The sequence below is a fragment of the Passer domesticus genome, chromosome 6 (assembly GCF_036417665.1).
Source record: "Passer domesticus isolate bPasDom1 chromosome 6, bPasDom1.hap1, whole genome shotgun sequence".
Classification (NCBI taxonomy): Eukaryota; Metazoa; Chordata; class Aves; order Passeriformes; family Passeridae; genus Passer; species Passer domesticus.
The window spans coordinates 52,773,260-53,299,414 of NC_087479.1; the positions used below are offsets into that span (position 1 = coordinate 52,773,260).

At 50.9% G+C, this 526,155-nt stretch overlaps 27 protein-coding genes and 5 long non-coding RNA genes across 102 annotated transcripts; 10 read left to right on the forward strand and 22 right to left on the reverse strand.

Moving 5' to 3' along the window:
• Positions 1-1,805: 1,805 nt before the first annotated feature.
• BAHD1 (bromo adjacent homology domain containing 1) lies at positions 1,806-34,308 on the reverse strand. 3 transcript variants are annotated; one of them, XM_064425598.1, is made up of 7 exons: positions 33,988-34,308; positions 12,707-14,350; positions 9,297-9,658; positions 7,581-7,740; positions 6,551-6,627; positions 4,424-4,515; positions 1,806-2,247 (listed from the first exon to the last, which is right to left on the reverse strand). In XM_064425598.1, the coding sequence occupies exons 2-7, from the start codon at positions 14,331-14,333 to the stop codon at positions 2,058-2,060; spliced, it is 2,508 nt and encodes an 835-aa protein (XP_064281668.1). In that variant the 5' UTR covers positions 14,334-14,350; positions 33,988-34,308; the 3' UTR covers positions 1,806-2,057. The 3 variants fall into 3 exon arrangements, with proteins under 3 accessions (XP_064281668.1, XP_064281665.1, XP_064281666.1); XM_064425595.1 differs by lacking the exon at positions 33,988-34,308 and having other exon boundaries at positions 9,297-9,655; XM_064425596.1 differs by lacking the exons at positions 1,806-2,247; positions 33,988-34,308 and adding an exon at positions 2,268-2,827.
• Positions 34,309-50,888: 16,580 nt separating this feature from the next.
• Positions 50,889-69,859, reverse strand: LOC135303614 (isovaleryl-CoA dehydrogenase, mitochondrial). 3 transcript variants are annotated; one of them, XM_064425643.1, is made up of 19 exons: positions 69,730-69,859; positions 68,659-68,791; positions 68,458-68,514; positions 68,162-68,249; positions 67,010-67,130; positions 66,645-66,697; positions 66,443-66,517; positions 65,774-65,901; positions 62,326-62,410; positions 61,031-61,082; positions 58,273-58,442; positions 56,853-56,946; positions 56,457-56,593; positions 55,840-55,936; positions 54,681-54,774; positions 53,465-53,546; positions 52,893-52,997; positions 52,190-52,262; positions 50,889-52,077 (listed from the first exon to the last, which is right to left on the reverse strand). In XM_064425643.1, exons 1-19 carry the CDS (start codon positions 69,791-69,793, stop codon positions 51,944-51,946), a joined length of 1,842 nt encoding a protein of 613 aa, XP_064281713.1. In that variant the 5' UTR covers positions 69,794-69,859; the 3' UTR covers positions 50,889-51,943. The 3 variants fall into 3 exon arrangements, with proteins under 3 accessions (XP_064281713.1, XP_064281715.1, XP_064281714.1); XM_064425645.1 differs by lacking the exons at positions 66,443-66,517; positions 66,645-66,697; positions 67,010-67,130; ... (2 more) ...; positions 68,659-68,791; positions 69,730-69,859 and having other exon boundaries at positions 62,326-62,415; XM_064425644.1 differs by lacking the exons at positions 65,774-65,901; positions 66,443-66,517; positions 66,645-66,697; ... (3 more) ...; positions 68,659-68,791; positions 69,730-69,859 and adding an exon at positions 65,303-65,450 and having other exon boundaries at positions 62,326-62,415.
• A 123-nt stretch (positions 69,860-69,982) lies between these two features.
• CCDC9B (coiled-coil domain containing 9B) lies at positions 69,983-128,024 on the forward strand. Of its 5 annotated transcripts, XM_064425640.1 has the most exons (17): positions 69,983-70,216; positions 89,046-89,244; positions 95,464-95,654; positions 101,462-101,515; positions 103,771-103,884; positions 104,260-104,364; positions 105,109-105,171; positions 105,558-105,722; positions 108,960-109,109; positions 114,981-115,055; positions 116,846-117,030; positions 118,366-118,427; positions 118,935-118,988; positions 119,419-119,524; positions 120,087-120,144; positions 120,483-121,286; positions 127,768-128,024. In XM_064425640.1, the coding sequence occupies exons 3-16, from the start codon at positions 95,580-95,582 to the stop codon at positions 121,254-121,256; spliced, it is 2,040 nt and encodes a 679-aa protein (XP_064281710.1). In that variant the 5' UTR covers positions 69,983-70,216; positions 89,046-89,244; positions 95,464-95,579; the 3' UTR covers positions 121,257-121,286; positions 127,768-128,024. The 5 variants fall into 5 exon arrangements, with proteins under 5 accessions (XP_064281710.1, XP_064281711.1, XP_064281707.1 ...); XM_064425641.1 differs by lacking the exon at positions 101,462-101,515; XM_064425637.1 differs by lacking the exons at positions 69,983-70,216; positions 89,046-89,244; positions 95,464-95,654 and adding an exon at positions 100,005-100,103.
• Positions 70,704-90,347, reverse strand: DISP2 (dispatched RND transporter family member 2). 2 transcript variants are annotated; one of them, XR_010365069.1, is made up of 9 exons: positions 90,044-90,347; positions 82,404-82,850; positions 80,076-80,105; positions 78,136-78,259; positions 77,248-77,363; positions 76,862-76,980; positions 75,848-75,945; positions 71,573-75,045; positions 70,704-71,479 (listed from the first exon to the last, which is right to left on the reverse strand). XR_010365069.1 is itself a non-coding variant. In XM_064425621.1 (8 exons), exons 1-8 carry the CDS (start codon positions 90,121-90,123, stop codon positions 71,626-71,628), a joined length of 4,434 nt encoding a protein of 1,477 aa, XP_064281691.1. In that variant the 5' UTR covers positions 90,124-90,347; the 3' UTR covers positions 70,704-71,625. The 2 variants fall into 2 exon arrangements, 1 of the variants encoding a protein (XP_064281691.1); XM_064425621.1 differs by having other exon boundaries at positions 70,704-75,045.
• Positions 128,025-132,668: 4,644 nt separating the features above from the next.
• INAFM2 (InaF motif containing 2) lies at positions 132,669-133,709 on the reverse strand. Its single transcript, XM_064425646.1, has one exon. The coding sequence runs from the start codon at positions 133,555-133,557 to the stop codon at positions 133,159-133,161; it is 399 nt and encodes a 132-aa protein (XP_064281716.1). The 5' UTR covers positions 133,558-133,709; the 3' UTR covers positions 132,669-133,158.
• Positions 132,892-176,186, forward strand: PLCB2 (phospholipase C beta 2). 6 transcript variants are annotated; one of them, XM_064425622.1, is made up of 33 exons: positions 132,892-133,030; positions 134,280-140,008; positions 143,495-143,572; positions 145,095-145,163; positions 152,303-152,443; positions 153,130-153,209; positions 153,492-153,545; positions 155,575-155,650; positions 155,996-156,096; positions 156,386-156,552; positions 156,759-156,905; positions 157,136-157,293; positions 159,164-159,246; positions 159,605-159,689; positions 160,790-160,961; positions 161,694-161,791; positions 162,484-162,580; positions 162,697-162,781; positions 163,061-163,185; positions 164,156-164,310; positions 164,666-164,830; positions 165,789-165,888; positions 166,149-166,253; positions 167,167-167,252; positions 167,345-167,441; positions 167,613-167,666; positions 168,194-168,404; positions 168,601-168,772; positions 169,760-169,836; positions 171,467-171,562; positions 171,861-171,918; positions 174,883-174,969; positions 175,193-176,186. In XM_064425622.1, the coding sequence occupies exons 2-33, from the start codon at positions 139,925-139,927 to the stop codon at positions 175,463-175,465; spliced, it is 3,636 nt and encodes a 1,211-aa protein (XP_064281692.1). In that variant the 5' UTR covers positions 132,892-133,030; positions 134,280-139,924; the 3' UTR covers positions 175,466-176,186. The 6 variants fall into 6 exon arrangements, 3 of the variants coding, with proteins under 3 accessions (XP_064281692.1, XP_064281693.1, XP_064281694.1); XM_064425623.1 differs by lacking the exon at positions 167,613-167,666; XM_064425624.1 differs by lacking the exons at positions 132,892-133,030; positions 134,280-140,008 and adding an exon at positions 140,052-141,433.
• Positions 176,187-179,854: 3,668 nt separating this feature from the next.
• PAK6 (p21 (RAC1) activated kinase 6) lies at positions 179,855-222,367 on the reverse strand. Of its 5 annotated transcripts, none has more exons than XM_064425634.1 (12): positions 222,226-222,367; positions 206,650-206,975; positions 206,144-206,342; positions 205,488-205,552; positions 196,692-196,900; positions 191,738-192,340; positions 188,136-188,627; positions 187,754-187,887; positions 184,946-185,072; positions 184,636-184,761; positions 183,834-183,968; positions 179,855-181,886 (listed from the first exon to the last, which is right to left on the reverse strand). In XM_064425634.1, the coding sequence occupies exons 5-12, from the start codon at positions 196,893-196,895 to the stop codon at positions 181,719-181,721; spliced, it is 1,989 nt and encodes a 662-aa protein (XP_064281704.1). In that variant the 5' UTR covers positions 196,896-196,900; positions 205,488-205,552; positions 206,144-206,342; positions 206,650-206,975; positions 222,226-222,367; the 3' UTR covers positions 179,855-181,718. The 5 variants fall into 5 exon arrangements, with proteins under 5 accessions (XP_064281704.1, XP_064281703.1, XP_064281702.1 ...); XM_064425633.1 differs by lacking the exon at positions 222,226-222,367 and adding an exon at positions 218,135-218,556; XM_064425632.1 differs by lacking the exons at positions 205,488-205,552; positions 206,144-206,342; positions 206,650-206,975; positions 222,226-222,367 and adding an exon at positions 200,979-200,999.
• A 437-nt stretch (positions 222,368-222,804) lies between these two features.
• Positions 222,805-251,723, reverse strand: BUB1B (BUB1 mitotic checkpoint serine/threonine kinase B). Of its 6 annotated transcripts, XM_064425626.1 has the most exons (26): positions 251,630-251,723; positions 251,150-251,261; positions 250,370-250,656; positions 249,912-249,973; positions 248,061-248,243; positions 247,651-247,710; positions 247,279-247,423; positions 246,324-246,520; positions 246,058-246,236; positions 245,750-245,943; positions 243,006-243,100; positions 240,986-241,212; positions 240,598-240,710; positions 239,960-240,057; positions 239,627-239,679; positions 238,737-238,821; positions 238,245-238,356; positions 237,465-237,751; positions 236,419-236,576; positions 234,232-234,378; positions 233,943-234,058; positions 233,514-233,675; positions 232,685-232,827; positions 229,586-229,757; positions 229,117-229,223; positions 225,104-225,650 (listed from the first exon to the last, which is right to left on the reverse strand). In XM_064425626.1, exons 4-26 carry the CDS (start codon positions 249,914-249,916, stop codon positions 225,461-225,463), a joined length of 3,228 nt encoding a protein of 1,075 aa, XP_064281696.1. In that variant the 5' UTR covers positions 249,917-249,973; positions 250,370-250,656; positions 251,150-251,261; positions 251,630-251,723; the 3' UTR covers positions 225,104-225,460. The 6 variants fall into 6 exon arrangements, with proteins under 6 accessions (XP_064281700.1, XP_064281695.1, XP_064281696.1 ...); XM_064425630.1 differs by lacking the exons at positions 249,912-249,973; positions 250,370-250,656; positions 251,150-251,261; positions 251,630-251,723 and adding an exon at positions 222,805-223,853 and having other exon boundaries at positions 225,595-225,650; XM_064425625.1 differs by lacking the exons at positions 249,912-249,973; positions 250,370-250,656; positions 251,150-251,261; positions 251,630-251,723 and adding an exon at positions 224,912-225,039 and having other exon boundaries at positions 225,595-225,650.
• Positions 251,724-253,110: 1,387 nt separating this feature from the next.
• Positions 253,111-263,005, reverse strand: LOC135303617 (uncharacterized). Its single transcript, XR_010365090.1, has 4 exons — positions 260,928-263,005; positions 260,342-260,435; positions 259,863-259,974; positions 253,111-259,369 (listed from the first exon to the last, which is right to left on the reverse strand). It is a non-coding gene; the product is annotated as an uncharacterized LOC135303617 (long non-coding RNA).
• Positions 263,006-263,058: 53 nt separating this feature from the next.
• On the reverse strand, positions 263,059-277,197 carry LOC135303616 (mitotic checkpoint serine/threonine-protein kinase BUB1 beta-like). 18 transcript variants are annotated; one of them, XR_010365073.1, is made up of 6 exons: positions 274,905-275,728; positions 272,526-272,689; positions 271,697-272,399; positions 270,516-270,923; positions 270,308-270,402; positions 263,059-268,068 (listed from the first exon to the last, which is right to left on the reverse strand). XR_010365073.1 is itself a non-coding variant. In XM_064425649.1 (3 exons), the coding sequence occupies exons 1-3, from the start codon at positions 275,770-275,772 to the stop codon at positions 267,817-267,819; spliced, it is 366 nt and encodes a 121-aa protein (XP_064281719.1). In that variant the 5' UTR covers positions 275,773-276,159; the 3' UTR covers positions 263,059-267,816. The 18 variants fall into 18 exon arrangements, 1 of the variants encoding a protein (XP_064281719.1); XR_010365077.1 differs by having other exon boundaries at positions 272,526-272,600; positions 274,905-275,727; XR_010365075.1 differs by having other exon boundaries at positions 271,697-271,874; positions 274,905-275,724.
• Positions 277,198-280,797: 3,600 nt separating this feature from the next.
• LOC135303623 (uncharacterized) lies at positions 280,798-285,029 on the reverse strand. The gene is made up of 2 exons (XR_010365091.1): positions 284,883-285,029; positions 280,798-284,580 (listed from the first exon to the last, which is right to left on the reverse strand). It is a non-coding gene; the product is annotated as an uncharacterized LOC135303623 (long non-coding RNA).
• Positions 285,030-286,496: 1,467 nt separating this feature from the next.
• On the forward strand, positions 286,497-344,483 carry LOC135303624 (uncharacterized). 14 transcript variants are annotated; one of them, XR_010365099.1, is made up of 5 exons: positions 286,497-286,632; positions 299,084-299,163; positions 299,509-299,595; positions 332,121-333,051; positions 334,149-334,746. It is a non-coding gene; the product is annotated as an uncharacterized LOC135303624 (long non-coding RNA). The 14 variants fall into 14 exon arrangements; XR_010365097.1 differs by lacking the exon at positions 334,149-334,746 and adding an exon at positions 333,461-334,141 and having other exon boundaries at positions 332,121-333,366; XR_010365103.1 differs by lacking the exons at positions 332,121-333,051; positions 334,149-334,746 and adding an exon at positions 344,459-344,483.
• On the reverse strand, positions 288,058-334,883 carry LOC135303618 (epidermal growth factor receptor kinase substrate 8-like protein 2). Its single transcript, XM_064425651.1, has 21 exons — positions 334,743-334,883; positions 316,354-316,418; positions 315,264-315,319; positions 305,078-305,142; positions 300,886-301,047; positions 300,451-300,600; positions 300,245-300,324; positions 299,984-300,123; positions 298,496-298,575; positions 297,911-298,037; positions 297,478-297,566; positions 295,947-296,021; positions 295,134-295,282; positions 294,863-294,989; positions 294,392-294,507; positions 292,452-292,563; positions 291,592-291,699; positions 290,599-290,740; positions 289,310-289,493; positions 288,770-288,902; positions 288,058-288,425 (listed from the first exon to the last, which is right to left on the reverse strand). The coding sequence occupies exons 2-21, from the start codon at positions 316,395-316,397 to the stop codon at positions 288,354-288,356; spliced, it is 2,211 nt and encodes a 736-aa protein (XP_064281721.1). The 5' UTR covers positions 316,398-316,418; positions 334,743-334,883; the 3' UTR covers positions 288,058-288,353.
• On the reverse strand, positions 339,094-345,163 carry TMEM80 (transmembrane protein 80). 3 transcript variants are annotated; one of them, XM_064425662.1, is made up of 6 exons: positions 344,753-344,771; positions 343,221-343,320; positions 342,595-342,611; positions 341,295-341,388; positions 341,116-341,208; positions 339,094-340,200 (listed from the first exon to the last, which is right to left on the reverse strand). In XM_064425662.1, exons 2-6 carry the CDS (start codon positions 343,246-343,248, stop codon positions 339,995-339,997), a joined length of 438 nt encoding a protein of 145 aa, XP_064281732.1. In that variant the 5' UTR covers positions 343,249-343,320; positions 344,753-344,771; the 3' UTR covers positions 339,094-339,994. The 3 variants fall into 3 exon arrangements, with proteins under 3 accessions (XP_064281732.1, XP_064281730.1, XP_064281731.1); XM_064425660.1 differs by lacking the exon at positions 343,221-343,320 and having other exon boundaries at positions 341,295-341,367; positions 342,495-342,611; positions 344,753-345,163; XM_064425661.1 differs by lacking the exon at positions 344,753-344,771 and having other exon boundaries at positions 341,295-341,367; positions 342,495-342,611; positions 343,221-344,744.
• Positions 345,094-373,850, forward strand: DEAF1 (DEAF1 transcription factor). 3 transcript variants are annotated; one of them, XM_064425655.1, is made up of 15 exons: positions 345,234-345,577; positions 346,357-346,454; positions 346,808-346,937; positions 347,786-347,932; positions 348,721-348,860; positions 349,482-349,547; positions 350,472-350,598; positions 352,465-352,593; positions 353,321-353,449; positions 355,261-355,511; positions 357,275-357,424; positions 361,244-361,309; positions 363,001-363,090; positions 364,125-369,653; positions 370,295-373,850. In XM_064425655.1, exons 1-14 carry the CDS (start codon positions 345,385-345,387, stop codon positions 364,227-364,229), a joined length of 1,821 nt encoding a protein of 606 aa, XP_064281725.1. In that variant the 5' UTR covers positions 345,234-345,384; the 3' UTR covers positions 364,230-369,653; positions 370,295-373,850. The 3 variants fall into 3 exon arrangements, with proteins under 3 accessions (XP_064281727.1, XP_064281725.1, XP_064281726.1); XM_064425657.1 differs by lacking the exons at positions 345,234-345,577; positions 370,295-373,850 and adding an exon at positions 345,094-345,114 and having other exon boundaries at positions 364,125-364,808; XM_064425656.1 differs by lacking the exons at positions 357,275-357,424; positions 370,295-373,850 and having other exon boundaries at positions 345,241-345,577; positions 364,125-364,808.
• DRD4 (dopamine receptor D4) lies at positions 367,139-376,475 on the reverse strand. The gene is made up of 4 exons (XM_064425658.1): positions 375,936-376,475; positions 368,712-368,824; positions 367,819-368,366; positions 367,139-367,407 (listed from the first exon to the last, which is right to left on the reverse strand). Exons 1-4 carry the CDS (start codon positions 376,164-376,166, stop codon positions 367,205-367,207), a joined length of 1,095 nt encoding a protein of 364 aa, XP_064281728.1. The 5' UTR covers positions 376,167-376,475; the 3' UTR covers positions 367,139-367,204.
• Positions 376,476-391,023: 14,548 nt separating this feature from the next.
• CDHR5 (cadherin related family member 5) lies at positions 391,024-406,998 on the forward strand. 3 transcript variants are annotated; one of them, XM_064425653.1, is made up of 16 exons: positions 391,024-391,480; positions 391,662-391,837; positions 392,801-392,851; positions 393,175-393,267; positions 393,394-393,492; positions 394,612-394,722; positions 395,061-395,237; positions 395,597-395,687; positions 396,843-396,940; positions 397,264-397,470; positions 397,980-398,096; positions 398,611-398,683; positions 400,653-400,813; positions 401,675-405,587; positions 405,791-406,072; positions 406,335-406,998. In XM_064425653.1, the coding sequence occupies exons 1-14, from the start codon at positions 391,402-391,404 to the stop codon at positions 402,260-402,262; spliced, it is 2,121 nt and encodes a 706-aa protein (XP_064281723.1). In that variant the 5' UTR covers positions 391,024-391,401; the 3' UTR covers positions 402,263-405,587; positions 405,791-406,072; positions 406,335-406,998. The 3 variants fall into 3 exon arrangements, with proteins under 3 accessions (XP_064281723.1, XP_064281724.1, XP_064281722.1); XM_064425654.1 differs by having other exon boundaries at positions 401,675-405,081; XM_064425652.1 differs by having other exon boundaries at positions 401,675-406,072.
• A 14,833-nt stretch (positions 406,999-421,831) lies between these two features.
• On the reverse strand, positions 421,832-426,596 carry LOC135303627 (uncharacterized). 4 transcript variants are annotated; one of them, XR_010365108.1, is made up of 7 exons: positions 426,578-426,592; positions 425,352-425,723; positions 424,335-424,426; positions 423,925-424,085; positions 423,392-423,607; positions 423,166-423,254; positions 421,832-422,387 (listed from the first exon to the last, which is right to left on the reverse strand). It is a non-coding gene; the product is annotated as an uncharacterized LOC135303627 (long non-coding RNA). The 4 variants fall into 4 exon arrangements; XR_010365106.1 differs by lacking the exon at positions 423,925-424,085; XR_010365109.1 differs by lacking the exon at positions 423,925-424,085 and having other exon boundaries at positions 421,832-422,763.
• Positions 426,597-427,401: 805 nt separating this feature from the next.
• On the forward strand, positions 427,402-430,412 carry MPEG1 (macrophage expressed 1). Its single transcript, XM_064425665.1, has 2 exons — positions 427,402-427,518; positions 428,153-430,412. Exon 2 carries the CDS (start codon positions 428,227-428,229, stop codon positions 430,390-430,392), a length of 2,166 nt encoding a protein of 721 aa, XP_064281735.1. The 5' UTR covers positions 427,402-427,518; positions 428,153-428,226; the 3' UTR covers positions 430,393-430,412.
• A 125-nt stretch (positions 430,413-430,537) lies between these two features.
• DTX4 (deltex E3 ubiquitin ligase 4) lies at positions 430,538-439,143 on the reverse strand. Its single transcript, XM_064425666.1, has 9 exons — positions 438,763-439,143; positions 435,773-436,487; positions 434,904-434,965; positions 434,618-434,779; positions 434,448-434,509; positions 434,034-434,186; positions 433,232-433,393; positions 432,866-432,955; positions 430,538-432,625 (listed from the first exon to the last, which is right to left on the reverse strand). The coding sequence occupies exons 1-9, from the start codon at positions 438,971-438,973 to the stop codon at positions 432,392-432,394; spliced, it is 1,851 nt and encodes a 616-aa protein (XP_064281736.1). The 5' UTR covers positions 438,974-439,143; the 3' UTR covers positions 430,538-432,391.
• Positions 439,144-442,794: 3,651 nt separating this feature from the next.
• On the reverse strand, positions 442,795-444,739 carry CNTF (ciliary neurotrophic factor). The gene is made up of 2 exons (XM_064425668.1): positions 444,322-444,739; positions 442,795-444,093 (listed from the first exon to the last, which is right to left on the reverse strand). The coding sequence occupies exons 1-2, from the start codon at positions 444,433-444,435 to the stop codon at positions 443,605-443,607; spliced, it is 603 nt and encodes a 200-aa protein (XP_064281738.1). The 5' UTR covers positions 444,436-444,739; the 3' UTR covers positions 442,795-443,604.
• Positions 444,740-445,434: 695 nt separating this feature from the next.
• Positions 445,435-460,316, reverse strand: ZFP91 (ZFP91 zinc finger protein, atypical E3 ubiquitin ligase). Its single transcript, XM_064425667.1, has 11 exons — positions 459,602-460,316; positions 458,967-458,992; positions 453,461-453,673; positions 453,223-453,259; positions 452,692-452,781; positions 452,238-452,360; positions 450,659-450,709; positions 450,048-450,126; positions 449,678-449,792; positions 449,080-449,179; positions 445,435-448,751 (listed from the first exon to the last, which is right to left on the reverse strand). The coding sequence occupies exons 1-11, from the start codon at positions 459,940-459,942 to the stop codon at positions 448,241-448,243; spliced, it is 1,686 nt and encodes a 561-aa protein (XP_064281737.1). The 5' UTR covers positions 459,943-460,316; the 3' UTR covers positions 445,435-448,240.
• A 1,061-nt stretch (positions 460,317-461,377) lies between these two features.
• On the reverse strand, positions 461,378-462,649 carry LOC135303630 (uncharacterized). The gene is made up of 2 exons (XR_010365110.1): positions 462,510-462,649; positions 461,378-461,419 (listed from the first exon to the last, which is right to left on the reverse strand). It is a non-coding gene; the product is annotated as an uncharacterized LOC135303630 (long non-coding RNA).
• A 218-nt stretch (positions 462,650-462,867) lies between these two features.
• On the forward strand, positions 462,868-465,881 carry LPXN (leupaxin). Its single transcript, XM_064422619.1, has 9 exons — positions 462,868-462,947; positions 463,720-463,823; positions 463,934-463,989; positions 464,185-464,290; positions 464,365-464,514; positions 464,672-464,845; positions 464,913-464,994; positions 465,167-465,315; positions 465,392-465,881. The coding sequence occupies exons 1-9, from the start codon at positions 462,935-462,937 to the stop codon at positions 465,656-465,658; spliced, it is 1,101 nt and encodes a 366-aa protein (XP_064278689.1). The 5' UTR covers positions 462,868-462,934; the 3' UTR covers positions 465,659-465,881.
• A 180-nt stretch (positions 465,882-466,061) lies between these two features.
• On the reverse strand, positions 466,062-494,728 carry CTNND1 (catenin delta 1). 8 transcript variants are annotated; one of them, XM_064425676.1, is made up of 21 exons: positions 494,616-494,728; positions 479,394-479,512; positions 478,336-478,649; positions 477,260-477,331; positions 476,852-477,010; positions 476,136-476,668; positions 472,772-473,235; positions 472,496-472,679; positions 472,122-472,239; positions 471,659-471,812; positions 471,254-471,271; positions 470,948-471,016; positions 470,217-470,344; positions 469,950-470,100; positions 469,521-469,713; positions 469,316-469,430; positions 468,698-468,785; positions 468,330-468,377; positions 468,112-468,209; positions 467,898-467,972; positions 466,062-467,715 (listed from the first exon to the last, which is right to left on the reverse strand). In XM_064425676.1, the coding sequence occupies exons 3-21, from the start codon at positions 478,528-478,530 to the stop codon at positions 467,704-467,706; spliced, it is 2,874 nt and encodes a 957-aa protein (XP_064281746.1). In that variant the 5' UTR covers positions 478,531-478,649; positions 479,394-479,512; positions 494,616-494,728; the 3' UTR covers positions 466,062-467,703. The 8 variants fall into 8 exon arrangements, with proteins under 8 accessions (XP_064281746.1, XP_064281744.1, XP_064281747.1 ...); XM_064425674.1 differs by lacking the exon at positions 494,616-494,728 and adding an exon at positions 492,790-492,929; XM_064425677.1 differs by lacking the exons at positions 471,254-471,271; positions 494,616-494,728 and adding an exon at positions 492,790-492,929.
• Positions 494,729-497,340: 2,612 nt separating this feature from the next.
• BTBD18 (BTB domain containing 18) lies at positions 497,341-499,057 on the forward strand. The gene is made up of 3 exons (XM_064425679.1): positions 497,341-497,581; positions 497,882-498,018; positions 498,151-499,057. The coding sequence occupies exons 1-3, from the start codon at positions 497,427-497,429 to the stop codon at positions 498,969-498,971; spliced, it is 1,113 nt and encodes a 370-aa protein (XP_064281749.1). The 5' UTR covers positions 497,341-497,426; the 3' UTR covers positions 498,972-499,057.
• A 2-nt stretch (positions 499,058-499,059) lies between these two features.
• On the reverse strand, positions 499,060-500,302 carry SELENOH (selenoprotein H). 2 transcript variants are annotated; one of them, XM_064425681.1, is made up of 5 exons: positions 500,177-500,302; positions 499,699-499,913; positions 499,486-499,631; positions 499,301-499,414; positions 499,060-499,233 (listed from the first exon to the last, which is right to left on the reverse strand). In XM_064425681.1, exons 2-4 carry the CDS (start codon positions 499,848-499,850, stop codon positions 499,314-499,316), a joined length of 399 nt encoding a protein of 132 aa, XP_064281751.1. In that variant the 5' UTR covers positions 499,851-499,913; positions 500,177-500,302; the 3' UTR covers positions 499,060-499,233; positions 499,301-499,313. The 2 variants fall into 2 exon arrangements, with proteins under 2 accessions (XP_064281751.1, XP_064281752.1); XM_064425682.1 differs by having other exon boundaries at positions 499,699-499,943; positions 500,177-500,285.
• Positions 500,303-500,378: 76 nt separating this feature from the next.
• TMX2 (thioredoxin related transmembrane protein 2) lies at positions 500,379-502,444 on the reverse strand. The gene is made up of 8 exons (XM_064425680.1): positions 502,219-502,444; positions 501,865-501,925; positions 501,614-501,727; positions 501,403-501,479; positions 501,223-501,329; positions 501,070-501,135; positions 500,852-500,981; positions 500,379-500,757 (listed from the first exon to the last, which is right to left on the reverse strand). Exons 1-8 carry the CDS (start codon positions 502,405-502,407, stop codon positions 500,620-500,622), a joined length of 882 nt encoding a protein of 293 aa, XP_064281750.1. The 5' UTR covers positions 502,408-502,444; the 3' UTR covers positions 500,379-500,619.
• A 175-nt stretch (positions 502,445-502,619) lies between these two features.
• On the forward strand, positions 502,620-504,719 carry MED19 (mediator complex subunit 19). Its single transcript, XM_064425684.1, has 5 exons — positions 502,620-502,833; positions 503,118-503,374; positions 503,448-503,544; positions 503,625-503,719; positions 503,830-504,719. The coding sequence occupies exons 1-5, from the start codon at positions 502,635-502,637 to the stop codon at positions 503,890-503,892; spliced, it is 711 nt and encodes a 236-aa protein (XP_064281754.1). The 5' UTR covers positions 502,620-502,634; the 3' UTR covers positions 503,893-504,719.
• ZDHHC5 (zinc finger DHHC-type palmitoyltransferase 5) lies at positions 504,452-521,582 on the reverse strand. Its single transcript, XM_064425678.1, has 12 exons — positions 521,467-521,582; positions 515,465-516,736; positions 510,045-510,166; positions 509,528-509,685; positions 509,269-509,441; positions 509,068-509,170; positions 508,605-508,696; positions 508,391-508,523; positions 507,855-507,978; positions 507,001-507,113; positions 505,995-506,875; positions 504,452-505,688 (listed from the first exon to the last, which is right to left on the reverse strand). Exons 2-12 carry the CDS (start codon positions 515,566-515,568, stop codon positions 505,523-505,525), a joined length of 2,169 nt encoding a protein of 722 aa, XP_064281748.1. The 5' UTR covers positions 515,569-516,736; positions 521,467-521,582; the 3' UTR covers positions 504,452-505,522.
• Positions 521,583-521,885: 303 nt separating this feature from the next.
• Positions 521,886-524,079, reverse strand: CLP1 (cleavage factor polyribonucleotide kinase subunit 1). The gene is given in 6 exon segments (XM_064425685.1): positions 521,886-522,361; positions 522,363-522,623; positions 523,134-523,229; positions 523,231-523,380; positions 523,383-523,613; positions 523,615-524,079. Coding segments are annotated over 6 exon segments (1,485 nt in total). The 5' UTR covers positions 523,951-524,079; the 3' UTR covers positions 521,886-521,950.
• Positions 524,080-524,174: 95 nt separating this feature from the next.
• YPEL4 (yippee like 4) lies at positions 524,175-525,638 on the forward strand. The gene is made up of 4 exons (XM_064422693.1): positions 524,175-524,509; positions 524,820-525,137; positions 525,384-525,427; positions 525,524-525,638. The coding sequence occupies exons 1-4, from the start codon at positions 524,375-524,377 to the stop codon at positions 525,636-525,638; spliced, it is 612 nt and encodes a 203-aa protein (XP_064278763.1). The 5' UTR covers positions 524,175-524,374.
• Positions 525,639-526,155: the final 517 nt, after the last annotated feature.

The window sequence follows — 526,155 nt, forward strand, 5'->3', positions numbered from 1 at the left end:
GTCCCCACAGTGCCACCACTTCCCAAGCCAACACACAAGCCCCACCACATCATCCCAAGAGACCCCCAGTGCCAAGCGAATTGTTCAGGAGAGATCTGGGCAATCCCTTTGACACCAACAGTATCTTGAGGTATAAGTGAGAGAAGATGCTTCACCTGACAATTCTTGCTTGCACACCTGGGATCCCCCTTCTTGGAGCTGGGTGTTCTCCCTGGGCTACGCAGGTGGGAATAAACAGGAGTTTTCCAGCAGGAATCATCCACCAGCTGCAGGGAGATGCCCGCCTGCTGCAGCGGGTGCCAGACCTTGTCATGCCCTCAAGCCATTGCCTCCAGACACGTCCCCCTCTTTGGTATGTAGAGCAAATCTCTGGAGAACTCCTGTGTGCCTGAACTATTCCATGTAAGGAACTGGATGCCATGGGCTTTCTCTCCAGGCCAGGCAGGTGTGTGTGGCCACTGGAGCAAGGTGACAAGCCCTGTGTCCCCAGGGAGTACAGGGAATGCTGCTTCCACTGATAGGACATTAAAGCAGAATGGACACTTCCACCGTGGAACACAAGTTCAGAAGCCCCAAAAGACTGGGAAAACGCAGATCCCTCGTTTCAGAGAGCGGCTCCAGCCAGCAGGAATGTGGGTGGCACGGGGTCAGTTCTGCTGTAAGTTAGTGCAATCTCGGGCTGGGCTCCCAGCCTGGTGCAGTGACTCCCCAGGATGTGACACTGTCCTTTGGTTTGCTTTGGGATTAACTCCAAGTTAGTGTTGAGATAAGCTAAGGTCTGTCTGGGATCTAAGGTCTGTCTGGGATCTGTACAGGTAAGGCAAGAGGCAGGACCTGCGGGGCTCGCACGGTCCATGCGAACCTTTCCCGATGCTCAGGTCCTTTCAGGAGCCACAAAGCCACTTTGGTGAGCTTGCTCGGACACCGGGATGAGTTTGGAGAGGGAGAGGCTGCTGATGGCTTCAACAGCACTCCCAGGATCAGGACAGTCACATGGGGAAGGAATTTTAAAAAGCCAAAAACACGCAAGAAAAGGGTTTGCCACTTCCCCCTCTGGCTTCTTCCCACTGCAGACACATGGGGATAAGCAGGGTCTGTAAACGACGTTATAGGAAATAAACTGGGAAGAAAGAGAAAATCCAGGGCCCCTTGAGCCATCAGAGGAAGAGCAACACTCAGAAGAGAAGAGGAAACATGGTTCTCCCCAGCAGAGCCCACTTTGTGAGCTCCAAGCTTCCAAGCGACAAGTGCCGGTGAGTACTGAGCCTTGGGAATGGGGCATAAAATCCTGTGGGCTCGGCCAGGACACCTGGGACAGGATCAGCTCTAACCCTACACTGCGGTGTGACACCTGCCACCTTGCCAGCTCCCTCTGCTGCACCATGGAGCAGGCTCCAAGCCCCAGCCTAGGTGGTGAATCACAGAGGTGAGGGGAGGGAAAAGACAGGGGAGAACAGGGTTCACCTCTTCCCCTGGTGAAGCAACACCTATCCAAGCATGACACAAGGCCACTCTGCACCCAGGCAGCTCCCAAAGCTGTATTTTTGAATCCTCAGAGTCTGTCCTGCGAGACCAAGGAGACTCTCCTGTGCTCTGCCAAGAACTGGGCTCAGTTCAGGGCCTGAAAACCACCGACTGTCCCAGCCGCACTCCACCAACACTGCACTGACACATCCTGCACCTTCGTGCCATTCCCCCAGCCACGCCTCTGCGCTGCTTCCTGGCTTTTATCCCCTGCAAACCCTCCCAAATAGATGCAGCTCTACATACATATATAGATATAGATTTACTTATGCAAATCCCTATATCTATATACATATATTTATTTTTTTTTTAACGTATATATTTTCATTTATGCTTTTAATGAAGTGCTGTGCTTTCAAACTGCTGCCTCCCCCTCCACGGGCTCCGCTCCTCGCACGCTCCCGAGTCCCAGGGCGGAGCGCTGGGTGCTCCCACCTGCAGCAGCATGAGGTGGGTGAGGGTGCACAGGTGTCCCCAAGGCCGCGGGCGCTCCGGTGCCACCCGCTCCCGCCGCGCTCCGAGCCAGGGCTGTGCTACTGCGGGTTCTTCAGGATGCGCCCGTGCCGGAAGTCGTAGACGTGACGACAGAGGAAAACCAGCTCGGGGTCCGTGTCCTCGGGCACCTTGCGGTGCAGAGGGGTGGAATACTCCTCCGAGGGAGGAACCATGATGGTTTTCCTGCCCGGGATCCCTTCGACTCGACGCTTTGCCAAGGCACAAAATCTGCAGGGCAATCACATCGGAAGAGTTACCAGAGGATCCTGGAATGCTTTGGGTTGGAAGGGACATTAAGGCTCATCCAGTCCCACCCCTGCCATGGGCAGGAACCTTTCACTAGGTTCCACCTTCCACTAGTCCAGGTTTCTCCAAGCTCCATCCAACCTGGCTTTGGACCCTTCCAGGGATGGGGCAGCCAGAGCTTCACTGAGCCAGAGCCTCATCACCCTCATAGGGAAGAATTTATTCCTAATATCCCATCTATCCCTGCTCTTTGGCAGTGTGAAGCCATTCTCCCTTGTCCTGGCACTCTACACCCTTGTAAACAGTCTTTCTCCATTTTTCCTGTGGGCTCCCTTGAGGTACTGGAAGGGGAAATTAAGTCACTCCAAAGCCTTCACTTTTTCAGGATGAACAATCCCTATTCTCAGCCTTTCCTCATAGGAGAGGTGCTCCATCCCTCTGATCAACCTGATGGCCTCCTCTGGACTCGCTCCAACAGGTCCGTGTCCTTCCTGTGCTGGGGACCATGACCTCATTCCCTCTCCTGCTTTCTGTGTCCTGCTGGGAGCCACAACTGCAGCTGCTGGAGGATAAGGGGAAGGGAAGGAATGTGGACAAAGCTTTGTTCAAAGAACTCCTGCAGGAAGCAACACAAGTTTGCATTTCCATATGGGTGAATATCGTACAGCACCAAAGATGATAGCAATTAAAAAAAAGTTTTAAAGCCTTGTTTTTACTGCTTTGGTCTCATTTTTGCTAATTAGCCCCTAATAGATGCTTATGAACCAATGTTTAGGAAAACAAAGAATTCAGGATGCCTTCAGGGAACATCTCTCAAAGGTGACCTGACCCACAAGAGCATGAAAGAATTCCTGCCAGTAGCTGTTCCAGAAGACTGGGGTGCTAGAATGGAAAGGAACTGCTTTGATCCAAAGCTTGGGGATGGGGGAATTTGTTTGGTTGGCTTTGTTTGGTTTGTTATTCTTGGGGTTAGGTTGTTTTTTTGTTTGTTTGGGATTTTTTAGTGTTCTCAAAAGATCAAAATTCAGTTTCTAAAGAGTTTGTACGCCAGTTTGTTTTTAGAAATTCCAAGAGCAGAGCCCTGGGCAAGGAGCAGGCTGAGGAGGAGTCTCAGGCATCCCTTCCATGGCAGGGCTGCACAGACCACAAGATGCACCCAGCAGAACTGAGAGATTTAAAGCACTGGTTTGCATGATGGGTTTATCCCATTCAATCCTTATTTTCCTTCAGCCCTGTGTATCCATCCCAGGATGGCAGGCTGGAATATGGATGCTGGGAAGGTCTTACTGACAAAGCTGCAATTCAGTCAGCAAGAGCTCAACTATAGCTGCCTGAGTCACTGCTCCAAAGGGTGCTGCTGCCAAAATCCCTGGATCTGGTGTCCAGCATAAACACTTGCACTTGTATCAGCAGGTTTTTGGATAGTCTGGCATCTGTGTCCCACAAGGGATGCATATATAGGATCTCTTCCTAGGTCACTTAGTTTTTAGCTCAAAGTTCCATGTTTCCTGTACACCTGTTCCTGTATTCCTTGGAAGCATGTGCAGTGGTCATACAAGCATGCATATTTGGGAGTCCCTTGAGAGGAGCACAAGAGGCTGGGGAAGGGTTTGGAGCACCAGGAGTAACTGAGGAAGCTGGGGGGATTCAGCCTGGAGAAAAGGAGGCTCAGGGGGGACCTCTGGCTCTCCACAATTCCCTGACAGGAGGGTGCAGCCAGAGGCTCTGCTCCCAGGGAACAAGGCACAGGTTGAGTGGAAGCAGCCTCAAGTTGCACCAGGGGAGATTTAGGTTGGATATTGGGAGAATTCCTTCAAAGAAAGGGTGGTCAGGGCTTGGAACAGGCTGTGGTGGAGCCACCATCCCTGGAGGGATTTAAAAGCTGTGTGGATGTGGCACTTGGGGACAGGGGCTAGTGGTGGCCTTGGCAGCTCCAGGGGAACAGCTGGACTCGATGATCTTAAGGGTCTATTCCATGATCCTACACAATCCAGACATGGAATGGATCTGGGGCAGGAAAAGCCTGCAGCAGAGCACGGGTCACTACCGCAGCTCCAGCCACAGCACAGCCCAGCTGGGCTGGCTGGGACGGGCAGGGTGAGAGCGGCTGGAGCAGGGGGAGGTTTGGGAAGTGCAGCAGGTTCAGAGCTCCACCTACCTGCAGTACTCTGCGAAGGTCAGCACGTAGCACTTCTCCTCGATGCAGGCGACGCTGTTCTCGTCCTGGTGCCGCGAGGCGAAGATCTCGTTCTGCGGGAGGAGGGGAGGGCACAGGTCACCCACTGGAGCTCCGGGAGGCACGGCCAGCTCCACACCCTCACCCAGCCACAGAGGGAATGGCGAGCTCTGCACCTTCACCCATCACCTTAACGTGCAGTGACCAAAGCATGGCCATGGTGAAAACTCTTCAGAGCCAGCGTCCCACGTACCGCAGGCACCTGCCGTGTGCTCTGTGCACCAGGGAGCAAAGCACCGACTCTCCCACCACCTCACCCTGCCCAGCACACTTTGTGAGACCCAGTGCTCCAATATCCCATGAGTTTCCAATGTCACAAAGCTCTTCAGCAGCAAGGCCACGGCTGGCTGCACCCCTGGGTCTCCCCTTTCCTCCTGGATTCTCTAATCCATCTTTACAGCAAAACTTAAAGACACCCTTATTGTCCAACCGCTTCCTCTTCCCAATTCAATTTAAAAGGCTGGTTTAGTGAGAGAAGTAGCAAAGCTTTCTTCAGAATCATGGAACAGAATTCTACTATGGTTTGGGTTGGTAGGACCTTAAGGATTATCTTATTCCACTGCCTGCCATGGGCAGGGACACCTTCCACTAGACCAGGTTGCTTCAAGCCCTATCCAACTTGGTCTGGAACACATCCAAGGAGGAGCAGCCACAAGCTCTATTGGCAAACTTCTCTTCAATTTTTTCCCAGAGTAATGTAGGGAATTTGGCTCTGCAGCAGGCAGGATTGGTTATACACAGGGTAATCTGGACAGAGCCACTGAGAAGAATTTCAAGTATGGTTAGATCAGCAGAGATGATCTCTGGGAACATGGATGCCCTGCATAAGTCTGGAAGCATTCCCTGCAGGCTCTATTTCTGCTTTGCTGGAAGGGAAAACTCACAAAAGGGTGAACATTTGGGGACAGGGTTGATCAGGGACACTGGGAATGCCACACCTGCCTTCTGCACCTTGGGGTTCTGGTTTATTCCTTGAGTCAAAACTACCTGAGTCACCCTGGCAAGCCTGGCCCAGCCCTCAGCCCAAGCTCTCTCTTGTTTAAAGAATTGTGTAATTTAAATGCGTTTGCAAAAACCTGGCTTAATTGCTCCTGGCATTCTCCCTGGACTGAAATGCAACTGGATACACTCACTTTTTATTTATAAAGTGCCATATTTTGGTTTAGAAACTCACCTCTAGCCTGCAAACGAGGCAGTTACAATTCCCTGGCTGCTCCCAAGTCCTGCTCTCAAACCCTCCCTCCCTTTTTATTTTAAAAAGTAATAGAAATTAAGAAAGCACCAAGTTTTGAAAACTGGGTTGAACACAGCAGTGAATTCTTCATTCCCAGTTAAAACCAGCTTGTTCTGTCACCCAACACAAGCCCATGCAAAGCAGAGCAAGGCGTGAAGTCACAGTGATTCACATGTTTTTCCTTTAAAAAGCAACTCCCTTGTCCTGGCACAGCATCCTCAAGCCAGACTTTAGTTCTCATCATAAATCTATGCAGGGCAAGGATGATGCATCCACATTTCTGTACAAAACTAACACGTTTTTGGAGTTTAAGAAGCAGATTAAGGGATTTATTAAAAGGCAGCACATGACACAGGCACTTCAGTTTCCTGCAAAATGGCAGCAGGAGCTTTTTCATCAGGCTCTACAGTCCTGTAGGAATTAGGATATGCTTTTGCAAAGGTGTCTGATCTTGGTTCAGTATAAACTTATTCTTAAGGTAACAGTCAAAATTACTTTTTACTTAATATGTGGAATTTTCTCAGATTAAAGGGAGAAACATCAGCACTCAGCAGTTTCTGTTAGAGCCTCCATGTAAGGAACTCAGCAGCTTTTTTAAGAGCCCAGATTTTCTCCACAGGACAATAAATCTGGGGGGAAAGCCCAACTACAGGACACCACCACTCAACACATCTGGCAACAGCTGCATCACAGCCAAGAGCACTCTGCTGTACTCAGCTTGAGGCCAGCCAGGAATGCAGGGAGATGTTGGGGCAGTGCCCCCCTCCTGCAGGAGCACAGGGAGCCCGGGATGCCCTGCCCCGACCCGGACTCACCTGGTGCATGCTGGGGTTGCGGCCTCCCTGAGTGTGCTCTGGTCTGTAATACCACAGGAGGCTCATCATCAGCTCCCCTGCAACAGCACAGATTAAAACAAGTCAAGCCTCAGCTTTCTCCGAGTGTTTTCCCACTCATTCCCGGCTTCCTCCTGCTGCTCCATCCCTCCATTCCCACAGCGCTCAGGGAGAGGCAGCTGTGGCTGATAAATATTTCATGCTGAACTAGGTGTCCCTTTGTTACAGCAAGAAGCTGCATGGAGTCGCTCATGTTGCCTTTCCACTACACCCTTGCCTCCTTCTACTCAGGTTACAAAATCCCAAAGAAGTCAGGCACAAGAAACTCCCCAAAGATTCAAAAATCAAATGTTTTCACCTGCAAAAAAATCCATTCAGCATACAAGCTGGAAAAGATACTCATCCAAAGGTGGGAACTTGCAGCATTGATTCCCAGGTTTAGGGCAGAATTGCTGCTGCACTGACACAACCACAATGGGCCTCACCACACCTCAATTTACATCTTTTACACATAATTTTTGGGGTTTCTTTTCCCCAATTTTAAACACAACCTCTACTTTAAAGCATTTGGCTCAGCATCCTTGGCTCAGGGATTGACAGACACCAGATCTCACCATAAGTCCCCACAACTCCCACCCCCAGCTCTAGTGGGGTCCATCAGAGCTGCTGCAGAAGAGCCCTGTTCCCAACAGCTCCCAGACCAGATGCTGGATTGGAGCAAACAGCAGCTCCCCTGATGTTTGAGCAATGAAATAATGCAGCAGAGGGCTGCTAAGACGGGCACTCGGCAAATATTCTGTGCTTTCATATCCAGGAAGATTTCCATTTATCAGCCCCAGACGAGTGATTAAGGAGCATTTCAGTTCCTGGAACAATCCAAATGGAAGCCAAGGCGCTCCTCTCCTCTCCATCACTCTGGTACCCTAACCAGCCTGCAGCTCTCCCTACATCCATTCCTTCCCTGCTTCCAGCTCGCTCTGTCGAGCACACACAGGCTCTCCTGGCACAGTACCTGTCTTGGGGTCCTCCCAGAGAGCAGAGATCTTGGCGACGTAGGGCATGGATTTCTTGCGGGGCCCGGATTTGAGGAGCACGGTGTCCCGCACGCGGATGATCTCCCCGTCCCTCTCCACAGCCTGGTAGCTCTTGCGCACCGCCGGCTCCGGCTCGTTCTGCACACACAGGAACCAAAACAACCCAGTCAACGGGCAAAGGGCGACTGCATGGTTCTCCTCCATAGTGCCGGCAGTGGGGAGCAGCTCAGCAGGGGGACAGCACATCTCACAAAAGCCCTAATTGCTGAAATTAATACTCTGGTTTCAAATTAAAACACACTCGCTCCTTCCATTCTGCACGCAAAACCACAGTCTTCAGGAAAATCACCTTTCTATCTGGAGGCCTGCTCCTCCTTCACATTCAAAGGCACTGAAAACTGATGTTTTGGATGCTGTTTCTCTGATACAAACATGGTAAAAACCCAATAAAACATGAAATATTTGACAAAAGCAGGGCAAGAAGTGGCAGGGAGGCCATGGCACAAAGCCTTCCTTAGCAGGACTGCCAATAACTCTTTTGTACCCTCTGACAGTACAAAATAATCACTTCTGGGAATATGAACCAGGCGCTTTTAGTTGGCTTTTGCTCTGAGTTTCATTTCAGAACGCCTGAGCAGGATGGTTTAACCTCCTGCCAGATCTCCCAGGCAGGACTGGAAGCATCTTAAGGAGATTAACGCCTCGCTGCTCCTTTGGGGTGTGACAGCCTGAGGGATGGATGCACAAGGGCAGTCCCTGGCCTTGACAGCCTTCATTCTGGCACAGTCCTTGGCACTTGGACACAGTCCCAAAGGCTAAAGCTCCAAAACCTGCCCTGGCTGCTGCTCTCAGCAGCCCAAGGTTGTGCCACCACACCAAGCAGCAGCACAGCTCCTGCCTGGACCATGGCCCTCCTTCCTCCTGACATCCACTGCACATCAGCGCCTTGTCCCACCTTCCCAGACAGCACGTGGGGCCCATTTCAAGCTCTTATGCCTTAATAAGATGAAGGACATTGCCTTCTCTAGCAATTGAAGTGGACTTGACTGGACCTAATTGAATTCTCTGGCAGGAAATCTCCCATCTTACAGGAACCAGTCTCTGCCCCTGAACGCAACAAATGGGAAAGTACAGACAGGAAATCCCTGGAGAAGCAACTGGCCATGCCACCATGCAGGTTACAAGAAAGGGGATTTCTGGTGCTAGAAAAATTCCACTGTCTCAGTCCTCCGTGTGCTGGGAGATCCTTGTGGGGCCACAGACATTTTAAGTGAGAGCCACCTTACAAGAGCTGCCTCTAGACATGCCCCTTATAATTGAGGCTACAAAACCCCTCAGCTTCTCAGACAGGTTTGCCCTACTCAGGAGGATGATCCCAGCAGGATGGACTCCCACGTGCCTCAGGTGCCACCCTCGTACATGCCGGAGCTGGGAGGATCCGTCACCTTTGAGCTGAGGCCAGCACAGGAGCAGCAGGTTCTCCTCCCCTCCCAAACCACACCGTGCAAGGTAACACCAGGACACACAGGGAACAGAGGCAGCAGAGCCTCTGCTCCCATCAGAATTTCACCGGGACGTTCTAGACAGCACCTAGTGACCATCTCCAGCTGGAGAGGGCCCCACAACCCCCAAGCCTTCACGCCTGGAGGTTCACAGGCAGCTGTCCCCACGCAGCCCAGCAGTCAGACACCTACCACGACGTAGACAGCCTTCTCACAGGCCGTGCCCACGGGGATCCAGCCGTTGGTGGCTCTGCGCCGGCTGATCCGCTGCTGCTTGGGGTGGGAATGGCCGCCCGCCGCTTTGCTGTTGGAGGCGTGCAGGCAGCCTGGAGTATTCCGCAGCCCGGACTTGGAGCCGCTGGGAGGCTTGGAGCTCTGAGGACATTCCCGGGCCATGGTCTGAGGGTCAGAGTTGGGGGTCTGCAGGTGAGGAACGGGCTCTGCAGCCGGCGGCACGCTGGGCACAGGACATCCTGAGAGCGGGTGGGCAGGCGACGCGGGGTGTCCTGCCACCGGGATTGTGAGGTTCAGCTGGTCCAGAGACTTGCAGCCTTCTAAGGGAAGGGAAGAAATGAGTCAAGGATCTCATCTGGAACATAAAGCAACTACACAGCCGGGACTGTCCCACACCACGGCTGCTTTTGCCCAAAATCCCCTTTATTGCATTATAGCTGTAAAGACTCTCCAGGCTGTAATTTTCATTTTGCACTGTCACTGGATTGTAAAAGCAAAGCCACTTCCGAGCTTGCGTGTTCCAGTGCTCCGCAGATGACACTGCACCAAACAAACCCATCTGAATCCCAAGTAATGCCAGCCAGGAATACACACAAGGCTGGCCAGCATCCAAAGCAGTTCCAGCCTGTCAATATGTATAAAAGAAATAAAAGGCTTATCGAAACAATGAGAAGGATTAAATCACACTGCCAAAAGCAGCCAGCTTCTTTCGAAAAGCCAAATTCTACTAATCAGGGAAAATTGAGAGGATTCTCCAAATTAAGTCCAGAAAGATGAAACAAGGTGGAACATAACCACAAGATGCTGCATCCTCAGCAAAACTGTGTCCCTGCAGCAGACACGGGAACCTCAGCAGGTTGGAATTTGGCTGACGCTGCCTCTCAGAGCATCCCAGAAATACACTGTTCTGCTCAGGAGTCACAAACAAGTCTCAACCCAGGCCGATGGAAGAACCAGTTGTAATTATGCCCTATCAGCAGGAAAAGAGCTCCTGGACCAAGACATCATGCATCCCTGTTCCCTGAACATGAGACTGTGCATTTTGGGGTGACCAAAGCACAGCTCCAGTCAGGCTCCAGGAGATGCCTCAGACCAGAGCTTACAAGTCTGAAGGGAAAATTCTGCCCAAAGCCACACAGCTCCAGCCAAAGAACTGCTGGGACTCCTGCCTCCCCACCTTACCCTCCCTAAGGGCTGCAGCCAAGCCACTCTGGAGTTGTGAGTGCAAGGGATGCCACAGATCATCCTCATCAATCAATCAATCAATCAATCAATCAAATCAACCCCAAGTAGCAAATGCCACAGGAACCCCCGAGAGTGCCTGGACATCAGGATGCAGGCACTGGCAGGCACAGGACACATGGAGCAAGGAATCACCTCTCAGGTATTTTGCTTACAAAAGCAGCTTTTAAGCTTGAGTTAGAGCAGGATAAAGCTTCACAAAAATCTCTACTGAATGTCAGAGCCATGGTGCAGAACAGCTCTTGCTGGCGCCCCTGGGATTCCTTCCTTGGTCACACACACTTCCAGTCTCTCCAACGGCACTGGCACTAAAGCAGCTCTCACAGCCTGTCCCAGCTCCTTTCTACCACTCTGCTTCCACACTGCCCAACCACAGCCCAGTCCCTGGATTTGTACCACACAGACACTGATATTTCAAACACCTGGAAGACACCAAATCAGACAGATATAACACACAGCATTCGACATGTCAGGCTGGATCCCTCTCTGATGGGAGCCTGCTGCTTGCAGCCAAAGTGCTCCTTCAGTTCACTAAAATGCCCCACTCTAGGGAAGGAAAATGTTTCAGATAAAAATCAATCCCTACGCCTAAGGCCCCATCAATATTCTCTGAGACCTCCTGATATTCTTCGATCCACAAACCAAAATCTCAACGATTCTGGTGTTATAGGTTTTTAAATCCAAGTTGCTCCCAGCAAGGAAATCACAGCAAGGGAGAGCTCAGTAGCAGGGTGACACACTAGCAAATACCCACTCCTGGAACTGCTGCTGCCCTTGCCAGCACCAGGAGAAATCACTGAATCCACAGGGAGAGCTGAGCTCTGGAAAATACTCTGTCTGCACTGCCTGCATCCTTCTGGCTGCACTAGCATGCACAAGCTGAGGAACAAAGTAGACTGGTATGACCTCGGGGCACTACACAGAAACTGTCAGGCAAGAACACACTGCTGAGCTGGTTGTCTTGTGAGCATTCCCCTTTCAAGAGCTCTGAAGCCACCAGCAAGCCCTGTCTGGCTGCTGCCGTAGGAAGCAGCACCATGACAGCGGGGATATTTCGGGAAAACAGAAATTACACTTCAACCAAACGCTCCTGAGTTCCAGCAGCTTCCTACAACGGAAGATGACAAAGCCTCGCCTGAACCAAAACTCCATCCACCTACCTGAAAATCTGTTCTCAGCGGGTAAGTCATGCCAGCTCTTGGCTGGAACACGTGGTTAGTGGAAAGATCCCACCCTGGCACTCCCAGCAGCTGGAGAGCAGCCTCCTCTACAGACTGAGTGTTTGCAGCACTGTCCAGCCTGGTGTCACACACAGTACTGGTGTCTGGTAACCCCCACACAGCACTCCACTTTTAAATATTTAAAAAGGTATTTTTCAATGGCAGAGGCAAAGCTCCAAGATAAAGCAGGAAGTCTGAAAAGCAGGCGGGGACAGGGGACAGCCAGGTAGGTAACAACGTTTCCATACCCCCTCACCCCTCCTCATTCCAGTGCTTCATTGTCAGACACAGAGAGCAAAGATGGGCTCAAGAATTCCCAAACTAACAGTGTGCCTGGCACTTAGACCACCACAGTGAAACTCCCTATGCAGCCCTGCCAGCTCTGCTCCATCCATGGAATCCAAAAAGCCTGCAGCCCCCAGCTGGCACCACTAGAGTCTAACAGCAGAACCAATGCCTGCTTCTCCACAGGCTCTGTGAGGATGCCTCAGCCCCCAGCGAGAGGCTTTGGGATGGGAGCAGCAACTCATCCCGGCGTGCTCCCGACCCTCCGCTCAGAGTGGCACAGCGGGATGGCGTGCAGGAACTGAACCCTGCTCGTTTTACACAGATCAAAGCTCAGCCTCAGCTCCAGCGTGACAAACCGTGAGTCAACTTCTCGCTGCCAAAATGCTTTCACCGATTCTCTGCTTTCCGCACCAACAAGACCTTTCAGTGGGAAAAGCCCTCCGGGCAAAAAACGGGGAAAGGGGAGGTGGAAGGCGGATCCCTTCCAAGCCGCAGCTCGGCTGTGGAGCTGAGAACTGCTCGCAGAGGGAAGCAGCCTCCAGGCAAGCAGGCACCGCGCCGAGCCACCCTCTTCTCCCAGGAACGCCGGCCGGGATTTGCGTGCACTTTGCACCTTACCTGCTGCAAAAGGCATTTTGTAGGGGTAGCTGCTCCGTCCCGCATGCACGCTGCCGATCCTGCCCTCCGGCAGGTGCAGCACGCCGCAGACGCTGTAGCTGCTCACGGCTGCTCCCTCCCCGCAGCAGTACGGAGAGCTGCACCAGTGCAGGGGCTGGAAATGAGCACCTGATGGCAAGGAACCGGAAGATACCAGGAGCCCCTCGCAGGTCGCAGCCTGCGACAGCTCGTCCTTGGGATAAATGGAGCAGGGGGAATAGCCACTGTATCCGCTTTGGCCATAATAAACATAAAACCCGTTCAACGGAGTCAGGTCTGAGGATTCATAGAGACATCCACAATCCGCGTGATTCCCGGGCACAGGCAAGGGAGGGAACTGCTGCACGGGAAAGGAAGGCTGATGAAATTCCTGTTTGGGGGTTGGGGATTTCTCTCCAGGTCTTCCATACTCCGGCTTCATGGAAGCTTGTCCTCCCATGAGCAAAGGCAGTCTGTGGTAGAAGCCCTCCGTGCTGGCATAGGAGCCAGACAGCGACTCGCAGGGGACAGGCTCTGTCGTCCCATAGAGCCTGGAAGAGTCTCGCTGCTCCCCCTTCCCAAGCGTGCCCAGGGTCTGGCCTTGCCAGCCGTGCTGCCCGTCCATTTTTAAGCTAGACACTTCCTTCTTGGTTTTGACACAGTTCTTCCGTCCGGCTTTGGGCCATTTGAGCGTAGATTTTGAACAGTGGTTCTCGGACTTGCCCTCTCCGTCCGATTTACTCCTCGGTTTCAGGGGTTGGTCTTTCTCGTGGGTCAGCTTCAGGAAGGCCACGGCATTCAGGCTGGCCAGTCTCTTTGGGGTGGGATGGTAGGAGATGGCACCATCCTCCCTCTTTGCCCCATCATCAAAGACCTCATCCAGCGAATGCTCACAGCTATTGCATTTCTGACCGGGCTCATGCCGGTTCTTTCCTTTCCCTGTTTTCACAGCCGGTTTTTCCAGGGCGGGCCAGTTGTCACCGGCTTTGCCCTGCAAGCCCTTGAGGGCACAGTCCCCAGCAGCCTTCCCGGAGTCCCTGCGGAAGCGCCTGCCGGATAACAAGCCATCGTCCCGTTCGAACAGCAGGTTGTTCACCGCCTCGGCGTTCAGCGAGGCCAGCCGGCGCTTCCTGGGCTCCGAGGGAGCAGGATCAAAGTCCTGCTCCGGCCCGGGATAAGTTACTGTGCACTTCTCCCCGGATGAGTCACTCTTGCCCGCTCCCACAGGCTGAACTTGTTCCGAGAACAAAGCAGATCCCAAACCCTCAACCCAGCTGGGAAGGTGCTTTTTTTTACAGCTCGGGGTCTGTTTGGACAGAGAGCCAGCCACGTCCTCCAGCCTGGTGAGGAGGACCTTGCAGGTCTTTTTGCTCACCGAGGGGAGCAGCCGCCTCCGCAGCGGGTACGTCTTTCGCACTTCACGCAAACTCTTGCTTTTGTTATTCCCTACAAACCCACTGGGACAGTTTGGAGCCTCCGAGGCATCTCCGTCCCGCTGCTCTGCGTTGGCCCTGTCCATCCTCCTGCTGCCTGTTGGCGACGAGGCCTGGCCAGCAGAACCAGCTGGATGTTTCAGAAGGAAAAGTTGTTTTTTCCGGGCATGCGTCATAGGATCAATGTCCAATCCTGGGAACGAACGGGAGAAAACATCTATTAATATCTCTGAGAGGGTCCCATCTCCTCACAAAGCACCAACTGCCAATTAGGAAATATTTGGGGAAGCTTGTTTCTATACAGCAGAGTCTATTTGGGTGATGGCCAGTTAAGCCAATTAAGAGACAGGATGCAATTAGATGTGGTTTAATATTAAGCCACGGAACATGACAGTAATTAAAAGCAAGGTGGTGATGGCAAATGCCACAGCAGATGGGGAAAGCTGGGTCCGGACAGAGAGCTGTCCACCCAGCTCCCTCTTCCACTGATGCTGCTCCTAACACCTTACAAATTCCCATCAAATCTCCAAAATCTGAAGGCTGGTCCAGGGCACAGAGCAGAAATAACCCCCAGCCTGTGACTGCCTACATGTTGATACAGGCAGGCTGTTCCAGTTTCATTTTCTGAGACAATTAGGCAAAAGAAAAACAAAAAGTCCACCTACTCAGGTGAAAAGAAAACTTAGGCTATTAAGCAGAGACCTGCCAACATTAATAAACTAAATACATGCAAATCACTGTGCAGGTTGGAACCTGGCTGCCCACTGCTCTTGTCATTCCCTGTAGATGTGTTTTATAAAAGTTGTGGGCATTGAACACCAAATCACAATGGGCAGAGAGGCCCCAAAGATACATTCATGGCAGGAAAAAGAAGCCTGGTCTTCCCGAGTTATTCAGCACCCAATTTTTAATTAAGAAATTCTGCAGTCTACAGCTTGTAGGTCCAAGGCTGAGGCAGGATATGGCTGGGTGATACATTAAAAATGTCAGTGTAAATGAGTGATAGTGGAACAGATTTAATGAAGTCTGTCTCTGAGCACCAGAAACAGCAGCAAAGGACAATTACTTTAATTCAATAGTATTTACAAAATAGTCAAATTCCATTTATTGGCAGCAAAGAGCTGATCTTTTTATCAGCATCCACCTAGGATGGGTTTGCTCTTCCCTGCAATCAGGATTCGGGCTGTAACTCCCCTCAATTGACACTGGTCTGCCACTTCTGAGGCTTTTAATTAAAGCTCCTACTGCTTTGGCAGTGATTAGAACAAAGCTCCCGAATTACAAGAACTGTTCATTTGATATGGTTTAATCAAGCTGATAATTAGATTATCTATTTGAAATAAGCCCAATGTGTTTTAATTGCCTTACTTATATATGCATTAAGTAAGGGAAATTCAGGAACTGAAACCCGCTGGGGTTTGCATGGTGCTTTTCTAGATGTCATCCTCTTGGCAATGTGTTTTTGGGGTGACTGAGTTCCTCCACCCCGTTAAACAGGGTAGATCCCATGGCTGGTGCCCCAGGAAGAGAGCTTGGTGGGGAACAAACACTTATATATATGTCTACATTTTTCTTATTAGAAAATAGGGCTCTGGGCATTAGGAGGATCAAGTCAGACAGAATATTCTTCAGAATTGAATTATTCTTGCACAAAAGGCTAAACTGACCACATGCAACCTCTGGAGTTTGGAAGAGGACTACAATTTTAAAAAATGGATCAGGCAGAGCAGGATTTGGCAGAGGCAGAACAGGTATTCTGCAGAGAACAACTCTTCCCAGGCTATATGGACCAGTCATTTCCTTGCAACTTTCATCCTATTTTCTACTGTCCCTACTGAGAGACTGAGCCTTTGGCAGAGGTGAAAATCCCAAAATAAAAAGCCATTATTTGCCTTAAACCTAGCATCAGGCATCTTGTTCTTCTCAGGTTTCCACAGGCAGGAGCCTGACCCAGCCTACACCACACATCCTGGGGGATTCCTGCCCACATGAGTTGGAGTAACTGCTAAAAACTGGGTGCTGTGGCTGTGACTGTTCATGCCATAGATGCTCTGAAGTTAGGAAAAGGCTGGGAGAGACTGAGGGAAGGGGGTGTAAGAGAACTGGGATTGTTCAGCCTGGAGAAGCTTTGAGGTGACCTAACTGCCCATTCCAGTAGCTGAAGGGGCCTACAGGAAAGTTGGAGAAGGGATTTGAACAAAGGTCTGGAGTGAGAGGACAAGGAGGAATGGCTCCACCCTGACAGAGAGCTGGGTTAGATGGCACATTAGGAATAAACTCCCTGTGAGGGTGGTGAGACCCTGACACAGGTTGCCCAGAGAAGCTGTGGCTGCCGCATCCCTGTCAGGGTCCAAGGCTAAGTTGGATGGGGCTTGGAACAACCTTGGATAGTGGAAGGTGTCCCTGCCCATGGCAGGGGGTGGAACTGTTGGAGCTTTAAGATCCCTTCCAAGTCAAACCATTCCAGGATTCTATGATTCACTGCCAGCACCAACAGAACAAAACCTATCCTCAGTATGGACTGCTCAGAGGTTTTTCCACACCTCTGCAATCACCTGCACTGCATGGATTGCTTTGTGAGGGGGATGCTCCTGCTCCCAGCTCACCTGGGATCCAGCAATCCCTCCTCTTCCCTCAGCACAACACAGAGACAGAGCTTTTGAACACAGCTCAAACTCAGCCCTCTGACAGTCAAATGCATCATTCCTCAAAATTAAGAGTCCTGCTGAGCTTCCTTCCAGTGAGTATTGTGCTCCTGCCAGCTGGGAAGGGAGAGTGGCAGAGCTCTTCATCCTCTCTCCACCTTTGTATTGCTTCACAAAGCACAGAAAAGCTGCCTGTGCCCAGAGTCTCCAAGAAAGTGCGAGACAATGTGAAGAACTGAGAGTACTTAAATCAGAACCACCCATTTTTTGCTTGTGCCTGAGGAACTGGATTAATGGTGAGAAGACTTTGAGGTGTTGGAAATTAAAGTTCTAAGCAGCTCAGTCTATCCAGCTGCATCCAGAGTCCACCAAGCACTTTAAAGCTAGTTGGAATTGTTGCCTCCTTATCGTACAATCACAGAATGGTTTGGATTGGAAGGGACATAAAGCTCATCCCATTCCAACTCCCTGTTGTGGGCAGGGATACCTTCCACTGGCTCAAGCTGCTCCAAACCCCATCCAACCTGGCCTTGAACACTTCCAGGGATGGAGCAGCCACAGTTTCTCTGGGCAACTCCTTCCTCAAATCAGACTAGTTCTGAAAAACCATCTTTCCAGCTGCCAAACCCAAACCAGATCAGAATAAAAAAAAATTAAAACCACTTCTAGTTTCGTGCTAGAATAAAACCATTACCCAAACAGCAAACTCAGGAGAGAGTTGATGCCTCATTAGCAGGAAAAGAAGCAAGTGGGATAACAGCTGCATGTTCTGTAATCATGCAGCTGCAGCATCTGTCTCTCTCTCTCCAGCACTTGATTGCAAGTGAAATTAGAAGAAACTAGTCTGGGACTACCCCTTCAAGCCCCATTTCCTCTCCAGAGCTTCACTACGGAGACGCGCGCGTTCCAAGAGACGATGCCAAAAGCACAGAAATTAAAGCTTTTAAAGCTCCTAATCCATTTGGCACTTCAGTAACACACAAAGAGTTACGACAACACCAATCCTCCTCTCCATGCACGGCACCGCTCCGATGACTCTCAGCCCCAACTACTTGAATCCTGTCTATCCATTTCCATTGGAACAGCTTCTGCTGTGACAACAGCCCTACAACTGTGAGTATCTGGAGGATTGGCTCCTTTCTCCCGGCTGCTTTTGCAGGCGAGTAATTCCCAGTGCTCTAAGGAACGTGCTGAATGGAAGAAGCCTTGCAGGAGCTTTGGGAAATCCGGATAAATCACAGCAGCATCAGGTATCCCAGGCTGAGTTCCTTGAATGTCATGCACGTCCTGTGAGTGGAAACATCGCCTCCCTCTCAAACATTCAGAAAATCTGTAGCTGTTGGAAGCTACAATTTGTCTTCCCAGAGTCCAGTCCTGATTTTTCTCCTGAGATCCATTGAAAGCTCCATCATTCACATGCTCTGGAGGAAACTGTTTATACAGAGCTCATTAGGCTGCAGCAAAGGCTGGCTTCTCTCACTCATCAGCGTAGCTCTGACCATTGTACCAGAGCAGGGTTAAATGAGATACCGGGGAGAAATTCTTCCCTGTGAGGGTGCTCAGGCACTGGCACAGGTTGCCCAGAGAAGCTGTGGCTACCCCATCCCTGTCAGGGTCCAAGGTCAGGTTGAATGGGGCTTGGAGCAACCTGGAATAGTGGAAGGTGTCCCTGGCCATGACAGTGGGATGGATCTTTAAGATCCCTTCCAATTCAGACCACTCCAGGATTCTATGATTCACTGCCAGCAGCTCCTGAAAAGCCATGTGGACACGCAGCCTCCACAGCTTCCAAAAGAATCATAAAAAGGGATGTGGGGCAACTCTGGCAGAGCCGAGAGGATCTCTGGGAGCTGTCCCGGACCGGGCTCTGCTTCACTCCCTGCTCCAACGCCCGTAATTATCCCCCCATTGCGAAAGCCTGTGTGTGCTCCAGCCACCCGGCTGGGAGTTCTGCAGCCCGTGTGTGGCCGTGATAAATCACAGACAACTGCAATGAGAGCCCGGGGCTTCACACCCCGAGTGCCAAATGTGTCCGACAGCAGCGGCACCGGGAGCGGATCCGGCTGGGCGCAGGCCTGAGCCGCGCTGCCCCGAGCCAGAGCTGGAACACCCCCGAGCAGCTCCCCGGCTGATTCCTTGGGAAGGTCTGCCTCAGCCTCGCTTATCTGGTTTCACATCTTGCCTAGTGGCAGTGCTCTGTCTGGGGAAGCCAAAATTATATTTCTCTGGTTGTTCTCACACTCTTCGCAGCCTCTGCAAGCAGCATTCTCAGGGAAGAGGAAAGGGGAAAAAATAGGGGAAAAAGAAAAGGGGGGGGGGAAAGAAGAGTGGCATAAAATGAAGGGGGAAAGAAATGGGGGGTGAAAAAGTGGGGGGAAAATGGAAAAAGTGGGGGGAAATGGAGTGGGAAAAGAGGGGAGGAAATAAGGGGACAAGCAGGATAACACCAGTGGAAGTGAACAATGTACAAGCACGTGGGAGAGTCACAGGATATTTCCTCAAAATCCACAACAGGGCAGGTTGTTTGGGCAATTAAGGCAAGCACGGGAACAACACACTCCTTCTCAAAGGCACCGGCTTTCCTTTCCCTTTTACCCATGGTAAGAAGCTGTAACACTGTGTCACGTTGCCAGCGACAGGCTGCCACCCAGCTAAATAGGCAGGAAATGTTGAAGTGAAAAACGAATGTGGGGACTGATAAGTGACCTCAGCAGCTCCAACATCAGGCACCAAACCCCGACCAAGTTAGGAGCCCCAAAGTTTTGGGGTCTGGCACGTACTTGCATTAAAGCAAACCCCAAGTTTCTGAAAGCAAAGCCTTCACTGAACACCCGTGATCAACACTGGGAAAACCACTTCCTATGGCCTTGAAGAACTGAAGATTTCCACCCCAAGAGCTGTCACAAGCCTTTTGCTTGTGACCCCAACATAAAGCAGCGTTGTTCTATATGTCTGTGGAAGCTCTGCTGCCTCTTCTGCTTTTCACAGACTTCGAAATCCCACCAAAATTGGCTTGAGTGGGGTCAGAGCTCGAAAGGCAACGGCATAGCCAAAATTTCATACTCACTCTCTGCAGAGGAGATGCAAAAGCTGTACTTACCCACCCCTAAAACTCCAAAGCCAGGAAAAAAAATGGAAGCAGATACCAGGATTTGTTTCTGTGCCCTTAGTTTGCTTTTTGAGATGGATAACGTGACTACCTTCCTACTCTCAAGAGGAGACGTATTTTCTTTGCCTTTCAACAAGTTAGGGAGGGATGCACCAGGAGGAGAAGGAAATTTGGAATTAATGGATTCTAGAGTGTGATAGAGCATATGGCAATTCCCAAACAGCATCCATCACTCATGCTTCCCACAGGAGCCTCCCAGCTGTAGCAGCAGCAGCAACCCATGGAGAACCATGGATAAGCAGCCTTAAGCATGCTGCTGCAAAGGAAAGCCTGGGTAGGGCAAAGGAATTCCCTGGCATTTGCAGGTAAGTACAAGGATGTGGGGGTGGAAATGAGGCTGAGCTTGTCTCCAGGCTGACAATTTGATGGAAAGAGATGCTTTGACACTTGGCTTTTGCTGCATCACTCCCCAGTGAACTAGTTACTAAGGTTTCCTTTTAATGAAGGCATTCAGAGTCCAGAGATTAGGCAAGAGTAACACGGGAAAGGATGGGAGGTCACACCAGACCACTTGGAAAAACGAGAAGGCTGAAGCGTACACAGATATTGCAATCCTGAAATATCCCAGGGAACAGCAGCAGCAAGAAGGAAAGGGACTTTCTGAGAAAGCAGGTAGTGCCAGGATAAGGGGGAATGACTTCCCACTGCCAGAGGGCAGGGTTAGACAGGACATTGGGAGGAAATTCTTCCCTGTCAGGGTGGGGGGGCCCTGGCACAGATCACCCAGAGAAGCTGTGGCTGCTCCATCCCTGAAAGTGTGCAAGGCCAGGCTGGACAGAGCTTGAAGCAATCTGGGATGGTGGAAGGTGTCCCTGCCGGTAGCAGGGTGTGGAATGAGATGATCCTTAAGACCCCTTCCAAACCAAATAATTCCAGGATTCACTGACTCTATAAAATACCAGATCTATTAAATACCACCCCTTTACACAGAATTGCCTGTTACAACTTTAAATAGGTTCTGTACAAAGCTGCCATGTGACAGCTATGCCAACAACACCCTAAAACATGCCTATAAGTAGTTTGAAAAACCAAGTCAAAAATATCCCGGGACAGCTTTCGCAGTCGTGTTTATAGAAAGAGCACAAGCTTTGCCAATCAAGGTTTTTAAAAAAACAACCCACACAAGCCCTGCTCATCTGATTTTTCATATATGCAAAATGCAAACTCGATTCCTTCACGGCAGAAGGCTGAGTCTGGTAAAATATCAATCATATGTCACTTTGCTCAGATAGCTCTGGCACCCTTCCTGTTCCACAGGCAAAATGGAATAACAAATTATTCCCAAGGCTTTATTTTGAAGAACAAGGTGTAAGGTTTTTCTATAGTAAATATTAAAGCTCTTCTATATATTATAATCACACCCTTCCATGACTGCTTTAGGAGCTTCCTTCAAGCTGCTGAGCTTAAATAATTCAAGCTGCGCCGTGATTCTGTGTTCTACACGTGCGGCTGCAAACTGTGCTGCCTGTGGGAATTTCAAGGGCAGGTGCATCCCTGCCAGCTCCTCTCCATGTCACGGAGCTGTCACTGCCATCCTATCTCTGGATGCGGATTTCCCTTCTCCTCCTTCCGGTAAATCTCTCCCACAAAGGTCTCCATTCACTCTCTCCTGACTGGGAAATGTCAGCACGGCACCCTCAGGATCCAAAGACAACACATTCCTATTCCACAAGCTCAAAACTGGCTTTAGGGGAGATAAAAGAAACTCAAGAAATTCAGGGAAGGGCAAGGCATTCCTTCAATGTGACATTTAACAAATGTTTGATTTAATTTTTTTTTTCTTTTAAATAATCTTTGTCTTATTTTCCTCACTTCAGTGTCCAAATCCTCCGCACTATGGTTCCAGGTATGGACTCTAGGAATTATCATCTCTGAGGAGTGCAAAAGAGAGCCTGAATTTGAAAATGTAACAGACATGCATGTTTATAACCTTGACTTAAATTCACAGAAGCTTTAAACCCAAGCAGGCAAAACTAAGTTCTGTTAAAGAACAAGTTCATGTAGTATTTTCAAGGATTCTTGTGTTCTAACTCATCTCCAGTTGAAATACACTGACCAGAACTACTTCTTCAGACTAAAACTGCTACCTGAATTATTTTCAGTTCTAGAATAAGTACTTCAGACAGTATCACCTTGCTTTTGGAAATACCTTTTGTTTCTATATGGTTTAAAAAGTAGTAGCACACCACTTCACCCTCAGCTAGTTGCAAGTTGTCCATACAGCAAAACAACTCTCTGGGATTTTCTTCATCAAAGGTTTTGATTCCTCTTTCTATTCAAAGTTTAACAGACATTTCAAAAGAAAACAGACTTTCTACTTCTTTATTCTCACTTTCTGATCATCACTTGAAACACCAGCTTTAACCCCACATGTTCCCAGCTGAGGACAAAGGTGACAGAGGATGAACTATGCTGAGCCCTTTTCCATTTGAGAGTTTCAATTCAAAAGTGAAGTCAAAGAAAGACTTTGCAGAGCTCTTGCATTTCCACTGCAATTCCTGGAACCAAACCATCTCCTTCCCTGATGTCTTGTAAACCACAGTGCTGCACTGAATGCTGAGCAGAGCTTAAATCTGGAGCCAACCTTGCTAGATTTGAACTAGAATCAGAGAATTCAATTCCTCCCTGTGAGGGTAGTGAGGCCCTTGCACAGGTTGGTGGAAGATGTCCCTGCCCACAGCAGGGGGTGGAAATGGATGAGCTTTAAGGTCTCTTCCCACCCAAAACATTCTGGGATTCCATAAACAGTATAATGGTTTGGGAACTTCTGGAATAAAAGTCCAGATGTGGCTTGAAAATACACAAATTTTTTTTTTCCTTCAAAAAATACAGGACCAATCACCACCACAAATACAGATGTATATTCACACATCTTCTGGTGACACAGTTTTAGCCAAGGCAGAACTGCCAAGCCTACCTAAACCTGCTTTAAACTCTTTCCTCCCCCCTCATTAGTGCCAGAGACAGTATTTACAAATCAGTAACCCACAAAGTAAGTGAAGAAGTTCCACTTAAAATTTCACAACTCAACTGGCATTAGGTCAGTCTGAGGAAATGTAGCACTGCTGAATGGTGCTGCAACAGCTGACACCTCCAAGGAACAAGTTCTTTAATTCCTAGGGTGTTAGCAGAGGAATCATTTAAATTTGGGTCAAACTGGATCATTTAAGCTCAGGAATCAGGGGACTCAGCATTGCCAAAGGTCCCGAGCTCAGCCAGAGGAACGTTTCTAGGAACCAGCAGCTGGCACAGATCAGAAATCTGGTGAGAGAAAACTCAAGCAGAAACTGGATGTTGTAACATGTTAAAATCCCAGGAACCACAAGCCAAACACAGGCAATTCAGCCACTTTAGACAAGGAGAAGCCCAGCTGGCTGGAACGCTGCTTCCAGGAGAGCCCGTTTAACTCCCATTAGGAGCTGCCCCAGCTCTTTCATCCCTTACCCACATCGTTAGAGGTGTATTTAAACACACACCTTTGCTTGTGGCCCAGGTTTGATCAGTCAAGGCAACAAATACCACTTTTAAACAGACTGGACAGGGTTTGCAGCCCGTGCTGGGGGTGATCTGGTTTATATGCACTCATTAAGGTGCATTTATCGACCCACACGGGCGTGATGCCGCTCGGCCGTTCGGAAAGGCAGCAATTAAACACACTCAGCTCTCCAGCCAGGGCCAGGATCAGACTCTTTCAATAAGGTGGGTCTTAGAGACTCCATCACGCTGAAATATTACTTGGATTTCACTGCAGCTCGCACAGACAGGAGGAAAACAGACTTAAGGCCATCAGGAATGGTTAAGAGCAATGACTAAGTTACAGCCTTGGTCCCAAGAGCTCTTGGTTGAATTCTGGGGGGATGCTGAATGCTTCTGTTCTCCCACCAGTGCAGGTCACCATGGAGCCAGCGGGAACTCCAGAGGATAAACCATCAGCTCTCTGGCAGAGCAGCCTAATTACAACTTCCTCTGGGGAACCACAAAGCTTTTAAACAGTGCAGCCTACTTTTATGGAAATGCCACAGGTGCCTCCAACTAATTTTTAGAAAGATCCCTTGAAGTCAGGCAGTGGCTTCAAAACATCCAGGTGTGCTGAGTAGTGGGGAAGAGAGTCCTAGAAGTACTGTTCTGCCAAATGATGCTGTGATACTGCAAAACCACCCCCCACGTGCTTCCTCCAGCCTCGAGGAGAATATTCATATAGGGAAGGAAACAGCAAAACTTCTGAGGAACTCCTAGCACTGACAAGTAGAGAAACAACAACAAAAAAAATCAGAATTATCGCCTTCATTATCAGCTATAGGATTTGAGAACATTGACTGCACATTGAGGTGTTCAATGCATGGATCAGAGGGATAGGGAAGGGAAAAGCCCTCATCCATCCCAGTCACCTGCACAGGAGCACAAGGTAAAAGACACACATGGCTCAGAGCACCAGGCTCCAAGGAGTGGGGCACAAGGAGACAACGAGTGAGGCCAGACCACGGGAAATGTGAGTGGAGCAGTGATCCCAGAGGGATTCCTGAGCTGCACGAGCTGCCAGCTGAAGCAGAGCCAAAGTGGCAGCGGGAGACGCTCGCAGCTACCGGCCCAATGTCGGGAGGGCTGCTAGGAAGCTTCCAGGAGCTGCTGGAAGATCCGAGCAAGCTGCAGCAAGCTTTGCTTTCCCAGGCTGTGCCCAGAGTGGAAGGGTAAACAGCTGATAAGGAGGAATGTGCTGTAAAGGCCCCCCCAAGCAGCCAGAACCCCCCTGCTATCCCACAGCTCGGCCCAAGGACAATTCCCAGTGCCCATGCCCAGCACACACCTCCCCTCGGCCGGTTTTGCTGCTGGCACTCCAAATCTCAGGAGATTTGATCCAAAGAGGATCTGATGCTGGACAACAGCTGCAAAGAGCTCAGGGTGGAGGAGTTTCTGCCTCAGATTGCAGTTACAGTGCACAAGGAGGGATGTATCCACACAGGATATCCCCAGACACCAGAATTTCAGCTCCAGCTATTTGTCACAGTAAAACATTTTAAGGCAGCAGCATTCTTCAAAGTAAAATGACAGATAATATCCCATTTTAGAGCTCCAAAGCTAGCTCCTCACTCTTCATTTCAATAACTAAGATAAACATTTTATTTAAGAGCTGTATTAACAGGTAGAAACACACTTTGCTTCAGAAAGCCAGGCTGACTTACAGCCCTGGCTTTCTGCAGCATTTAAACTCTCAGTTCAAGATGAATTCCTGGAAATGGGGTGGGGGAACCCTCATTTCTCCTGAACAGAAACCAAGCACAAAGTCTGTGTTTGAGTCTCCAGCTCTGCTGCTTCCCACCCTGCTCACAACTTTGCCACACACGTGGGAGCACCAGCAGAGCTGAGTGACACTTCCTGGAGGAGGCCACGACTTCTGTCAGGTCTCTGCTCTGGCTGACACGGGGTCTGCAAAATGAACAGCCCCCAAATTACCTCAGGGGCCTCCTGCTCAGTGTCACCTCACAGCTTTCCTTCCCTGCCTCTGCTCGAGCTGGGGAGCGCCTGGAAGTTCTCACACCTCTGGTGAAGGATGAGCCCTTGGGGAGCCACAGCACCTGCAGCTTATCTGAGAGATCAGGAGCAAATATCCAAATGCTCACTGACTTTCCTGCTCCCCAGGCAAGGCCTGTCACAGTTACTGCCCTCCAAACACAAGTACATCAGTGTGCAGCATTAAGGTGTTTTATCCTGGAATGATTTGGGAGGGCAGGGACCTCAGTGATCATCCCATTCCAACCTCCACAGGCAGGGACACCTTGCACTGGCCTAGGCTGCTCCAAGACTTGTCCAACCTGGCCCTTTCAATTTGACAGGGACACTGGTCCTCCATTTATCTAAACACTTTGCATTTATATTTTCATGGGGGTCTAAATACACCAATGATGACTCCTTTGGGTCCATTCACAGCTTGCTTTGTTCAGCTGAGGGCTGAACATATGGTAGCATGAGCTCTCTAGCCTGAGAGAAAGAAAATTAAGACCTCACTACCCAAGCCCATGATTTCAAGCATTGCAAGTGGCTGTCCAGGACAGTGGTGGAGTCACCATTCCTAGAGATGTCTCAGGAATGACTGGACCTGGCACTCAGTGCTCTGGTCTGGTTGGCAAATTGGTGATCAGCCACAGGAAAAACCTGATGATCTTGGAGGTCTTTTCCAACCTAAATTATTCTGGGATCTACATAAGAAAGTCCAGCTCATAGAGCTCTGCACTGAGACCTCAAGGAAGCACCTGAAGCCACTTGTCTTTCTATATTTTTAAATTCACTGTGTTTGTTTTACACATAACACAGGCTACTCCAAGATCAACCATCTGACCCTCAAGGCCTCCTGCTCTATATAGGGTTACTACAGTGAACTGGGGTTTAATTATATTTAAATAGTGAAAAGCCAAAGCGCTGCTGCTGTGCTAGCCTCCCTGCCCCTCCATGATCCATTTCTCCCCACTGCCTCCCATGGTTTCCTTGGAAACATATGCAAGCTTAAATTGGATTGACATTCACTTAGTGGACAGATGGAGTTTGGAACAGCCCAGCGCCTGAAATTCAAGGCCGAGCCTTGGGATATGTCACGTTATCAATACAAAAAACAGCCCCCAAGCTTTGTGGGAAGGGAAAGGATCACCTAATTATTCAGTAACGAGCTCTGAGGTGGCATCTCAGGAAGGTCAGCGCTCACCCATTGTTCCTGATGAAAGCAGCGGGCTGAGCACGCGACCAGTTTTGTTGGGAGGGAAGGATTTAATTTTTGTTAAGCGCTGGGAAAACAGGGGAGTTCTTAAGCTCATTAGTGGTTTCAGGCAGGAGAACTGCTGCAGATCACATGTGGGCTGAGCACAGACAGCGATGCTCCATCCACACTGTAATTAAGCCGCTTGCATCCAAAACTTCATCCCTAGGCTGGAGTTATTCCTGGTAACTGATCCTGACCCACAGGCACCGAGAGGGACAGGGTTTGTATCACTCCTTTACAGCCCCAGAGGGGGCAGGACTGCACTTTCACCAAAGCTGGCAATTTATTCTCAAGTGGGAATTATTCCCTGGATCCTCTTCCACTATATAAGAGTAACAGGACTGTGAAGAAATTAAAATAGCTTTTTTTTTTTCCCCTGAAGGTTGGCTAAATATTGCTTCCCAACCACAATGTCTACCCTAACAGGAATGGAAAGGATTCACCTCTTTCCAACCAAAACACAAGGAGGACAGTAGAAATCCCCACATAAGTACATCCCTAGAGATCCCTAATGAAATGCAGCATCTAGGAAGGACAAGATGACAGAGTTCTTGGGAAGGAACAGCGGGGCAGCCAGCAGGCATTGCATATTCCCCCTCACCAGGAGCTCTGCCCACCACATGCTTGGTTATTGCAGGGGCTATCTCCAGGAAATCACCACCTCCAGGAATTAGGGACATGTCACACAGTCAGGGTTACCACGTAATTTTTAAGGAATAAACCCCCAAAATGCCTGGTTTGCTTCTGTTGCTTGTGCTATTTGCTGAAACCTAAGGAATTCCTGGGTTGGGATTTACCTGTCCAACTCAGCATTTCCGTACCTGTTCTGACACCTGGCATTTAGCCAGGATTTTAATAAAATCTCTTTTTTTCTCTGTCTACACGTGATTATAGCTGCCAAATCCTTTTCCTTTACTATCCTGGTCACCTTGGAGAGAGCTGCTCTGTCTCCTTACTCTGAGCCATCTCCAACCTTGAATCCTTCCACTGACTTTGGCTGAGCTGAACAAAGGAACAAACCCAAACATGCCTTTTGCATCTGTTTTTTACTAGTTTTTTATTCATCAAAAATAAACCTCCTGCAGCCCGCTAGTTCCCTCCACAAGCCTGCACTTCTGCTTTCTCTCCTTCCAAACCATTCATATTTATCAATACGTGATTACTGCAGCTTAATCCTCATTGCCTGCATTCCCCTCGGAGCCTCTCCAACCTCCCTCAGCAGAGACCTCGATGCTCCTCTCCACCCCGCCTCAAATCCTGCTCTTTTTCACACAATTCCCAACCCGGAGCCAGCGAGAACACGCTCAACCTGCCAAGCGCCCTGACAGAGCGAGCGCTCCGAAGGGATTCCAGGGACGTGGCCCCGGCTCCGTTTCCCGTTGGGATGCTCGTCAGTTCGCCCAACTCGCCCGGCGAGGATGCGGAGCCGGGAGCGCGAGGGTGCTCCAGCTCCAGCTCCAGCTCCAGCTCCAGCTCCAGCTCCCGCCGCATCCGCCCGGCCCCGCTCCCCGCGGCGCCTGCCCCCTCCTGCCTCCCAAAGTCAGCCCCGAACTGCCCATTTCTCTCCTCCGCTGGCGATTGCAGCCTGCTCCAGGTATTCCGCAGGCACACGGAGACACAATGAGGACGGGCACCGGATAATGCTGTGCTGCGGGAAGGCTGGCTGAAGCTCCCGATTTTCCGTGCTTCCCACAGGCCACAGGCAGGAACAATAGAAGGCCAGGCACGGTGTAAGTAGGAAGCGATGCCTGGGATCTCGATGCTTCCCCAGCACTGAGATTTTATTTCAAGGGTGATAATTCAGACACCGAAAAATCAGCTGCCAGCAAAGCAGTTTTATTCCAATCAATGGAAGGAAACCGCCTGCTTTTTATTTCTAAGAGCCTCGTAAATAATTTGAAATACTGAGATACAGGCAGCCTCTAAAAGCCAAGATCTTTCATTAAAAAAAATAAAAATCAAGGCTGCTGAGCTGTAGAGTTTCAAAGCAGAGCGTGAGAAAGCCCTTCAAAAACTGCTGGAAGAACAATGGGTGCCAGTGAGCGCTCCTGTGATGTGCCTTACAAAGGGGGGAAACCTAAAAGTCATCATCTTCTTTAGTCACACCTTTGTTTAGGAGAACTGGGACACGAGGAACGCAGCTCCCGGCAGCTCGGAGCCCAAGCATCATCTTATTCCCGAGAACCACACGTTTAACACAAATCCCACCCGCTCTCCACGTGCCTTTTCCGTCCACAACAGGGCAGCGCCCAGGGAATACAGCAGGAGAAAAATCCCACCTGGGCTGCATCCCCTTCTCCGGCAGGGGAAGGAGGGAGCCACAAGACACACGGATCCCAAATCCTCCCTGCTCCCAGCATCCATCCCCGTGCCGGCTGCGCCATCCCATGGGATGGGCTGACACCCTGCCAATGCCACCAGACTCCTGTCACGGTGCCTGGCTGCACGTGTGACAGACAGCAAACACCCCTCGAAACCCCGCGCTGCCAAGTCTCCAAAAGCACTGGGAATTTTAAACGGCGAAGGAAGGAGAAGGACAAACCGAGGGATTCCAAGCAGCCCTCGGAGAGGGTCCGGCCAAACACCTCTCCTGAAAACGCACCTCTAACCTAAGTCAGAGCCGCCACCAGAGGTGACACAAGCGGCATTCCCGGCCGTGCCACGTGGGAGAAGCGCAGCGGCAGGGCCCTGAGCACGGCGGCTCCGGGGAGTGACACGCACCCCCTGCCCATTTCATGGTGTTTGTTTAGCTGCACGCCACCGGCACGGCTCAGACCCCCGCGGGGACTGCCCGGTGCCACCGGGCTCGCAGGGCGTTCCATCGCTCATTCCCACGCGGTTTAATTCAAGGAAAGACACGTCCATGCGTTTCCCCGTCATCAACCAGCAAGAGCCCAGCACTGCCAAATGGGAGCATCGCTCGCAAATCAGGCCAAAATCAACAGCGTTCCTTGAATTATTTTTGACCCATGTGGAGCTAATAACCACCCATCCTCTATGGAAGATGTCCTGAAATTTAATGTATATCAATAAGCAGCAGATTGAAGGGAAAACAACTGCTCCTCCAGGGCAACCATCCTCATTTTCAGCTGCTTTTCCTCAGAAGCAGAGCAGCACTGCCATCCCCACTGAGGGACTTCCACTATGATTTAAATCAAATTATTCTTTGGAAATTATACAATTGTAATTTTGAGAGACTGGAGATTTCACAAAGAGGTTCAGGTTCAGTTCGCTCAGCTGACTGCACTTTTTACATCCTGCCAGCTCTCCATACTCTGATTTTATAGGGGTTTCACCCACATGGCCAGAAAAAAATAACATGGAACAGATCAATTAAATTCCAATGGCACAAATATTGACAGGGCCTAAATGAGTTGATTTTAAACCAGATTTATATTTATTTTTCTAAGTGATACCCTTAGTTTCTCTTTTTAGTAACTTCAGTCCCTTGTTTCACTTTACTGCATGATAAAGTTTTCCAGTGTCTTGTTCTTCTAATGGAAGGGGTTTTTTTTAAATTCACATGAAATATTACTGTGACCCTATTCTACTTTATTTATAATAAAGCTCCATGCTAAAATAGCAAATCTGGGCAATAACTGGACAAAGTTATGGCACTGTCCCATACAATCTTGTTTCTTTCTGTGTTTTAAGAAATAAAACCAGTAGTATCAAATTTAAGTGTGTTTTCCCCATTTCAAGGATATCAGGTGCCAGTACAAGTGTGAAAGCATAGAGAGTTAAATTGTGATGGTCTTACAAGTAACTCATTCACTGAGAACAACAATCTGGCCACAAATTTCAATATTTTCTGCCATTAAATCCATTACTTTGGTCTCAACAAAAGAGAAGCTGCCATGCTGGACAGCTGTGATCAAGGCTGAAGGACCAAAAGCCTGCAGTCCTCATGCTGAAGCACCAGGAACAATTCCTTCTGAGCATCCTCCACAAAACATCCCCTGTTCTTCCCTTTAAACACTGTCTGCATCCAAAACTGCAACGTCTTCCAGACTTCACACTTGGAGACTAGCTCAAGACAGCCCAAATCTGCAGCTGGGAATATAACCAGCTCACCTATGAGCTGCTGGAAACAGGCACATAAATCATCACTCACACCGTGAGTTCAAGCAGGACAGCAAACCAGACGGTCAGAGCCCTCGGATGGGGAAATCCCCCGGGACTGAAGCACATCCCTCTCTGTCACAGCTCAGCCACCCCAGCCCCTGCCAGCTCCCAGCTTGTGTTTGAAGCTATTTTCAGATTCATTACTTCTTTGGGCTGCTCATTTTTGGTTGGTCTTTTTTTCCCCCCCTGTATTTCCCAGTCATCTGAACACTGCTTCATTTATTATTATCAACATGAGAGTTGTTTGGCTGGTTCGTGTGACACCAAGGCTGTCCTGCTGCTGCTTCCATGAGTTGTATCCCGGTGGTTAACTGAGATCCCAGAATCAATGAACTTGGAAAAGAACTCCGAGATCATCGAGTCCAACCTGTGACCAACCACCACCTTGTCACCCAGCCCAGAGCAAGGAGTGCCACATGCAGTCCTTCCTTGAACACCTGCAGGGATGGGCATTCCACCACCTCCCTGGTGTCAGCCCCTTCCAGTGCCTGACAACCCTTCACAGGAAGAAATCCCTCCTGATAACTGGGAGATGGGCAAAAAAAGCCCCACACAGCTCCTTCTGAATGTGGTATTTGCACATCTGAGCACACCTTCCTGTTTTTGCAGAGCCAGATCTCATCATTCATTCATTTGCTTGTGATCTGAACATGATGCCAAGCAGCGAGCATGCCTTTGCCTACCGCTCCTAATTATTTTTCAATTGTTTACTTTGGACAGATTTCCTGCTAAGGGCTTATTTTTAGTGCTGCAGCAGCATTAGAAAAGCTTTTGCTGAAGGGTGGATTTCCCCCCAAATCACGGCCAGGCACTCCCTAAATCTGATCTCCACAAGACTGGACCAGCACACGTGTCCCACAGGGCCCCCAGGTCACACCACAGCGATTAACACCACCACGGCAAACAAAATTAACCTGCATCACCTAAAACACAACAAGTTCCACCTCAACAGCAGGAAGAACTTTCCACTGAGTGTGGCAGAGCACAGGAACAGGCTGCCTTCCTCTCTGGAGACATCCCAAACCCACCTGGACATATTTCTGTGTCACCTGCTCTAGGTGGGGATGGTCTCCAGGGGCCCTTCCAACCCTAGCTGTCCCATGATACTGGTTAAAAAGCCAAATAAACACTAAGGCTTCCAGAGTGGAAACAGAAAGGTGATACAGACAAACTGGCAAGAAGGACAGAGTACCGACACTTAACTGAATGATTCAGCTGGATGAGAACACGTCAGTGGCCTCCAAAATAACATTTCTGCCTCAAGACACAAGGGTGTGACTGTTTTCCCCCCAAACCCCACACTTCTAAGTTGCACCTTACTGTTCTGTGCAACTGTCACCATCAACCCCCAGCAAACAAAGCATCCAGAAAGGATCCACTTGCACAAACTTCAGGGAATTATTTTTCCCTGCAGGCTTGGCGTTTTCCAGCTGATTTTACACCTATCAGTAGCACTACACTTCTCTGCTCTGCTCCAGCTGGAAAGCAGTTGGAAATGCTACACTGCATTCATGAGGAAAACAAACAGAAATCAATGTTTAAATCCAAAACATCCTGCTAAATCACACTAATGCACGATTTCCTATCACCAGCAAACATTTAGACAGTTCCAGCTGAAGCTCGGAACGATTCAGGTAGCCAGGACATGACAAACGTGAAGGATGGCCCGGGATGAATATGTGAGCAGGATATTTCTGTTAAAGCGATCAGCAGCGTGCTGGTATTTAAATCACATTAAGATTTCAAAAGCATCAGTCTATCACGCAGCTCGTGTCACTCTTTCTCACAACCACGACAGCCAGAAGCCTTAAAATAAAGCACCGAGCCCCCCAGAACACCACGGAGCCCCTCAGCGTGGAGCAAGCACTCGCTAATTGTGGCAAACTGATGGACAGATCAATTAACCAGGCAAGCAAAAGCCCGGCAAAGCCTCTCGCTTTGAGGTTCGCCTGCTCCTGACAATGATGACTTCAGATGGAGAGCGAGCACGAGGGGCAGCTGGATTCTTTAAAACAAAACACAACCAGAACCTCTTTCAGATAAGCATTTTGTGGAAGGAGAGAGGGGAGGGGGAGAGGCAAACCGAATAGATCCCAAATGCTCGTATTTTTTAAGTTTTCATGGCTGCTCTTGTGAAAGAGAGGGGGTTCCTGCGTCTCCCTGTGCCGGGGCAGGGAAAGGGACATCGGGGTGCGGGTATCCCCGTGTTGGGGCTGGCTGTCGAGCAGGAGCCCGGGGAGCACTTGCTAGTCTTCCCGAGATCTGCCCAGTCACATGTGCTGGCTCCTGCGCCTTATAGAAGCAGCTGGAAAAGAGGGAGCCAGCGGAGCTGCCTCCATTAGGAGCCACCGCTACACAAAAGGAGAAGAGGAAACAAGCCGACGGCCACCGGAGCAGCCGCCAGGAAAGGAGAGATGCCCAGAGCCACGGGGAGCGCACGGCAAGTGGGAAAAAATCGCGATGGAAATGAAAACTGCTCTGCTGTCCCCCAAAGAGGCTCGATGGTACCTGCTTGACAGGGACGCGGGGCTCGCAGCCCGCCCGGCATCACATCCTGCAAAGCATCGGGAACTCGCCGGACTGAACCGCTCAGCGCTCAGGGGAGGGGCCCATCGCCCCGTTGGGGCGTGGGGCGCCCCAAAACACCAACCCCCGCCAGCCCGTCCTGTGCCAACTCCCGGCCGGGCAGCGCCGGCTCAGCTCCGACATCCGGAGGGGCCGAGGACAGCGACGGCTTTCCCTGGGAATCGCCCCCGAGCCGGCGATGCCGAGCCGAGCAGCCCCCGGGGCAGGGAGCCCCCCGGGGCCGCGAGCCCCGCAACTCCCCCGGGCCCCCCCGGCCCGGCCCCGCCGCCTTTGTGCTGCCCGAGCGGCAGGGGCGGGGGAGCCCGGGGGGGTTCGGCGGGGCCGATCCGGCCTCGCACCGGTGGGACCGCGCGGGGTAACGGCGGCCCGGCCCGGCCCACCCGCCACCGAGCCCGCCGTGCCCTCCCGGCGCTTCCCCGCCGCCGCGGGAAGTTCCCGGTGGCCCCGCGTACCCCCCGCCCCCCAAACCCCGGGGCGGCGGCACCTGCTCCCGGCCCGGCGGAGTTCCCGGGGGCGGAGGGACGAGCCGGCGCCGCGGGGACCGCGTGTGGACTCACCGGGAGGCTGCCGCAGGCCCCGGGGGGGAGAAATCCAGCGGCGGGAGCGCCGCGAGTCCCGAGCTCCGCGCTGCTGCTGCGTCAGCGCCGCCGCCTCCTCGGCTGCGGGATGGGGACGAGGCGCCACCGCCGCCGCCCGCCCCTGGCCGCGGGGCGTCGCGGAGCGGGCGGGCGGAGGCCGGAGCGGGCGGCGGAGGGGCCGGGAGGGGCGGAGGAGGGGGCGGAGAAGGGACCGGAGGAGGGACCGGGGGCGCCGCCGCCGCCGCCGCCGCGAACTCCCCGCAAGCCGCGAGCGCCTCCGGCCTCCTTCCTGCTTCCTCGTCCGCAGCCAATGGCCGTCCGCCGCCCGCCGCTCGCCCCGCCGCGCCGGCCAATCACGGCCGCCTCTCCCCGCCGCCGCCGGCCAATCGCCGCGGCGCCCGCCCCCGCCCCGAGCCCCCCTCGGCGCCCCCCCACTCCCCTCACGGAGCCCCCCGCTCTGCCGCCCCTCGCCCGTGGCGCGGGGTAACCGGGAAAACCGGGATCACCGCCCCGCCGGAGCTCTGGGTAGCCCCCGATGGCCGCGATTCCCTCACAGGACGGGGGCGTGAGGCGGCCTCGCGCGCTAGTCAGGCCACCCCAGTAGGTCCCTCAGAGGCGCCCGAGGCGCCCTCACGGCTCTGGGGTGTGCCCGGCGCATCCCGGCGGCGGTCACACTCAAACCGAGTCCTGCATCCTAACTCTGGGAAAGTTGTATGTCCCAGGGGTCCGGCGGGAGCTCCGCTGAGAAATGCCGGAGAGCAGAGGCAAAAGGCAGAGCGGGTTTGAGCGCCCATCATTCCCACCCCGAGATGGGCACTGGAAAGGCCACGGACACCCCTGTGTGGCAGCCGGCCCTGAGCAGCCTTGCGAGCCAGCACCAGGGGAATATCCCGTTGCATTTTAGGGGAGAAAAGGCCAACAGGGAGTTCTCAGGTGTCCCAGAGCTTCCCCACAGAACCTGTCCTCGCTGGGACACTCAGGTGTCCATGGCTTCTATGGTCTTACCAACAGGTGAAACATGGCAGCAATGAGAACATCTGGAAAACTCCATGTTTTCCTGGAAAAATGAGTTCAAAGCCCTAAAGCAGACCCAACAAGCCACGGAAGTTATTTGATCAGTATCTTTAGCAGTACCACAGTCCCCATCACTGAAGCCTCTCCATCAGTTGCAGAATGGGATTTTTCCATAGAATCATGGAATCTCCTGAGTCATGGATGCACAGGAATCGAGCCCCACTCCTAGCCCTGCACAGGACAGCCCCAAAATCCCACCATGTGCCTGAGATCATTGTCCAAACGCTTCTTGAGCTCTCTCAGGCTTGGAGCTGTGACTGCTTCCCTGAGGAGCCTGTTCCAGTGCCAAATTTGTCCTATTTCTTTTAAATTTGGGAAACAGCTGGGAAGGAACTGGCACATGGAACAAGCAACCCATGGGGCTCCAGGAGACAAATACACACACAATGAGGGTGAGACCCTGATGATCTGCTTGAAATTCAGCTAAACTGCAGGAGTCCTAAGAGCCTGAAATACTTCCTGCCTTGTTCTGGTGGTCCACAGGGATCTTGCAAACAACAGCAGGATCAAGCACTGGAATGATTATTCCAGGATCCAGATGTTACACAGGAGAAGCTTGAGAGGAAATTCAGCTATTTGGAGACACTGATCCCTGAAACAAATCCCAGTCGTTGGTGATGGAGCAGGGAAAAATAAAAAACCTTAAAAGCTACACCTCTGGAAGCCCTCAAGGTGCAGTAGGGCAACTCTCCTTAAAAACTCTCTGATATTGTTTAGGAGTTGGTCTTGGATGATCCCTGTGCATCCTTTCTACTTCAGGATATTCTGTGATTACCCCATTTTGCTGCTGCCCTTTGGAAATGCAGCCTTTGCATGAGACTTTTTCAGGCTCTATTTAATGCAGCTGGACATCACCAAGAGCCACTCCACAAGGACAAAGGTTCTGTCTCCTCAGACCGGAGCTGCTCCCCACCTGAAAAGCAAAGGCAGCTCGTGGTGCTGCCAAATTGTTCCCTAAAAATGATATTTTACTGGAGTTTTTCCCTCTGCTGTGAGCCACAGGGACAGGAGGGAAATCACAGCACTCTGAGATCAGAGTTCAATTTTGGTTTCACACGGAGCACACTTAACTCCAGCTGTTAGATATGTTCAAGTGACTTCCAAAATCTACCATCTCAGACTCCCATAGCTAAACAGAGTCATATTTGAGTAAAAAAGTGAAGAATCTGGGAATTCCAAAGTGTTGAAATCCCCCTGCAACTCAAGCAGCAAACCCACAGTGTCACAGTGTTCCAGAGGGAAACACTTGGGCAAAATTCATGCTGAAGTTTGGTGACAAATATCATTTAACAGCTGCTTTTTGGGGAAAGTGGAGGTGAGGCCACCTTCCCTCTTCCAGGTGTCTGGAATAGGAGAACATCTGGACATTGGACAGGTTGAGGATGAGGAGCTGTGTGCTCCAGAGCTGCACAAGAGTGTGAAGCACAACGGAGCCATCTGCAGAGCTCCCTCTCTTTTGAGATACTAATTCATTCTCAAGTGGGGCTTTTCCTCGTCCCTTTCTCAGAGGGATGAGGGGGGAAAATGGGAAGCTAATTGCTGATTCCAGAACAATATGTCTGTGTGTCTGCCGGGCTCCAGCCTCTGTCAGGCGGCGACACAGCCGAGATGCAGCATTTGAGCTTTTTTCTCCCCTTATTAACTGGGAAGAACAAGCCACCAAAGCCCTGACACGAGATCTTCCTACCCCAAATACCCCAAATTCTGGCCTGTTTTTTGGGAAAGGGAAAACATCCAGGGATACAGACTTCCTGAACAGCAGTACAACAAGAATATTTGTCCCCAACTCAACTCACAATTTGGGCTGTGGCAGCGCCTTGCTGAGGTAGTACCTGTTGGTAAAAGGGGTTGTAAAGCCCCATGGCTGTGGGAGAGCTGGGCCAGGAACCAGCAGGGATTAAGAGATTGTCCCTCCTCTGGGACAATTGCACCCCTAACTTCCAGGTACTGGGGTGGGACAGGAACACACAGCTGAGCCTGTGCTAAAGGGAAAGAAGGAAAAAGAGGATTTCACCATTAACACAGGGAAAACAGGGAATAGGATCTTTGCATTTTCTGATTTTAAGTTTCAGGAGTAAAACCTTTAGTTGTCCCACAGGAGAATGGGAAAGAGCCCCAGCACCTCACTGTGGGACAGGTTGGGAGAAGGGCATTTGCACTGCACACTCAGAGCTCTCTGACTTTCAGGAACAGCTATGGTGAGTTTTAAAAAGTCACAGGAAATCCAAGAGGAAAAATGCCCCAGCAGGGCTGCAAGGACACAGAAAGAGAACATGGAGTTCTGGTGTTCATGATGGCAGGAGGCTGGCAGCACCTCTTTTTAATCCAAGTGGGGAGGCAGTGCATCCCTGGGAACACCTGAGCTTCCTGCACAGCCACAAACTGATGGAGAGCTTCCATTCCCCTGGCAGCTTGCAAATAGGCATAGAAGCTTAAGCAACAACCTTAATCTGAGTAAGCTCACACTCTAAGAGCAGCAGTGTGGAGGATCCTGCACCAACTGGTTCCTTGGCTGGGCCTCAGGGAAGGACTTGGCTGCAGGGAAGAGCCTGGCACAGCTGCAAGGGAGAGGATGGCCAGCCCCACCTTCTCAAACAGCCTGGTGGCCACAGATGGGGATAAACCCATCCTTGGGTCTTTATGTGGCCCCTGTCTGGCTGCAGTGACAGGGCTGGGTTAAAAAGTCTTTAATTCAGCACATCTCAGCTGCATCCCATAGGGATCCTGCCCTTTCCAGACCAAGAAACATCCCCAGATCCAGCTGTGCGATCCCATCCCTCCTGATGTCCCCACAGAAAAGGTGCTGGTGCTGCAAAGAGATGGGTTTTGGTGGTTCCCTCCTTTCCTTCCCCCTTCCAGGGTTAACCCAGTAACTGCAAAAGGCCAAATGAATCCCCGGTGGAGCTCCATGGACTGAGTTGGAATTCTATTACACCAAAAAAGCAAATTGGCTGTGAGTGTTCAGGTCTGCAGCAAACCAGCTGTGGTTACAGAGGCAGCTTCCTCTGAGAGTTCTGTTTAAACATCAGCATTTGCTCATTTTTAGCTGGGTGAAATATTCCCCTTTTTCCACCGGAAGAAGCCAGAAGGGATTCAGGCTGGAGGAGAGGGCTCTGCCAACACAGAGCTGTCACACAGGATCTCATTACCTACCTGGAAAAATCCAAATTACGGTATTGGTGTCTCAGGGAATCATCTGCAGCTTTTTGGTGCCGTTGCTGCTACAAAGGTTTAATTTATAATTTATTTTATTTTAGTTTTCAAAATTTCATGCTGTTTGTATCCGATATTGTCTATGAAGCAGCAGTGGCAAGGAAGTTCAGCAAATGAAAGGGGATTGCTGTGTTCTATTTCTTATTTCACCTCTCATCTTAACACTTTAAAGTGCTTTAATAAGGAATATATAATAGATATAATATATATAATTTATTGATGGAGGGGAAAAACAGAGGGACAATGAGAATAGCTCAGTGGGGACCAGCACAGTCAGGAAATGAGACTGGATTGAATTAAAGCAGAAAATCACAGGACTAAGAGTTGAGAACATCCCTGAGTGTTCCAGTGGATAGAGGTGAATGTGTGTACTTCAGTACATTGCAAAATCAGGATTAAAAGCAAAGACTCTGCTTTATGAGCTGGGCCATGGCAGGGAGTGGCAAACTCGCATGCACAGGAAGAATAAATGTCCTGCCTTGAGTTCCCAAGGTAGCCATTCTTTTATGAAGTGTGATCCACAAAAGCAGGGAGGCTGAGGGGATCGCAATGCAAAACACATGTCCCAGAAAGTCAGGATGGGAAAGCAAGTAGCAATTATGGGACCATCTGTGCTGTGGGATGGGCTGTGGCAGAACCAGCACCGGTCCTTCACCCCTCTGCGGGTTGTTGGGCTGGGGCAAACACTTCAGCTGCGGTCTGCTTGGAAAAATCAGTGGGAACAAACCCATGGCTGCTTGTACAACTCCTCGCACAGCATTAATACAGGAAAAACCTAATAAGAAATCCCAAAGGCACCGCTCAGCCAATCTGCATTTCCAGAGAAACAGCTGGATCAGCAGGAAATCTTCATCTCTCTTTTGTGTCCCTCAGGTGGGTGGGAGCTCGTGCCAGCACACGGACATGCGGACAGGGACATTCCTCAGTGGGGGGAGATGTGTCTGCTCCTTCACACTCCTGCCACCACAGGGACACAGGGGCACTCCTAATTTCCGATGTGAAAAGGAAACATCACTCCTGGATGCTTTACTGTTTCCTCGTCCCCAGGCTCCCAAAGATGTCCAGCACCCCGAGGCCCACCCAGAGTCCCATTCAGAGATGTTTTCAGCCCTTAGCATTGTTTTTCATTCCTTACTTTTGGCAGCTGGAGGCGAGATAGCACAAGGAGGAACTGATATCTCCATGGGCTTTTTGTGGGACATCAGGAAAAGCTCCAAAATCTTCATAAAGACAATAAGAACATCTCAGTGTTGGGGGAAAATGCACACACACACACACACACACACAAATCTGTTAATTCTCTGCCTCATCACAGGGGTTGGGGTTGAATTTGGGCTCAGCACTCACAGTGTGAAGCTTTTGCATCTCCATTCCTTGTTGACCATACATCAGGCACTCACTGGGAAGGTTTGGAGCTCCCCTGTGCAAATCTCCCTCTTAGGGACATGTTTTAGTGGTGGCCTTGCAAGTGCCGGGGGAACGGTTGGACTCGATGGTCTTAAAGGTCTTTTCCAAACTAAACGATTCCATGATTCTATGATAATCCTATTAGCATTAACATGGGCTGTGTGGCTAAATCCCCACATTCTGCACAGAAATTGAATCCCTGAGGGGTTGGCTTAAAATAACAAATACTCAGAAAGAGAGAGACGGGAGCAAAGGAGGGTTTGCCCGGTGATGGGGTCTCCTATGGGAAGTAAATCAGGCACTGCTCAGGGATTTGGAGCTGCTGTGGAGAGTCATCTGGACTGGGGAGGGATCTGGAGGATGTGCAATTGGCTGGGGGAAATGCTGTGCCCTGGGTGGGCAGCACCTCCTTAATATCTTTTCCTACACCTTTTCTCACTCTTGTTTGATAGCAGTGACAGAGAAAAAGGAAAGGAAAAAAGGAAGGGTCAGTGCATCATTTCCTCCAGACTTTGAAACACAGGATGGGTTTTGAGGGAGAGGTGTGTCAGGGGACAGATCATCAAGCGAGTGCTGGTGCTGTGAGGAGAGCAGAGAAAAACCCTGGTGCAGAGACACCATAGCAGGGGAGGAACAGCCGTGCTCAAAAAGCTGGAAAACAGGCCATTGATGTTGAGGTCCTGTCCATGTGTCCAATGGCAGGATCTTCCCATGGGATGGAGTGAGGGGTGACAAGGGTGCTGGACAATGGGGGAGCTGCTGCAGAGGAGGATGTGGGCCCCATGGCTGCATGTGGCCACAGCTCTGGGCTCAGCTGCAGGCTTATCCTAAAGTCCTGGCTGCTGCAGCCCTTGCAAAAATAGTCATTAACCCAAATATCCTCATTAGTTCTTCACATGATGACTTGTAGTCCACCAAAGTATTCCTGCAGTGTGAAGATTTCTGCTCTTTTGAGATATAAAGGAGCAGGGAGTAAAGGGAACTTTAATTCAGGAGACCCTGGATGATAGTGATCATTCTTGGCCTCACATTTAATGACCAGTTTATTCCTCAGAAGCGTTCATGAAGTGAATGGTGGCACAGCCTTGCTCCTGTCCCAGCTCAGAAACCCCCAGCGGGTTCACACTCGGCCTGGAAACCGACCAAACTTAAACAAAGTGGGTTGTTCATACTGTTTGGACAGAGCCTTGGATCAAAACCCATTTATTCTGCTATTACTATTCATTATTCCCTCCAGTGGTACCCTGGATGTTTGAGCTGGGATCTGCTTAATCCTGTAAAGCCCAGCTTCTCCTCGTGCCAGAATGGGGAACAGAGTCATAATTCTCCATTCGCAGCCTCCCAGGCTGTTGCCATGGGAATGATGCAATGTTCCCAATTCCTGGGGCTGCTCTCCTGCCAGTTCAGGTAGGAGAAGCCACTTTCCCGAGGGAAGAGTGCCCTGGATTGAGTGCTGTGCTTTGACAATTAGCCAGGGAAGTTATGGATCACTCCAGCAAAGTGACAGCTCCGCACTCACAGGGACCTGGTTGCTGAATTAGAAATGATGCCCTGGGCTAGCCTGGCTCACTGGGGGTACATGGAAGTGCTGGGTCTGTACCTTGGGGTCCTCAGGTACTAACAGTCCCGCTGTGTTTGTCCTGTTTAGAGCCTTCCCCAGTATTGCCCATCCATTTCCAGGTCCCATCCCACTGTGCCCAGCTCCTTACCCACAGTGACACCCCAAAACAGGCTCCTCCCCAAGAACCCACACCCAGGGCTCCTCGCAGTCTCAAGTTGGTGCCTGGGCTAAGGCAGGATCTAGTGGAGGCTTTTGAAGTACAAAAATCCCCAGGGGGTGCTGAGGATGCATTTGGGTGTGAGAGGCTGGTATGGTAAGAACTTCCCAAACTTCACCTGAGAGCAGAAACCCTGATAAATTCTTTTTATTCCATCACTGTGATCAGACATTGCCCCAGCCCTGCCTTATCCCCAAAACCAGCAGGAACTGGGGCACTGGTCTGCTCAGAATGCTGGTATAGGTTCCAGCCAGGCCCTAGTCCATAAAAGCACCTTTCCAAGTTTATGGAAGGAAAAGTTGCTAAAAAATATTAGTGTAAAGTTCAGTTTGCCCTGTAAGAATCCAGATCTGTATGAAGTTTCAAAGCTAAAATGGGGAACAGGGCAGGTCCTGATGGGAGCCTAGTCCAAACCTGAGGAGATAAAACTGGATAAAAGTCACCCTTTCCCCCCCATATGTTTTCCTTCCATAAACCCAATAAAACTGAACCCCTAACCCTTGGAACTGACTCCTCCTTTCCTCCTATCCTTGAGACTTCAAAGCATAACCTGAAAATTTCATCAGTGTGTGTTTACTCCTATGCCTTGCCCTAAATTTGGGTCTGAGTGGATCATCTCTGTACCAAACGTCCTTGTGCTGTTTTCTGTCACATTGAACCTGTGCAGCCCTGGACTGCCCAGACTGGTGCCTCCTCACCCAGCACTGAGAGTTGGTGGTGTCCAGGCAAGTCCTTCCTGCTGCACAGGGGCTGGATTTGAAGAGTTCACTGGTTGCTTTCTTTAAAATCCTTGATCCGGGGAGATTGAGCACAGGGGACCCAACAGGAGGCTGGTGTGGAGGGAAGCCCCTCAGAGCCCTGCCAAGGCTGGAGCTTGGCCGTGCCTTTGGGAGAGAATTTTCCAGCACCGTGGGTCTGTGTCCAGCCCAAGCAGCCTTGTTTCCTTCCCAAAATGTCACCTGAGGTTTAAAGCCTTCCTAAAGTCAGGATATGTCTCATTTCAGCTTCTTCATCCACACATCCAGTTTCCTCAGCAAAGAGGGGAATTCAAGGGTTTGATGTGATCTCTGTGTGATAAATGCATGCTGGCTCTTTTATCACCTGGTTATCTGCCAGGTGCTTCAATAGATCTAAAACCTCCCGTACTCCAGAAGCTTCCCAGGCATCAAAGTACAGCTGAGCACTAAATAATCCCCTTGGTCTTCCTCTTAACACTTGGGAAGAGGAGTAGGAGTTGATCTCCTCTGTGGGAGAGGATGTCTGATGGCTCAGAAATTGCTGGATCCTGAAGCTGCTCAGCATCATCAGGGCTAGATCCAGAGGCACAGAGGTCTCTCAATTCCCTCTAAGCTCCCCAGCCAGCCCCCTGCCCTCCCTCCTGGTCCCTTATCCCTCCAACCCAGCTCTGTGCAGCGATGAAAACTGGGTTAATAGATGAAAGAGGAATTGCTAAAGCAAATATTTTCTTTCCAAAGCTCTCTTCATTAGCTATAAACACAGGGAACCACTGCGGATAACCAGTGTGTTTTGGAGGGCTGTGGCTCTGTGGTGAAAGCAGGGACTGGGGACACATGGATTTCTGATTTTTTCTTAAAACCAGCATTGCTCCAGCACCTCATCCCTACTTTGTGGCCTGTCCCTAGGGCTGGAGAAGGAACTGTGGCACAGTTCCAGCATGATTCTTTCTTCCCACAAGCACAGCCGAGGTGGAGAACATAATTAAATCTTGATAATCCAAATTTGGTGGGCAAAGATGTCTTCAGAACCCTTTCAGGGGACACAGCAGCCTACAAAAACAACCCCCTGGCCAGAAAAAAATTCTATCAGCAGCAGTGGAGCAACAAAACCCAAGGAGCAATGAGCACAAGATGCTTCCCTCACTTTAACATCCACCTAAGAGCTGTGGTGATGTAAAAATCCCCCCAAGCTTTGAGGAAAGGGAATAAAAATGTGATTTGAACACCTGAGGGGCATTAAATCCCCAGGAGTTCTCCTGGTGTCTCTTGTCCTGAGCTGGAGCCGGCTCACGAACCCAGCTTTGCCGTGATTATAATCCTTAATTTCTGATTTTGCCACCTGCACTATGTTTCATGAAATTTTAAAGCTAATGCTCTGCCAAACTCAAATGGCAGTGGAGCAGATGTTTAAGTGCAGCCAAGGATGAATAAATTATGGGGCTTGTGGCTGTATGGTGAAGGAGGGAGAGGGTGGATGGCTCCAAATAGGGAGATAATTGATTTAAATGACATTGTCTGTTGGAGTCACCTGGGATCAGCTCCTTGGGCACAGGCAGAAGAGATGCAGCAATTAAAGACACTGGTCTGAGCAGCAGTGACTTGCCTCTGTGCAGCCTGTGCTCAGCCTTTCCTTTATGGCTGTTCTGTGCCTTTTCTACCTCTTTATCCCACCTCAATATCAGGCAGGGAGAGGAAAATGAAGCTGATTTTGGTCTTGGTCCACCTGCAGTTGAAATGAGCCTGTTTGGGTTATGGTGGGGCTCTGGGAGAGAAGGAAATATGTTGAGCCTTTAAAATGCATCTTAATTCCACAGAGAAAGGTGTAATAATCATTGATGGCTGGACATGAAATCCAGACCAAACTGTATTTTTTAAATCACAAATGGATCAAAAGTGATGGTGACTCAGGAGCCCACAGGATTTTTGCTCTTCTCTGCTACAGACAACCCTGGACACCTTGGGCAAGTTACTTAACCCTTTATCATAGCCCAGTCCTTCTGGTGGGGAAGGTGCTCACCTGGCAGGGATAAATAAATTCCCCTGGCAAATCTATAGCTGCCATGGAGGTAAGTATTCCCTGGAATCCCGAGATCTTGTTAATCCATGAGCCCTCTCATCCCAGGAATGCTGTGGTTGGCTCTGCTCTGTGCCCTTCCAAGGATCTAAGTTTTGGGGGCTCAGTGCCACCCACGCCCTCACAAACCACAGCCTACACGTGAGACCTGCTTGTACTTGCAGCATTTTTTGCATTTTACCAAAACGAGATTTTTTCCAACTCAGACCAGCCCTGCTGGAACATATTGGCTTTTCAATCATCTGCCTGTCTGTGGCTCCTGGTGGCTTCCTGGCATGAGCTCCATGCCAGAGCACGGCCTCTCTCCAGGTGCACCCTGGCTTGGGAGCAAAGGCAAATCCAGCAAAAAGCAAGAAGTGAAGGATTCCTGCCTCTGAGGATGTTCACCTCCAGCCAGATCCGGGACTGGTGGCAGAAGAAGTGGGATCCAATATGCTGCCAGCAGCAGTTTTGGGGCACTCAAGGGTGCTGAGGTTCTGACCTATGTGGAAAGGACACCAGGCAAAAAGGGCTCGATCCTGCCTATGGCTCCCAGGAGATGCTGCCATGGAGAAAATAGAGATGAAGGAGGTTTTCCAAGAACAAAAGCAGCCTGTGGAAGCTGCAGGAAGACTTCCAGTTTTCCGAGATAAGCTGAGTAGATACACGGGGGGGGGGGGTGCTCCTGCATGCTGCGATGCAGAAACCAGCACCAAGTCCAGGCAGAGAGTGGCTGCTCCCATGGACACAGTGATCCCTGCAAAAGGAGTGATGTCCCATCTCCACAGGTATGTGAGAGCCACGGCTGTCCCCAGAGCAGGAGATGGTCCCCATAAAGATCCAGGAAAGACCTTACCAGCCTGCAGTTCCACACACCATCACGGTCCCAGGAGGGAGCTCTGCAGAGCCGTGTTGGGAACGCTGGCTCTTGGGAACACCAGCCCCGGGTGAGCGTGTTCAGCGCTGATGCGACGCCAGCTCCTTTGGGAAGTGGGACCTAGGGGAGCTGCATGGAGGCTCCCCGTGCTGCAAGCTTCAGCTATGCCCAAGCAAAAAAAATTCATCCCTGGGGAGTTCCTGAGCGTGTCTGCTTGGCAGGGATGGGGCCATGCCATCCCCTCTCTGCAGCTCCTTGTCCTCATGCCAGCAGGAGTACCCTGGTACTAAATCACAGTAGGGACCCTGCTGGGCTGCAAAAAGAACCATTTGCTTTTCTCCTTTGCACTGACCAGGCAGCTACCACTCTTTCTGTTCCTTCAGACCAACACTGGGCTTGCTGTCCCTCCAGAGAAGCTCCAAGCTCTGCAACAAGGCACGGAGAGGACACAGGCTCTTTCCTAATGCCCCTGGCACAGGCTGGCTCACGGGAGGAACATCGATCCAATACAGCCCCCTTCACCCTGCAGACACCCAGGGCACGTGGATTATTTTCATCTTGCCAACAGCTGCAGGAAAATACGCTCACTCCTGCCCTCTCTTCTAGGAGGCAGCTGCAGCAGAGGGCTGGAAAATCCTCCTCTGGCCAGTCCCAGCTCTGCCAGCAGACAGCCCCACACAGGAGGGGGCTGTGCTTGTGCTGAGCCCCTCAGCCCACCGAGACACCCTTCAGAAACTCCCTGTTCTCTCTCTGCCCTGCCCCATGTGGCCAGTGCTGGGGATAGAAGTGATGCTCCATGGATGAGCTGAGCAGGGTGATTCAGCGCTCACTGTGGAGCGCAGAGAGATCAAGGTGCCTCAGCACCTCTGGGTGACAGTGCTGAATGATCCAAGTGCCACTCTGACCCTCATGCTGCAGGGCACATCTGTCTGACTGTCATTGTCCCTACCAGACCAGGGACTCTGAGCAGAAACAGCAGGATCAGAAAATCCCAGAATTATTTAGATTGGAAAAGATGTCAGAGATCATCCAGTTCAACCGCTGACCAATCCCCACCTTGTCAACCAGACCAGAGCACTGAGTCCAGGTCCAGTTGTTCCTTGAACACCTACAGGGCGGCTCCACCACTTCCATGGGGGGGCCCCATTACAATGCTGGACAACCCTTTCCATGGAGTAATTCTTCCTGAAAAGTACCTTTCCTCCTGCCTGGGGAACAGCAGTGGCCAAGGGCAGGGTTTGGTGGGGACATCCGTCTCCAGCCCGTTGTGGCAGATTAGCGCTGGAGCCAGCAGGGCGGTTTGGGGAGAGCTCGTGCTCTCAACCTCCTCGTCCTCTTCAGAGGTTCATGATCATCCCCCTTCTCCTGGAATCCTTTGGAATGACAGATCCTCAGGCAGACCCACACGCCCGGGTCTGCCCGGAGCTCCACGTGCCAAGGGGGAGCCGGCTGCCGTGCCCCCGCGGCCGGCTCCCTCCTCCCGCTGCCACTGGGCCGCCTGCCATTTCCCTTTGGCGAGCACGCTGCTCCAGCCTTTTTTCCCCCATTCAGGCTGACAACTGGGCCTCAGCATCAGCTGCTTGTTGCTCAGCATCAGCCTTTCAGCAAACAGCAGGTGCAAGCGGGGCGACCCTGGGCTGCGCTACAGTAATCCCGCAGCCCCCCCGGGCCTCCCTCGCACAATATTGTGCCCTCGGCTCAAGAATGTTTTTGTCTCCCCTCCACAGTTGTGAATTCTTGTATAGATTGAAAAGAAATCTCTTTCTAATCTTCCTGCGGTGCCGTGGCTGGGAGGAGCGGGTGCCTCGCTGCGAAGGGAGCGTGGCCGGCACAGCTGTGCGGGAGGAGCGGGCAGCTGCCGGCCAGGGCGCAGGGACAGAGCGGCCCGGACGCGGGGATCGCGTCCTCTCCGCCTGCATCCGTGACAGCGGATACGTGTGGCTCCGCGGGCTCTCACTCCAGCCTGGCAAAGAAACCGACTCATCACGCACATGAGCAGCACGGAGGTGACACAGCAGCAGGTCCCGGCTCCGGCAGCGGCGGTGAACCGCAGCGAGTGCTGCCCGGAGCCCCGGGGAGGCTGAGGCGAGCGGCAATCTAAACACACAGGGATTTTGAATAACACATCGTGCTGGGCTGCAGGAGGGAGCCCGGAGCAGGAGGGAGGCTTGTGAACAGGGATGGAGCACCACCGTAGGGCTTGGCTTCAGCACATCTCTGTACAGTGAAATCAGGACGCGATGACACTTTTGTTATGTGTCACCTTGTACTGAAATTGCTCAAAGCCCAGCACGGGAGGGAAACATCATCCTTCCCACAGGTTACCAAAGCCTCCCTTCCGCTCATGGAGCAGCTCCACAGGCAAAAAACCACATCCTCTGTCACACATATGCACAAACACACACACTGCCCGCTGCCCTGAAAGCAGGAGTGACAGAGCAGGGGACAGAGCAGGGGACAGAGGAGCTCTCCAAGGAGCTGCTGAGAGGGAGACAGTGCTCCCACGGCAATGCAGTAGGCTGGGAATCCCGCCTGGCAGCCCCAGCAGGACTCAGGACATCTTTTTTGGGAGGTAAACCACTGCAGCCAGGTCCCTGTGGAGGACTGGGAGAGCCACTGCCTTGCCTGAGGTGCTGTGCAAACACGAGTTCCTCTGCCACATCCTGCACCTCTTGGTGTGGTTTGACCTCGCTTGACAAGGCAAGATTTGCTTTAACCACAGCTCAGCCCCATGACGGGGCCATGGCTCCCAGGGCAAACGGGCTGTGAGCCCAGCTGGCCCCACAGACCCTCTGCAGCAGTTTTACCTCACAAACAGATTTTAACACCATGTCCCTTGTGTGTGCATAAAGCAAACTGCTCCCTCATGCCATGGGCAGCCCCCAAACACAGCCTCTGTTTAAGCTCAAGCTCTGTCCAAAACTGGAAGGAGATGTGGTCCCTGCTGCCCTGAGAAGCATGAGGCAGAACACGAGAGATGTCCAAGCCCACCTTCCCCACTGCATTTCCACTTTTCCCTTGAGTTTCTGGATCAAACACTGGCAGTGTCCCAGCTCAGTGCGAGCCCAGCTCTTCTACCACAGCTGATCACTGAGTCCAACCTGTGTCCAACCCCCACCTTGTCACCCAACCCAGAGCACTGAGTGCCACATCCAGCCATTCCTTGGACACCTCCAGGGATGGGGACTCCACCACCTACCTGGACAGCCCCTTTCACTGCCTGACCACTCTCTCTGTGAAGAAATTCTTCTTTATATCCCACCTGAACTTCCCCGGTGCAGCTTGAGGCTACGCCCTCTCTTCCTGTCACTAACTGAACCTCATTCCAAATCCCACACTGCTGAAATAAACTCTCTGCTACCTTGTACTGGGTTTGCATGGCTGGGTTTTGGTAGCCAGAGGGCTACAGGGGTAGCTTCTGTGAGAAGCTGCCAGGAGGTTTCCCCATGTCCAGCAGAGCCCATTCCAGGCTGCTCCAAGATGGACATGCTGCTGGCCAAGGCCGAGCCAGTCAGGAATGGTGGTGACACCTCTGGGATGACAGATTTAAGAAGAAAAGGAAACTTATTAGGCAGATAGAACTGGGTCTAGAAAGGAGTAGGGTGAGAATATGTGAGAGGAACAGCCCTGCAGACAGCAAGGTGTGGTGCAGAAGGAGGGGCAGGAGCTGCTCCAGGTGCAAGCTGAGATTCCCCTACAGCCTGTGGTACAGAGCGTGGTGCAGCAGGTGGTCCCCTGCAGCCCATGGAGGGCCATGGGTGTGTAGAGATCCACCTGCAGCCTGTGGAGCAGGGGGATGCCTGAAAGAAGGCTGTGAACCTGTAGGAAAGCCATGCCTGTCCAGGGACCTGCAGACCCAAGGAGAGAGAAGCCCATGCTGGAGCAGGTTTCCTGGTAGGACTTGTGAACCCGTGGAGGATCCACCTTGGAGCAGGCTGAGTCTGAAGGACTGACCCTGGGGAAGAATGCCCCACAATGCAGCAGTACATGGAGAGCCGCTGCCCATGGGATGGACTCACATTCTAGAAGTTCATGGAGAGCTGTCTCCCGTGGGAGGGACCCCATGCTGGAGCACGGGAAGGACTCCTCTCCCTGAGCGGCAGCAGAAACAACTTGTGATGAACTGACTGTAACCACCATTTCCGTCTCCCTGCGCTGCTGTGGGGGGAGGAGTTAGAGTAGGGAAGGAGGGAAGGGTGGGGGGGAAGATGTTTTTGAGGTTTTTTTACCTCTCATTATCATGCTCTGATTTTGTTAGTAATAAATTCAATTAACATCTCTAATTCAAGTCAGTTTTGCCTGACAGTTTTGGGTGACGGATCTCTCCAATCCTTATCTCAAGCCATGAACCTTTGTTATATCCTCTCTCCCTGTCCAGCTGTGGAGGGCAGTGATAAGCTTTGGTGGGTGCCTGGCATCCAGCCAGGGTCAATCCACTGCATATTTTCATGAATAATTCCCCCCACTGCTCTCCATGCCTTCTCTGCTCAGTGGCCAGCCAGCTCCAAACATGGCAAGGATCTTGAAAAACAGGGAAGATGCAGCACATCCAGCCCTGCCACCAGCCAAAGGCTGTCAGGCCAGGACAATTTTCATCACATATCCACAGCAGAAACCATTCGGATGATATCCAGCAGCACAGCCCCCTGTGTTTTCCCTGTTAGCTCTGCTGCTCTCCAGAGGAGCTAAAGCACAGGCTGCATGATCTCTGTAAATGTATTTCTTTTAAATTAGAATTATGGGGAAAAGCTGTGGTTGGGAAGACAGGAGGACAGGCAGGGAAAGCAACACCGTATCTGCTGCTGCTGCCAGCCTGGATGTGCTTTGGTGGGTAGCAGAGCCTGCATCTCCCCTCTGCTGGGCCCTCCCAAGAGCACAGGCCACAGCAAAAGCTTATTTTATTTGTACAGTATAAAGATTAACCCTCTTTTCCCCAAAAAAGCTCTCCCATCCCTTCCCAAGGCAGCGAGATTTGAATAACACAATCCTGCTGAGGATTTATGAATCTGTCCCTGCCCCTGTCCAAAGTTTTGTTAGATATTGATTCATTTTACCTTCAACTCCAAGGTGCTGATCAGCCTGGAAAGTGAAGGCATTGTTTATTATGTGTATTAAAACCAGACCTCTCCAGTGCTGAAGGACAAGTTTAAAAATCTCTGGTTCCTTCCACCTTAGAAAACCTATTTTTAACAATCTGAATCTCACGCCATCCTGTCAAGGCTCTGACACTCCCTAGAAAAGTTCCTCTGGCAGGAATGGATCTTAACAGCGATCCAGGGATAATTTTGTGACAAAACATAAATGTCTGCTCACATAACTAAATTCTTACCTCCATGAACAGCAATGTACTGAGTATTTCCTGCATGAAGTGCACCTCAAGATTCACTTCCACAGCATTTTCAGATGCAGCTCAACAAAATATTCCTGACAAAGCACCTCTGTCCACCTTCTATCCAGAGATTTAGGCTGAAAATTAAGCCCTGGGACACTTCCTGAGGGACAGCCACCCACTGAGGCTGAATAAATACGAAGCTTTGGAGGAAGGTGCTGCTACCACCAGGACTTCAGGAGCTCTTTCTGGTTCTTTGTGACTTATATAAACTCTTGGTGACCTACCTGGCAATTCAGAAAAGTGAACTGTCTTCAGTCTGTGACATTTAACAATTCTGTGTTAGTCTACTGTCACCTGGTATAGACAGGAGTCAACTAAAACCAAAAAAATACACACAGTTGAAGGTGAGTTTTGTTAAAACTGCTGGGAGCTGCCTACATGGCAACTGTTTAATTAATGTTCAATCACATTTCCAGCAGCTCATTTGAATTAGTGATTCACACTTAAAGGCTGGCAGGATGCTGAGCAATTTCCTTTAAAAAGCTGGATAAAGCCCCCATTTGCTGGATACAAGATGCACTGAGATCACTCACAAACACATTGCTCAGCTGCCCAGAGTTGGAGTGTGCGGACAGGCTTGGCCAAAACAACAACCTTCAGAGGGAACCAAACCCCAAAGAAGTCAGCTCTTTCTGCCTGCTTCATTCACAGAAGTCACAACACAGCTCTGATGTGTTAACTTGTCCCCAGAGTGATGGATGGTGACAACTCTGAGAGAATGACCTGGTGGGAGCAGTCAGCACAGCGAGGACTTGGGCCTGCACCCAAATAACTCCAGAAACAGCCAGAATGCTGCAAATAGGAAAGGAATTCTGCAAAGCAACACACATGGGATTTAAGGAGGTTTTAGGAATCAGCACCTAAAACGCTGTTTGTGCACAGATGACTTTAAGCGTTCATGACAGCAACCCCACAATGTGGTTGGTGTCGAGTTCCCAGGATGGAAGGTATTTATCCCACTGGAAGGTCACAGCAGGAAGTTTCACCTTCAAATGGCAATATGGTAAATTCTAACTGTTTAATGGCACGCAGAGCTTTTTGGTAAGAACAAAGTTGTTCCCTCATTGTCCATTTTGGTGGGTTTGGGTTGACTTCCTGGGTGCAGGAGTGGCTGCACACCCCTTGCCAGCCTGCCTGGTGGGGGGGATGAACGTCTGCCTTGCAAAACTGAGAATCAACAGCTCATGAACACCATGAATCAGGATGATCACAAAAGAGAAAAAACACTTCTTCTTCCATGTACCCTCTGATTCATTTTGTCCAAGCCCAGTCCAGCAGCAGCTGTTCCCAGAGCAGGCAGAGTGACGAAGCTGGAATGGCAGGCAGGAAGAAGCCGAGTTGTGCGCTCCAGCCTCACGGTCAAGGCCTCGTGGTGGTCATGGTGCTGCCTCTGGACTGGCAGTGCTACTTGAAGGTGGCGTTGAAGGCCCTGCCGATGACGAGCCTGCGCACCTCGCTGGTGCCCGCCCCGATCTCGTAGAGCTTGGCGTCGCGCAGGAAGCGCCCCATGGGGTAGTCATTGATGTAACCGTTCCCACCTGCCACACAAAAACAGCCACAAGTCACTCCTTGTCCCTGATTTCAGGGTGAGACAGCAGAGGGAAATGTTCCTGCACTGTGCTTGGCTCTGTCCAGCCGTCAGTGACTCACCCAGGCACTGGATTCCATCCAGGGCCACCTGCGTCGCACACTCTGCTGAGTACAGGATCACTCCGGCACAGTCCTATGGGACAGTCACAAAGGGACAGTCAGGAAAGGTGTCACCTGCCCATCTTCAGTCCCTGTGCTGCCCTCACGCTGCTATCACTCTACAGACACCTGCTAAGAAGCCTGAACTACTTGAGCACAAAGCACAGGGACAGGGAGCTCCAGCAGTGTCTCTGTTACTACAGAACACTCACAGCAGGTCTGTAAAGGCCACGTGAAGATAAAAGAAGGAAAAAAATAAAAAGTGCACCAAAGAAGATGGCTCTCTCACAAAAGCCCATCAATCCCCCAGGAGGCCAACATGATTTGCTTTGGGATGCAGAGATCTGTGCTCCCACTGTTAAACACTCAACATCCTCCTCTAACAGAGGCGTGGTGACATGTGGAGGTGACAACTCCTCTAGCAACTGCTACAGCCCTTACAACCATCAGGACATCTGTCTGGGCTTCCAATAAACACCTACACCTGCTGCTAAATTTTTTGCCTTGTAAAAGGAGGTTTGATTTTAATTTGTGAGTGAAAAAAAGGGACTTTGGGTGTGAAAAAAAGGGCTGTGGGGACTTGTACAGAGGCTCCCCCCAGCTGAGGCTCTGGGACTGGAGGAATTGCCCTAGGACACACAGCTCAAGTAGGAGCTGAGCTCACCTTGGCGTTGAAGTGGCCCTGGTCACAGGCTTTGGCCACATTGTAGACGTACTGCCGGCAGGCCATGAGCCGTGTGTACATATCTGCCATCTTGCCCTGCATGAGCTGCATGGCCCAAAGAAAAGGAATGTTAATTAACATGAGTGAGGGGAACCAGCCATGCCCCAAAACACCTGAGAGAAACTAGACAAGGGAGGAAACATGGACCCAGGAGACATGAGGGACCTGGAGGTTCTGTTAAGTCACAGACCCATAGATATCAGCCACAGTCCCTCACCCACCAACAGCGATCTCAGGGGAGCAGGCTCAGAGGTCTTTCCACCTTCTCACCACATCACAGAATCCCAGGATTCCTTGAGTTGGAAGGGACCTTAAAGTTCATCCAATTCCATCTCCTTGCCATGAGCAGGAAGCTTCCACTAGCCCAAGCTGCTCATTATCACATCATGCAGCCCCAGCATAAACAGCAGGTGACCTTCTCCATGCAATGCCTCCACCACAACAAAGCTCTCAGTCTTCTCAGTTTTAAAGAGAAAAGAGGATAAAAAGTCCGAATTCCTTTTCTGCCTCACCTGGAAGTGACCAATTTTCTGTCCAAATGCTTCTCTGACATGCAGGTATGGAATTGCGTGGTCAAGAACAGCTTGCATGAGCCTAAGAAGAGCAGAAGGAAAAGGGAAACAGCAGAAATATTAATTAATAATGATTTAACTTCAGAAATGTTACCCAACGCAAAAAGGTTCTCATAGCTGAAGTGATATCTTGCTGTCTTCCTACAGCTCCACTCAAGCAAGGCCAAGAATAAAATCCAAAGGTGCCATATTTCTCCCCAGTGCTCATTTGGGACATCCTGTGGGAAGGTCTGACCTTTTAATTCAGGAGACTGAGACTTGAGGAGCTTTCTCACAACCACAGCGAGGATAGTTTGTGCTCCTCTTAGCTCCAGAGGCCCTCAACTCAAGGAGTATCAGCCAATACCATAAAAAACCCCACAGGTAAGAACAAGGAGGGGAAAAATCCTCCTCATGCTTTGTGGAAGTTGATCTTTCCACAAGAGGATCAGCCCAGAGAGACCACTCGGGAGGACAAAAGGACTGTGGGGTGCCAATAATTACTGGGGAGCTTAAGGATTGAATAAATGAAGAACAAACCAGTTTGTGAGTCTCTGGATAGTGTGTTAGATTCTAAGGAATTGGTAACACAAATGAGCTGGTTATTCCCTGAGTAATAACACAGGGAAACACAAGCCAGCAACTGGGGACTGAAGCAGATTTGTATCTCTGGAAATTTTTTTATCAAGACTGATAATTTCCAAAGCCTGCTCTGGAGGGTCAGTAGACACTGGCAGGCAGATTTGCAAACATTCCTTCTGGCATTGCTTCTCTTATCCCTTGCCTGTCACAGGGGGCTCCACAGAGATGCTTTCAAATTGGAAAACCACTGCATGAGGAGCTGAGAGCTCAAGGATGAGGCAGAGCACATTTGAGTGAGCAGTGGCTGCTGAGAGGGCCCTGAGGACCTTCAGGAGCATCCAGTCAAGCAGTTGTGCTGGTGCTGGAGTTCTGTGCTGGTTTTGACTGGGACACCCAACAGCCACAGGATCTCCTTGCACCTTGTTTCCTTCCCACATCTGATCCAGCCTCTTCTCTTCTGCTGCCCCAGTACCCCAGTTCTCCATCCAGGATCCATCCTACCAAGAGCTGCAGGCCCCCAGGGATCCCCACCCACCTTGGTGATCACCGAGGACCCTTCTGGCCTTACAACCTACAAAAGATGACAATCCCTTACCCCAGGGGACCCCCGGACAGCACGAGCCTCTCCAGGTCCAATCCACTCATTAGAACATAGACTCCTTTGCTCAGTGTCCCCAAGACATTTTCAGCTGCAAAGAGCAAAGGAGAAGTGATTTATTTATGTGCAAAACTCAGACAAGCTGCTCATTGAGGGCCTGTGTTCACTGGGGCTTTGGAGCAACCTGGGCCAGTGGAAGGTGTCTCTGCCCACGGCAGGGGGTGGGACTGGATGAGCTTAAGGTTCCTTCCAGCCCAAATCATCCTGGGATTCTATGGAAAATACTGAATAGCCTGAAAAAATTCCTGGAAAAAACTGTTTCAGCTTCCAAAGCCAAAAATTAGCAGGAGCATTAATAGCCAGAGTGCCAAGTGCAGTAACTTCCAACACTGCAGTGATGTGCTTCTCCATGTCATCATCCTCTTTCCACAAGAACATGCTGTTCCCTGTGGATGACTCCTGGGACATGATTAGAGCACCGGGGCACTGGCCTTTATGATTTCAGGGTGGAGGGATCCAACACAGTTAGAAATGTTAGGTTTCAGCTGAAGCTCTTTCACTTTAGCTTTTGAAAGTGTATATGGGGAGCAGGAGAGCTCCTTGCTCTGCAAATGTGCAATCAGGGTTTTTATGATAAGACATCTTCTCCATTTGCTCTAGAAAGGCTGGAATTTTTCTATCAACAAAAATTGCCACTGGAATAACAAATGCTGCTATTAGAGAGTCCTCCGTTGTACTAATTAACAGGGGAAAGGATGTCCATTTTCAGGCCCTGGCCCCAAAAGAACTCAGAAATGTTACAAAAGCCTGTTGGAAAGCCTCCAGTGAAAAAACCTTTAGGGCAAAGTAGCTCGCCTCCATACAAGACAGGAGCACTAATGGAAACAAGTTTCTTGGGAAGCTTCAGCAAGGCTTTGGAGGAGCAGTGGTTAAGAACTAGGTCCATGAGGGTGAAAGAGCAGTGACCTGACAAACGACTGCTCCCTCCCTGCAATCCAGCAGATTGCACTTTTCCATCAGCTCCCTCAGAGGCTGCCAGAGAGGAGATAAGCATCTGCAAAGCCCTCCAGGTCACAGGCTGAACATGCATGTAATTAGTGATCCAATTTATCAGATCAAGAACACAGGAAACCACCATGATTTGAACCCAACTCACCGGGGACCTTGCAGTCTTCAAAGATCAATTCACAGGTATTAGACCCTCTCATTCCCAGCTTATCCAGCTTCTGGGCTGTCCTGAAACCTGGCATTCCCTGCAAAGTCAAGGCAGGAAAAATACACTTCATGTCTCAGTTCCAACAGACTTAAAAAAAAATCATGAGCGATCTGTGAAATTGCCCTGACCACAGGAACATGTGTAGGGTGGCAGGAGGGAGATAAAGTGACCTATGAACAAGACCAGGTCTAAGTGCAAATGCAGAGAAAGCAGATGGACACAGAAACACACACATATGAACCCTGTGCACCCATTTTTTAATGCACATAAACAGCAAATAAATAAGTTATTTGGACAGCTGCCAACACAGGCTCTCCTACAGCAAGGGATGGAAGCTCTGCCAGTAACTGAACTGTTCTAATAATGAAGTTACGTCCATCAGAAGGTTTAGTCAGATTTTGTTTTATTAAATGCTCCTTTCCTGCCCGAAAGGCTGAAAGTAGTTTGTCTTTGAGGAAGAGGCTGGCAGATATGGAAAGAAAACCAGCTGACTTCCAAATGAGGCAGTTGAGATGAAGGATTCTGCTTTAAACCCCTGTGGGCATGACTGAGCCTACCCTCTCCACGATGAAGGCGGTTATGCCTTGGGAGGCCGGGACAGCGTTCATGTCAGTTTTAGCGTAGACGATGAGAACGTCCGCATCCGGCCCGTTGGTGATCCAGAATTTGTTCCCATTCAAAACAAAGAAGTCTCCTGGAAGCCAGGAGATGAAATCTGTTAGCTCATGACAGCAACACTGGTATTCCCACTCTATTTATTCCCTAACAGGCTTCCCAGAATCACTTAGGTTGGAAAAGACCTCCAAGATCATTGACTCCAACCTTTGATCCATCACCATCTTGTGAACCAGACCAGAGCATGAGTGCCATGGCCAAATATTCTTTGAACACCTCCAGGGATGTGTTCATGTGTTTCTTCACCACCTCCCTGGGCAGCACAGGACAGGCTTTACCTTTCTTGTCTGCTTTCAGCTTCATAGACACAACATCAGAGCCAGCATTTGGCTCGCTCATGGCTAAGGCTCCAATGTGCTCCCCGCTGATTAGCTGGAAGAAAGGACAAATATTAGCAAAAGATGAAGACCAGCAGCATTGTGTTCCCTCTTTAGCCTCCTGGCTTGTTTTCCTGCACCAAACCTCCACAGTCACTGTTCTCTGCAAGAACTCAAACAAGAGCTGCTGCTCCCGGCACAGCCTGAGCAAGGAGCTCCCTTGCGCTGCGCGAAGGAACAGAACCAAGTCCCAGAGGGATGAGAAGGGTGACTCAGCTCTGTCTGAGCCACACAAGCACAGCCCTGCTTGCACAACACATGAGGAAGGTGCCAAGGAACCATGCAGGCAGCCATATGCCTGTCCCCAGCTCCTGCCTGAGCTTTCTGCTGCCCTTTTACACAAACAGGAGCTGGTGAACACAAAAGGCCAACGAGGGGGTGAAAAGGGATGGGAAAGTTCTCTGCAATGTTCTCCTGGCCCAGTCCCCCCACACTCACCCCACAACAGCAGATGGACCCTCCTCCTGTGCCTGCTCACACCAGGCTCTGGCAGAGCTGTTGCTTCTGCTTCACTGTTATTTCATCCTGCCCTTTTCTCCTTGCTTTTTTTTTCCCTCCCTGTGTACTTCCATCCATCTTCTCTTCCTTTTGATCTCTACTTTTTTTTTTAAAAGAAGACTCAATGCTTAAGATGTGTTTAACCAATTCAATCCATCAGTGCATTGCTACAGAAGTCCCAATGAAGTGCTCAAATCTAGTTAAGCACATTTAAGCGCTCTGTCAGGAGCCAAAACAAGTCAGAGCTGAAGTGACTTCACATCTCATTGAAAGGCAGAGAATGAAGCATGAAAATACACCTGAGGAAGGAGGACAATTCGGGGTTACACGTTTACAAGCTGCACAGTGCTTTGAGGAAGTGACGCTGTACTTTGCACGTTGTTTAAATCAAGTTTCTTGTGCTGATAATTTCACTGATAATCTCAGTAGCTGGGATTCAATGTGCTCATCGTTTTTATATGCATTTAAAAACAGAAATCTAATTAATGCACTTCTGAGTTGCAACACCAATGCCCCAAGTGATGAAGTTTCACATGTAGTTAATTAACAGCCAAACCAAGCAGTTGGGCAGTGAGAAATGGAGAATATAAAATAGGAAAGCAGTGACTTTCATTCAGAGATCTCAGAGTGATTTGGGAATTGGAAAGAATATTCTCCAGTACCACCTCAAAATCTCCCTTAGTAACACAGCTCCAGACGGGCAAGTTTGGCATGTTCAGTATTTCCAAAGGTTTGGTCACTGAAATCTACTGGTGCTTAGGATGTCATCTTTGCAGCCAGGACCCAAATGCTTTCCAGTGTTGCCCCTCCTCCAGCCACCTACCTTGGGCAGGTACTTGTGCTTCTGGGCCTCGTTGCCGTTGCGCACGAGCTGGTTGATGCACAGGTTGGAGTGGGCCCCGTAGCTGAGCCCCACGGACGCTGAGGCACGCGAGATCTCCTCCATCACCAGCACGTGGTCCAGGTATCCCAGGGCAGATCCACCATATTCCGCTGGGAAGAGAGGAAAAAGCTCATGTTACCCACCAGGTGCACAAGATCCCAGGGCTGGGCTCAGTCTCCAATGAAATCCAAGACTCTGAGAATGTTTCTGGGTTTGACTGTTGCCATCCCTGAGCTGGGCACTTCTGGCTTTCCCCATCCTCTCTGAATTTCATTTTTCTCGTCTTAAAGTCACAGGGATATTTTGTCTTCAGCATAATCCATAACTGTATAACATAGTTTATATGTAGAACATGCACAAGGACACATCTTGAACATGCTACTGACATTGAGTAATAATGAGCCCTTCTTATTAACCTTAGTATTATCACAACGATTAAATCACCAAGTTGCAACCTCCTTAAGGTGAGAACAAAGGACACAGGCAAGGTTTGTAAAATCCATGTATGTTTGCCCCTAAACAAGTGAGGAATTCTCAAACTGCTCAAAAATGTGGCACTAAGAACTTTTCTAAGCCTACAAATATGCGGGACAGCAGAATTTTGATGAGTGGCCAGCTGAGACAAGAATGGTCCATAAGTGTAATTTGTCAGTGACAAGCACACAGATTTCAAGAGAGGATGAAGCAAGACCGAGCAGCACTGGGAGCCCAGCTAGGCACATGGAGTTGAGCCTAAAACTAATAGTGAAGATTAAAATCACACAGTAGAACAGGGAGTGAGAAGGTAAAAAGAGAAGGCTGAGAAATGCGTAATGGCCTTGAGGAGCCAACAGCCTACATAAATATACACACATGTGCCTCTAAACACATTTATATACACACACACACAGCCACCTCCCAACCTAAAAGCTTTGTTCTCCAGGTAGGAAGCAAGTGGTTGTACTGCTAAGAGAAGCCCTACAACAGGACATGAATGCCAAGAAGCAGCTGGGGAGATAAACTGGGAGCACTTACTCGTCATCGGTGTGGAGGCTGCAAGCAAGAGCAACAAGGTAAGAGCAAATCTCTGTGCTCAGAGTGACCAAAGGGCACAGCTCCAAGGGGCTGCTGTCCCAAATTCCTCAAATTAACACCACAGCCACTGCCATCACACACAGCCTTTCCTCCCATGTCCCTCCTGCTTTTATCTGCAGGGCCCTTTATTCTCTAAAATCTCTCCCTACCACAAACCCAAGTTTAGGGGTTTGCTATCAGTATGATAAAAGATGGGCTTAAAAATTTCTTATGTATGCCAAAGCAAGAAAGTTTTTTATTAATTCCTATATAATGGTTGGGTTTGGTGCTTTTGCCTCAAGAAAGGTGAGGTAACAGTGAGCAGCACAAATCTAGGATTGCTTTGCACTGCAAGAGGAACAGCAAAATGATCCTGCCAGACACCTCCTCATATAACACAAACCATGGTGTGATTTCAAGTGATGCTGTGCTTTCAAAGCTACTCTTTGTATATGATATGCCTGTATTATCGTTCCATGGAAACTACATATTTACATTTCTTCACTTTGCACTTTATAAAACAAATAGAAAGTTACAAACACCACAGTTATCTTAGTTTCAGGAAGAAAACAAACAGCACTGTTATTCAAAATGTTCCCTTAATAGACTTAATGCACTGGCACCCAAACATGCCATTTAATTGTGTACACCCTCCTAAGATTCCACACGATCCTAAATCCCACTATCCCTCCAAAAAAACCAACATCAATAAAGAAACACGGAAATCCAGAATAAAGTGAAAAATCCTGGGCATAGGAGAGTTTGAGAGGTAAACCTTTGAGGAAATCAAGAAGGACAGGACTTGTGAGGGGATGGCTTATTTATAGTGTGGGAAACTGCTGTAAGCCTCAGGCACAACATCAAAGAAGAAAGAAGGTAAGAGTGAGGAAAAACAGGAGCAGCAGTAAATGGGGAAGAGGAGAGAGAGAAAGCAGAAATGCAGAGTCTTTCAGCACTGAAAGCGAGGCAGAGGCATTATTCTGACACACTGCTATTCAGCTGGATTCTGCAGAGCCTTTGCACAGCCACATCTAGAAAACAGACTTTTCCATGGGGAAAGAAAGGCCCCATCAGCCGCTTTTCTCCACTAAGGGCTTCTCCTCATTACCCTGCCTTGGTGCATTCAGCACCATCACACTCATCTGTACCACTCATCACAACACTTTTCACTAACCTGCACAAGGCTGAATAAGATTTGCCCTGATTTTTTTCCGACTGGTTGGCTGTGGTCACTCCCCATTAGTTATCACAGCTTTTCAGGGCATTATTTTAGACCCTTTAACTTCTCCCATTATAGATGGATGTTTGTTCTGGGATACTTTTATCTCTAGCTCTCATTCTTCAAAACTTGCTTCAGATTACAAAGGCACAAATATGTTTGAGCTACATATGTTACATCTGGAGAAACCATTTCTGAGCAGTGCTTTTAAATTGTGAAAGGCATTGTGTCTAACAATGAAAAAGGATCCAAAGTCAGAGAAGAAGAAAAACAGTTGGGAAAGAGTTTTTTAAAACACAAAGACAGGACAAAATGGATGCCACATCACAGACAAGGCTGTTGTAAACTGGAAAGTGAGAGTTTAAGTAGTCTCTCATTTGTTTGAAGAATCACCCATCAGAAGGCAAAAGACCAGAAGAGACTTACCAGGGGCTGTGATTCCCAGAACTCCTAATTCTCCAAGTTTCTTCCAAAAGTCCTATGAATACAGAACAAGCAATCAGCCCAAACTGATTGGCAGTGGCAGTCTGGGCATCAGCATAACAAGTTCCCCCAGGCAGATCACTGGACACATCCATTTATCTGCAAGATATCATGAGAATGAAGCAAATACAACCCTAATTCCTGTTCCTCCCGCAGTGCAGCTCCATCCTTGAAACTGAGAAACCACACAGATTTAAGGACACTAGTTATGCTACACATGGGAGGAGTTTGTGGAATTCAGTGAAAATTCAAATGCCAAATTTAATTCTGGAAAGACACCTCCTAAGATTTAACTTTTTGCCCACTCCAATGAAAATTTTTGTGTAATAGTATAAACTATGCATTACCAAAACCCTGGAAATATGAAGCTATGAGATGGCACTTTAAAACTCTTCCAGTAAAACAGGAGCTGGCAACTAAGTGAAGCATCCTAGGGGGAGATTAAAACAATGGGAATGCTACAGCCATGACAAAATGCAGTAGCAAAGGATGTTGTAACCAAGGAGGCCCACACGTGTCCTGGTGGGGCATCTCCCTACTGCTCCTTTCCTCTGCTATGTGATGGACACAGAGGTGAGTGCTCCTCACGTGGCCCTGGTGTCCGGCAATAATAATCAGAGACTTCAAAAAGTATCATACAATAGCTCTGGATGACATCTGGAATGCCAGGCTAAATTTACACACTTCACTTCAAAGCTACACATACATCCCTGGAAATGTCAACATCACAGCTCTAGGTAATGCTGGCAGATGTTTAGAGCTTTTTGAGTCTTGTGGAGCTTATAAAAACCAATAGTCAGATCTCTCATTTCCATCAATCAAAGCACCCTGTGGCACAGGATTTGTTTGGTTTATTAGAAAGGCAAGTTTCAGCATTTGTACACAATGTTTTCACAGCAAATCTGAAGAGGAAATTCATGTCCAAGAAAGGGACTGAGTCAGGAGTATACAAAGCACACGTTGGGGAAGGAATCAGAACAGACAGGCAGGAATCCCATGATAAGAATCCAAAGGAGACCATTATCCATCTTTATTATGAATATTATCACTGGGTATTGTCCCAGGTTGCTGAAAGTTGGTAACAAATGCTAAAACAGGAAATCAAAAAAAGGTTTTCTCTGTGGCTTTTAAGTTTGAAAAGTTAATGCACGTGTTCCTGTGGTGTGGCTTGGGACTGTCTGGACTAATGCAGAGATCAAAGCCCAGAGGGCTTTCAGAACCACACATGAAATACTTGCCCGCATGCCTTTGAATTCATTTTCCTGGTCAATCTGTTGGGCCTTTGGAGCCAAATGCTCTTGGCAGAACTTTGTCATGGTCTGTCTAAGCTGGGAAAAGAGGGGGGGAAAAACACATCCATTATATCTCAGCAATATGTTGTCATCTTCCCTTGGTCCTGCCAACATTCCCCCACCAGGCCACTCCAGCATCCCAGACCCAGAAGCACAAGACCATAAGGAAATCCATGGTTCAGGTTACTGGCTGAAATACCACATAAGAGGGTCATTGCTTTAGTCTTTTAAAAAGGACCTCATGTACTTTAGTCCCTCTCAGCATTTAACCTTAATTGTACCCAGACATGAGGGAGTGCTCCTGAACTCCTGCCTGCACTGGGGTTTCAGGCACATTTTTGGGCAGGGAACTTTGGAAGCTGATGAACTGAGTTTATAATGTGCTAACCCCATCTCATAGCTGCTTACAGCATCACTTGATTGTGTGCAGGTGCCTGCAATAAGCAGGGATACTAATTAAAATGTGTTAGTGTGTCAAACTAGAACTACATTACCTACCTTATTACCTTCTACAGTGGGGAAATTTGATAGAGCCAGGAATGTTCATTGATCCAAGTGCTAAAATCCCAAGATATTTTTCTAGATTTTATACTCTTACACATATGCTACAGAAGTCTATAAGCATACTCATAAAATATACACAGTATCTTAAATGCTTTTAACATTTAAAAACTTGGTCCTGATCTTATGGTAGAGTTTTTGCTTTTTTTTTTCTTTTTGTTTCTTTAGTCACACACATTAATTCTGATGAAGCAACAGTTTTAGAGACTGAAACCCTGAGCTGTTAAACCAGAATCTTTATAAAGGGCAGGAAGAACAAACCAAAATATGTCCACACTCCTCTATTTGTCTGTGACCCCCAAAACCTAAGCATCCTCTTTTTTACAACTGAGAAGATATGTCAAATTTCCAGTCACACAGACCCTGGATTCCAGTACTAGCAAATAAGCTTTCTCCCCATTGCTAGATTTATAAACCTAAAAAGAACCCCAAAAGACATTAGATATTTTCCACTGTGACAAAGCTAACTGCCTTGCACTTGAGCAAAGAGCTTAAAATAAATTAAGACAAGCTTAAAACCATAATAAAAAAAAGTCTTAATCAATTAGAGATTGAGGATGGACTCAGACAGGGAGCCCTGATACCCTAAGCTTGTTTATAACAGTTATATTGTTTCAAATTCAGTTTCAGTAATACTGCTGAAGATTTTTTCTGATGGGTTTTTTCTTTTTACCTTTTCCATCAGACAGATAGGAATAAGAGGAACATTTTACACCTTCTTTTATGTCTTCTGTATATAGAAGTACAAAGAAATGTCAGTTTGAGCTGATAAGGCCATGAACATAAACACGGCAAGGAATAATTCTGCAGCAACAAAGAAGAACAAGTAAGTTTATTTTGCACATCCCTATGCTTGCACTATCAGAATTGTCTCAAAGTGAGGCTGTAGCTCCAGTGTTTCAGTGGCAGGAGCCTGTGTGGAACAGCCCTGGGCAGACACTGCCCTTCACTGCAAGCCCTGGGGCAGAAGGGAATACATCTGGAATGGTCAGTGCTTGGCTGCTGCTGCACACACAAGAACACAGCAAAGCTAAGGATCATAGAACATTCCGAGCTGGAAGGGACCCACAAGGATCATCAGTCTGTTGCAGATGATGTAACTTTCCTAACTAATGTTTCATTAGCTGTGTTAATTAACTGTAAGCATGTCCACCTGCAGCCAGTTAAGTTTCTTTTTCACAGACACTTATTGATACTTTGATCATTAAATCACTGAAACCTTAAGTTTGCTAAAACTAATCCTGAGAAGCTCCAATAAACAAAGCCTGAGGGAGTTGAAGATTGGACACATGGGATCTTAAAATTAATTGGAATCTTAAATTTATGACCCTTCGAAGACATGTTGGATTAACCAGAAGACACAGACGAGACTGAAGCCTAGAAAGCTGGAAACTTCCCATTTGAGAAAAAAATGATAAAAGGACTACAGAAAGTGGGCCAGATTAGCATGAAGAGTGAGAAATCAATAACCAATAGAGGAAAAAACACTAATTAATAAAGAGAATGATGCAACTTAGAACCAACAAGCTTTAATTTGTTTGCTAAAAATGTGTAAGTGAAAAAGTTTTGTGTCTTGGGTCGGCATGGAGGTCAGAACTTTGTCAGCCACACAAACACCTCTTGGTCAAGAATAAACTAATGCCACACTCACTAACACTAAAGACAGGGTAAAAGTCTTATTTTTCCCAGCATTTTCAGAGGTTTTTTGATAAAAAGTCCAACTCCCAGTCCTGCACAGAAACCCCAACAATCTCACCCTGTGCCTGAGAGCACTGTCCAAATCCTCCTTGAGCTCTGGTAGCTTTAGGGCTGTGATGATTCCCTGGGGAGCTGTTCCAGTGCCTGACCACTGTCTGGAGAAAGTCTTCTCCCAATACCCAGCCTCAACCTCCCCCGACCCAGCTCTTGCCCTTCCCTGGGTTCCTGTCACTAGTCACCAGAACAGAGATGTGCTGCCCCTGCGTGTCCCCTTGCAGGAAAGCCGTAACCTACAATGAATTCCAGGAATTATCCTAAATCTTTAAGCGCCCTACTGGGCAGGAGAACAAGCTGGGAGAGCTGCAACCCTTCTTTCGGGAGGATGTGCCGCGGCCCCGCCAGGTGCTCTTTTGACGATCACGTTTCTGACGAGTATCGCCTATCCAGCAGGCCCAAGGCGGAGGCCGGCCCGTTCCCCCAGGCATTGCGGCGCTCCGTGGCGAGGCCGCGGGCCGGGCCGGGCCGGTCGCTGTCGCGGGCCGCGTGTCCGGTGCCGCCGCGCCCCCGCGGGGATTGGGCGGCCCGCCCCTGCCGCGGCCAATCGGCGCCCGCCCGCCCCGCCACACCCCCGCGCGCGGCTCGGCTCGGCGCGGCCCGGCCGTACCTGGCGCTGCTCGGCGCTCAGCCCGTTCACCGTGTCGTCCACCGCCAGCCCCGCGCCGCCGCGCCGCGGCACCGCCAGCGCCCGCCAGCGCCGCGCCCCGCCCGCCGCGCGCCCCAGCGCCGCCGCCGCCATGGCCGCTCCCCGCCGCAGCGCCGCGCGCAGGCGCGGCCCGGCCCCGCCGCGCCCGCCCCGCCCCGCCGCCCGCCCCCCGGCGCGGCTGAGCGCACGTCCTTGAGCACCTTTAATGAACTAAACCCACGAACAACGGACAGCGGAGAAGAGCGGCGAACGCCCGACACGAGGCTGACCGGCCATCGCTGCTGCCTCAGCCCCCCGCCCGTCCCTACCCCGCCGGGGAGCAGCCACCAGCTCGGCCTTTGGATCGCCAAACACAGGAACTGGGCTTGACAAGCAGGGGCCACTGAGCTAGGGGCGAAACGGCAAAAATCCCAGTCCATCCTCGTGCCTCACATTGCCAGGAGCTTCTCCAGCCCTTCAAGCATGGTTTTCCATTCCTTAAGTTGAGCTTGGAAGTCGGAGTGCTTCTCCAGGGCATGCTGGTTCTCCTCTTGTGCTGATCTCCACTTGGCCATGGCTGTCTGTGGAGAAGTCAGTGCACACCACGTTTTACTAACACCAGAGCAAGGAACAGAAAAGCCAAGTCCTAAAGCATCTGAGCTCTTCCTCCTAAACTAAGTTAAGTTTGGGATTTCTTTTGCCTTGGTTACTTGTGGAAATCTATGGCCAAGATTTAGGAAGTCTCCTGTAACAATTATATTTTAGCTCTTGAGCTTTTTATCAAGAACTGTTCAACTGAAATTTAATGACTATTTTGGTCTGTATTTTGGTAATTACTGAAGCCACTTGTGCTTGCACACTTAGTTTTCCCAGAGATTACCCAGGGTCACTGCTCTGCAACAGTTTCCAATTTAAATTGAATGCTCTGCCTTCCAGAATAACAACCAGACTGGTGGATCCCTGTATTTAAAAAGGGAGTAAGTTTCATCAACAAATGTGTTTCTATTAAAAGAGGAGTACTGCAGGTTTTCATCTGGCTCATGTGGAGGAAAGGAGAACTGGGAGGAGCAAAATAACCTCCCTGAGTGCCTGGTGCTCCCTGCCTGGTTGAGCCAGTCCTACCTCAAGCATCTCCTTCTCTTTTGCAGCTCTGTGACAAAATAGCATCAATTCTTCTGTGGCCTTCTTAGTTAGCATCTGAAGAGTCAAAAGGAAAATGACTTTTAATATGATGCAAATAAGTGTGAGTCCCAGCTGTTTCAGCATCAGGAGGGAAGGGTGGGGGCACACAGACCCCCCAGAGCCCATTTCAAGCTTTTCTTACTGTTGTCTTTTCCCGGCAAGCACGCATCTCTTTTTCCTCCTCCATGTGGCTACCTGTAAGTAATTCAGGAGGTGCATTAGAGAACCTCTAATATACACATAACTCTGAGAGCAAACAGCTTTTCAAAGTTACTTTCTACAGCAAGAAATACTAAGTTAGTTTATCCAGGCCAGGAGCTACTACAGGAAGCAGTTCTTTCTCTTAAGCCACAAAAAATTCCCCCAAACCCTGGAATTCCAGCAGTATTCCTTAAAAAAGGAAGCACAGACCAAATTTCTTATGAACAGTCACAACAGAAGAAAAAAAACCCAAAAAACATTGTGGAGGAGGAGTACCAGGATGTAAGCAAAGTGCAAACTCCTTACCAGGATTGATGTTTCTGCTTTCTAAAATCATCATGCAGGTCTCCTGAATTTCCTTGAGCTTCTCAACTTCATGGACCAGGCTCTCGTTCTCCTTCTTTAACTCCCTTAACTTAAGGGTGCCCTGGTTAACACAGGTTGTGAGTGAGACAAGTTCCCAAGGAGATTTTCTTCCCCTTAGTAATACTGACAGTAACAACTTCACAACACTGCACTTGGCACCAAGAATCAGACCCTGCCTCCTGTCTCTACCACCACAGCAAACGAGGCTGTTGCAGGTCCTTGCTCCTGCTTTTTGGCAGGATTAATACATTTATTACATCCACACACCAGAGCAATTACTAGAAAAATTTGATCATGGACGAATTCCTTTTAGACAACTCTATATTTTCTTGTGCTCCCTCTCCTTTATGTAAGCAATGCACGCACTGAGGAGCATATAAACATTGTGAAGAAAAGGGTGTCTTATGTCTTTAAGCCACAGCATTATTCCCTGCACAGTCCAGATATTAGCAGGCAATTGGATAAGCTGATCAACCTCCCAAGCTGAATGCAATTCTCCAAGAGGATCAATAAGCATGTGGATTAGGGTGATCTGGCTGATAGTGTCAGAAGCTTTGGGAACATTTCATAGGAAATGTCTCAGAGGCTCTTAAGAAAATCAAGCTGTGAGATGAGAGGAATGATCATCCCACAGATTGAGAACTGGAAAATAACTGAGATTTTACAGGTGGGCCTCCTGTACATGACAGAAGTGGCACTAAGCATGTCCTAGGGACATCTCTGAGAGCCAGGGAATAAAAGTGCCAATTCTGACTCTAAACCCGATTCCAAAAAATCAGATCTGTTTGAAACAGAAGTCCCTGACCAGTACCAAGCTCTGTCAGCTTTTCTTCCAGTCCCTTAACTATCTCTGTGGCTCTTTCTTGGCCTCTGTCCAGTACATCCATATCTCTTTTGTACCAGGAGCCCAGAACCAGACAAAACATTCCCAGTTTGGCCTCCCCAGAGATGAGCAGATGGGAAAACAACTCGCAGAAGAATACAAAGACATTCTGATGAAGACAAGGGAAAAAACCACAATCCTTAACATGACCCTGTATGGATAAGAATACAGATATTACTCAATTACTTATTTTTCTCTCCTATCCTTACCTCTCTTCTTGCTAGTTGTTGTTTGAGTGTTTCCACCAACTGATTCTTGGTTTTCAGCTCTGCTTCTAGTTGGTATCTGCTGAGAGGGCTGTGGAGTTAAAGAGCAAAGACTCAGGGGCAAAAATACCAGTGTTGCTCACCTCCTAATCTCCCTTTGCCCTTTTTTAAGCGTTTGCTTTTGTTTCTGACCAACAGATTTAATTAGCAAACCTGGCAAGAAAGCTGCACGTGGGTGAGAGCTCATCACAGGAGAGCAGCACAGCACAAGGACAGCTAACAGAGATGGAGGCACATACCGTCTGGCCACTGTCTTCTTTGAAACTGGCTCCACTTTCTTGTCAAACTTAGGCAGCCTTAAAAGAGAGATAGAATACAATTACTAGAAGACTACTATGTTCTTGCAGATCACCAAGCCTGCTAGTTTGACAAAATGTACAAAATGAGCCATCTTTAGGACATCTGCCAAATAAATCCATCAATATTCTGCTTTGATTTACCCTTGGTTTGCTGGCTTCAAGACACTGTCTGCTGGAACGTTTGAGGCAAAGTGAAGATTGGGAACCACGCTGAGCTCTGGCTCTGATGTTTTGCTGACACATTTTCTCTTTGAAGGAAAATTCATTTGCAATTCTGCAAGGAAAAGACAACTGTGAAAACACCACAGACTAGAAGTAACCTCCTTTAAGGCCTCTTAAGCCTTTAATTTGAGGTAAAGCAGTTATATCTAGCTAGAATGGAGACTTCAAAGTAGAAGTAACTAAGTAACTAAGAGCAGTCCTCAAGTTTTACCCGGGACCAAGGGTCCAGAACAAGCCACAAATAGGTCAGGTGTAGATAGTGTTAAAATACAATCACCAGGGTAGCACTAATGAGAGTTTGAAATGACAATACACAATAAAGAAGGTCTCAACAGCAAGCAGACATCATGCCACAAGGTTGTTGTTTAATACTGAAAGCAAAACAAACACAGCCCACATGAAACTCTGTTAAGAGACCTCCATATTTTGCTACGAGTGAATAGCTACTAAAATAACATAGAAGACTAGCTTGTTATGTCGAGTTTATTTCTCTTAAATGACAACTGTTTAAGTATATAAAGCTTTGTTCACTCAGTGGGTTTAGGAAGTTGCTTTTTCTCCCTCAGGTTAAGTATTTTTCAAATGACACATCCATGAACACATTCACAAAAGAGCAACGCGCAGTTTCCGCCGATACAGCCCAGCTCCCGTGTTTTTAATGCTAATCCTGGGTGCTTCCCTTTTATAAAATGCTGTAAAGTGCTGTAAGCAGCATTAAAAGATTTAGAAAAGTAAGAGACTGTGAATGAAGCATCTTTCGCATCAAAAGGCCGCTGCCTTCAGCCGGTGGAGGGTACACACAGCAGGCTGAGCGTTAACCTAAGTCCTAAACAGGGACCGAACAGCGGAATAAAACTTCTAATTAGATTTTGGAACAGCCACCACGTAGCCAGGCAGCGATGGAGCTCCCTAACGCCGGCACCCCTGGGCCGAACCCCGCCAGCCGTGCCAGCCGTGCCCCCCAGGTGCCCGTCCGTGCCCCGCACTCACCTGCGGACGGCTCGGGGCGATGGAACCGGGAGTGCACGGGGATGCGGGAGAGCCGCCCGTCCATGGCGGCCGCGCTCCCCTCACGACTTCAAACCGCGCCGCGCCGGGACGGTTGGGCGGGCCCGCGCATGCGCGGGGGCGCGGCGCGGGCAGCGCGGGTGGGGAATGAGGGCGCGGGCGCCTGCGCCGCTCCTCGCTCGCGCCGCTCCTGGCTCGCGCGCCCCGTCCCTCAGGGGAGCCGTTGGCCGCCATTACGGGGCAACGGCTGCGCGCGAGGCTCCAGCCCTCAGGGGAAAGGCGGAGCGCCCTTCCTTCTTTCCTTCCTTCGTTCCCTCCTTCTTTCCTTCCTTCACTGCTCCCCACTGCCCCTAACTGCCTCACGCTGTGGGTCGGGCACTCGAGGCGTGAAGATCAAGTGGTTTGTGGCCGTCTGTCCGGAGTGTAGGAGTCAAAAGCTGTGAGGGTGCCGGTGCTGCTGGTGTGTAAGGTACTAACATTGTCCTCTAGTGCCGCAAGGTGAAATGAGGCATATGTATAAAGTCTTTCCCGACTTAAAGATTTTTGCAGTGTTTGCTAATATGGTTTTCTTGATGCGTGGGCAGTCTCTCCTGATACCAAAGGGGAGCAGCTTTTTGAGGAGGATGCTGCAGTTCCGGCCTCAGGGTGGCTTTGGCTGCCTAAATACCCACCTGAACATTCACGATAATAATTTCAGGATAAAACCCCAAAACTGAAACATGAAAAATACAGAACCACACAACTGACATGTTTGACATGTTTCAAACCCTGGTATTAGCTTTAAAAATCCATGTCCCTAATGGATATCAGGGAGTTGCTGTCTGTCTCCCACAGCACATGGATGTCAGAAGAATAAGCATTTTAAAGATGTATACTTCCCTTTGGAAAAGATATTGGGCACTTAAAAGATGAATAACCATAGTGTAACAATGAAGCATCACACAGATTTTAGGAAAGGTTTTTATAAGCATTTATTGTACGTCAACTTGTAGAGAGAATGTTTTATTTTTCAACGAATAAGGGTAAATAAATGTTTGTTTTCCTGTTTGTTTCTGGTGGGGGGGGAAACCCTAAAATTCAAGGTTCACCAGATAAGTGAATTTTAAAAAGTTACATGTTTGAGGGGAATGCCTTGAGTGGGAAACACTCTGTAAAGAAGACACAACAAAGCACCTGAGTCTGTGGGGGGACAAGGACTCAATCCCTCAAGGGGGAAATTCACACTGAAAATCTTTGGCAGTATTAGAATTCATTCAGATAAAACAAACAGAATTTGTTACTGGAAATAGATTTGGGCTGGATTCTGCAGCCTCTTCCATGGTCAGAAGAGGCTATGTCAACTCAAAAGTCTTGACGGGACTTTTTATAATATCTGAGCTACTTTGTTGGGGTCTGTAGATCTGGACTTTGCATAAAATAGAAAATTAAATACTTTATTTTTTTTTATTCACAATACACTTCACTTGATACTTAGATTTAAAGTAATTCAGTTTTGGATTTTTTTTTTTTTAAACATGAGCTCTCTTTCTCTGTTGTTAAATACCTGGGGAGCTTTGCCTCATTCATCTCAAGCAAACAAAACCTCATCACCTTGTAGGAAATGACAAACCAGGTTGACTTGGTAAGTCCTTTGAACAGCTGTGAACATGGCACCAGACACTGGAAGTCAAAGGGCTTGTTGTCCCTCACGATGGCTCTCACATCCTCTCACTGGCATCAGATCTGCTGATTCCTGTGAAAACACACGTTTTGCACAGCTGAAATACTAAGAAATAGTCTCAGTCTCAGCTCTAGTAGAGGTGGGAGGAAAAAAATTGATATTTACAGCTCTGAGGATATCCAGGCTTCCCCTTTCCCTAGCAGCAGCTTTGTGAGGTCTCAGCTGTTGTAACCGGAACTTTGTGCACTGGATCGTTTGATCCAAACATCAGGCATGTCTGGCTGGCTGTTGGGCAGCACGACCGGCCCTTCGTTCCCCAATCCAAAGCGATTTTTCCACGAGGAGCTGTTCTGCTGTGATGCAGCTGGAGAGACATCAAAGACAGTCTCCCTCAGGTCCAGCCGCAGGGTATCTCTCTTCCCGTTCAGGTAACCTCGCTCCGCGTTACCGAAGGAGTCAGACAGCTCTAAGGCATCGGGACAGGAACTGGCTGATTCAGCGAGCTTCAGGCCTTGCTCAAAATCGCTGATTGACGTCTCGCTGGAGATGTTGAGCATATCAAAAGAGCTGCCAAGAGAACAAAGGCATCTGTGAATTTTGTAGATGTCAGCAGCAGGGAGAGGGCTGTGGTCTGAGGTATAATCTGACTGCTGCTGGGCAGTGTCACTGGAGCACTGGGATTTATTGAGCTGCCCTTCTTCTTTCATGCCCGCTGGCTGGATGTCGTCCAGCCCAGACCCATCCCATGCTTTCAGACCATACTTCCGACAGCGACAATCTCGACAGAGTCTCTCCCTGTGAATTTCTGTTTCTGAGGTGCTGTGCTTGTAAGGAGAGGAAGTTTGCAAGGCGGGACACTGGCACAGGCTGACCTGCTGGTCTCCAAGAGTGTCCTGCAGACTCTGTCTCTCTCTTTCTAGGGAGGGGTGCATTCCCACTCGAGGGCATCTGTTGTCTTCAATTTGTATGTCTTCAGAGAGCACAGAGGGCCGGTTGGACAGCTTGCTTGTGGAAGTGCTGTTGTCAAAACTGTCACTGAGTTTCCTGGATAAGGGTTGGAGCTCGTATTGCTCATTTGCAGTGTTAGACTCCTGGACCTTCCGCAACCGGTTTTGCTTCTCGCTGCCCCCACAGGCAAAGTTTCCGTTTGGCCCAGAGTCATCAGAGTAGTCTTTCATGGTGTGGGCACAAGGCCAAAGGATCTGCCCGCAATTCTTCTCCGGGCCGAAGAAGCAGCAGAGCGACTGGAAGAAGAGGCTGGCAAACCCACAGCTGATACAATTGATCATCATAATGAAGATCCCCAGTTTCCTGTACGCCAGGACCGTGGCAGGCAACATAATGACCCCTGCAGAGAAGAGAGCAGAAGCTGCCATGGCTGTGGCACAGCTCATCTGCTTCAGGGAAAAGGCCACTCGGCTCAGGCGGTCGGAATGGGGACACAGGTGATAGGAGATGCAGTAGTTGACAGTGAAGTCAACAGAGAGACCTACTGCAGCTGAAATGAAGAGAGACTCCACTGCATTGAGCTGCCACTCCAAGAGGACCAAAAGGCCAGTGGTTACCAGGACGGTGCCTGCAATGGCAGTAACAGAGAAAACACTAAGGAGAACATTCCAGGTCGTGAGCAGCAGCACCACAAAGGAAATGGCTATGGAGAGCCCCATGACTACCATGGTTTCTGTGCTGAGACTGTGCTGGAGGTTGAACAGCTCTAGTTTACTGGTAAACCATCCGTTCTGAAGCCCCACAGGGGCAGTTTTCATTTCCTCTGTTATCCAGAGGCTGATTTCCTCATAGAATTGTTTGGCTCTGCTGTAGTTGAAGGTGTAGTGATAGACAGTTTGAAACTGTAGCACTAAGGCAGCGACATTTCCCTCCCCATCAAACCTGAGGCCCAGATCATATGTTTCTGCCCCTTCCCTGCCCTCTTCCAGCAGCATCATTTTGATGCAGTGCAGGAAGACTTCGCTTCTGTAAGGGAAGGAGAACTGGTTACAGCAAAGGTTGAAGCTGTGGTCTCGCTGGGAGCACTGGCGACTGTTCATCCACCTGAGGAACTCCTCCATGAAGCACACAGTAGATTTCTGTTCTGCATCAGGGTAATAGAAAGTTTTGTTCTTCACTTTTTGGCAGAATTCAAGGAGCCACTTCTGGGCATCAGGGTTTTGGATAGTGAAGGTGGTGTCTGTCACCAGGGTGCCGTTGCTTTTTGGATTGAAATGGTCCCCATTATCCACGGGCAGAATGCCCCAGACTATGGTGACAGGCATACGCTGCCCTTCTCCGTGCTCCAGCCTCTCAAACATGAACTGGTGGCAGTACTCGGAATCGTACCTCTCAAAGGGATGGCTCAGCCTGAACACTTGGACAGATGATGTCTCCAGAGTCGGGAGTTTGAGTTTGGGGTTGGAACAGGAAATGTAGGCACCTCCTATGGCTAAGGCAGCAAACCAGCAGATCCAGATGTACCGAAACTTGATGACCCCACAAGGCAGAAGCTTTTCAAAGAGCAGCTTGGAGGTTTCAGACAGCGTGTTCTGGAGAGCCCGAAGGATGTAATGGACAGAGAGAGCGACTCTCTTGTGGCCGCTGTTGTTCCAGTAGGCTTCTGGCTTGTAAATGCAGGTTGTCGCGATGTAGCGCTCGTAGAGCACGGCTGAAGAGGGCAGCCAGGTCATCATGAAAACCAGGTTCACCAGCACCGAGGTGCCCATGTAGACAGCGAAGCAGCGGATGGCTGTGATGTTGCTGATGTAGCTGGCGTAGAAGGCAGCACCAGTTGTGAAGCACGAGGCCAGCATGAGATAGGCAAAATGGTGCATGGTTTGACTCACCCACTGAGCAAGCCCAGCGGAAGGGTTCTGGCTCTTGCTGATGTTCCACAGGTCGAAGAAGACAAAAGTGTGGTTGGCACAAATGCTGCTGAGAATGATGATTGCTGTCAGGTTTACAAAGGGGAAATAGGTGAATCTGAAGGCCACCTTGTACAAGAAGTAGGAAATCATCAAAGAACTGACAACAGCGAGCAGGACCATCAAGGTAATAAACACTGAGCGTAAATAAAAAGAAACACATAGAAAAATAGCTAATATTGCCAGGACTGGATACTTAGTATCAAGTAAAAGGTAGTGCTGGAATAGTTTCTGTTTAAGGCCCAGGTCCATTCCAGTGATAGATGTGTAGTTATCAAACAGATCCCAGGTTTCAAGGTTGTCTAAGTAGATCCCCATCATAGATGCACCTTTTCTTGTAGGCAGGAAAAGCAGGCTGTATTTGAGAGAGGGCACTTGGTACTCCATTGTCTGGGGACTGAGAAAGTCCCTGTCAACCAGGAAGTGAAGCAGCTGGTAGATGGCATTGAAGCGGGTACATTTTTCTGGGACTTGGGCACACTGAGAGTGTTTCTGTCTGGCAGCTTCAGGGCCTATGCAGGATGGAGTGAGGACACCTCGGTGGTAGTCTGGAGCACAGGCACGGAGCAGGGCCAGGGTGTGGGAGATGTCTCCTTGAGTTATCTCCAGACACGAAGACCTGTTGTACAGGACAGCAATGTAGTTCCCCAGGGACCAGCTCGGGCAGCATTCGTTGGCTTCAGTGCGCTGGCAGAGGTCTCTAAAATGCACATGGGAACGTATCTGAAAAACATGAGGGGGCATCAGGTCAGACCCCCTCTTGCAGGCTCAGTGTTCCTTACTCACTGCAGCAATCCTCTCCTCTCCTCTCCTCTCCTCTCCTCTCCTCTCCTCTCCTCTCCTCTCCTCTCCTCTCCTCTCCTCTCCTCTCCTCTCCTCTCCTCTCCTCTCCTCTCCTCTCCTCTCCTCTCCTCTCCTCTCCTCTCCTCTCCTCTCCTCTCCTCTCCTCTCCTCTCCTCTCCTCTCCTCTCCTCTCCTCTCCTCTCCTCTCCTCTCCTCTCCTCTCCTTTTTTTCCCCTTTATCCAAGGTGTACCACCCGTGCCTGGCCATCCTCCCAGGGACAAATCCCAAACACCAAAGTTTTGGAAAGTTGGTAGCCTTTTGCAAAAATTAAACCCTGTCCATTATTTATATTTTATAATTGCAGATTTGAAATTTTGGCTCCTATAGCAAATACAGCTCATCCAGTTAAACTTCCCACTTTTAAAACTTGCCACCAGTCTCCAAGCTGGTAGCTCAGTTTCTGTAATTACATTCTGCTGCCCAAAATCCTCAGCAGCTTCTGATGGACACCTTTGGCTTCTGGACCAGCTCCTGTTCAGTCTCCATTTATTCTTGTTTAATTTGCAACTGGCAGGTGGGATCATCCCTATATTGCCAAGTAGGTGAAATGTTTTGAAATCCTTCAATTGAAACCTGTTGCGTAGCTGGTTTTTTGTGTGGCATCCTGTCAGCAAGACATCAAAGATTGCAGCAGGCAGAAAAGAGACAGCCTGTACATGTGTTCTTCCTGCCATCACTGACCTTGTCTTGTTCCATTTGACACATGGACTGAATTGCTTGCAAGTTCCATAAGCTCCCAGCAGTTGTGGACATAAATACTAGCTGGGAATAGCTCTTTTCTGAAATAAAGAAGAAAAATCATAAAAGGATTAGGTAATGAAGGTGAATCAGCCAGGCTGTTTGGAGTAGACTCTGTCTTCACAGAAAAAAGAAATATATATCTCTGTCCATAGGCCTGCTCTGGCGGGCTGCCTGGAGGGAAGCAGGTCACAAGACAGTAGTGAGCATGTGCCTTGTGTGACCTCACCCCTGCCCCTTGAAATTGGTCAGCAGCTTCAGGGCATTTTCAAAATCAAATGTCAGCTTGCCTTTAGTGACTGCTGGCATCTGCTTCTGCATCCCTGGAGCAAGGGAGGAGCTTGAGCTCAGCCAAAAACCCCCAAGGACCTGCAGGTTTGGTGTGTGACTTGTTTCAGAGGTGAATAGAAGGCAGGGAAGAGAACAAAAATATTTTAATGCTGTTTCTCTTCTTTCTACTTACTAGTGCTCATTTTGGGACAAATTTGGGGGGTTTTGGAGTTTTCTGTTTTTCTCTCCAGATTTTACTGCCATGTATATTTTTCAAGAAGATAAGAAGGAAGGAACAGGGAGGGAGAGGGACCAGACAAAGGAGAGGGAGCAGACAGCAAGTGGGGCATACGCTGTTTTTTCAGAGTATTCATTTTTGATATGGGTAAATGCTGAAAATGTTGGTCCTTTAATGTGTGCTTTCAAGATATATTTCTAAAGAGAAAACAAGAAATATGGCAAAGAGTTAAGAAGGAGAAACAACTCTTCAGAATTTCTGAACCAGCCTTTTCTGACCACTGAGGTGTGGAGTGCTGGGAGGGCACTGTCAGAGCTCTCACAGGTGGAACTGCACGCCCTGCTTGCTTAGAGCAAATTCAGAGTATTCCCTGTGACCTGAGCTCTGACAGTTCTGTCAGTTGAGTTCTGGGTGTGCAGTATTTACTGCCTTATCAAGATTTCAGTCACCTGGGGGACCACAGAAGAATCCATCTGCTCCATAGATGGTTTCCACCATTCTCCGTGTCCTCGCTGCTTGTTCTCCCTGAGCAGCCTTCTGTCCTCTGCCAATGCCAAGGTCATCGTAGCTAGCAAGAGGGCAGATTATTGTTAATGACTATGATTATTAACAAGAGAATGTCTGGCTGGGAGTTACATTCTCTGACACGGCTCTGGTGCCAGACACAGCAATAGGGAGCCTAAATCCATTACAGGCACAAGGACTTCAAACCCTCCAATGCTTTGGTTGCTTTTAAGCATAGGATGTATGGAATTTGCATAGATATTTTGGACTATTGAATATGTGACTTTACAACCAACATGTTCTTCAAACCCCCCAAACCAAGCTCAAATACCTTTTCTTCTTGGCATAGGGAGAAAGGGAAAGGGTCTTCTTGTAGCCCGTATGGCTCTCGATATTCCTCCACACAATGAGCTTCCTGCCAATGTCAGTGTCCCGTGGCTCGAAACCCTGCACCAAGGAAAAGGGCTTTGTCACAGCTCCACTTCAGCTCAGCTGTCCTTAGGCTTCCTCCAACACATAGAAACTGTATGAGACTATTACTGCATCTTGGAGAGATACACAAATTGAACATTCCCTGAAATACTGCATCCCAGAGATAAGAGAAAAAATATGAACCTTTTCCCTTTCCCTTTCCCTTTCCCTTTCCCTTTCCCTTTCCCTTTCCATCAGCAATAGCTACAATTATCTCTCCCTGATCTCCTAAGAATTTATCCTCCTTTTTAAGTGTAGTAGTTCCTTAAAGAAATGGCACTAATTTTCCTTTTTGTGGACAAACTCTAGTGTATTCTTATTTTCTCAAGATTCCTTCATAAGCCAGAGGCAGGGATGATTTTAGGGAATGTGGCATTCCTCATGGAAAACATTCCATGTGCACAGTGCTCAGAACAGGGTGTGCTCTCCAAAAGCCTCATGCACAGACTGTAGGAGCCAAAGCCAGCTCCTCTATCCAGTATCTGCTGAGCCTAGCTATTCATTGTGGGCAATCCCAGCCTTCCAGCCTTGGAAAGGGAGCAAAGGGAGCAATCCCAGTTTGTGTTGGCACTGGAGTGAGGGCACAGGTGGGAGTGCACAGCACGGCTGAGGGATGAGCATGGGCTGTGTTCTCCCTGTGTGTCAGGGGCAGGACAGGCACATTCTGCTCATCTTGGAGAGATGATATCACTGGTAGGGTGTGGATTTTCCTTACGTTCCTATTGATCCCTCAGCTGTAGGGACTTACCATGAGGGGTTCTGAAAAGTCAGGCAGATTCCCAGCCAGCAGCCCAGCCACGGTGCAGATCGCCGCCGCCACGGAGCACAGCGCCAGCACGGCCAGCGGCCACTCCGCGATCAGCTGCGAGTAACTGCGGTCAACAGGAGGAGAAAAAGTGCAGCTGGTGAGGTGCTGCTGCTCTGAGCACAAAACCTGCTGCTGAGCCAATGAGCTGGGAGTAACAGGAAGGAAAAAATCAGGGTCTCTGGTTTGCACAGTTATTTACTGTGAAGCTTGGAGGCTCTAGTGCAGCTATTAATGAAGATATTACACCTCTAACTGGATATTTGCAGGCAGCTCCAATTAACTCGGGTAATTACATTTCGCCTCTCTGCATTTTCCAGCTTTTTCAATCAGAAATAATAAAAGCCAGACTCTTGTGTCCTCGAGCAAAATGAAGCTTTAAACATTTAAGTTCAAAGATTGCATTTAGAAAGAGCCTCTTAATTTCCCCCACATTGTGCAATGTCAGCTGGTGGCTGCAACAGTTTAGGCTACAGATTTCCAAACAGGACCCTGAGAAATCTTTGGATAATTCTGATGAGTCCCTGAAAGTAACTGAGCCGAGCAAGCCCACTGCCACTGGTCAAAATTAGTGTATTTAGACACTGTTCTAATTCCATACATCTTCACTGGAATACATTCCATTTTAATGATGTATCACAAAATTTTGATGACATCAAAACCCTTCCACGGAAGCAGCTTACTCTGGCCCAAGTACTATTGCCAGTTACTTTTGTTCTTAAGGAGCTTGTGTAAAATTTTCTGTCCAAGTTCTGTTTTCCCTTTGGGACAAACTGTCTCCCATATATCATGATCTATGAAAGTTACTCTCCCACATTTTTTACCAGTGCAAGTTTTACTGTGTCAAGATTTTTGTCTTCCTCAGAAATATCAGTTGAGATGTAAGATAGCAGAATAGGTTCCTGCTCTGGTTTGGCAGGTTAGTTCTTTTGTGTTCTGATGTACTTCTGAAATATAAGAAATTCTTTGTTCAAAAATAGCTGACAAGTCTTTGTGAAGGGAAGTGAAATAGTTATGAACTTTATTAGAGATGGAATGTTTCTCCTTGCCTGTTCTTTCTCCCCTTTTGCCTGGGACTCCACCACAGCTATTGCATAATTAGAAGTCATCACAAGCAGTTCAAGCAGCTTTTCACATGACTTTTGATTTTTTTTAATATTGCCTTTTTTTTTTCAATTTACAATTGCCTTATCAAGTTTGTTTTCATAGACAAAGTCTTTACTCTGGAAATGAACAAAACTGCTCTTTACTCAGTAGAGTACCTAATTTCTGGAGGCTATTTTGGATATTTCCATGTCAAATTACCAGGAAAAAAAAGAACAAAAAAAAATCACTGCAGTCTCTGATGACAGAAGGTGCCTATCCAAACCATCCAGAAGCAATTTACAAAAGTCTGAATTTAAACAGAGTACAAAGCAATCAAATTATTTTAATTTTAATAAATGTATTTAAAATTTTCTGTCTTTTGAAAAGATGAGTTTATTTAATGGATGGGCTCTTTTCCTCATTGCTCCTCTGACAGGACAAACTGGATTAATCTTACACACACACACACACATATATATATATATACACATACACACACACAGAGACACATATAGAATTATTATATATAAGTATAAAGCTGTATGGATCAGAGCCAGGCACCTGCCCAAGAACAGCTACTGAGACAGTGTTACTATTCATTAGTGCAGGTTAAATTGAGCTCACAAGCAAATGGAGATTTTTCCAAAGAGTGAAAAGCCCCAGGAGCGCTGACCTCGCCTCTGGAGCTGGGCCTGCTGGGATGTCACCAGCAGCAGCACTCTGCTTCTCCTAATAGCAGGACAGGAGAGCACTGATCACAGGGTACAAGGACAGGAAGCTTTTGCTGTTAAACATACCTTTTTGGCATCCTGAAAGCTTTGTCATGTCTGCAGACAGAAAGGAAAAAAGATGTGTTCATTTATTGTTTTCCTCCAGTGCTGGGCTGATCCCTGAGCAGGTTAACCCTTGCAGTGTTGTAAGCACCAAGGTGAACCAGTGCTGACACAGTTTTGCCACTGTGTGAATTATTTTAATGAATAATAGAGCCTTTTCCTCTCCCATTTTAACCAAACAGGATGGGAAGCCATGAAGTCACTCCTCATTTTGTCTCTCTCAGAAAGCCCTCCATAGAGTACTGGACATTAGCAATGCAGTCCTATAGAAATCCCATTGCAGATCTCATCCATTAAAATCTGTCTGGTTTAAGTGCTTTTCCTGCACTTCCTAAAGTGTTTCTTGACAAAAGCAAACCTCTTTTTCAAATCTCATTAGCTGGGCTAGCAACAACTATAGATAGTTTTTATTTTCTGTTTAGCTCAGCTCACCAAAAAGGTGACTCATTTATTTCTTGGGTCCCTCCAAAGACTGTCTTTTCAGGCTATAAGAGGAGAAAGCCAGTGGAGCTGCTAAAAATATTTTATTTGGATTTTCTTCACAGAGGAGCATTTGTCACTCCTACTTGAAGGGCTCTAAGAGGGGAAATAAAGAAGCCTTCCCCAGGGGATCCAAAGTTTGTTATGAATCCCTGAGGACAAGCCTTCCACCAGCATCCTGTCAGAAAAGCTGCATCTTGTTGGGTCAGATATCTCCAGGACCTTTTGTTCTGCTCTCTCTTTCTGCACTGAAACATCCCCTTGAAACATGGCCCAGTCTGGCACAGCCTTGGCTTGGTCACAGCTTCCAGATAACTGCTCCCACCTCCTTCTGCAGCTGTGCCAGGCTGTGCTCAGTCAGTGCTCCCTCCTCCTCTCACCCTCCTACACTCCTGCTTGAACTGGGAGAAGGTCCTGCTGCACTCCAATATCTGTGTTGGGCAGATGGTCCCCCCTCCTTGCAGCAGCCAACTGGGGACCTTGAGGCAGCTCATCCTTCCTAGCCTTGTTATGAGTGGGAGAAATGGAAAAGCAGTGGAGGAGAGCTCCCCATGGCAGAGTCACTCCGGGTGGCTCATGTAAGAAATGATTCTGTGTTTTGCTTGTCACACTAATGCTCTGTAGATTTGGGACAGAGAGGAGCACAGCAAAAGCCTCCCCAGATTATCAAAGCGAGGTCTCTCTCCAGCAGTACACTGCCCATCCTGTGCTAATTCCCTCACAATAGCTCTTCAAGCAGATTTGCTTGGATTAAAAACCTCATTCTGGCATTATTATGTTATCACTTTTCTGACTGCTGGTGCTGCACACTGCCAGGGATTTACAATCCAGCTGTGCTTCCTACTTAAATAACCTGTTACAGAGGACGTGGTTGGCAATTTTGTTGATCGCATATGAGTGAAAAAGGATCCAGAAAAGGGATCCAGGAAAACAATTCAGAAAAAGGACCCAGGCTTCTTTGACTGCAGTTCCTCTACACAAACACAAGCAAATTCAATCCTGTGTAAATGGCTGGAAAAATGAGACTCTAAAGGGCTTTTGTGCCTAACACGGCAGTGCTGTACACAGCCAAGAAAGGAATCCTGTGCCATCTTTTATATGGATTCAGTGGCTATGGCTACAGCAGTGAAGGGATCATGATCTCTTGTGCCAAGAGTGGACCCTAAAAGGCACATTCAGGAGGAAGGATGGTGCTGGCTGGAAGGAGCAGAGGTTGTAGCTCAGGCTGTTGTTACCCAGCCACTGCACACAAATGGATTCTGTCATGGACAACAAAGAATTCATACACTGGTTACTGCCCAACCTGGAAAGCCAAATAATGTTCCCGCCTTTTGTATCTCTCACTGCTCAGCTGTAGCCAGCGCTTATTACCCTCTGCTGCCACTCCTTACAGCACTGGCAGCAGCTTCTGTGGGGGCAGGAAAAGAATGAACTCTGTTCCCACCACTGAGAACTCTGCCAAGGTAAAGGACTGGCAGCTGGGTGGCTTGGAGTGCAAAGAGAGAAAATACAAAGGTAAAGGAAGATGGGTCTATTTACAGCTGCATGACCTAGGAGTGACTGAGTGACCTTGGCTTTATCCAGCCACTCCCTTGAGAAGGAAATCCCACCTCTCCCTGGCATGGGAATGGCAGCTCTCTGTACACCCACACAGAGGTAGAGAGCTGTGTTTTGGAGCAGCTGCTGCCCCGAGCTGAAGAGCAAACCCATGTTTCATCCATCACAGCTCAGACCCTGCTCATCCCTCCCACTTCCCCCCACCCAGTCTGGCAGATGCTCTTTGGAGCCGCCCTCCCTCCCTGTGCCTCTTACCTGACTGTGACCACATGATGTTGCACCGGCCGCCGCTGCCCGGGCGACCACTGCTTCCAGGGAGCTTCCGAGGCCTCGTGCTGGGAAGCTGGCACAAGATCACCACTGGAAAGGTGGGAACACAGCACGGGCCCCTCGCCATGCCCAGGGAGCGAGGGCAGGCCGTAGCTGCCTCGGGACTCCTCCTGGTTGCAGGGGTAATACGGGTGGTGCTGCTGTGAGTCCTGTGAGCTTGATGGCACCTGGCCATTGGACTGGGTGGAGACTGGCCCAAGCGTGTGGCTGGAGGAGGGCAGGTTGTCTTCTCCCAGCCCAGGGGATGCAGGAATGGGGCAGTGATGGACTGGGCAGATTTTTTCCCAGGAAGTGCCACTGTAGCTGAGCTCAGCATTCCCAATCTCTGGCATGGCAAGGCAGGTCTGACATGGTCCTGCATTATGCTTTTCCCTATGAGAGAAATGAAGAGAAAGGTAAAACTGGAGAGGTTGAAAGGCTGCACTGGGGAGTTGCATCCCAAGATCTGGAGATGCTCACAGACCTCCCACATAACACAAATGTCAAACCTCGCCCACTGTATCCTGTAGCAGGAGTCTGCCTAAGGGCTGAACTGGATTATGCTTTTTATAAAGACATCTATGACTCATTCAGGGATCCCAAATCCTGTAATCCATCCTTTGTGTGTGTTGCTCCAAAAGTTTGAAAAATTGGGTAATATCCCACCCAAAAATTCTCCCGAATATTTCACTGTGGCAGGGACGTCCTAACTCAGGACCCAGAGAAATTACAGAGGTCTGGACAAACAGAAACCAAAGGAATCTGCATGTGAAGAAGCCACTCAATTATCTGCACTCCTTGGGAGGATTAATTAGCGTGATTGCTCTGCAGGAGGACTGGCACTGCTCCATGTTGGGTCAGCAGGAGAGTGAGTCATCCCTGGCACTGACACAGCTGAGCAGTGAACCTGAGGGCTGTGACATCTAACAGGGCCTTCAGCCTCCAGCCTGGCACATTCCTTAAAGGCTCTGATGTCCTGCATGCTCCACTGGGCTCTTCAGGAACTTTTTTAGACATACATGGATGACAGCAATAAATTTTATTTGTCTTATCTTGTAGGAAGGGGATAGACTGGGATCTCTACAGATCCTTTGAAACTTGACTGTCCTCTGGCTGCTGAATTTACTTAGACGAAACATTTGCAGACTCCAGTTCCCACGTACTGAGTGTCTGCAGGATACACTTTCTTCTCTCCCAGGAATGTAAAACATTATTTCATTCCTATAGTTCTTGATTTATGGAGCCTGAGAGGTTTTGCTAGCTGGGAGAAAGTTTGAATAATACTTTGAGGGATTGCTTAGTATGTGTGACACCAAAAACCCCTTCACAGACAATAGACTGAGGTCTTTCTGACCCCAAAAAATGCTTTAGGAATTACTATCCCAAGAGATGCAAACACCAGCAGTTTCTGGTCCTTGTTCAAAGCACGTGCCATGGTCCCTTACAGCTGAATTATGTGTCTTGCTGCAGTGCCTGGCATCCAGGATTAAAAAGGACAAACAGTTCAGGCCAGCCAGAATCACAAAGTGTCTCAAGTCATCAAAGAATTATGAATGTTGGAGCAATACTGCAGTGAGATGAAATTTAGCCTAAGGCACCTGGTGTGATATGGGAAAAAAATGAAGGTAAAAAGTTGGGGAAAGGATGTTTTTTATATTTTGTAGAGTCCCTCTCATTTATTTTTCTCACAGCCTTGGAAAAAGGCAGAATTTTAGTGATTACATGTCTCTGGAATTGCACCCAAAGTTAACTGGCATGAGTTTATTAAAGACAAAAGAATCTGGAGAATACTATTAGCTCAGTATTGCTTGAAAATTGCTATTTTTTCCAGAAAGCAGGACATATTGGCCTTGGCAGTCTGTGCTGTGTACTTTCCAACACCAGCTGAGTTTATCAACACTGATAAACTAGATTTCATGATTGTACAAAATGGGCTTGTTTCGTTAAAATCATTTCAGCAGAGTCATGTTTGTGGTAGCAGTTAAATCAGTGCCCATGTGGACACTCATGGCACAGGCATCACATGTAGCTTCACTTGCACACTGTAGCAGTCCAGGACCAGTAACAGAGAAATCTTGCCTGATTTACCACCATCCAATGACACATTTAGTTTCTAAGCCCAAAGAAAGCTGCAGCAGTTACAGACACAGCACATTCCTGGGTCCTGACTTCAGAAACCATAATTGATGTGCAAATGCAAAGTAGGTGGAAAGAAGTTGTGTCTGTGCTGAAGCAGGTGCCAGCAAACCAGCAGACAGGTGTCTGCACACACCTTATCTCACCTCAGTGACATAAGGTTGAGATAAGGTTGTCCCCAGCAGTTCCAGTGCTCATTTGCCTCTAAGCTGCAATCAAGGTACTGGTAAGACTTGAGCTGGTTCAATACAGCAAGAGGGAGAGCTGCTGGCAAGGCAGAAGCTCCTGAACTGTGACAGTGATATCCTAGTCACCCACAGAACTTGTCAAATGACATCAACAATAGGCTTGAAGTCCTTGCTGTCCTGTCCCAGGTGGATTAGTGACAGGATTACCTGGCCTTTCAAGCATGTGATTTGTGTTAGGGCTCTGTGTAAAGGTAGTTCACAACAGGAGATTCCATACTTGTCACATATGAGATTACAAATGCAGAGCCAGCAAAGCTGCTCAGGAGATGCAATCTGAAATCTTGTTTGGGGTTCTTACAGCCCCATCAGAGCCATCCCTGCACTGGGAGGGATTCAGGTGCAGCACGGGGCAGGAGCACTGCAGACAGACCAGAGAAAGATCAGGGTCTGTGGCAGCCAACACATAAAATTACACCTTCAATTAGTCATTGCACTTCTCTACTAATTACAGTGGCAACCTGATGGGAGGATGCTAAACCACCATGTCCCCTACAGTGCTGGTGAGCTGCAGGGGCAGAGGTTGTTTGGGACAGCTGACCTGGAGGGTCCCTCAAGCCACACTCTCAAGCTTTAAGTGTAAATCATCCCGCACTTCCCACGTGTCCAGTGACTTGTTTGTGCTTTGTAGTTTTGTACTGTGGGGAAATTCATCAGAGAGCTGAGGTCATGGTAGTGTTATGCTTTGACAAGGTCTAGACCTTTTCTGACTCCCTTTTTGTTGCCTCTAAGTTACTCTTTTTCCTCGACCTTGATCCCATTGTTTTCCCTAGTGCACGTTTTAAATAGGTGATGTTCTCCTACAGTGCATAATAGTCCATCAAGACATTGCTGCACTGACATCTTGTGTTTTGGTGTTCCTACACCTGTACTGTGTTTCAGAATTATTTTTTTTTTCCAAAGAAAAAGCAAAATTCTTATCCCTTTAAACTACTGTATCTGCACACTAATCTAGGAGCAGAGGCTTTTCATGACTTAATTAGCCCGTCTGCCTCATCTGAGGGTGAATATGTGACACTGGACAGAACAAAAGAGCTTTTACAAACTACACTTTGAACGTGGTCAGGGAGAGGCAGGAGACCATACAATGACAAATTCTTCTTCCACAAACCCCTCGGCTACAAAACCTCCTGGTGGGGAAAGCAGGTGCCAAACTCTTGGATATTGCAGATTGCCTCCGGGTTTTCTGCACATACGTTGGTAACGTTGAGTCTAATATTTCACACAAAATCACACTCTCCTTGTTTACCATCTTTGCTGTGAAATGCTGTCAAGTTCTGCTCTTCCTCCGCATGTCGTTTCCTAACTCAATCCCTGACCTGCTCAGTGACTTCAGATTCTGGAATAACTTTGGCAAGTTTGGATCATTCACTTGTGACTTCTCTCCATTATCTCTTTCTCAGACTAAACAATTACAGCTCTGTCAATCACCCTCCGGATATGAGTTCCCTTATGCTCATCCCTTTCCAACTCCATGATGATGTGACCTTGGCTATCCACAATCTCCAGGGAAACCTGGAGCTTGCAAATAATGATGGGTTTGGATAATCACTGCTGGCAGCTCAGCAGAGTTCGAGTCTCCACTTGCTGCTCTCCCAATTAGCTGCAGTGCTGGTGAGCTTAACCTTTGGTCTGCTGAGGTCTGCACCAGACATGTAGGCTGCTCCTTCTTTGCCTGAAACCATGTCACTATTACTTTTCTGGGCCCTCAGAACCCTGAGCTATGTTAGAAAAATATTTCTGGGGATTTTTGATGTCTGTTTGCTGTCAGGCATGAGGAGAAGAGGGCAGAGCACCACACTGGACTCTGCTTGCCACGCTGACACTGACTCTATTTTAAAGATTCATTTGCACTCTGACTGTGTCAGATATTTGATATCTTTGGGATTTAATGGGCAGAAATGGTGTCTCGGCTGCAGAAAAGCCTACAGAGCCAGCTGACAGACTCCATTTTCTTTTCCAGGCTCAGCTGGATGCAACCAGAGAGATGCTGGGAAAGGAGAAAAGAAGGGGTGTAAGGGAAGGGATGGACTAGGGTTAACTGCTCCTGTTACCCACACCAGTGAGCTGCGTTGCTCTCACTGTTTGCTTCCCTGTCTCTCTCTTGCCCTGAGATGTCTAGACAGAATAATAATCCAATTTGTGGACCTGCCCAAGCCATTCTGAGTGCAGCAGTGCTTCTCTGAGATGAGTACCAGGGCACAAACACCCCACAGTATGTGGGGGACCCAGCAAAAGGACTGGAGCTTCTTCCCACAAGGAAACGGGAAAGAGAGGGTCAGGATTTCTAAGGAGACAGTTTTCTGCCATTCCAGGTCTGCAGGGATGTGGAGCAGTGGTGGGATACAGTGTCTGTGGCAGGAGCCAAGGGCTGTATGCTGTCAGTCCACCCCCTGGCAGGGATTATCTCCCTTTTCCAGAGACCAGCATCCTTCTGCCCCACAGAGAATGGCTGCAGGACCTGGCTTTAGGCTTTAGCTGCTCACCCGGCCCTAGCAGGGTGGTTTACTGGGAACATGCCATGTTGGCTTCTTGCTCCCAGCACATTCCCCTCAGCATGGTTTCGTCCTGCAGCACGCAGAGCCAAGCTGGGGTGGAGGAAGCTTTGCAGGCAGGGAAACAGTAGCATACGGTCGCCTTCCTTTTCCCAAGCGACTCCAGTTTTTGGCTCTCCCTGGTCTTGCTGCCTCCCCCGAGACACAGCAGCAGGAGAGCACATGAGATTCTGAGAGGGTAATGGGCCAAAATATTCAGCCTTTTGCAGGAATGGCTCCTTTCTCTTTTTGCCTAATTCCACACTCATCACCAAACCCATTTCTGTAAGCACTGCTTTTTTTTGCTTTTTTTTTTTTCCTAATAGATCATTTCCCCCTTTGCATACTAAAGAGAGGATCAAGAAAGAAGCACTTTGCATATGAAAGATGGGAAACACCTACCGGGTGAATGGAGCTGTCTGATGCCTGACTCAAACTACAACTTCTCCTGTTGCCAGAGGAATCTCAAGGGGGAACAAAAACAAGGGAAAAAATGGCAGAAGTTTGTACCTTGCCTACAACCAGAGCCCTTTTTTATCAAGAACCTTTGCTCAATTAGACACTAAGTGCCACAAATTTTCAGTCATTAAAAAATAAGCTAGTTTGTTTCTCTTTTCCCTTTTTTCCTTCCTCTAGCAGAGTTTTGTTTGCATATCAACTGTAGAAGTGTTCCCCAATGAAAAAGAAATATGAATTCTTTCTGGATTAAATCCATGTGCTACAGGTCAGCTTCCATCTAGACTAATAGCTTTTTCCTGGAGAGCTGTAAATGACTTTTTAAGAATGTGCTTTTATAATGGAATTTAAATTTCTCTTTGAACATACCACCAGCAAAACTGCAGTGGAGCTCTTGAGAAAAAGAGCTTTTTTCCTTGTATTTTCTAAGGAGATAAGAATGCCCTTTCCCTGGGATTAGGGAAGGGTTCGTTGCATTTCACTGTCACCTCGTTATCTAGCTCCCTGTCTCCCTGACAGGGAGAGACAGGCACTCCTGAGCAATCCATCTCCTCCTCTGGCTGCGGCAAATCCTTGTGCACTGAACAGTTCCTGCGGAGTTCTTTTGTTTTGCTTTTTCAGTCTAGCAGCAGGATCCTGCGTACCCTTGAGAAGACCTACAGATTTTTTGTTAGTGAGACTCCTGAGTATGTTAAATCATCATGAAAAATTAATGAGACTGCAAAACTCTGCTTCCCACATAGTCTGCCAGGAAAAGTTTAGTTTTATAATCCTTTCCACTGACTCGTGCAAACAGCCTTACCTTTACGCCAGGCAGCTGCTGCTGCTGCTGTGGGTACAGGTGTTTGTGCTGGGATAGAGCCAGACATGGAGGGCTCAAGGTTCCCACCCAGCCTTCAGTGCCACAACAGCTCTGTCTGCACTGGGAAAATCATGTTTGCTAAGCCTTGTTTTGAAGGGAAAAAAAAGAGTGAAATGGAAAGGGGAAGGAAAAGAAAATCCCCACCTTGGTGTCCCAGGCTGAAAGAGGCCAGGAGGAAGGTGGTGTTTTCTGACATCTGTGGTTTTTTTGCTGATGAGGTGAGCATTGATGATGAAGAGCCTTGACTAGGGCAGAAGGTGGAGATCCCAGAGCTAAGACTGGTTGAGCAGCAAGGGTGAAGTTCTAAATACACCTGTGTCAGGTGGTTTAACTCTCTCTAACTTACCTCTTGCAGGCTGCAGTGTTCATTTCAAGACCTGTCTGAATGGCCAAGGAGTACTCAGACAAGCAGAGAAAATGGCTCCAGCAACAGCTTGGCACCTATTGAATGCATGAGGTCTAAATCAGAGCTGGACTGTGTGAGAGTTGCTGAAGACTGAGACCCACAGGCACAGCAGCCTCTGGCCGGGGACATCAGAGCTGTCTGATGAGCAGTGAGTGCCCTGTCAGTGCTCCCGGGCGGGTGGGGCTCCCTCAGTGTGAATATCCTGTACCAGACAGAAATGGAACCCGTGGGCTTTCAGAAAGGATTTGTGTGCTGCTGACCTCGGGGTGTGCTCTGTCAAGCAGAATCTGAAGAGCTGAGGTCTGGTGCCTTGGTCTAACAAATGCCAATGTATTTGTGAATATGGGATGGCTCCTTGCCCATGATTATGGGCTTGATAATGTTTCCAGAAAATGCTCATGATTGTGGCTGCTAACCTGGCTTAAGACACCAGGTAAGGGAGCATATGGCTCAGGGGGATGAGGGATGTGGGGGTTTATGGAGGAGATCTTTGGACTGAAACCCATGTTTGCCCACTGCTGAGTGCAATAATGCTCTGTCTGAAACATGCTGAGCTTCCCAACAATAGCCCTCCCGTTGCTGCAGAAGGGAGAGCACACCATGTTGCAGGATCGAAACCTGCCGGGAGGCCAAACCAGGAAGCCCCCCTGGCACGACTAGCTGTGCATGGTGTTCTTGGCCCCAGGGCAGGAGCAACCAGGACCCCGGCTGGGCAGCGCACATCGCCAGAGCCCGAATCGCCGGTGGGCAGCTGGGCAGGCAGCTCTGTCTGCACCCCGGCTGGGAGGACGGGACACACCTCAGCGGGACTGGGGGGGCCCTGGTCCCAGGAAAACCCGGTGACACCGATCACTTCCACACACAGAACCGGGGGTGGCGGCAGGGCGGCAGTTACCACCCGCCGGGGCACCGGCTCCGCGCCCCTGTCCCGATCCCGCAGCTCCTACCTGGGCGAGGCGGGGTCGCGACCGCGGCGCGTCCCCTCGGGCCGCGGCTCCCGGGGCGGCGGGACGGGCGCGGTCTCCATGGCCGGCGGCGGCGGGCGCTGTCCGTGCCCGCGGTGCTGAACACTCCGGAGCGATGGTGGCGGTAGCGCCCCGGCGCGTCCCGGCTCTGCCCGGCTCGGCTCGACTCGGTGCGGCGCGGCTCTGCCCGATTCGGCACCGCTCTACCTGGCCCGGCTCGGCTCGGCTTTGCCCGGCTGGGCTCTGCCCGGCTCGGCGCGGCGCTTGCGCGGCCGCGGAGGCGGGCCCGGCGCGGGGCGGAGGTGGGAGGGGGGCGGGGGGGGGCACGGGGGCGCAGCCGCTGGCACCAGCAGAGCTGCGGGGGCAACTGTGAGCCCCGGGACCAGGCTGGCTGCCGGGGATGGGCTGAGCTGAAGGTGAGGAACAGGAGCACGGGGCACCGGGCATCCTTTGGGCCAAAATTCCCTCATCCCCGCAGTTGTGCTCCTGCTTAGCTCGGACTGGGAATGCGCCCAGAAGTGCTCCTGGCCCTGTGTGGCAGGTGCAGAGCAGCCTTTTCAGTTGTTGGCTTTTAGAAGCATTAAATAGGTAAATGATTTTTTAAAATAGATGGTAGGTTTGAAACGACTGGTTTGAAAGCATGGAGAACACAAGGAAGTGAGGCATGGCCACCACCTTGCAGGATCCTTTGGTCCTTGTCTATCCATACCACGACATTGCTCTGAGCTGGGTGGTAGCCACATGTGTCTCTTTGTACATGGGGACAGCTTCCCACAGAGCTGCTGGAACGTGGCTGTTCCTTCTGTAGCTGCTCTCATACCAATAACTATGCCAATGACTCGTGTAGGAAGAGTTTGGGGCTTTCTCATGGTTGTGTGTATGGCCATGGGAATGACAGCGACCTTCTCTGCCTTGTCATCATTCTTTGTATGGCTGTGGGGATGTCTGTGACCTTCTCCTTCCTCAGAGCCATGTCTGTGGACCTCACAGTGGCAGTGACCTTCTTTCTCGTGAGGGTGGCATCATTTTTGCTTCACACACAGAACAGCTGAAGCAAAAAGGGAAAGTATTAGAGCAGAGAGTATCTTATAACTTCCACTAATCCTCTAGCTGCTTAGAGTAAGCCCTTCCTGCCTTAATGACTTAAATGCCTGAGGCAGTTTAAAGAACAAAAAGCTTTTCCTAATGCCAGGGTGGGTGACTCTCCCACCGAAGGCTGACACCTCTCTGAACTCAGCAGGAGGGAGTTTTGAGGACAGGCTGTGGGCAGCGCCGCTGGCCCAGTGTGGTGCTCTCTTCTGGGCAGGACCGCAGGGGAAAAACCTGCTGTTCTGAGCCTTAGCCACAGAAATGTCACTTGCCTGGTAGGATCAGATCCACTGCAAGAAGCAGCTCCAGAGCAGCTTGTGTTGGTGTGGCCCAGCAGGAAAGACTGAAACCTGGTATCTGCTGAAAAGATCGGCTGGCATTAATGTGGTGACAAGGACATAGGTGATATTTCCTTTTCATTCTTCCCGATGCTAAATAATAATTCTTGCAACAGTAATGATATTAATAGAGTCATGGGAGCTGCAAGGATGGTGGGAATCAGCTGGATTACAAACATCCCACTGCTTCTGAGAGACAGGCACATCTTACAGCTTTAGTTTGGCTCAGCCTGAGGTGCGAACTCCTTGTCTGGTAAGTGGGGGTGATCACACTTCCTCACTCCCACAGCTTGGCAGGTTTCCTCTTACTGCTGCAAGGTATTCAACACATGGATTAATTATTTTTCATTGCCCTTAGCCAGGGGCTACAGCAGGGCTTGTGCTCCCAGCTGTCTGCAAAGCACTGCCCAGGGCAGGCAACAGCGTTGCCCATGTCCCTCCTGGGGCTGCTGCTGCACTGCCAGGCCTGGGGGGGACTGGCTGTGATGGCCAAATCTGGGAATCCAGGAGTCCCTTACTTCAAACCTGCTTGGCTCTTGCCCCTGCATTGCAGCAGAGGAGGAGCTGCCTCTCCCATCAGCCAGAAGCTGATGGTCTCCTTAATATGTTGTCATTTGGAATATTGCCACTCTGTGACCTCCCTGTGCTTGGCCAGTTTGAGACTGGTGGGGCAGATCTCTGTCATTCTAGGGGAGGCATGTGCTGATCCCAAGATTTCCTCTCCTTACAAAAACAACCTAAGGGCGAGCAGGAAGGACAAGTAAATGGGGTTCCCAAACTATTTTAGGAACTAGGAGCATAAATGCTTCCCACAAGACAATTCCATCAAGATGTGAACATCCTTCATCCAGAGGAACTCTTTCTTTCACAGTGCCTGGCAAACCACGATGAGTAGGTCAGCAGGATGGAGGCCAAGTGGTCCAGAGCAGTCTCTTTGGATTGGGATGTGTACCTGCCTCTCTTTCTGCAGGCAGTGCTACCCTGAATCTCAGGGAAACCATCCTCAAAGTTGACAGCTTGCAGTGGTGACAACCAGCATGATGTTTTGCACAGTGCAAAACCACTCATGTCATGAGTTTCATGGCACCCAAGCCCTTGAAGTCATCGTGGCCAAAGCAAGGCTGGGGATCATTGCGCAGCTGCCTCGGATTGCAGCAGACTGCTGGTTTCCAGGCAATGTGCAAGGGCTCGTGGATCTGCAGCCAGCTTATGAACCCTGGTTTGTCACTGCTCACTGGAGCAATGAAATAGCCAGGGTACTTCTGCTGCTCAAAGCCAGAGACAGTGTGCCAGACACCTCCCATGCTGGAAGATTTCCATGGGTACAGCAGCAGTCCTGGCTGCTCCTGCTGCATAAACCTCCCATTGTCTCAGCCACTGAAATTGCTTCCTTAGCCAGAGAACAGCTCTCTGGTGGGGGCAGCACTGCATTAGCCAAATGAGCTCCAGTCACTTCACTGTGCAGAGCTTATTTTACAGGTGACTGTAGCTGCCCACCTCCTGAAACTTCAGGAGGGGTTAATTTAGAGATACAAAGTGCTTTAGTCATGGTTTTGGTGCCAGGACCTGAGACAGAGCTGTTTGTCTGAATGTTTACATTTTACACCAAAGCCATTGGTGCTGGGTGCCTGAAGAGAAAGGCTCAGACAGATGCTGGGTCTCCTCTATACAGCAAATTTGATTTGCTGCTGTCCCAGCAGCACAGCACAAGCAATGTCATTGTGCACAGAAGGACGTGTGTCTCTGCAGATGTTTGCACACACAGAGCACACCATTTTTCTCCTTGCTACTGGTCCATTATTTCTGGACCTTTTCCTTGTTCATAGGTGCAACAAAATTTTGAGTTCTTAGGAGTATAACTAAAGAATAAGATTTAGTGCCTATTTGTTCAGTGCTGTTTGTGACCACTCTGTACTGGGATGGGCTTGGAAGAGCCATCACCTTCCAAAATTTGTGCAGTTGTCTGTGTTGACAAGAAACATCCTCTCCAGTACACACCATTTTAAGGCATGAGGTTGAAAGAGGCTCAGGAATCAGGCTCACAGGTTGTTTTTGATTGTCAGTCATTATTTCTGCCCAGGGTGTGTGCTGGAGCACGGCCCACATGCTGCACAGAAAGGAGAGATCCATGCAGGGCCCTTCCCTCTTTCTCAGGCTTCTGTGAGGCTCCTGCAGTGCTGGAAACCTCTGAATAGTTGTTGACCCAATACCAAGGCTGAGAAGGTTGCAGGCATATGGCAGTTATGTTTCTGGGCACTGGTACATTGCAAACTGAAGCAAATAAGAGATGTGCTGAATTTGCAGTGTGTATGAAGGGGCAGGAGGCCCATGGAGACCCAGTTCTACTTTGTCTTGGCAGGGGAAGTCTCACTGTGGCAATATTGTCCCATTTTTCCCAGTGCTGTGTGCTGGGAGCGTAGCCACATTCACTCTGAAGCTGCCCATATGTTCACACCATTTCCAAGCGTGACTGACAGTGAGCCAGTTCCCTCCGAGCATCCTGAGATATCCCAGACTAATTCATCCTTTGTACATAAATATTCTTCCTATGACATTTGGGATGTACATTCTCAGCTTGGAGAAGGCCAGAGAAGGCACTGGGATATGTGACACACCTTGACTAACTGTGCCTGTTACAATACCTTCACAGCCTAAACAAGGTCCCAAAGGCACCAGTGCCAGGGTGTCAGTGTCATCCAGAGATGGCCCAGTTGACATTTTGCCGAGGAAATTGGCCAAAACGGCTCATTTCAGGAGGATCAGAGCCTTGGGGGGATGAAAACCAATTCTCTTGGCTCAAGAGCAGATACATGAGCAGAGTGGAAAACTTACACTTTTATTTGTTGAAATGTTTCTGCTTTTTTTTTTTTGGTTAGTAACTGAGCTTCAGAAATGCTCCAAGTATTTCATCTGGTGCTTCCAGAAAAAGGCATCTTTAAATGTTTGTTCCAAACCTTTTTCATCAAAAGGTTTCAACAACAACAGGCAAAGGAAGTGTTTTTAATCAATTCCTTCTGAAGGTACTGAAGGGAACAAAATATTCCAGGGAGAAAAGAAATTGAACTTTTCCTTTTTACAAACCCAATTCTAAACCCTGCATTGTAGCCCACACTAATCCCATGTGATTGGACTGCACAGTGTCCCTAGGCCTGGGCAACACCTCAGCCTTGCTGCAGAGATCAGGTCAGAAGGGCCAACAAAATATCCACATTCCCAAAGGAGAATCACCTGGCTCAGGATCTCACTCAGGGACCCAAAATGTTTGCCCAGAAAAAGGTATCACCCTCTTGAATTATGATTTCCATCTTGTTGGAGCAGGGATTATTTGCAATTTCAGAAGTTTTCTGCCATTTGAGTGAAGTGCTCAGCAGCCAGGCACAGCCCAGCAAGTCTGCAAGTGCTTCATGTGATGCCTAAGATTTTTTGCTTTTTATATTTTTAATATATTTGTAGCTTTGTAGATTGCTAAAGCAGTAGCTTCTAGTAGTTTTCCTCTCTTTCTTCCCTACATTTAGGAACAGTAGGATAACTTTATAAATATTGTGTAGTCTTATTTCAAGAAGAGAACTAACTACAAGGATGTTCTGTTTTGTAACCAAAATGTGGACCAGACATAATAAAAGTGAGGCAAAAGAAAGCTCTGGACTGCTTCCAGTGGGCACCCCAGGAATTCTTACCTAACCAACTAACCTTTTAAGTGGACAGTATATGATAAGTATACTAATTGGCTAACCTTATAAAAATTGTAGAATTACTATACCATGTGTGATTTTTGCCATATAGTGTACTTGCAAGCTTTCAAGTAAAGATTTGCTTTTATATTCACTCTAACATTGTTGGAAATATCTTTTCTATTTTCCAGGCACCACATGCACCTCCACCCCTTCCCTTCACTCAAGTACTAATTATTGTTGAACTAGTCCTTTAATATTTAATTGCCACCTTGACTCCCCTTTTCATCTCCTCCCTTCCCAGGCGCCTCAGAGCCTCGTGCAGGCTGGTCCTTCCTGTGTTTGTGCTCCCAGTCAGCTGCACCCCTTGACCCTCTGCACAAGAAAAGCCAGTCTTCCTGCTGAGCCCAGTTGGAGTCCATGCAGCATCCGTGTGAAGCGGCGCCGCTGGAGCCCATGGAGATCCTTCAGTCCAGTTCAGACCCTGGAGCCAAGGTTGGTCTCTGGAGCTTGCTTTTGAGTTCTGCTGGCAAAGGGAAATGAGCTGCTTTGTTAGGCTTTAATGGAGTTTGGCTGGGATGAGAGGCACCGAATTTGCCACTTTTTTCTTCTTGCATCAGATTCAAAGTGGGTCACTACTATTCATGTAGCCCCAAAGCAGCCATATGTGGAATAATTGTGACTTTTTGGAGCTTAAAAAAGTGCATGTGACCACGTCAAGAGCAACCTGGCTCCTGGCTGCTCATTTGCAGCTTGTGAGCCCGGGCCACTGGACTGTCCATGTCCTCCTAGATCCAGGCTGAAGCCATGGGCTGGAATGGGGAACCTCCCTCGGCCCCTGCTGATGACAGGGCAAACAAGTTGCTGTCTGCAGCATTCCATGCTTTCCCCAAGGACTACATTTCCATAAAAGATGAAAAAACCTGCCTGACTGGCTGTCCTGGCCACTTTCCACATCCTCACACCCTCCCAAGGCTGGGTCCTGTGTCCTACATCTGAAGGCTGGGTAGTGAACAAGGTCAGCAAACCTGTACTGTCCCTGCTAAGTGTGTCCGCAAGTGGGAAAAGTGGACAGGTTAATTTTTCATTTGCTCAGCCTATGACCACTTCAGAGGTCTTACACTGGAATGACAAGTTTTCAGGAGCAGAAAATATTGGGAGAGCTGACAAGATCATGGTTTTTCAAGGTGACATTAAACACGGGTATGCACAGAACTCACCCACAGGACTTGAGGCAGGACCCTGCAGGCTGTGATGATGTACAGGAAAGGGGAAAAGAGGGGATGTCTTGTTCCAAATGGGAAGAGGGCTGCTCTGCACATCCCGAGACGTTTCTCTGCTGTGCCATGATTGGTATCCCTGTGGAAGTACCAACAGGCAGCTATGATCCTTACTGCTTTTAAGCAGGACCAAACTGCCATTACATCCTTTAACTGTCTTTGGTAGTTTTAATTTTAATTGTATATTGATCCATTTCAAAACAAATGTCTCGGCAGCCCTTTGATCCCCACGAGTCTCTCCAGCTAAAGCCCATTTAAGGTTTTAAAAAACCATTTAAAACCACCAAGTTTTTCCTGGTGCCTCTTCCCAGTCTAAGGAATGCTACCTTTCTTCTGGCTGGAGGAAACACCTCAACCCCTTTTTAATCCTGCAGTGCAGCTGCCTGAAGGATGAGAGCTGGGGGAGGCAAGGGAGGCAAGAGGAATTGCCTTATTGTGTGTTTGGTAGGAAGTATGCCTCCAGGCCTCCGGGAACTCTTCTTTGATACACTGTGTTCCCATCCCTCCCTCTATCCAAGGCCTGGAGAAGGATTGCTAGTTCAGCTCAGGAGCCTCGGGCAGCACATTGCTGCACACAGCCGTGCCTTGAGACTCAGCCCTGTGCCTTATCTGCAGTCCTGACACATAATATAGAAACAGCCTCCCACAGCATCCAGACTTCAGCTCCTTCAGTGGGCTTCTGGCAGCTGCCTCCCAGATCCTCCCAGCAGTTCCCGAGTGCCATCTGTTGACTCGATAGCGGTCATGCAAAAAATGGAGAGGAGCCAGGATAAGGCTGGGTGAAGTGCACTTGGGAAAAGTGGCAGCATGGGACTGAGTGGTTCTGGAGGAGTTTCACAGAGTGCAAAAGGAAAAGGAGAGAGGATTTCAAACCAAAGCAGTTCCTGCTGGTGGAAGGGCTGATGAAGGGATGCCAGGAATGCTTCTTGGGGCAGGCAAGTTTGCATTTTTTGAAGAATCAGATTCTTTCCTTCAGTCTTTGTGTAAGGCAGAGAGACAGAGACTTACTGATAAAATATGGGGCAAAACTTTATGCCAGCTGCTGAGTGATGTCCTGGAGCAGGGAGATGGCAGACTGCTGTCAGGGATGGCTCTTTGTGCCAAAACTGAAAGGCCTTGCAGCACACAATTAGAGAAAGGGACTATTTCACTGTCACAAGCACAAAACTGAGAGGTCATTGCCCTGCTTTCCTTCCTTGGCCCCAGAAAAATCTCCAGCACACTTTGGCCCAAGTGGAGGGCGAGGGCTCCAAGTAGGCAGCTGGAGGCTGTGCTTAAGGACAGTCAGCTGAGCCCCTGTGCAATGCAGCCACAGCAGGGCAATGCAGAAAAGCCCCTTTTAGATCCTCTTGATTCCTCCAGCTTCCAGGCTTTCCTGAAGGAAGCTGCTGTCCACCCCAGGGACTGCTCCTTCAGGGGCAGCCTGAGGTTAGCAAGAGCTGACAGATCCATGAAGCAGAAACCACAGAGCCAACCTGGGTACACTTCATGTGCCCACTGTGCTGAGCAGTTTCAGAGATGGCACCAGCCAGAGCACAAGAGAGCCCAGAATTAGACCATCCCACCAGGGGATGGGATTTTAAAGAATAAAGAGATTAACTCTAGGTGTGGTGTACAAATTGCTGAGTGAGTAATGAGGCTGGTTTCTCCAGATGTCCTTCCTGTTGAACATGGATGCAGGAGACACTCACTGTCTGAAGTATTCTGTCAAGCTGCTGCATGTGCCACCAAGGGCTGCAGAGAGCAGGATTGGTGTCCTGCAGCCACCCAGGTGGGGGTGTTGGTGTGAACAGGATTCAGTGTGTCCTGAAGTCCTGCAGGACTCCCAAAATGTCATGCATCCAGCACACCCTGCTCACTAGAGCAGGAGACTAGGAACTTTCTCTGGCTCCTCTCCTTCCCAAAACAAACCTCTGGGTATTGGAATCCCTGGTGCCTGGATGATGGTCCAGAAGGATTGCCCATACCTTGATGTAGGCACAGACCTCATCAGAAGGCAATGCCAGTTTTGGGATTGACACTGCACTTTAGAGAAAATCAGGGGTTTTGACAGCTTTTTACTGGGGACAGCTGTGGTGTTACTGCAGCCCTTCCTGGCCACAGTGCTGAGAATAATTAAATGTACTTGCATATTAATAATGCCATAAATCTTGGAACATTTATAGGGTTCTGTTTTCTCCTCTGACTGTCCCAAGGGCACAGGCAGGTCCCCAAACCAGCCTGTTTTGCCCCACTGCTGCAGCAGCAGAAGCTACTTCCTTGACTGGGCCCTTTTGCCCCTGGGTTTCTGTGTCTGCAGTGTTCACTGAGGGTTCCCATTGATCTCAGATGATGATGTAGAAGTAGGTGCTTGTCATTTGTGGCACTCAGACATGGTAAAGGACAGCTGAGACATGTCAGCTCTTTGTATTGAGGTCAGGAGCAGCTGAGACTGCCCTGGAGGGAAATGCAGCTCTCCTCTGACATCAGCAAAAGCAAAGGTATTTTAGGGATCTTCACCCCTGTTTATGGCACTGCTCATTGCTTGGTCAGAGCTTGGTCACACTGCCAGGAATGGCAGGGACATAGGATGCCATGGCTGTGAGGTCTGGAGAAGTCTGGAGAAGCTCCTTGTGAGCAGTTGGCTTAAGCCTTGATAATTTGAGCATCATATGGGCAGCACAAGAAACCCAGCTGTACATGGTGTTCACCCTGCACTGCACACAGAACCCAGCCTTGGAGTTTGGGGTAATGGTTTCTGTTTTAACCTGAACCTCAGCATCAACATAGTGTGCAGTGTCCTTGAGGCAAGAGACATGACCACCACACAAACAGGATAATGCACAGGATAATGCGCTGGGGTCCCTCACCCCAAAAGGCCACGCAAGGACTTGCACTCGCTTCCTTCAGGGTGGCCTTTTGGCAGCTGTTGTTTTGTTTTCTTGCCTCGCCTGGCTGCCAGCAGGCACGGGGAGCAGACAAGCCGTACTGCACCATGGGAGGGTGCTGGGGGGAGCACATTTTGGGTGCCGGGGTTTACATCCCTCGCCGGGGCAGGTTGTGGTGGCTGGCTCAGGACAAGGTGCCTCCTGGCAGGCAGATAACAAACAGAAACACAGGCAGTGCTGGATGGTGCCTGTGCTGGTGAGGGCTTCAGTGTTTCCATGAACACTGACTCCCTGACTCAACCCAGTCCCTGGGTGACCTTGTCCCTGTGGCTTCCAGCCCAGCTAAAAATGGGATATCACTCTGGCCTCAAAAGAGAGTGTGCCAGCTTGGAAAACCAAGACAGTGCCATCCCACAGTTCCCCTGCATTCCCAGGCCAAGGTAAAGCTCCACATGATTCTGCATCTCCTGCACAGCTGTGTCCACCACAAACCTCTTGACAAGCACTTGGGCTCTAGCAAAGCTCTTTTTCCCAATTTTCTGCCCACAGCTGAGTCTTCATTTCCTTCATCAAGCCTGAATCCAGAAGCACTGCCTTGGAAATGGTTTCAATTTCCTTTCATCATTGGGTAGCTACTAATTAATATAGGTCAGTCTGTCCCTCCAAGAGCTTTTACTAAGCTGTGCTTCCAGCTCCTTAGTGCCTTAGCCGTGATGTCCAAGTCATGTGCAAAGAAGGGACCACATTCTGAGTTCTGCAAAGTCTTTGGCAGACTTCCCTTAAACTCCAGGTTTCAGGTCAGTCTTCTTGGATTTTGTGAGGAGTTGACCTGCTTAAAGGTCTTAGAGTGGACAGTGGGCAGCAGTGGACCAGCTTGGTTTTTTTAAAATATGAGCACAGCAGGGCCCACATTAAGGCGGGGCTGTGCATCAATCCTTGGGCAATAAAACGTTCCCTGGTGTGCTTCCATCTCCTGTTTGCCTCACACTTGATCTGTGTCCCTTAGGACGGATGGAGTGGGCAGCCAGTCTGTGCTGAGGGACAATGTAGCACATGGCCAGGACACATGGCTGAAGTTTGTTCAGCCTGGAGGAGACTCATCGGGGTCTGCAGCTTCCTCACAGGGGGCAGTGGGGGGAGCAGCTCTGATCTCTGATCTGTGACCAGGAACAGGAGCCGAGGGAACAGCTGGAGCTGTGTCAGGAGGGTTTGGCTGGATGTCGGGAAAAGGTTCTTAACCCCAGAGGGGGGTCAGGCACTGAGCAGGCTCCCCAGGGAGTGGTCATGGCCCCAAAGCTGCCAGAGCTCAAGGAGCTTTTGAACAATGCTCTCAAAAACAGGGTGGGATTGTTGTGGTGTCTGGGCAGAGCCAGGAGTTGGGCTGGATGATCCTGTGGGTTCCTTCCAGCTCAGGATATCCTATGGTGAGGTAAGGGTTCATGTGGTGATTCAAGATGCAGCAGCTGAATGCTGTTCCCTCAAAGCCCCGTTGCTACTTGTGACTCTCCTGAGGGTTGTTTTGGCAGCTTTCAGACAGGGACTTACAGGAGTCCCTCTGCTTTGGCTGTGTGCTTCCTGCTAGCCCTGCTGCCAGCTGGTGATGCCCACCCCACAGCACTCTTCAGTTCCTTCCTGAAAGAAAGGCCCACTTTAACAGTGGGGAAATCATTCCCAGAGAATACTGAAATTAAACAGAAAAAGGCAAATCTGACCCATGTTTTCCCATGCAGGCTCGTGCACGCACTCACACTCACAAGACATCCAGCACCCCAGATATTTCCCGGCCCCGCCAGGCGTGGAGCCAGCCATGCATAACAAACAACACGACCCCGTGAATGGCCACGCAGCGAAGCCAAGCTGTTTGCCTGATCCATCCGTCATTGTTCACCCGGCTTTTCCCACTTTGAACGAGGGTTTGTGGCATCAGGAAGTTAAAAGGAGTCAGGAGGGGGGGAAAAGGGGGAGTGTTTCTTTTAAAAAGAGAGTGAGATTGGAGAGGAGGACACAGGCACTCCAAACCCTGTCTGTGCTTGGTATATTAGGCAGTCAGTGCTCTTGGCTGGGAGCCCAGACGAGGCTTTTGTAATCAAAACATGATCTTGTATGCTGTGCAACCAGTGCTGAGAAAGGCCGTCTGATGGCTCTCCTCTTTTAGCTCTGCTCTGGAATCCGCCGGGCTCCGCCGCCGATGTCCAACATGCACCGAGCTGTGAGTGCTGCCTGCGCGGGGCCTGGGAGGGGCGGGGGCGCTGGGGTCCCTCACCCCAAAAGGCCACGCAAGGACTTGCACTCGCTTCCTTCAGGGTGGCCTTTTGGCGGCTGTCGCTTTGTTTTCTTGCCTCGCCTGGCTGCCAGCAGGCACGGGGAGCAGACAAGCCGTACCGCACCGTGGGAGGGGTGCTGGGGGGAGCGCATTTTGGGTGCCGGGGTTTACATCCCTCGCCGGGGCAGGTTGTGGTGGCTGGCTCAGGACAAGGTGCCTCCTGGCAGGCAGATAACAAACAGAAACACAGGCAGTGCTGGATGGTGCCTGTGCTGGTGAGAGCTTCAGCTGCAGCTGTCAAGGAAGAGGATATTTCTTAAAAAGAGCGGATACATTTGCTTACGAAGAAGAACGTTAGTACGGGCCGCTCCTGTCCCCTTTCCCTCCCCCCACCTCCTGCCATTCACACTTTCCCAACCCTGCTGTCTCCGAGGTCTCGCTGTAGAAGCAGGCGATTGTAGAAGTGTGTAGGAAAACACTGCACGCAGAGACAGTCTGGAGTGAGGTGTCCCTCCAGCCCCCAAGGAGCTGCGTAGCTAGTGTGTGTGCCACTTAGGAGAGGGGCTGTGACACAACGGGATGTCGTCATTTAACTGAAGCCTGAAGACGATAGCTTTCCATTTTCTCCTTCTGTGACATTTTAATTTGCAATAGAATGAGGCCTCTCGTTCCGTGGCTATGCCCTGCTCCTGGGGAGGCTTTGGGTTCAGCTGATTGCTGATTCAAAGCCATCGCACGTTTGCTCTGCCAAAGCCATTTATAACTCTCTGTCGCGGTGACATACGGGCACCTTGGCTCCCCGGAAGAGCTTTACTCTGGGGAGGGCACGCTGGAGCCACTTTCCATCCTGAGCATCAGCTCCAGCACGGGCTGGGGCAGCGGGTTCGTTCCAGAAACGGAGGAGAGGGCACGGCCCCCTGTTATCGGCTGGCTCGGCGCGGCAGCTGACGAGCAAACGCTGACTGGGCTGAAGTCTACAATGGGTGAGCCCCTGGGAGCTGAGCGTGGGCTCCACACGCTGCCCAGCTCTTCGGCTGCGGGGCCCGGCTGTGCGGGTGAGTGACCCCTCCCGCCCACAGCTCCTAGCATTTGCTGAAACAGGTTGTGCAGAGAGAAACACCGTAATGGCTTCGTTAATAAAAGGGAGGAGAAGTGCTGAACACCAGCAAACTTTCCTTCCAGTGACTTGTTTCCAGCTGGAAATGGAAGGACCCCCTCCCCCCCGGTACCAGCCGTCTTGCAGCGTAGACAAAATGCTGACAAATGGGCAGAGGCAGAATAGCCTGACAGGCCTTTTCCATTTTTTTGCTTTGAAAAGAGAAGAGCGCAAATACAACCTCTGCAGGAATTTAAAAATTTTTCTCAAGCCGGCAGCTCTGCCAGTTCTCCTTCAAAAGAATCTGAAGATGAAAGGGGTGTGTTTGAGGGCATGCACCACTTTGATCCCACCCTCAGCAGCCAACACCCCAGAGCTTGGTAAACAGTGAACCTGCCAATTTAGCGCTCCCAGAACAGCTACTGTTCAGGTAAACACCGAATTTGGCTTTAATCAGCCTTGCAAAATGCCCATGGAACTGTATCCACCCACAAAAGCAATCTGCTCACCTGTCGTATACCCGATGATGAATGGCAATGGAAAAGCCATTTGTTTCCCACAGATCTTGACAAAATCTTATTGTCCAGCAGAAGAATGTGTGGAGGCAGTTTAAATGTCCTTGTTGTCCCACTTGGACACAGATGTGTGCCTGTGTCCCTGTGTCCTGGCAGAACAACCCTTGGCAGGGGTTGTTAGATCAGATACCCCTGACAGGGGACGCCAGTGGAGATGGGCTGGCGCAGGAGCTGCGGTCTGTGTCATGAGCAGGTTCTGCTGCCTTTCCCTCACTGATGTCTGACACCCAGCACACCTCCTCCATGCCCCAGAACACGCGAAAGTGAGGGTCATGTACTGTGTGCAGATAAGCAGGGAGTTAACTCTGGAGCCCACTGACAGCCATCAAAGTGGGGCAGCAGCACTTTGCTCAAACTACCTCATTCCTGAACAAAAATTGTAAGAAAAGGAAAGGTGAATTCTGTCAGGAAAAGACTCAGGGAGAAGTGATGGGAAAGACTCTTTCATTTCCCACCCTGTCCAGACAGAAGGAGCAGGCTTCATCCTGTTGGTAAGATGACTGAGAAGAACTTTGCTCCTTGTGTTTCAGGATGCTGCTGTGGATGATGCTGTGTTAAGGAAGAAAGAGCAGAAAGATGTTGAACTTGATAAGAAAATCTTGGCTTTGCGGAAAAAAAACGAGGCGCTGATACGAAGGTACCAGGTGAGTCTGCAGGTCCTTACCTTCCCCAGCTCTCAGTGTAAAGAAGATTGTCAGCACAGTCAGAATGACTATGTTACACAGATACCATGTTTATATTGGAAACACTTGGAGCAGGTGGGCAGAGCTCTGCCTTTAGCTTAGGCTTTACCTTAGCCTTTAACTACAAGTCATGAGTTGCTTTGGAGAACAGACAGTGACACTTTCTGCACTGCTGCAGCATCTCCTCTCCCACTGCCACCTTCCTCTGTCTGCATCCCATAACTGGGACACAAGTTGGTCCACTCCCTCTTAGAGGTGGGTCTGTTTAACAGAAATAAACAGGAAAATGAACAGCATCCAGATACAGGCTGGTGATAAGGGGTATCTGTGTTTCAGGAAATAGAAGAGGACAAAAAGCGAGCAGAACAGGAGGGAATGGCTGTTACCTCCAGGAGGCCCAAGCAGGATGGACTCACTATTACCATCACCAAAGCTCACAACGTAAGTGGTGCCTCTCCTTCACCACAGGCCAGCTCTCACTCCAGTCTTGCTGCTGCAAAGTGGCATTTCTGAGAGGCCATCCACAACAAAGTTCTTTGAGGCACAGGAAATACATCCTAAGCACTAAAAAGTGTGGGTAAATTCTGCAGAGATGTCATGTCAGATGTGAGTGATGTGAGGTGTCATGATCAGAGTGATGTGAGGTGCTGCACACACATTTCCAGCCATGCCCAGGCACCTCTCCCCATGCACAAAGACATAACTGGCAGATGGCTGGGTGTGTGGACAGGCACACTTGGCCCTGGACAGGTCCCAGGTGTCAGTATCACTGCAGGTATGTAGGCAGAGTATATCAGGTGTATGTGTGTGTGTCACTGGAGGCATCAGGAGTGCCTCTGAGAATGCCATAGGCTGGGAAGACTTATGGTCTCCTTAGGCTTGGGGAGTGAGCAAAGCAAGTGGCCCTGGGCCAGAGGCTGTGAGTCCCAAGTTTCCTTCCTAACTGGACCAAATCTGATAAGCTCTGTCCACCCATCCTGGCAGCGTGGGGCTTGGGAAGCCAGTCCTGCCTTAACCCCTTGGTGAACTCTGCCAGAGCTCATGCAGAGCCTGCTGAGCCAGCCCACCCTGCTTTCAGCACTCTGGGTTGTTGGATCCAGGCCAGTGCATTGCTCCTGTCCCACCCTGGCCACGGCCCTCGCCTCTCTCGGGGTGCGCTGCTGCACACATTTTTCTCTCATACAGGACCTGAAAGATGCAATTACCCAGACTGAACACTATGGACAAGATAGCCCAGCCCTCTCGATGGTGAGCACCACCCTCAGCCATCCACTTGGCTTCCAAGGCCACCTTCAGCAGGACTTAGGCTTTCCCAAGCTAACTCAGTGTGCTGCAGAAAGAGATGAGGATGGCATTTCTTTTCCATAACTCTGGCATTTTAGTCTGAAATGTCAGATTTGTAAGTGCAAAGGATTTTTCAGCCCTGCTGTCTTTGTGGGTTTTGCTGCTGAGCAGACAACAAGCCCCTTGTTCCCCAGGAATGTCACAGCAGTGTGCTGGGCACAGAGAACTTCCTGGGGGCAAGGGCTGTTCTGTAGCTGCCTTTCCGCTTGTGTGCAGGTGTGTTTGGGGAAGGGAATCACATCCCTCAGTCAAGGGTCTGGATTTGCTAATGGAAGTGGTTCATTTTCCAGGACAAAAGGGTGGTGAGTGAGAAATGGGGAAGCCCCTGTCCTACAAGCCCTGGGTTTGGTATTGGCAGTGAGGAAGAGGAGGAGGAGGAGGAAGCAGATCATATGTTCACATTCAGGATGGGGAAGAGGATGCAGCTGGCTGTTACCATGGACAACAAAGCAAAGGTGAGTAGGGAAGAGGATTGCTCTTACACTGCAGCCTCTTGACTTACAAAGGGGCTTCTGTTCTGCCTCTCACTTGAGCTTTCTGTCCAGCATGCCACATCCAAAGGGAATAGTTCCCTTACTGTTTGTTTCCTCTCATTTCACAGTTCTTCAACACAACCTCAGAGCTACCACATGCTTCCCTCTCTATATCTGATTCCCAGGAATCAGCTCTCAGGCCTTGCTAACCCCCTCAGCAACACCCTCCACCCAGCCAGGTGGAACCAGTTCCCTTTCAGAGGGATTAGTTACCTTATTGCCCTCCTGGGCCACTCTGGTGTTAAACTGTGTTGCTGTGCCTGGAAAGAGGGGCTTGCTTGGTGACACTGGTGTGACTGAATGAGGCACCACCATCCTTCCTGTGACCACTGCAAGGTCCCAGCACCAGAGCTCCTCAGCTGTGTAGAAAACCACTCACATCCAACCATCAATAACCTACAGTTAATCACAGTCAAGCAAGATGCCCCAAAGGCAAGCCAGCTGGAGAATTTCACAAACTGGACAGAAGTCCAGGGGTTTCCTTTGTTCCCCTGTTCTTTTTCCTGGCACACCTTGGATGAGTATTTTTAACACAGCCTCTGCAATCTGGGGCATGCTTCAGACATGAGATGGACACATCTCACCTTACAGTGACTCTGTATGGGGAGTGGTGTAGTTCTGACTAAGCTAAAGAGCTGGTGCCAGAGTCCCAGATCTCTGTCAGGCAGGGAATGACCCAGGACAAGCCCTGTGGAGGGGAGGAGTTGGCTCTGCCACGCGCTGTGGCTGTAAACCTGCTCTCTGTCCCTGTTGGCTCTGCATGGGTGCTCTCCTCATATGACATCTCTCTCTGGGAGCTGGGGCATCAAGGACCAGGATTTCCCAACATGGGACAAGCAGGCTGGGAAGTCACCCAGACGTTTAAAATAGGAAACAAGGAAAGAAGACACATGTCAGCAGATACATTGAGCAGATTGTGCCTTCAGGCAAGGCAGCTTAGCCAGAAGCAAAATGGGGAGGGAGGGAGGGAGGGAAGAAAGAAGGGAAGGAGTGGTAAAGGGAGGGAAGGCAAAGGGTATTACACAGAAAATCTGGTGGTCTCCCAGCCTGGAGGTGTCTAGCTGCCACATCTCTGTTAAATAGCTGTTTCCTGTATTTCCTCTGAGTCTTCCTTGCCATCTGCTCAATAAATGCAGGGTTTGAAGGCTTTGCCAGCACCAGCCTTCACACTGTGCCTTTTAACATCCAGTAGCCCAGGGATAGTGTCACCTCCCTGTAATCCAGTGATGTTCTTTGAGGCTTCTGTTGTGCTTGAGGTGTTTGGGCACAAGTCTCTTTGTGTTGGGTTTCACAAGGGACTTTCTCAGACAGCAAGTGATGAAGTCACCTTCAAATATCCTCCCAGTGCCAGACCTCCCTGGCAAGAGGTATCTGTGACCCTGTTACATGTCTAAAGGATGAGCCATTAACACCTAAACACTGCAGAGCTCTAGGGAACAGCTGTTGACTTAAGATGAATAAATGCTTGATGTACAACTTGTGGATTAATAGCTTGTTGTTGCCTTCTAAACCATCTCTGAGCTTACTTTTTTAATAAAAAAATTATGTTAAGTAGGATGCCAAACACCTCGTACCAGTGCTCTGGGGAGGGCAGAGCCAGGTCAGTCTCCAGTTCAGGCTCTAACCTCAGCAGTACAGCCTGGAAATACTGAACCCAAAAGCAGAGCTAGAAATCCCCAAGGGAATATGTAACAAGGTTCCCATCATGTCTGTTCATCTGGGGCTGACAGGACAGGCAGAGCCAGACCACTCCTCTCCCCTGCATCAGGCTGACTCAAGAACTATCTCTGCTGAAACAGCAAAATCACACAAATGTGAAAGATGAATAAACAAGAGACTGAAGTTCTGCTGCTGAAAATACTCCAGTGTCTCCTAAAACATTCATCATGTGCTAGGAAGCCCGATGACTGAGAAGCTGTAAAAAAGGTCATGCTGATGGAGGCTGTGAACAGCAAGGCTCTCTCCTCACTAACATCTGCACTCCTGGCAGAGCCGAGGGAAAATGAGGTTAATGTGAGGCTTCTTGGTATCACATGTCATGGCAAAGGCCCTGATTGCATGTCTTCCCTACAAATCAGGGTTTGCTTTTTTTTTTTTTTTTTTTTTTGTTTAAAAACAATTTCATAGCAACAAAGAGTTCCCAAGTTTCACTAAAGTTTCCTTGGAGATTTTGAGTACCTTTTAAATCAAGACTGCAGTAAATGTGAAAGCCCAGGGTGGAAAACAGAGTAAAATGCACCATCCTTTAGAGAGGGAAGCTGCTGAGGTTTCTTCATCCTTGGTGAAGTTGAGCAGACTTCATATGGATGAAGAGAAAATAAAAAGATCAGAGATAATGATGGATATGACTTATTAAGTCTCTCATTTCCTTGTAAGGCAAAAATAAAAAGGCTCATGACTGGCCTGAAAGATGATACTTTTAAGTGAAAAAAAAAAAGTATGAGTATCTTGTTGTACAAAAGATGTGCTCATTTTGTGGAATTGATGGCTGAGGGCACTGGCAGGACATCAGCCAGCAACAAAGATCATTAACAAAATAAGAAACAGATGTAAATCCATGTAGTGAAGTCATGACACTAATACAGACAGCTGTAAATAGTATCTTAGAGGGGTAAACTGCCCTTGCTCAAGGAACTTATATATCAGGTTTCTTAAGTATTCCACTGCTGAATAAATAATTCCAGAGATACAAACACACAATGCCTATGAAATGATGAATTATCAAGTGCTAATACACTTCAGGGGAGTAACTGCTATGTGGACAAGGTTAAAGGGAAGGATCCCCACTGTTCTCTTTTTCCACCTTCTAGGCTTATGCTCTAAGGTAGCCTCACATTTTAGTGGGACATGTTGTATGGGGAGGGGACAACCTCACCTTTGTTTCTAAGACAGACGCATGCTTAAAATAAAACCATCCTTCAGTGTTCATGCTGCAGATTATCCAAGCAGGGTAAATCCACCCTGCTGATGTTGTGCTCAGCTAAACACACCTCTGTAGTATCACAGATCCCTTAGAGTGGGGTGGCAGCTTTATAAGCCAAGGGGACTGACTGTTCGGCTCATTTTCTGTTCTGCCAGCCCAAAATCCTTTGCAGTTTGGGATGACCACTCTCCTAGAGAGCTAATGGAGGTGTCCTTAACTCAGCCTGTGCCTTCCAGGGCAAGAGAATCGTCAGTGAGAAACGCGCCGAGAGCTTCCCTGGCCCGGGCCGAGTGCCGGACCTGAGCGAGGAGGAGATGGACCATTTGGTGGCTTTCCGACGGGGAAGGAGGATGCAGATTGCCATCACCATGGACAACAAGGAAAAGGTAAGTACAGTGCTAGTGACTGGCCTGTCACCTATCCATGGCATCCACTTCTGCTGGCATGAGGAGAGCCTAGCCACAGGATGTTGGGAGACACTCTGTGTTAATAGTGCAGCTTCTCTCCGTATCTCTGACTTCCATCCCTGTGAAAGAAGAAAGCCACGATCTTTTCCCTCCCCTGTGATCCTAGCTAAAGCTAGAAGCCTCCTAAACACACTGAGTTCATAAACAGATGCTGCTTTGGAAGGACTGATGAAAGCACTGCCAGATATAGGGCATGAATCTCACCTTGTCTTTTACCAACTTTTCTTTGAAGCCACACAGCAGACTGGGACAGGGGCAGTGTCCTCCTGACTCACTGCACGACTTAAACGTTAACAGAGCTGGGCTATATCTGCCTCTGAACCACATCCTGCTGTGCCTGGCCATCACCTGCTGAGTGAACTTTGTTAATCTTTGAAACATATTTCAAATACTTCTTTACAAATACCTTTCTCTTTACACACACAGAGGCATGTGCTATTTTCCTCTTTGGAAGCTTTCACAGATAAGAAAGAATGCCTGCAGCAAAAGGGTCAGCAAAGACTGTGTAGGAAAACAACACTTGGTATAGCTACCAAACACACCCAGGAATGCTGGGAGACATCTGCAGCCCCTCTCTGGAATAGTGCCAACCATTTGCTGCTACTACCCATGCTCATCTTCAGCTTCTCCCCAGGGCTTACCTAGGCTCCAGAAGCTCAGGTGTTCCTTTCTTATGGCTGCCAAGTAGTGTTTTTAATGCCATAAACCTCAAATGAGCTGCCTGATTATGAGGAGGCAAATGAGCCACTGGTAACCCCAGAGCAGGCAAATGAGCCACTGATAACCCCAGAATTCCCCATGACAGACATCACTGCTTCAGTCTGGGCATCACCAACATTCCTGGATGTAATGGGCTTGACCTGACTGTGCTGTTTCTGCCCTTAAGCTTGTCAAATGTACTTCTGTAATGTGCCAGGCAAGTGTCATCCTCTGCTCTCTGCTGGGCCTGTTTAAACACTTGTCTCTGAGGTCATCAGGGTTGGGGCTGTACTAGGAGAGAGCAGCAGGAGGAGTGCCTGGATGTTGGCTTTAGATCCTGTGCTCTCTTAAGTGTATGGACTGCCCTGGAAGGTCATCTCTTATCTGGTTTTATTATGGAATATGAAATTTGAGGCTGAGCATCTATATATGTGGTTTTGGCAATGCCTTGCTCATACTGGCCTCAAACCATCTGGATTCAGAGCATATGAGGGTGGGCCTAAGGCTGCACTTGCTAAAGCCATAGAATCATGGAAGCTTAAAATCCTAGACTTGTTCAGCCTTGTTCCCTGACAGCTCCATTTGCTGTTCCTGCATCAGGGGAAGTAGTGAATAGATCATTCCCAGGTCACTTCCCAAAGTACAAATGATTTTATTGACCTGTTTCATGTCTCCCTTCAGCTATCTCAAGTAACTTAAGAGATTGCTCCTATTTACACTTATCTGCTGAGGACTGTTCTTTATTTCTGATCATTCTCATTGTCCCCATTTGTGCTTTTGTTATTTTTACCATATTCTTTCAGTACAAGCAGACCAGAACTGCACATGGTATTCCAGCTGCGGGCTCTCCAGGATGTACTCAGTGACATAACAATGTTCTGGTTTGTTCTCTATTCTTCTCCCAACAAGTTTGCATTTTCTTTGCTTTTTTTTTTCCCCTAAATAATTGAGCTAACATTTTCAGAGAACTAGTCACAGTAACACCAAAATTTCATTCCTGACTGTTAATCATAGCTCAGGACTCATTACTCTGTGTGTGTATACAAGAAGGGACATTTTTCTCTGTGTGAGTTATTTTGTATTACTGATATTGAATTTCAGCTGTAATTTTATGATGCAGGCATTCAATGTCAAGAGATCTTTCGCAGCTCTTTCCGGGCAAATTACATTCTTTGCCCTGGATGATTTAGTATCATCAGCAAACTGTCATCCCTCTCTTCAGCTCCTTTTCCAGACCATTTATGAGCATGTTGAGCAGCACATGTTCCAGTGGTACACTCCTGCTAATCTTCTGCCATGGAAACCACCATTTTCTTGCCACTTTTTCTTTTCTAGCCTTTAATCAGTTGTTAAAAGAGAAACTTCATTTTCATCCCAATATCAATCAGCTGTTGGAGAGCCTGTGGGGTGTCAGTGGTGTTGCCTGGCTTGCTGTGTATTAGGACCTGAGCTGGGACCCCTCATTCAAGGATTAACTTTCAGTCTCATTAATCCCAGCATAGTTCATCCTTTGGGCCTTTTTACCTTGTGCCCCAGCTGCTTCCCTGCTCTTCTGGGGTTCCCACAAAGGCCTAGGAGAAAGAATCACATCCATCTCTCCCCCTCTAGTAGCCTGGCCACTGTCAAATTTGCTTCCTCCTCTGTGCATGTGTCAAATGTATCCAATTAAAGTATTTGATGGATGTCCTCGTTACCACACATTTTCTCTATTTTTATTCTTGATGAAATTCAATAAAGAAAAAAAGCCCAAACTAACAAAACAAAACAAATTAAAAAAATCCCCAAAGAGGAAAACTGCTCCCATTCTTGCTGCCCATGGTGCTTTTGGCTAACCCCACACTGTCAGTCCCAGACTGCAGCAGAGCTGAGACAGGGGCTACCAAAGAGGAAATGCAAGGAAAAAAAGATGCTTTCATGATCTCCTTTTCTGAGACAGCTCCAGTGCCATAAGCAGAAAGACTCTTTCACTCTCTGTTAGCCCACAGGGCTGAAGGAACCAAATTATCCTGTCTCTTTGCAGAGTCCATCGCTCTACTGCTGCAGCTTCATGACCTCCAGTGCTGCTGCTGGCTTGGAAGTGCCACATCTGGGACCCATCTCTGCCTGGCTGCCCCTAAACCTGCCTCAGGGCTCTCCTGCATGTAGGGCTGGAGACAATCCTTCATTTTTAGCCCGAAAAAGCCACTCCATGCTTTGGCAGTATTTCAGGCTCATTAGTACATTAGAGCTGGGAGCCAGCAGCCCAGGACCAGTAGAGCACAATGGTTAATTAACAGGTTACAAATCATCTTTTAAATGGGCAGTTGATAGAGCTTCAGGGCTTTTAAATTGTCCTTTTATTAACAGAGTTTCCCAGGATGGTGTATCAGAAATGACTGTAATCAAGAGACACAAAAGCTGCTTTCAGGGACTAACACAGAGGAGTCGGACTTGGTGCTTGCAGAGGAGAGGAACCAAACCTGTGGCAGGAGAAGCACTTGCTTTTACATTGCAGATGGGAGGGGAAAATAGGCAGAGAGGGTGGCTGAAAAGTCTTTAGTTCCCTTCAGGCAGCACAATTAAGGAGGCAGATTTTTCAAAAGAGTTATAAAAAAATCCTCTCATGTACTAGTTTCAAAAATCCTGCCCAGTGGGAAATCTGAGCACTAGAAAAACGGCTTTAAGCTCCTACAAAAATCTCCTCATTTCTTTAAGAAGAAATGCCAGTTGTGGTGCTGACACGTGCCTGGAGAAGTGGGTAGCAAAAGGTTTGTTTAACTTATCTGATAGTCCTTATTTTTTAAAAAAAGAAGGTGTTGAACCAGCCCAGAGATGTGGAAGCCTGTCAAATCTTCTGGAGAACTGCTAGCACAAACAGTGCTTGGCTGGATAATGGCATGAGTACTGTCACCACTGCACAGTGACATTAGCTGGGAACAGGTATGCCAGGGAGTCAGAAAGACCAGTGGCAAAAGGCATTTGGGATCCCAGGGCTGTTTTGGAGCAGGCTCTGCCCCACCTTGGGCCCCACCCTGGGCCATTCTGGACTGAGAAACTGAGAAATCTTGGCAGAAACCTCAGGATAAACAATAAAAATCTTCCCTGACTGCTTCAGGCTTTTGTGTCCTCCTCCTGCTCTGCAGGAACAGTTACACTAGGAATGATAACATCCGTGTAACTTTTCTTAATTTTGGGGGCAGAGAGGAAGAAGGAAAAGAAAAACATGTTTTGCTCCCTCTTGGCCTGGGTGTGTGGTTACAGGAGGAGCAGTTCTGGGGCAGCAGGACAACAGGAATTCTGCTCCTGAGCCAGTGCAAGTGCCAAGCTGAATGTTCTCTGCACAGCTCAGACCTGCTGTCCTGGTACAAAAGAACTACATTTTTGTGGTCTTCTCCATTTTCCACAGTGCCCTCTGAGAAGCAAAAATAGAAGCAGACTAAGGCAAAAGGCAGCTGGCTTGCAGTGAGGGTGTAAAAGGATGAAGGATTGTGCAGTGTCTGTGCCACCCAGGTTTGTGGTGGGCACTGATGAGCGAGCATTCCAAATGGGACAGCCACTGGGATGTAGGGCTCTGGGAGAGCAAAGTTTCCAGATTTCTGCTGTTTAATCTCTGAGTAAATGCTCAGTTTGGGACTACAGAGAGTCATTCAATCTCTCACTACAGGGTTCTTCAAACAGGGCTGCCAGAGCAGGTGACTTTGAGTCCAGAGGGAGCATTTTTTGGTTATATAAGTTTTCACAGCAACATTTTGAAATAAGTCCCCAGTGTCATCTTTCACCATATCCCCTTTTGCAACAGGCAGGATATGGTGAGGGGCAGCTTCTCTGAGCACAGACCCCTCTGCATTTTTCCCAAATCTCTGCAGAGAAATCCCAGGACAATATAGCTAAAATTTTCCTTGTTATTTCCAAGGATCTGTTTGAACAAACCTCCATCTGTACTGGAGCTATGAGTCAGGCAGTGAAGCTGTCATGCACCAAGTGCAATGACAGTCCATTAACTGTATGGCCACATTTCCCACCTGCCTCAGACTTGGCCTGTATGGGCAATCCCCCAAAAATGTGTCCCCAGCTCATTCCCTGCATGATTCTATGGGGTACATGAGAACAAGCTGCAGCAGCATGACTTGCCTTAGGAGATTGGGCAGAGCTGCAGGTATCGAGAGTGATATCCCAAGTTTCCCTGTAAAACTAAAGCTGTGTCTGGTGAATGCACAGAATAAAAGTCCTGTTTCCAGCCTGGGCTGGACCTCACCACGCTGTTGCTTTCTGGAAGGGCTGAGCTGGCAGTTCATGCTGCCACGTTCCTCTTTGTGTTTCAGTTCTGCTTGGCACTGCAAAATGGCAGCAGGACAAGCTCAGCCCCCCACAGCCCCAGTCCTGTAGCTGTCCAACCAGGCAGGAAGGCTTTCCTAAAAGATCTTTATGCCCTGCAGACTGTTTTGTTAAGATTCACTGCAATTCCCACCCTGGCCTCTGACATGGCTCTGTCTCAATTATTCATCACGTGGAGGACAGAGAACCCCTGGCTTGGCCCGTGTTTGGTGCCTGTAGCTCACTAAGAAACAGAAGCTGATTGTCACCTCCTGCCAGGCTGGGGAATATCAACACCAGAGCAGAGCTTGCCAATCTGGTGGCAGCATGGGTAAACCCGATGGGAGCAGGGATGGACTGGTGGAAGGATGGCATGTTTGCCAGGGGCTGAAATCACTCCTAGTTTGACCATGCTGGGTTGTAGCAGCACCAGATAGCTGCTGTTTGTAGCTATCCAGGTCTTGCACAGTGGAATTCTAAAATGGCCCAAATCTGTAAAGGTACCTGAAACTTGGTCTGCCTTGGAAAGAGACAGGACCATGCAGGACACCACTCTGCTTCCAGCCTGGGAGAAGCAGGGACCTGTGGGAATGCTTTTCTCATGCACCCCTTGCTTTCTGACTTCTTTTTTTTCTACATCAGTTTGATTTGGGACTCCAGAAAAAAATGCTTCCTCTTTTGCTGATCTTTTCTGAGAAGTTCTTACATGTCCTGGTCAGCATAGGTACAGGTCCTGATTCTCCTGCCAGGAATCCTTGCTTAATCCTTGAAATAATTCCTGTGTCCATTCTCTTGCAGGGAGAAGAGCGGAGAACAGCAGAGAAGAGGAGATCAGAAAGTGACAGAGGCCCAGAAAGTGAGCACAGCCGGAAGGTGAGTGGGGCCCAGGTCCCTTTGTGGGCACCCTTGTCTTGGAAGAGGAAACCAGTAGAATGTGCCTTCCCACCATAATCCTAAAGGAGGATGACCTTCGAGGTCTCTTGAGACCCAAACCATCCTGTAATTCTGTGAAGCAGCATTGTGCTCTGACATGGCTCCCACTGTTCATCACTCTCATCATACAAAGCTTTGCTGAGCAGCTGACACACCTGGAGCAAGCAGCACTGGAAAGGTGACAAGGACCTGCCTCCACATCTTATCATGGCTGCTCAAGCCCTTCACACAGCCATAAGGATGTTAGGAAGGGTAACATGCTCATCCCTGTGGCAGCACAGTTTTGGCTGTTTCTTCTCCCAGTCCATTTCCTTGTGGATTGAAAAGCTCAGGCTGTATTAGCTACAGCTCCTCACTTCAGCAGGAGCTGAGTAGGATGGAGGTAAATTAAAGCACAGGCCTTCCCACTGACTGTTTAATGCAAAGCCTGGAGACATGCTGGCTCCCTCGAGCCTGCAGATGCTTTAATTAATGGAGCACAAATAGAATAACCCCACCTCAGTGTGATTCATTAGGAGGACACAGATGGGCTCTTAGACACTAATTCCAGCTGAGCCCCCCAGCGCAGGAAGGGGGAGCATGATAGCCTGTGGTCCAACTAACCACAGCTACACTGTAATTGAGGAGAGGGACCGACTCCTCCTGCTCCATAGGCCCCCAACCATTTCTGCCTCTCCCCACAAGAGAGCACAGGCATCAGCCTCAGTCCTTCCCTTGCTTTTGGCTTTATGGATGCATCAGGGTCCATTCTGGCAGGACCCCCTCCTCTCTCCCTCCTTGGGGACATGGTGTCAGGTCCCCAGCTCCTGTCAGCTGAGGAATGGAGCAGCAATTGGTGCCACCCCAGCTCCAGCCCACGCAGGTGAGTCACCTTGGTAACAGGGCTTTCAGTCCCTTCTTCCTGCTGCTTTGCTTACCCGCAGTGCAAGGCTGAGGAGTTAATTCCTCTTTGGGGAAGGTGTGAGGGTGGCTGGCATGGAAGGACATGTGTATGAGGTGATGAATTATCTGCTGGTAATTAGCACCCCAGGACTCAGCTCTGCACTAAGCTATTCCCTACACACTGTTGCTTGACAACACACCACAGCCTGTCGGCTCCTGCTTCCACCTCATCCATTAACCTGACAGCTGGGCTACTTCCCCCCCACATGCTCCATCAGCTCTGAATTGTCTTTCCATTAAGCTTTGAATTTTTGAGCAGTGTCAGCCTTAACCAGTCTGTCATGAGGAGTGATAAACCAGGAGCTGACAGCAGTGAAGGTAAAGAGCCCCTTTGCTCTGGGAATGCTGCTCTTGAGCACAGGGTTGGCCGGAGCTCTGTGGCTGTGGGCTCCTGTGGATGCCTGGTGGTCACACAAGGCTGACTTCCTTCCCTGCCTTCTCACTGCGAAGGACTTCACAGGCAAAGGACTTCAGGTTGGGGGACTCATCATTCAAACCCTGTTGACAGATGTTGCAAGCACTCCAGGAACTGACTCTATGCCATAAGTAAACCTTAGCAAAGGTTCCTGCCTCAGTTTTCCCTTCTGTAGAGCCAAAAAGCCCCAGTGTATTTAGGCTTTGGGTAAAGCAGAGTCCTGGTGTGCACACATCACTTCAGAGAAAGGAGCTGACCTTGTCACGAGTTGTTTTCAAATATTCCTGAGCATTTGTGTTGGTGACAGTACAAAATACCCTGAATGCAGCTGTTTCAGACAGTTTTATTAACCAGAAGCTCTTTTCCCTCCTAGGATGGTGGGAAGCCAGTCCAGAAGAGCCCTGGAGATGTGAGATTCCCCATGACTGGCTGGGAGCGCTCGGAGTACATCCGCTGGAAGAGGGAGCGAGACCAGATTGACCTGGAGCGCCTGGCACGTCACAGGAATGCCAAGGGCGAGTGGCGACGGGCTTGGGATGTGGAGAAGTCGGAGCACATGTAGGTCCTTCCCTGTCCCAGGGTGCTTTGCCTGCAGCAGGCCTAAAGCCAGTGCTGGGATCTTGTGCAGATACTTATCAATCCCATGCTGTCATGTGCCTGACCAAATCCACACTGCTGCCTCTTCCTCCCCAGACCATGCCAATAAGTGGGATCTGGTATCACAGTGATTCTCATGTTTTCTTCCTGATATGAGCTCTCCTGAGAGGGGATACCATGTGCTGACAAAGATTGCCTGCCTTTGGTCCAACCAGGGTATGGACTGTAGGAGGGAGGGGAGCATGAACCAATGAGCAGTCTGCATCTGGAGGATCCTCTCTATTTTCACACAAACAAATCCAATGGCAGGAAGGTACAGGTGCTCTTCCAGAAACGTGGATGGACGAACTTGCATTGCTAGTCCACAGGTTCTCTAACTGCCCCCACTTCTTTGTCCTTTTCAAGCACAGGAGAGCCCAACATGCCTAAGTCCTCCCCACCCCATAAACTGAGCCTGCTCGGGCACTGCAGGGTAAGGGGTTCACTTCAAAAGGCTATCTGTGTCATACAGGGAAATGCTGAGAACAGTGATGTGGGACAGCTGGGAATGGGGCTGGACATGTCCCTGCCTGAATCACTGTGCCTCTGACTGTGCTGGTTCAGCTGGGGCACACCAGCTACAGAGCTTTGGAGGATGACTTGGCACCTGTAGCAGGATAAGCTTCTGGTAGGGTGCTGAGCTAGGGACTGTTCTATCACTGTTTGGTGATAGAACAGTTTGCACAGGACAGGTAGGTGGGACAATCCTTTGGCTGAGGAATGGAACCAAACACATCAATTTTCAGTTGCTTGAGACCCCAATAATTAGGGGTAAATTGACTTAAGTGGGTGCTGAGTGTTGATGTCAAGACAGCCTTGAGCCCCACTGTTTTTCCAAAAAATCCATTTTTAAGAGAAAAGCCATAATATAAAACAAGCAGGACTAGAAGACAACCAAATGATCTGATTTGAGATGATAAATCCTGAAGCTACTTCAGATCATATTTGGAAGCTTGGGAAGCTGCATTTGAGTGTAGTACAGCTACCCTACATCTCTAGGAGGTTCATAACATTTAATATATACATATGGGTACTGATGTAAAGGTTTTAGAGGTTCTTCTTTGGGGTAGAACTACCTCACAACCTCAGTTAGCCCATGCAGCTTCAGCTGCTGCTGAGAAACCTGCACAGGTTTGCCTGTGGGCAGGTGCAGAAGGGCCAAAGGCTGGAGCTTGCATTGTGCCAAGGGCTCCTGCCCATGCTTTGCACACTGGAGGAGAATGGTCAGGTCTGACAATGCCTGTTTTTAACCTGCAGGTTTGAAGAGGACTTTGTTAAGGATGGGGAGCCAGCCTTGGATAATCCCAGCAGTAAGAAAGGTTGGCAAGGGACACCTAGACTCTGTCCTGACGCTAGTGAACGCTGATCGTGCACATCCCAGTGCCACAGCAGCTGTCGTGGCTGTCAGCTGTGAAGCTCTGCTTTCCTGGGCAAACCCCTCTGAGCTGGGGGCTCAGCCCTCCCTGCTGGGCAGAGGGCTCGGGGGATGGGATTTGAGCAGCTGGGTGCTAGAGCTTTGGACCTTCCCAGGGAGAGCAGTGGCTTCTGTAAGCTGGAACAACACAGTGTGGAGGCGCAGCCCTGCCTCCTTTCCCACACACTCGTTTAAGAGGCAGTCCTGTTCCAGAGCACATCATCTCTGATCCCTATGGCACATGCTGGCTTCTTTACGAGCATAAGTCCATCCTGACTCCTGTTTCTCAGGAGATGGACTGACAAAAACAAAGCTTTCCCTCATGACACCCTATTTGAACATGAGGCTTTTTGCTGCCTGTTCGTTACAGACCCTCAGTCACTTTGTTGCATCCTTTGTTGTGTCCTTGCAGGGGGAAGGAATGCAAGAAAATTCCAGCACAGGTCCTTTCCTGTGGATGGGAGAGGTGAGTAAACTACAGGATTGTGTTATGTCACCCCACTAAACGCCAGCACCTCTGATATCCCTCAGGGAGAGTGTTCTCTCCAGACACTTGCAGATCTTGAGAGCCTTTTGGAGCACACCACATGGCTGCTCTCATAGCTGTGTGCAGGGGAGAAGTTTTCCAAGAACACCACAAGTAAGACTCTATCCAAGGAATAAGATTTAAAGTTAGAATTGGAATTTAGAATTAAAAAAAAAAAACCCACAAAAGGAACACCCTGGATTCTTGATTTGTCTTCATTACTTTAGAAAATATACATGCAGTATGCACACAACTTCAAAGGCTTCCCACCTCAGAGATCCTGTCCAAGATTACAAGGCTGTTGGCCTGTTCTGTGGTCCATCAGCTGCTTCTGCCTGCTTTTGCATGGCATTTCCAACCTGTTTTCTAGGTGGAGGACATCATGGAGTGAATGTGAGCGACCCTGGTCCAAAAGCAGTGCCTGCTGTGAGCAGCCGAGCCAAGGGGAAGGACAGACTGACAGGCAGAGCCAGAAGGTGAGGAGCTGGCAGCACTGCCATGGTGTGCACATCCACATCTCAGTCCCTGCCTCATTATGAAGAGGCAACCTGAGGGCCTCACCACACTCACATGGAAGCATATCCCACCTAGCACTTCCCTCTGTCAGTGGGAAGCCATTGGCCCTTGTCCTGTCACTGCAGGCCTTTGTAAATACTCTGACTTCCAAGCTACTTCAAAGTAATTTTAGCCTTCAGTATCTGCCTCTGTGTCTACTGTCGTGGAGACTTGGGACACTTGGGCACTGTTAGGCAAGCAGGACCAGACTGTGGCAGGCATCAGCACAAGCAAACTCTGTATTCTTAGTCTGACTCAACTGTCTGTTCTGGCAATTGGAGTTCATGTGTTCATTACAATTAGAATTACAAACAGTTCATTGAGATTTAGTGGTCTCAAATGAATGTCTCTGGATAGGCCTGGACAAGGAGCTCAGACAAGGAATACATGGCCCTGGAAAGAATCCCTGTCTGGGTGTCAGGCAAGGGACACTGGCTTTGTAAGAACTTCAAGGCCTAAATTCTGATTACTTTTTCTTGACAGATGGGATGCAAAAGAAGGCGAGGACATCTCTCTTGTGAGGGATGACTTTGATGGCCAGGTGAGTTCCTGAGTTGCAGGCTGGCAGCTGAGTTTTCTAAACACATGCACTATCAGGAAAATTGTAATCTCTAATCTATTCCAGAGCTGGGAGACCTCTGTTTTTGGGTAACTGTATTCACCATTAACACTCCTCACGTGGCCTGGTGTGACAGCAGCTCCACTGCTTACACTGACCCTCTGTCAGCACAACCACCTCACCTATTCTGGTCCCTGAACACTTCTCCACCTACATCCTTTTACATCTATTTTCCTCAGGTTTTCAGAACTATCACAGACAAGAAATACAATATACTGGTATTTTAATAAGCTGAACTTAATATGTCCTTTGTTTCTCAGAGGAGCCTTGGTATGGACAGGCGGAAGAGCAGAGGTGACGAGGGGGTGGAAGAGAACTGCACAGCTGAGCTGGAGGAGAAGGGGAAACAGCCAAGCCTCCAGGATCACGGGGCCTCCTCCTCACAGCAGCTGCGAAGTGGGAAGGTCCAGCCTGCCCAGAATGGCCAGAAGGAGGAGCAGAGGGGAGTGAGGGGCTGCAGCACAGAGGTATCTGTGGCCAGTGCTGGGGACTCAGAGCCGGGGCCCAAGCCAAGCAAGGAAAGTGTTGGGGAAGATGCCAGTGGGAAGCCTGGCACTGCTGACAACTCCCAGGAGGAGAGCACTGACAGCACTGCCTCACAGAGCAGCCTTCAGAACACTCTGCAAGGCACCAGGCCTGGCAGCGAGGAGACCTTGTCACTGCCCGTGGGAGTGAATGTGGATGGAGCTGGCTTGGAGAAGCAGCCAGCTTCAGAACAGGAGTGCTCTGAGAACTCTTCCAACAGCCACGGAGGAAAGCTCGACACAGCAGCAGGAGACAGACTGGATGCAGACCAAGGACAGCTGGTGAGCAAAGGAGGGGAAGAAGTGACCCAAAGCTCTGCTCTTGAGGCACTTGAACTGCAAGGAAGTGAAGATGCTGAAGGCACTGAACACCACGAGCCTTCGTCCCCAGGGAAAGCCAGCTCTGACAAGGCTGTTGAGCCTGAGCAGGACACAGCAAAATGCCAGCCTGGGGAAGGGGACCAGCCTGAGGACTGCAAGGACAAGCACAGTGGGGACACTCACAACTAGCAGATTGCCCCGGCTTGCCTGAGACATAAGGTGAGTCATCTCATTAATGCTCTCAGCCATAGTACAGGGCCACAACTCCATTTTCTGTGGTGCAAAGGCATCATACCAGATAACTGTTTGGAAATGTTCATTAGCAGTGCTATGGATCTCTAAGGTAATTAAATCTGTGGATTGCAAAGGCCTGTCCTGGAGCGGGTGGGGAAGGAATGCAAAGTCAGACAAAAAAAAATTAGACAGAAAACTGGGCTGCTGAGGTTTGTTGATGACACACATTAGTTAGGGCACATACTGATCTATTCCTGGGAAACTATGACCTTAGAAAGGATGGGAGGAATACCCACAGTGGGATGAGTTTATTTCTGTCTCTGGGGTGATCACAACTCAAGGTCAGTGTGGTCCTTCCCCAAAACATCTGCAAAGCCACAGGGGCCCACCTCATGGGCAGAGCTTGGGAGAAGGTTGATTGTATGTGGGATTTTCTTCCCAGTAGAAGGTCTGTGAGTGCTACACTTTGAATTGCAGATGGTAACACTGATGTGCAGGGCAATGTATAAATACACAGGGTGAGATGATTCCTGGTGCAAAGGCCCATGAACCAAACAGAAGGGAGGGAGAACAGAGCCGGTTATGGAGCAATGCTCCAGGTTTTACACAAACAAACAATTTTTCTTCCATCAAGGCAAATGCAAAGCCAGGAAAAGGAACAAAGGATGACAAGCACAAAGTTAAGGTAGAAATTAGGAGGAGGAGGGGGAAAAGAGAGAGGGTAGGGGCTCTTTGCAAGGTGTGTTTTTTCCAGCAGTGTCCCACAGAACAGAACATCACACTAAAGAGAGATCAGCATTTCCAGAACACAATCCAGCTTCCCTGCATGGGAGTGGCTCTCAGGATACTCCTTTCTCTCTCCTTCACAGAGGCAGCAGCTCTGTTCTATAAGTAGGCACTGGAGGCAATGAGCTGCTCAGAGCCAGGCAGGCAAATCCCCCCACCAAGAGCTTTTCCTGGAGTCCAGAAGCTTTTCTGCAGACCCTACACAGCAATGCATCCCCTGGTGTTGCTCAGTATTCCTCCCAGAGGTACAAATGAGCTTAGGGATGAAGTGGCTAAGCTGCTAACAAAGACTTTCCCTATAATCCAATCCATATAAAAGGCAGGGAGAAGTACAAGCGTCATAGTGATTTCAAAAAGACAAAACATCAAGAACCAGCAGGAGCTGGTTCTATGTTTGAACTAAAATTCCTTCAAGTGAGGGAAATTAATTCCAACAGCATTTAGGAGAATGTTATGAAACACCTGGATGGACATAGTGGGAGATTACTGTCCAGCCACGCCTTTCCAATCTACCAAAATTCCCACCAAATTAGAGGATGGAGGAATTAATGACTACTTTGCTCACTCAGGATAACTTTAATCAGACACCAACTAAGAGGAAACAATTAATTAGAATAGTCTATTTTCATCTCAGTGATGGAGATTCCCATGGTTTGGTAATAGGGCCCTGAGCCCACTTCAGAGCTCAGCAGGTATATGTAACAGCTGGAAACAGCTGTACTCAGTGATAACAACATGCTGGCCCCCTGCCCTGCTCGTGGGGCCCGTGTCCCACTCACATTAAATGCAGATCTCACATCCCTTCCTGCACAACTGCAGCCCTGTGCAGCCACCACGTGGGTTTCACAGCTCCCCCTCCCAACGTCTATTTATGGCACTAAAAATCTCCAGCACCTTCAAATCAGTGGGAGATGCTGTGCAGAGAGTGTGGTGGGGCTTTCATCCTTCGCTTCAAATAACAAGGAATAAATATTTACTCGAAGTGCAGGACTGGAATCCCTGGAGAATGTCCAACAAGTCCCAGAGAAGTAAACGATACACAAAAACCACAGAAGCTTTTCCCTGAATTCTCTTGAGAAAATTAATCTTAACATCTTTAGAGAAAATGCAGCTGGGGGTAGATTTCCAGAGCAGCTCCAGGGATCTGACCTTGCAGCACTGGCTGACGTAAACAGGAGTGGGGCAGGCAGGGCCCGAGTGCTGCAGGACGCAGGAGGTCAGCAGAGGTCGGCTCTGATGCAAACCAGCGCCCAAGGTTGGTGCAGGAAACAGCACAAGCAGAAAGCAGCACTTCCCAAAACAGTTGTGGAGCTGCGGAAGAACAAGCAGCTTCCTTGAGGTTCAGGAGACAGGAAGATACCATCTGCTGGTGTGTTTGGGGAGTTGGCCTAGCATTGGCAGGGTCAAGGGCTTGCCTTGAATAGCATTGGCTTCCCTGGTCCTTTCTGTAGCCCACACCACCCTCTGGAGCCCATCCTTATGCCATGGGCATTTTAAATTCCAGAGCACCTCTGAGTACCACCTAAGTGGAGAGCTTAGTCTTTATGCAGAGACGGGAGTGGGACTTGTCTCCATACCTCTGGAGTGATGGCACCACATGGGAGGAAAACACAGGGATTTTGTGAGAATGGTGCAAGACACTAGGGACACAGAGGGAAGGCTCCAGGGCCATTGAGGGAATGTTGTTTAGTCTAGGAGAATGAAGGCAGAAAGCAGTGGAATTGTGATCTCTGTAGATATGTGGGTAGTCAACACCAGCAAAGGGGAAGAAACATCCGAGCCAGAACACAATGCTGGGGCAGGGACCAAGGTACTGGAGAAGCCCAGGAATAAATATGGGAAAATTAGGAAAAGGTGGCTTCCAGAGCACTTGGTAGTTCACCATGGCTGAATCCTGAGGACCACTTACTGGAGCTTAACACGTCTAAACATAACTCAGGGCTCTGATGGGCAAGCTGCTGCCATTCCAAACACCAGGAATGGAGCTGCTCTCATATCCCAGTTGTTCCTGCTATCCCAGACCTTTATCAGCTACGTTCAGCTGCAGCTTCAGGGAGTTCTGCACATCCCTCCATCACATGGGGCCTGACCAGTAGGTCCCACAAGGACCTGCTCTGGCTTGGCTGTGAAGGCCATCCCAGTGACAGCCAGGCTGGGAGGTGTGAGACAGACAGCAGTGATCTGTGACAGTCCTCTCCTGTGACACTGACACACAGAGAGAATTCTGCCACCACAGAATTCCCACTCTGCTGGCAGAGCCCAGGCAGCACATGGGGGCATTGCTGCCCTGAGCCCCAGCTCACAGCCAGCCCACAGCTGCTCCATCTCCCACTGGCCCTGGAGTTATGTATGAGAAAGAGGATACAGTGGGGAATGTGAGAAAGGCTAATCACTCTGGCTAATTACCAAGAGAAGTAATGACTTTAAAGCCCACCAGTGTCTTGGCTGTAAAGACTCACTCATGCATGGAAAGAAGGGGTCTATATTGAAAGGATAATACTCCAAAGCAGGAAAGGGAATTGTCTCCCAGCACTGAAACAGTCAGAGTTTTCTGAAAGCATCAATGGTCAAATAGATCCACAATAGGGAGAACTTGTGCTGGAGTCAGCTCAGGCTCATAAACCACATACTTTACAATATCTGGACCACCAAGTGTGACTGACAGTCTGCTTCTGGCCCTTCCCAGTCCCATTAAATCCCAGTGTGCTGCCACAGTGCTGAGCAGCCCTTGGCAGCAGGACACAGCCAGTCCTCACTGCTGCACACAGACAGGAGAAGGAATTAAGTCTCCAGCAACAATCTCATCTCAGCTGTATACAGCATCAGTTGTGTCAGCACCTCAGGTCTGATTTCAGTGCAGTTCCTTATTAAATATATCTGGCTGTGCCTTTAGATGATTCCTTGAGAATTTTCTTTTTTATGCAAGCCAAGCTTCCTGTGGCCTCTCCCGCCTTTGGATGATTTAACATCTTCTTTTTTATATCCCTCTCCCTGATCTTTCTTGGGAGGTTTGCTTGCTGAAATCTGCATCAGCAAAAGGCAGATCTACTGATTTAAACATGGCTGCAGGAAAATGCCAGCTCAGCAGTTCTGAGCAGCACCCAAGCATCTGGCAACTAGAAAAGAATAAAAAGTCTGCCTTTCCCAATTAAAATCAGCATGTCTGGGTCTGGAAGCAGCTCTAGGACAGCAGGCTCCACTCACAGGCTAGTTTTTCATTAGGAAAAGCAGATTCAGCCTCTGCCTTGGGGTTTACAAGTGCTGCACACCCAGGCCACGTTCACCAGGAAGGATCACAAAGCCCTACCTGAAATCAGCCTCTTCTCTTGGTGCTCCAGGTGCTGAACCAGCACACACAAGAACACATCAGGATTGTTGTTCCTGAGATATAGGGAAAGAGTAAAGTTGATGTATCCCAGAGGAGGACTGAGAGTATTTAATCCAGGCTGGTAGAATCAGCTTGTCCCCTGGGCTGCAGAGCCTCCACTGCTCCTGTCTGATTTGGCAGCAGGTATCTGGGTTATGCCCCAGTGGTGCTTCCCAAGCAGCCCCAGCCATGCAGGAAGGGCAGGGTGGAACTCAGCAGACATTTTAATTTACAGCTCAGCAGTTCCCTGGAGACTGATAATCCTGTGGCTGTCTCTGCTCTTGTTTCACAGGATAACATGCTGGAGGCAGTGGAGGAGAAGAGGAGCACAAGCTTGTCCTCACTCTTTTACCTTCTATGAAATCAGCCTTCGGCACCTGTGCAGAGCCCTTCAGCACCATTCACAACACGTGGGGTCCCCATCACCACCCACTCACAGTTCTGGCATCCCCCTTCCCTACCTGTGTGTCAAAGGACAGGGAAGGGTGCACACACTCCCACCCTACAGAGAAAACACCATCACTTATCTATTTGTTTGGCATATATTGCAGCTGCGTGGCAAGCCAAGGAAATGTCTACTGGATGCACTTTATTTTATTTAATGACTAATTCTTTTTAAACTTATGGCTTGGGTTTCTGGGCACACACGCTGTTTTTCCCCCAAAGGCTGGAGGCACGTGCCAGGGGCTGTGCCAGCAACTGAAACAGCAGGAAGAGGTGACTGGCAAAGCAGAGGGGTGAGGTGTTAGGGTGTAGTTCAGTAGCTGGGTGAAGAAGTTGTGTTCAGAGCTCTTGTACTAGAGGTTTGCACGTGGTTGAAGTGTTGGCAGAGGTGTATGGTAGTCGCAGGGTCTGAGGGGCATGAGCAGGATGGGTGGGTGGATGGATGGAGTGCTTCTGACAAGCACAGATCAAGCCAGCACCTCCTCCTTGAAGAGCCTCCAGCTGTCCTCCCCTTTTAGAGGCTGAGGAGCACATCAGGACAGTGCTTTGTGCCAAGGAAGGTGGCTGCTTGGATGACCAGGTTTGTGCATAACCCAGCAAACCCCATGCCCCCTTCCCAAACATCCCTGCAGCACGGCAAGGAGGGGGACAGCACAATCATCTTCCTCCCCCACCACACTGCCCAAAGCAGTTGGCAGCAGGACCCAGGCCAAACTGGAGCTGGAGGTCCAAGACTTTGTATTCAACATTTTCACCTTCCTGGTTGTGCCTTTCATAGCCTTGTGTTTCATTAAGAGAGCAGGAATCCTCTCTAAGCTGCCCTGCAGACCTTCTGACCTGGCCTTAAAGATACCTTTCAAATGGAAGATCTGGAGGAGCTTTACAAGCACAAACATGCAGGAATTCTAGCTGCTTGGCTTTCCAGTTACAGGAAGCTAGGACCCAGCTGGAGTACAGCTGCCAGTTAAGGAGAAGGCACAAGGAATAACACAACATAATTTCTGACTTCTGAATGACAGGGCAGAGTGGGCATCACCCTCACTTCAAGGCTGCTCTAAAATTTGATGCCAGAGTAAGCGTCCCTGGGACAGGTATATGTGGAGACTGCCTGGAATGTCCTGCAGGATGTTGGCTGACCAGGCTGGCAGACTGCCCTGGAGATCAGGTTGGCACGTGTGGACTGAAATACTCTATGCTGCTTTAATAAACTAATATTTGCACAGACAAACATTTGTTTTCCCATGTGACTTAGACCCATGACACCTATCGTGAAGCACAAGCCTGGGAATTTCCTCCATGTGCCAAATTCAGGAGGCTTCACTGGCATCACACCAGGTATTATCAAGAAACAGAGCATGCAGATTTTTGTTTTATCAGTAGAAACATCTCCACCCCACCAAAGCCCAGACTGGGTTTATTTGGACTTATCCAACAGATAAAAGAACAGATAAATAGAAGATTGTAAAACTGCTCCAGGTCCTGGAGCTTCTCCATCACTGTTAAAGGCTGATTTTCCTTATCTGACTGGCTCAAAAACCTGCTTGCAATTGTTTAGTTTTTTTAAATTCATTTTTCTTTTGTACATCAGGTCTCTGACCTGACTCTTGGTCCAGTCAGACTGAGTCATTACCAGCATTTCCCAGAAGCCAGCTTGCCTCATGGTCCATGGAACACACAGTCTCAGCTCAAGAGCTGTTACGCCCCAGGAACAGTTGGACACATGGCCAGGCAGGAATTTTACATTGCTCTGGTCCAGTACTGTTTTGAAGAGATAAAAGACATTGCTGCCCTAGACTCCATTCTGGAAGGAAAACCATCACTGGTCCTCCATTCCCTCCTTTTTCTCCTTTCTTGCAAGTGACTTTGCAGGTAATGATGCTGAGGAAGGACTGAGTCTGATCCAGGCTCTGGGAATGGGACTGGACAGCTTGTGCCTGTTCTAAGTGTATTTTTTCCTGCTCATTAACACTTTGCTCAATGCACTTTGTTTGGTGCCTGGGTTGTGATTTTTCAGACAACTGTGGCTTAGCTATTTCTTCTTTATGGTGAGAGAAAAAACTGAAAAGTTGACAAATCTGATGTAGAGGGATTATTTATATGAAATAAAAGTTGGAATGAGGAAAAACCTCCTGTTTCTTACTATTTCTCAGTTCCACATGTAGAGATTTCCAAACTGAATCAGTAATCTCTGCTTTTTAGAGCAACAGCTCTAAACTGCAACAGCAGTTGAGAGCACTGATTCCTTCTGGAAACACTGAACTCCTGGGCTAGCTCAGCTTCCTCACCACAAAAGCTCCCTGCAGCAATGCCAGGAACATGAGGATCACTTTTCATTGAGGCATCAGAGCCACCACCTCATCACCACTGCACTTTTCTTGCAAGCAAATCTAAGGGCAGCTCACAGAGTTCAGAGTCACCTGCCTGCATAGGACCTGTTCCTTTCCAGCAATGGCTGGTAGCTCAGGGATTTGGTGGAAGTTGTTCCAGCTTTTCCAGACAGAAGGGAAGCAGCAGCACTCCCAGGCAGAATGCTTTTTCCTTCAAACCAAAGGATCAGCTGACCACTGGACAGTGTTCTTTTCCTTAAAAATTTAGACATCAGTTTCAATGCAGCAACTCTGTAGCTAAAACTATCAGAATTGATCCCAGACTAGTGAGTCAGCTCTTGCATAAAGAAGGTGATTTAAGAAACTTTAAGCCAAGGACAAAAATACATTTGGATAAAATTGAAGATACTTGTTTCCAAAGCAATTACTGAAGGAGGCCATAACACAAAATCCTGACAGCAGTTCACCTGCCTCAACAAGTCCAATACCTGCAGCAGGAGCATACACACAGGCCACTAACCAGTAAAGCCCAATACAGAGTCTCCAGATATAAAAAGAACAGAAAATTTCACTGGTTTTCCACAACAATCTCCCTTCAGATAAACTGGTTGCATGTGGCAGAGGACACTGGCACTTAGCTATCAATTTTGTATTTGAAGTGCATAATACAGTAATTAGTGCTTTTCAAGTCAATGGGAGGCCCAGAGCAACAGGATACAGCACTGCTGGGAAGTTCAGGACATTGCCTGCTGCCTTCCCTGGACAGGTTGTACAGCAACAGCTCAACCAGCTCCCAGGCTCTGCAGCACTGGCAGGCAACACTGGGAAGTCCGTGGCTGATTCCTGCTCACACCATCCCAGTGCAGTGACACAGCACCTGGCCAGATTTCCCAACACTGCCTCTGAACACCTGTGGAACAGCCACAAGCCAAGCTTCATGCCCTTAGCTTCATGCTCCAGCTCAGCTATGGCTGTTTCTTACACCAATGCCCTCTCTGTGTGCTCCAGCAGCTCCAGGACTCGGAGCCAGCCGTTGGTAACACCCCCCTGAGCAGCCCACGGAGATCAGCTTCGACTTCTCTGGGGGAAATCCCGATGCCCAGAAGCAGCCACTGGCTTTGTTATCATTGCTACACCACACAACTGCTTTTCAGCTACGCTCAGGGATTAAGCCAAGATTCCCTGTCAGAAATTCTGCACAGGAATCTGGGATTAAGATGCTGTGCATTGCATCAGATGAGCCCACAAGAGAACACGCACGGGGAAAAAAGGGCTTTTAGAGATGGGAACGTGAGCCAGCTGCTGGAGCAGATTACACGCTCCAGTAACTCTTTTCCCTGCTATTTCCCTTCCTTCTGGTCCCTCTGCATGTGCGTTACACTAAGTGCTCTCCTTGGACAAACAGGGCTCACTGGGACAAGACCAGTATGCACAGGCAGAGGGCAGGTATTAGTATCTACCACAAAGTAAAAAGCTTTAAGGTATTTCACATTTGAGTATTTCCTTCATTCAGCTGGCTTCCAGACATCTTCCTACCTCACCGACATGCACATTTGGGAACATGGCACAGCTCTGTTGGTAGGTGACATGCAGGACAGCAGCTGTGTGAAGGGAATAACCCTCCCCAGCAATTCCAAGGAATCAACATCTTGAATCACAAGGTTACAGTCATTTCTACCTAGGAAGCAACACACAGCCCAGTGCCTTGTGGTGCCTGATACAATCACACTAAGTGAACCTGAATTTTATTATTTTTTTGAGGAGCAGTGAAGAGAAAGGGTGAACTGGAGCTGAAGTAACACAACAGACGACACAACCATCTGCCTTTTAAACCTCAGCTTTACCCCACACTGGTGACTGCACCATTTTAGGGCACTAAAGCAATTCTGCTGTGATGCAGATGACTGTCTCAGTACAACGACAGTGACATAATGCAAAAATTCCCAGTCCAAGTATCTGTTGCAGCCAATCTACTTCCCAAGAAATCCCTAGTGCCCTGAATTTTAAGTTAGCTTAAACCTAGAAACCAGTCCAGATAAGCCATTTTTGTTACTAGAGTATTTGCAAAGTACACTTAGTCACCAATTTCTTCGACAGTCTGTCATGACAAGAATAAGAAGCACAGCAACGGGCTCATCACAGGCTGGCAACAGCATCCCAATGGAAACACATCTGTCTCTGGAGGCCTATGACTCGTGGCTAGGAAAAGGATGGGGACAAGATTGTAGCTGAAGAATACGGGTCCAGAAGATTTGGAAAACCAGGCTGCTGCAATCACTAAAGCTCCCTGGCTGTTAGGCCAGCAGCCCATAACCCTTCTGCATCTTCCCCAGGCAGCTTCCCCTCCCTCGCACACTCAATACAACTGGAGTGAAGCCCCAGGATGCTCCAAAGCCAGTTGTAATAGTACAGAAATAGCAGCATTTCACTGAAATCTGTTTGTCAGCAAAGGAGAAGATGCAAAAACACAGTCTGGGAACTCACCAAGCCTGCACTTTCCTACAGGAATGCAGACAGCCACAACCATCCTTGTACTGGCTCATCAACTATTTTTAGCACCAGAAGGGGAGGCAGCCATCAGTGAAGGGCCTGTTCCCTTTGATCCAGTGGATTTGAGCACTGTCTCTGTCCCAGAGATCCTCTGCTACCAAAACCACAAACCAGGTAAAGAACTTTAGGTTGTTCCTGCTCTGGAGTACAAGGCGTCTCAGCAGTTACACGACAGGTTGGAAGAGGGCCACGCAGCCCATTTAATTCCATTCACTTCCTCTCCCCTCTGCACCATGCAGCCAGGCTCTCTTAGTCTTCTGAGAGCAACTACAGTTAAAGTGAAGGATGCCAGGAGGCCCTGGGCACTCAGTGCACAGTGGATGCAATTTTCAGAACCGCTAGAGTCACCAGCTCCAAGCTGCAGGCTAGCAGCAGAGAAATCCCAGCATCCATGTCATTGCATGCAGCTTTATTTATCTCCAAGGTTTTACAAGCTAAACACAAGCTCCTTCTCAGAGACACTTCCCAACTGGTTCTGCATTACCACCTGAGCTGAGAAGCAAACTAAACTCAACTGGCACCACAATGAGCCTGGTTTCTCTGTCATTCATTCCTCCCTTGGGAAGCTGCAGGAATTTTCTCCCACAATCAAAGGTGTACCCCAAGGCCAGCAAAAGGCATTGCTGTCACCAGGACCCAGAACTGCTGTGGGCATGAGCAGCACCACAGAGAGGGATCAACATGCTGCAGGCAGAACCACCAAAGGAACACATTCCCCCACTCACAGAACAGACACCCGTGGGGCCCAGAGCCGGTGCTGCTCCAGGACACTCAGCCTTCCCCCTGCGGATGAACAGGGAGAGCAGAGAAGCACCTCAGGAGGTGACAGCTGCAGGGCACCCGTCTGCTGACACAGTGCTTGCAGCTCTTCCATCTGCCCCGCAGGAGGGTGGCAGTGATCCCATGATTTTGGCTAAAGTGACTAAGCGGGATCGTTCTGTCCTTCCCACCAGTTTTTTGTTTCAACAACACAAAGCATTCCCTGCATGCTCCCCAGAAAACTGGAAAGGAGGGTGAAAAGAAGATCACAAATCACTCTCCTTTCACCTCATTTTCCCCTGCAAACCCTCTGTTCCTGATTCTACCTTTCACAGATGCTGTAAAGGCAATGTCCAGCTGACGATGCAGCCTTAACAAACCACCACAGTCCCAAACTCCAATTGTGATATGAAACAGCTCGTTTCAAGCAGCCAAGTGCCATATTTTATGGTACCTTTGTGATCTGCACAACTGAAATACGTATGCCACGCTACACCACATTTGCATCCTTCAGCAGAAGGAATCTGAACTGCTGTGATTCTTTCACAGAGATGCAGCACAGCCTGGCAGCCTCACAGATTCAGCTGAATCCATCCATCTGGAAAGCAGCAGCTTGGAACAACATGGCTCTTACGCTTTCCTAGTTTATATCCCACATCCTAGAGTCATTAAAGGCCATTTTTTCACCCTGCTCATCAAGGAATAGAATTTCTGAGGACCACCGGGCAGGAAACCATGGAGCTGGGAGGACACCTTCCCAAGACTCACCAGGAGCTGCCTGGGCCAGACCTACCCTGGTTCTGCATGTCCCAAAGGTGCAGGGACAATCTAAGCGCTGCCATCCCTCGCAGGCAGCAGCACAAGGGCACAACCATGCCACAGCCCAGAGCCCACCAGCACCCACTGCCACAGCTCCACCTGCTCTGCCAGCACAGATCAAACCTTCCCAGCACCACTGCTTCGTTTCCACAATTAGCCACGCACAGAGGTTTCTCCAGCCTCACCTATGGAGACCAGTGACAAATGAATCAACATCATATACCAGAGTTGCCCATTGCAGTGGCCAAATCAGACCCCTTCCAGTTCCACATTCCTCCTCCCACCACCGAAGAGAACATACTTTGTTACAGAGACTTTCATATTGGGAAAATATTTTAATATAGTAAACAAGTCAATTTACCTTCCACATATTTTAAATAAGTTTATGCTCATCGTTAAACAAAAACTGTTTTTACTTCAACAATGGATTACAGCCTCTAAATTCGTATTGTTCCCAGCTGATCCTGTAAATAGCGAGGAATTTTGGACACCGATATCCTTGTATAGGTAACAGACTGGCATAAACAGCGCAGGAATTCAATGCGGGTTCAAAGGGAGAAGCTAGCCCTGGTGAGGAAGAAAACGAAGCCACAAAATTCCCTTTTGAGGAAAAATCGGGGAGGAAAAGAAGATACCGCAGTTCCACCGAGTCCAAACGGGGTCGAGTCAGTCTCCAGGTCAGTCTCCAGTCAGTCTCCACGGGCGCTGCACGGTGCCGCAGGGACGGGCGAGCCATCGGTCTCCATCCTCGGCCGAGCCCCGCGGCCGCATCCCCGGCGGCGCGGCCTCCCGCGGCCCGCCCGGCTCAGGGGCTGCCGGCGCCCGGCCCGCTCCCGGCCGCGGGCGAGGGGGACGCGGCCGGCGGGGCGGTGGCGGCGGGGCCGGGGCCGGAGCCGGGGCCGGTGCGCGGCGGCGCGGGCGGAGGCCCCGCCGTAGGTCCGGGGGGCGCGGCGCGGAGCTGCGCGGGGGTGGCGGCGGCGCCGGGGCCGGGGCTGGAGGAGCCGCCGCTGCCGCGCACCGGCTGCCAGATGAGGCTGTAGTAGACGGCGAGCACGATGGCGGCCAGCGAGACGGAGAGCACGTAGGCCAGCACGGTGGCCAGGCGCACCCACTTCTTGTTGGTCTTGGCCGCCATGCGCGCCTTCTTGTCCCCGGTGTAAGTGGCGGGCTTGCCCCGCTCCGCGCCCGCCTCCTTCTCCTTCATGGAGGCCCGGCCCTTGGCCCGCTGCTCCACCGAGCCCTCCGTGCTGGCTCCGGCCCGGATCGGCCGCCGCCGCCGCTCAGGACATGCCGGTACCGCCCGCGCTGCCGCCGGTGCCGCTGCCCGCGCTGCCCCGCCGGGGGCGAGGGGCGGAGCGTAGGGGGCAACCCCGCCCTGAGGGGTGGGAGCGACAGGAGGGGCGGAGAGGGCAGGGGAGGAGCCCGGCCACCTTTAAAAGGAGCCCCCGCCCCCGGTGCCCGGGTCTCCCCACCCCTTGCCCGCCCTGCAGTGAGGGGTGGCCGGTGAGCGGTGCCTCCGGGACAGGGGCAGCGCTCGCCGAGTCCCAGGAACGCTTCTGGCACGGCCTCCTGGAACGCGCCCAGCGCTGGAGGAGGTCAGCAGTCTCCTCTCCACCTTGGCTTCCCGACGGAGCTCCTTTTTGCGGTCTCCCTGATGCAGGTATGTGCTGCCTGCTCCTCTGTGAGGCTGCAAGGGTGCCCCAGCCAAGTGGCAGTTTTTTAGAGGGAAAAGCTGCCTTAGTTTTGTCCAAATTGGGCTTTTCCCAAGTCCGTTATTGACACCATCTAAACTTCCTCTTAAGATATGGCTTCACCTTACTCCACAGGTGTTAGCTCCCTACAAAATCGTTCCATTGTCTTGTTCAAAAGACAACTAAAATGCTGATTTGGAATATAAATTAGTTTTTTTTTTTCTTTATGGTGCAGGAAAATTACTTTCAGGAATTATATTGTGCCTTCTGCAATCATTTTCTTCCTTCAACCTGAGGTCAGTCGAGTGTGGTGGTTGCAGCAAAAACCTCTTGCAAACCAAGACTTCTAGATCTGGAGGAGGCTACAGCAACTGAAGAACTGCCTGTTACCCAGAGGCTTCCCCAAGAAGACATGTTATGGAATAAATGGAGTAGCTGCAAAATAATTGTAATTCTTGGAAAGGGAATTTGTAGCAATTACTACAAAATGGATTTTCTAGTAATTTTTTAATGTGTTTTCCCTCAATGATGGGTTTGCTCCAGATCCTTCTCTTTTTTTGGTTCAGCAGGTGAAATCATAAGGAGTTACTACCTTCCACAAGTCCCTTCCCTAGGCTCTTGCTTAATTCCAGTTCAGAGGCAGAGGGTTGGCATGTACCAAGAATGCCTCTGGGCCTTAGTGAGGTCTTGGCAGTTTCTGCCTGGTGCTTGTTGGGTTGAAGCACTGAGGCCTGAACAGCAGGCCCTGAGCAAAGCTGACCTCTCAATGAACCTTCCAGCCAAATGTTGTGTGTATCCACTCCTATCAACCAATACCATTAGCAATAGGAGAGATGTATCTGTTCATTCTCAAAACATGTGTTCACCTTTCCCTATTTAGGAACCAGATAAGGCTGGATGTGCAGAACTGTTGGAACATTCCCAGCAAATGTTCTGAGTGTGATGGGCTTGCAATGTTCTGCCTTCAGCCCAACAGCTTCACCTCCCTGTTGCATTTATTTGTGACTCACTCATGCTGCAGTAGAGACTTGTGTTTCCCAAAACACACAATTCTATGGTAATATTCAAGAAATTTGATGTTCTCAAGGCTCTCTTCTCCCTGCAAACCCTCTGCTCTGAGGGCTCTGAGTAAGACCAGGCTTGTGTTCATTAAATGTGAAGTCTTGGCTTTTGCCAAGGTCAGATTGAAGCTTTTCATTTTATTGCAGACAAATAAGTGGGTGTGAGCTTCTCTCCAGGCAGCTGTGTGAGCAGGTCTCTGCCTTCTTTCCTAAACAGAACTCTTTGCTAACAGCCACCCCTAAAGGAGCTGCAGTAATGGTGCTTGCTTTGTCCTTGGGGTTTTAGCAAAAACACCAAGCTGTGCTCTGAGTGGACTCCTGTGGTGCAAAACTGGAGCTCTGGGGTCTTGTAAAGTCAGTGACTATGTCTGATGCTAGACACAGCTTGCAAATTATCCCTCTCTAGGATTCTTCCTAAAGAGCACAGAAGAGATCCCTTGCTGGAGACAGAGTCAGGGGTACATGATGCACTCAGGGACTCCTGCCAAGGAAGGAGAGCTGCAGAGTCCCTAAACAGCCTTCCTCCCACCATGCCAAAAACTGCTCTGCAGGCTCCTGTTCTTTATAAGCTCCTTTAATTTTGACTTCTCGTGTCTGAGGGTCCACTAGAAAGCTTGAATTCTGCTGCTACCTCTTGCAGTGGGATGTTTGTTTGCTCTCCAAGGGCCCCTGAAGGATGTAGGTAAATGAACTTGTGTTATTGATTTTCCACAATTACAGTCAGTGAATAGCCTCCCAGTGCTGCAGGACAGGGAAGACTTAATTAAGGGAAGATTGCTGGCCTGAGATAGATTCTCTCCATGCAAACCCTGCTTCTGAGAGTAGCAGAATACTGGATGGGATGCCTGGGACATCCCTGAGCTCTGCAAAGGCCTTTGCAGGGAGGAGGAGAATGCTGTAGGTTGAGGCTGGATATTACGGAAATGAGAGCTTTGGGCTAGCATGTGGAGAAGTGAAATTTGTGGAAGGGTCAGGGAAGACCATGGCTGACACCTGTTCAGTTTTGTAAACTGAGTAGGCAAACAGGTGGAGTAAGATGGGCTGGTGCAGTGGGAAGTAAATGTTGATGAGCTTAAGAGCAGAATGGGGCTTTCTCCCCCAGTATCCTAATTTCCTGTGCAGTGTTTTGTACTGGAGGTAAATACAGGTGGGAACTGGCTGCATCCACCTCCAGGTGTGGTACAAGTTGCTTTCTTCTTGTTACTCTGCTACTGAAGTGTACCGTGAGATGAGCACATTGTTTGTGTGCCACTGCTCCTCATGCTCTTCCTTTCCTGTTAATGACCTGTCTTGGAAAGTCTTGTCCTTTTCCCAGCAGTGAGGAATGGCACGGTTCAGCCAGCCCAGGGCAGCAGTGACTTGGCACTGCAGGAATGTGTGGGATGTTTAAATGTGATCCTGCTTGCAGCACTCACTGCGCTGCTTGGAAATATGCTGAAAGCCATCAGTGCTGTAAACACAGCACACTGCCCAGTGAGCAGTTAATTATAGGCCTAACCATGTCTTGGTGAATGGACAGATAGTTTCTTGGGCTTTGGGGTTTTTTTGCACAAGACCTCACCACTTTTATGGCTTTGTGGCATCTGTGGCCACTTCTCTGTGCCATAGTCCACTGCCCTCTGACTTTTGCAGATCAAGCTGCAGTCATGCTGAGAGCTGTCAGGAGTCCTTGGCCTCGTGGTTTTGGCTCAAAGTGGGACACCAGATATGTCCCTGTACACACACTCAGCAGTTCTACTCTCTAGGGTGGTAAGAAAATATTGGCTTTGTGGTCTTAATGGTATCGTTAATCCTTTCCGGATTGCCAGCGTTCTGAGGCAGAGCAGCCACAGGAGCAGTGGGATGGGCTGGCATCTGCAGAGCTGGGAGTTCATTGCTGATGTGCAGTGTCACAGCTCTTCACTAGAGGACAGCATTACACATGGCAAAGTAATTCTCCTGCAACAATGCTGGGAGAGATCTCTTACAGATTTTTCTGTGCCAGGAGTAAGCTGGGGTAGAGGTTTTAGTAATTTGCTGGAGGTCAGGAGGGAGGTTTAATGGTGTGGCTTAAATCAGTGTCTGGAAACCTTGTCTGAAGGATGATGCTGCCTGCCTTGCTGCTGCATGCACCCTGGGGGGGTACAGGCTGCTGGATAGGTAGTAGAGGGAGAGAAGGAAGAATACTAAATTTTTAAAAATGAAATGTTTGCATATTGAAACTGTTGTAGCAAGTAGTGTGTTGTCTGGCAGGGAAGGTATGGGAGGAAAGCAACGAGACAGAGGGGTGTGGGATGAGTGTACACTGGGTGATGGGCCTTCTAGGAGAGAGAAATGAAGGATTCTTTGAATAAACAAATAGTGCTCAAGTGCTGCTGTTCGTGCCTGCTCTGATGTTGGAGCTCTCTGCAGAGGGCAGTACTGCTGTTCTGTCCTATCAGGGCTCCATCAGCCATCTCTGCATGCAAGGGACAGAGGCTCCTACAGAGCAAGGAGTGTGAAGTGGAAGATAAGGAGGCTGGGTTGGGCAAGAGAAAGGGAGCTGCAGCTTTTGTGACAACCTCTGTGCAAGTGGGGCTTTGGCCCTTGCTGTTGGGCATCATGTGGCCTTGCAACCAACTTGGGCACTGCTCTTCATGCTGCTTGTGTTTGGTTGGGTCTTAATTATGATTTCATTATTCATTGAATTAAGATTTTATTCCTTACGGGAAGCTGACCTTGAGCAACCTGTGACTTAAGCTGTGGCAGGATTCTTGCTTACTTCGTTGATGAGGCAGAGAAAGCTGGTGAATATCCGGGTGTGAGAGAAGGACAGAAGCAGCCTGTCAGTGAGGCCCTGGCAGGAAGCACACTTGCTTCACAAAGCTCTGATAACTGATAGTACCAGTCAAGCCACGGGATCCAGTAGCTATGACTGATCTCACCTGCCCTTAGCAGTTCCAGGTGGCAAAGCTCATCCCACCTCTCACTGCTTTGCAGCTGTGACCTTCAGGGCCTTCCTGCAGTGCTGTCAGTGTTCCAGAGGCTGGGAGGACTGCAGCACCCCTGAGTAAGATTAATGCACTCTATTCTCTCCATTGCTGCTCTCTAATTTAAAGGGGAGCAAACGTGAAGCTGCTCTGGCCTTGCAGAAGAGATCAGGCAAGTGTAGAGAACTTTCATTCCTCACTGCACCCTTTGTCATCTTCTGCTTCTCTGCTTGGGAGTAGCCACTTTTCCTGAGTGTGGGATCCTGGTGACACTGGCTTGGCTGGGCCTGGAATATCCCAGTGACCCTAAGGAAAGAGCCAACTGCCTTCTGTTGGATAGCTAATTCCTGTAAGTGCAAGATTGATAAGTGCAGAAAATGCCATGGTAGCTGGAAATGTGGAAGCTCTCTTATTCCCAGGGTTTTTTTTTTGGCAGGTAAACCCCTTGAAAGACAAAGGATGTTGTGTTTGCTCCGGGTTCTCTTATCCTGCAGCAGGGAGCTCTGATTCCTGCCTTTGTTTTACAGTTGGAGCACTTGCTAGAGTCCCACTTAATCTCTCCTGCTCATGCCACTAGCACCTGAGAATGCCCTTAGGATTCCTTCAGTGACCATTCCCCAGCTGTCCAGGCTGCTCCAAAGTGCCAGACTTATCACATCAGGGCGGGGAAGAAAGGAAGGAACAAAACGTGCAGCTGGCTCCCCTTATGGGGGGGGGGGGGTGGTTGTTCTCCTGCTTTTTTCTGTGCCACTTTTGCCAGCAGCTAGTCCCTTTTGAGCAATGGCAACCTTGGCTTTGATAGGAGATGAGGATGACATCCCACCGTGTGCCTGGGAATCCACAGCAATCAGAGCACAGTTATTTCCACTGTGATTAGTTGTGGGGCTCTGCCTCTGACTAAAATTGATCTTGGCCATGTCATGCCTTTTCATAAACTGCTCTCCACGTTAGCCAGTGCCCATCAGGAGCTCCTTTTCTTCTCTGCTGCCCACATGGAATTCCTTTGTTCCCATGAGCAGAGACTCGTTTTGGCACTGTTTGCCTTTAACCTGTTCTGCTTTTGGTCACTTCCCTGCTGCTTTGTCACTATAATCCCCACCTTGCCCACCTCTCCTGTCCTGTGTCCCATGTATCTGCCACAGAGCCAAGTGAGTCTGTGGAACAGCGCAGTTCCTGGGACTCTGGGAATGTTTTATTTCATCTGGGGAATTTCCAGCTGCCCTGCTGGTCTGTCTCACTTTGAGGATGACATTCAGAAGAGCCCATAAGAGAAAGGAAAACTGTTTAAGACTGGACAGTGCAGTGAGTGGCCCCAGAAATGGAATCTGTCCAGAGCAAGGAAGGAGTTTGTTTCCTGGGACATCTGGCCTCTTGCATGAAGGGGGCAGTCTGCGTGTAGCCAGAGCTGAGCTGCTCCGTAACCGCAGCTGCTGAAGCAGTTGGAGCATTTCTGGCAATGCCTGTACTTCGTCAAGAGAGCATTTAAGGAAGTTGAGTTGCGGAAGTTCACCGAGCCGGGTGCCTCACCAGCACAGCTCCAAGGAGTGGATCCCTCCCGGAGGGCCGGTGGGTGTTCGTGCCCACCAGCACCCCAGCCATCGCCAGCCTGCCTCTGGGTGACCTTGGGTGAGGCTCTGCTTGCCTGGAGAGCTGTTGATTTACAATGCAGATTCAGCGCTCCTCGCCTGCCTGTCCCTGCCCCTCCTAAATTGGGCTGGGATATAAGAGGTTGTTTGCTCTCCGATGCCAACAGTGGCCATGGCAGAACGCCCTGCCACGTGAGAGGCAGAGATAGAGGAGAGGGGGCTAAGGAGGAGTGAACTGTGCAGTTGCTCGTGCTTCTGGTAGCTGAGGAGCACATCTGCAGGACCATGTCTGTGCTGAACCCTGTCCTGCAGCCCACGGAGGTGAAGGACTACCTGTGCAAGGGCGACCGCTTCATCAAATGGGATGATGTAAGTACTGGGGTGTTCCTTCCCTAGGCTGTGCCTGTGGTGGCAGGGAGACACTGCTTAGGTCACAGTCTGTGGGGAGGTTGGGAGCCTCTGTTCAATGTGGTATCCCACTTGACAGCAGAGATCTCTGGATGGGTAGAGGGAACTGGGAACAACAGGAAAGCTGAGGACTGAAGTAAAGGGGATGTTGTGTGTGTGTGTGTGTAAGGCGTTGGAGAGAAGTTTTCTACACCTCTTACAGTGGAGGATGGAAACAAATGGAGTGAGTGTGCACTGGGTCTGTGTGTGCAGCCCCTGGTGTAGGACAGAAGGTCCAACCCTTAGGAAGATGGTCACTGCTGGGAGTCCCTGTGGGGTGAGATGCAAATGCCACATTTGGACTTTCTGGAGGAGCATGAGGGGTAGGATCTACTGCAGAGCAAAGAGCACGCACTGCACTTTTCAGATAGAGATGAAATCAGGCTCCAAGTTGCTTCCTCTTATGGCCCTGTTGCCTGAGTGGATCGGGGGTGAGCCATGGCCTCCCACGCCTGCCCAGCCACTGGGTCTGGGAATGACTGAACAGCAAAGGGCCTGTGCTGTAACAGGGCTGAAGCCTCAGGGTGCTGCAGCAAGCTGCTGCTCTCTCCAGCTCATTGTCCTCTTTACCTTCAAAACAGCTGCTTTGCAGTCACTGCCTTTCTGTGTGAGGGCAAGGAAGTGTAGAGCAGGAGCAGTTAATTGGAATGTAAGGGTTCCCCTCCTCACTTTCTAAGGAGGCAAAAGAATGCTTACCCCAGCACCCACAAACCTGAGCAGCAGGACAGCAGCTGCCCATCTGTGCTGTCTGGAGATGGACTGTCTGCTGTTGAGCATGAATGTTGATGAAAAGGGGAAAGCCCACATTATGGATATTCACAGGGGTCTGGGGAGATGGTTCATGGGTGTTGCAAATGAGATGATCAGAAGGAGCCTGCAGCAGCAGTGCAGGAGGGATTAGCACTTTTGTGGGTGTGAAGCTGGAATAGACTGTTAAGTCCCAAAGGAGCATGTGGGGCGTGGATCACCTGTGCACAACATCAGCAGGGTGGTCCAGTGGCACTGAGAATGAGAGCAGTGTACTGTGCAGCTGGCAGGAAGGATGGATGTGAGAATGTGAGTTGGAATATGGCTGCCAGTTCCCCTGTTAGCAGTACATAAACAGGAGGATGACACCGGGGTACAGTGAAAAGCACAGCCTTCCTCTTTCCTGTGGGTCCACTGCCTGCAGAGTGCACTTGGGGCTTCTTAGAATTTGAAATCTGCTTTCTCAGAATAATAGAAGCCAAACTTGTCTAAAATTGCTGATGAGTTTGTGCTCAGTCCTTGGGGACCATTCTCCCAAGAACTGGAAGCTGTTAAGTACTTCACTGGATATTCCTGGGATAGGTTCTCCTGAAAACCAAGGTGAGTCAGTTGGGCTTCCAAGACCCACCAAGTGTTTATTTCCTGCTGTAGCTGTTGATTAGTGAGCTCAATTCCCATCTGGCTCTTTCCCTAAGGTTTATATATTTGTAAACAGTTCTAAGCGGTTGCCTCAACTAAGTGGTTTACAGGCTTGATTTCCACCAATCAAGAAAGGCTTCTCCATGAGTGGGCTGTTCTGGTCACATTGCTCCATCACACTGGGCTTTCCCAATCCATGGTTAGAACAGGCTGCAGAGGATGATGGTGAGAGCTCCAGATTGCAGGATTGCTGCACTTTAGAATTCATGAGTGTTGAGTGTTTTGTATTTTCAGTTGACATGACTGTACTGCTGGTAACAGGGTTGAACTCCCTCCAGGCTAAGTGAGGCAAAGGAGTTAAGGAAGATCAGACTGGCCTCTTACATCACTGTTCAGCTTGGGACTGAACTAGGGCCTTCCAGCAGAAAAGCTAATCCACACTTTTTCTACAGAGCCCTCACCTTGTCCAGCTTTGGTAAGACACTGTCTAAAGGAGAGAGCAATGGATCCCTGACAGGCAGGACTGTTCTGACCTGTCCCACAAAGTTAGTTGCAGGACCCTGGGGTAAGGAGCAGCTCTGCAGTGCTTTGTTCAGCATCCAGCAAGCTGGGGCTCCTAAGCAGACTAAAGAGGTGAAGTTCTGCTACATGGGTGGTAGCTGAGTTGAAGAACCAGCTGGGAACCCTGTCAGAACCCCAGGCAGGGCACAAGGCAGTAACTGACCTCTTGAGCAGGGCAGGTGGGTATGGGTTTGGCTCTGTGCTACCTCTGAATCCTCATAGTAGAGTCAAAACTATTCCTACCTCTGAAAGATTATGGATTACAGTATTTTAGCAGACAGTGTTTGCTTTTTGCCCCACAGTGAGAAGCAGCCAGTTTGACTGCCAGACCATCTTCTGTAGGATTGCCCATTTCCTTTGCTGCCAGGAGCTGCCCCACTGGAGAGGCTGCTTGCACCCCCTGGCAGGCCTGGCCCTGCCTAGAAGTCTGGCTGGCAGCAGCTTCCTTCAGCCTCAGCTTGCCCTCCAGAAGGTGCTTTGTGGGAGATAAGGGTAATCTAGAACATGGCACAATCCTCTGTGGTGGTACTGTGGGGTCTGTTCTGCTCTCCATGGCCATGTGTGCAGGGAGCCAGCCAAGAGCTCTGGGAACAGGGACATGGTGCTGGCCCTGGCACAGCAGGAGGAAGACAGGAGGCAGTAAAAGGACCACATATGATGTGCTGTGCAATGAGCACTTTACTGTAAATATTGTGTATGGAAATGGAGGTCCCTGAAAATATAGATACACTCTGGAGTGAAGTAGGAGTCAAAAAACTCAAGAAACTGAGGCCAAGAGACAAGTACAACTTCCAGATTTCATTACTGGTTTCATAGTAGCAGTGATGTGCTTCAGCTTCCTGAATTGAATTTGGAGCTTTCCCAGAAATGGCTGTGTGGGGTTCAGGATCAGCCCCAAATGATTTCATCTGATTGCAGCCTCTGGTGTGGGTGTCTGCACAGCTGCTTCTTTCTATGGTCAGTGTAGAGACAGCATGTGGAGTTTCAGAATCCCCATCTGAAGTAGCATAATGATGCTGCAGTGATGCATCCCCTCCTGGAAGCCTTCCAGACTAGGAGCCTGGATAATCTGCATGGACACCTGGATGGGAGATGCCATGGATGAATGCTTTCTCTGTTTGGCCTGATTACTCCTGAGCCTGTGGAATGAAGCAGGTCAAAGAAGACTTTTCAAATGAAACAATTAATTGAATCTCTAGATACTTTATCTCATTTCTTTGTGTAGAAAGCTCCAAGAGAGCTGTTCTTGTTAAATGCACAGGTTAGGTGAGACTCAGGATTCAGCTTCTGGAGCCTCACAGGTGTCACTGTGGAGATGTCCTAAAATTCCTGGGTTCATTTTCATAAATCCCAGGGGGTGTTCACCTGCCTGGGTCTGTATTTGAACTGGGAGCCTTGTGGATGTTTTCTCCAAGTCATCCGAAGTGCCAACATTCTTTCTTGTGTTGTTTTTTCTGTCAGGAAACATCAAATGCTTCTCCTGTGATTCTCCGAGTGGATCCCCAGGGTTTTTATGTGTACTGGACCTACCAGAGCACGGTAAGTGCTGAGGCTGCACAGCTCGGGCTCCAACCAGCCAGGTCAGGTTTGTGTGAGATCACAACACTGCGAGTGCTCGAGTCCTGCAAACTGCCAGACTCATTCCTCTTAGCAGGGACACCCCACCAAGGAGTGGGAGCTGGTCAGTGGCAGGCTGGTCTTCACAGCACCAGCAAAGTGCAAGAACTGAAGGTGTGAGTGTGGCCTTTCTGGGCCTTTCACACTTTCACCTTTTTTGACTCCTGCAAAGCTCATTACATGTCCTTCAAAGGACTTCATGGAGAACAGTTGTGCTGATATCCCTGTCACCCAGCAAGATACAGGATTCTCCTAACCTGTACAGTGGGGCCATTGGGGTTTTAGACGTTTTAATTAAAAAGTAGTGACCGTAGTGATGTAGGGCCTACATGGAGTCTGGAGAACAAGTTGTGCTCAAGGTGATGTTGGCAGGCTGCTGGAGCAAAGCAGAAGATGCCAGCTGCTGGAGGAGAGGGAGAGACAACACACGGAGGAAAGAGAATTCAGTTCCTCACTGATGAGTACATCAAGTGATGGAGAGGGAGGTGGAAGGCTGGGCTTACTTCTGCTTTCCAGAGCAGGCTGTGGTTCAGCTCTACTTCCTCTGCCTGACCTACATGCCATGGCAGAGTGAGACCATCCTGCACAGGCCCTGGCCAGGGACCTGGTGGGTTTGGGCGAGCTCTGCCTTTCCAGATTGTGCCCATTGCCAGCTGGGACTGGGCACTGTCACAGCCACATGCCCTGAGAACAGTGTCACACCACTGGGGACTGTCACACCCCTTGATGTCTCTGTCACTCCTGTTCTGCTTTCAAGGTCCCCTTGGGCAGTAGAATATCTGCTCTAAGGGTGCCAGCAGGAAGAAGTGGAGCATGAAGTGAGGCAAGGGGAGCTGGTGTCACCATGGAAAGGGACATACTTCATTGGGATACCCGGGGAAGGGGCTTGGGGAAGGAAGCATAGCTGCCACAAGCAAAGCCAGACTGGAAAGGGTCTCACATTCCTGGAAAATGCTGTTGGTTAACAGCTAAAGTCAACTTAACTGCTTTTGCACTTGGGACTCAGAAAGGAGTGGGATTAGGAGTAAAATTACTTCCTGCTTAACAATAAAATGGGGATACAGCCAGATGACATGGCATCCACATTGTCCTGTAATGTGATCTTGGAAAATAATATTATCTGCTGCAACAAGTATAATTTGTTCTCCAGATCCATGGTGAGAAGAAAAATTAGTAACAGAGGAAGGAAATTCAGGTTGGATATTAAAAGAACAAACAAGACAGCAAGCCAGTAGTGAGGACACGGAGGGGGTGCCTGGGGAAGGCTGTGCAGTGTCCTCTGTGGGAATGGCTTCCCTCCCTGCCTTGTTCCTGCTGGGAGAGCTCTTCCACAGGGAAAGACACTAAGCTAAACCTGATTTACAGCTTCTGGGGGCTCTGTCATGGCGTGCTTTCCTTCCTCCTTTGTCTTTCCTCATTCTCCTTGTCCTTATTCTGTTTGTAGGAAAGAGAAATTCTGGATATCACCAGCATCCGAGACACCCGAACAGGGCGATTTGCCAAAATGCCCAAGGTGAGGCCACAGCTTCTTTCTGTCCTGTGTTTCAGTGGAAAGACAGGGCTGCCTGAGGTTTTGGTGGGCTCAGGAAGTTTGTCCTGGATTTCTGTAGGAAGAAGCTAGAGAGGATCTCATCTCCTTGCATCTCAGTTATGTAAATTCAGAAAAGTCATCTTGACTCTGGTCCCTGACCTCCTCTGTGCACCCAAAAGCAGCACTTCCAGACTATGGTAGATGGGCTTATTGGAAGGAATATGTCAGAAAGCCAGGAAAACCAATTCCCCTTCCAAGTGCCTTGCTGCACTGGTAAGTCCTGCTGGAGACTGATGCTCCTGCACTGAGACACCAGAACTGCTCTTGTGTAAGCATGCACAGGGTACCCACAAATCTGGAGTCACAATGTCACTCCCACAGTGTGTGCTGGGTTTCTTCCCAGTGTGTTTCTTCCCTTTAAAGGGAAAAAAATGCATTTTCAGAAAAACTAGTTGTATTCCCCCCCCAATATATTTTTACATTTGCACATGATCAGGGCTTTGTTCTTGATTTCAGTTATAATTGAAGCTTCTTGCAGCCCTTGTTAGGACTTTGTTTCTAGGACTTTTTCTTTATTTCCATGTATGGAAAAAGCAAGCAAAAACTGCAGCAAAGCACAAAGGTGGAAAAGGGACCAAAGAAGTAAAGATGATGCATCATGTGGTGACATAGGTGACTCTCTAAGGCAAAAGGGAAAGGTTTTGCAATTTCTCCTGAGCCTCAAGCAGCCTTTTGCATAAGTTGTATGGCTGTTTTCTCAATCTGCTCTGAAAATGTCTATTCAGAGCTCCCCAAGACCAATATTTCTCAAAATACCATAAAAAGGTGGGTGCTAAAAGCACAGCAGAGCTCATGAACAGTACCCATCATAAAAATAATTTCCTTCAGAGAAACTGCCCTTCTCCTTAGAAGTTCACTAGAATGGAACATACTTCAGTTTTCAGTGAGCCTAAAACTTTGTCAACAACTTGTTTTGTGGGAATTGTGTTTTAAAAATGCTGCCAGAGGTTGTCTTTTCATTTGAGAGAATAAAATATTTGAGGCTGTTTGAGTTGGTGCTGCCCTCCGGATGGGACACACTGAGGAAGAGGCTGACTTAAAGGAGAGGTATGAGATACTCTTTTCTAGGGTGTTAAACTTTGAGAACCTGTTGGCAAAATGAACTGAACTTTGATATAGATAATTGATTGCTGGGGAAGTACTGAGGCCATGGCTGGATGTCCTGGTGGTAACAGGAGGCTGGAGAAACATAGCCTAGTTTTTAAGAATTAGTTAAGGAAGACTAATTGGAGAGTACCAGAAAACAGCTGGCCAATGGTACAGAGTTATTTGGGGTAATAAAATCAGGCTGGTTTGTAGGAAGACCTTGAATTGCTGATTGAATGCATGATCTAATGAGTGATACAATTTATGCAGATAAAAATCAGGCAATGCACACAGAAAAAAATCCCTCATCCTTCTGTAATAACAGGTCCTGAGTTCACTGTTGCTACTTAGAAAACATCGTGGGTGTGTGGTAAAATATCAATGTAGTGTTCAGCAGTATTTTCCTCCTAAAAGTAAATTGTATGTTAAGGATTATAAGGAAATCATGAGGAAGTTGTGCTATTGTGTGCACCCCAAATTGGTCCATATTTATGTGAAATTCTAGTGTACTCTCAAATTTAGGGAGAACTGGAAAAGATATGGAGGAGCGGCAGGATTAACCAAGGAATGCAGTGGCTGCTGGGGGCAGAGCATCTGAGTAGGAGGGACTGTGTTCTGGCAGGAGGAGTAAGGTGAATGGGATGTGGAGTGCTGTAATATCAGCAGTTGAATGGAGAAGGGGAGCACGAAGCAGTTACTCAGGGTTTGAAGCAGTTACTCAGGGTTTGAAGCAGTTACTCAGGGTTTCTTCCAGTGCAGGATCTCCATATAAGGTGGAATTTTCCAGAGGTAGGAGTGGCACAAGCAGGAGGGGCTGCTGCTGCTGTCCCCCCTCATATCACCATGCCATTGGTAATGCTTCCTGCCCAGTCATGGAAATGTGAGTATAAAACATGAGTACAAGAAGGAAATGCCCTTAGGGTGTTATTAAATGTGAGCTAATGCCTCTGGGTTAGGAGGCTGCTGAATCCCAGATTGCTGGGAGCTGCAGGAATGTGTCAAAGAAATGCCAGTGTGTATGCCCTGTTCCAGCACTTTTCCCTATGCACCTGGATGGAGCTGCTCTGTTCTAGCTGTTGTAATAGGCCAGGGATGGGATTTTAGAGCCATGGGAATTGGCTGCAGCTCATTTTTGTAGAACAATGAAGCACAGGTCAAGCACTGACTGATTTATTAAGTATTCTCAGTGGGCAGAAGTGATGCACTTGATGACAACCTTTGCTGTGAAAATCCCAAGTGCTTTTTGAATTCTGCATTTTACAGACTCATTTGAAATAAGTCCCCTTTTTCTTTTAGAGTTTTCTGGATTTCTGTGATAACATGTAGTAAAATGCACTAGACTGGCTCCTTATCCATCTTTTCCTTGTGGATCCTGGGAGGTCTTGTGTGGGCACTGAAGGGGTGTTGAACCAAGATGTGCCATCTGGGTCTGGAAGATTGTTACTTACACATAGCTCATCTATCCTTCATGCCTCTGGCTTAAAGCCCTGAGGGTCATGTTCATTTGGCTCTCCTGGGAGCAGAAGTTCACAAAGGAATGCAGAAAGCAGGGAAAGATTCTTCTCATGAAGCACCACACCCTCCACATGGGGCAGCTATGTCTGGGGCGTTGTTACAAAAGGCATTAATAGAAAAAACTGGTATGATGAAGCAAATAAAAATCTGTTTAGAGGTGGAAGAATGAACCTGGGTGCTGTTCTGCCCTGTTACAAAATGGTGGCTTGGAATGGTTGTGAAATAGAACTGTTGGAATTAGTACAAAGAGTAAACTTGTTCCACTGCCTGAAGGTGGAGAAGCAATGAGCCATCGGCCTTATTTAGGACAAGGAGAGCAGGATCACAGCTGTAGGAAGAACTGTGGATGGCACCAGCAATGAAAGGAGCATCCTTTCCCCTTCCCTGCATGTGATGCCCCAGTCAATCCTCAGCTGCACCGAGGCAAAGCTTGTGGCCTGGCTTTCCTGCTGGATTGTGACTGAAGGAAGTCCAGAGGAAGGGGAGAGTGCTGTGTGGAGAGCATCTGTGCCACTGCATTCCACAGCAAGGGGCTGTGCAGGTTTGGGCTGTGGCTCAAGGATGTAACCTGCCCTGAGTTCTCCAGTCCTATGGCACTGACAATCTCTCTGGGTCACTGTGGATGTTGGGAGTTCCCTGCTTTCAGTAGCACTTTCCCACCACTGCGGAGCAAGAGGTTTGAAGTTTTTCTTTGTTACCTCTGCACACAGCAAGAATAATAACACCAAAGCAGCCACGTGAAAAACCACTTGAGAAGAGACCTGCTGCTGTGTGCACTGCCAGCACAGGCCACAGCTGGAGCCCCACTCGTGGTAAGGGATGTTAGGGAGCAGGTAGTGCCCAGCGTGCAGGGGGCTCACAAAGGGCTGCCAGCCACAGGAGCAGCCTCCAAAGGGAAATGGCCCTCGCCTGCCTTCCCCAGCCCTCGCCTCACCACAAAGCAGAATCGTGCCCAGCCCCTCCCACGCAGGGCTCCCCTGCTCCCCGCCCCGCGAGGTTCTTTGAGAGCGGCTTCGCGTCTCTGCCGTGACTTTTCTTTGCGGATTTTTTTTCTTCTTTTTTTTTTTTAAACATGGGGCAGAGCAAACTTTGGCGTGTGTTCAAGAGAATAATAAAGATAAGAATGAGCAGCGCCTTTGAACAGCAAGGAGACAAGATTCAAAAGCTATTGACTGTAGTTCAGCAGTGTGCTGATACAGATCAGGCTGTTATTTACAATCGGGTCTGTGTTTTCTTTTCAGTAATGAGGAATAAAAAGGGCTGCTCCACTTGTGGGGCTTATTGTGGTTTCTTTTTTAAGGCACCAAGACCCTGGAATGCTGACAGAGAATCTAGTAATAATAAAGGCCAAAATACATGATGTTTTAGGCCACACTTCTGGGCTATTGGCTGTGTCTTGGGGTTTGTTTAGATGTTTCAGGAGGCATTGGCTTTGAGGCAGGCATATTTTTTAATAAAAACAGAAGTTGTACTTTCTGATTGTCATGATTATGAACCATCTTGATTCTTTGTCCACATTCTGTTGGTGTTGAACCTGGAGATGCAGCCTGAGCTGCACATGTACAGGAATAAAATGATACCAAAGCATTTCACTCATAATGTTTTGAGATGATAAAGTTGAAGCCAGTGGGAATATTCAGGAACCATGCAGGGCAATCACTGTGCCCTCAGAGCTGAGCTGTGGCTGTGAGCCACAGGCTGTAAATACTGTGGGTGGTCAGTGGCTCTGCTGTAGCAGAGGGGATGAGCAGCTCTGGCATTGGGATTCAGCAACTTGTGAGCCCAGGAGGGAGCTGAACTAAGTCTAATTTCAACCCTCAGCTGGAGAGTGATCATAGGGAGCCATATGGGCACACGGATCTGTGAGTGTGCAAGAGGGAGGCAGGTACAAGCCTGTGTCTGGCAAAGGATGGAGCAGGAGGTGAGCAAGGAAATGGGCATGTGTGTGTGATGACCTTGGCCATGCTGCTTCTGCCATCGTTGTGCAGTGGGTTCTGGGCCACACATTCTCCTCTGTCCCTGACAGTGTTTCCCTGCTGCATTGCAGAACACCATAGGCTATTCTGTACCTGGGAATCTGAGCTGCTGCATTTTCCAGTTCCTTTAGGTAAAACCCTGAGGGCTGAGAGTGTTCCACTCAGTGGATTTTTGTCTGCCTGTGTCCCTGAGATGCTTAGCACAGGGACAGGTTGGCCCTCCCCATTCCACAGCCAATGTGTCCAGTGTGGAGCAGCAAGGCTAATAGGGACAGGAGTGTTACCTCCAGAGTCAAAGGCATACCCCAAATATCTTGGGGATTCCTTTTTCCCTTCTGGCAACCAAACAAGAGCTCTCTTCTCCAAAAGAGATGATTTGTTGTCCTAGTGCCACAAGACACATCTCTGTCAGGGCAAAGTAACACAACAGGTCCTGCAGTCAGTCGGCTCTGCCCCCTTGACTCTTTGTTTATATTTGCATGAGAATTTGCTTCTCTCTGGACGATGGATCTCTGTACAGCTGAGGATTTTAGGGAAATCAGGAGGGTGGGACATGAAACTCCAGCTGATTCCATATTCCAGCCACTCTGCTAGTCGGTTGTTTTCTGCTTGTCTGGGTTTTTTTAAGGGGATTTGCTAAGAGCGTTTCCCTTGTGATTTGCAAGGCTAATCTGCGTGTCCTGCTTTTCATGCAGCAATTCCTCTTTTTCCTTTATGGCTATCTGCAAGGTGACAGTGAGAAATCCCAGAGTGAAGCTGTGGCACAAGGTGCTAAAGGAGTGCAGGTTGTGAAAGAGCCACGATGTGGCATCAGGTTCAGAGCTCCTGCACACAGTCTCTGGTCCTCTCTCCACGCCTTCACTGGGTGTTGGATGCATCACTGCCTGGATAAGGGCAAAACTGCTCGGCTTGCTGGGGACATGGCCTGGAGAGAGCCAGGTGACAGTGTCTGCTAGAGAGCAGCATGCGGAGAAGGAAGGGATGGGAGGAGCCCCGGATAACAAATACAGGAAATGAGTTCAGCATAACCACAAGTTCACCATTGTTTGGGCCTCCTCTCCCTGGAGCTCAACAAATGCTGGTGCATTTGCAAGATGAAGTCAAGTTTGGAGTTAAAATCCCAACACTTTGCCGCTGGCACTGGAAAGTTGAGCTCCAACAAGGAGTTGCCATGAGCATGGGAAAGAGATGTGGGTGCTTGATGGTGCTCAGTTCTGCTAAGGAAAATGGTTCACGAGGCAAGAAGGAGCCATTTTAGAAAATCCCTTGTAGAAAATGGGCAAATCATATTCCTTCCCTCCCCCCAAATGCTCTGGGATTAAACAGGTTTCAGAGCTACCTCCTTGGAGAGGCGCTTTTCCAAAATAAGAGACAGCAGTCAGATGATCCAGAGTTACAATCCAGCCTGTCCTGTTTTTCTTAAAGATGCCTGTTTGCTACAGATGTGACAAAATTCCAAATGCTTCAGAAATTAGGAAAACTGAAGTAAAAAAATTCTGCAGTTCCTTATAAAAAGTGTATTCAGCTGTGTGTGTGACATGGTGCTGAAACCTGAAGGTGCTCTCAGATTCCAGCTCCAGCTTAACTTCCAAGCCTGACCTGCTCTAACCATCCCAGACTGTGGATTTGCCCTGTTTCTAAAGGAGAGCAGGTGCTCTGACAGCTCCCTGTTTGCTTGCACAGGGATTTGTCCTGCACTTCAGATAATGGATTGCTGTGCTTTATTCTAGGAATGGAAATTTTTATCTTCCCATTATAAATAGCACCATTAGTAAAACTCTAGGATACCTTGGATACCTTGGCTTAGTGACACCATGCATAGGAATGCAGAAAATGCTGAATAATTTAAAGGATGCTATAAATACTTTCAAATGGTGCTGCAATCCAAGTACCACTAATCGGATGAGCCTTACACTTAACAAAACATGTCTCTGGTGAGCCATTGCTGTAGGGTACTGGAATTGCTATGGAAAAAAACACTACTACCAACTGACAGCAGCAGAAAATGGGGCTTGGAAGGGAAGAAGCCAACTCTGAAGTGACAGGGGTCCCAAAAAATATCTCGTGGAGGGAGATTACACATAAGGGTGTCACACTAATACACTTTCTAGTGTGTGTGTTTTGATAAAATCAACTGGTTACACATCTCTGGTACAAGCAGGCCAAACCCTCCCTTGTTTTCAAGTCCAGCCTGAAGTTTCAGAAGAAATTTCTTTAAGAGCAGTGTCCAGCTTTAACTTTTTCAGGCTTGTGCAGAGCTGTTAGTTATGGTGCTTTGTCCCAAGGAGGATCCAGTAATGCAGACTCCAGAATAAAGATAAAAAATAAGGAAAGCCAAGGAACGGAAGATTGCACTAAGCAATTTTGCAACCCTTGAGATACTTTCTGTGAATTTGGATCAATGTGTGTATTGGGGTCTGGTTTTTTTGGGTACGGTTTTCCCTCATTCTCCAATTACACCCATCTCTTTTGTTTCTTTTGCAGTCCCTGAAGCTCCGAGAGGTTTTTAACTTGGATCACCCTTACAGCACCTTCCTGCTGAAGAACCTGACAATTGTATCTGGCTCTGACATGGTTGACCTCACTTTCCATAACTTTGTGTCCTACAAGGAGAGTATTTGCAAGGTATCAGGGCCTGAGGTCTTGGAAGTACTGGGAACCACTAAGGATTGGGGCATTGAGTGGGGAGCAGGAAAGCAGAGGAGGAGACATGACAATGTAAGATAAAGACATAATGCTGAGCTCTTTCAGCATTACTGACAAGGTTACAAACAAGCAGGTTTATGTTCCAGTCAGGTGTGGTATCTCCATAGTTCTAGAAGCTTCTGCCCTGCACGGAGAAGAACCAGTAGAAGACTGGTCATTGTTGTCTTTCGTGTGTTTTGTATGGATGAATAGGCAGCAGAGAAGTAGAAAAGTTTCAGCTCCTAGTGTTTATAGGCAGGAGGAAAGTGATAGAGTCAAGCCTGGAAGTCTCAGACAGAATAAGGGGTAACAGTTGTAAACTTGAAGAAGGTAGATTTTTATTTGATGTGAGAAGAATTTCCTCCCTGTAAGGGTGGGGGACCCTGGCACACGTTGCCCAGAGAAGCTGTGGCTGTCCCATTCCTGGAAGTGTTCAAGGTTGGACAGGGCTTGGAGCAACCTGGGATGATGGAAGGTGTCCCTGCCCATGGCAGGATGTGGCACTGGATGGGCTTTAAGTTCCCTTCCAACCCAAAAAATTCCAAGATTCTGTGCCCTTTCCATGTTTGCTGTGTACTTCTTGGAGCAGTTCAATGGTGCCCAACTGCCTCTGCTGTTTGTTCCAGGACTGGGCTGAGGATATAATGGCCATTGCCCGGAACCCCCTCACGTACAACGCTCCCCGCTACACCTTCCTGGAGAAAATGTAAGTCCTTTCTGAGAAGCCTTTTTCTCTGAAACATCCATGTCCTGCTCTTTCTGACAGTACTTGGGAAAAAAAAAAAGACTTCAAAGCATCCAGGTCCCTTGGCAGGCTCCAGACCAAGGTCATGCCAAGGTTAAGCTCATGGTCTGTAGGACCCTGATTTTCAATCCACTGTTGGATTGTTTTCCCAATTGCATGTTTTTTCTCTCTTCTCACTTAGTAGGATCTCTTAAGATGGTATAAATGCATTTTTCTAATCTTGTTTGGGGTTTTTTTTCACAGTCTGGTGAAGCTGAAGTTGCAACTGAATGAAGAGGGAAAGATTCCTGTCCGGAAGTGAGTGTGGATATTTGTTTCATTGTGGGCTCAGTCAGAGTACAGGCAGAGCAACTGGTGAGAGAGAGGATGGCTGCTCAGTGGCTTCAGCTGTCTGCTCTTCCTGCAACTAAGAGGAGGAGAAGTTTCCCTCTGTGTCCAGGCCATGGAAGTGCTCCTGCTGCACCTGGGTGACACATAATTTGAGTCTGGAAAGGAGAGTTTGTGGCCTTCATCTACAGCAAGATATGGCTTAAATAGCCACAGATACAATTTCCTGGTTGTTACCATGAAAAAACCAACAAACCAAAGTAACTTTGGTAAAATTCTGATCATAGATTATTTCACAAACCTGAGCTGAAAGGTGGATGAGGTGTAGGATTGTTTCCCTTTCCTGTAAGGAGCTCTCCATATGGAGAGCTCTTTGCTGGACTCCCTACCTCACCTGCAGCAGGGCTCCCTTGCTTTTCCTGTCTCCTTTCTCTCTGTGTGACCTCTCCAGTCCTTCCCCACTTCCTCCATCCCTCAGCCTTTGCTCTGGATGTGCATGAGAGTGAAGCAGCCTCTTGGCCAGTGGTAGTGCTGGTTTAGGAGCAGAACAGATGGAGATTTGTCCTTCCCTGTCCCCAGCCTGGTGCTGTGCATCAGGTAGGGCTGCCATTAGAATGGGAAGCAAAGCCCAGCCTGTCCCTTCTCCCCTGCACTATGTGGCGTGAATCTGGAATTGATTTTGTGCCATTCAGTGTCTTCCCAAGAAAAACTGCTCCAGGGCTGGTCCTGTGGTACCTCTGTGTTGATTTAGCTCTAGAATGACAAAAGGCAGCACTGCCATGTTGAATTCCCTTTTGGGTCCATAAATTACCTTTTGTTTTAAGAATAAAGAGCTGCAGACAGTGTGTTTGGGAAGTTTTGAACCACTCTGCTCTAGGTCTGTGCTGTGTTACAGCATCACAAGAGGTGAGCACTAATTGCCCCAAATAAACGCAGGCCCCAGGGTGTGTTGTAAGGCAGAGCTGTGCTGGATTAGGGCTGTGCTGACTGAATGGGCTCCTGGAGGGCTGAGCTCTATTCAACACTAAACATTTTTTGTTATTTGTTTTCTAAACCACCAACCAGCAGAATTTCATTGTCAGAAACCAGAATATTCATCAAAGGACTGTTAAAAATGTGTAGGTCTGTAATGAATAACACACTAGGGAAGAGTGCTTTGAATTAATCTTTAAAATGCAAGCAAGGTAGCGTTGCTGCAGGGAGAAACCAGCTTATTCTTCTGGAACAAGCTACAAAAAATATCTGACACAAGGATGTACCTCTTGTCAGTGTCCATTTCTTGCAGAATGGTAAAAATGCAGACCATTAAATAGTCCGGATTAAGAGCAAGGTTTATAAAAATACTCAGTATCTCCAGGTGCAGGTAAATGTAAGGCTTTCAAAACTCCTGAAAATTCTAAAAATTCCACAAGCATTTGCCTTTCGTTTAAATATGTAAATCCCTCTGGAATTATACCAAGGCTGCTGCAGTTTTGCCTTGCAAAGGGCAGGGTTTGTATGAGCTGCTGCAGCCCCCACCAGGCACTCCCACCTGGCAGCACAGGGCACTCCTTGTTCCCCTGTTTGCTGTGAGCACCTGTGACTCCAGGAGCTTAACAGAACTGAGGCTGGATTTATCCATGGAGGAGACCATGGTGCTGTTGACAGGGATGTTCTAAAAGGAGGGAAAGTTTAGTTATTACTTCTCCACAATATACCATAGGAAGCACCTCCAAGAGGGGCAGAAAAGGGATTTTGAATGACAGGGCTCTTACAGAGTCCATAGCAGAAATACAGAACTTCTGCTTTAAATCAGCAGTCAAAAATCCTGTACAGGTTTATCAAACTCAGTCCCTCAGTTACTGCCCTGAGAAACACTGCCTGCCTTTGCTGGTTGATGCTTACAGTTGTCCTGCCTGTCTCCCTTGCTGTGCATTTGGAGTGTCCTGCACTGCCTGCTGCTCCAGCCCCCTGACCTCTGCCCTGCCCTGTGATGATGTTTGTTTGCCTGTCTGGTCAGTATTTTTCAGATGTTCCCTGCAGACAAGAAGAGGGTGGAAGAAGCATTAAGTGCTTGTCATCTGCCAAATGGCAAGGTAAGGGTTTCTCTGGGTATCCAGAAGTCTCATGAGCTTGAGAAGAATCTTTTTCCTGACTGGGATGCCCTTGGCTGTGAAAAAGCATCAGCCAAGATGCTTGTAATTGCTCACCTTACCCTACCACTGCCTAATTCTGGCCTGCTGGCATCAGCTCTTACTGTCTTCCAGTAACACTTGTGACTCCAGCACTTGCACTGTGTAGCACAAGGAGCAGCAACACCCAGCCAGATGTTCCAGTCACTTACTGGGGTTTTCACAGCTAACTGCTGAGGTGTGGGTGTTCATGACAGGTTAGAGCTGTCGTGGGTTTGTGGTCCTGACACATCTTCATTGCATTCTCAGAATGACGCCATCAACCCCGAGGACTTCCCCGAGCCGGTGTACAAGACGTTCCTCATGAATCTGTGTCCACGGCCCGAGATTGATGAGATATTTACTTCACAGTAAGTTTCCCTCAAGCCACAGCCCAGAACTTGGTCTCTTGTGGCAAAAGATAGACAGGAAGGAGGGAATTTAGTGTGGTGGGGTTTGTCTGGCCTTAAGCCTTCAAAGGGCAGGATCCCAGGTCACTTAATGCTTTCACTCACAACCTGAATAAAAAGGATGAGACCTCACTGTGCTACAGGACCCTGAAATATATGGGCCCAGAGGGACGATCAACCTCTCCTATGTGAAAAAATTTCTGGGGTAATTCCCAATTAACTCTGCCCCTCTGTGATTCTCTCACTGCAGCCATCTAAAAGCAAAGCCCTACATGACCAAAGATCACTTGGCAAAGTTCATCAACAAGAAGCAGCGTGACACTCGCCTCAATGACATCCTCTTCCCACCAGCCAAACCTGATCAGGTGCAGAGCCTGATAGAGAAGTATGAACCCAGTGGGTTTAACATCCAGAGAGGTGAGTCTTGTTCAGCCCAAAGCTCTTGCTATAGAAGTGGGATGACAGAGCAGAGGATCTCATGCCCTCTGCCATCCTGCTTCCCAGGGGAGCAGTCAGCCTGGTTCCCACAACTCCCTGTTGTTCCCACAACTCTTTTTCCACTTCCAAAGTGGGGCCAGAACTGTTCTATTTGGTGACCATGAACAGCTCTGTTTGCCATGCAGGGCAGCTGTCTCCAGAGGGGATGGTCTGGTTCCTCTGTGGACCTGAGAACAACCTGATAGTGCTGGACAAGCTGATGCTGTACCAGGACATGACCCAGCCACTCTCGCACTACTACATCAATTCCTCACACAACACCTATCTGACAGGTATGGCAGGGGAGGGACACAGTCAGCAGGGCAGATGTGTGTGCCCTGGGGGTGTTGGGGGCTGGCCTGACTCTAAATGCTGTGTGACATGAGGCAGTGTCGCCCTGCCACTGAAAACATCTTGTCAGTCTGCTGCCTCCACCTGCCGAAGGCTGGCAAAGACTCCTGCTGCCCTGTGTGTGCAGGAGCTGATGTGTGTGAGGAGCTAACGCTGAGCCTCTCTCCTGCAGCCGGGCAGTTTTCTGGGACGTCCTCTCCCGAAATGTACCGGCAGACGCTGCTGGCCGGCTGCCGCTGCGTGGAGCTGGACTGCTGGAAGGGCCGGCCCCCGGAGGAGGAGCCCATCATCACCCACGGCTTCACCATGACAACTGAGATCCTCTTCAAGGTAGTGAAGAGCTTTCTCCAGGGATGCTTTCCCCTGCCTGCTTTTAGACTGATTGCTGAGGGAGCCAGATGGCTGAGGATGTTTGAGAGGAAAAGACTGATGGCGAGGTGACAAGTGAATGAATGTGTGGGTAGAAGGAAAAGTGAACAGATAAGCACTAGGTTGGAGTTTGTACAGTTTTGGAATGGGTGAGTAGAAGAGAGGGTGATAGCTGGATGAAGATGGATGGGTGGATGGATGGATGAGGGAAATGTGGGAAGTCAGGTAGAAACCAAGGAGAGATGGCTGAGCAGAGGTGTGTGTGTACACAGGGCTGTGTCACAGGATGGATGCACAGAACGTGGCACGAGGCTGGTGGATTTATAGATAGAGGCACACCAGAGGAGTGAACAGGATGGCTTTTAGAAAACAGTTAAAATGAGTTAATCTTCTGGTCTGCAGCAGGTTCCTATGGCTGACTGCCTCAAGTGGAGGCTTTTGGAAGAACAGGGTTCAATTCCTTCCTAATGACCTGAGAGCTGGAATGTGTTTTGTGAAGCAGCTGGCTTCCCTGAGGATTCAGCTCCCAGCCTTCAGAAGCAGAGCACAAAGCCAGGCAGTACAGGGCATTTATCCACAGCTTGCAAGTTACAAATAAAGGCATCACACTGAGTTTTTTTCTGCACTCCTTTACACAGCTGCTGCCAACAGGTAGAGGTGCTTTAGATGGTTTTTTCCAGCTCTTTATTTTTTTCTGTATCTTCCCCCCAATTCCCATACTTCACTATTACTAAAATATTTATGTGTGAAGGGGAAAAAAACAACAAACCAAAGCAGTCCTTAAGGTCAGAGGTATTGTCCTCAGACTCAGTTATTTCCAAAGCTCTGTGGTGTCACTGCTGCTTTTTGCACAGCAGTTCACTGCAGATGGAACAGAAATAATGGCATTTGTAGCTGCTGTAATTGCAGAGTTCTGCTGAAGCCTGGGACCATTCCTCAAGTAAATTATAACCTGCTAATACAGCATGTGCTGGGTTTTGGTTTTACATAACACATAGTCCTTCCTTCCACCACAACTCCTGTGGCCTTTTAGTAGCATTGTCTGAGGCTTCTCCTGAGAGCCTTGAGGCTTCTGTGACAGAATCCCAGTGGTCCATGGAGGAGCAGCTATGGCAGCCTCCCTCCTTGCTGAGGTCATGGCTGATCCAGGATTTGGGATGATCAGGGAACTCTAATTGCAAAGGAGCAAATGGCACTTCTTTACCAATTAACAGGACCAGAAAGGAAAATAGTGGAAAGTTTGTGGCAGTTTAACAGGGGCTTAGGGAAAATATTATTTTTTCTTACATCATTAATGCTGAAAAGGTTTCCATGGTATTTGCATTTGAAATGTCAGCACAGCTGGTAACTGAACACTCCAGCTCTCTTTGCTGCCAGGCAAAAGGATTTTATAAGCAGCAGAAATGATAGAAAATTGGGCAGGTTCAGAGGTAAGTATGGCTAGAATTTGCAGTGGTTTAATCTGGTGCTGCATACACCTTTCTGTGCCAGTTCAAGGTGCTTGGGGCAGGGTTTGTCCCTCTGGCCACATGCTCTCACTTGCAGTGATGTGTACACTGACCTGTGCAGCAAAACCAAAACCTCATCTTGTTGCATCTTCAGCTTCATTTTGGTGCAAGCTGTTGAATTTAGCTCAGTGTGGATCCTCTGGAGCTGGAAATCTGGGCAGGTGTGAAAAAGATGACACTTGTCACCTTCTTACTGGGAGGAGTTTAGTGACTTTGAGAGGAGCTCCTGAGAGACAGTTGTGGAGTCTGTTCAGTGGGAGGTCAGCTGTGTCTCTGTTATTAATGGCTGCTGAGCTGCCCTCTGACCATGGCCTCTCCTTCAGGATGCCATCGAGGCCATTGCAGAAAGTGCTTTTAAAACATCTCCATACCCTGTGATCCTGTCCTTCGAGAACCACGTGGACTCGTGAGTATTTGGGAGAACTGGCTGCTGTGTCCAGAGCAGAAAATACACAGGCAAGGGCTGCTGGGTTTTAAGTGGGTGCTGAGCTGAAGTGGAGCATTAATTGAGGTTTCTGAAGCAACTGAAGGTGGGTCAGAGCTGAAAGATGAGCTTTAACCTGCAGAGTGGGGTGATCACAGTTGTGCAGCCTTTTACCTTAGGGTTGCAGAGTATGAACATAGGAGTTGGCTTGGGAATGGGACCTTAACATCTACATAGCTGAGATGCTTTTCTGGGTAGAGGACATGGACATCTTTTGTTCATGCTAAACTCTGATTTTGGGCATTTGCTTTCCTCTTCACTCCTGCCTGATCTCTCGTAGGCCCAAGCAGCAGGCAAAGATGGCCGAGTACTGCCGAACAATTTTTGGAGACATGCTGCTGACAGAGCCACTGGAGAAATACCCGGTATGAGGGAGCTGGGGCAGGAAGCCACTGGGGAGGCCTTTATGGAAAACTTGGTCACTCCTGGTGCTGGGAGGTGCCACAACAACAGATACAATGCCATGGACGTGGATCCTGGTTCACAGAGATAGGTGGAAAACTCTTGTTTAGCACTCTGTCACCTGAGGGGCTCTGGGCACTGAGCCATGGGTGGTCAAGGATGTACCAAGGGTACCAGGCATGTTCTGTACATGACACTGGTCCAGCTCTGTGTCTGCCAGCACTTGGAAACAGGAGCAAAGGCCTAATCCTGCTTCTAGCCTGGGAATATTCCCTTCCAGGCATAGCTGGGTGGGTCAGTGTCATGTGTTTGGAATAGCTGAGGAAAGGTCCCCCTCTGCTTGACCTCAGTCTTCATCTTACCTGTACAACAGGTCTTTCTGTGGCCCCAGTGACACCTTTGGTGACACAACTGCCCTACCAGGACACATGGTTTTAAACATCTGAGCAGGATCTGTGTTCTGCAGGGCATGAGGCAGATCCTTGGGGTGCACAGAGGAGGGACAGCAGAGGCACCTGGCTCAAGCATCTGTTTGAAAGCTCTGAGACCCAAAGAAGAGCTGGGAAGAAGCAGTGAGCCAGCAGCAGCTGCCCACTGTCCAGCCCCATGTCCAGGCAATAGGAACAGGGGGATGATGGGGGGAACACTTCAAGAGATTACCTAAGCTATTTACAGGCCTTTGCTGTCTCTGCAGTCTGTCACATGTCCTTGTCTTGAGCCACCTCCTCTGGGATCTTTTTTAAATCTGCTGCAGGCAGTGTTTAAATCTGGCCTGAGTACTGATGAGGGACTGAGGATCTGGGATATAATGAGAGAAGTAGGTGGAATGGGAAGTCAGAGGTATGCAGATGCCTTCAGGGCATCTAGGTGGTTTTTTTTTTAGCAGGATGGTTGGCTAGGCAGCATAGTTTAGGAAAAATCTGCATTAATCTAGTGGGATATGCTGGCAGATGGAGGAAATCAGGAGTATAGTGGGTGAGAGATGTGCCTGTGCATTGGCAATTGGCCAGGGAGACAGGAGAGGTGAGTGTTTGAATTCTGTGATGAAGTTTATCTGTTGCAGCTGAAGCCAGGAGTTCCTCTGCCAAGTCCTAAGGATCTCTTAAGGAAAATCTTGATTAAAAACAAAAAGAACCAATCAATGTCTGGGAAGAGGCAGAACTCTTTGAAGAAAGGGAGGAACGTGGAACCAGAAACCACTGAACAGCCAGCCTCTGTGGATGCTGAAGATACTGGTATGTCTGAAGGGATGGGGGACTAATAAAACTGATGGGCAAAGCCTTCTAAATCACTCAACACTTGGTGAGCTTGGGATGAGCCAGCACTAGTCATTAAAACAGTTATTCCAAGCAGCAGCAGAAAATTGGAAGAGAAATTAAATCTTCAGAATACTTTGAACACTCAGTCCAACCAAAAGAGATCATCATTTACCAGCTCAACATCCCTTAGTTGATACGCTCTGGCTTTTGGATTAAGGGAAGGGCAATAATTTGTTACTACTTGTAACCACAAATTCACCACAGCCTAGTTCTTCACCATGAGGGTCTTGGAGGTTCATAAAACCTTCAGTCCCTCTCTCCTCCCTTCCTGTCACCACCTGGGCTCAGGGCCCCTGTGGTAGAACAGTCCCTGTCATGTGAGGACAAGGTGAGCACCACTGAAGAACACCTGAAAATGGGCATTTATTCCTGCAAATATATGTGACCTTGGAGGGGAAGCAGCCCAGTGATTGTTGCTCCTGAGTGTGAGGGGAGCCTGAAGCAGGAATGGTTTGGTCTCTTGTGTGTGCTCATCCTCAGTGTACCAGTTCATGTTTGGATTTGGCCAAATAAATTGTAGGCTTCTTCCCCTCAGTGTTCCAGCATTACTTGGTGATGAGGTTTGGCAGAGCCCTGCACTGCCAGCAGCCTGCAGGATCCTGTCTGTGCCTCCTGATCCATACCACTGATGAGGGCCTGTGTGCTTAGTCTGGGCAGGTGATGTTGCTGAAGAGGAGCCAGAGGAAGAGGATGAACAGCTCAGAAATCTGGATGAAGAGGAAATTAAAAAGATGCAGTCAGATGAGGTACTGTCACTGTTGGTTCTTTTCCTTTTCTCTTTGGATTTTTGCTGGTTTCCTTTTTTCTCTGGGGCCTCACCCTATTGAATAGAGATGAACCCAAAGTGCAAAGGGGAATGACCCAGTGGGGGACTTTCCATCCCCACACAAAAAGACTTTTGTGGGGAAAAATTGAAAAAGAAAATTTTGTTGCAAGCATGAAGAATGTGGCAGAGGAGTTACTGCTGACTGTGCATGATTTGGAGATAACTGTTTGCCTTGGGGGTGTTGGAGAGGCTTAGCCCTGGTCTGAGAAGTTGTAACTGAAAGTGCTGCTGCTGAAAGGGGAGGGAGGAGATCAGCATTCCCTTGAATAAAATGTCTGTTTCCCATTTCCATCTCCCTGGTATCCTTTGGAGAGGAATAAAACCAATATCCCCGCTTATCCCAGATTCTATTCTGAGGGGTCACAGAGATCCTGGGCTTTGTACTTCCTCCCTGGAACCTCTCCATGTGCCTTGATTCCATTTTTGCCCAGCCACCTGGAGATCCTGTGCCCCTGCCCACCACGGAGCTGTAGGACTGGCAAGCCAGAGAAACTGGAGCAGTCTGGTCAGGGAGCCACCAGAGCTCTTTGGCGGGGAGGCCCCGGTGCAGTTTGTTTGCATCTCCAGGGAAGGTCTCTTCATCTCTTTCCTTTTGGACTGTTCTCTGCTCAGGGCACGGCTGGCCTGGAAGTGACAGCGTACGAGGAGATGTCCAGCCTGGTTAACTACATACAGCCCATCAAATTCAACTCCTTCGAGGTCTCTGCCAGTAAGTCAGGCTCAGCCCCTCTGGATTCCAGGCCAAGTGCTTCCTGCCTCCGTCAGTCCCCTGTGCCGAGCGGGACTGGGCGTGCCTTGCTCCTAAATGCAATCTCCTGTTTCTAGAGAAGAACCGGAGTTACGTCATCTCCTCCTTCACCGAGACCAAGGCTTGCGATCTACTGAGCAAGTTCCCCATGCAGTTTGTGGAGTATCCTTTGGGCAGCCCTTTTCCAGTGCCTTTGGGTGCTTGGAGTGTGAGGGAGATTCTTGACAGGATGCATCCTGCTGTGGCCAATGTCAAGGCTGCCAGATGCTTGTCCTTAAATGAAAAGTGTAGGGACAGGGAGCCTGAGCCTCCCTGGGGTCTTGTCTGGAAGGCTCTGAGCATTTGGTAGCAGAGCTCCAGCAGTTTTTATAATGGGAATATGTGGGCTGGCCCCAGGGCACAACAGGAAGGGTCATGACGTGTTTCCTATAGAGCCTGTAGATACAACAAGTGGCAGATGAGCCGCATTTACCCCAAAGGCACCCGGATGGACTCCTCCAATTACCAGCCCCAGATGTTCTGGAATGTCGGCTGTCAGATGGTGGCACTCAACTTCCAGACCATGGGTGAGTGTCAGGGTGTGCTCCAGCCCCCGAGCAGCTGAGGTCAGGCACTGCTGGTCCCCAGGTGCTCCTGGTGTCTGTCTCTTCCTTTTCTGCCACTTCCCTGATCATTATTCCCATGTGCCTTTTCCCAAAGTGCTGTTCTCTGATTTGATCTCCCACAGACCAAGAGCATTTTTCCATGCCCAGCACAGACCTGGAATACACACACACTCATATAGACTGCTGTCACCCTGTGTCCAGGCACTATCCCTGGCTGTCCTGTTCCACGATGTCACACTGAATCATATCCATGAGGGCACCTGCAGCTCCCATCCCCCAAGTTGCTACCTCCACAAGGCAGAGGCAGAGCTCCATCTGGCCACAGCACTGACCTGTCTGTGCCATTATTTCCAGGATTTTGAATTGACCAGGGAGGAAAGGCCTTTCCTTGCTGCACAACCAGCATACAAAGGAAAGAAAAGCCTTGAGAGAAAGCTGTACCTTACCCCTCTTCCTTCCTCAGGGGGCTGTGTTACGTATAGAGCATAGGAGACAAAAGAGAGCAAGTGCAAGGTTGGTTCTGAAGAGGATGACACTGCAGGCAGGTGCAGCAACCACCAGGCAGTGTCCTCAGTAGTGTCAGACAGAAGATGGACCCAGAGGAGGCCCAAAATGAAAGGGGGAAGGAGCAGAGTAGCTTAGACAGTTACTTATTCCCACCCAAAAATAGCAGGTGCTCCTTAAAGCAGGTTTCAATTTAGTTCTGCCCATGACTTAAGGTGCAAGCGCAAGCAAACCACTTCCCTTCCTTACAACAGCTGCTGTAATACTTTTCCCTGTAGGGTGCTGAGAGGCTTAATTAGTTTTCAAGATGGCTTTGTGAGCTGTGGGCTGGCAGGGGCTGGAAGCTTCTGGCAGCTTCCAGCTCCCTCGTAGCACACAGGCCGCCTGTCCCCCCCTGCCCTGTGTCACTGTGTTGCTCTGCTCTCAGATGTCCCCATGCAGCAGAACATGGCCCTGTTTGAGTTCAACGGGCAGTGTGGGTACCTGCTCAAGCACGAGTTCATGCGGCGCCCCGACAAGCAGCTCGACCCCTTCTCCGTGGACCGCATCGACGGGCTGGTGGCCACTACTGTCTGTGTCACGGCAAGTACAGCCTGGGGACCCGTCCTGTGTCACCCAGGGGGACTCTTAGTGCCACATGAACCCGTGGAGTCCTGTGGGAAAGCGTTACTGTGGCAACTCCCAGGCTTGTCGCTATTTTAAATTAATCATAATCACATGAAAATGGAAAATGAGCATCTGCCGTGCACAGGGAGCCAAGGCTGTGCTGGTAAGGAGAGAGGAAGTGCTGAAGCAAGAAACAGAGGTGAAGGTAAAAGAAGAGCTGGAGCAGAAAAGCTGTTTTGGGGTGGGAGAGTGACTCTAGGGTGAAGGAATGGGTGGGTCCCTCTGTTTTATTTTTCCCAGCAGTTGCTAACTCTGTTTGTGTTGTTTGCAGGTACTCTCTGGTCAGTTCCTCTCAGACCGCAGCGTGAAGACCTACGTGGAAGTGGAGCTCCTTGGGCTGCCAAGGGATGCCAAACGCAAACACAGAACCAAACTGACCTCCACGGCCAACTCCATTAACCCTGTGTGGAAAGAGGAGGCTTTTGTTTTTGAAAAGGTGAGAACATTTGATAGTAATTTAGGCAGAGAATTCTTAAAGCTCCTGATGGCCATGAGCACTGCCTTGGCAGAGGTCAGTGCCAGCAGAAGGGACTCTCCTCTGGAGACCTCAGGCCAGGCTTTGGACACTCTCAGGTAACATCCAAACCACAATACCCAAAACAACTCTGCATCAATATTTCCCTGAACAGACAAGGGGTAGCTGGGAATGGTTCTGGAGATAACAGGCATCCAAAGTCTCCCCTCTATGATGCCCTCTTCAGACTGATCAGTTTGGAAAACTTCCAGCACCAGAAAGGAACTGAATTTCTGTGGTTAAACTGTCAATGAGAAACAGCCAAACTGGAGCAGTAATGGGACCAGTTTTCAGTTGTGCCAGAACATGGAAAGCTGCCCTGTCTATCCCCAGGAATTCAGTGATCACCAATGCAGCTGCAGGGCACAGGGAAGATAAGTCAAGTATACATTATACAATTCATCTGTCAGGCGCAGTGTGAAGCTACAGATATTTTCAGCCTACTTGGCTAAAATATCCTCCTTTCAGAAACACTCGGAGGCTTCACTCCTGGCAGAATAATTTTGAGTTCATTTTATGGCACAAGAATCCAGGGAAGGAAGGAGTCAAAAGCCTTTATCAGTAATGTTACCATGTTTGCTAAATTATCCATCCCAGTTAATTCCAGTGAGTTCTTCCTGGAAGCAGTGGTTTGGGGGTTTGTTGCGTTGTTTTTGTCTTTAGGTAACCTTGTGATCCTGGCCAGGCTGTGTTTGGTGGAGTTTCTGGGCAGTCAGCTATGATGTCTATGATAAACTGTGCCTTTAAATTACAAAGATTACAATTTCCAGAATGGCAGTGCCATTCTGGAAGAGCTGGAATGTTTGGTTGGAAGGAGGAGGATGCTGCTATCGGGAGACAGAGGTGAGGACACTGGTGCCTTACTCTGCTTTTCCCTTAGATCATGATGCCTGAGTTGGCATCTCTCAAAATGGTGGCTTGGGAGGAAGGAGGGAAGTTCATTGGCCAGCGTATCATTCCCATCATCGCAATGCACCCAGGTAAATCAGTGGAAATTCCTTCTGTTTTGTGCCCTTCAGACCTGTCCAGTGGGAGCCATAAAGACCATACAAACAGCTGCATACTTTGCTCCTTAATCTCCATGCCCACAGGCAGTGGAACCTTGAAATCCATCTTGTTATAGCCTTGGCTTTATCCCATGATATACAGGCTCCTCCTGTAAAGAGGAGCCTTGGGCTGCTGGAGCAGACAGGGAGGGACAGGATGCCACCAGCTCAACTCCCTCCCCTCTGTGCCCCAGGTTACCACCACGTGTGCCTGCGCAGCGAGAGCAACATGCCGCTCACCATGCCCGCCCTCTTCGTGTTCCTGGAGATCAAGGACTACGTGCCAGATGCTTGGGCAGGTGGGGAGCTGGAATGTGTGTGTGGGGGTGCTTCTGGCCTCCTCCAAACTCTGATTCAGAAGTATTTTTCCAGCCTGGGAAGTGCTTTCCTGCTGCACCCTCAATTCCTTGTCAGGGTGGGACTTGAGTGCAGGCCAGCATCCTGTCACAGCCTCGCTGCCTTGGGAAGAGCATGGAGGCTCCCACTGCAGCTATGCCTGGTTCCCAGCTGAGGTGCAGTGCAGATGTACCAGGCTCCAGTGTGGAATGGCTCAGCCCTACCCTTGTTCAGAGGCAGGGAGAGGTTTCCTTGAGGGAACAGGTGACACCTCTCAGGGGCTGCAGGGAACAGGGGCTTTAAGGAGATTTTAGGAGAAGGGAGGTTCTTGCTGGTACTGAGCTTTGGGGACATTCCTTTGAGAAGGGTCAGAGCTGGATGTGACAGAAGCTTCACCAGAGGGATCAACTGTCATGACCAAACCAGAGTGCAAGAGCATCAGCCACAGGAGCTCTTGTGAATGCTTCTCATGTTTGCTCTCTCCTCCCCTGTGTTCATGCAAATGAACCTTATTTACTGGGGAAATCCTGAGAAATGTGATTTATCACATTTTTATTAAAAATATGAAGTTTATACAATGTTGGGCTGGAACTGGAGCAAGCAGCTGTGCAGGTGGGAAAAATCTTAATCTGGCCCTGGCTTCTGGGAGCAGAGTTCCCAAAATCACTTCACAGAGCTGTCCTGAACATCAGTTGTGAGCCATGCTGGGACTGAGGTGAAGGAGGTTCCCTTCCTCCCTCCCTTGTGCTGTCAGGGAGACTTTGGTTACAAGCAGAGAACACAAACTATTCCTTCTTCACAGTGTTCTGCACTGGGCAGGGAAATGAGTCCATGAGTTGTTTGTTATCCAAGCCAAACCCTGCTCTCTGTTTCCAGATCTCACTATTGCCCTCTCCAACCCTATCAAGTTCTTCAACCTGCAGGACAAGCGCTTGGTGAAGCACAAGGATACCTCAGGGGAGGTGAGTTTTTCCAGGTTCTGTTCTCTAGAGCACCTTGCATGGATTCACCTTGAAATAATGGAGTTTTCACTTACCTCTGATCTTTGTTTTAGAGGCCTGGCACACAGACAAACCCCTCATCTGCTGAGACTAATGGGGTGGCAGGGTCCACTGGGAAGCCCAGCATTCCTCCCTCTAACGGGTCCACAGGTAAGTTTCCAAGAGTTTCCATGTTTTAAGCCTCTTAGCAGCTTAATTAATTCTTCTGTACTGACACCAACATCCTTCACACGGGCTGTGTTGTGGTGAGCTCTCCTCTGTCCATTTCCAACCTGGACATCCAAGATGGGACATTAACAGGAGCTTCTTTTGGGATTTCAGGAGCAGCAGTGTTCACCAAGGATGAAGCCGTGTTAGAAGTAATGCAGATGGCAGGTAACTCCTCATGCTGGTCACCTGGGCTGAGGCCCTGCCTGTCATCTTACATTTCCAAATTAAAAAGACATGTCCCAACCCCACCTGGTGTAGCCAGCACTAAAGACAAATCCCAGGAGTCTTGGGGCTCCAGGACAGGTTTCCTTCAGCACACCTGCACTGCCTGTGCAACATGTTGTTCCCCTGCTTCCGGGTGCCTGAATGCAGTGTGATGCCAATTCCTGCAAACACGAGGCCTAATTGTACCTCAAAACTGAACTGAAAGCACTAGAGGAAACCTGTTTCACTCAGGATGTGTTGGCAAATTACTGTTATGTACATTGCTTTTTTAGAAGTTATTCCTAAAGAAGTGTTTGCCAGGACAGAATATCTACCTGGGGAGAGGCATCCCAAGGTGTGGAGCAGAGGGGGCTCTGGTCTGGATGTGGTGATCGAGTGACATGTGTTGGAGCTCTATCCTCCAGTTTCCCCACTCCAAGCCTTGGGAAGGAGCTGGCACTGTTCAGCCTTTTTATTTTGTGTTTCAGAGCCTGAGACAATCACCCTTGCTGAGCTGCAGCAGAAGAAGCGCTTCCTGAAGCTGCTGAAGAGGCAGGAGAAGGAGCTGAGGGAGCTGGAGTGGAAGGGAAGCAAACAGAGGGAGGAGCTGCTGCAGAAATACTCCGGGCTCTTTTCGGAGCTGGCCTGCCCTGGGGGCAAGAAAAGGACAATACGAACAAGGAAAACACAGAAGAAGAGGTAACCACAGCCTGGGGTCACCTTCCCAAACCAAACCAAGGATCCCCAGGGAAACATGGCCTTCCCTTCTCTGCCGGAAGATGGAGCAGTGCAGGCATGTGCATGTCCCTGGGTTGTGCTCCCTGAGGGCGGGTGGGGAGGTTGGGATGGTGTTGGCATGGTGAGAAGCAGCATGGCCCCTGTTTCTGTTCTGCAGGAGTGTGACCCCCAGCGATGCTGGTACCAGTGCACATCCTGTAAAAGCAGCAGACAGCATCGATTGCCACTGGCTCGTGGAGCTGAGGGAGAGGCTGGAGATGGACCTCATCCACCTTGGGGAGGAGCACCACAACCGGATCCGAAGGAAGAAAGAGCAGCACGCTACCGAGGTGAGAGCTGCCAGTGTCACCTGAAAATGTATCCTGGGACAGCCCCAAAAATCCCAAGTTATTCACTAAACTGAGCTTGGGAATGTGGGCCCAGAACACACCTGACACATGCACACGCCAAGTAACTGAGAATGAAGACATGAAGCTTATTATTTAGAAGCCCTAAAAATCCTGCAGAAACATTTTTGTATGTGTGCTGTTTTTTCAAACGAGAGTAGCATTGCCCTGGAGCACATCACGCTCCATCTGCTCCAGCTCTTCTGATGCCTTAGCATGGAGTTAATGTTGTGTTTAGTGGCTTCACACCTTGCCAGGTGCCACCTCTCTGGGAGCTGGGGTGATGTGGGGGTGGGCTGAGGGGTCACCAGTGGCACCATCAGAGCGTGTTCTGCTGTTTGACTTGGTGGAAGTCAGAGTCCAGGTGAGGAGAGTCCTGCAGGCTGAGCTCAGCAAAGGCCAGAAGGAGCCACAGTGGTGCCTGGGGACAGAGTGCAGGCCATGGGATGGTGGTGATTGTAAATCCAACATATACTATCTGTTCCAATGGAAAGGGAGTGATTCCAGGCTTGGGAGGCCTTTTCCCATTAGTGTTTTCTGAAGGAATTTGCATTGATACATCTTAAATCTTCATGTCCCTGGTGCACCTTAGGCATGACATGCCTCTTGCAAGCTGTGTGCAACCCTGAGGGGAGGATAACACTTGGGCATGGTCTCACCTGGGAGTCAGGTTTCTTACCTGGGAGAGGAGCCAGGATGAAACCTTCCTGTGTCACAAGTGCAGTCCACTGGCACAGTGGGGCCTGTGTGTACAGCTGAGCTCACTGCTGTGCCAGTGTTTGCACTGAGCCTTGGGGATTCAGAAGTTGTTGCTCCTGGAATTCAATGCAGGGAGGTGTACAGCCGATTTGGGTGCAACTGGATGCAGATGGGGTGCAGTGTCTCATCCTGGTTTGTTCCCTTTTGGTCTTGTGTTCATCCCTGAAACAGCAAGTTGCCAGGATCCTGGAGCTGGCCAGGGAGAAGCAGGCAGCTGAGCTGCGGGTGCTGAGGGACACGTCGGAAAGGTAAATACGGCAGTGGAACCACAAATAACACCAGGTTCTGCTCTGGGCAGCACTTTCTGCTGGATCTCACAGCTCTGCTCTGCAGCCAGGGAGGGAGGATGGGGAAGAAAAGGTTTTCTTTTCCTTTGCAGGGGGATGTGACAGGGGATCTCACACACTGGTGTTGGGGGAAGATGCCTCTTGTGATCCCCAGAACAGTGTTGCTGCCAGCAGGCACCAAGCAGGACACAGTGTTCCATCTGCAGTGAGCAGCCTGGAGCCACTGAGGGGGAAGGATAGGAAATACACTGCTGGTCCCTGGCTGCCACCTCTGTCTCTTGCAGTCAGGACCTCACGTTAATCCCTTCTAGGGACTGATCTGCTCTATCTTCTAAGTGAATTGAGCATCTTGGCTCCAGTATTTAAAGAAATTGGCAAAATCAATTGACCAGTTTCTAGCCAGACATGTATTCATTTGTTCTTGCAAGAACTTTGTCCTGAAACTGAAATCCTCACTCATTCCTGCTTCCCATTAAATGCTGTCTTAGTCTTTAGTTGCAAATTCATATAAAAAATTCTTTTTGTGTCCTGTCTCAAGCCAGAATCTCTTTACTCAGCTATTCAGTATATTCAGGCAAGTCTAAGGAAACAGGTGAGTAGCCAGGTAATGGTTTTCTGACAGTAGGATGCCATTAGTACAGTCACATCTCCCTGGCTGGGAGAAGCTCCAGAAGGATTTCAAGATCTGCAGCAACAGGCAATGAAATGGCAGTTCAGTTCAGCAGGAATAAATATAAAATAATGTGAATGGAAAACCCTGGCCATAGCCCATCAGTGCACTGGTTTTGGCACTAGGTAAGAGATCTTCAGCTGCTGTGGATGTTCCTCGTTCCCAGCTCTGCAGTGGCCAAGGTGGCAAACACGATTTTGGGAATTGTACAGGGAAACAAAAAGACTGAGTCAGCCTTGTGCCACTGGATCTGTCTGCATTGAGCTGTTCCCTTCTCAGTGTGCCATCTCAAACAAATAAAGTCTTTGAAAGAACAAGAAGAACAGCCAGCACTGGGGAGGAATTTGTGCACAAAAAGGAATTAAATGGGACAGCTAGGAGAACAGATGCGTGAGGGAATGTGACAGGAATGTGTAAATCATGAATGGTCTGGAAGAGGGAAGTGATTCCTCACTGTTGCTCATTGGAAGAAGGGTGGGACATCCAGTGAATGTCTCAGGTGCCTCTGTCACACTGTATATAAATTAAGTACTGTTCTCTCACAGCAAAGAGCTGTGAAATCCAAAAGTGAAGGTGAACTCTATAAAGTATGAGTGACATCATGGAACACGATACATGCATAGATAATGGAGAATATGCAGTTATTTCCCTTCTGGAAATTGGGAAGGTGGACGAGGGAAAATTTCCTGTATACTTGTTCTTTCTCAGACTTGCCTTTAGCATGTGCTGCCTCCACCGCTGGGCCAGGACACGTCCTGACTCAGGACCTAAAATATCCTTGACACTCCAGGCCTCCTGCGGCACAGGCTCCCACATCTGGTGTTTCTGGACAGTGGAGTGCTCCAGAGAGCTGTGGATGGAGGACTGCTCTGCTGTCTGGGGCTGCTAACCAGGCCTGTATCTCCTCTCTTCTCTCCACAGCAACATTAAAGACATTAAGAAGCGGATGGAGGCAAAGAGAGTGGAGCGGGTGCAGGCCATGCTGAGGAACACCAGTGACAAGGCTGCTCAGGAGAGGTGCGGGAGTGGATGTTCCTGGGCTCTGGCTGTGCAGGATGCAGGGTCTCCTACTGACTTAGAAGATGAGAAAGTAGAATTTTGCATCCAGTTATTTGCCTTATGGCTCAGCCAACTCTGAGTGGTGTTTTGGTGTTTTATTTGTCCTTCCTAAAAGTACAGCAGCTTCTCCCTATGCTAGGGCAGGGTGGGAATGTAACACACCTGTTGATCAGTATAGTACTGATCAGTACTGACAGATGGGTTTTATGGAAGGAGAATGGCTGGATTTTACAGGGTTTTATAATTCTCTTTAAAGGTTGAAGAAAGAAATTAACAATTCCCACATTCAGGAAGTGGTGCAGACAGTGAAACGGGTGAGTTCAGGGGGCTCAGGCTGCCCCAGCAGCTCTGGGTTCTGCAGGGGGTGGCCAGGGGAACTCAGTCAGTGTGTCCGGGGCTTTTGGAACCCGTGTCTGGGGAACAAGGGGAAAGCCCAGTGGGAGGAAAGACACCTCAAGGACCCCAGCTCTGCCCTTGGAAGACCCAGTGTCAGTCCACGTCCGTCTGTCTGTGAGTGTCCCTCAGTGAGTGTCAGCATTTGAGTCCCTTTGTCCATCTGTGTCAGTGTGGCCATGTGTCCAGCTGCATCTGTGTGTCTGTGTCTAGGTGTGTGGGTCTCTGTCCATACCTCTGTGTGTCTGAGTCAGGGTGTGTATCCCTGTCTCTCTCTGTCTGGGTATCTGAGTGTGCATGTCCATGGGTCCAGGTGTCTCCATGCCCATCTGTGTCTGTATGCCTGTGTCTGTGTGCATGTATCCATCTGTGCTTGTCCATGCATGTCTATGTGTGTGTCCCTGTAGGTCTGCCAGTGTGTCCATAGGTGTGTTTGTGTTTCCATATGCCCCTGTGTCAGAGATACTTTGTGTCTGCATGTCCATGCATCCGAGTGTGCATGTGTGGGTGTGTCTGCCTTAGAGTGAGTCTCTCTCCACTTGTGTTCGTGTGTGTATCCATGTATGTCTGTATTTTTCCATGTATGTGTGTGCATGTGTCTCTCTATCCAGGAGTCTGTCCTTGTGTGTGTATATCCATGTATGTTTGTCCATCTGTGTCTGTGTCCCTGTGATCAGGTGTCTGTCTTCATGTGCCAAGTGTATCTGTCCATGTACCCAAGTGTGGGTGTGTCTGGGTGCATCTATACGTGTCTGGGTGTCTTTGTGCCAGCCTTTGTCCCTCTGTGTTCCTGCCTGTCTATGTGTCCACATGTTGCTCTATTCCTGTGTGCATGTCCATGTAGGTGTCTGTGTGTCCATGCAGGTGTCTGCATGAGCCCATGCCTTTGTGAACCTTTGTATCTGTGTCCATGTTTGTCTGTCCAGGAATGTCTTCGTGTTGCCTGTGCCCGTGAATGTGTGCATGTGGCTGTGCCGGGGGGGTGTATGTCTGCTTGTCACTACGTCCATCTGTGTCTGCAATGTTTGTCTTTGCATGTGTGAGTCTGTGTGTCTCTGTGTATGTCTGAGTGTCCATCTGTGCGTATCTGTCCATGGGTGGGTGTGTTGTCCATGTCCAGGTGGCTGTGTCCATCTCTATCCATATCCTTGTGTGAGTGTGTGTCTGTGTGTCCATATGTCTGTGTCCAGCTGTGTGTGTTTGTATTTCTGTGTGCCTGTGCCTGAGTGTATGTTCATGTCTCTCTTTGTGTCTGTGTCAATGTGTGTCTGTGTGTCTATGCACCTATGTGTGTCCTTGTGGTGATCTATGTGCATCTGTTTGTCTGTCCACATCTGTGACCATGTGTCTCTGCCTGTGTCCAGGTGTGTGTATGTCTGTGTGTCAATATGGCTGTATCCAGGTGTTTGTATGTCTGCGTGTCTCTGCGCTTCTGCCTAGGAACGTGTGTGTGCATGTGTCTGTGTCCATACATGTGTCCATGTCCACGTGTGTGTCCATCTGTATGTCTATGTCCATGTCCTTGTGCGTGTCCGTGTGTCTCCCTGTGTCCATGTTTGTGTCTATGTGTGTCCGCCTGTATCTGCCTGTGTCCATGTGATGATGTTTGTGTCTGTGTCCATGTGTGTCTGTGCACCAGTGTTTCTGCATCCATGTCCAGTGTTTCTGTGTCCATGTGTGTGTTCTTAACCATGTGTCTGTGTTCATGTGTCCACTTGTATCTGTATGTCTGCCTGTGTCAGTGTGTATGTGAATCTGTCCTTATCCATATATGTGTCTACGTCCTGTGTCTGTGTGCGTGTCCCTGTGTTTCTGTCCATGCCCATAATCTGTGTGTCTGCCTATGTCTGTACATGTGTCTGTGTCCATCCACATTTGTGTCCATGTTTCTGTGTCTGTCCATGTGCCAGTCTGTCTGTGTCCATATGCATGTCTGTTTATCTGTGTGCTTGTGTGTCTGCATCCATATCTCTCTGCCTGTGTCGGATTCCATGTGTCTGTCTGTGCGTGTGCATCTGTGCTCCTGTTTTTCTGTGTCCATTTGTGTGTCTCTGTGTCTTTGTCTCTGTGTCTGTATGTTCACATCCAGGGGGTGGGTGTGTCGAGGTGTGTGTCTGTGCCTCTGTGTCCCTGTCCACGTGTGTGTCCAAGTATCCATGTTCATGTCTATGCCTATGTCTGTGTGTCAATGTGCCTGCCAGTGTCTGTGTGTGCATCCGTGTCTCTGCCCACGTCTGTCTGCGTGTGTCTATCCAAATGTCTGCCTGTGTCCTGTGTGTCCCTGTGTGTCTGCCTTTGTCCATGTATAAGCACACCTATGTGTCTGTGTCTGCATCCGTATCTGTCCATGTATCTCTGTGTCCATGTGTCCCTGCCTGTATCTGCCTGCATCCACGTGTCTGCCTGTGTCTGTATGACTGCATTTGTGTGTGTCCCTGTGTCTGCATCCATGTCTGTGTGTATCTCCATTTTTGTGTCCATGTCCTGTGTCTATGTGCCATGTGTGTCTGTGTGGGTGTGTCCATGGATGTTTGTGTCCAGCTGTCTGTATCCATCTCCATCAGCGTCCTTGTGATTGTGTGTCCATCTGTGTCCATGTCCATCTGTGTGTCTGTCCATGTGTACCTGTGCCTTATTGTCTTTGTGTGAGTACACGTATCCCTGTGTGTGTCCGGGTGTCTGTCCTTATGCAAGTCGGTGTATCCATGTATCTCTCTGTGTGTCCCTGCCCCTAAGTCCGTGTGCACTCAATCTGCCAGGCTGTTGTGGTGTCCTTGAATCCAGGCTGCTGCTCCTGGCCCACCCTGCTGGGCTGAGCTTGGGCTGTCCAAAGCCCTTGCTTATAAAACTGGAACCTGAGGGGGATTAATTTATTCTTTATAAAGGTGACAGAGAGGACTGGCAGGTTCCAGCAGAAACTGGAGGAGAAGCAGGCAGCAAATCTTCAGTCCATCAAGGAGAGAGAAAGCCAGGTAAGAACAACGTTTAGGGTCAGGGCTGTTCCTTGGCACAAGAAGTCCAAACCCCCAGAGACTCAAGTCTTTATGGCCACCCTCAGCCCACCCATTGCCAGGGGGTGAGAAAGTGGATAAGAGGGCCCACAAAGACCCCAGAAGGACCAACAGCTTATCCCAGAGCTCCTGGTCTCTCTGCTTGGCTCCAGTGTGTGGGAATGACCTGATTCTCCATTTGCAGCTCCAGCAGCAGGTACGGGTGGAATATGAGGAGAAGTTGAGAGCTCTGAACATGGAGGTTCAGGAGATGGTGAGGAACTACACCAAAGCCAGCTTTCCTGGAGAACCACAGACTGGGAAAGAAGGAGGTCAGAGCATTCCTGAGGGAGAACAAGGCTCTACAGACCAACTGGAAGGAAATATCCCAGTGGCAGAGGTGTCCAGGCTTACACTGGCAGTGACTCAGCCCTTGGGAGCTGGAATGGATGTGGAGATAGAAGAGAGCATATTCTGAGATGAGGCCCTTCCTTACTGTTCATTGCAAGAAGGTGTATGGTGAAGTAACAACCAGCTTCACAAACTACTGCCATCCCTTTCCATTCTGGGGAGCTCCTGAAATCCTTCTGGAATGTACTACATTATCCCAGATATCTGGAAGCAGTCTGGAGAGTTCACCCTTCAGAGTACTTCACTCTCTGTCTTCCCAGTCTGAGCTCTGAGGTATTTTAGCAGTGGGAAAGGGCCTGTGCCTGCAGACCAACTCCCTGTTGGCATCACAGCAGCAGCTACAGGAATATTTACTTTGCATTCAGATCAGTTTTTAGAGTCAGTTCCCTCATCATTCCTCACATGCATCTCTTCACATCAGTCCAACTCTTCCTAACATCTTCCACACGGTTCAAAGAAACAGCAATAAACAAAGCTAAACACTGATACAAAGACACCACGGGTGGGGATAGGGGTGGGAAGTGTGCTCAACCACAGCAAACCACACCATGCTGTGTGTCTTACAGGAAAACAGTTACACCTGAAGCTGCATTAATAAACAATTACAAATGCTGCTATAAAAACCAAACCCCAGGTCAAGCAGGTAACAAACAGCATGTTCCAAGTCTAGTCTGCACACCCAACAAGAGTCCACATCTCCCCTGTGGTGTCACCAGAGTACTGGAATTACGGACTGTACATTTCTGAGCTATTTATTTTCTAAAAAAAAATAAAACCTAGCAGTTCTTAAACAACTGTGTCACTTATTACTTAGCTGCAGTTAGTGTGTGTGTCTGTGATGCTGTGTGTCCATCTCGATGTCTGTGTAGCTGTATCCATGTCCTTGTGTTCATGTGTGTGTCTACATGTCTAGGTATGTACGTGTACATCTGCATGTGTCCATGCTTTTGTGTCTGGGTGTCTGTCCATTTGTGTCTGTATGTCCACGTGTGTGTGTCTGTGATCCATGTCTCAGTGTGTGTGTCCACATGTCTGTCTGTGTCCATGTGTATTTCTCTGTGCCTGAGTGTGTGTTCATGTCTGTCTTTGTATCTTTGTGTCCATGTCCATCTGTCCATGTCTGCGAGCATGTGCATGTGTCTGTATGTCTGTGTCTCTGTACCCAGGTGTCAATCCTTGCATATGTCCTCTGTGTCTGTCCACGTCCCTGTGTGGTTTTCTGTCCACCTGTCTCTGTCCCTGTGGTGTTTGAGGCCCTTCCTCATCAGAGGACAAACATCCCAGCAAGGTTCAACTGCAGCCAGGGAGCAGTTGGAGATTTTATTTTAAATCCAGAGAGGCAGCACTGGCAGTTCCAAACCAGAGCACAGGGGCACTGAACCCTGCATCCTAAACCAGTATGTCACCAGCTCTGGCCACTCAAACCCCTCCAGAGGAGCTTTTTAGAGGTTATTTTCAGTGAAAATTTGTCCCATCTCTTCCTGGAGGGAACCCAGATGCCAATGTCAGACCAGAATGTGGGCAGAGGATGGCCCCTTTTCTACACACTGCCAAAATTCCAGGGCTGGATTTTTCTTTCAAACCCTCTCTGGAAATTAATCCCACAGAATAAACCTGAGTCAGAGAGACATGCATGGAAAACAAGGACATAACAGCAGGGACAGGGTTTGCAGGAGTTTTTCCTTCCTCCAGGGCCACACCCTAAAGATTATGTTGCACAGGGACAGTGGCAGGCAGGCAGGACATGCTCTGTCCGTCCACGCAGCACACGACAGGACAAACACTCCAAGTCAGGCTGGCCAGGTTCAATCTCACAGGCTGCCCCTACCAACAGCTGTGACACTGGACAACACTACTACAGCCTCCTTCCCTCCAGCCTGGCACAATTCCCAAACAGCTTCACTTTCCTGCCTTGTGTCAACTGCTCCCCAAGGAGCATCTGAGAGCCAGCAGAACCCATTGCTCTGCTCTCCTCAAGCTCAACTCCTCTGTTCAGCTCTGAACAGCACAAATGCAGAGCCCAAAGCATGGCCTGACACAGCACCCGAGCAAAATGCTCTGCAGGAGGCTCCTTGGGCATGGGCATTTCAAAATTGAGCAGAGCTCAGCTGGACTATGACACAGGGCTTAGAAAATGGAACTTCAGCACATGGAATTCGTGGCATTAACGTCCACTGATATTTGAAACCTGAGCAAGGAAACCCATCACAGTTTCTGCACTGCAACCCTTCTGTTATGGAACCCAACACTGGCACAGGTGCTTAATGCCAAATTTCATGAAAAACAGCTGCAATCTTTTACACAGATTTCACCTCAGTGCTAAAAAAACACCTTCTAAATGTACTTTTCAGAGTGCACACTGAAGCATCACTAAAAGCAAAGCCAGGGCTCCCATGAAGCACAGACCACACTCTGCATCACCCCCTTTCTGCCCAGAGTGCCTCTGAGCCCGTGCGCCGCAGTGCCTCCAACACCCCCCCATCTGCACAAAATGGGGAAAAGTTCTGCAAGATGGAAACGGACAAACAAATCAATAATAAATAATAATAAATAAAGGCGCTAAACCAAATGTTACTGCAATGGTTCCCGAGCACACCTTGAACCCCTCCAGCAGCACAATTCAGTCACACCATGGTTTGGTTACTCACAGACTCCAGAGGAGGGAGGCCATCTGATTTTCCAGCACTGTTTCTTCCCATGGGATTCAGACATCCTTGAGGATTCCTTCCTGTGCAGCCCTGCCTGTGTTTTCACTTACCTGCCAAGCACAGGGCCATGTGGCATTTTGCTCAGACAGGCCTCTCATCAGGTCTGTCATTATACACAGAACCCCAATTCAATGGCAATTGAGACAATAACATCTAGTCAGACACTGAACAGCAGCAGATCCAGGTACAATCTCTGATCCTTTCCACATTTTCATCTTTTAAGTGGCACATTCTAGATCTCATCCTGCAGCTCAAAATATTTAAGTGAGGCCAATCTTTGTACTAGATAATTAAAAATTAGATAATGGGGATGTCCAAAGCAGAAGAGGACTCCAAACCCAGCAAGGGACACAAACAGGAGAGACTGTACCTAAATGACCCCAGTCCTTTTTACCTCCATTAACAAAGGTACTGCTAATGTGCCTAAGGTACTCAGAGAAGGAGCTGCTGCACAGTATCTATTCCATTTTAGAGATACTCTCACTGCCCTGCATGTACCCCACATGTCAAGATTCCCCAAGATTATATAGATTATTACTTGTTATCCCCATATATACCCTGGTCCCAGGGCACAGCCAGCAGCTCTCCCCAGTCTGCAGGGGAAGGGTGGTGCTTGTCTCAAACCAAACTGAACAATGTCAAATTCAGAAATCTCATTTGAACCAGGGTACTTCTGTTGCTACTGGTTAAAAACCAGGGCCTCTAAACAAAGATTTGTTCTGTTCCAAAAGAAATGGGATAATAAGCTGCTGCATCCAACATCAGAGGCCTTTTGGAGGAAGACAGGCACCATTACAGATAAATCAGTGCAATTGGGATGTGACAGCACTGACAGACTCCCTGTTTGATTCAGCAAATTGTTCATATAAATACCATGTGCCATCTTCAAAGGCCTTTGGATGCTGATTGCCAGGGCTATGCCAGCAAGGAAAAAGGCTCTATACCAGCAAAGCTGACAGGAAGGAAAATAAAAGGGAAGGATTCAGGGGAAACATGACATAGAACAGCAGCAAACCCTGAGACACAAGTGCACCCTTGTAGAAAAGGAAAGATCCTCAGAGAAAGCAGCATCTCTGAGCATAATTACCCACTGAGTAGGCTCTGAGCTCGTCAGAGAAGAGGCTACACCTTGTCGTACAATCAGATGTCACCAAGCATACATGAAATCCCAACCTGAACACTACTGCAATACAAATTCCAAACCTGCTCTGCATCCTCATTCTCCTGCCTGGTTCCTGGGGAAGGAGCTGTCGGCCCTGGAGACGGAGCTTCAATCTTTCAGCTAATCTAGATTTATCTTAGGATTTATGTTTGATTCCACACTCATCTAAGTAATGGAGCAGCTAATTGGTGCTGGGCCGTGCATGAACTGTAAAAGAGAGAAACATGAAAAGCAGGAATTGAATTCTACACTGCACAGAAGATGGATCCTTTCTGCATTCCTCACAAATATGGTAATGAGATTTTAAAATTTTATAAGATACTTGAATGGAATTTTTTCAGGGCTTTCCCTCACTGTATTTAGTCAGATTTGGGCTAAAGTATAAAATGGTGTTGAATGTTAAACCTGTCATCCTTGTCTCCAAGAAATATTTGTTTCAGAACTCAGGATCCAGGCTCCTGCCCGTCTCCTCCTGTTTTAGTAGCCATATAGCCACAGAACAGGGAAGTTGGAGCAGACTCCAATGTTCACACTCACATCTCTGAACTACAGACACATTTTTAAGCATCTCAACACTGTAACAGGCTTATGAATAAATCAAGAGCTACTTTAATTTAAAACACAAGTGCAAAGGATTCACAACTAAAGACGAGCAGGACTGTTTTGTTTCAAATTATAAATCTTTTCCAAGCCCTGCTATTTTTGCATTTTAAAAAAAACCAATATATCTGGAATACAGAAACATTTTACATCAAAAATTTTCCAGTGCAGCTAAGAAGGAGCTTAATGAATTAATTTCAACCAACTCCATCAGCCTAATCTTAGACATCCAGTCTACAGAAACCCCATATGACCTCTCTACCTGCCACGGGTGAGAGAGTGATTTTGTCCTTCAGCAGGTGTCTGAACCAAGGGGATGAACCACCTCTGGAGTTGTTCCCCCAGGGGTGCTCCTCCCCCCATGGGCTACAGAGCCAACCTACACGTTCTGCAGACTGGGTGCCTGCCCTTTGATGGTTGGCAGCAGTGCAGATGAATTCCATCCCAAATTACTTCAAGTAATCAACCACAGCTTCAATTTTGAAGCAGGATCTGTAGCTGGAGCAAATAGCAGAGGACAGAGGTTGTGAACATCTTCTGAAGAAAACCCAGTTCTGAGGTCAGTTTCTGAGACAGCAGGACTGTCCTGAGAATAACTAAAAGTCCAAAATCTTGGTATCTGGAGTTTCAAAACAAGATCCCAGCTCCACATCTACAAATATATTCTTGAGACCTCACAACAACACACACCATCACTGTACAATGTTAATCCCAACCTAGAGTCCAATTATGTTGAGGATCTCACTGATCAGAGAGTGCAGCATACAAAATACCTAAAACTACGTCAAAATAACTGAAAGAACTGTTCAAACAACCAGAAACCTTCCAGATGTAAAGGGCTGATGGGGAAGGGCAGACCAATAGCCAGACAGCAGCACATAAACACAAAAATCAATCCTGGGATATGCAGGATAGCTCAAATATTTCCATTTGGTCTCCTACAGCATCCCCAAAATGCTACCCAGTAAATGCCCCAAGGCAGCACTTCTCAGCCTCTCCAGGGAGAAAGGCCTGGAAAAGCAAGCCACAGGAACATGCTGTTCACATTCCAACCAGCACACAAGGTGTTGCAAATGGTGAATTTTTAACCATAAGATCCTGGTGATAAGAGCACCTGGTCTTCATAGAGTCCACTTTGAGGACCATATCCAAGGGTTTCCCCCTCCAAAAGTTTAAAATCATGAAATGGATTCAAGATTGACCACTAAACCATACACATTTTGCAGCAAAAGAGAAGCATGTTGATGCAAGAGAGCCACTTAGAAACAAATATATACATATCACATCTGCTCCCTAAGGAAGTGTGTGCAGGTTTCTAGGTCCATATTTAACCAAGGGAAATTAAAATAATCTGTGGAAAGGTCTCAGAGGAAAAAAAAAAAGTCTTTGTGCATTGAGAGTTTAAAGGGGTCTGTGCCCCAAAGTGAGTCAGCTCATGGCTCCAGTGCACAATGAAGAAAACAAAGATCACATTTCTAAGTGGGAAATATGGTTCCAGCTCAGTAGTCAGCAGCCTGGGTGTGCAGAAACCCACAACATTCAGAAACACAACTTCACACTCCGCTTTCGAATGCCATCCTTCGGCAGCAGTGATCCGCAAGCCATGGAATACCCGCTTTATCCTTGAGACAGGCTTGGTCTCACTCAGGTCTAGTCTGTATTGATTGTCTTCAGCAAAGGAGAAGCCACAGAAGGCTGAGGATGTATGGACAGGATTCACATTTGTCCTCCAAAACAATCACTGGCAAGTTCCAAGCACCATTCACAGGTCGAGACTGCCTGGGCTCTTACTTTTTTCTATATATTTTTTATAAACATTCCTTTTCCCCAGAGTTTCCCCTCCTATAAAGTCAGCAGGTGGAGGTGCGCTTCCTGTACTGTTGGATAAGGGGCACCAAGCACTCTGGAAGTCCTGTCTGGAGCAAAAAGGGGTGATCCAGGAGTTCTTGTGCCGTTGCTCTTTCCAGTGGATCCCGTGTCAACATCCTCTCCAAGAAGTCTCTCAGAACTGGGGAGGTCTGTGAAAAAGCAACCAACCAAGTCAACCCTGCAAAGGGACCAGGCACAGCTCATGCAACACCAGGCTGCCAAGGTGGGTGTGGTTACAAAGATCTTGCACATTCCCAATCTGTATCCCTGTTTTTCCAGCAATGTGACACAGGTCAAATGTGTTTTATGCTATGAACATAACTTTCTGTTACTGCTAGGCACTACACTTAGGTTGCTTTCTTTTGAATGGGATACAGTCAATTAAGCTAAGAGTGCCTGCCACATCCTTCCATTTGGGTTACTTCTGCTTCCCACTTTGTTACTTAAACTTTCCTGGATTTCAGCTGAAAAACTCTGCAGGAATCCTGCTACCTGGGCACATCACTTGGGTGGGAAGGGAGCATCAATCCATTCTTTTACTGGTCACAGATTATGGAAAGCTAGTTAAATAGAGTTCTCCCCTAGGCTCTGAGAGCCTGAAAGACCCTCATGCTAATGGTACAAGAAGATGAAGCTGCAGCACCAGTACCAACAAGCTGAATAACCTCACAGGTTTGTCCTTTGGAAGAGGTGTAAAAGCCTGGTAGTAGCCAGCCCCAAGCACTACTTCATGACCCTGCACATCTCTGGCTCATTTAATCCTCTGCATCATTAAAATGGAATTTTAAAAAATGATATTGACATAGATTTATTTTAATGCTGATAATTACATCCAGGCATTTCCCCAGCTCTGGTTCCCTTAGTAGACCCTGAAATACTGTTCACACTGAGATATTGCTCATCTCAGGAGAACTCTGGATGACTTTGCTTGGAATTGCTGGAGAAGGCACCGCACAGCTCAGGACAAGTGCCAGGATCCAGCCTGTATCCCTGTGTATAAATCTGCCCATGCTTTAGCAATGCAGCAGGGATTATCCTAGGTGGCATCCCTTTAACCTGCTGCCCCCAGAATTGCAGTCACTGACCACAGTGAGCCATGAACTGGCACCAAAACACCTGAATGGAGGGCTGGATCCACAGCTGGAGCTGCACTCCAGCAGGACACTGGAGAGGATGCTCACCAGCCTGTAAATCAGAGGTCTGCTGGAAACCAGGCTGCTTCCCAGTACAAAGTGGAGCAGAGCAAGACAGTAACCAGCTCTGGCTGTCACAGCGTGTGGCATGCCCACGTCACCAAGGAAGGTGTGACCCAGACCAGGATGGTTTCACACTGCCCAAGGAGGGCAAGCACCAGGTCCAGAATGTGACCGGGAAATTTTCATTAGTGCTGCAAAGGCAAAAAGGAGAGAACAGCTGTTGATGCTGGAGTGTGTGCTGTTAGTTCAGCAGTCTACTCTCTTAAATAATTCAGTTTTAGCAGCTGCAGATGCTCTGATTAATTGGAAAGGCTGGGTAGCTCTGGATGCTGCAGAAGCTGTTTGATCTCAGAGGCTGGGCATGGAATGAAAGGAAGACTTCTTTAAGCGGGCACTGAAAGGTGATCACTATTTCTTATGTCACTGATTCTTTTTCCTAAGAAACCATGGAGCTGAGTTCATCTTCTGAGCTCCTGCATTGTCTCAATGAGTTTGCAGCTGTCCTGAGCTCTCCTGCTCTGACCATAATGCATCCTTTGTAGTACGGAAGGCCATGAAGCTGAAAACTCCTAAGAGCAGGGATCCTCCTGTTCCCTTGCCTGGAAGACAAGCTACTCAATCAATATCAGTAAGCTGGGAACTGCTGGGTCCACCTGAAGCAGCTCTGACCTGCACTCTCCATTTATGCCCAGGTACCCTCACACTGCCAGGGCTGTTTCCTAAAGCAGCCACCAGCTGTCAGCAGCAGCTTGCAGCCACTAAGACCCCGAGGCCAAAGCTGTTCCCCAAGAAACAGGTCCTAGCAAGACCATTTCCACAGCCAGCTGCACTGGGAACAGCTGATACAGATATTTGCCCATGATAACCATCAGGCTTACAAGTGTTTGGCAGCACGCTCACCCTGTGGAAGTTTTTCAGCTTGGGAGGAGGGCTGTCACGGAGTCTCTTCATTGCCTGGACTGGAGAATCACTGAAGTAGGGGGGTTCTCCATCTACCATCTCTATCACCATGATCCCCAGGGACCAGATATCTACCTGTGGGAGACAATGTCACATCAATACACACACTCCAGAGGAATCCATCCTTGTTTTTTTGCTTTCACAAAGACCACAATGCCACACCCATGACAAATGGTACCAAGAGAGTCCAACACTGATGCCCTTAATGCTTTTGGGCTCCTTACAGGAGCCTAACAAAGTCGATTTTGCACCCAGAACTGAGCCATGCTGGTGTTGCAACATGTAAAGGTGTGCAAGTAACTGCTTGTATCTGGCTGGTTGGTAAACAAAACTAGTCAGGCTACTGCCACCTGCCCAGAACTCCAGAGTTCTCATGTCTGCTTTCTCAGAGGTGAGCCTCTCACAGCTCACATCTCCCCTCCATTCCTTTATGGAATTGATTTACTGATCCCTATAATGTCACAGGCTGCTCCTTGCTCACATCTGCCCACAGCAGATACAAGTCTGGGCCAAACTTTAGGTGTAAAAATAAAAAAAGTTGATGCCTTGTTCCTAGAAGCAGAACAATCTGGTTTTCTACTGATTTAGGAAATACTGATGTCATCACCATCAAAGGTGTAGTCTTGGTTGGGTTTATTTTCTAAATAGAATCTAGAGACTTGCTAGAAAAGCCAATAGTTATTTTCCCATGACACTTCAGAATATTACTTGCTCTCCTGCTATTAGGGAAGCGGTCCCTTACCTCAGTAGTGTACGGTATCCTTGCAATGACTTCTGGAGCCATCCAATAAGGAGTACCCACCAGGGATTTTCTTTTAGGTACATCTTTACTGATCTGAGCACAGAAGCCAAAATCAGAGAGTTTGACCTGTACCAAGAGAAAAGCAACCAATCTTGAAAATAAGCCTTAACCCAGAGGGAAACACCACAGACAAAGATGAAAAAGAGAGAAAGAGGATGAGGGGAAAACAAGGGATTGGAAACAGAAAGGAAGTAAGAGACAGAGGCTGCAGCAGCAGAAGACAGGAAACAATTTGTCTGAGGAAACACACCCTGCCATCCAACGTCAGAAGAATGGAGTCGCTCTTGATGTCTCGGTGAATGACCCCCTGGGAGTGGAGATAGGACAGAGCCTGCAGCACCGACTCGCACACTGTGGCAATCTGCTCCTCGTTCAGCCTGCAATTAGAGACAGGGGACTTAAACTGTCCAGAGCACAGTGCTCCTTCACAGGGGCACAGGGGTTTAAACACAGACACTTTGGTTCCCCATGACAATCACCATCTTGCCTTCACCATTCTTCCATGTCTTTACTGAGGAAAACATTTTTTTACTTGATGGTTGACAGCTTTTAAGTTTTCATAGGTTTAATACTGAGAAATTGCACTTCAAATTCTGTACTGAAACTCATTCTGCAAGATGCTGTTTCAAGCAGTTCTGACAGGCAGCAGTGCTGCTTGATGCCAAGGTGCTGCAGGAACTGGTGAGACAGCTTTTTTTAAGCAAATACAGTAAAGACATTTTTCACAAGGCTTATTGTGCAACTGTATCCACAAAATGTCCAAAAGCATAATTTGACAGCAAGTATAGGGATCCTTTAGGATCCTTTAGGTGTTTCCTGCAGACACTTGGGGTACACTCACACCTAACTAAAGGCAGCACAGGCTACAAACAGGGAAGACACTACTGATTCCTACCACTGTTAGCACATGGAATATGAGTCCCAAGAACCCCCTCTTTAGAAGCTGCTGCTGTTTAGAATAGCATCACAAAAACCTTCACAATCAAGTGAAAATGGTAGAAATGAAAATTCTCTCCTGTACCTGGGGACAGTGACAGCTCTGCATGTTTACACTGAGCAGTGCTAGAAGTAAATTATTTCAAAGAATAGCTGAAGTACCCAATTTGAGTACTGTGGATTCTCAGCCTGTCTCTAGCAGTTGTTCTGAACAACCCCTGGTTGAGGACAGAAATGAAATGTCCTCAAATTTGGATCTGCAAGTGAGCCTAAGGAGAAGAAAACATTCAGAAGGCAGAACTGTGCAGTGAACAATACCTTCTAAATCCATAACAATTCCTACACTATCAGCTGAGAAATCTACACTTGTGCTGCTTGTTTGGCATCCCATACCTTCCTGTTCCAAACCAGGACAGCTACAAGGCTGTAGCTGCACTGTGGCACACTGATGGCAATTAAAGCTGAAGGGTGTCAGGGGGCTATGCCTTTATGATTTAACCTGAAAAGGGAGAGGGACAAAGGCTACATGTGGGACTTCCCAGCACAGAACCCAGTGCCTTTAGGAACAGTGCTTTTCCTTTCATAGTGCCTGAGCTGATGCACCTGAAAGCCCTGTGGTTCCAGAAAATCACAAGAGGTGCACTTTCGCCCTGTCACGTAAGGAATTTGGTTTCAGTCAAGTGACTGCACACTGTAAAACAGATTACTGGAGGATTACCTCACTCCTGGAGATGTAAATCACTTATCCCCCTCAGCAAAAGTTTAATGGCTGCAATGATGGCATTTTTCTTCCTGGGAAAAACTGATAAAGGTTTGCAGCTTATTTCTGATAAATGTTACTGTTACAACAGATCCTTGTTCCATCATGAGGAAAAAAAACCCCAAACATTCATTAACAGGTTCAAAGGCAGCTTCTTAAAACAAATCTAGGCTGAGGTCTCACTGGTGGATAGAAATACACAGACCCTTCATAAACCTCTTCATCACTCTTTATCTGTAATTCAGTACTAGCCAAGAGCTACGAGAGTTTCATTTGCCCTGTAAGCTGTAACTGAGCACTCCTCAGGATTAAATGTTGGCTTGCAGACCCTGAAATGCCTCTGAACTCAATTCTGGAAGGGCCTGCCCACATAAGTATCTCCAGGATACTTCTTCCAGGTGAAGTTGTGGAGGCTACAGAGGACAATGATGCCTGTCAAAATTCTGCTTCCAAAACTCAGAACCCAACAGAGCAAGATACATGCCTTAACGATACATGCCACCAAGCAGAGTAAGGTACATGCCTTAAACCCACCACAGGACCTAGGCAAAGCACGTGTGTGAACTAAAGGTATACTAGGAATTTTTAAAAACTGAATACAATTAGTGCTAGCAATACTGCCTAACTGTAATCCAGTTAAGATCCTGAATCTTCCAAAAAGAAACTCTCATCCTACCCACTTTCTTTGTCACCCTTTCCACTGGCATTCCCTGTCCCAGTTTCCAGCCTTGCAGGATGGCTCTGAAGCAGGAGGAAGGTGCTCCAGAGTCATGGGTAAGACACAATCACCATAACTGCATCATCAGAACACCTTCTGAGAAGGACCATAGGCCACCTGAGAACAACTTATTTGCCCTACAGAAATGCTTTGGGTACTATTGAATATGAAGCAGTGTAGATAAGGAAACAAATTTAGGAGAGTGTCCAGTAGTTGCTATCTTTAGGCAATGAAATTTGGGAAGGAGTCCAGATCTCAAGGCTCTGCTGCACTTCTCCAGAGGAGGTAGTGAGGTTGAATTTGTGGCTAAGGTTGCACCACGGAAAACTATTTCTTTAATACTTATTCAATGAAGGTCCTGGCCAGGATTCAACAGATACAGTAAACATTTTTTATGAGTACTGTGTTTTACAGGGAAGGTCATCAAGGAAATGACTAGTGGGTATCTAATGGATCAGTACTTTAAAGTAGTCCCTTCTACATCAGAAGTAATAGCACATATTCAAAATGGGTAGCAGTTATAAACTTGTGGTAGTTTTAGGGCACTGCAAACACAAGATCTCTGAGGGAACCAATTTGTCCCAGAAATCCCCATTGTGCTGTCCTTGCTCTCCCACGTTGATGTCTGGGATTTTGCTTTATACCTGATCTGAGACACGATGTCTGTGAGGGCTCCTCCCTGCAGGAACTCCATCAGCACCCAGAGCTCCTCTCCCACAAGGTAGCTCTTGTACATCTCCACGACATTGACGTGTTGATAGTCCCTCATTATCACCACCTGTAAAACCACAGTGGACAAGTGACCACCACAAAATCACTCACCAACTTCATCTTATCCAACCAAGTAAGCACACACAGCCCTGTAACTACAGTGCAGAGCCTCCATCCCCCCAGCCATAGTTGTTCTTGGTATGAGCATAACACTACTAAAAGGAAGATGATCCCGCTCTCCCCTTTCCTCTGCCACACTGATTGTTCCAACAGATTCTGCAGACAGCAGAATCCCCCTGTCTTCAGCACCCTCACCTCATTGAAGAGGAGCTCCCGGCGCTGCTGCTTCCTCAGGTCCATCATCTTCACGGCCACCTGGCGCCCCGAGTGCTTCTCCCGAGCGATGCACACGATTCCTGTGGAGCCTTCCCCAATCTTGATGTAATTCTCCAGCAATGCCCTGGGATCTCCCTGGTCCACAACCATCCTGAGGGCAGCCTTGAATTGCTCGTGAGTCACAACCACAGGGTCCTCGCTGGCTGGCTGCCCCTTCCCAGCAGAGTCCTGGGGCAGGTGGAGGTTGCTGGAACTGGTCTGGGTCTGCCGGTTCCTGGGGGACCCTGCTGGGGAGGGCCGGCCTGGTGGCACTGCCACAGCCTTCTCTGCTGTTGGGGACTTCTGGGGGGTCCCAGCTTCGGATATCATCCTGGGGAACTCGGAGGCAGGCTGGTCTGGAGGGAGAGACTGGGCTTTGGCTGCAGGGCTGAGGGGGGAACCCCACTGCTGGGGCTTGAAGAAAGCATTAGGCTTTAAGAAGAACAAAGGGAGAGGAGAAACAAATTAATGGTTGAATTAACAAGCAGAGAGGTGAGGAATCAGTTCTGTGTCATCCCACTCTGCCCTAACACACCTTGGAGCAGACTGGAATCAAGAGCTTCAGGTTCTTGTCTCCAGGTCTGCCCAACACATGGCTTGGATGAAGATCTCCTTAGATGCAGATCTTCAAGAATCCCTTAGGGAATGGGTGCTACGCTTTAGTGGCCTCCAAATTGAGGCAGTTTAAAGGGAACATGCTTTTAAAAAACCACCAAGACACAAAACCCACAGAAAAAAACCCCAGCTGCTAAAAAGCATTCCAACCTTGCCACCAAAAATCAGGGGCAACCTGTGCTGCAGAGAATTTGAAAATCCTTTATCCCTCCATGCCTCTGATCTTCCTTTGTATAAAAGGAAAGGGGATTCATGCCAAGGCTGTAAATCACTTTGAAGTCTTGGCCTAATTCCCTTTGGGTAATTACACTCTGCCTACTGAAAACACTCTCTGCACTTTCCACTGGTACCTGCAGAGCATTCCTGTCGATCAGGCATGGAATTAGCTCTCCACTTTGGGAAAAGCACCAGGCACCAGGACAGCTGGAGGCAGCCAACGTGAGACTCCAGCTACACAGAGCCACCTGCCACCTCACTGGCTTAAAACTGACCTGCTGTGAATTTGGATTAGCAATGCTCGAGGTTTTTTGAGACCTCCCACTCAAATGACAAGCAGGCCCAACCCTATTTAGTGTAGATGTAGTAAGATCACAGCCTGTGGGAATGTGGCTTCAGGATATGCATTCCCATGCCAGGAAGGATAAATATTGTCGTGCTAATACTCACCCTGGAAATGCTGACTAATTAAAATCAACAACACTTAGCAGGTGGGGTACAAAATACATTATATACGTACATATGTATATGTAAAATATACATATATACATATATATGCAAAATAGTAGTAGATCTGTCAAAGAAGCAACTTCAGAAAGAGCCCATCATTTATATTACAGGGCAAAATAGAAACTTCAAAGCAAAAAGCTTTTTCTCTCTCACAATTCACAGAGATTATTAATAAAGTTAATAATATGGGCATGGGAACTGAAAACTGCCAATCGAGAATTTTTTACAAGAGCACTCATTTTCCCTGTCTCAGACAGGGAATAATTGTGTAGGATTTAATTCTATGCACTTTGGGTTTTAATCAAGGATTTTTGTCAAGAGCAGAATCTGCATAAGCCTCACACACAGAGAGGCCCTGGAAAACACGATTTAGCAGCATCAGGGCACAGCACAAACACAACTGCCTGTCAGGAGCTCCTTCCTCCCCATACACCAGCTCCACCCCTGCAGTCCTGTGCTGACATGCTCACAGCAACACAGAATTTACTTCCCAAATCTTGTTTTGTCTCAGGAGAGAGGAAAAAAAACACGTTTTACATAACCCAGAGCATGCATAAGGGCACACAACATGCATGCAAGCTCACACAGGTTTGCTTAACCACATCTAAGTCTTATTTCCTGCTCCTATAATCTGACGGTCCCCATGTACATGTTTTAGGTCTTGGGACATTTTGAGGTGTCACTGGCTCTTCCACTCTTTCCCTTCATAAGGAAGGTGCACTCAAACTTACCATGGTGCTTTTCAAGGCACCACCTTCCCATTTCAGCCAGCTACCCAGCCAAGTGGTGGATGCTCCATCTCTGGAAGTGTTCAAGACCACATTGGAGCAGCCTAGTCTAGTAGAACCCGATGGACACTGATGTCTCTACCAACCCAAACCAGTCTGGGATTCCATGATTCAGTTATATCCCTGTCCCTTTCATCTGCAATTACATACTTCTTACACATCATCATCTCCATTAGAGCAGGAGACCCAAGTTTTCATCATCAGAGGCTGGTAAGAACATCTTAGATAAACAATTATCAGGGATGGCACAGATCCCTCACTGGAGTAGGAGATAGATTAGTCTTAAGGGTCTTCCCTATTCCTTTCCTCTGACAGACAGCTGGACTTTACACACTCCCAAGCACATCCACTTGGTTGGTAACTTCTGGTCCTGCTCCTAGAAGTGCTGAACATGGCAAAGACACTCTGGGGAAGACAAAAGTGGCCAGCTCTAGGTACCCAGGGGAGAGGCCTTGAAGCAGTGTAGATCAGCCCAGAGCCACTGAGACAGCAACAAGTGCAGTTTGTGTTACACAAGGACTGCATTCTTTCAAAATCCTCTCCCTTGGAAAGGAAACCCACTGTGCCCAAAGCCTTGGATCCTTGCACAAACTGCAAGAAGCTGGATTGGAGACATCTCCCTGCAACACCTTTCAGAACAGTCAGGTTGGTTTGGACAGTGGTTCCTGTCATTGTCCTCACAGTTCACAGCTGCTGGGAATCAACCTGGCCCAGCACCAGCTTTAAAGCCACCATACAAGCCATGCACAGATGATGGATGCTGGGTCAGCCCAGAATGGAAAAGAAGCAATGGCTGCATTTCGTATCCAGTACCAGGAACCAGAGATTTTCAGCTTAACAAGAAATGAGTCATCCATTCAGGACAGCTTTCCTGGGGGAGCTGTAGCTATGAGCTGTCCCACCCTTTACAAAATCCAACAGTCTGATTTCCTGTGTGACAGCACCGTGGGTGCTGATGCAAACCCTGCTGCTGTAGTGGCCTGGCAGATATAGCTATAACCAACACACTCTCCCGAGTTAGTTCTGGTTTGCACAGGCAGAAGAATACACTAATTCAAATCATGGCAATTTCCCAAATGGCAAAGGCTTTTTGGGGCCAGCAGAATGGCATTGCAGTTATGCCTTTACCTCACAGAAGGTAATGACTAAGACCCCTCATCCTTCCCAGCCCACGCTCCTGCAGCTTCGCCAAACCTTCTGCTGGAGATCTGGCTGCCATCCTGAGCTGTGCCTTGCAGCATCTCGTGAAGCTCAGGCGGACCACACATTTCCTCTGCTCAGGACTATTTTGATTCCAACATTAATCATAACAAGAACAGATGGTTGCCCGATGTTTGCAATTAAATTGGCTGCATATGTAACCTCTGGAACTGTAAAGTCAACACTGCAGTCCGGTGAATGAATATCTCTTACCTTGATCTGCAGGGGAGGGCCTGGCTTGCTCGAGGCGGTGGACAAGGGGAACACGCTGCGCAAGAGCCTCCTCTTCAGGCTGTTCTCCCGTGATTTGGAGCTGGGGCTGCCCTCCCCCGAGGGTCTGGCGCTGGGCTGTCGCTGCAGCCAGCTCTCTTCCGGGCCCTTCACTGCCGTCTCGCCCTCCCCCGGCACGGCGGGCACCTGCGGCAGCCCAGAGGAGCGCTGCAGGCAGCTGCCATCGGCGCCCTGGAACTCCGACGGCCCCAGGGACTGGGCTTTTGTCACCATCCCGTTGGGATGACACTGCCCTTCCAGGCGGGATTTGTAATCTGGCCACATGGTCTGCCTCCGGGCCACCTTGGACCCACCATTGCAGTTGAGGTAGTTCCCATACTTGTCTGCCCAGTCTCCTTCAGGACTCTGAAGGTACATGTCTGGGGGTCTCTCATCTCCCAGGAGCCCAAGGGACTGGGCTCTTCTCCTGCTGGTGGGGCTCCTGCCCCTCAGAGTGTTCGAGCTGATGGCAGAAAGCTTCTGGATGTCATTGAGCAACCCAGAGATGTAACCTTCCACTTCCACGGTGCTGCCCCGCACCACGGTCTGGGAAACACAGGGAAGGTGAGAAACAAGTCAGAGTTGTAAGAATCAAGGCTCAATTTGTATTGCCAAAGGTTAGATTTTGTACATATAGCCAAAGACAACTCAAGGAATTCAGGAAAAAGTACCAATTTTCATCTTTTGTTTCATTGTCCTTTACTGAGGGAAAAAAAAAAAGTCCTTGGGTTACATCCCACTGTCAGAGCAGCAGTGCTGTCAGCCAGAACAGTCAATTCTGCTGTTGTGCTCACATTCTAAATGGCATCCTACTTTTGCACTAATATTATTTCAACACTCGTGGCTTTCTTGTGCTAAAACTGTGTGACACAACATACATCACTAATGCACTCACCAAGCTCCTGAAATATTAGTGCTCAGAAGTTCCAGCATGCTGCAAGCTCCATTTGCAAAACTCACCTTTGCTGTGCCAACACAAGGTTCATCTCTCCCCTGAAGCACTCTCAATAGCGTTGTAATCAGCGTCCCTCAGTCTGCTTCTCTACAATTTCTGCTAATACATCCCAATCCTGACCAGTGCAGACTATGCTGTTCCAACTCTGCCTCCCTGCTCTGCTCTGCCAAGCTATTATAATTAAAAATTATGAACAAAGGGTCACAGCAGCTCACAACTGCCTTGTAAGCAAACGCTGAAGAACAAGGCTTCCATCCAAACAGGCACCAGCTCTGTACAGTAGGACGCTTGAAGCTGTTGGTATATTATGTAGTCTTCTACCTTTTTTTTTTTTTCTGGAACTGAAAAGCTTACAGAAGCTTTTCTAGTGCTGGGAACCAAAATATTTCATTTCTCTACAGAAATCTGCAGCACAGGATCACTCCTACACTTTCATGAACCTCTGCCTGAGGAAAGTCCTTCCCTGGAGTGACAGCAATCTCCTGTTTGCTAACTGAGCTCCAGGGATCTTCTAAACATGCTGAATTAATTACACTGAGACTAATACTTAGCTGGTGCAACACAGTAGCTCCAGTAATTTCAACAGAACACTACCACAGTGCACAAACGAGCACCTGGTTTGCTCAGCGTCTGAGAATGAAAGGCAAAACAGAAGATTTTTGTTCAACAAGGTGAAAAAAGGACAACTCAACTCACTCCATGGTGTACACACACCAGCTGCAGCTGGAAATTCTGGTCTTCACTCCTACTCTCTCACCACACACACACCCCCCTTCCTCCACAGCCTAGCTGCTGTCACAGAACAATGGGCTCAGGACATGAACTTTTTGTCCAAAATGGACAAAAGCAATTCCAGAAAGACATGGGTATTCTCAAAATAAGAAGCCTCAAACAACATGCTACGGACTCTCCAGAAAATCCACTGCAGTTCTCTCCTTCTAGCTAAAACTCCCTAGAATTAGACTCAAGTCACTCCCATGAAATCAGACCTAGCCCCAGCAGACAGGGAAGATGGGAGTTAATCTTGCTTTACTGCTGTGTTTAAGGATTGCAACAGATTAACAAGGAAACATCCAAATTTGAGCCAAATGTATATGGAGTGCTCTTACATAGTTCATGACTTACTGACCAAAACTGAGAAATTATAACAAGAAAAGCACCTTTTTATAAACTACACACAGACCCAGGAACTACTCTGATAATTTAATCCAGGACTATATACAAGGGCTTGGCCAACTAGCACCTGGGGGGAAAAAAAAAATCTAATTGATTGGTATCATTGAACAGGAGTTAATTCAAATAGAGTTTACCAGAAAGAGTCAGCTTTGTTATGCAGTCTATGAGAGTGTTTGCATTTTGAATTACTGGGAAAAAGTGTTAGTTTAAGATGATTCTTTAGTTTTTTTAAAAAAAAACTATGTTGGCTATTCTGTCCTCGTTCTCTTAGGACTTGCACCTCCTTTCAAGCTTTTACCATCCTTGGGTCTAGTAAGTCAGACATGAAAGTCCTGACCGCATAAGGCTCAGGGCAAACTCCAGGAAATCTCTTCACACACCTCTGTTTCAACAGTGATGCCTCACTATTTTTTGAGCATCCTTGGCCTGTTACTTGAGGAAACTTGGCTTGGTCTGGAAAAGGCATCGGTGTAGTGCCCAGAGCCTCACTGAAGTCAAGATACAGGGAAGTGCTATCACTTCTCCTGACCCAAAGCCCCCTACCCTGTGATTAATGAAAACGGAGTTGCTTGACGTGATTATTTTCTTGATAAATCCATACTGGCTGCCAGCTATTACCCTGCTATCTCCTTGGAAATGGCTGCAAATAGATTACTTGCTTATTTGTTCCAGTCTCTTTCTGAGGACAGAAATTATTCTGACTGATCTGCAATTCCTTGAATTTCATTAGGCCCAGCTGACTTGAAAATATGGAACTTCTTAGCTAAGTCTCATTTCTGTTCCTGTTCTTTTCTTATTCTGGCCTGCATTCTCATCCCTTCATCCTCATGCTAATTGTCAGCCCACTGATCACACTTAATGAAGACCAGAGAAAAATCACTAAACACTTAGGAATTCAGTGTCATCTGTTAACTTGCTTCCAAAGCCAGCAGCTAAAAAGTTCTTTCCTTCATCCTTCTTCTCCTCCTCATTGCACTCATCACGTGTCCTTAGTGCCCTTTATGTTCTTTGAGAATAACATTTCTTTTTGTGCACTGCCCTTCCAGTTTTGCTCCTACATGAATTTCTTTTCTCTTTGCCCTTTATAACTTGACCTAGTTTCCACCCTTCTGAGCAATCCTCCCGCAGTTTAAGCTCATTACAGAGCTCCCGATCTAACCAAGTTGGTCTCTTATTACACATTTTATCTCTCCTCTGGATTGTGCTCCTACCCTCTACTACATTTTGAACCTCAAAGCACATATAGGACACCAGGTAATACCTCCTGCCTTTTTTTTTTTTCACCTATTCTTCCTAAGCAAGTTTTTCCTTTATAAACCAGCATTCTGCTCAAAGATCCTGACGAGCCACTTCATTTGCAGGTTTGATTATGTACTGAAGCTTACATTAAACCAAATATAGTCCCCTTTATTCTCCATGCTTTAAGCACCTGTACACAAAAAGCTAAATATATTCATCAGATAGCCAACTCTTTTTTATATCCCTCCTAAAACCCAAGTAGCAACATCTCTGTTTTACAACACACCTTTCAGTTTTTAGGCCCCTGCAGGGTTTTCCTTTTTTAACTGGGAACAAAAACTTCTCCCAAGCAAGCAAGATTTCAAGCACAATATTTCTGTCACCATCTTTAATTTCCTTTCCTGAGAGGTCACCATGAAGTTGTCTTTTCCCACAGCATGTTCCTGCTGTCACTTACACAGTCTCCAGATGCCAGGACCAGCAGCCATCTAAACCCACCCATTTACAGGAATCACTTTTTCCTTACTGAAGGACTCTGTCCCATTTCTATGTCCCACTTTCCATTAAGATGCTGGTTTATTTACCATTTTAGCCCAGACCCTAGTTTAGTCCTCGCAGTCCTCACTTGTCCATAAGCTGCAAGGCAGTGCTACATTTCCCTCTCTCCCACTTAGGCTTCCCTGGCAACTTTATTACCAGCCAAATTTGCTCACGAAGGAGAATGACAACCTTGTAAAAACAGGTCTCTCCACAAATTCTTCTCTTGGCTTCCCTGTACAACAGCTGAAAGCATCCTGGCTTGTAGCAGGCACAAGGCCTGCAAGGCCTTGGAGATCAGAAGCCTGAGCTAGGAAATACCAAAGTCAGCATGACTAAGGTTTTAGAAGCCCCTCTCTTCCGCCTTTTGGACACTGTTATCTCCCTGTATATCCATAGGTCACTTTTCCCCTGACCCTTACTATTGGACAGTTTTCAATCCCCCTGTAAGGTATAAAAACCCCTAGCCCTGCCCGGTTCGGCAGAGGAGAGCTGTCACTGGACCCTTCGCGGAGACCCCAATAAAAGAACCCTGCGGAACCCACACAGCGCTGCTCCCTCTCTCTCTGCGTCTGCTGCGGCGGCACCTAGGGCGACGGCCCCAGGCGTGCTGAAAGAGCTGAAATCACTAAAGAGCTGACTGCAAATCACTATAGCTTGCCTGGGTTGCCTGAGCCCCCCGCTGGGCGATCCTGGACCCTCCGTGAGCTATCCTGGACTACCGGCCTCCCCGCTGGGCTTCTGCCCCTGGGGGCCATACTGGCTCCTGTCAGCTACCACAGGACCCCATCACTGTGACAGGCAGCCAGCTGGTTATTTCAACAGTGACAGCAACAGGTAAAGATCCTACTGCTCTTATTCCTGATGAAGTCAATATCACTGAATTTGACACAGATACCACCCTCAGTCCCATTTATGGGGCACCAGAAGTAGTGCCTCAACTTGGAGGCAACTCCCCAAGGAACAGGAAAAACTGTCTGCCTCCCTCACCTTCATAGGCTGGAGCTGCATCCTTGTGATTCTCGAAGGGTCTACCACTGGCTTGGGGCGCCTCAGCGTGTCCAGAATATTCTGCCATTGAGGTGGCAGGCCCACAAATTTGCCCTCCTTTGGGTCAAATGAGGTGTGGACACGGTGCTCAAAGTTCTGCGGGGCCGAGATCTCCGGGCGTTTCTTCTTCTTCTTACGGAACATGACGCCTGAAGGGGAGAAGGCAACACCGTCAGTGCCTGTCTAGGGCTGAAGTGTCCAAGCAGTAAAATCAGGTATCAATTCTATGAGTTAATTATGTTGTATTGAGAACATTTTTCAGTAAAAAGCACTTCATCAGGAGTTGATCACCTGCTTTTATAGATGAGGAAACAGGCAGCAAGATAGCAATGATTGTGCCCAAGGCCACCTTGCAGGTTCATGGCTCAGATGGGATTTCTAGTGACTTCCCTTATTTCTACAAATTCATATTGCCTGATAAAACTATTTTAAAAGTAATTAAGAGATACATATTTATATTTTATCTGCTTATACCTACATTAAATGGCTTTGGAGTCCAGCCAGTTAGACAGCATTGATTCCGCCACAAGCCTGAAATTTAAGGTGGCAATAAACAGGGCTCAGGTTTTCTTTTCACTGCTTACTCCAAGTAAGTAATATCCACTTGGTTCCCATTAAAAGACAGCAGAGCTGTTGCCAAAGGAAGAGCTGCCAGAGACTGACTCTGGATCTCAGTTTTTCTTGCTTAGACAGAGGGCTCAGGAGGGAGAGAGGAGGTGGTAGGTGGAAATCAAACTCTGTCAGCAGGTAGCTGAAGAAGCTAAAATTAAAAACTAAGACTCTTTTCCCTTGGGGGCTTGAGAGAGACAGCTTGTGTGAACAGCCAGTGCAAGTGCAACAAGCCAAAAGCACCTAACACTGAAATATACCCAAACACAGGAGACTTCAAAATCTGAAATAAGAATTTATAAACAAATTTATAACCAGAAAAAGATACTTGGACAGAAAGCTCAGAGACTGGCCCTTTCTGAAATCAGGAAGATATGAAGGAAAAGGAAGAACCAGAGTTCTGCATGCAGACAAGAGGTGGGAAAGCTGGAGGACTGCAGTGGATCGACACAACCTCTTCACAAAAACCAGACAGGGAAGATAGGGTGAGGTAAGGAGATTTTCTATGGAGAGCCAGGTTTTTCACAGTGGGGAGTAGTGGGAGTGAGAGACAGGCATAAATCAAAACAGGAGCAGTCCCAACAGCATAGAAGGAAAAGTTTTCCTGTGACCAGGAGAGTCTAACATTGGAGCAGCCTGCCCAGACAGGCTGGGCAGGCTCCATCCTCAGGGGTTTGCTCTCAAAGCCAAAGCCCTGAGTAATCCAGCCTGACCCTCCAAGCTGACCCTGCCTTGAGCAGGGGGTTGGGCTGCACCTCTCCAGGTCCCTTTTCCTCTGAAATGTTCTTTGACTCTATTCACTGTTTTAGGAAAAAGCTGCACAGGTTTTTTTAAAGCAATTAGCATCTGTCAATAAACAAAAACAATATTTGTATTCTCTTCCTTTTCCACAAACAATGTTCTATTGGCATTTGCCTCTCACTAACACTGCTTACAGCCATGAATGCCATCTCTTCCCTGACATCAGGCTGAGGATTTTTGCCACTTAATCTTCAACTTTGTAGCAGTCACTCTTCCCCTGTACAGGACCTCAGCTTCCAACTATTTGTGCTGAATAAATATTTACAAGGGTCAGAGAGACAGACCACATAGAGAGATAACCCACTGCGGTGTAGACATGAACACACTTCTGGAGGACACCAGTCTCCAAAATCAGCACATCACAGTGAAATCTATGTCAAACATTTTCCAGATTGTCCCACTCTAAACTTGTTTAGGGAGCAAAGTGCAGCCACCACCTGAACAATGACTTTGCTCCCTGGTGCTAGACTGGAGTCTTGAAAATCCAATACACAATGGCTCCCAGTTTGGTTACAACGATGCTACAGTCACAGGGATAGGAAGTGTTTGTATGGCAGAGAAGGATCTTTGCTCCATCTAACCCCCCCATTCATGCAATCCATCCTTGGTGAAACACCAACTTCATGTGCACTGTCCATTTCAACAGCCTACTAAAGATACCTCACAGGTCAAAAAGAAAACAAAAGGTTAGGAAAGAAAAAAAAAACAAACAAAAAGCTTACAAAAGAGGCTGGAAGCAACTGGTCTGCCTAGAAGAGATTTTTCAGAATAATCTTTGCTTAGAACAAGCTCCAATGAAAACCCAAATACATCTTAATGGAGAGCTTATGGGAAGGGTGTCTGTGCTCCAGGTCTGTATTGCAGCTCCTCAAACACAGTGATTCATCTCTCAGGCCCCTTAGGTGCTGCTTATTAACTAATAATCAAGACTAAAGTCAGAGAGCAATTCTTTAAGGAAAAAAAAGTGCAGACAATCCCAGAAAGGAAAGATACTCTAATAGCTCGTGGTGTTAGTAGTGCTCAAACCAACAGCTGGAGCTGCTGAGGAGCTTAAGAGCCTCCAAGGAAAGCAGGGAGTATCTCTGTAGTAATGCAGCAAGTGATTCATTTCTGAATCCTTGACTGCATGTGAGTTGTGACAGCTCCTTGATCCACCTTGACTCTACCACAGCAATCCCAGTCATCATACTATTTTTTCAACTAGTACCTCTTCTTCTGCTCCTATTCCCACAGCTTCATGAGAGGATACCCAGGGCACAGCAGACAGTCTTAAGTTTGGTTTTTAAGTGCTTCATGTGGCAAAGGGTCCTGTAAAGCAGGGTGTTACAAATGCCACAATCGTTCGCACTTGTAGCATCAATGGTTTTCTGAACACGTCAGGCATTTCCCCATAACAAAAATTATTCTGGCTTAAGTATTTCCAAATGCAAAATTTTAAAACCCAGGTGATATTTTGGCCCCAACGAGAACAGTGGCTCTGTTTCACCATCTCAGTTTGCAGAAGTATAAACACAACACTACATTTGTATATTTATATAAAATCCCTATCCCTGACAATCAACATGTGGACTACAGTTGGATCCCATAGCCAAAAGCATGCTTCCAAAACCCAGAAAGGAGCACCTACTGACTTCATGGTCAGTTTTAAGTGACTGGTTGGCATGGCCTGCATCTACCTTATTGGCTTAAAACAGACAGCTTAAAAACAACAAAATGTAATCAGCTCCAAATACAACACACCCCTGGGCATCCAATAGTATTTGCTCTACATGGTCAGCATCAATCCCTGATTATAAAGAGATCAGACAGGTGGTTTAAAGGTAAATTGCATTAGGATCAAATGAAATACATACACTAAAAATAGTTATTTGAAATCCAATGAATTCTAATAATCTTGGTAGGTTTTGCATCTCATTGAGGAGGTCTGTATTTAACCAGTCTCCTTTCACTTTGTGGTTTTCATGCAAGATCTATTTACTTGTATTTCCAATACCCAGCTAAAGAATGTTTATTGTTAAATAAAACACATAAAACCAGGCCTTTTCTAAGTCAGTGAGAAATTCATAAGAACATTTTATGCATATAAGATTTTGTAAATCAAGCCAAACCTGTATTTAAACATAGACAGCATCCCTTTAATATAACAACACAAATACTGTGACACTGATTTTATAATAATCTACTAGACTTTAGTCTTTCATTCAGTGCTGACAACTGTACTGTAAGAAATGTCACAAACATAAATAATAAAAGTCACTACCACAAGACAAAAGCAGTCGGAGATTGAAATTCTCTCAGCGATCCATTCCTGCTGCCTGGGAAACCACGTTAGGTTTTTCAACTCCAGATATAGCTGTTCCTAGATGATACAGTTCCAAAAGCTGTCACATCTGCCAGCGAGCACGAGAAAAAATCCCACAGCCAGCAGATCCAGAGCAGGGGGAGGGATCAACTGGGAAGGAGGGGCAAGAAGAGAGAGGGGTCAGCCTCAGATGAGAGGAAGGGGTGGGAAGATTAAGGCTGGAAAGGGAGTGAGTGTTAGTAAGGTAGAGAGGAATGGTTGGAAGACAGGCAACCCGAGGAGGAGGGCACAGTAAAGAAGCAACATCACCCGGAGGGGAAGGAAAAAAAAAAAAGAAAAAAAAAAAAAAAGAAGTAGATAAATGTTATCAGGAGTGGCTCGTTCCAACGCCCAGACAAAGGCAGCAGCGTGCACTGCCTTTTCACCCGACCTGCCTCCACCCTGCTCCCGTCCAGCCACACGTTCCACTAGGACACCGCGCCGTACGGCCCCGTGCTCTACCCTCCCTCACTCACACATGCACTTGATGATAGCACGGCAGCACAGAGCTACTTCAGTCTCACTTGTGCAGTTTCCAGTTAAAAATAAGCTCTCCCTCCCCCTCCTTGCTGCAGCGCTGAACTCGCTCATCAGCTCATTGCGTCGCTATCGCAGATCTGGACGCAGTTCCCTACATTCCTCCTGCCCCGGACGAGAGATAACGCTTGGTCCCTTGGGCTCAGGAAAGCCATTCCCATAATTTCCAAGTCCTCCCACAGCTGATCTGCCAAACTGCTCTGGCCAGCTCCTAGAGGAGAGGGAGAGAAGGAGAACTCTTCCTACAGGACCTGAGGAACTGCAATATGCAGATTGAGTTTGCAGTAGGAAGATGAAGATCCCAGAGAACAGACCAATTAAAAGGAAAAATGTATTTCCATACTCTGCTACTCAGGTCACTGTCATGTGCTGCATTTGAAATGGATTACAGATTAACTAGGCCATTATCCATGCATGTCATATGCATGTGTTCACACAAATGTGTGTGTGAATATGCACACATGGAATTTCACTGCATCCCATACCTTCTAAAATACTCATGTTTGCCTTCCTGAGGTTTTCCAACACTCTTAGTATTTATAACAAGCCATAAACTATCATAGCAGTTTGCAAATAAAGGAAAATGACAGGTTAGGTCCCTGAAGAGCTGACAAACCCAAATGTGACTTCACACAGCAAGGAATGACAACAAGGGTCAGTGAAAAGGAAAAAGAAAAGCCAAGTGGTCCAAAATCTGAAACAGTATCTAAGAGCACTGCCCTGACACCTTCTGCATTCATCTGCAATTCTAGCTTTAGAAATACTGGTTGAAGTACTTTTTTTCCTCCTAAAGGAAGAGTGGATATTTCCTAGCTGTGCTATCCCTTTCCTCACTGCAAGTCCTTTCCTTCTATTCCTTTCTCCCTCACCAGCCCCCCATGGCAAAGCCGCATGTTGGAGCAAAGCAACAGCACAGCAAACTGATGTAATGCTCTAAATCCTGCCCAAACACACATGAGAGCACAGATTAATATTACATTAGAAATAAGCTTAGGGAGAGACATATTTGTTATATTGGTGGGTTTATTTCTGAGGAATGAGAAGAACAGCACAACTGGCTTGATATTTTTTGGCCGTGCCTCAACTGAGCAGGGTCTGAAGGTGCTGCCTCTCTCTCCCCTGCTCCATTTCCTTGCTCATAAATTAGGACTAAAACCCAGTGAACGCCTATTTGCTCAGCTTGTTTGGGACGCTGCTGGGTTACATACTTTTAGATGTGTTTTAGTTATACCATACCAAATTCATTCTGGGACATATATAAAAGTACTTGCAAGGAAAAGACCTTTTGAACTTTCCAAAACCAGCACAGGCATGTCCCAAATGCTAATGGGCTTTATCCCTTAACAAATAACAAAGTTTTCCATTATTTACAGTCCCCTAGAAATCCCAGCTGAAGTCACTATCCCATTGTGTCTGTCTCTGAAGTCAGGCCCCACCCTCTAGAGGTTTCATCTAAAGAGACTAAAGGTGAGGAAAGGGAATGATTATCCTCATTTGCAGATGAGACAAAAAAAAATTACTAGCCCTGTTTCTTCCCACCTATGTCTAGATGAGCAGATCTACAACATCTCCCAGGTATGTCTCCTGGCTGCTTTTTAACTTTATATCAAGGCCAGATCCAGGCCCAACACACCCAGGCTTCCACAGAGAGAAAACATGGGTGCAGAGCCCCAGTGGAGGCCAAGACACGCTCTGACCACAGGTTTGATCTGGACACCAGCACATATGTCCAGAAGCCTTGACAGAACTAAGCATCATAGACAGAAATCACACCCAAACCTCAGCTGCAGTCCAGTGCCTTCATTACAAGACCAGCCTTTCCCCCTTGGGCTCAGTGTGTGAGAGGGTACAGCCACCAAACGCTGCTGCAGCACCAGGGAAGGCAGCTCACTCATTGTGTCCTTGACATGCAGAGCCAGCGGGGCGTGTGCTGCATGTCACCAGGCTGAGACCAAAGCCACAACAACTCTGACCCTTCTCCCCCACCTTTTACGTGATTCATGTGGCTCATGTCCTGTTCTGGCTATACCAAGCCACGCTGTGCTGCACCTCTGACACTCACTTTACATCTACACCCCTCCCTGTCCCCTGTCCAAAGAGTAGCTGCATTGTTCCATGGATTTTCCAACATTATTTTGCCATGAAGGATGCATCAGGGTTAAAAACAGGTTGCTGTATTTTGCTGTTAATCCAAAGCACCACAGAGCTTCAAGACAGGGCTTGACTGATTCAGGGCTTCACTCTCCACTGTCTCGTGTGACAGATCCATTCAAAATCAGCATAAAAGTACTATCAAGATTAGAATAAGAACGTTTAAGGTCCTGTCTCCAAAAATTCACATGAATAGCAACATCTTACATATCAGACACGAGGTTACATTGGGACAAGCCAAGGGGCCACATCTGGCATGTGGGGTCACATGGCAGGGGAAGGAGCCAAGGCACTGGGCTGCAACACTGGGCACCACATCCTGCGGCTCCCTGTGAGCCCTGGAACCTCAGCGCGCTCTTGCACGGCTCGTGGGGTGATGAGGGAGGGGGAAGCTGCAGCTCCGTGTGCAAATGGGCACAGCACAGATTTTACTGTATGCAGGAAGAGTCACACACTCAGGGAGCAGGGCTGAATTCTCACAAGCAGACCTGTCCCAACAGAGGCACTGGTGACCACCATCCTGGATCACCATACTTGCTCCAGTAGCACAGCAAAGGGCTGACAGAAACACCCCAGTAATTCCCCAGATGACCCATGTATAGAGATGCAAGAGTGAAACTTCCTTCCAGCCAACACTAAACAATCTCAGTCCCTAGTTATGCTCATCACGTTCTCCCAAAGAGAGAGCTTGTGTTATCCCCACAGGATAACTGATGGGAAAACTGCAGCCCAGACAGTGTCCCCCAAAACATGGAAGGACAGATTTGTTTAACCCCACAACCTGCCTGACTCTCAGTGCCTTCCTGCTCACTGCTGCCAACACTGAGATGCAAATTTAAATTACAACAGACAAGTCTTCTCCCAGGGAATATCAGTTATCCTGCTCTGTTTGCCACAACTGTGAGTGTTCACACAGCCCTCTGTATGTTAAAACCTGAGATGCACTCCTAACACAAGATAAATGACTGCTGTTGGCTACAGCTACGTTCGGTTCATCAATTAATTACAAAATAATCTAATTACTAACACTACAAGTTAAATGGCTGAGCCCTAGGAAAAGTGTCATTTCCTGAGACATTTTTGAGGGAAATAGATTTCAACTTTTAGTCTCTGGGCACCCTCCATTCCCACTGTTCTCTTTTGGCAGACAAACGGAAGGTCAGTCTAAGAACAACAGTACCATTGGTAAGACCAAATGGCAGTGCATTAGCCCCAAACCACATGGTAATTCTGCAGCTTTAGAAACCATAATGAGGGATTCCTTAAAAACAAGACCTGTAGCAGCCAAGTGCTGATTTTTGTGCTCCATTGCACTAAGTCTATGACATTATAACTCAAAGTCAGTGAGACTGATGCAGGAGCAGTGTTGGTGACACAGACAAGGAAGCTGCTCCCTAGTCCAGAACCCCCCCAACCAGGTGTCAGAAGTTGCTCGCTCTCTGCTGAGCAGCACAACTCCTGGTGAGCCTTCAGCTACTCCTCTCACTTGTGTCCTGTCCAGGTATAGAGCACATGTGCTGCTCTGAATGGGATGGAACTTCAGCAGGGTACCCCTGTGGGTACCCAAAAAACCCTCAAGTGCAATGCAGCACTCAAAGCCAGGCTGTATGTTTTACTTGCAGTTGGGCTAAGCTAGTCCAAGCTGCTTTAAGCAATTTTGTTTAAAGCAATTTACACAAATATTTAGCTCTTTTCTCTGCTTGTGAATTTCCCTAAGCATATTACAGAAGTAGGTTAAAAAGAGCTCTTTTTCTTGGATTGGAGGCAGGACAGACAAACTTTAAAGAATTCTCCTTAATTTCATTCTCCTTGGGAATGAAAATCATTTTGTGACCAAGCAAGTGTTGTTTCTCACTTTGCAAGCATTGGCAGCAGGACCCAGGGTGGCCTTCCCAGGTACATCCATACCCATACCCAGCTAGACAGAAACAGCCCCTGTGCACAGAGCAGGCTTTTCATCTGGTTACTAATCCAGCAAGCTATTTGCTGATAGTACTTTCCACTTTTTGATCAGCTTTGCTCTAGACTCATAAATCATTGTTCACACAGCATGCAGCATGTACATACCAAGGCAGCACTGAATGTTAGAAACAATATAAAGCTTCATCACACCACCAGGAATGAGACTTTTCTGTGGGACAGGGCTGGAGAGCGGCAGCAGCTTCCCCTCCCCAACAGCTGTGTTAGGGGCCAACAGGTTGCACCCAAACAGAGAGCTCAGAAAAGCAGACAAAGAGTGGCCAAAGGTCTCTTACTTTCCATACATCCCCCAGCTTCACCTGAGAGCTCACACTCACCAGACACAAATTGCTCTTCTGTTTTTTCAGCGCTCTGTCCCCAAATACATTAAAGCATTAATGCCCTGGCAAAAAAAGAAAGCAAATATTAACAGACAGGACTGTTTTCTGTCACTGCAAATACCTGTCTGTATGCACTGGTTACTTGACAAAATAATTAAATACAAATGCCCAATAAATCTGTATATTGTAACTTAAATAGAACAAGATCAGGCAGCTTTCAGCCAGCCAAAACACACACACCCAGCCCCACACGAGTACTCCAGCATAGCTTCAGGACGTGTTCTGAAAGGATCCTGGCCAGCACAGCCGCCAGAAGGTTGGGAATACACACAGGAAGGGTTTAACTAGACCTCTGTGAGGTATGGTGAGGGTCCTTGCAGATAGAAGATACTTAAGAGCAGACATTGCTCTGTAAAGGCGATGAGTATGCATGTTCCTGACATGCTGTCTGCTCTCTCAAGCATCATCCCGAGTAATTTTTAACCCTTTCTTCACCCCAAGGTTTTAAGAGCATCACCCTGCGAGATTCAACAAGGCATTTTCCCTCCACATTCCCCATACTCTTGAGTGTCAGTTGGCTAAACTACCAGACCTCAGCCCCACACGTTGTCCCACCTCATAGACCGTGGAAAGTAAAAACTACAAGATCTTACTGGCAGTCCTGCTGTAACAATGCTGGTGGTGGACAGTTCCAAGGGAGAGGAGAAAGAAGGGTCTGGAGGTAAACTCTCCCACTGTCATGCAGCAAAGCCGATTGGAGGACGGTGTTGCTGGGCTATAGGAGTAAAGATGAAGGAAACTCCTTCCCAAAGGAATTCAGATCCCAGTTTTTCTTCCCTTCCAGAAGCATCCCTTGAGAGAAAAAATTTGTATGACCCCCCGAACTATTCCAGTCTCACTTCACCCCAGGCGGGCACTGCCAACACACGTGAGATCATTACACTAATCCATGGCAGTGGCACGGCTCGGCTCCGAAGAGAAGGGGTTAAGCCGAGGCAGCACAGCCACTGGGAAGCGGAGACTTAGTTTGAACTGACAAACCCAGTCCTCCGTAAACACAGGGAACAAATCCCACGAAACAGCAGCCATTAGGACGGTTGTTCTGGCTTTAAAGCAAGCAAATCAATGTTGATCCCCAAATCTGCGGGAGGGCGCTTACCCCTGACTCCTCATTGCTCCGTGACCAGAGATGAAGTGAGAATGCTCCGCCACCGGAATCCGCTGACACGTCGATAAACTTGAGAGGGAAAGACGGCAGGAGAAAGCGGGAGAAGAAAAAGGGGTGGAGGCAAGTCTGACATGTTTGTACAGTGCCTGATTCACCTAAGCTGCCGAGTTTGATTTCAGGGTGTGGTAGCAGATGGGACACAGGAGCAATCAGCGTAGAGAAGACTCAGATTCCTGTTCCACGGAAAACGACAGATGCTAACAGCAGAGCCTCTTGGGACCATCTCGCCTTCTTCTCACAGTCTCCTCTCTTCGTCCCTAGAGAGGATGAGAGAGAGAGAGCTCAGAGTCACACCTGGGTACCCCGATGTGCCGGTCTCAGGCGAGAACTTTGGGGAGATCATCTCCCATTCCCCTCCGCCCTTTTTCACACCCCACTTCACTGTGGCTTATTAAAGCTCCATTTGTCAGCTCTTCTCTCTCAGCTCCACAGCCTCGGGGCCAGGAGCTGCTGAAGCTTCTAACAAACCCGACATCTCCGCCCGTGTCGCCTAGCTGCAGATTTCGAGACCTGCCACCAATCCCTTGTCATTCCAGGAAGGAAAGCTTTGATTGCTTGCTTTATGGCTCGCAGTAGAAGAATTCACCCCATTTATTTGCATTGCAGATGAGCAGCACATGACCTGGTGCTTTTACTTTTCCCCTGTCCTCACCATGAGTCAGTGCTGCCAGGTCTGGAGTCTGGGATCACCCTCTAATTCAGTTGTGCTGCCTGTGCCTCAGGGTTTACTGACTACTGGAAATAGACTTTCCACAAGCAGCAGGACAGCAGCTCCGGCAGTGCCGGCTGGGCTTGGTGACTGGGCCATCATCAGAGGACACTTAGGGGATTGCAGCCTGGAGCGTTTAGAGTTCATGGCAGCAAACCCATCAGCTGCCCTTGCTCCATTGCGAACAAGGAGGATTCTTGGCCTATCCAAACTGACAATGCTGGCTTAACCCTCAGATATTTTTAGGTCCAAAGAACAGAGATGTTAACCATAAAAACCCACCCCCGTGACTTTTTAGGTTTTTTAAAATAAGATTTGTTTTGTTGAACCACACTTAAATAAATGAGTGGCATGCTACAAATAATCATTAAGTGGTCATTATTGCTGGGAGTGGCTTGTCCTGCAGAGATGAGCCAGCTCAGTGACCTTTTAGCCATGTTCCCCCCATTCCCATTTTCCTCCCCACCTACCTGTCTATTCCAACTAAAATAGCTGCAGTATCTTTGTACCACAGTCTCAGCTGTAGTTGGAATTCATGAGCTTTACTATCATGGAGAAGGAACAGAACCAAGATTCATAGAGAGAACCTTTTGGAGCTGAAGGTCTGAGGTTCCTTACCCTCATTTCCCAACCTGCTAGCTAAGTTATGGAAGGCTGCTTCCTGAACATGCAGCCACCACTTCTACATTACACTGCAGGTCCCTACCTGCCACAGTGACCCAGGTTTCCTGCCTGTTCCCTCCCCAGGGTATAGGAAATTGAGCTAGCCAGGTTCTTTTCTGTCTGGGGAGTAGCTTCTCTCTCCTACGGGGCAGGCCCCATACAAAGATGTAATCAAAGGAAGGAAAGTTCCCTTTAATAGTAAAAAAAAATCATAGTAAATAACAAAGGGGGACAGCATTCTTTCCCAACACACTGGAACTCGCAGGGCAGAGCAGTGTGGTGGAGGATCAGGGATGAGGAAGCAGAGTTTGAACCTAGTAGGTGTGGATGGCAAACCGTCTCTGTCATCCGTGCACCTGGGCTTTGCTGCTGTGCCAGGCAGCGCGGAGTCATCTGCACAAGCATGGCGTGGGGAGCATCACACACAAACAGCTTCTACAGTCTACAAGGAGTCATCCAGCCTTGGAGCTGACTCCACATTTGCATGAGTATTGTATTTCCTGGGTTACATGTTAGCACAGTCTCTTTCTAGAACAAGCCTTGAGTTCGTTATAAATGGCAGAGCCTGATTTTACTTGTCAAGGCACAAGCTTAGATGAAACCAAGGCAGTTCTGAATCAGTGTGAACCTCTGCTGCCTACAATCTTAATGAAAAATTAGGACACTTTCCAGTCTTTATATTCACAAGTTTGGTCCCAGCAGTCCTGCACGCTTTGAAGAAAAATTTCCCAGTAAAAGTGACACGTCTCTAATTTTCCCCTTCAGCAACTATCCCTACATTACACATTTTACTGCTCCCTGCCTGCCCACTGCTCCCTTCTTAGCTAGAGAATTGCACAAGACAATATAAATAATTATACTGGCGCGTTTATATAAACACAGGATACACGCCCCAGTCCTCCTACGGCTGCTCTCTCAGGTCCCGTCGGTCTCCGGGACAGCCATTCCTGGCAGCAACAAGTGCTGCAGGGTACGTTGACTAAATGTCTGCATTGCAGCCTGCCTGATTTATCTTCCCAGCAAAGGCCATTCCATATTCCATGTCCCCTCCCCAGACACAAAGCAAAGCAAATTTCAGATCCAAAGTGCTGATCTCACCTCGTTCCTCATCCTGCCCAGCCACATCACTGTGCTAGGAGAGCTCCAGGATCTCATATCCTGCACTGCTGCTGCAATAGGTTCCATTTAATCTCATTTAATCATCACTGGAGGAAGAGTTTGTGGTGAAAACCCCATTTTTAAACGTTTTCCTATTCCAACAGGCAACACTGGGCACTTTTAACTTAAAAAATAAAAGGTCCAAAACAGCCAAGCTAACTATACCATATACAATGTCTGTCTTCTACCTTAGCCAGGAGAAACATACTTGCTCCCCTGTCTGAATCTTGTGGAAACTGAGCAAACTCCTAAGGAAAATGGATCTGTATTCAACAGAGCTTCCAGGAAAAACCTAACACCAAGGCACAGGAAATCTGATACATTCATGAAATCCCAGTAAGAACTACAGCAATTCCACCTATGAAGCCAGGCTGTGGCTCAGGACCAGAATTCCATCAAGTTGTGTTTAGGGATCAGACAGGAAGCAGAAATGCTCTTCCACACAGAATCCCTTCCTTCTCTTTCATGGTTCTGTAAAGCTAGAGAAGCTGGCCGGGAAAGAATACACTTAAGGACTGGGACAAAAGGGTCACTAGGAGAAAGGGTGTGTTGCAAATTCGCACATCAGAACCAACCGGTGGGAGGAAGCACGAGATAGGAATCAAGTCGGGGAGTCTCATAATCAACACATGACAGTGATGCCAGGACTGGAGATAAGGAGGGAGCAATCCAGAGGCAGTTTCGCTTTAAGTGCTTACAGTTTAGCCACCTTTCCTTAAGGGTATCCCATTTGGAGGTGGGCAGAACATTCCAAGAGAGCATTACCTGGATAGCCAGCTCCAGTGTTTGGGTTATCCTCCTGCTTACTATGCATTGCTGCCATTATCCAGGTAGGATCCTGAGATGCCAGCAGGACAAAGCTCTGCTTGTACTCCAGCTGCATGAGTTCACCCAGTCTTTTTATCCATGGTTTACAGTCTAAACCAGGGGAGGTTTTTTCCCCAATTAAAAACAAAACACAAATGCATGAGAGCTGAAGAACTCCAAGTTTATCAAGCAAGTCCATCCCCTCTGCCAGAGCTCTGGGTGCTGTCAAAGTTCTGGACACATCCCCACACTCCTATCTGGCAGGGCAGTGGGGAGCTCAGAGTCCCTCTTTACCCTATGCCAAACAATGCAGATTGGGGCACATGGAAGAAGGGAATTTGTCCTACTTCAGGCTCACCATGGGTTACAGCCAGGCTCTCCTGGGCCAAACAACTCCTGTGGTGGAGCAAAGCACAGCCAGCAAAGAAACAGCACAAGGATCTGCAAATTCTGCGAAATTTGCAGAAGGCCAGAGGCAAGAAGCACAGAATCATTAAGGTTGGAAAAGATCTCTAAGATCATCAAGTCCAACCTTTGACCCATCACCACCTTGTCAACCAGACCAGAGCACTGAGCATCACATCCAGTCGTTCCTTGAACATCTCAAGGATGATGACTCCACCACTGCCCTGGTGCAGAGCCCCAGTGCCTGACAACTGTTTCAGTGAAGAAAGCAGGTTAAGCTTAAAGAGGGTAAGAAAACATCAGACTCTCTGAAAATTTTAAGTCCCACCCTGATGAGAAACTGAAGTTAAAGCTCAAGAAGATCACCTGAACACAGCACACGCTATTTTGCTACTGGTTAAATTCCTGTGGCTTGGTAGATGTTCCTGCAGATAATATCAATACAGCTTGGAACACAGCCACCTCACACGTCTTCCAGATCTTTTACTTGTAAAAATTCACAGACTTATTTGGTTATAAGAGAAGTAACATCATGGTCCACACCTCACAAGCCTGTGCCACCCTCTACAAAAGATGCTGCTTCTGCTTCCCTCAAAAGCCACAGTGATCAGTCCTGCAATGGCAACATCACAGCAGAAAGCCAACACTGCCTACAGATTCCCAGGTCACCTTGGAAAAGGCATTCTGCATGCTGCTAAAATGACTGTGACAATGCTCAACTCCCCCAGAACAGAGGCGGCTTAATCTGTTGTTTTTTCATGCATGCTGCGATCCTTAAGGATGCTATAGAAATGCAGATTGAAATCCCTCGCTGGCACCAGAGGAATACAGACCACAGCCTCTGTTCTGAATAACTAGGTCAGTCAGCTATCGCTGAAGTATTAGCCAGAATCCAGCGAATTCCTAGTGGCTAAAATAACGGCTGTAAAAGTCTAACACCATTTGCTGCCATTAGTCACTCTACCTCTGGGTACATTCAAACCCAACTCTGCAGAGCTTAGAATAATTTGAGGGTTGGAGCCTATGCTTGTCAAAATCCAAGCACGTGCCTCCGTGCAGCACAGGTTTCCCATCCCACTTGCAGCCGTGTGGAGGCAGGGAACAACTGTCCTTGCAGCCAGCTCAGCCTTACCCTGAAAACATTCAGCCCAGGAAAATCAGGAAGATGCTCTGCTAATCCCATGCCAGGGAAGAGGCGTCACCTCCCAGCAGCAGCTTCCCTACAGCAAGTACAGGAGAGGGCTTTGACCTGTGCTGATGAGTGGGTGGCATTTTTGGGGTAAGGCTGATAGAGGCAGAGCAGCTATTCCTCTCTGCGGAAGAAAAGAAGGGAAGGGCTGACAATTGCAATGGGAACAAGTATCCAAAATTTATTTCAACCCCTTCCAGCTGCTGAGGCTGGATCAAGCATTTGGTTTCCTCTCCCTAGAAGTAGGAGGCAGTTGAAGGGTTAAACCTGGTTGGGGATTTTTTGTTGGTATTTTTGGGGGTTTTTTTAGTTGTTTGTTTTGTTGCGTTTTTTTACTATTATTTAATTTATTTTCAAGCTCTGGTTGTCTCAGGAGCCTGGCCTACGTTTCAGCTGCTTGAAGTCATGCCACAACACAGCAACCACAACCTGCAAGGCAGGAACTGGACCTTCTTGTTCTGCCACTGAGAGCAGCATGTCACAATACTGTACCCTCGGTTTCCCTTATCTCCACAAGCAGTGAATGCTCTGGAGTCCACAGGAGGGGTTGCAAAGGATTAAATTATTATAATTCCCACGTAGAGATTTATTGATATAACACAGAAAAATGGTAGGCGAGGCATCCTTGTCTTGCATTCTCACTGCTACAACGAGGAACAAGTTATTTCCTGCCTCCCCTAAGAGTGAGTTTTGGTCTTTCCTGATAGTAGTTACAGAAGTCTTACTTTCTTTATCCTCAGCCATCTCCTCCATCCTTCCTTTAGGCTGGAGTTTTTAATAGCCTGGATACTGCCCAAGCCAGAAGGAGGTGCTGGTTGTTCTGAGGTACTGGTTTCAGCACAGCACAGACTAGTGGGCAAACAGTAAAGTTCTAGCTACCACTAGCCATTAAAAACAAGATTCCAAACTACCCAAAACATCTGTGCAACTACTAAGGCTGTCAGATTCCACAATAAGGAACTAAAGCATGAACAGTCAGGCAATGCACATTAGAAAGGACTGGAACACACCAGCTGTCTCTGGTACTGCAGGAACATTTTTCTACCACAGCCCTACCCTACAATTAAGGGAAGCCAAACTAAGCACAGTCACAGCCTGAGCACATGGACCTGCTGGCATTTGGCAGAGTGAATGCCTGTCCTTTGGAAGGAGTCTAGATCCTGCTGGCTGCTGAGAGAGAGAAACCATGGTGGAACAACTCAACCAGAATGCTCTTCAACATGACACCAGAAACTAGTCCACTAATATACACATACGTGTGGGTATATCTAAAGATTAAAGAAAATCTCCATCATCATCATCATCCTTAAAGAAGAAAAGAGCAACATAAGACATAGTCATTTAAGTTGTAAATAAGATGTAATGTTTCCTAATCTGCACATTTAGAGATTCTGAGGCTAGCATTGTAAAGATAACTGAAAAACTTCAGTTGATTTTCTACTTTCACCACTCCTCAAACTACTAATTCAAAAAACCACTTTTCTTGTTCATGTGCTCTCTGAGGTTCCAAATAAATTCTATAAATAAATTAATTTTTAAAAATACATTCCAACACAAAAAAAAAATTAACTAGCTCGTCTCCATTCCACATGTGATCTTTGAGGGGAAAAAAGGCTTCTTAACACTTAGAATGACCATTTTCTTATTCAGTTCTTTAGAATTCTAATGAAAACTGAAAGCCTGGATAACAGTTGTGCCCAAAGATGTCTTACAGAAATACTTCAGTATTTATTTGAAAAATACCTTCATTTTCTTCTTTCCACAAGTAGCAGTTCCAGTCTAAGCACAGCCACAGACCACTGAAGGTGATCCCAGACCACAGGTTAGGAGTAGCCAGAAAATTCAGGTGAGCCCAAGTTCTAGGAGACTCTTTAAAAACATGTCTTTAGATGACTAAAAGGTAACATTCCTTAATTAAGTTATGGGCTCAGCTTTATGTGACCCAGGCTGGTGTTTTGAGACGCTTTGGGAGAACATACTTAGAACTTGGAAGAGAACACAAAAGCCCAAAGAGGTTTGCAAATTTCTGGTTTGGGACCAAGCAGAATTAGTGTTTTCTTTCCTTTAACACCAAACAGTATTGTGTAAGAAAGAGGCAGACATCAGGAGGTTTTCTCAGCAGCAGTCGCAGACAGGAGCATTTTGTCTACTGACATCATCTCATGGTTGATGAGGTGTCACAAGATTCTAAGCTATTTGTGCCATTAGTTAATACATTTAGGTTTCTAATGAAATAAACACAAGCAGGAATTTTTCCTTTTAGGCCCCAATTACTCCATCCCAGTGCCGGATTTGCAGCCTGACTTCTCTCCTTTCCCTGCACACTCAGGAGCTCTGGTGGCTGCAGACTGTGAGTGTCCCCAAAGTGGACAGCTTGCTGCAGCATGACCAGCTCAGAGATGATTTGCCCAGAGAGCCTTCTTCCCAAAGTCAGCTGTAACATCTGTTCTTCGGATGCAATCCAAAATCCCTTGAAACCAGAGCTTTTTCACTGACTTCCACAAGTGCTAGAAAGATCCTCATTCTAAGCTGGATGTTACAGGAAAGAAGTTAATTTCTAGCATTATTGTATGCAGTGATGTACTTTCTTGGCCAAGGCCCAAAGTACTCATTATGAAGTGTAACACCCTGCTTAATTCTTCCAGAAGCCAATCATAAGGCTACTATGAATTTTAATGAGCACTGAATCAAGACCCAGATGGTTTTTTAAGCCAAATTATCCTGTTCTTGGTTATTTTAAGATCTATGTAGTGCCTTCTGGCCACTACATGTTAACTCCTCTGTTCCTGGCCCAGATTAAGGACAGACGTTCACCCTTCTTCTCCCTCTCTAAGCACAGCTCTCCAGCTGTGCTGTGAAGACCCTCAGCTCCTTCTGTGCCTTGAAAAGTCACAGATTTAGAAGACTCAAATATTGACACAGGTGGGGTAAAAAGGTTCCAACAATACTTGTCAGGGAAGAAAGTAAAAAAAATAGAAGGCTATCAGTAAGGGAACACTGACCCTACAGACAGTCAACTCTATTTAACCAATTCTCAGGGATACACAATTGAACTCAGAGCCATCAAATTGACATTATCAATTTGTGGGGTCACTGTCTCTGCTGAAGTTGCCGAGTACCATTTGCTTTCTAGTTTGCAATGTCATGTTTCATTTTAACCACACCATCTTGTCTATACATTCTCTATGCCATATCAGCAGGCCACCTGCTCCTGGCCAGGGGATGCTGCTGTATTGCCTCAGCTGCATCTACACCAAAAATGACACTGCTCAAAGCCAGTTTGGCTATATTGATTCTTCAGAGCAGGTTACAAATTACCTTCCACATCTACCACAAGCCACTATCACCTTACTCTGTCCTTTGACTAAACCTGGGGGTTCTGAGGGAGAGCTGAGGGTAGTTGGTCAGTTGTTTTCACAGATGGGGTAAAAGGAGGAGGAAAGGAAGAAGAAGACAAAAGGAAAAAGGTTCTACAACCTGCTTTCCTGGTCCCCAATTATCCAAGGTCTTCTCTCACTGCAATAGCAGTTCTCATTTCAGTGTCCCAATGCCTCTGTTCTTCATTAAATCCCTTTTATATACTCATAGAATCACAAAATAGTTTGGGTTGGAAGAGACCTTAAAGATCGTCTAGTTCCAGAGCCCTTCCATGGGCAGGGAACCTTCCAATAGATCAGGCTCCCCCAGCTTCACTTGTATGGGTTATTTTTGTATTCTGGGATTATTTCCACCCCCCCAACCTTGTCTGGTAAACAGATGGGTGTCACAGAAATGAAAAGCATGAAATGGAAGGAGTAACCAAAACTGAAATGCAGCATTATGCAAGGCAGCTATGGAGAAGAAACAATGTTATGTCACTGGCTGTTACTCAGTCAAGGGTGGTTAATGAGTTTACACTATTTAACCACATCCCCAGAATGGGCATCACAGTTTAAGGAGTGCAGATAGAACTCTAAGATAATTGAAAATGAGGAGTGGGAGGGAAATAAGGAAACAAAAGCTGGGTTTAATGTTGTTTCTTGCCTTTAGATGTATGACACATGGCACAGTTGTCCTAAGTCTGGGTCTGAAATATTTATTTTTAATTTACTGTAAACACCCTGACTGAGCAGCAGGAGTGCAAGTGACACACAGAACTTGCCATCATTTGCTAAAACAGAGAGGGAACTCGGTCTCTGTGCTGGGATTGCCAAGTCCTGCACGAACATCCAGCTCAGGAACTCAGACGGCTGCCCTTGGAAGTGGCCTGAGGAGTGTGTGCTTTAACCAGCATCTGTCCCTTTTCACTTGAACCACATTTGAACTTCTTAACAGTGAAAAATCATTCTGCCCTGTTCCTATTCCTCTGAGCAATTGCACACAGGCCCCTCTTATTACTACATTAGTGTAATTTTGTCTCCAACATTCCCCCTGAGAGGAATTACTCATGTCCTGCTATTATTTATTTTACTGCTAAGAACCTGGGTTTTAGGAGCAGTTTTAATTAAATACCAATGCTCCTCCTCCTCAATTAGGATCACCTTTATCTAGGTTGCTGTGCTTTGCATTCTCCAGCACCAACATTTCTTTCCTCTTATTTATCCATCCTTCAACAGTTCTCTCTGGAACTCAAAAAAGTCTCCCTCTACCACCAAGTCATTGTCAGCCAAAATACAAGGTTTTACCAGATGTAAAGAACCATCCCATGGAAGATAACCTAATGTTTAACCTTGTTATGCAGAATTCCACTTGAAAATTATGTCAAATGGCAATGACAAAAGAAAGAGCTTCCATAGTCCCCAAAGTCACAGGCTGCTGTGCTGGCCTGTCCACCAGTCCACAGCATGTGGCTACTACTGTCCCTTCCCAGTTTCCCTGCTCCTCTGGGGCCTTGCTTGCACTTCTCTTGCTCCCCGCTACCCTCTCATGTTGTGATTTTCATTGGGAGTTTGAAGTGCAGCATGGCCACCCCTGGGTAAACACCTCTTCAAAGTATTTGCTGTCCCTGGATAATGACTCAGATCACAATGTATTCCAGACTTGGGTACACAGGATTCTTGGAAGCTGCCCTAGATTAATGATTTAAGAGTTATTCATTCATGCTCCCCAAGTGACAGAGGCAGAACTGATGACTCCTGACTGGGAAGTTGGCAGGAATATCCTCAACTATTTCTACAGAGTGGAATCAAGCTGCAGCAACTACATCCAAGTGCATGAGCTGATCCAGTGCCTGGCAGCGACAGCTGCGGACACAGCACAATGTTACACAACCACTGCTGGCACCGAGGCCCTCCTGGCCACCAGCCCCTGCCTCAGCTTTGGGCACAGGTGCCCTTCCCCAGGCAACCTCACCCAGCCATTCTGCACCCTGCCCAGGGCACAACTTCCCTCTAGGCACTGTTTGGTTCCTGCCTTCCCTAGGGAAAAGAAGAGGCAACAAGGTATTTTGATTTCACTCTTCACAGATTTGACAAGGCTTTTTTCCAAAAGTTTACTGACTATAGTTATTTCCCTTACCAGAAGGTGGTTTTGCTTTATGAGCACATATTATTCCTTTACCAAGAGGAAAATGGAACTGCATTCAAGTATTAGCAGCATTGGCTAAAGAGAAAGTGGGGATGCTCTGCGCTGCACTTCCGGGCTCAGCAAGTGCCTTCCCTCCACAGCTCCAGCAGCTCTGCCAAATCCATGCTCTGCTCTACTCCCATCAAGGACTGGCATTTATACCCATCTAAGCACACATTTCTCAGGCTGGAGGGCTCCCAGCTAGGAATAGTTTCAGTATAAGGAAGGGACGCTGACATCAAACATTTTTTAGGTGTTGCTAGTTTTTTTTTAGAGCCATCTCTGTACATTCCAGGTATTTTTTCCCTACCTTGAACCGGCTTTTCCTGCATCTAGGACAAGCTCTCTGCTACTTTCTGGCCTCTCAGCCAATAGTTTTTGACAGCCATAAACTGAGTGTTCAGGTGTCATATAAATTAAAAAAAAAAAAAAATCTTATCTCCAAACCATGCCAATTAAAAACCTTTAAGTCCAAATTCCCAAGGCAAGAACCATCTTCATTTTGCCTTCTACAGAACAACAAATAATCTAGCAATGTTGAAAAACACTAGATTAATAAACCATAACCTGATGTCTCTTTACTAAATTTTACTTTCATTCACCTACTGTTCTTTCAATACCCATCATTCTGCTACTTAAATATGTTTTAGAGGCACTATCTGTGCATTTATTCACCACTAGAACACAGGCAGTGTTCAAAACACCACCGGCACAAGACAGTGTTAAAAACATTATCCCTCACCCATTTTTATGGCTTCAGACATCAGAAAATTAGCTCTTATTGGTTGATTTTTCAGCCTAAAAAGGGAGTATCAGAGACATAATACATTTATGAGTTCTACAGACTGGGAAGGTAACAAAAAAGCAGAAGTCATTTTAGTTTCAGTGTTCAGAATGCTGAACCCTGTTGCCCCATCTACCTCCCATAAAAGCAGGCTTACCTTGAAAAAAGATCCCAGAGAAATACTTCTGGAGTAAATTCAGTCCCTTCTTCCTTCTGACTGCAGGTTGCTGCTTGTCTTAAATACGGGAAACATCCCTTGCTTCAGGCAAAAATTCTCAGCAATTTAGTCTTAAAGCTTCTGCAGAAAACTCCTCATGCACATGCAAACCCCCCGGCTCCAGCTGCTTCCTCAGCAGCACTGGCCCGTGCCAGGTGCTGGGCAGTGATCCCAGTGCTCCCACCCCTGTTCCCGGCAGGCAGTACAGGTGGTAGCACAACTCAGGGAAGGTAAAACAGCCTCACAATCACCAATTCCATTGAAACCTTGCAGTTCCGGCTGAGGAGATCTCTTTGCAGACACATAGCCCTGTCAGGATGCTGGGATGCAGTGAGTCAATGTTTTCTGGGACCTTTTTTTATCGTGGGCTGATGCTGTGAGCTCAGCAAAGAGGATGGCACAGTGCCTTGAGTGGCATTTTGCACAAAAGGCAAGAGCAAGATACTAATCAAGATTCTGGTGTGTAGAGACTCCATGCATTTTCCCCTCAACCAAGCCTAGAAATCACAGGCTTAGCAGCACACTGGGGTGGGGAGAGAGCTACAGACATAACGGAGCCTTATGCTTTGAGAATCTGTGATTAAAGATTCTCATGCCCTGTAAACTGCAGGCCACAAATGGCAAATAAAGTATCATTCCATCATAGACTTCCTTCTCTATGTGGAGAGCATTCCCATGTCCTTTTGTGGATGTCAGGACTCTGGGCATTGTGCTGGTCTTGCATAACTTGCCTGGATCCCATGTCATGCAATTTCAAAAACTGCAAAAGCTAATACAAAGTTGACACTTCTGCAGGCTGGGTTTCAGCAACAGTTCGCCTGGCACCCTGAGAAGGAAGGTAAACTGTTCTATGGCTTCAGACTTCACAGGGATGTAAATGAGGACAGATTTATTAAGCTAATTGAAACAGTTCATACTGGCTGAAACTCTGCAGCTGTAACCATTATATTTCTGATCCTTTAGTCCTAAATGCAACCCAGCAGAATCCAATGCTTTAATCAAGACAGCAAGTGCCATGGCTTCTCCCCACTGCAGTGGTTTAGAAATCAACACCAGCAAGGCTGCCAGGGAGGCAATTAGGTATTTTCCATAGGTATCCTGATAAAGAAGCCAGTTATTTACAGCTTCCTGGCACGTCAGTTACTTCACTATTTCCTACACAACACTCAGAAAAGAGAAGCACTTTTTTTTCCCCTCACAGATATAAGTGTTCTATTCAAGAGCCAATTCATTTTTTTTGTTCTTGGAGTTGGCTTCTATTTCCTCACCTGGATAACCACAAGCACATTTTTGTGAACATTAGGTAACAAGAAAGCCTGCTGCTAATTCTTCCTCATCAGAGCCTGGGGAAAAATCTGAGCTGTTGGGTGAAAGCTAAAAAAACAAACAGAATAGATGGGAGGGGGAAGAGGAGTGAGAAATAATTCAGGAGTGAGTCAGTCATGCTCCTCCTGCTTAGTCACCTGTAGTTCTGCTCTCCAGACACACTGAAGATTGGGAATAAGATTCCTGCCTGCCTTCCACCTACCTCCTCCTGACAAGGACTTGGAAAAAAGAGATAGGGCAGAGTTTGGGGAACCAGACACTAAAGATGCTTGTTTTCCAGTGTCAGAGAACTGCCAGTAGCCTTTTTTTTTTGTTTTGTTTTTGTTTTTTGTTTCCCACCTCCTTCTGTTGCCCCTGCACTATTTTGCAGTTAAATCATCTTGATTCAACCTGTTCATCTGCTGGTCTGAGTTCCTCTGATGGTGCCCTGCAGTTTTGACATCGTAGGGGGTTGCCATGGAGAAGAGGGTGATGTCATTGACACAAAAAGCACCGAACTTACAAATACAACAGGAACCGAGCTATTTATAAGAGCTGCTTCTCTTCCCCCACTCTTTGCTGGGGTGGGTGGAAGCAAAGACAGCAGCTCCATTCTTGATGTTTCTGTCAACAAGTTTCAGAAATGAATTTTCTTGTCAGAAAATATCCCAAGCCTGTGAGATTACTGAATGCTGTCAGCTTTCGGACTTCATTCATTAGAGCAAGATTTAGCTTTCCCAGCTCCTCACTGGGTTTGAGGTTAAATAACACTCATGTTTGTAGAGTAATTTCTACCCTGACAATCTCTGCAGCATTACTGAGACACAACCACTTCTGGAAGGGAGGACATGTCACAAAAAGAGAGGGGACAGAGACCCTGGTTTATGTAAAGGCTTCATAGTCCTTATAACCACTCAGTAATAACTCCTGGAATCACAGAACAGCCTGGCCTGGAAGGGCTCCCCGAGGATCCTGTGACTGTTGGTTTGGTCTTGGCTGTGTGGGGTCTGCACATCAACACAATTCTTACAGAACGAATGTTTAGCGCATGTAAAAATTGCAAAACACAGAGGAGAAAAAAGGAAGACTAAGAACTTAGAGAGGAACGAAAATAATAATTTTAGAATGCACTTGGAATAAGCCAGTTCAGTTCCCATACAGGTAAAGTAGTAATCCAGGTTGGTTCTTTAGGAGTAGATGCAGACGTGGCAGAACAGTCCAGGGCCTTTACTGCATATCAAGGAAGCATACAAAAAAATTCTGAATTCTGCAACATTCCAACTTTTTTTTTCTACAAAATGATTCTCAAGTGAATGATAATATAAAGTATCACACTACAAAGTACGTTACTAGTTTAGCTTCAAGGAAACACACAACCCAAGATACTGAAAAATCAAGTGAATCCAAAGCATTGGGGAAAAAAACCCTTCAGCTCAGGCCTAGAAAATGAATACTAACATTTGTCTTCTGTCAGCATTGTGTCACCCAGCTACTGTTCCTGGTTGGTAAATCACACTTCCATACCACGAGGTAAATAATTAAATAGCTTTGGATCATAGTTATGACAAAAGGAAAGTAAGGAACAAACATTTCTAGAACCAACAAAAAGAACAACAATCTTCCTCAGTCTTTACTGAATGACCTTGATATTCATGTTGTTTAATAATTTAAACTATTATGGAAATGAAACCTTCATATTTCTAAGCTTCCAAATAGCATCCAGCTTCTGCTGGATTAACTGAGCAGAAGGGCAAAAAGTGTGAAATAGTAAGAACCAAAAGAATGAAACTGTTAAAGGAGTTTAGTGCTCCTTGTCAAGCTTTAAGTGATCTTTGTAAACACAGGCACATCCATGTGACTGCAGTGCCCATAGCCCAAGGCTAAAGGAAAGACTCCAACCAAGAAATCCCCAGCCCACAGGCAAATAGCTCACTTCAAATAAGAACTCAGCTTTTGTACATCGAGGCCTCCTTGGGGAAATCACAGGGGCACAGCACCTCAGGAGCTGCACTTTAGCCCAAAGGCATTTTTGGAATATTATTTGGGAAAGCAGCAGCAGAACAGAAGAAAGATGCAGAATTACTTGCTGATACTCATGCAGTAGGGGTGATGTGTCTTCTTTAAATAATAGAATCATTAAGGTTGGAAAAGATCTCCAAGAGCCCACCCACCACCACCAAGTTCACCACTAAACCAGGTTATCCCCAAGTGCCACCTCTATATACTATTTAAATCCTGCCAGGGACACTGACTCAATTACTCTTTACTAAAGAGTGCCTTCAAGTCCCATAAGGATGCAGATTCTTCTCAGCCCTTTTTGTTGCTCATTTATTTATAGAAACATTTTAATACTTTCACAGCAGTACCCGAATTAAGTTTTAGATGGGCTTTGGCCCTTTTAATTTTGTCCCTGCATAACCTCACAACATCCTTGGAGCTCTCCTGAATTGCCTGTCCCTTCTAGTTTACTCTGGAAAACCCAAAAATCCTAGTTTATTCTGTGAAATCATTTTATCTGCTAGCACAAGCTCAGGCTCACACTTCTGATAATGTAACAGTTATCAGGTGTATCTTTCTGTTCTGAGGTTTGCTTGATCTTTTTATTGAATACAAACCCCAGGCTGCAAAAGTCTCAGATACATATATTCTGAGTGCACTTATCTGATAAATTTTAGGAGATTTCCCAATTATCTCAGAGTAGGATTTTAAATCTACACATCACATACCTTTGAAGACCAGCAGATGATCAGTACTCCTCACCTTTCCTCAAGCTTCCTTAAAATGATCTCTTCAGATGTGAAGTGAGCAAAAAAAGTGACTTTCAGAGATCACAAGGATTTGTAAATGCTTGCAGGTGGACCTTAAAAAGCAATTAGGTTCTGTGACCTCATTGGTCACTCCACTCCAGAGCCACTCAGGAGGTAAGGTGGACCACCTGTATTTCACAGGTGTAAGCAATGATCTCCGTGAGCCCTTAGAAACAGTGGAACAAACTCCAGCTGCAGCTCCCAGAGCTTAAGGAGAAGAAAATGGCTCACACCTGTGGGGTTTGTCCCATCCACAGCTCAAGCACATTAAATCAGCCCCCATTTTTTACCTTTAGCATTTTTGGCTGCTCAGTGATTTCCTGCAAATATTTTTAGACCCCTTTTTGCTTAACAGAGTGGACGTGAATAATTTGATCTTTTCAGTTTCTGAATCAAAGCAGCTGAAGCCTGCAGATATCTTCCAGACATCCCTCTTGTACCTTTGGTCAAGTTTTGTTCTTAAGCAACTTGGTACAACCATGACCCATCACATTCCTATTTTCCTTTTGTGCACTTTTATTTATACAATAGGCATTAAAATTTTCCATAGCCCAGATTCCATCACTCTATTTTTTAATAATAACTTCACTAGGACTTCTAAATCTGGCTGTCACACAATTTCATTTTACCCTCTACTTGGTGTGGAACATTTTGTCATGTCAGGATTTATAAATGCCTCTTTTCCCTCAGAAAATATTAAGACAGTTTTCGTCTCCAAATATCCTGTGGGCAAGGCTGATGTGCCTCCTACTTCATGATGAGTCTGTGGCAATCCCAGCCCTGCAAGGTCACAGAGCACCTGTGTGTTACAGAGTGATTCACACAAGTGGTGCTCAGGAAAAGCTTGTGTAAGGTTGGAGGTGGTTACTTGAACAGACAACAGGGATGTCCAAAGAGCTCCCTGAGTTCCTGTTACATGTCAGTGCAATCAGCTCATGGCATAGGGGAGGCAGAGACTGACCTGTGCAGCAGAGAGGCAGAGTCCATCGAAGCAGAAGTGGGAACAAACATCTGAAGCGATGACTGCTTGTTCTTGTTATACCTGCTTGCTTCTCTTCATTGTTTGTGTGTGTTCATTATGGAGAAATTTATAATGTCATTGCTGTTACTGTTTTTACACTACTGGGGGGCAGTTTTGTGTTGTCTGGGATGTACATGAAGAGTGACTGATCATGGGCAGCCATATTAGACAGAGAAGGATTAGCACACTTTTTGTTTAGAAAGAAAAGAGATGCCAAGTCAACAAAAAAGTAATAGTGGAGTATTGCAGCTTTGATTTAGATCTCATTTAAGTAAAGACAAATAGGTTCACTTACATATTTTAAAGACCTGAAGAACAGATTTCCTCTACTGAACTTCTGCTGAGAGCTCTTATCTCTGTTCAGCCTGTTCTCAAAAGCTTTTTGTGCGAGTTAGACACAGTGAAGCTGTTCTGTAGTGGCTACAAACACGCCTTGTCTGAGAAGTCCTTGGGATGACTGATCCTTTGTTAGGAGCCTTCTCTTCCTAATCTACCTGGTACTCAGCTCAGTGCTGCAGGATATAAACTGGAAAAGTTGCAATTGAGAGGACAGCAAGTGAAATTCCCCTGATTTTGTTTAAAAGGCAGTTAAAGGATGAGCAAAAGAAAAAAACCCCAAAACTAATCAGTTAAATAAAAGATCAAACACAGCATCTTTTGAGAGCTAGCAGAAGTAGCTATGCATTCGACTCCTCAGTGCTCTAGCAGTGATCTTGGTTCTAAACTCTGGTTAGAGATAGAGCATTGTTTATCTGCTAGCTCAACAGATGACTAATTAATGTACTACAAGACGCATTAATTAAGGCATTAATGGACCAAAATAAATTCTTCAGCAGCAGTTTACATTCAATATTAAATAAAGCTGGTTTACCAGGGCATTTAGGTCCTATTCCTGAATTAGAAGAATATATAACCCTCACAGAGAAAGTGTAAAAAAAGGCATTAGGAATCCATGAGAGCAAAAGAAGACAGACCAAAGTAAGAGGAACAGTGATGGAACATGCAGAAAAAAAGCAGGAAAGAAGGTGGCTTGAAACAATGTGGAAAAGACAAAACTGAGTTCCACCCCAAAATTTGGAGATAACCCAAAGGGGAAGAACCAAACAGAACCATGGCTGGAGAATTCAACTAAATGAAAAAACACAATCCATTTGGCTTCTTAGGGAGAAGAAATTGCTAATAATGCATTTGTCTACTCTCACTTTCCTGTGTGGGAGAAGCTGCAAGGAAGTAAATCCCAAGTCTGAGAAGTTTCCCTACACTTCAAGTACATAGTACCACCTTGGGTTTGGATCTGGTAAGTTCTGTTGTCTTGAATAAAATGAAGGCTTTGTACTGTTTCAGTAATGCAGCACATAAAAGGTTAACACATATAACTGTCCACAAAACCTCCCACAAAAGCCTGCCAATGCATCACTTAGGGCAAATTGAGATTTCAGGGATGCTCAAATCCAGCCAGGAACTCCAGCCCTTGCAAAAGTAAACAAAACTCTTGCCTTAAGAAGAAAAAAGGTTTATGTGTGCAGCTTTTCCACTTGTGACTTCATCTACTTTTTCTTATGACAACTTTCTATGAGAGCACATTCCAAACAGAATCATTTAAGCTGTACTGAAGTGTCCAGAAAATCCCATGTGGTTATGAAAGCTGCCACCAAATGAGGGGCTTTTGCATCCAGCAGCCACAAAACATTCCCAGTCACGCAGCAGCACTCCTGCATGGATTCGAAATGAAGTCTTTTGAAACCATTTGATAGCAATGTTAAATATGACACTCGCTACCAAAACACAACTTTATTGATTAAACACCAATTGAAAGACCAACTGAATGCAGGACAAAGACATTTCAAAGAGTGTGGTGCAAGTTAGGTGTTAAATTTTTAAGGAGCTGTACAAGAAGGGGAGGTGGCAGTTAAGACAAACAATTTTCTCTCGCAAACTGCTCCGACACAGAAAGGTTCATGTAGAGGCTCAGGAGGTTTTCCATGCACTCATGCAATAGAAACATTCTTGAGCAAGTCCCACGTGAAGTATTGCAGAAATGGCTCCAATCACTCTCATGTTTACATTTGAAAACATAAGAAAGCAACAACAAATTCTTCTCTAGAATACAAAATGTGTTTGTTTTCTATGAAGTCACTGGAAGTTCACCAGGAGGAAAGTTTCTCCCACAGCAGCTAAGGTCAACAAAAGTCGTTCTTTGAAAGAGCTGTCAAACATTTCACTGATTTCCTCTCTCAACTCCCTCAGCAGAGGTACTGTGGACTTACCATCTGCATTCAGAATTCTCTCAAAAAGTTTACTCCAAAAATCACTGTCAGGGGTCCTAAAACAAACAGAGCAGTGTTCAGTGGAACAATACAAACACACACACACACACACAATGTGTCTGTCAAGGTCTTAGTTTATATTCACCACTAAACATCCAGGGAGAACCACACCTGAAATAATAATGTCACTCACCTGAGTAAATATAAAGGAAAACTAGGAATAAGTTGTTATTAATTTTAAATGTATGGACCCCATTCTCCAATAGGTTTCTGGATAGTAGCTACACAGGTCTAAACCAACTGTTTACCTTTTCTGGTATAACTGACCACTACCGCCATTCATAGTAAGCCAAGGCAGTTTTAGTTTACAGGAATTATCAAGAACATTTTTGAACTGAACAACTTGGGAAACTCCTTTCATGAATAAAGGGCAGAGGTAAACCTTATTTACCCACTTGCAAGCTAAGTTAACAGGGCAATATTAAAGGAAAGCTGCAAGAAGAAAAAAAGAAAAAGGTGGTTTAGAGCCAGTTTTGCTTCCTTTTTCCCCCCCGCCTTCCATCTGCCACAGTTCTGTACAGATAATATTTTGGAGACAATTAATAGTAATAAATCCCCTCTCTCCCAGATGTACCCACACAATACGAATAAAAAGGTTAAGTGACTCATTTAAGTCTCAGAAAACTGATATTAGAGCAAACCCTTTGTTCTTCTGTCTCACACTGCTACTGACTACTGAAGCACTTTTCTCCCTCGAGCTAGGAGTTACAGTGGCTTTGAAACAAATTATCTGCCTCTGCTTTATCTGACTCACAAAACAGCAACAGCCAGTCTCAAAATGAATCCAGCCTGTACTATTTCACTGGTACCTCTTATATTTGCTAAAATAATTAAGGCAATGCAGAACCTAACCAAGAAAAAAATATGCAAGACTTGAGTCCATTTTCTTTGTGGGATTAGATGAGCAAGAGGTGTGGCAGAGGAGATCAAGTGTTGCTAAGGAGGTGTAAGGAGTTCTGAGTGACAAAAATAGTCCTAAAAATTCAAACACAGCTTCTACATCCTGCCTCACATAAACCTGCACAGATGAAGTTTCCTAAAATAGTACAGTGAAAACAGAAAAAAAATCACCATATCCATTCTTTAATAATGGTAAAGGCTCTCCCCTGAAAAACAGGCTGTAAGCATTATACTTGGGAGATAAAAAAATCAACTTGATCACAATTTACATTCTACCTTCTACTAAATCTCTATCACAATGTTTCAGTGGTTTCCATTTGTTCTGTCACCTTTAAGTGGGTTTTCTGTTATAGAAAGCCATTGACCTTGGAAGAAAAATGTTGTGCTCTACCCTGCAATTCCCCACTGCTTTGGTAATTTGCTGAACTGGTAGTAAAATCGGTAGCTCTTGCAGTCATTCTGCTATATCTACATTTGTTTAATAAAAATAATTAAGTCCTGTTTAAAAAGCTTTCTTAAGATAAGAGGGTCATGGTTGTTGTATTAATGCCAGTCAGACTTCCATCAAGAAGCCTTATTTCTAGTGGTCAATATCTGAATTCTCAGAACACTGTTTTTAGGAAAGTTATTCTGTCAATAAAATCCTTGAAAAAAAACCCCAAAAACAACCCCAAAACTCAAATGAACCTCAAAAAATAAAAAAAAATCACTTTCCAAATCACTTGGAGAACTTTGAATACAAAGGAGAGAAGCAATGTCATTTTTACAAAAGTAGAATTACTAAAAGCAACAGGAAGAAGAATCCTGTGTCTTCAGGGGTGTTACAGTGTCACCAGCACAAGTGGCTGCATGCACAACATGAAGAGCCAAACTGATCTGCATCAGCTGACTCTTCTCCCAGGGAATACTCGATTGTGGAGCCTCTTCTGGTGGAAGAAGGCTCCCTGCAGCAGGGAATTTGCTTGTCACAGATTACTTCAAAGCTTCAAACTGACTAGAGCAAATGTCATCAATCAATAACAACTAGACAGACTAAAAGATCCATGTGTGAACGGAAATGGATTTAGAGCAAACTCCTTATTCCCACATAATGAAATACCTCATTTACACTGTTGATATAAGACTTCAGTACAATGTGTAACTAAAGCACCTATGCAGACATTTATTGCAATAATTGATATTGAAAAGTAAGTACAGATGATGAATGATAAGTCTATAACACTTTTAGAAGCAAAGCAGAAGACAGGATAGAAAAGAAATTCCTTATTTGTACTCTGAACTCCCAAATTATGAACTGATGCATGCAGATGAGCAAGAAGCCATTACAGCCTGGTTCCAGCTCCACAGAATTTGTTTCCAGACTTTATCTTCTTCCTTCTGTGTCTCTGTAGCCCTTCACAGGTCTCACTCCTCAAGACTCCCTCCAATTTCTACCTCAACCCAAAATCCTAATTTTTTCAATCCAGAATCCCCAGCTTTGACTATAATTCCTTTCCAATAAATTCCTCCTCTCCAAACTTCACTGACAGACAGACAGCCCCTTCCCAACTCAGACTTACTATTCCTCCTGCTCCAGTTATCCAGACAGTTACTGCTCTTGCTCCCATACCCACATCCTGATCAGGTCCCTGACACCATGTCTCAGGCCTTATGTGGCTTCATCTGTAGTAGCTCAATTTAATCTTTTGCAGAATTAAACAAAGGATATCACAGTAGAAAACCAGGCATATACCCAGTAAAGGAAGGGAAAAAAAAAAAAAAAGACATGTTTTCCTCTGTATACAGCTTAAGAAGATTGGATTTTTTTTTCCAAAGGCTGAACACAACAAACTGGGAGATGTAAGCAGTGCAGGTTGCTAGGGAACTGGACAACTCCCACGCTGCTAGTATGTTTTCTTAAAGCAATGGTCCTAGGAGTGATCCAGGATCCTGAATCAGATACCTATCCAGCAACTGCTGGAAGAGTTCTGGAAAATCCTTGTGAAATGCCAAGGCAAGAAAACCTGCAGTATGTGCCTACAAAATAAACAACAGCAGCTTCCAAAAAGCAGCTGTTTGCACACTTGCATCTCAGGTGACAGTTTTAAATTATTGTCTTTGCTGTACAAATGTACTGTTTCTACAGCTGTTACACTCTGCTATCAGTGTCTTAGTAAAATAAAAAAAAGGCAGAAAGCCAAACGAATCCATCTCTGAGGCAACGTGCCCATGTGATCTTTGCCCCCCTCACCACCCACCCACTCACAAACTTCTCCAAGCTCTAAGGTGCTGACTAAGCCTCATCTGAAAGGATCAAAAAGCAAAATCATTTCATCTTGTTTATTCATATTCAACTTAAAATTGTCTCCTATGCAGCACTGAGGCCACCAGTGAAGAAGTCAACAACTTCACAATTTCCAGCCCCACAAAACTAACACTTTTTGGCAAAAAGAGCCCCAAGTTGTTTACATTCCAAGCTCTGAAGACAGTACAGTCTAAGCTCTGAAGACAATATCACTATGAAGAAAATAAAATTAGATGTCTCTTCTTTCCCAGCAGCCCCCCCTCTGCAAAAGGACTTACTCGGAAAGGTTTTGGCTGATTTTCCAGATGGAATTCTCCTGGTAGACCTGGATATGATCCCCAAACAACAGCAAATGGACTATATCTGCAATGCCAACCAAGTCTACCTGTAATCACAACAAATACCACAAAGTTCAATATCTATCACTTTCTGCTCTTAATGCTTTCACACATTTAAGTCAGAACCATCCTTACACCAGAAACTTCCAGAGACCTGTTAAACAAGAAAACTTCTAAAGGTAAAATTCTGTTTTCATTATAGGTTTCTAAGTAAATACAGTAGTTACAATCACTGAACAGCACTGCTAATCCTTTCACTTAATGCCAAAGATTCCATCAGATGCAAAATTCTCTTTTTTTAGTATTTATTGATCAGAGCTTTCCATGGCACTTGTAAATTTTAATTTAAGAAAATGGGTTTTGTAAAGGAAACACAGAAATTAAGATGTCCTACTAAATACAGACTCACCTGATAGGGAAGAGAACTTTCTGCCAGAAGTTGTTGTCCATGAGGAGTCTGAGCTGTGGGAAAGCTATAGGGCAAGCTGACTTGAGGCAGTACCCTCAAATCCAGACTGTGAGAGAAATCCACCACCTTCAGAGCATTTGGCACCTCCTCATTAGAAAACGCGTCGCAGATCCTGAGCAGAGGAAGCACATGAGGCAGAAGACAATCCAACAAACTTGTTCTGTCTTTTAGAATTCAATTTAACAGCACAGTGAAGGTGAGTCTTAGCCATGTCAATACTCCCCTCTGATGGCTGCTGTCAGAACTACTGCTGCTAGGGCTGCCCTGGATGGCAAGAGCTCACAGCAGGGAGCTTAGGGATGATAGTGCTGTCTCCACAGTAAGCAACAGGAAACAATGAAGGGTTGAGGATGATGCTATTTTTGTATTTGTCACAGTTATCTGAAACAAAGTCTGGGGACTGTGGGAATAGTGTGATGTCTTTTCAGTGGTCCTGAAATGATGAGCCAGACACAGGTGATAAAAAGGGGTTACCTTTGTAAGGATCCTTATGGTGCACAACGCGATGAAAACGCTGAAGATGCACACATAACACAGCAGGTACAGTTTTTATACGATTAGCAAATTAGCATAACTGACAAGAATCCTCAATTAGAGACAGGGGTGATGAGGGAATTCCCCCTGGTTCTACCCATTTCTGAACAACTGCCCTCAGACAGGAACTAAATTTTGTTTATGAATATGTGTCTCAAAGAGCTGGTTTTCAACCCTGGCTTTCAGAGACCCCAGGGCTTGGAGCCACTGGGGAATTTATTTTGTCTTTCTGTCTAACAGAGCAGGTAAAATGCTAGCTACAACTGCAATAATAGGCTACAGAGCTACAAATATAGATATGTAAAGAATATAGAGAATAGATAAAAGCAAAAAGGCAAGAATCAATTTGGAATCAGTGTAATGTTTTGCACTTCTCCCTCTCCATCTAAATCTCAGAATACTTGATGGAAAAAGTAATTAACCTTGATAATATTTCAACAAACTTCTAGTCTACAGGTGAGGGAAGACAAAACAAAAGGGCAGGGAGGATTATCTCTATCGACACCTGCCAAGCCAACAATATCCACATATCACAGCTCACTACTACTCTTCTTACATACTCATATGCTCTGAGCCTATTTTTTAAGTTGTACTATGCACTTGTCCTTTTGCTACCCGAAAAAACCCCAAACCATTATCTTAACTTTTTGGCAGTTGTTTGTTTTGTATTTGCCACAGAGGAATTCAGCAGGAGGTATCCAAGTCCATCAAGCCACTATTATATCAGTGACTTCCAAAAGAGGACGCAGCACCCTAAGGAATGTGCAAGACAAGCCATTTCAGGATGTGAAGAAAATATTAGAATTTGCATAGTACAGGTATGTAATTTATAAATAATTATGTAAATAAGTTATTAATAAAATAATCACAAAGAAACTGTAAGTAAAATATGTTGGGACTATGTATGTCAAATGACTGTAGGCTCAAAGTAAATTTAAATTTAATAGCTATTTTTAACATATCAATGATAACTAAGAACCAGTGAATTTATGTAATGGAATTATATCTGATTCATTAGACATTGTGGTTACTGGCTTCCCACTGATGCCTGAAGTTTTTAGCTTTTATGTATTTTTCATGTATTTGTAGTTCTGTAGACTGTTAAATGCCTCAGCGTAACTTCCAGTACTTTTCCAGCTTTCCTTCCCACAATGAACAGACACTTATTAACACATTCCTAAAATTTTGTTATCTCTTGCCTGTAAGTTCTTTATTTTGCACCATGTAATCACTGGCATAATAAGGGTAGGGGAGGATGGCAGAACCCAGGGAGGAGATTACATAACCAACTGCTCCTCTCATTGGACAATATTGGCCAGATATTCTAATTGCCTAATCTTATCAATTGCAAGGATCTAATTTGGGCCACTGTTTTTTACCATATTATGTACCTGAAGGCACACAGCCTTCAAGGAAAGGTTTGCTTTTATATTATCATTCCAACGTGGTCTGGAAAGGTTTGTGCATTATTTGCAGACATCACCACACTTAGTTCACAGATCACATTCCAAGGGATACGTGACTTTGTTAACATAACATGGGAAAGAGCTTAAAGAAGAAAATTAGGTCTATGCATTAAGGTACCAGCTGGACTGCAGAGGAACCTGAACACTTTGTTTAGGGTATCTGGATATTCCAGTCCCACCTGTCTTATGTCTTCTAATCTCCTGGGTTTCAGGTATGTAAAGGCAAGTTACAAACCATACTGTAACTTGCTTTAGCGGTCCAGAACCTTGGTAAAGCAGAAACTTAAAAACATGGGTAATAGCAAAACCATTTTGTTGAGCAGAAGTTTTACAATGTCAATGTATACTATTTCTACAGGAATGCTTATTCCTAAATTAAGTGTTTTCACTCTTATCAGAATACACTGGAGCCTAAAAAAGCTGGACTGCAAAATCAGGCCTGTTACAGCAGCAGTTACACTCTAAGACTCCACCACCCTCCAGAGCCACACAGCAGGGATGGGGGACCCTGTCACAGCCAAGCACTGCAGATCCCCTCCCAGAACTGGGAATTCCTACGGGTGCATCCACCCGCAGGCAAAGAGGCTTCCAACTGTGCTGGGACAGGGCCCAGCTTGGACAGTGGGCAAGAAACAAACTCACACCACTTGCAGTGCAGGAACATCTGGGGTCAGCCTCCTGCTGGGTTCCTCCCAAAGCCTGGCCAGGGCTCAAGAAGCAGACCAGGGAGTTGCCTTTGTTCCTATACCCCCAAAACCCAAGTGTGGCCTTATCTGGTTTCTAAATACAGGAATGTGAATTCATGTTTTGACAATGAGTGGGTACATAGATCATACTGCTAATGATTCTTTGTTAATGAGTAGATACAAATATATCATCTGGTTGGAAGGTTCATCTAGAGGTCAGCTTTGGCTCAGGGCCTGTTGTTCAGGCCTCAGTACTTCAGTACACCAGCTGAAGGGTATAAGTTACAGCAGCACAGGGGCTGTAGCTGAAACGACTGTTCTGTACCCTCCCATATTCACAGGCAGAGACCAACCTGTCTCCCAGAAACAACACCTCTGGCCTCAGATCTCCATGGACAATCTCAGCTTTGTGCAGCTTCTCTACCACATGCAGAAGATCATGAACAACCAAGAAGATGATTTCCTTTGTGATGAACTTACGGTCATGGAGAATATCCTGAAAAGAGAATAAACACCTGTCTCTGTACCCTTCTACCTTACATTAGGTGAAATATTTATAGCTCACTTTTTGTTTCATTTTTCATCTGTACAGAGGTAACAGTCCCACCATAAACTCAGTATAATCAGATTTTGCCCAGACAGAATTACAAGAACTGTAAGCTAGGAAACATTATTGTTCAGAATTGGACAAAAGACCAGGAGGGAGAAATTGAAGACTGAAATCACTACTGAATTTCAGTCCTATTTGTATGCAACAATTCCAAATGCACTTACAAGACTTAAAGTGCGAATCATTCAGCAAGACATTAATTGCTGTGACCTTGCTGTAGCTGACTGGAATGTACTGCAAGAGGTCAAATTAAACAACAGCTTTAGAGGCAAATCTTGCTGTGGAATAATATGTGGTTCTTGGTGGCAGTCTTTATGACTCACAAAGACAGAAAATGTGAAAAATTGGTTCAAGATTGTCTCTGAGAAGCACATGATCTATGAATGAGAAACCAGACCCAAATGAGGCATTAACAGCCCTGGTTTGTACACAGATAAAGACCAGAGCACCTGTATTGCAGGATTAGACAGGAGAAGCTCTTCAGCAAGGAGCATAACACCACTCCAAACTCACTACTGGCACCCAAGCAGGAGTTTGGACCTTCCAACTGTCCTTGGTTTGTCTGTACTGACCCTGAGTGTGAAGCAATTTGTATCCTTGTGCAAAATGGCACAGCCATCCTGGTACAGGTAACAGCTGCAATTCTCACTGAAGCTCTGGTCAAAGTCAGAATTCAAACGCTTCTGTAACTCAAGGGTGATATAAAAATCCCAAGGCACAGGCTGAGAATACACCTACAAGAAGGTACATAAGAAGAACATTTATTTTTGGAATAAAGTGAAAATTGCTCATTTTCATATTCTTCTTATCCTCTTCTCCCCCCCCCACTTGATCAAGGAAGACATTTTTCACAGTCAGAAACTTTTAATCTAGATCCTCAGTCAGGAAGAGGACTCAAAGTAGCAAACTTCTTGCATGGAATTCAGAAATTAAGAGTTTATATTAATGGATAAGATTTTACCAGTTCACACTTATTGTACAATAACCATCATGTGTGTTACCTTTATTGCAAATCCCTTTGCATCCCACTGGAAAATGCATCCAGTTGGAATGGCAAAAAACATCTTGTATTCTTCATTGTTCCAATATTCCATTTTGATGCAGTAAGTCTCATTTCCTGTGTTGAAAGTTTATATTCATAAACTGTCATAAGTATGTAAATAGCTAGTAAATAGCTCTCCCCAAGTCATTCCCCATCTGTGCCACATAAAACTAAGAGGGTAGACACGAGCCCTAATTCAAACCCATTAGAACACCAACTCTGCACTGCAGAGGGTCTGGAACACCTACCCAGCTCAACATCTTTCTCAACCTCCATGTGAGGCAGAGCTCCAGCCTCCAAGTGAAAACCTGGAGAAGCAGCCAATGATGACAGCACAGAACTCAGAAGCTTTTTACGCTCTTCAGGGCTCCACAGGATCTGAGCCACATCGTCATCTAAGAAAACAAACATGAAGAGATGAGCTGAAACTGTGTTAACTCTCTGCAACTTGGTTGTATCTGTCAGTAACAGTATAACAGTAAGTATAAGTAAAGTGGATACTGGAAACTTTGGATCCATGTTCTGATGTACTATTCATCTCTTAGCAAGTCAACTCATCTCTTTCAAATAGTTCTGGGAAGTCAATGTGACCCTTGTCTTTAAAGCTGCCTTACAGACTTTTATCACCTTGAGGTTTCAAGGATTCTACTGCAGCATCATGCAAAATGTATCTTTCACAAGAGACAAAACTGAATTATTTCAGCCACAGCAGAATTCAAACTCAGTCTGCAAATCAACATCCATTTTTTTTAATCTATGCCCATATCAAGTGATTAGTTTGAGGTTTTTTAGTTATGGGGTTTAGGGAAATTTAGTCCTTTGATTACAGCAGAGGTTTTATGTAAGAAAAGGAAAATAAAGTTGGACTCCAACTCTACTGCTCACTGCAATGTTAAGAATTTGATGGCTTTTATTTCCTGGAAGACACCTGTAGGACAGGACTTATTTTCCTTCATAACAGAACATGAGGGCGTTCAATAGATGAGTTGATCTGTAAAAAACTAAGACAGCCTCAATGTTTACTCTGCTTGATCACTGAGATAAAACACAAGAACTAGATAGCCTCTACTGCTTTCTCCCAAATGCCATGGCTGTAATGAGAGAGAACATTTCAAACTTCCACGGTATACAGATAGGAACCAGATTATCTACTGTTATGCCCACCCTTATTTGAAAAGCATTGCACTAAGTACTGATCAGGAAGCAATTCTGTGAAAGATCCAGGAAATAATGTAGGCTGGAGGCTACAATGTGTTCCAAGCTTTTGCCATCACAAACCTAGGAAATTTACTGGCATATTTTTCAGGAATAAATGGACAGCTACCTGAAGTAATTTCTGCCCTTTACACTGCTTTAAAAATTACTATGTCCAGGGTGAGAGCTGCAGTTCACGGGAGATGTCAAGAAATCAAGAAATAAAGCAACTGGAAAGATCCAAAATTTAAGAAAGGACCATTAAATCACCTGAATAAATGCTTTCTTTTTTTCTAAAAAGATTTTTCATCTTGCTCTAAAGTTTAGTACATATGATAAAAACAAGACAAAGATCCATCCAAAATATGCCAGCTATTTCAGTGACGTGACTTCTGATTGCATTTTCATTCCAAGTGCCAAGCATGCTTTATCATAAAATAGTCTTTAGGCACATGAGAACATAACTCTCCAGAGTAGATACACTGAAATTTCAAATACACAATTCTAAGAAAGAACCATAAAACAAAACCAAAGTAGTTAAAGAAAGTTAAACACCTTGAACACCATCATCCAACACACATCTAATTCCACAGGCCAGATTATGAAGGCTTTTTGTGACCATTTCTGTTCTAACTGTAATCTAATATTTAGAACAGAAAGAAACAAATGCCTTTAACTAGGAGAAAAATAAGCAAAGAAATTGACTATTTAAGTATCAGTACTGCTTTCCGTCAATAGGAATAAGAAGGATACTGTGAAGCAGCACAACAGTTCATAGCATAGTTAAAATGCAGATTTCAACCAAAATTATGCTACTTGCACTAGACTCCAAATATGTATTCATTCTTTTCAAAGTAGTAGCTTATCAGCACATCAGGAGACACACAGTATGATGACAAGAAAAAAGGAAAAGGAAGACAAACCAAAACAAAGCTACCTAAGCCGTTATTACTGCCAACCAGTCCAAATTTTTAATTTTGGAATTTGACCTCATTACTCCTACAGACTGCCCTGCTTTACTGCCCTAAGTAAGTTGTCTGTCACCTTAATACTGACATGCTTTGGATGCTGACAAGCATCCTGCAGTGCACCTCACTGCTGCTTCAGACAAGGAAGACAAGTTGAGCCGCCAGTCATAGTAACACACAAAGCAGAGCGGGATACGGGAAGGACAGAAAACCCCCCACATTTAGTGACAGGTGCCAGTTATTTGTTGTGAGTGAAATCAGTTTAATACTAACCAGTAACCACTTCAGCAGGCAAGCTCTGAGCCAGCTCCAGTTTCTCACTGATGTGCAGGTATTTAATAGCAGATGTTTGTGTAACAGAGGACAGAGAACCTCCTGAGACAGAAGCACCTGACGAGTGAGTATCTTCCAGGCTGGCTTCCATGATCGGGCTGTAAATAAAGCCATCAAGTACTCAGACTAACCAAAGATACAAGTTATAGATAACATCAAGCAGGGGACTAGGAGAGGACTCAGTGCACACCCAGATTTAATTAACATGAAGAAATACTTTCCTATCCCCAGCAGAAAGCCAGAAGTCATGTCAGAGCTTCATTTCAGTTTTGATGATTGATTATACTCAGAATCTTAGTTTAGAGATGATTTTATTAATCTTCTCTTTCACCAAATTAAACTGCTACAACAGAAGACATCTTGAATATTCATCACAACCTTTGCTACAAAATTTCAGTGCTTTCAAAGCAGTGAAGGTTTGGGTGGGGAATATTTCTTCCTAATTATAATGAGCAAGGAGCCTCCTGAGTAAAAAACGCATTCAGTATGGTATACATGTTTACATACTAAGAGCCAGCAAATAAATTCAACTCTAGATTAAGAAACTCCCATACAACAGATGATTTTTCTTCACAATGATAAAAAGGTTTTTCTTCTCTTCAGCTTTTTTACTCTGTAAAAGAACTAAACCACAAACACTAAAAACATTTTATATAGTCAAAATAAGTACAGGAGCCAATAGTATAAAAGGAACTGATGATTCTACTCTTCATGTTTGATAATCAAGATAGAAAGCATTCATTAGTTTTTCTGCAAGTTATTTAGTTAAAAAATCTTGTAAATTAGTCACACAGCAGTAACGCAAAAAGCCAAGTGAGCTTGCTATTACCTTTCAATCTGCTCAAGGCAAAGTGGACCCTGAGCTAAAGAAATGGCTCTCTCCATGATATTCTGGTCTTTTCAGAAAACTCCTTCCTTAGCAACACTAAAACCACAACATAAAGACATGCAGGAGAAGAGCCTTGAGGTCCTTCACTGTTAATTACCTCAGTTTTTTTACACTGAGAGCTTCAGTGTAGGCCTCTTCACCCACCGGTGTCTCCTGATTCAGAGGTGCACTCTTGGATTCTGGGCTATCTTCCTTCAGCTCACCCTGACAGAAAGCAGGAGCTGGCACTCTCTGAGCTACCACCCCGTGAAAGGGCGTCGAGGCCAGGTGGGCAGCCCTGTTAAAGTCACACGTGTCCTCTGGGTTGGCACAAAGGGTCTTGTTCTTGTAGGAGCCGCTCACAATTGCATCCTCACTCAAACGTTCAATTCCATTCAGCTCATCCTGGAACAAAACAGAAAAGACAGTGAAAGCCTGCACATCTTATGACCAATCTTTCTTTCTTTAAAAGCTCAACATTTCTCATCCCTTTCTGCCACTCCACCACCTTCCAGCATGAATAGGACATTCAGCCTCCATGAATTCTACTTATCACAGAATCCAAGAAAGCTCTGGGTCAGAAGGGACCTCAAAGACCATCGACTTCCACCCCCTTGCCAAGGGCAGGGACACCTTCCACAAGGGCAGCTTGCTCCAAGCCCCATCCAGCCTGGCCTGGAACACCTCCTGGGACAAGGCAGCCACAGCCACAATGCCATATTTCCAGTAGAATCTCATCATCACCCCATTCAGTTACTGCCATGCCAGGCAGCACTTTAGAATCCTTGTTTGTCACACGTGAGGCCAGTCCAGCCAAGCTGGCTCAGTCTGACAGCAGCACAGGCTGCCTTGGTGTCTCCTGGGCAGGAAATCTGCCGTGCCTGAAGTGGTTCCTTACACAGGCTCCTGCTCCTGCTGCTGCTGCGCTTTCCTTGGCACTCAGAGAATCCACAGGATTACGAACAGCAAGAGGCTGGCGGGCACTTTTCTGGCTACGACCTGCTGAACAACTAAGAGCAAGTTACAGTCAGTTATGTATTTATTACAGCAGCTGCCCATCTCCAACAAATTCCTTTCAAGAGTTTAAGTCTATTGATCATTCCAATCAACCAATTTCTAGTACAGAACCCGCAGCAAGCAATAGATACTACAGCTCTCCAGAATGAAGCGAGTTTATAGAGCAGCTTAAACAGTTCTAGGTTGAAGATAAAGATTAGAAGAATATTTCTTTATCAAGGACTCTGAGTAATTAAATAAAAATACAATATAAACACAACAAAACACACCCCCCTCACACTCCTATAAGAAACAGTTATTTCAGCTGCTACAGCAAGGGTTTTGGTGCTTCCATTTTCCTTCCCTCTGAAATCCAGGTCTTGAATAATTCTACCTTATATTCTGATTTGTCAAAGTAGTGGATTCATCAAATATAGAGAAAAATGGAACAGCAGCCGGTGGGGGAAGCAGACCTACATCTGTAAAGAAAAACCAAGAGGCTCTATCATATCCACAGCTCTTCTAAAATAGCATATCCAACACTAGTTAAGATAGTTAATATGCAGTTCTAGAAGTACTGCTCCTAACAGCAAGTTACCGAGCTGGCATATAAAGAAACCCATTTAAAAAGTTTTCATTTTGCCATGTTAATGAACCACCCCTTTACCACCATATTATGTGAGCTAACTTGCTGTGTTTAGACTATGCTTTAGAATTTGTACATTTTCCTGCAAGACTGTCTGATTTCTCTGTTTCTCCTTAGAGTTTAAAAATGTATTTCCACTGTGGCTGTCTGGGGATACATCAGAGTCTGGATAACTGCTGTCAACAGCAACACAAGTCAACTCCAATCAGAAGTAAAATTTTTCAGGATTTGACCTTCCCAACAAAACTTACCAAAATCAACAATAGACAATTTTGGGATGTATTCCCCTAGCAAAACCTCTGAGAATAAAGGACTTAAGGTAATTAATAATCTCATTATAGCATTAAACTCTTCTGAAATGTTAGTAAGACTGCAAACATGAAAAATGGAAGAAAACTTTCCAGCTACTGAAAGAAAAATGCCCTTCTTCTTGAAAGTCCTTTCAAATAGTGACAGTTCTCAGATGCTCCAATTTTTGCTCAGTAAGGTAAAAGGCACTACTAACAAACACACTGTCATTCTTCTAATCCACCTAAGCTTTGGGTTTTACTTTGCTTGTAAATACCTTCTTGGTATTCATGGAACACTTCCCTTGAAACCAGACCTTCTTGTTAATGGTAAAAAACTTGATTACTTACCCTCAGAAGAAGATGGTTTATGTAGTTGAGTATCTTCATAGACCTGGAATTCACTGTGAAAAAGATAAAACAAACAAGTTTGTATTCTACAGACCTTCACAAAATGTAAGTAAACTTTGTGAAAAAGGCAAGTCAAGATGACAAATGCTTCTTGCAAAAAGTTAAGATCCCTCAGACAATCAAACAGAGAAAGATCACATCCTGGTTACAGGCTGATGCCAAGGCTATATTCCATCCTACCTGAGAAAAGAGGCTGCTAGTGATCCATGTTACTAGTCATACCTACATAGCCTCAAAGTGTTCTCTCTGCTGGCTAAAACACCCCTCTATTACCTTTGTGACTGAGGCTGTTTCTCCCCATATTCTTTTGCGCTGGAAAAAGTAAATCCTTGCAATCCCAAAAGTGTGGAAGCTCCCATTACCTCTGCTGCCTGTGGAAACAACACCACATTTCAGTTCTACAGTGGGAGAGAATCACAAGCCAGGCAAAAAGGTTCCAAAAACATGAAGATAATTTCACATAGCCATCAAAACCCTGATAGAAAATGGTTGCCTTTAGCTACTTTTATCTGTGCTTAGCTTACCTGCATGAAGAAAGTAAAGTCCCCTTTTATTGCATAGTGAAGTTAAAAGGCATAATTTACTCTTTGCAACCATATTTATACTTTCATAGGAGATTTTAGTTACCCTGCAACTGTTAAGGACATATGTAAGCAGTTAGGTAGCTTACAAAGTCACAACTCTTGTTTCACTGTTTCATTATTTCAAGTACTTACCGTGAAGGCATTGTTTTGGAAACAGAGAAGGAAGAGAGAGAGGGGGAGAGAGAGAGACAATATACCTCACTAGTGAAGAATCCTTTCAAAAGAATTTCAAAACGTGTTACAAGAATATCAGAAACGCTTCCTTTTGGCTTTCTTTGGTACTTTCATTTAAAATTGCAGCTATTTGCAGTTAAATGAGGACAATACCTGTTCATGTGGTTGTTGCTGCTTGTTATCTTCTTTCTTCTTTAATTTCTGTTCCAGCTCCTCAATTTTCCTTTGTATTTCTTCCTTCTTCCGTTCTATGGCTTGTATTTCATCTAAGGAAAGAACACCTCTAAGGCCCAATGCCTATTTCACATACAATTGGTGGCTGCAGCCTAAATTCTCAAGGGGCTGAAACTTGTGGTGGTCTTTCCCTGTCCCACACTTCCACATAAAGCTGTTGAATGTGTTACTGTCTCTGTACCTCACAGCAGTTAAACAACTACTCCAGTAGAAAAAGAGAAGCAGCTGCAGTAACAGACAGAAGCAAATACAATTTTATGATTCCATCTGGAATGCCTTACTTGCTCCAGCCCACTTTGGAACATACCCTCGTCTTTCTTTCTTGCTTTCTTCCTGTAGATTTCAGCTCGGATCTCTTCAAAAGAGAATTCATCCACTCCAGCATAAACTTTCTCTTTGCAGTACATCACCATCTCTTTCTTTGCCTGAGCATCCTGCTGCTGATGCTGCACTCGCTGCAGAGGGTCCTCCCTCTCCTCAGGTTTGCGAGTACTTAACACGCAGTTTATGCTGGGCTCAATTTTGCAGGGGGTCCTGAAAAAACAGGAATTTATTAGGTGGGCTTTGTGAACTTCACTGTAGCACAGAAAAACAGGCACAGGAAAAAGCAGGGCTAATTTCAGAACCTACTTTTGGAGTATTGTAAAGACATTCTGTTCTGTGCTTAGAAAAAATACATGAGAAAATTGGAATAAGTAGCACCAAACTACTCAGAATTGTGATAACTAAAATAGAACAAACACCACAAACAACAGAAGACAAATCCAACTTAAAGTATTTATAAAGTACAGTCAAAACCAAATAAAATTCTTATGATGTCTGAACTGTCATGCATCCTGAAACAGGATCTGTTCAATTTAATTCCATTCAGCTGTGTGAGCACAGGCACGACAAGTCCCTAAACCCTGGTTTGTACAATGATTATCTGGGAGAAAAGGGACACACAAGAGAAGGGACATAAACATGGACATTCTTGGGCCACATGAAACCTACATGCTAACTTCAGGAGAGAAGCAGCAATGCGGGTATAGCTTTACAAACACCAGCAATCCAGACGACTTCAGCTGGATAAACTCAAATCTGGGAGTGATCATGAGGCAAACAGGTGCTCCAAATGTTTGGGGTTTTAAAGCGTTATTGGAGGAATGTGGGGATCAATACCAAGATCCCAACAGGGTCCTTCTGCCGAGAACCCTGCATGACAGCTCGTGGCATGATTTTGCATCACATTTAAACAGACTCAGCATAACACTTCCACATCTGGCAGGTAACAATGTTATCATAAGGAAATGGATTCAAAATCCAAAAGCTACTTTTAAGATTTCAACTAGATAATCTCAACCTACATACCAAGTCTCTGCCTAAGTCACTTAGGGCTAACTCAGCCTGGTGCTCAGTTCTCCCCACTCCATCCCTCTCCCTGCTATGAAAAGCCACTGCCTTGGCAAGTAACATCCCAGTGAAATGGGCAGGCCAAGAGATTTACCCTCTCATGTGCCATCACTGACCTTCAGGAGAAAGAAATAGTCTTACATTTTCAACAGGAATGCACATTTCACATATTTGTCAACTACACCATGGCACAGCCACGGGCAGAGCCACTCTGCAGTCCACATGCAATCCCTGCTGCTCACCAGCTCTCAGCATTCCATGGTTCCATGCAATTCAGACCCCTGGGAACTGGCTGTAATGCCCAACAGCCTTTTCCACTCCTCTCTCACAAGGAGCCTGTCTACTCCCTGGCCATCATTACCCACAGGAAGGTAGAGCAACCTTGCAAAATAAGCTGTTTTCCTCTGCTCTAACTAAACCACCCCATCTCCTGGGGTTTATCAGCATTTCAGGGAGCACTGTACAAGCAGCACACTCACTCCTCCATGACCTAAGCAACACTGTTGGCATGGCAACTCTGACTGCTTATTTCAGAATAAAACTCCAGATATGCTGAGCACAGAGTTCCCAAGACAGAAAAAAACCAGACACAAATCTGCCTCCACTCAGGGCTCATTTCACAGCAAACAGCACCCTAAGACACGGAGCTTGTGGTTTTGTGTAAGCACACTGAGCTAAGCTATTTAACTCATTAGCATATATGAATATGATATAGGCCCCCACACCAGGAGCAGCACTGAACCCTTCCCATGTCCTTATGCAACCCCTGCTGAAGCCTCTGTCATCAAGCTGCAGCACTAATTGCTTCCAGGATGACAGATTTTTAAATTCTTCCAGCTCGAGAGGCTTAAGTACTTGGCAAAACAAGTCCCAGCTTTAGGAAGCAGCTTTGAGAATTCCAAATGCAATCCCCCCATCTCCAACTCAAGACTCACATCATTTGGGGCTGAGCTGACTCGTCCACATAGGGGGTGAAACTGGGCAGTGGGGGTGGCGCTTCCAAGCCAGAGCTCACCGTGCTGCGAGGACGCTGCGGAAGGAAAGGCAACATGAACAACACAGGGATTCATTGCAGTCTCCACACCCCTCTGCAGTCTGCACCTCCCTTTGCCTCATCTTCTGCTCATTTGGACATTTTCTTACCTAGAAAATTAAACTTGATGGAGACTTTTGCAAGATGAATTCCTTTCTGACCCAGTCAGTGCCCACCAGCTGAACACTGCCCCTTAAAAGGCTCCTCCTGCATGTCCTCAGCAGTCCCTCTTATTCTGAGGGAATGTTTTGTACATATTGAGCGATATATATACACATTATCCTGGTCAGGTTGGGTATTCCTTATTTTCCACAGATGCCACAGTTCTCATTTTACAGCCAAGATTGTCCCAGTTCTATGATAATATTCATTCCCTGTCTACCAACAACCTCCAGATTTGGGTTTTGTGAGGTTTTTTTCAATTTTTCCATTAAGAGACCAGTGCAACACCATAAAAATCCCTTAACTGTTTCTGAGGTCCATTAGTAAAGAGAAGAGGTGGAATTCAGGCTGACAACACACTACTCTTATCTGCCTATTTTAATTGCCTGAGACTCTTCAGCACAAAAATTTACATGGTGGGAAAATTCACTCCTGTTTTTCATGATTTCCCAAACTGCTTCCTGAGGCATCTTGAAACCAGCAGGAAGAGAAACCCCTTCTTCCCTCTGCAGGTTTTAATGTGTCAGAGCATTCACCAAAGGTTATCCTTGCACTGCCCTTCAATGGAGTGGAATTAAACATCCTTGACTCTTCTGCCAGAAACAGGATATTTTATTTAATCAAATCTAAGAAATTTCATTAAGAGGGGAGCAGAGACTACGCTAAGGGCAGACATTAAAAGAAATATGGAAGCATTTGGAGACCAGAATGAATGTTTTAAACAGCACAAAGAGACTGGCAAAATTAATTTTGTATTAATAATTCTTCCTCACTCTTCTCCCCTGTATTAAATCTGTGATTTAGTTAACTTTTCCATTCATTAAAAAAAACTGCTTTCTATGTGAAAAGTTGTTCCTTGAGTTTCCAAGAATTTTAGCCTGGTTGCCTCCGTCTCGCATTTGAGTTCCTCTTAACAAGCTTCACTTATAACAACATCCATGTTGAGAAGACTAGAATACTTTTGTCATCTTGATGCCTGAAGTTTTTAGCTTTTATGTATTCTTCATGTATTAGGAGAGTTCTGTAGACTGTTAAATGTCTCAGTGTAACTTCCAGTACTTTCCCACAGGGAACAGGCCCTTATTGACAAATTCCAAAAATTTTATTATCTTTGCCTGTTACTTCTCCAAGGACATTTTATTTTGCACCACATAATCACTGGTATAATAAGGGTAGGGGAGGAGGGCAGAAGCCAGGGAGGAGATAACCTAACCAACTGCTCCTCTCATTGGACATTGGCCAGACATTCCAATTGCCCAATCCCATCAATTCTGAGCACTGCTTTTTGCCATAGTGTGTGCCTGAAGGCTTTCAAGGAAAGCTTTGCTTTTACATTTTCATTCTAACATGCTCTGGAAAAGTTTGTGTTCCAGCACACCAATGACCAACAGAACAGACCACTGGGGACACAGGCATCACAAAGTCACCCTAGGACAGCCAGGCATCGGCCTCCTCACTTTCTGTTCTTCTTTTCTCAGCTACAAAGAACAGGGCAACACTGGGGCTTACCTGAGCACCTATGAAACAAACCTGATCTCACAGCATTCATGCCCTTCACACAAGGACTTCCATCACTTCTCTGCAACAGCCTAAACATCTGTAGCACAGCTGTTCCTTTTCATGTTTAGTTTAAGCCATTGGAAGCCACTCTCTGTCATCCTATTGCCAGGATAAATATTCCATTGATATTGCACTTGAATCCTTTTGATCTGCACTCTTCTGTTTTCCTCACAAGCACTTCAAAACAAGACTTACAGAATGCTGTACGTGCCTTCTTTGCGCAGACAGCCAACAAGTTCTTCCTTCAGGTTCCAGTTTCCAAAATAATTCAACTCTAACGCTTCTATCTCACACATTCAACTAATGCCTGGCCTCTCTCCCCTTCCCTGGCTCATGGTTTGCCTCTTGCTTTCCTTTTCTGCCCTCCACACATTTCAGCAAGCCAGCTCTGCCAATTCTCTTGCTTAGCAAGAATTTCCTTTCCTTGATTTTAAAGCTCCACAGAGTTTTTAAACTTTATTCAAGCAATATCAGCCTGCTAAACGTGAACAGAGTACACATGGCCAGGGACTCTTTCGGAGAGCAGCCACTCACAAGGGTTCATTCACAGTGACAGGACAAGGGGAAATGGCTTTAAGCCACAGTTAGGTGGCTTTGGATGAGATATTGGGAAGAAATTCCTCCCTGGGAGGATGCTGAGGCTGTAGCACAGTTGCCCACAGAAGCTGTTGCTGATCCATCCTTGGAGTGCCCAAGGCCAGGTTGCATGGGGCTTGGAACAACCTGGGCTAGTGGAAGGTGAAACCAGATGATCTATAAAGGTTCCCCCCAACCCAAACAATTTCGTTATTCTATTACGAAATCTGTATTTACAATAGACACAAACCACAGGCAAGGGAGAAAGAGACCATCTCTGTTTCAACAATCAGAAGTCATCAACTTGCACCCTCCTCTCTTTTCCCCATCCATTTTGAGCCTCCTTACCCTGCCAGAGTTCCACGGTCCTGCGCGGAGTTCATTCTCCTTGGCCCTGGGAACTGGCGGTGCTGGCCATGACTGTGCTGTAAGTGTGGGAATCTCAGGTCCAGACACAGAATTTTCATCAAATACGGCAAAACTTGGAGTGTTTGGAAGCTGTAGAGAAGCCTGAGGCTGGCAGCTTCTGTTTGGGTTCAAGGCTATTAGCAAGAAGATTTTTATCAATTAACCTTCAACCGTCACATTCAATTACAAATCTCACTATAAAGAGATTAAACTCCTTCGGTAACAGTTTTTTTAGCTCTTTAATGTACCTTTAACTGCATCTCCCACACGACTAATGGGGGCTCTCACTTTCTTCTTCCCTCTGCCTTTGAGGTCTGCCAGCGAACTTCTCTGAGGCTCCGCAATTCCCAGCAATCCCATATCGTCTCCATCAGGACTTTCCTCAAGTGCCAGTAGTGTCTGCCGAGAAACACGGGCCTGAAACTGCCTAGAAAAAAAAAAAGAGAGATTGGACAAGTCAGCATAACCTTCCCTATCCCAGGAACCCAGGTGAGCACCTAAGTTCTTCCCTTACTTGTGATGAGCCTGGAGTTTGTCCAAAGGCTCAGCCTTGCGCTGGAGTCCCTCCTGGAATATCAGATCTGCTTTCCTGAAGCTGCCCCTGGCCTCGTGTGCCTCTGCCCAGGTGATGTAGAGCGGGGCCAGCGTGGTGCCGATGTCCTGGCTGTGCAGGTAACTGTACAGATCCAAGGGCTCGTTGCAGCAATCGCCCTGAAATGACCCAAGGATGTCTTTAATCACACGCCACTGCAGGGGGGTCCCAGTCAAAATCTGCCTTTCAATGCCTCCAGCAAGAGTCCAATGATTTCAATACAAGTCGGACAGGAACAGTTCTAAGGCCAGTACACAGAATTTATCATTTCTTATTTCAATGCGAGGTAATTCAATGACTGAATTGCACTGTATTAGTATTCCTGAGAATAAACAGTTATTTTGGCTTTAGATGAAGCATAGCATATTCCTTGCCACTTTTGGAACTGGTAGATTACCTCAGCAAAAACAAAACAGTAGATTACCTTTTGCTTTGCAAAAAAATGGACAACAAAAATCACAGCAATGGAGAGACTGGACAGGACCAGAAAACACTTAGCTTGCTTTAGAGTTTAAAAGGATAGGGATAGAAGACAGCTAGAAGCTAAAATATCTGAAAGGACAGATATATTTTAGATGTTGTATCTTTAAATCACTTTCCCCTTAAATAAACATTTGAACTCTATTTATTCAAGGCAGCTTTTACAAATCAAAAACTTCTAGAGTTGGTAGCTGTCCAAAGTGAACAACCCTAAAAAATAGTCTGGAAATGAGAAACAGAATTCAAGAGTAACATTTGCAGAAAAATACGTCCAATATCGCACTCATTGTACAACACTGTTTGACTCTTGTCACCAGAACCAACTTAGCTGTGTGCAGACAACATGACAAAGTCCCAAGGAAAAGCAGCACCCAAGAGATGTTCCCAAAACACTCACAAACTTGAGCCAGAGATTAAGGTAGCGAAGGTCTTTGTAGTATCGCTGCTGCCCGTGGAGGGCTTGCACTGCCCTTTCCAGAACTGCTGACAGGTTGCCATCCTTGCCCCCCCCAGGGAAGGCCTGCTCTGTCCACTTGATGTACCTAGAGACAGAATGTGTTCATAGCAAGTCAGTTCTTAATAAGCGTCTGTAAAATATAAAGAGATTAAGAAAAAAATAGGCATAATATTGAAACACATTATAATATTTTAAAACAATTATAAAACTTAGCTTTCAATGAGCTTCTTATTAAATTAGAATGTGTTTCCCTTGCTTTTACAAGGATATGTGACCATTTAACTCTTTTTTCTGAAATAAAGAAAAACTTACCGCTCCCACACATCCAGAGGATCATCTCCAGAGTAAAATCGTATTTCTGCTTCAAACTCCCTGAAACATAACATTATTAATCCAATAAATACATTTGTATCACTGTAAGTTGATCTTGCACATTACAAATTAAAAGTTAATTATTAATTTAAAAGCACAGCCAGATCTCCCTAGTGTTTGCTGTTTAAATGCTCCGTTGCAAAATGAAAAAGCTGAAGTCTGTACTACACAACACCTGCACTGAGTAGTTCTAAAATCCTAGAGCATGGTAATAGCACAGACATGAATTACTGAACTTCTTTTATGCCTTTTTAAATGCCTATGAGATTGGTACAGTTTAAGAAAATAGAGATAAAATGAGGAGGGAGGGAGTAAGATAAGGTGAAAAGAGCTATTATAACGTCACTTACTGTTTTTTAAGCTGCACAGCAGTGTGGCTGGAAGAGTCCTGCTGTGACAGTGCCTCTTGCAAGCTGGACATCACCCGTCCCTGCCTGAGGGGCTGCACATTCTCCTTGCTCAGCTCCCACTCGTGGCTGTCCTCCTGGGACATGACCACCTCTCCTCCAATCCTGAACGCTTCTCCTTTAATTCTGCATTTAAAAAGGAAAGGACACCTGTACAGCTGGGTACTGACCTGAAACCTCAGAGACAGCTTTCCTAAGCCCATTCACCCTGAATTTTCTGTGCAGCCAAAACACACCGCTAAGATACCCAACTTTTAGGGGATTTTTAGAGGGACTTGGGAGTTTAATTCCCGCCTACGGGAAATATATGAAAAAAGCACCCATCTTGAGAGTGAAGAACCGCAAGCAGGCAACATTAGCAACAAAAAACACTAAGATTAAGCCATCTTCCTCCCTGGTGATTGCTCCTTTCCCTGCCCCGACAGCCCCACGCCACGCTCCTCACACGGTTGCTCCACGGCTGCGCTCCGGCCAGGGGAGCCTCAGCCAGGCTCAGCCGGGCCCCTCTGGCTTTCACCACTTCCACGAGCGGTTGCAGCAGGCGGGGGCACAGCCGAGCCTCCAGCCCAGCCGCGGGCGGCGGGGACTCCCGGCTGGCACCGACGGCACACGAGGCTCTTGCTCCCCGGGACGCATCGCCCCACGCCGGGCCGGGCACCCCGCGCTCTCCGGGCACCAAAAGGCGTCTCGGAGCGCCAGAGCCGCGAGCGCCAAGCACCTCATACCCTAAAGGCCCGCACGGATCCCACACAGACACCGCCCCTACACGCACCTCACAGCCCCTCACAGAGCCCCAGAGACACCCACAGCCCCACACAAACCACAGCCCCTCCTCACGGCTGTGCCTGTGCCCCTCAGCCCCGCGCACCCCGCTGCCCGCAGCCGTCAGTCCCGCGCACCTCACAACTGAGAGCCCCTCAGCAATGCCACAGCCATGCCACAGATCCCCACAGCCCCTCAAGCCCTACGCACCTCGCGGCTCCCCATCCCCACAGGGATCCCACAGCCCCTCACGGATCCTCGAGCGCCTCCCAAGGACCCCACAGCTCCAGCACCTCAGGCCGCCTCCGTCCCTTACAGACCCCACAAGCATGAGCCCCGAGCACCTCGCAGCCCCTGACGGACTCCACAGCCCCCCCAGATCCTCGAGGGCCCGTCACGGCCCACAGCCCCTCAAACACTCCACAAGCCCTCAGCCCACCCCAGCCCCACAGGCGCGCGCCCCTCACGGACTAAACATTCCTCAGTCCCGCGCCCTTCACAGCCCCTGAGGCCGCCTCGGTCCCTCAGGGACACCACAACCCTCAGCCGCCGAGAGCGTCTCACCGCACACGGCATCATTCCTTACCGACCCGCACGCCCCTCACGGACCCCTCAGCACCGCGGGCCGCCCCAGTGCCGCGAGCCCCTCCGAGCCGGACGTACCGCACACAGCCGCCCGCACCGCCACAGCACCCCAGCGGCGCTGAAGCCGTAACGGCGGCGCCGCCTCAGAATTCAAACCTCTCCCACCTCCCCATTGGCCGCGCCCCGCCCCACCTGATTGGCGCCGTCCTGCGTCGGCCCGCGGCATCACGGGAAATGTAGTTCTCGCCTCACCCGCGGCACCAGCCCGACATAATAAAAACATTTATAAATACTGTGCTCGCAGTTAATGTAATCAGAATGGCATACTCCTGTTCGTGCTCCCATATGTTCCCGCCCTTTCTCTCTGCTAACTTTTGACAACTCGCTGATTTTTTACGTTATTTCTCTGTCTTAAATTCATCCTGTCATTTTTCCTGAGGCACTCACCTCATGCAACTGGCGATGTGCTCCGCTTCAGTGTCACAGAAAACCTCACTTTTTGGGCATCCCTGAAAAATGAATGGTTTGACACTCCCAAAAGTGGCAGGCTGTGTTAATAAGATGCTTAGTCCCATTAATTGCATTCGCTCTACAAGTGTAAAAGGAACTAGTGATTCTGCTTTTCATGTTTGATAATGAGGACAGAAAGCTTTTATTAATTTCTCTGCAAGTTATTGGGTTAAAAAATCTTGTACTTAAGTCCCACAGCAGTAATCCAAAAAGCCAAGTGGGCTTGCTATTATTACCACTCCAATCTGCTCAAGGCAAAGTGGACCCTGAGCTAAAGAAATGGCTCTCTCCATGATATTCTGGTCTTTTCAGAAAACTCCTTCCTTAGCAACACTAAAACCACAACATGAAAGACATGCAGGAGAAGAGCCTGAAGGTCCTTCACTGTTAATTACCTCAGTTTTTTTACACTGAGAGCTTCAGTGTAGGCCTCTTCACCCACCGGTGTCTCCTGATTCAGAGGTGCACTCTTGGATTCTGGGCTATCTTCCTTCAGCTCACCCTGACAGAAAGCAGGAGCTGGCACTCTCTGAGCTACCACCCCGTGAAAGGGCGTCGAGGCCAGGTGGGCAGCCCTGTTAAAGTCACACGTGTCCTCTGGGTTGGCACAAAGGGTCTTGTTCTTGTAGGAGCCGCTCACAATTGCATCCTCACTCAAACGTTCAATTCCATTCAGCTCATCCTGGAACAAAACAGAAAAGACAGTGAAAGCCTGCACATCCTATGACCAATCTTTCTTTCTTTAAAAGCCGAACATTTCTCATCCCTTTCTCCCACTCCACCACCTTCCAACATGAATAGGACATTCAGCCTCCATGAATTCTACTTATCACAGAATCCCAGAATGGCTCAAGTTGGAAGGGACCTCAAAGACCATCGACTTCCACCCCCTTGCCATGGGCAGGGACACCTTCCACAAGGGCAGCTTGCTCCAAGCCCCATCCAGCCTGGCCTGGAACACTTCCTGGGACAAGGCAGCCACAGCCACAATGCCATATTTCCAGTAGAATCTCATCAATGCCCCATTCAGTTACTGCCATGCCAGGCAGCCCTTTAGAATCCTTGTTTGTCACACGTGAGGCCAGTCCAGCCAAGCTGGCTCAGTCTGACAGCAGCACAGGCTGCCTTGGTGTCTCCTGGGCAGGAAATCTGCCATGCCTGAAGTGGTTCCTTACACAGGCTCCTGCTCCTGCTGCTGCTGTGCTTTCCTGGGCACTCAGAGAATCCACAGGATTACGAGCAGCAAGAGGCTGGCGGGCACTTTTCTGGCTACGACCTGCTGAACAACTAAGAGCAAGTTACAGTTACAACAGCTTCCCATCTCCAACAAATTCCTCTCTGGAGTTTAAGTCTATTGATCATTCCAATCATCCAATTTCTACTGCAGAACCAGCAGTAAGCAACAGATACTACAGCTCTCCAGAATGAAGCAAGTTTATAGAGCAGCTTAAATAGCTCTAGGTCAATGATAAAGAACAGAAGAGTATTTCTTTATCAAGGACTCTGAGTAATTAAATCAAAAATACCAATATAAACAAAACAAAACACACCCCCCTCACACTCCTACAAAGAAACACTTATTTCAGCTGCTACAGCAAGGGTTTTGATGCTTCTGTTTTCCTTCCCTCTGAAATCCAGGACTTGAATAATTCTACCTTATATTCTGATTTGTCAAAGTAGAGGATTCATCAAATATAGAGAAAAATGGATGATCAGTCTGTGGGGGAAGCAGATTGATCTTTTTTACACCTGTAAAAAAAAAAAAAAAGAGGTTCTGTCATATCCACAATTCTTCCAAATTAGTATATCCAACATTACTTAAAATAGTTAATACCCAGTCTTAAATACCCTGGTCCTAGCAGGTTTCCATCGCACCATGAGAAATTGCTTCAAATACAGAAAAATAAAGTACTTTTTAGACTTCAACTAGATAATCTCAACCTACATACCAAGTCTCTGCCTAAGTCACTTAGGGCTAACTCAGCCTGGTGCTCAGTTCTCCCCACTCCATCCCTCTCCCTGCTATGAAAAGCCGCTGCCCTTGGCAAGTAACAAATCTTCATCCCAGTGAAATGGGCAGGCCAAGAGATTTACCCTCTCATGTGCCATCACTGACCTTCAGGAGAAACAAACAGTCTTACATTTTCAACAGGAATGCACATTTCACATATTTGTCAACTACACCATGGCACAGCCACGGGCAGAGCCACTCTGCAGTCCACATGCAATCCCTGCTGCTCACCAGCTCTCAGCATTCCTTGGTTCCATGCCATTCAGACCCCTGGGAACTGTTTGTAATGCCCAACAGCCTTTTCCACTCTGCTCTCACAAGGAGCCTATCTATCCCCTGCCCATCCTTAGCCACAGAAAGGTAGAGCAACCTTGCAAAATAAGCTGTTTTCCTCTGCTCTAACTAAACCATCCCATCTCCTGGGGTTTATCAGCATTTCAGGGAGCACTGTACAAGCAGCACACTCACTCCTCCACTGTAGGATCATATTTACAGGAAAATAGACATGTACTTAATGAACCAGCCTAACCTCCTGGAACTGAAGACCAAGGTCATCTTTGTGTATAGAAAAGCTGTTGTTGCAAGAAGAAGCAGCAGAAAAGTTACTGACAAACACAGGGGTTTACCTGAGTAAAATGACACTTACCAGCATCGACCAGTTAGGTTAAGGAAAAGATGCATGCCTGCCTGGTGGACAAAGTAGAGCTACCAATTAGACAATGCGTGACTGTGTAGACCAAGATAAGAATAGAAACAAGGTTTAGAAGCACAATGGCTTTTTCTTGATTCACATTCTATCTGCAGAGTCTTTTTTCATCTCACTCCACAACCTAAGCAGCACTATTGGCATAGCAACTCTGATAGCTTATTTCAGAATAAAACTCCAGGTATGCTGAGCACAGAAAGACAGAAATAAACTAGCCACAAGTCTGCCTCCATCTGGGGCTGCTTCACAGCAAACAGCTCCCCTAGACAGGTAGCTTGTGGTTTTGTGTAAACACACTGAGCTAAGCTACTAAATCATTAGCATATATCAAGATGATATAGGCTTCCACATCATGAGCAGCACTGAACACTTCCCGTGTCCTTTTGTATCACAGCAGAGACAGACACAACACTCCAAGGTTCAAGCAGGAACAGTGATCTTTATTGTTCACAGCTCATGTTTATATGGTGTTCAAAAGCAACTCATTCCATCCCAGCTGGCTGATCACTTGGTGCCATTAGCTCACATTGCAGGCCAATAGCTGCCTCCATATGTGCTCGCCAAAGATTGGCCAGCATCCATTCCTTGCAGTTAAGTCCTTCCACTTTTCATGGTTTTCTTCTTTAAAGAAAAAGTCTTCCTTAAAGACTTCCTTTTCTCATGGGCACAGGCTGGTCAAGTCAAGGACAAGGTTACTTGTGTCTGTGAGCCTTCAAGCCAGCTGTTAACCATAGTTCCCCCTTTTTGTATTTCGACTACAAAGGCAGTCTTCACCATCCTCCCAGAGCCCTTTGCAGACAGGATAACAAACACAGCACAATGAGCAAAATAATTATGGTAACACAAAAATAATAAGCCCACTTTGAATGAGGCTCTTTACCCAGCCTGATAAACCTAACTCTTCCAGCCAGTGATCTCTCCCAGAAAATCCTCCACATAACACATTCCATCAAACTCTTCACAACTATGTTCATAAGCTAACAAAAGAAAATCAACAGCATGCTGCATGCTATCTACATCTGTAACCAAAGCACTCAGAATTTCCATTTACTCTTTTTGCTACAAAGCAAGCCAATCTATTTAATCCAGAAACTATTTGGGGTAACATTTTGCTTTCCTGTTCCACTTCCGTCCCACACATCATGTTCCAGTATGTAATTAAAAAATACTCATCCTTCTGCTGATAATGTCCCTAAAATGTCTAACTCTTGGGGTTCAAGTGAAGCAACAGGTAAATTGTCATACCAAATATCCCACAGCTTCCTACAGGGGGTTTTAGTATTAAAATTGCTCTGGGAAGAGCATTGCATTTTGACAACATTTTGTGTTACTGGTATACTTTGTGTGCCATTCAAGGGTGCACCCACTAAGCAGGTGTGAAAAGGTTGTTCTGGGTGTGCCCTAGACACTCAAAATCACATCTGATTCAATGCATAGAGCTACTGATACCCCAACATTGTTCCAGGGTCAGCTGAGGGGCCCTCGGGGAGGCCTTGCTGGTTGTGATCCAGAGCAGGGCACACACACTGGGCAGGCACCCATCGAATTCCTGCATCTGTAGAAACACAAGCATACCTGCACCCCAAGTGACATGGTCCCAAGGACCTTCCCACGGGTTGGTAACGAGATCCCATACCCATACCTTAGGCTTGGGCAACTGGATATCACTAGAGGACTGCAATGACAAAAAATTATTTAAAATAAGAGGGTTTTGGGATTTTGGCAATGTCATAAGGCAATTCACTGTATACAGAGCTTTGGCCACCCTACTCCGTGGGGTTTCACCAGACATTGTCCCTTTTTGTTTTTCAAGAATGCACTTCAAGTGCCATGGGCAAGATCACCAATGGCTTGGCCTGTAGGGGAATGAGCAATGCCCGTGAGATGCGACATGCCCCATAACTGCAGGAATTGATGAGTTTTCTGTGTGATATAGGCAGGGCCATTATCAGTTTTAAAGGTGTGGCCAGTGCTGCAGCAGAGCAGGGCCCAGCCCAGCCCTACCAGGTCATGGGGGGCACGTGGTGAAGCACAGCCTGGCCCAGCCAGTGTCCAGTTACCTGTTCAAAAGCTGGAAGCAAGAGAGCTTCTCCTGGGTTTTGTTCATTTTAAAATGTGATGACACAGGGGTGTGTTCAGCTTCCTTAAGTGGTTTAACAAGGTGTCAATATTCAAAACTAGCCAGATGATGGGTTCTGATGGGCCCAGAGGAAGCTGTTAGCAGTCCTCACAGAGAATCACTTCCATAACTGATGGATTTTCTCTTTACCAAAAACTAAGTTATGTTAAACAACAACATTCTCCACCCCTCATCTCTGTGAATACACATTTAAAAATTATCAAAATTATATCCAACATACAACTTCTATTTAGAACAATAAAAATTACTAAACTAAACAGAAGGAAATAATTTCTTACTCTAACCTCCAACCTCTAGTCATTTCACTATAATTACAACATAAATTTTCCACTATCATTCTATTTAAACTTATGACTTAATACTTGCTTTGCCCTTTATTTCTCCTAATTAATCATTATCTCACAGCTTTCACCAATTGCATGCATTCTCCACCAAAAGATGCAGTGGTTTCAGTAACTGCAGAAACACCAATTAAGTTTTGGTTTGCCAATCCAAGTTTTCCAGCCAACACACCAATTAATGTAGTGGGTCTAGTGCTGGCCAAATGCCAGTGCACCCACTAGAATTATTTACTCACTTTCTGTTATGAGATAAGAATTAGGAGGAGGGCAAAACAGGTTTTAACTAAAAAACAAGCTATGTTAAACCACAATGCTTGGGGAAGTTAACTCAGGGAAACCTTTAAGAATATTAAAAAAGGGTGACAAATGTGGGGTAGTTAACCCTAAATAGAGTCATATCCAGTTAATGATACCTAAAAGATTTTGTACACCATTTAATGTTTGGATCTTGGTTGAAAATGGAATTGTTTGTGGCTGTATTGTCTGGTCTAACATTTTAAATCCTAGGTAGTTCCATGGGGGTTCTTGTTGCACCTCTTCAGGTGCAATTTGCAACCTGAATTCTTGCAGCCAAAAGTTTGCATCAATTTTGGCTGAATCTGTAAAAGGCCTTCTTTGCTGCATGATTGACAAAGAACACTGTAAATATAAATTTGGGATATCATCAGGATGTAAAGGAATGGTGAAGAAACAGTTTTTTAAATCAACAATCAAAATGTCCCAAGTAGCAGGTATCATAGTAGGGGATGGCATTCCAGGCTATAAAGCACCCATACTTTCCAGAACTGTATAAATTTTTCTTAAGACATGGAATAACTTTCATTTACCTGATTTCTTTTTAATCATAAACACAGAAGTGTGCCATGGACTTGTTGATGGCTCAATATGTCCTTGATTTAATTGCTCTTTGACCAACAATTAAAGAGCATTCAGTTTTACTTTTTCAAGGGGCCACCAATCAACCCACACAGGTCATCTGGCGAGTCATTTTAAGGCTAATGTAGGATGCTTTACACCCTTCAGACAGTGGCCCCTGTCAAAAATCTGTTCCCAGCCAAACCCCCCACGCTGACATGACATCCCTTCCCCATAGGTGAGTGGCACAGCAGCAACACAGGGATGGACTGTGGCTGTCTGTTCTGGATTTTTAACTAACACAGGCTTACTACTCAACTAACTTTGTGTGGTACCTCCAAGGCTGGGAACAACAGATCCTACAGCTGTGGTGGGCTATGATTGAGGCCATGTGTTAGCAGATATCATAGTAACATCTGCTCCAGTATCTGTCATCCCACTAACCTTGATGTGGGATGGATTTGCCTGAGGCATTGCAAGAGTACAAACCACGTTTGGTCTTTGATCAGATACGATCTGAGTCCAGTACACTTCAGGTTCCCCCGTCGAGCCAAAGCCTCTGTTTTCTCGCAGCTTTGAGTCTGTTTTAGGAACACAAGACTTAAAAGGTACAAGTTGAACAACAAGACTTTTAGCTGGAAGGGGTACAGGAGGAGGAGGTGTTGATACCATAGCACATATTTGTCCAGTATAGTCTGCATCTGTAACTCCAGGGTGGACAAAAAAACCCTGTAACATTGCTCTTGATCATCTTAATAGTAATGTACTTAATCCTTCCCCAGCAGACCCATGGGCCTCGAGGGGGATTTCATAAACCTTTAATGAGTCTCTAAGTTATAATGCCAGCGACAGATACATCCATGCCAGCTGATCCTCCTGCCATCCCTGTGACCTGGTTCCATAGGCCTGCACTGAAGGACGGGAAGGTACTCGTGTCTGCAAGCACTTCCCCTTGGCACTCCTGTTCCAGTTTCCCTGTCCACTGAGAGGTTGTCCGTTGGCGTGGAATTTAGACTTGCATTGCTTGGCGAAATGACCGGGTTTTCCACACCGGTAACAGCTTCCCACTACAGGCCCAGCTCTCTGTTTCTGACGTGTCCCCCATGAGTTGTACCTATGGGGACAATTTGCTTTCTTGTGACCTAGTTGCCCGCATCCATAGCATTGGTACGACCTTAGAGCAGCTGCCAAGGAATCAGCTAACAGAGACACTTCATAAGATAGAGTTCCAACTTCAGCACACGCATTAATCATTTCATCTAAGGATGGATTTTTTCTTGGTAATAAGTCTATAGCTTTCTTGCAATCTTCATTTGCATTGTCTCGTGCCAATGACAACATCAACAGATTTTTTGCATCGTCATTTGCTATTTGCTTTTCCATGGCATCTTTTAATCGTTCTATAAATTCCACATAAGGCTCTTTGGGGCCCTGCTTAATTTTTGCAAAACTCTGAGTTGGAGCTGCCAATGCCATGTTTCCAACTTTCATCAGGGCCTGCATTCCTAAATCTCTTGCCTGTGCCAATATCAAAGGATTTAGGCGTGCTTGCACCTGTGGGTTATTTATGGGAGGCAATCCCAGAAGTTCAGGGACCCCTGCCCCAAAGCATGGATCTTGCTGCGGCACCACTAAATTATGCAGCCCTTGCTTTTCTGCATGCTGCTTCCAGGTGGACTCAAACACCATGTATTCCATCGGGGTACAGAGCAACCCTGCTATTTGCTTGATATCAAAGGGTGTCATTTCAGCTTCAGCTAGAAGCCGTAACATCCTTGTTACGACCGGAGACCCCAGTCCATGTTGGGTGGCTACTTGGCATAACTGGGAGAGAATTTTAAAGGTGACATGAATATAGGGCTCAGTCCAATCGTCTTCCAGTTCTTGGTCACCCAAGGACAGCGGGAGCTTAGGTACAGAAATTCGTTCAGCAACTTTGTAATCTCCACTAGCAAGTGCCATTAATTGCATACGTTCCCAAAAGCGAACTGGATTGTATGCTGAGATAGTAGTGCCAGTCGTCCCACACACAAGCTCTTGGCCACCCAAGAACAGCCGGGATAGTGGTGCAGAAAGTCGTTCAGCAACTTCAAGATCCCCACTAGCAACAAAGTTTAATTTAACATAGTGCCAAAATCTAACCCGATTGCAGCCGGAGACAGTAGCTGGTACTGGTCGCATGGTAAAAGCATCCTCCTGAGGGCCAGCAGGGGTGTGACAACTTGGGCCTCCCCTGTTAGGATCCCACAAATCTACTAATGGAGGGGGTTCCTTCGGCCTCTCAGGCTTTGGCTGTGGACATGATGGGATGTGGTGTCCCTCCACTCCAGGTGCTGGCAGCTCCCTGCCGGAACTCTCAGCGCCGAGTGCCGCTTGGCTGCCAGCTCCTATTTCCATGCCGAGGTTGTGATTAGGCCTATCAAGCACTGGCGGGGCTGTTGACAGAAGTTTATCATCACTCCGGCCATCCATAGGCAGAGGAGGAGAGGATGGGTTTGTGGTAACTGGAGGTGTAGGACACAGGGGTGTAGGGGCACACGGCGTGGGCAGAGTTGCAGGGATAGGAGGCGTGGATGACAGCTGCTTCCCTTCTAGGTTTTCCCCCGTCCTTTCCACCTGCAAACTCGATGTGGCTTCTACTCCCCCAGCTGCTCCCTCTTGAGCTCCACTATCACTGGGAGTCTTGGCAGGTGGTGCCTGCGGTGCCTCAGCTGCTGTTTTTGCAGGTTGCTCAGGTTTCAGCAGTTTCAAGGTATCCAGCACGAGCCTCCAGGTAGTCATAATATTTTTAGCAGTCTCATCTCCTCGAGAAGCTGATTCAAAAATCAATTCACCAGCCTGTTCCCAGTTTTTAACAATAAATGCAGCTCTTACGCTGGCATCTACCCCATGGTTCCGACACCACTGCAATAAAGTGCACAGAGCCTTTTTATTGCATTTTATCCCATGCAGGTGCAACATAAGGGTCCATGCATTCACTATAGCTTTTTCTTCTGCTGCCACGGCAGCTTTTTTTTTGGTTGACAGATGAGATCCCATTGTCCCCAGTGGCTCACCTTCTTAATTTTGAGCCTCAACCTTTGCAGTGCTCCACACACACACCAGTGTCTCCTGATTCAGAGGTGCACTCTTGGATTCTGGGCTATCTTCCTTCAGCTCACCCTGACAGAAAGCAGGAGCTGGCACTCTCTGAGCTACCACCCCGTGAAAGGGCGTCGAGGCCAGCTGGGCAGCCCTGTTAAAGTCACACGTGTCCTCTGGGTTGGCACAAAGCGTCTTGTTCTTGTAGGAGCCGCTCACAATTGCATCCTCACTCAAACGTTCAATTCCATTCAGCTCATCCTGGAGAAAAACAGAAAAGACAGTGAAAGCCTGCACATCTTATGACCATTCTTTCTTTCTTTAAAAGCTGAACATTTCTCATCCCTTTCTGCCACTCCACCACCTTCCAACATGAATAGGACATTCAGCCTCCATGAATTCTACTTATCACAGAATCCCAGAATGGCCCAGGTTGGAAGGGACCTCAAAGACCATCGACTTCCACCCCCTTGCCATGGGCAGGGACACCTTCCACAAGGGCAGCTTGCTCCAAGCCCCATCCAGCCTGGCCTGGAACACTTCCTGGGACAAGGCAGCCACAGCCACAATGCCATATTTCCAGTAGAATCTCATCATCACCCCATTCAGTTACTGCCATGCCAGGCAGCACTTTAGAATCCTTGTTTGTCACACGTGAGGCCAGTCCAGCCAAGCTGGCTCAGTCTGACAGCAGCACAGGCTGCCTTGGTGTCTCCTGGGCAGGAAATCTGCCATGCCTGAAGTGGTTCCTTACACAGGCTCCTGCTCCTGCTGCTGCTGCTCCTTCCTTGGCACTCAGAGAATCCACAGGATTACGAACAGCAAGAGGCTGGCGGGCACTTTTCTGGCTATGATCTGCTGAACAACTAAGAGCAAATTACAGTTACAACAGCTTCCCATCTCCAACAAATTCCTCTCTGGAGTTTAAGTCTATTGATCATTCCAATCATCCAATTTCTACTGCAGAACCAGCAGTAAGCAACAGATACTACAGCTCTCCAGAATGAAGCGAGTTTATAGAGCAGCTTAAATAGCTCTAGGTCAATGATAAAGAACAGAAGAGTATTTCTTTATCAAGGACTCTGAGTAATTAAATCAAAAATACCAATATAAACAAAACAAAACACACCCCCCTCACACTCCTACAAGAAACACTTATTTCAGCTGCTACAGCAAGGGTTTTGATGCTTCTGTTTTCCTTCCCTCTGAAATCCAGGACTTGAATAATTCTACCTTATATTCTGATTTGTCAAAGTAGAGGATTCATCAAATATAGAGAAAAATGGATGATCAGTCTGTGGGGGAAGCAGATTGATCTTTTTTACACCTGTAAAAAAAAAAAAAAAGAGGTTCTGTCATATCCACAATTCTTCCAAATTAGTATATCCAACATTACTTAAAATAGTTCATACCCAGTCTTAAATACCCTGGTCCTAGCAGGTTTCCATCGCACCATGAGAAATTGCTTCAAATACAGAAAAATAAAGTACTTTTAAGACTTCAACTAGATAATCTCAACCTACATACCAAGTCTCTGCCTAAGTCACTTAGGGCTAACTCAGCCTGGTGCTCAGTTCTACCCACTCCATCCCTCTCCCTGCTATGAAAAGCCACTGCCTTGGCAAGTAACAAATCTTCATCCCAGTGAAATGGGCAGGCCAAGAGATTTACCCTCTCATGTGCCATCACTGACCTTCAGGAGAAACAAACAGTCTTACATTTTCAACAGGAATGCACATTTCACATATTTGTCAACTACACCATGGCACAGCCACGGGCAGAGCCACTCTGCAGTCCACATGCAATCCCTGCTGCTCACCAGCTCTCAGCATTCCTTGGTTCCATGCCATTCAGACCCCTGGGAACTGGCTGTAATGCCCAACAGCCTTTTGCACTCCTCTCTCACAAGGAGCCTGTCTATCCCCTGCCCATCCTTAGCCACAGGAAGGTAGAGCAGCCTTGCAAAATAATGTGTTTTCCTCTGCTCTAACTAAACCACCCCATCTCCTGGGGTTTATCAGCATTTCAGGGAGCACTGTACAAGCAGCACACTCACTCCTCCACTGTAGGATCATATTTACAGGAAAATGGACATGTACTTAATGAACCAGCCTAACCTCCTGGAACTGAAGACCAAGGTCATCTTTGTGTATAGAAAAGCTGTTGTTGCAAGAAGAAGCAGCAGAAAAGTTACTGACAAACACAGGGGTTTACCTGAGTAAAATGACACTTACCAGCATCGACCAGTTAGGTTAAGGAAAAGATGCATGCCTGCCTGGTGGACAAAGTAGAACTACCAATTAGACAATGCGTGACTGTGTAGACCAAGATAAGAATAGAAACAAGGTTTAGAAGCACAATGGCTTTTTCTTGATTCACATTCTGTCTGCAGAGTCTTTTTTCATCTCACTCCACAACCTAAGCAGCACTATTGGCATAGCAACTCTGACTGCTTATTTCAGAATAAAACTCCAGATATGCTGAGCACAGAAAGACAGAAATAAACTAGCCACAAGTCTGCCTCCATCTGGGGCTGCTTCACAGCAAACAGCTCCCCAAGACAGGTAGCTTGTGGTTTTGTGTAAACACACTGAGCTAAACTACTAAACTCATTAGCATATATCAAGATGATATAGGCTTCCACATCATGAGCAGCACTGAACACTTCCCGTGTCCTTTTGTATCACAGCAGAGACAGACACAACACTCCAAGGTTCAAGCAGGAACAGTGATCTTTATTGTTCACAGCTCATGTTTATATGGTGTTCAAAAGCAACTCATTCCATCCCAGCTGGCTGATCACTTGGTGCCATTAGCTCACATTGCAGGCCAATAGCTGCCTCCATATGTGCTCGCCCAAGACTGGCCAGCATCCATTCCTTGCAGTTAAGTCCTTCCACTTTTCATGGTTTTCTTCCTTAAAGAAGAAAAAGTCTTCCTTAAAGACTTCCTTTTCTCATGGGCACAGGCTGGTCAAGTCAAGGACAAGGTTACTTGTGTCTGTGAGCCTTCAAGGCCAGCTGTTAACCATAGTTCCCCCTTTTTGTATTTCGACTACAAAGGCAGTCTTCACCATCCTCCCAGAGCCCTTTGCAGACAGGATAACAAACACAGCACAATGAGCAAAATAATTATGGTAACACAAAAATAATAAGCCCACTTTGAATGAGGCTCTTTACCCAGCCTGATAAACCTAACTCTTCCAGCCAGTGATCTGTCCCAGAAAATCCTCCACATAACACATTCCATCAAACTCTTCACAACTATGTTCATAAGCTAACAAAAGAAAATCAACAGCATGCTGCATGCTATCTACATCTGTAACCAAAGCACTCAGAATTTCCATTTACTCTTTTTGCTACAAAGCAAGCCAATCTATTTAATCCAGAAACTATTTGGGGTAACATTTTGCTTTCCCGTTCCACTTCCGTCCCACACATCATGTTCCAGTATGTAATTAAAAAATACTCATCCTTCTGCTGATAATGTCCCTGAAATGTCTAACTCTTGGGGTTCAAGTGAAGCAACAGGTAAATTGTCATACCAAATATCCCACAGCTCCCTACAGGGGGTTTTAGTATTAAAATTGCTCTGGGAAGAGCATTGCATTTTGACAACATTTTGTGTTACTTGTATACTTTGTGTGCCATTCAAGGGTGCCCCCACTAAGCAGGTGTGAAAAGGTTGTTCTGGGTGTGCCCTAGACACTCAAAATCACATCTGATTCAATGCATAGAGCTACTGATACCCCAACATTGTTCCAGGGTCAGCTGAGGGGCCCTCGGGGAGGCCTTGCTGGTTGTGATCCAGAGCAGGGCACACACACTGGGCAGGCACCCATCGAATTCCTGCATCTGTAGAAACACAAGCATACCTGCACCCCAAGTGACATGGTCCCAAGGATTGGTAACAAGATCCCATACCCATACCTTAGGCTTGGGCAACTGGAAGTCACTAGAGGACTGCAATGACAAAAAATTATTTAAAATAAGAGGGTTTTGGGATTTTGGCAATGTCATAAGGCAATTCACTGTACACAGAGCTTTGGCCACCCTACTCCGTGGGGTTTCACCAGACATTGTCCCTTTTTGTTCTTCAAGAATGCACTTCAAGTGCCATGGGCAAGATCACCAATGGCTTGGCCTGTAGGGGAATGAGCAATGCCCGTGAGATGCGACATGCCCCATAATTGCAGGAATTGATGAGTTTTCTGTGTGATATAGGCAGGGCCATTATCAGTGGCCAGTGCTGCAGCAGAGCAGGGCCCAGCCCAGCCCTACCAGGTCATGGGGGGCACGTGGTGAAGCACAGCCTGGCCCAGCCGGTGTCCAGTTACCTGTTCAAAAGCTGGAAGCAAGAGAGCTTCTCCTGGGTTTTGTTCATTTTAAAATGTGATGACACAGGGGTGTGTTCAGCTTCCTTAAGTGGTTTAACAAGGTGTCAATATTCAAAACTAGCCAGATGATGGGTTCTGATGGGCCCAGAGGAAGCTGTTAGCAGTCCTCACAGAGAATCACTTCCATAACTGATGGATTTTCTCTTTACCAAAAACTATGTTAAACAACAACATTCTCCACCCCTCATCTCTGTGAATACACATTTAAAAATTATCAAAATCATATCCAACATACAACTTCTATTTAGAACAATAAAAATTACTAAACTAAACAGAAGGAAATAATTTCTTACTCTAACCTCCAACCTCTAGTCATTTCACTATAATTACAACATAAATTTTCCACTATCATTCTATTTAAACTTATGACTTAATACTTGCTTTGCCCTTTATTTCTCCTAATTAATCATTATCTCACAGCTTTCACCAATTGCATGCATTCTCCACCAAAAGATGCAGTGGTTTCAGTAACTGGGCAGAACACCAATTAAGTTTTGGTTTGCCAATCCAAGTTTTCCAGCCAACACACCAATTAATGTAGTGGGTCTAGTGCTGGCCAAATGCCAGTGCACCCACTAGAATTTACTCACTTTCTGTTATGAGATAAGAATTAGGAGGAGGACAAAACAGGTTTTAACTAAAAAACAAGCTATGTTAAACCACAATACTTGGGGAAGTTAACTCAGGGAAACCTTTAAGAATATTAAAAAAGGGTGACAAATGTGGGGTAGTTAACCCTAAATAGAGTCATATCCAGTTAATGATACCTAAAAGATTTTGTACACCATTTAATGTTTGGATCTTGGTTGAAAATGGAATTGTTTGTGGCTGTATTGTCTGATCTAACATTTTAAATCCTAGGTATTTCCATGGGGGTTCTTGTTGCACCTCTTCAGGCGCAATTTGCAACCTGAATTCTTGCAGCCAAAAGTTTGCATCAATTTTGGCTGAATCTGTAAAAGGCCTTCTTTGCTACACGATTGACAAAGAACACTGTAAATACAAATTTGAGATATCATCAGGATGTAAAGGAATGGTGAAGAAACAGTTTTTTCAATCAACAATCAAAATGTCCCAAGTAGCAGGTATCATAGTAGGGGATGGCATTCAAGGCTATAAAGCACCCATACTTTCCAGAACTGTATAAATTTTTCTTAAGACATGGAATAACTTTCATTTACCTGATTTCTTTTTAATCATAAACACAGAAGTGTGCCATGGACTTGCTGATGACTCAATATGTCCTTGATTTAATTGCTCTTTGACCAACAATTAAAGAGCATTCAGTTTTACTTTTTCAAGGGGCCACCAATCAACCCACACAGGTCATCTGGCGAGTCATTTTAAGGCTAATGTAGGATGCTTTACACCCTTCAGACAGTGGCCCCTGTCAAAAATCTGTTCCCAGCCAAACCCCCCACGCTGACATGACATCCCTTCCCCATAGGTGAGTGGCACAGCAGCAGCACAGGGATGGACTGTGGCTGTCTGTTCTGGATTTTTAACTAACACAGGCTTACTACTCAACTAACTTTGTGTGGTACCTCCAAGGCTGGGAACAACAGATCCTACAGCTGTGGTGGGCGATGACTGAGGCCATGTGTTAGCAGATATCATAGTAACATCTGCTCCAGTATCTGTCATCCCACTAACCTTGATGTGGGATGGATTTGCCTGAGGCATTGCAAGAGTACAAACCATGTTTGGTCTTTGATCAGATACAATCTGAGTCCAGTATACTTCAGGTTCCCCCGTCGAGCCAAAGCCTCTGTTTTCTCGCAGCTTTGAGTCTGTTTTAGGAACACAAGACTTAAAAGGTACAAGTTGAACAGTAAGACTTTTAGCTGGAAGGGGTACAGGAGGAGGAGGAGGAGGTGTTGATACCATAGCACATATTTGTCCAGTATAGTCTGCATCTGTAACTCCAGGGTGGACAAAAAAACCCTGTAACATTGCTCTTGATCATCTTAATAGTAATGTACTTAATCCTTCCCCAGCAGACCCATGGGCCTCGAGGGGGATTTTATAAACCTTTAATGAGTCTCTAAGTTATAATGCCAGGGACAGATACATCCATGCCAGCTGATCCTCCTGCCGTCCCTGTGACCTGGTTCCATAGGCCTGCACTGAGGGACGGGAAGGTACTCGTGTCTGCAAGCACTTCCCCTTGGCACTCCTGTTCCAGTTTCCCTGTCCACTGAGAGGTTGTCCGTTGGCGTGGAATTTAGACTTGCATTGCTTGGCGAAATGACCGGGTTTTCCACACCGGTAACAGCTTCCCACTACAGGCCCAGCTCTCTGTTTCTGACGTGTCCCCCATGAGTTGTACCTATGGGGACAATTTGCTTTCTTGTGACCTAGTTGCCCGCATCCATAGCATTGGTACGACCTTAGAGCAGCTGCCAAGGAATCAGCTAACAGAGACACTTCATAAGATAGAGTTCCAACTTCAGCACACGCATTAATCATTTCATCTAAGGATGGATTTTTTCTTGGTAATAAGTCTATAGCTTTCTTGCAATCTTCATTTGCATTGTCTCGTGCCAATGACAACATCAACAGATTTTTTGCATCGTCATTTGCTATTTGCTTTTCCATGGCATCTTTTAATCGTTCTATAAATTCCACATAAGGCTCTTTGGGGCCCTGCTTAATTTTTGCAAAACTCTGAGTTGGAGTTGCCAATGCCATGTTTCCAACTTTCATCAGGGCCTGCATTCCTAAATCTCTTGCCTGTGCCAATATCAAAGGATTTAGGCGTGCTTGCACCTGTGGGTTATTTATGGGAGGCAATCCCAGAAGTTCAGGGACCCCTGCCCCAAAACACGGATCTTGCTGCGGCACCACTAAATTATGCAGCCCTTGCTTTTCTGCATGCTGCTTCCAGGTGGACTCAAACACCATGTATTCCATCGGGGTACAGAGCAACCCTGCTATTTGCTTGATATCAAAGGGTGTCATTTCAGCTTCAGCTAGAAGCCGTAACATCCTTGTTACGACCGGAGACCCCAGTCCATGTTGGGTGGCTAGTTGGCATAACTGGGAGAGAATTTTAAAGGTGACATGAATATAGGGCTCAGTCCAATCGTCTTCCAGTTCTTGGTCACCCAAGGACAGCGGGAGCTTAGGTACAGAAATTCGTTCAGCAACTTTGTAATCTCCACTAGCAAGTGCCATTAATTGCATACGTTCCCAAAAGCGAACTGGATTGTATGCTGAGACAGTAGTGCCAGTCGTCCCACACACAAGCTCTTGGCCACCCAAGAACAGCCGGGATAGTGGTGCAGAAAGTCGTTCAGCAACTTCAAGATCCCCACTAGCAAGAAAGTTTAATTTAACATAGTGCCAAAATCTAACCCGATTGCATCCGGAGACAGTAGCTGGTACTGGTCGCATGGTAAAAGCATCCTCCTGAGGGCCAGCAGGGGTGTGACAACTTGGGCCTCCCCTGTTAGGATCCCACAAATCTACTAATGGAGGGGGTTCCTTAGGCCTCTCAGGCTTTGGCTGTGGACATGATGGGATGTGGTGTCCCTCCACTCCAGGTGCTGGCAGCTCCCTGCCGGAACTCTCAGCACCGAGTGCCGCTTGGCTGCCGGCTCCTATTTCCATGCCGAGGTTGTGATTAGGCCTATCAAGCACTGGCGGGGCTGTTGACAGAAGTTTATCATCACTCCGGCCAGCCGTAGGCAGAGGAGGAGAGGATGGGTTTGTGGTAACTGGAGGTGCAGGACACGGGGGTGTAGGGGCACACGGCGTGGGCAGAGTTGCAGGGATAGGAGGCGTGGATGACAGCTGCTTCCCTTCTAGGTTTTCCCCCGTCCTTTCCACCTGCAAACTCGATGTGGCTTCTACTCCCCCCGCTGCTCCCTCTTGAGCTCCACTATCACTGGGAGTCTTGGCAAGTGGTGCCTGCGGTGCCTCAGCTGCTGTTTTTGCATGTTGCTCAGGTTTCAGCAGTTTCAAGGTATCCAGCACGAGCCTCCAGGTAGTCATAATATTTTTAGCAGTCTCATCTCCTCGAGAAGCTGATTCAAAAATCAATTCACCAGCCTGTTCCCAGTTTTTAACAATAAATGCAGCTCTTACGCTGGCATCTACCCCATGGTTCCGACACCACTGCAATAAAGTGCACAGAGCCTTTTTATTGCATTTTATCCCTTGCAGGTGCAACATAAGGGTCCATGCGTTCACTATAGCTTTTTCTTCTGCTGCCACGGCAGCTTTTTTTTTGGTTGACAGTTGAGATCCCATTGTCCCCAGTGGCTCACCTTCTTAATTTTGAGCCTCAACCTTTGCAGTGCTCCACACTTCACACACACACCAGTGTCTCCTGATTCAGAGGTGCACTCTTGGATTCTGGGCTATCTTCCTTCAGCTCACCCTGAGAGAAAGCAGGAGCTGGCACTCTCTGAGCTACCACCCCGTGAAAGGGCGTCGAGGCCAGCTGGGCAGCCCTGTTAAAGTCACACGTGTCCTCTGGGTTGGCACAAAGGGTCTTGTTCTTGTAGGAGCCGCTCACAATTGCATCCTCACTCAAACGTTCAATTCCATTCAGCTCATCCTGGAACACAACAGAAAAGACAGTGAAAGCCTGCACATCTTATGACCATTCTTTCTTTCTTTAAAAGCTGAACATTTCTCATCCCTTTCTGCCACTCCACCACCTTCCAACATGAATAGGACATTCAGCCTCCATGAATTCTACTTATCACAGAATCCCAGAATGGCCCAGGTTGGAAGGGACCTCAAAGACCATCAACTTCCACCCCTTGCCATGGGCAGGGACACCTTCCACAAGGGCAGCTTGCTCCAAGCCCCATCCAGCCTGGCCTGGAACACTTCCTGGGACAAGGCAGCCACAGCCACAATGCCATATTTCCAGTAGAATCTCATCAATGCCCCATTCAGTTACTGCCATGCCAGGCAGCCCTTTAGAATCCTTGTTTGTCACACGTGAGGCCAGTCCAGCCAAGCTGGCTCAGTCTGACAGCAGCACAGGCTGCCTTGGTGTCTCCTGGGCAGGAAATCTGCCGTGCCTGAAGTGGTTCCTTACACAGGCTCCTGCTCCTGCTGCTGTGCTTTCCTGGGCACTCAGAGAATCCACAGGATTACGAGCAGCAAGAGGCTGGCGGGCACTTTTCTGGCTATGATCTGCTGAACAACTAAGAGGAAGTTACAGTTACAACAGCTTCCCATCTCCAACAAATTCCTCTCTGGAGTTTAAGTCTATTGATCATTCCAAACAACCAATTTCTACTGCAGAACCAGCAGTAAGCAACAGAACAGTAGTATACTACAGCTCTCCAGAATAAAAGAGAGCAGCTTAAATAGTTCTAGGTTGAAGATGAAGAACAGAAGAATATTTCCTCATCATGCACTCTGAGGAATTAAATAAAAAAATACCAATATAAACACAACAAAACACAAAACACCCCATCCATGCAGTTAACAGTTATTTCAGCTGCTACAGCAACAGATTTGATGCTTCCATTTTCCTTCCCTCTGAAATCTGGGTCTTGAATAATTCTACGTTATATTCTGATTTCTCAAAGTAGAGGATTCATCAAATATAAAGGAAAATGAAACAGCAGCCCAGGGGGGAAGCAGACCTACAGCTGTACAGAGAAAGCAAGAGGCTCTATCATATCCACAGTTCTTGCGAATTACTATATCCAACATTACTTAAAATAGTTCATACCCAGTCTTAAATACCCTGGTCCTAGCAGGTTTCCATCGCACCATGAGAAATTGCTTCAATGACAGGAAAAATAAAGTACCTTTAAGATTGCAACTAGATAATCTCAACCTACATACCACGACTCTGCCTAAGTCACTTAGAGCTAACTTAGCCTGGTGCTCAGTTCTCCCCACTCCATCCCTCTCCCTGCTATGAAAAGCCGCTGCCCTTGGCAAGTAACAAATCTTCATCCCAGTGAAATGGGCAGGCCAAGAGATTTACCCTCTCATGTGCCATCACTGACCTTCAAGAGAAAGAAACAGTCTTACATTTTCAACAGGAATGCACATTTCACATATTTGTCAACTACACCATGGCACAGCCACGGGCAGAGCCACTCTGCAGTCCACATGCAATCCCTGCTGCTCACCAGCTCTCAGCATTCCTTGGTTCCATGCCATTCAGACCCCTGGGAACTGTTTGTAAAGCCCAACAGCCTTTTGCACTCCTCTCTCACAAGGAGCCTGTCTACTCCCTGGCCATCATTACCCACAGAAAGGTAGAGCAACCTTGCAAAATGAGCTGTTTTCCTCTGCTCTAACTAAACCACCCCATCTCCTGGGGTTTATCAGCATTTCAGGGAGCACTGTACAAGCAGCACACTCACTCCTCCATGACCTAAGCAACACTGTTGGCATGGCAACTCTGACAGCTTTTTTCAGAATAAAACTCCAGATATGCTGAGCACAGAGTTCCCAAGACAGAAAAAAACCAGACACAAATCTGCCTCCACTCGGGGCTCATTTCACAGCAAACAGCACCCTAAGACACGGAGCTTGTGGTTTTGTGTAAACACACTGAGCTAAGCTATTTAACTCATTAGCATATATGAATATGATATAGGCCCCCACACCGGGAGCAGCACTGAACCCTTCCCATGTCCTTATGCAACCCCTGCTGAAGCCTCTGTCATCAAGCTGCAGCACTAATTGCTTCCAGGATGACAGATTTTTAAGTTCTTCCAGCTCGAGAGGCTTAAGTACTTGGCAAAACAAGTCCCAGCTTTAGGAAGCAGCTTTGAGAATTCCAAATGCAATCCCCCCATCTCCAACTCAAGACTCACATCATTTGGGGCTGAGCTGACTCGTCCACATAGGGGGTGAAAGTGGGCAGTGGGGGCGGCGCTTCCAAGCCAGAGCTCACCGTGCTGCGAGGACGCTGCGGAAGGAAAGGCAACATGAACAACACAGGGATTCATTGCAGTCTCCACACCCCTCTGCAGTCTGCACCTCCCTTTGCCTCATCTTCTGCTCATTTGGACATTTTCTTACCTAGAAAATTAAACTTGATGGAGACTTTTGCAAGATGAATTCCTTTCTGACCCAGTCAGTGCCCACCAGCTGAACACTGCCCCTTAAAAGGCTCCTCCTGCATGTCCTCACCAGTTCCTCTTATTCTGAGTGTTATAGGTAATAAATGATAAAGCCAAATTAATAATTAATGAAATAGGTTTTATTTTGTGACTGAGATTCAGTCTCCAATAGCCCAAATCAAAGGGACAGCATCGAGCCTGGAATTGGCACTGGTGAACTCTGATCCGAACTCTATCGCTTTGGATCCCCTCTGCTCGCGAAGGCTGCTCCTGTCCAGGTAGTTTTTATACAGCTTTTTCTGCCTGGGGAAGAGTCTTTCATTTCATGGCTTCACATATTTATGTAGTCTCCTTTCTCTGTGCTGGGCTGGACAAAACAGTTTCTGGTAAGCGAGGAATGCTGATCATCCATTCACTGAGTTACGGGAACCTGGCTCTGGGATGCACACCCACGACTCTGGCTATCGCTATTTATTATAAATATTATTTATAATAAATATTATAATATTTATTCTCCTGTCCACCATCAGCCTCCAGACTTGGAGTTTGGTTTTTTTCTCAGTTTTCCCATCAGAGACCATCGCAGCACCATAAAAATCCCTTAACAGTGTTATGAATCAAGTTCTGTATGTCTAATTAATAAACAACAAAATTTAGCAGCAATTTTAATTGAACAGCAATTTTATATCAATGAATACAATCAAGTGTACTAAATATAATCAAGCATATAAAAAATGTGGCAGTGATTAATTATGTATGATTAAGGTTTATATAAAGCATAAGCAAAACTGAGCAGGGTACAGGGCAGGCTTCTCCCCCTGACTCATGTACAAAACAAAGTAATGCAAACTAAACTTCTATACTGTATGCTAACACATATTCATCAGTATTTTTCCATAAATCTCCTATTTTTGATTCTTGAAATCTGTGTCACTGTACTGCATAGCACATGCTCCACTTGTTGTCAGGGGGTCTCCTGGCTTTTTGGTGGTCTTTTCAGAGGAAGGCTCAGTCTTCCTCGCTGTCCTCTGAATAACCTTCACAGGTTGCACATGCACACTAAGCTTTGTGTTATGTAAGTATTATGTTCCAAATAAGCCTTATTATTTCACAGATAAAACCACAACTTGCATTCCTCACCTGGAATCATCCCAACTTAGTTCAGCCCAAGGCCAATTCTGTTTTGGAATCTTGCTCATCTCAACACTACATCCTGTATCCTGTTTTTCCACATGTAACAAAGGACTTTGTTCATACCAAGGCCATTCTGTTTTGGGATCTTGCTTTCCTCAATCCTACATATTTTATTACTTTGTAACTGTAGCAATATTTTAAAAAATAATTGTTATAATTTAGTTAGCACAAATCATTATCACACACAGTTCTCATTTTACAGCCAGAATTGTCCCAATTCTATGATAACATTCATTCTCCTCTCCACCATCAGCCTCCAGACTTGGAGTTTGGGTTTTTTCCTCAATTTTCCCATCGGAGGCCATTGCAGCACCACAAAAATCCCTTAACAGTTTCTGAGGTCTGGCAGTGAGTGAGGGACTTGGTGCAAGCAAGAAGCCAACGTATTGTTTCTACAGCTCAGTTTGTGTACTCTTACAGCTTCGGGTAGAATTTTCCACTGCCAAAGCGATAACCACAATATTTATGTTTCCTGGTAACGTTGCTTAACCACAGTCTTGCATGATTTGCTTTAGACAAAGCACAACATTTTTTCTGGTTTCTCTTTTATATTTCTGTTTACTGTTCCCAGGGCTTTGGGCCCACCAGGTGCAAGATGCCCAAAGCATTCATCGACTGTAGGACTTTTTGTTCTACTGCTCAGCTGTCCCTGCAGAGAGGTCCATTAGTAAAGAGAAGAGGTGGAATTTAGGCTGGCAACACACTACTCTCATCTGCCTATTTTAATTGCCTGAGACTCTTCAGCACAAAAAAATTACACAGAAGGAATACTCACTCCTGTTTTTCCATGATTTCCCAAACTGTTTCCTGAGGCATCTTGAAACCAGCAGTAAGAGAAACCCCTTCTTTCCTGTGAAGGTTTTAATGTGTCAGAGCATTCACCAAAGGTTATCCTTGCACTGCCCTTCAATGGAGTGGAATTAAACATCCTTGTCTCTTCTGCCAGAAACAGGATATTTTATTTAATCAAATCTAAGAAATTTCATTAAGAGGGGAGCAGAGACTACTCTAAGGGCAGACATTAAAAGAAATATGGAAGCATTCAGAGACCAGAATGAATGTTTTAAACAGCACAAAGAGACAGGTAAAAGAAACTTATATTAATAATTCCTTCTCACTCATCTCAGCTATATTAAGCCTGTGATTTACTGAACTTTTCCATTAATTTAATGTTATAAATGGCCATGTAGTAGTTGGTTCTTGCTACTACTTCTATGTTATTATAGGATTGCAACTCCTTGCAAATAATTATTGTAAGTCTTAAACTGTTTTTAAGTATGGAAAAATTAGTAGTAGCTTATGGGCAGTGCAAACAGAGAAGCAAGGCTTTCACAAGATGTAAGCAGACCAGCAAAAGATGTATTTGAAGATATGCTTGCTACTGCAGAATCTACATTTAAAATAGCCTAAGTAGAGAAACAAAAACCACAAAAGAAGCACCAAGCTCAAAGTGCCATCACCAGACCACCAGAAGAACCCCGCAGACTGCTGATGTCTGCAATTACTGAATTACGCAAACGCAATGGAAACCTGAAGTAAGAAGTGTGGACAAGGAGCCCAAAACCAATCTACAACATAAACTGAGGAAGTGATGCAACAGCAACACTATAAAGGACCCAGGGCTGAGGAAGGGGGTGTGTACTGGCTTTGCCAGGCACCTATATCTTTTGCTTTATATTTAATTTCTCAAACTCTTAAAATTTAAGAGTGGGCTTTGTTTCTCACATTTACCCAAACTGCTTTCCATCTGAAAAGATTGTTCCTTGAGTTTCCAAGAATTTTAGCCTGGTTACCTCCCTCTCGCATTTGAGTTCTTCTTAACAAGCTTCACTTATAACAACATCCATGTTGAGAAGATAAAAATAATTTCATCATCTTGATGCCTGAAGTTTTTAGCTTTTATGTATTCTTCATGTATTAGCAGTTCTGAAGACTGCTAAATGCCTCAGTGTAACTTCCAGTACTTTCCCACAGGGAACAGGCCCTTATTGACAGATTCCTAAAATTTTATTATCTTTGCCTGTTACTTCTCCAAGGACATTTTTATTTTGCACCACATAATCACGGGTATAATAAGGATAGGGGAGGAGGGCAGAAGCCAGGGAGGAGATAACCTAACCAACTGCTCCTCTCATTGGACATTGGCCAGACGTTCCAATTGCCCAATCCCATCAATTCTGAGCACTGCTTTTTGCCATAGTGTGTGCCTGAAGGTTTTCAAGGAAAGCTTTGCTTTTACATTTTCATTCTAACATGCTCTGGAAAAGTTTGTGTTCCAGCACACAAATGACCAACAGAACAGACCACTGGGGACACAGGCATCACAAAGTCACCCTAGGACAGCCAGGCATCGGCCTCCTCACTTTCTGTTCTTCTTTTCTCAGCTACAAAGAACAGGGCAACACTGGGGCTTATCTGAGCACCTATGAAACAAACCTGATCTCACAGCATTCATGCCCTTCACACAAGGACTTCCATCACTTCTCTGCAACAGCCCAAACATCTGTAGCACAGCTGTTCCTTTTCATGTTTAGTTTAAGCCATTGGAAGCCACTCTCTGTCATCCTATTGCCAGGATAAATATTCCATTGATATTGCACTTGAATCCTTTTGATCTGCACTCTTCTGCTTTCCTCACAAGCATTTCAAAACAAGACTTGCAGAATGCTGCACGTGCCTTCTTTTCACAAGACAGCCAACAAGTTCTTCCTTCAGGTTCCAGTTTCCAAAATAATTCAACTCTAACGCTTCTATCTCACACATTCAACTAATGCCTGGCCTCTCTCCCCTTCCCTGGCTCATGGCTTGCCTCTTGCTTTACTTTTCTGCCCTCCACACTTTTCAACAAGCCAGCTCTGCCAATTCTCTTGCTTAGCAAGAATTTCATTTCCCTGATTTTAAAGCTCCACAGAGTTTTTAAACTTTATTCAAGCAATATCAGCCTGCTAAACGTGAACAGAGTACACATGGCCAGGGACTCTTTCGGAGAGCAGCCACTCACAAGGGTTCATTCACAGTGACAGGACAAGGGGAAATGGCTTTAAGCCACAGTTAGGTGGCTTTGGATGAGATATTGGGAAGAAATTCTTCCCTATGTGATATATGTTATGGAATAATTAGTGCCTGGGTAAAATATACATGGGATAATTCACACCTTTGTAAAATATACATGAAATAAGTTGTGCCTGTTAAAGATTCAAGATTTCAAAACCACAAGCCACAGCAGGGGAAGGAGATTGCCTCACCAATTGTGAAATCAGACAGCAGCAAAGAAGAGAACCTAATTAGCAAACAAAAAGACATGGTTTGTGTGGAGATGGGCCCTTTCCTGGGACAGTCCAGAGACATCCAAGTATACCTGACAAGTATCCATGATCAAGATAGTCAGCATCTTCAAGGATGTGCATGCCAGTACCAGATTCCCTTAACTCCATCAGCATTCACCACTTCCCAGAACAGGCATTGTCCAGCCCAGCACAGAGAAAAGGAAACTACATGGATATGTACAGCAAGGAGAAGAACAGAAGAAACTGTCCCAGGCGAAATAAACAGTATAAAGCCCGCCTGACAGAGACAGTATTTGGTAACAGGGGCATTCTAGGCAGTAGAGTTCGAATCTGTGTTCATCCAGCACTGATCCCGGGCTCGACGCTGACCCTTTCATTGTGGCTATCAGAGACCAAACCTAGGTAGTGAAATAAAAATATTGATTTGGCTTTATCATTAATTATCTATCACACCTGGAAGGGTGCTGGGGCCCTGGCTCAGGTTGCCCACAGAAGCTGCTGCTGATCCATCCTTGGAGTGCCAAGGCCAGGTTGCATGGGGCTTGGAACAACCTAGGCTAGTGGAAGGTGAAACTGGATATCTATAAGGTCCCCTCCAACCCAAACAATTTCATGATTCTACCATTTAACTGTATTTCCAATAGACACAAACCACAGGCAAAGGAGAAAGACTCAACCTCTTCTTTGGGGCTTAGAAGTCGTCAATTTACACACACCTTCCTCTCTTTTGGCCATCCATTTTCACACTTTACCCTGCTAGATTTCCAAGATCCTGCACTGTGTTCTTTCTGCAGGCTGGATATCTCCTGTCCCTGCCTGAGGAGATGCACATTCTCCCTGGTCAGGAGTCTGTCTCCTGGGACATGACCACCTCTCCTTTAATCCTGTGTTTAAAACGAAATGGACACCTGTACAGCTGGGTACTGAACTGAAACCTCACAGAGACAGCTTTCCTAAGCCCATTCACCCTGAATTTTCTGTGCAGCCAAAACACACCGCTAAGATACCCAACTTTTAGAGGGACTTGGAGGCTTTTCCGCCCTACCAGAAATCTATTAAAAAAGAGCTCATCTTTTTTAATAGATTTCTGATCTATTTTAATAATTTTAATAGATTCAGTGAAGAACTGCAAGCAGGCAATATTAGCAACAAAAACCACTAAGATTAAGCCATCTCCCTCCCCGCTAATTGCTCCTTTCCCTGCCCCGACAGCCCCCGCCACGCTCCTCACACGGCTGCTCCACGGCTGCTCCGGCCAGGGGAGCCTCAGCCAGGCTCAGCCGGGCCCCTCTGGCTCTTCACCACTTCCACGAGCGGTTGCAGCAGGCGGGGGCACAGCCGAGCCTCCAGCCCAGCCGGGGGCGGCGGGGACTCCCGGCTGGCACCGACGGCACACGAGGCTCTTGCTCCCCGGGACGCATCGCCCCACGCCGGGCCGGGCACCCCGCGCTCTCCGGGCACCAAAAGGCGTCCCGGAGCGCCAGAGCCGCGAGCGCCAAGCACCTCATACCCTAAAGGCCCGCACGGATCCCACACAGACACCGCCCCTCCGCACCTCACAGCCCCTCACAGACCCCCAGAGACACCCACAGCCCCACACAAACCACAGCCCCTCCTCACGGCTCTACCCGTGCCCCTCAGCCGTCAGTCCCGCGCACCTCACAACTGAGAGCCCCTCAGCAATGCCACAGATCACCACGGCCCCTCAAGCCCCACGCACCTCGCGGCTCCCCGAGCGCTCCTCAAGGGCACGGCCGCCATCAGTGCCGCGAACTTCGCAGCCCCCACAGACTCCACTGATACCCGAGGTCCCCTCACAGACTCCACAGCCCCTCAGCCGCGACCCCACAGGCGCGCAACCCTCACGGATCCCACAAACCTCCGCCCCGTGCATCTCAGAGCCCCGGGTACCGCCTCAGTCCTCCATGGACTCCACAGCCCTCAGCCCCGCACACTTCGAGCCCCACAGCACTTCAGTCTTCACGGACCCCACAGCTCCTGTGGCCGCCTTAGCCCAGACCGCCGCAGGCTCCGCCAGCCCTCCCCAGACCTGCCTCCCCGCCGGCCGGATGTATCGCACACAGCTCCCGAGTTGACACCGTACCTTTTCACCAGCAAAATGGCCAAGTCTTCCCGCCGCTTTAATATTCAAGCCTCTCCCGCCTCCCCATTGGCCACGGCCCTAACCCCGCCCCACTTGAGTGGGGCCGTCCTGCGTTGCCCCGGGGCATCACGGGAAATGTAGTTCCCGCCTCACCAGCGCCAGACGGCGGGGAATAATAAGTAATTTAAAAATTAGTGCGCTCGCGGTTAGTCCCATCTGAAAGGCATACTCCTGTTCCTGCTCGCGTGTGTTCTCGCCCTTTCCCTCTGCTAACCGCTAGCACTTGCTGATTCATCTGTCATTTATCCTGAAGCCCTCACTTAATGCAACTAGCGATGAGTTCTGCTTTGGTGTCACAAAAGAACCTCACTTTTTGGGTGAAAAATACATAGTTTGCCACTCGCAAAAGTGGCTCCCAGAAGTGTATAGCTGTGTTAATGTGATACTTAGACCCATTCATTACCTTCTCTCCTATAGCATTCCTATAAACAACTAATTAGTCTGACAGGCTGCAGTAACACACAGGAGAATGGAGTGACTGGAAGCGTCCAAGGCCAGGTTGGACGGGGCTTGGAGCAACCTGGGATAGTGGAAAGTGCCGCTATTCATGGCAGGGCGTGGAATGGAATGGGCTTTAAGGTCCCTTCCCACCCGGAACATTCCAGGACTTTATGAATATGCCATCACTGCTTCCAGCGCCGTGCAGCGAGGTCAGGTTTTTGCGGCTCCGGGGCAGCGGCCCGGGCCGGGGGCGAGGGCCCGGGCAGCGCCGCGCGCTCACGGCCGGTCCTGCAGCACCCCCTCGCGGTCCCGCGGGGAACTGCAGCGAGCCGGGCCCCGTGTTCGCCTCTCTGAGAGCTGGGATCTGCCTAAAATCCAACTCCCGCGGCGCCTCAGGGGTCCTGCTCCCCTCTGCATCCAGCACCTGCAAACACTGAGCTATGAGGCAGTGCAAAAAGAAATTGCATGGACTTGGGCAGGAATATCCTGCCAGGAACATAGATTAGCTGCCTGCTGTTATTGGAAATAACAGAGATATTTTGTCATAAAGGCAACTGAATGAGCAGAAAGCAGGGTTTTTTTTCACAACTGCCCTTGACTTACAGACTCTGAAGGCCTTTATGATGTTTGTGACTAATGAAGAGACTCATGAGAGACCCCGGACTGGGGACAGCGGGCGGGGCGGGGCTCGGTCGAGCTGTGCGGGGCTGTGATATGAGTGCGTGTGTGTGTGTGTGTGAGATGATAGCGACAAACACGGCTCCCAGGGGGGCGGAGGTGGCCGCACATCAAGGCCGGCCACGCCCAAGAGGGCGGCCCGGGCCGGAGGCGGCGGAACCGCTCGGACCCGGCTGCTGCCAGCACACAAGATGGCGGGTCTGGGCAGGGCTCGCGTCATACCACACCTAAGATGGCGGCTCTCACAGGAAGTGACTTCTGCCAGGGCACAAGATGGCGGACCTTGGGCAAAACTCACATTACCACACCTAAGATGGCGGCTTAGGCGTATGGTGCCCTTTCCAATATAGCGAGAGATCGCGCATGCGCTTTGAGTAGGGAGGAAATGGCGCCGGGAAAGGTTGCTGTGCCCACAAAGACGTCCCGGTGGGGACGGGGGCGAGCGGGAGGTGGCGGGAGGCTGTGGCGGGGCACCCTTTGTCCCGGCCGCTGAGGCGAGAGGTCCCCCGAGCGAGCGGGCGCGGCGCGGGCCCGGCTCTGAGGGGGCTCCTCTGAGGGGGCTCCTCTGAGGGGCCCCCGAGCCCCGGCCCGGGGAAGACATGTAAAGAGAAAATGGTCGAGAAAATAACGCAAACAACTGACATGGTGGTGTCAGTCAGGGCCCTGTGTCACCGCAGGTCTGTAGAGCCCCTCTGAGGCAGACACCCCCGAGGTCACTGCTCGGGCAGAGATGGAGATTTTCCCCTGGCTGTTGTTCTGGGTCAGTAACAGTTTGTCCTGGTAATTATTTGCGTTGCTGAATGTCATTGCTGCAATATTCCTGCACACAGGGTACCCTGCACCAGCACTTACAGCTCCTGTGCTCAGGAGAGATTGATTAAGGTCTTTTAGTCCTTGTTATAAATTCAAGTAAATAATTTCTGTAATTTTTATCAACATACCTGGTCTGCTGCTCTTAATCTTGACAGGGTTGTACAGAGTGTGAAAAATGTGTATTTTATGATTGGCTTTTTGCAAGTATTAAAATGAATATTGTATTATGCTAGAAAGTTATGCTATATTAATTTTCTTAAGTAGTGTATTAAATATAGTTTTAGGTTATAACATAATGTTAAAATAGGAACTATGCCATGCAAGATATTTGTTTAAGAAAGGACTTGCACCAGATAGGAGCCACAGGAGACCTAAATCTTTCAGAGAAAGGGAATTTATTGCTCCCTTATCAGCAGAAAACTAACTACTTCCCACCTTGCTCAGACAGAAAGACAGCATGAGGATTAAGAGGAAGAAGTTGACAGTGACCAGACAGAATCCTGTATTTATGGAATTTATGCATCATGTATGAGATGTATGAATATGCAACAGGCAATTGTTTTTAAGGGTTAATCCTCTGTTAATAGGTGTCCTTTTTCGGGCTTGTGCTGTCCAGAAAAAGGTACCCGGACATCCGTATCTCTTTGTTTTTATTGTCTTATATTGTCCTAACCTCAAATGTTCAAATTTTATTATTCTGATTATATTACTATTTTTATAACCATTTTATTTCTACTAAACTTTTAAAATTTCAAAACCCAAGTGATTGGTGTTTTTCACACAGAGGATCACACCTTTAAAGCAGTTTTTCTCCCCCAAACCCCAGTTAAACTGACTGAGATCACACATAGGCGATGCCCTGGAACTCCTGGGTTAATGTTAATTCTTACCAAATTATTTTTATGAGGTTAAATTCCAGTGGATCTGTACCAAAACCCAGAAGACCTGAGGTACAAGCAGGACCTGGTGGCAATGCTGTGCCCCTTCCAGGACCTGTTCAGGTGCTCCTGTGGACCATCGGGTCCCACTGCTGCCCCAGCACTGCCAGGGCCTCCCCATCCCGTGTCCCCAGGTGCCACATCAGAAGCCAAGTGACACCAGTCACCAAGTGACAGGAATTGGGTGAGGGCTGCAGGCACTGGCAGGGTCACTGCCCCAGAGCTGGGAGCACCCAGCAGAACACAGCCCCTCTTTTCCAGGAGGGGAGAGGTGAGGGACAGGAGCTGGGACATTTTCCAGGCAGGGGGACTGAGGTCACTGGGAGAATTTCAGCTCCCAGCAGCTCTGTCTGTGCAGAGGAACTCAGGGCTGGGAAGAGAACAGGGCAGCACTGGGAACCCTGGGGCTGTGAACAACTCCAGTGGGCAAAGGAATGAACATTGAAGAGATGGATAAACAATGGGAGGAGTTGGAAGGAGAAAAACTGACCTGGAATTTGGCTTTTGGTGTTGCTGTGTCTGGCCTGTCAGCTCCAGGCATGAAACTGGACTTTGAACATGACCATGGTGAGCTGTGTGTTCTGTTCATGGAAACACTGACCATGGAAATTGGGATGTAAAAGCCTGGGGAAGACCCAAGAGGGTTCATTGAGCCTGCAGGATCATGGCAAGTGCTGCCCTGGAAAACTCAGAGTTAAGAGTAATCAAAAAATGAACTCATTAAACTCAGCTTTCAAAAACTTTATTCGAGATAAAAAAAAGATGGTAATTACCTTGGTAGAAAAGCACCCCTGAAGAAAAGCAGAATTAAAATACCTGTAAGCAGAAAATTCAGGAGAAATGGCTGCTGGCTCCTGGAGTCCTGGTCTTTTCTGGCAGGTTTTGTACTGGATGGAATGGCAGTTTTGCCTTCTGGGACTGGGACTTGCATCCCTGGAAGGAGAAAATGTGGGAAGAGTGCAAGTGGGAAAACAGTGTTGACATCAGCCCTTGGATTTCACTTCCTCCCAGAGGGTCTGTGCTGCTTGAGGTCCAAAGGAAATCAGTCCTGGAGTAGCTGTGTGTTCACCTGTTGAGCTTGAAGGACACACTGGGGATATGAAATTCCAGGGAAGCTGTCATTGCTGCAGTGGCTGGAGTGAGAAGTAGTGGAAACTGTTTGCTGGCTGCTTTCCTCAGTCCCCTGGAGCTCCAGATCCCCACACATCACTTTTGATTTTCCAAGGGTTTTGCTGAAGGGTTTCTAAATGTAGCAGTGGGATTTGCTGCAGCTGGGATTTATTTCTGTTTCAGGAGGTGTCTCATTGCATGGTCTGTTTTTTACCCACAACTGAATCATCCCTTCCATGAATAGTCCATGTTGTTCTACATGGCTGCTTTGGTTATGGGTCAGAGAGAGGGAAGGGAAATGACTTTTTATGTTCTTGAAATTTCTGCAGACAGAAGTGGGATGTCATCTTGCTCCTCCCCAAAGCACTGCAGGCATATAGAAGTAGCTCAGTGCTGGCACAGTTGTCTGAGAAATGACAGCATTTGAGAGGTTTAAGTGTTAATAACAGCTTTCTTGTCTCTTAGTTGCAAAGATTCAGTCCTGCAGTCTGAGGGAAAAAAATAACTTCTGATATTCATGGAAAACTTTCTGCCATTCCTGCTGCAGACTTTTAAATCTTTGTATGGTTTACTGTCCAGTGTCTGTACATAGAGAATGACTGATTTGAGGTAAAAATTGAGGTAATCAGTAGTGGATATGTAGGGAAAACTTTAGGAGTAAACTTGAGGTGGCCTATAGTGGAGAGCATGAATATTTTGAAGGAAACTGTGGCAATCAGTAGTGCACAGGTAGGGAAAGTTTTGGGGGTAAAATCTGAGGTAATCTCTAGGGAAGAGAATGAATATACTTGAGGTAAAAATCAGGCAATCAGTAATGAACAGATAGGGGTTAGAAAACTGGGGTAAAGCTGGAGATAATCTCCAGAGCAGGGCATGAATACTTTCTCGTAAAAAATGAGGAAATCAGAAGTGGACAGAAAGGGACAATTTGGGGGAAAAACTTAAAGCAATTCCCAGGGAAGAGAATGAACATCTTGAGGTAAACTAAGAGAGTCACATAGGGACACATAGTGAAAATTTTAGGGATAGAAATTGACATATTATCCAGGATAGAGAATTAATATTTTGAGGTAAAAATCATATAATTAGTAATGGACAGGTAAGGCAAATCTTGGGGGAAAACCCTGCAATAATCTGTAGGGCAGAGCATGAACCTTTTGAGGGGAAAATGAGATATTTATCTTTTACTTCCCTGTGTGATAACTTAATTTCCAGCTGCTGTGAGCCATTCCTTGATTTCTGCTGGAGAAAACCTCATGGCAGAGGAGTTTGCAGAGGAGCCCAGAGCTGTGTTTGGAGCAGAGAGCTGAGAGCTGCATCTGCCTGTGCTGCCCCAGCCTGGCACCATCCTCATGGAACAGCCTGGGCAGATGGGATTGGATGGAGCAAAATCCCTTCATGGGTGAGGTTTTCTCCTGTGCAAACCAGGCATGGGGCAGGCAGTGAACTTTGGAAATCAGCTCATTTCCCCAGAAAGCATCACTCCCCTCAGCATGAGTGACAGGACCTGTGCCCACTGCTCAGGATTCACCCAGCCAAAATCAAGGCCAAAGGTTGGTTTGGGTCTGAGAACTTGAAATAACTTTGAAACAAAAGAAATCACCTCTTTCTTTCAGATGCTGGAATTGCCTCTGTGGCCAGGTGCTGAGCTCTTGCTGCAGGTGACTTTCAGGCCTGACTGTCTGTGCAATAACCCCAGGACTCCATGGGACACTCAGGGACTGTCCCAGCTGCAGAGTCAGGTATGGGATGCCATTCCACACAGATTAAACTGCCATGAGCCAGGGCACTCCAGGGCATCCTGGAGGAGGTGCAGAGAGCAGGAAAGAGACATGGTTACAGCACTGATCCTCCTGCTTTCCCAGGGGACATGAACACCACTTCATCCTGATCCTGAGAGCTCCAAGGAAATTAACCACTGATGTGGCACTGAGGATGCCACAGTCCTGACACTGCTGGCCTGGAACCATGGCCCAGCAGCTTTCTGTGGGAGCCTGAATTACTTGTGCAGGTCAGTTCCTCCTCCATTCCTGCAGTCTGGGCAGTTCCAAATGTCTGATCCCTTCCCGAGGCTGCTGCCACAGCCTAGGGAGGCTCCTGGGCATGGCTGGGCTGTGATGGAATCTGCTCCCACCTCCAGCCCTCGCCCTCACATCAGGCCTGGCCAGGGGAGCTGAACTAAAGCCTGGGAATTTAAATTTTAAGGGAAACAACCCCAAACCTCACTCACTCAAGAGTAAAAAGGTGTGCTTGTATTTACACATATCCAGGAAAAACACTCCTCTAGGGAAGTCTTGGATTTATTTTATCAGTTGAACGGGCAGAGCTGCCAACTGCTGCCATTAAGTTCTCCATCCCCAAAAGCTCTGGTGCCCTTGGGCCATGGGGTTTTTGCTCTGTTAGGAGGGACCTCTGGCCAGACTCACAGCCCAGGAGTGTTCAAAATCCTATTCCTCACTTCCCTGACTAATGAATATCTTAAAATCCACTCTGGATTGTGCAGAAAAGCTCCTTGGTCCCACCTGGAACTAGACATGTACAGCTGGCTTTGTTATTCCAGATGAGTAAAATAATTAAGAAGAAGAGAAAACAATTAAACCAAGTAACTTGTGCCTGAAGTTTTCCCCAGGAATGAGTTGGGAGCTCACCAACAAGGCTCCCAGACAGGTAGATTGTGTGATGAAAAATATTTATGTGCACATATAAAAAAATAGATTATATAAAATATACATATTTATGCACACCTATTAAAATATATACAATATGTATTACAGAGTATCTAACTGATAAATATCGACCCTATATATACATATAACCACAAATATTTTTATATCACAAATTCTGCCTATAAATTATCCCACACTTGCCTGTTTTCAGGAACATAACAGTTTTAGACATGCTAAAATCAAGCACATGCTGTGCTGCATAAGGAAAATACACCATGATTTTATCCATTAATTCCAAGATGTTTTCCTGGATGTACTCCTGGGTGTTTTCCTGTAACTTTTGTGGCTTATCCATTAAGTATCCTTCCAATTGTCAGATCATACAACCCATTTGGAATTTTACTGTCTCTGCAGTATTCAGCAGGCTGAATTTTTTCAACATTATTTCTCTCAGACTGAGCACATGTCCTCAAGTTGCCTCTCACTTTTTGCATCCTGGTAATGCAAGAGGGAAACAGCTCCACCGTAACAAAATCCACCATTCCCCTTATTTTTCTCCAACCCCAAACCACCTTTTAAGCCTGTCAGAGAGTGATGGAATCCTGGAGTAGTTTGGGTTGGAGGGGATATTGAAGCACATCCAGTTCCAGTCCCACTGGACCAGGCTCCTCCAAGCCCCATCCAACCTTGAGTTTGGAAAAACCCCAAACACGTCCCAGATCTGGACAGGTCACTGGAAGAAAACCCGAATTCATTAGCACAGCAGAGCCTGGCTTGAGTCTGACAGCGGGACGTGCTGGTCAGGGCACACTCGAGGGCGGACTGGGAGGGGATCAGGGAGGGTCTGGAAAATGTCCCGGGATCTGCCCGGGATGGGACCGAGGCGCCCCCCCCCGCCCCCCTCCGGCCGCGGGGTGGTTCGCTCCCCCCAGCGCGCGCCCCCTCGGCCGGGCGCGCCCACTCTCCGTGAAGGGGGGCGGGAGAGGGGGCTAAGGAGAAGATGCGGTGACAGGACCCCCTCGCGCCGCCCCTCACCGTTGAAATCCCCGGTGTCGGCCACCACCGTGGTGTGGTGCTTGAGCTGGTCCAGCGCCGACTCCATCTTCTGCCGCTTCACGGGGGACACCGACATGTCGGCGGCCGTGGGGGCTCGCGTGCCTATAGGGGACGGTGAGTGCCCGAGGGGACCGGCCTGCGCGCGCACCCGCGGCCCGCGCGCTCCCGCGCCAATCCCGGCCCGGCTGGGCGGCAGCGGCCAATCAGGAGCGCGGACGCGAGACGGACGCGGCCGGGAGGAGCCGGGGCGGGGCAGCGGGAGGGAGAACGATTCTGATTGGCTGAATCGGGGGCCGGGGGCGGGGCCGGCGGTCGCCTTGGCGACCCTGACGCCGCCATTGTCGCCCCCGAGCGTGCCCGGGGCTCGGCCGGCCGCGGGATCTCCTGCCCCGGGATCTCCGGCCGCGGGATCTCCGGCCCCGGGATCTCCGGCCGCGGGATCTCCGGCCCCGGGATCTCCGGCCCCGGGATCTCCGGCCCCGGGATCTCCGGCCCCCAGAACCACCGGGGCTCTTCCCCACGGCCGGCGCGGCGCCCGAGCCGCCCCCAAGCCGCCCGTCCCTCGTGGCCGCGCGGGGCCCGCAAGATGGCGGCGGGCGGGCCTGAGGGGAGGCGGCCGTGAGGGGCGGCTCGGAGCCGCGGTGCTGCCCCGCTGCAGGAGCTCAGCGCTCGCTGCTCCCTGCCTGCCCTCGTGGCGAGGTTCGGAACGGCCTGTCGGGCACGGCTCCAGCCGCAGAGAGAGCCCCGAGCCAGCAGGGCAGGTGTTTGAGCTCTTGGTTTGCCTGAACTTTATTCAGGCTGTAGAGGAGGTGATCTTGTTAGTGTGGTCATACTTGGAAAATGAGCTCCCCATAACATCTACAAAAGGCATTACCAGTTATTTCAACTGAGTAACTTAATTACTGAGGAAAAGAGAAAACAAACTTTTGCCTCCTGAAACTGAGGATGGCTCTTGGCTGGAATTGGAGAGCCCATGTAACAGGCCCTGAGGCAGGGGTTTATGCTGTTCCTTCTTTCTATATTGTTCCACTTAGGATGGCTGCCAGAGTTGTTCCCCTTCCAGATCAGCACAAATGTGCTTTTGTACGGCCTTGTAATGGTTTGCCCCTATTTTTAAAACTCATCTATCCAGGCCATAACACCCTTCCTGCTGAATGTCAGTCCCCAAACCCAAAAGGAAATGTGTGGTTTCAGACATTTTGCTGCGTTTCTGAGACTGTCAGTGACAAACCATCATTAGAGCCCAGTGAAAGAGACAGAGATGGGTTTATAAGTATAACTTAACTATTTTAATAACTCTTGTACAGTGCATGGTTATAGCATTGTCTCCTTCGCTCAGTTACATCAGTGTACAGTCCTTTATAGCAGTGTCTGCAGGCAGTACAAACAGAACAGATGCACAGCTCAGTCACATGGACATTTGTAAAAGTGACCTCTGCAGTAAGGTCTGCTGAGATATTTGTTTTGGGAAGTGCTCCTGCAGCTCCCAGCTTTACAGAGCTGTCGTGTACACTCCTGTTAAAATCCCAGATAAATGTAATTCCCTGTGATTTGCTTCCTCTCCACCCCAGGACTAGAAGGTGGTGTGTTTCCTAGCTCAACATTTGTTTTTATTTTCATTTTAGAAACTTTTTCACCTCCTGTGCTTGCCATCCTGCTTCCCTTCTCCACCCTAACCCAGAGCCAGGGCTTCTCAGGAGGATTGTCCTCTTCATCCCTCCCTGACAAGGTGAGTGCCCTTCTCAGACCCCAGCAGGGCTGTGACCAAGCCCAGGATCCCCCCTTGCCTGCACCCCCATTCTGCTGGTGCCAGCAGTGTCCTCTCTCAAATGCAGCAAGCAGATTATCCACTGGGGATGAGGCCAGAGCTGAGGAGCACTGGTGCTCTCAGCTGTGGACCCGAGTTCCCCAGATGCTGTGTTAAAGCTTTTTCCCTTAAATGTGCAAGCACAGACACAAATGTGGGCAAAGACTCAGCACGTGCTGAGAGAAAACCCAGCTGTGCCTGGGCTGTGGCAGCTCTGGAGCTGTGTTTGCTTCACTGCTTTGCAGTCAGGTTGGTCTGTCAGCTCAGCAGGGATAGAAATGCAAAGTGCCAAACTTGCTGTGGACAGGAACTGCGCTGCTTGCTTGAGTTGTGAAACTGAGAGTAAATTTTGGAAGCATAATCACTAATTCTGCCTCTAGGGAGAGAGATGTTCCTCACCCCCCATTTACAGATTGTTATATATAAATGCACATAACTTTATGAAGGAAAACAGGAAGTCAGGAGCAACATCCTGTGCTAAATTAGATTTTTTTTCCTTGTGCCCATTTATTTGGAGTTAAAGCTGCCTTCCCAGTGTGCTTTGGGGTTTCAGCTCTTTGGGAATCTTTTCAGCTGACTTTTTCCAGTGAAAACGTGAAGGTGGGGACGAGTGACCAACCCTGGGAAGGGCTGTGGGCGTGCCTGGGACGGGAGCAAATGGTCAGGGCTGATCTTCTCCTGGCTGAGGCCGGGTTTGGCAGCACCACAACATTCCAGAGCAGGATCAGTGGCCCAGGAAGGGCTGCACAGCTGCCCTGAGCCCAGGCCTGGGCATCAGCAGCAGAGGGCAGGTGGAATCACCCGTGTCCACATTGGGATCCCTTTGTTTGTCACTCCTGCTCCTTTCTGGGCACTGAGAGCTCATTTCAGCACTGACTGCTCCGTGGGTTTCAGGAAGCAGCCAGCCTTTGGGAATGTGTGTTGCCATTCCAGCCTTGTCCAGTGAGGGGGCAGGGGGACAGCAGGGGACAGGGAGCTGTCACAGCCTGTGCTCACGGGCTGCAGGGGACACCTGCACTGAGGAGGAAATGGAAATGGGGCTGCCTTGGGCTGCCCAGAGGGTTGTCACTCCCCATCCCTGGAAGTGTCCCAGGCCAGGCTGGACAGGATTTGAACAACTTGGGCTTGGGAAAGGCGTCCCTGCCATGATGGGGGTGGAGCAGGATGAGCTTTAGTGTCCTTTCCTTAAACCCAACCCAGTGCTGGGCTCCAGAGCCTTGTTCCCGTGGTGCAGGCTCCAGGCCTTGAGGCTGGGCTCTCCTCAGCTGTGTCCAGCCTGCTCTGCCAGCGAGGGCTGGGAGCAGGGACAGCCCTTGGAGAAAAGCTCTGGGGGTCTTTGTGTGAATCCAGCCCTTGTTGTACATCCAGCCCTGTGAATCCTGCTCTGATCGCATGCACGGAAAATTTCAGTATAAAATATATAGTTATAAAAAAAATACTTCATGCAAAATTAAAACACCTTTCCCAGTGGGATATGGTCTTATTGCCAACCCTTCCCAACAGTGTTCAAGGAATTGTCACTCTGATGGCAGCTGGACCCCAAGGGGAGCTCTGCTGCCTCCGGCCGGGGCCGGGAATCATTGCTTTCATTCCCTTTTTCCTGCACTACTTAGGGCTAAGAGCTGAAATAAAGCAGAGAGACTTTAATTAGCAGAATCAATCCTTTCCTGGCGGCGCTTCATGATTTCTTGGAGCTCTGACTCCCCTCTGCTTTTCTGGAATGGAAACAAAAGAGGAAGTTGGGATTGGAACTCAAGCTGTGATTAAATTGCAGTATTTAATGAATGCTGTGGGAATAGAGCTAGTTTCAAAGGGATAGGTGATATCAGTAAAAAGCAGATTAGTTAGTGGAAACAGGGGGATCTTATGGATTTGGGGCCTTTTGCTTAAAAGACATTTCAGAATTTTTATGTGTGTTTTATTGCTGGTGTAGGTTTGGTTGTGTTGGGTTTTATTCATTTTTTTTCAATTGCATTTCTTAAAATGCCTGCTTAATGAGCTATCTGACACTGCTGGTACAGCCCCCATTCCACCAGGAATTATCCAGAAAAACACTTACCTCCAGCTGGTTTTTCTCCACGGTGATCTTGCTGTACACTCTGTTTCCCTCATCCCCACACACCTTCTTCAGCTCCTCTCTGTTGAGGGAGAAGAGCTGAGCTCCGGTGAGGATGCCCAGGTGCTCCACGGTCCTGGGGAGACACAGAGTGGGAGGTGATGGTTGTGCTGCACGTGGCTCGTGCCAGAGGTGAGGAGTGGGAGATGGGAGGCTGGGAGCTGCACTGGGATGGTATCACAGGGCCCTGGGGCTGTGCCAGGGCATTTCAGGCTGAGATTCCAGTGGCATTTCAGGCCGTGGGTTTAGGTCGTGGATTATTTTTCTCCAAGAAAATGTTTATAAGTAAGAATGGGAGTGAGTTTGGGCTCTGAGCATCCTGGCTATAGAGCCTGGATTTAACAGGGTTGAAATCTAATTTGCAGCACAGGCTCTGTAAGTAAATCCCAGTGACTTGTCCCAGGTGAGATGGTGCCAGCAGCCTCCCCAGCTCCTTCTCCAGGGAAGGACGAGTGTTTCATGTGGCCATAGAGCAAATCTTACTCTTTGCTGAATGACTTGGCCTCCAGCCAGGCTTTGACTTCTTCAGTGCTGGATTCAAAGGTGAGGGGCACAAAAACTTGCTGAGGCTTTTCCACTTTGAAATTCCTGTGGGGAGGCTGAATTTTATTGTTTGTGATCTTCTTAAGCAGCTCATCGTTCAGCTCATCCATTTGGTGAATAAGTTCTGGAGAAACAGGTAGGGAATGAAATAAAATCTTCAGTCAAAAACCCCATTAAATGTGTTTGTGGGGAAATTGTAAGGAAAATGGGGGTGTGGCTCAGCATTTTTATTTAAATCCAGCCCAGAAAAGTGTTTCCCATTTTCCTGTGCCCCTGTGTTATCGTTTATTTTCCTCCCATCACCCCTTGGCTGTTGCCTGATGTGGACAGACAGATCTGTGAGAATCAACAATTGGAGAGTTGGGATCGAGACCTTTTCAGTCCTTTCTGCTACTTCTAGTGAGTGATTTGCTGATCCCAGAGCTCCAGGTTTTGCTCCACAGTGGAACAGAAGGGGCAGGAAACACAAACTGGGAGTGAGGAACACACTCATGATGAGATGAGCTTGAAGGTTCCTTCCAGCCCAGGCCATCCTGTGATTCTGGGAAAACTCCAGTGACACTTCATCCAGTGTCACTTTCCCCATGAAACTCCTGAGGACTGTGGGGAGTAACTCGGTGTTATGAACAGATTCATGTCCTTGTATTGCAGGGCTTTCTGTCATCCCAAAAGGGCTCCTGCTTCCAAGAGTGGATAGGGTGGGATAAGGGGTGAGGAGAGTGGGGCCCCTGGTCTCTCTCCTGCTCTGTGACCCCTACAACATATACAGGGTGAAGGAGGAATGTGGATCTCCTGTCTGGCTGGAAATTCTGTGGGACCACATAAAGGAACCGGCCAGGCAGGCACAGCATATGTGGCAGGATATGAGCAAAAGGAAGGGAGAGAAAGGGATTGACGTGAGCTGTTCCTTAGACACACTTAAATGTTTTGGAAGAGAAAGGAAACTTTCTCCTTGAGAGGAGGAGGACAAAGGTCAAGCTGGAGGAAGGAGGAAGGGGCTGATCCCTTATTGCTGGGCTTGTCTCAGGCTGCCTGAGAGCCTGGGAGGTGTCACAAGCTCCAGGGCTGCTCTCTTGGCTCTTGTCCTACCTGGAATGGCCTCCAGACCTGGTGCTGTTCTATTTCTGATCACTGAAGGGTACAGGAGAGCCCCTTGGGTAGGTCTGGTCCCCAGAGCATCCAAACCCAGGGGACCCCAGCGTGGGACACAGAGTGGGACACACACTTACGTTCTTTGGCGTCCTGTGGAGAGTTGCGTGATAACATCTCACTGCCCCACTTATCCCCAGCGTAGCTGGCAGGCATCTTGTGAGTTGGACTGGATGGGCCATAGCCCCTGGGGCTCAGGTCTCCTTTGTACCTCTGGTTAGACTGGTTAGAAAGGGGAGGGGAAAAAAAAAAGTAAGAATTTTTTTCCTGACATTTTTCATATTCATTTGAGGGACAAACTGCTGTGTTGTCCTTGTGCTGATGTGGGGCTGGTGAGATCACAGGTGGAGCTGCATGGAAGAAGTTAATTTCTGGTAATGAAGAACCCAAAGCAAAGTCTGAAGGTTGCATGAGGGAATTCCTAGACATGCCAAACATGTACAATCCCATTGGAAGGCAAAGCCTCACTGCTCTATAGCTGGGATGTAAAGCATGACCATTGCCAAGGGCCTGGAGCAGACTGGGAAGTTTTTTGACATTTTGATTAAACTAGCTAGGATTTATCCAGAAGCTTGCTGGGCCCCCTTTGGCTTTGTCCAAACTCTGCAATACCAAAATAGGGAAGCAATTCCATGCTTCCCTAGGGTGTTTAGAACACTCCAGCTCCACATTTTTGTAGTGCAAGTTGCAGTATTCACTTAATTCTCACTTAGATGGTGTTTCCATCTGCCTCCACCCGAGTGATGTGTTCCTGCTGCTTAACTGAACTGGGTGAGGGAAGTGTCCATCTTTAATTTAATCCCCAGCAAAAAGCTTGACATGGAAAAATTTGGAAGACAGGAGGCTGCTGCACAAATGGGAAGGATAGGCCTTATTTGGGAGGGTGATCATGGCAAAATAGGAGTTTTATCATGGGAGACTCAAGAATCTCCTGATTTTGTCTGCTTCTGAGGGTTCATCCTGACATGTGCATAGTATTCTAAGAAATCCAGGGAGGTCTAATGACAAGATTATTCCCAGAGGCAGATTGTGCCCTGCAGCTGGTACCAGTCAGGTATCACCTCACTACAGACCTGTTCAAGCTCTTCCAGTTTCACCACATCCAGGATATTGTATGGAACGTAACCGGCCTGCCCACTCCGGTTGAGCAACTTCCACCATTGCTTATTATCTTCCAACACCTGAGAGAGGGACAAAAATAAATCTGCTAGTGGGAACATGGGATTTCAGGCATACACAACCAGGATACAGTGGGGATGGACCACTCAGAAGGTGAAGTTGCCAGAAGGACATCACTGAGGTCAGGAGCTCTGATTAGATCTGCTGCTGTCAGATGCAATCCAGGATTGAAGCTTTTCCTGGAAGGCATCAGAATTTATCATAAGGATGAATAGGAGAGGACCTCTGGGTGCTGAAGAACTCATAGTTGCTGCATAGTATCCCTCTTTCTCCGGATTTTTTTCCAATGACTTTCTGTTGTTGTTTTGTGTTAAAATAAATACATTTTTTAAAATCCACATTTTGCTCAGAAACCTTTTCCCCTCATCACACATCAGTGTTAGCCCAATTAATGTCCCACATTCTCCAGCTGCAGAAAGAGAAAGGTTATGGAAAAGGTGTTTTTCAGAGAAAATAATTCCTCATTGAGGGGGAAGTGATAATAAAGAGCAGAGAGCCAGCAGGGGTGAGCAGGGCACACAGGGAGTTGTTGTCCTCCCTCCTCACCGTGGTGGAGATGGGACTGATGTGTCTGGGCTGAGGAAGTGACACAGCCCAGCACAGGCCGCCTGTTCCAGCCTTGGCTTTGAGCAGAGCTCCTGTCACTGCTCACGCACCTCCAGGGAAAGGGAGTTGGTGCTGGCTGGCATCCTGAGCTCCCTCCTGCCCCTGGGAAGGGGAGGGGACACACCTTTTCCCAGGAGTGGCCACGTACCTCCAGGATTTCATCCTTCAGCACCGAGAGCTCGTTGGCGTTTCGCGCAGTGAAATCGTAGCGGATTTTGGCAAATCTCCTGGGCACAGCCATTCCCTGGGCCTCAAAATTCCTGCAGCAGAGAAAAACTGGAGTTTTAGTGGAGGCCCATCCAATTACAAGGCCAAGAAAACTGAAACTGGAGAAGAGAAATTATCCTTTCCCTGTTCCACACTGCATCTCTACCACCTGATGTTCCTATCAGGACCAGTGATAGGGTAAATGAGAAAAAAAATTATTATTTTGCTGATATAATTGGATTTAAGGTCTTTTGCTGTGGATTTGAATTCTTATAGTAAAGCTTATAAATCTTTTCGATTAGAACATAAAACCATGGAAAAACAGTCTGGCTTGAGGGTTTTTTTCCCAGACTAGATCTGGTGACAGGAAAGTGGATGGTCAGCTGAAAACGTGACTCAAATCCCTGATGTGTCAAGTCACGGCAGAGGATTCATGTGGAAGTCTGGAAGAGTTTGGTGACGCTCAGAGATGTGACAGTTTTCAAGGTGTGAGCTCATGTTAACAAGGAAGCAGATGGAACCTCTAAGGTCTGAACTAAAAGTACTTTGATGAAGGTTTTGTACCAAGGAGTAAATGGTGATGGAAAATGAGCATTGAAGCTGTTCAAAGGTGGAAGAGCCATCTTTCCCTTGGGAAAAAACCTGAGGCAAAAGGGTGGCCTGGTTGGTTCTGGATTTGGAAGTGAACTTTCCAAGACTTATGAAGAAAGGGGAGGTTTTTTCCTCCATTTTCTGGAATCCTGTCTCGTTAAGAAGAGTTCTCTGAACCTGGCATCCTGTCAGTTCCCTGGGGAGAGGTGGGCAGGACTGGAATATATTGTTTTATTCAACCTCTAATCAGTGGGTTTGCCTGTGGTTGTGTCTAAAGCCGAGGGGGAGCTGCTGTCTCCAGTGAAACAAAGCTCCTTCCTCAGCTGGAATGTTTTCCAGCAGTGCTGGGAGCTCAGGCCACTCTTCCCTGGCCCTGTGTTTCCAAGAGGACAAGGTTTGTTTGTGCCCTTCCCTTAGGGCAGATTCCCCCTGTAGGCAGCTTCTGTCTGTGCAGCCTGTGGCTGTGGGATGAATGGAGAGATCCTCAGGGGTGTCCAGAGCAGGCCAGGAAGGGCCAGGAAGTGCTCCAAGAGCGGGAGCATTACACAGACAGGCTGGGAGAGCTGGGAATGTTCAACCTGGAGAAGAGAAAGTTCCAGGGAGTCCTTAGAGCCCTTTCCAGTGCCTAAAGGGACTCCAAGAGAGCTGGAGAGGGACTTTGGGGAAGAGGCTGGAGTGACAGGACAAGGGGGAATAGCTTCCCACTGCCAGAGGGTGGGTTTAGATGGCATATTGGGAAGAAATTATTCCCTGTGAGAATGGGGAGGCTCTGGAACAGGTTGTCCAGAAAAGATGGCTGCCCCATCCTAGGAAATGTTCAAGGCCAGGTTGGACAGAGCCTGGAGCAACCTGAGATAGCAGAAGGCGTCCCTGGCCCTGGCAGGGGGTTGGAACTGGGTAATCTTTAAGGTCCTGTCCCATCCAATCCTTTCTGTAATTCCATGATTCCAGCGTGTGGAGAGCCAAAGTGGAGTGCAGCATCTTTGGCACCTGTTCCTTAAGGTCACTTTGGTGGGCTGATTTTGGGAAACAAAATCTATGGATGTACTGATGAAGTCAGTCAATGTTTTTTTTCTCCTGTGGTGGAAAACACCTGGGATTCCTTTCCTTGCAGAGCTGCAGGGGGTTAAACAGCAGACAGTGCTCCTAGGAATAATCTCTCCACTGATCTTTATCTGCTCTTTGTGGTTATTAATAGTGGCAGGGAGTTGTCTCCAGGATGCCCAAACTTCCCAGTGTCATCGTATGTGTCCATGTGTGTTCCTGAGGTTCCAAGTACAGATCCATTACCTATTTCCATGTGGAGTGACATTCTGTTTGAAGGCATCCCCAGGCTGTGTCTGCTCAGCCGCCTGGCCACGCTTGAGTGAGGAGTTCCGGTAAGGATATCCATTGGCTGAGGAGAGCTGGAAAGGCAGACATGGAGTCAGTGTTACCAGGAAAGGGGAAAGCTGATCAGAGGAAAGGAGAGGGATAGTGGGAGATGAGCCATGGCCTGGCAGCTTTTGGTCAAGATGTTCTCCAGGGAAGCCTGTTTCCCGGTGACATTGTAGGGTCCTGTTGCCTTGAATCGGGAGAGGCTGACTATTGCTGCTCTTTTCCAGCCTCACAATTTGCTTCCCATATTTAACTGCAGCAACCAGATCCAACTGAATTTTGAGCCAACTACTTGTTATACACCACCACACCCCCTGCAGCTCCATCTCTCTAGAAAAGGGGGAGGGAGAGGGAAGAGAGGATCCCCAGGGACACAGGACTAACCTCCTCTTGCAAGTGTCCGATGTCTATTTCCCAGGGAGCTCCACGGAAGATTTCTGTGGGTGGTTCCCAGCCATTGCGGAATTTGGGGATGTAGGTGGGGATGTTCGCATCTCGGGGCCAGTCAGCTCTAGGACACAAAGTGGGAATATGAGGTGACATTCACAGGAATGTGTCTTTGAGAGCATCCCCTCAAAGGAGAAGCAGGAGCATCAGGGCATCCAAGCATCCCCTCTGCCTGGGGAGCCTGGGGAGATGACAGTTCTGTCCTCACCTGGATCTGGTCCATGTCTCCCCCAGGGAATCCCAGAGGTTTATTTCTTTGGGTGTCAGGTGTCCTCTCAGGAAGTCGGTGGCATCTTTAGAAAGCAGTGGGCTGAGGACAGACCGGGCCAGCTCGGGGCCACCACAGCTATTGACGATCTGGGTCACACACAAACCACACAAAGAGGAGAGGACTTGCAAGAAACAGTCAAAGTGTCAAACCAGGGACACAGAGAAGCAGGTGTCAAAGACAAAACTGATCCTTGGATCAGCTCAGTCACCTCAAGAAACATCAACCTAAGTCTTTGGAAGAGACTGGACAGTTCAGGAGAACATGATTTTTTTTTAGATTGGAGTCAAAGCAAGATCTGATCTATAATTGAGCTGTTGCTACAGAAAAGGGAAGTGTCACAAGCTGATGCTCCAAAAGATGGGAAGTATCTTGCTACTCCTATGTCCTTTCTGACTCTTTTCCAAGTTGGGATTTCTGCTTCCAAGCATTTTCAGTGCAAATACTGAGTTGTGTTTGCCTGAAGGTGAGACCAGACAGATTCCCAGTGGGAACCCCAGCTCACTGCCCCTTTTGTTCACAGTAATGCTTTATTGATTGTATGGAAAGATTATTTGCTGGGGTTCCTGTATTTACTTCAAGCTGGAAACCGGATCAGAGGCCAGGAACAACCAGCATCACTTCTGGAAGTTCCTGAGAAAGCTGTGGCCAGGTGTGAGCAGTTTTCTAACCATTGTGCGCAGTCTGTCTGCTTGAAAGTGTGAAGTAGAAATAAAAAGGAAATTCCCAGTGAGACCTGGGAATAAGATTTACCAGTTCCAGTGGCCCAAATAGGAAATGCACCAACTCTGAAGCACTGGGGTTCTGGATGTGCTTCCTCAGTTTGGCCTGGAAAGAGAAACAGAGTTTAACCCTCACCTGAGTGTGCCTTTTCTGTCACATGAGGGGTGTGTTGCTGATGAGAAGAGTAAGGGATGGAGGAGTAGGAATCATTCATTTTAATTTTGTGTCCATTTATAATTCCTGACGAATTTCTGGATGGGTGGAGTACCCTCTCTGTTAAATCAGTGTCTTGGAAGGTAATTTGAGCCATAACCCTGGCTTATTTTGAAAGTCCTAGGGAGGAAAAGCCAAGGTTATGGTTGCTTCTGCCTCTTGCAAGGTTGAGAATCCCATTAGTTCCATGAATGAAAACAACAGGATTGGTGTTTTGAGGGCCCCTTTGCAATTGCTGACAAGGGAAAGTCTCCACCAAGGTCTTGCCTGTGGCACCTGGAGCTGCCCTGGCCACTGAAAGGCTCCAAATCCACTTGTGTTTGAGGTGAACTGTGGCAGAATGGAGGAGTAAACACTTGGGATTAATTTACTGTAAGAACTGTAAGGGTTTTGGTAGCAGCAATCAGCAGAGCTGTGGTGAGAAACCTCTCCAGTTTGTGCTTCCATTCAAGATCCTTTTCCTCTCCTGGGCTCCTGGCACTGCTGCCACAACAGAGAGGCTTCCTGCTCCTACTGAAATGCAAAGCATTTGCAATGCTGGAGATTAAACATTAATGTGGAGTGGGAAGTGAGAAACAACTTCTGGCAGCAGGGTGACCCAGTAAATGGGCACTTCCCAGGGACTTAGCAGCTATGTGGTGAGGAATGTGGCATGGATCCACCACGGAGTCCCAGCTCTGCTCCATGCTCAACCCTGGGCTCTTGCCAGGAGATAAGCTGCTCCTTCTCATCCTGAGCAGGCACAAATTATCCATATTTGCTTCTAAAGGAAAAGGCTGGAGCTTGGTGTCCTGCAAACCCTGTCTCTGGGGTTTCCTTATTAATGACTGCCCAGGAAGAAGCTTGCAGGATGTGTTTGCTGGACAAGTTTGGTCACAACTGACAGAATTCCTGCTGCTTTGTTAGCCTTCTGGTCTCTTGTGTTTCACTGAGCAGAGCTGGTAGCACTGGGATCATCTTTATGCTCTACCTTTTCATCCCCTTCACAATACAGAGGATCTGGCAGGGCAGAAAGAGAGGGGCCAGGAACATTGGGGCAATGGGGGACTTCAGTTACTGTCAAGCAGAGATTTCCCAGGCCTGGATCTGAAAAGACCTGGGTGCTGCAACCCTCTGGCTGCTCTGTCCCATCCTGGACTTGATGCTTTTAGTTTTGGTTAAACAGCTTGTCCCAGAAAACCTGCACAAGTCTGACACAATGTTTGTCCTGAGTTCTGAAGAACCTGGAATTCACACTGTTGTCCCTTGTCAGTGTTTTCCATTCAAGTTTCACTCTAAACACTCACTGCTGGAATACACAGGGAAAAGTCCTGTCCCTGCATGGGATGGAAACTCCTCTGTGTCTTACCAAGAGGTTAAAAGCCAGTTTGGTTTTCTGGAAGCAGTCTATGAACTCGGCCTCGCTCGGGGGTCTTGCTCGGAGGGTCAGCATTCCCTCTGCCAGGAGAAGGGGCAGAGAAGGACATATTAGTGAGAGCATACCCTTAGGGAAGGTTCCATCTGCCTGCCATTCAGAAGGCACAGCAGAAATGGGTATTGAGACTGGAGCTACTGAAAATCGGGGTTCAGGGAAAGGCAAACTCCCTCTGTGTGCTGGAGGCTCCATGTGCTCTGCCAGAGGTGCCCATGGGCAGCAGCACCTCCCAAACTTGTGTGCCTGGATCTGTGACTGTGCCATGGCATCAATCTGACCTTGCTGGGCCAAGAGATGAGGTGTCCCCCACCCACCTTCATCCATGGCCCCCCTGTGCTCCCCGTTTGTTGTGGCTGCTGCACTGCACCTGCTGGCCCTTTCTTCTTGTTCTTCTTCCCTTTCTTCCTTTGGTTGAGCTGTCGGAATGCCTCTGCAGCCTTCTGGAGCCGGGCGACAAACACTTCGATGTCATCCAGGGTGCAGTTCAGGATTTGCTGTGAGGACAGAAACCCAAGGGACCAACATGAAAGGGAGCCTGGGCTGTGCACAGCTGGGAGCCTGAATCCCAGGGCCTGCTGCATTTCCCAGCAGAATGCACACGAGTGGGTAATCCAGGCATGAAATGCAGCTCAATGCTTCCCTTTGCAAACACAGAGCTGCTGTCTGTACCAAGGGGACAAGTGATCCCTCCTAAAGGACGGCTGGAAAATAACCCAAGTGGGATGGGGAGGAGCAGAGCTGGAATCAGCAGAGCTGCCTCAGGTCAGAGGACATTGTCACTGATGCGGTGATGGAGACTTGCTTTTGGCCACCTTATCTTTATGCACAGCAGGTATCAACTGGAAAAATGCCCAGATGAAGCATTAAATATCTGCTCCCTGCCTCTGCTCCCTCTCCCTTGCTCGCTGTCTCTGCTCCTGCCTATGGACTGTGCAGTGTCCCTGTCACCCACCGTTTCCTTTTCAATCTTCTGTGCTAACATGGCACGGGATTCCTCATGGTCATGAGCGCCAGAGCTTCGTCGTTCATAGTCTGAAAACAAGGGAGAGAAAAACAGATTTACTATCTGAGGTTGGAAATAGGCTCCAGGAAAGGCAGGGATCCATGGAATGGTAGCTTTGAGCTTGGGTGTTTGTTCTGGGTTGTGAGGGCACCTCAGGAATAATGTTTGTAATGGGTGCTAAATCCCAATCATCCTGCAAAAAACCCAACCTCCTGGCTTCCAGAAGCCACACACCCAGTGTAGGGGGAATATTCCAGTGGGAACAATCGCTGGGGTGGCCCCTCGTGCAAAACAAATGCTGTCAGCTCAGGGCAGGGGCTTGGAAACGTCTGGTACAGCAGGATCTGCCAAGTGGGAGAATTGGGGAGGCAGTTTTAGCAAAGGACCATGACAAATCCAGAGCATCTGTAAATGTAGGGATGAGGTGCCCCACTGGGACAGGTTTTGTAGGAAAAGTGGGAAGGCATTTCATGGAGAAGGAATCTCAGCAAACAGGCATCACTCAAGGCTTTCTCCTGTCATCTGCTCTCCTGCCAGGCTCTGTGCACTCACAGCCAGAAATCCTGCCTAGAGGAATTCCCAGCTCTGCTGATGTGAGCATACTTGGAAGAGCAGAGGTAAGAGTGGCTGCTTTTCATCAGAATAGAGATGTTTATTCATGGTCCAGCTCAGAAATAGAGATATTCCTTCTATGATGCAGAACTGGGCCTGAAATAAGTTCTCCACTCAGCAGCCAGAGCAGTTGCTTGGCTTCAGAAGCCATCCCAGCAAATGAGTGTTTTGGATGTGTTATAGTATCCTATATGTATTTTCCTTGAAACTAGAAATGAATGCCAAGATAAGGTGGTATGATAGGCAGAGGTAAAAACTGCTTACACTTCGTTCATCACTTTAATCTTTTGTAAGAGAAAGAGCTTGTTTCTGTTCCTAGGAACTTACTTCTGTTATTTCTTTCTCCAAAGGAAAATACCAGGTTTTTCCAAGCCAACTCAAGTGGGCTGAAGTCAGGATGGTTTTGGAATCAGACTTTTGATGAGCACATAAGAGGGGTGAGTTCAGATCTGCATTTCCACACTTGACTTTACAAGAATTCATGAAAACAAGTTGATTTTCAAGGGTGAAATCTTGGCTCCTGTGAAGTCAGCAGAGCCAGGAATTTGTCTTTCTGACCAAATGTCTTGTCTGTACATTTTAAGATCACCAGGGCCTAGTTCAAATTTCATATGATGGCTTATGAGGGGCTTTTGCTTTTTGACATTTCTATATCCCCCAAATAAGGGTGTTGTTACAAGGAGTTTCTGGGAGCTTTTATTTGTTGAGCAGAAAATGCCCAGTGGGTACAACACTTATTTTCACACAGACCACTACAGGAAGGTTGGCTGTCTGAGTTAATTAGTCTCCCATCCCCAGGACAGACTTCCTGAGTGCTCCCAGTACCTGGATCATGCTGGGAAGGAGGTGCCACCCTGTTCCTGTTCATTGCTGAGCCTCGCATGTCATGCTGGATCGGGATGGGAGCCGGTCCTTGAGGTGGGGGGAGGATGGATTGTCTCTGCTTGATCTTTTCCTGGTTTGCCCTGCAAGGAAAATTACACAGATCAAACCCATCAGTCGTCTCAGATCCTGTTTCCAGGAAACTGGAGTGTGAATAAACCACTGGAAACAGGGGTTTATTGTTGTTGCTCCCACACTACTTACTTGAGTGTCTGTGGCCGTATCTTCTTCCCATGCTTGTGGTCTGCCAGGGCACTTTCTATGTCCTCGTGAACCATCTCCGCCTTAAGGATAAAACAGGGATGTTTTTAAGGGCTTGGCTTTGGGAAGGATTGCAGGAAGGGGGAAAGGGCAGACAGCAAGAAGTGTGTTTTGTTCTGTTTCACAGCAAGCTGGAGGGCTCTGCTTACCTCCACTTCGTCGCAGTTGAAGAAGTGGATGTCAGGTTTGTGCTGCTCAGAATCCTGACACACGAGCAGGAGGATGGAGGAATAGCGCATCTGATTGAGCACTGTCTGGCAGTGCTGCACTGTCGGCAGGGGAAAGTCCTCCAGCTCCTCCTGCAAGAGAAAGGGAAAGGTGTCAGGCGATGGGGAACTATTGAAATGAGAGGGAATGGTCCTGTGCAGGAACTCCTGGGATCCCTGGGCTGATCTTCCTTAATTTGTCATTGCTAGAACCATCCTGTTCCCATGCTGCAGGGCTGACTCTCATCTAGCAGAGGATTGTAGTGATTCACCCTTGTTTGTGTTCCTTAGAACTTGCCCTCTCCCAGGCAGAATGGAAAGGGCACTCACTGCACCCCACACTTCAGTCTGGGGTCAGTTCCACAGGGCTCCAGGTACCTGTGTCTCACAGTCCAGCAGCCGGATGGACTTGTCGTTCACTTGCAGCAGCATCTCCTGTGTCCAGATCTTCTCTTTGGAGTTGAGCAGGATGAGCTTCCTGATTGCATCATCCACTGTTGTGATGGACTCGCTCTTGTCCATGATGAAGGTGGCCAAGTGCTGAAGTTGAGGAGAGAAAGGAGATAAAAACAAGTGGAAAATGTTTGTTAGGGTGTGTAAATTGGTGATGAAAGCATCTCTAGAGGCTTCAATCACTGTTTGTAGTTTCTCAGAGTTCAGGCATGAAGGTGTTGCTGCACAAAACAGTTTTGGTTGTTGGTACCAGCCTGGTCGTGGCAGTGAAAGATTTGGGTTTCATAAGGGGTTTTCATAACCAGTTTCACCACTTGCATATTACTCTCATCACTTCCAGCAACTCTCATCCCTGTCCAGCAGGGCAAATGCTTCACACATATGAGTTACTCCCCAGGCCACTCTGAACCTGGCTTGGAAGTAGAACTATGGCAGTCAAACTAATGCTTTGCTTGCCAAGCTACAAAAGCACTTGTGTTTTGCTTGTCTTGTGTAGCAAACCTGCTTGTGTGGGATTTGTGCCAGGCAAAAAGCTCACACAAGCCATGGGCAAGTGTTGCTCCTCCATGCCAAGTGGGATCCATGCAATGTGTGGGGTCCCATGCTCTGGGAACAACTACTCTGAAGAGCTTCTGTGCTGCAAAGCCTGCAGGGGCTCCAAACCTGGCAGCTCACTCTGCACCAGCCCTTTAAGCCCCCCTTAGGGTTGGCGGGGGGGGGGGCTTTTCTCCCCGAAAATACCCAAATCAGCCCTTATAGTAGTGAAAATGGGTGTTGCTGACTGTAGGAAAGGATTTTTTGCTCTTTGCCTCTGTCCTGCCCTGTGGTTTTCCTTGGCTATCCTGGCATTCCTACCTCCCTTCACCTATCCTGTAAACTCAGCCCATGGTCTTCTCCCATCAGCCTGGCTTCTGTGCTGTCCTTCCTCCCTTTGCATCTTCCTTGCAAGTGTGAGCACTTGGGGCAGGAGCAGCTCAGCTCCAGTGTAACCATCCAAGCTGCTTTCCCATCCCTGCTCCAAGTGCACCCTGAAATGTGTGGTGATCCAAGCCTTGCACTTGGCACCTCTGTGTGCTGAGTTCATGTAATGGGGCAGCACTTGCAACTTTGGTAGGCCCCTGGGGTGCCATGGGAAGGGAATGGTGGGCAGGGAGGCAGCTGTGGAAAGGAGAGATGTGTCACATCCAAATGTTGTGAGCCCACCAGCAGTGGGTGAAGGCCACTCCAGAAGTCCAGGTGAGTAAGTGCTGCTCCCTGCCGATGGAAGAACTGCTTGTGTCTGCCAGCAGAGGGGACTGCAAAGCAGGAAAAGCTGGGACTCAGAGCAGCCAAGCCGTTTGCCCAGCTGTTGTCCCTGGGGCAGTGACAGCACAGCCAGGCCACATGTTCAGATGATAGCAGGGAAGGAAAAAAACTCAGGAAAAAAAAAAAGCCCTCAGGAAGGAACAAAGTTCTATTTCACCTTGTTCTTTTGTTGCCCATTGTTCTTTTGTTTTGTTGTGTTCTTGGTAAGAAGGGAAGGGGAGTGTGCCTGACTGTCAAAAAGCAGCTGAAGCTTTTCCCTGTCTTTACCAACTTTCTCCAGCAGAGAAAAGCAGGTTTTTGCAGGGATAAGTTACAGGCCTGACCAAGGCATCTGTGCAGTTCAAGGACCTGCAACCCTTGGAGGCTTATTGGGCCAGATCCCAGCTTTTTCTCTTGTTCCTGGAATATCAAAGGCCCATCCACCAGCATGACCCTCATCCTGTTTTCCTAGGGTACAGAACAGGCACTTCAGCAGCAGTGGCTAAGCTGGAGAGCCAGGAGCAGATTAACCTGGAGCAGGGGAATCACCCAGGTACTGCAGGTAGAGCTGCCCTGGGGGGCCTGGGACAGCAGTGTGGCCATCCCAAAAATGGTCCTACCGGGCATTCAGAGTTTGTGGGGAGGGCAGCAGTGAAATGCCTGCTTCTCTTTGATGCACACATCCTGGTTTCAAAGCAAGAGCTGGAAAAACGATGGGTATTTTAAAGCAAGTCCTAAACTGATGGGAAATTTGTAGTAACAGGATGAGTTTTGCCTGGCTTTTCTCCCGTTGATCCTGTATCTTCCTACTTTCTCCCAGTGATCAGAAATAACTGTTCTAGGGATCAAGTAGCTTCTTTCTGGTGCTGATGCACTCATGAGCTGATTCAGTAACCCAGGGGGTTGTGTCCACAATTGACAGGTGTATCAGTGGGCCATGGAGGAGGATGACAAAGTTGTTGGGAAAGAATTCCTTTCTCCTTGTAAAAGCCCAGGTAAATGCAAACTGGGAAGCAGATTAAGAGGGAGCAGAAGCTGATGCTGCTCCAGCACGTGCTGCTGTGGGACCTGGAGAAGCTGTGGATGTTGGGGTCTGGCACAGACCAGATGGACCCGAGAAGGATGTGTGCACACAGAGCACAGAGCCTTGGATGGTTGTGAGGAAGCACAGGCAGGAGCTGTTGTTGCAGTTGGCTCCACACAAGGTGGATTCAGGGAAAGGCTTGGATTTAAAGCACTGGTAGACCTAGCAGAAAATCTTTAAACATGCTCTTGGGCATTAGGGGTGTATAGGGTTTGTGGTGACCCATTTGCTGTTAGATTATTCCTAAAGACTGGAGGAAGGAGTAGAGGACAATGCAAGGCCCATTCCTGTGTTCATCAAGCAAAGGTATGGGGTGAGGCACTGTCTAAATAGAACTCCTGGCTGGTGTGTGAGCTGAAAGCTGAGATTAGCAATGCAATCACGAATGAAAAACATGCTGGGTGTATGTTACTGTAATTGTAAAATAGTGCATGGGAAGGTATTTGCCAAGTCAGTTTTATCAGTGCAGAGGTGACAAGCCCTTTTCTTTCAGAGCAATGAGGAGAATGGGTTTACTCAAGATGACAGGCATTTTTATCTCTTCTATTATTTTATCCACCACCTTTACAAGCTTCATAAATTCCTTTGCTGTTTACTGTTCAGCAGTTTTCATGGAGGGGAAGCTATTTGTCTGACTTAATCATTAGAATATTTTTCTGCTTTCAATTTTCTGTAGATATGGGTGGATTGAGAGAGAGAAGCTTACTGCTGTTTTTGTTTTATCCCTTAAAACCCCTTTTCATCCATATAGGTATTCAAATATAGCAGCTTTTATTAGAATGGGCAATGACTCCACCCACCATTAAACTTTGATCTGATTACTTCAAACGGTATAAAATGCCTCCCATGAGGAAACCTCATTCTATCTCACTGCCTGCCACTGCAATCCTGTTTGCCTTGGTCAAAGTTCAGGGAGAGACTCACAAACGGGTGGCTTATGGCATAATTAATAAAGAATTCATTTACATGTCACCGTTTAAAGTCCCTTCTCTGCATCCATGAGTGACTTCTGAGCCACTGAGTTGGTTTCTCCAACAGAAACCAGGACCTCTTTCCAAACAGGCACATTTACAAGTCTAAATGTAGGCTTTCAAAGCACCCCATCTCCTAAACGTGAACCTGAGGAAGTGTTCTCCTGTCTTGCCTTGCTCAGTTTTCAGTGATGAACAGCCCCCCCTCCTTCATGGAGTCCTGCACCACCAAGTTGCCTTACAGGAAGCCCGAAGCTCAGGATGGCCTGGCTGGATTCTCTTTTTGGGTGGGTGTCTGTGGCAGTGGGATTTGGCTTATTGCCTGTCTTGCGTGAAGGGGTTTGTGTTACCTGAGAGGACACAGTAGCTGAGGAGAGCTGAAAGCTGATAGTCCATGTGGTCTCTGTTGTTTGGAAAGCTGAGTTCCACTAACCACCATGGGAACTCTGCTTTTAACCTGTCTGTGCTGATCAGAAGGGTTTAAAGCACAGGGTGACAGGAGGGACATTTCCTGCTCTCCTTCAGACACAGAGAAGGGAGAAGACAACAGCTTCTCCATTTCCTCTTTTCTTGTACAGAATTCCCTTCATTTATTGAAATATTTTTCCCCTCTCCCATTCTCCATTACTCAGTGACTTGAGACTTTAATGGTAAGGAGGTTCCCAACTCCCCCTTGGCCTCCTGAAGGTCCAGAACACAGGGAACACACTGCACAAGAGGCACCTGTCACTGAGCTCAGCCTCAGCCCCTTAGCACTCCACTGCGTGTGTGCGCTCACCTGGACGTGGTACTGGGAGGTCTCGTGCATAATGATGTTGGAGTTGGAGTATTTTTTTCTTTGTTCTGTAAGAAACAAGAAAAGAAGCATTGAGTTGTTTTTCTTTGGATCTGTGAGTTACAACTCTTTCTCTGAGTCCCTGAGCTTCCAGCTCGGGCTCCGTGGCCGTTGCCAGCAGGTGTCCCTCCAGAACAAGCATTGCCTTTCCTTGAGCTTTGCCTTGGGGATTTCACCTTTCTCCTTGGCCAGCCAAGAGCTTTTAAATCGAGCTCCTCTTGGTGCACTGGGCTGAGCACAATCCTGCCCTTGGGGAGATACTGAGCACCCAGAGATATCCCAGTGATAAGGATCATGAAAAGATGCCGCTGCTCTTCTTTAGAGCCTGGCAAGGGTGGGTAGGAGCTAATTCAAGCCGATTTCTAAATCTTTTTAACACTTATCCTACTACTCTTTAGGCTGTGCCATCAGCTTGGCAGGGCACACGAGTACTTCACACTTGTAGCTCTGTGCCTGTGGCTGAAAACACATCAGTGTTTTTGTCTCTGTGCGTGACTGCTGACAGCCCTGGAGTGGTGGCTGTTCCCCAGTAAAAGTGATTTATTGATTTATTGGTGGGAATATTGGAAAAGGCATTAATGGAGGCTGCAGGGCTCTGAGCCTGTGTCTCATACACCACCAGCACCAGCTCAGAGGTGGAGTGAGGATGGTTCAGGGGAAAGACCTCAGACAGCCAGCCCAGCTCCCTGCTCAGCCACTCCAGAGTGACCTTGAATAAATGAATTAATATTGCAGCACAACCCCTTCCCACCTCAGGCTGGCAGGAAAGGCTCAGTGGCACTTTCTGGTTGCTGGGGGCTTTAATTGCAGTCTGTCCTACTTGAAATGTGGGGCAAGGTCTGGGGTAGGGCACAGGCAGCACATCCCACAGGGATTTGGGGCTGATGTGAGGCACTTTTTTCCTCTCAGTAACCTCAATTTCCTCCCTGAGCATTTCTCATGTAAATAGATGACACTGATGGAAATGAGAACACCGCATTCATGTGGGATGGAGACAGATTTGGGTTTTAAGGCATCCCATCCCCTCCTTTTCCAAAGGGAGTGGAAAAGGCTGAAGTGGGTGGTCTGGAAACAAAGGGAGTTTACATTCGGACAGGCAAATGTCTCCAGCCCTGAGAGGAAGGGTGCGGAGCTGTGTGGGGAACTGGTAGTCCCTGAGGGAGGGAAGGAATACCAGGGGGATGAGGTTTCCAGTGGGAGGTTAGCACAGGTCTGTGTTCCTGGTAGGAAAACAGCCCATGGAGCTGTAGCAGTGGTCAGGGCAGCAACTGGTTGCCCTCAGACTCTCTGGGATCCCTTCCAATGCCTTTTCCCCTTCCTCCAAGCTCAAAGAAGCTGCACGTGTCGCAGTCAGGGGAGATCTCAGTGTGCACTGCTGAGAAAATCTTCAGAGAAGCCCTTGGAAGTTTTGGGGTCTGGCCAAAACCTCAGAACTCTGCGTAGCCCAACTTCCCATCACCTGTACTCAGTGAGTGCAAGAGAGCAAAGGCCCCTTTAGCCCTTTGCAGCCTTGTTCAGACAGCAGCAAACCCTGGAACAGGGAGAAATGCAGATGTTTCCCCTCCCTCTGTTGATTTTTCCCTGGGGGAATTTCTGCATTACCTCCACCAGTCACAGAACTAGAACAAAGTGCCTCTATTTTGTGTCCCGATGTCATTCAAATGATGTCCCAGAAGCTGCCCAGGGCAAGAAATGGGGTGTTTCTGCATGTTCTCCTGAAATCCCTTCTGTCTCCTTGGCTTCTACCTGGCCCCCACACCCATGGAAACTTTTATTTTTGTGTTTCCTGCTGGCATCCGCAAATAAGACCATGAGGTCTGAAACCAGCCAGATTTTATGGGGACAGCAGGGTGCCAAAACACCAAAATCTCCTTCTTTTCTAGCACTTAGTTTTGATTTAAACACAGGAAGAATTAAAGAATCAGGTTGCTGATCATGAAAGAGTCAGGTTTGGGCCACAGCTATCCAAGGAGTGTGGGTGCTTTAAAGAAAACGGGTGGATTTTAGTTTATTTACTCAAAACAATGTGGTGAAACACTGCAGGGCTTTCCAACATGCATCATTATTTGTCTTTGATTACATTTAGCTCTGGTTGGGCTGGGCTGATCCCAAAATGCTTTTAGGAAGAAGTTCTTCCCTGTGAGGGTGCTTAGGCCCTGGCACAAGTTGCCCAGGGAAGCTGTGGCTGCCCGATCCCTGGAAGTGTGCATGGCCAGACTTGGAGCGACCTGGGACAGTGGAAGGTGTCCCTGTCCATGGCAGGGGATGGAATGAGATGGGCTTTAAGGTCCCTTGCAACCCAAACCATTCTGGCATTCTGTGAATGATGCTTATAGCAAAATCTGTGGCTCCTTGATCGAGGGGGATCCTTTCCCTTGCCCAGGTGAACTCCCTTGCCAGCCATACCTCAGAAGGCAGGTCAGCTGTCCTGTGTGGCTCCACCCTGCCCTTCTGCACAGCTTTGTCCCTGACCTGCTGAATTTTGTATGAGTGCATGCTGGCCTGTTAGCAGCAGCAGCAGCAGGAGCTCATTTCCTCCCCCTTCATCTGACACCTCACACCGGGACACTTGGCATTTCTACAGTGTCCTGCAACAGGACCTCGGCACCTTCAGGTGTTATCCAACCCCTAACCTGGCCCCAGCATGTGGAGAATTTGCATAATCTCTATGTGATGGATGAGCATTGCAGAAATATAGTGATGATTTCCCCAGATTAGCTCAAACACCCATCTGCACCTCTGTTTATCTCCTTCTATGACCTTCAGAGTCTGTGGCAGTGAAGGACTCTGGATATAACACAGGCAAAGGGCAGGGAGAGCTCCAGGGCTGTGGCAAGGGTTCAGCAAACATCCAGAGGTGATAAAGCTGGCATGAGCCCACAGTGATCGCTGTCCTTTTTCCCTTTTGTCTGCCCAGAGAGCCAAAGAGATGGGACAACAATAGAGCTTTGTCCTGTCCTTTTTGTGTCTAGCAAGGACAAAACCCAGCTCATAGCATGGGTATCCTGGCAGGTGCTGGTGGGATCCCCTGTGACCTGAGGAACAGTTGTGCTGATCCCAGACACTTGCTGTATGTATGGGATTGGGAATCCAGAAAGCTTTGAATGCCTTGAGCATGGATAACAGGTGGGACATGCACAACCTCTGGTAAATTGTCTCATCTCTTGCCTCTCAGGGTCTGGCCCAGTGATCTCTAAGACAATCCTTTGAGGGGGGGAAAAAACCCTATAAATGGTTCTTTAACAGAATTCACTTCAGTTCTCTACTAACCAGGTAGGAGTGGGCAAAATGGCAACGAATGTTATCTACCACTGCTATCTTACAGATAAACAGTGCTGTGGGAATGGTGTTTCCCACTGGCACCAGTGAGGAAATGGGAAGAGCTGAGACCACTGCAGAGGTACAAGGTGGTACCTGAGGGCTCAAAACAATGCTGGGCTGAAATCCCAGTAATGATACTAAAATCTTGGCTGGCAGGGAAAGAGTCCTGTTTGGCTTTATGTTAAAGAGTGGAAAGGGTGAAAGAGAGTAATAAATCAGGAAAAAAAGCAGGATCAATGCACGTCCTGGAGGGCTGGGGTTATCAGCTTGGTCCGGGAAGCCAAAGCACATCTTTAGTGCCAAGTTCACTCCCCATTTCCATGCAAAACCTTATTTAGCAGGGAGCTGGGATGTTCAGTGAGCACAGGAGATCAACTAGCGGGATAAACTGCCCGTGGGACCAGTTTACAGCTGGGATAATTGGTTAAGGTCTCTGGGAATGCTGAGCCCAAGGGGGGCAGGAACGGGCTTGTCCTTCTCCGTGCACAGCCTCTGTCAATCCAGAGAGGCACAGCACCCCCAGTACAACCTGCCAGTGGCCTCTGCCTCCCCTCCAGGCACATCCTTCTCTGATTAATTAGTTTTACCACACAGGATCCTACCTGATCCTCCCTGTCCCTCCCCACATTTGTTTACAGCTGTTGCTGGGCAGAAGGCAGAGTAGAAGACAGGGGGATGTACGGACAAGTACGGAGCAGTTTCTGAGGAATGAGAGGCATTGGATTTGTTTTCCTTGCCAGTGCCATACCAAGGACCTCTCCTCCATTCCCTGAATCACACTGCTGACCTCTCCAGCCTCCACATCCATTACAGCAGCCGAAGGGAAGTCCTGGCAGTTACTTCTGGAGCTTGCCAGTTCCTTATATAATCTTTACATTATCTATACATTATCTAGCAGTGCACACACTGTTTATAAGAACCTGCCAGCATAGCGTGAGCTGCTCTGTGCCAAACGGCAGGTCAAGACCAGCCTGCTGAGGAAAATGGGGCAGCAAATGCTCTGTGTGCTCATGGCAGCCACAGAAACCTGCCAGGCTGGCTTACAGCGCAGCAGTATGGAATAACCTCCATTCCAGGATCCCAGCCTGGGGCCAGATGTGGCAGCTGAACACAGCATCCTGCTGCAGGTTACCCAGGGTTAGTCAAGGATCTGGTTGTACTGACCTGCTGTGCCTGAGATACCTGACGGGGGAGAATCTGCAGGTCCTGCCTTGCTCCTTCCCTGTTCTTTATGGCCAGCACAGAGAGAGCTCCATTTTGGGATATCTTTGCAGTCTAGGGAGCATTGATGTCCCTGGGTTTGCTGTTAGATCTGTGGTACTTGCTGAACTGCTGGAGCTGGTCTGTACTGGCGCCTGTGGCACTGGGAATGTCTGCCTGGTCATCTCTCACTCATGGCTGGTGTGTGCAGATGGATCTGGAAGCTCTTGGAGTGAATGAACAGCTCTCATTGAGGTGTGAATGGGCTGTGGCAGCAGGGAGCAGCTGCTCCGGGTTCCACACGGCTGAATTCCTGCTCGGCACGCTTCATATTTGCCACAGCTCAGCCCCAAGTGCTCACATTCCTGCTTTATTAGCTGAAGACACAACCCACTCTAGGAAAGCAAATAAAAACCTGGCACAGCTCCTGGGTTGTGCAAGGACTGAGTCCATGGAGGAACAGTGTGTGTTTGTGTTCAGTGTGTCCGGCGGCACCGTGTCCGCCGGGCTGCTTGGAGCAGGATAATCAGGGCATTGAGAGATACAGTTCACCAGTAGAGATATTCCCTCCTGCCTTTACAAACAGACCTGGAAGAAATCTGCCAAATTATTTTTCACCAAAAAGCCCAAAGTGGTGTTTTCTCAGCTTTCTGTAGCTGGTAATTTTTTGAATGTCAGAACGTAGTAAGCTTGGGGGAATCCTGATTTAATTAATTAACTTTCTTTGAATCTTGAAAAAAATTCATAATGAAAAGTTTCTTCTTTTTTTTGGTTGTATTTTTATGAACTACCACAACTTTAGTTCCCAAGCTACTTGGGCATATCCAAAATTCCATTTCCATTTAGGAAAAGGTTCCTCTGTGTGAGCTCTAAGCAGTTACTCCAGGCAAGGAGAGAACTTGTGCTCAGCAGTTTCAAGGTGGCAAAGAAAAAGGGTCTGGAGATGCTGAACAGCATCAGAGGTGGGAGATCCCTCTTCACAGCATCCCTGTCACTAACTGCCATCCCAAACTCCTGGCCAGCAGCACTTGGAGCAGTCTGCTCTTCCCAGTAGCTCCAGTCATGGCTGAACTGAGCCAATGTGTTTCCTGTCTCACCCACCACTGGGGCTTGATCTGCAGGAACCAACAGGATTGTTGGCTTCCAGTTTTTCTTCCAGCCCCGTTTCCAGTTGGTGTATTAAGTGTCCAAGGAGTTGAATAGAAGGGTCACCCACACACACAGTGTCAAAGGGGAGCAGGGTAATCTGAAGCTGGAATCTCGGGTGGGAAAGAGGATGTGAAGAAGGGAGCTGGAATAGCACCGAGGGAGCAGGGAGAAGGACAAGGGAGTTATTCAGGGCTGGCAGGAGGGGACAGGAGGAATTAATGACCTGGGCAAGAAGGCTGGATCTCTGCTGAACCTCAGGCTTTTTCTCCAGTATGATGAAATCTTTAAAGACATGACAGTGAGTGGCACTGTTCTGATGTTGCCCAAATCCCTGTGGATTTAGGTATGGACGTGGTCATCTTGACTCATCAGTGTGGCTGAGCAGGCTTGGCGGGCCACTGCTCCTGCCAGAGCTGTCTCTTGCAGACAATACCAGTGTGTGTTAAATCCTGCAAAAATCCTCTGGTAAAGGTTGTGGGGAAGGAACAGTCCCTCTGTGCTCCTGTCAATAGCAAAGTGACAGCTATGTGGCCTCCAGCTGGACTTGTGAACAAGCTCATGGGTTGGCCAGGGTGTGGGAGAGCCAGCAGCAGGGAATTACAGTCTGGGCACTGTGCTCAGGGCTGCAGGGTCTCATCTCAGAGACCTCTCCATGTGACTGGGGCTGGAGGCCCTGTTGGGATACAAGGAGATCTGTGAGACCCCCAGGAGTTGGTTCATGACCCTTCAAGGTAAGTTACTTCTTCTCCATTGGTGTGTTCTGCCTCGCCAGCACCAAGCAGCTGTCTGTGGCTCAGGGGTGATGCTGGCACCAGTGCAGCCTCTCTGCCCGTGGCTCCCCAGGGAGATGATCCCTGTGCAGGGCCACACTGGGCAGGAAGTGGCTCCTCTCTTTGTGAGAGTGCCTCGTGTCCTGTTACAGTGCCGCAGCCTGGCTTGGGTTACGGGTGTGCAGTGTCAAGTGATCGGCGTCAGCACTGCGCTTCTCCAGCCTAACTCACTGCTCCAAAACCCCTTTTCCAGCCCTGTGCCCAATCAAGTCTGGTTCTTTCCCAGAATGAGTGCATCGAGGATGGGTGGGCAGGCTGGAACCAGCTGGCTGGGTCTCACCGGCTTGGCCTGGGGGGCTGGAAGGAGGCTGAGCACCGCAGGGACAGACAGCAACCAAGCAGAAATGAGCTGCTCCTCCCCACAGCCCTATGAGAAATCACTGCAATCATCAAAGTGCCATGAACTTCTCCTGCTACGCTGCCTAATCCATCAGGAGAGCCAGCCAGCGCTGTTTGACAGCTCTGGAAGCAGCTGAGGGGAACACCTGCAGAAGCCCACCGGGAGTCACCTCAGAAAGGGTGGCAGCAGCTTTCCTGCTGTGGGAAGTGCTGTGCAGAAATACTTCCTGCCAGTCCTTCCCATGGGTTCTGCTGGAGCCTGGTTTCCCCCCCACAGGCTTTCATCTGGGCTCAGAACAGACGCCCGTAAGCAGAGAAGCAGCCTAATTTATTTATGGTGTGCATTAACATTTATTCAGCTGGGGAGAGAGGTGGCAACCTGAGAGGGGCCAGCCATTCCTTACTGCCAGCTGAGGTGGGACTGCTCCCTGCAGCCACAGACTCCTCCAGAATGTGGAGATGAACGAAGGTGGTGCTGTTTTACTAAGGGAGGATGAAAGGATTAATGTCCTGCTCCCATGAGAGCCAGGAAACTCCACTGAGGATGGCAGAGCAGCTGGAAAGCATATCCAGTTCTGGTAGGAACAGAGCCAGGGGAGGGTATCTTGGGGCTTTAAGCCAGTTTTGTTGTAGAATTCCCTTTGGTCATCTCTCCTCATCCCTCTGTGCTCACCATAGCGAAGAATACATGGTGGTAGGCAACATACTTGGTGATCAAAGCAATTTCAGCAGGCCAAGTGTGACACCAGAGCCTTCCCCACCCATCAACAGCTGTGTGATGAGGCTGTGTCCTGTGAGGATCTTCACACTATGCCCTGGAGCCCCCCCAGAGTGAACCTCCACCTTCACCATCTGGGTGCTTTCCTGTGCACAGCCTGAAGCTGCTGCTGTGTTCCAGCCTCACCACAACAATTTTAAATATCCCTCTTCAGGGTCTCCCCTGAGGTGGGTTTAATATTCCCAGTAAGTCCCTATTGATACTGGGGGCACCTTGGCCCTCAGGTAGGACTTTTGTACCCACACTTGGCACCTTGTCATGTTAGGCCAGTATTACTGTAGAAAAAGCAGCTTTAGAAAGCTAAACCCAAGGCCTTGTTCACTTAGAAATAATATTTAGACACCTGTGTGCATTGGAGCTGTCATAACCCAGCGAGCTTTAAATGAGTGGATGCCTGTGTGCTGGGAATTTGGGAGTCACTGCACTCACTTCTTGGAGGTCTGGCAGTGTACACAGGCTGAGGGTCCAGCCTGATTGCACTGGAGGAAAATGGAAATATGAAAAGTCTTGTCAGCTCCAAATGTCCCTCAGCAGTGTTGTAATCACATAATCAAGGCCAGCTCAGCTTGGTGTGATTTGTTTCATTATGAAACATAATTCTCACTGGAATTTTAGTTCTTGCTTGCCCTCTACTCCCAAATGTGCCAGCTCACAGCAGAAATTAATGCTGGGGGAGGGAGGATCTGAGTGGGAAAGCAACCAAGACATTTAAATATTGGTTTACACGTGCTGAGTGTCTTTTGCTGAATTAGTGGGTGGGTTTCAAGTGCTGCCAAGCAAAATCCCTCTGGATGTGCTCATGCCAGGGGCTGGGCTGGCCAAGAGGCACTGATTTGTGCAGGGAATGCCTGCAGAGCTCATTCTGCATTTCAGTAGTGGCAGGGAAATAGCAGGCAGCTGCTTTACTCCTCCTGAGGATTTGGCCCAGGGACATACAGTTCCCATTTCAGGTTTTCTGGAATTTGGTCAGAGAGGTCCCAACCCTGGTGAATTTGTTTTTGAGGTGTGTTCATACAAAAAAATGTGGAAGATGAAATTCTGTGTCGAAAAGTGCTTATTTGAGAGCTGTGTTTGTTTCCAAGGCAGTCTGTCAGCCTCTCCCTGCTCTGGCTTTTGTGACACGGGATTGAGGCGTGCTCCCTGTGCCATGGCACCATTAGATCCCCCTCTGGAACCCTGGTGGCTGGAGCCCTGGGTTACCTGTACCCATGGGTGCCAGCCTGCAAATCTGCTTGGCTTTAACCCTGTTGTGAGCTCCCAGATTCATTTTTACACATTCTATAGGGCTGTTTAGCTGGAAACTGCAGCCCTTCTGCCCCTGACGGGATGTGCAGCAGTGTCAGTGCACAGCCAAAGGAATGTGCACTGCCTTGGAGGCAGGAGGAGTTTGTCTGCACTAGCAGCCCTGTGTGCACCCAAAATTCCCACACCTCATGCTCTTGCTTCTTTATGAGTCCCTCTGTCTCTAGAAGTGACTGATGCAGTTCAAATCCCTGCTTGGCACCCACCCACCCTGCAGCATCCAGGCTACAAACAGCCCAAATTTATGCTCTGCCATTATCCTCATGTTTCATTTCTTGGGAGCTAATTGACATTAACAACAGCTTTGTTTAGCACTAAATACAGCCCCTGCCATCCCACTTCTCCCCAGGTGAGGTTGGTCTCTCTGGACACTTCTCCAGGCCACTCCACATGGATAAATGTCCATCCAAAACCCTTGGGCAAAGGGAGTCACTTCCCAGGGACAAATAAACCACATTGGCAGCTCATAGATGCCAAAGACAATCTCTGATCAAATAGAAGATCTCCAAGGAAAAGCACACACAGCCTGTTCCTTCCCAATTAAACATCAACCAGGTAAATCCACAGCTCTCAGGTTGGAGAGCTGGCAGGCCCAGACACCCCAAAAACTGCTTGTGTTACCCCAGACAACCCCTAACTTCTTACCCAGGAAATAACTAAGGAAGGTGATTTCTCACATGATTTGTGCTTGCTCTGCCCACCCCAGAGGCCACATTTTCACCTGGGGTACTTGGATCTGCTGAGATCAGGAATAACTGTTATTGATACCTAAATGAGCTCAACCCAAACAAGCTGCCTCTCGGACTGTGCACAAACACCCATCCTGCCCATTCCCTGCACTTCCAAAGAGCCAAAGGGCATGGAATTTTCATGGTTCACTAAGTAGTTACAAGAGGATAATCATTAACCTGCTGAGGACAGTCTTTCTTTTGTGAGGCCCTTTATCAGGTGATCTTGCTAACAGACCTGGGGAGGATCTGGGTAAGGGAAGCAACGTTCTGTTCCCACAAAATCCCAACTGTCCCCAGCATGGGAGGTGTCAGCACAGACATGAGGTGTGTTTTTGCTGCCAGGTCAGGCCAGCCTGTTGTGTAGGGAACTCTGGATTCATGTGGCTTTGACTGAGTTCCAGCCTAAAGCTCTCCAACATCCACATGCTGCTCTCCAGAGGTGCCTTTGCCATGGGAATATGTTTGCAGGCACGACTCACCGTACAGGTCCTTTGCACTCAGCTTGGAGGCTCCCTCGGCTTTGCCCATGCTGCCACTGAAAAACAAATAAGGTGCAAATCAACCATCAGCTCCCAAATATTTTTAACATCGGTTTTCACACAGCAGCTCTGCCCAGAGGGACCAGCCCTTCCCTTCCTTGCAAGGCATTTCCTTGTGGGCCGTGCCGGCAGCTCCTGTGCAACCCTACCCGTTATCCACACCACAGGCACATGTCACTGAACCCAGCGGTGGAAACAGGACACGGAGCAGCCCAGCCAGGCCTGTCCCCACTAGAGTTACCTTCACAATGTCCCCTGGAGGGACAGCACTCCGGAGGGGCTGGGTTAAGGACAGCAGCTCCCAGTGTGCCATCAGTGGGAGTTTCAAGGAGACCCCCTCCGTGTTATCCCTGAGTCCCCCTGAACCGGAGGCAGTGCAAGAGCCAAGGTGATGATCCCTTCTCAATGGACATGTTGGAGATGAACCCCTTGAAGGCAGGTGCTCAGATATAGAACATATCCCATGTAAGGGAGGGTGGAATTGTGTGTAAACAGTTAAATTTTGGGGCGTCAAGTCTCTAAGCACCACATGTGGGGCCATCCCCCAAGCCTGGGTATTGGGTAGGAATGAGCACCCAGGAGATAACTGAGTTTTCTCTGACAGAGGAGGATCCAAGTGGGATCTGGGGCACTGTGGTTGGGCAGTCCTGCATGGAGCAGTGACCCATGGGTGCCCAGGGGCTGCTTTGTGCTCTGTCACCATGTCCCCCTGAGAGCAGGCCGTGGTTCAGGTGCTCATATCCAGTGCAGGAAGGAGGGAGAGAGCTGGTGGCCCTGGCTCCACTGGGAGGTTGCCATGGGCTGCTGTAGCCCAAAGTTGCAGGTGGAGAGGCTCCTGGTATCCCTCTGCTCTCTCCACCTTATGTGCCATTATCAAACCCCATTGCACAGGGCAGGTGATGTGTGAGGCAGTGCCAGCTTATGAGGTGCCCAGGAGGGGTGAAACAAACACCAGGGACTTTGGGGATGGGTGGGACTGCTTGGAGTATCCCCTGAACAGTAGGAAGGAGTGGTGCAGGAAGATCCTTACTTTAATGAGCCGGGGTTGCTGTTGAGGGATCCCTTGTGACTCATGTTGCTTCACAGGCCAGGCAACTGCAGCAGAAGCACAAGAGACAGGGTCAGTGGTAATAGAACAGGCTCTCAGGTGATTTATCCGTGTGCATCCTGCCCTCCCTGCCTCCAAGCAGGGGTCTCCCAGCAGATGAAGCAGTCAGGTGAGGACAAGGGTGTTTCCTCCCTGTTCTCAGTCACCTCTCACTGCTCTGACCTAGGCTGAAAGTGACACATCCCAGGATGTTTTTTCAAAACCTATTTCCACCTCTCCCTCTGCCCTTCCATTCCAGGCACACCTCAACTTTGTGACGTTCCAGCACATCTTTTTCCAGCAGCACTGTCCTGCCTAAAGTTAAACAGGGACTGAGGTGGCCTTTGCCTCTGGTGTGTCCCAGGTGCCTGTGTCCATGTGCTCATGGCTGTGTGTCCCAAGTCATTTGTCATGACTAGAGTGCCATTAGCTTTTGTTATGTGGTAATTTTAAGCTCTATACCAGCTGTTATAGTATCTTTATGAGGGGATTACTCACATAAAGAAAAATGGGATAAATGAATGCTGCTCCACTGGCAGCTCAGGGATGAAGGAAAATGTACCGCAGTGAGTGGTTAGTGAAAGGAAGACAGGATCAGCACAGATTATTTTCCTCTTCTTTCCAGAGAGAATTAGATTGTGGGAGAAGATGTGAGAGAGATCCAGACACTGTTCTGACAGCAGAACTGCAAGGGAAGAGAGACAAATCCTGAAAACAAGATATAACGAGATCTTGGGGAATAATTTGTTTGAGCTCTTCACCTTTGCTGCAGGGAAGCCAAGGCACAGTCCTAAAAATTTTTTAAGTCTCTTTTGGAATGTTCAGGGGCACTCCTGTGCCTAGGTCAGACCCTGCTTACCTCATAGTAAGGTTGTCAGAATTCAAAGGTTTGGCTTTGAAATACTTGTTGCTGACCTAAAGGAAAAAATTCCTCAGTGTCCTCAGTAGGATTTCCTGCAAGGGAACTGCTGAGTGTGCTTGGCATGTGCCAAGGGCTGCCATGACAGCCGTGGGCAGGCAGTGGAGCCTCCTTCAAGGGTTTGCACTGAATCTAGGCTGAAGTGTGTGTAATCCCCAGGGAATACTTTGGAGTCATCCCTGACACCTGGGATTTCCCCTCTGGAGGCTGACTATCTGCTGCAGGGTTTGTTGTATCACCAGCAGAGCTGCCCTAGATTCCTTACGTATCCGTATTTACTCCTCATGTTGGAACACTTGTGGTATTTTGCTCTGTGTGTTTCACCCTGAGGTGAGGGCAGAGAGAGTTTTCTCACTGATCTTATCAGAACTGTCAGTAGGATGTCAGAGGGATGCATTTATGAGGATGTTGGTGAAGTACTTGGCTGTACACAGACTGCATGGAGAACCCCAGCATGTTTTGGGCTCAGCCTTGCAACTTTCAGCCTGTTTTCTGTCACTGTAACACACTCAGCTTGGAGACACTGCTAGAAAGGACTCTCAAGTGCATTTTAGTAGCTAGTGTGTTAAATTCCCCCTTTTTTGTCTCTTTTGTGTTTGATATTGAAATCCCTCTGCACACCTATAAGAGGTATTAATTCATAACCACATTAGACTAGAAACCTGGTGGTCTGCCAACCCCTCTGAGTGTAATAAAACCTATCCCTGTGCCCAAGCTTGGATACCTGTGAATTTTTCCTCTGTTAATAGCTGTCTGCTGGTTTCCTTTTACATTCCTCAAACTGTTCCTATCTCCTAGATCTCTCTGTGCATTAGCATAAGATACCTGGAAAAGAGAACTTGGGCTCTTAAAAACCCCCGCTCTGTTCTGTTTACTCTGCACCACCCAATCACTTGAGTCCCACAGCTGATGATAGCTGGGAGTGTTTCTGCATATTAGTGTCATATTTCTGGCTCTCTTTTTCTTACTGCCCCAGGGCCATGCCCTAATGTACTGAAATCCAGGTTACTCCAGCAGGAATGTGTCACCAGGTTTGGCCCATGGAGCTCAGACCTGTCCCAGCCCCAGCTGTGAAGAACCAGGAGGAACCAGGGATCCAGCTGAGGTCACCCTGGCTTTTATTTCTCCTTCCTATGCTGTGTCCAAAAATTAAACCTCTGGGATCTGCTCTTTGAAGAGCCCATCTGGGCAACCCAGGGTGGCTGCCAGAGGTGCAGACTCCATGGCAGTGGCAGAGGAGTCTGGCTTTCTGGGTGAAGCAGGACCAGCCCTGAATTCTTCATCTCATGGTGGTTAATAAAGTCCTGATGGGATCAGCTGGTGCTCCCAAATGATAAGCTGTCCTCTCTTCCAGGGTGCCTGTGTCCCAAAGAGGCCATGAAACTGGAAGCAATGCACACACCTGCCAAATCAGCAGGTCCTTATCATGCTGGGCTCCCTTTTCTTTGTTTATTCCTGCAATTTTCCTATTTGCCCTTTGCTCAGCTCTCCCCGCTGCGTTCAGGCCATGGCCGTGCTCAGCCTTGTGTTGGTCGCAGCGAAGGCGTGGTGTGGTGCTGGCCAAGTGAAACCAGGATGGAGCCTCATGCCAAAGCTTTTAATTCAGCGTTAATTGCCAAATATTAATTGAATCTGAACTGGAAGACTGCAAGGGGGAAGGGCACATTCCTAAGGGGTTGGAGACTTTCTAATGAATCTGCTAAATCAAGAGGCAACTGGGCTTGTGAAAGGTGAAGGAGGGCTAAGAGCACTTCACCTGAAATGTGCACAGAACCAAGACACAAGAGATGAAGCTGTGGGCTGGCCTTCCCTAGGTTCTCCCTCCCCTTGGGAGCATCCTTAAGAGCTCCCACAGTCTGCAGCCTCAGCCAGATGTTGTCTCTTCTCCCTGCCTTGATTAGAGGGTTCTGATCTCCCCCTTATCTCCCAGCAGGTGTGGCTGCTGCCTCCTCCTTCCCCAGCGGGAGGAGCGTAGGAAGGGAGGTGAGACACAAGTGTCACCATGCAATGTGTGGCTGTGCAGGTGTCACCTTTGACTCAGCCTAATCAAAGCCAATTTCAAGACCATCACCCACCCTTTTGGTGGTGCAGGGCAGAGTCTCTGCTTGGGTCACCAAGCAAGGCAGCTGAGCCTCGCACATGAGCATGGTATGGAATGAGATACGGACTCCAGGAACTAAGCCAGGCTCAAATTCAGTCCACGGCCACTGGAGCAACTACAGCTAAACTGCATGGCTAAATCCTGGCACCCTGATCTGGCCCAGGCCAGGAGGTCCCAGAGGGACTTAGGGAGGCCAGCCCAAATCAGTGCTGAAGGCCATCAAGGTGGGTGAAGACACATTGTACTTTAAAGCACAGGAAATCCTTCTCCCTGACTTTCCGGCCAGTCTTATCCTTGTAGGTCAAATATCCTCCCAAAGACACACGGAGCCGTGACAGGAGCCTGGCATTGTCTGCGCCACATTTCTGTACTTTTATAGCAAATGGAAGCTGGCCATGCATTGTTTTGGCTTTCTCTGAGTCTCTTTGAAGAGGGAGCTGTGACATTGATCCCTCTTGTCCAAGGGTGGAGAAGCACTTTGTGAAGGGAAAGAGTAATACCTCTTTCTCCTCTCTGGGCTGATCTCTGCTATTGTTTTACTTTATTTTTATTAGGTATAGTTCTCCCTTATCTGCTGTGGTCAGACTTCTTATAGGGCATGGAAAGGACATGAAAAAAATCTGGATTCTGGGTAAAGATTGGACAGTGTGCAAATGTGAAATACTAGTGGGATTTTTAGGGCTATTATTATGATTATCATCATCACTGTTAATAACAGCAGCATCTGGTGTTTGTGGATTTTTCTCTTCATGGGTCTAAGACTGAGACTGGGTTTTTTGGTATCAGAGAACATTAGGATGTAATTGTAGCAGCAAGGATTTATGCTGGTAAGAACAGAATGGGTTTTGCTGGAACAGTAGGAAAACATGGCAAAACCCCCAAAAACCTTAAGCTAAGTGACCTAGGAGTAATAGCAAGTTTTTCCAAGCATGTTATAACCCTTGCCTGTGTTTTCATCAATCATCCCACCAAAATCTGCCTGGGGCAACAAGACTTCCCAATTCCCCATCAGCCATGGTGAAGGGAGTCTCTGCACCAGGAGGTGATGGGGCTTGGGCACTGGGGAGATCCACAGGATGGAAATGCTCCCTGGGACCCTGCCTGGGGTGAGGGGTCCAATGTAACCCTGCTGTCTGTGTGTGCATCCCGTGCCAGGGGGATGGGCCAGGCAGAAATGCTGGATTGGCAGCAGCCTTGGCAGTAACATAAAGCGTCAGAGAGAAACATGAGCTGGCCACCACACAATGTTATCTCTTAGACTTCCCAGGCCCACAAAAGCTGTCTGTTAGGGCTGCTGGGTCTTTTCCTACAGGAATGTCATGCTGGAGAAAGCTGTTTGATGGGCTGTGCTGTAAAGCTTGGGCTGCTTGGACTCACAGGAGAGCAAAGGGAGAAAAGGCACCATGGTGTGTGTGGGTCCTGCACTGCTCCTGCTCCAGACAGCTCCCCCAGCCCCTGAGAGTATCCCACCAGTTCCCACAATCCATCCTGTCCTCTCTGATGGTATAGAAGGAGCTGGCAGGTAGGGAAGGCCACAATCCCACATCAAACCACTAATTAAACAGCTTTTGGGCATTAGTGAGGCAGTGGGACATGCGAGCTCAGGGCTCCTCATGAGACACCAAGAGTCCTAAACTGGTTCACACAAACTGGTTTAAATCTCTCAAAGCGGTTGTGAGAGGGACCCCAGGAGCTGTGGTTGACTTGAGAACTTCACATGGGTCTCTGGTCTGCTGGTCCAGGCTCCTGGAACCACCCTTCTCCAGCTTTTAGTTGCTTTTATGAACCTGCCTGTAAGAATGGCTTCTGTAAGAATGGGTTAACCAGGAGAAACTCAGGGTCTCTGCCAGGAACATGCACTCACAAAAAAAATACTTTTTAGGTTAGTCATAAAGCATCAGGAAATGCAAATCCAGAGCAGAGAGGCTGACAGCCAAACAGAGGAACAGGTTGTTGTTTCTCCTTGGAGAAGCAAACCAGGATCTTGTCCCATCCAAAATTTCCAAACCCTGTTTTTGCAAAATCAGGCCTTGGTTGTTCAGCAGGACCAAGTCAGAACTTCACCACTCAGTTTTAATGGTGGTGATTCCTGCTTTGGAAAGGGGAACACATCCAGATGACACTGCCTGGAGAGCCTGGTGGCTGCAGTTCCCACTGTTATCTGTGTTGTTCGAGATGCCTTTACAGCACCCCAAGTTTGGGAAAGTGGCAAGTCCTCTGTTTTTTTCCTTCTTCCACCCTTTCAAGTTACCTTTACAGTGACAGAGCCACTCAGGATCGTGGGTCCCTTTGGAAAGACATAAGCCTGTGGAAGGGGGGAGCGTGTGTGGAGCTCCAGGGTGTGTGTGGCACGTGCCACGTTCCAGCAGAGGCAGTCCCCAGGTACAACCTGCCAGGTGTCTGAAGGAAACACTCCCTGCTCTGCACATCAAATTGTTCACATTGTGGAGATTCTCCAGAAGACAAGCACCTGGATAAATATAACCCAGCCCAACAGGTCTGGGCAGAGAGGAACCAAGTGTTCTTCAGCCTCCACGGCAGAAGTGGCAGCCACTCATTTGGACTGAGGCATCTCAGACCAACAGCCCGCCCCATACCAGCTTTGGTGGACACTGACCCCCCTTTGAATCCCATCTGGATTTCCTTTCGGTCTCCAAGGGGCTGAAATGGAGCCTTGGGAGCTCAGAAACACAAACTGGCACTACAGAGCAAAAGTGCCAATATTTACATATTCCTGATGGGAGATTAATGAACTACCACCAGAGAGAATGTGTCCATGGTGATCCACAAGCAGACCTTAATTTAGGTCCCAGTCTGGAGTCCAGTGGCACTGGAGGCCTTGGTGCCCACAGGCTGGAGCAGGAAAGGAAAGATCTGAACCGAAAATGAGGAGCTTTTATATTCCTGCCAGAAAGTAAAACCTTCCTCCCAGAACTACAACCAAAAGCAAGTCTGGACAGCGCCCTGCCCTATAAATACTCAGGGAAAATGCACAAGTAGCCACAGTTTCCAAGATCTTGGGAAAAAATGGAAGCTGGTTCCACTACCCCTTGAAAAGGCTTGTTTGCAGAGTCCTGGTGCCGAGTCACAGCTCCTGGATTTACACTTTTCCTCTCTGTTCCTGAATTCTGCAGGAGCTGGGTGGAAGGAAAACAGGGAGCAGGTTTGGGCTTGCTGTGTGTCTTGCCAGGGGTTCCAAGGTGAGCATTATCCACGCTTGGGCTGCAATTTAGAAAACTAGAGAGCCAGGCCCAGAAACAGCACATTAAATATTAATGGATGCTTTTGGAAAGATGGAGGGAGATGAATGAGCATTCCTTACATAAAAACCTCATTAAATGGTTTAAAATAAAAGACCCCAGTTCAAAACTACCTGACTGGGAGAAAGTGTCATGAGTCACTTGTACTGCTCAGGAAGAAAAACCAGCATGACGCGTTCCCTCAGCTTCCTGGGAAGAGAGGAGTTTTGTGAGGAATTTTGTAGCTTTTTCCCCTCTGTCCTGTTTTTGTTTTGTGCCCACACCTTCTGTGAGCTAATCCTGTCCCTAGCACCACCCAGCTGCTGGGAGGTGGGAGCCAAGGAGCTGTGGGAGGCTGGAGCTGGCCGTGGGACTGTCTAGGCAGGATGCAAGGGAAAGGCTGGACGGCTCCAGTGCCGCCAGGTCCTGTGGGTGTAGCATGCCTGGTATCCAAAAAGTTTGCTGAAGAAAGCACTGGTGGTTGTCATGCTGAAGGTTTCTCTGCTCTGCATTCTTATTCGTCTTACATCCCCCCAAAATTATCCCCTTTTCCCAGCCTCGTGCTGTACTCTCAGCACTGGTTCACCAGCAGCAAGGGGTTTAAAGTTGTTATTTTTAGACATGGGAAGGATTTCACACTTTTGATGAAAGAGAAGCTTTTTATTTGTTCTGTCTAAAAATCAGGACTCATAGATGAGGCCAGTAAAAATAGGGAGTGACTCTGCCTGTGCATGTCATATTCCAGAGCAGGACAGATAACGGCTGAGCCCAGCCTGGAGGAGGGCATTAATCACCTTTGTGTTCAGGCAAAACACCAAAATCCTGAAACTGGCTGTGTGCTCGTGTTCCTGGCTGCAGGCACCAGCTCTCAGAGCTGTTCCTCATGTGCACCTCCTGCAGAGCTGGAATATTTCTCTGATGGCTTTTCCAAGCTCGAAGGCATCTGTGGAACAGCTGGGAGACTCGGTGAAAGGCTGGCACCGGTGGGGGTTGCAGACTGCCCAGCCCTGGAAGTGTCCAAGGCCAGGTTGGACGGGGCTTGGAGCAGCCTGGTCTAAGGGAAGGTGTCCCTGCCCATGGCAGGGGGTGGAGCTGGATGGGCTTTAAGATCCCTTCCAACCCAAACCATCCCAGAATCTGTGAGCAGGGGGTGGAGCTGGATGGGCTTCAAGATCCCTTCCAACCCAAACCATCCCAGAATCTGTGAGGATGGGCTAAAGCTTGGATGGAGTTGTGAGGGTTCCTGTTTTGTCCCTACTGCTTCCCACAGTAATGTCACAGCTCTGATGGAGAGAAGGACAGTGGAGCGGTGCTTGTCGTGGTGGGATTTCCAGGAACAAAGCTCAGGACTGTGACATCCATGCTGGAAGGTGGTGCTCTGTTTGTGCAAGGCACCCACAACAAGACTGCTTCTTCCAGAAGCTTCAAAGCTGCCTGATCCAACAGGGACCATGCTGATATCATCCCCTGGGTGGTCCTGGTTTGTCTGGTGGGGATCAATCATTTCTCACTATGTGTGGATGTACAGGTAGGGGACAGGTTGGCCTTGCTGTTTTAGCTAATCACTCAAGTGTCTTAATTTTCCATTAGATAATTGCTGTAATGTGTAAGAACATGGTGCCCTCCTCACATCAATCCTGTGCAATCTCTAAAGCCAGCCTCAGCATTCCTGCCTCCTTACCCCTAACAGGACAGCTGTAAAGCCTAACAGATGCATTTGGCAGGCAGATTCATTTGCCACAGTAATTCCCAATCTTTAGCCTCAGGCAGAGCATGATACACCTGACCATCCTTGCCTAGCTACTGCCAGCCCAAACTGGGTTGAAAAGCACCAAGAAAAGCTGGGGGGTGTGGCTGGTTCCTCAGGAGGGGCAAGAGGGAGTCTTGTTTGTCAGTGCACTCCCCCGTGCTGACTGGTTCAGGAGCAAGACAGAGCTGCTGAGATCCAAGGGACCTTTCCACCACCTCCTCCTAAAGGAAGGGCATTTTTGGTCACTCCCTGAAATGCTGATTCACTTCCCTGGCAGAAATTCAGGCATGTAGCAGGGCAGTTGGTGTGCCAAGAGCTTTTTCTCTATCAGAGAAAAGCTGTTATTAGGCTGAGAGCCACTCTGGGGCCACGTTTAGCTTCAGTTTGTCTCCAGCAATGTCAGCTCAAAGTCTCTGGGGTTGGATGAGGATTGGTAAATCTGCACGAAGTAATTGGTCAATCTGAACTAAAAATCCTTTTCTGCCTATGTAGAAAGGTCACAGCATCCCATCTTTCCCAAAAAAAGGGAGAGGGCTGCAGCCCATCTCCCTCTGCCTATACCAGGGAGGAGCTATTCCACTCTGCCCATAGCAATAGGGACTTGGGGCTTGGGAAGCATCAGTCATTTTCATTTCCTGCTCTAAAACTCATCCTGGGCTTTTTGTTGGGAGGGTGGGGCAGAAGAATTAAAGGAGGAGATTAATCTCTTAAAAATCCCATTTGATATTTAAGGCTTTTCCAGCCCTTTTAAGTTAATGATGACAACATTCATTGCTATCTCTTCCCATCCTATTTTGTGCTTCCTACTCATATCCTGCCCGGGTATTTTTGGCTATTTGTAACAATTCATTTCAGCTAAAACTTGGCACATGGAAAATTGGCTCCGAGTGTCACTGCAGGAAAACAACCTGACACCAGTTTAAGCAGCTCAGTGGTGGTTCCTGGAGATGTGGTGGGGCTCAGGTCAGCTTTTGGTCTGAAAACGTCACTTGAGCTTTTTTAGTAGTAGTCTAATGTAGCTTTTGCCTTCTATAGTTGATATTTTAATATGTATTATCATGGTAGATAAAATTTTAAATGGAAAAATGGTGATTTATCCCTTCCCATTCACCTCTGAAAGGCAGAAATGGGAGTTCATGCAAAGGGACTCTTGCTGTCCATCATTGATTTGTTTTACATGCAAAATGCTGAGACTTTTGGATTTTCACAGAGTCTCTATAGGAACCATAATATTCATTGACAGTACAAAACATGTTCTGCTTCAAAATACTCACACCCAGCTGAAGGATGCCCTGCTCTGTTTCTGGAGTCAGAAGACAAGATGTACAGTCACAGGAAATCACTGGGTTGATTTCCAATGTTTGGGCTTTCAGTGAAGCTGTTGATGAGACCACAGAAGGGTTTTTCAGCCTGAACATCCAGTTACCCAGTAACCAAAACAGTCCCAGGAGAGATCATTCCAAAACCAAAATAAACCCCATTCCCTTTGCCCTTTGTTCTGTATAGAATAGAAGGATGTGTGAGGCTGGGTTTATCAAAATAATTCAAATGGCAGTTTCTAATCTTGCGGTGCAGAATTGTATTAACAATCTTGCCACAAAAAAAAAAAAAAATTAATCTCTTGGAAGGGCGAGGAGGAAAAAGCACAATTGGTCCATGGAGAGGCTGGGATGGGAGTCTGAGCTGGGCCAGGAGGAACCAGACTGATTTCAGGGCTGAGAAGGGGAGAGAAGAGTTTCCTGCAGCCCCTTAAAGAGGAAATGCTTCCCTGGCCACTACTGTTTGCCCACAGGGTCTTTGGCATGGAGATTTCCAGTTCCAAAGTCTAAAGCTGTGCAGGGCACATGAAGGACAGGGTTTCTGCTCTGGGAACCACAACACTGTGGAGCAGGTTTGCCCAGGGAGGTTGTGCCATCTCATTCTTGGAGATTTTCAAGAACAGTAGGAGTGAACTGTGCAGCCTGTTCTGATTTCAGAGCTGACCCTGCTTGAGGTTGGACTGGAGATCTCCTGAGGTGCCTTTTGGCCTGGATAACCCTGTAATCCTCAGAAGAGAGGGTGAAAGGAGCAAGAATCCCTCTTATGCCAGGTGGGCAAGGTGTGTGTGGAAGGATCAGGGCAGCTGGCACACAGTGGGGCCAACACAGGGCACGTGGATGCTCCTGCAGCCAAAGGGGAGCCAGGTGGTGCTTACCATGACCTGGGGTTTAAAATCACTGAACTCTCCTTGCTGGCCTGACTGTCATTGGGGTCTGATCCTTAAATGAGCCACAGCCTTCTATGGGGCAGAGAAGGGCTGGCAGAAGCAGAGTTGTGCCTAAACATGCACACTGGAGAACCTGGTATATTTTGGGAAGGTTGTTCTGCAGGGAGGGGCAGGCGGCCCTGAGAGCACAGGAATACCTGTGGTTTGGGAAGGACAAAGGGCTGTTCCTGGTGCTCCCCAGCCAGGTGCTCCTGAATCCTGCCCTGGGGGCCTACAGCTGAGCTCACAGATGCTCAGAGATGTCATGAGTTATCCAAGTGCTCCTTTAGCTTGAGTTGTCAGGACAGGATTCCAAGAGAAGGACCTGTGTGTCCATCACCCACGTGGCACTGGAGCAGAGCACGGCCCCTGTGAGCAGCACTCTGGCAGTCACAGGCACCTGACAAGGGCAGATCGTGTTGGAAGCAGCTCTGGGAAAATACCAGGGACTGCTGAGGATGGTGGCAGCCCAGATCTCCCCCATAACCTTCTCCAGCTTCACATCAGCCTTCTCACCTCTGACTGTTTGCTCACCAGCTGTTGGCAGGCAGGGAAAAGTGATCAGGGAGCAGGAGTGTCTCCAGGCTCATGCCAGGTGTGGAGCAGATGTTCAGGGACCTGTCTGGTCTAGTTTGCATGTGGCTGTGGCAGGGCTTTGGCTGCTTGGCTGGTTTCAGGCCTCCCTTCCTGGGCTGTGACTAAACCTGTACAACGTTTCCTTCCACTGAGCAGTCACTGAGGCCAGAGCTCCTCTCCTCTCTTCCATCCTCCCCTTGGCTCAGAGGAGCCAGGAACAGCGGCCCAGATGTGGGGTGGTCTATCACCTTTCCCATCACCTGCCCTCAGTTCTGCTTGGTGGCAGGCTGGGGGCACACACGGCTGCAGCACTCATGGATATCTGGAGGAAAAGCCAGGAACAAGATGGGAGCACAGGAAGCCTCTCTGCATTTCCCAGCCTCCAGCAGTGGGAGTGAAGAGCTCCTGGTACCCTTTTCCATCCGTGACTTTCTCCAACTGCGTTTGGCCAAGCTGTGTAAACTCTGGACATCCTGAATGGCCTGTGGCGGGGTGCTCTGTGCTTGGCTCTGCACGGTGCTCTCAGCCCCCTCCTTTTGTTCCTGCTGCACTCACCAGCTGCTGGTTTCATGGGATGCCCCCCAGCTCTGTCAGCAGGAAGCAGCTGGTCCCTCATTCCCAGTCTCCATGCCACAGGCTGTGTCACAGATCTCAAGGAGAGCAGCATCTCAGTGTCCCTCTCCCAAGCTGAAGAGCACTGCAAGTTTCAGGGCTGAAGTCACAGATACAGGGGCTGCTCCTGGTTTGTTTTTAAGCTCGGAGCAGACGCAGCAGCAGCAAAAGGTGCTTCCTTGTCAAGAGATTGCTCGGGCAGTCGATGGCCCAACCACACCTTGGGTGTTACCTGCTCGTTCTGGCAGAGACCAGCAATGAGCACAGCTCTGGTACATTTGCTCTCAATTTATCCTGTTGAACCTGCTCCTGCCTCGCTCCGTGCAGCAGCTTCTATGACAGAGACACAGCTTTTCTGGCTTTTTTTAAGCTACTAAAACTTTATCAACCTATTTTCCAAGCAATAACAACCCACAGCAAACCTGACAGTCTTGAAGTTATCCCTGAGAGCCTTTCATGCTACTTTTACACTCCTGCCCTGCACCTTCTGTTGCAAAACAAACAAGGGGGAAAAATCCAAATCAATATTTTCCTTGTGTTTTGACTTTGGCTTGAATGCCAGGTTGGAGTGAGCATGTACCTGGATGCTGGACTAGAGACTTCCTTCACCAGTTGGGTTCCCTGCTATGGAAACTCTGCAGGGGCAGTTGGAGATTCCTAAGTTACTCTCTTTGGGAATAATGGAAACATAGAATACATAGATAGAATCGGCCCTTTGACTGCAGTGGGTCAAAATGTCATTTCCATGGCTCAGATGTACCACTCCCCTCCCACAGTTTGGCAGGGTTTCTGTTCTCCTGAACTGAAAAAGAAGTGAATCAGGAATGTGCCTGCCTGCATGACCAGGTCTCAAAGCCATCGGGAGATCAGGCAGAGACGCTGGTGTGCAGGTACCTGGTGGTACAAGACTCCTTCCCCCACCAGCCTGAGGGCATGGACTCTCCTCTCATGGGGAAGTGGATCACGCCTGTTGAAGCCCACGTAACTCCAATCAGAGGATTTGTTTGGGCGCAGTCTGGGGTACCCTCTCCGTGTCAGAAATCCTGCCTGTGTCACATATCAGGGGATAGTGTGCCAAACCCTTTTGTGGTCTGTACCTGGACTGAGGAGCCACCCCTACTACCTAGCCTTACCTCCACACCTGCACAGGCTGCCTGGGTACATGTTATTCCTCTTCCTTTTTCAAGGACTTTTGAAAGTCCCATATCTCAGCCCAGAAGCCATGCTGAGAGCACCAGGTACCAAAAACAGGACAAACTGCCTGGCTGTGTGAAAGTCAGAGTTACAGGTTAACCCACGGGAATGGCCACAGACAAGGCCATTTGCTTCTGCCCCAGAGGAAGACATTAATATCTTCCCAGAGAAAAGAGGTTTTAATTAGTGCTCCCTTCTGCATGGAGCCCAGCTCTCCTCCTCTGTCTCCTCAGCTGAACACAGCTATAATTAAGAAGCAGCAGTGTCAGGAATGAGAGTAGGCTCCAGCCTATGATTTATTAAGGGATATCATGGGTGCAAATTACCTTTCTCTCTTCTCTCTCCCTGGTGTTTTTATGAAGTGAATTTACTGATAAAAGGATTGTCTCAGGCTCAGGCAAATGGACACCTCTGTGTTTATCTCAGCACTGACAGTGAAGTCACTGCTTTGCCTCCATAGAGCCACCGAAAGCCTCAAACCTGACTTATCATAATGTCATAAATTGGTTTGTGTTGGAAAAAGTTCCATTTCCCTTTATGGAAAATGGACCATGCCCTGTCCCTCCCTTCCACTAGGCCAGGTTGCTCCAAGCCCTGTCCAGACTGGCCTCGAGCACTTCCAAGGATGGGGCAGCCACAGCTTCTCTGGGCAACCTGTGCCAGGGTCTCAGCACCCTCACAGGGAAAAAAATCTTCCCAAAAAGTGCACAGAGGAGTTTGGAAGACTTGGAAGAATTTTTGTCCACAAGTCACCGTTCTGGCTGACAGCAGTGGTAGGACAAGGACTGGCTGAAGGGAGTCCTGGTGGTGGCAATGAGGAATGAGTGACAAACTAGGACAAGCCACTGGCATGTCCACAGCAGTGAGGTGGCTCAGGTTTGGGATTCGCCTTGTATTTTCTGGTGAGGGAATCTGGAGCCACCCTCAGCTCTACTTCCAGTTTGTAAGGCATGAAGAGATTCTCAGCTTCCAGATGATGCCTACTTCTGTCCATCCTGAGCGACAGGAAAGTTAGGTGTAAACAGTCTGGGGGAGCGTGGTGTTGACTCAGCCTGATCCCAATCGCCATCCCACCAGCAACACTACTTCGCTTTCTGAATCAGCTGTGGTGCCTGAACTTTGGTTTATTGCCATTTGGATGGGCTGCACTTTACCTTTGTAGGATATAGATCTGGACAAGTTGAGACTGATAAGACAGAGGAAGGGAAAAAAGAAAAAAGGAAGCAGGAAGGGCTAAACTTAAATTCAAATTATGAAAGCTTTTGGGAGTCAGTGCCCCAACCAGAAACCAAAAAATAGGAAAGAATTTTCAGTCCAATTCCAAGGCAGTATTGAAAGACCTCAGACCACAAATATGGAGTGTTTCTGTTCCACCAGTCATGGAAAGTTCTGCCTTCACCTGGGGCAAGGCTAGGTTGGAGGCCCATGAGCTGTGAGGGCTCATTTGTGCCAGACCTGCCCATCACGACAGCCAAGGCTGTTGCAAAATCCCATCCCATCACCCTGAGGGTGCTCAGCTCCTCCATTACAGCTGAAATTGCTGCTAGAAGCTGTGGCAGAGTCCAGGGAATGGGAAAGGAAAGGTGAATAAGTGGGCTAATGCCCTGACAGGTGAAACCCCAAGTGCAGACAGGATGGGGGAATGTGCCCCTGGCACTGGAGATGAGGATTTCTCACATGCGAGATGTGTTTGCCCATCTCAGCAGGACAAGGAGAACCTTTGTGGGAGATGCTGGTGAGAGGGGTTGATTTGGACCCTTCTCTGAAGGCAGGGATGGATGTAAGGGCAGAAAGCATCCCAGGCAGGGTCTAGTTCTGTGCCAGACAGGCTGGAGCAGCCCACCCTCTGCCACCAGCCTCTTGCCTGGGGAGGGCCCCCAGATCCCACTGTGCCTGCAGGAACAGGCACCTCCAGGCCTCACTTGGTGCTTCCAACCAAATCAAGGACCCAGCAACTTGTCTGGGCTTCAGTCCCTGTCCCAGGGCAGCTGAGCAGGCAGAGCATGTGACTCCCCACTTCTTCCCGGGGGCTGGAAGCTTCTGTTCTGTTCCTCGGCAGATCCTCAGTGGCAGCGAGCATGTTGCAGTAACGCCCTTGGGAGCACTTGGGGAATGGGAACAAGGGCTGGGCTCTCCTGGGGAATTGCAGTTCAGGTGAATGGGAAATATCTGCAAACCGGTCCAGCTCAGCTACACACCCTTCCCTCCCTTCTTAATTGCAATTCTTCCTAATTTATCTGGATTACCAGGAAGTAAAATGCCAGGACTTTTTTGGTTACCCCCCTGGCATCGTGCATTTCAATTTTGGAGGCGGTACTGTCGCCAGCCCAGGAGAAAGGAAAACTCTCACTGCCTTGGGAAAAGACAAACCCTCACCTCTGTGCAGAGGTGGCCATGTCCATGTGGGAGCAGCTCTCCCTGGATCCCCTTCCTTTCTTTCTTAACATGTAAATATTTTAGGAATGGGTCACAGCATATTTTTCCCTGAGCCAGACATATCAAACCCACTGCAAGCAGACAGAGATGCTGTTCACAGCCTCCCCACTCCATGAAAATCCTTCAGCACTGCTGCATTCTTAACTGTGGTCTTGTGGGCAGGTGGAGATCCAGAGCCAAACTGTGCTCTCAGCCTCCTGGGCCCCCTTGGATCTCACCTCCTGCATCTCTCAGGTGTTGTACGGTGCCTGGCACCATTTCCAATGGTGCAAGAACTCTCCTACAATGCAGCTGGACGAGCAGGGAGGGTTTCTGGAGATACCACCCTTCCCCTCCCCTGGAATGGGAAACATGAATACCTCCTGGGCAGGTAGATGGGTATTTCTCTGGGCACCTGCTGTGCCTTGGCCAAACAAGTGGCTCAGGAGGAGGTGCTGGCAGAGCCAAGTGCTGCTGGATCTGCCAGCAGCCCTTGGGAGCTGCCATGCCAGGCAGACACTGAGCTGCTGGTAAAGCTCTAGCAGAGTACAGGAGGTCATCCCTGTCACTCCAAGCCTGTGGACTTTACTTGGCACTTCTGCTAGGGGGTCACTAGGCTAGGCTCGAGTACTCTCTAAGAGTGATTGTTTTATTGACAGTGACACCAAACTCACAGGCTAAAGGCCGTGCATTCCTGTCCACCCTGGAGGGAAGGGCAGGATTGCTGACTGCACTTGTCAAAAGGAGTCATGAGCCCTGATCAGCCCTGTTCAAGGAGTAAAACATTGAGTCTTCTTCAAAACCACAATCCTGCCCTGGCCCAGCACTTCAGAGAGACCATGGCATGGAAGGGAGAAAGCCAAGAGTATGACAGAAAGTGCTCCAAAGCAGCACTCCCGGATCCAGCCCTTTGGGAATAATACTCCAAGAGTCCCCCACGCACTCAGGACTTATTTCATATGGATGTTTCTCAAGCCCACACAAGCCAACACATTTGTTCTCCCTGTTTCACTCCTTTCTTTTTTGCCACAAGGACTGAAACCTCCCAAGTCCCACAGTGCATTAGTGTCTCTTCTGAATCTTTCCTTTCCAGAATGATCCCATGACTCTATGAAAAGCATTTTGTTTTCCACCAGATTCCAAGCCATCTCATCCAGGGGCAGATGCCAACAAACCTCTGGCAGGTTTGGCCCTGCAACCATGCCCCAGCAGGGTCTCCTCTCAGGAACTACAGCCTGGTTGAGTGACCAGAGCAGAGCAAGCAGGCCAGGGTTCCTCCTGTACAACCCTTCCCTGTCTCTTCATGCCCTTGGATGAATCCAGGCAGGCAGCCATGACAATTTGTCACAGCCAGACAAAATGGTGGCTGCTGTGACATCACCACACACGGCATCTGCTCTGAAGTGTCCTTCACAGAATCATCATGGTTGAAAGAGACCTTTGAGATCATCTAGTCCTACCCTCAACCCATCACACCATCCATGGGAGCTGGGTAGATGGAGACCCAGGAGCAACAACCTGCAGGGCTATTTCAGGCTCAAGGCTGGGCTTTGTCCCTGACTGATGGAGAGTGGTTTGCAGTCAGCAAAGGTGGGCACTGAAGGCACATTTCTGTCTGTCCCTGCAATACCTATCCTGTGGCTCAGAAGACATTTCCTCCTGGTGCTGAGAAGCGTCCCAGCTGCCCTCCTCTCTCATGGTGTCTGTGCCCACCCTGACATGGGGGGTGATGGCAGAGGGGCAGAAAGCCAAGGACTCAAGGCTTGTCTTGGCAAACTGCTCCGTGGCCCCACGCGAGCAGTGTGTGCACGTCACAGCCATTCTCCAGCGTCACTCACAGCTGCTCCCTTCCCAGGACTTCACCAACAGCCAGCTCAACAATGCTGGTGCCAAACTTTTCCTCAGGTGCCCAAAAACACCCCCTGTTCCTCTAAGCTCTATGATTATATGACAAACCCACCATGCCCTAATAAGTACAGCAGAGTAGATCCTACTCTAGACCACCTGGAGAGCTGAGACACAGTTGGAAGAACACGAGCTCCTTCCCAAGGCTTCAGCTGTGGAAACCAGCAGCAGGAACAATGCAGGCCCGACCACGGTGGATCTAAGCTGTAGTGTTGGTAGTTGTTGTAGTGTTCAAGCCTTGGTTTTAAACATGGCCAACCAAAAACCTTTGCCTCTCACAGACACCTCCCCACAGTCCCAAGTCCCTCTTCCCAGTCCCGTTTTAAAGGGCTCCTTGGTTCAGCAGGAACCTGCCCTTTCTGTCTGGGAAGGACTAATTTTCCTTCTCAATCCACTGAAAACTCAAAGAGCAAAATGGAGTCAGGAATGTGCTGTTGCCTGTGACATCTGTGGGCAAAACCACACATAGGTCCCTGCTGTATCAGCTGGGGGCTGAGCCTCTGTCTGTCACTTCTTTACTCAGAAAAAATCCTTTTTTGGGGCACATGCCAGCCAAGTTCTGGCACTCCTGGATGAGCAACTACCAATGGATCTGATCCCTGCTTTTGGAGCAGCCCAGCAACACAAGCGTTAACTCCCTGTTGCCCTAATTACAGCAGGGCAATCACCGGATTTTACTACTGTGCTGTGTCACAGTTATTTCCAGTATTTGAAAATAATGTCAGTCACATCATTTGTCCCTGAGCCTTGTCCTCAGTGGAGTTTGTACCGGCTTTTTCCAGGAAAATAAGAGAAAGGGGACGGGAATGCTGTGACTCTACGTAGATGAAATCTCATCAGGAGGCAGAGCTGTCACACGAGGAAGCAGGGCAGCTCCGAGCTTCACTCGGTGCTGAAATCGGGTGGTGAATCCTGCCAGGATGAGGGGTAGGGAGAGCTGACCCACCAAGACCATCAGCTCTTTGAGGGGCCTGGCGGGGAACAGCCTGAAATTCTACACACTTCCCCAAAAGAGGAAACCCTGAGGTTTGCAAACAAACAGCTGCTCAAAACTACGTCTCCAGACTTCATTAGGAACAGAAAAAATGCTTCGTTCTGTGCCAAATGGACATTTTGCTGCCAAGAAAGTGCCACCTACTGGATCTCACCCGGTGGGGAATCACCAGGACGGGAAAAAACCTCAGAAAACACAATGCTGGGAAAAGTACGTTTTTTCATATTTTTGAACTAAAACAACAGAAAACTACACTGATAGTTCTCCCAGCCACAACCCCTCCCCAGCCATTCTCCCTCCACAGCAGAATCAGAGAGACTTTTGAAGTGGATAAAAGCTGGGGAGGGGGATGAAGCTTTAGGATTTGCAAAGAGAGACTCACCGGTGCTGAGAAGCCGCTCTCGTCTCACGCAGTTCGCTCAGCTCCCGTGAGTTCTCTCCCAGTTTTCCGTGCCTTCCTAGTTAAATCCTGCTGCCATTCTCCAGCAGTCAGCTCCGTGTCCTCCCTGCACGGGCTGTGAGCCCGATGCCCCGAGCGCTGAAGGGCAGTGGGAGGCAGAGCCCACCCGGCACCCCGGCCTGGGGTCCCCGTTGCGTGGCTCCCGCTGCCCTTTCCTCCCGGTGCCGCTCGCCGCGGGTGTCTGAGAGCAGGTGACAGAGGTTCCTTGGCAGAGGAGAGAGGAGGGGAGGGATGTGGAGGCAGCGAGAGGTGGAGCTGGGACCCGGAGCAACAGGTTACTGTATAACCAGGAGCCGGTGGCCCCGGGAGCGCCGGGGGCTGCTGCAGCCCTCGCCCACTCCCCAGGCAAGGCGACCAAGAACCCAGGAGGGACGTGCTAAACTTCGGGTTTCTTGATCCCAAGAACATTTTGTACCCAATGGGAAGGTTGAAGGTGGCGAGGGGAGGTGAAGGAGTGCTTGGAGCTCAGTTTTCCATGGCCGGTGAGGGAGGGGACGTGCTGCCCGAGCGCTTCATGGGGGGAACAAGGCACCTTTTGTGCAGCCCAGGGCTCTCCTCGGCGCTGGCTCACGGCTTGTTTTCCTCCAGCATCGCCCCTGCCTGCGCTCTGTCCCGATGTCTGCGGCAAGGAAAGGTGTTGGGAGACGGAGGGAAAAGGCAAAGAGTCCCTTCTCTGACATTCCCCAAAGCAATCGGGGGTGCGGAGCAGAGTCCCCTTTGGGGTACCCCCTCTGTGGCACTGTGCTCCTTGGGGTTATGTGGCCGTAAAGCCCCTCGTTTTGCCCCAGCTCTTCCATGAAAGACAGTAGGTTTAGGTGGGATATTGGGAACAAATTCTTCCCTGTGGGGATGCTGAGGCTCTGGCACAGAGAATGGCTGCCCCATCCCTGGAATTGTTCAAATCCAGGTTAGACAGGGCTTGGAACAACCTGGGGTAGAGGAAGGTGTGCTTGGCAGCGAAGATATCAGCTGGGTCATATCCATGTGCCCATGGCAGGGTGGGATCATTCTGGTTAGTCATTCCTCTCCCAAAACTGAGGCTTTTGAGAGTGTTTTTTTATGGATGTGCAGGTGTCTGCAGGCTTCCCCACCATGCCCACGCTGTGTGTTGAACCCCTGCCACATCCATGTGATGTGAGACCCTGTGTCGCTGGCCCTGGGAGGAAACAGCTGTAACTGCGACACCGGGGAAAGAAACAAGGAAAAGCTTCTGCGGTCTGGGAGCAGCCCAAACTCCTTAGCTTGACATTCGCCGAGTTCCCCGCTGCTGCGGGTTTCTTTGAGGGGCTTATGGCCAGCGCAGGGCCTGGCCCGGGTCCAAGAGCACGGAGGAGCCGCCCCGGTGAGTTCCTGCGGCAGGAATGCGGCCGGGTGAGCCGCGCGGGCAGGGGGAGAGCAGCTCCCTGCCCGGCAGCCGGCATGTCGGCAGCGCGGGTTTGACAGCAGCACGACCTCTCCTGCTGCGGGAGAACACGCACCGATACTCGGTGTGACACTCCCACCCAGTGCCTCGTCATCCTCCTCGCCAGGATCCCGGGGATAGATTGTGAAAACACAGCCAGCCCGAGGAAAGGCAGGGTTTAGGGAATGCGTGCCGTGCCAGGCAGGAGAAGGGATATCAGTCCAACACAAGAGAAATGCAGCGGGAATGTCAGCTCTGCTGGAGCCTGGTGAGCCTCAGCAGCCGGAAGGTTTTGTACAGGAGATCCCTATTGCCTGAAATGCATCACTGGGGTATTTCAGGAGGACTGCTGGGCTGGGCTGACTTTCCTAGGATGCAAACAGGGAGTTGACAGGATGGCGTTTTAAGGCACTGGCTCCTATCCAGCTCCACATTCACAATGAGGACAAGGCTACTGTGAGCTGCTGTGCCCCACAGCAAATCTCTTAACTGCTCGGCAGAGGAGCAACTTTTCCTCTGGGCAGGGAAGAAAACCATAGCAGAGCTTATTACACCTTCCCAGCCATCCCACCTGACAGCTGATGCCGGTGAGGGTGAGCCAGAGGCAATTGGAGCATCATGGAATGGTTTGGCAGGAGGGAATCACCCTGTGGTATGGTGGTGGTTCCTGGCATGGCTCCCAGGTGTGGAATCAACTGAGTGCATGTCCCCAGCCTCCCTCCCTCCCTCACTGGAGCACCAGGCCACTCCAGAGGGACATCATAAAGTCATGGACCCATAACACCCTATCTCCCAGTATCTCCAATCTGGAAATCCCAGGAGGCTGACTTGCCTCTCGGGATCAGCCTTTTAAATCAGGTTGGCGGCAGACACCCCTGTGATGGCTTGAGAACAAAGACTTGTCGAGTAAACACCACCCAAACCCAGCTCCTCAAAATATGTGTTCCTCTAAATTTTTAATGCTGTTTGCTTCCAACTTGCTTGTCCTGTTTCAGAAGGGCTGGGCCTCGTAATTAAAAGCTCCAGCGATTGTATGTCTGGCAAATGTCATCAATGGCTTCACTATGTGTGCCCTGCTTCTCCAAGCAGTGGGATCGGTTTGGAAAGGAGCTCCTGGTTAGGGAAACTCTCTGAAGCTGATTCACTTTTGGTCTTTTTACCACCTCAGCATTGAGAGATGCCACCATGGAATCGGGGACACCAAAACGATGACAATTCCCATTGAAAGCCTGGAAATACTTGGGATGAAGGAGTTGTCTGAAACTTCCAGGCTTCATCCTTCATCATGGAGCACAGGGCTGTCAGCAGCAGCAGGACCTCACGAAAGAGTCCATGGACAATTTTATCTGGCGTTGGAAAACTGAAACCAGAGCTGTCCTGCCCTTGTGAGAATGCAAATCCAGGTTGGTGCCAGCTGACCCCGGCAGGCACTGACAGCCAGCCAGGGCTCTGAGCAGTTGCAGCCATCAGGTCCTGCCCTGAAATGAGCCAAAAAATTCGTGTTTGTTATCCTATGTGCATATTTACCCCATGCCTCACTATCACCAAGTACTGGCACTCTCTGCTGATCCTTGTTTTTCACCTGGGTGATGGGAAGGGAGCAAAGGGTTCACCATGTTTTATAATTCATATTTTGTGTTTATTTTGTTTGTGGTGATCACTCAAGAAGGTGAAGCACAGGGGCTGTGACTCAACATTAACCTGTGTGACCCTGTTTGCTGTATCGCCTGCATTCAGGTAAAAATTCCACTTTAGAACCTGTCAGTTGTTCTGTGGGCAGCCCTTCGTGTAAGGCAGGTGCAAACACCAGGAAAAGCTTGTGCTTTTTTTGGTGCCATCCAGGAAGAGTTTTGCTTGTGTGCTTTGATCGTTAATGGGGCAGGGACAGCTCGGTATGTTGGTCACTCCTTGGAACAAGCATGTGATGGCACATTCCATCATGCCAAGCAAACCTGGGAGGACAAATAGGTGGGGGCTCCATTCAGGCAGATTAAGCACAGAAACATTTGGTCGTTCCATTTCCTGGGTGCTCCTTAGCCCCAGTTCTGCTGCTGTGATGTTTCTGTGGGAGCAGCAAGGATGAACCTACAGCCGTGCCCTGGCTTAGCAGGACCTGTCCAAGGGATTTGTGCCAGTGGGTACTCTGATTGTGACTGTCAGGTGGTGCAATGTGGGCAGAACTTGCTGTTACCTGGCCTGGGAGTAGAAAGGTTAGGGTTGGATGGGACTTAAAACCTCATCTCCTTCTATCCCCCTGCCAAGGTGGGACACCTTCCACTAGACCATGTTGCTGCAAGTCCCATTCAACCTGGCCTTGGACACTTCCAGGCATCCAGGGCAGCCACAGCTTCTCTGGGCAACCCATGCCAGGGCCTCAGCCCCTCTGAGTCACAAATTTCTTGCTAGTATCTCATCCAAACCAATCCTCTTTTGGCTTGACACCACTCCCCCTTGTCTTGTCCCTACATGCCCTTGTGAAAGGTCCCTCTCCTTCCTGTAAGCCCCCTTTAGGTACTGGAATCCTTAAGGTTGGAAAAGCCCTCTGTGATGATCGAGTTCAACCACTGAATGACTGAGGGATGAAACTGGGCCCTTCCACAGAACTTCTGTGTATTTTGTCCCTTTCCACCCCCACCAGGAAGCAAAAACCATCATGGCTGAGGTGCCCCAGGCCTGCACCGTACAATTTTCAGCCCCTGGTGATTGCAAATTAGTTCAGACCTTCACAGGGCAGGAGAAGGGGCTACACACAGCAGCAGGATCAGGATCAGAAGAGGCTTCCACACACATCCAGGCTTGCCCAAGTCTTCCTTTGGATGACTTAGCTGGAGCCCAAGATCTGAACAAGATGCTCTGCATTTCAAACACTCCTTAGATCTAAACCATTATTTATTTGAATGAATAAATAAATACAAAAATAGGAATTTCTGAATAGAAAATAGGCTTCTTCAAAAAAACGGGAACTCCCAAAGCTTTCCATTAGCACATATTTTTGAGACAGTAAAAAACTCTGCACTTGCACCAGTTAGAAGTTAAGACAGACTTGAATATAGTAATTTTTGCAAAATAGTAGAAATAAGCACATTTAACACCAAATAGAAATAAAACTGCCAACATTCTGTTGGACTTTTAAACAGCACAGAAGGGAGAATGAATGGTGAATGGTTTTGTTCATTTTAAAGCCATCCTGTCTAACCAAACATCCCCTCACGTAGTAAGAACTGGCTGCCAAACCTTGTGGCTTGGCTCTCAGGTATGCACAAAACCCAGTTCCACTCTCCCCCACTGGGATACATCAGGTTCTGCCCTACTAAAGTCAGGGAAATTACCACTGAGGACTGGAAACACAAACGAGAGCAGCAGAGCAGCTGTGCCCTCAAACACGGACGTGTGCGTGGCAAGGCACAAGTGAGCCCTGGCCTGATTCATTTCTGTGTCACTTGGGCTGCATGTCGCTCCTGTGCCAGGAAAACTGCCACCATGCCAGCAGCACTGCTTCCTATGCTGTGTTGGGAATGGGTATTCAGTACTGACCCCTGGTGAATGCCAAAATGTTAAGTGTTCTGTGATTCATCCCTTGCTTTTGCCCATAAATAAGGCAGTGGTGGACAGCATCACACAGCTCCTGGGCGGGACATCTGTGCCCCCAAAACTTCTCATTTAAACAGAGAGAAGCTTTACAGGGTTTTTATACACACAGGAATTCAGCAGTGGAAGTGAAGCCCCACTCTCAGGGAAGGAATGTGTGGCAGGCGCGTGGGAAGGGCCGGGCTCAGCTGACAAAGGCAGCGATGGCCGTGACCTTGAGCCCCGACTCGAGCCCGTAGGCCGAGAGCAGCACGGCGTTGAGGAGCACGTCTGCCCACAGCACGTAGGTCTGCCACAGCAGCAGGTACACACACAGCAGCACGCTGCCCACCGTGAGCCCCAGGCTCAGCCCCAGCGGCGCCTCTGCTTCTGTCAGGTTACCCTTGAAACCTGAAAGGAAACAGAAACCGAAAGTCCAATTTGTTCTGACAACAGCTCAAGCTGTAACTCGAGAATATTCCTGCTCAAAAAAGGCCCTGGTTGTGACTTTGCTCTTACTGAGTCCTAAAAAAGCTCAAAATAGATTGAAATACCAACCTGAATCAAAGCTCTGCTAGCAATCAAACAAGCCCGACTCCAATGGAGAATCCATTTCAAAACAGGCAAACTAACCAAAGTTAATCTAAGTAAGTTCATCAGTTGATAATCACAGCCAGGGCACCTCTTCTTACCACACAGAATCACTTCTGAAGCTGCATCCTTCTGAGCACTCAGCTTCAACCATCAAACTCTTCCTGAGCCCCCAACCTTGGTGACTTCGGTGCACTCCTGGAGTCCAATCTTCACTTTCAAGTTTTATTCCCTTCTAATCTATTCCTGTTTCAGATGACTGGCACCTTCTCTCTTCCTTGCAGCTTATTTCCAAGCTCAGCTCAGTAGATTTTGGTGTTTAACTACATTAGAGTTGAAATCCACCTCTTTATTCATGGATCTCATGGATCAGGCTCCAAGCAAATACACAGAGAGCTTTACAGCAGCAGAATAAATCCAACCCTAAAGCCACTCAGATTGATTCAAGAGCCCCCCCCCACATAAATGTCTTGGGAATATTGAGCAGATTTTAATAGTGATTTGGGTTTTTTAAAAATTGGACTTGAAGAAGTTTTAGCAAGCTCTGGACAAGGTCAGGAGGTCCTTCCCACCCTTCTGCCTTAGTGAAAAGAAGGTGTTGGTGCTTGCAAGTGTCCTCAGGAGTGAAAGGGAAGGTGCAGGGGTCTCCAAGTATCTGCTCAACTGACAGACTCCATTTCCAAATGATGGCATGTTTACAGATTACATCCCAGTTGCACTGATAATGTGACCTACCCAAGTACAATCGAGGCACTTCCACAATGCCCATAAGGAAAAGCACAGCAAGATCAGGAGCCAAAAAATCATCTGGATAACTGAAAACTTGACCTGGAGAATAAACCAGAGTAAATAAATCAGGAAGACACAGCAGGACAAAAACCAGCTGTGCTTTGGGATCAATACCTGCAACTTACTTTTGTAAACAATCATTGCAAGAGTTGCCAAGAAGTAGAAGATGTAATAAACCCCATTTACATAGAGCAGGATCTGTAAGGGAAGTGATGACAGCTGAGAACTGTTGTTAAGGATTTCTCATAGCAATGAGGTGGGATCTATTCCACAAAATCACAATTTCCCAGTAGCCCCCAAATACACTGCACTCCCTCTTTATACTGAATGGTCCAGCTATGCCTGGCTGTGGGGAGGGTTCAGGAAGGAACTCGAGGCTGCAAACACCACGGCCTGGGATAAAAGCTTGCTGTTTCAGGTTTGGCTTTAGTTTCCTTTTTAAGGGATTTTATTTGGACTGTAGTGGAGCATCAGTTAGCCTGAGGAAGTGGGGGGGATGCATGTGTACATTGCCCCAGACTAATTCTACACTTCTTAGTCAGCCTTAAGGAAATTGAGAGAGAGTTGGCAAACTCCATCAAACTTGTGTTTGGAGAAGAGGTGGCTCTGTGGAGCAGCCAGGCCTTGCTCCTGCCCACAGCATGGAAATGCTTTGCTCCATACCTGTCTGAGCTCAGCTTTGAGATGCAAATTCCTAACAAACAGCCTTAATTCACTCCCCTCTCTCCCCCAGCCTTTTTCAAATCCTACAAATATCTCCAAGCAGGGATTTCATCCCAGGCATCTTTTACAGGAACTGCCCATCCCGCTTCTAAACCCACCCACGCACCGTGGATGGATTCCAGTTCCCAGAGCAGCTCATTTTATTAACACAGAACCAGGTTTTGGGGTTTTTCCAGTTGAAGGAAGGTGGAGCAAAAAAAATTACTAGATAGGTTCTAAGCATGGAAATCTCCAGAGCCAAGGGTGTCTCCTCCTTGGAGGTTACTTGGATCTTGGCAGGAGTAAAGGTGGGGTAACTTACGGTAAGAGAGGAGGAAGTTACTACTGAGGGCTGCTTTTACTACCCCTCGTCAGCTGTGTCAGCTGTCTGTGAGCTGTGCTGCAGGGGGTGTGTCCACCAGTCCATAAATGCCATTTTTAACCTCATAAGAAAATGGGTTAAATCATGACTGCGGGGGGGTTAAAGGGGTTTCTGCAGGAGCAGGAGCCCATGAGGAGCAAATCCCAGCTAAACCTGTACCAAACATCTTCCACTGGGAAGCAACGTGGTCCCAGTTGTGCTTCCTGTGGATGACACTGACAGAAAATTCAGGAGCACAGACCCAGCACTGAGCAGAGTTACTGGACAGAAGACAGGAATCCACTTGAGGCAGTCTTCTCCAGGAGTCTTGCATGGAGGGAGCAGTGGTACAGAAAGGATACAATCTCTGATGTTCTTCCTTTCCATGGAGAAGGAGAAAATAAAGAGAAGAAAAGATGTATAAATCCAGAAACATTCTAACAACGGTATCTAAATTCTGGGAGGAATCCCTTTTTTCATCTCCCAGGAACATTTATTGTATTCCAGATCGTGGACTTCAGCTTCCAAAAATAACCTTTTCAACTAGATGAAGCCTCAAATAATTTGGGGAAAATCCCTACTGGAAAAAGCCACTTTCAGTGAGGAACTTTAGGCTCTTTCAAAGCCTGAAGGAGCACACAGGCATTATCCAGAACTTGTTCATCCTGTCCTTTCCTAGCAGATGACACTTCATCCCCTCTAACTATGCAGGAAGGAGGTGAATATGGGATGCATTTGCTTGTAAATTGTGAGAAAGTTTGTGGAGAACACAGGGCTCCCAGGTTCCTCTAAATACCACCTCTCCAAATGCCATCCCTCCAAACCAGTTCCCTTCACAAACTCATTCCACATCCAACCTCAGTCTGTTCTGACAAACCACAGAAATCAAGCCAAGTATTTCCAATGATCCAACCACCACACTTCCTTTTTTTTCCTTATTGTTTTCTGCAAAAATCACATGAATCTCATGCAACATGAGGGTACCAACCTACTAAGGCACCTGTTGAGTTCCTCATTAATATTCTCGGCCTCTCTCAGACACGTGAGGAATTGCACAGTCGGGATTTCTGTTCCAGGGAGAGTAAAACCTGTGAAAGGCCATTTCATCTGTCTCCTCAGGGACAGCTCCTCATTGTCACACCGCCATCCTTATCCCTGGATTCCTGAGCTCAGCGTCCTCTTCACCTCAGAGTTTAGGCCCAAATTAATTCCCCCTAACTCCAGGCAGCTAATTGAGGTGTCCAGTGTGGGAACACAGTGGGAACAGGCACATGATTTTAGGTGATTCATGTGTCTCTGATCTGAAATGTCTCCTGGAGCTGATCCTCTCCTCTCAGCTCTCTGTACAGGGGCTGGGGGCTCCCAGCACTCATCCTGTCACTGGATGAGGGACAAGGGGGAACTGCTTTGATATTGGGGAGAAATCCTTCTCTGTGAGGGTGCTGAGGCCCTGGCACAGGGTGCCCAGGGAAGCTGTGGCTGCCCCATCCCTGGCAGAGTATCCCTGCCCAGGGCAGGGGGTGGATGAGCTTCAAGGTCTCTTCCAACCCAAACCATTCCAGAATTCCATGATTCCATGTTCATTCAATACCCAAAACTGCAGCTACACCACTGATGCTGAATTGTAGGATAGTCAGAGCCATGGAATTCCCTCAGGGCAGTTCCCCAACTTTATACCTGGACTCTTCTTTCCTTAATCCTTTCCTAGGAGAGGGCAGCGAGCCTCCTGCAGCTGCTGCAGTTCCTGAGGATGTGCTGCCTCCCTCAGAGCGAGCGGGACATTTCACAGGGATAACCCTGGAACCCCAGAGCACACCAGAGCAAAAGGGATTGTTAAACCGCCTGAATGTATCATTTCAGTGCTTTACCCAACAAAATCTTGGTTATCTGTCCAGGCTGGTGCTGATTTTAGAGTGAGCGTCACTCAAAATGGGGATTTGAGGTGGAACATGCCCCATTTTCCAACAAAATGGTTTAATTTTTAACATAAAACTTTATTAAAGGCAGCAGATGTGGTTAGCATCGCACATAGCACCTCACTACACGGGTTTGGGATTAGGATTTTTTTCTATTCGAATTCGGCAAATATTTTCTCAGCCACCTTCTTCTGCCTACCCAGGGCAGAAATTTACAGTTTTGGAAGAAAACTTTGGCCTCTGCGAAAGAGTTGGAAATTAACGATTCTGACCACACTAAGGATGAAATTTTTCCCCCTCTGAATCCCAGCAGTTGCCAAACGGAAGCAAAGGTCTGGATTTTCCCGAGGCGTCCCTCGGCCTCAGCAAAGCGAGCTCAAGGCGCTCCTCAGCCCGCGCATGCGCCAAGCCCCTGCTCCCGGCGCCACCGGGACCTCCTCCGCCCGTCGGGACTGTCGCGATATGCCAACGGGGCTGGCCTCCACCTCGGCCCGCCTCGCCTCGCACCAGTGTCCCCCCGCCAGGAGGCACCCCTAGCGCGGTGGGAGACAGCCCCCCGGTGCCCCGGGAGGGGCTGTGGTGCCGCTGTCGCGACACCGCTCACCTCGGCTCGGTACCGCCATCTTGACGCCCCCGCCCCGCCCGCCGGTCCTCCGCCGTCCCGGCAGCCCGCGCGCGGCCACTCGCCCCGCCCACCCGCCTTCGGGCGCGATCGGAGCGTTCGGCCCGGTTCGGTCGCTTTCGGGCGGATTCGGGCGCTGCCCGTTCGGGCGTCTCCGTTCGGGCCTGCGAGCGGAGCTCGGGCGCGATCGGAGAGGACTCGGCACACATCGGCGCTCCTCGCTACCGCCTTCGGCTGAGATCGGACACGGCTCGAGCGCGCTCGGGACTCTTCGCCTCGCCGGGCCGCAGCGCTCGGGGACTCGGCCGCGTTCGGGCGGGCTCGGGTCTCACCCGATCCGTCAGGTACCGCTTCGGGCCGCGCCCCGCGGACTCGGCCGCGCCCCATTGGCCAGCCGGCAGGGAGCGCGCGCGCCGGCCGCCTTCGCACGGGGCCCGAGCGGCTCGGGCCGCTTCGGGCCTCATCGGAACTCGGTCGAAAGGCCCCGAACACGCTCGTCAGCGGTCGGGCAAGCTCGGCGGCGCTCGGCTCGCCGGTCCCCCCCGCCCGCAGGACCCCCCTCAGGCGCGCCCGGGGGGGAGGCGGGGCGGGCTCGGCTCCCCCCGGCCCCGCGCATGGAGCACAGCGACGGCGAGCCGGCCGCCAGACAGCTCGACTTGCCCGCGGGACCGGGGCAGCAGCGGGAGCCGCCGCAGGCAGCGGAGGGGGAGGCGGTAACGGTGATGGCGGCAGACGCCCAGCACATCGAGATGGGAGCACCGCCAATGCCAAGCGCCGACGAGGCCGCCGCCGCCGCTGCCTTCGCAGGTCAGGGCGGGCAGCGCTCCCTCAGCCCGCCCGGGGCTCCCCCAGCCCGGGCTCCGGCCCCCACACAGCCCCCGGGGCTCGGGCTGGGACGGCGAGCTCCCTCAGGGAGTGTGGGAATCCCACACTCCGCCCCCGCACACTCAGTGAAGAGCCGGAGGCGCCCGGTGCTCCCGGTGCGCCGGAGCCGCGGCCCCGCGTGCCCGGAGCCGAGCGCCCGGGGCACGCAGCAGGGTCGTGCAGCCGAGCTGGTGCCACAGGGCCAGAGCCCCGCGCCCGCCCCAGTGTCCTGCCCCAGCTGCTGCTGTTCTTTCACCCTCACCCCACGTGGAACCCGGAGATTCGAGCCAGGCCAAGCGCTGGACGCAGAAACGCTGGCTTGTGCATTTGGGCAGCTCTTAACTGGACGAAGTGCACAGGTCATGGCACCATGGGAATTAATACATGACAGAGACAGGGTCTGTTGTTTAATTTATCCTGATGTCTGCCAGTCACCCCTATTTAAATAAAAGCACCACCGTTTGGAGTATCCCTAGTACAGGTGCCATACTTATTTTTCCCTTAGTTCATCACATGCTAATAGCAGCTGCCCTGCTTTCAAGGAGGTTAAAGCCTGTTGAGTCCAAAGATTAATAGAAATCAGAATGATTGTGTTCATAACAACTTATAGGTGCCATGAAAAATAATATTAATTTAGGACAGGAAGGAATAAGGAAATTTTCAGCTGCTCATCAGGCTCTGCATGCAGCAGAAAATTAAATTATCCCTGTTTTACATTCCAGAAGTCACCACAGTGACAGTGGCCAACGTGGGGGCCTCTGCAGACAATGTTTTTACCACATCTGTGGCCAATGCAGCCTCAATTTCAGGACATGTGTTGGTAAGTCTGTCCTTTCATTTGAGGGCCTTGACAAAGTTTCTCAGTGTAAATTAAACTTGTAGTAAGGTCAAAGACTTGTTTTTGTTGTGATATCCTGGCATTAAGCCAGAAACCCATTAGCTGGGGGACATACAGGGGTTTTATTCCTAACTTTTTTACTTTTCCATCCCCACGTACTCATCTGGTAACATAACTGGTGACCTGGAACATGAAATCTTTGAATTTGCCTCAGAGACTCAAAAAATTAACCTAACAACTGCCATACTGATTGGAGTTTGGGGTCCCTGTGTATTACTGAAATCTATTTGTGTTGAAGCATTTTAATCAATTTGAACTCTTTATTTCTTCTGCAGTCTGGGAGAACAGCCCTCCAAATTGGGGACAGCTTGAACCCTGAGAAAGCCACTCTGATCGTGGTGCACACGGATGGCAGCATCGTCGAAACCACCGGGATCAAGGGGCCTTCGGCGCCTCTCACACCAGGTATTACACAGTCTGCTTGTGGTGGGTCACTCTCCAGAGGGATGGCTTCTTCTCCACTCTACTTGTCTTTCTGGAATCTAAAAATATGTGCATAATTTTAATAGTATGGCTTGCCCTCTTTTAAAACCATAAAGTTGCTCCAGTTGGAAACAACCTTTAAGTTATCAAGTCCTCAGAGTATTTTGTGTATTTCTTGGGAATGAAAGAATGCTTTTTTTTTTTTAATTTTGTTTTTTTCTGTCAGAAATGTGTTTAATTTTCTCATTCTTTGCCCTAATCCTGGCAAAGAAGCTGCTTGAAAGATCTTGCCCTGTTACTGGGCTTTCTGCACCCTCCTACCCCCAAGGGCACACAGATCATTTTAACATGGTTAATAAAAATCCGAGTCTCCCAGCTCTGCACGTGTTCTTTCCAAGTCTCCTGGAGCACATTTTCATGTCCATTCAGGCTGATACTTTAGTCTCTCTGTCACTGAGGTTTTGTTCAGGGCTGCCTGGCAGTTTCCTTGCTGCCCACGAGATGGCACAGCAAACCTTCAGTGCTTTAAAGCTTCCCACAGGACGGGCTCTGGGAAGGGGGATCTCCAGCCAGCTCCTTACACCATAGCTTACAGGTGGTGTAAGGATCAGGTCACAATCTCAGTGTTTATTCCCCGTTAGAGCCTGTTTCCTCAGGTCCTCTTTGCTTATCAGCCCTTCTCAGTTCATTAGGCTGAGTTTTTTGTGCTGCTTCATTGTGAGGGCTCAGCTGCTCCAGTCAACCTCTTGGCATATCACCCAGCCGAGCCTGGGATGGAACACCACTCTGCCTTTTGCTTGCTGACACCTTTCTTTCCTCTTTTCTCCAAGGACCACAGTCTCCTCCTACCCCTTTGGCAGCCGTCCAGGGGAAAAGTGGAACCAAGTACAACTGGGACCCGTCTGTGTACGAGAACGAGCTGCCGGTGCGGTGCCGGAATATCAGTGGCATTCTGTACAAGAACAGGCTGGGCTCAGGTAACTGCCACCCGGGCTGAGGGCTGGCACAGCTCCTTCTCTTCCTTCTCTACTCTTCTTTTAATCAGGCTGTTCTTAAGGGCTGATCGTGACAGGAAAAAAAAAAACAAGAGTTTCCAAGACAGCCCAGTGCCTTTTGATTTTACTGTTCCCTTCTGTTTTGCTTTTTCTTCAGAGGCTTTTTAACTTTTTCTTAATTCTGCAAATATCCAGGCTGCCATGCAGTGAGTCTCCTCAGTAATAGGCTGACTCCTTTAATGATTTTTTTGTCTCATGAGTAGACTTGTGTTTTTGCAAAACTCTGAAGAATCCCTGCTGGAATGCAAATAGTTTTTTCTCTTCATGGGGCTCCTGAACTCTTCCTCTTGTCTTTTATCCCTGTGGGGAAGCTGCAGCAGAAATTGCTGGCCAGCCTGGCTGTCCAGTGCAGTGCTTGCTTTGTGGACAGGAAGCTTTCTTCTAAACCCACCACAAACTCAAAAACGATCAGAAATTTAAGTGCAAATCAAGGAAAGACTTAAATTTGTGGTGTTTGTGCAATAAAGACTTTTCTTTCTTGCAGAGGAGTAATTTTTATAGCCTTTTGAGACCCAGAGTTGGAGCTCTGAACATGCCCAGTCATTGTCACAGCCATGACAATAAATGGACATAGTTACCTGAGAGCAATGGGCATATTTAGTGGTTCTTACAGATTAACTGCTATTTTTCCCAGCCATTTCCATATTTTCTTCTTTCGAGAAGTGGCAAAATTATCCTTAACTTGGACTAATTTTGTTGCTTTACTTCAGGAGGCCGTGGCAGGTGCATTAAGCAAGGGGACAATTGGTACAGCCCCACGGAGTTCGAGGCCATGGCGGGGCGAGCCAGCAGCAAGGACTGGAAGAGGAGCATCCGCTACGCCGGGCGGCCCCTGCAGTGCCTTATCCACGTAAGGTTAAGTCTGCTCCCTCCTTTCTGCAGGAAGGGGCAGCTGGAGCCAGGTGCTGATGGCACCAGGAGCAGTGCTTGGTTTGGTTGAGGGTCGGTGATGCAGGGGAATTGGTTTTGATATGTCTCAGCACACTGGGGATCTTGTTTATACTGGAAGGAGTTTCTGCAGGGTGAAGCCCAGCCTTGATTGAGCTGTGCCACAGGAATTGAGCTCTCACCTGTGATACTGTAATTTAGTAACCTGATCTCCTTCAATGTCTTTGTCTGCCACACGTCCGTAATTTTCACCACATTCATTATTTGGGTCCTTTATTTGAGTCTCCTGGAGAGCTTGGCATTGCCACTAGGCTGACAGTGGATTTCTGTTTGAGCAGAAATCAAGTCTCAAATTCATATATCCTGGCCTTTGGGTGTGGAAAAGACTTGGTTTTTCTTTTCTCTTCTCTGACCCTCTCACCCCCTTGCCCTGGTGTGGGGGACTGGCCTCTCTGTTACTGTACAGCATCCAGGAGGAAATGGGTACCACTCTGGGAGCCAGCCACATTTTTTTAGCAGGATCAAGGTGTGCTCTGGGTGATTTTGGTGACTCTCATGCTGAACTGGTCACTTCTGATTCCAGGATGGGATCTTAAATCCCCATGCTGCCTCGTGTACTTGTGCTGCGTGCTGTGACGACATGACACTGGTGAGTGGGAGGCTTTACATCCATTAATTTAGGAACTAATTATTTTTGTTGGGCAAATTAACCGGTCAAGCTGTCACAGCCCTGGAGTGAGCAGGTCATGAGTGTCCTGGGAATTGAGTGCCCTGACACATGAGTGTTCAGGGCCAAGTGCTTTGTGCCTGCCTTGTGGAGAAAGGAGATGAGGAACTGCTGGCATTATTGCAGAACAGCCTCAGTAAAACTAAATCATACTTAGTGCCTTTTTTCTTCTTTTTTTAAAAATAATTTTCTAATTAATGCAAAACATCTTTTGGGGATGTCAGTATTATTCATTATTTTGACTCAAATTTCACGATGTTTTGAGTTGGAAAAATATTTTTGTAAAGAAGTAACATTATAATTTTATAATAGATCAATGTTTTAATTTTAAAACTACTTGGGGTTTTTTGTTAGTTGGTTGGAGGTTTGATTTTTTGCTAGTTTGTTTCAAAAATATGTTTTAAGTCCTGAAGCAGAAGACTTTAGCTTGACCTGGTGCTTTGCCTTTCTTTTCTGCTATGAACTGACTGATATGCTTCTTTCCTAGTCTGGAAATTCTTCCTCTCTTCTCCTCCCTCTTCTTCTCTTTTATTCCACCACCTTGGCCAGCAGCTGATTATCTGCCCACTTCTACTCCTTATGTGATAATGGGAAGATATGGGAAGATGTTGAATTTGTGCCTCTTCAGCTGGGTTTAACTTTTTTTTTTTCAAAGTTCTTTTTGTTTGGAAAACTTTTATGCGCTTTGGTCTACTGTAGCAAACCACACATCATCCGTGGGGGTCTGTGCTGCTGTTCCTGGAAAGATGAGAGTAAAACCAAAGTCTCCAAAGAGGTGCCTCAGCTAATGCTTTTTTTTTTTCCCCTTTTTTCTTTTCATTTTCTTTCTGGTGTTTTTCTACCCAGAGTGGCCCTATACGACTCTTTGTGCCATATAAAAGGCGAAAAAAAGAAAATGAAATACCAGCAACTCCAGTGAAGAAGAATTGTTCCAAAAACATCACTCTGCTTCCAGCCACTGCTGCAACTACGTGTAGGTTCTTTTCTCCTGGTAAAAATTGCTTCCTTTCCTTGGAGAGTTGCCCTACTAGGTGTTTTATGCCCCTTGGAACTGTCCAGCTGAGAAAAATGTCCTATTTTTTGGTCACATTCTTTTCATTGGATGACTTTACTGTCTCAGTGTCACTTCCTATTTTATAGGAAGTAACACAGTGTTGCCACATATGAACACAAGTTGAGTAGGAAAAAGTGCAGCTCTAGACCTCCAGGAGACTCAGGTTTAAGCATCATGACATTCTTATGCCGTGAACAGTAGGTTTCATATTTTGTGCTGAGAGAGGTTTGGATTATGTCCTATGCCTGGAATTGTTCAGGGCCAGGTTGGATGGGGCTTGGAGCAGCCTGGTTTAGTAGAAGGTGCCCCTGCCCATGGTAGGATGGTAGAAGGAGATGACCTTAAGGTCCCTTCCAAGCCCAAGCATTTCAGGATTCTGTGGTAATAGTCTATGATTGTATTGCCCTCTGTACCTGCTCTCAGTGGGGAGACAATAATGGGATACTGGCCTGAATCTATAGTGGATTTCAGGTAGATTTTTCACAAATAACAGCTGAGAAAATTCCTGTTGGAATTAGGTTTTGGGAGAGGTTGATCCTTCTCTGCTCTGCCAGAAATCCTCATTCCATCCTCTGAGCTTCTTTGCATCCCTTAGAAACTGGAGTAAGATTTGTGCTATTCCTTGCAAAATAGGCTGGAAGCAGCTGGAATGAAACCCCAAGCCTAAAAGTCGTTAATGAAGGAGGCAGAAGGTGATGCTTTGATCTGCACATCCCTCTCCAACATTCAGCTTTGTTAGTTACTGGTTTGATTGGCAAATTATCTGTGTGAGAACAGGAATTAATTTGCAAGCTGATCCAGCTCACACATCCCCAGTCACATCCATATGTCCTCCTGCTCTTGGCACGCTGGCATCATCTGCACGTAACAGTACAAAGTGAGTCAAGGAGGAAGCAACAGAAATCTAAAAAAAGAACCAAAAAGTAAGATCAGATCATCAGTAGGAGGAGAAACACACAAGGATTCTGCAGAGTTGTTTTATGGCTTTGTTTTTTGTTTTTTTTAGTTCTGAAATAGGTTTAATCTGTATTGGTTTGTTATGTGAGGTGCTGTGAGGCTGCTCGTTCTCTCATGCTGGCACTGGAAGAGAGAACTTCTTGTTTTGGTGGCCAAATACTTTAGCCAGGAATTTGTAGCTACAGTATTTTAAAATTTAATTATTGTGTGCCGCAGAATCAGACCATCACCAATTAATGGTACCAGTTAAATAATCCTCTTTAAAATGGGTTTTAAACATTTGGAAGTCACTCAGGTATAATTATCCAGAAGGATTTTGTGCCTTGTTCCTTGCATTGGCTGAGCACATTCTATCACTTTGTTTAGATAAACAGCTAAAATTGCCCAGCTGTCATGGAATTAGCTGTAATCCACAAGTTGTTACGTTGATTTAAGTAACAACAATCACTCTTGCTAAAATTGTCATAAAGCAGCCAGAAATTGATGGGGTATGTGGCCTCACTGAATCTTTATGGGAAGTGTTAAGTTATGGTTCATAAAATAACTGAAAAGGTGGTGATTTGGGAGGTATTAGGCTGTAAATTAACATTTTAGCCTTGTGCCCCCAGAGCCTTGGAAGGACAGCAGAGCCTTCAGAAACCCACTGGGGCTTTTATTCCCATTTCCAACTGCACTGGTCACAGGTGTGATCCAAACTGGGTTATCCCAGGCTGGTGATCTGTGAGTCCCCTGAGCTTGGATGGTGCAGCACAGGGATATCAACAAACATCTGGGCAGGCATGTCCTCTGCACTGAGTGTTAATTATGAAAGTGCTTTAATGTTTCCAGTCACCGTGACTCCCTCTGGACAGATCACAACCTCCGGGGCGCTGACCTTCGACCGCGCGTCCACCGTGGAGGCCACGGCCATCATCTCAGAGAGCCCAGCACAGGGGGATGTTTTCACTGGAGCCACTGGTAAGAGCTCAGGGGTCTCCTAGACAGCTGTGGGGAGGAGGAAAAGAGGTTTGGATGCCCACTGCTGTAGGAAGGAACATCTTCAATGCAACTCAAAGGATTTATTTATTGAAGGAGACACTGCGTAAGGCACCATCCTTCCTGTGAAATAATTTCAGCAGTTTGAAATCTTAGCAGTTGCACCAAAGGAGAAGCTTTGTCCAGGTGTGGCAGCTGCTAATGTTCACCTTTGCTGAGTTCCTAGGATTTATGTTCACTTTTTACTCCTCATTTAACCTAAAATACTACCAAGAAAACCCAAACTAGGTGAGGGTTGAAATGGAGTGAAAAGTGCCAGGATAAGTCAAACAAAATATAAATGCATGACATACATTTTGGTTCTCTCAGTTTGAATCGTGCTGTGGGTTGTGAGCTCTCCTGGGGGAATGATCTTGCTCCAAGAACCAGACTTTGGAGCCCTGTGATGATTGTGGATATTTCAGTGTGTGAGATGGAACCAAGGAACCTGTGGCTCTAAAGGTGAAAGCAGAGCATGGTGGAGCCAGGACCAGGATTCCTTGCTTGCTGACTGTGTGAGATCCTGCTGCTGTTTCACATTTTCAACCCTTGGGAATTACCATGGAGTGTAGGAACTTGTATAAAACATAAAAACATAGGGGTGAATGCAGTGTAAGATAAACACCTGCCAGGTGTGTTAGTGACTCCCAAGGCCCTTGTTCTCCTGCAGTTCAGGACACCAACGTTCAGCAGCCTTGCCGGGTGTCTCATCCAGAGCCTCACTATCCCAGTTACCAGGACAACTGCCAGATCTCACCTTTCCCTGAGGCTGCACTGCCAACGTCGCATCCCAAAATCGGTACGTTTGCTCTCACTGTGCTTCAGTTTCCTCCCATCTCTCTCAACAAAGGTAAAGATTAGGGCAGAAAATTAAACTTTGCTCTATTTTGCTTGTGAGTTTTACAGAAGCTAAGATTTCAACAAGCAGGTTTCCCTGTTGTGGGAAGTTTTTCATTCTTTATTAAGTGTTTTGATTTATTGATTCTGCCAGAGGCGGCTGCTGTGATTCTTCATCATGAGCTGTCTTGCATTCCCTGCCTTTCCTAAAGTTCTTGCTTGCAGACTTTTGTCCTCTTTGGGCACTGTGGCTGAACAATTATTTAGTGTTCAATCTGAGGAGAGCAAACTCAATTAAAATCATGCCACAGAAGGTTTTCTAGACATCCTCACATGGCTTTATCACTCCAGTGGTGCATGCTGGGGATACTTTTGGCCAGGTTTGGTGTCAGTTTTCAGTCCTCTCTGTATGACCCTTATTTATTTAGTTGGAGCGGCACAGGATGTTCCTAGTCTCCAGAGTCAGATCTTCTTGTGTTTAAGACTTAGTCAGACCTTGTTGTTACTAATTAAACATTGATTGTTTTTTCACCAGTGAATACTTTCTCTTGTCTGATGTACTTGTGCCAAAATGAGGAATCGGAATTCCTGTTTGATGCGGTATCAAATGCATGCAGGGATAAATATTGTGCTGGAAATGGAGAGTGGGAAAGGCTCTTATGCAAACAGACATTGATAAAAAAGACTGGTTTATCACATACTCATATCTAAGTGCAAATAGTCCCACGCCACTTGTGTGCAAATTCATTAAAATTGCTGTTTAATTAAAGGTATTTTGAGATAAGAAGTCTGCACCACCCTGAGGCTGGTGGTACCTTCTTTGTACCAGTAGAGAATTCAGTGAGGAATGTTGAGGTCAGTGTTGGTAGATGTGAATGTCTTGGACTGAATTTTATGGCAGATGGTGAGTATTTATTGCTAGAATTACATTTTGGAAAAGTAAAGCCAGGTAACATTTCTTTCTGGAATGTTACCTAAGCTGAGCTTACACTGTGTATGTTGGAGTTCCTGGGTCTGGATTTAATTTCATCCTACCCTGATCTCCCAGTGTAAACCTAATGTGAAAAGTAGCTGGTTCAGTGACACAGTAACTGCTGGGTTATTAAAGGCTTCCTCACCCGTGGTTTTAGGAAGTCCCTGTTTGGAATACACTCACTTGGAGGTAATGGTGACTAACTGGGGTTAAGTCCAGTGTCTGGCCAGGGTTATGTAAATGTCAGAATTCAAGAAGCACAGAGAGTGTGATGTGGATCAGTACTTGAGTTTTGTGGTTTGCAACCTGAGAATTGACATCTGGGTAGGATCATCAGGATGTTTCTGTAAAGTATTGAGTCACTGAGTGACTTACTCTAACCTTACCTAGCCATGGCTGAGGGAAATATTGTTGGCAGTGGTGGAGGAGTTCCTGGGAATGCTGCTTTCACTGCATCATGGTGCTTCCACAGCAGTGCTGGGAGGTGTTAAACTCTTCCCAGAGTTTAACACTTCCCAGCAAGAGGAGGTGTTCTTGTTCTGTCCAGGTCAAGAGGAGGCATTCTTGTTCTGTAGGTTTGAGAATGCCCATGGGCTTGTTCTGCACAGATCTGCACTTGATGTTGCAGAAGGAATGATCTGTTTAAGAAAAACTTTCCTGGACTGGAAATTCTGCAAACCATATTTTAAAAAAGAAACCAAACAGCACAGAAAAACCACAAAACCCAACACACCACCACCACTTTACGGAAATGAAACACCCTAACTGTCTGTGTATTCCCTTTTGTTCCTTATGCCCAGTGTTGACCTCTCTGCCTGCCCTGGCAGTGCCCCCCACGACGCCCACCAAAGCCATGTCGCCGTCGGTGGTGAACGGGCTGGAGGTGACGGAGCAGCGGAGCTGGCTCTACCTGGAGGAGATGGTCAATTCCCTGCTCAGCACGGCACAGCAGCTGAAGACTCTGATTGAGCAGGCCAAGCAGGCCAGCTCCTCCTTCCGCGAGGCTGCTGTCACACAGGCCAAGATCCAGGCTGATGTGGAGAGGAAAGAGGTAACGGTGCCACAGAGGCTCAGCCATGGGCACCTTTGGGGCTGAGTGGTGAGCAGAGTCGTTTCTGGCTGGAGCAGCGATACTGGAAATTGTTTCTCCAAGCCTTGAAAGCAATGTTAGCAAGAGAAATCTTCCCAAGTTATTTGTATGCTGGGGAAAGGAATAAAGTTCTCTGGGATTCCAGGAGCTGCAGGGGGTTGTATAGATTGTTTGGTGTCGCAATCCTGAGCTCTCCCATCAGCTGTCCATAAATTGATGGGATGTGGGCCCTGAGTCCTGGTCTGAGGAAGCTGGTGAGTGTTCATCAGTCAGGTGAGCTGGGCTTTCAATAGCATATGTGGAACAGCTTATCCCAGAGTTTATGGTGAAGTGTGCTGTCCCAAGGTAAAAGAGGGAGTCAGGGAGGATTCTTTTTGATAGATTTCTCAGATGAAAATAAAACACAAACGCGGCAATGTTATATCTGAATATAAAGAAGGGTAAGCATCCTACTGAAGGGGGATAGAAAAGGGAGCAGAGAGGAGAAAAGAGACGGAGAAAGAAACAGAAGACAGGGACAGCGTTACCACAAGAACACCGGTGCTGTCAGCGCCAGCTCAGGAGGCGGAGTGGAGTGTGCGTGTTGCAAGGCGTGGCGAGCCCCCGCGGCTTTTCTGAGCGCTTGGGCGCAATCTTCACCCGGCGGCGGCGGCTGCGGGCTCGGGGTGGCTGCAGGGGCAGCTGCGAGCTTGTCTGGGTGCTGGTGACACGGGCTGGTGCTGTGGCGGGTCGGTGGGGCGGGCAGCGCAAGCACAGCGGCGGCGGTCGCGGCTGGGAAACACGGTGGGGGCAGCCGGCTGCGGCCGCGCCCCGCCGGGCACGCCGCGGAGCGCTAGGTCGTCGCGGCAGTGAGCTGGTTCGCGGAAGCAGTGAAGCAGGGCCAAGCAGGTAGGGGCAGGGAAGCAGGACCACAGGGAGGAAAAGGTATGGGGTGGGGCGGGAGAAGGGCCAGGGTGAGCCTCCGAGCGAGCCCCTGATGCCTCCAAGAGACCCAAAGCAAAATGGCTCGCCATTTTGTCGCAGTTAGGTGCTTTTATTTGCTAAGGCTCCTTCCACAGCCCGACTTCCCAGCCATTCTTCGTGGGCATCCGGGCCTTTGCCCCACTGGCAAGTGGGGTGGGTCACTGACAGCTTGGTCGTGGAGGTTTTTTCTGCCCTGATTGGCTGCCAGGCGAAGCCCTCGCAGGAACAGGGTTGCCAGTACACGTAGACAGCCCTTGCAGAAATTCTTGTCCTCATGTGTAACACAGGTCGAACCATAAATAAAAATCAGATTGATCCCTCTAGAAAAGATAAGCAGTAAAGTTTAGAGGTGTTTTGCTGAGAACTGTGCAAGCAAAGCTGACTTACACAAGTCCTGTGGTAGGACTGGCAGGCTGCCTGGCCTCACAGGAGCCTTGACTGGTTCCCATCTTCTCTCTGTTGTGGACAGGGATTGTCCACAATGACCGCCCTCTTCTCCCTGCTCTTCTCTGTAACTGATGCATGATAGGGATCTTGGATCCTTCTGACCACCAGCTCATGCATACACCCAAGTATAGCTTCATACTGAAGGTGCTCTCCCTTTCCCAGTGATCTGCACCTCATGTGAACTGGGGAGAGAGGAGGGGGGCAGTGTTGGAACTGGTGTCACCATCAGTAGCTGCTGAAGTCCTCCCCAAACACCATTTTCCTGCTGGTGCCATCAGCATTGTGCTAATGTCAGCTTTCCACTGAATCCATAGGCATGTGTGCAGCGACAGGCCTGGAAGAGAGGTGTGGGAAGACTTTGCTGGAAGCTGAGGACCTCTAGGACAGTCCTTGCAGCCTCTTTGATATTCTTTGCCGTGTTGGCTCTGCTAAACTCTCCCGTACGATGCATCTTTGATGTGCAGGTGTGTGATATGTTGGGAGTCTAATCCTTCCCTGCCTCCCTCCTGCAGAACAGGTGCCAGTGCTGCTGCCTAGGTTTGGGCTGGCTCCTGCTGGAAAGCTGCACAGAGTGTGGGACACTGAGATATTGCAAGCTTTGGCACAGTTCAGTGATAAACATCTGCTTTTGTTAGCTTCACTCTGCTTTTTTTTTTCCAGTCTATGTGCATCTTCCCTTTGGTTTATCCTCGCGGTGGTTTCTGGAATGGTTGTTCAGTCCCTTCTCCACACCCTCTGACCCAAAACCAGCTCTCTTTGGTGTTCTTCTAGTTACTTGTCCTGGGAATGGGAGTGAGAATCCCTCCTGTGTATGGATTAAAGCTGACTTGACATGGGAAGGATAAGCACATGATTTCCGGAGAAAACCCCTTTCCCAGGATCTGCTGCATGCCCAGTTACACCACTTGTGTCTCACCATTCTCAGTGTGTAAAGGGGACCTCCACACTTGTGCACTGTGGTGAAACCACATACTCATGGTAGTATTTTTTTATCATCCAGACAATTCTAAGCTGTGCTGGCTGCTGGAACCATCCAGGCAGTATCAATAGTAGCTATCTCTGAATTAATTCCTGCTTGTGAACTCTATATTTGGACAAAACTCTGTGTTCCTGGATACAGGGAAGCAATTACATTAAAGGTCAAAGAATTGTCTCTCTGCTTTTGTGTTGGTCAGAGGGCCTTTCCCTATTTCCTAGTGGTTTGTAATGTGAGGCTCTTTCCCACTCCCAAGGATGTGTGTGGTCCCATGGCTTTTTGGGCAGTTAATGTATATGAGAGGCAGACAGAGAGGCCGTTGTGCCCTTCAGATAGGGGATTTTTTCTGGACCATTTTAATACAAAGGAAATTGGTGCTTAATTATCACTTAGTTTGTTCCGCTGATAGAACTTCCAAGGGTGAGCAAACAGGGGGAGCCTTTCCTGGTAGTGTCGTTGTGTTGGAGCTGCAGAGCAAGGATGGGCCACAGATGAGATGATAACAGAGCTGCAGACTCAGCTCTTCCTGGAAGAGTGACTTAGTACAGAGCAGTATTGTAGAGATCTGATAGAAACAGGCTGGTTCCCAGCTGGATACATGAACTTAGGTGCCTCGTTGTATGTTACACATCACCCCCTATAGTGTGTTTCGGTATTATATTTATTTAATGAGCTTTGGAGTAATTAAATAGCACAAACGAGCTGTCCTGCTCCCACAGAGCAGCAGTTAGGTTGCCTTAGCTTTAAATAGCAGGGGCTGTGCTCTGTGCTGGGCAGTGTCAGTGCTTGTGGGACTCACACAGCTCTGAAGTGAGGGGTTTGCACTCTGCCTCCCTCCTGGTACCATCTCAGCCCTGTGTCAGGGGCTGGGGACATCCTTATCCCTTCTGAAGGAACTGTTCCAAGTGCTGGAGATAAAGGCTTCACCAGCAGGGAGGTTTTAGTATAATTTAGTATTTTGGCAGTTCTGACATGCACTCAGTTGCTCTCTTTGTACTTCTTAATTTCTGTAAATTTGTTTGAGGGTCACGGTTTGTTGGGCAAATTTCAAGACTGAGGATCTGCTTCAAATTTTGTTTCCATCTTTCCCACAAGGGATTTTGATGCCCCTGGGTAAGTCCTTGGCCTCACTGTGCCTCAGATGAAAATAACAATTCCTTCCCAGAGAGCTCATGTGCAAGTTTGCAAAGTGTTATGATCCTCTAAGTAAGGTTACATTTGTGTTACTTAGAAGTCCTGGGGAATGATATCCCAAAAGAAAAGCAAACCATGGGCCCTCGAGCTCCATGTTTCTGTGAACTTCCAAAATGCATCATGATATTGCAAAAAATGGAACTATGGATAGATTTATAAGATTTTTCTGCATTGCAGCATTTTGTGTGGGATTTGTTAAATAGAACTGCTCTGCTTGGATTTCATGTGGCTGTTAAGAAACAGTTCTGGAGTATCAATAGCAATTAGGCTGTGGATGAGTATCTGATCCCCTGGTTAATATCTCCATGTTGGCTTTACTGCATTTTTTTGTAAGGAAAGACATTTAGGAATTTAGGGTGAGTGGGGTAGCAGAGGCTTGGTGTCTCTTGCAATAGATATTTGACATTTGCAGATCAGGCCCAAAATTAAGAGATTAAAGGCAAGACTGACATGTTGGTGGGCTTGGGCAATGTAATTTTTCTGAGTGTGTATTAATCCATTGTTTATATCAGAAAAACTTTAGGATGGGGACATTACACATACTCACTAAATTCTGTGCCAGAATTACTGGGGAATAATGAGGAGATTCAGGAAATGCATTCACTGTATTTTCTGTATAAGTTGAAGAGAATGAGTGTTGAAATCCCACAAATATTTTAATTGGAATAGCCCTCTGTAAGGCAGAGATGCTTCTGGATCCCTGCCCGTTTGAAAGCAAGGTGGAAAATTAAATCAGCAAACAGCTGGGGCATCTGAATGCTTTTTTAGAAAGATTAAACCAGTTCAGGGCTGGAGAGTATGAAATTAATCTAAAAAGGGTTGGACAGTTAAGAAATATGTCTCTGGTCAGCAACCAGTGGCTTGTGTACTCCAAACTATCAGTGATACTCTTGGGAACTGGAGATTCTGGGTTTTGTGGAGCTGTTTCTATGAGAGTTCTGAATGTGTCTGGCTTGTTCCTCTCTCTTATCACACCTTTTCCTTCTCCATGGTTTGTGCATGGCTGGAATTGCCTTGTCAAATATGGCAAAACCAAATCACACCATTGGCAGGCCACAGCAAGAGGTTTCTCTGCCTCTGCCTCCATCTGCCTGGAATTTTTTAACTTAATTTCTGTCACAGTAATATCAAGGTTTTGAATATCAAGGTTGTGGTTTCACAGGAGAATAAATACTGTGCTCTCAGGTCATACATTTGTAAATTAAGCCTTTAATCTCCTTATGTGTTGAGTCAACTCCTGGATGAAACTGCTTGGCCTGGAGGAAGGGGTTCAGCTTTTTTTGGACTTTTTAACTGTTCCAAATACATTTAAGCCAGGGCTAGCACGTAATTAATTTGGGGTTGGGTTTGGATGCCATTGGTTTGGGACTTCTGTCCCCCATTGCTGAGCGTGTTGCTACTGGAACAGGTACAGCAGCACCTGGTTGGGCTTGAGTTGGTGTGAAGTGATTCTGCCAGGCAGCCAAAGTGGACTCTGATCACCTCCAGAGGACTGATGGAGTCACAACTTGTTCTGCAGCCCTCTCACTCTTCTGTTTCAAGGAGGAGTAATGATTATGGTTAAGTGTTGCTCCTGAAGTCTAAGGTGTGTTAATTTTGTTTGGTTTTTTTTCCCCCCTAATCCTTTCTGGTGGGCTGTACCTTCCCTCCAGACACCTTTGCCTCTTTGTGAATGAGGATCACTGGACTTGACCCAAAATTTGGTTCTGGAATGTGCCACTTGGTCCTGTTACCTGGGCATTTTCCTTGTGTTTCCTGTGCTTATTTCCCAGTTCCCATGTGTGTGGGGGGGTGTTGCAGTTAAACCCCCCCATTTTAAGGACAAGTGTGTGGCTGGATGGAATGGGGAGCTGGGCTTGGAGGAAGTGCTGTACTGAACTGGCAGTTTGTCACCTCAGGCCGTTTTCTCACAGGCTCCTTGCCCTGTCTCCACATCAGGTGACAGTGTCCTCTTAGAAGTGAGCAGTGAGGGGTCACCCTGTCCTCTTGCAACTGCAGTGTGGGGCTGGGCAGACACAGCTCAGCATGGGGACCCTCCATCCCAGCACCCTTTCCAACCCCTCACGTTGTGCTCCAGCTGGGAAATTACATGTCTGATGTGTTTTCCTTGCAGCAATACCAGAGCCAGTTATTCCAACAAACAGAGGATGTGGATGGGAAGACAGAAATCATCATCAAGGTAGGCTGGGGATGTCTCATGTTGTGAAGAGCCTTTTGGTCTTTGTCAAAGACTCAGAGGTTTTGTCGTTGCTGTGGAATCCTGTGCTCTGTGTCTGGCCTTCTGGAAAAGATCTGAGCCCTTCCTAGTAGGGCCAGTGCTCCAAGCAGTGTCTCCCCTTTCCCAAGCATTCCAGTTTTCTGTGCTCCTTCACCTGGCCAGATTCATCAGTCTCCCTTACCTCAGAGTGGTGGTGCTGCAGCTCTGGTGGGTGGCTGTCACAGAGCTGTGACAGGAAGAGAATTTGCTTCCTTTCTGTCCTGTGAGCTGGTTTTCATAACTCCACAATTTCCTCTGGCTTTTGGAGTGGGAGTTAGTTCTGGACCCATGACTGAAGGCCTTAGAGCTGTGTTACTCAGTTCTCTTTCATATCTGCAGGTACAACCATGCCCCATGTATTTTCCACATTTTCCAATAGCTGTACAGGTTACAAACAGCCCCAGTAAAGTGACCCTGCAGGGCAGGCTTTGCAAGTCCCAAATCACAGCTTTAAGCCATTTTTGCTGTCCCAAATCCACAGCTGCACATCAGGAGCACAAACACAGTTCAGTCTCACCAGCTGTTCGCTGCAGGTACATGGAAAGGTGTGAGAGGGGGTGTTAATCAGAGCACTGATTTTTGGGCTGGTTTTGCTCAAAGAGAGAAGAAGCCTGGAGGAGCTGATGAGCCCACAATACTTTCACAGCCCAGCAACACTTCCTGTCACTGCTGCTGATGTGCTAATGATTTGTCAGGCATTTAATGAGCTGGAAGTGGAATGCTCTGTGAAGTGCTTATTTTGGTGGCAGTTCAATGATGTTTCCACCTAAATATACAGGTTATGTTAATTGATGTCACTAAAATAAGATTAAAGCGATAGACACAAAAACATCACTTAAAAAGCAGGTGTGATTTTTCACCTGTGTATCCTATCTCACCTTGCTTCTGGATTTAAATCCTGGCTTCTGTTAGAGCCTTCTTAATTTGAGTCCTGTTTTCCTCTTGATACACTCCTTATGTAGTCATGACTGGAAAGTACCAAGGAACGTATCCCGTAGGAGCAGATGCCTTTTTCCTCTCTAAAACAAGGGGAAAATGCAGTAGGTATTTTCTCCTGAAGGGTCCCATCTGTATTCTTAGTCTGTTGTCCTTCCTCAGACCTTCTCTTAGACATACACAGGATTATAAACCCAACAAAACCACCAATGAAATCTGCCTTTAAACCTTTAAATTTGAGATAGCCTCAGAGCTTGTGTGTCGACAGCCTGTGCACAGCCTGACATGTCTGGGTGGGATACACCCACCTCCTGTAGCTACCTGACTGATGGATACCGGGCCTGTCTGGAGGGAGGTTTCCCTGGGGTGGTGGGGATGGATTTCCATGACCACTCAGTGTCCACACAGTTTTGGAGGGCTTCCTGCCCAACAGAAAGAAAAACAGAAGTGCATTTCATTTTCTAAAGTGGTGCCTGCTAAAAGAGCAAGGAGAGCGGGTCTCTGAGGGTGTATCCAGAGGCCACGGGGCCTGTTGTGGGTTGTGTGCTGAGGGTATTTTGGGAACAGGAGCTTTCCCACTGCTCTGGCATTCCAGCCATCACAGCACTGCTGTTGCACCTCGGTGATGCCCCTGGTTTGTCTCTGTGTGACTTGTCCCTCTCCATCCCTTCCCACAGCAATCCTGTGTCAACTGCGGACGGGAGGCCACCAACGAGTGCACAGGATGCCATAAAGTCAACTACTGCTCCACATTCTGCCAGCGAAAGGTATCAGCCTGCTTGTGACTTGGGATTCAGTTCCCAAGAGAGGGCTGTGTGACCCTGGGGACAGCCAGGCTGCCTGGGCTGTCACCTGATGGGTGTCAGTATGGAGGGAGGAACAGACAGCAGAGCCAGGCAGTCACAGCAGAGCCTTGCGTGGGTTAAGCACTCCAAACCCACCCTGCCAGTGGGATCACCAACAAGGCTATAGTGATGGGGCAGGTCTGCAAGTCAGGACAGGGTTAAAAGGGTAGAGAAGATCCCCAGGTTTGCATACACCTTCCCAAAGGTGATCCAAAAAATACAAGTAACACTAGAAATGAAGCATGGACACCTCACTGGGAACTGTGGGGAGCTGAGAGCACTTTTACATCCCCTTCCTGCTGCTTCCTTCCTTCCCTGCTGCTCCTGCTGAGGCACTGAGGACATAGTTTTCCTTTCCATTATTTGTGATGCTGCAGGTGATACAGTGGGACAGACTCTACAATTGTGAGCTTAGGAGGTGGGAAGAGGAGTGAAGCACAGTGGAGGAAGCTGCTGTGTGTTATGTTTCAGACCAGTTCCTTACAGTTGACCCTTTCTTTGCCTTTGCTTGGAGAGAAGGATGGTTCAATTTAGCCAGTTACACCTTTGCTGGGTGGCCATGTTCAGGCTGAGTCAGCTATCCTGAATTCAGTCAGTTCCAGAAGGAATCTGTTCCTGTCCTAGCTGAGCTAAGATCCCTGCACAGTGCTGTCCCTTGGAAGCACTCAGTGTTGAGAGCTGCCTTTCAGGAGAGGCTTTAAGTCAAGGTTCTGACTCAGTTTTAGTAAATTTTCCATCTGACTGACACTGATGTCCTGGATTGTGATTTGTGTGGAGATGGCAGCATTCTGCTTAGTCCAATTCCACCTCTTACGCTGATCCAGTGCGTGGCTCCTTTGTCCTCCATCATTGGTCTGGTTTGTGGAAAGAGGAGTGTGCTCTCTTCTCACACAGAGAGGGCCCTTCTTCAAGGGCCTGTTCTGCTCACAGCCTTTCCCTCTGCTCTCTCCTGGCAGGACTGGAAGGACCACCAGCACATCTGTGGCCAGTCAGCCACGGTGACGGTGCGAGGGGATGAGGTGCACGTCCCGGACAATGTCATGGAGAAGGTCACCGTGTGAGTGCTCCACCTCCGCAGCCGCTCATGGACACGCGGGGCCGGCTGGATCGGCGACCGGCAGGAACGGTCTGTCCTGTGCCAACAGCACTCTTCTCACTAGCAGACTCATTTTTCATAGATTTTTTGATACTGTGACAGCACTTGTCTATTCCCAATTCCCTTCCAAAGCTTTGGATAATACAGAGACTGTGAAAACCTCACCTGGAACCCTCTCCCTTCCGTCCCAGCCCCAACTGGCTTTGGGAGGCTTTGCCTTTGCCTGACTGGATCTTCCACCATGTGGATTACAGCAGTCTCCTCATCTCTCTTGAGATGGATCTGAAGCAGATGCTGCGAGGAGATCTGCCAGTGCTTCCTCCTACTGGGACCTCCCTACCTCTCCTTACAGAAGAGAAACAAGTTTTTGGTTGGTTTATTTAATTCCCTTGACAAAGTTGGTACAAGTTCTTAGTTTGGCATTGAAGGGATTTTTGGGTTTCCTGTGTTCCCTCTGTGCTGGGCAAATCTGGAACTCATTGGACTTCTTCACTTAAACATAGTTGAAAAATAACATGTTGCTAAATAAAATGCGATGAAAGCACCAGTGTGCCCAGTGGTTCCCCTTCATTCCCTGGGCAGCACTTTGCAGTACAGGTAACTGCTCAGGTGAGTGCACCAACAGCTGCATGTGTGTCTGTACTCCCTGTCTACCTGGGAGATGTTTTCTCCACAGGGAAGCTTCATTCCACAGCGTGCCTGGAATGTCACTCATAGCACCCAGCTGGCCAGACTCAGATGGGATCAAGCCCAAGGTGAGCACAGGTGGATATGGGGCTGTCCTGTCTTCCTGTCTCTGCCCTGTAGGAGCTGCTAATTAGAGATGTGCTTACCATTAGGGAGTTACTTGCTTTGTTCACTGCAACAAAATAATTTTAATTATTAATCTACTATTTTAATGGTTAATTAAATTCTTTATTTGTTAATTAAGTTAAACCTTTGTTTGTGATTGGAGATTTCAGAGGAGTCTTGACAGGTGCACAAGCCTCTGGTTGTTTGGTTGGCTTTATTCTTAGCTCCAGGCATAGCCCCTGTTAGGGGTCACAACCCCCATGAAGGGTCACTATTGTTTGCTCTGGTTGAGGGGTCACAGCCCCTGTGAGGGTACACTTGTCCTGGCTCTTGTTTGTTCCAGTTTGGTGATGGTAGATGAGGATGGCTGTTCAGCTCCTGCTCCAGTCGGGGTCACCTGAACCACAGAGTGACCCAACCCAACACCATACATGCTGTCAAACAGAAAATTCTATCCTGACTTACAGGAAACTTAAAAAAAGAGAAAAATAACATGGAAAAGACTCCAAGATTAACTCCAGGGAAAAGACTAGAGGTTTCTGACAAATCTATTCCTTCCACTTTGCATCTTAAAGGTCTGTTAGGTTGCATTCCATGTGTTCCAAGGCAGTAGGAACTGGTTTTCCATCTCTCAGTGGGGTCTCTCAGAAGTGCCCTTGGTGGGTTTGCCAGTGGCACCAGCTCCTGAGGGGCATGGGTCCTCAGTGTCCAATGGAGGGAGGTGACAAGGCTCCCACAGTCAGTGGCAAGTGGTGAGTGTTACTTCCTGGCTGTTTCCTGGGAAAGTTATTCCTCCTAACACAGAGCTGAGCAGGCCCAGGGGGCAGCACTGCAGTGCCATCGAGGGTGAGGAGCTGGTGGCCACAGCGTGCAGCTCTTCCAGAAGGAACCGTGCTTCCAACAAAAGCCAACCAAGAACTGAGGCAGGATGGGAACAGAAATTACCTGTGATACTCCTGGGAAGGAAAGAACAGGCAACTCCTTCCATTCCCACAGCAAAATGCTCACTTCTGTATTCTAAAGTAATACTTGAGTGTTGGGAATGGTTTCTGCTCACAGTTAAGTGCTGATTGCCTGTTACCTAGAACTTGGAGACAATTAGTTAATTGAGAAGACAGTCTTAATTGAGCCTACAGTAAAACAGCTCATTTACAGGGTTTCTTGCATCCTGCAGCAAAGACAGCTCTGAACGAGCACCTCTGGAAAGCCCACAGTACCCTGGTACCTGGGGCAGCTGTGCCCCAACCCAGCATGTGACAGCTCAAAAATGCACAATACAATTGTGGGAATTGAGTTGGTTTGCTGATGAGAAATTGAGCGCTTGCTATTTTTAGTCAAAGCAACACTCCAGACATCCCCTTTCCGTTCTGCTTCCAAGCAAATTCCCTCCTGGAAAGCAACAATCCTGTACAAAATCATTACTTGGAAGACTGTAATTTTCTGCAATATTCTTTTTCTCCTCTCCAAGCCTGAGTGACGAGCATCACCTGTCCCACTGGCTGCTGTGGCTGTCACTGCATGCAGGTTCACCTTAATGTATGAAGGATTTTTTCCTGAGGCTGGAAATGTTTCCTGGCAGGAATCGTGCGGCTTCACAGGAAATTCTGGAGCACTAGCAATAACATTATGGTGCCTTTGTAAGACCCTTGTTAAACTGAGTGAAATCAGTTTTTGGGTTTAAAATTATCAAGGATAAGGGGAAAGGAGATTGCAGAGGTAGATTCACCCTCACCTGGCATATGGACATCTGGAAATGAGCTTGGTACCCTTGTCTGGCATATGGACATCTGGGAAATGAACAGCCTTTTTTTGCTCCAGACTCATGTCCATGTCACCTCACAGCCCTGTTAATACCACCCCAGAAGTCAGAAGATTAGAAATTACTGTTATTATCCCTGCTTACATCAAGCAGTAAGTGTTAAAGAAGTGGCTACGCTTGGTAGTTCCCACTGGGAAGAGGATTCAAGCTGCATCCACTGGCCCTCACCTGTAACACCTTACTACAAGGACCTGGGGAGCCCCTTCCTTCAGCTGCCAGCTCTCCTCATCTACCCCTCATCCCCAACAAAGACAGCAGACCAGAGGCAGAAATAGATCTTTAATGAACTATACAAAAAATGACCCAGTGGCTCCTCCTGTGCAGAGGGCTCAGCAGAAGAGGTGCAAGACTTTGCGGAAGAAGTTCCTGAACTCGGCGTTGAACACGGTGTAAATGATGGGGTTGAGAGCACTGTTGACGTAGCCCAGCCAAGTGACAGTGCTGGTGACTTGAGGGGGGATGGAGCAGGACTTGCAGAGAGCCCTGGTAATGTGTACCACAAAAAAAGGTGTCCAGCAGAAGAGGAAAGCACCTGCCAGGAGGAAAAAAAGAGAGAAGGTGATGTGAATGTTCAAAAGAGTTTAATTTAACAAAGCCTGAGCCAAAAAAGACAGAGACAGCTTGGGCACTCAGGGAAAAGACAACAGTTGTGCTGACATGTGGAGCTGGGCTTATGCCCAGACAAAAATTGGATGTTTTTCCTGTCCTAAACATTGATGCAAAGTCTTAAGTTAGTCTCGCTTTGTCTTTGAATGTAAGATATTGGGAGTCACAGGTTTGCCTTGGAGGGAGGTTAGGTTATAAACACTGCATGTGTTCTTTCTCTAGGGTGGTGGTTTTTGACGCTGCTCTGCCTTCACCCAGGTCCTGCCAGTCTGAGTGCTGTGGTGGTAGAAGGTGTCACATTTCCCACCCTCCCCAGCCATCCCTGACAGCCACTCACCGACAACGACCGGCAGCACCCGCATGGCCTTGCGCTCCCGGCCGTTGATCTTGGCCCGCTTGCGCCCGTGCCCTGGGTGCGGGTATCTGAGGTGTGGGTAGGACACAGTCTGGATCCCACTGTTCATCCCACACTCCCCAGGGAGGCCGGCACGGGCATAGGGGCTGCACTCCAGCAGCCCCAGCCGGGTCTGCTCTCTCTCCATCAGGGTTGGGGGGTGATACAGCTTCCTGTTGGCTCCATAGATGCAGCCTCTCAGCTTGGCCTTCCGGGCTTCTTCCCAGCGCTTGAGTCCTTGGAACATGCCACAGTACAGAACCAGCATGACAGGGCATGGGATGAAGAAGGAGCAGATGGAGGAATACACGATGTAGTTGTCATCCTCCAGTTGGCACAAGCTGGGGTCCCGGTCTGGGACATTATTGAGGCCAAATATGACTGGGGATGCCACAGCAAAGGCGAATATCCAGGTGGTGGATATAAGGATCAGCTGCCGCAGGTCGATCTGCCGCCGGTTGTAGTTGAGCGGGATTTGAACAGCGATGAACCTGCCAACACAGCCCCGGGTGAGTCAGTCCTGGTGTGGTGGTGGCACCATGGTCTTGTAACCAAGGAGCCCCAAGCTTCTTGTCACTGTCTTTCCCCCCATTAATTTACTTTACTAACAGCGAAAGCCTGGGCTACAACCAGAACAGCCAAGGGACAGCTCTGGATCATCACACAATGAGCTTTCAGCTTGGCCACCACCGATGGGACACAAACCCGATGGTGGAGGTTATTAGGGCCAAACAGATTCCTTCGGGGTGGGCAGAATCCTTCCTGCCTGGGACACTGGCAAGGGCCTATGGAACCCGTGTGCTGCCCAGGCACAGCCAGAGCAGGAAGCTACTCACCGATCCACGCTGATTGCACACAGGTTGAAGATGGAGGCTGTGCACAGCATCACATCCATGGTCATCAGGGCATCGCACAGCACCGTGCTGAGGGACCACACTCCTCCCTGGAACTGAAAAAGATCCCTGGGGTCAGCAGATGCTGTGTGCTTTAAAATGACAGGAACATGGCCATGCCTGGGTGCCTCAGCCCCTCATGTTTGCTCCAAACAAGCAGCCCAAAGCTGAGTGCTCCTCCTGTGGCAGGATACTCCAGGTATAGCAGCAGCACGTGGGAATCAGCCCCACACAGAGCCCACAGCCTGCTCAGGGCTTGTGATTCTGGCCTGTCTGAAGAACTGAGCCCTCACACCACCAGTATAGCCAAGTGAGTCATAATGGGCAGAGAAACGGACACAGGACATTGCATTGCCTTGGGCGAGGTCAGGTACCCCCAAGCTCCTCAGACCCCCCAGTTTAGGACTGCAAGATCTCACCAACAAAGCAATATTGCCTGCGCAGCATCCTGAGCTCAGTCCCCAAGCAAGCAAGAGACAGAGCACAAAGCTCTTCCACTTCTGTGTCCCAGCTGCCCCAAGCCCCTATGTGAACGGTTTCCCTGGGTTGCACAACTGCTCCATCCTGGCAGGCCAAGCACAAGCCCAGCCTCTGGAGATCAGGTCCAGGCAGTGAGTAACAACCTCTGATTCTCTCCCCATGGTCACAGGCACCAGGGCAGGGCAGCAGGGACCAGTGTCAGTGCTCTGAACCACCTGGAGGTGTTGACTCTGCCATCCTTGGTGATTTTCAGCTTGGTCATGTCTCAGCCAGCAGCACAGGCTCTGCACAGCCCATAGCACAGGACAGGCAGCATGACAGACAGAAGAACAGCAGTGGCTGATGCTCATATAGCCAGAAACTACTTGCAGCACTTTGTTCCAGTTGAGTGCTTGTCTCACCCAGGTACAAACCCAGCTTTTATTTTAACATTAAAGCACTTTTTAAGCTGATACAGAAATAGGTCACCTCAATCCCATTCCTGTGCCATTGTTCCCATGAGCTGCTTGAACCCAGGCAGAGACCTATCAGTTTGCTTGCACCTGCACAGGTAAACCAGGAAGCTCAATAGGCTGTAACCACAAGGGCAGAAGGGAGCTTTTCCTCAGAGTTTGAGACTGTGAGGAAAATTCCTTTGGGTCCCTCTGCAGAGACAGGTTAAAACCCCCCAAAATAAGTACAAATAAGTATGATTTTAGCTTGGAAAAAAGTTTCAGTAGCAACGGCCCTTTGTCATGCCTGACTCAAACACTTTATTTTGATATTGCAAAATACCAAACTATCTGTACTCTCCATATGCTTTTATTAAAATATATTTGATAGATATTACTGTAGTATATATATTGCTGCAAGTAATATATTTAATTTTCTATGCATGTTTATCTACAGATAATGTGCATAATCTAATATAAATAATTTATTATATATTTTTATCTATAGAAAATGTGCTGCATAAAAATTATTTTTTTATATACATGTAAATCCCAGGGATCTTTTTCTCTATAGCAATAGCCAGCCAGTGATGTTGCTGGCCTGTAATGTTGCAGGTTTCAGGAAGCAGGTATGGATTTGTTCCTGTACTGGTGCTAAACAGGTTCTGCTTTCATTCATGCCAGCACAGAGTAGAGCCACGTGGGGAACACGCTCCACACAACGCCTGGAAGGTGCCAAACCCCAGGCCCTGCCAGCAACAGGGCAGGCAGCTCTGCAGGGATTAATATCAGCCATCAGTAATGATGTCAAGCACAGGATTATGATTAGAGGAGCTGTAAAGCCAAAGGAGTCTCTGAAGTAACTGTTTTGCTATTTTTGTACAGCATCTCCTTGAGATACCTCCAGGGGAGCTCTGGAGGCTGACCTGAGTGCTTCAGTCAGCCTATTCTCTAGCACAATGCAGACACTCCAAACTGAATTTGGGACCTGAATCATCAAAAGCCAAATTTCTGCCAAGCTCACTGGGATTTTGACAGGTTCAGTTCAGCTTATGAGAGTGAAAATTTGATTTTGGGCTACAGTTTTCCAAACCTATTTGTGATTCGGGAGAACTAATTGATTCTGAAAAGGACAAAGGCTCTCAGTCTGCAGCACCATTGAATCATAGGAGATTAAAGTTGGGCACTTGGAAAATGCTATAAACCCTTCCCTTTCCCCACCAACCCCCAAGACTCGGGCTTTGGAGGAGGTGCTAGGAGAGAACTTCCCATTCTGTGGTGTTTGTCACCTGCCCACCTTGGCAAAACGTGCCAAGGACCCCTCTGATGGGAGAGTAACTTTGGATAAGAGGCTTTGCTGGGCCATGTGATTAAGGAGTACCTAATTCCAGGAGGCTGCAGCAGATTAGCCCATCAAGGTCCACAGTGTAAAGATTTAGGGATCACAAACAGCTCAAGCTTCCTTTAAGAAGTGCTCCAGAACAACTGCACCTCCAGCAGCTCTTTGGGGTCTCCACTTTTCCAGAATACAATGCAGAAGTTTTTATGGGATGGTGGATGGCAGGAGACAGACTTGGTTTCTCAAACACCCTTGCAGTTGCCTTCCTAATCAGCCCATTCTGGTATCCTTATTCCTAAGCACAGCTGATTTGTAAGGAAAACTCTGCCTTCTAAACCAGCCTGATGCCAGAAGAGCTCCTGAGGGCAGGAGCCAGGACAAAGCCAAAGGTTTTAGTTCTATTTCCTCTGATACCAGCCCTTGTCTCAGTCCTGCCACATGCAGGGAACAGCAGGAGCCTGAAAGGGAATTAGGAGATGCCCATCTGGACTTTGAACAAGTATCTGCCTCAGTGCAGCCATGGCTCAAAGACATGGCATGGTGTGAGAAGGCTGTGACAAGAGTTGGAAGAGGAACAGTCCTTGCCAGTGGGCAAAGTCCAGCATCAGAGCCAAAGAATTGTCTCCATGTCCACCAGAAGCTGATTTGGGACTTTTTGCTATGAGTTGTGACAAGTCCCCAGAATACACAAAGCAGCCTGCAAGGGGAGAGGAAGAAGAGGGAGTGGGACATAAGACAGAGGTGCTTCATGTCTGCTCTGATGTTCTTTCTTAAATCATTGAGGTCAAGATTTTTCAGAGACTGTGAAAAAGCCTCATCATCCATCTGAGATATTATGAAGGCCAAGAATTCCAAGACACCTCTCCCCAGTTACTGGTATGTGAAAAAAAAAATCCTAAGCACTGGTTTGTAACTGCTGGCCTGTCTCACCTCCCTGGTACTTTATGTGGCTCAGACATCACCCAGGCCCAGAATAACATCTATTTCCACTAAAACTCTAACATTCTAGGAAAGACTAATCCCAAATCCTGCTGCAAACAAGCTGATACGCATTCACAGAGAGCCAGAGGAAATTTGGAGAGGGTAGAGGTCTGGCCTCTTATTAGAGGAGCTGCATCACAGGCACACAGAAAAAACTGCCAGAAAATAAATGTTTTGATACCAAACCAGTGACACCCTGAAAGTTTTGGGCAGAACCCATCACCCTCACCAAGATAAGAAGATAGCTCATGAGGTTTTTACTGGCTCTCCATCATCATGCCTGCTGGGAACATTCATCTTCCCTGACCTGGAGAAGGAGCCAGGTAAACATGCAAATCTGCTCAAACTGTTTCCTCTTTTCCATAATCACTTACACAGGTCTTAGTGGCAAAGATGTTTACATAACCAGCACCCTCAGCTCCTGCCAGCAGCTTCCTGGCTCAGGCCTGTTCCACAGCTCTGCTGCTTGGCAGGGATTAGCAGAGAGCTGATCACAGGAGCAGCAGGTACAGGTACAGGTGTGCTCCACAGCACAGGCCACGTGTGGAGCTTGTCCTGGTGCCTGCCATAATTGCTGGGTGCCTCCACTTGATGAGGACTGTAAAAACTCCTGCAAGTATCCCATAGTCTTTGGAACTCCTGCCATTGTCACCCTCTCTGGAAAGAGGAAGCTTGCCTCACAAGGCAAGCCTGTGGAGCCATGCAGCTCCCTCCCAGAGCCAAGTGATGTCCTGCAGTAACTCCACAGCACCATATCTCTGCTTCCTCAGGAACCCCTGTTTCAGTGCTACCCATGCTGCAGGGACTCTGTAGGATCTTCTCCTGGCCTCTCTTCACATCAAAGCAGAATTCTGTTCCTCGGCAATAACAGTTAATGCCTGGGAGTGCTCCAGGCCATCTCCTTCTCCATTGCTTCCCATCATCCCTGCTTTTCTGGCACTGGATTGATTGCTGGAAAGCACTTGGCACACTCACCAGAAAGCCAAGGCTGGCAGAAGAGCAGTGCAACTTCCCCATGGAAGTTACCATTACCTCTTCCCATCACACTGCTAAGACCTGAGATCCCCAAGCAGGCAGGAAGGAAAGTGCCTTCTGCCCACCAGGGCAGGCAGCTGTGTGGTAATTACAACTGGAAAACATTGGAACATGTCTTTATTCCATTTTTGGATGAGTCCAGTGGAAGGAGAGTGTGTGTCCATAATTGCTGCCAGTGTCTGAAATGAGCTTTCTTTAAACACCAGAAATAAAAGCCAAGATCGAGGACTCTCCCACTGAGCTCCAGCTTCAGTGAACAGCAGCAAAGGCTCATCCACATCCCACAGGAAGGAATCCCATCCCCACTGGGGCTTGGAGGAGATCTCTTGCTTGTGAGGATGTCAGATGTCACCTCAAAAGTTAAGTCCCTCCTGCTGTCTTCTAAAGCTCTGACTTGGAGGAATGTTTCCAAAACTGGAACACAAGATGCCACCTCACAGGAAAACAGCACAAGGTGAGCAAATTTCTGCTGAATGAAAAAATGCTCCATTTATTGTTCTGTTCCTGCTAAAAAGCAAAACCCCACCAGAAACCACCTCAGCTGGTTTTCGAGTTTTCCAGTAGGCCCTCAGAGTCTGCCTTTACTGTGTCAGGAGGTGCTCTAAAGTTTAAAGAACAAAACAAAAACCCCACACCAAGAATGAAGATTGACGTGAACATTCAGGACTGTCTGGGCCATATTTTCAGTGCCTACAATGTTTGGGAGAGAGTGCAAGCTGAAACCAAGCTAGTTTTAAAGAGCAATCACTACACCCTGGATCTTGCATCCCAACATCTAATTCTGAGTTTTGCCTCCAAGGGAAAAAAAAAAGGAAAGGAAAGAAAAGAAACCACAAAATTCTGTCCTCTGGCATGGATTCAGTGGTTACTTTCCCTTTTCCTTATTTCAGAACAAAATGAGCTGGAAATCCTGCACCAGTGTACAAGAGACAATTAAAATGAAAATGGGCACCTGCAGGCTCTGAGCCCACAGAGAAGCTTCCAGGCATGGAATGGGAACTGCTGCAACACAGGAACTGGAGTTGCTCTACACATCAAAGCCCCACTGCCTGCTGGAAGGGGCTCTGACTGCTGCATTATGTTCTCTCTCTGTACCTGTTCAGCACTTCCCACACCTGCTCCACGCATTCCCTCCGAGCACCAGGAGTGCAAATCTTGATGCCTCTGCTGTTTTGTGCCTCTGAATGCCTGCCCGGCTGCAGGAGCTGCAGAGGAGGGGAGGGAAAGACTTGTGTCATACAGCACCTTCGTTCCCCATGTTGGATATCCTGGGAGCAGAGACATGGAAGAATTCCCTCACAGAACTGATGTTTATGAACAGCCATGGAAGTGAACGTACCAAGTGTTACCACAAGCTGGACAGCACCAGTTTTTAAAGCTCATACAGGTATGAACACCCATTACCTGAGAATCCAGAACTTGTGGAATGTCTGTGGTATTCAAGGAAAGCCCCACAATACTCCTGCCCCACTGGAAGCATTTTCAGAGGTACCCCAGAATACGTTAATTTGTATTTTATATATTCCAGCAAAACTCCCGCCTGCAGGCAAAAGGAAACCACTCTGGTGTTGGTGACTGCCCATAGAGAAACCTGGGGACTGAAGGCATTGAAAGACAACAGAAAGAGGAAGGGAGGAAAGGGATCCCAATTAGCAAAAAGTAGTTGAGAAGAATGATGAAGAATGTGCCTTTCTAACCACAGCAAAATGGAGTTAATGAGGGAAAAGCACTTCCACCAAAACCAAGAGCACAGTGGAAAAAGAGAGGATCTAATGCTCCAATTCTTCCTTGGTTCTTCTCATGGGTCCCCAGATGAACCTGCTGCTCCACAATACCTGTCTCCAGAGAGGTCACAGTGCCCTGCAAAATCCTAGGACGAGGTAGAGACCATTCTAAGCTCTAATCTGCAGCCTGCCTTGCTTAGGGGAGTATTGGCCAGCACAGTCAGGGCCTGCTGAGCCACGGGGTGCTCTACATGGCTTGTGAAAGAGGACAAGAGGGGAGATGCTCTTCCGCAGCTGGGAAGAAGATCCACACTACCAGCTACCACCAGGACAGGTAGAAAAACCTGCTATTTGGCCCAGTGGATGCTTTCATCCTCTTGAGCAGGTAAGAGCCACCAGCTGGTACTAACAGTTTCTAAAACATCCCCCTGCAAGCACAAGGGTTTATTCAACCCTGGCAGTAAATGTTACAGAGAGAACCACTCAGCCTCAGGGGTGCCTGTTGTTCTTTCCCTCAGCTCTCACAGTCTTGGGGGTGAGCACATTTTGGGAGTGAACAGCAACTCTGCCCCATGTCCCTGAGCTGGCTCTTCACGACCCCCATCACATGCTGGGTCAGGCCTGTGCCAAGCAACAACCTACCAACCAAACCCACCTTGGTGCAGGGTGACAAAATCCCATCCAGCTCCCAGAAAAGACAGCTTCTCCTTCTCAGCCAATGTGGAAAGTTGTTTCCTGGCTAAGGATGCTAAAGATCTCCCTTTATCACCAAGGCTCACTTTATGCCAAAGAGAGCACAGCACCCATCTCTTCCTATCCTTTATCTGACGGCAACCTGGACAGCGTGCAAGCCAAGGGGCAGCACCCCGGTGCGGCTCCGCTCGGGGCATCTCCACCGGCGCGGTTCGCACGGGGATCCCCGGCTCCGCTCCCCGCCGCCCGCGGTCCCGCAGCGCTGTGCGGTGCCGTGACGCCCGCAGGTAAGAGCCGGGGGTCTGACCGCCACATCCCGGGGGCAGGGCTGTCCCGGGCTGGGGGGAGCACTCCCGTGGCGGTGGGGAGCAAGCCCAGAGAGCTGCTTGGACCAGCGGTACTTGGTACCTTGCTCCCCCGCTGTAACCTGCAGGCTCGGCGGGCACACAATCCCCAGCCCCCCGGTGTCCCCGGGCTGTCTCACCTCGGAGTAGACGTAGAGGGGCAGGACGAGGAGGGCGAGCAGCAGGTCGGCCACGGCGAGGCTGACGATGAAGTAGTTGGTGGTGGTCTTGAGCGCCCGCTCCGTGCAGACGCTCAGACAGACGAGCCCGTTGCCGCCGACGATGAGGAGGATGAGGAGGATGCCGAGCACCAGGGCGGCGATGCTGTGGCCGGGTCCGGCGGCCGGGGGTCCGGCGGTGCCGTTGCCCATGGCCCCGCGGCGCTGCCCCCGCAGCCCCGCGCACGGAGCCGGGCCGGCCGCCGGGAGCTGCCCGCCGAGCCGCGGGAGGAGCCTCCGCCGCCGCCCCGCCCGGCCCCGGCCCCGCGGGGACAACTGGGTCACCAAGCGGCTTAAGGGGGGGCGGGGGAGGGGGGCAGGCTCCCGGTGTCCCGGCTCCCGGTGTCCCGGCTCCCGGTGTCCCGGCTCCCGGTGTCCCAAGCGTTGCAGAGGTCTTGCTGTGTTCTCTGGTGGTCTCGCTGCGTTCTCACATGGGGCTGTTCTCTTAAGCAGTGTTAGAGGAACGAATTGGAACTAGTGCAGGTCGGGTGAATAACTGGGAAATTTTATTCCGAGGTGTGTGTGGAATCTGGGAATGTTTAGGAGTTTGTAATTAAACTGAGTGAAGATCCAGACAGTCCGTAATGAAATTTGAAGATACTGCCAAGACAGGATGCTGAGTGTCTTGGAGAACAGAGAAGGGATTCAAAGTGCTCTTGATAAGCTGGCAAATGCAGGATGCACTTTAAAAGGAATTTTGCACCTTACCCATTCTTGGGCAGGAATAAACAACTGCAGAAACGTAGGACACAGGAAGAAAACAGACACAAGTGTGGGAGCAAAGATGGGGTGGCAGGTTATGAACTGAACATGGGGGCTGGGATGTCTTACTGCAACAAATGAGAGGAAAATGCTGTTTGAGGGGTACCTATGCATCTGCAGGATCAGGAGGCACAGGGAGGTGTGACCTCCCATTTCAAGCTCAGATGACTTGGAAGATGTGGGAGCTGATACAGACTCTGTGGGCATCTCTGCAGCTGTGCCACCAAACCTCAGCCCAGATGTTAATGCCAGGTAAGCATTCAGGTCAGCCTGCTGTTTGTGGAAGGCAGTAGGAAGAGAAGGCATAGCAGTAAAGGGACATTTATACTGCATGGAAGGAAAAAATACATTATTGGAAGATTTTTATGAGACAAATTGATTCTAAGACCTGTTTATAGGTTGCAGCTATCAGAGTTTCATCCAAACCATTGAGACTTGTGGAAGAAATCCTCTCTCCAAACCCTGCCCTTGCTGCCCCAAATTCCCTTACTCTTTTTTGGAAAGGGTCACAGTTACCCCCCAGCATGTGCAGCATGGAAAGGCCACAGCCCTGGTGTCAGCCTCAGGACACAGATCCAAGCACTGTCCTTACTTGGACTGGACTAACAGCAGCTGATCCACAGTCTATTTTGCCCAGCTGCTGTGGCTCTGCAATTTCATACATGAGTAGGAGAAAATTCCCTTGGTTTAAGCACTTGGACAACAGTCTGGTTGGCTAAATTCTGCCTCCAGAAGTGGGGCTTCCAGGTCTTTCCTAAAGCCAGCAAGAATGCCATGTATTAGTAACTACAGAGTTGTACCACCCTTCTCTCCCATCCCAGGGAAGGCTGCCCATCCTCATGTTGGTCCAATACCCATGGATTTGTTTCTCCAGTCATCTCCCTCTTCTAGTGTACAAAGACAGGAGAGACAATTCCACCTGGCCTGAGTGGGACCACATTTTGCTCTAGATCTGTCACCAGCACTGGAATAGGTACTTACATACCTGTGTCTCTACATTCCTTTTGGGAATGATTTGTGCTGGACTCAGGAGGACACAAACATGGTTGCACATCTGCCAGGTTTGGGGCTTGGTGACCTCATCTGCTGGGAAGTTCAGACAAGGAAGATGGTTTCCATCCTCTGGTCACAGCTTTTCCTATCTGGGTTTGATCCCTAAAGCCTGACTCCTGGCACAGCCCTCGCTCAGTGAGGGGCTGGGACAGCAGAACCACTTTCACTAGAGCCCTTTTTATTCTTAGAAATCAACTCAAAGTAGTAAAAGTGCATTAATGAAAGTGTGTGGACAGAATACTCTGAATTTATTTATGTTTAAACCATCTGGGCAGCCAAGAGAGCAGGATGGAAATGTGACTGCTGTCCTGCCTTCCCACAGGGATTAGTGCCATTCCTCTAATCCCCTTTAACAGTTAATTTACATTCATTATCTCAATTTTCCCGGTGGGTTAGTGCTGAATGACTCTTAATTCTCAGTATGGAAGCTCATATTCCAGACTAACAGGGCCTTAATCCTAAACTAGTTTAATGGATTAAACTAATGTCAAATAATGCTTTTGACTTCCAGAAGTGAGTAGCTATGCAAACCACTAATTAGGACAGTGCTTCCATGGCAAACAGGCTACAGACATTAAACACAATTCCTTTCTTAGATAAGAGGAGCTGGCCTCCTAGCAGAGGAGAAGGAAAGTCTGTCTTAGATCAGCATATCCAAAGAAGTCTTGTCGTGTCACTGAACAAGAAACAGATGACAAAGGACAGAGCCATGGGTCACCCTCATGGAAACCAGGAGGAGTAATGCTGGAGTGATGGACTGGGAATGCTTAGAGCACCTTTGGAGAGGCTCTGATGTGGTTGGTGTTCTGGAACAACCCTTTTTTGTTTGGATGCACAGCCCACAGTGTCCTCATTCCCCACCCTGCTGTGACAGAAGCTGTGGAAGCACCACAGCTGCTCCTTGTGTCAGGAAAAGGGCAGCACCAGAAAAACAACCAAACCAACAAACCAGTGGGAGATCTGCCTTTTTGGAGTGTTCTGGAGTGTTTGGAAAAGAAACTCAGGGAGATAAGCAGTGTGGTTTATGGCTGTGGTGGAGCTGGTCCCTGACCAAAGGAAGCTGGTCCTCTGCCAAGGAGCCAGGAGCAGTCCTGCAGAGACTCCCCCAGGATAAATTAATGGAAGATTTGATTCCCAGCCAGTTCAAAGCATCAGGAAGTTTGCGAAGTGAGACATCTGTCAGAGTCTCCACAAGGAGATGGAACTTTTATCACCATAATTTTTCACATCTGAGGCACTACAAATTTAAATAGAAAAGGGGAACAATGTGGCTGCCAAAGTTTCAGGACAGATGTGCCAAAGTCAGCTGATGAATAGTGCCCTGATAGCATTAGCTCTCCCGGCTGCCTTCAGGTTCAGGACAAAGGGAGGAAAACAAAGAGCTTTCAAGGCCAATCGTGTTCCTTTTATTTGCCATATTCAGCCTGGCAATTCTCTGTGAGACACTCATTGGCAACAAAGCCATCCTGCTTTCTAATCTCCTGTAATGCATTTCTCAAAAGAGAGACAGAGGCAGCATCCCCCCTCTCAGGTGAGCTTTTGCAACAGAGGGAAGAGGATGGCACAGCTCTTTGGCTTTCCAGACTCTCCCAGTCCCCCAAGAAGCTGCAGGGATTTATTTACATCCTGAATGGATCTTTTGACATTTACCATTCTGGTAAGTTATGATAAATCCATGTAAGATGTAAAAACTAATGCTAGTGGTTAGCTGTGGGTGTGAAACTGTGGACAAAATGGCTGCATTTTCCATCTCTGTTTGCTTGGAGTCAAAACTAGATGTTTTGTGGATGCCTGGTTTCAGCTTAACCACAAAACTGATCTCACACAAGGGTGACCCGATGAGATACAAGGGCTTGTGGCACAGGGCAGATCAAAATAATGTAACTCAAGGGCTCCTACTGGGTTTAAAACATCACTGAGCTTATTAGAGCCACTTCTTGGGAAAAACCTCCTGGGCAGGGGGAGAAGTGGAAGACAACACAAGCAGGAAAGGCAGGGAAAGGCATGACTGGGAGCAGCAAGCACCTGTAAGTGCACCTCCCTCCAGCTCATCTTGACAAAGCCTGTTGCTGTTTACTGGAAAGGGTGTCCCTTCAGGTCCCTGGCAGTCAGAGAGGGATGAGCCAAAATGCCTGGACAGCACCACACCTGGCACAGCTGGCCCTGCCAGCCAGGACACAGTGCACATCGTTCTTCTAATTCAAACTAATTCCCTGAAATGCTTTCTCCTCTTCCCAGACACACAGACAGCTGGAGGCTGAGATTACAGCGCTGATGCCAATTAGAGCCTGATAAGGCCAGACACAAGGGAAGTGTGGTCGTGCTCAGTGCTCCTGTACTGCCTGTGCAGGGAGCTTCCAGCTGGGCCAGCAGGGCAAGGGTGGCCAGGGCAGCCTGGGGAAGAAGCCACCCAGTCCTGTGTGGTCATGTCCCTGTGTTAAAGGATTGAGGCATGACTTTCTCTGCACAACCCAGGCAATGTGTGGATGAAATGATTTCTGCTACACATCCTGGCCAGAATAAAGTAATGCCTTGATTCTCTAACACTAAAAATGTTGCTGGGGTTTTTTTTTTTGTTTTCCTGCAGTTTTGGTGGTGTCTGCACTGGGATGTGTTGTTTCACCCTGGGAACATAACCAGGGGGCAGGCATTTTTTTTCCCACTCAGGTTCCCACTAGGGGAGCTTTGGAAGGAGTTTCATAGGGTGTAAAATTCCAGCAGGTGATTGATGGGGGTGACAGCTTGTGTTTAAAAACTACTTTGAGCTTCCTTGGTGACAGGGAGACAGCCATGGTGCACTCACAGGTTGGGGAAACAGAGTTCCCTTCTTCTTGTAAAAAGACTGTGCCCTGAACTTGGCTTTTCCTTTTCTACATCACAGTGCCAGCCACAGTAAAACCAACCCTTCTTTCTCCCTGCAGTACCCCTTCCCAAAGCAGGCAGGAAGAATTTCTTCTCAGGAAGAATTTCCTCATGGAAAAGGTGGTCAGGCAATGGAAGGGGCTGCCCAGGGAGGTGGTGGAGACCCCATCCCTGGAGGTGTCCAAGGAACAACTGGATATGGCACTCAGTGCTCTGGGCTGGGTGACGAGGTGGGGGTCGGGCACAGGTTGGACTTGATGGCCTTGGAGGTCCTTTCCAACCTCAGTGATTCCAGGATTCTATGGTTTGTTTGCAGGAGGGAAGTGCCTCATGGCAATCCTTCCAGATTCAAGGCTTGTCACAGGTGTTTCTGCTGCAGGATGGGCCTGGCTCATCCAGCATCCCTAGGGAAGCATCCCAGGGGACCCTCTGGCTTAGCACATTTCCCTGCTTCAGAGGGATGTTCTCACTTGCAAAGCACCTCTTATCTCTTATCCTGCACTCAGGAAAGCCAAGGAACCCTGCCAGCACCCAAGGTACCACTCCTGCACCAACAGGACACTTTTCCCCTTGTTCTTCCCAATTCTTAGCAAAATGCTTCAAGCATTTGGGGACTTTTTTTTCAGTATGAGCCAAACATCTAATATTTTTTTTTTTTCTTCAAAGGAACTGGGGTTTGCTGCAGATTTCACCCAAGGGTTTGGCAAGAAGCAGATACAACTTTGACCAAAATGACTGAGATCTGCTCCAGCACAACCCAGAGCTCCTGACAAATGTTTTGCTGTCCTTGCACCTGGATAATGCTGCCAGCCGTGGATGTCACCAGCACGTCCAGCACCTTCCTTCCTGACTTCAGACCAAGCAGGCACAACTCCAGGTATGTGACATTTTGTGCTTTTGTCCCTCACATCTGGTTTTGGTTTTAAACCGGTGCAAATCCAAAAAGGTGCCATGTTTCAGTCAAACAAAACAGGCAATCCAAGCCACCTCAGGATCAAGCAGGTAGAAAAAGAGACACACATGTCCTGGATCTACACACCTTCTTAGCTTAATTTGCCCCTTTGAGATTGGGGTAATTGTTTTCCTGAGGTTCCATGACCATATGGGACTGTGATTTTCCTTCTTCTTCCAAGCCCACCTGGGCTGCCCTGCTTGCCTCTTCCTTCCATCCCACTCTTCACTCTTACAGCCAAAATCATTAAATCAGGTGGTAAAGATTAAAACCACTCCTGAAAGCATCCTGTGCAAGAAATGAGCATTTAGAAGGCTAAATCCCCCAATCCCCTTATTCCAATTAGGGTCCTTTCTCTTAGAGACCTGGGAATGATGCAAGGATTCACCTCTAATCTGCTCTCAGCTGGAGCAGCATCACCGTCATCGCAGTGGCGTGGGCCAGGCTCACCTACAAACAGACAGAGACAATCCCCACTGCCCACATGGCCTGACACAGACACAGGAAGGGGAAAAAGGAATGGGGGAGGTAGAAGTTCTTGAACACCCTGTAAGCTGATTAAAGGGTATTTTACGTAGGAAGGATTTAGCCATGCAGTTCCTAGTACCATCTGACCTCAATAAACTCCCCTGCCGTGGGCTGGTGCTGCCATTGCATGGGGCACAGCCTGTGCTGGGCTCCCCAAAGGTCAGCTGCACCTGGACAGCTCTGTCAGGACTTGGGACACCATTGCAGGACATGTGTGGGGCATGACATGGTCCTCCCACAGCCTTCTTGGCCTGGCTTAACCCTTGTGCGTTTTGCCATCCCAAAGCCATTGTGCAAAGCATGGCTGTAAGATTTTGGGATGTGTTTTGGCCAGTCAAGGTGTCTCCAGGAAGGAGAGCAGCTCCAGCAGATCCTGGGGTTCTGGACAGGCTAACAGGGATTGGGCAAACTTTGTAAGGACTGCCCTGAATAAACAGCAACCAACCCCAAAGGCTGGATGGGCTTTCGTTGTCCAAGGCAGGAGCAACTATAGCCACTTGACAAAAGCATTTTTCCAGCCTGTTCTTAATGCTCTCTGGAAGGGGCCTCTGAATGCATCCACACTGTTTCACCAGGGAAAAATCTTTTCTCATCTCCTGCATCAATTACTTTGATGGGTGAATGGGAACTTCTCCCCTTCAGAACTCAGAATGACCTCCCCAGAGCTCTGAGTGCTGATTTTGGAGAGTCTGCCTGCAACCTCCCTGTGCTGTGGGCCAGAATAGGTAGCTCTGTGATGAAATCCTCTCTTTTCTGAAATGCAATTTCTTGTCTTTACCTCCAACATCAAAAAAGGCTAGGCTCACATATTCTCTCAAATATTGCCAAATCTGGGGCTAAAGCATTTAATGTGGCTCTAAGATGTTGCTTTTCACACTGCAGGTTTGGTGATCCCTCCCACTGTAAAGAGGAGGAAAAAGACCTTCCTCAGTTCCATTCTCAGCTCTGATGCCTTTGAGACAGGGCAGTAACCAGAGTCTGGGTGCTGAAGGGGGATGGTCCTTGTGTTTCATAATCTTTGCTCTCTGTTGGCACGAGGGTGTCCCCAGGCATCAGCGTGGCAACTGGGAATAGCCCTGGCACCCATGGCAACTGGATTTACTTAATGCTCCCCATCACAGGTCTCTCCATGCTGGGCATGTCAGTCGGTGTCAAGCCTAAGCACAAGTGACTGCACAAAGATCCTGATGGCTTTATACCTGGCAGCATCCCCAGGGCAGCTCAGGGATGGCCCCAAAGCTCACAGATCCCTTCTCCATCTTGTCCTGGGGCATTTCTCCCTGCTGTCTTCGAGGAGTGTGTGTGCACAGCCTCAGCACTGCTCAGTGTCAGCTGTTTGTGGCACTTTGTTAAAATCATCCTGTAAAATGGTTATGTGCCATGGACAGGTCAGTCAGGGCAGCCAGGAGCTGGGATCACTCCAGCCCTGACTTTCCACACCTGCAGGCATGGCAGTGGTACAGCAGCAGGGATCAGGTGAGGCCAGTCATTTCCTCTGTCATTCTTAGAGCCAGAAAATAGCTGAAAGCTTTTCTCTGCAGTGATGCTGCACACAGATAATGGGTTATAGATTTCATCTAAATGGGTGATTTAATCCTGCTTTGTGCCTGCTGGATGCAGGCAAGGGGAATCTCCACTCCCCTGCTGGGACTTGGAGTGTTCACACAAATGGAGAATGGGAGAAGAAGCAAGGTGCAAATGCTTGCACAAAGCTCCTTTCAACTGATATTGTTGAGCAGGATTCTTTATTACTCCTATTTTCATAATGTCTCCTGATGAGAGTTTAATGTAAATTCTGGTTAAGGAGAATCAGATGTTGTTTCAGGACTGAGAAATTTGTTTGGGCTCCAGTTTATTCAGTTATAAATTTCAGCTTGAAAATGCTTTTGAGTTCTCTTCATGGCCCTGAATTTCCTCACCAGGGGCTTTCAGAGCTGCACTGGAGCTCGAGCCCACATTTGTCACCTGCATTATGGTGCAGCAGTGCTGGGCATAGCCACACCATTTTCTACCCCATCACCTTTTCACTCTTCTCCTGCTGCTGGAGGCAAACCCCATTTTTTGTTGCAAAATATTTAATCAGGTTACTTATTTCATGTCCTTCGAATCCCCAGAACCTTTTAGTGTCCTGTTATACACCCTCTGCTGCCATCGTGGGGCCGCTTTGTCATTCCAACCTCTTCTCTGTCCTCTCGTGGCAAACTGAGTTTCCCCAGAGCTTGGAGGCATTTCAGACCCACTGAGGTTGTTTGCAAAGGAAGGAAAATCACATTATTAATTTTTGCATCCCTACATGTCGCTCAGCCTCTTTTATAAACCTGAAGCTGCCACCACCACTGCAGGCAGAAGCAGAGGCAGAAGCTGCAGCTGGAGAAAGCAGGTACACAGAGGAGAGGAAAGTGGTTGGGAAATGCCTGGACCAGAGCAGGAAATGGGCTCCCCTGTCCTAGTGCTGACCATGGCATGTCTCGATGCTCCGGCCCTGGAATGGGACCTGGAATGTCCCTGCTGTTTTCCCCTGTCCCTGGTGCAGGGCTCTGGTTGCAGCCTGCACCCACAAGCTGGAGGGCTGAGGTTCTACTCATCAGGCCTTGTGGCACTCTTCCAAGGGAAAGATGATGGGGAAAATCTTTTCCCTCCCAGTTCTTTAGTCATGGGGACACCCTTTGCTTTTCCAAGGAAAAAGATAAGAAGATAAGAAGTGTAATACAGCTCCCATTTCTCCAGTTGGAAGATTATTTTTTTATTATTATTATTCCTTATTCCTTCCAAGCTACTTTATACTATACAAAGAAGGAGGGAAAGGATAATCCTATTTTCTTCCTCCTTTCTGAGTCACCTTTAGCTGCAGTATTTGAGACCAGCCAAACCCCAGCAATGGCAGGGAATATATTCAAAATGTTTTCCATGCATGTATAAGTATGCTGGCTTTTTAGATGCTGTGACAGAATTTGTGCTTGGCAGACCTTTCCCAGTTGAAACCACAGTTTAAAAGGTGTTGTCCCCTCATGGAAAAGTGAGCCCTGATCCTACTGATCAGGCAATGGTTGCCTTAAAAAGTGACACATCGTTCAGCCAAATCACTGGTGCACACAGGGACTCCCTGACAGATCCTGGCAATTGCAAACATAGCCCAAGCCAGGATGAAATTACAAGAACAGAAGATTAATCTCCTATCAAGAGGTAATTAAAGCCAGGAAATAATTATGACAATCATAGCGAATCAATTGGTACAAGGATGTTTGCCCAACAAATGTCATTATAGGCAGAAGCAGGAATTATTATCCATCAGCAAAAATATTCCATCAGATTGCTGTGAATGACCCGATCAGGTAATTAAAGGGACATTCCAACCCCACTGCATTATTTGCTGTTAATCATGATTGCTCATATCCATATCTTTACTCAAATAATTGCTCCTGATAAGGCTGCAGATTTATAGGGGTCCCCAAGAGGAGCAGGCAGTGGAGCATCAGCTGTGAGCCCAGAGCAGCCCGAGTCGGTGAGTCCTGCTGGGGTGGGTGGGCTGCACGGGCTGCCTTCCCCTCTCTCTCACTTTGGGGTGGGTTTCAGACCTCTGTGGTGCCTCACTGAGCCATTGCTATGAGGCCATCCATGCCCTGAGCAGCAGTGCTGGAATATGGGGGGTTTCCCTCCTCAGGGCTCCCGGGCTGGCTTGGGTTGTAGTTCTTTCAGCTGAAGGTCCCAGCTAGCCAAAGAGTTTGCAGTCATTTAAAACCAGGATCAATGGGGAGAAAATTAAAAGCTTGGAAGTGTCCTGCTAAGGTTAAACAGCCCTTCAGTGATGACACTGGAGATCTGCCTGCTTCCTGGGGTGTGGGTAATTTTTAAAAATCATTATTGATAGGAAGGAGAAGTTCCCCAACAGCCATCACTGCTCCTGGGAACTTCAGCAAGCAAACATGGTCTACCCAGGGGACTCAAAATTATATCCAGAAAGAGAAAAGAGAAGTTGATCACCAGATTAGCAGGTAGAAAGGTTATGAAGAGAGGGGAAACTCTGGAGCCAGGGATGAGGTTTAAAATAGTCTCTTTAATATGGTGCTCCCAGAGAAATGCCAGCCCATGGGAGGCCAAATGCTGAGGTGAGATCCTGGAGTCAAGGGATTGTGTGACAGCTGTTGGGCAGATAGAAGGACAGGCTCAGAATTCAGGTGCCCCTTGCCCAAGGATTTGGTGGCTGTTTTCAGCTCCTCCTGCATCCCAGGACTGCAGAGTCTGCCTTGTTTGGACTCCAGTAAGATGCTGATCTTTGAAATATCCTTCTTGCTTTACTATTCCATCCCCTCAAAGCTGGATCAGGCAGGAAAACACAACACTGAAGCTCAAAGTGTGTGTCAGATTAAGCTTGTGGTTCTTTCATCCTCTCATCTGTTTGCTCTGCAGCCTCCATTAAATATTTGCCCTGTGGTTCACAGTGAATAAATTTCTGTATTAATCCCTTACTCTTGTCCTTTCTCCTTGTGCCTCTTCTCATCTTGCAGCACCTCCAGAGCAGCAAACAGTCCCAGAAGTGGGGACTAGAAAGTGTTCAGAATTCTCTGACATTCTTCTTTCATGTTCTTTGTACTGTTTAGCTTCAGAATAAAGTGAAAAAACAACTGGGAGGATTTGATTTGGGGTTAGCAAGTGCCATCTTGAGAGATTGCAGGACAGTGATGAAGGTTTGTTTCTTTGCAGGAAGAAGGTAAAAAATAAAGGAGTGTATTATAAATTACAGGTAGAGCTGCTGCATGATCCTTGAGGAAGGGTGAGCACCTGGGAATAAAGGGGGGAAACATGCCATGGCTTGTGATAAACAAAATGTACTTTTCTTTTTATTTCAGCAAGAAAACAAAATAGGAGGAGTCTGCTGTGACTGCAAATCTGTGTTATTTCATTTTTCCTTCTTGAAAGGTGAGAAGATAGATGGATATGGGCACACACATGAGCCCTTCCTCTATATGTGAATGAATTTTGTTCATCATATGTAATTTTTTTTGTCTGAAAGCCCCTTGCAGGTGTCTCCAGGTGTTTATTTATCTCTGCTGGCAGGCATTCCTGCTTTATTTAGTTACAGTGGTGGTGTTTCCACATCCCTGTCTTTGTGGGGCACGTGAACTGCACCAGACACACACCCAAGCCACTTGTCTTGCTGCTCACAAAACTTCATGCTTTATTTCAGGAGAGAACATGGTTTCCATGATGACAACTCTGTGGCAAGTAATTATTCCCATGATTGTCCTGTCCCACTTCTCAGCATCTCTGCCATCCTGGGAGAGGTAAGCATTTCTTGGGATTCTGCTTTCTTTTTCTCCATGGTTTTTGTTCAAAGAGCCTGCTAGCTGAAAACCCAGCCTTTTAGCTGCCTCCCTGAACTTGCATCTGCTTGCTTATGGAACTTCTTCTTCCCTAAACAGGCTTAGTTAAATGACTGCAAATACTGTAAATGTTTTTTCTTGCTTAAGGATGGGAAAGTTAATTTTATTTAATTCAGAGAAAAATGTGTGACCCCAAAACAAAACACAGTTACAAGGACACTTGAGTCTGTTTTTCTCCTCTGCACTTATGCAGGCTGATAAAGATGAGAGTTTCTGTTTCCAACAGCCTGGTCCCATGAAAACATAACCAGAAATAGCCAGCCCTGAAAGTTCACCAAGTTCACCAAGGGAGTCTGGTCTTTGCTACTCTTTTCTAAGTGCTCTTCAACTTTGTGTCTCTGGATATTTGTTTATTACTTCTTCAGTCTCTTGTCCTACTCTTTTGTGCTGAATCACCAACAACCCCACATTCCCACATCCTTGTAGCAAGGTGATTACATCAGTAAAAGAAAGAGCAGGTCATTTTCCTATGTGATGTTTAATAAAGATATTTTTAAAACAACCTCTTTCCCCCTTTTTTTGTGAAACTTTGCCAGAGTGGCACAAGTTCTTGCCCATGTGTGTTTGGGACTCTCTTGCTTTGAGGCAGCAGAGTTTAATGGCTGTTCTTGTGTGTTTTTAAACCACTCCTTTTGACTCCCCCTCCCTGTTCCACCGTGCAGGATGGAGCGCCACGCAGACGGGCTCTTCCACAGTGAGCTCAGCAAGATGAACGGCAACGCCTACGTGCAGCAGCTGGTCAAGCACCTGGTGGGCCTCAAGGACAGGTGAGCACCAGCCACACCCGCCCTCCTGGAGCAGGGAAGTGGCCAGCAGGATGTGGGATCCCTGCCCTGAGGGGCTGCCCGTGGAGCTGAGCTGTCCAGCTGCAGAGCCAGCCCCAGCACTGACTGCCCAAGATGAGGAGGGGAAGGGCAGGGGTACAGGGCCCTTAGTGGTGGTGGTGGCAGGAGAGGCATTGCTGTGCCTCGTGGGAGTCCCACGGGGCTGGGAGGTGCAGCTGCTGCCCCATGCTGTCCCCACAGGTCTCTGAGGCACTCGGATGGGCTGTTCACCAGCGAGTACAGCAAGATGAGAGGCAACGCCCAGGTTCAGAAATTCATCCAAAACCTGATGGGCCGCAAGCGCAGGTGAGAGGGACCCTCTGGTGTCCCCACCCGGGGCTCTCACTGCCACCCTGGGCCAGCAGCCCCCACTGAGGCCATGTCTGTGAGCACAGCAGCAGATACAGCACAAGCTGCAAGTGCTGCTCTGCAGTGGTGGTGGTTTGGAGTTTTTAATTATTATTAATTATCTTTATCTAAACCAGCTCTCCTGGCCCAGTCAACACAGACATGCAGGGGAGAGAGGGAGTAAACAAACCTGAGGAACTTTGCTTTCTTTGGTTGTACCAGAGCTTTCTGAACACCAGGTAGGTGGGAGAGATTGGGCACCTCTGTGACTCTGAGCCCCACAATACTGAAACAAAAAGAAGGCTTTTATGAACAACCATAGAAAAGTCAGTTGTTAAAAACAGTAAAACCCAGGGAAGCAAAATAATGTCTTTTCTTAATCATTTCCTAGGGGTTGTTGTTCTGGATTGAAGCAATTATTTGTCTCATTAGGAAATGTGAGCTAATGGTTAAAATTGAAAGAAAGCCTTTGATGCCCTGTCTGGATTCAGCTGCTGATTGAAACACACACCTCAGGATGGTTGTCCCAGAGCCTGGACATTGTCTTTTCTTAATGCCCAACAACTTTCTCTTAGACAACTCACTCTTAAATCACTGTAATTAGGAGGAATAAGGCTGGCCTTTAGTATGCCTTGTGCCACAATGGGAGAGAAACACCACTGTGCATTTGTAGAGTGCCTGGCAGCAGGCAACCATGATCCCTCTGTGGGGATCATGACCTGCTCTTTGGAGTCATTCTGGAATGTCACAAGGTGGCCTTGTCACACTTCCTGCAGTTCTTGTTCCCAGAAATAACACTGTTCCTGATTTTTCCCTTCCCACAGCCGCTCGGACAGAGATGCCAGGGAGGCTGCTGCCATTACCAGCCAGTACATTTGCCCCTTCTCTAAGCAGCTGGTTGCAGACATGAAGGAAGATACAGATGATTCTGAATGAAGGTGATGGGGAAGAAACAGCCAAGGAGAGAGCTTTGCACATGTATGGCCTTGAAGATAAACAGGGAAGCTCTTGCTTAGGAAAAATTCTTGAGATAGGCAAATAAATAAAAATAATCCTGGAAAGCAGTCAAAAACCAATGAAACCTCTGAGATTATCCAAAGTGAAATGTATGTGGGTGTGTACTGCTGTCAGTAGATGGAGCCTGGGTGAAGTACATCCCTTCCACTCTGTGTTGGCACCTGGCTGCCTGCTGCTGATCCCAAATAAAAACGGTTAGCTGTGCATGTGCCTTGGCTGCTCTTTGGGAAACTGGAATAAGGATGGTTCCATTACAAGGTCTTGGATTATTAGGAATGCAGGGGAGGAACATTTTGCCAGGATTCCCCTATATGAGGCATGGTGGGACATACGGCTGGGACTACGGAGTGCCTATAGTGCAGCTGTGCACAGAGGTCAGAATCAGGGCTTCATGCAGCAGGAACAAAGCCAGATGTTAGGTCTTATGGCAAAAAAATGTTCTGAGAGCTACACAACAGAGATACTCACTGTAAAAGTTATTTCCTCTCCATTTTGCTGCTGGAGTTGGTGGCCCAGTTTTGTCACAGCCACTAAAGACAAAACTCCACAAGGAATAATTTGTTCCCACCACTTAATGAGGTTTATGTACTATCCCTGTGCCACACAGGCAGATTGCCCCACTTTGATGGAACAGCTACACCAGCTTTCCTGTAAAACCAATGGATTTTGGAGAGCAGCTCTAAAATAAGGCTCTTCAGTTGCAATCCTGTACTGTGCAGCCCTGCCCAGCCCATCCTGCTCCAGCAGTTTTCACCATCCACAATGAACCTGACACCTGCAAAAGGAGCTGTTCCCACTCAAATGCACACCTAAGCACCATTTTCTTACTGAGGAGCTGAACAAACATTGGCAGTTGCTCATTTTGGTCCACAGGAAGTCTCTGCTAGGAAAGATTCCTTTTGGAATACTTTTGGAAGGATGTTGACAGCCTGAATTTCATTAAGCCGCTAATAACCTCCTGGCTGAGGCGCAGCATCTGAGAACTTCCTGAAATCAGAATGAATTTTAAAAGATCAGTGAGAGCAGAGGTCCCCTGAAAACTTCAGGAAGCTGCTGAGATTCAAATAGTTGAAGATCTCCTAGTGTGGAATCTGCTGGAAGGGGATTCTGGGAAGCATCTCTACAAGCAGCAGCCACCAGTAAAAGGAGACATGTTTTCCCTACAAAGTTGCTGGGCATTCCCTGGACTGCAGGTGAGCCTTGTCACTGCTGGGATCCACTTGCTCACCTTGTGGGATACAGACCCCATCTCTGGCACATCAGAAACCAAATTTTCCCCCTTTCCTGTGGGAGAGACTGGAGTAAACAGGGAATATCCCATGTTCCAGCCCTTGTGCTTCATGCTCAGCTGGGCAAAGGCTTGGTTCTGAGTTCTGAACTGCTTCAAATATATCCTTGTTGCCACCGAGAGTTTAGGATAGGAAAATCTAGAGAAAAAAGAAGCAGTAAGGATTTATGTGTCATCGTGTTTCATGACTGGTAAATCCTTCAATAAGTCATCCAATGGGGCAAAGAGGCAAAGGTTGAACCACAGCAATCCACAGCCAGCTGGTGTTTCTTGATGCCATAAATTGGTGAACGCAAACAAGGGCACAGGGCAGAACAGGGAGATCAGCTTAGCTGGAAAAGGGGATTTTAAAGGGATTTTTCGGCAGCTCACCATGGCTATTCCTCACTGGCTTCTCATATCTGCACTTTTCCTGCTGCCCCTCTTGGCACAGATTTCAGCACAGGAACCCGGTAAGCTCTTTCACGAGGTCCATGTCTTTGAGGAATGTCTCCCACGGGAGGGGGTTACAGGTGGGAGGTTGCTATGCTCCAAGACCCCTTGTTCCACAGCTCGTGACCACAGCTCTCACCCAGCTCCTTCATAATGTGAATCCTTGGACAATTTTGCGTCTTATTTGCCTGTTTTTTCCAGGATGTTCTGTCAGTAACAACAACCCAAGCGTTCCTGAAAATCAATGTCCTTATGTGGTGGCTACCATCCATGTGCAGCCAGGTTTCACCCTAACAATTGATCCCAATTTCCCTGATGGCCAATTCTTCACCATTGAGGGCTCCGAGCTGAGGCTGACAAAGTGTGTGGACTATGAGGTAAGCCTTTAGCTGGCAGGCTGTAAGGATGGATGGATAATGCTGGGATGCAATGAGTTTCAGTCTGGAGTCTTGGTCTTCCAGGGATTCTTTACCTGTTTCTAGAGGAAAGAAGTTATTTCAGTTGTGGGAGTTTGGGAGCCTACAAAAAAGATAGAGAGAGACATTTATAAGGGCCTAGAATGACAGGATAAGGGGAAGTGAGTCCATACTGCCAGAAGGCAGGGTTGGATGGGATACTGGGAAGAAATTCTTCCCTGTGAGGGTGCTGACGACCTGGCACAGGTTTCCCAGAGAAGCTGTGGCTGCTCCATCCCTGGAAGTGTCCAAGGCCAGGTTGGATGGGGCTTGGAGCAGCCTGGGATAGTGAAAGGTGTCCCTGCCGGTGGCGTGGAGTTGGAATGAGATGAGCTTTAAGGTCCTTTCCAACCCAAATCATTCTGGGATTCTGTCATCTTGTGTAAAGCAGAAAGGCTGTATAAAAGGTCATTGTGTTCACTTAGGTGGCTGCTACATTATTTTAGCTCCCTGAAGTGCTCTGTATACAGCCACAGGCATCCTTAAGTTCCCTTTCAGTGTAAAACCCCACTTTTATTTGAGCAAAAAGCAACAACTGAATTAACACCCTGCAGGTGCCACTGTACTTGGTGCATAGAATTGATTTATTCAATTTTAAAAGAAATCTATTTGAATTCACCTGAGGTGAGAAAGAATGGCAGATTAGCTCTGCCAACATCTTACAGGAATTGCAGGGAGAGCGCCTGGAAGATGGGGCTGCTTTGATATCACCATAAACAAGATCCCAGCTTCAAGGAAAGAAAGGAAAAGTTAGATACACCTGAAAATAAGATAAAGCCCAGCAGCGTTTCTGATTCAGCAAAACAGGAATTTGGCTCATTTTCTTTAGCCAGACGTTGTACTCTTGGGCTGTTTCTACAGTGATGGGGTTTGTTTCTCATGCAGGAAGACCCCGTGCTGCTGCTGTACCTGACCTGCAAGGACCCTGCTGGCCAGGTGAGTGCTCTCCAGCAGCTGAGTCCTGGGACAAGGCACTGCAGGCAGCACCTGCTTCCCTCTGCTCTTCCTAATTCTCACACTGGGATGGGCAGATGTCCTTCTCTTTGTGGACAGACACACTGCTCTCATAGCCACAGAGAGCACCAAGGCTCTGCCGGGGGCAGGAGTGGCAACAAGCCCACAACCCTGCCCCAGGACATGGGCTGGCTGCAAAGCCCAGCCCCATCTGGTCCCCATCCTTACACCATCCCCTCTGGTCACTCTGCAAAGCCCCAGCAGTCTATTTTTGTCTTTGATTCCTTGATTTTCCCATTCTGCAGAGCGATTCCTTGCAAATCCTAGTCACCATTCTGAACGAGAACGATAATCCCCCTGTGTTCCCACAGCCAAACATCACCAGGGACGTCCCAGAGGTAAGGGGGTTTGGGAAGGGAAGAAGACACTGCTCACTGAGTGCTGTGGGACTGAGGAAGGGTCAGCAGGGACAGGACTTCAATCCATTGCACACAGACAATGACTACAACAATGTGTTTTTTCAGGATACAGAAGTGGACACAGTCATTGTAGCCCGTGAAGAAGTAACTGCTTCTGATGCTGACCTGGACACCATCTACTACGAACTCACTACCACAGGGCAGGTGAGCAACCCTGGGGACAAACAGTAGCTCTGGAGAAGCTGGATTCAGAAGAGCCCCAGCTTTGAGGAGAAGTTACACTGCATTTAGCTCACTCAACTTTTACAAAACCCAAACAGAGCCATCAGTCCTGCAGGGATTGAATTCTCTTATGGCTCACACTTTTAATGCACTGTACAGATTAAACTTTCATCTAGAATATTCAGAGCTGTAATGACTCAGGGAACTCTTGGTGGCATGATCTGTAAATATATCAGGAGACCTTTGTACCTCAGGGAGCTCAGAATTGCACTGAGTCTGATGAGGAAAGCAGTCCTTGCCCTAGCTGCCAACAGCAGCACAGGAGATGGGTTGTGCACACAGTTAAACCAATGCCAGCCTGGAGTGCAAGGGCTGGCTGTAAACTAAAATCAAAAGGAAATTCAAGAGAAAAATCAAATGTATGTTTGCATTTTTTGAAAAGTGTTGTGGAGAGAGCAGACAGTGACTGTTACCTCTATATCCCCAGGGAATTTAAGTTTCTGTGAACAGAAACCACCAGTTTTTCAGCTCTGGGATCAGACTTTGCATTCACATTGGTGTAAATCCAGAGGGATTTAGGAATTCAGAGACATAAGATTAGAGGAGAACCAAAGCAAGTGCAGAAGGTTATAGAGTAAAATGCAACTCATGATATTTCAACTCGGCTTTACAGTTTCTTTCAGTCCAGCTGTATTAGGCCAAGGCAGATGATCCTGCCAGCTCTCAAAGGCTGAGCCATCTTTGACCTTTTTTGTGCATGGAAGTGAGATTGTTGGCTATTAGGGACCCAAAATCAAGGATTGTTGGCAACTTGCTAAATATAGGAAATAAATGAGGTTTTAATCCAGAAGCTGCTGAGCAGGTGAGCAGTTAAAGCAGGAGGTCTGGGAGAGGAAATCCACCAGAACAAACCTTTCTGTCAAGCCAGGCAACTCCAGTGTGCAGTACCAAAAATTAAGTAGATCAGACATTCCCACAGTGCCCCTCATCCAGGTCCCCAGGATAAAAGGCCCAGTTGGGATGACAAAGACAGCAATGGGAAGGATTTGGAATGTGTCTGTAATTGAGTCTGCTATAGGATTTTTCCTTTTCCCTTGCCAGAACACAGACGGTTATTTTGCCATAAGAGGAGTTAATAACCCGGAAATTTATTTACAAACAGCGTTGGACTATGACAAATTTAATTCAGCAACATTGCTCTTATATGCGAGGGTAAGTGGTTTGGGAAGAACAGAATGCCTCGTTTGCATGGTCCCTCTTACCTGAAGGATGTCTGTTATCTCTGGGATAACAGGAGGGAGGGTGGGCCTGAGGGGGAGGAGGGGGGCCACTTTTCCCTGTCCATAATTCCAGTGACAGACCTGCAGTCAGCCCACTTTTGTCACCAGAACAAGATAACCTACTGCTTTAGCTACTCTCACATACATTTGTAATTAAACAGAATGGAGTGACACTGGTTAAAGGGCCCCCTTCCACTGCTTTTGTGCAGATGGGCCCTTGTTTTGGCAGTGAAGCTTGTGTCTCACGAGTGTGCTTTGCCTTGGGGGCAGGACAGGCCTGTGACCAGCTCTGAGGCCACCAACACGGCCACTGCGACAATAACCATCGCCATCAAGCAGAGTGACACCCGGGCACCCTGGTTCCTGCCCTGCACCCAGCTCCACAACGACGCCAGTGTCTGCATCAGCAGCCCCTACTCCGGCAGGGTCAACATCTCCGAGATGGCGGTGAGCGGCAGGGCTCAGGCAGTGCCCCGGGGCTCTTCCCAGGGGGAAGCACTGAATCATTTCCATGAGCTTCTGCTGGTCTCCAGTATAATGCAGATGATTCAGCAGAACAGGGAGCCTTCATCATACCCCACCCCAAGCAGCAATGCTGGTGTCTGCTCCTACAGCACATCACAGGAGAGGCAAGAGCAGGAACACCAGCTCAAGGCTGTCTCACCTCCACCCTGTCACAGACACCTCCCAGCAATAAATCCCATTCTGTCCAGGCACAGCCATGGGATCTGCTGTGGGCTGGGAGAGCTCCAGTTGCTGATCTGGTCCTGCCTCGTGGTGTGTGATTGTTTGCCTTGCTGTTGCAGACGGGCCCGCTCCTCCTGGAGCCAGGACCCATCTATGCTGTGGACCCTGACTACACCATCAACGACAGGATCGTGTACAGAATTGTTGGGGGTGAGTAGACCTTGTCAGCTTCCACAAGGAATGCTGCTCATTCTCCTGTGGTGCCTGCCAAGAGGGAGGGCCTGGGATTTGCCCCTCTGTTTCTGCCACAGAAATATAACTAGAGCCACAGAACACTGTTGATTAAGTAGAGAAACAGACTGTACAGAAAGGAAGTAAAAAAAAGAACTACAGTCCTACAAACCGATCTCAATGAAATCCGTTTCAAAAAGATTTTGGTTTTTTGTGAGATGAGACATGTTTTATGTTTAAGCTTTTAGATGTGATTTTGTCAGTCTGGTTATGCTACTTTCATGCAGTCTTTGAGCTGTACCTAAAATTCCCACATTATCAGCCCAATTTCTATTCATTGCCCAGAATTGTTTTTATTCCCCAGCACATTTCCACTATCGCATCTGCCTTGTTATAGTCTTGATTCCAAAAGAATCAAGGCAAAGGTCATATTGGTCAAATGAAGTATTCCTGTCCCCTTACCTATTATGCCTCATGGCAGCACAATTGTGAATATCCTCTTGATACCAAATGAATTAAAGAACATTAAATTCCACTGGCATTTGGATGGAGTGTGGCCTCCCTCCCCACAGTCAATGACTCAGATCCTTGTCAACAGAGAGCCCACAGTGTCTCAGGTTGAGGAAGAGAACTAAAAGTTCTGCTTATCTTACAACATGTATCCAACATAGGTCTTTCCATGATTCCCACACATGTAGGAATCTGATTTCTACCTGTACATAAATACAAGGTTTGTGTCTAGACTCCCTTTGTAATCAGGAGAGAGAAATAAGCATTCCCAGAGCAGACTGGGAGCTGGATGGAGATTTTCAGTCCTCAAATTGCACCAGAGGCTTTGGGCATTTATCATACTTTAGACTGACAATCTGTAGGCCTAGGTACTGGAAATGCAAAGTTTTGTTGTTCTGCCTCTTTTAATCAGGTTCACACATAGCTAATGTGTCCCTCTGCATGCTTGGTCATCACTCCCATTCTTTGGAGCAGCCAGGCAGGCAAGGAAAACAGCAAAATGGTATTTACCCAAGGAAAAATCCTTAAGGGTATTTTCACTAAGATGTGGAAGAATTAGTCTGTGAGCTCCAGGTCACTTTATGAAGGAATCTGATTGTTGAATGGTCTTTGCATTTTCTCTAGGGAATACAAATGAAGTGTTCTCAGTGGATGCAGACACAGGGAATCTAACCATGAACAAAATAGTGACTTCCCCAGATTCCTTTCTGTTGCAAGTTATGGTAAGTGATGACATTACAGCCAGCCACCCAGTACAGCTGGGTTTCCAGGAAGCAGCAGCCTGGCTGTGACAGGAGTCAGGGACCTCAAAAATCACTCGGTTATTTTGAAGGGCCCAGTGTTTGACCTGTGTCCTACACCCACTCACAAGCAAAGCTCCTGCTGCAGTTGAGAGTTCCCCCTCAGGTGTGGGTGGTGACAGCAAAGGAAATTCACCCTGGGCACATTCTGCTGAGTTGGGAATTGCAACGGGCTTTGGATCGAGCTTGTCCTTTCATGTCTCATCAGGGGCAGCAGTCTGGCATCTCTCTCTCTTTCTCTCCAGGCCACCCAGGTCAGCAACATAAGGAAATACTCTGTAGCCACTGTAGAGATCAAGGTCATCAATAAAAGCAACTTTCCGCCCTACTTCGAGAAGGGGGTCTACAATGGGATGGTGTTTGTTGGGCTGCCTCAGAGAAGCTTCGTCTACCAAGCTGGAGATCCTTCCACCCCCCTGGTGATAACAGCAATGGATCAGGATTTCCCTGATGTAAGAAACTAAAGTGCTCTGTGTTCTGTCTCACTGCTTCAGGCTTAAAGCAGGATCAGGAAACACGAGGAAGGGGAGGTGTGGAGAGGCAGACAAATGTTGTCCTCTAGTGTTCCATGTTATATTCCCTTGGAAATTCCACAGGTACCAGAACCACTTATGGTGTGGTGTAATGGGGACAAGCTGCTGGACTCCCCTCTTCCAAAGCCAGTCCCACACACATCACTGCCATAGGTGTGTTTTGCTTAGGCAGGTACTAAAGTTGCCAACACAAGATGGATTAAGACTTGGGATTTTTTTTTAATGTTTTTGTGATATATTCTTGGCCTCTGAGCAACAGGGTGAAGGCAGTTGAGCTCAGCCTTTCTCACCTGCTCAGCCCAGGTTTATTTATTACTCTCCACACCTGCTCGTACCTCAGGTGTTTTGGACAAATCCTGCCAAGGGGTTGTTGGGAAGATGCATGTGAAGCACGGTGAGGTTTGATCACCCCCTCTCTGGCCTTTCAGAAAGTCAACCCCAACATGGAGTACTATCTCAAAAACAGCACTGACTTCATCATAACCAGGGATGGGCTCATCCTGACCAACAAGGTGCTGGAGTCCCCAGGAACTGTGATCATCCAGGTAGGACACCTTTTGTGGGTATTCTGCCAGGGGTGTGGAAAGGGGAAGGAATCCAAATTCTCTCGTTGCTTGGGTCAAAGAAGCAGTCAGTGACTTTAGACTTGTAAGAAGCTGGATGTTCCCTTTGTCCACATGCCTGCCTAAGGCTTGCCTGGCACTGTGCCATGTCCTGTGGGGCTGTCAGAACCAGCCTGGCCACAGCACTGCTGGAGCTCCACAGGCAGGCACAGAGAGGTGCCAACACCTGCTGCTCCTGCCCCACACTGCCTCAGACCTTGAGCTCTGCACTGTGCTGGGAGCTGAACACAGAGCAGGGATGTGCTTCAGCTCATCCACTCCCAGGGCAGAGAATCTTCAGAGCTCTTGTTCTCCTATGACCAGGCTGTGCAGCCACAGTGAACAGCTGTGGTGAGGATAGGGACAAGGTACTTTCTCCTCAAAGGGCCTCCCACAGACCTTGAGAGTGAGCTGGAGTTCTGGAAGTCTAAGCCACCTCTTTCCCATGTTCCCATAGGCTGTTGGAAAAGATGTGTTGAGCCTGCAGGAGGCAAGCACCATAATTGTGGTGGAGGTCATCCTTGCCACAGGTAGGCTGGGGCAGGGGTGGTCTCTGTTTTCTGCTCTGGGGAGTCTTTTCTATTTCTGTGGCAAACTGGCCATGACGGGTCACCTGCTGAAGTCTGTGGGCCAGGGCTGAGGCCAACCCCAACCCTACAGAGAAAACACCCCAACAGCATTGTCACAGCATAGTCACCACATGCCTTGAACACCCTTCCGAGACTTTAGTGGTGCTGTGTATTGGAGTGTCTTTTCTTGTTGTTCCAAAGCTAAATCTGGGGTTGGTTCATGCTGGGAAATAACCCAGGATGTCTTTTCATGGCAAAGGAGACCTTGGTACATCATTGCTCCTTTTTAGCCAAACACAGAGAAAACTGCAATGTTCTTGCCTGTCTGAGGCAGAGCAGAGGGCAGCTGGCACGCCCCAAAGCCAGGCTTGCCCATGAGCCAAGCTTTTCTACCCAGGTCAGGACAGGTCAGGGTCTTTTACACCAGAATTTTATGGTCTTACAGGAGAAACAGCCCATGAGTAATAAGAGAGACATGACGCTTCATACATAACCCTCTGGCTACTCTTTAACCTTGTCAATGTGAAAACAGCTCTCACTTCCATACTGCTGAGAAATGACTCTTAAATTGGTCTTATAAATAAATTAGGATTGAAGTTCATGAAACTTCTTATGCTTTGGGTTAAGCTGAACCAATACCAATGAATTTTTATCTCAGGATAGGCAGACAATGCCCAGACTCCACTGGATTCTTCATGATGATGTGTGATTGAAGTTCCATCACTTCCCCCTCTGATCACCACCACTGTGGGGTGGGAAAAACAAGTGGGTTCCTGGGTGTAAATTTGGATTCCCTAAAGGCAGTGCCACTTCACAGCTAAAAATCACTTAATCCCCATTTAAGGGGACAGCCCAGCATAAAACTAGTCCATGTGTGAGCTCACAGAGTTACAAATGCTCCAAGCATGTGCCAACAATTCTGGGCAACTTTGAAATTTTGCCTTTGCTGCTTAAGCCACACCAAGCAATGATGCTGTTGACTATGCAGAATTACACAGCTCTGGGATTCTCTGTGGGCTGTGGCTCCCCAGGAGACAGGATTAAGCAGCAAAAATTCCCTGAGGTCCTAAATCCTTGCCAAGGTGTTAATGATAAACTGAGGGCGGAATCAAATGCAGAGGGAACGCTCCAATTCCATTATAATAAACAGGTCAGCAGGAGAACAAAACCTTGTTTCATCAATCATTAATGAGAGTCATTTACGCTACAAAATGAAACTGGGAAACTTAAAGAATCCCACCACCAGCAAGCAAAGCTGAGAATGGAAATGTCTTTCCACTCTGGTGTCAATCTCTGTACAAACACCTGACCCTGAGCAGTGGCTGGAAGCAGAAGCTGCTCCTGAGCAGTCTGGGCAATATTGCTACAGCTACGAAAGGGCAAGAAAGGATTTCTTGTCCTGGGGACTCTCTAATGCTTTTCCTATTTCCTATTCTGGTTGGGTTTTTTCTTATGTGCTCATCTGTATTGGAAAGGATGTTCCAGATGAAAGGAAGCTTTGCATTTTCATCACAGACGTACAATCAAACCTCATTTTGCATTCTGGTGTAAAAGGGTGAAGTGGGAAAGTCAAAGAACTAAATAGCTTTACTCCATGTAGCACCTGCTTGCCTGATGCAGTCGGGTATTTATTAACTTAGTTAAATCATGGGGTAAAAGTCACTGTCCTGTAAATGGCTGCTATTTCCACTTCATGGAATTTATTGGAAATGACAATATTCTGTGTCATTAAAAAAGAAGCCCTCTGATTTTAGGACAGAAAAAAAAAGATTTTCTGTGGTATCAGATGTATGACTGTCACATTCTGCAGCACAGGATGCTTCCTTGCCTTTCAAAAATTGATTGGAGCTTCTCCCACAGTGAAGGGTTGTGTTGGAAAGCGCTGCCTGCCAGTTTTAGGCTTTGTAACACTGGTTTGTTTTCCTTGCAGCTGTAACCCCCTCTGACAAGATGTACACTGCTCAGGACATGGCTATCCTAGGGGGCACATTAGCAGCACTGCTGTTAATTGCCTTAGTCTTCCTTGGAGTGCTGATATGGAAATCCAGTAGGTGGTACAGAAAACCTTTCAAATACCTGGTGAAGAAAAAGGTAAGTGCCTTTTTTGTACCTGAACTTCTAAGAGTTAGGAAGTGGGATCTGAGGAAGCTTTGAAGTATGGATGGGCTGCCCAAGTACCTCACATTTCTGTGAGGGTGGTGAATCACTCCCAAGACAAAGTCTGCAGAGGTAACATCACTTTGGTGGTGTTTGCTGCTGCTCTTTCTGCCCCTGGAGCTGTGTGGTGGATGATGAGCAGACATGGTAAGGAGAGCACCACAGCTCCATGGAGCACAAAATCTAGGACAAAACTGGCACATATCAGGGACAGTCTCTGAAAAACCCCTGTCTGAGGTATAAACCACTGTCCATCATCCATAATAAAAGGACAGAAAAGTCCCTTCATTTCAGATCCCCAAATTTGGGCTCAGACACTTGTCTGCCCCTGAGCTATTTAATTTTGGACCTCTCAGGTCCCTGGCAGATTGGTCACTGCAAGTTTAGGCTGTAGTTTGTCTGACCAGATGTTGGTCTGTGCCATAGGCTGGGCCTGCCAGGAGCCTAGACCTGAGTGCAGAGCACATAGCTCAGGTGGGTAACAAAAGTCCTCCACCCTGAGTGACAGAAATCCCACTGAATCCACCCAGAATGGGGTGGGTACAAACCACCACGTGTGTGATGCTGGTGCTCAGCCCTCCTGGAGAACGAGCCCACTTATCTGAGAAAACTCCAGAAATGGAGCCAATAAAAAACGTCTCTTCCAGGGATCTGCAGCTTTCCCTGGCTTCAAATAGGTCTAACTGCAAACCAAGCTGAACTTTCTGGAGCAGGAGCTCAGTCACTGCAGTCACGCCTTCCCTCCTGCCCCACTTTTCCTGTCACTACAGTCACAATGTGTCTCTCCTCTTGTAGGTTTCCAAGGAAATCTCTGGGGGTCACCAGAACAAATATTACCAGGAAGATGAAGAGCCAGATGTGAGCACCAAGCAGCATGAGACATCAGAAACCAGCAGTGTCCGGGCAGAGACTCCTGTGCCAGAGCAGCCAGCACTTGCCTCACACTTCTCCAGTGCAGAGGAAACAGAGAGTCTCCCAAAGAGCTCCATAGCTTCCACTGTCATCTTTGACCAGGAAGAGGAAGAGGAAGAAAAGGAAGAAGAGGCTGGACAGGAGAAAGAAGTGAAGTCAATCCTCAAAACAGACAGGCACGTGGCAGATGATGGCTACAAAGCTGTGTGGTTTAAGACTGATGTGGACCCCGAGGCTGGAGAGAGGGTTCAAGTGATTGAGGACACTGCAGCAGATGATGATAATGATGATGACAGTGACCAAGATCTGCAGAAGAATGAGGAGGAGGAGGAGGAAGAAGGTTCTGACACAGATGGTCACCACCGAGGGCTGGGAGTGTCCTTTTCCTCAGAGAGCTCGTCACTCCCAGCAGCAGAGGTGACAGTCAACATGTCTCACACAGGTGCAGGGACAGATGTCACTGAGATGTAAAGGAAATTGGGTACATACTCCCAAAAATGGGACAATCTCAGCTTCTTTGCTGACATGAAGCCCATCTTTCTGCTCAGGGGGAAAACTGGAATGCAGAAGGGTGAGGTTATCTGTCCTGCTTGTCTGAATGCAGCAAATAAGGCCAGAAGAGATTACAGCTAATTTAACCCTTTAGTGACACCTTGGAATATCACTTAGGATTTTCAGGGTGAAGCGATTCATCTTTCCACCTTCCTGCCTGTTCCCCCTGGGTCCCTTGACATCACCTCTCCTCATCTGGCTGCAGGTACAGCCGAGCTGGCCTGGCCTGGCCTGGCAGCAGCGAGCCCAGCTCACAGGAGCAGTCAAGTGGCACAGTCCAGTGTTTGGCTCTTCCCTTTAGGGTGTTGCAGCAGGGTGTCAGCAAGTCCCTCTGAGCCTGCAGGTGCTCCTGTGACTATGCAGGAGCTGACTTCAGGGCTTGGCTCTGCTCTGTTCTCCCACCACAAACATCTGGAATGTGCCACCACGCCCTTGTCTTGCCAGCCAGGAGGTTCCATGCTCAGGACCTGCTGTTTCCTTTGCCACTGGTAAACACGGACTGATCACGTAAAGGACTTTGTCATCAATTTTCTCTGTCATAAACCCACTAATTGTGCAGTACTTTAACTGTCTATCTGCTGTGTCAGCCAAAGAGCTCCTGAGATATTGTCTTCAAGTGCCAAGTCAGCACTCTGTTTCCAGCTAGCAGAGGGAAGGAAATATTTGATGCTGTTGTCTAGGTTTGCATCTCCCACCAATCTCTTCCCCAGCTGGCAGCCAAAAGCTGGGCTGGTTTCCACCAGCTGAGAGCATGGCTGTGTGCATTTGCATCTTCTGATCATCAGCACAAGATTTATGCTGCTCCTGGAGAAAGAAACAAAAGAGTGACTGCTGGGGTCTGCAGGAACATCAGAGCACGTGTGATTCCCAGGGAGGCTGTTATCCTCTTGGGCCATTCATGTCCCTGTCCCAGTGTTCCCGTGCTCACTCCTGCTCTCCTGTCTCTGAGGAATGCTGCCCTGGCCTCCTGGACTTTGGGAGCTGTGTTTGTGCTGCAGATCAAGCCCAGGACGCTTTCCTACTTCCTGCAGCAATGCTGTTTGCCTGGGAATTGCAGAGTGGTAATGGAGGGTGGGGAGTGCAGCCAGTGTTTGCCGTATAAAGAATCCCTCCAGCAGCTTTGGGGTATCTCCAGGAAGCATTTTCCACAGGATTATGAGAATGCTGGCAGCTGCTCACTGCTAACCCAACACCTCTGGCCACCAGCAAGGCTGAAGTCAAGCCTGCCCGCCGTGCTGATGCTGCTCGTGGGAGGGTTGCTGCTGTGGGGAGAAGCTGGAGTGCTTCTCCTCTGCTCCGTTTCCTTGGTGGCTGTGCTGTGTGTGGTCCATTCCTGTCACTGCTCTGCTGCCTGCCTGCCTTCCCTCAGCTGCTGTGTACTCTGGATTGCTGCTGGCACGCTGATTTACGAGCTCCCTACCACTGCAGTCTGTGTTCAGCTCTTGGTGCTTTCCTTCCCCTCACCAGCGTGCTTCCCATGCTCTTGAGAATGGGACTGGTCCCATCAAAACAGTCTTTGTTTTCTCCCAGGTCTCATCAGGACATACAGCCACGGGATTTGGTGTTTTTCAGGGTTATGGGTGTATGATTCCAAAGGAGATGATGTTTGGTAAATATTGTGTCTGTGGAAGTGGTGGTTGTTGTGAGGAGAAGCACAATAATAAAACTTGGCAGCAGGCAGAGCTCAGCTGCTTCCAGTTACTGCCTGTTAAAGCCTCCAGATCCTGTGTTCTTAACTCCTGTCTTTTTGGAAAGAAATTAAGAAAAATGTGTAAGGAACAAGAAGAAAACTTAGCCTTTTAAGTTCAAGTTCATGTGAGCTTGCACTCCATCTGTATGGGTTGGTTTGTCTGCTGAGGCTGGGAAGGGTGACAGAGTTTTTGCATCCTTCTGCAACAATCATGTTCATTTATAAACATCTGCATAAGAAAAAAAAATGTACTGATAGAAATGTTTTTAGAAAATTGGATCAGCTTAAGTGTTTTTTGATGGCAAATAAATATCTACATATCTTGAAGGTCTCATCCTTACTCCAAAGAAATTCAAGTGCTTTTGGAAGTTTAACTCTACAGGTAGATATAAGAAATGTCTTTCACACCATCCCCAGACAAGCTCTGTTTTATTTCTGTACCAGCTTAGAATGTTACTTTTTTAATGCTTGTAATGCAGAGCTATAAAAAGCTGGTCAGCAAATTTGCATGGGGAGAAAGAGCAATTTCAGTGTGGCCGTGCTAAGTGTGGATTTGAGGTTTTACAGCTGGGAGTGGCACAGATGCCAAGGGAGAGGATCCTCACGGATTGCCAGCTTTGAGCACCCTCTCCTGATGCAACACAGACCTGGCATGTGCCTGTTTCACCTTCGTTTTAGCCTCTAGAAGGAAAAGAAGCCTCTCAGCTGCCAGGGGAAACTCTAAAGCTGAATTGAAGCCAGCAGGTGCAAGCAGGGAATTGGAAAAATCAAGTAAATACAGACATTTTACCTGCAGGAAGTAACAGAAACAGACTGAAAATGCTCAGGTGTCTGAAAATTAATTTCTGTTCAAATTCTGTCTCCATTTAGAACTGAATAACCTCACGGATTTCATCAAGTGTCATGGGCATAACTGACAGCAAATGCATCCTTTTGCTTTTTTTCTTCTGAGAGAAAAATACTTCTGGTTCATGGCTTGCCAGAGTGCAGAGAACACTTGTTGGTTTCATTTTGAAGGGATGGAAGAGAATTGGAGACCCTTCTCTTTGTATGTAGGATTGCAAAATGATCTAGCATCTATAAACTTCCAAATGATAAACAGTCAGAGATAAAAGACCTGTTTTAATTTGATTCCCCTTAAATATTGAGCAGCCTTAGCTCCAAAAGGGATACTTTTTTCTTCAAAAAAGAAAGGAAATTAGATTTTATTCCAGTTTGCGTGATATATTTTTTCATGAGTTGATTGCTGAGTCTTCGTGGAAATGAAGCTGACATAAGCAGTAAATGGAACTTTAAAGAAACAGGATCAACTCCATCAAACAGGTTTTAAGCAAATTTTGGCCTTTCCTTTTTCTAAATACATATTTTATCCAATCAACAATAACAGCAGTTCACCATCAAATTCCAAGGAACAAATTTTGAACTATAACAACAACTGAGGCTGCAGAAATGAGCCAGTAGTAGTACTGGAACAGAAACTGTATTCCTTTTTGCACAGAGAAGTTGCTGTAATGAAGGACACAGATGGGAGTGTCAGGTTTCCCCTTGATTGGTGTAAGTTGAGATAAACACTTGTATGATGAGCCTTAATGGACTAGCTGAAACATGTGAGGCAGCATATTATGCTTGTGTTCTGCTTGAATTTATACATCTTTACGAAGGTGTTATGGGTTTTATAGTGGGATAAATATCCTAACTGTTCAGGTATAAAAGTAACAGATTTCTTAGGGAGATAAAAGGTCATGTATCCCTTCTAGGTCCTGCATGAGTTTCTGGAGCATGTGATGGAGAAACAACACCCATCAACACCATGGTCACAGTTTGTCTCTCCCATGCTTACAAAAGCCCCATGAGTCACAGGCAGAGTCTATGAGTTAAGAGCAGTTGTGAAGAAACAAAACATCCCTTTTTGCTCATCCAATTTTCTTTATGAGAAACATCTCTGAGCATGTTCCCAGTAACAGCGGGCAGCTGCTGTGCCACTGCAGATTCCAAAAAACCCATTGAAGGGGAGATCATCACCCGTGCTTCACCACCAGGTGAGACAAGAGATGGTCATATCCCAGGAGCCTGGGCTGGGAATGTTTTATGGAATTGGCCGAGTAGCTTTTACTTCCTGGGGTTTCTGTCCATGGCAGGCCCAGCCTGTGCTTCAGCTCAGCACCACTCTGGGCCCTCAGTCCGCAGGGAAATGAACGTCCCGGGCAGTTCCTACAGCTCTGTTTGCCCCTTTCTGGAGTAGGATGATTTTCTGCGAGTAGCCTGTCCATCCTGACCTGTTTCCTTCCCTCTCCCTGTCAGGCTGTACCTGCGGAAAGGCCGAGGCGAGACCAGGATCTGTAAAATCTACGACTCTCCGTGCCTGCCCGAGGCTGAGGCCATGTTTGCTATCAACGCCGACGGAGTGGGAGATGCTAAAGACTGAAAACTCCTTTTCTTCCCCTGATCCCAAGACTGTGTGTGTGAGAGGCTCCTTTCCTGGTGGCACCTTAGGGACACTTCCCCAGGAAGCTGTGGCGGGAAGCGTCGGGACACGCCGAGCTCGGCCGCAGCTGTTGGGAGAGATGGAAGAGTCTCCCTCGGGCTGCGGGCACAGGTGAGGCCCCTGTGCTTCCTCAGCAGCATTCCCAGAGGACAAACCCTGCGTGGTTCCTTCCCTGGATCCCACCGTGGACACAGTGCAGCAGAACCTTGGTGGCCACAGCTGGGAACTCGGTGGATTGGGAGCAAAGCTGAAGGGTTTGGCACTAAGAGAAGCAGTGCCTGATAAACAAAGGCAGAGTGGGATTCCACACCCGGGATTTGGGATTGGTGGTGGTCCCAATCCCTCATCTTTCTGTTCATTTTCTTTTGGATGCTGCAGCCTGCTGGGCTGGGGGAGCTGTTCCTTTGCATTTCATTTTCTGTATTCTGTTAATTCTCTGTGGAAATCTGCTTTTAATAAAAAGGCTCCTGAGGACATTGATGATGCCCCAGGTTCCTGGGATTCCCAGGTGTGTGTTCAGACCAAGGATTGTTCTGGCTGGCAGAAGCTGCACCAATCTCCCAGGAATCTCAGTCTGGGTTTGTCTTTTCTCTCAAATCTTCTTGGTTTGGGGGTGCAGTGCAGCCCTGCCCTGTACATCTCCTAGAAGAGTTTTGGGGTTAAAAAGGTTCTTTCCTATCCTGCAGTTTTTCTCTAGATCTTGATTAATTAACCAATGCAAATGAACCAATGCAAATGAATTAAGATCACATCAATACATTATTCTTTTTTAAGCAGGTCATTGAGAAGGGGCTTGAGCACCCCTTGGCTGGAGCTGGCAGTTCTTCTTTATTGTCTCTTCATCCTTTGAATTTATTTTAATTATTCCTTAAGCAATTACTGCAATGAAGATCCACAGTGAGGAGAACAGCATTGCTGCCCTGCTGGATCGGGAAATCCAAGTGCAATTCCTTGGAGAGATTGAGGGGATGGGGAGCTGAGCCTCAGGCTGGGTTTTGGCAGCAGGAATTGGTGAGGAGGGGAGAGGGGAGATCCCCAGAATTGGTTAAAGCCAATTCTGCTGGGTTTGGGTGCTCCCACCCCAAAAAAGGATCCTGGTTAAAGGGGGCTTGAGGAAGCAGCGGGATGTGCTGGAACCCCAAGCCTGGCCAGGGATGGTGGGCAGTGCCAGGTTCACAGGGACACTACGGAGGGGCTGTGCTGGGATCCCCAAATTCCAGCCAGGAGTGCTGGGAAGTGTCAGCTCCATGGGGACACTGTAGAAGGGCTGTGCTGGGATCCCCAAATTCCAGCCAGGAATGCCAGGAAGTGTCAGCTCCATGGGGACACTGTAGAAGGGCTGTGCTGGGATCCCCAAATTCCAGCCAGGAATGCTGGGAAGTGTCAGCTCCATGGGGACACTGTAGAAGGGCTGTGCTGGGATCCCCAAATTCTAGCCAGGAGTGCTGGGAAGTGTCAGCTCCATGGGGACACTGTAGAAGGGCTGTGCTGGGATCCCCAAATTCCAGCCAGGAGTGCTGGGAAGTGTCAGCTCCATGGGGACACTGTAGAAGGGCTGTGCTGGGATCCCCAGATTCCAGCCAGGAGTGCTGGGCGCTGCCAGACCTTTGGGACACTGCCTGATCCAGAGAGATTTCCCATTATGTTCTCTCGTGCTCAGCACATGACAGCTCATTAGAGCCCCACAGGTTGCAAATCCCATGGGAGGAGTTGGAATCGCAGCCGCTCACACAGAAGCCCGTCCAGGAGAGGTGATGAGCTGTTCCACCGATGGATTTTTTCCCAGTGCGTTTTGATTTAAGGCAGACCTCCCCCTCCCCAGCCCAGACCCCATATCTTTTAGCTTTGGGGCTTCTCCATGACAATTCTCTGCCCCCGCGGGACAGGAAAAAAAAAAAAAAAAAGAAAAAAAAAAAAAAAAAAGACGCTGCGGAGGCCTGGAGGATTTGGGGGATCCGGATCCCGGCGGGGCCGCGGCCGGAGCAGGAGAGGCTTTTCCTGCCCGCGGCGATCCCGGTCCCCATCCCAGCCCCAATCCCGCGTCCGTCCTGCGGGGCTGGGACCATCAGCCCGCCCGGCGGGGCCGAGGCGGCACCGCCCGGACCCCCAGAGACGCCGATGGAGCCGGAGCCGGGGCCCCGGCCCAGGTGCGAGGGGCGGGCCGCAGCGATGGTCCCGGGCGGGCCCGGGCCGGCCCAGGTGCGCAGGGCGGGGCCGAGGTGATTTAATGCCCGGAACGCCCCCCTGCGCCATTTGCTCCCTCCGAACGTGTGGAGGTGCAGCCGGGTTGGGCTCCCCCGGCGGGGCCCGGGTGAGGCCCCCCACCTCCTGTACCTCTCTCCTTTCCCCCCTCTTTCTCCTGCCCTTATCCTCCTGCTTCGTCTCCCCCTTATCTAAATTTCTTTCTCCCTCCCACCTCCCCTTCCTCTCCCCCTGCCAGCCTCCTGCACCCTCTCCTTCACCAGCTCTCCTGCACATCCCCGACCCCCCCACTCCTCTTCTCGCCCCTCTCCCCAACCCGACTCGGCTCTTTTCCCCCTCTACCCCTCTTCTGTCCATCATCCCGCTCTCTCACCCACCCTACCCCACCTCCTCTCCCATCCTCGTCTCTCTCCCTCTTTCCCCCGCAGCCGCGGGACTCGGGGCGCTGGAGAATAAAGCCCAGAGGGCCGGGGCCGCACATGGGGCCGGGCCCGCTCACACCATGGACTCATGGGGTCACTTGGAAGGGGCGACGAAAACTCTCTGGACTCTGTTGTCCCATCGCGCGGCACAGAACACGTCCAGACCTGCCTCCTCACCCTCACGGAATGGCAGTGGCTGTGTGGAGCTCTGGCAGGAGCACCTGGAGACCAGGTAAGAACAGCAATGGGATTGTTTTGGCTGCTGCTGGATGTGGTTTTCTCTTTTCAAGACGTTCCTCTGATTGGTGTTTTCACAGCTGTTTCCTAGGTGTCATTTGAGGGTAATTCCAAAAGTTTGGAAGTAGTTGGAAAACAATGGGGGGGAAAAATGTGAACCTGATCCATTTCTAGTAATTCCAAACTTCTCCCACAGCAGCGCTCTGAGGGAAAGCTGGTTAAAGGATAAAGATGCAGAGGAACAAGTGTTGTAAACCCTCCTTGCTCTCTGACTGAGAAAACCTTCCAGTAATCCCAGTACATCTCTCTGAGAGACTCTGGGATCATTAGGTCTTCCAGGAATGCAATGACAGAGATGAGGGAATGGGCTTCTAATTAATAATTGTTTGATGGGTGTAGGAATGATTCTTGTATCTTTCACACTCCCCTTTTAAGTCCTGGAATGATTTTAAATGGGTCCTTTAACAAATTATCTAAATTTGAGAAGAAATGGTGCAAAATAAATGCATGGAGAGACCATGGAATCCCCAATGGTCTGAGTGGGAAGGGACCTTAAGGATCACTTCATTCCATCCCCAGCCCGGGGTGCTCCAAGCCCTGTCCAGCCCGGCCTTGGACACTTCCAGGGATGGAGCAGCCACGGTTTCTCTGGTTTGTGGGCACAGAGGGAAGTTCCAGCAGGAGCTGAGGAGTTCCCTTTGCCCTGTGCAGCCCCAGCAGGGCTGTGGGAGCAGAGGCTGTGGGAGCAGGAGCTTTGCCCACGGCCTCGGGCAGTCTGTGCTGCCCCAGCCCCCAGAGCAAACGTTTGTGGTTCAACATCCCGTGCCAAGGAGATGCCAGCCAGGAACGGGAATGGGCCGCGGAGCAGGGACGGGCCAGGCACAGGGGTGACATCCAGAGGGTGCCACCAGCCCGTCCCTGCTGCCCAGGCTGGCATGAGCAGGCTGCTGACTGTCCCTGTGCTTGCTCTGCAGGATGAGGGAGCCAGCCCTGCCAGGAGGAAGAGGAGGAGGTGTGGGAGGATGGAGACAGCGGCCACCAAAGGCTGGGGAAGGCACAGGTCCAGGTGGGAGATGCTGCCTTCCAAGGAGAGGGACTTGTCTGTCCCATTGGAATTTGGGGTGTGAGGCCAATGGAACAGAGGGTTTGATTCTATTTTCTTGGGCCAGGCTGTGTTTGAAACAGCCCATGGCTGCATAGAGCTGGAGTCATTTCCTAGCAGGGAACTTGACTTGGAAGCTGCATTCCAAACTCTTGTCCACATTTATTTTATCTCCCACATGGAGCTGCCTAGAGAAGCAGAGGTGGAGTGTTCCTAACAAAAGAACATCCAAATTCATCGCTGGTAGAGGGCTTAAACTTAAAGTGTGAGTGGAGGTGCCTTTAGGACACTTCAAATTCCTTAGTGTATTAATAGAATTTAAATTAAATATCCAAATCCTGACAAGCTTGTATGAACTCCAAAGTCCCTGCAAGTGTTTTACAGCCAGGGAGGGAGACAGGAGTATGGAGTGTCTCCCCAAAAACTGGCTGCTGCTTTGTTTGACCAGGCCTAGGAATGATTGTGTATTCCCTGGGGCTGTGCTGATGGAGAAGGGTTTGTTTGTGTGCCCTGGGTTTATTCCGTGTATCTCCAGAATGATGGAAACTGATTTCATTGAAGTGCCAGAGGTGCCCAGTGCTTTCCCCAGCCAGAGCTCGGGGCCAGCCCTGTGGGAAGGGGTTTCATGCCCATTTTCCCAATCCCTCGAGGCAGCAGCACTGGAGCACCCGAGCCAAGCAGGCCCAAGGTGCCCAGTGCTGGCAGGAGGCAAATCCAGGAATTGGGCAATGGGAGTTTGCTCCTGGAATCCCAGCGCTGGAGCTGTGCTCCAGAGAGCCCAGGAGATGCTGCCTCACTCAAACCTCGTTTGAAGCTCAGCTTCCTCCCTGCTCCCTTGGAATTGTTGTTGCTTCCATTGCTGCTCTCTCCCAGTAATATTACTATTGTAAATTCCCACTCCAAGTCTTCCATAGCCCTTTGCTCCCACAGGTGGTGCTTTAGGAAAGCCCCTCCAGCCTGGGAAGGTGCTTTTGGCTCCGGACACATTCCCAGAGCCCAGGAGCAGCAGGACCTGTGCTGTGCCCAGCAGGTGAGGCAGAGCTGCCTTTCCTTCCTTTCCTGCTGCACTTTGGCTTTTTGAGGGGTCTCAGGGAAAAGTTCTTTGTCACTCCAGGGCAGAATTAGCCCTGCTCCCCCTAAAAGCAGGAGGAATCATTTTATCCCTGTTTTTGGCTACGTTTTGTGTTTTCTCTCTGTTGCTGACACCGTGTGGTGAAGCAGCAGCTCCCAACCTTGTCAGTGCTGCTCCCTGCAATAGTTTTTATTGTTACACCATGAATTCCCTGCTGGAATCCAGGCACAGCCCCCAGATCCATGTGCAGTTTAAGCTCTTACACCCTGACCAGAACAATTTCCTGTTTCCAGGCATGGAAAATGGGGGAAAACTCAGACTGGAGTGGAGCCAGGACCCAGAGTGGGGGAGTGAGGCAGCGTGCTCTGCCAGGCTGGGGCTGGCACAGGGGCTGTGCCCTGTTGGATGACACCCGTGTGGAACAGATCCCTCTCTTCCTTTGTCCAAAGTCCAATGGCAAAGGATTCAGGAACTCACAAGTGAGGCCTGGAATGAAAATGCTTCTGTTAAAATTAGGCAAAGAATGTGGTAAGAAATAATGGGCATCCTTTTTATATATGAAAATAGTAGGGAATAAAGTGTTGACAAGGGGCACTTTTATTTGGTGTCACCTCTCAATTTTTTATGAATAGAACCCCACAGTGAGCAATGAGAACAGAAGTAGGAAAGCCAGGAGCCATGACTTCCAGAGTGGACCTAATCTCCATTTTCTCCTCTCTTTCAGGACAGAAAAAACCACTTAACTCATCCCACCTTTGCCCAGAGCTTTGGTGTTTGAGCAGCCAAACCCAACAGGCTCCAGACTGCACTGGAGGGCCCCTGGTCCTGCCCAGCTGTGCCCAGAGTGTCACAAACCCAGAGGGATCTGCCCTGGGCTCAGGCTGTCCTTGCCCTGGTCCCTGCAGCCCCCAGCACCTGAGACAGAGAGAGCCCTGTCCCAAGGGCCTGGGGCTCCTTGTCAGGAATGTGGGGCAGCCCCGGGGCAGGGGGAGCTGAGAGCTGGGGCAGTGTCTGGGGCTGCTCCAGGGCAGCTCAGTGTTTGCCCTGGGGCTGGCCCCCCACGCTGAGGTTCAGCAGGAGCAGGGCACAGATGCTGCATTTTGTGCACCCTGGGAGTTTCTGTCCCCCTGGGGATTTCCTGCCGGGATGGGGCAGCGCAGGGAGCAGAATCAAACCTGCAGCTCCCGTGGGCATTGCTGGCCTTGGTCTCCCTGTGCTGCCATCAGACTGTGGGAATTTGCTGTGTCACTGCCACTGCCACCCCCCTGGGGGCTGTGTCCTCCTGCAGCCCTTCCCAGCCCCAGCCCGAGCTCCAGTGGTGCCTCTGCTGTGCTGGGAGTGTTTGCTGGGAATGGGCCTCACCCCTGGAGTATCCTTTTGTTCCAGAGCAGACTCCAGAGCTTTTGGGCTCCTCAGCTTCAGGCTTTGATTGCAGAAGTCCCTGGAAGGAAGAATGACAGTGGGGTTTGTCCAAGTGGTGCTTTCAGACCCCTCCTGGCAGTCTGTGCTTTGTGTTGGAGGCTGTTGTGCATTTGCCCTGCAGGGAGTGAATGTCCCCTTCCCCATTCAGCCCAGCAGCTCCCAAAGGCTCTTACAGGAATATTTATCCTTTACTTCCCTCTGTGATAACCTCCAGCTGCTGTGAGCCATTCCTTGATTTCTGCTGGAGAAAACCTCATGGCAGAGGAGTTTGCAGAGGAGCCCAGAGCTGTGTTTGGAGCAGAGAGCCGAGAGCTGCATCTGCCTGTGCTGCCCCAGCCTGGCACCATCCTCAGGAGCAGCCTGGGCAGATGGGATTGGATGGAGCAAAATCCCTTCATGGGTGAGGTTTTCTCCTGTGCAAACCAGGCAGGGGGCAGGCAGTGAACTTTGGAAATCAGCTCATTTCCCCAGAAAGCATCACTCCCCTCAGCATGAGTGACAGGACCTGTGCCCACTGCTCAGGATTCACCCGGCCAAAATCAAGGGCAAAGGTTGGTTTGGCTCTGAGAACTTGAAATAACTTTGAAACAAAAGCAATCACCCTTTTCTTCTTGCTTTCTTCCTTTCAGATGCTGGAATTGCCTCCTGGATGTGCACTGAGCTCTCGCTGCAGGGAACTGCCAGGCCTTGATGGTTGTGAGTTCATGTTCTTCTCACTGGGGAATTGGAAATAATTATTAATTAATTGCAGAAATGTTTTCTGAAACCTTTCCTCTTTGCTGGTAGATCTTCTCTTTCTGCCTTGGAATTTACAGCTGTTCCCTGCTGTCATTTGCCCTCCTGAATTCCTGACTGGAGCAGCTCCTAACTGGGGAAACCTGGGATAACTCAGAGGGGACAGAGGTGACATTTTTAGCTGAAAGCCTGGGGCAGTTGAGAGGGGACACAAGAACTGTTTGTGTAGGAAAATGTGAGGGGATGTCAAGGGGAGCAAGGTGGCATTTTGAGGGAAAAGCTGAGGTGATGTTTAGGGGAGAGAATGCAAATTTCTGGAGTAGAAAAGAGTTAATATTGTACTGGAAGGAAAATTTGGGGGTAAAACTCAAAGTAACCTGTAGGGGACAGAATGAACATATTGGAGCAAAATTGAGGGACTCAGTAGTAGACAAGGAAAATTTTGGAGGCAAAACTTGACAAATCCCAAGAGTAGAAATGAATACTTTGAGGGAAAAATGAGGTGATGAGTACTGAGCATGGGGGGGAAATCTGGGGGCTACAGCTGAGATATCTCTAGAGGAGAGCATGAACAAACTGAGGTAATGTGAGGGAATCAGTTGTGGGCAGATGGGGAAATTTAGGGGTAAAAATTATATGGAATAATCTGTAGAGTGAACATTTTGAAGTAAAAATTAGGTACACATGGAAATTTTGGGAGTAAATCTTGACAAAAGCTACATGGTAGAAAGCAAATAATATTGAAGGGAAAATGAGGGAATCAGTAGTGGAGAGGAAGGGGAATTTTGAGGGGAAAAAACCTGAAATAATCTAAAGGTTGAGAATTAATATTTTAGGTAAAAATGAGGTAATAAGTTGTGGACAGTTGAGGAAGATTTTGGGGGTTAAATCTCTAGGGGGAGTGTGAACACTGACAAACTGAGGCAATTACTGGGAGCAGGCAAGGAAATTTTGGGGGTGAAACTTGGGAAAATCTGTAGGGCATAGAATAAACATTGAGGTAGAAATGAAATTATCAGTAGTCAACATTAGGCAGAATTGGGGGGGCAAACCCTGAGGTAATTATGTAGGAACAATAAGGGATTTTGGGAAAAAAATATGACACAATTTGCAGGGGACAGAATGAACATTTGGGGGATAAGAGACACAACCTGTGTGGTTTTGGTTTTAAAATCTAGTTAGTATAAATGGGATGGACATTTTGGTAATAAAATCTGAGTTAATCTGTAGAGGAAACAATGGATATTTTGAGGTGAAAAGGAGGTAATCAGTAGTGGGCAGGTAGGGAAAGCTGACAGAGTAAATTGTGAGGTAATCTCTAGGAGAGAGCAGGAGCATCCTGAGGTAAACTGAGGGAATGGCTGTGGACAGGTGGGTAAATCTGGGGATAAAACTTGAGGGAATCTCCATGGTAGAAAATTAATATTTTGGGGTAAAAAATGAGGTACTCAGAGGTGGAAAGGTAGGGAAAGTTTCAGGGGTAAAATGTGAGGTGACCTGTAGCAGAGAGGATGCACTTCATGGGGTAAACTGAGATAACCAGTTATGGACAGGTAGGGGAATTACTGGGGGATAAAAACTGAAAGCATCTGTAGGGTAAAGAATGAAAATATTGAGGTGGAAATGGGGTAGTAGAGAGGGAAACATTTTAGGGTAAATCTTGTGGTAATCTTGAGAGTAGAGAAAGAATGCTTTCTTGTAAAAAAAAATTGGCTGCTGAAATTTCCCAGCCTGGGGCTTTGGCTGCCAGGGCAGCACAAAGATTGTTCCCTGTGTGCTGCCCAGATTTGGGGTTCAGCTTTGCCGTTTAGATGAATTAGAGCTGTAGCCCTGAATTCCTGCTGGAATAACCTCCCAGTGCCTCATGCAGCACGGATATTCCCACACAGCACTGCCTATTGAATATTTAACAGCAGCGGTGCCAGGAGCCAGCAGAGGTTCCAGGGAGCTCAGCGGGATCAGGACAAGGCCAGGCTGATATTCCACAGCATTCGCTGTTTTTAACCCTTTGCTGTTCACCCAGCCCCAGCCCTGTCCCGGGGGCACTGGACAGAGCTCCCTGGGATCCAGGGGCCTCCCCGCCCTGCGCGGCTCCAGCGGATGTTTGGGAGCAGCAGAGGGCGGTGCCGGGCGCTCCCGGCCGTGCTGGGGCAGCCCCTGTGCCCGGGCAGGACATCTCTCCCTGCAGAGCTGAGCTCCTTCCAGAGCCTCGGGAGCGCCTCTGGGAGCTCTTTTCCCTGAGGAAAGGGATGCACAGCCCTGCCCCCAGGGCACCTGCAGTGGGACCCACCTGTGGGAGCTTCCCATCCGTTCTGCAGCTCCAGCTGGCTCCCTGGAAAACTCCAAACTTCATCCAAACAAAACTTCACCTAACGCCAACCTTGCATTTTAAGGCATCTCCGAGGGCACTGCTCGGGATGGAATTTCTGTGAGGGAAATTCCTTGGCTTTAAGGCCGCTGATGGAGGCTGTCCCCAGGCTGGAAGGGAAGGGACTGGGGTGGCTGGGACATACCTGGTGGCCGTGTGGCAGCTCCAGGGGGCGGGCACCGGGAATTGCTGTCGGAGCTCCTCTGCAGCCCCCACGTGCCGGCGCTCCCGGCCCTGCCAGCCGTTCCTCGGGTGGTTTTGGGATGTCAGCGGGCTCTGCCCGGGCTGCAGCATCTCCGGGGCCCGTTCAGAGCAGCCCCTGGCCGAGAGCCGCGGGCAGCCCTGGATCCGTGTCCATCCCGGCGCTGCCCGGGCATCCCGGCGCCCGTCCCGGGACGCGCCTGGCACGCTGCCCGCCGCGGGCAGAGCCTGGGGCACAGCTCCTCCCGGTGCCACCGAGGAGAGAGGGGCCGGGCCCCGCCCGGGGCTCCTCCTCCCGCCCCGCGCTCCCGCTGGGACACACCGAGGGAGCACCGGGAGCGTTCCTGGCAGGGAGCAGGAGTCCCCAGGGCTCCGAGCAGCCCCGGGCTCAGCCCCAGCGGGACTCCGGGCTGGGAGCGCTCACCTGCAGGAAACGCCCCTCTGCCGGCGGGACAGCGCTGGCACTGCACGGGAACACGGCTGGTCTGGCTCCTTCCTGCCTGGAAAGGGACACGGCACAAGCACCTTTACCGCCATCAGGGAAATGCTGCAAAGGGCAGGAAAGCAGGATTGTGGGAAGAGTTCTGTGCTGTCACGTCAGGTGCCAGCTAGTTCTGCCCTAGAGCCATTCTAAAGGCTGGTGTGTTAACATCATTAACAGAACATTTGCTGATTTGTATAGGAATTTCCTTGGTGGCAGCAGCCATTCCCATCGCAGGCAGGACCTTCCTGGTGACGCTGAGAGCAGGGTGCTGAGAAGGCCAGGATTCCGAGTTCAATGCCCACATGGGTCAGTCACTTATCATCACTTGATGATCCTCGTGGCTCTTTCCAACGCAGAATATTCTGTGCTCTGGAAATAAAGAATAAACAGTTTCCACTGGCTTTTTAAACCAAGAGGGTTTTGCATTGGAGAGTGTGAGCCGTAGGGAAATTGGAGAACGGAGGGAGAACATCAGACCTCACCTGGCAGCTGTCGGACGAACCGAGCCCCAGCGCAGGGGGTGCGGCGGCCTTGGGGGCGCCGGGGCTGAGGGGGCTCCGCCAGGGGGCGCCCCGCGGGCGGCGCTGAGGGAGCGGCGGGAACGGAGCGGGGCCGGGAACGGAGCGGGGGCCCGGGAACGGAGCGGGGGCCGGGAACGGAGCGGGGGCCCGGGAACGGAGCGGGGGCCCGGGAACGGAGCGGGGGCCCGGGAACGGAGCGGGGGCCCGGGAACGGAGCGGGGCCGGGAACGGAGCGGGGGCCCGGGAACGGAGCGGGGGCCCGGGAACGGAGCGGGGGCCCGGGAACGGAGCGGGGGGCCCGGGAACGGAGCGGGGGCCCGGGAACGGAGCGGGGGCCGGGAACGGAGCGGGGGCCGGGAACGGAGCGGGTGCCCGGGAACGGAGCGGGCGGAACCCGCGCCCCGCCCGCTTCCAGCCGCCATCCGGCGCCTGCCCCGGGAGAGCGCCGCGCTCCTGCCGGGCCCGGCATCAGCACAGCCCGGCTCCCAGGGGCCGCAGCGGGACCCGCCCGCAGCCCCGCGCTCCAAGCGGGAGCGGCAGCGCCGGGCTCGGTCCGCGCCCGTCCCGGAGCGGCTCCTCCCGCTCGCGGTGACCCCGATCCCGGTCCTAGCCCCACTCCCGCCGCGGTTCGGCGGCCCCGCGACCCGCAGCCCGCCCGGCGAGGGAGAAGCGGCTCAGCCCGGGATCCCCCGCAGACACCGGCGGGACCCGGACCCGAATCCCCAGGCCCGGGTCCCGTTCTCGGCCCCACCGCAGCGCCTCGAGCTCCGCGCAGCGCCGGGAGCAGGCCCCGGTCCGGGGCTCCGCACAGCGCCCCGAGCGACGGCCCCGCCGGTCCCGGGATGAGCACCCAGCGCAGAAAGCGGCGCGGGCGCGGATCCGCCGGGATTTACGGGCGCGGGCGGGGCGGGGCCGGCTCAGGTGTGAGGGGCGGGGCCAGCTCAGGTGTGAGGGGCGGGGCCGGCTCAGGTGTGAGGGGCGGGGCCGGCTCAGGTGTGAGGGGCGGGGCCGGCTCAGGTGTGAGGGGCGGGGCCGGCTCAGGTGTGAGGGGCGGGGCCGGCTCAGGTGTGAGGGGCGGGGCCGGCTCAGGTGTCGGGGCCCAGAGCGCCTGCGCGGGGCGGGGCCAAGGGTATTTAAGCGCCGGGAATCGGCGCAGGAGCCATTTGCCCCTCGGCCCTCAGAGGGGGAGGTTGCGTTCGCGCCGGGCTCCATATTTCTCTATTTATTTCTTTTCCTTTACGTTTCTTTTTACCTCTTTTCTTCTCATACCTCTCTCTCTCCCTCCCTTCCTCCCCTCCCCCACCCCCTACACCCTCCCCCCCCCCACCCCCCCCCCCCCTCTCTCCCCCCTAGCCCTCCCCTCCCTCCCCCCCGGGCCGGTGCCCCCGACCCTTCCCATCCCCGCACCCACCCCAGCCCTGCCCTGCCCCTGTACCCTCCCGCTCCTTCCTCCACGCTCCCTTCCCCCCCACCCCGGCTCCCACCTGCCTCCTCACCCTGCTCCTCTTGCCCCGGTTCCTCCCCACCTGCCCCGAATCTTCACCCTGCTTCCTCCACGCTTCTTTCCCCTCTGCCTTCCCCTATTCCTCCTCTTTCCTCTTCACCTTGACCCCCCACCTGTCCTCCATCCTCGTTCTCCATCCCCCGCCCGTCCTGCCCCCGTCCCTCCCTGCTCCCCTGCCCACCCCGACCCCCCGACCTGCCCTCCGTCCTTGACCCACCCGACCACCCTCTCTGTCCCCCTATTCCCGTCCTCTGTCCCCTCTCGTTCACTCCCCGCAGCCGTGGGGCTCGGGGCGCCGGAGAATAAAGCCCGGAGGGCCGGAGCCCGGCGCCCCCGCCGTCCCTGGAGCCCCCACACGGGGCCGGGCCCGCTCGGCGGGTCCCCCCACACCGGTCCAACACAGCGCCCGACAGCGCCGGGGCTCCGGCTGTCCCGACATCACACTGGGGTCCCCGGGGAGGGGGGATCGGGGGGCGGGGGTGGGGGGGGTCAGGCAGGGCCCCCTCCTGAGGAGGGGGCCCGGGGGGAGGGGGGTGGGGTTAGGGGGGGCGGGAGGGCCCCCTCCGGAGGAGGGGGTCCCTGGGAGGGGGCTGGGGGGGCCCCCTCCGGAGGGGGGGGGTCCGGGGCAGGGGGCGGGGCGGAGGGGGCACTCCCCCCTCGAGGCCCCGCCCCCTGCTCCGGACCCCCTCCCCCGGACGGGGCTGCCCCGGCCCCTCCCCCGGGACCCCCTGCTCCGGACCGGGGCCCGGGGGCAGGACGGGAGGGGCCGTTTGTCTGTCCGGCAGTCTCTATGTGCGCTCACGCTGCAGAGTGACGTGACCCCCTCTGCTTCCCCCCCACCCCGCCCGCCCCCCCTCCCTCCCCGGGCCCCCGGTCCGGAGCAGGGGGTCCCGGGGAGGGGGCCGGGGCAGCCCCGTCCGGGGGAGGGGGTCCCGAGCAGGGGGCGGGGCCTGCAGGGGGGAGTGCCCCCTCCGCCCCGCCCCCTGCCCCGGACCCCCCCCTCCGGAGGGGGCCCCCCCCAGCCCCTCCCAGGGACCCCCTCCTCCGGAGGGGGCCCTCCCTCCCTCCCTCCCGCCCCTCCCTCCCCGCCCCCCCTAAACCCACCCCCCTCCCCCCCGGGCCCCCTCCTCAGGAGGGGGCCCTGCCTGACCCCCCCGCCCCCGCCCCCCGATCCCCCCTCCCCGGGGACCCCCAGTGTGATGTCGGGACAGCCGGAGCCCCGGCGCTGTCGGGCGCTGTGTTGGACCGGTGTGGGGGGGACCCGCCGAGCGGGCCCGGCCCCGTGTGGGGGCTCCAGGGACGGCGGGGGCGCCGGGCTCCGGCCCTCCGGGCTTTATTCTCCGGCGCCCCGAGCCCGCGGCTGCGGGCAATGAACCAGAGGGGACAGAGGACGGGGAGACAGGAGAGAGGGAGGAGGGGGTAGGGAGAGGGGATCGGGGTGCGGATGAAAGTGAAAGGAAAGGAAAGGAAAGGAAAGGAAAGGAAAGGAAAGGAAAGGAAAGGAAAGGAAAGGAAAGGAAAGGAAAGGAAAGGAAAGGAAAGGAAAGGAAAGGAAAGAAAGGAAAGGAAAGGAAAGGAAAGGAAAGGAAAGGAAAGGAAAGGAAAGGAAAGGAAAGGAAAACGAAACGTGGACAGAGGAGGGAGACGGGGAATAGAAGGAATTAACGGGTAGGGACAGGAGAGGGACGGAGTGGGGGGGGTTTGGGGGACAGAGGGAAGAGGGGGAAAGAGAGAAAAAGCAGGGGAGCACGGGGAGGAGGAAGGAGGGGTAGAGGGGGACAGGAGGGGAGGCCGAATGTCCCGCGCCGCTCCTGGGGAGCGCGGACACGGAGCCGCCGCCCGCACCGAGCTCGCAGTGAGCAAATGGCGGCGGAGGCGATTTCCGGGCTTTAAATCACCTCGGCCCCGCCCCGCGCAGCCGCGCTGGGGCCCCGCGCACCTGAGCCGAGTTTGCCCCGCGCACCTGAGCCGGGCCCGGCCCCGCCCCTCGGAGCCCCGGCCCCGCCCCGAGCCCCGCCCCTCGGAGCCCCGGCCCCGCCTCTGAATCCGCCCCGGGCCCCGCCCCACGGGGTTCGGGCCCCGCCCTTCGGAGCCTCGGTTACGCCCCTTCCCACGCCCCACGCAGCTCCGGCCCCGCCCCTGGAGCAGCCCCCGGGCCCCGCCCCACGGAGCCCCGGCCCCGCCCCTCGGCCCCGCCCATCGCTGCCCGCCCCGCTCCTCCCGCCGGGGCCGGGCCGGGGCTGGAGCGGCACCGGGAGCGGGGCCGGTACCGGGTCCCGCCGCTGTCCCGGGGTCCGGGCGGTGCCGGGGCCGGTACCGGGTCCCGCCGCTGTCCCGGGTCCGGGCGGTGCCGGGGCCGGTGCCGGGCCCCGCAGGAGCCGCTCCGGGCCGGGCGCTGGGGCCGGCCCCGCCGGGGCTCCGGCAGCCCCGGAGCCGCGCTCGGCCCCGCCGGGCCGCTCCGCCCCGAGCCCCGGAGCCTCCCGGCTGCCGCCGGGCCCGAGCTGCCCCGCGCTCCCGGCAGCCCCGCCCGGCGCTCGGCCGCGGCTCCGGAGCTCCGCGCGGCCCGGGGAGCCCGGCCGGGGCTGGGCCCGGGGCACGGGCTGGGCCCGGCCGGGAGAGCCCGCCCGGAGCACCCACACCGCCCTTGGCCTTTCCTCCAAGCCCACAAAATGCAGCGCTTAAATCGCTCGGCGAGGCCCCGACCGCGGCTGAGTGACCCCGGTTTCGAGGCCCCCCTAACACAGGCCACGGGCTCTGCTTCAAGCCTCTAAAATGCAGAATTTGGTCTCTCTGCGCTCCCAAATGCTGTCTGAGCACATTGGTTTCAAGCCCCCAAACCTCTTTCTGTCTCTGTCTGTTCCTGGCCAAATGAGCCCCGTTCTGAGCCCCCAAAGCGCAGCTCTGGGTCTCTCTGTGAGCCCCAAGCTGCCCCCGTCCCTCGTGTCCGGAGCCCCAGGAGCGCCCCGGCCATGGGCAGACCCAGCTGGGCCCCAGCAGCAGCTCCCTCACCCCCAGTGGGATGGGGAAGAGGCCAGACACAAAAACCAGCTCAGAACAGTTTAATAATGGAAACCAGTCAAATACAATCATTTAATATTAATGACAACACACAGTATCAGTGAGAGCAACACGAGCAGTGAGAACAATGACAATAAAAAGGAGAGAAGTCATTCCACAGCCCCCCTTTAACATTAAAAATCCAAGATGTCATCCAGAGCACCACAAACTCCAGTGTGGGGGATTTCCACATTCCTGTCATTTCCTCTGTGGTCAGTCCTGGGGATCTGTGAACCAAGGCAGGCACTGGCTGCTCCTCTGGGCAAGGGAACGGCTCCTGTGCTGTTCCCAAAAACAGAACCCCTGGAATTAGTGCCCTGGGAGCCCAGTCTGGCCCTTCCAGTCACTGGGGGTCACCCAGAGGGTCTTTACCAGCACAAAATGAAAATGAGCTCCTGGTCCAGTGCATTCCAGCAGGATTGGACACTCCTGGCCACGGTGACCAGTCCATGGAAGTTGGACAATCCAGGGTGATTTTAAGTCAGAGACTCAAAACCAGAAACTCAGTTCTTTTCAGCACCTCTTGCTCAAATGTTTCCCTGCTGGAAGAGCTCAATTAGCATTTTTGCTGACCAGACTGCCAAAGCAAGGGAAAAACAATCAGCATTCCCTGAACGCCTCCATCACTTCCACAGCCATCTGCAGCCAGTGGCTGATGGGCAGGAGCTCAAGGAGTGGTATTAATTCCATTATTCCCGAGGTTTGAATGATTCTGGCATTACCCCATGTCCCTGAGTGTGCCAGAAACCCCAGGACTCCAGGAGCTGCAGCCAGCTGCAGGCAGGAGTTTTTCCTTCTCAGCTTTTTGGGAATGTGGGTGAAGGTCCCTTCCCTGTCTGGCTCTGGGAGCTGTCCCTGCCACAGACCCCAGAGTGATCTTGGGCCCCGTTGGAGCCAATTCATGTCACGGCCCACGTCCTACAGGAAAACAGGGAAGTGCCCAGTCGGCCCCAATTCCAGTCAGGAATGTCACAAGCAGCACTGTGGGGTGTTCCTCCAGCTCTGGAAGGGAAGCTGGGATGAGCCCAGTTCCCAGTGCTCCCTGTGGAACAGCACTTCAGGTTTTCAATCAAGGGCTTTTCCTGATGCCCTGAGGCACAGGATGATCCAGACATTTGTCCCTCCCTTATTTCTCACACACTCACAGACTGAGGTCCTGCTCCTTTTGCTCTCCCTCAGGGGCTGCAATTGCCAGTGGGATTTTCCCACTTTTCAGCAGACCAGGGATCATTCTCCAGTGTCTCCAGGAAATTTCCAGAGCTGACCCATTCCCAGTGAGTGAGCTCAGGAGAAGGGAAGAACAAAGGTTTTAGCACTTACCATCTTTCATTTTCCTTTCCCACAACAACTTGCTCTGGCCTCTTTCCATCTCAGAAGGTTCCTTGTCTTTGTTTCAGCCTCAGAGGATTCTGTGAGGAGATTTCACACCCACAAATCAGGATCCCAAACCCAGAGGCTTGTCCATGAAGGTGGAGCAGTGTTGGCTGCTCCAGTGAATTTCCTCCATGTACACAGCTTAAAAACCATTACACCACTTCATAATTACCTGGAGCTGGTGCTGTAACATGGAAAAATTGATTTTCCATGTCCAGAGGCAAGAGATTGTCCTGGTCAGGCTGTGAGACCTTAAACTGCACATTGCTCTGGAGGCTGTGAGTGGGATTCCAGCAGGGATTGAACCTTGTGTGTGTGCAAACCCAGCATGGGACTGGGCAGGTTTTCACTGGGGAAAGCTCTTGCTTTATTCCTTGGCAGCCTTTCTCTGGAATATTAAACAAAGAGGGAGGCCTTGTCCTTAATCCAATTACCACAGGGCAGCAAATCACTGTTTCTTGTTTACCAGCTATGAACAAAACTTGGAGCAGCACTGACAAGGTTGGGAGCTGCTGCTTCACCACACGGTGTCAGCAACAGAGAGAAAACACAAAAGCTGTATCCAAAAACAGGGATAAAATTATTCCTCCTGCTTTTAGTGGGAGCAGGGCTAGTTCTGCCCTGGAGTGACAAAGAACTTTTCCCTCAGACCCCTCAAAAAGCCAAAGTGCAGCAGGGAAGGAAGGAAAGGCAGCTCTGCCTCACCTGCTGGGCACAGCACAGGTCCTGCTGCTCCTGGGCTCTGGGAATGTGTCCGGAGCCAAAAGCACCTTCCCAGGCTGGAGGGGCTTTCCTAAAGCACCACCTGTGGTTCACATCCTACTGGCTTTCCTCTCCCTTGGAAAAGGAAGGACTTCATCCAGAGCCTGGAGAAGGAGGAAACAAGGAGGCCCAGCCCATGGGGACACAGAACTTGTGCAGGAATTTCTGCCCCAGGGATCACATTCCTTTAAATCCAGTGCAAACTCACTAAAGTGACCTTTCCACAAATACCTCCTAAGGCACATGAGAATCCGAGTAAGAAAATAGAATCAAACCCTCTGTTCCATTGGCCTCACACCCCAAATTCCAATGGGACAGACAAGTCCCTCTCCTTGGAAGGCAGCATCTCCCACCTGGACCTGTGCCTTCCCCAGCCTTTGGTGGCCGCTGTCTCCATCCTCCCACACCTCCTCCTCTTCCTCCTGGCAGGGCTGGCTCCCTCATCCTGCAGAGCAAGCACAGGGACAGTCAGCAGCCTGCTCATGCCAGCCTGGGCAGCAGGGACGGGCTGGTGGCACCCTCTGGATGTCACCCCCGTGCCTGGCCCGTCCCTGCTCCGCGGCCCATTCCCGTTCCTGGCTGGCATCTCCTTGGCACGGGATGTTGAACCACAAACGTTTGCTCTGGGGGCTGGGGCAGCACAGACTGCCCGAGGCCGTGGGCAAAGCTCCTGCTCCCACAGCCTCTGCTCCCACAGCCCTGCTGGGGCTGCACAGGGCAAAGGGAACTCCTCAGCTCCTGCTGGAACTTCCCTCCGTGCCCACAAACCAGAGAAACCGTGGCTGCTCCATCCCTGGAAGTGTCCAAGGCCGGGCTGGATGGGGCTTGGAACACCCTGGGCTGGGGATGGAATGAAGTGATCCTTAAGGTCCCTTCCCACTCAAACCATTGGGGATTCCATGGTCTCTCCATGCATTTATTTTGCACCATTTCTTCTCAAATTTAGATCATTTGTTAAAGGACCCATTTAAAATCATTCCAGGACTTAAAAGGGGAGTGTGAAACATACAAGAATCATTCCTACACCCATCAAACAATTGTTAATTAGAAGCCTATTCCCTCATCTCTGTGTTTGTTTCACTTTCCTGGAAGAGCTCATGATCCCAGAGTCTCAGAGAGATGTACTGGGATTACTGGAAGGTTTTCTCTGTCAGAGAGCAAGGGGGGTTTACAACACTTGTTCCTCTGCATCTTTATCCTTTAACCAGCTTTCCCTCCGCCGGCACACACACCGAGCCCTCCGCTGCAACTCGGATCCATTCGGCGGGACACCGACTCCCCCCATTTCCCCCGGTCGCTCCGGCCCGTCCCCGCTCGGGGCTGTCCCCGTTCCCGTTCCCCGCTCGGGGCTGTCCCCGGTCCCCGCTCACCTCCGAGCCCGGCCCCGCCGCTCCCGGCTCCGCGCCTGCGCTCCCGGCTCAGCGGCCGCGGTTCCTGCCGGGAGCGGCCCCGGCCGAGAGCCCCGCGGCCTCGCACGGCCAGTGCCCGTCGTTGTCCCGGTCCCGCTCCAGCTCCATGTCCCGCTCCCGGTGCCGGCGGAGCCGCGGGAAGGGCCCGGAGCGCTCGGAGCCGCAGTACCGGGCGTGTCCACAAGGCGGCAGCACTGAGGGTGTGGCGGCCACCGCGCATGCGCAGCGGTTTTCGGGGTGCAATAAATCCCAATTTCGGTGAATCCCAGATCCCGGGTTGCGGGTGTTCCAGCGGGAGCAGGGAGAAAGAACCCCGCGTACACAGAGCTGTTTCTAGGTCCTTCATACAGATAATATTGTCTATTTCAAGTCCTTTATTGTTTCATTTACATACCTAAAACCTTGTATATTTCTTTTCAAACCCTATGGAGCCATATTCAGAATTCCTTATATTCTGAAATCCTGTCTATAACACAGCATATTTATCTTGAAATAAATAAGGGTTTATATATATATATATATATATATATATATATATATAAATGAGGCTCTTTATACTTTTTACTGGTTTACACATAAATGAATTTTCAGGCATTTTGGGGCTATAGCCTCTCTTTTTTTGGGGGATCCCGTCTGTTTCCCCCTCATTCCCCACCACAGACATTGGGGTGCTCCAAATGACGACATCACCTCACAGACTCACACACTTCTCTTTTTCCTCACCCCCAGAGAAGGCACAAAACAAGTCCAAGTGCCCTGGCCAGCAGCTCAATGCTTCCATAAGAAGTATATCCCCAAAAATGGGGGGAAAATCGGGAGCAGGGCAGCCCCCCAAAGTGTTGGAGTCCCCCCAGCTCCTGTCCCACAGGCAGGCAGCTGCCCCATGGCATGGGAAGTGTCCCCAAGGATAGGGTCTATCTTCCCCCTCAGGCCCCACCACGTTCCCCCTCCACTCCAGGCAGAGGACTCCTCGTTCCAGGAGATGTCTGATCCCTTCCCTTGGCCTTCCTGGACACGGCTGGGCTGTGATGGAATCTGTGCTCCCAGAGCCACCCGGCAGCTCCGGCCCCTGCACTGCTGCTGCACATCTGGCCCAGCCAGGGGAGCTGAAAGAAAGCCTGGAAATACACAGAGCAAACTGGAAACACAGCCCCAAACCTGGAAACACAGCCCCAAACCTCACTCACTTGGTGGTAAAAAGGTGTCTGTGTCTACACAAACCCAGGGAAAACAGCCCCTCTGGAGAAGTCTTGGATTTCCCTTTGCATCCATTGAAGTGGCACAGCTGCCATTAAACTCCCCATCCCCAAAATCCCTGATTACCCTCAGCTGTGGGGTTTTTGGTGTCACTCTGCTAGGAGGGACCTCTGGCCAGCTGCACTGCCCAGGAGAGAGGCCATGGGAATCTCACCCTTGGAAGCAAGGCAGGAATAGGTTAATTCAGAGCACCACCTCAAAGTGTTGGGGAAAAAAAAACTGCAACATTCCACTGCCTCCGCGGCAGGGTGGGTGGGTTTTAGGTGAGGTGACCACACAGGCTGCACATGAGGATCCCTGCACAGGGGTTTTCCAGCTGCTCCAGGGGCTGGAGCCAGCTACAGCGTCTGTGGGAGCGGCTGGGGGTCAGGATGGCTGGGACACGGAGATGAGAGAGCTCTGCAGCCAGGATTTGGGGTTTATGGCAGAGGGCCTGGGTGCAGGGCCCTGCTGGGAGCTGCCAGCCACAGCTCGGAGCAGGCCCCAAAGAGAGAGAAATAGAGTGGGAGAGAGAGAATGAGAGAGCGAGGAAGAGTAAAGAAGGAATGCAAGGGCGTGGTAAAGAGAGACTGAATGAATGGTTCTCATTACAATACAATAAATCCTCTTCTGTGTTAATATTCTAATTCTTACTAACCAATCTAATACAAGGTACAAATATTATAGCATTTACATACAGCCTATAAGAATCATTACATTACCATACTCTGTTACCTTTTAAACCCTGAAAACTGCTCTTTGGACCCCTTCTGCCAAGCTAGAAGGGTCTGCTCTGACCCTTGGGCCTGTCTGCAAGCAGAGGGTATTGTTTCATCAAGAGGGATTACTTCAGCCGCCCATACCATTGTTCTCCAGTTGTTCAGTAACCAAGGTATCTCAAAGCTTGCTTTCTTTCAATCTTGCTTATAGTTTCCATATTCTCAAAATCTTTTGCCAGGCAATCATATTTATAAGGCTTTCCTGTTTCATCTTCCCCAACAAACATCCCCGATGGTGTTCCTGTTATCCCTTCACCCCCCACTCCTGGCAGTATCCTGCCCAAAAAACACAGGCACCTACGGGCCCTATGCCTCCATCACAGCTGTCACTTCAGCCCCCTCCCAGGGAGAAGTGTCCTGCGAAGAGGAACTCGGGAGCAAAACCAGGGGAAGTGAATCTGTCTATATGGAAAGAGTCACCATTTCACAGCAGAAACTTCCCTAACTCTTTATTCCCCAAAAGTTGCAGCACCTGCCCTGTGCTGCTGAAAGCGAAGCCCAGCCGGGCAGAGCTGGATCAGAGCCCCCAGCACCTGCGGCTCAGCATTCCCGAGCAGGAGGTGCCATCCCCGGCTGGTGACACTGCAGACCCTGGGGAAGGACGGGAGCGGGGCACAGGAGGCTGCGGAGTCCTGGTGGGGCAGAGGGAGGGACAGACACCTTCCTGCTCCCCACCCCCTGCGCTCGGTTTCCACTCTGTCATTTCTCACATGCCTCAGTTCTCACTTCTCCTTTCCCTTTTGTCAGTTCTCTCAGCCAGCTCATCTTCCCAGCTCCGGTCCCAGCGCTCCCACTGGTGAGGGCCCAGCATCGGCTCGGCCATGGGCTGGGGGCTCTGGGGGCTCTGGGGGGCCCCGCTCACCTGGGCTCTGCTGGCCTGGGTGACAGGGGCTGAGCAGCCCCAGGAACTCTCGTCCTTCTCAGGATTTGGGGTGTGCAGCAAGACCTTGAATCTCTCACGTCTGGAAGTCCTGCCGGGCGGGGGCTGGGATAACCTCAGGAATTTGGATATGGGCAGAGTCATCAACCTGGGCTACTCACAGTGCAAGACCACAGAAGATGGATCTTACCTCATCCCAGATGAGATCTTCACCATCCCCCGCAAGCAAAGCAACCTGGACATCAACTCCGAGATCATCGAGTCCTGGAAGGATTACCAGAGCATCACCTCTGCCTCCATCAACCTGGAGCTGTCCCTCTTCTCCTCCATCAACGGCAAATTCTCCAGCGACTTCCACCGCACCAAGACCCACCAGGTGAGGGACAAGGCTGTCACCACCCGCGTGCAGGTCAGGAACCTGGTTTACACTGCCAAGATCGACCCCGAGGCGGCCCTGGACAAGGCTTTCAAGAAGCAGCTGCTGACCATCGCCAGCCACCTGGAGAACAACCAGACCCACATGGCCGATTTTCTGGCCGAGGTGCTGGTGCTCAACTACGGCACCCACGCCATCACCTCCGTGGATGCAGGAGCCACCTTGGTGCAGGAGGACCAGATCAAAGCTACCTTCCTGAAGGACAGCTGGGCCACACGGAGCACTGTCACCGCCTCGGCCGGCGTGGCCTTCCACAGCATCGTCAATGTGGGAACCAAGGAGTCCCTGGACGTCAGCTCGGGCTTCACCAAGCAGTACCTGGACAACCGCACCAGCTCCAGGGTGGAGAGCATCGGTGGGACCCCCTTTTACCCAGGCATCACCCTGAAGACGTGGCAGGAGAAGATCCAAAACCAGCTGGTGGCCCTGGACCGCTCGGGGCTGCCCCTGTACTACTTCATCAAGCCGAGCGCGCTGCCGGAGCTGCCGGTGCCCACGGTGCGCAGGGTGGCCCGGCGGGTGGAGCTCGCCGTGCTCCGCTACTACACCTTCAACACCGCCCTGGGCTGCACCGACGCCTCCTCGCCCAACTTCAACTTCCACGCCAACACCGACGACGGCTCCTGCACGGGCACCATGGCCAACTTCACCTTCGGGGGAGTCTTCCAGGAGTGCGTGGGCCTGGGCGGCCCCGACACCGACGCACTGTGCCGGGCGCTGGAGCAGAGGAACCCCCTCACCGGGGCCTTCTCCTGCCCCGCCACCTACACCCCGGTGCTGCTGGGGGTGCAGGAGCGGGAGGAGGGTCACAGCCACCTGGAGTGCCACAACAAGTGCACCCTGGGCATCTTCTGCCACCGCAAGTGCCAGGACGTCTTCTGGCTCTCCCGGGTGCAGTTCAGCGCCTACTGGTGTGCCGCGAGCGGGCCGGTGGCGCCCAACTCGGGATACCTCTTTGGGGGGCTGTTCAGCACCCACGGCGCCAACCCCCTCACCGGAGCCCAGTCCTGCCCCTCGGGGTACGTCCCACTGAAGCTCTTCGGCGAGCTCAGAGTGTGCGTGAGCCAGGATTACGAGGTGGGGGCCAAGTACGCGGTGCCCTTCGGGGGCTTCTTCAGCTGCCAGGCAGGGAACCCCCTGGCTGGGCAGCACCGGGGCACGGCCGAGGACCCGCACGCCAAGGGCTGTCCCCCGGGCTTCAGCCAGCACCTGGCACTCATCAGCGACAGCTGCCAGGTGCAGTTCTGCGTGCAGGCCGGGCTCCTCACCGGGGGCTCGCTGCCGCCCGCCCGCCTGCCCCCCTTCACCCGGCCCCCCGCCAACCTGCCCGCCGTGGACACGCTGCTGGTGCGGGACGGGGACAGCACCTGGGTGAGGGACGGCCAGAGCCACGTGTGGCGGCTGGCACGGCCGGAGGAGGTGCAGCACGCGGCCGAAATGGTCAGCGGCCGGGGGCTGTCGGGGGGACAGGTGGCCGGAGTCACCGTGGCCGTGCTGGCCGGGCTGGCCACCGGCCTGGGGACGGCCTGGTACGGCCACCGGCGCTACAGGGCCAGGGGGTACCGTAACCTGGGCACAGGGGACAGCCCGGCCCCCGCCAGCCCCGAGCACAGCACGGTGCTGAGCGTGGGCGAGGGGTACCAGCAGGAGCTGGAGGGGACGGTGCCCTGAGTGCCCCCTCCCCTCGTGCCCCAAATCCCCGAACCCACGGGAAAAGGAGGGAGCCCCGGGGAGGGCCATCTCCCAAATCCTGCATGCTGCAAGCTGCAACCCCTGTCTCCATGTATATCTATCGGGATAGATATACACACGCATGCAGAGAGGCACGGAGCAGTTTTATTTCAGCCAGCAACTCATCCTGTAGTCAACAGAGCATTAAAAAAAGAAAAAAAAAGTCACGTTGTGGAAAGACTTACTCACAGTAAGAGCCATCGGGCTGGCACCGCGGAGGTGGGGGACCCTCCCCGCTCTCGCCCAGAGGGTTTTGCATAGCTCCAGACAGGCTTTGTCTGCACTGGGGAAAACCCAGGGCGTGCAGTGGAGGAGAAATCACACCGCTGAGAGCCACCCAAACAGGGGCGTGTGCCTGGGGAAAGAGGCTTTCTCCCTTGAGGTAGAAGATAACAACCCACGCTGAGGGCGGCTGGGCACAGATCGGTGCAAAGGGACATCAGGGGGGCCCGGGGTGCCTGGCCCTGCCCACACAGATGACTGACAGAAGACAACGGAGAGGCCAGGCCGTGCAGGGACCGCCAGAGTCCCCTGCCATCCGCTTTATTGACCCCCAGCCCCTCCGCGGGCTGGCCGCGGGGTGACGGACCCGCCAGGCCACGGAGAGGAAAAACAGCAACGACAACAGAACGATGCACAGCAGGATGGACCCCCCTCCCACCAGCACAGAGGGCCAGGGAACCCCCAGCACCCGGCACAGGGGGCTCCGAGAGGCCCCATGAACCCCTGGTTTGGGATGGAAGGACCCCACAGACTCTCTCATTCCTAACCCCTGCCCTGGGCAGGGACACCTTCCACCTGGGCTCTCCAAGGCCCAGTCACCCCCGGGGGCTGACAGGGACCCCCAGAGCCTGGGAACACACCTCCCCCACCCCAACACCCACACTCTCCTACCCACACCACCCTCCTGGCCCAGCCTGTACCAACCCCTCACCGACCACCTTCCCCTGCAGACCTCCCCAAGGCCTCTCCGGGGGCAGGAATGGGGACACTTCTTACCCCCCCTGCACCTGGCCCCATGGGGACCCACAAGTGACAGCCCTCCCGTGGGGCAGAGCCCTGTCGGGGTGGGGGGCCCCACAGCCCCTCTCCCAACCCCAAGCACCACTGTGCCCAGCCCCAGCTCGGCTGCAGCACCACGTTCTCCCAGGCTGCCTCCCCAGACGCCCCCCTATATGTACATATATACGACAAAACCCCAAAACACGAGGTATATAGAAAATCCAACGTGGGGACGCCCCCATACGAACAGTTCAAGGAACCCACGGCGGGGGGGTGGGTGTCACTGTCCCCCCACACACACCTCCTACCACCCACCAGCCCCTCCCTGGCATGCAGAGGCAGGGGCAGCCCAGACACGGGGACCCTGCAGGGCACAGCTCAGACACAGCCAAGAGGAGCAGGGGGCAGGGCTGGGGGGAGCCAGGGCAGCCCAGGCCCCCCAGCCTGCACAGACACTGGACACCAGTGGGGAGGGACCGGACAGAACAAACGGACAAACAAACGTCAGAGGGATGAGGCAGAGCAAGGGGGACTCCTGTGGCCCCAGCTCCCACCCCAAGCCAGGTCCCAGCCCCAGGTGGGTGACAGGGGTGTTAGGTCAGGCTGGGACTGGCACGGATGAGGAGAGAGGGGAGCCTGGCACCCCCCAAGCCCTCAGCACAGTGACAGATAGGACAGAACACCATCCAGAGGGGTGGCCAAGCCAGCCCGAAGCCCCACAGCTGTGTGTGAGGATGTTCCCGCCCTGCAGGAGTGAAGGGGACGGCCAAAAGGACCTTCTCCCACATTCCCAGCCAGCCTGGGGCACTGCGTGGCTGCCACTGGGAGCAGGGGGCTCCAGGTGTGCCCTGAAAAGCCCCCAGGCAGGTATCTCCAGCAGCTCTATCCTGGTGGGTGCCGGCACAGGCAACCCTTTCCTTGCCTCCTCGCCACGCTCTCAGTCCTTCTCCTGTGCCAGGCTCTCCTCGGTGATGCCCTGGGCTGCCAGCTCAGCCAGGACATTGTCCAGGTAGTTGATGTCGGGGTAGCCGTGGCCGGTGAGGTTGGAGCCGAACTCTGTCTTGTGGTGGATCTCGTTCCAGATCACCGTGTCCGACTCGCCCGTGGTGCTGGACGTCCCGATGGCGAAGATCAGGCGCCGGTCCCAGGCCACCAGCAGCAACTTCAGTACCTGTGGAGGCCAGGAATGGGGCAGGCAGCAAAGCAAGCACACAGGCAAGGCCTCCTGGCGCATCCCAGCACAGCCTCCTGCCCCAGCCAGAGCAGAGGGACCGGGCTGCCGAGCCTGCAGGGGAAGGTCACAGGGCTCCTGCAGAGCCTGCTGGATGGGCTGTGGGCAAAACCTCCACCCACATTCCCCTAGCTAAGCCATGTTTGCTCTTCCCACCCTGGCACGCCTCGGCCAGCTCACCTTCCTGCCCTTCTCGCTGTCTGGCAGGTAGCAGTGCCGGGGGAAGCCACGGGCCGTGAAGCTCTTCCCAGGGTTTGGATGCTCTGGTCCCTGCGATGTGGAGGGGAAAAGAAAACCCTTCTGGAGCTCAAAAGCAATCTCTGGGCACAGGGCAACTCCCCAGGCCTTGGCGGGCACTAATGGCCACCATCCCCCTGCCACCAAGCAGACAGGGACAGCACTTTCATGCAGATACACCCCAGACCTCCCACAACATCCTTATGGACAAGCAGCTCCTGAACCAAGGCACGAGCTGCAGCAGGACCTGGGGGTCACACAGCTGTGACAAGGGCCGCCAGCCCCCCGAGATGGCCCCCCCAGACCCACCTGCACCCCCGGGGGGATGTTGTAGATGATGCGGATGGTTTTGCAGTCGGCGTGGCCGGGCAGCGCGTGGGGGATGATGTGATATTCCATCTTCCCGGGAGGCTGCGTCCCTGTCTTCACCCCATAGATGGTTTTGCAGGTGGGGCACTGCAGACTTCCATCCTGAGAGTGGAAAAAGGGGGACCAGTGAAACCAGTATCTCCAGCACCGAGCCACGCCAGGCACTGAGTCCCGAGCAGCACTGAACGTTGTTTTAATCGGGAAAAACATAATTTCAAAAACTCTCAGGAACCTGGGACAGGGCCGGGTGAATTCACTACCCAACTTCAACCAAAAACCTGAGGTCTGCATTTCTCTTCCCCATCAGTTTTCCAGTCCTCATTGCTTTCTCTAGCTCTGAATTGAGTGGTTTGGTTTGGTTTGTTTTTTCAAAGAGGGAAATATAATAAATATTGAAAATCTCCAAACAATGCATTTTTCAGGGAATGTCAAGCACGAGGGGTATTTGCAAAAACTCTCCCGTGGCTGGAGAAGCACTGCCTGGCACCAAGTTCCAGGTAGCTCTGTTCAAACATGCAGGGATCAAAGTCCACCCTGGCAAGAAAAACAAGCACAAAAATCTGGGCATAGTGGGGGGAAACACACCCACACAACCCTGAGCTCTGATTTAGCAGTCCCCAAGTGCTTGCTGCTGATCAAAATCAAACTCTGAGTCAAGGTGGGAGCTCAGAGTCCCATGGAGAGCTCGTGGGGTTCTGCAGAGGTGGCTGAGCTGGGAGTCCCCAGGGCTGCAAGCTCTCACCTTGTTGCCGTTGTTGTACATGGCCACCAGGCAGTGGAGGTGGAAGACGTGGCTGCACTTGACCAGCTTCCCCACGAGGTCAGGCTTGACGGCTGGCTGGGGCCCCTTGTAGCCAGAGGGGGCAGAGAGGCGCTCCATGCAGATGGTGCAGTCCTGTGCCAGAGGGGAGGACAGGGGTCAGAGGGATGGGCGCTGATGGGCTGCCCTGCTCTCACCCAGGGACCGGCACCCAGCCCCGGGCCGGGCTGTCAGCCTGCAGGGGCCGTGCATGCAGCACACAGCCCCGCTCTGGGGACAGGGCAGAGCCACACAGGGCGGGGGGACATCCCTGCACGTGGCATCACGCGTGTCCCCAGCCCCTCATCCCAGGGCAAAGCCCCCCAGGACAGCCCGGCACAGCCCTGCTGCTCGCACCTCGTCTGGCGGATGCCGCACCTTCTGCAGGTATTTCTTCAGCACCTCCTCCGGGGTTTTACCTGCGGGAGAGAGAGGGTCACAGGATGGGAGAAACCCACTGCCAGGGGCAGCAGAAGGGATGGGGACACAGGGGATCCAGGAAGGGCAGGAAGGACAGTCTCTCTTACCCTTCTTGGCCTGTTTCTTGGTGGTCTTGCGGCAGGAGTGGGAGATGCCAGGGATGGACTGGATCTCGCTCTTGCTGACGGGTGGGGGGTGCAGCACCAGCTTGGGGGGCCGGGTCAGGCACACGGGCAGCCCGGCTGCGCTCATGAGGATCCCCGTGATCCCTGCACAAGGGGGGAACAAATGGCAATGAGGAAAAACAGCAACACCCTGAAAGCCAGATGCTCCCCAAAACCTGCCCCACTGGGGCTGTTTGTGCCCCCACCCTGGGGGAACCAGCATCCTCACCTGCCAGTGCTGGGTTGACGGGGCTGGAGCCAGTGAGGTTCTTCACAGGGACAGTGGGGACCCTGAGGGAAGCCAGCACAGACCACATCAGGACAGGCAGGAGGCACCCACGTCCCCACAGGGCCCAGGGGCCACACAACAGTTGCCTGAGCAACTGCACAGGCCCTAGATGGAAAAAGAGAATCCCCCCCGACGGGGCAACCTGCCCCTCCCTGCCCCACCACCGCCTTTTCTCTGGCGCTTTAGAAACCCTGACTGCATCTCCATTCATGGCCCCTTTTTGTCACAGCTCCCTGGGCCAGTCTGTTGTTTCTTTTCCTCTTTTCTCCTACAGCCACGTCACTGCCACAGCTCTTTTCCCCCTCCCCTTGGGGCTCTCTTCCATGGGAAAGTTTCCCGGCAGGTCAGGAACGGAGGGAAGGGGGAGGATGGAGAGAGAGGAAAGGGGCCAGGCTGTGACAGAAGGCTGACGGCAGAGCCAGACAAAGGGGAGAAACAGGCCCATTAAGTGTCCACCCCATGACAAAAAAATGGCTTTGGAGGGTGGGGGTCTGGAGGGACCCCTTCTCATGGGGCCTGAATGGCTTTTCTTTGCGCCTTTCGCAGTCCCCCACCCAACCCCTGACTCCAAGAGAAAGAGCAGCCTCAGCCTCTTCATTGAGATGCAGGAGCCACCCCATCCCTGCTCCGGTCTCCAGGCACCTGTGGGGAAGGCGAGGGGCCCAGCAGAACCCACTACCCTCCACAAGAGGCTGGGGACCACCGAGGGTCTCCCACCACGCTCAGGGCTGACAGACCCCTGCAGTGCCCTGGGGAGGGGGAAAAGCCTGTGCAGTCCCTTTCTCCGGGCAGGCACCCCGGGGACTCACCCGGAGGCGATGAGCACGCGGGACTGGGCGATGGCCAGGCGCTGCAGGTGGCTGCGGTTCAGGGTGCCCAGGCTGGCCCGGGCGCCCTTGCCGCTGCCCACGCCGGGGGGGCTGCCGGAGGCGCCGGCCGAGCTCAGGGCGGGCGTGCTGGCCGCCTGCCGCCGGCCCCCCTGCGCGGCCAGCGGCTTCAGCGAGCCGCGCGCCGCGGCCACGCCGTCCGGCGCCTTCGGCCCCGCCGCGGGCACCGGGGGCTTGGGGGCGGCCGGCGGCGCGGGGGCGGCTTTGCGGGGCTGCAGGGTGGACGTGCCGGGGCCGGCGGCGGCTTTGACGCTCATGACCAGCAGGCACTGGGGACACGTGCAGGCGGGCACCGGCGGGGCCGCCGCCGCCCCGGGGCTGGCCGGCCACGACTGCGACTTGGGCAGCGTGCCCGACACCAGCGGGTAGACCATGTCGAGGCGGCGGCGGACGCGGCGCTTGCGCTGGGTCTGCCGGTTGATCTGGCCCATGGTGGCGAAGTCGATGACGTAGCAGAAGCCGATGGCGCTCAGGTCCACCCAGGGGTGCTGCTTCTCATAGGCGCGCTGGATGGTGATGCCCACGTCCATGTCGTAGGGCGTCCACGTCCCGCTGTCATTCTCCCACTCCCAGACGACTCCCTTGCCCGGCGCCGAGGACGGGTCGTAGTAGCTGCGCCGGACGGGCCGGATGGTGCCTGAGGGAGGGCGACAGATGCCGTCAGACCCTGGCGCCAGCACCCACCCGTGGGCAGGCAGCAAAACCACCCCGACCTGCCCTGCCGGTGCCATTCCACGCAGGGACAGCACGGCTTTCCGGCCCTGCTGCTGTCCCCACCCTGCCAGGGGACCGGTGTGCCTCGGTTTCCCCAGAGGGCAGGGAGCCCCACAGTCTGGGGGTGCGTCCCCAGTGCAAGTGGGCTGAAGGGAAGGGCAGATTTCACTCCCAGTGGCCCACAGGCCAAGCATGGAGCCACTCAGCCCGGATGGGGAAACACAGAACCACAAGCTTGGCTGCTCCAGCCTGCTCCCAGGGACCTCCCGCGGGAGCCTGATGAAACCAGGCATTAGGGCACCCCAGCCCTGCAGTGCCTGTCTCCCTCCCAGATCTGGGCTGGAACAGGTGAGTCACAGATTTGAGGGGCAGCTCCGAGCCCCAGGCAGTGACACACACAGGTCCTCACGCACGTAGGGGAGCGGGGCTCGTGCCAGCCCCACCATCTGCAGCTGCCAAACCAGCCCCGATGAAAACCCCAACTGTGGCAACTGATTCTCCTCACAGGGAAAATCCCTGTGAGGCCAAGCTAAGGAGTTTGAGCAGGGCCCTGTGCCCAGCTCCCGCTGCCCCATCAGCAAACATGAGGAGTGGGATGAGTGCTCAAAGCCCCAAGGCTTTGTGCCTTGCATCCTTATTTTGGCTAGGCGTTCCCTTTCCCACCACTCCCAATCAACTAGGATGCATTCAAAGAACAGACACAAATTTTGGGAACTCCTACAATGAGGAAATGAAGAGAAAGGCTTCCTCTTTGGTACTGGGGTCCCATCCTGAGCGTGTCACTAATGCCCAGAGGTGTCTGGTAACAGGTGGGACAAGCACCACTGCCTCCAGGTCCCTCTCCCAATCCCCACGGCTCAGCCCAGCGTGAGGAACAAGAAAGCACTCAAACAGAAGCAATAACAAGTCTGCTGCTTCGGCTTTTCACCACGTGTCCTGCAAAGCCTCCAAGAATTTCAGTCCCTTCTCACCCCCACCTCTCGGCGGAGAACAGCCGCCACCGCAGGTCCCGCAGGGACACGAGTGGGATAAGAAGGGAAAGGTGTTTACCAGCACCCTGCTAAAGGGGCATGGGGTGCAGCCACACCCCAGCCAAGCCACCCGCCCTGTCCTGCCAAGGGGCACCCGGGGCAGAGAAGCCGAGGGGAGCGGGGCAGTGATTTATCCTAATCTGGCGGCGGCATGCGGCATCTGGCGGTCCCCAGGCAGCAGTGTGGGAATGCTGTGTGTTCCCCCAGCCCCTCGCCGCCAGCCGGCCTCCCATTCAACAGGGGAAGAAAGGGAACAATAGCTATTCAGGGCCTGCCAGGGTCGCGACCCCCCCAAATCAGAGCTGTTTAATGACCCAAAATACCAACATCCCCAGCAACCCAGGGAGAGACAGAACAATCTCCCTTTCAGTCCTCCACCCTGGGCAACAATAGCCCTCAGAAGCTGGCCCCCAGCCACCCTGCTCGCAGAGGTCCCTTGTCCCCACACCCACGGGCAGGGGAGGGTCGCCGCCAGCCCCCAAGGCTGCTGGGGAAAGAGGGACAAAGGAGGGTGTCTGCCACTGCTGCACCCCAGGGACAAAGCACACTGGCCATCACGGGGGTGTTGGTGGTCACAGCCCCCCATTCTAATACCCTGCCATGGGTGCTTGTGCCCCACATCCCAGACAACCCCAGGAGGTGGGGGACAGACAGCCCCATCAGGCTGGGGACCCTCCCACCTGCCCGTGCCCTCCCTGAGCATCCCTCCACCTGCTTGTGTCCCTGCCCTGGGGCTGCCATCCCCCCGGGCAGCATCTGTCACCCAGGTACCATTCAGCTCGAGGTCGATGGCGGCTCAGATCCAGCACGGAGAGCGGGGCACGGCCTTGGGAAGGGTGTGCGAGAGACCAGCTCTCCCGAAGGGACAAGGATGGGGTGGGTGCAACAGGGCCCGGGGCGCTGCAGCAGCCAGGCGGGCGCCCAGCACGACCCCGGGGGGGGCCAGGGGTGCGTGGGCAGGACTGGGCAGCGAGGGCAGGGCGAGGAGCTGGGCATCAGGTGGAGGACAGCGAGCTGGCACCGCGGCCGGGCGGTGCGGGATCGGGCACGGCCCCGGAGCGGGGCACGGCCCCGGCGCGGGGCACACCGGTTCGCCCCTCCCGCCCGCCCCGCCGTGCCGCTGCGGGCGGGAGCGCCGAGCACGGCCGGGCCGCGGGGCCGACTCACCGGTGTCCTGGCGGAACTGGTGCATGGACTGCAGGTCGATGATGTAGGGCGCCAGGCGGCTGTCGGCCTGGCCCAGCACCACGCTGCCGCCCGCCCGCGGCCCGGCGCGGGCCACCGCCTCGATGTGGTGGCTGACGGCCGGGCTGTAGGGCCGCCAGCGCCCGTGCTCGTTCAGCCATTCCCACACCACCACGGCCGAGGCCAGCAGCATGGCTCCGCCGCCCCGGCCGCGGCCCCGGCTGGCTGCGCCGCTGCCGCCCGCCCCGGCGGCTCTCGCATGCTCGGCGCGGCGCAGGGCTCTGCCCGCCCCCGCCCGGGGCCGGAGCCGCGCACGGCCGGGCCGCCCCTCGCCCCTGCGCGCACCCGCGGCGCCGCCGCCGGCCCGCTCCGCCCGGCCCCGCCCGCACCGAGCGCCCCGGGCCGGGGGCGGCACCGCGCCACGTCACCGCGCCCCGCCCCGGTGGCACCGAGCCCCCCCGGGGGCCGGGGACCCATCCCGCCTCTGTCGCGGCACCCCCATCCTGCACGCCGGCACCTCCCACTGTCCCCGGATCCCCTGTCCTGCGTCCCGGGTCCCCACTGTCCCCGGATCCCCTGTCCTGCACGCCGGAACCTCCCACTGTGCCCGGATCCCCGTCCTGCATCCCGGGTCCCCACTGTCGCCGTACCCCCCATCCTGCATCCCGGGTCCCCACTGTCCGCGGATCCCTGTCCTGCATCCCGGGTCCCCACTGTCCCCGTACCCCCTGTCCTGCATCCCGGGTTCCCACTGTCCCCGGATCCCTGTCCTGCATCCCGGGTCCCCACTGTCCGCGGATCCCTGTCCTGCATCCCGGGTCCCCACTGTCGCCGTAGCCCCTGTACCCCCACCCTGCTCCCCTAGGACCCCTCCCAATGTCCCTCCTAACCCCACCCCCCGTACTCCTAACCAGGTGTGCAGCCCAGGGAGCCCCCGGTGTGCACCCATCCTTGTGGGGACCCCCCAGTCCTGCCTGCCAGCCATGAGACTCAGGGTGCTGGTGGGTCTCAGGGAAACTGCTCCATGAGCTGTAACAGAAAAATGTGCTCCAAGAGCTTCTTCAGGAAGTGTCCCCCTGAGCTGCTCTTGCCTGTGACCCATGACACACAAAAATTGTTTTAAAGCCCAAAATTGCCTCATGTCTGAGGGCAATACTCCCAGCTCCTGAACTGTAATCCTGAGCTGTAATCCCAGCTCCTGCCCCCCAGCTCTCCCGGCTGCCTGGCTGCCCTAGCTGTGGCGTGCACACCCCTGTGCAACCCTCAGACCTGAGCAGCCAGTGCTGGCCCTTCCCTGCAGGGCAGAAAAACATTCCTGAGCTTGTTCTTCCACGGAGCCCCATAAGCAGCTTCCCAGGAGAGCCCTGACTGGCAGGATATTGGTGACAGACTGGTCTCACCTCCTTTTGTGCTCCCCTGCTCAGACACACCTAACACTGATTTCCTTGTACATGAAACACCCGGACCTTCCCGGTTCGGGAGAAATGTACAAATTGCCCCTGTGTCGCAGGTTTGGCAGCACAGGAAATCCCCGGAGCATGGTCCACCTCAGCCTGGGGGCAACTCATCCCCGGGCAGGTGGTGAAGCTCCTCTCCGGACAAACCTGTTTCCCAGGCACTGCCCATCCTGCTGAGTGCCTGCCAGTGGCGCTTGTGGTGAGAAACCATTAGAAAAGATCCAAAAGAGAGGAAAAAACGAAGGGAAGGAAAAGGGAGAACAGGTGGGGACTAGCTGCGGTGATGCCAGCTGGCGGGCGCCGTGGTGAGAGAGGATGAGGTGAACCACAAAAGTTCTCCTTTTCCCAGCTCACACTTGGATATACACGTGGGGCTACGCTTGAGGCACATTTTCCTGCAAGAAGGGAGGTCTCCTGGCCCTTCCCAGGAAAGCAGCACAGCCACAGAGAGCCACTCCTCTGGGTTTTCACCTGCTCCTTTGAGGCAGACAAGTGCAGCCAAGGCTAAATCGGGGAAACCCGGGGAAATCCTTTCCACTGACTCAGACAGGAGGAAAAGGCTTTCCTGCTATTAAAAAAGGAAAGTGTTGGTGAATATCCACCCACCCCAGCTCCAGCTCAGGATCAAGAAGTCAGAAGCCAGCACTGCAATGCTGGTGTGGGACTGTGGGTGAAGCAGTGGGACCAGCACAGGGGAATCCCCCCAGCCTCTGGGCAAAGAGCAAATCCATTCTCACCCAGCACCAAGGCCTGGGGTCAGGGAGAGCCTCAGCCAGCTCAAAACCTTTCCAACCCCACAAAGTGTGTCCAGCCACACGTTAAGCCCTAAAAACATTTATTATTTTAAAATTAAACACATCCATGGGTTGCTTTTGGTGGCTCCATCCCTGCTGCAATTTGGAAGTGCACCCCTCCCTCCCCCCCCCCCCCCCCAGTTCCTTGTTCCTACCAGCACTACAAATCCCTTCTCTTTTCCCAAAGCACAAAGCAGGATGGTTTTGGTGGGTTCTCAGTTTTCAGGAAGCCATTGCTGGGGTCCTCAGCAGCATAAACTACACGGGTACAACTGTCCTCCCCTCCAACTCCTAATTTCTGGTTCCAAAATGAACAGCTTCATCTGCCTTCAGCCACTCGGATCAACTTCAGTTCAATCCATGGCAAAGCAAATCCAAGGGCCTCCTGGCACCACGGGAGCTCAGCTGTCGGGCGCCCCTGTCCTCGCCAAATCACTGCACTGGTGATTCCCTCAGGGCTGCAGCTGAAAAATAGCATTAAATCCCAGCCAGCTCAGACGTCACCGCCTCTGCACGGCGTGGTGGGGGCTGGCTGGCAGGGACAGGCCGGGAGCTGGAGCCTCTCACTCAGCCAGAGCGTGGAGGTTTGGATTAATGGATTGCTTTTTCCCATTGTTTCTGGGTAGGGTGGCCATTCCTGAGCAAGGCGGCTGCTCCACAAATGCAGGTGCACGCAGCTGGCAAGGTAACAGGGAAGGAGTAAGGAAGGTTGCAAAAGCCCAGGGAAATCCCTGGGGCAACACCATCGTCCACCTTGGGTCCCCATTGCTGCTTTCACCCTGGAGTGCAGCACGGAGCTCAGCTCTCTGCCAGCAGCTGATGTGGGAGGATCGGGTTGCAGCCTTGGCCAGCTCCCCTGGATCTGAAGGTCACCTCGCACCCAGCCTGTGCTGCCGGAGAAAAGAGGTCTGTTCCCACCTGGTCGGGTGGTGAGGTTCAAGGACACACTCCAGATGTCCCTGCCCACCCCCGGGAAGGTGAGGAGGGTGTCAGCACCCGGCCACTGCTGAGCTGGAGGGTGCAAGGGGAGGAGAGCAAGGTGGCTTCAAGTACACAGCAGCAAGCAAGAAAAATACTTGTCAGAAAAGGGACTTGCTTTGACTAATCCTGAAAAAAATAATGGCCATAAATTGTTATTCCCCAGTGCAGGGAAGCATAAAGATTGAAGTAATCCAGTCTGAGCTGCAAAGCTGAGGGCAGGCAGTAAGTGGCAATGAAGAAGGTGCAGGTTCTTCCTCTCAGGCATCACCGATAAAAATCCAGACCCCATCAAACCACCCTTGCCCCAACCCTGTGGCCCTGTGGGGTGGGCAGGATGGCACTGGGGGCTCAGCCTCGGGCTGCTCTTTGTCTCCCAGAGCCCCCGTGCCTGTGCAGAGGCTGCTGGTGCTGGGGCAGGCGCTGTGCCCAGTGCTGTGCCAACCTGCCACCACAAAGCCGCTTTGTGCAGAGCCGGCCGGGCACGTCCCCAGCCTCCTCCCTGCTCTGTGACCCCAGTCCCCCCTCCCTTGCTGCCTCTCCTCTCACAGGCCAGGGAAGAAGGCAGGGCCACACCAGGACAGGGCACATCCACCCACCATCTCCTCTTCATCCTCCCACCATCTCCTTCATCCCCAGCTCATCTTCCCCATGACCTCCCAGTGGGCTGCATGCCCCCCAAACCTCTCACCCTGCTGGGATGGACCCTTCCCTGGAGTGGGAACTGGGCAGTCCAGCCTCTCTGGTGAGCCATCCCACCTCCCCCAAGAAGTACATCACCCTGGTAGATCTCCCAGCCCTTTTATTCACATGGCAGCCATCACACTCAGTCAGCAGCAGAACCATGGCCCAGGAAGCTGTGAAACATCCCAGCACTCCACAGGATGAGAGATGTGGTTGGGGCTGTTAGATTCTCCCACGTCATTCCCAGTCCTAAAATAAGCCCTGCAGGCACTAACCCCCTTGCAGAGGGGCTTCTGAATCACAGCTAAAAGATCCCCTTTCAGTTAAAATATCCTCTCCATTATCATGTCCAAGCAATTGAGAATTCCCCCTCCTGATTGCTTCCCCCCCTCCCCAAAAAGCCCCCAAGCAGTTAGAGCAGAAATTCAATGAGCAGCCAACCAAGCTGGGCAGCAGGACAGTCCACGTGCAGGAGGCCAAGGCTTGTGCCTTGCAGCTGGGGGGCAGGTCCCAAGACTCCTTCCACCAGGTGATGCTTTTCTGTCCCTTGGCTCCTGCCCTGCATCTACAAGAGCCCCAAGGCAACATCTGCCTGCCACAGGCAGCGTCCAAATTCCAAAGAGAAGGGCAGTGCTCACGCCTCTAGGCCCTGGGGTGAGCAGCAAAGCTGCTTCCTGGGGGAAATTCAACTGCCCAGCAGGAAGAGCCCAAGGACCCCTGCGGATCCCTGCTCCCTCCAGGGCAGACTGCAGCCTGTGCCTCAGTTTCCCCACGGGGAGCAGCATTAAAAGCATGGGGATTAATGGCATGGTCCCTCCCCTCCACGTCCCCTCCATTGCTCTCAACTGCCCTCTGAGAGGGTGGGCAAGGAGCCCCAGGGGCACCCAAGACCCCCCGCCCTGTGCTCGCCTTCAGGGGCTCTCGGCCAGGCCGGGGGCTGCGCCGGTGGCCGGGCTGGGCTTGGCGAGCTGCCGCAGGTCCCGCACGGACCTCACGGCCCACTGGGCCAGCTCCCGCAGCACGCCCAGGCCCCGCAGCTTCTGCTCGAAGAGGCTGAGGCGCGGCGGGGGCGGCGGCCCGTCCTCCTCCTCCTCCTCCTCCTCCTCGCCGGGGATCCCGCGGCTCTCCAGCCGCAGCAGCTCCTCGAGGTGGTAGGCAAAGGCCGAGACCTGGAGCAGGACAGCCGCCAGCGCCCGGCCCAGGCCCGCGTCGGCCTCGCCCAGCTGCTCCCGCTGCTCCTCCAGCATCTGGGCCAGCAGGGCGCGGAAGGCCCGGTAGGCCGCCAGGTTCTCCAGCAGCCGCTGGGTGCCCGTCTGCTCGTCCCAGCGCTCCACCGCCGCCAGCGGCACCCCCTCCACTGCCGCCACGCTGGCCGAGGCGTCCAGGCCCTGCTGCTCCACCTGCAGGGTGAGACCCGCCGGGGATCAGCGGAGGCAGGATGAGCGTGGGGCATCCCCAGCCCTGAGCCCTGCGGCCGTCGGGGCAGAGTCTCGCCCAGGTGCGAGCAGGCCCGGATCCAGCAGGACTCTGTGCCCCATCCCTGCCACGGGCCGGGCTCCTCGCACCCCAGCACAGCTGCCCGGATCCCAGCAGCCCCGCGGCAGCCAGAAGGAGCAGGGCAAACTCACGTAGGCGTCCAGGAGGTCAGCGACATCGGCGCGCATCTTGCCGGCCAGGCGGATGCCGCGGCTGCAGAGGTCGCGGCGCCGGAGGGCAGCGGAGGGGCTCTCTGCGGCCGCCATGCTCCGGGCAGCTGTCACGGCCACCAGGCTCCGGGCGCAGCACCCGCCCGGCCCGGCGAGGACAATCCCTTGCTGAGCTGGTGCATTCCAGCCGGGAGCTCCGCTCACACGTCCGCTGGCCTGGTTCTCCCCCTCTTCCGTGCCTGGGGCCTGGCACCACGCTGCAAATTCCCGCCTCTGGGATCAACAGCGACAGATTATTTCCCTAATTCCCCCACGCATCGCTACTCCAAGTGCCTTGCCCAGAACTGTCTGGCGCAGCAGCAACAGGCTCCCAGCCCCGGCTGACCCACTCCTCCCTCCCAGCCACACAGTGAGATTAGCAGCACGCTAAGCCCTCGGCTCATTCCAGAGCGCGGGAAACCACTGCCGGGAAGAGGTGAGCAAAGCCCGGACATTGCTCAACACCTCAGCCCGGGCAGCCGGCTGGAGCCTGAGCAGGGCCAAGCAATGCTTGAGGGCAGCCCCCAGGCTGGAGATCCCACAGCAGCCCCAAGCCAAACTGCAGCCCAAACCCTGGCAGAAGGATCTGTGCCAGATGCTTCTAACCCCCCTTCCCCAGAGGGGTCCTGCTCTAAAGAGGGGCTGCAGAAAAGGAAAGATATCCCAGCCACGGCAGAACACCAGCCACCCCACAGGTGAGCTGCACACACCAAGACAAAAACAGCCCTTCGGGTTGGGTTGGTTTTTCCTCAGTATGTTTATTTTGGTTATGCATTACCTAGATCAAGAGTGAGAAAAACCCCAGGAGTTGAAAAGCAGCTTTCCATGAATACACAGTGTGCCTGGCTGGGGGTCCCAGGGCTGGGGGGTCCCCATACGCCCAGCAGCCTCCTTGCCACCCCGTGGCTACTGCAGAAGCTGCTGAGCTTGGGGAGCCCCTGGCCACGGCAGCCCCCAGCCCCGTGGCCCAGGGCCCCTCAAGTGCTGCCCGTGCCAAAGGGACTCGTGCCCCCTCCAATCCCTCCCCGGGAGGAGAAAAAAAAATAAATACAGGGGAAAAAAATACAAAAAAGTTTATTGCAAACTACTACAATAATTTATTGAAGCAAACTGCATGCGAGTGAAGGAGAGACATCGAGGGGAGGAGGAGCTGCAGGAGGGCTGTGTCAGTTTTAGGGCTTCAGAGGGGCGTGGGAAGGGAGCTACACATCTCTCCTGCACCAGGGGTGAGCAGGCTGTGGTTAGAGGACAGACAGGCACCTGGCCACGGCCAGAAAAAGAAAAGGGAGAGCTACAAGAGGTGTCATGGAAGGACAAGGCAGGGAGAGGCAGGGATCAGAGGTGTCCAGGCCGGGCAGCAAAGGAAGTGTTTGATTTTGCATCCCAGAAGTGCAGCCAGGGGCAAACCCTGCTCCACTGGGGCTGACGAGGGACGAGGCAGCCTCCCCCAGCCTGGTGCCAAGTGCTGGGTCACCAGAGGTGAGCCAGCCCTTGGCCCAAAGGCGTTTTAATGCCATCCCTCAACCACCAAACCCCCGAGCTCTCCTTTAGTGTTCTGTGCAAGGCTCTGCCCACCCTGCACCTCCCAGAGGCACAGGGGCCAGCAGAGACCCAGCCCCAGCAGCACCATGTCAGAAAGACAAAGCCAACCTGCCCCGAGGGCCACCAAGTGTCCCCAGAGTGCTGCCCCTCTCTAGCCTGCAAGGAGAGGGGACCAGCTGCTACCCAGAAAGTTTCCTGCTGGAAACCACAGTAAAGCAATCCAAGCAAGACACCGGATCATCTCAGCTGAAAGAACTGGTTGAGTTTAACACCATTCTACCACGGACCTGCCACCAGGTGTGCTGGGTCCTCACGTGAGCCAGGCTGCTGCCACAGCGTGACCACGGGATGCCCACACCCAGGCACGGGACACCCGACTGCTCAGCCTGATCCACCCCAGCACCAGGAAGTGCTTCGACTTGCTCTGACAAAGGTATCAGCCTAAGAGGGAGGGAGGGAGGAAGGAAGGGGGCAAACCAGGACAAGCAGCCTGAGAAAAGCCAGCATGTTTCAGCCACAGCTGGATTTCCAGGCATCACAGGGGACAGAGTGGGTGTTCAGAGTCAGTTTCCTGTTAATCCAATTAAATTCCAAGTTTTATTGCGGTTTTCCAGACCCCCAGGTACCCGATTTCAACAAGCTGCTGTGTGCTGCAGGCCAACTCAGCTGATCTTGTGCTCAGACAAGATACTTCAGCTCTGCTCCCAACCCCAGAAACCCAACCAAAAAACAAGCAAACAAACAAAAAACAGGTTATTCTTCACCTCTTCCAAAACCGCTACGAATTCAAGGCCACTGAATCTCCACACAAAGTTCCAGAGAAGAGCAAAAAAAAATCCAAGTCTCCATAGCAGACACATCTTATCCTATGTAAACTTTTCCAAGGGCTCAAAGCTGCCCTAACTACACCAGCAGGCAACACCTGACCCGCCACGTTTCAGGGAAAGCTGGGGTGTCTGTGCAGAAAAGAGAAGCTTTCAGAACACAGCTACACAGTCCCCCCTCAAAATGAGGGCAGGGAGAAAAGCTGACAGCCCCGTCGTCCCACATCAATCTATTGCCTTGGATAAACAAGCCTGAGAAAACCATATCCAGTCCCTGCTAACTGTGTCTTTGTCTAGACCTGGAAAGGAGAGGCAGAGTTGGATGAGGAGCACCACATCCCCCAGCAGCAAGTAGCTCAGGGCTGTCCCAAGAGTCACAAGTCACAAGAACAAGTTCCTGGCTAACAACTGTCCTTCCCCAAAAGGCTGGAGGCAAAACAGGCATTTAATGCAAGGAGCTCACCCAGAGCTGGGAGGGAGGGAGAGACAGCCCATCACTCACCTCATCCTCCTGCTAACACGCTGCTGCAGAGACTGCCACTGCACACAGGCTCTTCTCCAGGGGCTCTCCCTCTACTCTGCAAAAGCTGCAAGACACATCTGACTCCAGAGTGCTGCCTTCACCTCAGCTCTCCCAGCCGCTGCCACAATGGCACTGGAGCTCCCTGCACTGGAGCCTACTGGGAAACAGCCTGAACCCCTTCCACCCCCGCCCCTAAGAACAGAACTAAAAAATACCGACCCTTTTTTAAACAATAAATAAGGAATCTTGTTACCACAACACAAAAACGAAGCATGTTCAAAGTGCAAATTACTGTCGTCAAACTGGGATGCTCCTCCTTGCCTCTCCCACGCAGGGCTCCTGTAGCCCCCGGGCCTCTCCAAGCAAACATGATCTACGAGCCAGGGCGTTCCCTCCCTCCACTTCCTGCCAGGGCTGGAGCAGGGGAGCGTGGTGGGAGCGGGATGTGCACTGCTGCTTCACAGCTCACCCTGCCGAGGGGCTAAAGTGCCAAACTCCCAGCCCCGGCCAGGAAGGAGGAGACTGCAAGGACCAGAGTGCAGTGGTGCATAGAAGTCGGGACCAGGGGCAGAGGGAGTCCTAAGGAACTTCTCCAGAGCACGTCCAACGCTTTTTAGTTTGCCAGTGGGGCCACGCCAAGGAGCCAGAAAGGCAACTGCTTTGGGGTAGAGCGAGGGGTTTCGGCAGTGCCCCCTCCCTTGGAGAAATCCGCCGCTCAATCCAACTTGCTCTGGCAACGGCAGCACGTGCCCCTTTCCACAAAGGGGCCGTGGGAGAGAGAGAAGTGGTTGGGAGAAAGAGGATGTGCTGTGATCCGCGCTGGAGGGGAGCAGACCCTTCAGTTATTTACTAGTATTGTAAGTTTTGTTTAACTTTCCTCTCTTTCAGTAAGTGCCTCCTCCTTTTTTTTTTTTTCCTTTTCCTTTTAAATACAGAGTCACAACTGTCCCAGCACCCAGGTGCTCCCCTGCCACTAGGGTCCAGTGGAGTCTGAATCTTCAATGAGCACCTCCGTGCTGGCTCCCAGCATCTCTGTGTTCATGACCAGCCCCTCCGGGTTCGCGCTGCTGCCGCTGCCCACGAAGAGCTTGCCGTCAGCCACCAGGCTCACTCGCTCTGCCCCGCCACAGTAGGGCTTTGGCATCCCCTCTGGGCTCAGCAGCAGGCAATCTGCTGGGGGAGCACTGCCCAGGGGGTCGGGGAGCAGCGGGAGGCCCTGGCCATCTGTGGGTGGCACAATGGCCTCGGGATTAGTGCCCAGGATATCGGTGCTGGTGATCAGGGCACCCGCGTTGGCAGCCAGTGCTTCAGCAATGAGCACTTCAGGGTGACTCTTGGCTTTGTGGGCCACGACGCTGTCCTTCTTCTCGAATTTCTTGCCACAAATATTGCAGGAGAATTGGTAGAAGGAGTCTGCATCGTGCTTCTTCATGTGCCAGTTGAGGGAAGCCTTCTGCCGGCAGGTGAATCCGCAGATCTCACACCTGGGAGGGGACAAGGAGGAGGTCACAACAAAGGGACATTCACACATGCTCATAAGGACAACAGTAGCGAGGTGGCAGCTCAGGAGAACAGCAGGGGCTCGCTAATGTCACTGCAGCTCCAGCTCTGATTTTATTTACTGAGGAACATATTTATTTATGTTCCCCATATCACACCAAGACACAGCCCCGAGGAGCAGGTGACACAAGTGTGCGTTCAAAGAGCTGGGACACCAGGAACAGGCTCCAGCCTGACTTCAGAGCTGCTCTGAAATGGGTGTTTTGGGGGTCCCTCAGAGCAGCAGGGCGAGGCACAGGCAGAGGTACTCACTGCAAGGGCTTCTCGCCCGTGTGGATCATGCGGTGCACTGCCAAGTTGTGGGAGCTCTTGAAGGCCCGGGCGCAGTACTCGCAGATGTAATCCCTTTGATCTGAAAGACAACACCAGTTGCAGCATTGCTCTCCCACAGACCTGCCCCCTTTCCCAAGGCTCAGGCGGTGCAGGTAAAGCTGCCCAAGAAGGAGCAGAACTACAAGTTCTGGGAGGAGGAGGTGCCCCACAACACACCACAGCTGCTGATCTGGAGAGGCGAGGCATGATTAAGACTCTCCTAAGAGCTAATTATCCACTCTGACCAAAACTGAAAGACTGGCAAATTGGGATAAATCAGACTTTATCTGTTGAGGCTTATTCCTCTACAGAGCCCCTGAGTGATGCCTGCCAGAAGGAGAATTAAAACCTCTATAGTTTATTTCTTTCATTTGCTTAAAAGATGGTAATCCAGAAGACAGTAATACCCTGCTGCTGCAAATCTATGCCACCTGACTTGGCTTCACTCTCTGCAGCAGTCCCAGAGGCTTTTCCATTTTCCCTCTATCTGTTCACTGACCTGAAGAGGAGTTTGCATCTATTTCCCACCCCGCTGTACCTGTGTGATGTTTGGCATGCCGCAGGAGCTGCTTCTGGAGCCGGAAGAGCCGACCGCAGGAAGGATGAGGACACACGTATTTTTTCTTCAGTAAGTGCTGATATTTGATGTGATGCTGGAAAGAAAGAGTGGAAGTTGGCAGACTGTTCATGGCTGAGTGAACAGCTGAGGTTCACTCAAGTTTAGCTCTCCACTGGAAAATAAAACACACATACACATCCAGCAAGCTGACAGACACACGGCTACAACAGGCCACAATGAAGCCTTTCAAAATGACAGCATCAGGAAGGGGTGTGAGTGCCAGTGGAGGCTTAGCTGTCCCTTCCCTGCCCTCCCACGTGCCACAGAGGAAGTGAACACCCCCACCAACCTGCAGGTACCGCGGGTGAGCCAGGACCGTGCCGCAGCCTTCCATCTCACAGCGGACATACTGGATCGGAGGCTTCTTCCTGGGAAATCAGCAAGGAGAGGGCAGAGTGCTTGGCTGCTTCTATGATCGGGTGATTCTATAGATAAAGATTCTATATATATTCTATTTAGAATCACAATTCTCTGTGTCTGTGAGGGGCTGATGCATTTCATGCCACAAATAACAAGTGCAAGCACAGCAAAGCACTGTTGCTCCAAAACTCTTGCCTGGGCTGTGACACAGCTGCTGTCCAAGAGCCACCTCTTCTCCTGCCACTACTCTCCCTAGAGCTGGGAAAACCTCAGGAGATCCAGAATTCCCAAACCAATTCCTTATTGCTGAGCAATGCCATGGGAGAGAACAACTGAGAAGTGGGCAGGGGGCTGGTTCACTAGGAAGAAATTAAACCAACACCTACAGGGGAAGGAGAAGAGGGAAGACAAAGCATGCTGCTGGTTTTGGTTTTTATTCCTTTTAAGGCAGAGAGATGGCTTTGGGACAATCCTTGTCTGCATGTAGGACACAAGGGAAGCAAGTCTGCAGAACAGAACTGGGTTGAGAGGATCACTTACCTTCTCTTGGGCAGCCTTGGGCTCTTGTCATCCTTTCTCCTCCTTCCCCTCCTGTAACAGGGACACAGAAACAGAACTGAGAGAAGCTTCTTTACATTGGCAGTGGGCAGAGACTTTGCAGTGTATGCTGTATTGCCTCATTAACTGCATGGTCTAGAAAAAAAAAACTGAGTGCAAGCTGGAGACAGATTCAAAAGATGGAGAATTCCAGAGAAACAAATGCTTCACATGGTTTGCTCTCAATACTTCCCATTTCCTACTGCATTTTTCATAAACATGTAATTTTGCCAACACAGTCTAGAACCAACAGTGCACCCTATTTCCTCTGCTCTGCTGGGGAACATTCCACACCATGGGAAAACATCCATCTGCCTGATCAGGAAGAACGGGATTAATGATCCAGCAGCTATTTTACAGGCCTCTGAATTAGCAACACCAGCTTCTGTACCTGTCAAGACAAAAATCTAGGCTCTGTCTGAGCAGACCTGTGCTCACATGTAAACTGCAGCCTCCCAAGCCACAGCTCTGCCTGCCTGATCCCACTGCTGCAGAGACACTTGGAGCAGATTGATGGAAGTATCTGCTAGATCTACTGAGACATCTGTATTGATGGCAAGCCAGGAACATGCTGAACACACACTCAGCATTCAAGCCAAGCCCTCAGAAGAGCCACAGGTTTTATTACACACAAAAAGTAGTGTCTGATTCAAACAACAAAACCTCAAGCCTCAGAAAGCAGTCTCCAACAGACAAAAATCTTCTCAAAATATCAGCCTCCTCACTCCTCTCCACTGTGAATCAGCAGCAGCTCAGGAACAGCAAGAGAAATTGCACCACTAGTGTGCAGCAGGTCAGCAGAGGGAGCCCGGGCTGTTCCAACCACTCAGAGAGGAGCTGAGGTACAAAACCAGCTCATTTTTCTTTTTTTTCCCCTCACATTATCCCAACGAATGGCTTTGACACAGTCACATAAACCCATCTCCCTCTGGTGCCAGGAGGAATGCTTCAGCCATGAGTTCCAGGGACAGCACACAGCAGAAGGAGTCGGGCCACTGGCAACTGACTGGGTGGCAAGAGTTTGTTGTTTTACTTCTTGAAAGCAAGGGGAAAACAGGTCATTTTCCTGACCTCTGGTGAAGTCCTAACTGTACAAAAAGGACATTTACCACACACACACAAGGTATTCCAGTGACAAGACATCCCAGTGTCTGCCCCCAGCACACAGCAGGAATGCTGCCCTCTCCCACTGGCTTTCAGGATCCACTTGAGGCATCACAACAAACCCATTGTAAGGACACCCTGAAGTATTTGCCACTGTGTGGTCACACCCAGGGAGGCTGACGAACCACAAGATGATGAAAAACCCCTCCACTTAAGCTAAACTCTGATTTTTTTGTGGCTGAAGACAGGCAAGCCGTGAGGGCACAGGATAAACAGTGCTGCCCCATCAGCTGTCAGGCCCAGAGGAGGAGGAGGAGGGGGATGGGGGGAACCAACAACAATTAAACACTGTTGTACACCAGCAAGAATGCAAAACACACAGCACACACTGGCATGTGTAACTGCAGAGTTTACTCACTTCCTTGGTGGTTCTTCGTCCTCCTGAAACTCATTCTCTTCTTTCACTTCCACTTTAATCTCTTTCTGCCTTTCTTTTTCCTCCTTCCCCTTGCTAGCTTTTCTCCTTTGCTTTGGTGCTTCCCTACAAAGACACAAATACAACACGTTACTCCAATACTCCTCCCACTGCCACTTTTTACGAAGATTTAAACAAAAACTGGACCCAAGTTCAGGTATGTTCTTCAAGTCCCACTTTCAAGCAGAAGTAAGAACCAGGCTTAGGGAAGCAGCCAGCAAGGCTCTAAAGGCTTCAGGCCCTGAGAGAAGAACAGTTCTGGCCAACGCAGGGACTGTTTGCAACCATTCCACCAGGTCAACTAGCACAGGTGCTTTGGGGCATATTAAGCTAATTCAGGTAACATGCCCATTTTTTTTTCAGTCTAAACCCCCAGTAAGTACATAATCCAATATACTTCTCTAGGTGGGGCTTGTAGGTCTCATCTCTGGGATCATCTTTGAAGGGAACTTCTTCCTCACTGATGAGCATCTCCTCATCATCATCGCTGTTGGGAGAAAAGAAGAACAGAGGACTTTGGCAGCAACAGCTTGGCCACTACTGCAAGAATATCTGTGCACCATTCCCCAGCATGGGAAGGACACTATTACACTGCACTTCCTCATCCATGACTGGGGAAAGGTAACAGCTTGCACTGGCCAAGGAGCACAGTGACAACCAAAAGACGCCAGGCAGAGCTGTGTCCTTTCCTGAACCCACCCACAGCAACAAAGCTACCAGGTGAAATGCCCAGATTAAATCTTACTATCCATTTCTCCACAATATCTCCTGACATCTCTGCACACTGGACTGCAAAGGCGAGGAGCCAAAGGAGACAGAGCTACTGTCAGTCCCATGGATCATTTCACACAAGCATTTATTTTCAAGCAACTCGGGCCCACCTTGAGACACCGACTAGGAAGAAACTCCACAAAATAACATGTCCTACCTGACTCCATCTGGAGACTGATGCTCGTCTGTGACCACTGAAAGGAAAAGTCACCATTAGGTTTCAAAGTGTGTTCGCTGCAGTGAGCTCTCTGTCTCACGGTACCTCCGTCGACATTCAGAGCCGGCAGTGCTGGTGGCAGAAGGCACCCGTGACAAGCAGCACCACCACGCCAGCACAGCCACACGCCCAGAGTGACACGCAGAGCGACCGTCCCCAGCCCTTCCGTGGCACGTACCGTACTCCAGCTGGTCGGAGTTGGGCTCGGACTTGCAGATGAGCTGCAGGGAGGCAGCCTTCGACCTGGAGGCGCGGGAGTTGTCGGGGTCGCGCTGGCGAGCGGCGGCCGTGGCGCGGCTGCTGCGCCAACTGCGGCTGGGCCGCGCCGCGCCCGCGGCAGAGCCATGGCTGAGCTCCTCCTCCTCCTCCTCCTCCTTCTCTTCTTTGGGAGCTGAAACAGCCACAGCAGTCTCTTTCATCACAGTACAAAACGCCTAAACCCCCTCATGGAATCACACCTTAAACCACAGCAGCCCCTGCGGATCTGGGACAGAGACTAGGCAGAGCTAAATGGACAAAACAGGCGTTTACTGAAAGGCCTCTAAAGGATACACCTTGGGCAGCACAAGAGCCTGGCCAGGGCTACACCCAGGTTGAATCCAAGAATGGTCACAAGTTTTTACACTTTTGTAAGTTTTGGTTCATCTACATATTGGGTTCAGTTGTCGAATTACAGCTCCACGTCATGAAGTCTCAACCCCCTGGCTTGCCCCCTTCTCTTCACATTTGTTTATGCTTTTTGGGAAATGGTTGTCCTTGATTCTCTAGCTGGGAAGGGATTGTTTTGTCCAACTACCCTGTGAAGAGAACTTACTAACAACTAGTATAAAGTTTCAGAGTTATATACCAGGTAGCAGAGAATCTGAAAAATATAAAAGCTAAAACCCAAGTCACTGCCTGCTGTGGGAACCTGCTCAGCCCTCTGTGCTGAGCCAGAACACTCCCCAGGCCCTCACCTCAGCAGACCTTCCCTTAAAACCCTCCTCACATTCCCTCTAAGGAAAGACACATATTTAAAAGCAGCTTGTATTTCCCTTGGATAGAGTCTTCTAAGACTATGATTTGCTGGCTCTAAGCACAACAAAAGAGATACTCAAAGCTCAGCAAGTGCTTTATGAAAGGCCAGCTTCAAAGTTGGACCAGGTGAAAAGTCATTTTCAGAGAATCCCCCAAACATATACTTCAGTGGAATTGTACACCTGGCAATATTCCTGAGGGATTTGAGACGGATGTTTCTGGTGCTGTGCTAGAGCAAAAAGCATCACAAATGCTGTTAGCCTGAGGTCTCCACACTTATTTACAGCTTGCACAGGTGGTTTCCTTTTGGCTCATGGCTGGTCTCCAAACATGCTTTGGCAAGGTAACAGAACTAGCTGAAATGTCTTGTGAGCAAGTTAAAAACTAAAATTCCCAAGTACAGTCCATTTGATCTCACTTTTTGGCGCTTGCTGTGACAGTGGGCCTTCACGAACTCAAAGCCCTTTGAAATGTTACAGCTGATCACAGAATGGTTTGGGTTGGAAGGGACCTTAAATCTCAGCTCATTCCAACCCCTGCCATGGGCACCAACACCTTCCCCTAGCTCAGGGTGCTCCAAGCCCTGTCCATCCTGGCCTTGGATACTTCCAGGGTTGAGCAATCACAACCTCTCTGATTTCTCCCAGCCTGCAATCTCCAGTTTTGCATCAAGCCTTCTGAACCCAATGATCCTTTTTCTCCCAGCACGTAGTTTGTTTTGCATTACTCACTGTCTGATCCTTGATTAACAGGGTGGGAATAAGCAACATTTGGCTGGAAAAGCCTGACTGGAATCCCGGATGTGAGGCATCACACTGTTGTAAACCATCAAGCTGCTGTCTTGCATGTATAAACCTCACCATCAGAGCATGAACTGCACCTTCTTGGCTTTCTTTAGCAGATCTCAAGGTAATTGCTGCATGTTCTCAGTCCTCATGGTGAACATCTCATTTTTGAATGCTAAATCAAACCCAAAGACACTTGAAACCATCCTCTAAAAATTCCCCCCTCAACCACTACCGTGTTGCCAGGGATAGCACACACTGCTGCTCTGGAAGAGCTGTATTCCCTTGGAAGATCAGGCATTCAGCTGATTACTTATCATTTTAAAAATCAGGCTTGCAAAGCTGAAGCAGACCTGCCTCAGAACATATCTGGACAGAGCACACCCCTCACCAGCAGCTGTTTCCCTCCTCTACAGTGAAGGTCTTGGATAAGCCTTTTCCCAGGATTTCTCCTTCCCACTTCCTCTGCTTCAGCTGTCTAACAGATCCAGGGCATTTTTACATGCTGAGAATACCCAGGTACCTCCCAAAGCCCATCCTTAGGAGATGTATCAAGTGTTTACCTTGCCAGAGAGCTCACAGTGATTATGAGCTGAAAACCCTTCCAATGCTAGACCCTCCCAGCATGGTCCCTGGTCCCTATCCAAGGGTCAGGGCTGCACCAGGAAACTTCTGTCAAGTGTTCAGCTGCAGGAACAGCTGGAATCAGCCATCACCAAAGCCCTTGCCCAAAACATGGAAGTCCAAGACTTGGAATAAGCTTTTGTTTCTTTTTCCTTCATCAAAAATAGATTAAAAACTGTGAGTGAATTCCAGTCCCTGGGAGAAGGGACAAGACAAGGAAACCTGGAAGGACACTTGCAGTGATGTTGTGGCTTTGTTTAGACAACCAAAAGACAAGACTCTGCTTTTCAACAGAGCTGAACTTTGATTTATAAGGCATTTGGAAGCTTCTTACTGACCCTGCAGACAATTTCAGAAAACACATGTGTGCAATTAGGTGAAAAGAAAATAAACTATTAATTGCTAAGTTAAAAAGCTGCTATAAAAATAAATGCACCACAACATATGCACACCTCTGAGATTTAAGGAAGCAATCATACAGCAGATAAGGCACCAAACACCTGGCTTCATAATGGCATGGACAGAAATGAAACTCAGGAAAAAGCAAAGCTCCATCCAAAGGGCTCTTCCCCACCAGAGCACTGTGGAACTGTACAGATGGGACACAGGAAAATCCTTGGAGAGTTTGGGCAGCCTAAGCTATTTAAATTCAGTGCATTTTTGTAAGGTTTGGTTTTAAATAATGACATTACTTTCTCCAAACACTGACAAAGCCTTAAGGGAAAGCAGTGCTCCCAAAAGGAGCATGAAGCATTAAGAATAAAACTCTTAGGTATAACGCGAGTCCTCTCTGTACAAACCCATTTGCCACTTCCTCAGTCTCAAACTTTTCCATCTTTTTTTTTAAATTTGCCAAACCTAACTGTTTTCTTAGCAAAACCCCTGAATTTGAGAACATGCTTCCAGGGGGGTGACTCTCCTGACTAAAATGAAAATTATTCCCACAAGGACACAGCGCTGTGGGAAGGCAGACAGCAATTCTGCTACACAGCGACTGTAGCTACACCAATTCATCTGTGAGCTGAGATTAAACGTTCTACTTGTGCATCCAATATTCCTGCAGCACACGTTGGGAAATCCCGCATGACTAAGCAGGCGGCAGGGAATAGCCAGGGAACACAGGCTGACACTGCAGCTGCCCCCGTGGTGACAGTCACACAGCTGGGACACAACACACACACACCTCCGGCTCTCATCTCCCTCTGAGCTCCCGTCAGACCTGCACAGCCACAACTCCCCAGGGGATGCAGGAAAAGCCTGATCCCATGGCTTTGTACCGTGGCTGTCCCAGGGAATATTCCAAACTGGGTTTAGCAGTTGACAGTAAAGGCTAATACTGCAATGCAAAAAAAAAAAAATCAATTCTGTATCAAGGAACACAAGCACAGAATCCAAACCTTCAGCAGAACCACTCAGCACCTTATCCCAGCTCCATCCAGGGGGAAAGGACAAATGGGATTGTGCCTTCCTGGCTCACAGGGGGCTCCTGGCTACCAAAAACACTTGTGCAAGGAAAGCTGCTGCTTGCTTACCCTGGTCTGGCTCCTTCAAAAACTACTGCTAAAGGAGGAGGAGGAGGAGAAGCCCCTCCTGCTCCTGCACAACCTGCACAAGGAGGAAGGAGGAAGAACTCCTCAGCCTGTTTCCAGGTCCTCTCCAAGCAGCACAAGGTGCACAAGGGCTCCATCCAGCGTGCAGCCAAGACACTGGAGTGCAGCTTCCTCACTTCTGTGCTCCTGCAGACTCAAAAACAAACCAGAAACAAACAACCCCCGCCCCCCACGGCACAGATTTCCTCTGGCCCAGAAGAGGTCAGCACTTCCCGGTGCCAATTTCCACGCAACTATTCCTACCATCGTTTTGGCTGCAAATCTAATTGGGAAAAAAAAAAAAAAAAGAGCCCCAGAAGTTTAACAAACACTCCATTCTCACCTTGAAGCACAGCTGGAACTCTCAGAGGCCAAGTTAAAGGTTAAAATGGCTCAAGTGCAGAGAGCTTCCAAACCTGGGAATTTCAGTCTGACAACTTTCACTTCCTGGGATAAAAATGGGAATATTCTGCTCATTTTCTACCACTGCCAATAAATATTTCTCCTTAAACCAAAAACCAAGCAAGTCTTAACTCTACACACATATGTAGCCAAACTTCTTTAGACATTTCAGCAACTGTGCTCTGACATAAAAGCCTGAAGCTCTGACATTACTCTGCCCACCCTGCACACAGTGAGGGGTAAATACACACAGGCAAGATCTGGACTCAACACACAGCACTCAATTCTGCTTCAGTCTGTAAAAACACACCTTGCCAGCTGAAACTGCGATGGATTTCCCAAATGGAATAAAGACTTGTAGGAGGAAAGCTCAAGAGTTACCAAAACACAAGAGTAACAGCAGCCTCCGAGACACAACTGCTGGCAAACCAACCCGGGCAGCTCCAGCAGAAAGGGGAATTCATCAGCACAGGTGTGTGACCTCCTTTCCTCAGCGCTTCATTCTGCCACAATTCTCTGGTGCCAGATCAAAAACAACGCTACACAAAGCCCTCTACTTGGACCTGTTTCAGAAGTCATCACCAAGTAAGGAGCAAAGCCCTCTAACTTTTTTTTCTTTTTTTTTCCCTTTTTGGGCTTCTTTTTTTTCCTTTTAACAAGAAATTATTAAATTAAATACATGCACAAAGTTCACAGTGCGCACTGGAAAACAAAGTTCTGCTCCAGGCCACAGATCCCCACAGCTGGGGCTTTTGTGTTCAAACCCTCCTCACGCCCCCAGTTCTAAATAATTTTCTCTTTCACCCCTGAAGACATCAGCCTAAAAAATCCATAATCCAGTAAAGCTAGAAAAGAACAAGTGTGAATATCTGAATACTCTGATTTCCACACAGCTTTCCCCCAGGTCTCCTGAGGATCCACTCCGTTATTTCTGAGCACAGAACAGGAGTGAGCCCAGGATTTGCTGAGTACTTAGGGCTGATGTGCAACAAGAGCTATCAAACCAGCCTCACGCTCCAACAGCCATGGAAAGCCCGAGTGCTTTTTGGGACAGTGAGATTTTGCAGGTTGGGCATGCGCCAACAGCAGCAGCAGCAGCTTATCACAGTTCCACAGTCTTGAGAGAGACTCAGAAAGAAACTGCACGTCACCCAGCACTAAAACATTCTTTAAAGGGAAGATCCACAAAGGGGATTGGGCTAACCTATGGGACAACCCAGACTTTCCACATGGAACACAACACCAAAGAGAGTAATTCAGCTCTTACCTTTACCTGCGACTTTATCTGCGCACCTGAAAAAACACAAAAGCAACTGTAAGAGCCAGGCTCGGTGGGATGGGGACAGCAACAAGGAACTGAATGATGTGGAGATGAGCCCCAATCCCTCAAAGTCCCGGTGCCTCTCTATCGGATCATTGTTTTTAACCCCTCATGCCAAGGTGGATTGTTTCAGCCGCAGGAAGCTGAGGGGAACCATAAGAATCTCCAGCAGCAAAGGCCCAGTTATGACTGATCCAGGGGGATTCTGTGCTTGAACAGGGCAGAGCAGCGGCACTTCCGCACGCTCCGGTGTCCCGCTCGGGACCGAAGGCGCAGCGAGTGCAGCATCTCCTCCCGGGAAGGCAGAACCCACCGCCTCCCTCACCCAGACCTTTGCCGCGGGGCACCGGGACAGCGGCGGCTGCCCGAGGGCGCCGCGATTCCCGGGACACTGCCCTTCCTGGGAAGGGACCGGCCCAGCCCGGCCGGAACAAAGGGGCGGCGGCGCGGGCACCCCGCGGCCGGAGGCGGCCCCGGGGCCGGGCCCGTTGGCGCGGGGCGGGCAGAGGCCGCCCGTTCCCCCCACCCGCGGCCGCGACCCGCGTTCGGCGCGGGCGGAGCCCGGCGCCGCAGGGACTCACCCGGCCCGGGGGGCCTTCCTGCCCGCGGGCGGCGTCTCGGCGGCGGGCTGCTCGGCGGCGGGCCGCGCCCCGGGGCTGCTCCGCCGGCGTCGGGGATACTCGGCCTTACGGCGGCGGGACGCGGCGGCGGCGGCAGCTCCCCCCGCGGCCGAAGCGGCGCGGCCGCGCTCCCGGCCGCCCCTCAGCACCCGGCTGCCGCCGGACTCCTCCCCCTGGTCGGCGGCGGGCGGCGGCGGGCGGCGGCGGCCCGAGGTCGGCGGCCTGTCTGCGGCGGGCGGCGGTCCCGGGGCGGGCGGCGGCTCGGCGGCGGCGCCCCCCGGCTGCTCGGTGCCCGCCGGCATCGGGGCGGCGGCGGCGGCGGCGGGGCCGGGACGGCCGCGCTCCACCCTCGGCCGGGCACGCCCGCCCCCGCCGCCCGCGGCCAATCAGCGCGCGCCGCCCGCCTTCACGCGCGGCCCCTGCGCCCCGCCCCCCGCCCGCGACCACCAATCCGCGGGCGGGACTCCGGGGACGGCCCTGCCCCTCAGGCGCGAGCGCCCCCGCCCGCCGCGCTCACGCCTTTCCCCCGCCGCTCGCGCGCCGCCCGGCCAATGGGCGGCCCGGCCGGGGAGGGGCCCGCCCCCGCACCGCCGAGCGGCCAATCGGCGCGCTGCTCCCGCGCGCGCCCCGGGCTCGCGCCGCCTCCCGCGCAGGCGCTGCCACGGCCGCCGCGCTCGCGCTCCCGCTCCCCCCGCGGCCGGCCCCGCTCGGCGCCCACTCGAGCGCGGCCCCCGCGGCCGCCGCCCCGCAGGCCCCTCCGCCCGGACTGCCCGTCCGCCGCGCGGCCGCCGCCCGGCCCCCGCCTCCGCCGGGCTCCCTACCGCCGCCGCTGCCTGCGCCCCTCCGCCTGCCCCCGGGCCCCTTTGCCCCTCGGGCGAGGCCTGGCAGGGGAAGCCGCCCGCCGCCCCGCCCCACGCGGCTGCTCCGTGCCGCGGGGCCGCGGCGCCGCCCGTAGTACCGGAGGGGCCTAGCGGCCGCGCCGCTTTTTGCTACCGCTTCTCCTTTAAGAAAAAAAAAAACGCCCCGTCGGGCGGCGGGTGAAAGTCGGTGACAAAATGGTGGCCGGCGCAAGGGGGGCGGGGCACACGGCCCTGGCCCCGCCCGCTTCCGCCCGCGGCCGCGCATGCGCGGTGCCTGCCGGGAGTTGTAGTTCCACCGGGCTGAGGCGGCGCCGGTTCCCCGTTCCCGGCTGTGTCCCCGGCCCCAACGGCTCCTGGGCGGAACCCGGGAGCGGCTGTGCGGGGCCACCCGCCCCCGTGGTCTCCAAGGGCCGAGTTCCTCCCCAAAACAGCGCCTGATTGTCCCACAGGAGCTGCTCTAACACACTGAACCCACACCAGAGCCCCCAAACTTCTCCGACGCTGGAGATGCCACACGGGAGCGGGTTTTGTCACGGCCTCTGTCCCCTTCCCTGCTGTCCCAGCCACCTCGGTGGCTTTCGGAGCTGGACTGATGGTGGCACAGCATTCCCTTGCCTTGGCTGCAGCGGGATGCGACCCTGGGAACGGGACTGGGGTGTTTGGCCGATCTTACCCAGCGTTTTATGACAGGAGAACAAAGGGTAACACTTCCCCAGGACAAGGTGCTCCTCATCCTCCCTCGGGAGACAAAAAGCAAAAAATCACGGGGGTTCAAAGAGCCCGCAGCGTGTGGCTGGAAAATCCTGTTTGCTGAACTGGTTCCCACCAGCGAGAGGGCTCCGAGCGCCTGCTGCTTCCTTCTTCTGCATTTCAAATCCTTTCTGCTTCTGCATTCGGAGCCCTGAGCTCTGGAATGTTCCTAGAAAACAAAAGCGTGTCCAACAGCTCCTGAGAGTGTGCTAATAAACCCCCTCACTGTGGAGAACCACGTTCCCCTGACCCAGACACTGGGAAGGAGGAGAATGTCCTTGCATTGAAGAAAACCTCAGATCCTCGCACAGGGATTCCTCCTGTCCCTGCTTTTTGTCAGCCCCATGCCCACCTGTCCCTGCCATTGCCATGACCGATTTCCCCTCGGGAAGGGCTGATTTCCCCAGGCAAGGCTGGGGTCACTCAATTCTTGTTGGATCAGGGCAGCAGAGCTCAGGGCAGGGCACAGCTCAGCCTTTGGCCTCTGGGTTTTGTAAGGACAAGTTTTAAGACATTCCAGCTCCAGACGCTCGTGTGCTTGGGCTCACACATCACTAAATCACAGAGAAAGCTAAAAATAGCCCCAAAACCTTCTGCAGGCAGGAAGGCTCTGTTGAGTGAAGAAAGGGAAGTGCCTGACACCGGGATCCCAGCCCGAGCAGTGACAGCGGCAGTGCCTGGGCTTTGGGTGCCTCTCAGCATTCCTGGCCTGAAACACAGCCCGGGACACAGCGGGTTGGTGGCCCCGGGGCCTTTTCCTGAGGCGGGGCTGGGCTGGATGTCCCTGCAGTGAGCAGGTGACAAAATGGAGCCAGGAATGCCGTGACCCCTGAGGCGGCAGCTTGAGGGGCTCAGCTCCTGCCCATCCCACCCGTGGGGCTCAGCAGTGCCCGGGAGCAGGGCCAGGGCAGGGCCAGCCCGAGCCGTGGGGTGCTGGTGTCTCTCCAAAAAGAGGGGATGGAGGCTGTGCCTCTTAACCTTTGCTCCCCAGGTTTTCCTGGCTGGACTAAAGAGGAGCCAAGCCAGGACCTGGTGACGCTCTGTCAGGGCTGGTGGCCAAGGTGACAGAGATGTTGTTGGTCACCTACCAGGCGCTGCCTCCTCCAAACACCCAAACAAGAGCCCAAAGGACACGCCAAGCCCTGTGCAGCCACCTCTGGCATTAACATTCCCCTAGTCCCTTGGAGCTGTTTCCACATCCACTGCCTGCTCCCAGCAGTGCCAGGAGATTTCTCTGCTAAAAAGGGGTTTGCTGTTACCTGGAAATCGATGATGAGTCTCCAGAAGCATCCCCCAAAGGCAAGGTTCTGCTGGAATGGAGCACTGCTCCATCACGCTGCCACAAATCCATTTCCACCCAGCACAGGGACGCCAGCCCTTGTCACGCGTGGCCAGTGGCTTCTGGACGGGCCTGGGTCAGCAGGACATCCACATCGCGGCTCCTGGAGCTCCTTGGGCAGCCCCCTGGCCAGTTTCTCCCCTCTGCAGCCGCAGCCTGGGCTGTCTGTGGCTCCCCGTGCCCGTCACACGTGGTGTGAGGCACGCAGCCCACAGAGGAAACCCTGGGTGACAAACCCCAGCGCGGGGGGCGGAGGCGAGACCGGAACAGAGCCGGCGCAGCCTCTCCTGCCATCTCAGCACCTCGGGGTGCTGCCCCCGCCCTGGGACCCCACAACAAAGCAGGATGGACGATTTGGGTAAGTTGGGCCGCTCAGGAGCTGATCCTGCAGCCAGGCCTGGCTTGGGGTCACATTTTTGGCACCTCCGGGGAGCCTCTTCCTTCCTGTACCTCAGCACCGGGAGGGGATGGCACTGAGGGGCAGCCTTGGAGCCCTGCTCCCTCCTGTGCCTCCCTCATCTCAAAAGAACCGACGGGGCCTGTGGTTGAGAGAGCACTTGGCCAAAAACAGAGCGAGCTTGAGAGCACTTGGCCAAAAACAGAGCGAGCTTGAGAGCAGGAAATGGGCTGAGGCAGCACCACAGCCCTGGCTGCGCCCAGCGGGAGCTGGGAGCCATCCCTGGCCTGGGGTGGGGAGCTGGGGTCAGGGAAGCTGCCCCACTGCTGGGGCCACTCCCTGTTTCCCAGAGTGAGGGACAGCCAAGGCAGAGAGGCAAAAGCGGAAGGGAAAAGTGCTCGGCTCACCTTGGGGGAAGTGGTGCTCTGGTCACGCAGGATGGGCCCAGGGTGAGCTTTTCCCTGCCAGGGCTTATGCTGGGGCAAGCTGAAGGCTGGCAGAGGTTTCTTTGCTGGCCAGGGATGGTGTGGGGAGGCAGGATCCTTTGCCTCACTCTTTGGGAAGGTGGGCACATCCTGCACTGGGATGGGGCCTCGGGGAGGCCTCGGGGCTGGCAGCTGGCCAGCAGGACCTGCTGTGACACTCCTTTTGCTCCTGAGATTTTGAGAATAGTACAAGACCGCAGGGTGGGCAGCTGGTGGCTGTGGGGCCTGACCCGGGTGTCTCCATGCAGATGCTTTGCTGGCAGAGCTGGAGCAGAGCTCCTGCCTGGCCTCCAAGGACCGTGAGCTGCAGGGACCAAGCTCCTGCCAGGATGCCCAACATGGTACCCTGAAGGTAATGCCTGGACACAGGGACCCCTCAGCTCATGATGGGGTGGTGGAGCTGCCAGGGGAGCTGCCAGGGGAGCACCCTGAGGGCTCTGCCATGAGGGCTTATCCTTTCAGGAGCCACTGCCACCTCGAGCTCAGCCTCCAGGAGAAGGTTTGGATTCAGTGTACAGGTAAAAACAGCCATGGGAGGGCAAAGCCATCTGGGGCTGTCTGTTCCTTGCTGGGAGCTGCCATCCAGGGTCACCTGGGACAGATTGTATCCTGCATACCTGCAGTGTTCCCTGTGGTGGCCTGGGGGAAAGAGCTCTGTTGGCAGGGGTGGAGGGGGTCTTGGTCCCAGCCTCTCCCCTCTCTGCAATGTCCAGCACCCCTGTGCCAGTCCCAAAGCCGCTGCTCCCCTCACCCCCACACACGGAGGCCGCCCGGCAGCTGGATGAGCTCCTGGCCGACCTGGGCCACACGCAGAGCAAGGTGAGCCTTGGCCCTGGCACAGCAGCGTGGGCGGTTTGGCCCTCACCCACACCTCACCATCCTCCTCCTGGCAGCTGGCAGCTGCGGGGCAGGGAGCCGGGGTGCCCCCGGAGTCCTTGCTGGACAACATGCTGCACAGCCTCACCCGGGACCTGCAGGAGCTGGGCATCACGGCCGCGCCCGCCGGCGTCTGCGCCGCCTGCCGCAAGCCCATCGCTGGCAAGGTGAGCTCCCTGCCAGCCTGGCACCCCGGGGCTGCCCTCACAGCCCCCTGCCAGCCTGGCACCCCTGGGCCTCCCCCGGGGCTGCCCTCACAGCCCCCTGCCAGCCTGGCACCCCTGGGCCTCCCCCGGGGCTGCCCTCACAGCCTCCTCCTCGCAGGTGCTGACAGCCCTGGGCAAAACCTGGCACCCCGAGCACTTCACCTGTGCCCGCTGCGGGCAGGAGCTGGACAAGGGGCCCTTCTTCGAGCAGGGCGGGCAGGCGTTCTGTGAGGAGGATTATCACCAGGCCTTCTCCCCGCGCTGTGCCTACTGCGCCGGCCCCATCCGCCAGGTGGGTGAGTGACCCCCCGGCCTCCCCCCGGCCACCACCGGCCCACTCACCTCGGCTCTTCTTGCAGAAAGTCCTCACGGCCCTGGAGCAGACCTGGCACCCCGAGCACTTCTTCTGTGCCCAGTGCGGGAAGGTGTTTGGAGATGAGGGTATGTCCCAAGGAACAGGTGCAGGGTCCTGCTCGTGCACTTACCACCCCATCCGACAGCTCCCCACAGCCTCTCCCTTGCCTCCTATCCTGGGTACCACCGTGTCCAAGTCCCACTGTCCCCAGTGTGAGCCGTCCCCAGGCGGGTGCCCATCCCAGTCCCCTCCCCGCAGGGTTCCTGGAGCGCAATGGGAAGCCGTACTGCCACCAGGACTTCCTGGCCATGTTCGCCCCCAAATGCCAGGGCTGTGAGCGCCCCGTCATGGACAACTACCTGTCGGCCCTGCAGGGTGTGTGGCACACCGAGTGCTTCGTGTGCACGGTGAGTGGGACAGCGGGGATGCACGTAATGGGGGCGTTCCCAGAGCCATGCCAGCTTTCCCCTCTCCTTCCCGCAGGAGTGCCTGACTGGCTTCAGCGGCGGCTCCTTCTTCGAGCTGGAGGGGAGGCCCTACTGCGAGCTGCACTTCCACCAGCGGCAGGGCACCATCTGCCACGGCTGCGGCCGCCCCGTCACCGGGCGCTGCATCACGGCCGCGGGGCGCAGGTACCACCCCGAGCACTTCACCTGCAGCTACTGCCTGGGCCGGCTGCACAAGGGCACCTTCCGCGAGTTTGACGACAAGATGTACTGCCAGCCCTGCTACGACAAGCTCTTTCTCTGAGCCCAGCACACAGCCTCCCTGCCCGCATGTCCCCACCATCAACATTCCTGGCGCTGTCCCTGCTGACCCAAACATGCCACATATACCACCCATCAACATCCCTGGTGCTGGTGCAGCTCAGCCAACTGTCCCCAGCCTTGTGTCCACCAAGGAAAGCATCATTCCTTGTCCCCTTCCCTGCAAGACATCCCTGGCCTTGCTCCTTGGACCTGAAGCAATAAAATATCTGGTACTGCCTTCTCTCTGCTCACTGATGGCTTTGGGGACAAAGGTGCAAGACAAGATAGGAGGGCTGGGAAATACCACAAGTGACACCTCTGGAGCCATGGAGACCAGCAACACTCCTGGAAAAAGCAGCTGGGTCCAGCAGCAAAGCCAGAAACACCAAAGGGGCAGGCGCACATCACACTTTAAAAACTTTATTTATATAAAAAAATCATTTTGTTTTAAAAGCGTTACAAGAGTGTGCACAGGAATCAGACAAGGAACGGCTTGGCGCTTCCCCCTCCCCACCTCCTTGGCCCCCCTCCCCACCAGGGCCAAGGAGGAGAGAAGGGGGACGCTGTTTTTTGGTTCATTTGGAATTAAAAATTAAAAAAGGAATTAGTGTTTTACATATTTAAAGGAAAAGAGAAGAGTTAGACCCCAGAACAAAACCCAACTGAGCTGAGGTGGGGCTGGAAGCAGGGCAGGCCCAGCCAGAGCTGGGGGGGAAGTGGGGCAGGAGCAAGGCACCAGCTCTGCCCCTGCCACCTCCCCATGCCCTGAGAGCCTGCCCGGCAGGGAGCCCCGGGCTGGGAGGGTTCCTGCTCCAGTTTGCAGCCTCCTACAGAGGCTTCCAGTTGCACAGGGAGCCCCAGGGACCCCCAAAAGATCACAGCACATGGATGTGCCCCAGCACCACAGCCAGAGGAGGAAGAGCACATCCCAACTCCCGTGGCAGCCCAGGCCAGGATGCAGATGAGCACCCCGCGCCCTCTCAGCGAGGGCAGGAGGGTTGGGCTCCCCCCAAAACAGGCTCCCAGCCCCACTGCAGACAGGTAAGGCTCCCAGCGGGGAAAGGAAGAGCTCAGCCCTGCCGGAAGCCCAGGAATCTCCCCTTTCCCAGGGAAGCAGCTGGACAGTACGATTCAAAGAGCTATTTCACAGTGGCAAAAGAAAGGCACGTGTCAAGATAAAGTCAGCGGGGCAGCGCTGCGGGATCCCGGCTCCAGGTGCCCGGCACAGTGCGCCCCGAGCCGCCTGCTCTCCCCAAAACCCTGCCGCATCTCCTCCCTCCACAGGGACCCTGGCCCACGCCCCAGCACTGACCTCCTTCCCCACAGAAGGATCCTCCTCACACAGGCACTGGGTGGGAGCCAGGGCCCCATCCAGAACCCCTGCAGCATCCCGAGCTGGATCTCCCTTCCCATGCCCCCAAAGCCTCATCTAGAGCAAAGCAAGAGACATTATTGCTGGTTTTCCTTCCCCTGGCCCCTGTGCCTCCAGCCCCTGCACTCTGGTCCTGCAGCCCTCAGGGGGAAGGGATGCTCCCGCTGTCCCCACAGCGCTGGTTGAAGAGTGATCCCACACGAAAAAATATATCCTATAGGCAACAAAACCAAACCAAAAACAAGGCGGCGGCGAGTGAGGTCCCAGTCCCTGTCCCTGCAAGACACCTGGGAGCAGGGGGAAGGCGTGGGAGAGAAGGCAGCTCCTGGTCAAGGCAGAGATCCGAGTCCTTGTGCAGCATCCACGCCGGCTGATGCGGCAGAGTCAGGCAGGAAGGTTTTACTCTCAGGAGGAAGGAGGTGGTGGAGGACGGGAGGAGGAGTTCTCAGTGGTGGTGTCCCAGAGCAGGGAGGTGCAGCGGCCCAGAGGGGACCGAGTGGCCCGGGCTGCCCTGGGGACCCGGCCCAGGCGTTTGGCTGGATGGTTGGCACAGAGAGTCCAGCAAAATTCCAACAGTAAGACAAGGTAAAAGTCGGTCCATTCCACCATGAAGAGTTATATATTTATAATATAATATATTATCAACCCAAATGGAACAGAGGCAGGGAGGCCAACTAGATCTTCTGCTGTGGAGAGACAGAGAGGGACAGGTGTTAAGGCTGGAGCGGGAGCGAGGGCGGAGGCAGGATCACGGCACCAGTGATTGCAGCAGCAGTGATTGGAGCAGGATTTGGCTGGCCAAGCACCCCTGAGAGCACAGCAGGATCTGTCACCACTATCAGATTGGGCAGGACACCGTGGGACATACCGACACAGGGGAGGGCACAGCAGCATCTTCCGCCTCCTCCTCTACCTCAGGCTGCGACTCCTGCCCCTCCTCCTGCTGCAGACACATGCGGTTAGTAGGGGCCTGGCATGGGGGTGTTAGTTGTGGGAGCCCAGCTCTCCTCTGCCCGACAGGACAGTGATGTGGCATTTCCTGCACCCATCCCCCTGTTCCCGAGTTAAAGAGAGCTGCTCACCATCAGCGGCGCTGCCTTCACCGGATCCATCTCTCCGAGGTCACCGGATCGGTCCAGCGTCCTGCTGTGGTCCCTCTCGTTGAGTGTGGAATAGTTGTCTGGAGCAGGAGAGGGGATACTCAGTGAGTCGTGTCACCTCCATGGGGGCTGCACCACCCCCACAGGAGATGTGCACTCTGCCCTGCTCCCCGCATACCCAGAGGGAGTCCCTCTCCTACCTGGTCCCATGTTGCTCATCTGGATCTCCTCCCGGGAGGATTTCTTGTCTACAAGCAGGAGAGAGCACATCAGGAACAGTTCCTGCAGCCAGGAGCCACAGAGGAACTGCTCCCTGTCCCTGGTGGGGGAGCACAGGCCCAGCTGCACCTCTGTCACCCACAGTGCCAGCCCCCAGAAGCCATCTAAGGCCCAAACTGATGGGGCCAGAAAAGCCACCCAAGGCCCATACTAATGGCCCTGTGTGAGCAGCTGAGGCTGCCAGGGAAGCCAAAGCTGAAGAGCAAGGGAGGGGACAAATGCCAGCTGCCCCAAGTACCCACAAGGCAGAGGGGTGATGGCAGACACGGGTGCTGAAGCAAGCACATACCTGTTTTTTGGTTCCTGTCAATGAGAGGCAAGGTGCTGTCATCAAAGGAGTTGCCTCCCTGGGTCCGAGAGGCATTGCTCAGGTTCACCTACAGCAACAGACAGCGACCACTCAGATCCTGGGCCCAGGGGTTCTTTCCTCATCAGCACATTCCAGCCCTCCAGCACCAGCACAAACCCAGGAACCCTCCCCAGCCCTTGAGTAAGGGGTCCAAAGTAAACAGAAGGTGCTGAAGCCCCCACTGCACCCCCATCAGAGTGGGGGCGTGCCTGGACTGGGGCAGTGCCTGGCCCTCCAGCAGCAAGGGCAGTCCCTGCTTTTGGGAAGGAAACTGAGCCTGGGAGAACCCTGTTCTTCAACACTGCCACAGCAGCACTTAGAGTGACAGAATTCCTGCCTCATGCTCATGTGGGACTCAGGGCATGACACCTTACAGAGTGCTCCTAGCAGAAACTTCCTGCTGGCCATTGGCTGAAAAACATCACAGGGACACCTCTGTGGGTGCCCAGTGCCACCAGCAAGGTGAAGAGCCGCAGGCCAGTACTGCCAAGCTCCAGGAACACCCTTTCCCTGCTGCAAGATCCCTACTGCCCTGGCCACCACAGGGCATCCCCACACCTGGAAATCTGACTTCTTCCAGCCTTCCTTCTCAAGGGGCTTCCGCAGCTCCTTATAGCCCCAGACTGTCTGCAAGACAAGGGCGGCTGCCCGGACTTCTCTCTCGGACCGGTTCCTAAAAAGCGTTGAAGGAAGAGATGTTTGGAAACTGGGAGAAAGTGAAGCCCCTCTCCACCCCTGGTATCACCCTTTGAGCAGAGCTTACCCAGATTTGTTGATCAGCACAAGCTTCTCAATCCCCTGTGTTTCCCGGAGCTTTTTGGCCGCCTCAAGGTTGTCCACGATCACTTCATTGATGGTGTTGAGGATTGACACCACCGTGTCCTCAGAGAGGTTTTTGGCAGGGGTCTGCTGGCCTCCAGGCAGGTTCTTCACTAGGTTGGGGATGGCATGTTTGCCTGGGAAGGATGAAGAGCTGGGCGTGAGCAAGGAGGGAACAGCACTGAAGGGAAAACCACTGACAGGTGGCCCGTTCTGCTGTCCCTCTCTGCAGAGCTCAGTGCTCTCTGCTCCGGGTGAGGGCAGCAGACAGAGCTGGGCTGACTCTGTGCTCACACACTTCCCCAGGAGCCCAGAGGAGAAGGAGGCAGTTCCTGCCCAGCCCTCACGGATACAGGGAGCGTGCCGTCCTCACCGATGAGCTCCTTGTTGCGCAGGTCCACGGCCAGGTTGCGCAGGGCCCCCGATGCCGCTTTCACCACGCGCTCGCTGTCGTGGGTCAGGAGGTCGGCGATGGCGGAGAGCCCCTTCTCCTGGCGCAGGGCTGAGCGGATGTACCGGCCGTACTGCACAGGGGGAGGCACAGGGCTGGCACCCGGGGCTGGCACTGCCAACAGCCCCCCCACGGGTGGCGTTCCCGGCTCCCCTTCCCTGTCACACCGCCAGCTCCGTGGGCACTCACCGTCCAGCTGCCAGCGCACAGGTTCTGGATGGCTCCTGCCGAGGCCTCCAGGATGGCTGGGGTCTTGCTTTCCTTCAGGAGGGAGATGTATATCCGCACCACTTCTGGCTGGAAGAGGAGCTCGTAGCCTGCCAGGAGGACATGGGTAGGAAGGCTTTATCCAAGGGCTCTGCTAGTGTCTGCCTAATCCAAAGGGGCACTGCTGGGCAGACGAAGCTGCAAGCTTCACCCAGGCTCCCAGGGGGCAGGATCTTTGGCACAGAGAGGGCCAGGCTGCCCTAGGGTACCAGAAACCTCAGCCACTGCCTGGTCAGGGGCTGTGATTCATGTGCAGTGAGACACTTGTCCCCAGAAGCTTCTGGGAATGACCCTTCCTCATTCTCATAGCTGGGGAACAATTTAAGACAGATTTTAGCTTGAACTCCTGCCTGTTCTTCATGCTGGCAAGTCTGAGACCACCACAGAGGGCTGTGTCACTGTGCTGTCCCTCAGCCCCTGGGGCACTATTTCCCTCTGAAGCCTGTCCTGAGGCAGCGCTGACCTCATCCATGCACAAGATCCTCACAAGTACTGGCAGAGCTCATGTTTTAACATGGCCTTGGGCATTCCTGCTCCAAATCCAACTTCTGCCCATTGGAGATGCTCACTTCAATGGGAAACAGCTCCTCTCACTTGCTGTAGCAAAAGCTGCCCTGACACCCAGGTCCTGCATAATCACTCAAGGAGCATACCTTTGGCTGGAGTTGTTCTTTTGGGAAAATCCACTGTGTCGGCACCAGGGTCTTCTGGGAGCTTTTTACCTTCGAAGGGCAAGTGAAGAGGTGTGAGACTCCTCCCCACCCGCCTCAGCCCTTTGCCACTTGCAGGAACAAGGCCAGAGGCGAGCTGAAGCCAAGCGACCAGCGTGTCGCAGGAGGGGACACTGGGGGCATTAGCCACACTGCAGGCAGAATGTGCCCAGCTGGGGAGGGGGCAAAGAGAGCTGGAGAAAGCACCCAATTAAACCACGGAAAAAGTAAAACCAAGAGTGCACTCACCTCTGGAGAACCACTCGTCTATTGGTGAGGTGGAGAGAAGGACAGGAGAGAGAGGAGGCAGGAGGAGAGAAGTGCCGACAGCGTCATGGGGCAGATCATTTGGCAAGAAAGCAAAGGGAAGGGGAAGGGGCAACACAGGAGAAAAGGGAAGGCGTGGAATTAGTGGACATGTACCCGTCACCATCCCGCCACCACAGACACCCACCACAGCTTGTGTCAAACGCTTTGGGCAAGCCAAGCAACAGCTCCCAGAGCCAGGGAAGCAGGGACCACTGCGCCTCCAGAGAAAGCTGCCCTTCAGGCTTCACACGAGATGCCCAAGTAGGAGCACAAAGACCCCAAACCACCCTCAACACCTGTCTCTGCTCCCCTCCCTCCCTCCCCTGCTGCTGCTGGCACACAAACCTTTGCCCTTCTTGGCCCCGAAGCAGCTGGCATTGTGGGGCCCAGTGTTGTTGGCAGGGACAAGGGGCGTCTCCTGGTAGCGCTCAGCGTGGGGGATCTCACGGTGGACTTGGTAGGACAGGTTCCTCAGCAGGCACACACAGTTCTCCACCAGCTGGGGAGAGAACCAGAGTGTCTGACTGAGAGACAGAGAGCAGCACTCCAGGTCTGCAAGCAAGGGCCTGGCCCAGCCTTCAGCTCAAAGCTCAAGCAAAATTCAAGCCAAGACCTTATCCAGGCTGATCAGGAAGCCCTGAGTCAGGTGACAGTGGTGTGGGGATGAGTGACACAATCAGGCCCCTGTTGGAGGGCCAACATTCCAACGCAAACTGCAGGCTGAGTGCCAGACACCTCCTGGTCCAAGAGCGCCAGGTGCACCCCACGCAGGCTCTCCCTTTGCCAGCACCAGTCCCCCAAGTGGTACCTTGCTGTCCAGGTCCTTCTGGCCAATCTCAGACTGCACGATGTAGATCAGGGCGTCCACCAGCCCGTCACATTCCCGCAGCTTCCGACGGGCCTCGCTCCGTTCTGAGCTCACATTCCTGGCAGGCAGAAGAGAACCCTCATGGGAGAGACAGCTGAGGGCAGGCGAGGGACAGCCCACACCCCGCATGGCTCAAGAGAGAAAACAGCTCCTGTAGCTCCCCTCACTGAGGGTACATGCCTCTAAATTCAAGGGCTGCAGTACCAGCAGCTGTCTTTGAGAGCAGCTGCTCCACAGTCCTCTGGAAGTGCCAGGAACAGCCCCGAAGGAGTGTGGCAGCCCAAACCCAGGCCAGTGCTCTGCCAGACCCATACCTAAGGCAGCCAGCGGTGTTGGTGAGCACCGACTCCCACTCTATGTGGCGGGGTTTGGAATCCTCGTTGGGCTCCCGCTCCCAGCCGGAGCGGGGAATGACCACCTCATCGGTCAGGGCATGTAGTGCGTGATCCACGATGGCCATCTTGATGGAGTCGTGCGAGGACAGGTTCCACAGCGTCCCTGCAAGGCCACAAGTGGAAGGTGAGCACTTGGCCCCAGACCACAGCCCCACGCCAGGGGCCAGCCTGTCCCGCCCTCCCTGGAGCCACTACCTGTGATGACCTCGGTGAGGTCCATGTCGTGGGCCTTGCGCAGCAGGCGCACCAGCGCGGGCACCCCGTCGCAGTTCTTGATGGCGATCTTGTTATCCTGGTCCTTGCCGAAGGAGATGTTCTTGAGAGCTCCGCAGGCACCGTAGTGCACCTCCTTCTTGGGGTGATCCAGCAGCCCCACGAGCACGGGGATGCCCTTCAGCCGGCGCACCTCCGTCTTCACCTTGTCGTTGCGGTAGCACAGGTGCTGCAGGTAGGCGGCTGCGTTGGACTTGACGGCGTCCAGCCGGAAGCTCAGCATGGCTATGACCTCCGGCAGCTCCGGCTGGCGCCAGTTCCCCGGGGCCGGGCCGCCTTTCCGCAGGCTGTCCAGGCTGGCCAGGCTGCCCCGCTCGTGCTGGGCCAGCGGGGCCCAGTAGTACCGGTCGGGGGCCACTTCATCCACCAGCATGTCTTCATAACTCCTAGGAGAGAGGGCAGAGGGATCTTGGTCTCCGACCCCTGCAGAGGCAGGAGCCAGCCCCACAGGCAAGGTGTGCTGCTGCCCTGGGGACAGGCCGTGTTGGGCACCAAGAGTCACACAGGATCCAGGGATCAACCTGTGGCTCCCAGGGTATGCCTGGGGAAGAGCCATGGTCCCAGACCCCTGCCCTGGCCAGGAACAGCTCATCCATGGACTGGCAGCACTGGGAATGAGCCCAAACAAGCACACAGAAGTTTAAAGTGTAACTACTGCTCCACAAGCCAAAGTAACATTTCCCAGCCCCAGAACATACACCTCTCAAATCCCAGACTCTCCCTTTTTGCAGTCACTGGCACTATAATCCTTCCCCCACCCAGGCAGAGGAATCCAGTAGATTTCCAGCAGAAAGGGATGGGAGGGGACAGCTCAGTCATCCCTGCTGTGCTGGGGCACTGAGGACATTCAAGCAAGACCCAAAGAGAGTCTTGTACCTCTGCTCTAGCTCACACCTGCCCCAGGGGCTGTTCATCCACCTCCAGAGCTCCTGGATCAGGCACAGGCAGCTCCTGCCCCTGAGTATCCTGACAAGGATGGTTGCAAGGTCCTGCTGCTGCCATCGCTTCCCTTCCTACAGCCTCTGGTACAGGACTTGCCCAAGGGTCACTTCCACAGTCACACAACCCCGGGCACTGTGGCACAGCCATGGTGTGGCAGCAGGCTGCCAGGCTGGCTTCCAGCAGGTCCCAGTGTGGACACAACCCATGCCTGGCTGCTCAGAGGTGCCGAGGAGCAGCAGCACGAGGCTGGAGTGAGACACAGCCACCAACACTTTCCAACACGGCTGGCAGCTGATCCCACTCCTGTGCCAAGACTAGCGCTCCCCAAAGGGAGCTCCCGGCCCACCGTGGTGCTGGATCCCACCCTGCAATTGTGGAGAATCCCACCTCCTGCGGTGCAGGATCGCCTCCAGGCAACATGGGGCTGGCAGGGAATGGGAAGGACCCCCTTCCCTCCTTCCCTGCAGGGAGGGAGCTCTGACAAGAGCCCCAGAGCAGGGGCCAGAGCTCTGTGCAGCCGGTGGCAGCCGGCACGCACAGCGTCCCGCGGCTCGAGGCGCTCCTTCGGCTCCGCGTGCCTGGCGAGCTGCCTCCCGAAGGAAGTCGTTAACAGCCAGGCTCCTGCTCAAGACAAATATCTCTGAGGCGGGGGACGCTGCTCGCCCTGTTCCCATTCCTGTGAGCTGGGCAGCCAGTGTGGACAGTAACTGAGAAGGTGGGGGACAAGCCAAGTTCAACAGCACATGGATTCCACAGATTGCTGTGATCTTTATCACTCTGCCCGGGGAGAGGGAGTGCTGGCTCAGGGGCCCACCAACCCATCTTTCATACCCTGAGCCATTCCTGCAACTCCAACAGAACTGACCTTCTCCCTCTACGTGACCCATATACCCAGTCTCCCACCTGGCTGCAGTTCCTGCACTTGACTCCTGTAACCCCCTTCCTCCAGGACATGGAGCAGCAGGAGCACAGACACCTTCCTGCACAGCAGAGAGGACTCATGGTCTCAGAGGCCACCCAGGACACAGCCCAGGAAAAGTACACAAGCCAGAGTCTCTGTCTGGACATGCAGCCAGGGGTTGGACATGCTTATGTAACCCCTTCTGCCCAAGATGCTCCCTAAGGTACCAGACCTGATGGCCATGTGCTCAAAACTGCCAACACTGGCTTGTCCTGGGCTGCCCAAGGAGGGAGAAGCCTGCAGCAGCCATATGCCTGCCCTCCTGCAGCTGGCACAAGCTGCACAAAGCAAGGAGGCCGAGCAAATCCATCTGGGTGAGCAACTGCCCCAACTGGTTCACCACAGCCCAGAAGCACTTGTGCTGGCACCAGCCACAAGGACAGACAAGGCCACTCCTTCAGTCCCTCTGGCAGCCAGGAGCTACCATGGATTTATAGTATGCACCTGGATCAGGGAGATCTCCACAGGGGCTGGCAAGAGCCTCCTTTCCCCCAGGTCTCTCCCTGTTGTCTCTGGTTTATATCCTAGGATCTTAGGCCACCTGTGCTAAGCCTTACCCGACTGCCTGGGCCCACATGGGGCACTCAGGAGGTGCTGGCACAGTCCCTTCCCCATGTCCAGGACTCTGTCTCAGCCCCTCACTCCATCACTACCTCACCATCCCCAGAGCCACCCCCAGCACCTGTCCAAAGCCCTGCTGACAATACAGCCAGAAGCAAAGCAGGAAGAAGTTCTTCTGCAGGGACAGCTGGCACAAGAGACCAATGGGCAGGAGTCCTGGCCTCAGACAGGTGACATCCTGAACGCGTGGCAGGGCAGGAAGGACCGCCAGGACCCTGCTCTGGCCTCCGAGGGCAGCACAGCCCAGCAAGCTGGAGGAGCCGCCATCACCACAGACACACAAGGGGGAGAAGCTGCTGCCAAACAGGTTGAGCAGCTTCTCCCGCCCTGCCCTGCAGCAGGGTCGGGCTGTGCAGGAACGAATGCTCCCGGCCAGCCGAGCCCTGCTCACCCCAGCCTGGGCTAAGCTCCCCTTCCTGGGGCTGCTCTTGGCTCAGGGAGAGCACAATCATGGGACTGCAGCTGCTCCCGACACACAACCCACACAGGCACCGCTCCCAGAGGGACGTGCCACACTAGGGCACACGCAGCCCTGGTGGCACAGAGGGAAGGGCCTGGAGCTACATCCAGCTGCCCACTGGAACTCCTGACCAGCTCAATTAGCACCCAGGTTTAACCACCAATTAAGCAGACAATTAGAAGCGGATGCAAGTTTTCTCCTGTGTGAGCCGCGCGTGACTCAGCTCACAGTGTTGTGTCCATGGTTCTCCTTCCTCCAAGGATGGCAAAGTTCAAGGGACCCCAGAGACTCCTGCCACATACCTGAGCCGCCGCCGAGCATCAGAGGGGGTGCCCGCCCTCCTGGCCGTGCCATAGTCAGACATGAGCCCGTAGTCCACGTCTTCAAAGCCCACGCTGCGCTGGTCGTCCTCCAGGCCGTAGGGCTCGGGGTGGAAATGGTTGAGGTCCATGTTGCTGCCCCCGACGCGCACCTGGGGCTGGGGGCCGTAGATGTCCTGGCGGCTGGGGGCGCGGTAGGTGTCCACGGAGGGCCGGTAGCGCTCGTCGATGCGGGTGACGCGGGACAGGCTGCCGTAGCTGTGGTCGCTGCCCGGGTACCCGTCCTCGTAGGGGCGGCCGTAGCCGTCGGGGTAGTGGTAGTTGCGAGGGAGGGTGGCCGTGCCCGCCTGGCCCAGGTAGCTGCCGGGGCCCCCGTTGCCGTTCTTGCGGAAGTTCCTGTCCATGGTCTGGACGTAGTTGCTGGTGACGGGGGACGTTTCCAAAGGCAGCCCGTCAGGGCCCACCGGCACCTGCTGCACCGTCCGGGTGGTCACAGTCTTCACCACCTTCTTCACCTGGAAGGGGTGACACACGTGCAGGGTGTGCTCGCATTAGGAAACCCACCGTGTCCCTGTGTTCCCGGATTCCCCTTCCAGCCCAGCATTTTATTTCAGGTACATTTCACACCCTGGCAGAGCACCCAGCCACCAGGGTCCCTCACCATGCCCTGTCCCTCCATGGTGTCCCCAGGCCCGTACCGTGGTCTCTGTACGCCGAGTTGTCCCATCATCTGATGTCTCCACAGACACGACCGACATGGCCCCTTCTGGGTCCTCCTCCATGGTGTACGTCTCCTCCACGATCTGGCCCGGGTCCTGCATCCTGGGGATTGTGCTGTACAAGAGGTGGCTGTGGTCCTGAGGGGAGAAAGTGACAGGCAGTCAGGCCCTGTCACCAATCTGGGCCTTCCTGGTGTCTGTTGGATGAGAGATCTTTCTTCACAGGAAGCCCTGATACCTTTTGGAAGAAGGTACTTTTAAGCCAGGGTGGCCACATGAGGAGCCCAAATTACCCTCTCCCAGCCGGAATGGGGACACTGGGGCAGTGTCCTGCACCCTCCCACAGCAAGCAGGCTGCCCACAGCCAGAGGGCTGAGCTCCCCCTACCTGTGGCCCGTTGAGCTTCAGATCTGAATATTTCTGCCTTTCCAGGTCAGCATCGCCCAGGAAACGTCCGTTCTGAAACACAGCAGGGCAGCAGGCCCCTTACTACACTGATGTCCCATCCTGACCTCTCTGCAGGGCCCTGAGCAGCCCATCTCATGCATCTGACAGAGACACCCACCATGCACCCCACGGGAGCCCCCAGCAGAGGAACACCCTCCTCAGGGCTCTGTGCCACATGCAGCAAATCTCCTCTAGGTCAGCCTGGGCAAGAGTCGGAGGAGACACCCCGACAGCTCAGCTCTCCCGCACGCTCCTGATGGAATGGCCACGACCCTTCCCTGCTCCCCAGCAGGGCCCTGGACACCTTCCACATCTCCTGACACAGGAGTCACCAGTGACCCCAGAGGCCCCCCTGGGCCCAAGAGAACCACGCGGCGGCTGATCACAGGGTGCTGCTGTTTGACACTTGAACTCTTCCTCTGTCTGCCCTGCCCCACAGATCCCTCCTGGCACCACCACCTTCCACAGCCAGAAAGGCACCTGGCTCCTCCACACCACCATGCACCAGCCCTCCGAGCACCGCTCTCCAAGACTGAGTCTGAGAAAGTGAGGAGACGCCTCAAGCCAAGGCAGAGCAAACCACATTTCCAGCCCTGTAAAGAAGATCACTCCCAGCCCTGGTTTGGCCATGTGGGGACAGAGAGAGTCCAGGGATTTGCCCTTTGTCACACACAGAGGGAGACACACACTCCAGCCTCAGCATTTCAGCTGCCCTCCAAGCAGCCGAGAGGGATGGGGAGCACAGATGCCCTGGAACTGACCACAGCCAATCTCTGACCTTCCCAAAACCAGAGCAGAGCCAACCTGGCAGCAAGACCCTCCAGACTGTCACCTCCTCTCCTGAAGCCTCTGTCTGCCAAGGGAGGTCTGCACACCCCCAGACCGACTCCAGTACACCAGCGCCACAAGAACAGCCGGGCCCTCCTCCACCTCCCGTATCCAAGGAGGGCCGAGGGGAGGCAGCTCCGGGGGCTCCAGGAGCCTGTGCACGCCCCTCTGCCAAGGGGGTGTTTTACCTGGTGCCGCCGGGTGAGCGTGCCGTTGGCCAAGCCCGGGCCGGCGTCCTGTGGGGAGACCCGGACTCGCTCCAGCTGGGCTGAGACATGGCGCCGTTCCTCCTCCAGGGCCCGGGTCAGCTTCTCGAACTGTGCCTCCTGCTCCTTGACAGAGGCAAGGATGCTGGCGGTCGACTCCACTTCCGAGTCGTCCATGGGTGACGGGTGCCCAGGGTGGGCAGGGCGGGGGGCACGGGGAGGCACAAGCAGAGGCGGCTTGGTGTCAAGGTGAGGGTGGGAAAAATGAGCCAGAAGGGCAGGAGCCCCTCTCTTCACTGCACATGATTTTGGGGGAGGAAAGGAGGAGAGAAGAGCGGTCAGAAGAGACTGATTTCATTAAGACAGATTTTCAGAACAGGAAAAAAAAAATCTTATGGCATTAACACCCGCTCCCACCCATCACCAGAGAGCTGGCAAGAGGGTCCTGGAGCAGGACTCAGATGCAAACTGCTCCAGCATTAAAGCTTGGAAAAGTGTCACTGTGGGAATGGAAAGTCCCCCCAGCACAGCAAACAGCTGGGGCTGAGCCAGGTTCAGAAGAGCTGCTGTGGGCTGAGGGAACACCTCATGGGCAAGGAAAAGCTGCGGGCAGACAGTGCAGGAGGGGAGGGCATGTCCCTGGGGTGGGGCAGGGGACACTCCTGAAGAATGAGAAGTGACCCACATCCTACTGCTTCCTCCAGGGAAGGGTGGAGGGAGAGGGCCATGTTACTTATCTGCTCCCTCCTCCCTAGTACGGCAAAAGATGGGGAAACTGCCCTGGCTCCCCAGCTCCTTCCTAGCCAGGAAAGAGGATGGAATGAATCCTTAAGGGGGATCACATCAGCCCCTCTGACTGCTGCCAAAACTCACCACCCTCCAGGTATCTCCACCAGGGCTCTCCCTCCAAGGATACTCAGCCCACAGACCTGGGAATGGGCATCAGCCTGGACCCCTCCAACACCCCCGCCCAAAGGAGAACAGCAAGTGAGCCACAATCAACATTTTGGTACAGAAAGGCAATATTCTTCCATACAGACCTGTCAGAGGAGGAAGCTCAGGTTTGATTGGCAAAGGCACGGGACAGCCAGGTCTAGACGCAGAGAGTCATGGGAGAAACAGCCCAGCCACCACAGTGAGGAAGCAGGAGGGAAGAGAGCTGCAGGGACAGCGGCAGCAGGTCAAAATCACAAACAAGAAGCCCTAAACAGGAGGTAGGGTGGGCACGGAACCGGGAAAGGGGCGCCTCTCTCCCACCCCCTCCCTTTGAGGGTCCGGAATGGCCGGTGGGGTGGCAAACACAGCGATGCTCCCACAACAGCCCCCCAAGCTCCACGGAGACTGCAGCAGCCCTCACTGCTCCCACCGACAGGAGAACCGGCAGAGGCGGAGAGGAGCGGCCAGGGCTCAGCCTCCACCCCTCCCGCACAGCCCGGCCGAGTCCCTGCAAGCCCGAGAGGTTTTCCCAAAGCTGTGCAGTCATGGCAGGCATGTGGGGACTCGCTCGAGCCGGGCAGGCAGCGCAGAGGCTGCTTTCCCACGGTCTCCAACAGCGGCTCTGCCCACTCCCCTCCCGGTGCCACCGCCCCAGAGCGCCGATAAGGACAACCCAGGGCTGAGAGCTCACGCAGGCAGCATCATCCCTGTTCCCACCACCTCCTGCAGCCCCTCCAGACCCGTCCTGCAGCACATGCTGGTGCACAGCAGCTCAGTAAAGTCTTCTGATCTGTCCAACCCCTCCCCACTCCTCCTGTGGCTCTGCTCCCCACAGCCTCCCTCGGGTACAGGCGCGTGTCAGCCACGGTGGCACCGCCGCAACGGAGCCCAGCCATGCAGGGTGGATGTTTTCCAAGCGCTTTGGAGGGCGCCCACAGCACGTTCCACCATCTGGTCACTGCCACTCTGTCATCTGCCTTCATCAATAAAAACATCCAGTTGCTCCACTCGTGCCCACATGGTGCCCAGCAGGAGAAGGAGCCGTGGCACAGCCATCCCAGGGAGAGCACCCACCACCTGCCAGAGCCCAAGGAAGCTTTTGGAGGCTCCCAGACATGACTCCTGGCTCACGCACGCAGCTTTCCACCCCTCCCACCTTGCAACAGGTACTCCCTGAGGTTTTTCCAGCACATTGGCTCCCCGAGCCTTGTATGGAAATGCAGGGATGGCTCTGACCCTTGCTGCTCACCTGCACTGTGGATTTGCAGGATTCTCCAAAGGAGAGGGCTGGTGCCTCCCAGAACAGTGCTGATACATCCCAACTCTCATCCATGAGTAACACTCCCTATCTCTGGTGGGCTACCACCCACGTTAAGCAGGGGCACAGATCCTCAGCCTTTCCAGGACTCCCTGTTGGAAGGGGAGCGGATCTTTGCCACATCCCAGTGTTGTACAGCAAGGCACAGAACAGACCCTATGCAAATGCAGCATCTAAAATCCCAGGCAGCAGTCCCCCAGGCTTGTGGGATTTGTTTCCAGAGTGGCAAAGCAAACCCTTTAAAAGAGAGGAACTGAAGAAGCAATCCTCCACAACATGGCCTTGTCAAAGCAGCTGTGCTCCCCACCCAGCCCTCAAGTGTCCCACTGCAGAAGAGGCAGATTTTTAGGGCACAGGAGGGCAGAGGCTCCCTGAGTGCAAGGAGAGGCTTGGCTGGTCTGGTCTCACGAAGAGGATCATGCCTGCAGCAAGTGTAGACTAGCAGGGTCTGGATCTGTTGGAAGCATGGACAGGAGATACAGGAACCCCAGAAGATTCCCTTGGTCCCACATGGCTGCCAGGTAGGGCCCACACAGCCCACAGGGACACCCCAGCCCCAAATCCCCACCTCTGCACATTCCCTGGGAATGGGGCTGGGAAACATGGACACTAACAATGAAACTTGCAGGGCTGTTAGGGCCCCAGATAAGGGGCCAGAGCAGCTGTGAGGCTGTTTCCTTCCCGTCCCTTCCACAGGGAGTAAACACAACAGCAGGGGAAGGAACAGGACAGGTCCCGCACCCTCTGGCTCCAATGGATGCTCAAGAAGGGGCCACCTGAGGGTCTCCCAGCAGGATCAGGCCGTGTTAAACAGAGAGACTCAGTGTCAGGGGGCTGCACTGCCTACACAGCTGCCATTCCTGCCCTGAGCACTGGACACAGCTCCATGATGGGCAAGAAGTGCCAGCAGAACGGGGTCTCTCCCAGTTTTCCTCCACCACCAGGACAGACCAGCTCACTCTACTCTCGTTCCAGCCATTGTCTTCATAGATCTGGGATTAAAGACATAATTACAGAGAGGCAGTGCCAGGTCCAGAGAGGTCAGCAAGAGCTGTCTCCTCAGACAGCCAGCACCATCCCGGCTGGAGCACAGCCATTCCCTGCGTTTGGCACACAAACCCCAAACTTGGCCCTACACCCCCCAGCTGTGAGGAACCTGCCCCACATTCAGGGATAGGGCCCCTCTACACGTCCCAGTGCTGTCCAGGGCACTCAGTGGCCATCTCTGGAATGAGGCAGGGAGGGCAGGAAGGGGAGAGCCTCAGCTATGCATCCTGCTCCCTCCAGCCAGTGAGCTACTCGTGACAGTGCAAAGCCAAGTACACAGGAACCCGCAAGGGTGAAATTCCAGGGATCGCTTTGCGCCCATTCCCCTCCTCCTCCCCCCCCCAGCCTCTGAAGATCCAACTACAGAGCATTCTTCAGAGCCAGACCCTGACCAGCTCTGAGGATGGCTCATGAAAGCCTTTTCATCATGAGAGAGGCACTTGCTGACACACCCGTTACTTAAAAACCCCAGCAAGCCAAAAATATTTCAGCTGGCTCAGTTCAGGGCAAACCAAAAAGCTTAAGGACAAAGCACACCCTGAGGAGCTTCACCCCAGGGCAGAATCCTCTCTGTCCTCCCAGCAATCAGTACAAGGGGACCCCAGGAAACAATGAAGGACCCAGGACGTTTCACACCTAATCCCCCTGGCTCTATTTCCCAACTTCCTGGCACCAACCCCCACCCTGTGCTGTGCCCACAGGTCCCAAAGCCAGAGCGGGTCCACTGGAGAGATGCCACAGAGCGTGGGGAGCAGAGCCCCCTTGCTGGCCAGGAAGCAGCTGCCAGCCCACCTATGCATGGAACTTCCCCACCACAAACCTCCCATCTGGATAAAGGCTTGGATACAGCCGGACAGGCACCCCAAACCCTGAGCCCTTCACAGCTCTTCTGCTGCAGCCAGCTGTGACACAGCAGGTTCTTCCAAAACCTCTCACCCCAGCTTCTCCAGCAGAAATGCCTTCCCACAGAATAAATCCTCTGCCTGGAAAAATAAATTTCCAGGGCCAAACCACAGACATACCCACCTAGAGTTCACCTGCACCCTCCCCTGCCAGAGGATGGAGTCCAGGCCTCGAAGGCTCCCAACCAGGAGTGTTTTTCTGGAGTCTGCCACGGAAAGATTAACCCCAGGGCCCAGACTGAGCCAGCAGATGGGGAATTGTACTCCACAGGCCAGGGAAAATGGACAAGATCAAGCAGATAAGACTCAGACTGGAAGCTCGACAGGCAGCACCACCACAGCACAGGGAATCTCCAGCACAGTCCTCTACATGGATTCTTCCAACAACCTGCTCCAGCCCTGCTCCATGCCCTGAGTCCCTGGAGAGCTGTCACCCAAAGGTCTTGGGATGCCCAGGGCTAAGGCTGCTGCATCAGCACAGAACACTTAGGGCAAAGTCCAGCCCGAGCTCCGACAAAGTCAGAATCTCCTCTGCCACATCATCCCCACCCCAGCACCCTGCTAAGGGCCACACCAGGTGCTCACTGCCATTGTCCTGCTGCCACCAGGGAGGGGGAATAGCTCAGTCTGCCACATCCCAGCTCTTCACGCAGCTTCACTGCTTGTTTGTGACCCCAAGACACCTGTCCAGCACATGGTAAGGTTTGTCACCATGGCCAGACACCCTTGGCAGCCCCCAACACCATGAAGCTTGAGCAAAGCCCTTCTCCAGCTCCATCAGAGTCAAGATGGACACAGCCCCTCATCCAGACTGGCTGAGCTCCTGTGGGGCTCCTGGGCCAGACCCACCTGCCAGGCTGACAAAGAGGGAATTTTGCAACGCAGTCCCCAACTCCACTCCAATAGCTGGCCTTTCTCTGTCAGCCCAAGGGCCTGAGGAGAGCCAGCTGGCTGCCCGCTCCCTGAAAGCTCTCAGCACCAGATCCCATCCTCGAGAGAGAGAAAGAGGAAGCAACAAATTCTCCTGGTTTCAGCTGCCTATCATGATGCACTTAGGAAAAACAGAAACTCCATCAATAATTCAAGCCTGCAATTGTCCGAGCGCTTGCAGTGCACTTGCTCTGCACAGGCTCACAGCCCTGCTAATTCACCACAGGCTTCTGGTCAGTCTCAATTACCTAAAAAATAAATGAGCCGGCATCCTTGGCATCTTTCCCCATGGCAAGCACAGGGTCCAGGCTCACACATCTATCCTCAGACCTCAGCCTGGCTGAAGCAGCAGGACATGGGAGGGGAGACCACAGACCCTGGCTCACCTGCTCCTGTGTCCAGCTCAGAACACCCATGGCCCTCAGGTCACTGGGGGAAGCAGGACAGCTGATGGTGGGCAGTAGATCTCATATCCCTGTGCAGGTGAAGGAGAGTTTTGGCTGTTTCTCTCCCAACCCCAGATGCAGGAAGGTGCCCAAAGCATTCACCTCAGAGCAGCCCACCTTGAGGGACCCCTGCCCAGGTTGACACATCTTTGCTGCCAGGCTCAGTGAGGCCCCCTGCTCCCACTGCCCAGCCTATCCTGGCCCTGCCAGAGCCTACATCAGGGGAGAGGTTTCCCCATCTCCTGCCCTGGGCTCCAGCAGCCTCCATGGCCCCCAGGAGGGCTCTTCCTCCAGGCAGGTCACAGAGCACAGTGGACTTCAGACAGGCTGGCAGGTGGCCAGAAAAGGGCTGCTGCTCCAGCAGCAGGTTGGACACCGCCTTGGGCGCCTGCCTGCTGCGGGCCAGCCGCACCTTACCCGGGGGGAGCCGTGCCCCAGGTGCCCGTCACGGCAGGAGCCCGGCGGGTGAACACCCAGGAGTGGCGCCGCGGGCAGGGACAGGCAGGGAGCCGCTCCTCCTCCGCCCTTCACACCCAACTGGTTGGACTGGCAGCGAGATCGCCACCTGGCCTACCTCACCTGCCACCCCCAGTGCCAGGGATGATGGCCACGTAGCCGGGATGGGTTGGGAAAGCCTCCCTTAGGAGAGGGGAGTCACCTGGAGATGCAAGCCAGGCGCAGATCGCACCTTATAAGGGAGCGGGCTGGCAGCCAGGGAGCAGGATGAGGAGGGAGTGATAAGGACAGGGTGGGGCTGGAGGGGAGGAAGCAGGAGCGTGGGTCGTTCCCTCAGTCAGGGCAGGGGGCTGAGAACGGAGATACCCATCGGGTCTGCAGGACGGGTCTGGACACAGCCAACAGTTGTGAAACACGGGCAATCCCCTGGGGAATGGATCTGGCCCTGGCTATGCTGAGGTCACCGGGCCGGTGCCACCCCAGCAAGGCACAGAGTGAGGCAGCCGAGCATGGAGCAGCGCAGGGCTGGCTGTGGAGAGCAGGGATTGTTCTGCTGGAATGCCAACAATCCTGCGGCGGGGCAGCTGTCCTCCAGGCACGCCGGGGGCCACTCGCCCCTCTCTGAGCACAGCCCAGGACACAGCATGCCAGGGGCTCCTTCCCTCCAGGAGAGCCGGGAAGCTGCCGACCCTCTGCACCGGCCATGGAGCACCATGGCAAGAGGAATGGAGATGAGCTTCCTCCAGCATTTGCAGGGAGGAGAGGGGCACAGGAGGGCAGCCAAGCCGCTGGGCTCCAGGCAGAGACTCTGTCCACCCACAGCCCTCAAGCGGAATGGCCACAGGGCTGGAGCATTCCTGCCAGCAACATCCTGCTGCATCCCACTGCCCACGGACACCTCAGCAGCCCTGCTGCCACGGGGCACTGCTGCGAGGGTCCCCACCCTGGGGACAGTGGCAAGCAGGGTCCCTGCCACCTCTCCGCACCAGCCCCACGGCTCACGCCCCCAGGCCCAGGAGATTCACATGTCGGGAGCCCTGCAGCAGCACAAAGGCGGCTCTCTCCTCGCTGTGGGAATTCGCAGCTGAGCGCTCGGCAGGGACAAAGGGATTTCACAGGCACATCCCCAGCCGGCGGCCGGCCTCCCTCCCCCCGGCGTCCCCGCTTCCTGTCACAGTAGCACCAGACCTCGGGGGCGCAGCAGCAAACAAACACCCAGCGCCGGATTCTGGGAATGGGGCCAGAGCATTCCCGGGGCAGGCCACGCTCCGGCAAGCCAGCGGGCTCCTGCTTCACCCCAGCGGCTCCCGGGCAGGGGGAGGCAGCAGCCCCCGGCTCTGCCACCACGGCCCAAGGTGAGCAGGGGGACGGCAGGGCAGCCCCCTGCTTCACCCAAGGAACAGTGGCCACCTCGGCGGGGCACATGAGCTGTCCCCACGGCCACAAGGCTCAGTGGACGCTGGAGCCGAGCTGAAGGTCAACACGGCCCCCCAGGCTCCAGCCACGCCAATGTCCCTGCCCTTCACCCGTCCCCCCACCCTCTGCCGGGCTCCACTTTCCCATTCAGCTGCCTCTCTCCCGCAGGGAAAACAAACACACCAGAGATAAGGGCCATATTGGCAGAGGCCAGGGAGCAAAGTCCCCTCAGTGAGACCCGAGGCTGCCTGCCCAGGCTGAGGGCACAGCGATGGGGGAAACTGCTCTCTCTAGCTCCCCATCCCAGGGGCACACGAGCTACTCCAGAGCTCACAAGTGCTGCTGGCTGTGCCCAAGCAGAGAGGCTGCAGTCTGGTGGCCGGCATTCCCAGCAGGATTAGGGCAGCCTCCCTTCATCAGGCCACGGGCACAAGCACCTGCAGCTACCTGTGCCAGCCCAGCACCCGAACACACGAATCTGGGACCTTTCCCAGGCACAGAGCCCTTCCCACAGCCCTCTTCCCAAGGAAGTCACTTGAGATCATTTCCTGTCCCACACCTGCAGCCCCAGGAACCGGTCCTGGCTTCCAGGTCTTGCTCCAAGCAGTGGACAAAGAAGCAGGGCCTGGAAGCACAGGGCAATCTCACTGGCACCAGCACAGGACCTGCACCACCGGGGCAGCCAGCACTGTCTGCCTTTCCAGCAAGTCACCCAGGAACCGTGGCCAGGAGTGGGGAGAAGGGTAGGAGACAGGGCTCCCCAGCCTTCCCAGAAACCTCACATGGGGTCTCCCCACCCAAAGAGTAACCGGGCACCCTTGAGGCAGACAGGGAACCCTTCCCTCTTCCAGAGGAGACACCCTCCCCTCCCCACACTGAGCAAACAGGTGAAGTAGCGTTTCGTGAGGGAGTGGCCAGGAGGGAATTGCTGAGATTAAGACAAGCCGGCCTGAGGGAGTGGCCCAGGAGTGGGACCCCCTGGCCCCCCTGGCCCCAGCCAGCCCAGACTCCCTGAGCAGGTAGGGCGGCCACGGGCTGAGTCAGAGCACAAACCACTCGGGGCTGGGCTGAACGCCCCGGCTCGGCATGACCTCATCAGGTGCCCATGTTCTGCTGGAGATGGCTCCGAGGGCCCTGCCAAGAGCAGTAATGAATGGGTGAAGGAAAGCCACTGCAGAAGCATCAGGCAGGAGCCAGGGAGTGAATCACGGCTGGAGGTGGGGAAAGGGGGTGCTGCAGCAGGGTGACAGCAAGTCCCCCAGAGCGCTCCAAGGCCCCACAAAGTGCACACACAGGCCAGCAGGAGCCAGCACTCACACAGAGCAGCAAGGGACAAACAGGACAGTGGGCCAGCAGGACTCCATCCTACCCAGCCCCCTGCCCAAACTGTTTGCACCCCCAGCTCTCTGACAAGCACCTTCCCAGGCTCCTGTGCGAGCCGAAGGGAAGGAAACCTGCGCTTCCTGGTCAGACGGGAGATGACATCGTGGCTTCCCTTTCCTGCAAGTTTCTAAACACGACGTCCTGCCAAGGGCCACTCCCCACCGCCCCTGGCCTGCATGCAGATGATCTGGAATGAGTCCGGGAATGCCAGGCATGGGCACCACCACCAGCCCAGCCTCAGCCAGCTGTGCCAGCCAGGAGGTCAGCATGGCTCAACCAGGAGACCAGATGCCTGGCCTTCCAGCTTCTGGAAGCAGTCTGCCTCCAGGGAACACATCCGAGGGTTCTCACCCATAGTGCTATCACATTCCTGTCCAGGGCTGGGAGCATCCGATGATGAGAGGGTGGAAGATGTTTTCCAACCCCTCGAGGCTCTGGCTGTGCCCGCCATGCCCCAGAGATGGGTTGGTTACCTGCAGAGCTACAGCAGCACCAACACCACAACCCCAGCACAATGTGTGCCCCCTAAGCCAGCTCTCCAGCCTCCCTCCCTCACACACCTCATCTCCTTGTCTGCACAACTCCCTCAGAGGTCCCTGACACTGTGGGGCTGCCAAGGCCCCTAAAGGGAAGACAGGGCACCCTGGAATGCCAAGCACGAGTCCCCTCAGAGCTCTCATTGCTGCCAGAGCTTTGCTCTGCAGGCCCATCCACCTGCCCTTCACAGGGCGGCTCCTCTTGCTGCCGAAAGGAGAATGGAGAAGGGAAGTGAGTGGTTTTCCACTGCAGCCAGCTGCTGGGGACAGACCCTGGGCAGAGATCAGGGGAGAGCAGGTGGCTCTGCCACACCAGTGTGTTCTGGAGGTAAAAGCAGGCAAAAAAAGAGAAGAGAGAGTAAGGATGGCACAAAGCCAACGTGGAGAAGGCAGGCTCCCCACATCAGAGAGGATTTCTCCCAGAAACACCCTGGGCTCTCCACCTCCTCCCCCTCAGACCCCAGGGAGCAGGAGGGGGACAACATCTCTCCCCCTGGAGCAAGCCGGCCAGCCCACAGCCAAGCCAAGCATGGCAAGCAGCAGCCCTGCATGCAGCAACACGCTCGCAGGAATGTGTTACTCCACTGGGCAAGGGGCCTGCCAGCAGCATGCAAACACCCCCGGTGACCCACCCTTCCAGGTCGGAAAAACTCGTCTTTGCAGTTCCACACACTCCCTCCCACCCACAGCAGATATACCCACATGCAGCTCAGCACCACCGCCTCCCCTTTCCGACTGGGCCGGGACTGGGAGCACCGGGAAGCAGCCGAGAGAGCCAGGGGCTCTTCTCGGAACAGACCAGCCCCAGCGCCACACGACAGGGGGCTGAGAGGAAAAGGGATTGTCTGGGGACACTGAGACGCCTTCCTCCTTCTGGCTGGGCGGGAACCAGTTCCCCATATTCATCCAGTCCAAGGCCATCCAACTCACACATGGGGCCACCTTGCTCCCTCCCCCAGGTAACCACTCTCCTGTGCAGGAGGTGCTTTCACAGCTGCAAAAGCTGCGTGAGAGGAGGGGAGAAGAGAGAGCTGCCCTGCCATTGCCCACTCCTGCACGCTCAGGCTGCTTTCTCCCCACGCCTGGTGCCCGCAGCCCAGCCCTCGGGGACCCAGCAGTGGCAGGTACAGCTGAGGTGTGCCCAGGAGGGCCAGTGAACTTTGAGCAGCATTTACTGTGACCAGGGCCAACGCCCAGAGGAACAGGAGCAGTCAGGGCCAGGATGGAGGTACGGGAACAGCTCCCGCCCTCACGCACAGGAGCCCAGCACGCTGCTGCCACCAACCCCAGCCCACCCAGGGGCATCTCATGCAAGCCCTGGAGCTGCAGACGTTTCCAGAGCAACACCACCCTGGCCAGGCTATAGGAGAGCTCTTCCCAGGGCTTGGCCCTTACCCCAATTTGCCTGAACCCTTCCCTGTTTGTGCTGGAAAGCTGGGCACACCTGGACAAGCACCCCACCAAGACTGGTACCACAGCAGAAATTCTCCATCCCATCAGCACAAACATTTGGGCACAGACCTGCTAAAATCAAACTCATGGTAAGCCTGGCCCAGGTCCCCAGGCTTGCACTGGCACAAGCATTCCTGCAGTAAGAGCTCTGCAGTGCAAAGTCGCCACGGACCTGCAGCGTGAGGTTAGGGACACTGGCACAAGCTCCTGGGCACCCACCACTCCCATGAGCACCCCCTGGCAGGGAAGCACATCTCCCTCAAGGCAGCAGGAGCTGGCGTGGAGGGCTGGGCAGCAGGGACCAGTTGTTCCCACCTCAGTCCAAGGTCCGTACTTGGACCTATGGCAGACGTCCCACTGCCAACCTCCGACCAGCAGCTGCTCTGGGCTGGGAAGAGCAGACGAAAGCAGAGGTGACTGGCACCCTGGTTAAGGGTTGGCCCATCCTGGCACCAAGCCTGGCAGCTTGTGCTCCTTAGTCACTGGTTTGCCCCCACACCCAGCAGAGCCAACTCATCTCACCCCTCCTTGCACAGGACACCACAAGGAAGCAGTATTTCTCATAGGGAAAAATTGCTTCCTCCACAGGCAAAGGGAAACAGGAGGATCACACTGCACCCCACTGCCACCCCAAAGGCTGAAGGCACATGGGAACACAACACAGCACATTAATCCAGAGGTCAGGCCCCGCATGCAGCAGTTGCTGGACAGGACAGAGGGGACAGGCACTCCTGTGCGAAACCAACACCAGCAGCCTTCCTGGAGGGAAGGAAGGCGGATTAGCAACAAGCACAAGACAGGCAGGAGCTGGACAGACTCATCAGCCTGCTGCTGGGGGTTTCCAGCACAAGAACTGGCTCTAAAAAAACATTTCCTCCCCCAAAGAGCCTCCTCAGATGATATAAGGCAAAGAGAAGGTTGTGGCCACCTCGGAGAACTCGAGGACTTTGGTCGAGAGCCCGTAAATCCAACCCCTTTGTGACAGCTTCGCGCTGAGGCACATTCCTGAACTCCGTGCCAGAGGACAACCTCCTCGGCTGGCCAAGCCCTGTGTCACCCACGGAGGAGCGCCTGAATTGCCCAGGTTCAGGTTTTGTCATCACTTCCAGGCACCACCTGTTGTCTTCTATTGACCCAAACCAGCTCTGGGTTCCGCTTCTCCCTGTCAGCGAGGCAGGGACAGGACACAGCCACAGTGCTGCAGAGACACGAGTGTTCAGAGCCAGGAGAGCTCCGTACTTCCCTGGAGACAGCATCACCACAGTCTTGGGAAAGGGCTCTGTCCTTGCCAGCAGTAAATGAGAGACAGTTTTGAGGGGTTGTTGGGAAGGGAAACCAAGAGCTTTACCCAGCATTTTCCCCCTAAGGCCACAGACATGGTAAGCTATTTTGAGAAGCCAACAGCCTTCCAGGCATGATCCAAGCCACACTATTATTTTCTGGGTGTCCTAAAGCCACCTCCACTGCAGATACAATGGGCCAAGGTCTTATCTCCGTGCCAGAGGCTGGAGGAGGGAAGAGATGAGAGGCAATCCAGGGACAGGCGCCGGCTCCGCGGTCTGGGCTGGACCATTCATCTGACTCCCAGCCCATCTTTAGGGAAGGGATGGCCTCAAGGGCTCCTCAACCACAAGGATCAGGCTCTGACCTCTGCGTCGGAAGGGAGGAGGCTCACCCCTCTGCAGCAGCCCAGGCCAGCCCAGCATGCTCCACTGAGCGAGCGCTTTCATCCTCCCACCGCTTCCAGGAAGGTTCCGCACTTCCAGCAATGCTGCACACGGCAAAGGACGGTCGTCTGCACACTCAGAGTCCAGCCAAACTCATCCAAGTGGAAGAGCAGATCCTTAAAAACTGCCTTTATGTTGTTGACAGAGCATGAGCAAACACCAGCAGGTAAGGAAGCTGCCTCAAGAAAGCCCGGGGAGCAGGATGGAGCAGACGAGGTAACCCTGGAGAAGACAACTAACAATTTTCCTGCCTAGGCTCTTGCCACTGACCTGGCGGACACGGCCCCGCTCCATTGGCAGGAGCCCCAGCAGAGGCTGGAGCCTGGGAGTCACCAGCCAGCCACTGACCCCACCTTGCCACATCCAGGAGAGAAGGCATGGAAGCTGAAACTTCAAACAGAAGCTGCGAGCGTGGCTTACAGGATCCCAGCACGGCCGCAAAGCTACGGACAAGCTCAATTCTCCACACCAAAGGCCTGGACAGTGAGTCCAAAAGCATCTGTGCAGCGCAGGGAGGGCATCAGTGAAACTACAGGTAGCTGCAGTTCAATACCATCACAAGGCTTCATGCACCCGGATGCTTCTCTCTGGCTCACTGGGAGCTGGGCAGAAGCCTGGGTGCCACAACCCTGGGAGAGAAGCCTCCAGCTCCTGCTGGTCACAGGACAACCCAGCCCCCCCTGACAGCACTCCGTGAGCCCCATTGTCACTGGCTCCCTGGAAGGGCACCGAGCCCTTGGAGAGAGAGAGAGGCACTCCAGGAGGTCCACCCCTCTCTCCAACAATCAGAGGAAGCTTTGTTGTCCAGGCTCCCTCGCCCAAAGCCCAGGGCCATAACGGAGGTGCCCCACCTCCCTTCTGCCAGCCCGCGGGTGCCTCGCAGATGCCAGCAGCCCTCATGACTGAGAGCCACCCAAACTTTCTCACCCCAAGCTAAGACTCCTCTCTGCAACGCTCCGAGGAGGCACAGGAATGCCCATTGTGCAGGGCAAAGTGATGCCGGGAACGGTCACCGGAGAAGGCACGACGAGTGCTGGGCAGGAGGGAGGCAGTCGGGCTGTCGCAAAATGACAGGGTGGCCAAGGGAGACTCAGAACGAACCGGCGGCTGAGCAGACCCCCGAAGCCGGCTCCGGCACCGTCCTGCCTCCTCGGGAAGCGTTTCGGTGTCGCTTGTGAGCTCGGGCGGACGGGCCTGTCGGGCTGTTTTGAAGCTCAGAGCGATTCCATTAGGAGGAGCCGCAGCCCCACCCGCACACTTGACCCCCCCGGGCACACCGGCCCCTTCCCCGGCAGAACAAAGGCGCAGGCGAACGACACACCGGGCGAGGAGCCCCGGCGCAGACCGGCAGAGCCGAACTGGGCGGCCGGACGCACAGTCAGAGAACCGGACCGTGCCTCGACCGAGACCCCGCGGAGGCACCCAGCCCCGATCCCCGCCCGGGGGCGGGGGGGCCCGCCGGTGCCGGCCGCGGGAAGCTGGCACACGGGCCGCCTTTGTTCCGGGCAGGGCGAGCGGCGGCGGCCCCGGGCGGGGAGCGGGGCGGCCGCCCGGCCCAGCCGCCTTTGTGTCGCTCCCCGCGGGCTCCCGGGCGCCGCCAGCGCCCCCGCCAGGGCCGGGCCCCGCCGCCCCACCGGTCCCGCGGGGCGCGGCCGCGCCTGGCACGGGTTCCCGGGCAGGAACGGACTCCCGGGACCCGGTACCGACCGGCCCCGGCAGGAGAGCGCGGCCAAGCCCCGATGCAGCCCCGCCGGGCGAGGACCGGCCCGTCCCGCCCCGCCGCCGCCGCGGGGGCGTGCGGCGCCCGGCAGGCGCCGGCCCGCACCGGCTCCGCTCCCTCCCCTCTGCCCCCTGAGCGGCGGCACAGACGCCGCGATCGGCACTCACCGTGGCCGGGCTCCTCGGCGGACGGGCGAGGGGGGGCGGTCCCGCCCCGCGGCGGCGGCGGCACGGCCGCCCGGCCCGCTCCGCTCCGCGGGTCCCGCCGCGGCGGCGAGGCGAGAGGCGAGGCGGGCGCCCGGTGCGGCGGCGGCGCGGCTCAGGCCGGGTCCCGCCGGGCGGCGCGGGGCGGTGTGTGCGGAGCGCGGGGTCGGTCCGGTCCCGCCGTGCGCCCGCGCCGCTCCCGCACCTAAAATGGAAGTTGGTCCGGCGGGCGGGGCGGGGCGGGCGCGGGGCCGCCCCCGGCGTCAGCAGCCGCGACAAGGACGGGCGGGACCGGGGCGGGGCGGATGTCCCGGTGGGGTCTGCCCCGAGCACGGTGTGTTCTGCGCGTGCTCCACCCATCCCGGTGGGGTCTGCCCCAGCGGTGCACGTTCTCCAAACCGGGCTCTGCCCTCACATGGGCTGCACGTCGGGGCCATGGCCCCGGGAGCAGACCAGCTCCTCCTCACGGTCTGCCGCGGCACGGTGCGGCAAGGGGCTCCCTGGGACACCCCCGGAGTAGAGCCTCCTCCGGCCTGTCCCTCTGGAGCGGCGGGAAAACAGGCTACCCTGTCCAGGGTGGAACTTGCCCAGGAGCAAGATTCGATGGCAGGATGGGCTGCAGGACGTCCCCGGGAGCTTACCCCGTTCCCTCTGGCTCTAGGGAGCAGGTGCTGGTGGGACCCCAGCCACAGCTCAGCTTCCGTGGTGGAGGGGTTCCCCTTCCCTGGGAGGCAAAGAAGTGACGCCGGGCCAGCCCCGTCGCGTGTTCCGGGCTGCTCACCTGGGAGAACTCCAGTTCCCCTGAAGGTGACAGTTCTGCCTCGTCCCTGGTCAGACACCGGGGAGAACCCTGCCTGCTCCTGACTGCCAAACTCTTAGTGAGATAATGATAGAGGAAAAGAATGGGGATGGTTTTGGGTGGGACAAGTGATTCCTGGGCTAAATATGCCCTGGGAGGCAGGGAGGATGTGATAACAGCCTGCGGATGGAGGTGTGAAGGAGGTGATCCTGAGCTCGGTGGGGATTGCTAAAGGTGGTGCAGAAAGGTGTAATGAAATAAAATGGGATTTAATGCATACAAAGGGCACATCTAGGGAGATGATCTAGGCGTGGGACCCCCAAACCCTCCCTGATGTTTTGTAAAACACACCATCCAACCAGCTGGCAACAGAGGGAGAGCTGGTCCACATCTCCCAGGGAGGAGAGGGTCTCTCCATTCCACAGCAGGCGAGTGAGACCTTCTCTCTGCATCCCTTCATCCTCGCTGTCACCCTAAACGAGCAAGCTGGGTCCCCTCTCAGCCTGGTGCCTCGAGTGAGAACAGCTCCCAGATTAGAAATAATCCCCATCTGCCCTCCCTTCCTCTTGGCCCACACAAGGAGGAAGGTGGGTGCATCCCCTGAGTCTCAGGGACAAGGAAGGAGAAGAGGTGCTCTCAAAACTCCTGGGAGGAAGAGTTCTCTCTCCTGACACCTCCCAAGGGGCAGTTCTCCCTCAGGGAAAAGGCATCAGAAACACCTTGCTCCTCCATGCCAGCACTAATGACACATCCTTTGAGGCCTTTGCCCGGGCAGTTGGGGCAGCAGGGTCCCGGAGGTTCCTGCATGTTCCCGGCACGGTCACACCCTCCCTCTGCCCTCTTCAAAGACTAAAGGTGCTCTTACAAACATGGCTCTGACACCGGGGGAGCGCCTCCTGTCCCCAGGATGGAGCTGCACAGGGTTTATCCAGACACTGGCCCTGCCCCAGCCCTGCCCTGACAGCTGGGACACCCGGCAGCGCATGCTTACTTTGGAAGGCAGGCTGGACCCTGATCCTCCAGCTTCAGCTCACTGTGCAGCAGATCACGCTCTCGTTTGACTGTAACTCCTGGGGCAGAGCAGCCTGTCCCACTGCGTTCTGGGAAGAAGAGAGAAGTGTTCCTAGCATGGGAAAGTTTCCCCTCTTTTACAGTAATTGCTTGTAATAACATCTTGCACATCCCCTTTCATCCTCCAGCTGATGCCTTTCCCAGATGAGACGCCCAGAAGTGCAGCTGCCACCGGAACAGAGCAAGACAATTTGTTTACAAGGCAGGCCCGTGCTCTCGGCAGCCCAGGGCAGGAGGAAGGGGAGGCTGCCGTCTCCGGGTCCGCAGGCAGCTCAGGGGGATGGCCTGCATTGTTCCAGGTCAGGATAACACGGCCCTTCCGCAGCCCCTTTCCTATGGGAATCCTGACAGCTCGTTGTCCCTCCCCGCAGGAGGGGAAGTGCGGCACCAGGGGGGTGAAGCTGAAGGGGGAGAAGGAGGGAAGCAGGACCTGAAGGAGCTTTGCAGCTCAAATTTCAAGATGCCAGGCCACAAAGCAAGCCCAGAGCCCACTCTGACACCCTCCCAGTGCAGCTCCATGTGCTTGGTGTTGTCCCTGCTTCCCACCAGCCTCTCACTGTGCTTGGGCTCTCCCACAGACCATCCTGCTTCCAGCCTGGCTGCATCCCATCGTGCCCTCGGACTGTCAAATTCCTGGTGCATCTTTTGCCCAAATGTACATGTGACTGAAGCGTGCACAGAAATCTCCTTCCCTCCCAGCCCCACAATGCAGTCTCTCCTTCCTCTCCTTTCCCAGTGCCTTTCCCAGCCTCAGATTTTGCCTTCCTCCATCCCTTTTGCCACTGCACAGGGTCCAAGGTCCCTCTGGAGAGCAGGGACTCAGAGGCAGGTCCTGCCCTGCAGGTCCTGCCCTGCAACACAGGCAAAGGCGACACAGCTGAAAATGATCCTGGCTATGAGAACTGAAACGGGGATTTCCTTTCTCTTGCAGAAACTGGCTCAGAAACTGCTGATTTGAGGCCTTGTGAGACAGTGGAAAGATGAGATTTGTCCTGTGAGGAGGCCTCTCCTCCTATCCACAGCAGCAGGAGCCTGAACAGCCAGCACAGTTTAGGCCTTGCCTTCCCTCTGCAGTGAATCCCACCAGGAGATAAGCCCTGCTGGACATTCCCAACCCTCTGAGTCACCCAGGGTGGTGCCAATGGCCAAGGACACCGGCTGTGCTGCAGGTCTGCAGCCTCTGAGCACCTGAAGGTGGACAGAAAGATTCAGGGTCTGACACGTTTTGCAGTGAAAACTGCAATCCCATACCTTTTTCCGGGAAAATCTGGTAGCAGAAATGGAGTTTGGAGGGGTCAATGGGACAAAAGGCTGCCGGTGGTTTTTCCACTCTATGTTGTTTGGCTTTGGATACAAGTAAAAATGACACCATAAAAGGCCTCTTTTGTGTACCTACAATGGGAGTGGTTGCTCGCTTGCCAGTTCGAGTATCAGGGAATTTTAAGGGCAGACAAGGCCACTCGTTGGGGGGGGGCAGCAGAGCTGCAGCTGTTGGGGTACAGTGGAGTGGGGGCTTTGCCTGACAGGGTTTAGTGCTGGAACATTAAAACCCCAGCACCCCAGCCCTGCTCGCTGGAATGTGGCTGCCCCCTGTCCCACTCTGTGGTCCCTGTCACAGGGCACTGCATGGCAGCTGGATCCATGCACTCCCAGTGAGGTCAGGCTTTCCAGGCGACAGCTCCGATCATTGTAATTCCAAAGGATTGCAAGGGGTGGGGGAGGAAACATCTCTATTTTGCTTCTATTTTTATGAGCATATGATAGCACTTTGATATGAAATTACTTGTTTTGCTGCATCCCTTGGTATTCCGGGCTGGGCTCCAAGCCACCCGGGGGCAGTGACAGACTGCCAGTGACCTCAAAGGCCGCTGGCCCAGGCCTGGCACCAGCCACTTTCTTCCTTGGTTTGTGTCCATTTTGCAAAAACAGAAAAGAAAAACCACCCTCACATGTCCAACCAGATGAAAATCCCTCTGCAAGACCACATTTGAAGACTTTGTCGATTTAAACTCTATGGCGACATTCAGGCTCCTGTCCTTCTGCAGCTCCTGAAACTTCCACCCACTTGGGCTGTTTGCAGGAACAGCCACTGTCTCCAGGCGATGGGGATGGATTATAATCTTTGTTCGTGTATGTGGAGCGACTGACGCAGATGTCTGTACAATGGGTGCTTTATAAAGTGACAAAATACTTCCAAACTAAGTGGGCAGCATTGCTTACTTGAAGGATGGCTTCCAAAGCGCCATCAATCCTCCCCTTCGGGAGTTTGGGGCACGAAAACACCGTTCCTTACACACAAGGGCAGGGTGGACTATGAAAATCCAAGGTGCGTAGCGGGGCTCTGAGCCCTTGAACCCAGAGCTGCTCCGGACAGCAGGTGCAACAAACACCTTCCCCATTACTGACCTCACCAGTGCCACCACTGCAGTGCCCACGGGCAGCCCTGGCCTGGCTGTGGCGTCCGCGGCCCGATGAGGATGCGGGAGGGACGAGGGGCAGCCGCCGCCGCCGCCAGGCTGCCCTCAGCGCAGCCGCCATCACACGGCGAAACACGAGCGGCGCCTGGGCAGAGCAGGGGCACCGCGCCTGGGGGAGGGCTGCGGGAAGGCTCGGTGACAGCGGGCGGCTCAGCGCCGAGCGCCGCTCCCGGTGTCCCCGGAGCCGCCCCGGCCGGGCCGTTCCCGCGCGCCGCCATTGGCTGCGGGGCCGCCACCGGCGGCGCGGCGGGAAAATGGGTGGGGCGAGGCCGCCGCGCCACGTGAGGCCGCGGGCTCGAGGCGAGGCCGCGCGGGGCCCCGATCCCGGTCACCGCCCCCCGCGTCCGCGCCGCGAGCTCGGGACTCACCCTCGGGGCGCTCCGGCGGCGGCCCGCGCCCCGCTCGGCAGGTACGCGGCGGGCGTGGGGCGGGCGGCGGGGCCGGGCCGGGAGCGCCTCAGGCGGCGGCGGCCTCACGGCGCCCGCGGGGGCGCCCCCTGGCGGACGCGCGGAGGCCGGGGCGGCGGGGCCGGGAACGGGTCCGAGGGACACCGGGACAGCGCGGGGACAGCGCGGGCTGTCCGCAGCGCATGGGCACGCGGGGCTCTGCGGACATCGCCACACGCCAGCCCCAAGCCACTGGGACAGCCCGAGGAGGGCAGGCAGGCCGCGAGTCCCCAGCAGGACGCTCGGTGTGTGTGTCCCTGCAGGACGGCCATGGGCTCTCCCACAGCCAGCCCGCAGCTGCTGTACCGCAGCACCCGCCTGCTGCGCACGGCCTTCCAGCACCTCCACCAGCAGCAGCAGCGAGCCGACGTCTTCTGCGATGTGGTCCTGTGGGCTGAAGGTGAGCGGGCAGCATGGCCGAGGCAGAACCGGCACGCCTGGGCAGCTGCAGCAGGGTGTCTGCAACCCCCTAGGAAAGAGTGGCGTGAGCAGGAGGGGCTGCAGGGCAGTAACAGCCACCGTTGCTTTGCAGGCGAGTCAGTGGTGGCCCACTGCAGTGTTCTCTCCGTCTGCAGCCCCTTCTTCATGGAGCAGCTGGGCCGGGAGCTGCCCCCCCAGGGTCGCAGGGTGGTGCTGGAGCTGGCGGGGCTGAAGATCGGGGTGCTGCGCAAGCTGGTGCGCTTCTTCTACACTGCCGAGCTGGAGGTCACGCAGGAGGAGGTGCACGAGGTGCTGGCAGCCGCCCGCCGCCTCCGTGTCACCGAGCTCGAGTCACTGCAGCTCTGGGGAGGACGCCTGGTGAGACTGGGACCCCAGCGGCAGCTCGACCGCTCCTGCCTGCATTCCGCTCAGGAAGCCTCCCCCGTGGTGGGAGGTGACACGGCTGAGCCTAGCAGTGCCAGCTCCGGGGTGTCCCCGCAGAGGCAGGCACGCTCTCCGGGGCACACACACCCCAGCCCCATCGGGCGGATGAGGCTGCGGAAGGTGGAGCGCTGGGGGTGCTGGGAGGTGGTGCGGGACGTGCAGCCCCCCCCTGTCCCTCCACCGGTACCGGTGGGGGATGTGGGGGTGACACAAGCACAGCCCCCCCAGGATGAGGATGCACGGGAGCAGGTGGGCAAGTGCTCCCCAGCCCAGCAGCCCCCCAGTGCAAACGGGATGCAGCAGCGGGGGGACTCCCCTGTGTCCCCGCAGGGCTGCCAGCAGGCAGCACCCCCAGGGACCCCGGGAAGTGACACCAAGGAAGAGGAGGTGGATGTGGGGACGGGGGAGCTGTTCCTGCCCCCTGGCACAGTCTGCCTCTGGCCCAGCCCTTCATCTGAGTCAGAAGAGGAGGTGGATGTCCTCACCTAGGGGGGGCTGGCTCTGCCTCTCCCCCTCCCCCACCAGTGCCTGCACCCCTTGGGCTGCGTGTCCTTGGAATAAAGGGCTGGAGCTGTGCTGTGGAGTACTGAACTTTATTGGAGATTGGGGGGACAACGGGGTGTGCAGGGAGCCAGGGGTCTGGCAGTGGCAGAGCTGCAGCATCGGGGACGGGACTGGGGCTGGCGGGTGCCCCCCACTTGGTCTCGCCTCTTCATGGATGCTCATGCCGCCTGCACCGGTCCTGGCTCGGCTGTGGAGAGAGGGAAGTCAGTCCCTTTGGTCCCGTCCCATCCCATCCCGGTCCCATCCCCGCTCACCTGGCCAACGCCTCTATGCCAAGCTGCTCTTCAGGGCTTCCACCACGGTCTCCGGCTGAGGAAACTTCAGCTTGCGGGGGGGCCCCTTCCCGATACCGCTCCACAGCTCCACGGCTGCGGAGATGAGGGCGATTGTGGGATCGGGGCTGCCGGGGAGCCCCCGCCGCCCCCAGCCCAGCACTTACTGCTGCCGTCCTCCTTCACCAGGGACACCTCGAAGCTGTTCCTGCGCGGCGGCCGGGGGTTGATGTCCACGGGGAGGTGCGCCATGGCCCCGCGCAGGGCCGCGCTCACCGCCGCCGCGTTGCGCCCGAACACGCGTCAGCTCTTGCTGCGGGGACACGGCGGTCAGCGAGCCGGGGGCAACCGGGGGGCTCGCACCACCCTCGGCTCCTCACCAGTGCTCGATGACCACGCGGGGGCCCGTGTCCCCGGGGCCGCCCTCGTCTTCGGCCTGGGCCCGCGCCCGCTTCTGCGGGGCTCCCGCTGTCTCCGGTGCCTCGTCCGCCGCCGGCTGCCGGGCCCCGCGCTTCCTCCCGCGGGGAGCCATCCTGGGAGAGCCGAGGCGGTGGAGCCTACGCCGGAGCAGGAACGGGGCTCCGGGAATGCCGCTCTGGGGTGAGAAGGGGTCTCAGGTACCCTGCTGTGAAAGGTGGGTCCGTGCGGGGACACTGCTGTGGGAGAGGGCCAGGAAGGGCCAGTCCCCGGCGACGCGCCATGGGGGGAAGCGAGGGGCCCGCGGGGATCCCGCAGCGGAGGGCGGGAAGCGGCTCCGCGGGGATCCCGGCGCGGTGTGCGGCTGGGGGGGTAGGGGAGCGGGGCCCAGGGGAAGGGAAGGGACAGAGCGGGCTCCGCCGCGGCCGCGCCGCCTCCTACCTGCCGCCGGCCGCGTGCCGGGAGCGCGCGCCGCCGGGGCAGCGGGGCCGGAAGGGGCGGCGCCGGGAGGGGCCCCGGAGCCCCCCGGTAGGCTCCGGTTCCGCCCGCGCCGCCCCAGCCAATCAGAGCGCGCGCTGCGCAGGAGCCCCGCCCCCGTGCGCGGCCCGGGACCGGGGACACGGACACGGACACGGACACGGGACACAGGCACGGCACGGCACGGACCGTTTATTGTCAGCGATGGATGAGAGCGAGCGTTAACCGAGGCGGGGCCCCCCCTGCCGCCCTGCCCGCACGGGGCCGGGGGGCACCACTGCTTTCCCGGGGCTCAGCCGGAACAAGTCCCCACGGAGGGCGGCTCCGGGCGGGGCTGGGCAGGCCCGCGGGGCCGCTGCCACCAGGCGGATGGTGACACAGTGATGGGCGACGGGACAGGGCAGCTTCTACTTGTCCTTCTTGGTCTCCTGAGGCGCAGCCGCCGGCACGGCTGGGGGCTCCTCAGGCCCCTCCTCCCGCGGCTTGGACTGCTTCTTGGCCTTCTGGTAGAGCTCGTTGAGGTTGAACTCCCGGATCACGTTCTCCTGTGGCCAAGAGGTAGCATCAGCCCCTCGTGCTCCCCCCTTGTTCCCAGGCACAGGCTGGGCAGGGAACAGAGGGCTGGAGTGTCCCACGCACCTCAGAGAAGGTCCAGGACACAGCCCGGCCCTTCTTGTCGATCTGCGGTCGCCGCATGATCTCTGTCCCACCCTGGAAGAGGATGAGGGTGGGCAGCTGCTTGGTGAGAGGCGAGGTGCTGACCTTGTACCTGTGTGAGGACGAGCCAGCAGTGACCCTGAGGGTCACAGGGACCACCCCAGAGTGAGCCCTGCTTGCCCAGCCTGCCTTCCCCACACCTGGTGCTGACGTCCGTGTAGCGGCCAACATCCACCTTCCCAAACTGGAGTCCTGAGCAGTTGTACCTGGGCAGGATGGGGACACGAGGCTGTGAGGGACGCGGGGGACCGCAGGCCCCACTACCCACCAAGATTCCAGCGGGTGCCACTCACTTGAGAGAGAGGTCGGCGAAGATGGGGGCAAAGGACTGGCACTCACTGGACCAGTTGGCAAAGAACTCCACAATCCACGTCACCCTCTTGTCCCTCTCCAGCTCCTCCTGCCACAGGGCATGGGCTTAGAGGGGGGTGGGCAGAGCCCCCCAAAAGCCCCAGGGCTGGGAAGGTACTCACATCGATGGTCTTGTCACTGAAGTACTTGATGTACTCAGGGCCCATGTAAAGGGGCGGCTTGCAGGTCATCAGGAACACTGGAATGACAGCCCCCTGAGCCCCCCAGTGCCAGGAGGGCCGGGCTGGGCCTGGGACAGAGCCCCTCCAGCCCAGAGCAGCCAGGGGGAGCCAGGACAAGGCGGATCTGGCGCAGGGGGACGTGCAGGCTCACCTATGCAGAGCGTGAGGTAGAGCAGCCCCATGCGGATGTCGAGGCGGAAGAACAGGATGGCGTTGGCCACTTTGCTGAACATGAAGATGTTCCCGATGTGCTGCTCCACGGTGACTGCGGTGTGGAGACAGGAGTAAGGGACGGGGCCGGATGCCCCCAGAAGGCTGGGGGTAACTTCAGGGAGGGCTGCATCTGGTCCTCCAGACACCACCCCATAAGCAGCCCCAGCCCCCCAGGTGCCCCTGACTCACTGGAGCGCCGGTTCTTCATCATGACAATGGCGCTGAGGAACATGAGGATCTCCACCTCCCTCTGGCACAGAGAAGGGACAGCATGAGCTGGAAGTGCCCAGGACACCTTGGAGCCACGCCTGGCCTGGCACAGGGACCTGTGGCCATGCCAGGCCCTACTGGCCCCAAGGCACTGCCAGAGCCCAGAGCCGCCATCCCTCCCCGGGGAGAGCAGCGAGCACAGGGGCTGCCGGGCACCTCCTCCCTCAGCCGGGGGGGCGCTGTGACAGCAGGAGGGGAGCCAAGCCAGGGCCGGGGGTGAGGGACAGGCCCGGGGACAGCCCAGGGATGCGGGGACAGGCCGCGCCGCCTCACCCAGTCAAAGTCACACGGGTTGCCATCCTCCCGCTGCGAGGGCAGCCCACGGCAGAGCGGCGGGACCTTGCGCACGAGCAGGAAGGCGGCGGCCAGCAGCGCGGAGAGCGGGTAGTAGGGCTGGGCGAGCCATCGGCAGAGGCCGGGCAGCCCCCAGAGCAGCGCCAGCAGCGGCGCCACCACCGCCATCTTCCCTCCGCCCCGCTCACTGCCGGGGGCGGGGCCAACCCGCGCCGGCCAATGGCGAGCCGCGAGGCGGGCGCTCCCTGCCCGCGCGGGCCAATGAGAGGAGAGAGAGAAGCGGCCAATCAGAAGGCTGGGACGGGTCTCCCATAGCAACGGGAGGCAGGACGGTGCAGGGGCGGCGCTCGGCCAATGGCGGGGCGGGGCGGCCCCGCGCGGGGCACGCCGGGAATATGGAGAACTTCTCGGCGCTGTTCGGCGCGGCGGAGCCGCCGCCCGCCGCCGCCGCCGCGCTCGGATTCGGGCCCGCCAAGGCTCCCGGCGCCGGGGCCGCACCGCCGCCCGCTGCCTCGGCCGCCGCTCCGCCACCGGGCGAGGACGCGGCCCGCAAGGCCGCCGCCGGCCCCTTTTACCTGCTGCGGGAGCTGCCAGGTACGGGCGGGCCGCGGGGCGGGGCGGGTGCGGCGCTCGGCCAATCAGCGCGGCGGAACGCGGTCGCGAGGGGAACTGACGGCGGCAGGAGCCAATGAGGCTGCGGGGGCGGGGTCTCGGAACGCGCGGTCCGGTGGGAAGCGGGCGGCGGGGGGGTCCCCGGGGCCGGGATCCCGGTGCTCGGGGGCTGCACGGCGTCCCGGAGCCTCGGCTCGGCCGGGGAGAGGGGCATGGCGCGTCCTGGGGGCGTTCCCCCCAGCCCAACTCCTCCCGCGGCCGCACAGGCACTACGGAGCTGACGGGCAGCACCAACCTGATCACACACTATAACCTGGAGCACGCCTACAACAAGTTCTGCGGGAAGAAGGTGAAGGAGAAGCTCAGCAACTTCCTCCCCGACCTGCCCGGCATGATCGACCTGCCCGGCTCCCACGACAGCAGCAGCCTGCGCTCGCTCATCGAGAAGCCGCCCATCTGCGGCAGCTCCTTCACCCCGCTCACGGGGGCCATGCTGACCGGCTTCCGCCTGCACGCCGGCCCGGTGAGCCCCGGGGCCCGCAGCCGGGGGGGTGGGAGGAGCCCGGCGTGGCCTGACCAGCCCCTTTTGTCCACAGCTGCCCGAGCAGTGCCGGCTGATGCACATCCAGCCGCCTAAGAAGAAGAACAAGCACAAGCACAAGCAGAGCCGCACGCAGGACCCCGTCCCCCCAGGTAAGGGTGCCACAGCCGCCCCCCTGCTCCCCTTCAGCACCGGCAGAGCATCGGCTCAGCCGGCCCTTCTGCTCCTCCAGAAACCCCCTCGGACTCCGACCACAAGAAGAAAAAGAAGAAAAAAGAGGAGGATCCAGAGCGGAAGAGGAAGAAGAAAGAGAAGAAGAAAAAGAAGGTGAGTGGCAAGGCGGGGGTCCTGTGCCAGCCCCTCCCAGGGGCTCTGTGAGTGGCCATCCCTAAGGGACTGCTGCCCAGCAGCTCTCACAGTCTGTCCTTCCTCCGCAGAACCGGCACAGCCCGGAGCACCCGGGGGTGGGCAGCTCCCAGGCCAGCAGCAGCTTACGGTGAGGCCACGCCGGTGACGCCCTGGGGAGCCCCGGCCCATGGGACCAGCCCCGGCTGACCCCAGGGACACTGGGGCTGGCCTGACCCCCTGGCTAAGAGGACACCCCTGCAGCCCCCCAGGAGCAGGGGCACGGACTCCGTGGGTGCTGACCTTGGGCTTTTGTACCTGAAGAACCTGGAGCATCAAAGCCTCTTTTTTAGTCACCTTTTAAAGTCTGCTCTGAGGAGGGGCTGGTGGCCGTGGCTGCTGTGACCCTCGGCTGCCAACCAGGGTGGCCCTGGAGCGTGCAGGGTGCCCTCCTTTGGATCCCAAACCTCACCAGCACCCACAACACCTTCCCTGGAGCCTCTTTTCCCATGCCTGGAAAATCCTTACCTTCCGTGGGAGCAGAGTTTGCCTCACGTCGGAGCCTCCCCAAAAGTGGGCCAGGCTCAGCTCTTACCAGACTCCCTTCTCTCTCTCCCTTGGGATGGGGGGGAAGGCTGAGACCCTGAGGATCAGGAGCCCTGGAGGGGCTGCTCCTTCCCTGGACACCAAACAAAGCACACGCACGGCCCCGGGGTGGCTCATTAAATATCCTTTTATTCCTTGTTTTTAAAATGGCTGATAATAATAAAAAACCCTGGCGTGGCTGTGCGGGGCCACGGGAGCTATTGCCGTAGAGAAAGAGTCCGGTAGTGCCGGCAGGGCTTTGGGGACAGGGAGCACGGGGCTCCTTGGCTGCGGGTTTTTTTTGGCATGTGATGAGAAAATATTGCTTTCCGGGGATGCACCTGCCTCTTCCCCGAGCGAGCGGAAATAAAAACACCCCTGCGACAGTGAGAAACCTCCTCGGAATCATTAACAGAAATAAAAAAAGGCAACGAAACCAACAACCCCCCGACCACAGCCCCCGGGGAAAGGGAACAAAGAGCAAAAACTGCGCGGGGGGGACGCTGGGGCCTTTGTGCCAGCTCGGGCTGGGGGTCTAGGGGTGCTGCCCCCACCCCGGGCCCCCCAAGGGGGCTGGAGGCTGCGGACACCACGGATCAGGGAGGGGAGTGTCCGAGGATGGGTGCCTGGCACCCCGTGGCTCCCTTCAGGGAGGGAACAGTGGCACTCGGCACCTACCACAGCTCCTTCCATGGGTGCAGGAGGCAGCCCCACGTCCCTCCTTTGGGGACAGGAACAAGGTGGGGGGGCCCAGGCCCTGAGCAGGGTAGTTTCTTCCTCTCTCTGGGTAAGATATATAATTTCTGCTTCTTTTTTTTTTTTTTAATATTTATATTTATATATATAGATATTTATATATACACACACCTGGTAACTCGGAAAGAGAAAAAAAATAGAATCCGTAACAATAATAATAAAAAAAAGTATTCTGGTTTAAAAACAATCCGTTCCTACCACGCCAGGCGAGCGGGTGATTGCACAAGGCCCACAAGTGGCTGGCGCAGCCGAGGCGGTGCCGGGGCTGCGGCCCCCCGAGCCCTCCCCGAGCCCCCCGCGGGTGTGTGCAGCCCCCGTGGCCCGGGGGGCAGAGGGAGGAGCAGGGGGGACCCGCCCGGCTCTCCCGGGAGTCCACAAGTGTCTGGGCACGGCGGGTCCCTGGGGGCCGCCGGGGAGGAGGGGAGGGGGCGGCGGCTCTGCCCCTCATACCGAGATCTCGTAGGTGGTGCCCCCCACACCCGAGACCTTCTTGACGCCTCCGCGGGTGGGGCTGCTGAGGGGCACGGGCCCCGAGCCCGCTGGGGCCGAGCCCAGGCTCTTGGGCTGCCCGTTGGACTTGCTGTAGGCTGTTCTCATCTGCACCTCGTCCCTGTGGGAAGGAAGCACGGACATGGGGTCAGGAGGGGGAACAGGCTGCTGGCACCCAGCACTGCCCCAGCCCTGCCCAGCCCGGGGACCACCAGCACCCACTCCAGATTCAGAGGGGCCCATGGGGTGACTGAGGATGTGAGGGGGGCACCAGCTCTGTTCTGGGAAGAGCGGGAAGATTTCTCTTGCTCTTCCCAGCATCTCTCTCTCCAGGGAGGGGTGTTCTGCTGCCCCAGGGGCTTGCAGGGACTCTGGCCAAGGGTCCCCCCACAGGCCACAGACATCCCTGTGCCATCCCAGTACTCACTTTGGTGCCAGTAAGGGCTGCAAGGCCACCTCCTCGGTCTCGGTGCCGCCGGCCTGAGAGGCTGTTTTTTGGCTGCTGTAAGACACGGATTTGCCCAGGTGGGGGGCGGCGGGCTGGTCGGGGGAGCCCAGCGAGCGCACCCGCAGCGCCGGCGGGGGCTCGGGCTTGCCGAAGCGGGGCAGGGCCGGGCGGGTGAGCGGGTTCTTGCCCAGGGGCGAGCGCTTCGAATCGTCCGAGGAGGAGCTGGTGCGGGGGGCGTTGCTGGAGCCCGGCGTTGACTGGATGCCCGAATCCGCCAGCCCCGCGTCCTCCTCCCGGCCCGGGGCCGGCGGCTGCTGCAGCAGCTTCTCCCGCTCCTGGATGGAGGCCACGATGTGGCGGGAGAGATTGTCATAGCGCACGGGCGAGGGCTCGCGCGGCGCCGCGTGCTTGGGGGAGGCGGCGCTGGCGAAGCGGCCGTGCAGGTCGGTCTCTCGCTGCTGGGCGATGCGGGCCGACAGGAAGGGCGAGGTGTAGCCCACCGGCGGCTCGGGCTCCGGGCCCGCCTGCACCGACTCGAAGTCGGGGCTGTCGGAGGGCGTGAGCAGGCTGTCGTACGAGAGGCTGCCGTTGCGCGTCTGGTTCACCAGGCTCTTGTAGGAGGTGGAGGTGGTGCCCTCGGAGCGGATGGACTGCAGGTGGCCCGTCTCAAAGCCCGTGCCCTGGGCCGACTTGAGGCTGGAGGAGCGGGAGCCGCTGGAGAGAGGGTCAAAGTGGAAGCTCTTGCCGAAGGTGGGCGAGCGGAAGCTCTCGGGTTCCAGGCTCGGCTCCGAGCGGTAGCTGGGCTTGTGGCCGCTGTCACAGATGGAGTTGGGCTCCTTCAGGCTGTTCACTCGGCTCAGCTGAGAGGCAGAGGGGCAGCAGTTACCCACAGAATGACCACGGGGCCCCTGTGCAGCTCCCAATGCACGCCCTAAACAGTTCCCACACCAGGAATGGGGGGCCCCTGCGCTGGGCTCAGCCTTACCTTGGCGCTGGTGGAGTGGGGCAGGGCTGCCGAGCTGCTGCTGCTGCTGTAACCGGGCCGGTACTTGTACATGGTGGGAGTCGGGGGGCTGTCCTTGCCTAGCAGGCTGCTGTCTGCGCCGGGAGAGAGGAGCACACTCAGGGCGGCTGCGGGCATGGAACGTGGCGAGCCCCGCCCTCCCTGCCTCAGAACCGACACCGAGCCTGGGACAGACAGACCAGGGACAGGGACGGGCTGCAGGGGAGGTGCACCGGGGTGGGACAGACAGACCGGGAGGAAGGGTTGTGCCCACAGCCACGTGTGTGGGGCTGGCACTTCCGTGCCCCTGCGGCAGCCCCGGCTGGGTGACACCCCAGGGGTGCACGGCACGGGGGTGTCAGGGAGCTCAATGGGAAGCACACACACCACAGCCCTCAGCGGGCAGCAGGGCTGGGCAGCAGACCCCAGCCAGGGCCAGGAGAGCTGTGGGGTCTCCAGCTGCTGCAGAAAGCAGCTGCCACAGGCTCTGCCCATCACATCCCACCTCTGGCCAGGCCCACACGGAGCCGGCCACAGACGCTCTGTGCCGCTGAGCCAGGCCCGCCACCACTTCGCCTCCTCCGTCCTGGCAGCGTGGCAGCTGCAAGGCACAGCTCCTGGTGGCTCCAGACAGCGCCACGCTGGCTCGGCCTCCAGCAGGGCAGAGCTGACTGTGAGCATCCCCTGCAGGCTTCTCCAAGGGCAAGGGGCCACATACACCAGCCCAGGAATGCCGATGTGCTCCAGGTCTGCCCTACGGCCCTGGCTCCTGGCCTGCCTGGTGCAGCCCTGGGCTCCCCTCCCAGCGGCTGCCAGGGCCCTGGTGCCCTCCTTACCCTCAGTGGTGGCCAGGGTTAAGTGTGTCCTCAGGCCCGTGTAGCGGCTGAGGTCGGGCTTAGGTGGGGGTGGTGGCTCGGCGTCAGCAGACTGGCTCTCGGTCACCTCCAGGCTCCCCTTGGACTGCAGAGACAAAGCGCAGGCAGGGTCAGGAGGGGCCAAGGCCTCAGGCCCCTCGGGCTGGCAGGGCACAGACCGTGGCACTGGGGGCTCCCGCTGCCTCCCGGGCCATCCAAAAGAACAGGGGGCAGTGCGTGCCCCGGGTGGGTGCCGGAAGTGCCAAGGAGGGGGAACCTGCAGAGGGCGGGGAAGGATGGGAGCAGTAAGGGCAATGGAGGGGGCAAAGCCTCATGTGGTCACTGCCACATGGGAGGGGGACAGTTTCCATCCCACGGGGACATAGAACAAGACAACACGGATTGGGACAGGGAACGTGACCAGGCTCACTCGGTTCTCTACTCACGGATGCAGGCTTGCACCCCTGGGCTCCGTGGAGGGCCCCAGCGCAGGCAGCGCTGGTCCCCACCTTCCTCACCTTCGTCCTTTTCAGCTCTGTCTGGATACCATTGTCCATGATCTTGACAGTGATCTGACCGTCCGACACCTCGGGCCGCAGGAACGGGGGTCTCACCAGCACTGTCTGCTCGGCCTTCGGGCGCCCGAGGTACCTGGGCAAGGGCAGGGAGGAAGGTCACGGCCTGGAGCCCGGGATGGAGCAGTTTTTCCAGGGATGCAGAGGCCAGGCTCACCTGGGTGCCGGGGAGCTGCAGAGGACCCTGCTGACGTTCTTACAGCAACCGTTGGTGAAGGGGTTGACGCCCCCGCGGAACTTGCCCGTCACCTGTGGGACAAAGGAGCGTCACAGCCAGCCACGCCAGCTCCCTCAGGACACCACCTCAGCACCAGCACAGAGGTACTCTGAAATCCAGCTCTTTTTCCTAGTGCCTGTTTCAGTGCTCAGACACCCCTGAGGGGGTTGGGTCTCCTCAATTTCACCTCCTGTGCCCCAGAAGTGCCCACCTGGCTCCTGGCTCCATCTTCTCACTGCACCCCCATGGATGCAGCTGCCCCCTCAGTCACCCTGTGCTCTACCTCCCCAGCTCAGGGGCCTCCCCAGCTTTAATCCAGCCCATCCTCTCCTGGGAAATCCCAGAATATATCCATAGGTGGCCTGGCCAGGCTGGCAGTCCCCCCACAGTCCCTCGGACGTACCTGTTCGTTGGTAGTGCGGCCCCTGGCCACGAGCACCACATGGAAGCCTGTCAGGCCAGCGACGGGAATGAAGAAGAGCCCAGCCACGCACATCACCACCATCCTGCCACAGGCAGCTAAGGAGCAGCCACAGCCCCGCTCGGCACCGCGCCGCCCCAGACCCCCCCACGCCCTGCCCACTCCCGGTGCCCAGGAGGATACGTGACGGCCATGCGGACACCGGAGAGCTCCTCCACCTGGTACAGGACGTAGAGCAGCCCGAAGCCGAAGACGCCCATGATGTGCGTGGTGAGCGACAGCAGGAAGAGGAAGAAGTAGCGGTAGTTGCGCCGCCCGATGCAGTTGTTGACCCAGGGGCAGTGGTGGTCGAACTCCTGCCGGGGATGGGGCTCGGTGAGGGGGTGCTTGGGGGGCTCCCTGCCCCGGGGGGGGGCTGGAGGAGGCCCCGGCAGCTCCTCACCTCCACGCAGTTGTCGCAGACGCTGCAGTGGGAGCAGCGTGGCGGGCGGTAGAAGCGGCAGGTCGCGCACCACTTCATGCGCACCTGGATGCCCTTGATCTCCACCGTCTTGTACAGCGGGGCCCGGAAATCGTCCTCTTTGTCCTCGTCCTCCTCAGCTGATGGGGACACCCCGGCATGGCGTCAGGGCCCAGCTATGACGGGCTTCTGCCTGCCCGAGCTGAAGGCTCCCAGCATCACCTTCCTGTCACCTGGCACAGGGACAGCCAGGGACCCCCAAACACAGGCTGGGGGGCTCTCCCAGGCCCTGCTCCAGAATCCTAACACTGCCTGAGCCCCAGGGACCCAGCCCGGGATTCTGAACCTAAAGCTGCCATCCCTGTAGCACTTGTCACTGCCTGATCCCACTGGGCAGGTTGAGGAAGGCTCCTTGTCAGCCTTTTGGGACCCAGAAATCCCCTTTACCTCAAAGGAAGGATGCAAGGACGCAGCTCTTCCCGGCCAGAGCCAGACTCACCTCGTGGGAATATGCCTGGGTCCATGAAGGTGGCCATGCTGAAGTTGGCCAGCACGAAGAGGAAGACGACGGCATTGTAGGCGGGGATGATGGGGGACACGTAGAGACTGAGCCCCGGGCACCTGCGGGCACAGCAGCCGTGAGACCCTGGGACCCTCACTTGTGTCGCTCTCATCATCTCCCAGCAGCGCATCCCGCACCCACACTGCAGCCACTTCTGCAGCACAGCCTGACCCTGGCCTGGGGAGCACCTGGGGGCCACACTGGGACATGCTCCAGGCATCCTTCAAGGAGCAAAATTCCCCTTTGGGACCCCACTGGAGGGTCCCACAGACCTGTGGTGCTGGGAACAGGGAAAACCAGGCCAATGGCATGGGGGGCACCCAGGGGACCTGCCAGAAAGCAGGATGTCATCCTCCCTGTGCCCCACCAACTGCTCAGGGGCAGAGGGGACCCTGTGAGGGGACATGAAACCAGCACCAGCTCCGGTGCCTCCAGAGCCACTCATGCTCCTCACATCCCAGGGACAGCTCCAGCAGGACATGGGGACCCCAGCCAGCACCCAGCTCCTCCAAAAAGGAGCGCAGTGAGGGAATCACCCTGCTCCCTCCTGCCTCAGCGGGCAGGCTCAGGAGAGCGGGCTTCCCCCTTGCAGGCGCCAGCGTAATTCCCTAATCTGCTTTGCTGCTGGGATTTAATCCCACAGATCTAGGGCAGCATCTGTCCCTCTCTTCCCCCCACCGGGCTAAGTGCCGATGGATTTAGGTGGCCAGGGCAGAGTGGGGCTGGGCGGGCAGGGTGACATATGGTGCCAGCGCCGTAATCCCCACAGGTTGGGGTGAAGGGGCAGGCGCTGGCCCCGTCCCCTCCTCCACCACCACCCACAGAGACAGGTCCCATCACCGGGCAAGGCAGCCCTGTCCTTGTCACAGCAGTTCCTAGAGCCATGCCAAGGCTCCAGCTGGTGCGGGGCCCTGTCCCAGTTCAGGGCCCTGAGGAGGGCAGGGGGGCACCCCCGGGAGAGGAGCAGCAGCTGTGCCAGGGGGAAGTGCCCCAGCAGGGCAGGAGAAGCGGGCACACCCTTCCAGCACACGCCTGGCAGCACACAGGGTGAGGCGGGCAGGGCGCTCCCAGCACCGGGCACCGCTCCGTGCCCCAGGGAGGGTGGGAATCATCAGTGGGACCTGCTCTCACAGGCCAAGGCTGAGGCTGTCCCCATTCCAGGCACAGGGATGAGAGAGCACGAGGGCAGACTTTTGGTTGCTGGGCATTCCTGGCAAGGAGGACAGCATGGCCAAGCCATCCAGCACACTCCTCTTCTTCTTCTTCCTCCTCCTCCTCTCTGGCTCCCCCAGGCCCCACACACCACACCAAGCTTCTCCTGCAGACCACCTTCCAAAGCCTCCTCCCTCTCGTTCCTGAGGATCTGCCCTGCTGGGCACCCTGGGCGCTGCCTCCCTGCTCCATATCAGGCTGGCATCTCCCGGGATGGCATTTTCCAGGATGGCATCTCCCGGGATGGCATCTTGGCATCTCCTGGCCCAGCCCCCGAGCTCTGCCCCGGGTTGGGGAGCGGCTCCTCCAGCGGCACCACCGGCCATGCCGGCCCTGCCGCCTCTGCTGGAAGCCAGCCAGGGGATTCTCTGCAGCTGGGACGGGCTGGAGAGGAGGAGTCCTCTCCAATCTGTGCCCCAAAACCCTTGGAGATCAGTGCTGCAGGCACAGGACATACACGACAGTGCCAGGCCACAACCCGAGCAAGGGACAAATCACGGAGTCATGGAATCACAGAGTTGTTCAGGTTGGAAAAAACCTCCAAAATCACCATTAAAACTGCTTCCCCAGCACTGTCAGGGCCACCACTGAATCATGTCCCCAAGTGCCACAGCCACATGGTTTTTGGTGACTCCATCACTGCCCTGGGCTGAACAACCCTTTCCATGAGGAAATTTTCCCTAACATCCAAACGAAACCTCTCCTGGCACCACCTGAGGCTGCTTCCCCTTGTCCCATCACTTGTTCCTTGGAAGAAGAGCCCAACATCACCTGGCCACACCCTCCTCTCAGGGGGTTGTAGAGAGTGAGGACACAGGAGAACCAAGGACCCCATGTCCCTGAGCTGAACTCCTACTCCACCTGAGAGAAGCCTCCTGGCTCTGCTCTCTGCTGGACAGAGAGGATCAGGGGGCTCCGAGGAGCCCTCAAAGCAGGAAATGCCCTTCCAGAAACCCTTGGAAGGAGCTCCTCTTTCCAGGAAGGGAAATCCCAGCCCAAACCTTTGCTTGAAAGAGATGGAGGGGAGCCAGGAAGACCCATGCCCGGGCAGTCATCCCACACACGGAGCAGCCAACAGCGCGGCTGAGCCAAGCACAGGGCCTGGATCCTGAGACAGAGCCCAGGGAGGCAGGGAAGGATCCAGCTGTCTTGGAAAGCTCTGGGACACACAGAGAGGGAACGACCAGGGGAAGGGAACACCTCTGTGCTGTCCCAGCAGCCAGCCCTTCCTGGAGGGACACACAGCTCCCGGGGCAGGACAGTGCCCAGCAGGTCCCTGGGCTCAGACACACTGACAAGACCCCCTGGGTGGGATTCATGGGCCAGGATAAGCACAACACCCTCCCTAGGGAACACCAGGACCTGCTGCCTTCCTGGCCCCCTCACACGCAGGGACCCTGTGCCATGGGAATCCCCACAGTGCCAGACCACCCGGTGGCACCATGCTGGTGACCCCAAAACCAGGGAGTCACCTCCTGGGACCATCCCCACCCGCTGGAGGGATCAGCGTCCTCCGCAGGGAGCAAAGGTGCTGCCCATCCCTGAGGGAACCTCCTTATCAGGAGAGTGATGTGTTCCTGCCTTTTGCTCTCCTGAACAGAGAGTGTGGGGCTGCAGGCCCTGCCTCGAGCCCAGGGCACACGGGGCAGGAGCAGCAGGAGCAGGGAGGCTCCTCAGCACCACCAGCCACGCAGGTCCCGCAGCACCCGTCGGGTTTCCCCTCAGGATCGGGATGCAACACGCTCATGGCCAGAGGAGCTGCTGGGACTTGTCCCTGGCAGCACATGAGAGGACCTGGGGAACCTGGGGCACCATGAGTCACAGCAGGATGAGACGGGCTTTTTGCTACCAGTCACGCCCGGAGAGGCCTGTCCCTCCCTGCTGGCGTCCCTTCCCCAGCCCCTCAGCCCCTGCAGTCCCTCAGGCACAGCCTCCCTGCCTGCTCCCCGGGCTCTGACCCACGGGCTCTCCAAAGGCCTTGGCACAAACACAATCCCTGCTCACCCTCACCCAAGTTTGGATCTGATTGAGAGCAGGCATGACACTGTGTCCCAGTGGCACTGCCAGCCCCAGGGAGGGGACAGGGAACCTGAGAGGCAGCTGCACCAGAAGCTGGGACCAGCCAGTGGGGAGATGCAGGAATGGACAAATGGACCCCAAGGGGCAATTTCCATCCTAAATCAGCACCTGTCTGAAAGCCCAGCAAGCCTGGGACCCCCACTCATCCCAGGGGGAAGCAGGAACATCCCCTCTCCTGCTGCCCCTCCCTCCAGGGCAACCAGCCTCATTTCCATGGCCAAGTGCTCAGCAGCAGCTCCTAATTAAATTAATCAATTAAACAGAGTTCTTGGCCCAGAGATATAAATCCTGGACGGACCAAAACACATCCAGTGGATAGCCTGGAAGCAGCACAACCGGAGCCTTAAGAGCCATGCAGACCCCTGGCCGCTCCCTGTTTTGGGGAGGTCTCCCAGAGCCCACCCTCACAGCTTCCATTGTGCTTCCCAAAGAACCAGCCTTAGGCTGGATGCTGACAGGGGCAAGGGGGTCAGCAGCTGACCAGGCAGGGAAGGGGCCCCCAGGACCAGGCAGGAGGCAAACCTCGAGCCCCACGTCGCTGCCAACCCGCTCCAGCACCAGGCAGACGCTGTCCCAAAGGATCCATCCCGCGGGGAGCAGCGCGGCTCCCTCACGCCGTGCCCGGGCTTTAATGGGATCTTCTGGAGTGGGATAAACAACACCGCTGACCTGCAATTACAGCGACCTGCCCAGGTGCTCCTGCCCCGGCCAAACCTGCTCCACGGCGCCGGCTCCGGCGCTGCCTCTCACCGCCCGCTGATAAGCGGCTGCTCCCGGCACTGCTGGCACCCAGCGCTGGGATGGGCTCGGGGTCCAGCTGTCCGGCAGCCACTGTGCCAAAACACAGCCAGCCTGTCCCCTAAGGTCACACACGGGGTGGCACACGCAGCTTGGAGGGCACCGCCCGTCCCTCTGCTGCTCCTTCATCCCCTGGCACAGGAGCAAGAGTCAGCGACTTCCACAGGCATCTGGCAGCCTGGAGCAGCCAAACCCCGAGCCTGGGAGCCTGGTGACCGCTCGGTGTCCCAGCAGGGGACAGCCACACGCTGCTGAGTGACACCGCCAGCTGCACCGGGCGCTGGACGGGGCGAACCAACCCCGCTCCCCCCTTTGGTTGTCAGGATCCCCCGTCCCTGCCCAGCGGCTGCCAAAGCCACGGTGACCTTCCCAGCACCAATGGCTCCTTCCCAGGGAGTGGCAGCAGCCATGGCACCTGTCCCTTTGGCCTCCCGCAGCTCCAGCTGACTCCTGTGGCCCCAGCAACAGGGAGTGGGAGAGGCTTCCCAAAGCAGAGGGTGCAGGTCCTTCCCACACCCTGCCAGGACCCCAAACATGTCCCTGCTGAGACCCCGTGGATGCCCTGCAGGATCTGGCAGCCATTCCAGCTGCCATGCTCTGGCTTTCCCGCCTGGCACACTGTGCCACGGTGCCAGCCCAGCTGAATCACTCCCTGCCAGACTCCCTCAGCACCTTCGAGGTTCTGCTCCCTGGCCTGTCACCCCCCTGAGCACGTCACCGAGGCACGTGTCACCGGGCAGGGAAGAGCAAGAGCCCAGGGATGTCACCACACTTCTCTAGCACCCAGCACCATTTCCCAGCCCCCCAAGGCCCCAGTGACCTGCTGGCCATTTCCCTCTCCAGGGACATGGAACCCTCGCTGCCCCAGGGCAGGGGACAGAACACAGCGAGCGATCCGCACAGGGGTCAGAGTCCTCCTCCCTGAACTTTCCTTTGTGGCTCACAAATCGATTACGAAACTAAAAATAACACGTGTCCTGCCCCAGCCCACCAATCCACCTCGCCTGGCTCCAAAGGAGAAAGTGATCCATGCGTTTCCCACCCACAGGTCACAAACCAGTTCCCAACCCAGCGGACCTGGAGGAGCAGTGCCTCACCAGGGCTGCCAGCACGCAGCTTCCCCTGGGAAAACTCATGGAGTGAAATGGCTCCCGCTGTGGCTGCAGCACCCAGAGCACAATATCCCCCTTCCCTCTGGGAGGAAATCCCAGCTCCTGTCCCCTGTCCTCGGTGGCCCTCCCCACTCTGGCCCAGCAGCTGGGACTCACGTGAAGGCGAAGAAGAGGGTGGTGGCTCCCACTAGGAAGATGGCAGCGGCGGAGACCGGGACGTACTTGCTGGGTTTGAATCTCTTTCCAGAGGCTGCTGGCATGTTGGAGCTGTGGTGGGGGGTCCGCCCCGCAGCATAGCCCAGGCCCCAGGGGACTCAAAGCAGGATGAGAAGGGGAGGGGGACAGGGGCTGACCCCTACCCTGCCCCCACGCCTGCTCCTGGGGTGAGCTCCGACCGGGGCGGACAGTCCGGAGAAGGGTCTGGAGCAGGAGGCCCAGGAGAGGAGCCCACGCTAAGCTCTGCCCTGTGAGAGCTCGCGGGCACAGGGAAGGAGGGTTAAAAACATTAAAAATTCACAACAGAGAAGGGAACTTGGGTTCAGGACAACCGTTGGAGTGGGAATGCTGAGAGCCCTTCCAAGCCTCAGTCCAGGCAGCAGCCCACAGGGAGCAGGACTCCCAGAGGCAGGCTCTGAAGGGAGGGAATTCCCCAGGCTCCGGCAGGGTGCTTCCCAGCCAGCCAGCACCCCGAGAAGAGCACAGGATCAGCAAACTGCTTGCAAAAAAGCCACTCCGGGAGCCTCAGGGCAGCCACTTCTCCTTTTTAATCCGCCTCTGCTGTGCTGCTGCCCCCGGTGCTGCACGGGAGGAGGGGGTGGTCTCCAAGCAATCCCAGCTTCCTCACGGAGCTGCCTCCTCCTCCTCCCCTCGCTGGAGGGGTCACAGAAACACTCTCCCTGATTTCACCGGGATCTGGGGCTGGCTGGCGGTGGCCGTTTAATTTTATTTATTTCTCTCTTGTCTGTTAAAGCCGAGGAACAGCTGGTGCAAGGTTGAGCTGTAAATCCTTTTTTTCGAGGGGGGCGGAGGGGAAGGTCTGGCAGATTGTGGGTTTTCCTACTTGCTCCTTTCTCCTGATCCCCCAGGCCCTTCCATGGGCTCAGTATCCACTTGGCAGTTGGGGAGCGACAGGAATTTCATTAAATCTTCTCTGCAGCAACCATTTCCCAGCAGGTGAACGGGAAGGGGGTGTTCAGGGAGTGCCTTTACAACCCCAGCAGACACCAAAGGCTGGAAGTGGTGCTGAGCAGCTCTGTCTCACCCATGGCCCGGGCAGTGCAGGGAGAAACCTCAGTTTGTTCCAAACAGTTCCATTTTTCCCCTTCCCTTTCCTTGGTTAAAATACTTCTTCATTCATCCATCCGTCCGTCTTTTAAAAAAAACTACATAAAACCATTAAAACTCGAGGTCTGGTGTGCCACAGCTCACCTGGAAAAAAACAGCAACAGAAATTAGCATGGCAAGAAAAGGGATGGAGCCGGCTGTCATTAGCCACAGCAGCCTGGCCACGGCGTCTCCCGTCCCAGCCCAGGGGCACTGGCTGCTGCAGGAACTCCAAGCCACCCCCTCTACCACCCTGAGCCTTGGAAGGACTGGAGGAACACCAGGAATTCCTTCCTGCAGCTCCGGCTCAAATCCCAGCACCAGAGAGTGCTGGCTCCCTGAGGGGCAGGGGCTGGGCAGAGACTCCAGGACTTAACACAAGGGTGGAGACCACAGGAGGAAAAAAACATCCAGGAATCTCACCCCCTTCCCTGGAGGGCAGGAGACAAGAGAGGCCCACGGAAAACATCAATCCTATGATTGTAAGTGGCCTTTGCAGCTCTGGATTCATCAGGAACTGCAGCGCCAGCACAAGGAAGAGTGGATTTGAAATGACAGAGCTCAGGGCTGGATGGGATATTGGGAAGAAATTATTCCCTGTGAGGGTGGTGAGGCCCTGGCACAGGTTGCCCAGAGGAGCTGTGGATGCCACATTCCTGGAAGTGTCCAAGGCCAGGCTGGATGAGGATTGGAGCAAACTGGGATAGTGGAAGGTGTCCCTGCCCTGCCCCAAGCCCATCATCCTTCATATCCCACCAGTTCCTGCTGCTACAGCCGTCACTCCTCACCTTGTCACTGTCTGCCACCCACCCTCCTCTTGCTGCCTCCATGGCACTGCAGGTCCAAGCGCAGCCTGCAGCTCACTCCTTTCTCCCTTCCAGCTTTCTCTGCCTCCCCAATTTCTCCTTCGGGGTGGGCAGGGAACTCTCTAGCGCTGACTAAACACGAGTGAAGGTTGGGAGAGCTGTGGCACCCAATTAAAGGCAGCTTTAATGACAAGGACGTGTTACCACCAAGTGGGCTCAGCCCCAGCTCGCGGCCACTCCGCCTGACTCACCCAGGAACAGCTCCTGCCACTCGGCCTCTGCAGGACCAAAGCTCAACTTCCCACCCCAAGGCTTCCCTGCCCTTGGGAGTGAGAGGGAACGTGGGGCCAATGCTCTGCCCGCCAGGGAATGTGCAGGTTTCACCTGGCAGCAGCTCCTGAGTGGGGCCAATTGAACAGTAACACCAGGGAAAGTTGTTTTCCATAGCAAGAACAGAGTTCCCTGGAGAGCAGCAGTTTCCCAGCCCTGCTCTGCCTGTTCGGGGAAGAGCCCAACACCCCACAGAGCCGAGCCCAACAGCAATTCCAGGGATGGGCTATCGGAAGTGCAGGCCTGATTGCTTTAGCAGGAGCAATCTGCTCCCAGAGCAGCCTTTGAACGCTCCGCCATGGAGGCACGGCCACACCTCGGGTTCAAACAGACGCTGCCAGGCAGAAGGAGCTGTTCCCTGATAATTCCTCCTCCGGAGATCCCCACCCTGCCCTCGCAGGGCGCCACGGGCATGCGCCTGGTGGCCCTGCTCTGCCCCAGCCCTCCCAGCCCGAGATCCAGCAGCTCCAGCCCTTGCACAGGCTCCCTGCAGAGCTGTGCGTGCCAGAGCCAGCTCCCCGTGGAATCAGCTCCCCATGGGACAGGCTCATGAGCAGGGGGAGAGCCCCAGTGCTGTCAGAAGTGACACCCCAGCGAGAAGCCATGCAAATGTATCCCTGCTCCAGCTGCCTGTGCCCGGAATAACTCCACAACTCATCAAACAGGAGGCTGCTGAGCCCATCCCGGCTCCCAGAGCCACCACACTGCTCCCAGGAATGCTTTCCTGATCCCCCTGGCGTGCTGAGACCCCGCAGGACCCCCAGCCCTGCTGCAGAGCCTGGAGAAAAAGCTGTGAAAGTGTGGGATCTCTGCTCTGCAGTCCTTAAGGGGTGCAGGAGAAACACAAGGAAAATCCACCCCAAATTCCCACAGATTACACTAATTCAGGTCCCAATTCTCCCAAACACACATATTCTTTTCCAGCCCTCCCCTTTCCCAGCCCTCCAACCTGCCCATCCCTATCAGCCGACCCTTCCTTTCCCTCCACCTTTGTCCCAAATCCTCTGCCTCTCTGGCTACTGTCCCTGTCCATGAAGTCCACGCACAGACTTCCCTGCTCCAAAGAACTCATCCTGCTTACCTGTGGCCTACGCGGGCTCTGCTCTTGCCTCCCATTCCTTTCTGCTCTTGCCTCCCATTCCTTTCCCTCTGCCAATTCCAGCCCGGCAACTCCTCCTCTCCTGCTGCTCCTCCAGACCTGCCCTGCTCCTTCCTCCCCCAGCGCCTGTGTCACTGCTCACTCCCCCTTCCCTCTCCCTCAGAAATTCCACCTGGTTTTCCCATCCCAGCACCTCCTTTTTGGAGCGCTTTCCCAGTTCCGCTCTGCTCAGCCACCTCTGGAGCAGCCATCTCCACTCTCCAGGGCCTCCCTCCACTCATACAGGGGAGCTGCTCCTGTTTCCTTCATCTCCATTTCTGGGGATTTCTTTTAATTCCCAATTCCCTCCCTCGGGGTATGTGCAAGCACAACTGCTGCCACCTTCCATTTCTCTGAGCCTGCATCTCCTTTTCTTGGTTCAAGGCCCCGTAAAGCTGCACTGATTTCCTCCCTTTACTCCCTCCCAGCCCTGTGCTCCTCCTTCTCTGCTTCCCACCCTGCAAAAGGAGAGGATTTAAACAACTCTGCTCATCTGCTCCAGCTCCATACCTTGTCCCTTCTGGGGCAGGAGGCGCTCCCCACCTCTACCAGGATGGGGACACACGTGTCCCCAGCTCCCAACATTCCCTCCTCCCTCACTTCAGCTGCTCACTCTGCTCCTGCCGGGAAGGAGGAAATGCCCCTTGGCATCAGCCCCACGGATCCTGCCAGCCCTGGGATGGAGGGCACAGGCAGGACAGAGCTCCCTCCCGGTTACCTCGATCCCGGAGCCGGGATCCGCAGCTCCCGGTGGAGCTGCCCCGATCCAGCCGAGTTCCCATGGCGCGGGGCAAACACACAAACAATTCCTTCCACGTGAGGCAACTCCCAGGCAGGGCAGATCCCGGCGGCACCGAGGCGGGATGTGCTTCACCTGTTCCCACTTTGTTTTGACCAGCTGCAGCCCGGAGTTGCACAGAGCCATTCCAGAGCTCGCTGCCCGGCACCGAGCGTGAGGGGCATCCAGGGAACAAGGAACCCCCTCCTCCCTCTGCTCACCCTGTCCTTGCACAACCAGCTAACACTTCACACTCCAAAATCCATCAGAGAAAGTGCAAATTTTCACAAACCTGGCACTGTGGCCGGAGCAATGCCAGCGTGAGATCCCCACTGGTCACAGGGCAGTTTGGGGACACCTCCCTGCTCTTAATTCCAAAGGAGGATGCACAGCAACGTACATTTGGCCGCCCCAGGTGCACCCTGCACACCTGCCTTTCTCCCAGGTGGATGTACAGAAGGATCAACACAGAACATGGAGAAATATTCCAGTGCAGACAGCCAGAAGGCTGGAGTCACTCCACGCTGATCTCCTGCCCAGGGCTTACACCGCTCCCATCCTCCTTCCGCAGCCCATCCCGCTGCTTTACACGGGATTAGCCCCATTTTATGGCCAAAGCAGGAGCAACAATGCCTCATCCATTGAGGCCGCGTCCCAACGGGCCCCACAGCCAGCAAGGACAGCGCCAGGCTCTTGTCACTGTGCTAGGGGACACCGGTCACAGCGACAGGTGGGAATGTCCCCAGACAGGCCCCTCACAGGGGAGTTCAAGGTCTGCCCTCGGCCCCACCCAACCACCACCCCCTCCATTCCCGGATGGGCTCCTGGCCTCGGAACCAGCGGGAATAAACGCCTGCTAAACCCGCACCTGGGCCCGGCCGAGGGACGGTGCAAACTGGATTAAGCTCGGAAAAGGCTCCAAGGCAGCTCTGGCTTTGACCGAGACAAGGCTCTGGTTCTACACGCCCCAAAAAGCCCGAGCAGCCCCGGTGCAGAGAATCCCTGAAGCCCCGAGCCGGGGCGGGAGCCGGCAGATCCGGGGGAACGGCTTCCCAGAGCCACGGGCAGCACCGGGACAGCCGATCCCCTCCAGAATGGGCGCGCTGAGGGGGTGGAACCCCGGGCACGGCTCAGGCGGTCGGGAATCCGGGAATTCCGAGCCGAGGCACCCGTCCCGGTGCCGTGTGAAGGCCGTGCTGTAAACACGGCCCCCCTGGGCCGGGCACAGGCCGAGCTCCGGGGCCCCACCACAGCGCGGCGGCGGCGCTCCCGGGGCACCGGGGCCGGGCCGGGCGCGGGGCAGCGCACGAGAGCCCCGGGCGCTCCGCGCGGCCGCTCCCGGGCCCCGGGCGCTTTCCGGGCGGGGGAACGAGCCCCGCTCCGCTGCGCTCACGGGCGGCCCGAGCCGGCGGGGCAGCGCTCGCCGCGGCACAGGAGAAGGTGCCGGCGGCGGCGGGGCCGCGGGCACGGCACCGGGGGCAGGAGGAAGCGGCGCTCCGGTGCAGCGGCACCGCGGCCATGGGGCAGGCGGCCGTGCGGAACGGCGGAGCGGCCAGAGGGGCGGGCCGGGCAGGGGTCGGTGCCCGCCGGGGCGCCGGGCAGGGCGGTGAGGGGGCACGGGGGCACAGCCCGAGCCGCGCGCGGGGGGAGCCGCGGGGGCAGCGGCGGGGCGGGGGCGGCGGCGGCCGGGCCGCGGCGAGGGGCGCGAGGGAGCGGCGGGCCGGGGTGCCGGGGTGCCGGCGGTGCCGGGTGCCGGCGGGGCGGCGCGGCCCACGTGACTCACCGGCAGGAGGCCGCGCGCGGCGGCGGCTCCGGGCACGGACGGCGGCGGCGGCTGCGGCGGGCGGGACGTCACGCGCGCGCGTGCGCACCGCGCCCCCCCGCGCGCCTCCATTGGCCGCCTCCCGCGGGCCCGCCCCGGCAGCGCCGGCGCGCATGCGCGGCGCCGCGGGGCGGGCGCGCGCGGGCTCACGCCGCGGCGGGCGGGGCCGCGGCCGGAGCCTCGGCGCGTGCGCGGGACGTACCACCGCGGAGGCTGGGGGGGGGGAGCGGCACCGCGCACTCCGGGCGCTGGGGGGGAGCCCCGGGACCGGCAATCCCCCCGGGGACCCCCATCCCCGCTCTCAGCAAACGCTCACCAGCGGCAAAGGCTTCCAGATTTAATAGCAAATTGTAGAAAATGTATAAAACCAAAGGGTGTGCTGCACCGGGGGGGACAAGGAGGGGGGACGAGGAGGAGGAGGAGGGGGGCACATCCCGCCCGCCCCCTACTTGAGGTCCATGAAGCGAATGTCCATGATGAGCAGGAAGTTCTTGGGGAGGGGCCGCGGGGCCGGGGACAGCACGGTGAAGACCTGGCGCTCCAGGTCGACGCCGGTGACCACGATGAAGCCGGCCACGCTGGTCTCGGAGATGTTGTCCTCGGGGCTGTCGGCCGTGCTGACGCTCAGCAGGTGGTGCACCATGTCCCGCCCCGGCGTCACCGGCACCAGCTTCAGCTGGTTGTCCTCCTGCGACATGCCCAGCGGCAGGCATGAGTCCGGGATGGTGGGCGCGCCCACCTTGTAGATCTTGACGTCGGAGAACTTGACGTCGAAGGCGTGCGGGTAGAAGCAGCCGCGGAAGCCGTAGAAGTACTCGCGGATGCGCTCGTCCCGGCACTCCCGGCGGAAGTCCTTTGGAGCGCTCCACCACGCCGCCCGACTTGGGCAGCAGCACGGTGCGCACGAAGTGCGGCAGGTCCCGCTTGAGCTCGTTGTAGAGGCGCTCCTGGTCCAGCACCACCACCACGTCCACCTCGAAGGCGGAGGCGGCGTGCACCAGCGCCTGGTAGCCCGAGCTCTTGACCCAGCCGCAGGTGTTGATGACGCAGCCGCTCACCGAGGCGCGCCGGTTCACCTCGCAGCGCTGGTTGAAGACGTCGGCCAGGCACGACGTGATCTGTGGGGGCAGCGGGGTCACGCCGGGGCACCCCAGGGTCCCCCCAGGATCCTCCAGGCCAGCCAGGGAAAATCGTGGAGTTGCAGAACGGTCTGGCTTGGCACTGGTGCTGAAGCAGCTCCACGCCCCACCCAGCCCGGCCTGGGGCACTCCCAGGGATGGGGCAGCCCTGCCCTCCCCACAGTGGGAGAATTTCTTCCCAATCACCAGCCTAAACTCCTCTCTCACTGTGAACCCCTCCCGCCCCACCGCTCCAGATCCTGACTACAATCCCTGTCCTGCTTCCCCCTGCCCCTCAGCATGAAAAGGCTGCTCGGAGCTCAGGGCACAAACCGAGCCGCCCCCAGGCCGAGCTGCCCCACCTCTCCCAGCCCGCCTCCATCGGGGAGGCGCTCCAGCTCCCTTCAGCAACGCCGTGTCCCCCCCTGGACTCCCTCCCCTCCCTGAGTGGCCTTTGAGACGCCTCCCCACGCGGCAGCCCGGGGAACACACGGAGCCCCCCGCGCTCACCTTGTTGTACAGCTTGATGTTGGTGCCGGGCGTGGTGGAGCCGAAGTGGTAGACGAGGGGGGCCTGCAGGGAGAAGCCCTCCTCCACGTCGGCCGGCCCGCTCGATGTACAGCGCGCCCATGGTGCCGGGGATGGACACCGAGCCCTGCCCCACGTCCAGCTCCACGAAGGTGGGCCGGCGGCCCAGGCGCACGGCGTAGTTGAGCAGCAGGCGGCACACGGTGGTCTTGCCCCACGTCGGTGGGCCCCCACCACCATGACGCGCGGCCCGCGCTCGTCCTCCCGCTCGGCCTGGCGCCGCATCTGCTCCAGCGCCGTGTGCGTGTTCAGGTACAGCAGCATCGGCGTGTCCCGCGACACGTAGGCCACCTCGGTGCGGCCGCTGAGCTGCACGGTGCAGCCGTGCCACGTGAACACGGCCACCTTGGCGCCCGCGTCGAACGTGAACTTCTTGTTGCGGGTGAGCTCGGTGCCGAACACCCTCGGCCATGCCGGTCAGCAGCTCCAGCTGCACCGTCTGCCCCGCCTCCACCTCGAAGCGCAGCTCCGTCTCCCGCTCCAGCTCGAACTTGGCCACCTGCTTCTTCTCCTCGCCGCCGTCGTCCGCCATGACGGCGGCGCGGGGGTCCCGGGCCCGGTGTCCCCCGGGCGCCGCGGCCGCGACGGAAGTGACGTCAGAGCTGCGCGCCGGGAGCGCGGGGGCCCGGGTCACGTGGGGCGCCTGCGTCACGCGGGGAGGGGGCGTGTCCCGCCCGGTGCCGCGGCTCGTTTGCATCTCATTTGCATATCGCCCCGCGGCCCCGCCTCTAGTTTGCATCTCATTGCAGTGGGACTCCCCCTCTCCCCGCCCGATCCCTCGGGATGAGTCCCGGGATCGTCGGCGTGACGTTCGCACGACTTTCACACGCGGTCCCCCCCGCCTGGTTCACCTGTCACGGGGGGGACACGGGGGACAGGAGGGGACACGGGGGACAGGAGGGGACACGGGGGACAGGAGGGACACGGGGGACAAGGCAGAACACGGGGACATGGCGGGACAAGAGAGCCATGGGGGACACGGGGGGGACATGAGGGACACGGGTGACACGGGGGGACACGGGGGGACACGGGGCCGGGGGTGCCATGAGGGAGCGGGAGGCGTCCCGCTGGGGCCAGCGCATCCCCGGCGGCCGCGCTGACGTCGGAGGGCCGGGCGGTGACGTCACGGCGGCGGTGGCGGGCGGTGACGTCACGGCGGCGGGATGAGTCACGGTGCCGTGATGCGGCTCCCGGGCACGCAGGGCCCCCCCGCGCCCGCCCCCGGCGACAGCGGCGACAGCGGCAGCGGGGACAGCGGCGCGCGGCCCCGGCTCCCGCCCGGGAAGCCACGGAACCCGGTACCCCCCCACCGTGCCCCCCCCGAGACCCCCAAAGCCCCGCAGCGCCCCTGACATTGCCCCTCCACGGCGACATCCCTGTCCTCCCCCACCGCCGCCGCCAACATCCCCCCCAGCCCCCTCCCGGGGACCCCGGGACCCATCACCGCCCCTCGGGACCACCCATCCCCTCCCCGGGCACCGCACTCCCCGGGGGTGCTTCCAGAAGAGCCCCCGTGCCCCCCCGGTGTCCCCGGTGTCACTCCTGCCACTCCCGGGGGGCTGCGGAGGAGGGGTCCCCCCCTGACCTGCCCCGCTCCCCCCCCGCCAGGCCGCCCCCCTTTTTCCGCCTCCTCCTGCCGGGGGGGCCCCGGCGGAGCCCCCCGCGCCCGTCCGGGCGGGACGGCGGCTCTGGCGCGCTGCTGCGCTGCTTCCCCTGCGAGCGGCTGTGCGGGGGCTGCGCCGTGCCCCGCCGGGGCGCTGCCCCCCGGCCATGCCGCCCCCGGGGCCCCGCCGCCTGCCCGCCGCCGCCGCCGGGGCCCGCCTGCCGCCGCGCACCTTCCGCAGCTACCTGCCGCGCTCGCACCGCACCTACAGCTGCGTGCACTGCCGGGCGCACCTGGCCCGCCACGAGGAGCTCATCTCCAAGGTGCCACCCCCCGGGGGGGTTCTGGGACAGCGGGGTGTCCCCTTCGCCGCGTCCCCCGCAGCGCTGGGTTTGAAGCGTCCTCCCCCCCGCGGTGACCCCACGGAGGTGGCCGTGCCTCCCTCGGTGTCCCCGGGCTGGCAGGAGTCCCCCCGCGGTGTCCCCGTGCCGGTGGCAGCGCGGCCAGGTGGAGGGCGGGGTGCCGGGGGGCGTGGGGGACGCGCAGTGACACTCGGCGTGTCGCCACAGTCCTTCCAGGGCAGCCACGGCCGTGCCTACCTCTTCAACTCCGTGTGAGTACCGGGGCACCGGGGCCGGCGGAGGGGAGGGGCACCCGGGGCTCCCGGGGCCGGCCGTGCCGAGCCCCTGGCCCCCCGCTCTCGGCGCAGGGTGAACGTGGGCTGCGGCCCCGGCCGAGCAGGCGCCTGCTGCTCACGGGGCTGCACTCGGTGGCCGACATCTTCTGCCAGAGCTGCAAGACCACCCTGGGCTGGAAATACGTGAGTGCCCCCCCAGCTGGGACCCCCCACCTGCGGCGGGGCACTGCCCGGGCACCCCAGCCCCTGTCTGGGCACCCCAATCCCTGTCTGGGCACCCCCAAACTTTCCATGGGCACCCCCGGGCACCCCAACCCTGCCTGGGCACCCCCAAACCTTTCCATGGGCACCCCGAAACTTTCCATGGGCATCCCCGGGCACCCCAATCCCCGCCTGGGCACCCAACCCTGTCTGGGCACCCCAAACCTTTCCATGGGAACCCCTGGGCACCCCAGCCCCTGCCTGGGCACCCCAATCCCTGCCCGGGCACCCCAACCATGCCTGGGCACCCCAGCCCCTGCCTCGGCACCCCCAACCCTTTTCCATGGGCACCCCTGGGCACCTCAACCCCTGCCTGGGCACCCCAAACTTTCCATGGGAACCCCTGGGCATCCCAATCCCCGCCCAGGGCACCCCAAACCTTTCCATGGGCATCTCTGGGCACCGCAACCCCTGCCTGGGCACCCCAAACTTTCCATGGGAAC

Bases quoted from the DNA above. Each gene is read 5' to 3' on its own strand.
- DISP2 (XM_064425621.1), bottom strand. From the start codon at position 90,123: ATGGAGACCGCGCCCGTCCCGCCGCCCCGGGAGCCGCGGCCCGAGGGG. The intron at 82,851-90,043 runs GTAGGAGCTGCG...TTTCTCTCATAG, and splicing joins CGCGACCCCGCCTCGCCCAG to GGAAAAGCATAATGCAGGAC. The intron at 78,260-80,075 runs GTATGTTTAACA...TGTTGACCGCAG, and splicing joins GCTTTCAGGATGCCAAAAAG to TTACTCGCAGCTGATCGCGG.
- DEAF1 (XM_064425655.1), top strand. From the start codon at position 345,385: ATGGAGCACAGCGACGGCGAGCCGGCCGCCAGACAGCTCGACTTGCCC. The intron at 350,599-352,464 runs GTAGGTTCTTTT...TAATGTTTCCAG, and splicing joins AGCCACTGCTGCAACTACGT to TCACCGTGACTCCCTCTGGA. The intron at 353,450-355,260 runs GTACGTTTGCTC...CCTTATGCCCAG, and splicing joins AACGTCGCATCCCAAAATCG to TGTTGACCTCTCTGCCTGCC.
- PLCB2 (XM_064425622.1), top strand. From the start codon at position 139,925: ATGTCTGTGCTGAACCCTGTCCTGCAGCCCACGGAGGTGAAGGACTAC. The intron at 156,906-157,135 runs GTATGGCAGGGG...TCTCTCCTGCAG, and splicing joins ACACAACACCTATCTGACAG to CCGGGCAGTTTTCTGGGACG. The intron at 167,253-167,344 runs GTGAGTTTTTCC...TCTTTGTTTTAG, and splicing joins ACAAGGATACCTCAGGGGAG to AGGCCTGGCACACAGACAAA.
- LOC135303614 (XM_064425643.1), bottom strand. From the start codon at position 69,793: ATGGACGGGCGGCTCTCCCGCATCCCCGTGCACTCCCGGTTCCATCGC. The intron at 62,411-65,773 runs GTGAGGCACGAG...TTCCCAGCTTAG, and splicing joins CTGGAGAAGCTCCTGGCAAT to ACAGACCATGACAAAGTTCT. The intron at 56,594-56,852 runs GTAAAGCCTGTC...CCTGGCTTCCAG, and splicing joins GCTGAAAGCAGACAAGAAAG to GAGACTTCTTTGTTTTGAAT.
- DRD4 (XM_064425658.1), bottom strand. From the start codon at position 376,166: ATGGGCAACGGCACCGCCGGACCCCCGGCCGCCGGACCCGGCCACAGC. The intron at 368,825-375,935 runs GTGAGACAGCCC...GATCTTTTTCAG, and splicing joins CCCTCTACGTCTACTCCGAG to TTCCAGGGAGGAGTGTGGTC. The intron at 367,408-367,818 runs GTGAGTGGCTGT...TCCTCCTGGCAG, and splicing joins GGTGCTGCCGGTCGTTGTCG to GTGCTTTCCTCTTCTGCTGG.
- DTX4 (XM_064425666.1), bottom strand. From the start codon at position 438,973: ATGCTGCTGGCCTCGGCCGTGGTGGTGTGGGAATGGCTGAACGAGCAC. The intron at 433,394-434,033 runs GTGAGAGCTTGC...TTCCACTCTCAG, and splicing joins TGTACAACAACGGCAACAAG to GATGGAAGTCTGCAGTGCCC. The intron at 432,626-432,865 runs GTGAGCTGGCCG...TGGCCTCCACAG, and splicing joins ACAGCGAGAAGGGCAGGAAG to GTACTGAAGTTGCTGCTGGT.
- LOC135303618 (XM_064425651.1), bottom strand. From the start codon at position 316,397: ATGAGTCACAAGGGATCCCTCAACAGCAACCCCGGCTCATTAAA. The intron at 301,048-305,077 runs GTGAGCGCACAC...CCTCAACTTCAG, and splicing joins CCTCCCAGTACCACGTCCAG to CACTTGGCCACCTTCATCAT. The intron at 294,508-294,862 runs GTTAGTCCTGTG...CTGCCTTTCCAG, and splicing joins TCGGACACTTGCAAGAGGAG to CTCTCCTCAGCCAATGGATA.
- LPXN (XM_064422619.1), top strand. The intron at 464,515-464,671 runs GTGAGCTCCCTG...TCCTCCTCGCAG, and splicing joins GCAAGCCCATCGCTGGCAAG to GTGCTGACAGCCCTGGGCAA. The intron at 465,316-465,391 runs GTGAGTGGGACA...TCCTTCCCGCAG, and splicing joins CCGAGTGCTTCGTGTGCACG to GAGTGCCTGACTGGCTTCAG.
- BAHD1 (XM_064425598.1), bottom strand. From the start codon at position 14,333: ATGACGCATGCCCGGAAAAAACAACTTTTCCTTCTGAAACATCCAGCT. The intron at 7,741-9,296 runs GTAGGTGTCTGA...CTGTGTGTGCAG, and splicing joins AGAAGGCTGTCTACGTCGTG to AACGAGCCGGAGCCGGCGGT. The intron at 4,516-6,550 runs GTGAGTCCGGGT...CTCCTCCCGCAG, and splicing joins GCAACCCCAGCATGCACCAG to AACGAGATCTTCGCCTCGCG.
- TMX2 (XM_064425680.1), bottom strand. From the start codon at position 502,407: ATGGCGGTGGTGGCGCCGCTGCTGGCGCTGCTCTGGGGGCTGCCCGGC. The intron at 501,926-502,218 runs GTGAGGCGGCGC...TCTCTGTGCCAG, and splicing joins ACCCGTGTGACTTTGACTGG to AGGGAGGTGGAGATCCTCAT. The intron at 501,330-501,402 runs GTGAGTACCTTC...GCCCTGTGGCAG, and splicing joins TCAGTGACAAGACCATCGAT to GAGGAGCTGGAGAGGGACAA.
- MED19 (XM_064425684.1), top strand. From the start codon at position 502,635: ATGGAGAACTTCTCGGCGCTGTTCGGCGCGGCGGAGCCGCCGCCCGCC. The intron at 502,834-503,117 runs GTACGGGCGGGC...GCGGCCGCACAG, and splicing joins CCTGCTGCGGGAGCTGCCAG to GCACTACGGAGCTGACGGGC. The intron at 503,375-503,447 runs GTGAGCCCCGGG...TTTTGTCCACAG, and splicing joins TCCGCCTGCACGCCGGCCCG to CTGCCCGAGCAGTGCCGGCT.
- BTBD18 (XM_064425679.1), top strand. From the start codon at position 497,427: ATGGGTGGGGCGAGGCCGCCGCGCCACGTGAGGCCGCGGGCTCGAGGC. The intron at 497,582-497,881 runs GTACGCGGCGGG...GTGTCCCTGCAG, and splicing joins GCCCGCGCCCCGCTCGGCAG to GACGGCCATGGGCTCTCCCA. The intron at 498,019-498,150 runs GTGAGCGGGCAG...GTTGCTTTGCAG, and splicing joins TGTGGTCCTGTGGGCTGAAG to GCGAGTCAGTGGTGGCCCAC.
- CTNND1 (XM_064425676.1), bottom strand. From the start codon at position 478,530: ATGGACGACTCGGAAGTGGAGTCGACCGCCAGCATCCTTGCCTCTGTC. The intron at 470,101-470,216 runs GTGAGTGCCCAC...CCCCCTGTGCAG, and splicing joins TGTGCGCTGGCAGCTGGACG to TACGGCCGGTACATCCGCTC. The intron at 468,786-469,315 runs GTGTGGGGATGC...CTGTTGCTGTAG, and splicing joins GGAAGAAGTCAGATTTCCAG to GTGAACCTGAGCAATGCCTC.
- LOC135303616 (XM_064425649.1), bottom strand. The intron at 268,069-270,307 runs GTGAGTCTTGAG...GTTGTGTTCCAG, and splicing joins TCAGCTCAGCCCCAAATGAT to GATGAGCTGAATGGAATTGA.
- INAFM2 (XM_064425646.1), bottom strand. From the start codon at position 133,557: ATGAAGGAGAAGGAGGCGGGCGCGGAGCGGGGCAAGCCCGCCACTTAC.
- ZFP91 (XM_064425667.1), bottom strand. From the start codon at position 459,942: ATGCCGGCGGGCACCGAGCAGCCGGGGGGCGCCGCCGCCGAGCCGCCG. The intron at 452,361-452,691 runs GTATATTGGATT...GTGTCTTTGTAG, and splicing joins TACAAGCCCCACCTAGAGAA to GGAAGCACCAAAGCAAAGGA. The intron at 449,180-449,677 runs GTACAGCGGGGT...GTTGTCTTTCAG, and splicing joins GCATGCCAAACATCACACAG to ATCAAAGGGATTACATCTGC.
- CCDC9B (XM_064425637.1), top strand. From the start codon at position 100,020: ATGTCCAAGTCATGTGCAAAGAAGGGACCACATTCTGAGTTCTGCAAA. The intron at 117,031-118,365 runs GTAGGTCCTTCC...TTTAACCTGCAG, and splicing joins GTGGAGAAGTCGGAGCACAT to GTTTGAAGAGGACTTTGTTA. The intron at 120,145-120,482 runs GTGAGTTCCTGA...TTTGTTTCTCAG, and splicing joins GGGATGACTTTGATGGCCAG to AGGAGCCTTGGTATGGACAG.
- YPEL4 (XM_064422693.1), top strand. From the start codon at position 524,375: ATGAGTCACGGTGCCGTGATGCGGCTCCCGGGCACGCAGGGCCCCCCC. The intron at 525,138-525,383 runs GTGCCACCCCCC...GTGTCGCCACAG, and splicing joins ACGAGGAGCTCATCTCCAAG to TCCTTCCAGGGCAGCCACGG. The intron at 525,428-525,523 runs GTGAGTACCGGG...CTCTCGGCGCAG, and splicing joins GCCTACCTCTTCAACTCCGT to GGTGAACGTGGGCTGCGGCC.
- BUB1B (XM_064425626.1), bottom strand. The intron at 240,058-240,597 runs GTATTGTCCTCA...TTGTTTCCACAG, and splicing joins AGCAACAACCACATGAACAG to GCAGCAGAGGTAATGGGAGC. The intron at 238,357-238,736 runs GTAGAATTATTC...ACTTGCTCTTAG, and splicing joins TTGACAAATCAGAATATAAG to TTGTTCAGCAGGTCGTAGCC.
- CDHR5 (XM_064425652.1), top strand. From the start codon at position 391,402: ATGGCTATTCCTCACTGGCTTCTCATATCTGCACTTTTCCTGCTGCCC. The intron at 391,481-391,661 runs GTAAGCTCTTTC...TGTTTTTTCCAG, and splicing joins GATTTCAGCACAGGAACCCG to GATGTTCTGTCAGTAACAAC. The intron at 391,838-392,800 runs GTAAGCCTTTAG...TTTCTCATGCAG, and splicing joins CAAAGTGTGTGGACTATGAG to GAAGACCCCGTGCTGCTGCT.
- TMEM80 (XM_064425660.1), bottom strand. From the start codon at position 345,157: ATGGGGCGCGGCCGAGTCCGCGGGGCGCGGCCCGAAGCGGTACCTGAC. The intron at 342,612-344,752 runs GTGAGCGGTGTC...CTCCATGGAAAG, and splicing joins GATGGCGGTACCGAGCCGAG to GAAGAACATCAGAGATTGTA. The intron at 340,201-341,115 runs GTAGGTCACATT...GTTTCCTTTCAG, and splicing joins AGTGCCTCGATTGTACTTGG to GTTTCAAGGGTAACCTGACA.
- CNTF (XM_064425668.1), bottom strand. From the start codon at position 444,435: ATGGCGGCCGCAGAGAGCCCCTCCGCTGCCCTCCGGCGCCGCGACCTC. The intron at 444,094-444,321 runs GTGAGTTTGCCC...CTCACCCTGCAG, and splicing joins CTGACCTCCTGGACGCCTAC to GTGGAGCAGCAGGGCCTGGA.
- ZDHHC5 (XM_064425678.1), bottom strand. From the start codon at position 515,568: ATGCCAGCAGCCTCTGGAAAGAGATTCAAACCCAGCAAGTACGTCCCG. The intron at 509,171-509,268 runs GTATCCTCCTGG...TGCCTGTGGCAG, and splicing joins GGTGTCCGCATGGCCGTCAC to GATGGTGGTGATGTGCGTGG. The intron at 507,114-507,854 runs GTAAGGAGGGCA...CTCCCGGCGCAG, and splicing joins AACCCTGGCCACCACTGAGG to ACAGCAGCCTGCTAGGCAAG.
- MPEG1 (XM_064425665.1), top strand. From the start codon at position 428,227: ATGGGCTGGGGGCTCTGGGGGCTCTGGGGGGCCCCGCTCACCTGGGCT.
- PAK6 (XM_064425632.1), bottom strand. The intron at 184,762-184,945 runs GTGTGTTTCCTC...CTCTTGGTACAG, and splicing joins TTCTGACGTTGGATGGCAGG to GTCAAACTCTCTGATTTTGG. The intron at 183,969-184,635 runs GTAAGGGACCGC...TGTCTCCCACAG, and splicing joins GGATACCGTACACTACTGAG to GTAGATATCTGGTCCCTGGG.